The sequence below is a fragment of the Leptidea sinapis genome, chromosome 28 (assembly GCF_905404315.1).
Source record: "Leptidea sinapis chromosome 28, ilLepSina1.1, whole genome shotgun sequence".
In the NCBI taxonomy this organism is placed as follows: Eukaryota; Metazoa; Arthropoda; class Insecta; order Lepidoptera; family Pieridae; genus Leptidea; species Leptidea sinapis.
In genome coordinates, this window is record NC_066292.1 from 2,092,647 (window position 1) to 2,513,421 (window position 420,775).

The following is a 420,775-nucleotide window of genomic DNA, read 5'->3' on the forward strand; positions in this document are numbered from 1 at the left end:
TATCAAACAGACACAAAAGCACTTTGACAGCCGCCAGTCCAGTGGTATATAGTAGAGGTCAGTGAATCAAAAGCAATAGCAATAACCTTTTTAGTGAGATCGTGCAGTATCGCCTCTGCTTGGCTCGTGAAGTGCATCTCCTTGTTGTGTAGCCAATGAAGAATGAACCTGCCCTCGGACCCGCCAGACAAGGATGGCACTAACGGTATGTCCGTCTCAGCGTTTATTGACGCCGCCAAATGGAAATGGAGACCTGGTTCGAACGACCGACAAATTAATGTTGTGTATATTTATTATAATATGGCTACCTATATTATAATTACTAAAACAAATTAAATGTATTTATTACTTAAATGCTAATCCCCAGGCAAGACAATCAACTTTAAAATTTACATTTCTAAAGTGAAAAATTATTTAGGCGTTCTGAGCATTTTATTTTATGGGTACTAATTTTTGACCATTTGGGTAAAGTCGGCTCGGGTCGATTAAAGGGGCGCGATCAGTCACAGCAAATTTTACCAGAGTAATTTTTCACGAGTTTCATACGCAAAGTGCGTATCAACACACTTGCGAGGAAAAACACATATATTAAATAAATCGTTAAAACAAAATATGAAAATTAAAGGGAAATGACACAAATGTTAGGTGATGTTATTACATATAGTCATACAGCATACTTCAAAATTATGATTTTAGCGATGAAACGCATACGAGTATTATATTTTATAAAAAAATATTGTGAATTATAAATAATTTGGTAATAATAAAAGTTTTTTCGTCTTAATTACGGAAAAATTTACTTATTCTTAAAAATGTAAAAGGATTTTCATCGGCATAAAACCTATTTGTTGTTACAAAAAAATGGTATAACCCGGTTAAATTGAAAATGCTCTCTTTGCTCCCATTTAATTTGCATTTACGGACTAACTTAATTTTGTAGAGATAATTTTACTATGCAAGCGTGTGTTATAGTTCGGTTTATGGCCCTAAGACCGATGTAATAAGGCTCACTTTACGAGCAAGTTTTCGTATCATGATCCTCCACTTGAAGAGGTTTACACCTGATAACTTCCCTCAATTCTCGATAAATAGCCAGATCTCACATCACTCTTGTTTTATAATACCACCCTGGTGCGTCGGACAGGCGGAGCTATTTATAAGTATGCAAATAGTGGATGAGTGTTTTTTGAAGTGTCTCCTTTCTTGACCTCACTAAGATGGTGGGCTAGCCCTCTCTCAATTTGCGAGAACTATAATAAAAGCTCACCGCCAGTGTAGGAGGCAGCCTGGTACGCGTTGTGGAAGTCGTGAGCGCTGTAGGTGGAGGGAAGGGTCGGTATGGGCGCGCCCGGCTGCTTCGACGACTGCGCGGTGCGGCGGATGTGGAAACATGTTCTGGAAATATACGAATTGTTTTAACACCACAATAATATCACATCTTACATACACATTGTCACACTAGGTACTGTATTAATCTGTGTTAGCTCTCTGTTCGGTACTTGAAAATAAATTAAAGAACTCCAAATAAATAATATAATTCTGACAATAACTTAATACTATATGTACAAAAACTAGTATTGCGTGCGCGGAGGTTTTATCCGGAATGAAACTTTGAGAGCTGAAGAACTGCTTCCGTGACTTGTGGATCGTATCATTCGTTCGATTCGTTGAGTGAACTATGAATAAATCACAGACGGCAACACTCCCAACTCTTTCAATTTAGCGAGCGTTCTCATATTTATATGTTCCATAAATTAAGTTTTAGGAAACTATAGGTTAATAAGTAATATTATATTTTGTTTAACCGATTAATGTATAACTGTATGTTGTGCGAAGCAATATATTCATCAGAATCACTATGAGAATTCATTTTTTCAAAATTCAATCCTTAAAAATTTTGAAAATATGTAATTTCGCGAAGTTAATTTTTTTTTAGCCCGTGGCAGGGCAATTGCTCCTATGCATTCAACCAATTTAATGGCAATAATTTAATTAAATAAAAACACTTAAGTTAATAATTTACATTACAATTTTATATTTAAAAAAAATATGAAAATTTAACTTATGTAATAGTATTTACGTTATAAAATAATGATTTAAAAATAAATATTTTGTACCGACTCCTTTTCTTTAAAAACCTCCTTAATACATTTAGAGGTTATATGCAAGATTAAAACTAGTGTGAAAATCATAATCATCCGCACGCTAAACCCATATGGAAAAGTCTATTTTTTGAGCAAATGTAATACAAAAATAAATAAAAAAAAATTGTCTATAAAAATTCTAGTGGTAAGAAATAGGTACTACTCAACGTCAGAATATCTACATAGATATATAGATCGAACAGCCTAGGACTGGATTGTGATTGTTTTATAGCACTAGCAATGAAATATTAGGATTATGAAATAGCGCAAAAAATACTTCAAAATTTCTTGCACTGTGTCCTCTTTCTCAGAGCGGTACTTGTTTATATAAATTAAGCAGTAACGCTCATTATTGCGTGGCAAATTACTTTTTTTGCGATCTAAGCGGGACGAAAACTGTGTAGAGAGAGCAGCGAGGGGACGATTGTATTGATTTATTTTTAACTATACCACCGCGGCAGACTTTAACTAACGGCGTGTAATTAGCGAAAATTTCAAGAATCACTCTGTCGGTATCGTACTAACAAACACAATTGTAAATATATTGTGTATACAATTTGTTATGTATTTAAAGTGATAACCCTCACTTGTAGGATTGTTTTTTTCATTTCAAATGTTATTTGTGCATATCGTGTGTACTGACTTCATGTGCTTGAGTCGCTGCATGAAGCGGTGCTTGTGGCGGTGCGTGGCCCGCTGGCGCCGCGGCGGCGACCGCGCGTGCGGCGTGACGCAGCCGCCGCCGCACTCGTCGTCGGGCAGCAGGCTCTCGGCCCACACGCGGCAGATGTTGTCGAGGCACGACGTCACCAGCACGTTGCCGACGCTGCCCCTGGACATACCCGTATACTGAGTAACTAATATAACAAACAACTTTTACAATTAAGTACAAAAATTACATATTCATGATCAATACCTCCCTACATTCCCAGCCATGCTCACCACAGCTATTAAAACAGCAGCTATTTATTTTTACTATTTTACGTTTTTTATTACTGTCATTGTTTATTTTTAGTAACATTTTTTTTTGTAAATCTAATTTCGTATACTTAATATTTATTTTATTGCCACAATTAATTGTATTTTGCTCTTAAAATATGTCTGTTTAGCTCCAAACGTCACATAATGGGGTCACTGAAAATCAGTGCTGTGCTCATTATGCATGTTTGGACAACTGTAACTGAGTGGACTTCAGTTCTGGAAGACCTGTGCCACATTTAGTATTGCTTTTTTTCTTTTGTATTAAGTTTGTTAGGTATTAAGATTAAGCATATATTTTGTTTTCATTAACTATTTTGTGTGAATGTGTCAATTTTCTTCCAAAATAAATTCATTTTCATTAAAAAAAAAACATATCACAAAATGGACCACACAGCATAGTTAGAATTGATATTATGATAACACCAATTTCGACAATGATTTTCTGTAGGCCCTACCGAGTCCACCTATTGACAGCAGCCGTGGACAACACATTTCTTATAGAATATTCTGTTTCCTTTAGTATAGTAATAATTGTGATATGCAGCAGTAACTATACTCACTTGGGCATATATTTGCTGGTCTTCCTCCACGACAGATGTGTGACAGCTCGCGGATGCGCCACGTATATGAACGTGTAGTACAGCTCCGGCGGGGAGTGGTCGCCGTGGGCTTGCACCAACACTGACAAGTGAAATTTTTTGAAAATTTGACGACCTGTATAGCCGAGTGGTTAGCGATCCTACCTACAAAGCTAGAGGTCCCGGGTTGGAATCCCGGTAGGTGCAAGCATTTATATGATGAATATGGATGTTTGTTTCCGAGTCATGGATGTTTAAATATATTTATGTATGATTATATGTATGTTTATATGAATTTATGTATGTTTAAGTAAGTATATTGTATTAAATATATCATTGTCTTGCAACCCATAACACAGGCTATATATGCTTAACTTGGGGCAAGATAATTTGTGTAAAAAGTGTGTCAATATTATATTATTATTATAAATAGATTATAATATTCATTGTGAGAACGCTCTTCATGAAGCACTTCAAAACATGTCGTATGAAGATACAGAAAAATTACTAATACTGTTAAAATAAACATAATCTATATTTTATTTGTATTAATTAATAGTCATTACATTGAAGACATTGTTTACTTATATACTTAACCTGTAGATTATTTTATATCTATTTTCTTTTTTGTGATTATGTGACGCTTTACGCCTGAAGCACAGGATTACCTAGTTCAAGCACAGTGTTAACTGGCTTTTAAGTAAGACTTGTATTATTATTCTTATTTTGTAATTTAATAATCTTTTAATAAGCAAAAATGAAATTAAATTGTAAATTGAAGTACAATATTAATTTAACACGAATAGAGGGACAAACGAGCAATTGGATGACCTCATGCTAACTGATCACCGACACCTATTGAGTAATTACTCTTGGCAATACTCTGTGTTATTAATAAACGAGAAGAAAAAGTTATTCCAAATTTAAATCTTCTTGTCTTTATTTTACCTTTGTCACTAAAGAGTTACATCAGAGGGATATTTTGTTTTGTTTGTATTGTTTTTTTTTTGTGAAAAAACAGTATAAGTAATTTGATTGATCTCATTTTAATAGTAATATGTACGTAAATAAATGTGGTGTTGATAAATTCATTGTTTTAAAATGTTTAATTTTATTTTTTTTAATTTTCAATATGCGGGATCCCGCAAATACCGAGATCCCACGGGATTGAAAATTCGTAGTCCCGCATATGCCGAGATTGAATACAGGCCGCGGGATTGGAAGCCCTAGTGACAGTGTTGTGACCGATATAGTCAACATTTTGCATATTCCTGGTTTATTTTCAGTTATAACTTTATTATTTGTTAGGCCAAAATTGAAATAAAATGTATATAATACGCGTCCGAGTTTGGGTCAGATAGTATTGTATAAATTTCTCCTTTAATTTTACGCCCTATAATGATTGGGTAAAAATGATACCTTCTCCGTCTTTTATTCCGTAATCGATTGAGTCAGTAGTACGCACATATTAAAAAGGTTATAAATGGATTCATTTTTATAAAGTTCTGTGTCAGCCGAGCACTAAACGCAACATTGTCAGCGCGTACGGATACGCGTTACGTTCGACCGACGACAGCGCTGACCGTCGGTCGAGTACTAGATGCAGCCTATAACGGCCGTTTTCAATAACCTATCTATCGCTAGTTTAACTTACTAGAGGTAGACAAATCTATCATTTAACGCTTACTTACATTTCAATAACCTATCGATACAAAGCATTGGACTATAAATTATATTGGACATAACTATGGATAGATAAGATCTTATCATTAAACAGTCAGAGCAATGTATCCGTAACTTGAGATACGTTATTGAAAACGGCAGTTAATCTACAATCGCTTACTAACCTTTATTTTGGTACCATATTTTTACGAGTCTATCGTTGATTCCGGAGGTGGCAAAGAGGACGCCGTCAGGTGAGAAGGCGAGATGGTGAGCCGGGGTCGCCGTGTGACATTGCCACACGCACAACCAACCCTGTAATCAAAACAAATCAAATTAAAAATATATTATATCGTAGGTAAATCAAATTACACTTGAAATATGTCATTTTTTATACTACAGCTCATTCGAATAAATTTGATACATGTGATTATTTAAAATACTTATTCATAGCTGTTTAAAATATCTCGAAACGGCATTGGAGAGCAATGCCTGTACGTCTAAAAGCAAATTACTTCGATTTGTGATAATATTTACCAATAATAAAGAATTATAGTAAGCAAATATGAAACAAGAAAACATATGGAGATTTGCTTCATAATTAAGACATTCGATTTATTCTTATATCCTATGAATTACGTTCAAAGACCCCGCTAGTTACAGCTTACTTATTACAGTTGAAGCTTAGTTATAATAATAATTAAAAGAAGAAAATAAATGATATATAAGATATATCTCTTCATGCAAAATCTTCGTCAGAAATGCAATATTTGGAGATCAAACGGTGTTTTTAAGCATTTGAAATACTAAGAATCCAACCGAATATTATTGCTGTTAGGTACTCATTGTGAGATATCTAATGGTATTCGATAAAATTGATGCGTTATATATATATATATACTTATTTAAAAGCCCACATTGATTATAAACCTAAAGGGTAACGGCTGTAACACAAGTTTTTCAAAATGATATTCAATACTTAATTTAAATTAAATGCAGATAATGCCATCCGTCAATCCAAATCGCTAAACTACTCTCGTAGAAAACACTTATCTATCACATTCATACAAATACCAAACTTAAAATATGAAATTGTCTTTAATATATGGATTTAAATATTCATCTTGGATCGCCAATTTAGGACATGATCGAATATTATAGACGTAAATCTTTACACATTATAATCGATGTATGTTCATGTATGTGTTTGTTTTTATCGCTTTCACGCCAAAATAACTCAGTAGATTATCGTGCAATTTTACAAACAATGCCAGCCCTAGCAGACCAAGTCGAGCTGTCATATAAAAGTATTTTAGCAACACTAATCGTTCATTATGAACGAAATAACTTCCATCGATTTTGCAATTAGGTTCAAGGATATTTAACTGTACACACCATGGAAAAGTGTGCTAATAAAATATAACTTCTAATTTACATAATATTACTAGCTGACCCAGCAAACGTTGTATTGCCGATATTAAAATCGCGATACAAAAGTAACTGTTGATCGTAGATGGGTGAAAATTTGAAGTTGTATGCATTTTTAATGCTGACTCATGATCAAACAAATTTAAAAAAAAAATTAAAAAAAAATTGGCATGGAGCATCATTAACATTTAGGGGGATGAAAAATAGATGTTGTCCGATTCTCAGACCTACCCAATATGCACAGACAATTTTAATGAGAATCGGTCAAGCCGTTTTGAAGGAGTTTAACTACAAACACCGCGACAAGTGAATTTTATATATTAGATTACTTCAGGAAGCTTTATGAATGTGCCTCAAGTTTAAGACAAAACTTTTTTACGGGCCGTATAATGTTGGTAGGACTGACATACGCGACGTACTAATCTAAAAATTATAGTTTGCGATACTGACGCCGTTAATGTGCATATTTTGATTGTATACTATTATCTCACGAATCTTATATTAGACAATAGTAATTATGTATTAGTATACATAATTACTATTGTCTAATATAATATACGTCCTGCCCATTAAAATGCAGTGCCGCTCAGGATTCTCGAAAAACCCAAAAATTGTGAGCGGCACTACAATTGCGCTCGACACCTTGAGACATAAGTTGTTGTCTGTTTTGTCCTGTAATTTCAGACCGGAACATAACAATACTTACATATTACTGCTTTACGGCTGAAAAAGGCGCCGTTTGCGTTGTGGTATCCATAATCATCCTTTGCAAAGGATGGCCACTGGTACCTGGCCGATTCCTTGTAATTTATTAGTGGAAGAGGTGAACCACCAGAGCACAGAGTTAGTAATTATCTTGTTGGGCGATGCTTTTACAAAATAATCCCAGTACAAAACAAATACGTTATGAAATTAAAAAAAGAATTGTTAAAAAACGTTGGATTTGACAATGAAGCAAGATTGGGAACCCCCATTATACCAGCACGTGATCTGTATAAGAAAAAACAAGCAAGGCCCAGTCCGCGGATTCAAACAATGCTATCAGCGTATCTGGTTATCTTATCACGGCTAACAAATAATTTGAAACTCACCGGCTCCTCGTCGTCGGCTTGCTTTGGTTTCTCATCTTTGTCACCGCCGATTTGGAATGTGACACCGGAACTGGCTACAAAGGCATTCAATTTTAATTGTTGTATCAGGTTTAATCTACGTTTCGTTGGGCCATCTAGAGTTGGATTAAGAGTAGTCTAGTAGATATGCATCTCAAAACGTAGGTGCCTAATCTACTTATGATAAATATTTTTGTGACGGTCTTCATAAGGAGATATATGTATCAAGGAGAAAACTCTAGAGCAAGAGAGAATTAACATGACTGTGGCTAATGAATATATTATTATTTAATCATAAGGCACCTCTGAGAGACAATGACAATTTAAATGAGCTTATGACTATGAGTTTCAGATTAAGTTTTAATCAAATTTCGAATCATATATATATTCGTATACTTACGTTGACTGTCATCTTGGTACAATGATGCCTGATGCCAGAGCTGGAGTATTCTTCCACCGGTAAGCAGTCGTGTACCTTCAAGATTCCACGACAGCGCAGTTATAGGTCCATCTGCAACTAGTTTACCCGTTTGCACCCACCGGTACTCCAGCCCCTAAAAATAAAAATGGCTTATGAAATTGCTTATACGAAAATAAAACGAAAATCTCAATTTTTTGTATCTATTTTAATTTGTTAATTGAAAATCTCCTTATTAAAATAGATACAAAAAACACACACTACAATACACCGGAAGAAATCCGCGAATTTATTTTCTCAAAATTTATTCCTTTGGAATTCTTTTTGATGTCATTTCTGATAACTTCTAGATACTACTACCGCTACGGAAACAAATGGCGCTCTGAGAGAGAAGAAGCGGCGCAAGAAACTCTCCCAGCATTTTTTTTTTGCGCTCTTTTCAATAAAAATATACAATATTTTAATATATACAATAATTTAATATTTTTTTATATTCAGCTTTATACATTGGGCAGCAGTAAAGTCGAACTTAGACGTAACTCTTACCCAATCGACTAACACTAACTGCAATTTAGGTTATCTTCTTACAGATTTTATGTCCCTTCATAGCTTTAAACAATATAATAACATCGCTAATAAAGGCAACAAAATTTTAGATTTAGTTTTTTGCAGTGGGTCACTGCAAGCTAAAGTACTTCCTTCGGATATCTCGTTAAGTAAAATTGATCCGTATCACCCACCATTACTTTCCGTATTTAATTTCTACAAACAGGAATTACTAAGTCCAAACAAAATTATAAAATACAACTTTCATCGCGCTAATTATGAAATTGTTAACAAAGAGTTAAGGGAAAATAATTGGGATAATATTTTCGAAACAACGGACACTATTAACCAAATGATAGAAAAATTTTATAGCATTATTAAAGGACTTATGGAAAAACACGTCCCCAAAATGACAGCTAGTAGAGGTAGATACCCTATTTGGTTTACACACAACCTTATCAGGTTAATTAAGGAAAAGGAGGCCTTCCGTCTGAAATACAAAAAAACAAAATGTCCTCTCACAGAATACGATTTTCAAGAAGCTAGAAAAAGATGTCACACTCTAATAAATAGTTGTTACGATAATTATAAAAAAAGTATAGAAGATTTAATTTGTAAAAATAACATGAAAGTACTGTGGTCATTTTTAAAATCTAAAAGAAAAAGTCAGGGAACGGTTCCAAACGTAATGACATTTAAAGGCACACAAGTATCGTCTCCCTCATCAATCTGTAATGCTTTTGTTGAACACTTTTCCACAGTTTATACACAACCAGATCATACGGACATTAGAATCAAGCCTAATATATTTTCTACCACAGATAATAACGCAGTTGCAGATTCAGCAAACAAATCTCTTTTCAAAATTTTATTAGACCAAAATTCAATAGAAAAAGCCTTGAAAAAACTAGACGATAGAAAAGGAGCTGGTCCTGATAAGATACCGGCTAATTTAATTAAAAACTGCGCTTCATCTCTGTCCTATCCGCTATATCTTATATATAATCGATCTCTGGCTACTGGGATATTTCCTGAAAAATGGAAGTCCGCTAATGTTGTGCCAATTCCGAAAAGCGGACAAGCGGATGATATAATGAACTATAGGCCAATTTCTATATTGTCCATTTTTGGTAAGGTTTTCGAATCTTTGATATGTCCTTATCTTTCTTTTCATTTGAAATCTATTTTAGTCCCTCAACAGCATGGTTTCCGCAATAAAATGTCTACCGTAACAAATTTATCTGAATTTACAACTCAAGTAATCGATAATATAGACAAGGGACACCAAGTGGACGCTATATATATGGATGTTAGTAAAGCTTTCGATCGGGTCAACCACTCAATGTTAATAAGTAAACTACATAACGCTGGCATTCAAGGAACTTTACTGTCCTGGCTCTCGTCGTTTTTGTCGTACAGACAACTACAAGTTGTGGTTTGCGGGTATCAATCAGATCCATTCATGGCTCCATCTGGAGTCCCTCAGGGATCCCATCTAGGTCCTATATTATTTTTAGTATTTATTAACGACTTGTGTAACCATATAAAATCTTCAAATTTTTCGTTATTTGCTGACGACCTAAAGATTTTTAAATCTATCCAAAATCCGTTAGACTCGATTTCCCTTCAAAATGACTTAAACAGTATTTCCGAATGGTCTATTAAAAATAAATTGCCCCTTAATGTAAAAAAATGTCAGCATATAAAATTTACAAAGAAACGAATTCCGCTTAATACTTCATATTCTTTAAATAATCTTTTGTTAGATGAAGTGGATGAAATCAGAGACCTTGGAATTATTTTAGACAAGAAATTATCCTTCAATACACACATAGATGTAACAATCAATAAATGTTACAAATTATTAGGCTTTGTTTGGCGTAATTGCAAAACGTTTAAATCATGTTTAGCTCTTAAAATGGTTTATTTTGCTCTAATTCGTAGTTTATTAGAATACGGCTCCACCGTTTGGAATCCATTCTATAAGGATCCTATCAAAAGAATCGAAAGAATCCAGAAACGCTTCCTTTTTTTATTGTCAGTACATGAAAAAAAAGCAGTTCGAGTTAACCTCTTATAATGATAGATTGCATTTCTTTAATATAACGTCACTAGAAAATCGTCGCTGGGTGAATGATCAAATGTTTCTATACAAAATTTTAAATCACAAATTAGACTGTCCCAATATCCTAACCAAAATTAAATTTTCAGTGCCACGCGAAAGTGCACGTTTCACAAATTTCAAACCTTTTATTGGAAATTTATATAGAACTGAACTCGGTGCTAATAGTGTTTTAGAAAGGATCTGCCGGGAGCACAATAATCTTTTCAAAACTACTCGTGTTGACATCCACTCCTCCTCCCCTCCGCATTACAAAAAATTATTGCAGCAATTTATGAGTGCAGAAACCACATAACGTATGCTTTGTTTTGATTTATATCCAGAATTTAATTTTTAGTATTTTTTTTTCACTTGTTACTTCTACATTATAGTACTATAATAGTACAATACAATATTCTTTCATTGTAAACTTGCAACCCCGCACTTGTGCAACTCAAAAATGCATGCTGGTTTGCCTGTAATTGGATTTACACCATAATTTATACTAATTTTGTTATTTTTATAAGCTAGTAATAGTGTATAATCTGTTGGTGAACCTAAATAAATAAATAAAATAAATAAATAAATATTGTACAGTCATTTCTATCACTATATAATAATCACAATCTAGTCCCAGGCTGTCCGATCATTTAGATATTCAGCAGTGGAGTAATAGGATTTACGACAGAGCCATTTTTTTATAAAACATTTAAATTTATTTATAGATAATGCCTGAACAGTGGCTGGGACTTTATTATAGAAGTGTATACATTTACCCTTAAAGCTATTATGTATCTTATGAAGCCTACTAGAATTAGTTACAAGCAATCCCTTATTTCTAGTGTTATAATAATTGTGTTAATAATTAACCCGAAGTAAAGATATTTCGAATTTAAAACTTTTTGTCGTTATCTTATCTTTGTCACTACATAATAACATGACAGGGAGAAGTAATTTTAAACTTGGAATAACTTTACATCGTGTTTTTCAATAAGACAGCAAGAGTTTCCAATAAAATCTAAAATTTACCAACTACACAAAAAGCGGTGTGTAACCTCACAGTAGTGAAAACTTTATCAAGTCGAGGGTAATGATAATACGAATATGTTGAGCGAACGAGATTTCCTTAGTCGATTCGGGACGACTCTTCCCGAAGGAGCGTTACAAATCCTCGCCGATCAGTTCGTGAGGGGGCCGCAAAATTGAATACGCACTCTTAATATAATTGGTTGTTGGGAAGATAAGACTTCAAGGTGGATATCTGAAGGAGCAAGATGAGGTCTAAGGCTGCATAAGGATGCATCAATACCTCCCAGCCATTTTTTTAAATTTTGCTGAGTTCAAATGTGTGTGGTCCAACGTTATTGATTAAGACCTCATCCTTTCTATCGATCAATCCCTGCTGCTTTCTCGCAACTAGTATATAGTTTAGTAAGGATCAATCTGATGTATTCTCTTCGAAAACAGTTCGGTTTCATCATATTTCGTGGTCAATTCCCAATTTTCCAGCTAGGTCGTAATTACTTAGTTCCATAAATTTTCATTGTATTCCTATGCGTAATCATTTTTTTTAAATACAATTTTAAAATTACTAATGAAAAGTAGCTGGAAGACTTCATCTTACTAATTCGTTACTTTTTTTTAAATGTAACCTTATTAACGTCATCATAGCCAGCTTGGTAGTAATAAGTATAGCACAGCCAAAGACTGTTACCCCCGACCAATGTTGAGACTAGATGGAATGAATTATTACCGCGGTACGGACAGTTCTCGAATTCACGAGACCCAGACGAGACAATAACTTTTAACCGATAATACTAATTAAACATCCAACGAGACACAATAACTTTCTACTGATAATGTTATTCAAACACAATGGCCAAGTTATTAATATTTCGAAAACTCCTATGAATACCCTATACATATATAAACTACTAGTTCAGATAACTCCAAACCTCTTTCTACAAACAAAACCAACTTACTGAAGTAATACAATAAGTTATTTAGAGGTGCAATACACAAAATATGTGATGACACTTCAAGAGAATATTCATAATATTGCACAACAAAAGAATTAATACTAATAATAATTTGATGTGTTCATTAATACTAATCTCTGTCTATAGTCGTTTATAACTGATTATATTCTTAAAGTATATATTTAATTACACGACAAACGAATACTTTTAGTAATGCCTTGGCTGAGTTTCCATAATTTCTATTTTCTAATGGCAGAATGGCTAGAAGAAGCCTTGGCACTAGTCGTTCGGAGAAGATTTGTTTTTTTTTTTTTGAGTATCAACAAAAGATCTATACACCGTACTGGTTGTTTTTATTTCAAACCATCTATTAATATTGTCAGAATGGTATTTGCATTAATGTGACCGATGAGCGTTTTCTTTACTACTCAGGGCCACATCATCTCTGGACCTCGCTGGAACGTGAAGCCCCCTCCCTTTCCCCTTTCACCCCTTCGCACTCATCCTGTTGCGTCAGTCCGGTTTGCAGTTTAATTACTTTTCGGTACATGTCGTGATATTTTCGAGCTATAACTGCTTTGTTTTTGAAGTTTTTATTGTTATGTTTTAACTTACGTTGTTAATAGTTCTGTGTCGCTATAATAGTAGTGCCAGAAAAATATATATTTTTTTTTACTTAAACCAGATTCTTTAATTGATTTTTCATCATTATAATAATAATCAACATCACAACATAACACCTTTACATGAATTTATAATACTGAAAAAATAAATCTTTGTTTATAATTAACATTTTATTAATAATAATATTTTTTTTGTGAAAATAAGGCTGATGGTAATTCATACGTCCTGCCCATTACAATTCAGTGCCGCTCAGGATTCTTGAAATACCAGAAAATTGAGCGGCACTACAACTGCGCTAGTCACCTTGAGACATAATATGTTAAGTCTCATTTGCCCAGTATTTTACTAGCTACGGCGCCCTTCAGACCGAAATACAGTAGTGCTTACACATTACTGTTTCACGGCAGAAATAGGTACCATTGTGGTACCCATAATATCCAACAAAGTGACGATATGACGTCATCGATGACAGTTCCAGAGATAATAAAAACGGCTAGTACCTAAGTACTTATATGAATTTTAATATTTAGATTGAGATACTGAAATGTAGATTCAACGCACATCATACAATCAACAAGCTAAAAATACGAGTAAGTACCTACGTTATCCCATATAAGATGGGTTAAAAAAGAGATGACCAAAACTATTCATAGATACCCATACAGAAATGCTAAAATAGCATTTCAGCACATCATGCAATAGCAGAATTGAAACATCGAATTCGGATCCGCAATTAGATCGCATTGAATATGGAATAAATATTTGCTGTTAAAATATCATAGAGATAACTTGTTGATTTTGGTAGTCCTTCTGCTAACATAGTAATCAAATGTGTTCGTAGTTAGATATATTAACATATGATCTTTAAACTTTTTAAAGGACTATTCACTATAATATTATATACACAGCAGTGGGGCTCCTTTACACAGGATGCCGGCTAGATTATGGGTACCACAACGACGCCTCTTTCTGTCGTGAAGCAGTAATGTGTAAACATTACTGTTTCGGTCTGAAGGGCGCCATAGCCAGTGAAATTACTGGGCAAAAGAGACTTAAAATCTTACGACTCAAGGTGACGAGCGCAATTAAAAAATGGCTCTGTGGTAAATCCTACTTCTCCACAGCCGAATATCTAAGTGATCCGACAGCGTGGGACTAGATTATGATTATTTTATAGAAATTGCAAGGACAATACAATATTGTATATGTGATTAAAAAGAGCACAAAGAAATGCTTAGAGAGTTTCTAGCGCCGCTTCTTCTCTCTCAAAGCGCCATTTGTTTCCGAAGCGGTAGTAGTACCTAGTATATTAGAAATGATATCAAAAAGAATTCTAAAGGAATCAATTTTGAGAAAACAAATGCCTTTTTTATGCCTCCACAGTCGTTTTCAACATTCTTCCAGTGTTCGTCTTTTTTTGCACTAGAGCAAGGGGTGCGATGATCATTTGACAGCAGGTACCACGAAGGTACCTACGCTAGTTTGTACTACTATTCCATAAAAAGTATTCCACGTTTAGACAGAGGATCTAGAGTACCAAGTAAGAGAGTTGAAAGGTAAAAGAAGCCAGTGAAGTTTGGCACGACTGGGGTAAATCTGTAATCTCTGCCTACCCGTCTAATAGACAGACGACGACAGGCATTTCTGTGTGTTTATTTTTTATAAAAATAAGGGACGAAACGAGCAGGACGTTCAGCTGATATTGATACGCCCTCCCATTGCAATGCAGTGCCGCTCAGGATTCTTGAAAAACCCAAAAATTCTGAGCAGCACTACTGAGCGTCACCTTGAGACATAAGATGTTAAGTCTCATTTGCCCAGTAATTTCACTAACTACGGCGCCCTTCAGACCGAAACACAGTAATATTTAAACATTACTGCAGTGCAAAGGAGCCTCCCACTGCTATGTGCCTGATATGTTTCTAGCACGGTCGCAATAAATACCGTGTAATGCGCTGTCCCCTTTAATCCTTGTAGATAGCATTTGACCTAATTAAATCATATTACACTTTACGAAAACTGGTTTTAGTATGTAAATAAGTTGCAATTTCCGATTTAGCCGGAGTAATAGCCATTGCGTGACGCGCCTCGTCGAGCAAACGCTGTTACATTATGAAGAGCAATTTAATACAGCGTTACGAATCATGTGACCGTCGCGGACCGAATAAATTGACTCAAACAATTTGCATGCCCAACAATATCCTTTTTAGACGATCGCAACATCGGTGCGGTAAAAACTGAACTAACAATGCGATAATTTAAGTACATGTTATACAATGGAGCCGCGATTTTCCGGACTAACTCTTGCTATGACCGATTAGGATAAATAGAAATTCTGAAATTAATGAAGTGATTTTTTCCTTAATTATTAAAAATTAAAACTCAACCAGCAACAATGCTATTTAAGAAACATGCTTACATTTACGTCTGTACGTACCTATACACATATTTCCTTATACATGTAATTAAAATACTGCAACATCTATTCTATACATATAAATAAAATTGGAGTGTCTGTTTGTAATATTGAAATAACCGTTTTTTACTGCATGTATATGAATATATATACGGTACATACACCAAAATAACATTTTTCCTGTCTGTTTGTTCCGGCTAATCTCTGAAAAAAAGCTGGACCGAATTTGAAGGGACTTTAGTAGTAGCTGATGTAATAAGAAGTAACTTAAGCTACGTTAATTTTAGAAAATTTAAGAAAAAATAGTAATGTTGCATGTCCAAGAAACGGTCTAACTCTAAAAATAATTTATATGGCCAAACAACGTTTGCCGTGTCAGCTGTCCCTGTATTTATTAAACTTGGTTTAAAATATTTGGCAATAGCCACTTGATGACAACAAAACATCACGCATTCGTTTTAGATATAATAAACTAACATTATCCAACTCAGATCTTTTTTTAAAGCAGCAGAGCTTGAAATGCTTCCGCATGACAATTCCTTGTTTTGTGCGACAAATCGCTTTGTGCACTATTTAAACGAAATATTTACTTGATCTTTGACTATATTAATAATAATAATGACACACTTTTACACAAATTATCATGATCCCAAACTAGGCATAGCCAGTACAATGGGTACAAGATAACGATATATTTAATACAATATACTTACTTAAACATACATAAATACATATAAACATCCATATTCATCATAAGATACATAATAGCTTTAAGGGTAAATGTATACACTTCTACAATAAAGTCCCAGCCACTGTTCAGGCATTACCTATAAATAAATTTAAATGTTTTATAAAAAAATGGCTCTGTCGTAAATCCTATTACTCCACTGCTGAATATCTAAATGATCGGACAGCCTGGGACTAGATTGTGATTATTTTATAGCGACTGTACAATATTGTATATTTTATTGAAAAGAGCGCAAAAAAAAGAATGCTGGGAGAGTTTCTTGCGCCGCTTCTTCTGTCTCAGAGCGCCATTTGTTTCCGAAGCGGTAGTAGTATCTAGTAGTATAAGAAATGACATCAAAAATAATTCTAAAGGAATCAATTTTGAGAAAATAAATGCCTTTTATGCCTTTTATCATATAAATGATTGCACCTACCGGGATTCGAACCCGGGACCTCCAGCTTAGTAGTCAGGGTCACTAACAATTCGGCTATATGGGTCGTCGTCTTTAATAATTTTATATGATTATATGTTAACAATATTTAAATACTATTGAAATAGTTTGGAAATGAAAGGCTTGCATTAAAATCTTATCGACCCAGAATAAGTACTTTAGAATAAATAGCAACTCTAGTACTTATTTAATAAGATTCATTTTAAATCGTACGTGTCTGCGTTGGATTCATAATACATTGGTAAATCAGTTTATGCACACAACGATCAACTCGTACTTGCTTATTGGGTACCTACTCGGGGTTAAGGCTCGAGAATAAGACAGGAGGCGCTATTTTCACGCAACTTAGCTATTTCCTTAAGGCTGCAAGGTCGAGGATCAATCTACACGAGGCCTACTTACTTTGCCTAACTAGGCACCTAGGTGTCCTATGTTTAGGTTTAAAGATTTTTTTAATTAACAAAAAAATGATAAATACTGTTATAAATTGTTTCACCGTTCGTTACGTATCTGTGAGGTAGCAGTACTACCTATCTTCTTAAAATATTCTTCTTCACAAAACATATAATTAATTTATATGGATTAACACTGACAAACTGTTTCTAACATAATTAATTAATAATTGTATAAAAAAAAATATTCAAAGGAATCGCTCTTTTTAAGAGATCAAGGTAGACTGTAAGAAAAGTTGTTAACATTTAGATAAAAAAAAATTCTAGAAGAATTTTACTCAGACAAAATAAATTAAAGAAGAAAATTATGTAATGCCTGGAATAAAAGCGGACACGCGCGTTGCGGTGACCGATTGACAATCGACCGCTTATCTACCTCGAGGTTTCGCGCCCGTAGCTATGTTTTCATTCCTAAAACGCAGAGTGCAGAGATACCAGGCGCATGTAATAGTCTAAGATCCGACTGCAGGATTAGTGCGCTCATCGGTTATTTGCTAAAAACCAAATTTTTATGTAAGTATATTTATTATTAGGAGAATATATATCTACTAAGTTGTCTATCAAAATATAGCCGCTAATATTTTTAATTAAATTATTTTAAATTGGTTTTTGGGAAAAAATTTCGTTCACTTGTTTTTTAAATAAAATATCGTCTACATCACGGCAAATTACATAATGATTTGAAAAAATCACATGTTGCCATTGCGCACCTGGCCGCACCTCCTCGCAGCCAGGTAAAAATACTAGCGGCCAAATTTTGATAGGCAACTTGGTAGATATATATTCTCCTAATTATAAATATACATAAAAATTTAGTTTTTAGCAAATAACCGATGAGCGCACTAATCCCGCAGTCGGATCTTAGACTATTACATGCGCCTGGTATGACTTATCAACTGAAAGAAGAGACACCTTGCAGGAAACGTTGATTTTGGATCAAAAAATATATATGGATATAGGTTTGATTGCCCTAATTACTAATTACGTACCAACTACTACTTGATACCCACATAAATAACTCTATATCGCAATAACTAAGTAAGGATATCCTCAACCAGAGACACAAAAGGCCTTGAGTATGACTTTCAATCTATACGTTTAAATTAAATTATTTTATGTGTCTGTCTGTAATATAATAAGGTTTTTTAAATTCTTGCACAGTCAAGAATAAAAAGATATTCAAGCTGCTTTATAAAAACGGAATTACCTTTTTTTAATGGTGACCAACTGTCTTTTGTATCTCCTAAGCTAATAAAAGTTAAGTTTGCAACTATTTTGAACTTGGCGGACCTTAGCCTCAGGGTGTAAAACACAATACGATAGGAGTCGCATTTCGCTAATTTCTAGTAAGTGTCAAAAAATTCATTATAAGGATATAACTAATAATACAACGAGTGATTAAAAAAAATAACTACTTCAGTGTATATAACTAACATACACAAATTATAACTATTTACAGTCATCATACCATTACTCAAGAATGCCCTTCATAAAAAACTAATCTATACTAATATTATAAAGCTGCAGTGTTTGTTTGTTTGTTTGAACGCGCTAATCTCTGGTACTACTGGTCCGATTTGAATGATTCTTTCAGTGTTGGGTAGTCCATTTATCGAGGAAGGCTATAGGCTGTTTTTTTTCAAAATTAGGGATCCGTAATAAAATTGCTATTTTGTAACACAAGGTGTAAAATCGAAAACCTATTTTTGCAAAACCTGCAAAAACTATTGACAATAGAACAAAATGATGTACAGGCTATAATATAGGCAATATTTTATTACTTATAAAACTATCGCGTGAATTATACTTTATATGGCAAAACAACGTTTGCCGGGTCAGCTAGTTTTACTACTTTATAATAATGAATGATAACTTCCAAAGATATATTTAGCTACCTTAAACTCGAATAATTTTATTAATTATGTTATTAATATAGTTCATAATCTGTAAAGAAAATATTTTGTTCAAATTTACCATTAAAAAAAAAATATTTTTGCTACTTGTACTATTACATATTCCTTGTTTCTATTGTTACTTGCTATTAGATATCATCAATAAGATCAAGTACCTACGGTAAAATTAGGAAAAACATTTTTTTAGACTTTTCGACATTTTACATATTTTATAACTTGCCCGACTTCGAATGTTGCAAGGTTCTGATAGATAGTTCTAATAATTTATTAATGTTTTCTGTATCACCACCTTCCATTCTTCCCGTCCAATCCCATTACATATGGAATGGATTTGTGCATAAAAATCCATTATGTAAGTACATCACGTATTGATCAATGGATTAAAGTGGAAAAAAAATCCGTCAATGGCTCTTTTCAATGAATTTAAGTGGACAAAGGGCGTATTTCGGAAGATATCTCAATACGTAAGCCAGGATTGATCCTGGAACTATATTGATAATTGTTGCCTTTTTTATGCATAAAGACTGTGAGAACAATAATGGATCGTGGATTACGAATTGAGACTCCTTCTGGAATACGGATAAGCCTTAGGAGATGATGCTGCTTAGCGTCAGTTGAGCCGTCTGCCAGTTCTTTTTTTTTAATATTCCCATACATAAGCCCTGCCTCAAGTCTTTGAATGTTCACGTTGTATCTGTGACGGAAATCTATATTTACCATAACAACCTGGCGGACATGATTGTAATTTGCAGGTCTTGAGATCGATAGAGGGTGGTCTTGAGGTAGGCAAAACATTAGTTTTGCATTAGCCCAATACAACAAGAAAAACTCACACTAATGATTTTGCTATTAAAATATTAATTGACGCCCACAAAAACATATCAAGCAGTTTTGCAAATATACTAAAATCACCTAATACACATAGAAAAACTATATCATTGAAATTATAACGTTAAAAATATCCAAAAAGGTTCACCGCATTAGATTTTATAACGCAGCAGATTGTAAAGGTATCATATTACATTCATCTTGCGGCAATGCTGAGACTTAAAAGCAAAATCAATACCTAACCAGTAACCACCTACATAATATTATGTTCATTGATTTAATATACACGTGTAAACTAATAAGAATATAATATCTTATCAGCAATAATACACAAACACTAGTAGAATCTTCCTGCTTTGTATTGGAAAAATTTGAAAATAGTTTATTACGATACAAGTGAGCTAAGTTGCTCAATCTACACGACGTTGTGGGTTGCAGTCTGAGCCGTAGGCGAGGGCGTAAATCAGCCGAGTGTCTAGTGAGCAAGTTGCTGACGAGTTTCATGCGCACTTTTTCAACACACTTGCGAGGAAAAACGAACATGTATTGGAAATGGCGCACAGGTTTTTTTTGCACACGCCAAATGTAAGGTGATTGTTGTTGACATATAGCCATACATCCTACTTCAAAATTATAATTTTTGTGATTTATGCATATATTTTATAACAAATTATTGATAATTAGTAATTTGATAATAATTAATGTTTTTTAGTCTTCATTAGGGATACATTTATTAATTCCAAAATGTAAATGGATGCCGATGAAAATCGGCATAGCACCTCTTTGTTGTTACAAATAAAACTGTTACTTACCCGGTTAATTTGAAAATGCTCTAAACACTCTAAAACATTTGTTGTGATTTTAAAGTGATAACCCTCACTTCTAGGATTAATACACAAATAATAAATTTTATGAACGATGCGGGACTCGAGCCCACCTCTGGCGTCCCTTGATTTAATTTTTTCTTCAATTTGCTAATATGCAGATATTGGAGTTGAGCTGGTTATCAACTGTAAAATAGATCCTGTAGATGAAGCCACAACCTGAGAGTTGAACAAGGCATACAAGATTTTATGACGATACGTCACTCGAACGGTTAGCTCAGTTGGGAGAGCACTGGCACGGAACGCCAGAGGTCGTGGGTTCGAGTGAGGGACTCGATCATCGTTCATATAATTTTGTTTTCAAATTTTATTTGTAAAAATGCTCTGTTTACTCTCATATATGATTTGCAGTTAGGTACTAACTTGTCTATGTGGGGATAATTCTATTATGCACTAGTGTGCGATATTATTATTATTCACGTGTGTATTATAATTCGGTTTATGGTCGTAAGAAAGATGCAATAAGGCTCACTTTACGAGCAAGTGTATTAAAATATTCTTTCGGGTTCCGTACCCGAAGCATAACCTACAGAGCCGTATTATTAAGACCGTTGTCTGTCCGTCTGTCTAACAGCGGGTTATATCTCATGAACTGCAAAAATGCGGTAGTTGACAAAGGACCATATTTGTCACCTGGTGTTTAATCACCGCCGCCCACATTATCTTGCAGCACGAGAGGAATCACAGGAATGTTGCCAACCTTTCAGAAAAGTGATTTTTTTCAAGGTAGCCTATCAGTAGTCGTATCATCCAATAAAGAAATTTTGATAAATCCCAGCTAAATACGTTATTTAATAAATATATGTATTTAATGAATATATATATTTGATCTGAAAAATTTATAACAATACCCTCAATCACCGTGTCCAAATTTATCTGAGTATCCTAGATCAATCTCCGACAAAAATAAAAATTTAATTACATCATTCGTTTTAATTCTGATTATTTTTTTGTTTATAAACAATGCATTGACTAGATTTATTTGAACAAAAAAATAATGACCATGATTTTATTAATCATTTCAATATTAACCTTTATATTATATACTTTTTTTATAAGAAAGACCCTGTTATTGGTATTACGTTATCTAGGTTTATGATTGTAAAACCTTTGGTTTTCTCCAAATTCAAGTTAAAATAAATCAATTGTAACAGTCTTGTTCTGTCGGGTTTCCAATATAAATAAATAAAAACTATAGTCTAAAATGTACAGTTTATTTGCGCGTTTTCTATTTGGATTGATGCGCTTCATAGCGCGTCACGCTAAACAATGTCTTGAATTTACACACATATGATTTTGTTTCGAATTAATTGCAGTATTCGCGAATAGATAGGATATCTATTTTGACTAGATACAATAATAATTGTAATTTAAATACGATAATCATTATACAGTATTATTACGTAGCCGATTGTTCGAGTGGCCCAGGGATGTATTAGCCCCGCGCGTTGGTACTGGGGTTGAACCTTGTCATATTTAACTTGCTGACGTCACAAGATGGCACCATTTGCCAATCTCTACGATATCGTGACGTCCGTTAATCAGATGGTTGCATTTACGCATAAGTCAGTGAATCTCTCCAGTACTTTTAGTAACAATAATCGATCGGAACCCACTACCTGACTTTAAAAAATCAAGATTCCCAAATGTTCACGGCATAAACACTGAGCAAAAATACTTAAACGGGCACGCACGGCGTATTGATTGAAATAGAAGTTCGTCTGGACATTTTAATCATTAACCCAGTTCATTTACTTCCAGACACTCTGGCCGCGGAGCGCGTACAGCATATTGAAATTGAAACAGAAAATAAACATTTAAGAGCATTTATCGTCAAGGTGAATGACGATCGTACGCGTACTTGCTATTTGATTTCACTTCTGTTGGAACATCTTTATTAGAAATGATCCTTCAGCCATAAATTTTTGGTCTACAATGGCTGTTAAAGGCATTCCTCTCAAATTTGGTTAATATTTTCATAACTGTAGAATTGAATTAAGCATCACTTGCAATTAAAAAAAACCGACAAGTGTGAGTTCCACCGAGGGTTCCGTAGGTACCAATTTGTAGGTACATATTTCTTTTAAGACCTGAGTATATCATTTAAATTTCAACTCGATATCTCAATGTGTTCCAAAGATAAAAGGTATTGACACACATACAGATGAACGGGCGGACAACAAAATGATCCTATAAGGGTTCAGTTTTGAGGCACGGAACCCTAAAACATAACATACTAGTGTAATTGATACAAAGCCCTCCAAACATTAATTAAGGCTCACGCTTGGCATTTTTAATTAAAGACAGTATTAAATTAGGTCATTCATTCACTTAATAGTGGTATTAAAATGTGATAATGACATACTAAAAGTAAATAAGTATAGAACGTATACATATTGTCTTTGCATTAATTTTCTATTCTGCAGGTTTGTACTGAAAAATCTAATGAGGTTCTCCTATAAGTACTTACTCATGATGGTTATTGTTTCTATTCTATAATTATCTATTAATTACAAAGTTCATTCCTTGCAACTACTTTTTAATGTCAATTAAACCACCACAACATTTTTAACAAATAGCACTCTGAGAGAGAAGAAACGGTGCAGTAAATTTTCCAGAACATTCTGCTTTGATCTCTTTTAATATTATTTCCATTGCATTATATAAGTTATTGATAAAGACAATCATAATCTAATCCCAGCCTGCCTCATTGTTTAGATAGTGTGCAGTTGACTTATAAGATTAACCACAGAGAAATAAATCTTTTATTTTATCAAATGAAACATGTCCAAACATAGGCTGGGACTTTAACTGTATACATTTTCCCTTAAAACTATTATGTATGCTGGTCCTTACCTAATATACCTCAGACACAAAACCAACAACTTTATTTTGTATAGCTTGTATGGGAATACTTTGATAGATGATATGATTACTCTTACTTAGAACAGATACCCTGCTTCCATAGTAATCAACTAAGATAAAAATGTAAACAAAGAAATCATATGCATTCCACTTATCTAACACTATCTTATCAGTAATTCAGTACAAATTCACCTAAGTTTTTAAATCATCCATTATGCTACACAAAAATGGACATAATCTGTTAGAGTGGCCTGATTAGATTCAACAAAATATAATTTTTTGCCCTCAAATTTACTTATCAAATAAAAGGGTAAGGGCAAAGGTATCTTCAAGAACTGTGTTCTGCATTTTCACTATCCAGGTAGATGGGCAGTAATAATCAATTACCATTAGATGTAATTCATGCTAATATTCTCAATTTTGGCTTCTACCATTAAGGCTGATGATGCAAAAACCTTTTTAGTTAAATATGTAATGTTTCAAAAAGTACTAACAACAAAAAAGAAATATTGTGCAAACAATATGTATATTTAATATTTATTAGTCTTCAAATTTGATAGAAGTAAAATGAATTGCTACTGTTGATTCAACTCAATTATATATTTCAAATATGAGAGATGTCCTGAACATTTTTATTAAGGTAAAGTATTACTCACATGTGTGGTGGAAGCAGTGTGTATTAGTGGTGTTGGCTCAAATATACAAACTTCCGCACCATAGGCAGCAGCAATCTTTCCCGTGTCTGTGCTGCAGTCAAGTGAGCTAATACGAATGTAACCATGTATTGCTCCAGGAATTATTTGAACACGCTCAAAATTTGATGCCAATATTACTATATTACACCCTGCAGCATAAGCCTAAAATTTATAGAATTATAAATAAAAATTTACACAGATATAAGTAATGTTTTGTTTTGCTTTTGCATGTTAATTGAACACTAAAATCAATAAAGGCATCTTATCAAGATAACAACATGATGAAGATGTTATAGACTGTTGTAAAACACTCCAAGGTAAACATATCTCACACAACAAATAAGTATAGCAAAATAGCAATTTAAATATTTATGGAATGCAAATTTGTGTTCAAGGATATTCTTTTTACAGATTTCTGTATGGAATATATTCTGAATAGTCTTTTCAATGCATAATCCACATAGTTACTACTTTTATTCTCTCATTATATACTTTAACTTTATTACAGTTCATTTATTACTTAGAGGATTATTTAAGGAGAAGTTTATTTTAAGATAAATTATTTCATTTCAATTTAAATGAAAATCAATTTGTACAAGCTAAGTAGAAATATAAACATTTTTTGAAAATACTCACAGTAAATGGTATTCCTTCTACAGAACCAACAGCAAAACATTGATCTCCTGAATTACAGGCACCACTTAGTACTTGATGACAGTTCATTTTGAGCTTATTTTATCACAAACTTTTAAACTGTTTAACAATATAATAACTGATTTTTATAAGAAATGGATACATTTTCACAATTAATTAATTATCATAATTTCTAAATTTATTGAAAGCAAAAATCTATACAATCAGTAATTTCCCGAATAATTCTGATTTCTGTGACACCACACACTGAACGTAAAATAATGACGTATTACGTCACTTAAACTAGGTATATTGTATAACGTCAATTTGTCAGTACTCTCCTGACTCAGTACGGACTCTGTAAGATAAAAATGGTGCTTCATGACCTATAAGTATACAACGTGAACCAGAAAGGGTATAACATCATTTCTGACTTCACATAGTCATTAGAGATGACCTAAGGAATGTCTGGTTTAAAGCATAGTAAACCCATTTAGTTTCATCCGTGTATAATATTACATAAAATAAAAAGTAAATATTATATAGACACCTAATACAGTCTCCCGTACAAGCCTTTAGGTGCTTATGAATGAATATTCTCCCATTGTAAGTAGTTTGACAAACAATATTGAATGTTACTGAAGGATTTTTTCATTTGGACGTAGTTAGACACTAAGAGGGTATGAGAAGCCTTTCTTAGCGTGACAGAGGTAAAGAATGTATTTGGCCACCTTCTTCGTTCCGATTTTTTTATTGGCATAGTCACCTAGTCATAGTCTAGTCAGTAAGCCAATCCACACTGTACTTGATCTTAGGTGTTTCATCAAATATTTTTTGACAGATGACAGATGTGAGCTGACAATTATTACCAAATGGTTTCAGAATTCAGATGACAGTCTGTCATCATTACAGATGTCAGATTTATGCGAATTGCGAATCTAAACGTTGAAAATTCCTTAGAAATTGGCTAGCTAAACTTCGATAACACTATAATAACCGTTTGGCGTTTACTTTATTGATAACACTTACAACTAATAATCTTTTGTTTTCTTATTGACTGAAATTTATAAGTTGATTCAGTGACTGTGGACCAAATCTAAGTGTGTGTTTCTATAGACACTGCAATTCTTAAATTTCTGTATTTACAAACGGATACACCCAAGTTTCAAGTAGCTAAGAATAAAAACCGGTAAGATTTTAAATATTTTGCTTTGTGCCATATTTTGCCCCTTATTAACCTATTAGAGAACAGCCTGTACTATTCTTAGCTGGTGGTCATCACATACTACTCAACATTAGGTGATTAGAAACCTGTGCTATACTTCAAATCTTATTTAAAAAAACTATATAATGAATAGCACTGGTAGCTTTAAGTGTGAAAACAATATACTTGATGCCTAATTAGCTATTATTAGACTGTTCAGCTAATTCTGTACAAAGGAACACAGTGAAAGTAGAGGTTGTTTATATACAATTTTTTTTAAGTATTTGAAGTAGGTCCCTGGTTTTGTTATTCATTGTTTAAAATTATATCAATGTATGTTCATTGGGTATGAGAACAACTAAGATTTTGTTAGTAAGATATTAAGTAGGTAATTTTTTTATCAAGCAATATTCAACTTATTTTTTGATCTAAATAAGTAAATTCAGATTGTAATTTTTATGTTTTTCAGTAATAATTAATCATTGCACTACCTTGGTGTACTTAATTTTGATATTGTCAACTCTGTGTAGATCAGGGATTTAAAGAAGAACCTCAGACTCTTATCAAAACATAAATCCTATCTCTATCTTTTTTATCCCTTTACTATTAATGAGGGTAGATTTATAACCTTACTCATCCCTAGAATCAATTTTGATTATGTCAACCCCTGGGAAACTGATTTGGATTTCAAATGTTGAATTTTTGGAACAACAAAACACTTTGGGAATCCCTGGTGTAGATAAAAAAATGTTCTTACAATTAAGTTGCTTATCATTTTGATTATCATTGTAAAGTTATTGTTTTAAAACATGTTCATTGTAAAACAATGATAATATTAATATACACAATAACAACACAATCATATGATTCATTATCAAAGAACACACATTTTTGTCATCAAGTTCTGCTTTTTCATTAATTGTGATAATGGATACACAGATCTGTCTTCCTGTTTCCAAATCTAATTATTCTTGACAGACCTTAACTGTGTCTAATTGAGGCTGATAATAATACTGTGAATTCACCCATACCCAAAATCCATGTTAATGAATTTGAACTTTATTGTGCTTTGAATTGCTCACATTGGCTACCTATTTTAGCCTGTACATTCATTAAACATTTTTATCTTAATCTTCATAATGAGTAATACAAAGTGTTCTTGTATTATTTCTTCAATGTAGTATGCTGTTTACTAAATGTTTTTGAATGCTCATTCATTCAGTGGAAGTTATTTCTGTGCATGGCTGGGATTTTTGCTTTGAGGGGTTTGAGTGAGTGCCATTAGATTTAGCCCTGTGGGGCTTAATTCTAAAAACAGTTTTCTTCTTTGTATTTGTTATTGTACAGTCAACTGCAAAAGGTTGTGATAATTATAGTTCCTTGACACATTGAACACCTAGAGCCTCAGTTCTAATATATTTAAAAAACCATGTGTATATTATAGGTTAGGTAAGTGAGCTTCAATTTTTTTTTATGACATTGAGGGACGAGACCAGCAGGATGCTCAGTTGATAGTAATTGATACACCCTGATTCTTGAAAAACCCCAAAATTTAGTGACACCTTATGACATAAGATGTTAAGTATCATTTGCCCAGTAATTTTACTAACTTTGGTGGCCTTCCTTGGAAACACAATAATGCTTACACATTACTGGTTCACTGCAGGAAAAGGTGCCGTTGTGGTACCCATAATCTAGCCGGCATCCGTTGCAAAGGCCTACCACTGGTAAAGTACTAGTCTGGTATGCATCCTTTCAACCTTTAATTCTAATTGCAGACACTCTCTGCATAATAAAGATCATTTGGTGTTCTCTTATGCAGTGCCCAGTGTCTCTGGCTGTGTTTGTTGGTAGGTTGAAGTAAGACTTCCCTGTACTCCTGACAAATCCCTTTTTTTTCACAGTATTGCTCTCCAACTTATTAGAATGTTTAAAAATAGGTTATTTAAATAGGGTCATGACGTAACAATCAGTATTGATCTGTTGTAAGTTTTACATTTAGATTGGATATTACTATACTGCCTTTGAAAAATAAAATTTAATGCTAGCTAAAATAGGTGTTTAACATTTAAAACTGTTGGTCTTTCTATATGAAATAAATAAAAAAAACATATGATTTGAAAGATGAAGCTGCATTTTGATACAGAGGAACTTGAGTTTGAACTAATGCCTACTATTTGTGTCAATAACATTCATATAACATACAGATACTGGTTAATTGTCAGCTTGATAATTTTTCCTATCATCACTCTAAAGGTTAATTGCAAAATGCACTCTGCATGGAATGAAGAACCAAAACCGCTCTGTTAAAACTTTGTATTTGTTATTGAGTTAAGTAATTTACTGTAAAATATTACCTATATTAATAAAAGGTGCGGGCTTTATTAACTACTAGTAGTTTCCTGTAGTATTCGCAATATATAGTATAAGTATTTCTGTAAGTACTTATATTATTTATTTTGGTAAACTTTGCTCTGACTAATCACACTCCCTTGCCACCTTGGTCCAACTATACACGAATGAATATAACTAGTTTGACGGCTCAATCTGATTCAATACTAACAAAATAAATTGTTCAGTTCTCCTCAAGAAATCATCGAATTATAAAAAAGGTTGATTTCAGCTAGGGAAATGTGACACAACCATGACGATGAGAAGCCCTTAATGAGAGTGCCAGTTATTTGTTTTGTACTGTATAATCGAATACTGAGCCGATAGGAATAATACTTATGCTATAAGATGCAGTGTGTTTCAGAGAAGGTTTCAGTATATAATATGTTGGTGATTACTAATCTGAAACCTATATTTGTTTGCCAAAAGAAATACGTATAAATTCTTATATACAAATACACGAATCACATTTAATACATATGACAATTTGGATGCATGGTACATATTATATTATGGCAAAACAATGTTTGCCAGGCCAGCACTTGTACATATTATGTATGTAAAACTTTTAAGTATAATTAGAATTCTGCAAAATTAATGTGTTTGTTGTTATGCTAGGTATAGTAAAGGTTGTCATTTTATCAATATGTTATGTTTTTAAAGTGATAACCCTCACTTCTAAGATTAATAAGCTCATAAATGAGCACTGGCACGGAACACCGGAGGTCGTGGGTTCGAATCCCGCATTTCATAAAATTTTGTTTTTCAAATTTTTCTTTATTTGTGTATTAATCCTAGAAGTGAGGGTTATCACTTTAAAATCAAAACATATTGTTTAGATTTACAAGAGCGACATCTCAAGTCAATTTTCTAATATGCAAATATTGGGGTTGAGCAGGTTATCAACTGTAAAGTAGATCCTGTAGATGAAGCCACAACCTGAGAGTTGAACAAAGCAAACAGAATTTTATAACGAGGTGGTACTCGAACGGTTAGCTCAGTTAGTTATAGCACCGGCACGGAACGCCGGAATTCGTGGGTTCGAATCCCGCATCGTTCATAAAATTTTGTTTTTCAAATTTTATTTATTAGTGTTGTCATTTAATTTCATATAATGACACGTCGTTACGCATGCTCTCCAATAAAAATATTTATAATATACTAACTGACCAGACAGACGTTGTTCTGTACATAATAAACAAAATACTGTTTTTTATTAATTTGTCAATAATATTTCATAACATCAAGAATTATTTTGTAAACTCCCTGTTGTTATGATGAAATTCTTTCACAGCAGAACTATCAAACCATGCGTCTATAAATTCTATATTCTAAGTGCATACAAAACAAATATAGGTAAGAAAAATAATTATGGATTCCAAATCGAAATAATAATTATCCTATTTCTCAAGTTGGACTAAACTGCACTCCATGAAATAATCCCCATTGAAATACGTCCATTAGTTTTGGAGGTCACTGGAAACAAACATCGGGACACTGGATTTATATATATTACTAGCTGACCCGACAGACGTTGTTCTGTAGATAATAGATTAAATACAGTTTTTTATTAATTTCAATAATATTTCACAATATTAAGAATTATTTCGTAAAAAATGCTCCCTGTTGTTATAATGAAACTGTTTCATAGTGTATGTAATAATAAATTCTCTCATAGAATATATATCCATGCAAAGCAAATATTGAAAATAAAAATAATTATGTGTCCCAAATCTAAATAAAAACTATCCTATCTCTCAAGATGGACTAAGCTGCACTTCATGAAGTAGTCCCCATTAAAATCCGTTCATTGCTTTAGGAGTTCATTGGATACAAACATCAGGACACTGGATTTATATACATTAAGATTCACGCGTACCTATAAGCCGCAACAACATTGTATAAATAGCCTTATTTATAAACACCATCAATGAATTGTAAGCTTAGCGGCACGTCGCGTCCCGGGGGTCCGTCTATTCATACATTTAAACTATTTATAACGCCTGCCGAGTCAGCCTTTCACTTAACGCCCAACTTCATAATAATGTGTCCGCTCTTTTGAGATGCTTGTTAATAAACAAGAACTTTATTAAAAGGGACGGTGACCGTGGCTGTTTGTCTATGTTCTGTAGCGAAATGACAGCTTAATTATCTTGAGCTAAATTCACAGACGCCATTCAGCGAACTTAAATGCTATGTCGCTAAATAAAATACTCTGAGATTGAAATGAAGTAGCAAACGCGTGAGGATTTATTTTATTTTACCAGATTAACCAGAGTAAAAAAAGAGTATCACGAGACTCGTGCTAGCATTTGGCGAGTCAACATCTCCTGAGGATGCCTCGTGTAGAGGCGAATCACGTGTCGAATTGGTTGAAGACGAATCTTAGCGGAATTTACACTCAAGAAGGCTCACAACATTGGAATAATTATGCATTTCCGCAAAATAACGCCTAATTCAATAAATTATTTCAACTGGTTGAACGGACAGACTTTGATTTATCCAGTGGGAGGCTCCTTTGCACCGGATGCCGGCTAGATTATGGGTACCACAACGGCGCCTGTTTCTGCCGTGAAGCAGTAAAGTGTAAGCATTACTGTGCTTCGGTCTGAAGGGCGCCGTAGCTAGTGAAATGACACTTGATATATTCTTATGTCTCAAGGTGACGAGCGCAGTTGTAGTGACTCAGAATTTTTGAGTTTTTCAATAATATTGAGCGGAACTGCATTGTAATGGGCAGGGCGTATCAATTACCATCAGCCGAACGTCCTGCTCGTCTCGTCCCTTATTTTCATAAAAAAATCCAAATAAAAAAGAAATTAGGGATACTACTTCATGAAAATGGAAGCTAGCTCCTAGCTCAGGCAGATCTTTAAAAGTAGACTGCGCTACGGTACTACGGTATCATTAAAAAAGTTAAGAAACCACGAGGCATCAAATCAATCTTCATAAAGTTAATATGGCATGGGGTGTGCGTCAGTTTGTGATTGTCTCATATATTTGAAGGAAAAAATAATTGGATGGACACATAATTGTTTTTCTTTATTTATGCATAAGCATAATATAAAAAAACTATTTTTAAAAAAACCGACTTAAAAATCTGAAAAGCATCAAATAACTAAAAATTGTATTTAAAACACCTCTTATCACAGTTTTATTTTTTATTTTTAGTGTCAGTTAATAATAATAATGTATAATCAATCGGAATGAAAACTCCTAAAAAAGCCGTACACATATAAAACAATTATATCATCCACGTAGACAACAGTTATCATTAAAAATGTTCATAAAATGAAAACTACTGGGCCAAACTATGTAAATATATTTTTATGGGACCAAATGGCATCTAACTAAATCTAATCCGCATCTAACTAAAGAAGACTTACGTAAATCGGATCATAAATCTCAGAGTAATCGGTGTACAAACATAAAATCGAATCGAATTGAGAACCTCCTCCTTTTTGAAGTCGGTTAAAAATGTAGCTAAATATATGGTTAAAGGTATAATAAGGCTTTGAACGATAAGGAAATACTGGTCATATATTAAACACATACTTACATCGATATCGAACCTTAATCAACGTGTAGGTTTATAGTGTGGATTGTGGTCCGAACTAAACTTGGGTCGAAACAAGAACGGAACTAGTAAAGTTGCAACCACAAAATACTACTCGACTTCCGCGCGTGTGTTATTCTATAGGATCAAGTCTGAATAACGTTTGAAGGTTCGTATTCCTGAAGACGTCTTACGGCCCTTCCCAATAATCAGTCTATCTCCGGTTGAGGCCTACTTGAGATAAAAAATCGTAACTATCGTTGACTTTTCTGTCCCTATAAACTTAGCGACGGTAACTCATCTTATCCATACACGCTGTCTGTCAATGGGACGACGTATAGCTTACCAGTGATAGAAGTTTGTATGGAAATTGCAATTCACGCGTCCCAATATAAGGCGATAAGAACGACTTATCGGGTATATTGGGACAGCTTCAGATTATTGACAGCTACTTACTGACAGTAGAAGGTAGTAATTTATCTCTATCTGTAGATAGTATATTGGGAACGGCCGTTAATCCGTAATGTGTGATTAGGTTTATTTTCTCAGACAAAATACGCTTGATCAAGTATTACGTATCGAGAGGCCTTCTAGACTTTAGTTTGTCAGACTTGCAAAAATCACATTCAATGAAAAAACCTAAGTAGACGAATATAATGACGACCCATATAGCCCAGTGGTTAGTGACCCTGCCTAATGCGCTAGAGATCCCGGGTTCGAATCCCGTTAGGTGCAAACATTAATATGATAAATATGGATGTTTGTTTCCGAATCATGGATGTTTATATGTATATGTATATTGTATTAAATATATCGTTGTCTTGTACCCATAGTACAAGCTATACCTAGTTAAAGGCAAGATAATTTGTGTCAATATTATATTATAATCTTCAATAAACATTAATCTTAATATAAAATGATTCACATAGTGTGCATTTTTACAACAATATAAATGCTGAATTTTCGCAAACACATCGCCACTTAAAATGTAATGTCGAGTTCAAGAATGTCATCACAATTAGCGCATTGAATGCTATATTTTATGTACCTATATACCTCATAATAGCTGTTCATATTTTTTACGCGATATGACATACTATTACTCAACGACTTATCAGTCACATAATCAGATATTATCACTACTATAGGCATATGATACCGCTTAATATCTGCTCGTTTCACCAATTATAACCAATTTCCGGACGACCGAGCCTTGGTCGGATTTTGATGAATGTACTAAACTTGAACAAAAAAAACAAATAGGACATCTGGATTCGAACCGGAGTCTTCTGCTTTCAGGATCACCCAATGTCCCATCTGAACTGTAACAGTTTTGTTATTGTAGCAGTTTCTCATTAAAAGGCGGATAAAACTAATTTTTTTTAAAATTTAAACTAGCTAGATCGATTTCTCGTCCCCGAACCTACCTGTACACTAAATTACATTAAAATCGTTGGAGCCGTTTCCGAAATTCAGATTATATTTAAACAAGAATTGCTCGTTTAAAGATATACTCTTAGAATATACTAACATATAGTCGACCTGACAGCCCGATAATGCTAGTTCAATTTTGTTTTGTCTTTGTGTGCGTTATTAAGTGTTTTAATATTCTAAATACTGACCCCCTTATTCATAATGGTCCGCTAACTTTAAAAAGCCGCTAAGGAGTGTTTTTTCTCATTCTGACTTAGGTCAATAGAAGAAGACAGAGTGAGAATTAGCAATGCTTTAAGTTAGCAGACTATTATGAATAAGGGGGATAGGGTTATTAGGGGATAATGTCAAGCGTGGCTGACTGCTTACGACTTGTCAATCAAAATCAGTTACAGTAACGATTGATTCACTTTCCTTTAATATATTGTATCTTGTGTATCTCCGTTAGAAATGTTCTTCTCTCTCGCACGCTGTCTGTATATATTGTAAGTCTATCATTATTATCTACAATTCAAAAACGGTGTGTGGCCAATTGACAGTAGGTGGTGTAATCCTACCCGAACCAGCGTAACATTATCTACATAGCGGAGCGTGACGGCTCGATCTCGTTCAATAAGTACCCGCAAAATAAAGCGTACCTAAACAAGTACTTACTTAATATTCGCCAATTGTTTAGAAAAAGATTTTGCCTCTTTGTATTAGATACAATAAATATCCGTAAATCGGCGCCTGATCTAAATATTTATTCGAGTTTCTTGACACCGTTGGCTCGAGTTACCAGGGTCGCAGAACTTGTAAGAAGACATTAAATGTTACTGTCCTAAATGTGTGTCCTGGTTCACGGGCTCAGGGGTCGGCAGACAGGCGGGCGCCGACTTTGACGTAACGCCTACGATTTTATATCGAATGTTGTACGTGTTGGCTCAGACTGATCTGTGGCCAATTTTCATGCTTTGTAGACCAATTATTATAATAGGTCATCGTATCATTAATTTATAGATATAGGTTAGTAAAGCGAAATATTAGGAATCATCGCATTATATAGCGGACATGAATAAGTGTGGATTGTACAGATTTTATTTATTTATTTGATTTAGTACCATTTTGTACACAAAAATAAAAATCCTACAGTACATTGGCAAGTAATTACGCTTAAATAATATTGTATTATATGCTGTTTACCTCCTATAAATTAAAGTAACTTAAAAAAAAACGGTTTACATATACTAAATAAGGAAGTTAAAAGTTTGTATGGCTGAGAATATTCATTTATGTACATTTTGATTGTGTTTTGTGGTTACGTGGCAATCTAATAATCGAAGTAGTTTTTATACATCATTTTAACAAACGCTATTCTATTAAAGTAGTGTAGACGATCACATATATTTAAAAAAAAAACGCTTATTTTAATATAACGAATATTTAGGTATGAGGGGTCGCCCATGTAGATGTCGATCTGAATGAAACTATCAGTGAATGTTACGTGGAGCTTGCAACAATACATCAGTAAAAACCGAATTTCTATCGGGCTAGCCGTTTATGTCATTAACGTGCACAAAGAGACAAACTAAAAACAAGAAATTGTAAAAACAATTTTTTAGACCTAGTGTATTTCTATTTTTTTTATATTTTATGTACAGTCACGGCAGTCCAATACTTAGATGGATAATACAAATGCATTTTTTTAAATGAAAATAAGGGACGAGACGAGCAGGACGTTCAGCTGATGGTAATTGATGCGCCCTGCCCATTACAATGCAGTGCCGCTCAAGATTCTTGATAAACCCCAAAAATACTCAGCGGCACTAATACTGCGCTCGTCACCTTGAGACATAAGATGTTAAGTCTCATTTGCCCAGTAATTTCACTAGCTAGAAACACAGTAATGTTTACACATTACTGCTTCACCGCGAAAATAGGCGCCGTTGTGGTACCCATAATCTAGCCGGCATCCTGTGCAAAGGAGCCTCTCAGTTGGAATTTTAAGTTAAATTTATAAGTCATCGGTCATTAGCCCATTTAAGTTTCGATCTCCTCTCTAAATATATAAGAATCCTATAACATTAAAATGTCATAAGATCGCGTATCAAAAATAGATTTACTAGCCTTTATGACTCTGGATATTAGTTTACTATTCAGCCATTTTAACGATCGCTGCGCACAAAAGAGGATCTTATTGAAAAGGATTCCGCTCTAATGGGATATATGCCTGTTAGGTTTCTTCCGCAGAATGACTATGTTTTAGACAATAGAATGTCTCCACGGGCGCGACTAAATGAAATTAATAAAGCTTAATAGAACTCCAGGCCCCTGCAAACAATTGTAAATTCATGTACAATGTTTATAAGGTTGTTTATTGAAGACTCGTGTCGAATAGCGTGCAACCTGTTCCTTTTCTTTCCAGCGGGAATTTCGCAAAGTTAGATTACGAATGAAATTCAGGGATAGTGCTACTACATACTAGTGAAGTATTACCTCCTGTTTTAACTTTAAGGAACATAAAGGAAAGTAAAATTAATTGGCATTCCATAAACCACTGGAGTTTGCACTCCATGACGTACTTTCTACATTGCGATTTACAACAAAAAATAATTTTATGATATTAAAAAAAAATTACTAAATAAAAAAAATAAGTAACTGTACGTTCCGTGTAATCGGCTGGCTAGAGTTAAGGCTCCTTAATAGGTCTAGGTAAATTTTACAAAAAAATACCACAAAATACTAGGACTCACTGAGCACAAATTAATGAAATATATTAAAGCTTCTTTGAAAAATCGGATTATAGTACTGTAGATTATGTATAGGACGAATGATGTATGGTTCTTGTCTGCTTGATGCCATACCCATGCTTTAAATTCTCAATTAAAGATTCTGAAACAGTTTGCTTATTACCAACATTAAAACACCCAATGTCGTAATAACCATTACATCATCGAAACGAGTGTTGTAATGTTGTACTGAATTTCATAACAACACTCCTTGGTTTTTTTTTCGATCCCTTCATGCGCAAAGAGTTTCAACATACAGCCACATTCTTACTGCTCGATGCGTGAAATCTGTATGAATTTCAAAAAAAGAACATTTTCGTTTACGCGCGTTCCACACTACCAGAACGTGGCGCGCCGTAAAAAAAAGCCACATTCGTCTTTTAATACCCCTTATTACACAACAGTTGCATAAATAACTATTATTATTTTATTAAATAGGCAAAGTTGTTATATGATTTAAAAGATGGACTGGTATTTTCTTATCACTTCTTCTCCCCACCTCAACGCCTCTTTACGAAATGATGTAGCTGCATGATGTTTACCAGGTGTTGTTGCAGTATGTTATCTTATTATGACCCTCTATGGTAATGTTTATATCTAATATATAAAATTCTCGTGTCATGGTGTTAAACATTGAACTCCTCCGAAACGGCTTGACCGATTCTCATGAAATTTTGAGTGTCGGACAACATTTATTTTTCATCCCCCTAAATGTTAATGGTAGTCCACACGATTTTTTTTTTAAATTTTTTTGACTTTTTTTTATTATAATTAATTATCAAATTTTCACCCATCTACGATCAACAGTTACTTTTGTATCGCGATTTTAATATCGGCAATACAACGTTTGCTGGGTCAGCTAGTAATATATATATATATATATATATATTACGCGACACGCTGTTTGTCCGCGATGGACTCCTAAATTTATGTACGGATTTTAATGGGGATTACTTCATGGAGTGCAGTTTAGTCCAACTTGAGAGATAGGATAGTTTTTATGTCGATTTGGGACCCATAATTATCTTTATTTTCAATATTTGTTTTGTATGGACATAGTCTATATCAGAGAATTTAGTGACGCACGGTTTGACAGTTCCAATATGAAACAATTTCACTATAACAACAGGGAGCATTTTTTACGAAATAATTCTTGATGTTTTGAAATATTATTCGCAAATTTCTATAAAACAGTATTTTTTTATTATCTACAGGACAACGTCTGTCGGGTCAGCTAGTATCTCTATAATAATAGATGATTAATGCAACTTCATCCACGTTTATAATACTTGTAATTTCCCTCAATAGAAAAAACCCTAAGTATTCTGAAATTAGATATCTTTATTAAAATAACAAATCAGGATAAAAATGGAGTAACGAGAGGCGGACGTTTAGTTGTCGTTTATGGTGATGAATGGTTGTTATACGCTGTCTGTATTAAACGCTTTTAATTGGGAGCCGTGTCCCTAGTGCACTGATGATTTATTGCACTGTAACTTGTCACAGAGCATGTGATATATAATGAGGTGATCCCAGTCGTGAACCTTGTTACTGCCGTATAACTTGGATAAGAATATAAAGTATTTATGTGTTGTATAAAAAAGCTTTGGATTGATTACTTTACTTGTTATGTGAAACCTGGCTTTTTGCCAAACTTTATGATTCAATGTTGTGAACCCCGTAGGTTCTGCGATGAACTCCTAAACTACTTAAACTTGGGAGAAAGTTTTTTTTTTTATTTCAATAAGGGACGATGGGAACAGGACGTTCAGCTGATGGTAATTGATACGCCCATTACAATGCAGTGCCGGTCAGGATTCTTGAAAAACCCAAACATTCTGAGCGGCACTACAATTGCGCTCGTCTCCTTGAGTCATAAGATGTTGAGTCTCATTTGCCCAGTAACTTCACTAGCTACGGCGCCCTTCAGACCGAAACACAGTAATGTTTAGACATTATCTATTTTTTCACGGCACGAATAGACGCCGTTGTGGTACCCATAATCTAGCCGGCATCCTGTGCAAAGGAGCCTCCCACTGATAAATACTGGCAAGTAAAGAAGGTTAATTTTAATTTCAAATATTATTTCTGTATGAATTATTCTATGATATAAATTTTTGACGCACAGTTCGACAGATCGCCTGTGTCATTATTTTATTACAAGAACAAGGAATACCGAAACAATTATTGTTAAAGATTGAACTTTTACAAATTTCGATAAAAGGTTTAAAGATTTTAAAAAGCATGCATTGCATGTGCATTTCTTTTAAAGATATATATATCCCCCACTTTATTTAGTTTATTTTTATTTGATACTCGGGATGAATGGCTGGATTTCCTTCCGCTGACTTATAGTGTTTGAAAGAGGACTAGCAATAGCATGTTGACAGCACTGCCACTATGTACTAGGTAAGTTTGCCGGACTGATTGCTGGACTATCAAAGATATTGCAAACTTCATTCTCATTGGCGAATGCTACACGTTCGATATTCATCGATATATCTGGATCTCAATCCAGGATCACGATATTTATCGAGTGTGTATCGTCAATATCGTCAAAAAATATAGAGCGTCTAGTCTCTGGTCGATATTATCGTGTGACGTGTCAATACCAATCCTGTTGGCGATGGAGGAGGACGCGCTGAACCAGTCTGTGACCTCCGCCGGAACACTTACGAGCGAACAATTGTGTTTGTAACAATTATTTATAGTATATAACCATCTATTTCTTCGATCATTTTGTAAACGAACGTCAATTTATCTCTGTCTTGAAGCCAATATTTTGCTAATGCTAATATAATATGGATATCAATACAAGCCTTTTTATATTGAAACTCATTGCAATAATCACAATGCACGTCTTTGGTGAATTAAATTTATCACCAAACTGGTGCGATCTGTATCGAACGTAGTATAGACTCGATAAATTTCGAGTGACTAATATCAAGCGTGTAGCACTTAATCCCATTGATGTGACGATTAGGCTGAAAGTGTGTCATTTAGCAGGTCCGTATAAATATGCGGGCGGTAATAAATGTATGAAAATCCATTATTAAGTAAGTAATGTGGCTTAGGGCAGAAAAGTTAGTGAATGTTTTTCATTTCTTTTGTATTTTGATATTTAATATTTTGACGGATAAGGATATGGGCTAGTTATACTTTATATAGACCAGGGTCGATAATTTTTGAAACCAAAAAAAATTTTTATCGGTTTATCTCGATTTCCGGCAAAACTACAAGTCCTATGGCAAAAAGTTAATTGGCAAAGTTGTAGGTAATAAAGAGATCTACAACTTTTGTAATAACCCTTTTTTTATCTCTATACTTTTAACATCTTTTTCGAAGATATAAATAACAAATCAAAAACTTGGTTTTTTGAATTTTTCACCTAAATTTTGAGGTTATGTGAAAAAAGTGTTATTACAAAAGTTGTAGATCTCTTTATTACCTACAACTAACTTTTTGCCATAGGACTTGTAGTTTTGCCGGAAATCGAGATAAACCGTTTTTTACCCTAAAACACCCCCCTTTTTCCACTTCCCGACCTCAGATATCCCGTAATTTATTTTTCCTTTAATTTTTGTTATATTCTCCTCCTATTCCAATGGGTTTCATCCTACTATTATTTTGTTTCACTTTTTATAATTTTCAAAGGCTTCGACACTGGTCTAATATACAAACTGTGTGATTTGATTAACTACTTTCCTGATCAGTCCTCTGGTTATTCTTCTATTATAAGTCCTTGCAATTTTTTCAGTTGATTTTAAAGCCAACAGTGTTTTACAGACAGGCAGATAAGAACATCACCTGTGCATATGTTACTAATAATCCTAATAATTACAATTTTGTAACTACAGCTTTCATAATGTAAATCTACTTGACTTTGATTGTTACTTTAAATGTCCTTCATTATAATAATTTCCTCTTATACATTTTAAATAAGTCTTGGCACTTTTAAAAAATATGTATTTTAAAAATATTATTATATTTATTAACTAGGTTACACATACTAGCTAATAAGTCTTTAATTAGCCTTATTTGTAATAAAGAATATTTGAAATTGTAAATTGAAAAGATGGGAACAATTTAGAATCCAAGTAAGATGAAACACTTTTACTTATTCACTAAATATAATTATGACTATTATTATTTTGAGCTACGTTGAAATCCTCCTGAAATTTATTGCATTCGCCATTTTAAAAAAGCCTCAAGTTTTATGAGTGTGCAAATAGAATATTTTCAATGGGTATTTATATTTAGTCATACTAATGTAAATGCTGCATCGCGATCGTGAAGGGAGTGTAACAGTGCTCTTCGGATTGGCACCGTCTGTGTGCGACCGGCGCGCGCAATACCTTACTTCGATCCGTTATTCGGGCATTTAAATGAACCGCCAATGCCAGGTCACTTACCACTTACAGAACTAGGCTACTGACATTTATTTATTATATTTATTTTTTAAATTGTACGGCTAACAGGAAGAATGCCAAATAAAATTGGAAAACATACGAACGATGCGGGACTCGAACGAACGACCTCTCGCGTTCCGTACGAGTGCTCTTCCAACTGAGTTGAGTTCGAGTGACGTTTCTGCATAAAATCTTGTATGCTTTGTTAAACTCTCAGGTTGTGGCTTCATCTACAGGATCTACTTTGCAGTTGATAACCTGCTCAACCCCAGAATTTGCATATTAGGAAATTGACTTGAGCTTGTGTTGCTTTTGAAAATCTAAACAGAACAGATCGAAACTGAGGTCGAGGGTTCGAGTCCCGCATCGTTAGTAAAATTTTGTTTTCATATTTTATGTGTTTATTAATCATAGAAGTGAGGGTTATCACTTTAAAAACGTAACAAATTGTTTAGAACTAATGACTACTACTCTTCGTATCTATTGTATCCCAAGGATATACAGGTGTAATAGTTAAGTGTGACCACGACCAGGCATAATATCCGTAACTATGAAACATAACGAAAAACTTTAAACTGACATCGAAAGTCCGTTACCTAATCAGTAAAACGACATCCATAACTTTATAAAAATCAAACGAAAAGTATCTAAAATTTTGATATTAAACACTCCCATACATTTTGTATGAGATTAGTAGAAAAGTTATAGTTTCCTTATTTTAAAAGGTTATTCTAGCTTAATACTGATATTAAAGGAAACTATTTATTAACCTAACAAAGTAATAAAACTTCTCAAATCTTTTTATTGAATAATATTTATATTTAGTAATTAGTACACAATTTTCTATTCGAAGTTACGTCCTTATGCAAGACCTTTCTACTAATCTCATACTAAATGTATGGGAGTGTTTAACATCAAAATCTTAGATACTTCTAGTTTGATTTTTAAAAAGTAATTGATGTCATTTTACTCATTAGGTAACTGACGGTATATCAGTTTAAAGTTTTTTGATAATATCTATCTTAGTTACGGAATAATCGCTTGGTAACACTTAACTATAACACTCTGTATAGCAGTTCTTTTCAACGTTTTGATCAGCATTAATTAAATACAAAGGAGTTGTTCCAAAATGGGCCATCTCTTTGTACGTTTACTAGATATAGCATCAGATTACACAAAAAACTTATCATTACTATATTTCTTTTTTGTCCTATTGTCGTGTACAAATTCAATCATTGGATTGTTGTTGGCAATACAGCTGTAGTACTTACATCATTTTTTTACGCGAGTAGCTTTAGCATGGCAACAAAAAATGCTAACAGGGAACCATAGAGTACCTATTATTTACCTTTTAGAGTACTTTTTTTAATTACTTGTTTTACGGCCATGGGTTCAAGCCCTGTTGTGTTTATGACTAACTAGTTGACCCTTCGGGTTTTGAAACAAAAACGAATGATATACCCTTTAACTACCATTCATTGTTTGTAGTAGGTAAGACGGTGCGGGGGGAGGGTCGTATCGTATCGTATCAAGCGTTTTGTATAATTTTGTGAACTTAAATCGTAACAAACAAAGTCACATACGAATTCATTTTAATAGGATACAGCCACTCATTCCAGTGCACCTAATCAACACTTGTTACAAGGCACATGACACATTCCACATTAAGTCTTAGGATGACTGGCGCAGAGTGGAGTGATCGAGGTCATAAGCACTTATATAATATTGACACTGTAAACCCTTTTTGTCCATACACGGTTTTTCGCCGCGTTATGTTTGTCGTTGTTTTGATCATTTACTGTGGAAGCTAGTTCAAGGCATACACGACTGCGCCACAGTATATACATATAAGCTATAGTAATGCAGTAGAAGTAGTATCAATTTCAATGGAATCAAATAAATTCTCTTTAATGAATCAGTATATTATTATCAATGAATAACGTGATTTCTAATAATATTCTGTAGGTTATACCAGAAAATACACACTTTATTATTTGATTAATTTAGATCGGTATTTAGCACACCTTTAGCACTTTAGTATCGTTTACTAGCCAAAGCCACGATCATCCAAACTTCATAATAGTCCATCGTTTTTACCTGTGTTCGGAGCATGCTCTGACAAACTTTCAGCTTTCACAAAATAACAAAGGTTGGAGTTCACAGGCCAGTAACCAGAGATAATTCACAGAGATGGGACATGTCTGAAATTAAAGAAAAAGTATTGGATAGAACTAATACGACTTAGTTATATTGACAATTTTATTACTCTGATATCGATGATAATTTATCGACTCTTCTGACACATGTATTCGGATAATGCCGCTTAACATCAGGTCATTCACCTGCTCCTTACTTTATTTACTACATAGACCAAGTATAGTAACTAGACTAATAATAGCTTCCCTCTCACTCACACGAGAAAAAGAAAAACTTATGCGAGTCTTATGTAAAGAAATGAGATAGTGATTAGTTTTTTTTTGTTTCGCCATGCGTGCCGGTTTTTTCAAGGTCAGCACACCTGGTGTGCTAAACAAACTCGACAGCGCTGCACAGATATTTTGTTTACATTTATTTGCGTCTACAAAAATAAGCTATTATTGTTGTGAAACGTGTGAAATACCACTATTTATTCAACATCAGTGACAATTTAAAGTAGAATCGAAGGAAATATGGCGCGATGTTGTGTTTTACGATATAAAAGTGATAGTGAAAGAACACTTGTGTTACCTTTGACTTGTACATAAAATATGTAACCGATGTCTAGTTACTATACTTGGTCTTTGGTTTACTTCCATAAAATAGAAGTGTATTTTGAATCATAAAATTGTTAGATTTTAAAACAAATATGTTTCCCACGTTACCGCCTCGTCACATAAACATATGTAGCGAAGAGTATTTCATAAACTGTTTCATGGGGGATTAAATAGACCCTTGACACAGATTCTCATCTTACGGAGCGTGTACTTGGCCCGAGGATTAAAAGCCCTAGATGGGCGACGTCAAATAAAAGAATATTTTTCTTTGTAGAGACGTATTATTAAACGTAAGTACATAAATCCGAAAAAGGTTTATATAGCTTTTATTAAATATCTGCTAATAATAGGCTATTATTAAAACTCATATGCAATTTCTTTAAAACTGTAGTTCTGTCAGAACACCTTATATCGGAAATTGTCTAGAGAAACAAGTATCCGCGCGACTTCACACGCGGTGATTTGCTTTGGGTGGCAATCTAACCAATCAAGAGTTTAATTTTACGAAATGAACGGAATCCTTATTCATTTACTTAAATAAATAAAATAACCTGAGATACTCTTTATGTCATCTGCTTGTGAGAGTTCCGTTAAAATACCGTTTTCAGCCGCTTTGTATGTTAATCGAAACAATCAACCAAAAGCTTATTATTCCGATGCTACAGACACTTAAATTTTATTAATGTGCATAGATTTTCATGAGTGCAGCATCAAAGTCAAAGTCAAAAAATTTTTATTCACTGTTAAACTTTATAAGTTATTTAGTGCAAGTCAGGATGAAGTACAAAAGTTACAATAGCATTCAAATGAGTATAACAATATTCATTAACAAAATTTAGAACATTAATTCCAACTATCTTTATCATTCATACAATCTTTCACATTATAATAGGCCTTAGATGTTAATTTATTTTTTACGACACATTAAATTTTTTAATAGGTAATATTTTAATTTCATTTGAGAGTTTATTATAAAATATAACACAATCCACTGAAAAAGATTTAGCAATTCTACGGAGCCTAGTAGATGGAATTGCGAGTTTATGTTTCTTTCGAGTATGGACACTGTGTACATCACTATTCTTTTTAAATTGGCTAATATTTTTATGAGCGTATAGGAGGTTCTCGTATATGTACTGGCAGTGTACTGTCATAATATTTATTTCACTTAACTTTTCTCTCAATGAATCCCTTGAACGCATTTTATAGACATCGAAAAACAATGTTGATTATCTTTTAAGTTTTTAATTTATATGATCATCAGGAATTGACCAATTTATTATATCTATTGATAACTTTTCATAACATAAGATTTCTGTAAATATCTTCAACAATAATAATTGGGTATTCGTTCGTGAATTTATAATGTTTTCGGTTTATACGCTAGATTTTAATCTGGGTACAGTGTAAATATATCTGAGTATCGCTCTTTGATGGTTCGACGTCTGGAGGATATTATCTTACTAATACATCGCTTTCGTAAATAGCTTACCCCTTTTGAACTGCGATATTCTGAGAATGGAGATCGATATATGCTATTTAAAGACTCCTTAAAATAATTTTGCACATTGGTTATTGACATTCTACAATTTTTATCGAATAGTCTAACAAAAGAGCTGCCAGGTCATCTGATAGTAAGTAGGTACATACGTACGCAATATCAAATTATGACAGTAGTGCTTCAAGCTTTATCTATCTATAAAAATAAGTAAAATTATATAATACAATTAAATTTAAAATTTAATTTAATTTTATATTTAATTGTATTATATAATTTTACTTCATACATATATTATTGTAATTTTAACTGGGTGCATACCTTTTAATAAAGATATTATTATTATTATTATTCTTATCTATCTATATATATAAAAATTAATTGCTGTTCGTTAGTCTCGCTAAATCTCGAGAATGGCTGGACCGATGTGGCTAATTTAGGTCTTGAATTATTTGTGGAAGTCCAGAGAAGGTTTAAAAGGAAGGAAGGAAGGTTGAATAAATAGGAAAATGCTGCTAAATTAAATAAAAACAACAAATTTGTTTTTCCTTCGATGTGTCCATACATAATTTCTTTGAGAGAATTTATTGACGCACGGTTTGACAGTTCTGCTGTGAAACAATTTCATTACGACAGCAGGGTCCATATTTTACGAAGAAATTCTTGATGTGATGATATATTATTTACAAATTGATATAAAAACATTATTTTATTTATTATACACAGAACAACGTCTGTCGGGTCAGCTAGTACGAAATAAAAATTACAAAGAATGAAGTGATACCAAGTTCAAACAAATAACATATTCAACATCTTTAACTTAGTACTTTTTCAAATGACGATATGATATTTAGTTAACATACAAAGTTTATATATTTTACAATAAAATATCTTCTATAATCGGTTGAAATTGTACTTTCGCGTGAAGAGACACAGTTTTTGATGGCCGCTGTAACAAAATAATGCAGTGCATTAGCCAATTTAAGTGATAATGTTTCACTTCGAGATCTCTCTTCATACTGACAACGCCATATTGCTTACTGAGCCTATTAGGCTCAGTGAGTGGTCATAGATGGTAAAGGTGAAGTGGACTTTATTACGCCATGATCTTCCAAGACGACGGCGGATGAACTCGTTTTCATATAATAAAATGTATCAAATCACAAATAGATTTCATTCTCTCTAGGCTCAAAATAAATAATTCGCTTCGTTAGTTGAACTTCAACACCGTCGTAATTATAAACTGTATAATAGAAGTCATAAAATATTCTCGCTATAGTTTTAATTTGTTAGAAATTTTAGAAAACCTGCAAGCAGCTTTAATACGTGGTAAAGCAAACTCGTTCAGTGGTGCCGTACAAAGTTGCACTGCTAGTGCTTAGAAGCCCGCAGAGTTGAGATAGTTTATTAATTATTATCTACATTGTACACAACAATGTTAAATTACATTAGATTCGTCTATTTTTAAAATGCTGTATCAAAAAAAAATGGAGTTCGTCTCAGGACAGAAGTGATAACTTAAACTAATTGAACTATTTAATATTGAAATTGATTAACTTGAGAAAATCTTAGGTTATCATTTTAATTTTATGTGTATTAATGTGATAATGTAAGGAAAGGTTATTTATTAATAAAATATTTTATTGATTATAAATCGAATATGTATATTAGAATTTTGTGAATTAAGGTAAGGTACCCATGTCGTATTGTCCCGGAAACACCGCACAAGGAAGCTCATTCCATAGCTTTTTGTAGTACGAGGGAGAAAGCTCCTTGAAAACCGCACTGTGGAAGACCGCCACACATCCAGATGGTGGGGATAAAATCCTAACTTGTAACGTGTCGTGCGAAGGTGGAATTCGGCGGCAGGAATCAGGTTAAACAGCTCTTCGGAACACTCCCCGTGATAAATGCGGTAGAAGACACACAATGATACGACGTCTCTACGCAACGCCAAGAGATCCAGCCGTTCACAGAGCACTGAGTCCCCGACAATTCGAGCTGCTCTACGTTGCACGCGGTCAAATGGATCGAGCAGATACTGGGGTGCGCCAGACCAGAGATGACAGCAATACTCCATGTGTGGCCGGACCTGCGCTTTGTAGAGCGCTAGAATGTGGGCCGGCTTGAAGTATTGCCGTGCTCTATTGATGACGCCCAGCTTCTTCGAAGCCAATTTGGCTTTGCCCTCCAGATGGCCACGGCAATCGCTCGAGATTTCGAGACCCAGTATTCCGATACTAGGCAAGGCTTTAAGGGAAGTGTTCTCGAAGAGCGGTGATACGGCAAATGGGGTATTTTTAGTGGTAAACGCGCAAACTTGAGTCTTCTGGGGGTTAAATTGGACAAGGTTCAATTTACCCCATTCCGCGACAATCTCGAGAGAGGACTCGATAGAAGACACAAGTTTCTCCCGGCACTGGTCGACGATTTCCCGAGAGAGACCTGCATGGCCCGTGTATACGGCATCACCAGTGCTGTCGTCCGCATAGCAATGTATGTTGGAGGTGTCCAACATATCATTGATATGCAGAAGAAACAGCGTAGGAGATAGCACACACCTTTGGGGCACTCCAGCATTCACGGGCTTCGGGTTCGAGCAATATCCGTCGACAACGACCTGTATGCTACGCCCAGTGAGGAAGCTGGAGGTCCACTTGCACAAGCTCTCGGGAAGCCCAAATGATGGAAGTTTTGAGAGGAGCGCCTTGTGCCATACACGATCAAAGGCCTTCGCTATATCCAGGCTAACTGCCAGGCCTTCCCCCTTGCTTTCAATAGCCACCGCCCATCTATGTGTTAGGTATACCAGAAGATCACCTGCCGAACGTCCATGGCGAAAGCCGTACTGTCGGTCGTTGATCAACTGGTGACCCGCTAGGTATACTAAAAGCTGGCGGCTAATAATGCTCTCCATGATTTTAGAGAGCAGGGAGGTGATAGCAATAGGCCTGTAGTTCGCCGGATCCGAACTGTCTCCTTTTTTTTGGATCGGATGGACAAGGGCTGACTTCCATGAGTCAGGGACTACGCCTTTGGAATAAGTGCCGGAATAAACGCGTTAGCAGCGGCGTCAACTCAGGGGCACACGTTCTAAGCACGATTGGAGAAATGCCATCCGGCCCGCTCGACTTCCTGACATCCAACGAAAACAGAGCTCGCCTAACAGTTTTCTGTCTGAACTGTACTTCAGGCATAGAGCTCTGACACCGCGGGATGGTCGGCGGTGTTTTTCCGTTGTCGTCAAGTGTCGAGTTGGAGGCGAAAAGAGCGCACAGGAGCTCGGCTTTCTCTTTTGCCGTATGGGCCAGGGTGTCATTCCTCATGTGCAACGGCGGCATGGACGGCTGGTTGAAGTTACCAAGAGCAGCTTTCGACAACGACCAGAACTTGCGTGTTCCGGTCGGGTAACTGGAAAGCTGCTCGCCAATTTTGTCGACGTGCTTAGACTTAGCACGGGCGATTTGCCGCTAAAAAAATCTGGAGGCACGGTTATATTTCCTCTTAAGAACTTTGCAGTTCGGATCCTTTGTGCCCAGCGCCGCAACCCAAGTTCGATACGCCTGTTTTTTGCAGTCAGATGCTGCTTTAACTGACACATGAACCAAGGCTGTGATCTGCCACCGCTCGGTACTACAGAGCTTGGTATAAAAATATCCATGCCCTGCAGTATCACATCGGCTACTGCAACGGCGCAGGCACTAGGATCATCCGAAGGGAAACAAACCTTGCCCCAAGGGTAGGATGCAAAAAAGGAACGCATCCTATCCCAATCTGCTGACTTGTAGTGCCAAACGCGGCGGGTCGCTGGTGGTCTGCGACGTTGGCGTCGGATAGGCACTACACTCCTGACCAGGCAATGGTCGGACGTTCCGAGAGGGGCGTCGACAAAGACCTGGTAACCATCGGGATGTGTAGTCAGCAGAAGATCTAATAAGGACGGCATGTGGCCATCCACATCCGGGAGCCGCGTTGGCGACTCAACCAATTGGGACAGACCATACGCCAATGCAAAATTATCGATCGCCCTGCGTAGCTTTTGGTACGTGATCCAAGCCATTCGGCATTGTGCCCGTTGAAATCACCCAAGACTACGATTTCAGCGGAGGGGATCTGTGCAAGCACGTCGTCAATTGCCGCTTGAACGCAGCCCATGAGATGATCGGTTTCTGCGTTACCACTATGGGACCTGTAGACACACGCATAGATACGGACGCGGTCCTCTAAATCTACGCGGAGCCAGAGAGTAGACAGGTCCCTACCCTCAAAATTGCCGAGACGGCGACAGCAGATATCCTCCCTAACGTACACACATACCCCGGCATGAGGCAAAAAATTGTGCTCAATTTTGTACCCGGGGTACGTTAAATATGACGTATCGCTAGGTCGAGATATCTGCGTCTCCGTAAGGAAACACAAGGCCGGCTGCGCCGTCTCAAGGTGGTGGTGGACGGCGTTTAAATTGGAGTGAATTCCCCTGATTTTGCAAAAGTCCATGTTGAGCGTGGAGCGGGGTGCCGTGGTGTTTCTGCCTCGTTTGTCCTCGGTCATGCGCGGTTCAGAAGTGCCCACCCCAGAATACGAAGGGCAGCCCGAGCGAGAGTGCTCGGGGAGGGATTCTCCGGCTCTGGTAGAGTACCCTCCTGGGGTAATATCTCTTTATGGACCGCTCTCATATTTTGTTGGGGGGAGGGGGTGGGGGTAAGGGATGGCCTCCGGTCCTCGACACTAACCTATGCGAAACATAGCGGCACTAGGCCGCTACTTCACGCCGGTATTCTGTGCGAGTGTGGTAATTAACCCGGACGAGTCTGGCCCGATTGTGCTGACGTCATAAGACGGCAGCGTGACTCTCCCACTTCTAAAAAGCCCTTAGTCGCCTCTTACAACACCCATGGGCCTGGGACTCCCTTATTCTTTTTACGCCCCGGGGAAAGTACAGGGCAAGTAGTGTAGGTTTTTGTACGGCATCAACAAATTACGGTTGGGTTTATAAATAACAGTTTACTTTTAGTATAATACTAGCTGACCCAGCAAACGTTGTATTGCCGATATTAAAATCGCGATACAAAAGTAACTGTTGATCGTAGATGGGTGAAAATTTGAAGTTGTATGTATTTTTTAATGCTGACTCATAATCGAACAAAAATTAAAAAAAAAAATCGTGTGGACCACCCTTAACATTTAGGGGGATGAAAACTAGATGTTGTCCGATTCTCAGACCTACCTAATATGAACTCAAAATTTCATGAGAATCGGTCAAGCCGTTTCGGAGGAGTTCGAAGTTTAACACTATGACACGAGAATTTTATATATTAGATCAATCCATTCTACATATTTTTGAACAAGAATTTAATGCCTTAGAAGTCGTCAGGTCTCTCTCTCAAAATAAAAATATTGAAGGTCGAAATAGACCTTTAATTTTCATTTTTATTTTCTTGGAAAATATAATATAATTCTATCATAAATACTTGACGCACAAGAACAGGAAAAACGAAATAATTATTGTAATGATTGAATTTCAACAAATTTCGTAATTAACGAAAAATATTAATAATATATATTGCACTTGTATAGTTAAAGCAAAGCGCACCGGTCACCAGTTAGTTATAGTGCACACTGCACACGAATTTTAAACTTATTGCATGTTTCAATATCTTGTAATGTAAGTTTGTATTCTACAAGCACACGCTTTAGGCACTTGTCCCACCGCCTGCGATAAACTAGAAACATGGAACAAATTAACGAGCAGCTAGAAGCAAATGTTCCGATAGTTGTGATGCCTGGCTATAGCAAGTACATAAGCGCGAAGATTATTTACATTTTTGTGGAAAATGATCGCTGGGAGTTTCCGGCCGCGTTCGTCTTTTTTTTATGACAATAAGGGACGATACGAGCAGGACGTTAAGCTGATGGTAATTGATCCGCGCTGCCCATTACAATGCAGTGCCGCTCAGGATTCTTGAAAACCCCAAAAATTATGAGTGGCAGTACAATTACGCTCGTCACCTTGAGACATAACATGTTACGTTTCATTTCCCCAGTAATTTCACTAGCGGCAGAAAAAGGCGCTGTTGAGATACCCATAATCTAGCCGGCATGCAAAGAAGCCTCCCACTGGTAAATGCCCTAAGGTTGCCTCTTAAAACACCCCTGAGCCTGGGACTTCTCTATTCTTTTTATGCCCCGGGGAAGCATAAAAAAAACCGCCGTCTGAACGCCCAGCAAGAATCACTCGAGTCTTAACTTTGATAGATCCTGTCGCTGCGACAAACTAGTAGTGATAGTCCTCGCCAACAGTGAAAAGTCAGCGATCACCAGTGATCCCCAACAGATGAGACTTACGGACGTTCAAGATTAGAGCATACTCCCAACTTTAAGGCGGGCAACGCAATTTCCCCCTCTAATATAAAAAAGTGTGTGTGTACTTATGTATCCACCCAAGATGTTATACTTCTTTGGCCTAACGGAGCAAAAATCCTTAAAATTATTTATTCTTCGTGCTGTTCTTCGTTTGAAAAAAGAACAATTTTGTAAAAAACTTGCAATTACTTACAATTAATTATTAAATAACGAAAACGGCTGTACGGGCTTGGACCCTTTGCCTATTCTAATAATGGACGAGGAAACCAAAAAAAAAAATAATAACGAATGTCGCTAACGGCAGGAATTTTTCGGAACCAACTTCACTCTGTTACTTTTGTGTTACAGTGATGCGCGCGCATCCTACAATTTCACTCTCATAATTTTTTCATATCGCGCCTAAAGAAATATAACTTCAAAAAACTTAATATATTGTGTGTGTTTTTTATTCACACGGCACCTTTATCCTTTGTACGTTTCTTGATTGAGAAAATTGTTGAAAGTAAGTTTCTTTCTTGCTGGCGGTGTGACAAGTGCCTTACGTCGCACAAAATATGTGAATATTTCAAATTTACCCAGAAACTTTCCAGTCGTAAAGTGTTAAAGTTTCCAATGTTAGCCAACCGAAATAACTTTGCGAGCGAAGCAGTTGGCAAATATTAAATACAGAAACTACGTACTAGTAGGTATGATGGCTCTTTGCACAGGGTGCTGGCTTGCTGGACGCGCCTTTTTACTGCCGTTAAGCAGTAATGTGAAAGCAATTTTGTTTTGGTTTGAAGAGTGCCGAAATTACTTGGCTAGTGCGACTTCACATCTGTCTCAAAGTGAGGAGCGCAGTTACAATGCCACTCAGAATTGCGGTGTTCAATATGCTCGTCTCGTCACTTGCTCTCATAAAATGAAACGACATTTAGAATATATTTGTCAGTTTTCAATAGGCAAGCATACATTTGATATCGGTCATCCAATGCACTGTTTATAAACATCGGCGACCGCGTTTTTAATTTAATTTTGAGTGTTGCGGAGATTAACTCACTTAAGAGGGCCTTTCCCGGTCCTGTCTTTATAACGTAACTTAAACATTTGGAAATCTAAAGTTGTAAGATCAGTTATTTATGGCATAGCATTATCAATGATGATGAGCAGCTTTCCAGTTACCCGACCGAACACGCAAGTTCTGGTCGTTGTCGAAAGCTGCTCTTGGTAACTTCCACCAGCCGTCCCTGCCGCCGTTGCACATGAGGAATGACACCCTGGCCCATACGGCAAAAGAGAAAGCTGATCTCTTGTGCGTTCTTTTTGCCTCCAACTCGACTCTTGACGACAACGGAAAAACACCGCCCACCATCCCGCTGTCAGAGCTCTATGCCTGAAGTACAGTTCAGACACAAAACTGTTAGGCGAGCTCTGTTTTCGTTGGACGTCAGGAAGTCGAGCGGGCTGGATGGCATTTCTCCAATCGTGCTTAGAACGTGTGCCCCTGAGTTGACGCCGGTGCTAACGCCTTTATTCCGGCATTCTTATTCAAAAGGCGTAGTCCCTGACTCATGGAAGTCAGCCCTTGTCCATCCGATCCAAAAAAAGGAGACAGTTCGGATCCTTATTACCTCCCTGCTCTCCAAAATCATGGAGTGCATAATCAGCCGCCAGCTCTTGGTATATCTAGAGGGTCACCAGTTGATCAACGACCGACAGTACGGCTTTCGCCATGGTCGATCGGCAGGTGATCTTCTGATATACCTAACACATAGATGGGCGGCGGCTATTGAAAGCAAGGGGGAAGGCCTGGCAGTTAGCCTGGATATAGCGAAGGCCTTTGATCGTCATCGACGTCAGGTCGTTGTCGAAGGATATTGCTCGAACCCGAAGCCCGTGAATGCCGGAGTGCCCCAAGGCTGTGTGCTCCCACGCTATTTCTTCTGCATATCAATGATCGAGTCCTCTCTTGAGAAGGCCGCGGAATGGGGTAAATTGAACCTTGTCCAAGTTAACCCCCAGAAGACTCAAGCTTGCGCGTTTACCACTAAAAAAACCTCATTTGTCGTATCACCGCTCTTCGACAGCACTTCCCCTAAAGCCTCGCCTAGTATCGGAGTACTGGGTCTCGAAATCTCGAGCGTTTGCCAATTTCGTGGCCATCTGGATGGCAAAGCCAAATTGGCTTCCAAGAAACTGGGCGTCATTAATAGGGCACGGCAATACTTCAAGCCGGCCCACATTCTAGCGCTCTACAAAGCGCAGGTCCGGCCACACATGGAGTATTGCTGTCATCTTTGGTCTGGCGCACCCCAGTATCAGCTCGATCCATTTGACCGCGTGCAACGTAGAGCAGCTCGAATTGTCAGGGACCCAGTGCTCTGTGAACGGCTGGATCACTTGGCGTTGCGTAGAGACGTCGCTTCATTGTGTGTCTTCTACCGCATTTATTACGGGCAGTGTTCCGAAGAGCTGTTAAACCTGATTCTTAACACATGGTGTTAAGTGTTCACCCTCGCCCACATTCTCTTGCAACACCAGAGGAATCACAGGAATGTGTCGGCCTTTAAGGAAGGTGTACGTGAATGTTTAAATAATTTGATAAAATCTAATACTGTTAACGTTAAATGTGAGTTAAACCTTAACTATAACAGCTAATATGATGAAACCCAGCCGTAGTACAGTTATACTTATACGGGCAATATTACAACGGCACGGAGTTATAGTTTCCATTTCCACGATTTGTCACGGCAATGGTTCCGGCAACTTTAATACAGTGATCCTCACGGTCGGTTTCACATAAAATACAGTTCAATAGATATTTTACGAATGACCGATACTGTTCCTATCCTTTTGGCAGATACAAATTCGAGAATGATGTAAATGCACCATTTTATTGCTGGCTAAAATGCTGAAATAGAAAAAATAGCTTTTAACCAGCTAGTTTTCTAGTTTAGTTTACAAGTTTTCTCCATATTCAGTTATGGAGCGGAAACCTGGACACTGAAGTAGGCGCCTTTAAAAATGTGGTGCTGGAGAAAATGCTACAAATTCCATGGACCGCCTTTCGCACCAACGTGTCTATTCTGGGAGAGCTTAATATTAAAACTAGACTTTGCGCTATATGCTTTCGTAGAGTGCTGGAATTCTTCAGACATATTACTCGTAAAGAGGGTCACAACCTTGAACAGCTGATGGTGACAGGCAAGGTAGATGGCAAACGTCCCAGAAGACGCAGTCCCGCAAGATGGTCGGACGATACTATACGAAATATCTTCTCTGAACATCAACTTCCACAATGCCTTTGAACGGAAGAAACTGATGCAGCGGTCGAGTCACGACCCTCAGTAATGAGGAAAACGACGCGGGGAGGAGGAACCAGCAATATCATATTTCCACACAATTAGAAACAGATTCATGGCAGGTTAATTAGGGACGTTGACATTAATTGATGATTAAGTCGATATTATAGACAGGCAGGTAAATGAACAATGTAATACGGCCAAACAGAAGCAATTTATCACGTGCAGCTATTGTCCGCTAAATATGCTCTATATTTTAGTTAGTCCTTTTTGCGTTGTTTATAATTATGTAACTGTAATGTAACTTTATAGTAATGAATGTAGAGGAAGCGCGTGAGGTTTGTAAGGATAGAAGCAAGTGGCATTCTATTGCCTCTGCCTACCCCGACGGGAACAAGGCGTGAGTGTATGAATGAATGAATGAATTAATAACTTTATTCCAGACTCAGAGATCTATAATACAATAAAATATGATAAAATAAAGTACTTAACTAACAAGTAAACATAAAGTCAAATAATAAAAATACAAAAAAATGCTTTTTATGATGGGTCATTTATAAAGACTATGTGTATAAACGTTTTTAGGACTTCTAATGATTGACCAACTTATTCATAATGGTCCGCTAACCTAAAGAGCCGCTAAGGAGTGTTTTTTCTCATTCTGACTTAGGTCGATAGAAGAAGACAAAGTGTGAATTAGCAATGCTTTAAGTTAGCAGACTATTATGAATAAGGGGGTGAATCTTTACACCTGTCAACTCTGGTCATAAATGACGCTATTATTTTGCACTGTATTGCGTTTAAATTGTCAACCCTTGCGTTGGTGTACATTTCGGAGGCACTACAACACCACCTCAAGCCCATTAAGTGCCTAAAGATGTCATTGTAGGTCACCCACGATGGTGTCTTGCAATTCGTTAGTAAATCGCAATGCAATTTATGCCCAATTTAAATTATTATATCAACAAACAAAAAATTCACATCTTAAATTGTTAACTAACAGAAAAGAAAACAATAATAAGTGAGGATAACTATTAATTTATTATTCAATAAATAATTAATGAACGGTTCGAAGTGGGCGGAATCTATATTATTGCTAAAGTGAAGAATCCGGCATACTTCAAACTATTTGCTTTTATTTGAACTGCAATTAATTAATTTTGAACTCTGTGTTTCGTAACATCATATTTTTTTTACATGTTATTCTCAGTCCTGCTTTTTCCTAGAAGTAGTTACTTACCTTAAATAATTTCACCAATTTCATATTGTATTTTTTATTTATATTTTTAATGATTGAATGAATTTTAATTTGAATTACACCCGATTAAATTTGCAAATCACTCACTCCTGTAATTACAATAGAAAGTTCTCTATATTAACATACTAGCTTCTGCTAGCCGCGACTTCGTCTGCATATTTCGATAATTTTTTTTATAATAAAAGAATACTTATTATAACATATGCTATTGCGACACTTCTTGTAAATAATGATGTGTTCTGAAAAGTCGTAGTACATTATTTTATATCATCAATAGTTTTCGCAGCGCACGCGATGAGAAGAATATTTTAGGTATTTTTTACACCTTGGGTTACATTATTGCAGTTTTAGTAAGGATTACTATTTTTTTTGAAAATATAAAATAGCCTACGTTACCCTGGGATGGTGTGGCTTCCCAACAATGAAATGAATTTTTCCAATGGTTGAGTAGTTTCGGATCCAAACATGAAACAAAACAACAAAACGGAATGCAAACAAACAAACAATCAAATTAAAATCAATAAAAATTTTACTTTACCCGTATTTTTATTATATTAGTATAGATAAAACTTCATTTAATATTATTATATTAAAAACAGAACAGGATTGTTATATTATTATCGAACGCCAAACAATAATCTAATTAGTTCCTGCCATCAGTTCTACAATATGCTTAGATTTCTTTCAACGTAGCATTCTTTTAATTCTGCATTGTGTAGAATTCATCTGCAGTAACCTCAGATGATGTCCATTTGGCACAATTTAAAGCTGTATATAGGCAAATTATTTGAAATAGAATTGTGGATTGATATCGGATGGGCGGGGGTTTGGGGGTTGAGGTCGTCAAGCGGGGTGTTGCGCGCGCAGAGATGTCTTTACGTTCGGCTTAGTAAACCCCGTGCTACGAACCCCGCGTGACTGCTACGCAACCGTAGTCACGGCCGTAACCAATTATTGCTACATACACAATATATTGGGATTATTTTTATGTAACCAAGCTTCTCCATGTAAGTGATATTTCTTTATTATTAGACATAATAATATGTAATGATATATAAACGATTTAGTCTAATATGTACGTATAGCGTATTTAAATATGGATGAAACGTTTCCATCGTGTTAACAATTTTAAAATAATTATACAATGGATTCATATCTATCGACTGCTATTGGGTTTCACTTTGTTTAATATTATGTTGTGCAGGGTCAACTGGAGAATCCAATTTAGGGGATGATTTTACTTTCAGTGGGTAGAGTGCGCAGCTCTATAGACATTTTAGCGACTACGTGGGTAGATAGTAATGCACTCGAATATTTAATAAGTATTTGAGCAGTTTTTACTAGCATTCATTTGTTCTGGTGTCTGTAATCGAATGTAATCAATATATACTTTTTTACGAATATATTTCAAAATACGAAGTTAATTAGATTTATTGTTAAGTGAACATTGTGCTATATTAAATTTGTACTTGAGTGAAATTTTATGTTATTTTTATAATTTTAGTAAACCTTACCACGTATAAGACAAACATATGATTTTTCGATGTTATAATAGAAAATTACTGTACTAAGAACAGATAATATAAAATATTTAACACATCAACGATTAATAGAAAAGTTTATTAATGATATATAATATGATATTATTATATATTATGGATTACAGGATCGTTTCACTAATTTGGTGCAACATAAAACTGGCACAAGGTCATTGTCCACAGGTAAATTTGAAATACCCATGGTACAAATTACTATGGAGATAAATGATTATGAACGTTAAAAAAACGAGTTCCATTCTAACTCAATAGTTTATCCTAGGACATAAGACGTGAGCCTACACTTGCTAAATTTAAAAGTTTATTAAAAACACTTGTTAAATACGTTGTAACCATTTAAGTAAATTAATTGTATTAATATAACCTAATTTAATAATTTATAAGCTATGTTTATGTAAAGCGAGTTACCTGCAGTCAAACTGCGTAAGCAGTTTTGCGGGGCATGGTGTAAAATAAATTGTAACTTTTATGAATAAATATATTACATACATACACATAAAATACATTATATTGTAGGATATAATAAATAAGTTAAGAACTAGAATATTAGAAAAATGGATTTGGATAATTAATTAATGATTTGATAACTGAGCTGATTGACCTCTGTCTTACAGATAACTTATCAGAAGTAGGGTTTTTGTATGATTAATTATTTTCGATGGGGATGTAGTTGGACAACACAAGTGTGTCTCGAGATTTCGTGTGCTCAATATGACCACTGTTGTCACCATTGGACAGTACTCCCCAGTCCATAGCTCCTTTCATTTGCATGCATACAAATTACAATGAGAGACGAACATGACGTTCAGCTGATGGAAATTGATACGCCCTGCCCATTACAATGTAGTGCCACTCAGGATTATTGAAAAACCCAAAAATTCTGAGCGGCACGACAATTGCGCTCGTCACCTTGAGACATAAGATGTTAAGTCTCATTTGCCCAGTAATTTTTCTAGCTACGGCGCCATTCAGAGCGAAACACATTAATGTTTACACATTACTGCTTCACGGCAGAAATAGGCGCCGTGTGCAAAGGAGCCTCACACTGGTATTGGCTTGCATCATAAAAGATCAACTCCTCTCTGATAAGCATGATGTTCACTATTTGTATAATCTACTGCTCTTAGATATTTTTAGTTTGTGATAAGTTTTGCTTGTTTGTTGTAACAGCATATCAGTTCATTTAATCACTTCAAAGAGTTGTAACACACAGTTTATTTATACATTCCAAAGAAATTTAAACTTCTTATTTATTATAAAAAAGTGTTTGTGTACTAATACGTACGCACGCAAGAAATTGTACTTCTTTAGCGTAACAAAACAAAAATCCTTAAAAAATATTTTTCTTCCTGATATTTTCGTTTGTAGGTTCTTTCTAATTCGAATTCTTTAATATTATAATAAAGAAGGTATTAAATTAGGGAACGTCAGGGTGTTGAATTTCCGTGACGGTGTGCGCGCGCATCGTAATAATTCACCCTGATTTTTTTTCCCTAACGCGCCATAAGAAGTATAACTAGAACTTAAAAAACACAATTTTTCTTGTAAAGAACATAAATACGCTATTTATGTGAATATTTCATTTTATTGTTGCCTCGAGCGCTTGGAAAGAGATTATGAAACGACTGAAGATAGCACTATCAGCCCTTAACGGCTTCTATTTATTAATGGTTTGTTATCCTATTTATGTTATACACGTATGATCGCGACTTTTTTTATGAAAATACGGGACGAGACGAGTAGGACGTTCAGCTGATGGTAATTGATACGCCCTGCCTACCACAGGATTCTTGAAAAACCCAAAAATTCTGAGCGGTTCTACAGTTTCGCTCGTCACTTTGAGACATCAGATGTTAAGTCTCATTTTTCCAGTAATTTCACATGTTTACACATTACTGGTTCACGGCAGAAATAGGCGCCGTTGTGGCACCCATAATCTAGCCGGCATCCTGTGAAATATGTTGAGATAAATTGTCAGGCTACATGGAATGGACTATCGGGACTTTATCATTCTCGTCTATACATAGTATAATGAAGTCGCTTCGATTACATCTTTTATACTATTCAACGGATTTCATGGTGACAATCAGCAATAGGTAGAGTGATTCAAGAGGATGGCTTGTATGTATAAAACATTCATATTATAGTAAAGAAAAGCTGATAACTTCAAGGATTTGAAATCTTATGTCGTATAGCAATCATATTTTTGTGTGCTAAAATCGCAAATTCTTACTTAGCCTTACGAGATTGATTAAATTAATGTTAAAAGTCTTGTGTATCGTAACATCGATAAAAAATTCCATAAACCATTAATTCAGTCAGTAACCATTTTTATATTTTACATAATACTAGCTGACCCAGCAAACGTTGTATTGCCGATATTAAAATCGCGATACCAAAGTAACTGTTGATCGTAGATGGGTGAAAATTTGAAGTTGTATGTATTTTTTAATGCTGACTCATAATCAAACAAATTTAAAAAAAAATGTCAAAAAAATTAAAAAAAAAAACAAATCGTGTGGACCCTTAACATTTAGGGGTATGAAAAATAGATGTTGGCCCATTCTCAGACCTACTCAATATGCTCACAAAATTTCATGAGAATCGGTCAAGCCGTTTCGGAGGAGTACGGGAACGAACATTGTGACACGAGAATTTTATATATAAAATTATATCGAGCGATCCACAATTTTTTCAAAATAATACTTATATTTCACGCGGCTTGGTCGCGGGCCACAGCTTGTTTTTTTTATATAATATATGATTATTATTAACAATACTAAATCGTAGGGCTCACTTGATTGACTCACAGCTAATGATGAGTATTGGAACAGTTTCACCAACTTAACAAAATATTTATGAGAATAAGTGACGAAACGAGGAATTGGTTCTCACGATGTCAAACAGCTTCATTTTAACATAAAAGGCATTTATTTTCTCAAAATTGATTCCTTTAGAATTCTTTTTGATGTCATTTCTAATATACTAGATACTACTACCGCTTCGGAAACAAATGGCACTCTGAGAGAGAAGAAGCGGCGCACTAAAACTCTCCCAGCATTCAATAAAAATATACAATATTGTACAGTCATTTCTTTCGCTGTAAAATAATCACAATTTAGACTCAGGAACAATATGATTTAAGTCGCCAATTAAACAATCCAGGGACCCAAAAGTCACACACATGAATTCCAACAAAATCGATTAATCCTTTTAGTCTTGCCATAAATACTGAAAAAAAAAGAAAAAAAAATCAATTGCAAATAACATTTATTACTTTTACAGTTTGTTATTTTAATACATAAATATATAACAATTTAAAATATAAAAAGCTTATTCGAAGCGGTCTCCATTGGCTGCAATACAGTTCTTTAAACGTTGAGGCCAGTTAACAATAGAAGCATGCACTCTTTCCATGGGAAAACTCTTCACTGCCAATCGTACGGATTGTTTTAGGGACTTCAAATTATCATGGCGTTTAAACCAAGCCGTACTCTCTAAAACTGACCATAAATCATATCCAGCGGATTAAGATCGGGGCTAGACAACGGCCAGTCTTCAGCTCTGATGAATTCCGAAACGTTCGTTGCCAACCATGACTGCGTAGACCGAGCTTTATAAATCTGCGCCGAGTCCTGCTGGAAGGACCATTCTTGGCTATAGAACATCGTGTTAAAGGGCTTTACTACCTTCTCTTGTCTCCGATGTAATGATTCCTTTTTCACAAAAGTATGGCTCAGTCACTTTGTTTGTTAAAATGTTAAAATTTCTTATCCGTAAATATTTTTTTCTATGACCTCCCTTTGGTACCGCTTCAGTAGTTGTTTCGATTTTACCACCTTATTCTTTTTAATTATCAGTTAAGAAATGACCTGTACGTCTCTTATAGGCTGCAAGTCCTAAGTCATCTTTTTAAATACGCGACACGGTTCTAGGTATTATCTTCACCTCCCGAGATAAAATCTTTTGCTTTCGAACAGGATTTCTTCGAATTCTTACCCACTTCTTACTGCCTCACTGCTTTGACCACCTTTTTCGTACGAACACTAAGTGGACGGCTAGATCTTTTGTGTCAAAAACAGAGGAGAGGTCTCATTGTACCTGTTAATAGCCCGGTACACAAACATTTTACTGATACCAAGCGTATGGAGAGTTAAAAAATTTCATTTCGCTCCATACACATACCTTCTTTGTGTAATGCAATCACACCGATTCGATTCTCTTTATCACCCCATTCCATTTTAATATCGCAAAATATTGTACAATGTATTGGCGCCAAAATGAGAAAACAATCATATAAAAATGACAGATTCCAAATTCAAATGTAATATTTTGTTTATGTTTAATTGTAACAGTATTTATGTCCGGATTAAGTATATTAAAGGGGAAGTAGTAGTAGACAGACAGACAGAGATATTGTAGCAATAAATGTCCAGCGTTTGGCCTCAATAACAATATTGAATTTCAAATTAGAAATGGATCACCATTGAATGCAGATTAAACTATTGATCCATTATAATTCATATCCAATGCGGCAGTAAAATAACTATTTGTCCAGTTTCTCGAACTGCTGTATAATCCTTATCAAAAGCTGTTTTATAATAATGCTAGCCCAACATCAAATTCACACCAAATTTCGTATACTTTACAAGCTTAGTCTGCAGGTTTTAACATTGTTCAGGCACAGTGGCATACAAACAAACATATTTTTATACTTTAAACTATACAGTTTATAAGGAGTAATAAATCAAATAATTCAGGCTACAAGGCCCATAACATAAATACCTATAGTCTAACATACATATTTCTATAACTTAATGTCTACGTCACATTTTCGCGGCGATGTGAGGCGGGGGTTCGGTAGCTTCCGGTGGTCGGCGAGGTCCACGATACTTGCGGAACACGACCTCCTTCGGCCAAAGCATTACGTCCAGGAAAGTCGATTTATGTTCTGTAGGGACGCGAACAACAAAAGCGTTAAAGTCTACTGCGTGACGCGTCACCAACTTTTCGACCCCCAAGCGGAACCTTGTTTTCTCCACCAAGCACTGAACAATGTCGGAGGCCTTGGTGGTGTAGTGAAAGCGAGAGACGTAGATATACGTCGCTAGGATTAGGATTACGGAACGCAGGAGCTGGATTTGTCCTATCGCTGCTGTGCCACATTGATTACGAAAATCTTATGATTGATCAACACAATGATCTAATAATATTAGGTAACCTTTATTATTCTATATTTATTTTTTTATGTTCATGCCACAACTCACTAACGGCTGTTCCCAATATCCAGTCTATCTCCGGTTGTGGCCTACTTCAGACAAAAATCGTAACTATCGTTGACTTTTCTCTCCCAATAAACTTATCGACAATAACTCACCTTATCCGTACACGGTGTATGTCAATGGGAGGACGTATAGCTTACCAGCGATAGAAGTTTGTATGGAAATTGCAAATAACGCGTCCCAATATTAGCCGATAAGAATTACTTATCGGGTATATTATTGACAGCTAATTATTAGTGAGTAGAATGTAGTAATTATCTCTATCTACAGATAGTATATTGGGAACGGCCGTAAATATACATGAGACAGCGAACATCCATATTCAGTCACTGAACATAAATTATTAATTCAGAGACAATGGAAATAATCTATAATTCAAATTTACATACTCATGAAACAATATGAACTTGGTATTGATGTTAACGCTTCAGTGAGTACAGAAGTCAGTGTTTAAATATTATATAGTTTCACTATTAATATTATTTTGATGACGTGTATGTACGAAATGAGGTTAACTTACTCTGTTATTAATCCTCGAATTGAATCCTTCTGAGATAGAAAAGTAAATAAAGACTAGGTCTATTTTTGGACTTGTTGCTAATATATTTGATTTTTGGTGTAAATGTGGGGTTAGAAGGCATAGTACCTATTAATATCAAACACTCAATCTTAATTAATTTATACTTCTAGATAGACTGTGAAAACGTCAAAAAAAAAAGGTTAAATAAAAATAGAGGTTGACAGTTAACCTCTATTTTGAGCAACGCAGGCTAACACAGTGACACACAGATCGCGTGTGTAAGACGTAGCTTATCACGCGCAGTAAAGTAATAAATATGGCCTGTATTAATAATTATCTAAGCTCTCAATAATGTATATGAAGTACGGTCGCACTTATAGGCCGATGACATGTCATGTACATAGAATTAATCATTAAACACTCGTTCTTGCCTTACGAAGCTAGTTTAAATACTACGTTCTCCTAAAAAAATGTTTTACTGGGTTACTCCGCGATTTTTACATTTATTTGAAAAACTATGATTCATATTTAACACTGTCACGCAAAAGATTGCTTCGATAAACTCAGTCATGCGATTCCCTATTCATGCACGGCTTGCTCGTATTTTAAATAAAAATACAATTATACAGTAAGATGTTATTTAGTACCTATTATTAATTGCCACACAGGTTTTACTGCGTATAATTTCTCCAGCACTTAATTATTTTAATCATTTTATTTACAATTTATAAAATATGTAACGATAGGCATATTGAGGTCAGAATTCTGTGGTGCTTTGTCGGGGAGACAGGTGCATTTTTTTTTATGATAATAAGGGAGGAGACGAACATGACGTTCAGCTGATGGTAATAGATACGCCCTACACAATACAATGCAGTGCCGATTCTTGAAAAAAACCAAAAATTCTGAGCGGCACTACAATTGCGCTCGTAACCTTGAGGCATAAAAGGCATTTATTTTCTCAAAATTGATTCCTTTAGAATTCGTTTTGATGTCATTTCTTATATACTAGACACTACTACCGCTTTGGAAACAAATGGCGCTCTGAGAAAGATGAAGCAGCGCAAGAAATGGCGAAAGAATAACATAAGATGTTAAGTCTCTTTTGCCCAGTCATTTCACTAGCTACGGCGCCCTTCAGACCGAAACACAATAATGTTTAAACATTACTGCTCCACGGCAGATATAGGCGCCGTTGCGGTACCCATAATTTGGCCAGGTTCCTGTGCAAAGGAGCCTTCCTCTGGTAAAGTAGGTATGAAAGTAAATTGACTGCACAACTTTATAGTGTGAATGTGAATGGAAATTAAAGAGAAATCTTTCGTTATCCTCAGATTGAGGGTGTACAGAAAATTGAAGGGGTCAATAGTACCAAGAATAAAACAGCTTGCATTGAATAAATAGTTGATAAGACTATAAGAAATAGCTAATAATGGAGATCCGCTATATTCACTATAAGCCACCGCCTGCAGCTAAATAAGGCGCAAATTCGGCCTCACGTGGAGTACTGTTCTCACCTCTAGGCGGGCGCTCCCCAGTACCAGCTTGCGGTCAAATGGAACCGCATACAAGGAAGTGCGGCTCGAATCATCGACGATCAACTCATCTCCGATCGGCTTGATTCTTTGGCATTGCGTAGAGATGTGGGTTCTCTCTGCATCTTCTACCGCATTTATCACGTGGAGTGCTCAGACGAGCTGTTCGGGTTGATTTCAGCGGCCGAAATCCACCACCGGGCATTACGTGCAAAGTACCACCCGCATCACGTTGACGTCTGGTATTCCACAACCGCGCGTTTTGCAAGAAATCTCTTTCCTCGCACAGCCACTTTGTGGAATCAATTACGGGCTGTGGTTTTCCCGAACAGATACGACTTAGGGAACCTTCAAGAAAAAAGCTTACTTCCACCTTAAAGGCCGGCACACATTTCTTGACGCCTGTTGTTGCGGATGTCCATGGGCGGTTGCCTCATCTCTCCCCATCCCGTGAGCCTCTTGCCCGTTTGCCCCCTCTTATATAAAAAAAAATTAATGCCTACCCCCTTGAGTTGTAATTGGTACGACTGCTTAAAGATTGTGAAAATAACTTCTTTAGGCTCACTTTAATTGTGGGTATTGAATAAGACACAGGTGTCACTGTCAGCTTTGTCATGCTCTTTCGGGTAAAGTGGGCTCGGATTGAATAAGGGAGCGCGATCAGTCAGAGAAAAATTTACCAGAGTAATATGTGCCTCACTTCAAATGCGTGGGTTCAAACACACCGTTTCTATTTCATTTATATATCTGAGGTTCCGTATAGCCTTTAATATTTCTGTGACGATAGATGTCGCTATTGTCCTTTTACCGGTTAGCGGAAATTATATTTTCCGGGTACACTTGATGCTAAATTTAAGTAAGGCCAACGCTTAAGTGTTTTATAGATACTAATAAAGGCCTCGGCAAGGATCTTATTAAACTTAAGCACATAAAAATTATTGGCGTATCTACATGATATTGCTTAAATTATTATTTTCTGTTAAAAATGCGGTATCGATAAATATTTGACAGAGCATGAAATAATGTTTTTTTTTAATATTTTGTATTACTCATGAGTCATGCGGGAAAAGTAGTATCTTGGCACTCGCTGTTGCGGTTGAAAAAGAGCCGTTGTTTGAGTGCGAAAACTTTACTTGTCGCACGCAAATTATATTTAGATAATAGTGCTAAAATAAATAAAATAATAACAAAAAAAACACAATCGAAATATCAAAACTAAATTGAGGTTGACGCGTCTGGCAGTTTCATTAAATAAATAAAATTATTATTTAAGATACACAAGTTTAAAGTTTTTTAACTCAAGCGAATGAACGCACTTGCTTCGCTCTCGTGGGCAATCGACAACTTGTCGCACGATTTGCACAGTTTAAAATTATTAGATAGTGCAAACGGACAAAGTGGTACTTGATGGTACTAAGAGGATACCTTTGTTTATTGATATAATATGCATTACCAAGGCCGTTGAAGTGACTTCTTTAGTTATAAACGATAGCTGAAACATAAATTTACTTTACGGAAGCCCCATCTAGTGCGTAAACTACCATAGAAATAGCTCTACGACTAGTTCGGACCGTGTTGTCACGGATACGGATCGGAGTCTGATCGGACGTAGTGCGAAAGCGCTCTTAATGTTTCTGATCATAGAATTTACTTACTCTCGTTAGAAACAAAAATAAAACCTAGCCTAAACTAAGTTTCATTATCACTCTATTAAAAAATATCAATGAGGCAACAACGTGACATTTTTTATAAATATTTCGTATGATTTGTATATTTTTCTAAAAATAACATAATAGTTCTTCTGCATATTAATCAAGAGTTTAAATCGTCATATACAAAAGTAAATAGACATCATACAGATTCCGGTCGACAGAAGAGCCCGATATAGGTTAGTTACTGGTGGGTGAATCCCCTCGTTTTCAACGTCAATGATGCGTTATGCTGCAATATTATCTGTACCTGCTTCAAGTATTTGGGTTATTGTAGAAATTCTATCATGTACCCCGAACGATATCATTCGTTTAATAAATTGAATTGGTATCAATGCATCAGATATCGTCACAGGGTAAACGCATTGTGATCAATTTTACCCTAAAAGTAGACGTCATTAGCTGCGGTAATAAAACCTCCGAATCTTAGTACGTAGCTAGGTACATGTAAGGAGGTATATTTCTGGTGGAGACTATCGCTCTGCTCCAAAATTGTAAAAAATTTTGACAGAATATTATATATTATGCGGAATACATATTATTCTTGACCACAATTTTTGCAAATGTATCTATTCTTATTCCTTTGTTTGTTTTTGGGTTGACTGTCTGCGTGAATTTAGCTAAAGTGGCAATCTGACAGTTAAATGAGATTTTGTTAGCTCAGGTTTTCTTGTCGAAACATTATTTTAGTAAATTTTATAAAATTCGATTCGATTCGATTAGCCTTGTATATTGGCACTATAACATGAACTGTTTACAGAGTCCCACAAAATCAGAAATGTGGCTTCGTAGATTTTTTCAAATTGCTTTTCTGGTCTAAGGCTGAGATCTATAGAGCTTATTTAAGGTTTGCCCAGACTTTAATAATCTTAAAGTTCGTTTTTATAGTCAATTGACATCTGAAAATATGCTGAGCTATAAAGCTAAGGCAGCCCAATGCAAATGTCAAGTTCGCGTTTTATCTCACTCAGCTAAGTTTTACGTAAGTAAAGTCTGAGCAAAGTCTAAGCACACTCAGCCTTAGTTCTGTGTAAGAGCTTGCATTAGTAAAATGTTCTTTTTTGACACAATAAGAGCGCTTTCTCACTACGTCCGATCCGACTCCGAACCGTACCCGTGAAAACACGGTCCAAAGTAGTTGTAGAACTATTTCTATTGTAGTTTACGCACTAGATCCGGCTTCCGTCATCCGATTTCTTTCCATCAACCGCTAGAAATAGTTCTTATTAATTAATACTTGGTGGAAACCAAAAGGTAGGTAATGTCATGTTATTCGAAGCCTCCACGCGTCCACGGTGCAATGAGTGGGCGTGGGCGTGCGACCTACGTCGTAACACAGCGCGGGATAAAGGTCAGATGTCGCGAGCGGAGCTGATTGCCAATTTAGTTAACGTTAAAGCCATCTTTATCGCATCTCACATTGTCAATTAAACAGTAACTATATCTTTAGATTACCAGACATAAACGCTCGTGTTGGATTCACTGCTTTGTTGCTAGTCTGAGACATACACTTTCGAAATTCTATATTGAATTTCGATTTGAATTGTGTTTCTTTAAGTTAAGATGTGAGCATCGTAGAATTATTAAAGATAAACATGTTATTCCAAAAGGTATTTTTAGAGAATACCTTAGAAATGTGATATAAATTTTTAACATTAATAACTATTTAATAGAGAACAAGGTGGTAGAATCCCCCACGACGCAACAATGGTCATTTTGTTTCCGGAGCAGTTGTAGTATATTACTATTAATTAACGTCTATACATGAAAAAGAATTATAAATGAATAATTTGAAAGAAACATAATGACTTTTACACTTAACTGTCCGCGTCAGAATCCAAAAACTGAAGCTCTTAAGTAGGTAGGTACAAGCCGAATTTCGCCTGAAAAGGAATCCTTTAGATATTGTTGGTGTCTGTTAAATCTCTACCACTCATTAGGAAGTAAATGGCAGATAGAATTTTTTGGTAGTGATAACCGGTAGGTATTTAGGGAACTTAGTGCCTCTACCTACTAGACAGGCACGAAGCTTCCTAAAAACATACATTATGAAATATTGTTTCAACGCAGATAGTACTTCGTGACAAGACATTTTTAAGATCACAATAATGCTTCTCATGGGAAATTCTGTACATTGATTGATCGTCTTCTTCTCGTTGTATTCTCACGCGTAATCCTTATTCATTTTTTTAAGAAAAAAGCAGCATGTTACGCATCATATTTAACATGAGTTATCTGCCAGTGAAAACGGTCCAGCTGTTTCTTAAGTTAGCCGGTAGCAATACAGAGAAAATATCTGTTTCCGCAATTAAATACCTTTTATAGACCAAGTTAGTGACCCTGCCCACTCGGGCACTTAGCTAGAGGTCCCGGTTTCGAATTCGAAGTCAATATAACTGGGTCCACTTTACATGAGACAATAAGTGTACAGTTTTTACAATGGAAGAGGGGAGTAACAAGCATAGCTATCACCTGATGTTTGTGATCACCACCGCCCACATTCTAATGTAACACCCGAAGAGTAACAGGCACACATAATCACGAATTACGTATTGATGTACGTATCTCCTTGAGGACCACGGACCTCTTGGAGATATTAAGACTGAAGGTATCACTGCGCGTTCTTGATTACATAACTTGGTGTCACATATCGATCGGCACGCGTGGCAACATGCCAGTAACAAAATACTCTGCTCGAAAACTTAGTTTGAACCACATCTGTGCGGCCTTTACAGAACCAGCTAAGGCCGTTATCACAATACCGACAGGGTATCTATGTAACTTACTTTTAAAAAATTTCAGAAGGAACATATTGTTTTATAATATATTCTCCAACATTTTTTGATAACTATCTATGACTCAATGATACAGATTTTTTTTTTCTGTCCGCTAAATGTTGAGGACGGGCAATTGATTGCACAAATGATGACGTAATATTGGATCTTATGATATTAATTATCTTAATATATATATATATGAGATTTCCACGTATATAGTCACTCATCACGATATCTCTGGAACCATAAGCCGTAGAGACTTGAAATTTGGTAGGAATATTCCATTTGCCGAGTAGAGGTTTTTACGAAATTCCACCCGCAAGAGTTTTTTTTTATTATGAACAGAACAACTTCTGTCGGGTCAGCTAGTAAGTTATAATCCTTTCAAGGTTAGAGAGATAATGGCCGCCATTTAAGTGGCATCGTATTTACTGACACTTCAATAATGAGTACCGACGACCGCCTGTTGATGTGACGCAGTCCTTCATATGACAAGGTAAAATAGAGTTCCTCACTGCACACGCTATTCAGTATAAGTCATAATCGTATGAGAAACGTCTAGGATGGTCGTTATATCCGTCGGTTGCAGTATTATTCTAAACCCATGGTCGGATTTGGTACGGCCGGACACCATCGGAGGGTCCCGTAGGCGCCTCACACCAATTGGTCCGGCGTCGTACTCAGTACGGTCCCGGCGGGTATAATAACAATCAAATGAAAATGCGACATACTATCGAATATGGTCCGCCACCAGACCGCACCGATGGTTCGGCCGTATCAAATTCGATCTTGTGTAAAGGGTATAAGCGTTAATGTAGATCGGGCGCAGGACCGCAGACCTTACATAACCCCTGACACTCATACATCAGGTATATTTGACAAAGTATCTTCAATAACGCCATTAATAAAACGAGTTTTTATCTTATATGATACTAGCTGCCCCGACAGACGTTGTTCTGTAGATAGTAAAAAAACAACTGTTTTATATTTCAAAACATCAAAAATTATTTCGTAAATATGCTCCCTATTGTTAGAATGAAATTGTTTCACAGCGGAACTGTCAAACCGTGCGTCACTAAATTCTCTCATAGAAAATATGTCCATACAAAACAAATATTGAAAATAAAAATATTTATGGGTCCCAAATCGAAATATAAACTACCCTATCTCTCAAGTTGGACCAAACTGCACTCCATGAAGTAATCACCATTAAAATCCGTTCATTAGTTTAGGAGTCCATTGAGGACAAACATTGTGACACGAGATTTATATATATTAAGATGTGACAAAAATATACATTTGGAGACATTATTGTATATTAAACTATTTTCGAATATTATTATATACCTATACCATAGCGTTGAATTTCTACGAAAACCGGTTTTAATAAATTCTTAATTTTTTTTTCCAGATTTAAATTAAGAAATAACCTCACAACGCTAACGCTATCATGGCTTTCGCCGGGCTCAAGAAGCAGATCAACAAAGCTAATCAGGTGAGCTTAATAAATATTCTTGAACGTTATTTGTACCGCAGCCGGCACCGCCTTCGAGATTAAAAGCTTTAGAAGAAAACCCCTAAGTTTATTAAGCGGTCTCGCCGGAGCCGACTTGGGAAAAGTTTCAGATGCCCCACAAGTGATATAATCGCAATTCGTCAAAATTATTTCTCACAATTGTATTATTCACGAATTTTCGAATTTGTTTTATAACATTGTTTTCTAAGTTTAGTGACAATTTTATAATTGTGAATGAAGAGACACGAATAGAAGCTCTGAGTTAACCCGGGGCCAAGTTCTTCAACATAATATTATACCTATTCAAGAAAAAATATAATAGGTGATGAAAATGATGAGAACAACTTATGTCCATAAATATCAGTCGGAAATTAGTAACAATCTGTAACGTTTCTAATATGAAATTGGTGGAATTCTAGTACCTATATTTCTTATGGAAATGAAAAAAAAAACAATACGCAGGGTATGAAATAGAACCGAATGTATAAGAAATACTCACCCAACTACCTACTTTACCACACGTTCCGTTGTATGGTGCGTGATTTTAACTTTCGAATAATATACATAGTCTTGCCATAAATAATGAAACAAAGAAAAAAAATATTTCTATTTCAAATAACATTTATTACTTTTACAGTGTGTTAGCTTAATACATAAATATATAACAATTTAAAATATAAAAAGCTTATTCGAAGTGGTCTCCATTGGCTGCAATACAGTCCTTTAAACGTTGAGGCCAGTTATCAATAGAAGCACGCACTCTTTCCATGGGAAAATTCTTCACTGCCAATCGTTCGGATTGATTTAGGGATTCCAAATTATCATGGCGCTTAGAGCAAGCCGTACTCTCTAAAACTGATCATAAATCATAATCCAGCGGATTAAGATCGGGACTAGACGACGGCCAGTCTTCAGCTCTGATGAAGTCGGAAACGTTCGATTCCAACCAAGACTGCGTAGACCGAGCTTAAGACCCGGCGCCGAGTCTTGCTGGAAGGACTATTCTTGGTTATTGAACATGGTGTTTTTAAGAGGCTTCACTACCTTCTCAAGAATGGTATCTTGATACACTTGTGCCGATGTTTTGATACGTTTTTCACAAAAGTATGGCTCAGTCACTCCTTTATAGCTAATACCCTACCAAACCATCACTGAAGTCGGATAATTCCCACGTTGCACTCTGTCAACTAATTGGGAAGCTTCCTTAGAAGGCAAATGTTGCTCGATTGTAAAAAAATTCTCACCCGTAAACAATATTTTTCTGTGACCTCCCTTTGCGTACCGCTTCAGTAGTTGTTTCAATTTTACCACCCTATTCTTTTTTAAATTATCAGTTAAGAAATTACCAGTACGTCTCTTATAGGATGCAAGTCCTAAGTCATCTTTTAAAATACGCAACATGGTTCTAGGTGCTATTCGGTTCTCTTTATCACCCCACTCCACTTTAATATCGCAAAATATTGTACAATGTATTAGGGCCAAAAACTCAATGAACAATGACAGATTCCAAATTCAAATGTATATTTTGTTTATTTTTAATGTAACATTTTTGTAACAATATTTATGGCCAGACTAAGTAATATATTCGGCTTCGTATTTCATTTTTTGAGCAAGTGAAATAGTATATTATGATACCAGTGAGCTTTGTATCATAATATAAATTAGTAAGGAAATTGCTCATTATACACGAGGCTGTAGGTACGTAAATATAATCCAACGATACATTTCGGAAGACGATTTACATACATTGCTGTCACCGTTTAATGACAAGATCTTATCTATCCATAGTTATGTCCAGTATAGTTATAGTCCAATTCTTTATGTCGATAGGTTATTGAAATGTCAGTAAGCGTAAAAGGATAGATTTGTCTTACCTCTAGTAAGTTAAACTAAGGATAGATAAGTTATTGAAACGGCCGTTATACGAGCAAAATGCATGCAACACAAACATTATATTCTAGTTTACATTGAAAAGTTACAAACAGAAGTTTGTCGTCGAATAACTTGTCAACTAAATTAAATATACTCGTGAAATACACGGATGAACAGTTGTTTGTGGCCGCAACAGAACTTATGCCCAACATGTAAAATATTAACATTCTTATATTTTTTGTAGATTGTAGATTTGCAAGAGCGACATCTCAAGTCAATTTCCTAATATGCAAATATTGGGGTTGAGCAGGTTATCATCAGTAAAGTAGATCTTGTAGATGAATCCACAACCTGAGAGTTGAACAAAGCATACAAGATTTTATCAATGATACGTCAGTTGGAAAGAGCGCTCGCACGGAACGCGAGAGGTGGCGGGTTCGAGTCCTGCATCGTTCATAGAATTTTGTTGTCAGTTTTATTTGTGTAATGTAAAATATTGTATTATATGTAAAGTTCTAAGCGAATCCAAGCCGCAATACATTGGTCAGTAGGCCAATACAATTATGCTCGCCTCTTTATTATTGCTCGTATGAACTTAGAGCCTTACACTCGATAGCATTTATCGTTTGTGTTCTTGCAAAATTATCCGTTCCCATTCAGCCGAGTTGAGCAACATAAACAACTCTCAAATTTCAGGAAACCGTAACCTGATTGATGGTGTCGCGCCGCAAGCCGTAAAGCTATTATAGTCATTACCAAAATGTTTTGTGAGTGCACGTAAATATTGCGCGAAATCCGCGCACATTGACTGTGAGTTGTCACGTATTGGCTTCGTCGATTGATACGTGTGCTTTCGAGTCTCGATATAAAATGAATACTTTTACAACAAAGGCGAAGGTGGGGGTCAAGAATAGAGACTAGGAAAATGACAATTCCGCACGTGCGTTTGTAATACATTTACGAAATAATCCATAGTACTACAGTCTACATCGTAGTAGTAGTAGTATCCATCGTACATTCGACTCAATCACTATATATGAACACTTTTTTTTTCAAATTTCATAAACAAAAGGAAGCAAGGCATTAATGCATTCAGCCAATACAATGACAATAATTTATTTAAATTCCAAATAATTTTAGTTACTTTATTTATGTATTTTGCCTATACCTATGTATTTATTTAAAAAAAACTTATTTTAAATTTAATACATGCATTAATAGTATTATCGCTGTAAAATAGTTACTTCTTAAAAAAAAATTGCACACAAAACTTTTTTATTAAAAATCTTCTGCTTTTTGAGCAAATGTATTAAAAAGTATATTGTTATGTTTATTGCTGGTGTAAAATCTAGTCCACTGTATTTTTATACTTATCAAGTGCTAACTTGTAATGCTAGCTTGTGATTTAAACAAGACATACCAAAAAATCGGCCGATGGTTAGAGCGCTCGGTCGGAACCCGAGAGGTGCGGATTCGAGTCCCGCATCGTCAAAAAATCAAAAAAAAAAAAAAAAAAAAAAAAATTTACTTATTTAGCATTTTAGTAAATAGTATTTGAAGGACTTCCCGTTTAAGTTCGCAGAACCCGCTCTTTCCAACGGATAAGAATGCTTACACATTTAACAAAAATCGTGAATGAATGAATTTAAATGAAAATTTGTATATTTCAATTTTTTCGTACGGAGCCTATGTCTGCCTATTTATATTATATATACGACAGAGCGTCAGCGACTCAGTCCCATATTGACTTCGATTACGCGGAAATCTGACTGATTTTATAGTTTTTTGGTACGGAGCTTATAGAATAACGTGTATTGTTTCGATAGGAATTAAACAAAAACGAAAAGTCACTTCAAACCTCGATTTTTGAGATTTTTACTCAGGACATTAAGCCTGATTTGCAGCTGTCCTTATCGCACTATCTTCTGTGTCACCCGCGTTCGCTCGACACAATAATGATTTTAAACTTCTTAACTCTGAGAAAGCTGACCATGTTTTGGTAATCACAAGCCATCAGGTAACATAACTATGATACAAACATATAAATGTGTATAGTCTTACAGTAAATTCATATTTGAAATATTGTTATCTCCATAACACTAACTTGTACAGCTTCCTGAATTTGCTGTGTTGGTGAAAACTGCAATGGAGCGTTGGTACTCGCGTTTTGCAAATTAAGTTTATCTTCAGTGGGGCTGAAAGGGTGAGGTTGGACGGCCGTGACCCAGAAAGCGCTTTGTCATCGACGTGCCCTAATTATGACGGCCTTCCTGGCTACGTGCAGTCCTGTGACATTGAGAGGGAATTTACTGCTAGTGGCATTTAGTTCGACACCTCATATCTCATTAGTATACTATCTATTTACGTACATTCATGTTATAAGCTCTGTATATATTGGAATTTGAAAGCGTTATCTTAATTTTTTTTTCTTTAACCCTTTTCTTGCCAGCATCATTATAACGAGGATATTAATTTTTTCTGTTGTGTAAAACATAATAAATGTTATGGGTGTTAGTCTACCTACAGAATGATTTTTTTATGTGGGAGTGGATATAAATCCAATGTCCTGGTGTTTGGTTCCACTGAATTCCTAAACTAATGAACGGATAAATAATGACAAGTATGTCACTTATAGGCTCCGAGTCCTACGCTACCTTTTAAAATACGCAACGTGGTAGTAAGTTTCATTTTCAGTTAAAAATATTTTTCTTCCAGGCGGGATTTCTTCGAATTATTTCCATTACTGTATTGATTGTCTTTTTAGAAGGTAAAACTACGTAGATTATTTTCTGTCACAGCAATCCCGGTACACAAATATACAACTTAAATAAATAACATTTGCAACATGTATACATTGTGACTCTTTTTGATTGATTGGTGCAATATTGAGAAAACACAGTGAATATTCATGTAAGAAAGACATGTTTCAATGTCTTTGAAACTATTAGAAGCGCTGAACATATGATTTCGTGAGTTACGAATAAGACTCAGCTATGAAGCTCAGATCTGTAACACTCTCATTCGTGTAAAGTCAATCTAAGCAAAATTTACAATTAGAGAAATTTTTATTTACATTACAAATAATATATGTCTTTTTTTCGATGGCTTATTGCCATCTTGTAGGGTAGGTATATGATCCCTTTGCTGTAGTGATTTTGGGACTTCTGATCAAAACAATGCGACAAGTAGTTTTGGCAGGATGCAATGTTGACATTGTTGCAATAATTTTGAAGAGACAGGATCAGATGGAAATCTGAAAGTGCAAGCTAATCAGGGCTATGTGGTATAAACATCTCCCAGCTAAACTTTCTTAATTTTTGCTGAGTGGCTAAAATGTGTATGTTCCTGCTTTATCGAAATTAAAGATCACACCTTACTATTGATCAATTGAACGCGCTTTTTCTTAACTTCTTGCTCTAATCTGCTCCGTTGTTTGTAGTAGAGATCAGAATTGATGGTTCTCCTTAGCAGTAAAGGCTTGTTATAAAGTTGTGAATCTATAAAATAAAGTAAAACGGTTGTGAGCTCGTGTGGAACCCAATTTTTAAAAATTTTGGCTACCTTCAAATAGGTCATAAATAGGGGTTTATTCAAATAGGTCAAACTATTTTGTGTTCGATTACTAATTCTTCAGGCATGTCGTAACTACTGATATGCCTATTTTGCTTCACTTTTTTACAAATGTAGTCCATCTTATAACGGGGCAACCGGATTGAAAACGCTTAAACCAACTTTATGCTAAGCTTACTGACACTGCATTAGGTCCAACAACAAATTTCTATAGCGGCTTGCGTTGTTTATAAAAAGAAAAACAAATTTGTTTCTTTTTTTTTAAACATAACTTTCTTAATGTCACATAAACTAGCCAGAAATAAGGTACTTTAGCCAAAGCAAATTTATTTTGTTATTATTGCCTTGATTTTTTTTTTTCATTTTTATTAGTTTCACTTTTATCGTGTGGTGTCATGTCTTTTTAATCTAAGTCTTTATGGCCAGGCTTAATATAAATAAACAAGATTATTTATTAAATATTAACGATAAGAATAAAGACATAAGAAGACCTCTTAAAATTATAGTGAATTCTCTATTTTTATTTTATTTATATAAAAATATACAGATTTAATTGCCTGCCAATAAAAAAATTAATTGGCTGCAAGTCTTTGAAGTTTTTCGCTATGCCTCGTAGAAGTTACAAAATTCGCCCTTGCGTATTTTACACATTCACGCTGTATTTAAGTGTTCTCTCATGTTTATGAATACATAATTTCCATATACATAAATTGTATATAATTTTGAATTATAAGCTTCGCGTAGGGAGAGAGGAGGCATTATAGAGACTAACATTGAAGGCAATATCACGGTGAGGTAGCCGTATCAATCCCGTTTCTCATTAATATCTAATCTCTTGATGATTGTGTGAGTTCAAATAACATTGTCTTGTAATTTCAATCTTGTGCGGTGATTCATTGTAAACCAGTGGGAGGCTCCTTTGTAACGGATGCCTGGCTAGGTTATGGGTACCACAACGGTGCCGATTTCTGTCGTGACGCAGTAATGTGTAAACATTACTGTGTTTCGGTCTGAAGGGCGCCGTAGCTAGTGAAGTTACTGAGCAAATGAGACTTAAAATCTTATGTCTCAAGGTGACGAGCGCAATTGTAGTGCCGCTCAGAATTGTAATGGGCAGGGCGTATCAATTACCATCAGCGGAACGTCCCACTCGTCTCGTATTTTCATAAAAAAAAACAGGCACATGAGGCAATCTATCTTTAGTCTTAGGCTGAGATCTATAGAACGTACTTAGACTTTGCTCAGACTTTACTTACGTAATACTTAGGTGAGTGCGATAAATTGCGATAACCGCATTTTAATAACGCATCACAGATATATTTTTGTACAGGTTAAATTTGTTTTCATGTACCTTCATTAAAAAGAGGTGTTAGGCGGTACTAACAGCGCTGAAGGGTACCACCTACAACTCAGCGCTAATACACGAGTGTCACCAAACCCTGGAACAAGTTGCCTCTTATAACCGGGTAACTCTGCAATGGATCAAGGGACTCTCTGGATCTGGATTTAGAATCTGGATGGATGAATGACTCGAGCTGTAGACAGTCGAAAGAGGCGATACCTGCACTGTCGCCCAAACTGACACGTAGACTTATCAGCCTCAACAGACATGACATCCGTATAATGGTGGGCACCCCAACGGGTCACACATCTCTAAACAAACACCTTTTCACAATCGGCGTAACGGACAGTCCTAAGTGCAGAGGCTGTGTGGCCGAGGACGAAACGGTCGCTCACGTAATCCTGGAATGTGCGGAGGTGGCCAACCAACAGGCAAAAACCTTAACCAATTCGAGGTCGCTCCAGGAAGTCTGCGAACACCCCAGGAATGTTCTGAACTTCTGGAAGGAGCTGGGCTGGTTGGAGTAACTAGCCATTACTGCACACAAAATGGACCCATGCTAGTGGTTTAATTGCGGAAACAGGAGCCCCTATACAATACCATACAATACAATACCAAGAGGTGTTTTTAAGTAATTAAATGTGATGTTTGAGAGAGTTTTAAGAAAGAGAATATTACATCACACCGAATTAAGTCCATGATTCCCTATTAAATTTAAGTCACGTTTCATTTCTTAGCCTTTGAGTCGTTCAACTGTAGTGTTAGCTGAAATAAGCTTGCGATGTCTTCATTTCGTGAATTTACTTCAATTTCCCAATTTTATTTATTCAAAAGACTAAAATAGCTTTTATTTTTGAAGTGAATACTTCTTTATACCCACGCCGAGGCAGCGATAAGTGATTGTGGAACAAATGCGTTCTTTGGTTCCCTACCTGAATATTTATAATTTATATATAATATATTTATAAAATCACTCTATCAATGAATTATTAGTAGCTTTAGTTTTCTCAATAGACAAAAATTAGAGCGCTGTTATTTTAAAACAAGTCATCGATATTAACTATCACACACGACAATTGGTCACGTTCATCATTATTTTTAATTTATAATTGTGTTGATGCAAGAATAATCGTGACATAATGTCGTGTGTATTGTAAATTTACTAGTAAAATTGTCACAAAAATGCTGAAAATTTCGTTGAAAGAATCCACTAGAATTTGGATACATAGACACTCCTATATCTTGCTCAGAGTAGTTGTTTGGGTTGATACCAGCAGCTAAATTCCACCACCGGACATTACGTCAAAATGCGAAATACCACACATATTAACTTATGGCATTCTAAAACCACGCCTTTTGAGAGAAACTTTTGACCTCGCACAGCCACTTTATAGAATCAGTTACCGGGTGCAGTTTTCCCTAACCGATACGACTTAGGCATCTAAAGCATACTCCCAACTTAAAGGCCGACAACACATCTCTTGATTCCTTCTGTTGCGGATGACCATGGGCGGCTACCTCACCACTTCCCATCAGGTGAGCCTCTTTTGTCACCACTTATATCTTATATATATATATAATCAAGAATTAAGAACATATATATATGTGTGTACTAGCTGACCCAGCAAACGATATTAAAATCGCGATACAAAAGTAACTGTTGATCGTAGATGGTTAAAGTTGTATGTATTTTTAATGCTGACTCATAATAAAACAAATTTAAAAAAAAAAAGTAAAAAAAATTAAAAAAAAAAAATCGTATGGAAAACCCTTAACATTTAGGGGGATGAAAAATAAATGTTGTCCGATTCTCAGACCTACCCAATATGCACTCAAAATTTCATGAGAATCAGTCAAGCCGTTTCGGAGGAGTTCAAAGTTTAACACCATGACAGAATTTTATATATTAGATATAATCTGAATCTCGGAAACGGCTCCACAAATTTTCATAAAATTTTGTATATTTCAGGGGCGATAAATGATCTAGCTAGGTTTCAATTTTAAAAAATGTGGTTTTATGCGTGTTTTAATTACAAACAGCTACAATAACATTAAAATACAAAGGTAAATTTCGCCACTATATACAAGTCTATAACAGCTCAGATGGGACAATGGGTGATCCAGAAAGCAGAAGACCCCGGTTCGAATCCAGATATCCTATTAGTTTTTTTTTGTTAAAGATTTGTACATACTTAAAAATCCGCGCAAGGCTCGGTCGTCCGGATATTATATAATAAAGGACAAGCTATAATATAAAACCCATAAAATTTATATTTTCTGTGACATTGTTACTAATTTCGGTACTTAATTGTACCTATATATAATGCTAAAGTTTATGCCAAATCCATTGCTGGGTTTAACACTTCATTTTTGTGCTTGAATAATGCTGAGTTATGCATAAGAAAAAAAGAAGTATCAATAGGAAGTGTTGAACCTATTCACCAGATACTATTATGATGTAGTCAACGGAAGCTATCGGGAAACAGCAGCTGTGGTGCAATTTTAATCTGTTATAGGTGGAAGTTCGAACGGCTGAGCACAATTCGGTCAAGGCTAGAACCTCGACCCAAGCTTTTGTGCTCCAACGAACGTTCCGCTACTTCACTCCTTTTGTATCGTGAGCTCCTAATGTTATTATTGGTAAACTTTTGCCGCAGCAATCATTTTAAGGCCTGTGATGTATTGTTCACGGAGTTCTGTCGTTGGCAATCGATATGTTAACTTTTAATGTACTTTGCGGTCTTGTTTGATGACCCATATAGCCGAATGGTGACCCTGACTACTAAGCTAGAGGTTTGCATCTACCGGGATTCGAACCCGGTAGGTGCAATCATTTATATGGTGAATATGGATTTTGTTTCCGAGTTATGGATGTTTATATATATGTATGAATGAAAATTTATTGAAGTAGGTAGTTACTTTGCGGAAATGCATTATTATCCAAATGATTTGAGTTTTCTTTAGTGTCAATTCCGCCAATATTTGTCTTTAAACAATTCGACACGTGTTTCGCTTCTACACGAGGCATCCTCAGGACTGAAGTCTTCAGTCTCGTGCCAGATTTTGGCGAGTCAACACGTCCTTATTTGTTTAAAGACAAATATTGGCGAAATTAACACAAAAAAAACTCAAATCATTTGGATATTTTTATGTATGTTTAAGTTAGTATATTGTATTAAATATATGGTTGTCTTTGTACCCATAGTACAGGCTATGCCTAGTTTGGGGCAAGATAATTTGTGTAAAAGTGTGTCAATATTGTATTATGTTGATGCGAAGCGCGTTAATCATTAACTAGTGTACTACTACTACTCTGGCTGGGTTGATTTTGAAAGATGATTGATAAATGTGTACTATTAGTTGTCTTTAAGATATAGAAATATTAATTTTAGTAGACCTTTACTTATAACTTTTAGGGGGACCATTAATTCGTATGCGTATTACCGGGGGTGCGGGGTCGATAAAAAATAAGCTTAAATTTTGAAAATTTAACTCTTTATCTATATTATTAAGTACCTATGTATTTTATTCATTTGTCCTTTGTTTTATGATTTGGCGGCAATTTAAAAATATGTGCAATGACCTTCAATGTCATTTAAGTCAACAAAGAAAGTTATGATTGACTACGACTGGCCTCTAACGATGAAGCCCCATTTCGTGCCACTGCACTGTTTACAGCTGGTTTACGTTTGTATTCAAATATTTTTAAGTTCTTATCCTGCGGCCAACTAGGTAAAAATTTACGCTCGAAGCATATCGGCATAATATGTATATTTTTATAAAGTTTTCGAGTATTTTATAGGATAGAACAAACAAACATTTTATATGATGGACAAACGAATACGAAGTAAATAAGTGGTGTGTTGAAGGCCTTTTGAGTGGTCTTCTCACTATCTGAGAAAAAAAAGACGACACCTTAAGAAAAAAAAGTGTGTACACAAGAAGTTATACTTCTTTGGCCTAACGAAGCAAAAATCTTTAAAATTATTTATTCCTCGTGCTATTCCACGTTTGTAGAAAGAACAATATCGTAAAAATCTTGCAACGATGGCTTTGACAATTAATTATTAAATAACGAATACGGCTGACGGGCTTGAACGCTTTGCCTATCCTAATAATGGACGAAGACACCAAAAAAAATATTAACGAATGTCGCTAACTTCAGAAAATTTTAGGAACCAACATCACCCTGTTACTTTTGTGTTACAGTGATGCGCGCATCTTAAAAGTTCACTGTCATCATATTTTGATAACGCGCCTAAAGAAGTCTACTTCAAAAAAAAAATAGTTAAAGTATTTAGCAGAAGACACAGAAAACGTGAAATCGGGAATTGATATGATATAAATAACATATGTTCACATTTCTTAACATGTTTGGAATATTAGTGTATATTATTATTACAATATAAGCATTTTAAAGAGAACTGGAACGCAACGCTCATACCATTTCATTATTATCTAATGAAGTTCTGAGCCTTATTGTACCTACTAATGTTTATTACTACAATAATTTGAAACACTCATAGTCCCTTGGGTGAGGGCTCGCACTTACAGAAGTGATAAAGACGTACCATTGTTAATCTAATATATAAAATTCTCGTGTCATGGTGTTAAACATTGAACTCCTCCGAAACGGCTTGACCGATTCTCATGAAATTTTGAGTGCATATTGGGTAGGTCTGAGAATCGGACAACATCTATTTTTCATCCCCCTAAATGTTAAGGGGATGAAAAATAGATGTTGTCCGTCCACACGAAATGTTTTTGACACTTTTTTTTAATTTGTTTGATTATGAGTCAGCATTAAAAAATACATCTACGATCAACAGTTACTTTTGTATCACGATTTTAATATTCTTATTCGGCATATAACGCATGTGAACGGCAATACAACGTTTGCTGGGTCAGCTAGTATTATATGAAAAAAATATATTATTTAAAAAAAACTAAAAAACAAGCTTAAAGAACAAATTTCTCTTTGGTTTTCGGAAATTTCCTAATATTACATCAATCGGTTAAAAATAATAGCTGATATTTTTTAAATGAACATCAATTCCTGCCTTATCGACGATAGATGAAAATTATATAAATTAACAAACATCTTGTTTTGTTTTTTTTTTTTTTTTGCAAATTGAAAAATGGAATAATTTTACCGAATTAATGTATTGTCATCGGTACTCGATAAATTTTATTTTCAGAATATGCTTCGAAATATAATATTTTGATTAGTAAGTTATTTATGAAATATATTTTGTTTCAGTATGTCACAGAAAAAATGGGTGGTGCTGAAGGAACAAAATTGGATTTGGATTTCATGGAAATGGAAAGAGTGAGTTGTTGTGTCTTTCTGTCCTTATAAGTGTAATTAGGTATTATAATATCATAGCAGTATTAGTATAATATTTTACTATAGTATAATATGTAAAGACATTATGTCATTAAAATTAAATGAAATAATAACCATTCAATTTTATCTTGTATTTTATGGCGCCACAAGTCGAACACAATTTGAACAAACTTGCCAAGATTTATAGATAATGCGTCATTTGGACGGTTGGCTAAGTGGTGAAAGTGCTGGGGCGTATTCCTGAGGCTCCATTTCGAATCTCGTATCGTCTGTAAATTTTGTTATCTAAATTAAATTTATGTATTTAATCCCTAAATTGAGGGTAATCACTTAAATTAACAGATTGTTTATCTGTTTTTTTTGTAAAACATTAATATACTTACTGTAAGAATGAAAATGGGACATTTTACCTGAAAAGACAACCATATTGTAAATTTCTTTGAACGGGTCATCACTGCGAGCGGCGTTGAAATCAAGATCGAAATGTCTATTTAAAATTTATTTAACTCTCTAGTGCTACAATGAAGCGTTCTTGGTACCCTGTAGCTGGTACATCCTCGATCTTCTTGCGTAACTTACGCCTTTTCTACAACTTTTCCAAAACTTATTATCATCTATTCTGCCTACACTTTTGACTACAACATCTTAAATGCCTCAGAAATGATTATGGTAATATTTCCAGAAAACAGACGTGACGTGTGAGCTGGTTGAAGAGCTTCAGATAAAGACGAAAGAATTCCTACAACCGAATCCAACGGCGCGAGCGAAGATGGCAGCCGTGAAGGGGATCAGCAAGCTGAGTGGGCAGGCCAAGAGCAACACTTATCCCCAGCCCGAGGGTGTTCTCGGAGACTGTATGCTTTTGTACGGAAAGAAACTCGGCGAGGACACAGTCTTCTGTAAGCTTCTTGCCTTCACTTATACTAGGACTATCTGTACGAAGATGTAGGTTATACCAATAGGAACTATATACACCCTTTCCCATAAGTTAGCGTGAAGTACGATAGTATTAAGTGATGTTCTTTTGTTAATTTATTAGTTACTCTCGTCTCAGCCCAATATAAGTAAACTTTCTGCATTTAATGGATGATAAAACTAAATTAAAATTTAACACAAACTTAATAATTACTTTGTTGTGTCTCCTGTGGTGATTATTCTCACTCAAACCCACTTACACAACCAGAGGATTAATTTAATTTAGTTGAAGGCTTAATTATGACAACGGAGTGATTAAGATTGTGCATGGAAGAATTTTCATTGACAATCGCACTGCGGATGATAATTCTAACTGACCGTTTTGCATTTCCCATTTTTCTCAGAAGTACATTGCGTACCCAACGGGTATTTTTGTATGTCATAAAGCGCAAAAATTTGCTGAAATTTTGACAATATGTATTTCCATGCCGCTTCAACAAACATTTATAAAAGCAAATATGACGTTATTCAAAATGGCCACAATACAATTTATTTAATTTTTTTTGCAAAAGTCATTAAAAATACAAATATAGTAGTGTATCTTTTATCGAGGAAACGAAACACTTCTTTTGGCATACCAACTCACACTTGACAGGTTTTTAACACAGTATAAATCACAAAGTAGTTGTTGAGATCATATAATTTGGCAATCCAAAGGCTCAAGATTGGCTTCGAGGATATTGTCAGAATAGACGATTCCGGGTAAACTTGTTTAAAAAATTGTACTTGGTGTGTATTGCAGCGCAATGTCTGATTGAGATGGGTGAGGCCATGAAACAGATGGCCGACGTAAAGTATTCGCTCGACGATAACATCAAGCAGAGCTTCCTCGAGCCGCTACACCATCTGCAGACGAAAGATCTCAAAGAAGTTATGGTGAGTTACGTGTGCATCGATCACAATTGAATGAACAAGATGAATTATGTTGTTATGTTACAGTTGGAGTTTTAATCTTTTTAGTTATATAAGGTAACATCCCGTTCTGGTCAGTCGATGACCCTTGGAATGAATATTTAGACATGTGCTTCGCTCATATTATAACGTTTCATTTTAGTAATTATATTTTTACAGAAGTTTCACCGCATTATGCGTTTTAATTTTGTTATATTATTTTTGGTTAGCCGTGGTCTGTAATTCAACTGCGGTCAGGTTCATGTGCAAATGAAATATGTCGTTTTAAATACAAGCCACCTACTTAGGCTTCCTCGTTAAAAACTACAGGTTACGCCAGCAAAAGAATTGTTATTTCCCTTACTCACTACACTTCTTCCCTTCCACGCTGATACTTGCATGGTAAATTAACAACTTCGGCGTCGTCGTGTCGAGTAGAGTGTAGAGTCGTGCGCTCTAGTTTTATTCGTTAATATTCTATTATTTTCCACGTTACAACTTTTATTTTGATCTCAAATATACAAATATTTTATTGGTGTTTATTTTCACGGTTATATTAAACCTCCTACCCTAGTTTAATTTTGAGGAACACTACTGCGCTTCGGATGTTCAAAGTACTGCTCACTGGGCAAACTCCTAGTGGGAAGTGACACACACGCAAACATTACCTTTAAGGAGGTTAGTGCTATTAAAGTCAATCAAATATTGATCTAATTAATGTCCTTTTATTTAATCCTAGCATCACCGAAAGAAACTGCAGGGACGTAGGCTGGACTTTGACTGCAAGAGACGTCGCCAGGCCAAAGGTATAATTTATGTTTGTTTTATATACAAGAGATAACTGTTTTCAGAAGTTTATATATTGAAAATATAAATGTAAATAAGTATAAATTAAAACTATCTGACAAAACTTTTACAGATCAAAGATGTCACTATTGGTGGCACCGGCACTAAACTTGAGTGGTGAATGAGATCAGTAAAAATATACAGATATTATTATATTTTCGCTTGTCGAGTGCAGACTGTGCTTGTCGAATTGGCTTTGCCAGTGTCATCCAGTCTTTTACTATGCGTTTTTATTGGCACCACTCAAGGTCCGTGCCGGGACCTATACTATTGTTTATATGTGTAATGTAATGGTGATTCTATGTCCATAAAGGTGTCAGGATCGGACCGTATGCCAGTCCAAGCCACGGTAAAGGTTACAGTTTGTAATGGCTAGGCGTAGATTAACAGTGAAGTAAGCGCTATGTAGTAGAGTTTCTCATGGAAGTTTTATTTCAGCTGAATTGACTACAGCACACGCGCCTTTTGTCAACCAAATTAATTTTGTATATCAACAATCGACACGTCACAGTTAAAGTATCATTATTACTGAACACTTTGGTTAAATTAAACTTTAATGAGAAGTGGCTTAGCATATTTTTCAAACAATATAAGAAGTAAATTTCAAAAGTTGGACAGCTATTTTTGTGACTTTAAAATTTGATCTAAATATTCACAAGCCGCGCGGAATCCCGTGCATATGTTGGAATTTGGTCAATTATTATTTATAATTATTAAGGACATCAAAATGAGATTTTATTAAAAAGGCTCGTTGGCGTTATAAAACTACTAACATTACTATTGAACAGTGTGATTTTGTTTTATTTTTGTAGATTTTATATTCAGCTTGTTTTTGTTTCCATGTTTTCCCGTCCTGCCCTTGCGCCGCTTCTTCGCTCCTTCACAACATATCTGTTCGCCAAACGTTGGTTTTATGTTTTGGTCTGTATTCCTCTTTATGATTTTCGTCTCTTAACACACAAACGCTATTTTTGTTTATTTTATTTCACTGCTTTGGTTTTATTCCTGTTTTTTTTTTATTTCTCTTGATTTTGTTACTGATAATACGTATGCGCGTTGGTCTGCATACATCAGGTTCTCACATTTCAGACGACGAGATCCGACAGGCCGAGGAGAAGTTTGCGGAGTCGCTTCAGCTAGCACAGATTGGAATGTTCAATCTGCTAGACAATGACGTGAGTACTTAATATAATATATTCATAGTATTTTTTGACTTCGTCACAGAAAAATAATTTATTACGATATTCTACACTCTCCTAACGTTATTCATTACTAGTGTCTAGAGTAGCTTTTGCTTTGTTAATCAAAATAAAATATAGCCTATTTTATGTATCATTAAAAGTGTTTATTGTTCACGGCCAATTATCTGTATAGGCAAAATTTGATATTGGGTTATATAATCGCAATTTTCGTACGATGTCCATTTTTTTGAAAATATTATAGTTATTTTTTAACGAACATACCAATGGTTTATAGACAATGTGTCATTCGGATGTTTGGCTATGTTGTGAAAGTGGAGGGGAGTATCCAGAAAGATGCGAGATCAAATCCCGCGTCGTCCATAAACTGTAGTACTAACATTAATATTTTTTTTTGTATAGTTAATCTCTAAAGTGAGGCATATCATACAACAAGTATTGAATGACGAAAGCTATAAAAAACTTAAATAAGTACTGTTATGTTATATTAGGTGGAGCAAGTAGCACAACTCAGCTTCTTTGCCGAGGGTCTCCTGGAGTACCACCAGCAATGCACGGAGATTCTGCAAGGACTCGTGTCCACCCTCATGGAAAAGTAAGATCTCTTATGAAATACAATTTTTTATTAACTAGTTATTATTTTGAAGAGTTCAGTTGTTATAGATGGCTTGAAGTTGTGTAAATAATGTGAAATTACTGAAGCAGTTTTAGAATATCAATAATTTTTTTCGTAATGTTATCTGTGATGTCCGGGATCTCTCCATTTCACCTAAAAATGAGTAAACGTTGGGAATCATCGAATCTTTAAAAGAAAAAATTTTTATTATAAAATTGTAATAGTGGCATAATAATAATAACGATTTTTCTGACTAAAGTTCAATTGTGGTAAATAACTTTCCAGGAAGGAGGAAGCAATAAGCCGGCCGAAGTTAGAGTTCGTGCCGAAGACGCTAACGGACCTTCACATCGAGGGCATCCACGATCTCAACCACGGTAAACGATACGGCTCCACGCAGAGCCTGTCCAACCACCGCGTTAGACCTACCCAACCATCCCACACCTCCTCGCTCGCCGACCTCTCCTCCCCCGACCCACTCAAAGCCTGGGACCGCCCCGCTCCCGCCTTCAGGCCCCACCCCGCACCTAGGACCAATGGACGTGACCCGTGGACAGGTGATTTTTGTTTTATTTGCTGGGTTCTTGTTTTGGCTATGGATTACGGTCAGGGCGCTTCTTGGTGATGGGAAGAAACTGTTTGACTTTATGGTTATGCTATCTTCATGCTTAACAACTATACTTGGGTAAAATTTAGAGTAACTCGTAATATTGATACAGAAAATCCTCTAAATTATTAAAATTTTCGTGACACATTATAAACTTTATTTGTCTAAAACGGCTTTACTCACGGTTTGTCGTATTTGGTGCCGAGATCATTACCGCCGGCGCACCCCGCGCCTCCCGCCCTGTCCAGCCGCGCACTGCGAGCGCAATTCCGCAGTTTGAGACGGGACCTCACCGCGAAACTAGTCGTTACCAGCTCCGACAAACCGTGACGTAATGCCGTTTTAGACAAATGCAGAAAAACCTTGTTTAAATTTATATCATCAATACCTATGACTGTGTGAATGTTACATTGTTTAATAATAGTAGTCCATAGTCAAAACTTTATATTTGCTCACATTCAAAGCAGCACTGGTCAACTAACAGAACACTGGCAGTTCATGATTTGAACACGATTAATTACTAACTTGCATTTAAACATGAATAAACCCGCATTAAAATATCATAAATAACATTTCAGTCAATTATTTCACAAAGGTGCTAATTACAAATGCGTTTAATTAACACACACACTTTACATTCTATGGTCATTCTTTTTATTTTGGCTTTTTCTATTATTTTTTTAAAGAAGCAATGGACACGTGTCTATGTAAATAACTAGTATTTTTAATAGTCGACAGTGTAAATAAAATTTTCAGGTCTGGATCACAATTCCTCACAAAATCCCATCCTTATCCGAATACCTATAGGTTAAGATGAAAAAACTATATGCAAAGATCATTTTATAATAATACGTACTTGCTTCAAATATAACGTATAGTTTCCGGCACGTATGTTGGGAACATTTTGGCGTCTGTTTCGAAGAAAAATTTCATGATTAATGTCTTACCAGTGGGATCTTTACGTGTAGTAGTAATATTTGACTATATTGTTTTAGAGTTATACCTGTGTGTTTTCTGTATCGATCTATTTTCTATTCAAACCTCTATCAGTAGAACTTGTACTCAGGATTGTTACTCAATGTCGTGTATCTTTGTATAAGACGTGGTCAGATGCACATTACTGAATGTTTATAATTTTAAGAGAAAAGTAAATTTATTTAAAAATTAATTTGATTAATTTATTTTAACATTAAGATAATCTAGTCCTATATCAATGATTTTGGAGTGAGAAACGTTTAGTGAGGCCATAAAATTTATCACCTATATAAATGGGTATTATGAGGGTAGTCGTTAAAAAATGTCGTTTCAAGAGTAAGGGAGGATGTTTGCGGTAAGAAGGTGACCGTTAAGTAATGGAAATGTGACGAATGTACTGTGTTGGGGGCAGGCGGTTCTCGTGCGAGCTCGCCGGAACACAAGCCGCCCTCGAACCTTGAGCTGTTCCCATCCGCCAACGCGCAGCGCTCCAACAACGGTAACACACACACACACACACAATCGCCTCTATTATATCATACCACAAGACGATCCTTGAAACTGTTTTACTAGTCCCTAGACACGTTCTAAAGTTGCAAGCTGTTTAACTGACTAACCGAGGTAATAATACCTTATTACCTCGGTCTGAGCTCTGTTCGAAGCATAGGAATCTAAATTAGAAGGTACTCAAAATGACCGCGTTAAATATGTCGCCTTACATGTGACTTATAGACCACTATTTTTAATTAATGATTTCGTATTAATCAGAACGGCGGACGTGTAATTCATTTGAACTACACCCGTATAAATTAAAATATTACATTTCATCGGTAAGTCTTTTTTAACTACAATGTTTTTTTGAATATATGACGATCATTTTTCACTACACTATCTTATCCATTCGTATTGCCCTATTTTTAAGCAGGGCTTAGCTAGCCAGATTCAGAGAAAAAGAAAAACTTAACAATCGAATAATACCTACAGACCGCTCAATACAGCTCTTGGCTAATCAACTTTACAGTAAGAGACAATAATTATAAACGGGCTGTAAATAATTAATGTCTGTTCAAGCGACTTTTGCAAGCCCTATATGATTTTATGGAAAAGAGTAGGTACTAATTAACTAACGGTTTCATTAAAATGGTGGAAACTATTCAATTATTATTCAAAAGATTTATTATCTTTCAATATTATTATGTTTCTTATCGCCGTGTTTCGTTTCTCAACTAAAAGTCACAGTTTTCTAATCTAACTTTTAGTTTCTGTTATTGGGAAAATAATGATAAAAATAAATGCCACCGTCAATGATCACTCATATTTCGTCATCACATTGACTGGAGAAATATATACAGTATTTTAACATTCGTCTCTACACACAAATGGTATAAAGGTTGCCAGTAACACACATTCACAATAAATTTGGATGGATAATAATGTTACATTAACAGATATAATAGAGGTCGATCAAATAACATTCCGAGTAGTTGATAGTTTTGGATTCTTAGATTTTGTTTATGCACGTTATAGAGCACATATTTTCATCATGTGTCTAACAACAATCCATACACCAATTCACACAATATTATATTACAATGCGTTGAAGACATTCTTCATGTCCGCAGTATTGTAATAATCGCATTAGAAGTGAACAGAAAATTCTAATCATTATTTTCGATTGTATATTTTTAGACTGATTCTATTACCAAGATATGTGATGAAACAAATACTAGTATCTCAAACGAACCGATGATTTGTGGCACCGCGAGTGTTTGAGATTAGTTATACAAAAATAAAATGACAGTGGCCTAGTTCTGCAGTAAAAAGAAATTACTCAGTCCATTGTTTTTGTAAATCTGTAGATTAGTATACAAATTAAATTTGTTACTAAAAATTTATAAACGATGCGGGACACGAACCCGCGACCTCATTTCGTTGGTAAAGTTCGTAAATCTTGGTATGTCTGTATGTAGATGGAGCCACTACCTATGAGTTGAAGAAGAGTCCCGCACACCGTGACACGAGAATTTTATATATTAGATATAATTTAGTGTAACAGATCGTGTGAATGTACCTTTAATGATAGAAATAGCACACATACATAATTCATATAATCACATGTAACACTCATCATTGGCTTATCGCTATTCTATTTTGGTGCTCGCTGCAGTAGGTACCTACGGCAAGGTTTTACAGTCATCATTCATGATAACGTATCGACGTCATTGCTATGCTTGCTCTGTTGTGAATGTTGTTTATTTTGTGTTTACTTTTATAGTTTTTTAGCTTAGTACAGTTCAGAGTCTGGTTAAGATTCTTTTTATATAGCCGCCAGTGTCTGGAGCAGGGATTCCCAAAATTATCGATATCGGTTATATAATAGTCGCTAAGATAAAGGCAAACATGATTTTGGGGGTAGAAGAGGTCTTAAAATCGACTCCTAATCATGAACCTAAGTTCTTATTAAAATTTTCAAGATACTTAAATTCAAATATAGTTATTCAAAATAGGATAAAAAATCATTTATTGGAAGCCAAAAACTGCCTAACTACCACCCATTCCAAAAGGTATGCCTCAGACCTGAGAAGAACGTGCTTCTTTTTTTATATATAAAAATATGGTTACAATGTAAAATCGTACAATAAAATTTATTATTTAATATCCTGTGGGTGGTCGATCAATTCCCATTCTGTGGTATCATTAAGAAAGTCATTTATGTTATAGTAACCTTTACCACAATTTTTTAACAATTCTTTTGAATTTCGTAATACATTTGTTTTCAACATTATGTGAGAGCATGTTGTAAAAGCATATATAGCGCTCCACAAAAAACTTACTTACTCGACTTTGTTGTGTAGAAGGCATTATAAGTTTATGTTTGTTCCGGGTGTTCACATTATGGTTATGACAGTTTCAAGCAAAAGCTTAAGTTGTGTTACCGTGTGTACCATCTTGTTATAAATAAGCTGTTGCTGCTGTTGTATTTTTAAAAAACTTAACAAGTCGATAAGAGTGCACAAGAAAATCTTGGAAACTACAGAAAATAGGAGAAATCTATAGAAATTTAAAATAATTTGGCTATGATGATGTGAGGTATCAGTTGATTTTGTAATGGGATTTCTTGACCAAAGTACTTTGAGAATCCCTGTTCTAGATAGATCAGATCCATAGACTATTGTGGCTCGCAATTTTTACTCTTAAGCTTTTTAATTGTTCTAGCTTATTTTAAGTATAAAAAAATAAATGTATATAATGATGAATATAAAAGGGTCATTTAGTATAAAAAATAAACCGTTTAGAAAAGCCCTATGCAGGGCTGGTTGTTAGCAACATTAACCGCATCGCAATCGATACCATACCATACTGAATAATGAATGATCTCGCACCACTTATTAGTGCTTTGTACAAAAATTTAAAAAAGAATTTGAAAAATAAATTATTTAAAAAAAAGAGTTTGAAAAATAAATTATTTTAATAAGGAGTTTGAAAATAAATTATTTCGTGTGATTGTACAGTTGCAGATTTTTTTATAATAATGTCACGTTATAAACTTAAAAGAGTGAATATAAATGAAAAGCGCGTCGCGAAAATGATGCGAGCGAGACAAATAATACTGAGAACTAGTGAAATGTGCGAAATTAAACTCAACCATACAGTTTGTATAGAAATGTCAAAAAGCAGAAGTTGTTGTATGTGATGATGTCAGTTACAACAGTGGTGCGAGATAATGAATGTTATTGTAACCGCGTGTCAGCTAATATCAACGACCTACACACAGCGTCTCCGCTCCCGTCGCCCGTGAAGTCCCCCGCTCGAACGCCGGTGGCCCAGCCCAAGGGACCTTGCTGCACCGCTCTCTACGACTTCGAAGCGGAGAACGAGGGAGAACTGGGATTCAAGGTATGTAAGACTTGCAGCTGAACGTTAAATCTACCGCAAAATAGAGCGCATGTAGATTAGATCGTTTATACGTCTAGATAGACAATGACAGCTGTAAAAAGTCCAAATCATATCGCGAGTGTAAGACGTAGCTTGTCACGCACACTGAAGTAATAAACCTGGCCTGTTTTCATTGGTTGTCTAACAGCAAGAGACTATCTAGACGTATAAATTATCTAATGGGTCTATTCTATTCTATTGTTTCTACTGTGGCTTCTATGGCTTCTATGGAAGACACACCACAGATTTGCCAGTATCACGTTAAAGTAGACTACCAAGCTATGAGTATGTGTCTCCTAAGTTTAACGGTAATGATCGGTGTTAAAATTGCATAAAGTTTTATTTTCTTATGTATAATATCTGAAACAAATAATATACATGCCATTCGACTAATAAGGGGTAAAATAATAAACTGTTTTGGAACGAAGGTCTTTTACACTGTTCACAGTAGAGTGAACTGTCAGAAAAGTCACGTAAAGAATAAGCGTTATGGCCTCAGTCTTTCCTTAATTTTAATTTAAACTTGTTTGGCAGGAGAACGACGTGATCACGCTGATCAACAAAGTGGACGAGAACTGGTTCGAGGGCAGCGTGCACGGCAAGACGGGCTACTTCCCCATCAGCTACGTGCAGGTCACCGTGCCGCTGCCCAACATGTAATCTCCGCCGCCCACCATGCCCCACTCACCGCACTCGGCAACACATCCATTCTTAAACACACCATAAAAAATTAGGCAATTCGCTAAGACACCTGAGATTGAGAAACTAAGAGTTGAGTGTGAGTTATACCTCTTCGCCAGTGAGACACTTAACCTCTGTGCACTATAACTATTGCGCCCAAAAGTAGCCACACGGATGCGCCGTAATATGGCCGCCTCAGTTGTCACAATGGTCACACACACATCGCTTTTAAAATGGCCGCCATGTTGTCACAATGGCCACACACACACACACATATGCCCTTTATATGTATATCGTCGCAGAAATATAAGTTTCAAACCCGTTTCGGTTGGTTTTTTGTTTATTGTCAAATAATCTCTTATACAAGATGAAATTTATCTCAGTAATCTGTCAAGTAAATAATATTTTATACATTTATTTTTAAATCCTATGTATTTTGTAGTTTTAGTTTTTACTGTCATATAGTAGTTATAGAGCCAAAGATCAATGACTTTAGTCAAGTGTTTCAATTCGTTACCAATGGATGTGTTGCCGCGACACCTTTCATGTCGCAGTATTAATATGTAGAAAATTTAATATTTGAAGTTAATCGTGTCAAAAGCTCAATGTGTATATGTATTTGACTTATTCATACAGAGTATCCGACTGTTTCATCACTAACATAACCTTTTGTTTGAGCTGGTCTTCCGTACGCTAAGGCTCAGAACACACGAAGCGTTTTTCCTGCGATGATACGGTACATTTTTTACTGTGAGTTCTCCTGTGATTTCCGCAGCCACCACGATAGAACCACCAAGAAGCGAAAGTATTGTTTTTCAAACGGTTTTTTCTACATTACTTCTGCAATTTTGACGTCTTCTGTTGTTAGCAATGTATTAATCTAAATCGTGTTAATTAAATCCTTTAAGGCCGTTAATGCTCTTGTCATTCCTCATCACAAGACAGCGTGGTCGGCGGTGACCACCTAAGCGTCGGTATTATGAATCTATAACACCGGTGAACAAAATAATTGCAATGCGACTTTGCAGGCAATGATCCTCTTTGCCATCAATATAAAGAGGACAGTGTCATAAAGCCTTAAACAAAAATCTACATTAATCGTGGTAGTTTAACCTCCACCGCAGCAATGGCGATTTAAAACCTGCCTCGTGTGTTCTCAGCCTGTAGTGTGATCATATTATTTATAGAACACATTCGCATTTATTGCCAAATAAAACCCAACGAAGCCTATTTTACTGATGACGTAGATGAAATCTCTAGTTTAAGTTTAGTCGGAAATGAAGTCTAGTATTCTATTAATTTGTAAATTAATTTTTCTTTGTATGTAAGTGTTATGTAATAAAGTAATAAATAGCGTATTGTACATTATTTTGATGCTAATGTTTAATGTAGGATTGAGGAATACAATGCAGTTAATAACAGAATCAATTTATAGGAAGATTTTAATATTTCCAGTGCATTCCAAAGATGTGTTTTAATTGAATAATGAAATTATTTGTCTCCTATAATTGTAGTAGGTATGTTTTTAGGCTTATGAAATTCCGCTTTTCTTCTTTTAGTCTTTAACTATCAAATATACAGATTATATACATATTCCTAGTGCCGTGAATTGAAGATAGTTGATTATTCCGTCTTCTGAATGTTTCCATAGATTATAGATGTCTAAGCGTCGTATGCGTCTCCCATAACACGGTAACTGTCATGGAAGCTCTATAAACGCTTAAATCCTAAAGTGCTATCAAATACATAATATTTTGTAGACAAAGCATTTATGATATTCCATTTGACATTGTAATCGTTCAGTCTAATGAAATCTCCTGTAGGATTATTAAATATTAAAATTATTAGTTGTAGTCCTGGATTTGTGGTGTTTAAGCATAATATTGTATGTTATTGAATCTTGCCAGAATTTATTGGTAATGTTTTGTGTGTCGTTACTCATTATATGGAAAATACTTTTAAGTTTTTATTGTGACATACACTTAATATTGATATGTTATGTAACTAACCTTTAAATACTATGAATAAAACTGTATTTTCAAAGATAAAATTAAACACCTTTTTACTCTTACATTTGGGTATTGGGTAATATGCATTTTTTTTTCAAATTATATACATGCAATTTTTTTTTAAATTGACGTTAATTTATTAGAGTTATTATTATGCCACTAATAACTCAATATATTTTACTGACCCTCGATGACCTAACGACATAAAATTATTTTATGATTTTAAAATTAATTGCGAAATTGTAAAAATATTATTTTAATTATTTCATTTATATCTACTTAAAATTTATGAGATTATTTTTATAAACGAATGAGAGGGATGAGAGCAGCTGTAGCATTTTCTTATATATAAGAATCTGGATGTTGTGTAACTCATGCATAATATACATACATACATAGGATAAATCGAATTGTCGTGTTTTAATGTGTTGTCGGTGTCTGTTAGATCATCGTATAATCACTTCATACTATTGACCCCATTATATCATCATTCTGGCATATTAAAAGACAATACCTAGATCTAATTAGGTAAGTTCATTATGAATTATTAATAATCGTTCTGAATTCAAGTGTCTATTGTATAAGTATTTGAGCAAATAATAAATAATTATTATCGGTGTTGATGTAATGTTTCGATGTGATGTGGCCCCGGCTCGGGAGAGTTTAGCCTTTTTAAATGTTTCTCGTGAGAGTCCACCGCTCATGTCGTTGATCCTTCCTCGGAATGAGATTATCGTTGTTATGTATTTTATTGTAAATGTATACCTTACCCCAAATAGTTACTCAATAAGTATTATTAGTAGATACTCCGAAATATCTATCGCTTTCAGATAGGTGTCGTTTGGTTTGTGCGTCATTCATTACACGATTGTCTAACTATTTGGTGAATTAAATCTTGTTCATGTTACTGTAATCTTAAAATTTAAATACTGTAATTATTGATATAAATGACAATTTACGAGATATCAATTGTTTGTATTAAAATTCTATCCTGAACTTATTGCTCGTTTCGCCTCCTAATAAAATGTTAACTATAAACATGGACTTTTATTATAATGTTCGGTCCTTTTTTACATCATTAAATGATATTCATTTAGATATAGTATTTTAATTGAAACATTCATACTAGTTTTTGTCATCGACAGCCATCTGAAAGAACATTGGTGAAATAATTGTTGATGCAGCTAATGATTGCTTTTAAATTTCATATTTTTTTATGGAAGAGGAAGACAATTATTGATCGTTATAGGTCACCTGAAGTTAAGTGATCAACGCCGCCCACATTTTCCTGCAAAAGCAAAAAAATCACTGGAGCGTTGCCGGCCTTTTAGAAAAGTGTACGCGCTTTTTTTGTAGGTACCCAAATCGTATCGACCCGGAAACACCGTACAAGGAAGCTCATTCCACAGCTTGGTGGTCAGTCAAATAGCTCTTCGGAACTCTCCCAGTGATAAATGTGGTAGAAGATACACAATGAAGCGATGTCTCAACGCAACGCTAAGTAATCCAGCCGTTCACAGAGCACTGGGTCTACGACAATTCGAGCAGCTCTGCGTTGGACGCGGTCAAGTGGTTCTAGCTGATAATGGCGGTGCGCCAGACCAGAGATGATAGCAATATTCCATGTTGTGGCGGGACCTGCGCCATGTAGAGCGCTAGAATGTGGGCCGGCATGAAGTATTGCCCTATTGTATTTATGACACCCAGTTTCTTCGCAGCCAATTTGGCTCTTCCTTCCCGTGGAATTGGCAATCGCTCGAAATTTTGGACATTGTATTTCCAATACTAGGTGAGGCTTTTTCAAATTTTCTTATCTCGGGAGGTGCGTCAGAGACTTGAGGGACTGAAGAGGATATTACTTCACGGATGGCCAAAGCACGAGCAACCTTCGCATGGCTCCGATGCGTATGGCAATCACGGAAAAACGCGGAGAGTTAGGCTCAAAATATTCCGGGCCAACGTAATGATGTATGTCTCCCATCAACTTCAGGTTTCCGTTAACCGATGCCTTCGAAATTTCCTCGGTCATCTTTGGCAACGCTGTCATGAAGTCCCATCGACCAACAGATCAAACGCCGCAAATGCAGCTGGATAGGCCATACACTCCGGAGGGATCCCAACCATATACCGAGGCAAGACCTAGACTGGAACCCTCAAGGAAAACGCAAACGTCCAAAGCACACCTGGCGGCAGACTGTCATTGACTAAGCAAAAGACATTGGAAAGACCTGAAGTGAAATTATGAGAGATGCTCAAGATCGCGATGGAGATGCACTGTGGATGTCCTCTGCCCCAGCTAGGGGATGCAGGAATTTAATGAAATGAGGTGAGGCTTTAAGGGAGGGGTTGTCGAAAAGCGGTGATACGACAAATGTGGTTTTTAGTGGTAAACGCGAAAACTTGAGTCTTCTGAGGGTTAAGTTGGACAAGGTTCATTTGACACCATTCCGCCAAGAGAGGACTCGATAGAAGATACAAGTTTCTCCCGGTACTGGTCGACGTTTTCCCGAGAGAGACCTGCATGGCCCTGTATACGGCATCACCAATAATGTGGTCTGCAAAGCAATGTATGTTGGAGGTTTCGAACATATCATTGATATGCGGGAGAAACAGTGTCGGAGATAGCACACAGCCTTGGGGCACTCAGGCGTTCACGGGCTTCGGGTTCGAGCAATAACCGTCGACAACGACCTGTATGCTGGGCTACTTACATAAACTCTCTGTTCTACTCATCGTTGATCAACTAGCGACCCTCTATGAATACCAAGTCCTGGCGGTTAATTTTGCTCTCCATGATTTTGGAGGACAGAGAGGTAATAGCTGTAGTTTGCCGGATCCGAACTGTCTCCTTTTTTGGATCGGATGGACAAGGGCTGACTTCTACCTACGACAACCTACGCCTTATGAATTATGAATACGAGTGCCGGAATAAGTGCTTTAGCACCGGGGGTCAACCCAGTGGCACACTTTCTATGCACGATGGAAGAAATTACTCTACTTCTTACTTCAGGCATAGAGCTCTGACACCGCGGGATGGTCGGCGGTGTTTTTTGATTATATTAGATACATTATGATTATTTTATAGCAATAAAAATGACAGTAAAATATTGCATATTTTCTTAAAAAGAGCCCAATAAAGAATGCTGGGAGAGTTTCTTGTGCCGCTTCTTCTCTCTCAGAGCGCCATTTGTTTCCGAAGCGGTGGTAGTGTAAGAAATAACCACTGTACAGTGTGACGTCAATTTAGTATATTGTCAAACCTTCCTTTATAGCCAGTTAAACTGGTTACTATTTAAAACGGAACGCAATCCCGTATATTGTCAGCCGCATTTTTTGACGCAGCATTCAAATGAATGTATTAAAGTTTTATAGTTCATTAAAAATAACAGTTGTTGGAGTACTGTCAAATTAAAATTATTTGGGAGTAAACTGTAGGTATTGTTTATAAAACGTTAGGCACTCGAGATGTTTTGACTGATCACGTCATCAAAGTACTGCGAGTACCTTACCTCGAAAACGCCAGTGCTCACAGAAGAATATGGCGGCGATTTATGACGTCATATACGAGTATTTCCTAGGGTACTGCAGCAGTAAACTGGCAGTCCATAACTGAACGATTTTTTCTACAATGCTGCCATTTCTTTTGTTTTGCAGGAGAGAGCTATTTGCGCTATTTATAACCTAGGTCCTATAGAATCATTGAGAGCAATATTAAAAAAAAAAACATCTTGATTTTAGGACGATAGACGACAAAAGTACCTTAAAAAAAGCGCGTACACCTTCCTTAAAGGTCGGCAACACTCCAGAGGAATCTCTCTCTCTGGAGTTGCAAGAGAATATGGACGGCGGGGATCACTTAACACCAGGTTACCCGTACGCTTGTTTGTACTCCTTTTCCATTAAAAAATATATAACATGAATTCTATTTATTTATTAAATCAATAAAACAAAAAGAGGTACGCCGCTGAAGCGTATGGTTATCATGTGACATACTGGGTGGCCGAGAAGTTGACATCCAAAGCTAAAATTTGAACCATAGGCTCCATTTTGTTTTTTATACCTTGAACATTTTCATGAATTTAGCTGGAGCATTTTTCTTGAACTTACGACTCAATTCTAAACTAGTTCCGCATTGTCTAAACTATTCATAGTTTCTTATGTAGTTATTGCAACTGTAGTTAATAATTATCAACAATAAAATTAACGAAGTTCAAAAAAAATAGAAGAAAGTCCTAAACCACAATTATAAAAATTATTATCTCCTAAACTACGCAAAATCGTAGAACATACACTGGGGTGATTCGGATACTCATCACCATGAGGCTTTCAAATTTTAGCTTTGGACGTCAAATTCTCGGTTACCTGTATTTAGCATGTTTAGATGCCTTAAGATTATCTTTCTAGGATTAGCAACACTTATGCCCGACTACAATGTTACATCAAATACAAAATCTTCCTTTTTTGTCTTACTTGCCTTTCCCTATAACATTATATTACACCTGAATGGCTATAGCAGTAAATAAAAAAAGGACTAGAAGAAATCAAGCATTTTATTGAATGTTAAATTGGAATGATAACAAAAAAATTCAAAATCAAATTTAAGCAAATCAAATATTATGCAAAAATGGTATCACACACTTCACTTATCACCACCACGTAAACGGAGCACCAAGTGCAAAGTAGATTCTTTTTGAATGTTGTAGTCTGACAAAGTACGGCCATCTTCAAGCTGTTTACCAGCAAAAATGAGTCGCTGCTGGTCTGGAGGGATTCCTTCTTTGTCTTGGATCTTGGCTTTTACATTTTCAATTGTGTCTGCAGGCTCCACTTCTAATGTGATTGTCTTGCCAGTCAGGGTCTTCACGAAAATTTGCATACCACCTCTCAGACGGAGTACAAGGTGAAGGGTGGATTCTTTTTGGATATTGTAATCTGAAAGTGTGCGGCCATCTTCCAACTGCTTTCCGGCGAAAATCAATCTCTGTTGGTCTGGAGGGATTCCTTCTTTGTCTTGGATCTTGGCTTTAACATTTTCAATTGTGTCTGCAGGCTCCACTTCTAATGTGATGGTCTTGCCGGTCAGGGTCTTCACGAAAATTTGCATACCACCTCTCAGACGGAGTACAAGGTGGAGGGTGGATTCCTTTTGGATATTGTAATCAGACAGTGTGCGGCCATCTTCCAATTGCTTTCCAGCGAAAATCAATCTCTGTTGGTCTGGAGGGATTCCTTCTTTGTCTTGGATCTTGGCTTTAACATTTTCAATTGTGTCTGCGGGCTCCACTTCCAATGTGATGGTCTTGCCAGTCAGTGTTTTCACGAAAATTTGCATACCACCTCTCAGACGGAGTACCAGGTGAAGGGTGGATTCCTTTTGAATATTGTAATCAGACAGTGTGCGGCCATCTTCCAACTGCTTTCCGGCGAAAATCAATCTCTGTTGGTCTGGAGGGATTCCTTCCTTGTCTTGGATCTTGGCTTTAACATTTTCAATTGTGTCTGCAGGCTCAACTTCTAATGTGATGGTCTTGCCGGTCAGGGTCTTCACGAAAATTTGCATACCACCTCTCAGACGGAGTACCAGGTGAAGGGTGGATTCCTTTTGAATATTGTAATCAGACAGTGTGCGGCCATCTTCCAACTGCTTTCCGGCGAAAATCAATCTCTGTTGGTCTGGAGGGATTCCTTCCTTGTCTTGGATCTTGGCTTTAACATTTTCAATTGTGTCTGCAGGCTCAACTTCTAATGTGATGGTCTTGCCGGTCAGGGTCTTCACGAAAATTTGCATACCACCTCTCAGACGGAGTACCAGGTGAAGGGTGGATTCCTTTTGAATATTGTAATCTGAAAGTGTGCGGCCATCTTCCAATTGCTTTCCGGCGAAAATCAATCTCTGTTGGTCTGGAGGGATTCCTTCTTTGTCTTGGATCTTGGCTTTAACATTTTCAATTGTGTCTGCAGGCTCCACTTCTAATGTGATGGTCTTTCCAGTCAGGGTCTTAACGAAAATTTGCATACCACCTCTCAGACGGAGTACAAGGTGAAGGGTGGATTCCTTTTGGATATTGTAATCAGACAGTGTGCGGCCATCTTCCAATTGCTTTCCGGCGAAAATCAATCTCTGTTGGTCTGGAGGGATTCCTTCTTTGTCTTGGATTTTGGCTTTAACATTTTCAATTGTGTCTGCAGGCTCCACTTCTAATGTGATGGTCTTGCCAGTCAGGGTCTTCACGAAAATTTGCATACCACCTCTCAGACGGAGTACCAGGTGAAGGGTGGATTCCTTTTGGATATTGTAATCAGACAGTGTGCGGCCATCTTCCAATTGCTTTCCGGCGAAAATCAATCTCTGTTGGTCTGGAGGGATTCCTTCTTTGTCTTGGATCTTGGCTTTAACATTTTCAATTGTGTCTGCAGGCTCCACTTCTAATGTGATGGTCTTGCCAGTCAGGGTCTTCACGAAAATTTGCATACCACCTCTCAGACGGAGAACAAGGTGAAGGGTGGATTCCTTTTGGATATTGTAATCAGACAGTGTGCGGCCATCTTCCAATTGCTTTCCGGCAAAAATCAATCTCTGTTGGTCTGGAGGGATTCCTTCCTTGTCTTGGATCTTGGCTTTAACATTTTCAATTGTGTCTGCAGGCTCCACTTCTAATGTGATGGTCTTTCCAGTCAGGGTCTTAACGAAAATTTGCATACCACCTCTCAGACGGAGTACCAGGTGAAGAGTGGATTCTTTTTGGATATTGTAATCAGACAGTGTGCGGCCATCTTCCAATTGCTTTCCGGCAAAAATCAATCTCTGTTGGTCTGGAGGAATTCCTTCTTTGTCTTGGATTTTGGCTTTAACATTTTCAATTGTGTCTGCAGGCTCCACTTCTAATGTGATGGTCTTGCCAGTCAGGGTCTTCACGAAAATTTGCATACCACCTCTCAGACGGAGAACAAGGTGAAGGGTGGATTCCTTTTGGATATTGTAATCTGAAAGTGTGCGGCCATCTTCTAATTGCTTTCCGGCGAAAATCAATCTCTGTTGGTCTGGAGGGATTCCTTCTTTGTCTTGGATTTTGGCTTTAACATTTTCAATTGTGTCTGCAGGCTCCACTTCTAATGTGATGGTCTTTCCAGTAAGGGTCTTAACGAAAATTTGCATACCACCTCTCAGACGGAGTACCAGGTGAAGAGTGGATTCTTTTTGGATATTGTAATCAGACAGTGTGCGGCCATCTTCCAATTGCTTTCCGGCAAAAATCAATCTCTGTTGGTCTGGAGGAATTCCTTCTTTGTCTTGGATCTTGGCTTTAACATTTTCAATTGTGTCTGCAGGCTCCACTTCTAATGTGATGGTCTTGCCAGTCAGGGTCTTCACGAAAATTTGCATACCACCTCTCAGACGGAGTACAAGGTGAAGGGTGGATTCCTTTTGGATATTGTAATCTGAAAGTGTGCGGCCATCTTCCAATTGCTTTCCGGCGAATATCAATCTCTGTTGGTCTGGAGGGATTCCTTCCTTGTCTTGGATTTTGGCTTTAACATTTTCAATTGTGTCTGCAGGCTCCACTTCTAATGTGATGGTCTTGCCAGTCAGGGTCTTCACGAAAATTTGCATACCACCTCTCAGACGGAGTACAAGGTGAAGGGTGGATTCCTTTTGGATATTGTAATCAGACAGTGTGCGGCCATCTTCCAATTGCTTTCCAGCGAAAATCAATCTCTGTTGGTCTGGAGGGATTCCTTCTTTGTCTTGGATCTTGGCTTTAACATTTTCAATTGTGTCTGCAGGCTCAACTTCTAATGTGATGGTCTTGCCGGTCAGGGTCTTCACGAAAATTTGCATACCACCTCTCAGACGGAGTACCAGGTGAAGGGTGGATTCTTTTTGGATATTGTAATCAGACAGTGTGCGGCCATCTTCCAATTGCTTTCCGGCAAAAATCAATCTCTGTTGGTCTGGAGGAATTCCTTCTTTGTCTTGGATCTTGGCTTTAACATTTTCAATTGTGTCTGCAGGCTCAACTTCCAGAGTAATGGTCTTACCCGTCAAGGTTTTCACAAAAATCTGCATTTTGTCTGGAACAATAAACACCAAACTGTAACAATTGTGAGACAAAGAAAGGTGGAATTTGTTCTTTTTTCTTTTATATTAATTGAAAGACATAACTTGGATTAATTAGGAATGTAGGTGATGACGCATTAGAATTTAGAACAAAGAAATTTCTCGTACACAAAATGGCGTCGTTCTTTGTATCGATCGAGGTTTTACAATCTGACGCAATAATGACACGCCAATAATCTACTTACCAAATCGAGGACTAGAGTGTAACACTTAACTCGTAAATTTAACTTATATTATGAAAATAAGATACTTTTCTAAAATTACAACTATTGTGACAAATCAATACTCTAACAAATTACAATACAAAAAACGCACTCGAAAACTACTTAAGAATTCTCACTTCTCAGTTCCCACGGAAAATAATCCTAAAATTACTCAACAAAAAGCTTTTATAGCTGCGATCCGACCAAAGAGGATAGATGATAGTCGAACTACTAGAATCATAGTCGATACTCGATTTTCATTCGTCTATGCCTGTTGATGAACTACGATGAATAGTCGATAATTGCCCTTATTAAATTAATTGCTCTAACAGCTACTACTATGATAATAGATTTCATTTGTTTAAAGACACTCCCCGTGTATGTAATGAAAAGGTAGTACGAGTGGCGGCCACAACAGAGTGGTTTGCCTCTTTTCCAGTAGAGTCTCCCAAGCACAAACAGAGAATATTTTTAGTGTTTATGATTATTGTGAGATTATTATTAATGATTAAAGCAGGATTGATACCCAGGAATTAATATGTAGGTTACGAAAATTACTTTTTTTTCGTAAGTATTTAAATAAAACACTTTTTAAAATGTTAAAACGCGTGTAAATTTGCCTGTGTTTTTACATTTTTTTTTGCGTAAAAGTAACATTTATTGATATTTTAATTAACTCAACGTTTCAACAACTTTCCAGGTCATGTTTCAGGAGCAAGCAGAAAAAACACAGATACAATTACACGCGTTTTAATCCTTTTAAAACTATATTTCAAAAGTGACTGGTGCGGATACATAGAGTAAAGAAAGAGATGATGCCATGAGTGAAACCGATACAGAAGGCCACGCACACTGATGCTGAGCAATTAAATAATCAGATTAAATAATAACGCGATAGAAAGAGAGATAATTTTTAGGTGAACATACCTGCAGGTAATTAGCTCTTAGTGATCAGAATTCCACTTTATTATATTGTAACAAGAGTCCCTGTTCCTAGTTTAATTTTAAGGGTTGATTTTTCTCTACTTGTACTATCATGTGATAAGGACAAAACCTAGAAAGTGAAACATAGAAGGATACTCCACGCTCTAACTTTCAAAAGCAGTGTAGCAATCCCACATCAGCTAGGTACAATGTTACAGAATAAAGAGTAATAACAACATAACCTAATAACAACAGAGGTTTTACTAAGCAAGATCTTTTTATAAAAAAGCTAGTTTAATAACCAGCTAATAAGAATCATATAGTACACAGTTCATAGCTGTGAGGGCCTAATAATACGTTGTGAAAATAGTTTACGCAGACTATGATCTACTCGTGCTTATTATTGGGTATTTCCTGAGGACTGACGTGTGTAAAAAAGACAGCAGGCGCTACTGACTACTTAGCTATTTACTTATAGCTGTAAAGTTGAGAATCAATTCTGATAACGCCAAAACCACCTTATATTTCACACTTGCATTTGCAATTATTTTGAAGGTACCAATGTCATATTATCCTGGAGATATTGCACAAGTGAACTCATCCCACAGCTTGTTTGTACACGGTGGAATAAAGTTCTTTAAAAATCACACTGTGGGGAAACGCAACCTATTCAGATAACGATAATTTTAGCAGCTCTCGCTCGAGATTCACTATTCCGATCATAGGGAATTGTTGTCGAAGAGTGGTGATACGAAAAATAGAGTTTTTTTTGTGGTAAATGCGCAATCTTGAGTCCTCTGGGGGTTAAATTTGATCAACTTTCATTTTACCCCATTCCAACACCATCTCAAGAGAGGAGTCCATGGAAAACACAAGTTTCTTCCGCACTGGTCGACGATTTCCCGAGAGAGCCCGCATGGCGAGTGTAGTCGGCATCTCCAGCACTGTCGTCTGCATAGTAGAGTATGTAGGTGTAAGACATATCCTTGATATGCAGACATATGATGGATAATCTATTACCCTTAAAATTCCAGGAGATATTTTTAAGTTTTTTTTTTTTTTTTTGGAATAGGAAGACAAACGAGCGTACGGGTAACCTGGTGTTAAGTGATCACCGCCGCCCACACTCTCCTGCAACACCAGAGGAATCACAAGAGCGTTGCCGGCCTTTAAGGAAGGTGTACGCGCTTTTCTTGAAGGTACCCATGTCGTATCGTCTCGGAAACACCGCACAAGGAAGCTCATTCCACAGCTTCGTGGTACGAGGAAGAAAGCTCCTTGAAAACCGTACTGTGGAGGACCGCCACACATCCAGATGGTGGGGATGATATCGTAACTTGTGGCGTGTCGTGCGAAGGTGAAATTCGGCGGCAGGAATCAGGTTGAACAGCTCTTCGGAACACTCCCCGTGATAAATGCGGTAAAAGACACACAATGAAGCGACGTCTCTATGGTATGGTATTCCTATGCTAATTTTAATGAATTGAGAAATGCAAGAGGCGCCATGATTTTTTCAGAATCTGTGTTTTAGGCCTACTTCCAGTACTTAGCCATAACTAAACTACCCTCCACTATTTGTAAATTTTAATGCTAAAATCAACAGTCAGTTCTAATCAAAGAGAATTTAAACACTACGTTCAGTTCTAATAAAACAGTAAAACTGCACACATATTCGAAATTAATAGTGTCTCAAGAGGATGTCTGATGGACCTTAAAAATCTTAAGTATTATCAGTCAAAAATATGGAGGCACCCTTTGTTGGGTGCCTTATTACAGCCTTTCTTGCCGTAAAAGTAAGTAACTATGTATATTATGGTGGATTAGTAAAGTCTAACCATAGTGTTTTAAAATGCACATTTTATCGTAACTTTTCATTCGATAGATATGTCTTATTCACATTCGGTTTCATGTTTCTCGTGGTAATGAACTTTTAAAAATAACTGTTGATAATGTCGACACTCTCGATCACTTGGATGACTTACTCTTAGTAGAACTGACAAAACAAATACAAAATTGACTTATCCTTCTTAATCCAATAAACATATAAAACTATTGTACAGAAATACCTGGACCTGCGTCCTTCTGATATGAAGACCAGTTTTCAACCGTTATCAAAATGGCAAGTGCTATCAAATTCGTTATCAATTTCGCTACTTATTTGAAGTTACCAGATATCAAGCTGAATACTGGACATTGTTTTCATCGGACTTCTGCTACCTTTTTGTCAGATTCTGGAGCGGACTTAACTGTTCTCACGCGACATGGAGGATGTAAGTCGAGTGCAGAGTGCGAGAAGTATCTAAAAGAATCCATTGAGAACAAGGCGAAAATATGCGAATGCATCGTGGAAAACATTGAAAGTTGCAACTTCAGGCAATCCATCAATGCCACTGTCACCGCGTCACCTACTTACATCCAAAAAATGAGATTCACGGTCACACTCAAAATGGGCCAGATTTGGACAATATTTCAAACACGCAGAATATAAAATCTACAACATTCTCTGTAATTAAAAAAATATTTATTGCGTCGGGTACAGTATTTATACCTACCAGTGGGTGGCACCTTTGCACAGGATGCCGGCTAGATTATAGGTACCACAACAGCGCCTATTTCTGCCGTAAGCAATAATGTATAAGCATTACTGTTCGGTCTGAAGGGCGCCATAGCAAGTGAAATTACTGGGCAAATGAGACTTAACATCTTATGTCTCAAGGTGACAAGCGCAGTTGTAGTGCCACTCAGAAGTTTTGGGTTTTTCAAGAATCCTGGGCGGCACTGCATTCTAATGGGTAGGGCATAAAATTCAAACATTATAGATCTTTAATAAAATAAATTTAATGTGGTGTCTTCTATTCGGCTATTTTAAATTAGTAAGTACTTAAAATTTTAAAAATTCTTAACGGTATAAATTTTTTTGTCGATAACCCCTTTAAACAGAAATCCAGTAAATTGCTTCTGTGGTAAGTTTTTTTATTGCTAGAGGTAATGATTGAATAATTTTATATACATTCCGTCGCTACTGCTAGGTATAATGGTCCAACTTCACATATACAACTAATACATTTTCTGAGCAACAAATGCTGGATGCACTCCTGTGCCATTTCTCCATATGAGAACACCGTATCTGAGTACTGACGCGACATATCCATGGTACGCCATTATAGATAACTAATTAGAAGCCATTCTCCTCAGTCTTCCAAGAACATACACAAATCTATAAATTCTAGAGCAGACCTTATCAATGTGATCACAGAAATTAAGGTCCTTAACTAAGATAACACATAAAAGTACTGTCAAATTTTTCAATATTTATTCCATTATAGTTAATATTTAGATCAGCTTGTTTACGTAGTTTTACAAAAAATTGCATATACTTCGTTTTCATTAAATTCACAACTAATTCATTCTTATCAAGCCAATTAATAATATTTTTCAAAGTACAGTTAAGTCTGATTCATAGTCAATTAAAATTATCAGTTTTAGAAGATATGGGAATCGATATATCATCAGCAAACATAAAACAGTGGTGTTGAGTTATTTTTAAAAGACATTAATATAAATAATAAACAACAAAGGACTCAAAACAGTTTCCTGAGGAACTCCATTTTTACAGTTGGAATAGGATAATTGAAGAGTTATTATTTCTAGCTTTACTTTTAGCACGTTTATTTGCGTACATTGCCTGCGTCCAATTAAATACGATTTAAACCAAACTAAAGCATTGCCCCTCATGCTACACTTTTCCATTTTTCCAAATTAAATAACGTGATTGACGAAATCGAAAGTTTTGGACATGTCAAGATATAGAACAGTTGCCTGGTTTTTGCAATCAAGATTCTCAATTACTGACTTCAATAGTTTAATTATAGCAAGGTAAGTGGATTCAGCCTTTTGAAGTCCATATTGATTTGGTGCAATACAATTAAATTTTAAAACAGTAGTTAATTCATTAGTCTTAAGTAAATACATTTCTCGAAAACTTTAGCAAAGAAGAGAGTTATTGGACGGAAATTTGATATATCTGATTTATCTCCTTTGGTAAACCATACCCCTCGATATTGTAACTATTTCAACACATCCAGGTAAGAACCTGTTTCGAAAAAACAAACTGACCCGATAAGTCAAAACAGTTTGGATCACAATTCCGGACTTCTTTAAGATCTTTGTAGAAATTTCATCTCGCCCACAAGCATTGGTATTGGTTAGTGACTATTTCTGCAATTTCGAGCTCACTGAAAGGCATAACAAAGAGTTAGGCACTGAGTCTACAACCCTAGCAGCAACAGCTAGTGAACTATTGGATTTAGGTTTGATTGATAAATTACAAAAAATAGTTATTAAATTCGGCTACCATGATAGATGGATCAGAACTCTCAAGTTTTTCACATTTGAAGTTTTCAAGACTGAAACTTCAATCACGGAAGGTGCTTTCTTCTATTATAATAGACCAAGTTGTTCTAGCTACATTTTACTTGATTTGAGAAGATTCCCAGCACAATTACGTTGAGTCTTGCATATGTATTTCCTCAATAGTTTAGAGTAGGCTTAAAAATATTTTCTTATTTTTTGAGCTTCTATGTGGGTAATATTCAAAAATCAGCTGTTGCTTGATTTTGCTACTATTTCTATGCCCTCTTGTTATTCACTTAGGTCCGGACAATTTATAGGAAATTCTAATACGAATCTTACGGAAGCATTGGTTGAACAGAAGACAAAAAACTTCGTGAAAACTATTGAAAGCTTTGTTTGTATCTTTTTCTTTTCAAATATCAGAAAAACTTAAACTTTGCAAATATGACACAAACTTGTTTTGATTTTCTAAGGAAAAATCTTTTTTTTATGACATACCAATGCCTCAAACATTCTGGTTTATTTTACGCGAAAACGCATAGTTTGTGCAATATTATGGTCTGACAGGTGTAAATGTTCAACACTTTCTTGTGTCTTTTACTTACTTTACTTATTTTATGATCTATATCTATTTAATGTCAATTTAGTTTTTACTCTATCTTTTTTCAAAAAAATTCCTCATGGGTGATAAAAGAACAAAATATATTTTTGGCTCGGGCGACGGACTTTGAATACTAAGTGAGCTATTCTGGAGTAGAATCCTGAAAGTAGCGGATAAAGCACCCTTGCCGTAAAAATATCATTTTGCTCCCATAATATACAATCTACTATTATTGCCGATTTTGGAACGATTGCCTCAATAGCTAACGATTCTACAGTGACAATCATTATTTTGTTTTCAGTGAACTTGTCACTTAAGGCGTTTGACGTTGGCAGTCATCTTTCGAAATCTTTAATGACAAATTGTATTCACTTGACAATTCAACTTTTTGTGTTGGTGTTGTTTTGGAGTCGGATTAGGGATTTCTTTTCGAATTAAATTATTAATTCGTCCTGTACATATGATATCGCAGATTTTGTATATTTTTATCCGAATTAGGAAACTGTCCAGTGATATTAATTCTTGATACTTATCTAATAACTGTAAATGTGACAATCCATAAGTGGGTGCTGTAATTTTGGAGGATTGATTTCGCCGTCTGTGCAAACATTTCTTTTCTTATTCATAAATCCAATAAGTATCCTTGTTGCTCCCTTCTTATTTACCTTCAAAATGTCTTAAATGTAATATGAAAGGAGTATAAAATTCGTTAATTTCTGCCTTCTATTAAAATGGCTGATTTAATTCGTGCCATGGGAGCGCCGATCGGACCCCCTGTAAAGGATAAGTTAGGATCGCCTTCAACTGAATCAGAGGGCGGTGGTGACATCGCAGAGCTGGCTGCTGACTTGGAACTTGATGAAGCTGATGGCCCAAGCACAAATGGTTAGTTACTTACATTGATAATCTATGCTGTTTTTCATATTTTTGTTTGTTACTGTTAAAATTCTTCAGTTTTATGAAAACGTAAATGTAAAAATACTTAGTTTTATTATGAATTATAAAAATATTATATTTTAGAAATATTTGTTATGAATTGCTTAGTAAATATTGTGTGTAAACTACTTGGCACAACAATAATAAAAAAATAATAATAATATGTTTGCCATTCTTATACTGCACATTATGCAATAAACTTCTTACACCAGTCAGGGCAGTTTCTTTTTCACTTCCCTCACATGAACCTCTTACCCTAAACACAACTTCCCAGTGATATGTAATTAATAAAAAGGTAAATAGAATAGTTTTGTGAACTGGAAAGTCACCTAAATTCGTAGACTTCTGTTTATTTAGTTTTCTGCAGTTTTTTATATTATATTGTATTTAAGCCTAAGGTGATTTAACTACAAACATGTGGGTTAATCTTAACTAGTTATGAATATAAGCTTAGGATTAATTGAATTGAGAATGGACCTAGTAAGATATATATGTATAATTTGTACCTAACAAAAACATATGTATATCACAAAGAGAATAAGTTGATTAGCCAAATATACAAAACACTTGTATGTGAAATGAAATAGGGTTCTATTCAAATTCAAATATTTTTATCTAAAATTATTGAACATCAAAAACTACCATCTATTTGAAAATGTATGCTTCCCACCTGAGAAGAACAGGCCAAGAAAGTCAATGGGCTTCTTTTTTTTTTAACAAATATTTCATCACAATATAATATCATACAATTGAATTTAATATTATATAGCCTGAGGGTGGTTGCTGGGATACATTCATAATATCCACCAGCCACATACATGAAATCTTCAAGGGGTAGTTCACTAGTGACATCTCCTTTTGTATAAGATATATGAAAGCTGGCAATACCAGGAGTGTTGCCAGCTTTTTGGTGTTTCTTCATGGAATAGGAGGACATACGAGTGTACGGGTCAACTGGTGTTAAGTGATCACCGCCACCCACATTATCTTGCAACACCAGAGGAATCACAAGAGCGTTGCCGGCCTTTAAGGAAGCTGTACACACTTTTTTTGAAGGTACCCAAGGTGTTGCAAGAGTGTGTGTTGTGATGATCACTCAAAATCAGGTGACCCATGTTCTTGTTTGTTTTCCTCTTCCATATAAAAAGATACATACCTGTGCTATGATGGATATATCGAATATTAACATTTATATAGCATGGTAAGTCATACTACCAATAGTTCTCAAAGTTAAAGCTAATAATATCCTACTCTATTTTATTTTATTAATTTGAAGACATTAATGTGGACTCAATTAGAGATAGGTACTGTAACAAGGAGTTCTTATCCGCATATAAGAATAAGATATCATTGTTCTAGTGTTGGCTGTCAAGCTAAAGAATGGAATATGATTCAAATTTGAAATATTGACGCAGATAAAAATAATTGAATAGAAGAGATTAGAGAATCAAGTAAATTAAGAATGGTTGGGTTTCGGCCCAATATAAGATATATATAATATAAGATATAGATGTATTAAGTTACAAAATGAATATGTTGAATTAGAAAGTATTAGATTGTTTGATTCTAAAATGATCCGGGGTGTGAGGGAGGACTCACATGTTACAGTACTCTATTGATGTGGCACCATACAAATACTCTATTCTTGGTAGAGTACCTCAACAATCAATTGTGGTTGCCCTTCCACAATCCACAATTTTTTTATTTGAATTAAGTTTTTTATTCACATTGTAACAGATACTTTTTAATTTAATAGGAGAAAGGCAAGCTGTGCTGGCTCCGCCAGAGAGTGAGTGGTATCATGGAAGACTGGATCGATATACATCTGAAGAGAGATTATGGGCGGCTGGTAAACATGGAAGCTATTTAGGTAGGTTTTTATTTACCAGCAAAACTTTTATGGTACTTATTGGAAAATACTGACTTTAAACACACATTCATCTTGTAGTAAGCTACTAAGCAAAAAGTAAACTTTCTGTACAACATGTTGAATTTGGTGTTATGCTAAACAAAAAGCCATTGCTAGTTGCAGACAAGTTAATGTAAGCATAGTTTTGTTCAGTTCAACACTTTTTAATTACAATCTATTATAAATCTGTTGGAAATTCCTCAATTTAGCATTGCATATTTTCATGCCAAAATCTTATTTTAACTTCTGAACTGTGGGAGGCTCCTTTGCACAAGATGCCGCCTAGATTATGGTTACTACAATGGCCCCTATTTTTGCCGTGAAGCAATAATGTGTTAGCATTATTGTGTTAGGTCTGAAGGGTGCCATAGCTAGTGAAATTACTGTCCGAATGAGACCCTTATCTTATGTCTCAGGGTAATGAGCGCAATAATTGTAATGAAATAAATAAATACAAGCTGCCTGAAATCTGCTGCTGCAATAATTGTAGTTCCGCTCATAGTTTTTTTTGGGATTTTCAAGAATCCTGACCACTGCATTGTGATGGGCAGCGCATATTAATTACCATCGTTAAAATCGTCTTGTCCTTTATTGTCACAAAAAAAAAAAGATCTATGTCCACCACCTGTTGTTGGCTCACAGTGACAAATAGGTACTACTCGAGCAATCACTCAATTGATATTCTCTGCTCCATTACCTATTTGAATAGCAACTTGTCATTATTGACTGTTTTATCTAGGGCTAGGCTATAAAAAGATTCTCACGAATTGTGCTTGTTACATGAAGTGTGAATTGTAATGAGAGAATAGTTTAATAATTACCCTTATATCTATTGAGAGAAATGTGTTTCTATTAATAGGTAGTGGAGTATTCTCGAAACATTACATAAAACGAAACCCTACACTTAATAAGCTCTTGGTTAATCTTAACAATTGTAATTATATTAGTGATGCTGCTGACATGGGAAAAATTGTCTATTTTATTTAATTTAGGGATAAGTAATGAGTTATTCCTAAAAAATTTACAGTGGTTAATTATAATTAACTATGCCAAAATTGTATACACAAACCATTTAATTTACCGCAATATTTAAGTGCTTCTGGTTTCTATTGCTTCCTCATGGTGTATCCAATGGTGCTCAATAGATGTTCAGGACCATATTAGACTGCTCTAGTTGCAGCTCTTGTGAGCGCATCGTCCCTTTATCTATTGTCTATGATTCCAGCATGCTGTGGAATCCCATGTGAGAATCACTCTGTTCTGGGGGCCTAGTGTGTTTGTGACGCCGTCAAATTTGAGTCGGCAAAGAGCCAACAAAGCTGATTAATGGTCAGAGTAAACATATACTGTTTGGTTGTAAAGTTAAGTACCCATTTTGGATATTAGTTTTCGCGGAAGATAGAGGCTCAATATCCCAGTTTTGTGCTAGATTTAAGACTGGGGCATTATTCATAGTCCCTACAATCAAGTTCTATTTCCGTTTTGGACAGATCGGTGAAAAATAATGTGGTGCTCCCCAATGTTTCCCTACCAGACGACGGTTTATAAGCAAGGCTATTTTATCCTTTTTTGCTGCTTTGTCGATGTTACTTCGATCGATATGTGAATTGGATGTTACTCCCAGATACTTAATCTCAGTTGGGAATTCAAGCTTGGAGCCGTTAAAATTAAGGGCCATCAGTTTTTTATGTTGCTTTTTTCTTTAGCCCACTGTCAGATGGTGTTTAGCGGTTTTTGCAATTTTGAACTAAATAGGCTTTTCTCGGATTTTCCGATACTGTTCTTGTTAAAACAATCTTTTTCTTTTTCGAGTTACTTCATATTGTTATACAAACTAATTATTTTTTAAATTGAGGACAATAGCAAGACCTGCCCATTAAAATGTAGTGCCGCTCAGAATTTCGAGCGATTAGACTTGATTGATCCCAAAATTGCATGGGCAACGCAGTTCCGGTCGTCATTTTGAGTCTTAAGATGTTAAGTCTCATAGCCTAGTAATTTCACTAGCTACAGCGACCTCCAAATCGAAAACTGTTCCACGGCAGACTAAGGTGCTGTTCTGGTACCGATCTAGCCGGCATCCGCAAAGAAACTTGCGCTTGGTAACTTTATACGAAAACAAATTATATCAAATGAAATATATATTTAAAACTGATTTGTGATTCAATTGAGTGCATGCAGCCTACTGTGTTGCTATTGGGGTCAAAGTGAGTTGCTTAACATAGGAAATTAATAGAAACGAGATTATCAAACGTAAGGTTATGTGTTGGAGCTGCTTTTACGTCAGTGTTTGTGTCCAATGGTAGAGAGGAGATAGACAAATCTATCCTTTTACGCTTATGAACATTTCAATAAACTATCGACATAAAGAATTGGACTATAACTATATGTGACATAACTATGGATAGATAAGATCTTGTCATTAAACGGTGACAGCAACTTATCCGTAACTAGAGATACGTTATTAAAACGGCCGTAAGATAAATTATACGTCTAGATAGTCTCTTCCTGTTAGATAACCGATAAAATAAGGCCAGGTTTATTAATAGTGTGCGTGACAAGCTACGTCTTACACTCGTGATTATCTTACTTTGTTTTAGTGTACGTATTGCTTAAAATAGAGGTTAACTCTAAACTCACTCAATTTTTTCGTCGTTTTCACAGCCGTCATAGTCTATCTGGACGTATTAATGATCTAAGCAAACAATAATTGATGTGTGCTTTTTGTTTGCAGTACGAGAAAGCGATCGCAAGCCCGGCTCGTATGTGCTGAGTTATTTAGGACGAACAGGAATTAATCATTTCCGGTAAGATAATTCTTATCGTGTTGAATACGAAAATAGTGCGACTTATTAAATTGTATACTACCTACCCCTGGGCCCCAACTTCGCCTGGAATGTACTTTTTTGGCCATGTCCTTTTCCGATAGCGAAACACGAGGTATTGTTGAGAGACGAGCGCTCGAATCAAATGACGAGAGTTTGAGAATATACTCATTATTATTGTCACCGTTATACACAATTATCAATTATTCACGATATAATTTTACTTGAAACCAATCATAAGTTATGCGATTATAATAGTATAATAATATAAGTGGATTATAATGTAATAACTAGTTATATAATTTTTGAGTTAATAATCATGAAAAAAGGTGTTCGAGCGCTTAAATCTCTAAAATCACCCAACAGAGCCAGCGAGGCGAGGAACGTACGACATTTTACTTTTTATTTGGCCAAAAGTCGACCTACAACCTGCCTTTTACAATTTGTATGATCAAAAATTTTTCTCTCTTTTCAATTCCAATAAAAAATAGTTGAAAAAAACTAAAAACACGCTTTGGTTGAAAAGATAATGGTTGAAATGAATGATATGAATTCCTTATTGACGATAGATGAAAAATTACATAAATTAACAAAATTCTTATTTTGCAAATTAAAAAATGAAACAAATAAATTAATTATTAATGTATTGTCATTAGTCCTCGATAAATCTACGGAGTTTGAACGAAATCTGGCAGTTTAAAGTGGGTTAAAATCGCGCCCGAATGAGTCGGTTACAAAGAAACATATATACAGGTGAAGCTAATAAATGGCGTGTAAAAATGAATATACCCACTTATGGTTAGGTATATATCCTATGTAGGTATATATCCTTTTTTGAAATAGAAATGCATGCTGGTCTGACAGTTATCTGACCGTAAGTGATCACCGATGGCAATCCTCTCTACACTGCACCAGAAGAATCATAACATTATTCTGCACTTTTTTAATAATTCTATGTCGATTTGGTATTTCTATTCAGCAACAACATACTTATTATCTTTTCATCCAGAATTACTGCGGTGTGCGGGGATTATTACATCGGCGGTCGCCAGTTCGACTCCCTGGCAGAGCTGGTCGGTTTCTACAGCCATTGCTCAGATCTGCTGAAGAGGGAGCGGTTAATTGAACCAGTGCCTCCGCCCGAACCTGTCAATGATAAAAAGGTATTTTTATTAATTAATAATTAATATAATTAATTAATAAGTAGTGATAACATTCTGATACTGAAACGTGCTATGCCAGATTCCACGACGTTTTACCTTGTTAACGCGAATTCGTTGCCCCGTAGTTTATCCTTTCATCTATATTATCAACTCCGTATTTTCGCTCCTTTTAGTCCTGGGATTTGGTGGAGGGCGAATTCATTGCTGCGCGTACTTTTTTAATATTAAAGGGGCAATGGACTAGCGTGAAAGTCAATTAAACTTTATTCAAAACCGCTTTAACTGAGCACTTTCGAATCTTCATTTAAATTACTGAATCTACCATATGTTCGGAATATTAGGCTGGAATAGCTCGTAAGAAGAACATACAAGAAACTCTCCTCAAATCGCCACTCTTTTAAATCAATGAGTATTTTACAATAGCTGCAAAACAATAGCATCAAATGTATGAGTTGTGTTCAAAGTTAAAGAGATTTTTTTTATAAGAACATTTTCATAAAAAGTAATAAAATATAAACTGTCTTAAAAAGTTGATGCATCAACCTTTAGAGATTGAATTCATTGTTTGTGCCACGCGTCATAATTACTAATCGCATCAAACAAATACAATGATTAACTATAATGTCACTCTATATGGTAAGTAAGATGGAATATCGTGGGTAAATGTCTAATACATAAAACAATAGGAGTGATCTTCGAGATGCGTTGCTGGTGTGTAGAATGCCGTCACAGTGGGAGCAATATTTAAATATTTTAAACTGTTTGTTGTTTTAAATAAGGAAAACTGACGTAGTGTATAAACATTGTGGAAATGGGCAGACTTACATACAATAACATGACAATCGGCACTAAACATGGACTTGGAAATGAACAGAAGGAAAGAAATGAAGGCCTTTGTCAACATTGGGCAAACAGCAGGTTGTTTACGTCATTGACCTACCAACGTTATCAATCCTAATTTCTAATCCTAATTTTATTTTAAATCATTAGTCTGAATGAAGCCTTCAATAATTACTATCTTTCTCTATTAAATTAAAATTATATTTTTACATCGATACATCCTTAAAAAATTAAAAAAAAATTAACAAAATAACAACCGATTTCAAAAATAATAATGTGCACTAAAAAGTATAAAAATAATCGCGTACTAAATTACAATGGGACCACACGGGAAGCACCAGCTTTCAAATAAAAAAAGAATTATCAAAATCGGTTCACCCAGTCGAAAGTTTTGAGGTAACAAACATAAAAAAAAGAACATACCGACGAATTGAGAACCTCCTTGTTTGAAGTCGGTTAAAAATAGTTAAACATAAATATAAGTTCACCCGCGTTGGAGTAAAGAGCTTGTTACATTGCTCTGTTTCATGAAATCTAATTAGAAACAATCTTATAGTGAAATTTGAAGCTAGTGATCAGTGCAAGACTAAATTGGATAGAACTGATAAGAAATTTCCAGCCCATCCTTTAAATCATATAGCAACTTTACCTATTTAATTTTTAATATTATACACTTTTAGGTGGCCTGCGCAGAACCCGACAAGAACTATGCATCATTATCATCTATCTACTATACTATAGTAAACCTTCTTTGTCAAAGAAGTCTTCGTATATTAATTCTTGAATATCTGCTCAGTGAGTCCCAGAATTATTGTTGTCATTATTAAATATTTGTTGCAGCGCGTGGTTGCCATTCTGCCGTACACCAAGATGCCGGATACCGACGAGCTGACGTTCCAGAAGGGAGACATATTCTTCGTGCACAACGATATGGGAGACGGTTGGCTGTGGGTCACCGCGCACAGGTATTCTCATCAGATGGTTCTTGATCTATACATTAGGAAATGCGGGTAGTGCAAAAATGTGTGTGTAGGTACTTATGAACGTACGCAAGAAGTTATTTTTCTTTGGTGCAATAAAATAATAATCCTTAAAAAAATATTCCTTGTGCTATTTTATGTTTGTAGAATAAACAATATTGTAATGTTACGTAATTTTGTGATCTGATTAATTTCGCAGCGTGTCGATTTAGATCCGGCGTTAAAAACTTAAGTCCGTACTCCCTCTAGTGTTTATTGCGACGAAATTTTTCCTAATTTCTTAATTACTCAAACACATACTCGACGTTTGCTATGTTAGCTGTTGATAACAGTACAGGACACAGTTGTAAGTTTTTTTAATACATTTTGCGGTCTGTTTTCTTCATGCTTACAACTTTGAAGGTTTTTAAGGATTGAGGTTCTATTTATTTTTCATTGTTAAATACTTCGTTTACTCAATTACTAACTTTATACAATATTGTAAGTATACGTCCCATTTTCATACAAAATTTTTGTTTTTTTTATTTATTCTAAGCTGAGCCTTTGTTTTTTCTAATCTTCCGTTATTGAAACCACCCTGTAACTATTGAGACAGAAAATAATAGAAATATTCAAATCAAGATCATCATAAATCCACTGAATAACTATAATTTAAACTCTATTGGCCAGGCTAGCAAAACTCTAAGAAAAAACCAATTGTATGAAACGTGCAATCTTGACAACATATTGACAGATGAAGGCTATAATCTTGTAAAAAATAGAGATAGCCGAAATCCGCTCCCTTCTAAGCAACTATTCGCTTTCAAACTTCGTCACCATAATAATGTAATTACTATTTCAAAGTTATGTCAAATCTCTGCACGTTTCATACTAAATTAAATTTAAATTTTTACTTAAGCAGTCCTGCCTCTTATTACGTTGTATTTACATCCTTTTTGCTATTGGCTATCTGCTTGATGTTTAAAGTTTAGACAAAATTATCGCTTTGATAACAGGACAGGAGAACAAGGAATGATCTTCAGAGAGCTAGTGGAGGATCTGGATCCATCTATAGACCCCAACACCGTGTTCTCGTGGTTTCACCCCAACTGTACCAAAAGTGAGGCAGTTGACATGCTTGTCAAAGCGGGACCCGGGAGTTTTCTAGTCAGGTACTGCCATTGTATCTTATTTCATAAGGTTTATAATTTTATATAATAAACGCTTCCACAATGTAACTAATGGTAAAAGATTACTGCCATTGTAAGGTGGAATATCAGAGGAATTATGTACTAGTATACCTACTGATCTGGAGATCGGTGTATAAAGTTTGGTTGTATCAGAGGAGTCGATAGAAGATGCAAGTTTCTCCCGGCACTGGTCCACGATCTCCAGAGAGAGAATGCATGTTGAAGGCGTCCAACATGCATTGCATCATTGATATGCAGGAATGTGGATAATGCAAGAAAATATTTTTTCGTCAATACGTAAGAAATGATACGATCTAGTCAAGATTGCCGAAATACGTTCAATGATGGCAGCGCAGGACTGATCACCGTGGAGATCTTTGGGGGAGACCTTTGTCCAGCTGTGAACGTCTTCCGGCTGATGATGGCGTAAGAAACGGGTTCAATTGTAAATATCCCTTAAGCTAAGATCTTGTGCGATTGTATTTTAAGAAGTGTTTTTTTTTTAATGAAAATACGGGAGAGACGAGCAGGACGTTCCGATGATGGTAGTTGATACGCTCTGCCCATTACAATGCTGTGCCGCTCCGGAGCCCAAAAATTCTGAGTGGTACTACAATTGCGCTTGTGACCTAGAGACATAAGATGTTAGGTCTCATTTGCCCAGTCATTTCACTGACTACGGCGCTTTTCTAAAGGCAAGACCTAAACGCAATTATGCTTACACATTCTGCTTCATGGCAGAAATAGGCGCCGTTGTGGTATCCAAAGTCTAGCCGGCATCCTGTGCAAAGGAGCCTTCCACAGGTAAGTGTCGTTGAAGGTATGTTGCAGTAAATTCTGCGTGAATCACACTGTGGAGGAACATCACAAGTCTGGATGGATGGTTGCACCTGATCAAATAGTTTTACATCATTCCTAACTTGTCGCACTTAAGTGTTTATTAACTCTACTCTATCACACTATATTAATCGCGTTTGACTTTTGAGCGTTGAAGAATCAAACGATGCTGTGGGTCGCTTTTATTTTAGACTTATGAAAATACTGTTCTTGTAAGAACAGTACATTAACATTAAGAGATGTTATAAATGGTTGATCATATAACTAACAGACTAATATTTTTTCAGACCCTCCGATAATTCACCCGGTGATTACTCCTTGTTCTTCCATATCAACAATCAAATACAGAGGTTCAGGATTGAAAAGAAGGGGGTAAGGTACCTGATGGGTGGGAGGACATTCGAATGTCTGGATGCCGTCATCAACAGATACAGGAAGGAGCAGATTGTTGAAGGCCATACTTTAGGACAACCGGTAATTTTTTGCTGCTGTATGTAGTATAAAACGGGGTGAATTCATTCAATTTTCTTTGTATAAAATACGATTAACAAATAGATGTAGGAGATGTTTTGAACCTGTGCTTTATTTAAAGTTTTATAAATATTAGTGTATTCCATACATGTGGGTTTGAGCTACTAAGTCATGATGTCATTTAAAGATTGACAGTAGGGCTGCCATTTTTTTTCAGTCCGTTAATATGAATCACGTGACCAGTTTTGTGTTCATAACTCAATTTCGACATGATTGTGGTTTGGAACGTTTTTCTGGAATTACGTCCAAAAGTGTCTAGGATACGAGAGCTTGTATGAAATAGTTAATGCCAGTGGTGGTGTTAAGGTCTATCTGTGTTGGCCCCTGCGGGAGATAGGCATTATTAACTGTTCTGTATATTGAATGCAAAAATATCTTGCATTAATTAATTATGCATACTATGACTACAAAAAAAAAATATCACTAAGCCTGCCTTACTTGATAATATAGCTAGTACGCGAGTTTTCGTCTCAACAAAATCAAGTGAGTTGTTTTGAAGTAACGGTTATTTTCCTTTTCGTATTTTATACGCTACGGTATGCTCACGTGATGTCATATTTAGGAGAATTTTTATACCTATTTATTTTACCTCTGATTCGCCGCAGTCTACGGCCTACGGTCTTCAAAGTCATCGATCTCATGAGATCATTTGGGAAATCGTAGGTTATTATTTGGTCCTTACATATGAAATTGGCGTTTTGTATGGGAGGAACAAAAAGTCGAATATTTTTAAATATAATATATTTAATTAATCAAAGTATGAACCATTGTTTTCTATGCACTTTTGCCATCTCATAGGTAGTTCATTGATCCCTTTACTAAAAAAACCAGTCGGACGGGAATCAATAAAATCTGTGAAGGCGATTTGGACTGCCCCATCAGAGTTAAATTTTTTCCCTTGCAAGAAGTTGTCCAAATTTTGAAAATAATGGTCTTCTGTTGGAGTAAGGTCCGGGGAGTACGGAGGATGTCTTAGACATTCCAATTGAAGCTCTTCTAATTTGGTAGCCGTCTGTTGTGCAGTGTGTGGTCTAGCGTTGCCGTGAAGTAGCAGTGGCGTGGAGCGATTGACCAGCCTAGGTTGTTTAGCCGCTAGCTTTTCCATCATGGTTTGCAATTGCTGACAACAGACATCAGCCGTAATAGTCTGGCCAGATTTGAGAAAACTGCAATGAACAATACCGGTACTAGTCCACCAAACGCTTACAAGTAACTTTTTTGGGGTTAATTTTCGCTTGGGGCAGGATTTGGCTGGCTGGCCAGGATCCAACCATTGCGCTGAGCGCTTCCGATTATCGTAAAGAATCCATTTTTTATCACAGGTAATGATTCGGTTTAAAATACCTTCATTATTGTGCCGGTTCAGTAATGTAACGCAGCAATCGACGCGCGTTTGCCGGTTTGCTTCAGTCAATTCGTGAGGTACCCACCTTTCAAGCTTTTTAATCTTCCCAATTTGCTTCAAGTGAATTAAAACAGTTTTATCACTAACACCGCAGCCTGCAGCTAACTCGGACGTGGTTTGCGATGGATCCGCTTCCACAATAGCCTTCAATACTTCATTATCAATTTGGGTCTCAGGCCGTCCACGGGGCTTGTTCTGCAGGTCGAAATTTCCAGAACGAAAACGTTGGAACCAAAAACGAACTGTGTTTTCTTTTGCAACATGACCGCCATACACATCATTCACCCTTCGAGTCGTTTCCGCAGCACTAGTGCCACGGCGGAACTCGTACTCGTAAATAATGCGATACTTTAAGTTTTCCATTTTGTAAAATGAGTGACGCAAACAGAAAAAAACAGAATAAAAAACAAATGAATGACGGTCATCGAAGCACAAATACATGAGTAAATAGCTGTACAAATTTGAATTTGGAATTCCTTACCAAAGAGGAGAACATCGTGATTAAAGTGGCCAGTACAAAATACGCCAATTTCATATGTAAGGACCTAATATTTATTTGTGTGTTATCAATTGTTTAGTAAAATGTTATTTGACAGCTGATTGCGGAAGGGCATCATATAGAACCACAACAGAACACGAGTGGGGCGGCCGCTGAGAAAATATACGCGACCTTGCGGGAGTGCCGAGACCAAATCGGACTGAAGAAAATGAAGGGCATCAAACACCAGGGCTACTTGCACAAGAAGTCAGACAAGGCCGCGAAGAAATGGAAGGCGCTCTACTTCGTACTGCTTCAGGAGGGGACAGACACACATCTGTACTTCTATGACTCGCCCAAAAGGACAAAACCCAAAGGGCTCATTGATCTCTCCTGTGCTTATTTGTATCAGGTAATTATAAAATTCGAATGATTTTCATAATGTTAACAGTTAATTAATAATCCTCGCGCGTTCAGATTGAGGGACCATTGGGAGGTTCCTTTGCACCGGATGCCGGCTAGATTATGCGGCAACGCTCCGGAGATTCCTCTGGTGTTGCAAGAGAATGTGGGCGGCGGTGATCACTTAACACCAGGTGACCCGTACGCTCGTTTGTCGTCCTTTATCCATAAAAAAAAGTAATTAGACTGGTATCTTTTCAAACTGTCATAACAGTGGGAGACTCCTTTGCACAGGATACCGACTACATTATGGGTACCACAACGGGCGTCTATTTCTGTCGTGAAGCAGTAATGTGTAAACATTTCTGTGTTTCAGACTGAAGGGTAAGCTAGTGAAATTCCTAGGCAAATGGGGCTTAACATCTTATGTCTCAAGGTGACGAACGTATCTATTATTGGGCCATTCAGAATTTTTTGAGTTTTCATTAATCATGAGCGGCTCTGCAAAGTACTGGGCAGGGCGTATCAATTACCATCAGATGAAACTTCAAAAAAAGTTTATTTTCATAAAAAAAAGATGGGGACAGGCCGCTATATCTGTGTTATATACACGTTATTAATCTATACGCTTTCAACCATAAAGAGTCGTACGTGCTCATAATGTTTCTTATCATTTACTTTCTAATAGCATTTAAAACTCAAATATTTGTCGGCCTATAGCGGGTGGTCAGTCAATATATTTATTTAACTTCACAATTGAAATGATTATTGTCACTTAAATAAAATCTTAGTTATATCACAAAAAAATATAAAATTATTACTTATCATAACATTTGAAAATGCTACAAGAAAGCTTTATATTGGTTAACTAAACCAGCTTACTCGCACTTGAAATTAGGACAGCGCGTCTCTCGACCTCTGTTATTTCAGATTTTCACTTTCCATCATGTGAGCCACTTGTCCCCTTTAATACACAAACAATAAAGAAGATGTCCGTACGACAGTGATATTAAACCACGCCCGGCAAACGCCCTTTTTCAATATAATGTGCATTCATAACGTATTTGAAAATTGCATATTCCATAATAAAACCATTTCTACCTATCTAATGTACCACCGTTTTGTAAAAATATGACCTGCAATAAAATAAAATTTTATCTGATTTAGATTTGATTAAACATTTCGGCAACATTTTCTTGCCAAGTTGTGTTACGGTTTGAAGGGCACCCCTACCTAATAAGATTACTGGACCACTGAGATCTATGTATTAAGGTGGTGAGTGCAGAATCCCATGTTCAGAATTTTGGTTTTTCAAGAATTTCTATTGAAACCGCATTTATAATTTGGTGTTCACCTCGCTCGTCGCTTGACGTCTTATATAAAACTAGCTGACCCGACAGACGTTTTTCTATAGATAATAAAAAGAAGTACTGTTTTTTATGTATTTGTCAATAATTTTTCATAATATCAAAAATTATTTCGTAACATAATATGCTCCTTGTTGTTATAATGAAATTGTTTCACAGCAGAACTGTCAAACCGTGCGTCAATAAATTCTCTCACAGAAAATATTATGTCCTTATAAAACAACTATTGGGAATAAAAATAATAACGGGTCTCAAATCCAAATAAAAACTATCCCATCTCTCAAGTTGGACCAAACTGCACTTCATGAAGTAATCCTCATTAAAATCCGTTGATTAGTTTAGGAGTCCATCGCGGCCAAACAACGTGACACGTAATATATATATTACATGTCACGTTGTATATATACATGTCGGTATGTGCCAGGTGCACGAGTCGCTGTGGGAGCGCGAGTTCTGCTTCCAGCTGGTGGAGCGTGCTCTGCCGTGTCTGTCGACACACACGTTCCTGTCGGCGGCCACCAGCGGCGAGCTGCGCGCCTGGCTCGACGCACTGCGGCCGCTGTGTGTGCCGCAACAGGCTCGACACCAGTCCAAGGTAACTATCATACTATTTTTTATTTTTTTTTATTATGGAACAGGAGGACAAACGAGCGTACGGGTCACCTGGTGTTAAGTGATCACCGCCGCCCACATTCTCTTGCAACACCAGAGGAATCACAAGCGTGTTGCCGGCCTTTAAGGAAGGCGTACGCGCCTTTTTTTGAAGGTACCCATGTCGTATCGTCCCGGAAACACCGCACAAGGAAGCTCGTTCCACAGCTTCGTAGTACGAGGAAGAAAGCTCCTTGAAAACCGCACTGTGGAGGACCGCCATACATCCAGATGGTGGGGATGATATCCTAACTTGTGGCGTGTCGTGCGAAGGTGGAACTAACTAACGGCCGTTCCCAATATACACTCCACAGATAGAGATAAATAACTACCTTCTACAGTCAATAATCTGAAGCTGTTCAATTATACCTGATAAAGCATTCTATCACCTTAAATTGGGACGCGTGAATTGCAATTTCCATGCAAATTTCTATCGAGCTATACGTCCTCCCATTGACAGACAGCGTGTACGAATGAGGTGAGTTACCGTCGATAAGTTTATTGGGACAAAAAAGTCAACGATAGTTACGATTTTTATCTCAAGTAGGCCACAACCGGAGATAGACTGAATATTGGGAACGGCCGTTACACACCTCCATCATGTTGCTGTTGACAGTTGGTATGTGCAGTACTCTAGCGGGATTGAGAGCTATAGCTGTACAAATATTGAACTTCGCAGACGGCTAAACAAACAAAGTTACATAACACATGTTTATATCTTGTGTTAGTGTTACCTAAATATTTATAATTTAATTCATTTTGTTGATTTTATTTAATTAGCATCATTTATTTCATAATCAATCTTATTGTTAAATTTTAATAATCTATTAGAATGTAAAATATAGGCAGTCAACTGACAACACCAATATGACATTGTCATTTGACCACGAATACAGGCATATAAGTTGTAACACCGGTACGGTATGATTAAAATGTTTTATATTATATTATTACAGTAATTTGTAACAAAATATGATCTTTAGTAATTACAAGGTTTGATCTCAAAACAGTGAATACTGCTAATACTTGATTGTATGGAATGACTGAATGAATGCATTTAATTCTTAACGCTCAAGGGAACCGTCAGGCGGTGGCGATCGAAGTGCATATAAAGTACAGTGCTCCCAAATTAATAATGCGCATACAGATCTTCGCTAATGGGCGTATTCCCGGAAACACCATTCAATCGTAAGAGCCCTAAACAATGCACTTGCATTTTGTACCTTGTGCGAAAGAAATAGGAGTCAAATCATGTATTCGCAATACGAAAACAAATCGGGCGGTCGGCTGTGGTAGCCGGTCAGTCTTTAAGTATTGGTGCCGACTGCACGTGTTCAGTCTATATGGAAATTATATAGAGCTCCTATTACACACCCCTCATGTTATTATTATTGTAATATAATTATACTAAATTATGCAAAAGTAATGCATTTTACCACTCTATATAGATATCGTCTCTCGACGGTCGGGAAATACGACCGTTGCGGAAAAGTGGCGAAGATCTGTATGCGCATTATTAATTTGGGAGCACTGTACAGTTGTAAATTACTCCAAGCGTCACATAATGAGGTCACTGAAAACCAGTGTTGTGCTCATTAAAGTAACTATAACTGAATGGACTCCAGTTTTGGAAGACCCGTGTAACACAGATCATTAGTATTGTTTTTTTTTTGGTTTTGTAAATAAGATTGAGCTGATATTTGTTTTCATTGTCTTATTTTGTTTGAATGTGTGGTAAAATCTTTCTTCCGAAATAAATATTGTTTTATCTAATTTATCGACAACAATGTACGGTACACACCATCATATCCGTGCAGGTGGCCCGCGTGGTGTGGCTCCGCTCGCTGCGCGTGCGCTGCGTGACGGCGCACCGCCTGCCCGCACGCCTGGCGCCCCGCCCGCACCTGCGGCTCGCGCTGGGCGCCGCCCCCGTGGCACGCACGAGGCCGCGGCCCTCGCCCGACCCGCACTGGGACGACGAGTTCGTGTTCGAGTACGTACATACATTCTGGCAAACATTTGATGGCGATAGATACTTAAAAAACAATACTTTGTACAAGGCACATTTAAGCGATATATATATAACTTACAATAGGTATGTTATAACTAGAAACTGGATTATATGCTGCAAAAAATGCCCAAAATATGCATGTAAATATGCACGAAAATAAAGTCATATATTTTTAAATATTTTTATTTTATTTTATAAAGGCTTGTACTAACAATCGTATTTGTGAAAAAGCTATTACAAGATATACCTACTTAGGTAACAATGAAATCTAAGATTTACCTTTAAAAATATGTACTACTAAGTACTATTCTAAAAGTTCTGTACACAAATTGTGTCTACGAACGCTTAGTAAATTTTTGTAAGCTGAAAAGGAGCGTTCTACGTCTACTGAGGTTGCTGGGCAGAATTTAAATTTGGGTGCAATGTTTGGGCTTCCTGTGCCGGATCAAACATTTTCTAAAAACAAAACTTTTTTAGGTTAGTTTTTATACAACACTTGCTCATTGAATTTGCCTCTCCATATAAAAAAATATATTAGAAGAGTATCTAAACTTATCAAAGAAAATACTTATTTTGTATTTATCTCTGATGATGATTTTCATTACAGTGATGTTCCTCCGGACGTAACCTCATTCACAATCACAGTTCACAACACAGGAAAGAGAGGGAAAGAGTCTGAGGTAAGTACAATTAATGTACTATTGTTTATTAATTTTTCTATTTTATTTTCGGTAGTATAAAGAAGGTGCTCGGTGTCGTTGATAAACCATAAACTTACGATATAAATGTTAATTCAGTTCATCTATGACAGTGCAGTGTTGGTTTATCTATTTACAAATATGTTTTTATTGAGGAAGCGCATATAACTATATAAGCTAAATATAATATGTAATTCTTGAAGTCATAAAAAGAAGAATAGGTATTTATTACGAACCTGTACTGTCTGCAGTATATTTAGTGATCTTGAACACATCTGCGCAATCGGATGACAACTTAAAGTCATTTTCATACTTAGCCGCTAATTGAAGAACCATTTGCATGTGGGGTTTAGGGGCTTGCATTTTTAGATCCTTATAGCAGAAGGTGTCTCAATACGTAATCACGGTTACGTCTGTCTTCAGGCGTCTCACTTTCTGGAAATAGGGCTTTAGACTGAAAGATAAAACTATGGCGGTCACTTGATATTACAAGACCTTCGACCTCTTTTGCTTCTTTTCTTTTTTAAGTGATTCACCTTGCCCAGTGCTATGTAGTGATGATAAAAAAATTTTGAAACTAAAAATTATTTCTATTAAACTATTAACATTATAGGTTGCAGAATTGACAATAGAGTTAGCAAACTTAGCGAATGGCGAGGAGGTAGAAGAGTGGTATCCATTAGCGGGCATGACACCAATTGGAGAGTGGGGGTCACTGAGGCTGCGGATAAGGTAATTATATAGATATGTAGGTAATATAAGAAGAAGTTTTTACATATTGATATAAAATATTCATTTTTCACCCTACCCGTCGTTCTTGTAGTGTTACATTGTTAGTTTAAAAAAAATCACTCTGTATAAAAAGCAACAATGTATTATACTTTTATTGTTAATATTGAGGGTATTCGTAAATTTGTTAGTTTGTAATGTTGTTCATTTGTCTTAGCACCTAAATGTTTTAGTTTTGTTTTTTTTACATACCTAATAAATATTAGTTTGTAGTTTTAAGTTGTTTTCTTTTATAATATCACACTTTAAATTTATATAATATTGTGTATTTCGATGACCTATAATTGTACATGGTAAAACTCGAATGAGTTTATGTATGTACAAGAATAATGATGTTTATATGTAACTTGTTAATAATAAATAAATAAAATTTATAAATATGTATAAAACGCTTCGCCATGCTTTCGGTTCGCTGTCTGTTTGACAATAGCTTCAATGAAAATGTTTCTAATTTGCCAGGTACATGCAAGAGCTGGTGATGCCTCGCGAGGAGTACAACCCTCTGCGACAGCTGCTGCTCGAGCCCGGTCTGGCGGCGGTCAAGGCGCTCGCCGATCTGTGCCGGGCTGACAGACAACCTCTGGCCACTTGTGAGTTATATATATTTCTCATTATCAATAGGATCACAAAAAAAATTAGAGAGAAAACCTTATTGTAAGTTTTCACAACCACTCGTACCATCAACATCACAGAGGGATCACAAGAGTCGCTTTTAACTATATGGGTCATACACTTATGTCGCCCTGATCGCACCTCGCAAGGTATTTAAAATTGTAGAATTTCGTTTACAATTAAATTTATTAATGTTTTGATGATCATACATATTTGTAGTAGGTATATAATATGGATGGTTCTATAATCTAGAAAAATCTTAAGTCGGATTTAAAAATAGGGCAATTACGATCGACGATTAATTATTAATTTGGTGGACAAACCAAGTATTAACATTTTTTTGGGCTATTGATTAATTTGACTATGGTTTGGTATTTGATAGTTTCGGGTGGCTTATATTAAAGAGTCAAATTAAAATATGTTGTTTTGTCAACAGCGGTGCTGCACTCGTTCTCGGAGTGCGGCCGCGGGGCGGAGCTAGCACACGAGTTGGCGGCGGCGGAGGTCGTCCGCGAGAGCGACCACCGCGCGCTCTTCCGCGGCGCGTCTCTGGCCACGGCCGTACTCGACGAGTTCATGCACGCGCTGTGCAAGCCATTCCTACAGGTTACTATTTTTGAGGACTCTAAATGAATTATTCATTATTATACTATACTAGCGGCATGCTATGATGGCCATTTTGACATATTATAATAGTGAAGTGAAATGTCAATTTATTTATGCTCGAAAAAAACATAATCAAAGCTATTACTTTTTGTTGCAAGTAGTACCTGATTGAAAAGGTTTAATTAAACAAAAATGTAATTTAATTAATATATTTGAACGAACTGAATATTGGAATGAAAATGAATATACATACTTTAAAATATGTACATAGGAAACATGTGAATACAAAAAGAGACCAAAAAAAGGTGTAACAAAAGGCCAGATTTAATCAGATTCGTCCATACTGCTATTTTCACTGTCGTCACTGTTATCATCACCCACATTAAATATAAGTTCGTTTTCTAAAATATTATCTATTTTCACATCTCTTTCATAATCTTCCCTTATTAATTTAACAGTTCTATTCACAAACTTTTCCCAGTCTCCTTTAGTCACATGTCCACAAGCTTCTTCTAATATTTTTTGCATTTTTATTGTGGCGTCTTGCAGCATATCCCTTAATTTGAGCCCACGTCAACTCAAGTGCATTATATTCATAATGGTAAGGCGGTAACCGTATAACTCCATGCCCATGTTCTAACGCTGTTTTGTCAATGACGTATCGGATCTTGGTTGGTTTGTTTTGCTTGCTTGCTTTTACGTCATTTTTTTGAAGCCATGCGACGATGTCAGCTTTCTTTTGGGACTAGGCAGGTGGCTTCTCAATTTGCATCGAGTGGTATGGGGCGTTATCCATATTTATAATAGATGTTTCAGGGAGGCTACACAACATGAAACCATTGAGTAAACTTTTCTCCATTCATTTCTTCATGATAGTCTTTAGTGGTTTTTGACGCAAAAGCCATGAGCGAACCTTCGGCAAACCTGTTCATGGTTCCGGCGTAACAAATTATACGTTGCGATCCTTTTCCAACAGGAACTTTGGACGTAGACGCTGCAGTGTCATCGGTCCAACAAAGGTTTACAGTATGGTTAGCATTCAGCCATGTTTCATCCAAAAACACAACATTTTGCTAATTTTCAAATTCTTTCACTTGCCGTAAAAAACTATATCTTGCCAGCACGATATCAAATCTTTCCATCAATATTTTGCATTTGTTACATTGTTTGTATCGAAATCTAACGGTCTTCAAAATCTTCGTTAAAGAACTTTCCCCACCGAAGAATAATCCAGCTTCCTTCAGTGATTGCTCCTTCCGTAAAAAGTACACATGTCTTCGGATGGCATCGGCATCAAAGCTATCGGTGCCTACGACTGGTTTTGCTCGTTTTCTCTTTTTTGGTGTGTGAAGTTTATTTTCTTCTGTGCCAGTCTCGCCATATTTTTCTTTTGTTAATAGTTCGTTGTCCAATATTAAGCGCATCAGCTACGCGTTCAACCACAGACGTTATAGGAAAAATTTTCCCTCTATTTTGAGATTCACGATCGAAACAGTTACAAAGGTGTATAGCGAACTCACGTGTCTAAATTTTTAGAATAGTTCTCTGCGTACGTTCGGCCATATCGACGAAATCCACAACAAAAGGCGTAAACAGAGTCCAAATTAACGAGCAAGGGTCAACAGTAATGCAGTATCAATATCCGAAATCCAAAGCCAGGTCAAAACTATATCACAATCGCAGTGCACTCACAATTTGTACTTTTCGAAGCAACATCAAGTCGAAACTGCTTTGTTTTGCAGCGATCCTATGCAGCGATCCTACTAGATTTCATTTTTTAAAAATTTGAATTTCGAAAAACAAATGCCGTGTTTTGTGGTAAATAAGTCCGCCAATAATTGTTCGCTAATAATATATTAGGGTCCCCCTAATATAGCTTAGAAATCAAGGTAATAAATAAATTTTGTTCCCTAAAATTATACATTCGATAATTTTTTATGACTAACTGCACGTCACTATTGACAATAAAGAACAGTAATTTGCTGCTTCAATGTAATTATTAATTAATACGAAACTTCATGAGTGGACAAACGTCAAAACGGCCATCATAGCGTGCCGTACGTATAGTTGTTATTTACATGAGTTTTTTTGTTTACACTGAGTTTGTTGCGCCCGTCATTCTCAGGTCTGAGGCAAACCTTTTGGAATGGGTGGTAGTTTTAAATATTGGAATTTGAATATGCATTATAGTAATAGATTAGTTAGTTAGGAATAAATGCGCCAACGAACTTGCAAGAATTGCTGCCAAAAGCACTCAATTTGGTCCTGAACTCTTCTGTGGTGTCCCACCACGGAGTCTTGCCAAATCAACCCTTGACACATCAAGTTCACAAGAGTGTAGTAAACACTGTTGCAACACTCCGGGTGTAACCCATTCCAGAACCCTAGTTCAAGCCTTTAATAAAAAGGCTGCACATGATACTGTAGGTACGGAAAACTTACACATCCTAAAAGGGCACTGCAGATTAAATAATCAATGGAACCCCATTACTAAAACTTCACTGTCAGTTCCTCCGTCTGTTTGGAATGTTTTATCAATAACTTCTGAAGGATTATTGAACCACCATTCCCAATTGTTAAGACATTATAGTTAGCCAATCTCCTCAGTGTTTGTGGTGATAAATTACCATGCAGTTATCCTCATGCGTGTGCATCGAAGATATGAATTTTTACGAAATAATGCACGCAGATTCCACTCAGTTGTCAAATTATGGTGACGGCACATTCCGAGAAGGTGAAGATACACCTCTTATAAAACAATATTCTGTATGCAAACATGCCAGGATCGCTAAATTATTTTCTTATTACTTTTCAGGCAGCCATATCAGAAACAGTACAGAAATTAATAGATGCAAAGCAAACAGCGGAGTTAAATCCAACCAAAATGGATTCACCAGATGACGCATGCAACAATGCGGAATTCCTTCTTATGATTTTAGATCAAGTGAGTCTATTTAACTATTTTTCATCTTACAAAAGTAAGACAGTCTTCAATTTAGCAATGACACCTAATGGTATTATGGACTTTATAACCCATGAGACTCCTAATAATACATATTGGCAGTGCAAACAATTCATTCAACAAAATATTGTGATGGGGCAGTGGGTACTGACGGGGTTCATTTTGTTAGGTAATAATCTCAACTGTCCCTACTGTGGATTTATTTAAGATGTGTATCCGTATTGTGGTATCTAAAAGGTTGGTGGACGGAATATACTCGCGAGCTCAAAAGTGTAGGCGTCACATTACTGTCGTGGAGTGGAGTTGACTTACCCTTAGGAAGCCAGGAGGTGAACCATGTTACAATGGTCAAATGGTTTTAAATGCATTTAAAATACTGTGGCCGCCCCGTACTCTGCATAATAGGCGCGTGTATTGTTCTCACAACTATACGTCATAGAAATCCACAGTTGGTTATTACGCTTTCACGCCTAAACCAGTGAACTGATTTTGATGAAATTTAGGAGATAGTCTTGAGCTTGGGAAAGGACATAGGACTTTTATCGCGAATAAAAAAATTTGAGGGTTTGAAGTGTATATGGAAGACATCATTATCGAATATGACACCATGAATTAGGCACTTGATAAAAAATAAATAATTATTTATTTTGTTCTAGCGTTTTTGAAACTTAGATCTATGTGGGGTTCTATAGTTGATAGTTTATAAAAATGTATTAACCACAGCAGTTTCTATGTGTATTATTTGCAAAGTAAGTATGTTAAAATATAAAAAATGCTGCCCAAAGTAATAATACCCGGACGTAGTCGCGGGTAAAAGCTAGTCAATTATAAATACGCTAGTGAAGCGTGGTAGCCGCAGTCACTCCACGTGCAGTAGTGATGTGTTGGTGCACGTTGCAGATAACGTTGTCCATATTCACGTCGCCCGAGTCGTGCCCGCGCCCCGTGCGCTTCCTGTGCGGCTGCCTGCAGCGCGCCGCCGTCGCCAAGTGGCCCAACGAGAGATTCGTGAGGACCAGAGTGGTCTCCGGTACGTGCACACTTACTACTCTCTCAGGCTGGGATCGACTTTACTTACGTAAAACTTAGGCGTAATGATTGAATAATATTATTTTTTAGTTAATTCAAAATACATCTGTGAAGAAATTAGGACTGTGTGTGAACTTTACTAACTCGACGGGTGTGGACTAAAAATTACAGGCTCTATAGGACTTGAAACCCGATTTTTAATTAACTGTACGTGTACACAGAGTAGTGTATTAAATATACTTGCACTGTATTGTCTTTTCTTTGTTATATAATGATAATTTATTTCAGATAACTGTTATTTATAGAGGGTCTTATTCACACTTCACATATATCACTGAAAATCAGTGCTGAGACCAATTGTCACAGGTAACCTGAGTAGCATCCCTTTTGACACACACTGCCGCACGGCTGCTATGTTTTTTGCAAACTTTACTTATTTATTCTTTGTAAAATATGTTCTACGTAAGTTATAGTTATAATTGTTCAGTTTCTTTTTAATATTTTTGTACCTATGCAATGTTTTGTGTATGTGTCAAGTAAGATATATTAGTATTACTGTTATTACACGCAGGTTTTATATTCCTACGGCTCATCTGCCCGGCGCTCGTGGAGCCCCGCGCCTGGGGTCTGGTGAGCACCGCGCCACCTCCGCACGCGCAGCGCTCCCTGCTGATGGTCGCCAAGTGTCTGCAGAACCTCGCCAACCTCGTCGAGTTTGGAGCTAAGGTACATTCATAACGACAACATACAACACATACACCGAGTGATTACACACACACACACACACATCCATCATCCACAATAACGTCAATTACTTTCTTTATCTAAGTTTTCTTTATTTAATTAAGTTTTAATATTATAATATATTTATTTTTTCATCTTCTTTCCATCATTACAATCATGTGCTCTGGGGCCCCGGTGACTTGTAGGAGTACCTATTTCAAACACTGGTCTCTCACAATTAAAACCATATCTAAATAAATATAATAAATAAATTAATAAACTATAAACTATTTATACTTTGTGATGGTGAGAGAAAATAATATGAATTTGAATTTCTCTCATACGATTTATATTCATGTCTTGTGTGCTAACTTTATAACAGCGTACTAAACTGTGGTCTCATGCCGTTGCCATATGGCAACGTGAGCAGACAGGAAGCCTCTATTTTGAGCAATGCATGAACACTAATAAACCTGGCCTATTTTCATCGTTGTCTAGCAGCAAGACACTCTATCTAGATTCTAGATGTATAAATTATCCAAAGATGCGATATTTATATTACCTTAACAGTTAAGTAATGGTTTAAAACTGTGTATTCAGGAGCCGTATATGGAGGTGGTAAACCCATTCATTCTGAAGAACAAGGAACGGATGGTGGTGTTTCTGGATCAGCTCAGCTCGGTGCAGGATCCTGGAAGTGTGCAAGTCAACTCTAATAACAATTACGATATTGGTAAGGAGCTAATGAAAACAATTTTTTTACAAATTCTTATAGTTATTCATAAACCATATATATGTTACTGTGTACCTTAAACTGACTTTTAAAGCAAAATGAATTGCATATTGCTCGGGTTATTTTAATTGTTTTTTTTTTAAATGAGATAATGAAATTGTAGTCGGAGCTGGCCTGTTCCATCAGCCATTTGCCAAAACTAACAAGCAATTTTCTCCCATACCACGTCTATCAAGAACTTATAACTCCATCTGTGGTGAAGTAGATATTTTTAAAGATTCTTTACCTGCTTTTAAAAAATATATTACGAGATTGTATGTAAATATGACCAATATTCTTCTTCTTCTTTTTTTTCTTCTTTTCAAATTCGTATCTTGATTTTATAATTTTGGTTTAAAATATAATTGTTTTCTTGGTGTCACGGAAGCAAAGACTGTGCATGTTGTGACACCTTAATTTGTTGTACATTCAACTCATAATTTGTTAATATTTGATATATTTTAAGCGTATTAGAATGTAACAACTACTGGTTGTCCTATAAATAAATAAATAAATAGTTGCATAAAGTCTTTTAAAGTATATATATATATATATATATATATATATATATATAATAATAAAAAATTAATATCGATATACATATATTAAATTAGCTCTAGAATTGATATTATACTTGAACAATGGTGATTGTAATTTGTACAGCAAAAGAACTGGCGACGATTCATCACATCTGCGTGTCTCACCTGAGTGAACTACAGAACTTGGCAAAAACTCAGCCGGCCATCAGAAAACTGGTGACGGTCACCGAGATTATCACGAAACACAAGCACAAGTACCTCGAGATGATAAGATAGGATACGTCGTCATAGTACAGGTAACGCCTCTTGCAATAACCACCAGCGTCTTACTTTGTTAGACTGATATCTATTGAGCGTACTAAGACTTTGCTTAGACTTTACTTATATAAAATTGAGATGAGTGTAAGCATAGCTTAACACATTCACTGTCTACAAAATTAAGAAAATAAGGGACGAGACGAGCAGGTCGTTGAGATGATGATAATTGATACGCCGTGCCCATTACAATGCAGTACCGCTCAGGATTATTGAAAAAACCAAAAATTGTGAGCGGCATTACAATTGCGCTCGTCACCTTGAGACATAAGATGTTAAGTCTCATTTGCCCAGTAATTTCACTAGCTACGGCGCCCTTCAGACCGAAACAAAATAATATTTACATATGAATGTTTGGAAAAAAATTCTTTAGTTGACTATATTGCCAGTGTGGCCGCCATATAGAAGAGTAATAATATACTGACATAGATATCAGGTTTTAACGGTTGAAGTGTTACTCGGACCCTTGGCTCGGCCGATAAGAGCGCTCGGACGGAACCGGAGAGGCGCGAGTTTGATTCCTGTATCGTCTATAAATTTTGGTACAAATTAAATTTCTATATTTATCCCCAGAAATGAGGAATATCACTTAAAAATAACGTTTAGATTTGAACGAGTGCAATCTGAAGTCAATTTCCTAATTATAAGCAATTATTGGGGTTGACCAGGTTAACAACCGGAAAGTAGATCTTGTAGATCGAGCCACAACTTGAGAGTAGAACTAGACATACCAAGATTTACGAACCATATGTAACTCGAACGGTTGGCTCAGTTGGAAAGAGCGCTCGGAACCCAAGAGGTCGCGTGTTCGAGTCCGGCATCGTTCATAAATTTTGTTTCAAATTTAATTTGTATAATTAATCCCAGAAACTGAGGGATATTACTTTAAAACAGCAAATTGTTTAGTAGACAGTTATTCAGCGTAAAGAGGATGTTGCTTCAAAATTTTAGCATGGATTCTGATTTTAAATATCCTACTTTTTTTTCCGCAGGGTAAAAACGTAATTCGAGAGCAGCGTAGCAAATAGAGAAGTCTAAAATAGGAGACTTGTATTACATGTAGTCATTGTTAGCTTTAGCTTATGTTTCATAATATTATACACAAACAAAATGTTTGAATTTTATATTGTCTTTGGAAATATTTTTTTTTATGTTTGTACAATACAAATATACAAAAATCACAATGTTTTCCACATTTAGTGTAAAATGTTCACGAATTTTTTGGCCAGTTTATAAACCAATAATAATATTAAGCATTCACACGAGAAAACTAATTGATATAAAAAATGCTTAAATTAACCATATTTTTTTTAAGTACTTACTTTTTATACATTTTATTTCACTGCCTACATATTATATTATTAAGTATAAGCTCTCTAGTATCTAAGTCGTATTTATTGTTAGCGATTGCTTTAGGAAGTTTTGCTTAAATATGTTATTATTTTTATTGGGTGTTTCCGAATTAAATTATTTAATACATAGATACTTAGAAATTTAGTTGGATTCGGAATTGAAACATTTTCTTTATATTTGTATTTTTGCCATTGTGGTACCCAGGCAGTAAATTAATTATAGGTATATATACCCCTGACATGGCTATACCTCATGTCAATTATTATATAACTATTATTTAAATAAGTTCAGTTAATCAAATAAATTACGTGTGCGTTATAATTATTCATGTCGTTTCTTTAAATTGATATTAAATGGTAAAATATTACATTTTTATACGCAACAGAAGGTTAGGAAGCTTTTGCATTAAGGCTCGCACAAGTTCGTTCGTGACATTAAAGTCGGGGTATAAACAAAGACTTAGAACAATTTTGAAAAACCGGGAAAATTGAGGGGAAAAGACCAAGAGGCCGGAGCCCACGACGCTGGTCTGACCAAATATCCGAGCAGACTAAACAACCCATTAGCATCGCACTCCACCATGCTACAGACCGAAACAGATGGAGGAAAGCTGTAGACGAACTTAAGCGGAGTCACGATCCTCAGCAATGAGGGAACGACTGTGAAGAAGAAGAGAACCATTTTAATTTGTCAATGTCTGTTTGAGCTAGTTTAATATAAATAATACTTTCTAACGCCAACCGTGGCTAAGTGTTTACGTCTTGTCAAAAAACAGCAACAATAGTGACGCAACAAAAATACTCAAACGTCAAGTGCTTGAAAGTAATGCCTCAATTCAAATATTTTTATTCAAAATGGGATATAAAATCACTAAGTGAAAGTCAAAAACTACCACCCATTCGAAAAGGTATGTCTCAGAGCCTGTCCAGATGAAGCGTTTTACGCGCGAGTTCACTCGCGCGTTTTGATTTGTATTGCGTCCAGATGCGGCGTATCACGCGCGTTCTCGCGCGCATGTGTTGGAGACGGATTTGAGCAGTTATAAACATGGACTCGGATACAGCGGTTGTGTTGTGGCTTGCATACCGTCGATGGAGACGTCGTAAACAAAGAGAAAGTCGACGATTTAACGTACATCCCATTCTACGTGATAGAATGACGCATAGTATGTTTATAACTTTATACCCAAAACTCAGAGAACATAGTGAAAAGTTTTTCAACTACTTTCGGATGTCAATAGCATCGTTTGATAATTTACTAGAAATTATCAAAGAAGATTTGTCTCCATGTCAAAATTATATGGTACGGGATACTGTTTCTGCAGAAGAAAAACTCGTGATTACTTTGAGGTAATATTTTTTATTGCTTTAGTAATACCTTAAGTAATTAATTCAGATTCATTGGAATCTTGTGTAGATGCCGGTGAAGGGTGTTTGTAGCTAGACGTCGTTGGTGGTCGTGACGCAGTGCAATAACCTCGATTGTAAGTCGAAAAGGTTTCAGGTGGAAACGAAGATGTTGAAGGGTCTGTTGTGGTATATCCTGTTTCTCCAAAATAATCTCTCTGTCCACGTTGTGTCATTCCTGTTTGGTAATGATATTGTGTCGAAGGTTGGTAGTCGGAACGAGCTGCTGCAGGTCTAAGACACAGAGCTTGTTGAGCTTGAAGTACTTTCATTAATTCAATTTTTGTTTGAAGTCTGTTTTCCTCTGGTACTTTAAGAAGCTCTTTGTGTAAGGACAAACAAAATAGTTTGTCATCATCTGACTCTATTTGGTTTGTTGCCTGTGGCTGATTCCCAGATGCTAAATTTGTTTTTATGATTGAGAGGAATTCTTCGTCAGCCGCATTTAGTTTTTTCTTCTTTTTTGCCTGACTACGTGGAGGTCTCATCACATCTTCCCCATCGCCAGAAAACTCCTGTTCTTCAGTTGCAACACACGCGGTGTTGATGTTGCTCTCAGTTATTTTATTCCGTGTCGATCTTTCGAGAAACATCAAACGTTCAAAATAAATATATTTGGCTTTGCCGGAGGCTCCTGATCCAGACGGTGTGGTTTTCTTCTTCTTCATTTCTCTCACAAAGCCATCACGCAACCCTTTCCACTTCTTCTGCAATAAAGTACCTGTAAATAATAAAAAGATCGAAATAAAATAATAATAATTATTTTACTTTCTTTTCAGATATTTGGCCACAGGATGTTATTTTGCGGATCTGCATTATGCCTACAGATTAGGAAAGTCTACAGTTATCGAAATAGTACAGAAAACCTGTTACATCATGTGGAACAAACTGCTAAACATAGTAATGAGACAACCAACGAAAGCTAAATGGAAAGAAATTTCGAAACAATTTCAAAAATACACAAATTTTCCAAACTGCATCGGTGCCATTGACGGCAAGCATATCCGTATTATAAAACCTAACGATTCTGGGTCTCTTTACTATAACTATAAGAGTTATTTTTCAACTGTTTTGTTGGCCGTATGTGATGCAAATTATTGTTTTATTGCAGTGGACATAGGCGCATATGGAAAAAGTAATGACTCCACAATTTTTAAAGACTCTATTTTATATAAAAAACTTGTCGAGAAAACTTTAGATATTCCAGATCCAAAGCCAATATCGCAAACAGATGCAACCCCCTTACCTCATGTCATAGTAGGAGATGAGGCGTTTAGTCTGTCTGAAAATATAATGCGCCCTTACTGCGGTAGATCTCTAACAACCAAAAAAAAAATTTTCAACTATCGCTTATCCAGGGCCCGGCGTTACATTGAATGTTGCTTTGGCATCTTGGTAAATAAATGGAGAATATTTCATAGACCGTTGAATGTGGATATAGAATTTGCAATAAACATAATTAAGGCTTGTTGTGTTCTCCATAACTACGTAAGGTTAAGGGATGGCTATAGGTATGATCACACTCTCTACGAAACATCTCTGAATAATTTGAACAATGAGGCAGTGAGGCCTAATGCGAGATCATTGAATATAAGAGATAGATTTGCTGATTATTTTGTAAACGAAGACAAACTCCCTTGGCAAGATAAAATGATATAGTTTAACAATGTAAAATCTATGCAAATAATAATATTATTTAATAAAGTATTATTTACTTACCTAAAGTTTTTTTTTTCTCTTCGGAATCACCAACTTCACAAAAAATTTCCACTATTTCTTCCCAGTTCCTACGTTTAATGGTTCTATTAGAATAATCTGATGATTCCATGTCCCATAGAGCTACCCTTTTCTCAATTTCGTCGATAAAAAGTTCCGTGTCAAAGTTATCACGCTCCATTTTGAACCAAATACGTCCACTCGCCACGGACACGCGCGTAGTACTGGACGCAGCACAGGCCCCCGAGTACCTCGACTCGCGCGGCGCTCGCGCATGGGACGCGCGAGTCGAGAGTCCCGCTCATTGCACGCGTTTTACGCGCGAGTGAGGAAACGCGCGTAGGCATCTGGACGGGATGTACGTAGCTCTAGTACCTCGGTTACGCGCGAGTGTCAACGCGCGAGTGAACTCGCGCGTAAAACGCTTCATCTGGACAGGCTCTCAGATCTGAGAAGAACGGGCGTAACAAACTCAGCGGGCTTCTATTTTTTTTAACGACTTACACCAGTAAATGTTAATTAATACGTAAAAACTAGAGTTATTGAGTAGGTACAGTTGCATACCGGAAATAAGATATTCTTTCGCTTTCCTTTTCTATCTTGCTGGATCTTCGTTAGAGATGGTCTTCTCTCTCTCTCACGCTGTGTTAGTCTATACAGCTAGTATATTGTAAGTGTATGTACGTAGTTTGCTATGTATAAACCAAAGTAGGTATTGACGCCTTTTTTTGTTGTGTTACGAACGAGTTTGTGTGTCTCTAATGTATATTGATTATAATATCTTATTTAATAACAAATTAATTGTCATGAAAATTTGTAACGTTTATGTTTTTGAATTAGTGTCACTTAAATCTCATAATCACAATTATACTCTGTGATATCATTTAACTTGATAGAATCGTATTATTTCGTCATATTAGTAATTGTATTTATTTTCATTATTTATAATATTGTTTCGGGGATATTTAAAGCCCCCGATTGCAGTTATTTGATATTTGAACGCATGATTTAAGTATCGGTTATCTCTTTCACACACCATAAGGCAGACAGTGACAAACAACTTCTGGGAGACCTTAAAAATATAAAGCTATTAATTCAATAGGCAACCATAACGTGCAAAATTTTGGGCCGCGCCGAATATATGTCCATGCTAAAAAGACCAAAAGAGTATTTTTTCTTCAATTGGTACAATAGTAAATATTTTTTGGTTTGGGCTGATGAAATTTTCGCTCTAAATAAATAATAATGCCAAAATCTATCCTATTGTATTTAAATTTGTAAATCAAGCCGTATCTTATAGGCACTTGATGCAGTCCATATTTGTCCACAATAAGAAACACAGATGGCGTGATAGGTCGGTTTGTGAAGCGCTACTGCTTGATCATATTATATTAGTGTTGTGGGCAGTAATTTGGCTGAGCTATTAACACACTTCAACTCTTCATGTTTATGACAGAGGAGTAAGTGATCACCGCTGTCCACTTTCCTTTGCAACACCAGAGGAATCACATAAGTGTTTGTGGCCTTGAAGGTTTATACGCCCTTTTAAAGAAATGAAAAGCTCATTCAACAGATTGTTCGTGGCAGAAACTTCTTGAAAATCGCACTTTTGAGGAACCTTCTTGATTAGATCTATGCGTTTCGATTTATATTACCGGCCCGTGCCACAGAATCTGCCGTATGCATGTATGTTTTGCCTGCATAAAGGTCTGTCTGTCATACCTATGGTAAATATGTGATTGTTTAAACGACAGTGGACAGTTGCATATTACTTATATTTATAAATTTGCTTATTTGGCCTCGTGTAGACTAATCAGTTTGCAGCAAGCTCTTGGATGCTAATGGAGCTGCATTCCCTATTTACTTGCATGTTTACTTTGTCACCATTCTGTTAGAGGGGCTTCTTGCAATATTTACGAAGCGATGTTTTTGTTTGGCCAGGATATATGAGTAATAGAGGTCCATATCCGTATGCTCTCGACTTCCAACCATTAAGGCTACTGCATGTTTCGTTATTCACTGTTATGGGCGTTTCTTACCGCTCAACATAAGCTATATGGACTATCTGATTGGGTTGTCTTATTTGTAAATATTATTGTGCCATCACACGATGTTGCACGAGTTCGCCAACTGTTAAAAGATAATATTGAGTTTTATAAACCTATATCTGATAAAATATCTGGCCTAAGTTACATTATATATTTCACACACACAGCGTTAAATACGAACTTTTTTCGTTATAATATGTGACAGTCTATATATTTTAAATTATTGCTTTATCGAATTTATATTATTTTGATTCCTTATTAGGTGCGTAATAAAAAGAGTCACGAATATTCGTGAATTCTCTCTATGCTCAATAAAAAATATGTGAAGTGCCATATTCTGTATTACGCCTGTATTCATAATATACAATTTTATCTTTAATTAAATATTTGATTATATGCAAATTAAATATTTTGAATATGCAAACTATTGAAAAATCTAGAAATCTAGAATACTTAAAGACATTCCCCCTGTGAGCATTTAAAAATACTGATTACTTTGATAAATGTAAAATGATAGAATCTTCTATGTATTTTTTAATATAAAAAATATTGGCTTTAATACATTTTTTTTAAACAATTATTTGTGTCTTATTATGTTTATTGAAAGAAACAAATAGTACAACATATTACGAAATAGAATTTTTATTAATATTTACATGTAGGCAACACTGTATGTTGCCAGAGTACAATTCAATTATGTTTAATATTATTCTATAAAATATTTCTATATTTTTTCATTGACTAAAAAATTCATGGCGTAAATTTCTAAAAAAATGTTCATTATGATTTAAAGTGGTAATTTTAAATCACGCTTGGTTTCATACATATAAAATATTGTAAGGCTATGATTACACCTATACTTAAGGAAATTAATCGTTTGATAATGTCTGACTAACTTTATCTGTTTAATATTTCTATCTTTAAGATCTGGCTTATTAGACGGTAACCCATCTAAACCATCAATTTAGTAATTTATTGAAATACTAGCTGCCCCGGCAAAGGTTGTTTTGCCATATAAAGTATAATTCACTCGATAGTTTTATAAATAATAGCCTATGAGTTATTCTGGTGTGTAAGCTATATTATTGTAAAGTTTCATCAAAATCCATACAGTAGTTTTTGCATTAAATAAGTACAAACATACATCCAGACATACAAACTTTCACATTTATAATATTAATAGGATTGCAAGTATTTAATAGACAACAATAAAATTAAAAAAAATATAGGTTTTTTATATAGTAATTTTGTTCCTCTTTTATCATCGTGTAGTACTTTTGTATTCGTAACAAGAACCTGTAATTGAGTCGATTAGCGCTCATGATTAGTTTTCATTATAAAATGGAAATGGCTTTTCCATTTATAAAACAAGACACTGGTGTAATCATAGACAATTGTAGAGCAGCAATGCAGTCAACTAGTAATAAATTACATAATATATGACTTGAGATATAGTTTTTCATTGTTAATTGTTTAGCATTAGCTTATAGGTGTATGTGTCGCTGTACTGTGTTAGCTTATGATAGGACAATGTCTAGACTGATTTACGCTCCAATTATTAATAATAGAAACGTTAAATTATATGAAGCACTAGAGTTTAGACTATTGATGGAAATGTTATCCGATTTGATTAGAATTGTTTGCAATCATGAAACTGGCGATATTTGTCTGATATAATTACTGTTTTTTTTTTTTTTAGTTATTGTTAAAGACCAATTTCAAATGCAATATCATGTATTCCAGTCACGGAACATAATCTATTTTGTAGATTGATGTTTGGTTACTTCCAATAACAACATGCCTTTGAGTGAGCGTAATATGAAAGTATTAATGACAGGGGCAAATAATTGGTCAATGTTCTACATTTTTGGGAGGCATACTGCTTTTTTATTTACCTTATACGATAATGGCAGTGTTTCATTGTAGGCTACAGTTTGAGAGATGCTAAAATAAGCAATGGTTGCAATTCATTCAATGACAGCCCAATATGCTTGTGCCTATAGTCACAGATGCAGTAGGGACGCTGCGGGGTGCCGCGCATCGACTGCGCCGCTGTTTGTTATTTTACGACGAAGACAGGACAGACAGAGGAGTACACTTTGGTTACACACATTATTGGTCCCAATACAAGATAAATTTTGGACCACCAATAGTATTCTATGAGAAGTGCTGCCAGCCTTAAGAAAGGTGTTTACATTATTTTTAAGATACCCATCTAATCTAAATGTTATGAATGGCAATTTTCTTCCACAATGTAATAAAGCATACCTTGATATTATCAATATTGCCATACTCTCCGTATCAGTATATAAATGTCTAGACAAGTTTAAGTACCCACTCAATATGGTAGTAATAATTATGCCGGAATAGGTTGGTTGAGGGCAGCACAGGACTGATAGTCATGGCAACCTTTGGGGGAGGCCTTTGTCCAGCTGTGGACATGTTTCGGCTGAAATAAAATAATAAATAAATAAAAGGTATTTATTTCAGGTATAATAAAACCCATAGTTACAAAAATTTTACAAAAAAAATTTTTGAAATTGATTTTTGTCTGCAAAATAAATAATACAGGAGTATTGCACATACTACTTCAATTATCACAAAAGCATAACAATGTTAATGAAAAGTATTACCTTAACATCTGAAACACACTTTTATTAATTTTTATTCATATTTATGATACACTATGCAAATGTTAAAAATGTAGTGTGTAACCCGAGTGTGTGAGAACCTCTCACCAATTATTTGATGCAATAGTTGAGATCTTCCATTCTAATATTAATGTGAAAAACTAGAAATTAAGGATAATAAGCACTCATTGACATTCAATAAAAGGCTGACTTGTAAGTTACAACAAAATTGAAAATAATGGACATTATGAACCCTATATTTATTTGCATTTATAGGTTAAAATGTAATCATTATTAGACTATAGATTCGAACTGTTCTGTAACCTTTTGTATTCTTAGTATGTACTGTTTTCTATTAAATTTTTATCAGTGCTAGGTATCCCAATAAAAAAAAAAATCTAAAATATATATTGTTTTATTTCTTATTTTATATTACAGATATACCTTTACATGAATTTATGTTAAGAATAATAATGTAAAGGCCATTATCACACAAGAAATGGCGACATAAGGTGATTTTCTCTCACCAATTCTTGCACACTTCCAGAATGTTCCAAGTAACCTAGAAAAATGAGAAAACCACAATTAGAACATTAATTGATTAAAAATTTAGAATGAATATAAATACTAACTGCATTTCAATTTGCTAATGCTTGAAGGTTCACTTGTATTGCCATATTGGACCTCATAACATACTTTCCTGTTCCAAATATTAAATATAATATTTATTAGTAGAATTAATAGTTAAATACACCTATTTTAAATATATAATGTAAAGTGTGTATCCTGTAATAATTAATTTATAACAAAAAACAATCAAAATATTACATTGTAATTTTATCTAGTAGCTGTATTAAGATAACAAATCATTATGCAATTAAATTATTTTCAGCAATATATTCTTTAAATATGTCAAGACCTTACTCCAAGTTTGTTCCCCAACATTTTTAATAAATAAAACTGTACATGTTAACTGTTATCAACAACAAAATTCAAATTTATCAAAAACAAGTCAAATATACATACATAAATAAATATATAATATACAAAACATAAGATCAGTTTGTTATTGTTTATGATGCAGGATGCTAATGAAATAAATAATTGTGTTAAGTATTCTATGCATGATAATTGAACTCTGATATATAGGTGAACAAGATATCCCCCCTCAAGATGGACCGACAATCTGGCCAAGATCATCAGACCGAGACTGAGTGTGGTGAAAATCTTTGGGGGAGGCCTTTGTCCAGCAGTGGACATCTTTTTGTTGATGATGATGATATAGGTGAACCATCAGAGCCACAATAAAAGATAAATGATACTGGCATAAAAAGAGAATGTGTGTATGTGTGTGCCTACAATTTTTTTTTTACAGTTATGTTATTTAAAATTTGTAAAAGAATTATAGTTCTTTAATTTATAACAAATTTATTAAAACTGATGTTATTTTAACAGATTAATAATCAAAAAAATATATCTTATAAGTGTCCGTACACTTAGTGACCAACAGTCCACGCACCAGTCACCTTTAAGGCTAAAGGCAGGGAACACTCTTGCAGTTCCTCTGGTATTAGAAGACAATAAAATATGACAATATATCAACAGTTGAAATCTATACATGACTGAAAGTAGTACTAACATGGGAATTAAACTACATGTGAACTTTAGTCTAATAGAGCAATAGTTAGTTTTTCACTTACCCTGTTTTTTTTCTGTCCATAATGCTGGGAAAAAAAGATCTTAAGTATGCACATGTGCAAATTAGCAGCAAAATTACAGACAAAAGACTTTGAAAGTTGAATATTGCACTCTGAAATGAAGAAAAATTGTTAACCTTTCACAAATTCAAATTATATTTCCGGGAAAGCTTTGTCAGTCATTTGATGAAAAGCCATTCCGGCCTTCTTGTTTCTAATAATAATAAACTTACCATTTTAAACTTTTAATTACTTAGTTTAAAATTAACCAACCATATGCTCGATCCTAATACGAAGTTTTTATTTATAAATAATAATTTAGGTAAGCACATAAAGTATTTTAAAAAGTCTGGAATTGGATAAGTATTGTAAATAATATAATAATCGTTTTACATGTTTGTTATGATATGATTAGAATCAAAGAGAATTGAAACACTACGTTCATTGATTAGAATTAGATTAAATTTTTCATTGTGACTGAACTACTGTCAAGTGTCAACGCCCGATTAGAGAATTAGTAGGTTACATTAAACATACCTAGGGCAGTAAAGTAAGAAATGTCTGATCAATTAGTATATAATGTGTCCCGGCATATAGTAATAAAACTTTTGGAGTAGTAACTATTACTACTAACTATTTCATCGACGAAAATCATTTATTATTATTATGATTTGGGGATTTCAATGCACTTAAATCCTTGGATCTATTGTGCCCCCTTCTTGCGCTAGCGCGCCTGCTCTCAAACTTAAAAGTTAAGGTGGAGAATCGAGGCTACTAACTAGGATACGTGTTACTGTACCGAGATTTAAATTATATCCTCGAGACCTATTACTTTTAGAAGGCGTAGGATCCTCATAGGGTCCATGCAGGGCACGTCCTCTGCTTTGAGTGAAGGTGTTTTAAGACACCCCAGCCTGATTCTGGCAATGGCTTCGCATTCCAGAAGAATGTGTATGGGATCTTCAGTGGCTTCGCAGCAGAATCTGCACAGGTTTGATTCACTGAAACCCATTCTGGTTAGGTGCCCATTCAGCTTGCAATGGCCGGATAGGAACCCCGTGAGGGCTCTTAGTTGTGTCCTATCCAAACCTATGCATTTTTTGGCACGCATACGTTGATAGTTGCCTAGGAGCAGCTTAGCTTGCCGATGGCCTGGTAACGAGGATCAGTAGCTGGCTGCCTCCAGCAGTTCTTGCTTCCTCAGGACTATGCGGATAAGAGATTCACCGGCTCCACAAAAGGGTTCAGGGCCTATGAAGGGGGATGACGCACCATCCTTAGCTAGCTGGTCAGCTTTCTCATTACCTGCTATTCCTTTGTGCCCCGGTATCCAAGCCAGGGTAACTTTATTTCATTGGCAGAGGATATCCAGTTTTCTTCTGCATTCCCACACTAACCGTGAAGTAATTGTGTAGGATGTCCGTGCCTTGAGAGCTGCTTGGCTATCTGACATTATGGCAATGTACCTTGACTGGTAATTCCTGTCGAGGTTCATTTGTAAGCACCTGTCTAGTGCATATACTTCCGCCTGGAATATAGTTGCTGCTTTACCTAAGGCTTCATGATAATTGATTGCTGGGCCGAAAATACCGGTACCGGTTTGAGTCCTGGAGCCATCCGTGTACCACTTTATGGCATGACTATCTAGGCTTACCGTGGTGTTACAGTAGTCTTCGTTGTTGCTGATATTTATCCTGAAATTCCGCTCAAAGCAAAATATTGGGGGAATTTTGTCTTGTGGCACAAACAAGGTGTGCGAGGACTTTGCCAGTAGTTTTAGGTCATGTTGGCTTGCATCTATATCCGTTCTAATCCCGCTGTATTTTATTCTGATTATAGCCATTCTGGCAGCAGTTGTGACTGCTATATGCAGAGGTGGAAGATCTAATATCACCTCCATGGCTTCTGTTGAGCAGGATTTCATAGCGTCTGTGATACAGACGCATGCTAGCTTTTGCAGTTTTGTAAGGCGTAGATTCACCGCTACGTTAGATGTCTTATTTGCCCACACCACACAACCGTATGTGATAATGGGCCTAGCCACCATTAGATACAATTTACGAAGGATTTTGAGCGCAAGACCCCAGTTCCTGCTAAAGCAATGATGAGGGTTTGTTTCCTGCCCTCCAGTTCACAGTGGATTTGCAGGGCTGCAAGGTCCCTCGTCATAAGCTCTGAAACACATGTGAAATTAATGCTATTCCTTACAACTATGCAGGGACGAGGGTGGTCACACGCTCGGTCGCGATAGTGTAGCGTCATAGAGTCCCCACCACTACTAGCAGGGAAGGCTACTGGGAGAGTGAAGGCACACTTAGAGGCCCATTTCTTCTTTTTGTTTGTCCTCTCAACATCCTGACCGTTGGAAGTAGAAGGTTGTTTAGCACCACTCCCCTCCACAGCTTTGCTGCTTCAGGGCAGGGGCTTTGCTTGCTCCAGATTCCCGATAGACTGGACGTTGGTCGAGGGGTGTGAAGACCAAGGATGCCCGGTCTTCTTCTCAACTGTCGATGGAGTGGGGATGATCTACTACCTCCATACTCATGTAAAGATTTCATCAACTGCCGAGGCAGCAAGGGATGCAGGAGTATTCCTGCACATTTTGTTGATTTTTTTTATTTTTCTTTTGTCCATATAGAACCCACGATTAGCTAGGGAACTGAAGGTCCACCCCGGCAGAGCCCCGCATGCTGGGGCAAGGGGAAGAATACGATGGGGTTACCCCTGGTGCCCCAAAGAGATCGTTCGAGACACCGTTATCAGAACACCCCGGTGCCACTCAGCCGTCAGCACGATGCTTCACACCTTGGCTTGGGTTTGAGCTCCTCGTTGGTTGCTAAAGTCCCGGCTGGAAATAGCCTGAGGCGTTTAGCATAAGCCTTCCCACCACGACAAGGTCAGGACTATATGCTACACTAGGATCAAGCAACACAGCAAAGCAACACGAGCAAGCAGTAGCGGTATCGCAATAAGCAAGCAACTGCAAATGCGCGCGGCCTGAGCCCCATTGCACCATCTAGCCAGGAAGCTCATAGGGAAGGGACGAAAATCATAGTCAATTCCAAAACCCTACCAGTCTGCAGCTGCAAAAACAAAATAAACTTTCTCCCTTTAGCAATCTAAAAAAAAACAGTTATTTGTCAGCTTTTTTTAGAACCTAGGTAACACTGAAAATGTTTGAAATGTAATGAAAAACGGCTTAATGTAGAAAGTTGCCAATGCTTTTATTGATTTTTCAAAGTAATCTCCGTTTCTCTCTACACATCGTCGCATTCGATGAACCACTGAGAAAAGCAGTGGGCCCATTCTTCCTTAGGGGTCTCTTCTATGCCATTTTCGTGCGCTTTCACCGCATCTTCAGGGCTCGTAAAGCGAGTACCTCGAATTTTATCTTTAGTTCTTGGGAATAAAGAAAAGTCACAGGGGGCCAGGTCAGGACTGTATGGCATATGACTCATTATCTCGACATATAGGCAAATATTCAACAGTCCGTTTTGCGGAGTGCGCTGAAGCATTGTCGTGGTGAAGAAGGTTCCTGCCTCGAGGGCGCTGCTGTTGAATTTTTTCCAAGACAACAGGCAAACAGCGATTGACATACCACTCTGCAGTAACTGTCCTTGCATCTTCTAGCACAACAGTCGCGAAATGATCTTTCTGACCAAAGAATGAGGCAATCATCTTTTTCCTTGACTTCTTCCTTTCTTTACCTTAGTTGGCCGATCCTCGAAAGGAAACACCCACTGAGCTGATTGCCTTTTGGTTTCGGGTTCGTAGCAATATATCCAGCTTTCATCACCTGTGACGATGTCAAATACAGCATTTGAGTCACCGCCGATGAACTTATCAAACAATTGGCGACACCAGTCCATGCGAAGGTGTTTCTGGACGTCGGTTACAGTATGGGGAATCCATCTGGTACAAAGCTTCCTGATACCTAAATGTTCGTGTAATATTTTTTGAACTTGACTCATACCAATGCCTAGGCTTGCCCGTATCTGCTGATAGGTCACTCTCTTATCTTCCTCTACGTCACACAGCACTGACGTTATCTTCAGTAGTAGCTGTTAAAGGACGTCCCTCACGCGGATCATCATTGAGATTACTACGTCCACGTTTAAACTCGTTAAACCAATTGTAAATTGGCACGAGATGGGCTTAATTAAGAAATCCTAATCACAGCCTATCATAGCTTTATTATTGAGTGAGCCCACAACGAAAGTCATAATAAATCATTGACCGAAAATTTTCTCGCGTTTGGTTAATTTTCACGTGTAACAAGAGTTTTAAATTTACCGCCAATTCACAAAAACAAATGACAAATGAAAGCAATATACTACATTAGGTTACCAAATAGTTCTAAAATTGACATTTAAAAAATTTTTCATTAGCAATGTTTTTAACTGGCCACTTCTAAATATTTTCTGAGTTACCTACGTACTAGTTACTCTACAACTTTGACTTTAAAATAAGACCAACATTGCACCCCTACAGGATGAGACAATAAATCACCGTTGTTTTTCAAATTAAGGTGAATTTTGCTAAGGTAAAAGTGCCACATATTACGGACAGATTTCGTTGGGGCAATAAAGTTCACGAATAGCGACCACGTACCGGAAGACGCAGATTGCTGGAATAGGTTGGATGAAGGTAGTGCAGACCGATCATCGTGGAGATCTTTTGGGAGGCCTTTGTGCAGCAGTGGATGTCTTCCGGTTAATATAATGATGAATGATCACAACGATAGTATTAACTTCCTGGGGCCCACAAGACTTAACAGTTATTTTTTTTATGAAAATGTTGATTATCATAACACTGTTCAAATTTAATTTAACTGCAGCGTTATATTTGTAACATAGATAGTAGTGAAATGCTAGAGGGGGCCTATGTCCAAGGACAAGGTATAGTAAGCCAACTGGTTGCCGTTCCGCTATCAGACCGCGAATGATATGTCCATATTATGTTTAGAACGTCATTGTATCTTTGTAATTTAATAATATACGTCATGCATAATTAGTGATAATACGTTTATAAAATTAAAATATTCGTTTTCGTGCGAGAAAGTGAAATAGAATCAAAAACTTTTTTGCACACTGTACCTACATTGCACAAACGTCATTCGAGAATCGGGCCAGGTGTCATGTTGTGCTTACTTATCTCTCAGCTGTCATTACAATTACAAAATATAAATATCAAAGAAATCTACTATTTTACGATAAATATCAATAAATACAAAATAAATTTGTAATCCGTGTATAATTTTTGGGATAAATAATATGCACATGATTATTTTATCTTAGTGGAATAGGTAGTGAAAGCTGTGCTAGAAACATTTGAAAGCATCTACAATACTTGCAATTCATTTTGAAGAAAATTTCGGTACTAAGTTTTTAATAATATTATAATTATTCAATTAACCCTTCATTCCGTCAGTTTATGTACCTCTATCATACATCGTACTCGATACTTCTTAATAATTTGGTGGTAAATAAAATGGTGAAAGTATAAACGGGAAGGTATACTTTATATTAATATTTTAGTCAACTGATGTGCAATGCAAGTTACTTAAACTGAAAATGGATGGTGATAAAACTGCTTTAGTGGAAAAAATTATAAAAGATTTAAATGTTGCTCTTATGAAAACATCACAGCTGTAAGTATTAAGTACTATTTCTCCTGCAGAGCTGATGAAGTATAATATTTAACTCATATATATCAATACCATTCTAATTGAAATTATTATGTTTATTCCTTTCAGGTATGCCTTTGATATTGTCCCTGTTGATACAAATTTTAGAAACAAATCACCAGTTATTTGTTTAGAAAACTGCCTAGGTATAGAGTCTTGGTGTGTGAAACATGTTTATTTCTATAGTCATACCAAAGTTATGGATTATAATTGCTCTAAAGGTAAATGGAAACATCAGAAAGTGTTTACAATGGATGCAAAGAGATTGACAGAGTTACTTAATGTTGCTCTACTTATTAATCCAGAGCTAACTTCATTCTGGAATAAGAGGAGAATGCTATTGCAGCAATCATACTTAAACATAATGTCAGAGTTGATATTTTCAGGATTAGTCTTATCTCGCAAACCAAAATGTAATGATGCTTTTGCTTATAGAAGATGGCTGATAGGTATACTTTTTAAAGGTATTTTTTTGTTTTTAACTTTTTATCATTTGAAAATTTAATGGTGATCTTATTGCATGGATTTATATTATTTATGAGATATTAAACATTTCAGAAGGTGTAGCTGATAACTTTTTGGAAAATATCATAAATGAAGAGCTCAGAGTATGTGAACTTGCGGCAGATAAAAGTCCAAATAATTATCACTGCTGGAGTCACCGATCATGGCTCTTTGACCTTTTAAGAAGTGAAGACAAACAAAATAATCATAACACCTTATTTATTAAAGAGTATTGTTTTTCAGAAAAATGGACATCCAGGCATGTTTCTGATTTTAGTTGCTTCCACTATCGTCAATTTTGTATCAAGAATTTGGCTTATATAAATGACACTTTCTGGAAAGCCCTTGAGAGTTCCATAGATATTAATCTTCGTAAACTTCTCGTCAGACAGCTGGTGACTAACTTGCCAAATAATATGACAGTTGAAGTTTCAGAAGAGGATTTACTCTCTTATTCTGAAGAGAACCTTATGAATTTACTTCTATCTCATAGTGCTAAGAATTGTAACTGCAATGTAAATAGTGTATCCTCTTGTAGAAAGCTGGAAGTTTTAAGTTATGAATTATCTCTGAATAATGAGCTAATAGAGTTTTATAAGTGTCATGAGACACTGTGGTATCACAGGCGATTCATTTTACATGAAATGAGTGCTGTGATATATGATCACTTTGGAATGGTTAGACATAATGGAATGCTTATGAAGAATAGTTGTAAATATTGCAGTTTAAATGATAAAAGACAAAAACAAGCCAAGATATCACAATATGACAGCAACAGTATTTATGGAAGCATTCTTTTTAGTGTGATACTAAATCATGAAAAAAAATTTATTAAGAAACGGGTATTGGAGGGAGATAATTATGCAGGAAGACATGAAAAATATATGAAATTTGTTGAGGGTCTCAATAATGTTATGTAGAATGTACTGTTATTTTGTGTACACAATTTATATGTAATCAAATTAAATAATATATTAAGATGTGTATAAAACTCTGTATAATGTAGAAATATAATTTTTAATATATTATTAGTTTCATCATTTGGTTTGTCATCATAATATTGAACATTAAGATCATAAGTATGTAACCATATTATATGTAATTTATCATCTTTTTTTTATTAAAAATTCAGAAATGAAGACAAGCTCTTATGTAGGTATCTAAAGAAAATATTTTGCACGTATTATTTACATCAATATGCCAAGAATAAAGAGCAAAAGCTTACCCATCACTTTAATGGAGCTTAGGGTAATAACACTTAACAATATCTTCAGCGGGCTAAAACAGTAGCAGTGATCTATGTTATCATGTGACTTGTAGTCTTATTTGCAATTTCTTTTCCATAAACAAAATAAATGTATTACAAATTTAAACTTTATGGAAATACTGGATTCCTACCTGTGGTCCTAGAGAAAACACTACTTTTAACTGAAAACATCTGACAATGGATATTCCGTGAATCTTGGTATGTGGCTGCTCCAAACATATCCGCAGATAAGAACTCGTGTAAAATAATATCGGGTGGATAATAAATACTTACAAATATATATTATATATTTTTTCTTTTCTTGCAATCAGCCTCATCTTAAATCTCACTTGAAGTTAATATTTTGGGAGTGTGCATCCTATGATGTGTCAACTCTTAATTTTAAATAACAGTGTTATGTTTCAAAAGAGATTGATTAGGATTAATGTGCATTCATTTGTATTCATAAGATGGCTGATTTCTATATTAATTAAGACTTTTTAAAGACCACAGAAGGCATCTATTTCTTCCTTTACTGTTACTGGGATTTTCAGATGTTCATATACTTCAGTGTTCCATTGCAAACCTATGATGCATTGCTCAAAAGCTTTAATACTTTATTCTGGTAGGAAAACCTGTTCATGGCTTGTTCCTTTTTGGCCTGGATGTGATGACCGCCAAGGGAGTCTCTTAGCCAAATTTGACTGTCGTGTGTTTTGGCATTACAATTCCGTCAAGTATCAGAGAGTCTTCTTTTTAAACTGTGCTGGGCTGGTTCTAATTCTTCACTTCTTCAGCCTTAATCCAATTGTATCCCAGGGTTCTTGCAATATTGTAGGTGCTATGATTCGATATTTATTACAGATGAGTACTGAAGTGTCATATATATGGGATTCAGTCACGACTGCTTTTAAAGTGGGTACGTCAGCCGTCGTATAGATTGTATACAGGACGGACCCATCACCAAACCTTGGAGCACTCCAGGTTGTATTAACAGATGGATGACATAATCCTCGCATTTTACTGCAGGTTACAGGTAATACATAAAAAGAATGTACCTAGTATTCAGCAGGTGTGGCTTTAGTTTATTATTGTTATATAATTTAGTATTGTGCCTAGTATTGCTTCCATTTCCATGGTATGTACGAGAGCTGAACTGCTAGACTGGAATCATATTTTTAATCTTTTCCAAGACATTTTGGGGCCATATAATCGCATCGAGAATTTGGTTATCGGTAAGATCTCCACAGAATAATAGAGACTAAATTCGTTGGTGGCATATCGTGGACAGACGGGTTTTTATCTTGATCTGTGAGAACCCCCCCCAGGGTGGTTTTACCCCCCCCAGGGTTGAGATAGTACTAGTACTCTTTGGTATATATCTGAGTTGCTCATAAAATAGTTGTAGAGTATTGGATGATGAAATTTATGAATGTCATCCCCAATTCATGAGGGATACGTAGATACAATAAAATTATCTGCTACATTTTAGCACATGATTAATAAAAGTTATAGTAACTTTTGGGAACCAAGCTAATACGTTGGTGAATCTCTAGTTCAAACTCTCGCGTAGTTCAACGGACAGCGGATTCAGTTAACGCAGTTCAAATTATTGTTTGGCTGGCTTACTTTCAATGATAGCTATCACCCACAGACACTCAGATGGTAAAACAAATCCACATACTGATCGAAGAGGCACTGAAATCTGTCAGCGATATAAAATGCTCACAATGTCTTTAGAATAATTATATTATCGTTTAAATTAAGTGTACACACCTTCTGTGCCTTTATTACATTTATATTAATTGTTTACATATTACAACACGTGTTTTAATTTGGCTTCATCTTAATTGCTGATTTGTTTGACAAATGTAACTAAAATATTTAAATATGGTGCATTACCTCTGGGTTTTCTAATATTTAAATTTTTGGTAGTAGAAATTCAAAAGCTACCTTCCCTTAACTAATTATTTTGATCTTTGCTATAAGGAATAAATAATATTATTATTCTAAAAGTCTATAAGGAATAAATACTTTATAAATTAATATTATGTTAATTCGTAGATGGCAAATGGTATGGATATATGGTTGCTAACAGATTACCCCATGTTCATTCATAATTAAATCATTTCAGTGATAACAGGATTCTATAGGCAGGACAACATAAAGTTGCATGTAGGCATTACATAGTCTTCGGTCTACTGGCCTTTATATGGGTCAGGAGATTCGCATACGCGGTAACACCTCCAGTTACGACTCAAGCCGATCGAACATACTCAGCATTCAACTAAAATGTACTTTAAACTCTCGGTGCAAGCCTCAAATTGCATTGAAGAATGTCGCACATATTTCAGTAAGAGATGTAGCATTTGTGACGTCAGAGCCGTATGCCCCCCACCTCGATCGATACTATTCGGGTTCAAACTTCGAGTATTTCCGTCACAAATCGGAAAGCGCGAGATGACGCTGAAACCACGTGTAAATTATGTAATTTATTTATTTATTTATTTATTAGAAAAGGCTTACCAACTAGACACACAATTAATATTATGACTACTTATAATATAAAATTTCTTATATTTATATTTGTATATCTAACTTATAGGTATGCACAGCGTTGCCTTCATTTATTATTTTAAGTTAAGTAATACTACTACAATATGTGTTTACTATTACTAAAAACTATAATTTTATACATCCAAATTATAAGGGTTCAAAAGCGTATTTTTTAAAATTCCAAATGTATTAAAATTTATATCTATACTACTATTACTATGGAATTTACTGTTATATAATTTTGAGATAAGTTGGATAGGTGAATTTGAGCCATAATTGTTTCTGAAAAATCGTACATGTACTGGCAGATATGTACTAATACGACAAGGATAAGGTGGTACACATAATCCAATCTTAGATAGAAGTAATGGACAGTCTAATTGATTATTTAATAATTTATATAAGAAAAGAATTTGTGACGCATTTCTTCGCAATTCTAAGGTTTTCATATTGAAAAATTTTAATTTGTCTTTGTAACTTATAATAGTGTAATTATTAGTGACATAACTCAATTTGGATATAAATTTCTTTTGAACTGACTCAATCCTAGTGATGTACGTTTTGTAATAGGGGCACCAAACTACCGAATTGTATTCAACCTGAGATCTTACAAGGGAATAGTATAGTATTTTAAGCGTAGGAATTGATGTAAAAGCCTTGGTGTTACGTAAGAAAAACCCAAGCATTTTAAAACTTTTGTGAGCTATTTTGTCAATATGTTTATCAAATCTCAACTCCTCGTCTAAAATGACACCCAAATCATTGATATGGTTTATTTGATTTATTTGTATGCCATCAATATGATATTTACTCTCCAATTTCTTTCGTTTCCTAGAAAATTTTATAAAATGACATTTGGACGCATTGAGTTCCATCAAATTATTTTTACACCATAACATTACACGATGGATATCATTCTGTAGTTTCGTTTGATCCTCTGAACAAGTAACTGTACGATATATTTTTAAGTCATCTGCATATAACTCGTAATTTGATTCTTGAATACTTTTGGAAATGTCGTTTATAAACAGTGTAAACAATAATGGTCCCAAATTAGAGCCTTGAGGAACACCAGATGTTTGTTGAAATTCTCTAGATTGATACCCACTTATTTTAACTACTTGTGGTCGATGAGCTAAATATGATTCTAACCATACCAATATACTTTCTGAGAAGCAGTATGCATCTCTTAGCTTGTTTATTAGCAGGGTGTGGTCGACTTTGTCAAACGCCTTACTAAAATCTGTATACACAGCGTCAACCTCCTTATCATTGCTCATTTCAGTTATAGCAGAATCAGTAAAACACATCAAATTTGTAAGGGTTGATCGTTTTTTAACGAAACCATGTTGTTTTTCACTTATTAAATGTTTAGTTTCCCATGAGATTTGGGAACAGACAAAAGATTCAAATATTTTGGCAGGAGTACTTAGTACAGTAATTGGTCTATAATTTTTAATATCCGATTTATTACCCTTCTTGAATATAGGCACCACCTTCCCTTTTTTCCATTCACTTGGAAATATACCATCCCTCAGAGATTTATTATATATTATTGATAAAGGTATCGATAATTCCGCAGCACAATTTTTATAGAATACGGGAGGTATACCATCAGTTCCCGCACTTTTATTAATGACAAGAGACATTAACTTATTTTTAACTTCTGTTTCGCTTACCTGTAGGTGATTTGTACTATTTTTATTAAATTTTGATGTAGTGTATCTATCCTTTTGTGGTGATACAATTTTTGATGTGTTATTATATATAGATGAAAAGAACTCAGCAAAAAAGTTAGCAATCTCAGTGCCATCGTTCGATGAACTATCGTTTAATTTCATTAAAGATGGAATTACACTTGTATTACCTCTTTTAGATTTTATGTAAGACCAGAACATTTTTGGGTTTACTTTTATATTATCTTCTATTTTTTTTATATATTTTTCATAAGCACTATTTATAAGCACACGAGATCTTTCTTTTAATAAGTTATATTGTAGTTTATCCATTTCATTCATATATTTTTTGTAGCGTTTTCGTATCTTTTCTTTCTCATTCAACACTTGAATAAGGTTATGTGTGAACCAGGGAGGGTATTTATAATTTCGTTTGAATTGTTTAGGAACATGTAGTTTTATAAATTTATGTAAAATGGAATAAAACTTCGTTACCATAGCATCTATATCCATACAGCTACTTAATTCTGACAACCAGTTTATCGATGAAATTTCACTTTTTATTAATTCATATGCACCCTTGAAGAAATTGAGAGAATTTTCACGGACATTATTTTTTTCTTTTAAATAACTCATTTGAAGCAGGTCTAACGATACATTTAATGGTGGATGATGATAATCCGTACTTGAGATAGCATCTAATGTCTCCACTACCGTCACACTATGTAATCGAACTACAACAACTCATTGAGTACCATAGTTGGCAGAATCACTAATAGATTTTTCTAATTATAAATTTATTATTGGATGTAGGATATATTTCGCTTATTCAATGGCTTACGGATTTCTGTTAGGAGAAATTTATTGCCAAAATTATCGCTTGATCGAGGCGTACCTTTCGGTCCTACCAAAAATTCAATGTAAATTTTCATTTAAGTATATATATACGTATTTTTATCCTTTATAAAGATAACTGGTTTACGTGTATTCGTAATTTATAGGCATTTATATTGCAGGTAGTTTTATTTTTGATCAATTAATTATATAATAACTAACGGTAGATAAGTTTGCGATAAAATATAAAAGTAATTATACTTAATAAAAAACTGTAGGTATATAGGTACCAACTCGGCTACTCTGGAGATTGAGGCGCGGAAATAATCATTAGGATAGGTTATGGACGGGTTAATAAAGGCTTAAATTTTGTGAATTTCCCGTCTTTCTGAATTGAACTTATTGTTTGATGTATATCAGTAGCAAACTTTATTTCAATAAATAGAAGGTAAGCTCGTCCTTCAACGGCGTTCGTCGGAAATTACCGCCGACGCTTCCTTGACATTCCTGAAGAGTAATATGAAGCCTTTTACGCCTTACAAAAACTAGTTGATATTCATTATCTTTCTCATTCTCTCGAATATACTACTTAGTCTGGCCATAAATACAAATACCTACACCAAATATTACATCTGAATTTGGAATCGTCATAATTTTTATATCATTGTTCATTGAGTTTTCTCATTTTGGCGCCAATACAATCCACAATTTTTTTGCGATATTAAAATGGCGTAGGGTGGTAAAGAGAACCGAATCCCTGTGACTGCATTACACGAATTAGGTATGGAACCAAATGCAATTTTTAATACGCTTGGTATTTGTAAAATATTTGTGTACCGAGCTAAAAAAACTTGTCGTCCTCGTAGTGTTCGTACGAAAAAGGTGGTCAAAATAATAAGGGAAAGAATTCGAAGAATTCCTTTTTTTTTTCGGAGATTTTATCTCGGGAGATGAAGATAGTACCTAGAACCATGTGGCGTATTTTAAAAGATGACTCAAGACTTACAGCCTCTTAGAGATGTACTGGTCATTTCTTAACTTATAACTTATAAAAGAATAGGGTGGTAAAATCGGAACAATACTGAAGCGGTAAGCAAAGGGAGGTCACAGAAAAATTTTGTTTACAGACGAGATTTTTTTACAATTGAGCAACAATATAAGAAGCAAAATGACCGTATTTATACTCAAAGCTGTAAGGAAGCTTCCCAATTAGTCGACAGAGTGCAACGTGGGCAATATCCGACTTAAGTGATGGTTTGGTGAGGTATTAGCTATGAAGGAGTGGCTCAGCCAACCTTGTGTGAAAAAGGTATCAAAACATCGCCACAAGTGTATCAAGATACCATTCATGAGAAGGTAGTGAAGTCTCTTAACAACACCATTTTTAATAACAAGAATGGTCCTTCGAGCAAGACTCGGCGCCGGGACATAAAGCTCGGTCTACGTAGTCGTGGTTGCAAACAAACGTTTCGGACTTTATCAGAGCTGAAGACTGGCCGTCGTCTAGTCTCGATCTTAATCCACTGGATTATGATCAGTTTAAGAGAGTACGGCTTCCCTAAAACAATCCATACGATAGGCAGTGAAGAATTTTCCCATGGAAAGAGTGCGTGCTTCTATTGATAACTGGCCTCAACGTTTAAAGGACTGTATTGCAGCCAATTTAGACCACTTCGAATAAACTTTTAATGTTTTGAATTGTTTTATATTTATGTATTAAACTAACACACTGTAAACGTAATAATAAATGTTATTTGCAATATAATTTTTTTTCTTTGTTTCAGTATTTATGGCAAGACCAGGTTATACTAGCTTAATCTGGATACACTCGTTGTGTCTCAATCTTATATTTTAAGGAATAATGTAATTATACAAAAGTAAATAGAATCAGCATTTAATGGTCATATCTTTAAGATACATGATATACGTTTTTGCGTAATCGCGCAACAATAAGAGTCATTATAGTCTTGATTTCTTTATATTAGCTTCTCATGTATGTAAGCATGTTTGTAACGAGATCTTTGTATGTGTATTTCACCCACTTAAGGTGTCGATTTTACTTGAAAATTTGCACACGTGTAATACAGGCAATTGAGACCAGGATCACCAGGATATTTAAAAACATCGAGATACGTCATAATACGAGAGGAAATTTAACCTCTTAAAGAGTTTAATATTTGTAGTTTTTAAACTAATTTTTTTTTCATGGAATCATTTCGTAACAAGATGAGGTAATATATATCTACTACATACTAGAGAAGACGAACTTTGAAGTTGTAGCTCTAGCTGTAGGTAGCCATAAGTCAACAAAATTACTCGATGCTAAGCGCTTGTAATAATAACACGCAAATGAGTGCTGGGTCTTGTTTAAAATCGTATGCCTTCCTGTTTATTGATATACAGCGGTGTGTATACGTTTTATAAACTCTCAAAATACAAGTAAGTTCGAAGTTCATCATAGTGTCGCCATGCCATCGAACAATTGGGAACATAATATAAACGTTGAATGAATGTGAATATCATAGTGCCCGCTGTCATTAAGTTGCGCCTAATAATTTGTTCGGAATAGCTTTTCTTGTACGCGTAGTGCAGGAATTTAGAAGTATATAATACCCCATTCACTCCTCTAAAAATTACATTGCGTTATGCTAATGTCAGCGTAATATTCTAGCTAGCTACCCCGAAAAAATCTAGTAAACTTATAGTAAATAATGAAAGCATCTTTTTACATTGATAAGATAATTAATCTATTACATTGCGTTGATATTTCTTCCATTACATTGAAATATTTATGAGAGGTAAAGTCTTATACGAATTTTTTAAAGCCTTGAAATTCTATGCTTTACTTATTTGATGTTTTAGCTCAAATCTCGCAAGCTGTGAAAGAAATGCACCCTCTTATCCTAAAAAGTAGATCCTACATTCTTACAAGTTATTTACTGAAGGTATAAAATAAGATTTTTTTTATTATTTTGTGGAATAACTTATAATAGCCGGTTTAAAAAACACCATGACATAGGTTTTGCATATAGGTATGGTTGGCCTAGGAAACTCTTCAATGGCTTGTAGCAACCCCGTGATACAGGTAATCAGACAATAAGTCTGCTGAGATGTAGAAGTAAAAAAAATACAAATCATTTTAAAAAATAAACTTTATTTCAGTATTTTAAGGGTTGTAGTACATATAATAGAAGTACAGAAGAGATTTAAAACTATATAATTTTGTTGCTCAATATAAGTTTTTAAAATGATGAAAATAAATATTGTATAGAACATGTATTTAAAAAGTTTAATTTAACTTCTTTTCCTTCCTTTTCTACACCCTTTAAAAATTGATTCAAAGGAGTGATAATGAGTTTCTATTCACTTCTTCCCAATAAAGCTCAATCTATTAAAAATTGTGCTAAATGGAAAAAATTATAAATTTGACAAGCACAAGTGTTGTTTTTTGATCTTCATGAATAAATTAATTTTGATTTATATTTTTAGGCTCACCGTTTAAATATTTAACTCAACACACAAGATGCAACCTCTTGATAGGTCTTTTATCCCTTGACAACCTTTTACAGTGAGGAAATCAGACAGTGGTTACCGGGTTCTATAAAACCAGCAGTAAACCTCAAAACACGTTTATTAATTTTTTCAATAAAACTATGTTCTTTTCCATAATGAGTGGTTTTATTTTATTAATTCGTTTCTTATATAAAAGTTAATAAGTTTTAAGGTACAGAAAGTCACTTTTCGAGAAAATTATTAAAACATTTTTGTTAAAATACTAAAAATAGTAGGGTTCTAAATTACAACCCCTTCGTCTAAAGCACCACTTCCACAAGCGAGTGTGTTGCGACATGTCTGCGTTTTTTTTATAGGGTATCTCCATGAGACGACGCTATCTCTGTAGCGTCCGTACCTACGCGATTCGCTACGGATTCACTGCAACGACACGCTACGGTATATCCTTGCGGCGGCGCCGAGACGCTACGGAATCCCCGTGTGGCGGCGACGAGTCGCTACGCAATCTACGCGTTACACGACGAATCGCTGCGGAATATCCGCATGTCCCCGGCGATTTGATACGGCATCATCGCGTGACATTATAAAGATTCAGTTCTTTTCACGTCGGAATGTAAGAATTCTTGTGGTGTGGTAAAAATATGAGGATCGTGATGTGTCTATTGCACATTGCCCGGTATTATTAATAAAATAGACAGGGCCGATTACCTCCCATCAAGGTTCCATTTGTTGAACACAAAAAAATAGTCTGAAATTCTATCATAGACTTTTTAGAAGAATTATTATTATTAATATTGACACACTTTTTACACAAATTATCCAAATTAAGCATATATAGCCTGTGTTATGGGTTACAAGACCACGATATATTTAATACAATATACGTACTTAAACATACATAAATACATTTAAACATCCATGACTCGGAAACAAACATCCATATTCATCATATAAATGCTTGCACCTACCGGGATTTGAACCCACTACCTCTAGATTAGTAGGATCGCTAATCAGTATTCAAATTCAGTCATTCATTATTTTCTTAATTAGATCTGAGGAGCTTTATTAATTATTCTTTCTCTATCGACATTTAGTTGAGAATATTATCGAAACTCAGAATTGGAAACAATACTGAGAATTATTATTTAATACTAGGTGCCTTTAAGTTACGAACAAGACAAATTTCTATATCTTTATCTAAGTCAAAATCAAAATGTTCTCTAGAGTTTAGCTCTCTCTAGATAGAAGAAGCTATTCTTCTACAATTTTTTTGTAATTTATATATTTTTGACATTATATTTGCATGTTCTTTGTAATGAGTCATCTCGTGTCGAACCTCACGCGCCACGCACCAAAGTGTTTTCAGATTTAAATGTTTTTGGACCTTTGTTTCAACGCTTTATTAAGGTCGGCAACACTCTTGTGTTTCCTCTGGCGTTACAAGAGAGGTTGTGGTGATTACATACTATCAGGTCACTTGTTTGACCTCTTCCTCCATATAAAATGAACACATACCCAACTATTTGAAGATACATCAATGAAATAAATCCTTTTCCTTTATAAATTTCAAACTGATTTAAAAAAAGTGCGTCTTATTTATTTGCTTGTCTTCATTACTTCAAAACTTTGTTTAAGCACAGATGTTTTTTCATTATATTTTACTAAACCATGTATCTTAGTCATAGAGAATATTTATTAGAATATTTATTTTTAGTTACATTGTTTTAATATACCTATTTATTGAAATAATATGGCATAATATATCTCATACAAGTGAGTATAATATTATCAAATTATGTATATATAGAGGTATGTAAATTTACTTGTTTTATTTCATAGTTTAAACATAAGTAGGTATGTATGTGATATTATTGTAATTATTATTTAACTTAAATTATATAAAATAATATTTACAGACGGTATTTTCAAGAACCCTGTTTTAACAAACTTATTGTATCCTGCATCTTTTGGGTTGTCTGGAAGAGATCGCTTCAAGCGATAAGACCGCCCATTGCGTACCTATGATTGTAATCAGCATAAGATCTTTTTTATAAATTGTTTTTTAAGTCTGTATGATATGCAATAAAGTGTCTATCTATCTATCTATACAATCCATAACTAATTGCAGAAAAGATTGAGACTCTTAACAGCCAACCCAAATATGATCCCGATATGCATTTTGCATTATCATTGTATGATGATATTCATAAAATACCACAAGAGAAAAAGATATATGCTAAAATGGAGTTAATGAGCACAATTAGAAAATATAACAATCCTACGTGCCACTACAATAGTTATCAATATGGGTACTACACAAATAATGCGCACGCACAATTTGATACATCTTCTACCACCCAAGCATCTTCTAGCGACCACTATAAGGCTCCACCATCATCTCAGTCTGACTATTCGATTACAATGTCAGAATTTGATATTGATACACATATGTTTGATGATGAGGACAGTTCGTTGCCATAACAAAGTATCATACAATACCTATTTTTTCATAATAAAGTTGATTTCAGTTTCTTTGCATTCTTTTTATATTTTTATTTTTATGAAGAGGCTAGTGTGGATAGGTAGGCACCCCATCTACAGCGTGTTTCAGAAAGGTCCGGTCAATCTATATATATTATACACATTAATTGCTGTTCGTTTTTCTCGCTAAAACTCTAGAACGGCTGGGCCGATTTAGCTGATAGATTTTGAAATGTTTACCGTAGTCCAGGGAATGTTTAGAAACGGTGAGAAAATATGGAAAAATTGATTGTGAGGATACGAAGTACACCGGGTCATCTAGCACCTAATACTAATCTCCAATACCTATAGACACAAAATGTGATATTTTTATCGCGATTTCAGAGTGTGCCCCATTCTGCTCATATTTATGAGTATAACAACCCTCCCAAGTTTGACCGGACCGTTCTGAGACACGATGTATAAACTTACCTCAGTGTTATAACGAGTCTTTCTTCTGCGGAAATGCTGTTACGAAATCCAGTATCACGACGTTGAATATTACTTTCGAGAAGACTTAACAATTCGCGGAAATATTTTTTTGACATTCGAACGTAATTAAAGAATTTATTATTATGACCATTTAACAACACTTTACAGCTAAATTAGAAATGAATGCCAATATCATTTAAATTTCAGAAAGTCTATAAAATTACTCAAAAAATATAAAATCATTTATACTTTTGAACTACAAAAGTCTTCGTCATCTAAAATTTAAATTGAAAAGGAAAAAAACTTAGGACGAACTACTAAGATTCTAAAATATATCGAAGCCAAGTCTGTTGTTTATTCAAGTATCATATTACTAATATTATAAATATTATAAAAGGTATAAATAGTGATTTATGTAAAAAACTTCAAGTTTTCCGATGTTTTTCTACAATAACACAAATAAGTAACATGTTTCATTTTGAATAGACTCACTCAAATAATGTTAAGCTTGATTGATTTACTCCCTGTTCACTGTAAGCTATTGAAATCCTATCAAAGTCCGGGTTAAGCTCAACTGGATAGTGTAGATGGGTATGCTTATCTTACGGAGGCATCACTATATGTGCCTACAATCTGTAATTTAAGTGAAATATACTGCAATTCAAATTTACAGACTGACGAAGGAATTGTATGAGTATTGTAAGAATCACTTATGCCCATGCAACGGGATATCGTTTATGAACGAGAAAGCAGATTATGGTATCAGTTTTTCATGCATAGCGTATCGTATTTTATTTTTTAAATAGACTTTTTTATTTATGACAATAAGCGACAAGACGAGCAAGACGTTCAGCTGGTTGAAATTGATACGCCCTATCCATTACAATGCAGTACCGCTCAGGATTCTTGAAAAAACCCAATCATTCTGAGTGGTACTACAATTGCGCTCGTCTCCTTGAGACATAAGATGTTAAGTCTCATTTGCCCAGTAATTTCACTAGGCTCTGTTATGGTACCCATAATCTACAGGGCATTATGTGCAATAAGGGAGGCTCCCTTACGACTATCACAAATTTGAATAATATACATTTTAAAAGGATTTAAACGAGTGATTACGATTGTCTTTTACCTTTGATCAAGACAAATAAATAAATCACTCTATTTTCCTCACTAATTCTTATATTAATAATAATAAAATTATAAAAACAGTAAAGACGATTTTAGATATCTACTTATTATTATTTTGTGAGTTCTTCAGTGAATAAAAAAGTTTATAGAACTTGTATTTATATTGATTTTTTAAACCTAAAACTCGTTATTTCTATGCAAATAATTGAATCCGAATTACTGGTGACATTTCGCCAGCAGCCGACATAAATCCATATATTAGACGATTGATGAGAGCGCCTGCACTGTGCCAGGACTAGGCCAGTGCAATAATTGCATCCCGTTAAATTGAGCTCGATCGATGCGAGGGTATTTACCTCGTCGGGCGAAAATAGTCCGGGTGCTGTGATGTCAGAAGACACTCCAGCCACGCATGCGCACTCCGCCGACGTAAAATGTGTGGATGCGCTTTCGAAGCCTTATTACCGCCCGAGCTGACAGAGCGAGCTTTCGTCGCTTACGTACAAAGTCCGCGAGTGCGATCGATGTGGGTCTCGTAAGTGTTTGTGCGTGGGACGATGGCCGGAGTGTGTCGCGCCGGCCGGCACGGTTTGGTCGCCCGTTGATGGCCGGGCGTCAGTTGGTCGCCGGGCCGCGGACAGGCGGGCGCGAGTGTGAAGACTATGGCGCCCCGCGGCGGCCGGTGAGGCGCCCGGGGCCCCGCCGACCGCCCCGGGTCGACGGGCCAGTGGGGCCGCGAGGACACCTGTCCCACCATGTCCCTGCTCAGCGTCACAGGTACTCACACACAAACACTCGCCTAGCGTAACATTCACGCATGTATGAGCAAAACAGAAATGTTACGCGAGCCAAGTTATCAAAGGTCAATACTCATATTATGTAGCTATGATAATAATATGTAGAAAGTCCACCAATTATGTTGTAAAAAAATTCTCAAACATTTAAAAGTTATATTAAACTCTAACCCATAGCCTAAGCACTAAATATGCTTGTAGCTCCAAACATAATATACTAAGAAAGTGTTTCGCGCCTTTAGTTACCGTGAACCCCCACTGACAAATGCTTAAAGTTGAAAGCGCCATTTCTTAACATCGAGGCCGATTCTAATTATTAAATGTTAAAGTGAAATTTAAATATCTGTTTGACAATTTAACAAAATTTATTTTATCACAAACAGCGTGCTATAGATGTAGAGTCGATAGGAAACAGTGATAAAGCTTTGGTTATCTGTTGTTAAGAGCTTTTTATGTCACTGTTACATCATTTACAACGCTGACACAATTACACCGACATAATTATATCACCGAATGTATAGTTTAAGCGGCAAATACTAGAAACCTTATTGGCTCTATATTTATTTACTAAAATAAACCAAAATATTATAAACAAAAAACAATAATATAAGCGAAATGGAAGGTCAAGTGTGTAACAAAATAAAAGTAACTTTCTCAACTTTTATTGATTCTAATATGTGGTTTTAAGCATCTCAGTAAAGGGGTTTTCTGTATTTTCGGAAACAGAAATCGCCCATCGGATTTGAACTTACTAAATAAAAGCCAGCCTTAGAAGGGAGGAGGAAATTCGCCGGAACTTTTTTTGTTATATTATGTAGCGTTACGAGTGTAGACTTTTCGTAGCCTGTAGTCAGTACGTAGTAGATGAACATACATAATCATATTATATATGTACAGTAATGTCAATTACATCTGCATATTGTTAGTGGTTCTTGAACACGTGCTTGTGGTTCAAGCGGGGTAAGATTGGGGTTGGTTCCCTTTGATTATGATGCTAAAATCTGTTTTGTCAACGTTTTGTACTTAGAAATGTTTAAAAATATTAGCCGCATGGCCATGTCGCTTGTTATTAGTATCTTTTATTCTTATCTATTATAATTTTTGATAATGTATGTAATAGATAAGTGAACTGTCATTACCCATAATGATAACACCTGGAACATCAAATATGTAATGCCTACTAATCGGTTAAGTCGAGTTAGTAAGCTTTTAAAGCATGAACCCAGAAAAATTGCAAAACAACTGTTTTTCAAAAGAATTGTTAAAAGGCGTTTATGTGGTACTATAACTTAAATGACTTTTTTATCAAGGAATGGAGCGACCGCTGTCAGGTTATTTGAATTATAAATTTGATTGTATCGAAATTTTATTAAAAAAAAACAAAGAATAAGCGCGCTGAGTTCTTGTGCCCGTTCTTCTCAGGCCTCAGGCATTCATTTCCGAATGGACTACCCATTAGTACTAACAAAGTTTTTGGTTTTCAATAAGTGATTTCATATCCAATTGTGAATAAAAATATCTGAATTTGTATATTATCTACACTAATATTATAAAGAAGAAAGATTTTTATTTTTGTATGTAATGAATAAACTCAAAAAACTACCGGACAGAATTAATTGTTATAATAATATAATATTAATAATTACTCACTTTTACACAAATTATCTTACCCCAAACTAGGCATAGCCTGTGGGTACAAGACAACGATATATTTAATACAATATACTTACTTAAACATACATAAATACATATAAACATCCATGACTCAGAAACAAACATCTATTTTCATCATTTAAATGATTGCACCTACCGGGATTCGAACTAGTAGTCAGGGTCACTTACCATTCGGCTATATGGGTCGTCAAATTAAAAAACTATTTCAGTAGAATGTTACATTATCACTGAGTGACTTTTTATGAGTAAGAGGGATGCGGGAGATCTCTAATTAGTGAAGTCTAATTACCCCAGTAATTTAGAACTAAATAAGACTTATAATAAATACTTGGTGGCAGAAGGCGCTGTCGTGGTCTGGTCTCCCGGCAATATGTGAAAATAGCCTCCCACTAGTAATATTAGGTAAAATCAGCAATATTCATTGCTATGCAGACGACAGCACGGGGTATGCTTCCTACACCGGCCGTGCCAACATGTCCCGGGATAGCGTCGACGAGAACCGGATCAAACTTGTGTCTGAAATCGAGACTATGCTTTGCAAAGTCTCGGAATGGCGCCGACAAAATTTAGTCCAATTCAACCAGTTTGTGCGTGCACCACTAAAAAGTCTCCCTTTGTCGTATCCCCTCGATTCGAGATCACTCCTCTAACTGCCACAGCCTGTATTGGCATACTTGGCGTCGATATATCGACCGACGTTCAGTTCCGTGGTCACTTGGAAGAGAAGGCCAAACTGGCCTCTAAAAAGCTTGGTGTACTCAGTAAGGCGAGACAGTACTTCACTAAAAGCCACCGCCTGCAACTTTATAAGGCGCAAATTCGGCCACACATGGAATCCTGTTCTCACCTCTGGGCGGGTGCTCCCCAGTACCAGCTTCTTCCATTTGACCGCATACAACGAAGAGCGGTTCGAATCATCGACGATCAAGTCATCTCCGATCGGCTTGATTCTCTAGCATTGCGTAGAGATGTGGGTTCTCTCTGCATCTTCTACCGCATTTATCACGGGGAGTGCTCAGAGGAGCTGTTCGGGTTGATTACAGCGGCCGAATTCCACCATCGGACATTACGTGCAAAGTACCATCCGCATCACGTAGACGTCTGGCATTCCACAACCGCGCGTTTTCTTCGAAATTTCTTGCCTCGCACAACCACTTTGTAGAATCAACTACCGGCAGCGGTCTTCCCGAACAGATACGACTTAGGGACCTTCAAGAAAAAAACATATTCCCACCTTAAAGGCCGGCAATGCATTTCTTGACACACTGTTGTTGCGGATGTCCATGGGCGGTTGCCTCACCTCTCCCCATCCCGTGAGCCTCTTGCCCGTTTGCCCCCTCTCATATAAAAAAAAAACCATCGTAGTCAGTGTTGCTCTGCCAAACATTGGTTATAGACAATGACGTTTTATACACATATAAAGACATATCATTCGCAGTCTAATAGCGGAACGGCAAAGGTGTGCTTAAAGACAATGTAAGCACACTTTTCTCCTTAGTCGTGTGTCAACTGTCACTATCTGAATCGGGAATAATTATTTCACATTGCTGCTTATTGACCATCACCAAATGGCCCAACGGAAGACCAGCGCTGGTTTTCAAACCAGCAAATATGCTGAGTTCGGACCACTTTGTGAGTAGTATTTCAGTAGTATAGCAGTATTTCTCAATTTAGTTTTATGTTTTGTTGTACTATATATATAAACTTCTTTCTTTCTTTCTTCTAAACAAGTGGACAAATGCGGCAATGTATAGATAAAGCAGTCGAAGGTTATTATGGTGTAATTTGTGGCTTGTTCCGGCTTTGGTTTTTTACGACGTGATATGTCTGTATGTATAAAACGCCATCACTTCACTACATATTATAAAACAAAGTCCTCCGCCGCGTCTGTGTCTCTGTTCGCGATAAACTGCAAAACTACTGCACTGATTTTCATGCTGTTTTCACCCATGGATAGCGTGCTTCTCGAGGAAGGTCTATGATTTGTTAAGTTTTTGTATACATTAATGATATTTGTTGGAGGTGTCAGAAAAAAATAAGCCATCTGGGAGCTTTACACAAAAACGCTGTCTAAACCTTTTGAGATATAACAAAATAAAAGTTAGGATACCACCTGGATGTGTGGCGGTCCTCCACAGTGCGGTTTTCAAGGAGCTTTCTTCCACGTACTACAAAGCTGTGGAATGAACTTCCTTGTGCGGTGTTTCCGGGACGATACGACATGGGTACCTTCAAAAAAAGCGCGTACGCCTTTCTTAAAGGCCGCAACGCTCCTGTGATTCCTCTGTTGTTGCAAGAGATTGTGGCGGCGGTGATCACTTAACAACAGGTGACCCTCGTTTGTCCTCCTATTCCATAAAAAAAAATATATGGTGCAATTGTGTATCTTTTAAAGGTCTACAGAAAAGTCCGCAATGGCTTATATCTTTCTGTTAAGAATAACATACTATGTAAATCTCAATACTTTAAAAAATTTGAAATGATATAGCGGCAATGTGTAAGCTTTTTAGACAAATACGATATTAATCCTCAACATTGTAAATAAGTTAGATATTTTACTCTTTACATCATATAATTGCTTGATGTGATACGACCCTCCCCCCGCACCGTCTTGTCTACTAAAATTCAAAAATTCAAAAACACTTTATTCATGTAGGTCACGGAAATGACACTTATGAATGTCAAAAAAAAAAATGTTTCTTATTGAATTTACCGCTACTTCGTGAAGGGTTGAGCTAATGAGAAGAAGAAAGAAACTCATTGCCAGTCTTTTAAGTCAAGATTTACATTTTAATTGTTTTACAAATCATTTCAATTACAATATATGCAAAGTGACGCAACAAAAATACTCAAATGTCAAAAACTGAAAGGCTTACACGAGTAAGTCAAAAAAAGAAAAAAAAGTAAATTAATACTTATAAACACAAGAGTTATTGAGAATAGTAAATGCATCAATCCACACATACCGGAAATAAATAGAGGCTAATAATACTATATACAAGGAACGGTAGTTGAAGAGTATGATCATATCAGAAATACGTTTTTGTTTCATTTTTATCTAATTAAATATGATTACGCTTTTCCGACGCCTTTAGACTACATAATTCCCGAATTCTTACATTATTTTTCTTTTGACAGAACAGCGTTTGCCTGGTCAGCCAATTGGTTATAAATAATCAGTCATCTTTCTTTCGTCTTTGGCACAAGGACACTACCGGGTATCGGACATTAAAAATCGCTTATCCTGAAGATCGTGGCAAGTTTTACCATTTGCTAGTAGGTATAGATTATTGAATTCAGAATGTGCTAAATCCTGGCAAGAAACTAGTGATAGATAAATTTATAACGCCATCGAAAATTGTAAAATACTTTTAAAGATGCCCATATTCCAAGTCGTTAAGGCTCCGTTAAGGTAAGTACATTTCAAAAGACCACTGTCCTGACAAATTAAATATCCTCCTTGCCATCGATATATTGTTTTTCTTTGTTAAAGTTTACTCAAAATATCTCTGTCTGTAGCGGTTCATTTCAATAATAATTTGCATTTCTAAAATTGCGATTCGAATTATAAGGCGAAGGGACTTCAAATTTGGTTGGAATATTCCTTTCGCCGAGTAGAGGTCAATTAAAAACGGTTGGTACGACACTCCAACCGCAAGAGATTTTTTTTTAATTATGAACAGAACAACGTTTGTCGGGTCAGCTAGTTGATTATAATCCATTTCCAGAATTGTTTTGGTTATCTTTTTGTTCTTTCCACCTATGAGATGATACATTGGTATATTTAAATTAGTAATTGTATGAATGTAGTATTTTCTTTGATAAACGCGAGTGTCACACTATCTAAATGATAAAACACTTTTAAAGGATTAAAACGCGTTTTCAGGGGGACTGTAGATGAAAATTGCATTTTTGCATTTTATCCGCAGTCCCCCTGAAAACGAGATCTGGAAAGGTCTTGAAACGTCGGGTTAACTAAAATAAAAATGTAACTTTTACGCTACAATGTAATGTAAAAACAGTTACAATTACACACGTTTTAAGTATTTAAAAGTGTTTTAGTTAAATGTATGAATGTGACAGATAAGTGTTTTCTATACTAATGTTTAATTATTTCCCTGTGAAATATTAGAGTTGGGTAACAAGGCTGTGTTTTCTCTGATCAGAAGTTAGTTATGTTGACCGAGGAAAGTTATATTTTCTGATCGTCTCTGAAACGTAGCAAGTTCAAGCGCAAAGTTCTTCAACTTAATTAATTAAAGTTAGTTGGACGCTAACTAACTAAATTCAACTGTGCATCGCAGACCATTCTATGTGTTGTTATAAACTCGCCGTGCATACGACTTTTGTTATAAAAGTAGGTACTATATTGAATATGATCCCAGCTAGGGGATAATTTTTATATTCTAATATTATATGTAACGATAAAATATAAAAAAAAAATATTTAATTGAATTGTTTATAATATGTAGCTGTAACTAGCCGCCTGTGTAGCTGTCATATTATGTAACAAGACCATTAAACCGGCTATTTTTTTTATGACAATAAGGGGCGAGACAAGCAGGACGTTCAGCTGATTGCAATTGAGACGCCCTGCCCATTACAATGCAGTGCCGCTCAGGATTCTTGAAAACCCTGAGCGGCACTACAACTGCGCTCGTCACCTTGAGACATAAGATGTCAAGTCTCATTTGCCCAGCAATTTTACTACCAACGGCGTCCTTCAGACCGAAACACAGTAATGCTTATACATTACTGCTTCACGGCCGAAATTAGCTAGGTTGTGGCACTAATCTAGCCGGCATCCTGTGCAAAGATGCCTCCCACTGGTGAATTGTGGATGCTTTTGTGAGTGGTTATTTATTTGCTGGGAACCTAAATTTTTTACTTAAAGACAATTATTCCAAGTGCACTATTAACATTATAAAATAAACAATAGGTCAAAGTAATTCGTTAGTTAGTTTCATTTATTGCGATTCATCTGGCGTTTCAAAGAGCTCGCTTGATTGTCCTGTCAATATGTATGATATTAAATAAAGCATTTCAGTCGGACTTGAGGTTGACTGTAAAGTAAAAAAATTACATGCGGCTAATCCTTTAAAAAGTATGTTTGTTATAATCGTGATATAAATTTAATTATAAAGTAATTTTTCTCGGGGGTACCATCTTACCCCCGAGAAATAAGATAAAGGTAAACGGAAAAGAGATAGACCACAAAAAAGATGGAATGATGAATTGGGCAAGTGGCAGGATACGAAAGAAATTGTCCGTGAAGTCATATATCAGTGAATACTTCACAGATACATGTTAAAATTTTCCCTTTCGTACAGATTCAGGTTATTGACCCTTTAATACGAGTATTATTATGAAATCATCATATCATCTTTATTGCATTTGCAATCCTATAAACAAGCACGTTGAATTCATATTGGCTCGCAATGAGAATTTCTATATTAGACAATATTGAGGTATCAACAATTTGTGATTAATTGAGTGTGTTAATTTGTATTCGCAATCAAAACTCGTTAAATATCTGTTGATATGTCCATTACTCGGTAAAATGTTCTATTAAAATTTTCTAATATGCAATGTAGTTTATTATATAAATGAAATGATACGAGTTTGTGGGTTTATCATTGTTTTTATTAATATTATACAGAAATGTATCGTCATAGAATAATAGTACTCACTACTATGCATTTCATAAAGTTAACTTAAAACACAACTACATACTACCAGTGGGAGGCTCCTATGCACAGGATGCCGGCTAGATTATGGGTACCACAACGGCGTCTGTTTCTGCCGTGAAGCAGTTATGTTAAAGCATTACTGTGTTTCGGTCTGAAGGGCGCCGTAGCTAGTGAAATTACTGGGCAAATGAGACTCGACATCTTATGTCTCAAGGTGACGAGCGCAGTTGTAGTGCCGCTCAGAGTTTCCAAGAATACTAAGCGGCACTGCATTGTAATGGGCAGGGCGCATCAATTGCCATCAGCTGAACGTCCGGCAAGTATCAAAAAAAACATAGAAAACTGTTATATAATTATAGAATAGAACGCTTTGGAAATATCTTAGAGGGAGAATTATATTGTTGCTAGACATAGGTTGTAAAGGATGTAAGGGATTGATTTATTCACGACTAGGATTTTTGAAACAGGTGTACAAATATGTGTTACATGACTGTAATTCCATAAAAAAACTGCCCAATCCACAATCATGTCGAAATTGAGTTAAGACCGCAAAACTGGTCACGTGATTCATATTAACGGACTGACAAATAATGGCAGCCCTACTGTCAATCTTTAAATAACATCATGACTTAGTAGCCCAACCCAGATGTATGGAATACACTAATATTTATTAAACTTTAAACACGAATTCCTTAACATGTGATTTTTGTGGCTTGGAACGTTTTTCAGGAACTATGTCCAATTATTGTATTTTTACTGCCGGTGCTGAAACCAGAGAATTCACAGGAGCGTGTGAAATATACTGAAAGTTGTTGTTACTGTACCCATGTGGTTACGACCAGCAAATACCATGCAAGGAAATTCATTATACAGTTAGGTGGTACGTGGAAGAAAGCTCCTTGAAAACCACAATTTAGTAATCGCCACACATCCAGATAGTGAGGATTGTACTAACTTATTGTGGCGTGTGATACATCGGCGGTATTCGACGACAGAATTTAAGTTACAGCACTTCGGAAAGGTTTCATTTAAAGAATACACACCATACCTTACAATATATTAGCGTATAAACGAACAAATCCTGCGGGAGAGAAGAACAAGATAGAAAAGGAAACCGAAGACATTGTGACTGTAACCGATTTTGCTTGATAAGTGGTATTCAGTCAGCCGCGCTTGGCATTTTAACTTCGTAGTATTTTGAATATTAAATCACAATCTGACGCTAATGTTTACAAATGAAAATTGGGGCAAAAAATATTATGGGGTTGTCAGATCAGTTACGCTATATTATTATGAGTTTACTCTCTGGCTCTTCTTGTCCAGGATGCATGGCCTGCCAGTAGGAACAAAGAAATTTCAAATAAATTTTCCAAAATTTTTTAATAGAAGAAATACTCATTGGCAAAATATATTGCATGTTGTATTTTAGTGACTGTATTGTAGGTTGTAATGATTTCTGGAATTAATTTATCTTTTTATATTGTTTTATGTTGCAGGACTTCAATTTGCTTTTATATAATTGTGAACTAAATTGTTTGTATGTTTATGTGCATGATGTGTTCACCAGTAATTGCAGGAACACGGTTTTTGGACTTTGTGATACAATTTTATGAATTGACATGTGTATTCTGTGTTAGTGGACCTTGAATAAATAAAATAAAAATTGTAATTACTAGTTTTGAGTAACAAGATTCTGCAGAGGAAGCCAAAGCTAGACAGTTGACAAACATACTAAAATGAAGACCATGTAGGTTTAGTATGATTGGCGTAGCGCCAACATCCGATGGATTAAGAGCACTGGAGGCGCAAGCTTTTATAGAGGCGTATGTTCGAATCCTGTTTCGTCCGTAAGTTTTGAAAATATCGCATAAAAGATACTAAGAACTAATTTAATAATAGAACAAATTAGTAAAATAAACAGGTACTGTGCGATAAGTATTGTCTTCAAATGGAGCTAACATAATGTTCATTACAGAAATCACCATAGTTCTCCCTATATTTCTATACCAGAGCCATGACAAGACAATAATTACTGGCTTAATGAAGCAGTAAGTAAACGCTTTAACAAAGTTATATTGCCCGGCAAACACTGGAAAAAGAGGATCTTTTCATCTAAAATTGAACAGCAGATAATTCATAAGCTATTTAAACAAAAGGAAACAATCTAATTTCAGAATTGGACTAATATTCCATGCGCTTGCATTTTACTGATAAATCGTGCACGTAGCCGATAACATCATGAACAAAACGTCATGTTACGTATAATTTAAATGTTAATCGATATCCGACCCTATCTACAACAGATAACACGATAAACACAGCAATTGCGAATGTACAATGTACTATCACTATTCCAAGCTTTATTGCTGCATGAAAGTATGAGATATTATGTGCATTATCAGCGATTTAAATAATTATTATGTTGACCCCATCATATAGCGGGGTAAAATTCTGAAATATTTACAGATATTAGCGTAATTATTTGGTAGCTTCAAAATACTAAATATTCAATTTAACGATAGCTACGGTTTTCTTATGAAGGTTGTTGTGGTCGGTGCATTATGAGTATATTATGAGCTTTTGTTATATAATGTATGCATATGCCTTATTGGGAGACGATCTAGTGATCTCCACAGTACTAGTGACGTGACATACTCATAACAAAGGTCACATTGAATCTTTATCTTCGCGAGTAAACAAATTCGATAGGTACCAGCGTAAGAGAATCTCGACCTTATACGTCAAAAGCTAAGGTCGAGTATGACATAACTAACAATTACGGAAACTAGTTGTTTACTTATTATTTTCTACACTGTTCGACACCATTAGAAGATAATCCTCAGGGGTATATACATATAGAGGAGCACTTGATTCATTTATTAGTAACTTTGCCATCACAGTGATCGTTAAGTATGATTTAACAAGCAATACAACTCCTCGTGTGTTATTGGTTATTTCTGTGTTAGTGTGTAACGAGTTATTTATACATAGTAAGAAGTGTTTAACTGACAACTGCAACGTAATACAGTAGAAGTGAAACTAAACTGGTGTTGTCCAAACCCTGTGACACGTAACAGTATGTTAGGTCTGTCAATACCTAACCAATAAATGAAGACATTCTCTTATAAGATATATGTATACATATATTTATATACATGATATCCTATACACACTTGAAATAAATTCGCAAAAAAAAAATAATTTGCCCGTTTGTAATATATTATTGCTATTTGTATATAAGCTATATTAGTTTTGTAATTAATACACATTCATGATTGATAGTATTATACTTCCTGTTATATTATATTAAATAGCACAGTGGCTCGCATTATTCTTGTGATTTTTCTGGTGTTATGTGCGGCGGCTATCTCTAACTTCAAGTGGCCCGCACGCTTGTCTCTCCTTCAATTCCTTATAAAAATCATGTTATGTACAAATATTCGCAGCACTCCATGGGCTCGTAAAAACAAACGGCTACATTGCCAATGAAATTGATTAAATTTTTCGTGCCTTTATAATCAATAATAGTATTCGATCTCCCTTGTTATAAAGTCGATCATAATTATATTATTTTTCATTCCATAACTTTCAAAGTTGTATATTTAATTTATGAAAGTATTTATACAAATATGTCATTATATTCTCTACTCAGCGATGAATTTCGCATGTCATCAAAACAGCTTCTAAATTTATAATTACGTACATAAGCTGGAGTGGTAATCAAAAGATGAGGATAATATGATAATTATTATTTATTAATGCCTGACGTATGGGTGCCAGACGTGGAAGTTCTCCTCTAAAGCCAGAAATAAATCAGGACCTGTCAAAGGGGGCTAGAGAGGACTATGCTTAACATAAGGAAGATTGATAAAGTAAGATCTCTAAGATAACAAAAACCACCAATGCGACCGACGCTCTAACTTATGCATTAAAACCAAAATGGAAATGGGCTGGCCTTGTCACGAGATGTACAGACCAGATATTGACTGCGAGAGTAACATCTCTAAATATATGGCTTATGAATTTATTTTTATTTATTAATATAATTATATACTTCATAGCCTCAACGTACTTCTCAGAATAGTTAACTATAAAATGTGTACAGTTTCCGAGCCGGATATTGCTTTATTGTTGTTTATACAAAATGTTAATAACATTGCCTGAAAATTGACGCTGACAATATACCAAATTTAAGTGCAATTTTTTTTCACTAATCCTCATCATCATAATTATCCATCCCGCGGTGTCAGAACTCTATGCCTGAAGTACAGTTCAGACAGAAAACTGTTAGGCGAGCTCTGTTTTCGTTGGAAGTCAGGAATTCGAGCGGGCCGGATGGCATTTCTCCATCCCGTTCTAAGTACCAATCGTACTTAGAACGTGTGATCCTGAATTGACGCCGGAGCTAACGCGTTTATTCCGGTACTCATATTCAAAAGGCGTAGTCCCTGACTCATGGAAGTCAACCCTTGTATATCCGATCCAAAAAAAGGAGACAGTTCGGATCCGGCAAATTACAGGTCCTCGGACCTGTAATAGATCCAAAATCATGGAGAGCATAATTAACCGCCAGCTCTTGGTATACCTAGAGGATCACCATTTGATCAACGACCGACAGTACGGTTTTCGCCATGGTCGATCGGCAGGTGATCTTCTGGTATACCTAACACATAGATGGGCGGCGGCTACCGAAAGCAAGGGGGAAGGCCTGTCAGTTAGCCTGGATATAGCAAAGGCTTTTGATCGTGTATGGCACAAGGCGCTTCTCGCAAAACTTCCATCATTTGGGCTTCCCGAGAGTTATGCAAGTGGACCTCAAGCTTGGACTGGGCGCAGCATACATGTCGTTATCGACGGTTATTGCTCAAATCCCAAGTCCGTGAATGCTGGAGTGCCCAAAGACTGTGTACTATCTCCCACACTATTTATTCTGCATATCAATGATATGTTGGACACAACTCCAACATACATTGCTATACAGGTGACAGTACGGGTGATGCCGTATACACGCGCCATGCAGGTCTCTCTCGGTAAATGATGACCAGTGCCGGGAGTGACTTCTATCGAGTCCTCTTGAGAAGATCGCGGAATGGGGTAAATTGAACCAATTTAACCCCCAGAAGACTCAAGTTTTCGCGTTTACCCCTACAAAAAACTCCATTTGTCGTATCACCGCTCTTCGACAACACTTCCCTTACAGCCTGGCCTAGAATCGGAATTCTTTGGTCTCGATATCTCGAGCGATTGCCAATTCCACGGCCATCTGGAGAGCAAAGCCAAATTGGCTTCGAAGAAACTGGGCGTCATAAATAGAGCACGGCAGTACTTCGAGCTGGCCCACATTCTAGCGCTGTACAAAGCGCACATATGGAGTATTGCTGTCATGTCTGGTCTGGCGCACCCCAGTATCAGCCCGATCCATTAGACCGCGTGCAACGCAGAGTAGCTCGAATTGTCGGGGACCCAGTGCTCTGTGAACGGCTGGATCACTTGGCGTTGCGTAGAGACATGCTTAATTGTGTGTCCTCTACCGCATTTATCATGGGGAGTGTTCCGAAGAGCTGTTTCACCTGATTCCTGCCGCCAAATTCCACCTTCGCACGACACGCCACAAGTTAGGATATCATCCACACCATCTGGATGTGTGGCGGTCCTCCACAGTGCGGTTTTCAAGGAGCTTTCTTCCACGTTCTACAAAGCTGTGGAATTACCTTCCTTGTGCGGTGTTTCCGGGACGGTACGACATGGGTACCTACCTTCAAAAAACCCGTACGCACGTTTGTCCTCGTTTGCCATTAAAAAAAAAAATCAGTCAGAAGACGTCCACTGCTAGACAAAGGCCTCCCCCAAAGATCTCTACAAGCGGTCCTGCGCTGCCCTCATCCAACGTATTCCGGCGATCTTGACCAGATCGTAGGTCCATCTTGTGGTGGGCCGACCAACACTACGTCTTCCAGTACATGTTCGCCGTTCAATGACTTTACTGCGTCAAAAGCCACCTGACCGAGCTACTACAATGTATATATATACCACTTGTCTTACAGGTCCATCAGTAAATATATAATTTATATTTGGCTGATTCATATTTTGATCGATCTGAAGTTTTTCTTATTTTATTCCCTTTTATAGGCTTTCATATTGTGTGCGCCGATAAAAAATAAAAAATGGGCAGTTCCATCATCTTGTAATATTTCAATTTGTAGCATTAGTAATAATTGCTCTGGTGTGAATTAGTGTTAGATTATTTTAAGAGTAAGGTTTTAGGTAAGGTAAGTAAAAGTAAGGTAAATTTATTGTGAGAGAAATGTATAAAGATAAACAATATGTTATGTTTTTAAAGTGATAATTCTCACTTCTAGGATTAATACATAAATAAAATTTGAAAAACATAATTTTATGAACGATGTGGGATTCGAACCCACGACCTTCGGCGGTCCGTGCTGGTGCTCTAACCAACTGAGCTGAGTGTATGTATAAAGATAAAGATAAAATAATAACTCTATCATCGAGTTTTTTCTCGTAATACGCTCACACACACACCTTTAGCGTGTGGGGTCAGGTGAATATAATAGTTACTCAAATAATTTGGGTACAGTACCTTAGTCAGACACACCTACCTTACCGTACTACCGTATCTTAGACAAAACAGCAACACTTTTTCACTAATTATAATACGCCATTCATATAAGGAGTAAAACAGAACGGAGTAGAACATAAAATATAAACAACTTACACAAACACTGATAATATTATGTAATACATAGCTTGTGAAATTACTGGGCAATTGAGACAACATCTTGTCTTAAGGTGACGAGCGCAGTTCTAGTGCCGCTCGGTTTTTCGAGAATTCTAAGCGGCACTGCATTGTAATGGGGCAGCGCGTATCAATTACCATCAGCTGAACATCCTGCTCGTCTCATCCCTTATTATCATAAAAAAATCACATCATACAATACAATACTTAAGAAATTAATGAACAAGATAATGTAAAAGAAATTACAGTTATGAGATGCGCGAGCTTATATATTCAATGGAATAAATCGAATGACACTCAAGTATTCAGTGAAGATAGTAAGACCAAAATTATTTTTGCCTACCCGCAGAATTTCAGATTATTTAGTCGCAGTATGCATACTACGTGTATACCACGACTGTCATAAAATAATAAATATTATAATTATTTTGAATGAGTGTAATGAATTAATGTTCTGAATTTTCTGTGTTATATTTATTATTTGTGTGTCACTGTAATGCCTGATTGTGTTATGTTTTAATCTATACTAATAATATTATAAAGCTGCAGTGTTTGTTTGTTTGTTTGAACGCGCTAATCTCTGGTACTACTGGTCCGATTTGAATGATTCTTTCAGTGTTGGGTAGTCCATTTATTGAGGGAGGCTATAGGCTATGTTTTTATTAGGGATCCGTAATAAAATTGCTATTTTGTAACACAAGGTCTAAAATCGAAAACCTATTTTTGCGTGCGCTGCAAAAACTATTGACAATAGAACAAAATTATGTACAATATATATATAGGCAATATTTTATTACTTATAAAACTATCGCGTGAATTTTACTTTATATGGCAAAACAACGTTTGCCGGGTCAGCTAGTAGTTATATATATGAAATAAAATATTTACATACTTGTTTGTGTAGTATATAGATATGATAAAATACATTAAGGTACTAGAATAATGTATGTTTGCCACACACCTACATCTTATTAGTATACTTAATGATATGGATATGGATTAGCGAGATCTTCTGATACAGGTTTTGTCAACTTATAGAAGGTGTCAATCAATTACTTATATCATATTTGGGACCCATAAAGAAATTTGATTTGAACAAAAAAACTTCATAATTCTATATTTGCATCAAACAAATCAATAGATGTTACAAATTAGTTATATCTTACAAAACTTAGTGTCTTAGTGAAAATATTAGCAAACAGAAAATTTTTGACTTAAAATACAAATCTATATTTTATAAGTACTACTCATTATTTTTATACTGACCTTATAAACTTGACTTAAAACTCAAAATTTATTTGCAGACTGTATTATTTAAAATATAGGTAAGACCATAGAGCAAGAAAATACTAGAGTATAGACAAAAAAAGAGCGCGAGAGAGTAGAAAATCTCTAACAGAGATACAGCAAGAGAGAAAAGGAAAGTGAATCGGTTGTGACTGTAACCGATTTTGATTGACAAGTCGTAAAAGTCAGCCACGCTTGGAATTCGGTTATCAGTATTTTAAATAATAAACCACTAGCTAACACACACATTGACAAATAATAATAATAATATTGACACACTTTTACACAAATTATCTCGCTCCAAACTAGGCGTAGCCGGTACTATGAGTACAAGACAACGATATATCTAATACAATATACTTACTTAAAAATACATAAATTCATTATAACCATTCATGACTCGGAAACAAACATTCATTTTCACCATATACCATGTTTGCACCTACCGGGATTCGAACCCGGGACCTCCAGCTCAGTGGGCAGGGTCACTAACCACTGGGCTATATGGGTCGTTGGTCAAAATTGGTCAATCATTATCGGGCTGTCCGCATTTACTCTATATAGTATACTGTGTATATAAAGTTGCAGTATTAAGTATAATCAGTTGCATACAAATTTAATTTTTACCAAAATTTAATTTCGAAATTTTTAAATTTCGAATCCGCGCCTCTCGGAATCCGTCCGACCACTCTTAACAACTGAGTATCCCCTCGCTGGGGCAGAGGGCATTCACAGTGCATCTCCATCACACTCCAGGTCTTTCCGATGTCTTTCGCTTCGTCAATGACAGTCCGCCGCCAGGTTTGCTTTGGACGACCACGTTTGCGTTTTCCTTGAGGGTTCCGGTTTAGATATGGTTGGGATCCCTCCGGAGTGAGTGGCCTATCCAGCTCCTTTTGCGGCGTTTTATCTGTTGGTCGATTGGGACTTCACGACAGCGTTGCCAAAGATGGTCTTTGGAAATTTTGTCGGGCTAGTGAATACCGAGGATATTTCGAAGGCATCGCTTAACGAAAACCTGAAGTTGATGAGAGATGGTGGCTTGGTGACCTCCCACGTCTCCCACCCATACACCAATACGGTCTTTATGTTGGACCGAAATATTTTGAGCTTAACTCTCCGTGTCAGTTTCCGTGATTGCTCCAAATGCAGTCAGCAAAGAAAATGCTGATGTTGTATCCTGTGTATTGATGTGATACACAGGCTTAAGTCATCACGTGATGGCGAATCGTATGCTAGGTGTGGTATGAAACCGAATATCAAAATCTGTGCCACGATCCTCAGATTAATATAGCATCGATACTTTTACCCTACTGAACCCTACTCTAAGTTTTCAGTTCCAAATGCCCGTTTTCAATAGTAGGCTATCGAATTTTATTGGATTTTATTGAGAAGAAAACGCCAATAGTGTTGTGAGTGGGTGCTGTTGGAAACTATATTGGTAAAGTGTTGTGTGAGTATGTATATGTATGATGTGTATGGAAAATGTTTCGTAATCTTAGAAAATACCTTAGAAACACTTGGTACTGGGCCAAAACACTTCGAAGTAGCAAATTTTTTATAGAAAATGGACCGTATAGATCACCTGGTGTTAAGTGAATTAATTAAGTTAACCGCCACCCACATTCTCTCGCAACACCAGAGGAATCACAGGAGAGTTGCCGGCCTTTAAGGAAGGTGTACGCGCTTTTTTCGAAGGTGCCCATGTCGTATGGTCCCGGAAACACCGCATTAACATTTTACAGCTTAATAGTACATGGAAGAAAGCTCCTTGAAAACCTCACTGTGGAGGACAGCCACACATCCAGATGGTGGGGATGATATCCTAACTTGAAGCGTGTCGTGCGAAGGTGGAATTCGGCGGCAGCGGTGAAGCTAAATTGGTTAGCTGCAATGAAGTCCATATTGACTTACAAATCAATTTAATTGGAATACCATGACAAGCACTTCGTATACCTTAGCCCCTCTGTATATTCAAGACAAACATTGCTGTCAAAAACAGACCAGGCGGCGAACTATGATGTTAAAAGCGGGGCGTATTTGAACACGTAAGTTTCACATTGCAAGACATTGATTATGGAACTAATGTCATTATATTAACATCATATTCATAAGAAAGAAAGAAAAACATTTATTTCAACACACACACAAATAACATAATGAAGCAACTTAAAAAAGGAGCCACTCAGCATGTGTTACAACACAAGTGTGTCGCAACACTGATCTTCTGTGACACATGAACCTCAAGGGCGAGACCTCTCCTGTATTAAATTATAACTATATCGAATTATTATAAATGGTAGCTCAAGCGAACGCCTACATCAAATCGTTCAGAACCCCAAAAAATCTCTAATGTGATCCAAAAATAGATCAAAGCACCTGATCTTACGTAACTTTCTTTATGATAAATCTACACTTACTTTATGTTCCACTCTTGCACAGTCATGTTCCTGCCATTAATGTCTTAAGCCGGTATCACAGATGTTATTTGCTTTAATTATTTTTTACTATTCTTAACTTTAATTATTCTAAGCTTTTATCACTGCGAATTAACAATTCGAGTGTTATAAAAACGTAATATACCAAATGTAACAATGTTCACCGAGCGAGACATCCTTCGTCGACTCGAGCGTGAGGGCACAACTTCATTCAATACCCAAAAAATAAGGTGCTCAGCACGCACGTAATGAAGTTTAAGTCTTAAGCTATTAGTTTACATTTATTATAACTTTTTATGAAATATTTGATATTTGAAACGTTACTAACTTTGAACACCATTCATAATAATGACGCACCTCCTTACAAACTATTTTTTTATGTATATTACAGCCATTGTAAAATAGTTAATTTGACTTAAAATAGTTGCCGTTGAATTTCTTGTATGTTTCTTCTCACGAGATCTTTCCGAACATATGTTAGATTCAGTAATTCAAGAGTAATATTTAGTGACGATTCAAGAGCGCTTAATTTAAGGCTAATTGAATAAAGTTTATTTTACTATGAAAGTATTCAAATAAAATTCGAAAAACAAAATTTTATGAACGATGTGGGACTCGAACCCACGACCTCTGGCGTTCCGTGCCGGTGCTCTAACCAACTGAGCTAACCGTTCCAGTCCCGAATCGTTCATAAAATTTTGTTTTTCAAATTTTATTTGTGTATTAATCCTAGAAGTGAGGGTTATCGCTTTAAAAACAGAACAATTTGTTTTGAAAGTATTATAACACAATATAGAATAATATTGTAGAAGCGCCTCCATCTAACCATAGTACACTTGCCTAAGTGTTAGGATGATGCCTAGTTTCTTTCGAGACACTTACATTTTAGTATACATAAATTACCCTGACCCAATAATTTTCATAAAATAAAATAAATACATATTCATCATATATATATATATATATATAAATACAATAAATTTTACCAGTGGGTGGCTTCTTTCCACACGATGCCAGCTAGATTGTGGTACCACAACGGCGCTTATTTCTGCCGTGAAGCAGTAATGTGTAAGCATTATTGTGTTTCAGTCTGAAGGGCGCCATAGCTAGTGAAATTACTGGGCAAATGAGACTTAACATCGTATGTCTCAAGGTGACGAGCGCAATTGTAGTGCCGCTCAGAATTTGGCACTGCATTGTAATGGGCAGGGCGTATCAATTATCATCAGCTGAACGTCCTGCTCGCCTTGTCCCTTAATTTCATAAAATATATAAATGTCACCAAGTAACTACGTCTGATAACCACTGGGGTATATGGGTCGTCAATAATACAAAAACTAAATGCAACGATATTGCAATATTCTATTATTTTTAACCATTTCTAGATGAATATTCACATAACAATCCAATGGTGGTGAATGCGGAGTCCACAGCGGAAATGCTGACCTATTTGCCTTTGAAAGTTTGAAATGAAACGTTGCAACTGTAACTAAAGAATAACAATGAAATGATTCAGCATAGAATGCGGGGTAACTAAAAGTTGCGTTGCCGGAAATTAAGGTGTCGTTTTTGGATTTAAAAAACAAGGTTCGGTCAGTCAATATATTTTTCATTGAGTTAGCTAAAAATATTCTACGACTGTTGGCCCGGCTGATGTACTTTCCCAATAAAAATATTAAAATTATAATTTTTATGAAATCGTCAAATAGTATTTTCTTTGATAAGCGCGAATGTTACGTATTCTTTAAATAAAATACTAACTAATAAAAAAATGTAACTAAAGTGTAAACGCTATTTTACTTTAGAGTTTTGCCTAAAATTAAAACTATTATTTACTTAGCCCGATTTTCGTAACCGTTGTTTGTTGAAATACAACTAAAATTACACTCTTTTATTATATTTTATATAAATATATCGTCAAAGGCAACTTTAAGAAAAGTCCGGCAAATTTCGTTCTCCTAGAATTTCAACAATTTTTGTTTACAAAAAAAACATTAGTTATTACGTAATGATGAACCCGGGGCTTTCAACAATACTTGCATTTTCAAAATAAATTATAAATCATTAAATTGAATTAAATGAAGTATTTTACATCATAATATTAAAATACCATGAATTGATGCTAAACACGTGTTGAGGTTTATTTGAAGTTTGAATGTGAAACTTAGCGGAATTTAATGCAGCCCTTGTTGTTAAACCTATTGGTACATATTAAGTGATAATAGAAATTTCCATAGTACATATTTCTTAATACAGTCACTAAATTTCATTATGTGGGTATATTAAAAGTGAATCAAGTTAAATTCCAAGAAAAACGTGAATGCCTACAATTTAGGTAGACCTTTGAATGTAGCCTATATTGTAAAAGCCAACAATATCCACAGCTTAAGTGAGTTTTTCTAAGGCTGTTTTCTAAAGAAGTCGAAATGTAAGTGGAATAATGATTCGGCATTTTGTTGTAATACTGAAAACTCCTGCATCATTGTAAATCTTCTGGTTATGTTGATTATTAGAGGTATCATCCATTTTTTTTTTTGCGCCCAAACAAGGGAAAGGGCTACCCTCCGGGATAACGATGGGAGGGAGGTGGTGAATGCTCATGCATACCAACGCAGCCTAAGTCTGCGTTGGTTATGTGGGACTCACGTGAAAACCTAGGTACCACTAAACACCACCTGCAGTTGGCTTTGGGCAGATGCCCTCTAAGCCTACATAGAAGGCGACCTTCTCTTGGGGAGAGAGAGGCGCAAGCGGCACTCCCTTTGGAGTATCCGCTGAGATCGATGGTGGTATCATCCATCTATGTGTCAGTGAGATATATCTCACAAGTTCTGCCCCGACGAACATTGTTTTGCCGTATACATTCAGTACCCCGTGCCCGCTCATTATATGAATTGTCATATGCTATGAAATGTCATTGACTGAATTACCAGTGGGAGGCTCATTTGCATAGGATGCCGGCTAGATTTGGGATCGCGTTTCTGCCGTGAAGCATTGATGTGTAAGCATTACTGTGTTTTGGTCTGAAGGGCGCCGTAGCTAGTAAAATTACTGGGCAAATGAGACTTAACATCATGTCTCAAAGTGACGGGCGTAGTTGTAGTGCCACTCAGTGGGGTTTTCAAGAATCCTGAGGCACTGCATTGTAATGGACAGGGCGTATCAAACCACATCAGTTGAACGCCCTGCTTGTCTCGTCCCTTATTTTCATATAAAAAAATACCCCGCGCCCGCTCATCAGATGAATTGTCATATGTAATGAAGTGTTATTGACTGTAAATTACTTGTATAGTAGATAATATATAGGTATACAAATAGGTCACAAAAAATAGGTTTCAGATAAGTAAGATCACCAACATATCATATTCTTAAATCGTGTCTTTTATAAAAGTATTGAAAAAGTACTTACATACCTAGTTATTATATCTTGCTATATTTGTCATCTTCGACTTTTCTAGAAACTGTGCTTATCAAAATGTTGACACCAGGAACAAACATAAACTTGTTATGCCTACTACTGGGTTAAATCGAGTTAGTAAGTCTGTTGTGGGTAGATTTAGATGCTTTTACAATGCGATAAAAGGTTCAAACCAAATGTATTATGATATTTAAAAGACTAGTTGAAAGACTGCAATTATCAGATTTCCGCTGTGGATATACAGCTTTATTTTTCTTTTCCGCCCCACGAAGCCCAACAGGCAATAGATATTATAAATGCTGATCTTCATGCAATATTCATGTGGTCTGAAAAAAACTCATTGATTTTAAACCCCGATAAAACAAAATTTATGATCATTGGCAATTGTAACGGTTTAGAATTAATGAAATGAATACAATGTACGACTAGTCATTAATGATAAGCATATCGAAAGTGTACACGAAACTCGCAATCTTGGGTAGATAATGGATGAATCCCTAAGATTTGAGAAGCATATAAATAAAGTGATTTCCAACAGTTTTTATAGATTAAAAGTTTTGTACCAAATTAGACCATTTATAACCACAGAACTGCGCAGAGCGCAAAAAAAGAATGCTGGGAGAGTTTCTTGCACCGCTTCTTCTCTCTCAGAGCGCCATTTATTTCCTAAGCGGTAGTAGTATCTAGTATATTAGAAGTAAAATCAAAAGAAATCTAAAGCAATCAATTTTGAGAAAATATATGCCTTTTAATCTGACCAATATGGAAATAACAACTGATAATGAACACTTAAATACTGAAACACAAATCATTTTATAAAATAAAAGTTATTCCTTTAAACACGTGGCGGCAGCAAGAGAAATTTTTATTAAATCCGATCGATTTGCTTCGGTGATTAGCCCGAAAAAACCGATTGTTATGCAGACAAAAAAAAGTTAAAAGAATGATCTTTTATGCAGTCAGTTAAAAAAGTGTTTCATTGATCAAAAATCAAATAAAAAATTTATTTATTTGGCATTTTAGTAAATAGTATTTGAAGGACTTCCCTTTTAAGTTCGCAGAACCTGTGTTAGGGAAGACCGCTCTTTCCAACGGATAAGAATGCTTACACATTTAACAAAAACATACATTATATATAATATACATTATATAATATACATTATATAATAAGTATAATATACATTATACTTAAATAAACCAATCTTAGGCATAAAATAAACAAACTAAAAATTGTTTCAATATTGAAGGTAGTTGATAAACAACCATTTATTTATATCTTGTTTATAATGCAGTTTAAGACAGCATTCAATCGGAGAATTCAATGATATATAAAAGAAATCTGTTCTGATTGAAAATTGTTAATTGAAAAGTAGAATTTATTTTTTTAGTTAAAAAGTGAAGCAATATTTGGATGTATGTCCATTGACAAATGAAAATTGAAACATTAAAAAAGCATCAGCGGATTGAGAGATTCTAAAAGCACATGTACCTGTCGCAGACCTTGATATTGAAAATGAGCGGCCATGACCGAGAAATCAAGCGCCGTTTCCAAAGCTGTTTGATGCTTTTGTTCGCTATCCAAAGTACTTGAATCCAAACTAGATTCCATGGAAATAGAGCGTTCCATGTTTAAATACTAACTAATTGTATTGTGTTTTAAGCATATTATCACTTAGCCTGGAGTCTTATAAATCTTTACTTGGTTCTCTGTTTTTCCTTCGAAATTGTGGAATTGCAGATACAGTAGAGTCTCCAACAGGAAGCGATCATCTCCTATCCATTAACAGAATTATATATCAAATGTTGTTGCTAGGATCCGAAATATTTATTCGCTTCTCCACTAATCTACTAGCTGTGTAGCAATGTAGCACAGTGCTACGTGCTCCATTGCTACGATTCTACTTAACTACAAATTGCTACAATATTGCCCGAATGCCTGAATTAATAAATAATTTATAGTACAATCAGGTAAATGTGTATACGTATATATACTTTAATAAATAAATTATATTTTGATTTATATAAAATGTAATGTTATTCGCATTATATGGAATCGCTTAAGAAGCATGCTTTGTGAGCATTATTTTTATAATTTTGTGGTTATCATGTATATGCTATAACACGGTTCGTCATACTAACTAAAATGGTATTGCTTGCGGCAGCGTCGTGTGCCGAGTCATCTCCTTTCCTCAAATGCTGGTCCATGCATCAACTTGTGAACGGATGCTGCTGCCGGTGCCTGGTAGACCTGGTGGTGATAGTTAAAAAGCAGTGTATTTGTTGGATGCGATTACTAATTATGACAGTAATCACGACCATCATTCGCGAAGCATACTTACGCAAACAATGTTGATCCATCCAATATAGGATAATAATTTATATTAATAGAATTTATTTTTTATTCCTTTCTAATAAATTTTTGGTATTTAACACGCGTTTGACTAACAAATTAATATATTGCATGCAGCACTGTACATACTGATTTATTTCGTATATGACAGCCATTGTAAGATACTCTATTGATTGAAAAGAGTGGCCGTTGAGTTTCTTGTATGTTCTTCTCACGAGCTCTACTTTTTCCGAACATACGGTAGATTCAGTAATTTAAAAGTGATATAATAGTGAATAAGAATAGTGTAATAGTGTAATATTAATTTCTTTATGTAATATTTAAAGTTTATTTGACTTTAACTTTGAATTTATAATAATTTAATTGTATGTTTCCTCATACATAGTTAGTCTCGGTCGTAATAATACCTCGTTCGTTCGCTTAGCAATTATCGGGATGTGAGCAATATTAACTATATTCGAACCTAATACAATAGTAAAAATTAAAATACATAATCTATATTAAGTATTACTATAATAGTGATAATTTGATGAATTTCGAAAGAGCTTACCACAAACATCTCGATATTTTAAAAAAAGGTCATCAAAAGTTTGAATACATCGCAAGCTTGGACATCCTCGTTGTCCAGTTAGTAGTATGGGGACTCCTTAAAATAAAATCAAATTCCAAATTTATATATTTGATATTAAGATATATATACAAAATTACTTATAATCCACTTATTATAGCAATTTACAAATAAGCCTTATATATGTAGGTATCAGAAAACTTATTTCTACAACCCTATCTACGAGTTAAGGGATAAAACTTTATTATGCTTACAAAAACTAATACATATGGTTTGTGGGGAAAATCCAGGAAACTGGGAAAACCTGGCTAAGGGGAGTCCTTAAAGGAGCCGATCAACCAGATATAATTTGTCATAGCTGGTTGCATGCTTGACTGTATAAAGATGATCTCAAATAGAACTTAGATATTATCGGCGGAACTCATTCAATTGAATACTTATACTATTGACAGGAGCCGGAGCGTTTTAGAAACCATTTGCATTTTCTGCAGAATTTTGCTATAGCATTATTTCAATTAACTTTTTTGTTCATTGGAACAGAACAAACAAGAAATTTCAAGCGGAATATGCTACAATAAAAAAGTTTTAACCATATTATAATCAAAGTCAAGCCATTTCTGAGTTCAGCGAACACAAACGCACAGAAAAACAAACAAAATCTCTGCTTTGACCTTGGTCACATTTGTAAAACGTGTACGTTTCTTTTAAATATGTTATATACTAGTGTACTGACATGACAGGGTTACGATAGAATGTAAGTTAATGTTAAATGATTATTATTAACTATACATATTCATGGTGTATCATTAAGATTTTTGTCTGTCTAGTAATCTAGTGATTCTGATTATTGTTTATTTCGGCCTATCTCCTTAGAATCTCAGGTTACTCAATTATGGTTATACTTAATTAGGACTCTGCGATAAAAAATAAATAAAATGCGAACAATCTCCGATTAATACCTATATCTGGTTACTACGTAAATGAAATGTACGTGGACAAAGCTGCGGTCGATCGCTAGTGAAATACAAACATTGAGTTGATTTGTATAAAAATATTATATTTTGATTTTAATGAGTATAACTAGTAAAACTTGGGCTCAGTCACTTCAATAACCCGGTCGCGAGGCATTTTTCATCGCTACTAACAATCTGAATTGAGATTGAGATCAATTTTTAACCCAGTTTTTACTATCGGATCAAGTTGAACTGCTCTTGAACTGGCTCAATAGCGATATTGTGCTTTCGATACTTTTAGGCTATTTACTGATTTTCCCAATGTCAGTTAGTAGTAAAACAAAGTATAAAAGATTTTGAAACATGTTTGATGAGAAAGTATTTCTATTTTATTTTATAAAACACAAAACTTATTTTAAACTCTTAATTCAATCCAAAAAATAAAATTAATTACACCTTAACTTACTTTGAGGCTTACAAAAAATTTCTTTTTAAATTGGATTAATTTTTTGTGATAGTTAAAGATATTTTAATAGTTTATGAAACATTATAATAATATTATATAAGTGGACTTTTAGTCGTGACAAATCAAAGCAAACCAAAATCACTTTATTCATTTTATGATGAAATAACTTATGAATATCAAAAACATTTTTTTATTCTTACCATTACCCATCACTTTGGAATAGATTATTAAACTTAGTGAGAATAAGTGATAAGAAACTCATTGCCACTCTTTTAAATCAACATTTACAGCTTCATCGTTTTAGAAATCATTTTAAATATAATATATGTAAAGTGATGCATCAAATCTGCTCAAACGGCATCACCAGTGCTGTCGCCTGCATAGCAGTGTATGTTGGTGGGGTCCTACATATCATTGATATGCAGAAGATACAGTGTAGGAAATAGTACACAGCCTTGGGGCACTCCAGCGTTCACGGGCTTCGGGTTCGAGCGATATCCGTCGACAACGACCTGTATGATGCGCCCAGTGAGGAAGCTGGAGGTCCACTTCCATAAACCCTAGGGAAGCCCCACGCCTCGTTCCATACACGATCAATGCTCTTCGCTATATCCTGCCTAACTGCCAGGCCTCCCCCTTGGCACTACACTTGCGCTCGTCACTTCGAGACATAAGATTTTAATCTCATTTGCCCAGTAATTTCACTAGCTACGGCGCCCTTCAGACTGAAACTCAATATTGCTTACACATTACTACTTCACGGCAGAAAAAGGCGTCGTTGTGGTACCCATAATCTAGCCGGCATCCTATGCAAAGAAGCCTCCAACTGGTAAATGCCCTATTTTTTATGCCCCGGGGAAGAACAGGGCAAGGTGTGTTTTTAAGATTTATAATTTAATTTATGAAAACGGTGTGTGCAAAAAACCATACAACAGAAGTGAATACTTCATCTAGTCGACGTCAAAAATACGAAATACATTTTGCTCAACGAGCACATTTTCCCGACTTCACTCGTATGACCATTATTTATCATTTATTTTTTGTGTATCCTAGAAGTGAGGGCTACCACTTTAAAAAGATAAAAAATCGTATGAGCATTACATAGTTGAAAATGACATCAGCGACTTAAGAATTTCCTATAAGAACAGTGCTTAAATCCATATATAGATGGCAGAAGATTAAATGCCTGCGTTAAAGGCAAAAGGATTCACAATTATAATTTATTGCTGAAACCTAATAATAAATATATCGCTATGGTCATACATCATGTAATTAAAACATCTAAATAACTAGGTAACCAGACAGAGGCTGTTTTGTCAATAGAAGAAAAAAATTACATAAGAATTCGGGAATAATGTTGTCTAAAGTCATGGGAAATGTGAAATCAAAGTCTATGAGTTGAGAATGAAACAAAATCGTATTTATTAAGCGTGAATGGCCGGTGGTGAAATAAGTCCTCGATTAGCGACCACGTACCGGAAGACGAAGTGTTGGAACCCACAAAATGGACCGACGATCTGGTCAGGGACGCCGGAGTAGATGAGGGCAGCATAGGACCGTCCAGGAGATCTTTGTCCAGCAGTGGACGTCTTCTGGCTGATGATGTTGAATTGTAATGATTTTATAATATGTAATAAAAACAATAAAATGATAGGGATATTGTTGCTTGTGTAAACAGCTTTTACAGTACCACTTTTTTATTGCCAATTTTTTAAAGTATAAAAAGTAAAAAAAAAAAATCAATAAAAATTGATATAGAATGGAATCCCAGAGATTTAGACGTATGTCATCGCAGACTTTTATGTAGACCTATATAAGATACACAATATCTCAGAGCGAAGCCTAATTGGCTCCGAAGATGTTGGGCGTCATTAATAGAGCACGGCAATATTTCAAGCCGGCCCACATTCTAGCGCTCTACAAAGCGCAGGTCCGGCCACACATGGAGTATTGCTATCATCTCTGGTCTGGCGCACCTCAGTATCAGCTCGATCCATTTCACCGCGTGCAACTCGAATTGTCGGGGACCTAGTGCTCTGTGAACAGCTGAATCACTTGGCGTTGCGTAGAGACATAGCTTCATTGTGTATCCTCTACCGCATTTATCATAGGGAGTGGTCCGAAGAGCTGTTTCACCTGACTCCTGCCGCTGGATTCCACCTTCGCACGACACGCCACAAGTTAGGATATCATCCCCACCATATGGATATGTGGTGGTCCTCCATAGTGCTGTTTTCAAGGAGCTTTCTTCCACGTTCTAAAAGCTGTGGAATGAATTTCCTTGTGCGGTGTTTCCGGGACGATACGACATGGGTATTTAAACTTTCTTCGATAGTTACTATCCTAGCCATCCTTTGGTGAAAACAGCATGAAAATCGGTGCAGTAGGTTTTGAGTTTATCGCGCTAAGACAGACAGACAGACGCGGTGGAGGACTTTGTTTTACAATTTGAAGTGATAATATAATAAACGGACCAATTAATATTTCATTAAAACATCTGTGGTTGAATCATAATCTATATTTATTTGAAGTTGGTCGTTAACAAGTCGAGTTACGTATAATATAAAACATAATATTTAACATTATATTCATAAGATTAAATGTAACACTACGGTTTGTGTGTCAAGTGCGTAGCAAATACTTGTACAACGCAACTATGAAGCCTCAGTAATCAACAGATGTTCTAACGTCGAACACAAGTCAGAAATGCTCTAATGAATTATATTTCGTGTTATCTATAATTGTGGATATTTTATAATATATAATACTGTTCTTTAGTGTTTTATTGTTATACAAGAGTGTGTATATTGTGTTATAGAATTATTTTATAGAGTGCATTCGTGTGATATTTTATGTGAATAATTACGTAATTTAGATACATGTGCGCTCTTGTCAGTAAGACTTACTTCGTTGGAAGAAATGTAAGATAAGAATGTAATATAATATATAATAAAATATTTCTATGTAGTTAGTTCTTTGTAGATGGTGTAAACAATTTAATATTATTCATTTTGTGAATCTTAACAGTTTTATGTGTATCTGGTTCATTTACGGTATTATTATTTGATTGTCACATCCAGGTGTATACTTAATCGTAGGTCTACGATGATACAATATTTAAGAATATTCTTTACTTTACTTAAGGCGTCTATTTTTTAAATAAACACAGTTTAAAATAATAATAAAACATTCAAGCAAGAGTTAGCGTGGCAGATGACATATTTCAATATTAAACGAACAATTTTCAAGATGAATATAATAATTTTTTTATCGATGTTATATATTAAAATTTTGATGAATTAATTATGGTAGAAACCTATTATTGTAATTTCCATAATATAATTATATCTTTGACGTCTTTATTTTCATCGTTTCTAATTTCACGGCGTATTGAGAACGTGAGATCAATTTATTTCTATGAACACAATTTTCCCGCTCTGGCTATCGCCATTCTGTCGCTAATAAGTCTATTGAACTGCGTATTCTCGGAAGGCTGTGCGAGACTTGCCTACTTACTGCTCCAATTACTGCTTTTCGCTTTAAACATGTTTAAGAGACTCCTTTGAGTCTTTCTCTTAATGAAAATCTGAATTCTCGTAGTCCTTTAAACTCTGCTTTGAACAGATACATATTTAAATCTTTTGATGCCGTTTATATTTACTTTTCATGAGAAATGCCTAAGTCTGTATTCTATGATATTTTCTTCAACGTATTCGAAGCTAATTAAATAAGAAATAATCTGCTAAAAATATTCCTGAGGTAAAAATTTCGCTAAAAATATATCTCATAGAACTGTTCATACATAAATACAATTTGATATAAAAAAATATTAAGGGTTGCGAATCGAAATAAAAACTATTAACACTTATATCGAGGTTCCTTCAATACTTCTCCATCATACACAATTTTAGTTTTAAATGAATTATTCAATATAAAATTGAATCACTAAGATGACGGCCTATCCTCGCCTTAACGCGTGGAGATTAAATGAACTAACTAAAACCCGTTTTTTTTGTTTACGTTAGAATTGTTAGGTGAAAATTACTGTAAAACAAGAAAACATTATTTTTATATATTTATGTCGGTTCTTAATACCTAAGTTTAGTAGGATCTTCCGTACATAGGTAGGTAAAACCAACAACTAGTGTCCTCATACATGGGTTACATTTACGGGTTTCTCAGGGGTGTTTAAGAAATAGGCTCGATCAATACCTATCATTGTAGAACTTTAATTTATGAATCACGAACCATTACCCCAGCGCACGTGTATAAAACCACAAAATAGGTAAAAGAGGTTAGAAAGGAAATAGTTTCTGATTCGTACCCCCCACTCTTCAACTCAACCACAAGACAGGGACCAATAAGTTCGCGCATTACGCACACAAACTTCAATCGCGAGCTTCCTATTGAGTGTCACACTAACACAAACGCCAAACACTGCGCTTGATGTACACTCACACACGCGCAGATGCTAATATGTTACGGAGACCATTATCGATATCGATAAAATTATTGTAATTGAATTATCTTCTTTCTAAACTTTACACAACCTATACAAATGATTTAAGTTTTCTTTAGTGTTAATTCCGCCAATATTTGTTTTTTAAAAACAATTCGACACGTGTTTCGCCTCTACACGAGGCATCCTCAGAACGTGTTGTCTCGCCAAAGTCTAGCACGAGACTGAATCAAATGAGCCGGAAGCCGCTCTTTTATACCCTCGTCCCATGAAATGACGCGCTGTGATTGGTCGGCTGTTGTGACGTAATACCCCCGGAAGAGACACGTAACAAAGGTGATGGGACTAAATTTGTTTGTTCATTCAACAATGTAAACATGTTATTTTTTTATTTATTTTTTATTATTTCTAATTGCTCTAACACATTTAAGCGAAAGCCTTTTTCACATGTATGTAAAATATTAAAATTATTATTGTTTCCGAGTGAGTGACTCAATTAAATGTTTCGCGAAGTGTGATTTCGGGATGATTATTCCTAAATGCGGATGATTATTCCTAAATGCGGCAATATGTTCCTTAAATCTAATTTCGAAATTTCGACCTGTTTGACCTATATATACCCCGTTACAAGTGTCACAACTTAGTTTATAAACGCCAGATTTTTCGGAATTACATATTCGACTGACATTGTGATTCGTTCGGAAGGACACATTAATATTGTTTTTCCTAAATATTTTAGCTATTTTATCCGATATTGGACCAATATATGTCAAACTACCCACATATTTGGTATTTGATTGTGGTGGGACGGGATAAAGTTCTGAATTAATTAAATGTTTTTGTTTATTTTTAATTAATTTGTTCACTAACTGTTTTGTATAGCCGTTGGTATTAAGTTCTTTCGCGAAGCTGTCACGGGACAGTGGGACTGACATTAATCTGTGAACATAGCAGCGGAAGGCCGCTAGTTTATGTTGTACGGGGTGGCAAGATGACGCGGGAATAGCAATATCTGTATATGACGGCTTTCTATAGATTTGGAATTCTAATTTATTTACTCTTGTTAATGTTAAATCCAAAAATTTAGAGATTGGTTTGATTCGAATTCCAATTTAAACTTTATTTTTGGGTGCATCTTATTAATTTTATTAATGAATAGATCGATTTGCCTGTCCAGCAAATTATTATGTCGTCAACGTATCGGTAATAAAACAGGATATGTGGGTCTCTCACCACGTAATTACACTCAAAATTATCCATAAATATTTCAGCCACAATTGGACTTAATGGTGATCCCATTGCTAATCCTTCCTTTTGGCGATAGAATTGATTTTTGAATTTAAAATAATTTTGATTCATACATAACCTAGTAAGATTGATGATGTCATCCTTTTCACCGGGATGTATCCTCTGTTTTTCAAAGAGGTCATCAAGGATAGTTAAACTTTGTTCATATGGAACATTGGTAAATAAACTATCTACATCGAGATTTTTATATTTGATAATTCGGAACTGTAGAGGTTTGTCCTGCATACTCTATGTATTAGGTGTATTATGTTTGGAGCCATAATGGAGCAAGGGGGTCGGGGGATGAGTACCTACGTCACGACCGAAATACCGCCCAAGGTTAAGGTCGCAAGTTGTTGCGTCATTGCAGGCTGCTATTGTTTTTCCAACACTCACTATAAGTCTCATCTCACAAAAAAGAAAGAGAGAAAAAAGCTTTTAATTCAAAGTTTAAGATGTTAAAACAATTACATTATATTTAAAATAAGATGTGAGATTCATCGAATTAAGACAGATGTTAGTAAACTGTTATTAGAAGATAAATATAATGTATAAACGGTTTTTTTTAATTACTTAAAGCTTTAGTTTATCTATTACATTACCAAACACATATATGACAAACAAATTTTTGCGAAAATTGAAAATTATAAACACAATTCAATACTGTTAGTATTTTCGACAGATCACAATTTTATTCCGATAATAATCAAGGAATACCATAATAATATAATCCTACCATAAGGTAGGATTATGGTTAGTCCCCGCGGTACTTACTCACAGGTAGGATTTCCTACATTGGTCCACTTTCATTCATAAACGTGATAAATTCTAAGCGTTTCATAAAGAATATAATATTTTCAATTTTAGGTAGATTTAAAAAAAGTTTAAATTATAATATTCTACACAGTCCAATCTTTTGTCTTAAGTCTGTTGATGTATATGCTTTTACAACAAGATCCCAGAAAATGTGCAAAACAAATGTATTACGAAATTCAAAAGAATTGTTTAAAAAAGTTTGTCTAGTTAAGGTTGGTAAAGGTTACTATTACATAAATAACTTTCTAAGTGATACCACAGATTGGGAATGGAGAATGTATGTTTGTATGTTCCCTAATAACTCCTAAACTATACGATCGATCTCAATGTAATCTTTTGCAATAGATTCGTTGAAGCTCAAGAAAGGTTTACATATATAGTTTGTCGTGTCACGATCCCACCCACGCACTCATCGACGCATTTACCATATCTCTCGAACCGTTTATTGACAGAACAACGTCTGTCGGGTCAGCCAGTAAAATAATAAAATATATTGTGCGATACATGGTAACGACATTTTTATGAAAAAAAAAGCCCACTGAATTTCTGAGGCATACTTTTTCGAATGGATGGTAGTTTCTGACATTCAATAAGTGAGATCATATCCTATTTTTAATGAAAATATTTGAATTTGTCTGTCATCTCTTTCATAGCTGATATTGTGTCATTCGCACGTGAACCATTCGCGATGTTCTCGGAATCGAACATTTAGAAGCAGTTCGCGGTCTACGCAATTATTTATCTACGCCACAGCAATTTCCGAGTGGCACACACGAGGTTGCGATGCGTTTTTATGACGCTACGGACATTTAAAGATTACTTCATATGAAACATGCATACACTCTTTTCTCTAAATCCGTAATCATTAAATTTATTTGCGTTTCTTTATACTTACGTTTGGGGTCGAAACACCCAAATCCGTGGATCTATTGAGTGCATGTTCTTAATTCCCATACTTTAGACGATGTGCAAATCGACGCTGTTATGAGGGACTGCCCTTGCTCTACTAGAGATTCCCATACAATTCCTCTAGATATATTCCTTTTAAGAGAGATGCAAGATCCTAAGGGGTGTATATACATTTCTTTAAGTATAAGTACTTTAAGACGTCACTCTTATTCAAGCAATGGTCTTACGTACCAGTATGTGTAGTAGACTCGCAGCAGAATCGGCACAGGTTAAATTCAATGAGTGGAATCCTAGTGAGCTTGTACTAGCCAGAGAGGAAACTTGTGAGATAACGCAGTTGTCTCATATCCATGTTTATCTTTTTTATGTGCATAAAAAATCTATGGCTTAATGATATGTTCAATATGCTGCATGTCGGTTGGGGAAAAAATGGAAATTTTGTGTTTTGCATCCAATATATATAGGTATAACTAATAATAATAATTTTGACACACTTTTACATAAATTACTCGCCCAAACTAGGCATAGCCCGTGCTATGGGTTGCAAGACAACGACATATTTAATATAATATACTTTTACATAAATAAACGTAGATAAATACATATAAACATCCATGACTCGGAAACAAACATCCATATTAATAATATTATAAATGCTTGTGCCTACCGGGATTCGGACCCGGGACCTCTAGCTTAGTAGGTAGGGTCGCTAACCACTCGGCTAAATAGGTCGTCAAACTAAACTGTTTTGTATGTAGATAAAAATCTGTAGTATGAATACGAGATGCAAGAAAAATATATAGTGCCATTCATCTAACTATATCAAAATGTCAAAGTGTTTAACGGTCGTTCCCAATATACTATCTACAGATAGAGATAAATTACTACCTTCTCCTGTCAGTAATTGACATACTTTTACACAAATTATCTTGCCCCAAGTTAAGCATATATAGTAATTAGCTGTCAATAATCTGAAGCTGTCCCAATATACCCGATAAGTCATTCTTATCGCCTTATATGGAACGCGTGAATTGCAATTTCCATACACACTTCTATCGCTGGTAAGCTATACATCGTCCCATTGACAGACAGCGTGTACGGATAAGGTGAGTTACCGTCGATAAGTTTATTGGGACAGAAAAGTCAACGATAGTTACGATTTTTATCTCAAGTAAGAGATAGACTGAATATTGGGAACGGCCATTACTAGATCAGGGTCAATAATTTTTAAACCAAAAATAATAAAAGTAGGCTGAAGCCCATTGGAAAAGGACGAGAATATAACAAAAATGAAAGGAAAAATAAATTACCGGAGATCTGAGGTCGGGAAGTGGAAAAAAAAAAGTTTCAAAAAGTTTCATCCTACTATTATTTTTTTCACTTTTTATCATTTTCAAAGGCTTCTGCACTGGTCTATACATTTTAAAATGACCTACCAAAACACATTACAGAGATGGGCTTCAATAGATTTAAACGTCAGCTTGAGCGATTTTTACTCAAAAAAAAAACACATAATAAAGTGAATGAGCACTACACAAGCGATAGAACTCTTTGGTCAGGTTAATAATGGTATTAGTAATAATTCTTTTTTATGGTAAATTATTATATGTTATGTATAAAAATAAATAGAGAGCTGTTTATTTTTGTTCGGTTATACTGCGAAAACTACTGAACCAATCGGAATAATACTTATTAAGATGCAAGGTGTTTCGGAGAAGGCTTTAGCTTAAGATATATTGGTGATTACTTATCCAGAATCTGTATTTTTTGACTTAGACATATATATGACTATACATTCGCAATACAAATAATTTAGCAAATGACGTTTAATACAAGTCATATAATGAGCGGATGCGGTGTACTAATTTATATAGGAAAACAACGTTTTCCGGATAAGTTTTTAAACGTTGTGATCTTAAATTTATGGCAATGTTACTATTATTAATTATAAGATCAGTGCTATTTTTAATATATAAGCCAAGAATTTAAAATAGTTAATATCGAATTTCTTGCGAATACTTCTCAACAGAAGCAGGTTTACGACTCGGTGTTAATGTAAAAAATTTAACTGACGATACAAAATTATTTTACAAAAATCTTTAAATAAAATATTTGACTGAGTTTTTTGACCTTCAATAGCTACCGAGGAGCGGCTTAGTTTTTTTTTAATGAAAATAATGGATGAGATGAGCAGGACGTTCAGCTGATGGCAATGAATTAAATGCAGTGCCACTCAGGATTCTTGAAAAACCGATAAATTCTGAGCGGCATCACAATTGCGCTCGTCACCTTGAGAGATGAGATGTTAAGTATCATTTGCCCAGTAATTCCACTAGCACGGACCGAAAAACAGTAATGTTTACACATTACTGCTTCACGGCAGAAATGGGTACCCATAATCTAGCTGGCATCCTGTGCAAAAGAGCCCCCCACTGGTTTGCCATTGGCCTGATAAAACGAGGTCTGGTGCCTAGCTGTAAAGTTCCTTTAGTTTAATTAAATATCAAAAAAGTGACAACAATGTATGCTATGAAATTGCACAGCAAAAGTAACTTAGTTACAAGTACTCAAAAGTTTTATGACCTACGAAACATGCATCCTTCAGACCGACACTGTTGAGCCTTTGTGAATGTAAAGTGTTAGAGTATGTGCGGAAAACAGCTTCCTGTCTGATGACTGTGACAAGTATTCGCTGAAATGTCGCGTTTATTTTATAATATGTCATGTGACGCAAATCTTACAGCTTTATTTGGTGTAAAATTTTCTTGTATTGCAATATTCTTTAATGTACATGAACAAACAGTTTTATAAATTGGCTATTCGCTAACGGGTCTTCGCTGTCTTGCTATTGGTTATAACAATCCTACCATTTGAGTGTTTTAAATCTCCATGATTTCACTTGAAGGCAACATCTTATTAACTCGAGTAGATCATGGTCCTATCAAAGAGGATGTAAATACTACGAAGAGGATGTAAAATACCATGTAATAAGAGGCTGGACTGATTTGACGTAAGTTTGAAATATTCGTAATTATAGTATGGAGATTGACGACGAAGTATAATCCGGCTAAGTTTGGAAGCGAACAGATGCTATATCTCCATTTTTTACAAGATTATAGCCGTCATCTGTCAATCTATCAATGATTGCTCGTTTCATACAATCGAGTGAATCGCTTTTTTCTTAGAGAGTTTCGCTAGGCTGGGTCCTACCATCACTGCGTCTTACAGTACACGGTCGCCATTCGAGGATTTTACTGTTTACTGTTGTACTGTTCCAACGGTCATCAGTTATCCGGGCTATTTCATGAATAAATCTTATTACGAGTATCTGTCCTAAACTACGGTTTTCGAAGTTGTAATAGGGATTACGGTTTTCCACAAAAAGTTTCGTTCGTTAGAGAGACTCTAATTGAGAAACTTTTCGTTGATGTAACGATTCGTATAATAGAAAGCTAAATATATATACTTTAGCAAAAAGGAACCCCTTTTGTGTAAAGTTATTTGACACTTCAAACATTTTTAAATTATATTAATACTTATTTCTTATAACAAAAGTCTCGAAAGTATAAATTTTTTACGCGTGTTAACTGATACTCAATGTTGGAATTGAGGGACATATTATCCGTGTCTTAATCTTTATTTCAAGATTAAAAATCATCATACATAGTATGGTTACTCCGTTTGGGTTTGAATTTCTTAAAACGGTCAACGTCAGTTTAATTAGACAATTATTTTTCATATTATGAACATATACTTCAATTTACTTTAAAGGTAAAGTATATTTAGGTAAATGTACTTTACATTTTTCTTAAATATTTGACTAGTCATTTAAGAATACAAATATCAAATTATAATTTAACTGGCCTTTTAACTAAATTTAACTTTAGGAGATATTAACTTTTAAGCGATATTACTTACTTCCGATAAGAAAACACTTATCAAAAGTTATAGTTTATATTTTACGTTACCTACCTAAAATACATTTCTACAAAAATATTAAATAAATGATGAAATATTATTTGCAACACCAAAACAAATAAATACATTGTCAATTTAAGGTTTGTGAAAAATGTATTTTACAACGGCTTCAGTGAAACACTAGAGAATATTTTATATAGCAGCAATAGCCAGCTATAAAAACACGGCTGTTTCAGTATGCAACTTGAGTTCTCTTGACCTGAAAACTTTTAATGTACGTTCGCAATTGTAATGAATTCACACGACGTGCTACAATAACTTAACGCTCAGCGCTGAATTCCTTGCCAACTTTCTCTACACCTGCCAGACTAGTTAGTGCCGAGAAACAACTCTTTGAAATCTAAATTCAGCCTCTGAATTTATTATTTTGGTAATTTGTTGAGATACAAAATAGACGGTCTGTTACTTACTGTCTGTGTAGACTAACCGTAGCTTTTGCAATATATCTAAACATAAAAACCTACTTCAATTTTTTTTATGCAAATAAGGGACGAGACGAGCAGGACGTTCAGCTGATAGTAATTGATTCGCCCTGCCCATTGCAGTGCCGCTCAAGATTCTTGTAAATCCCCTATAATTCTGAGCGGCACTAAATCTGCACTCGTCACCTTGAGACATAAGATGCCAAGTTTCATTTGCCCAATAATTTCACTAGCTACGGTGCCCTTCAGACCGAAACACAGCAATGCTTATACATTACTGCTTCAAGGCAGAAGTAGGCGCCGTTGTGGTACCCATAATCTAGCCGGCATCCTGTGCAAAGGAGAGATTACATGCTAGAAATTGAAAAATTCTATGATGACCTTCAAAAAGCACATGATTTAGCAGACAGCAAGGTTGTAGTTATAGGAGACTTCAATGCAAAAATAGGTCAACCTAAAACAAGAGAAAGTATGGTCATGGGAAAATATAGTGTTGGACAAAGAAACGAAAGAGGAGAAAGATTAATAGAATATGCTCTTGAACACAAACTGTCAATAACTAATACGTCAAAAATGAAATCGATTTTGCCCTGACGAATTCACCAAAATCTGTCACAAACTTTGAGGTCTTAAGTAAACTAAATTTTCCGTCGGATCATAGACTGTTACGACTAACTTTTATATTAAGTTGTATCAAGAAGAGTAGGAGGTCATACAGAACATAGCTTCCTATCCCTAAAATAGAAGAAGAAACAAAGAATTACTTAGAACACTGTAAATATTACATGGAAAAGAAACAAGGGGAATGGGAAAAAGAAATTGATGTACACACTTATTACAGTTTTCTAGTAGAGGCTACATTACAAAGACCTACACCACAAAAAGTGCAGATAAAGAAAAACGGGAACAGAATATTTAGTGTAAAAACAGACAATCTAATTAAAAAAAGGACAGAATTGATAAATACAAAAAATAAGAATAAAGAACTTAAAAAAGAATTGAGTAAAATTTACAAAGAAACTAAAAAATCGACAAAAAAAGATTACAGTACTCATAGGAAAAATATTATCACAAAAAATTTAGAAAAGTACAGAAGCGTAAAAAGAGCTTTCAAATAATTGTGTACTCATAAAACATGGATCCCCAAAATTGAAAATAAAAGAACGAAAGAAAGAAGATCTCTGGGCTTTATTTTAAGAAGCACAAAGGGCTTCCAAAAACCAGCTACAGTATTTAAATTATATAACTGTTACGTGAGGAGCAAGCTTGAGTATTGTAGTACAGCTTGGTACCCGACTTATAAGGTGCAAATAGATAGACTGGAAAGGGTACAGAAAAAGTTAATTGGTTGTCTATCGTACCGATCAAGACTCCAAATACAGTCAGGACATATGCAGACAAAATGAAGCACTTTCAATTACAGCAGCAATCCTCGCGACGATCTCATCTCGACATGTTATTTCTCCATAGGTTAATAATCGGCGGCATTGATTGTCCAGGTCTGTAACTTAAATTTAAATTTAAATTTCCTGCCAGAATACCACGACATCTATGTGATTTGTTTGAGCCAAGTTTCTGTAAGACTAATCTAGGACGTGATTCACCTGTGGTTATCATTTCCCGTCGCTATAGTGACTATACAAAGAAAAGTCCAAATATCGACATTAATTTTGATAGTCTTAACAACTTTAAATTAAAGCTTATTAAGTGTGACCTATCTACAGCCTCAGAATGTAATACTTAGGTCTTATATAGTCTTATATAATAAATTGGTTGGAATATTGCATTCACAGATTTGTAATTAATATAAATAGCTCGTAATTTACTAATTTTAATTATTATTTTTTTTGATTTCTTCTTACTAATAATTTTTGTAACACAAAGCATGCTGTGATAACCTTTAATTGTAGGAAAAGTTAAATTTTATAAGTTAATGCAATGTAATTATTAAAAACTGTAACTACTATTTCTTATGTTGGTGATCCATTAAAGAAAATAAAAATAAAAATGTAATAGTAATAGTAAGTACCTACACTCGCCACGCGTGAATTTGAGCGGGATAGCTTCGTCTAGAACAAAACAACCCAAACGAACAGACACGCGTTGCCAGACAACCTTAATAATTACAGTAAGTAAGTTGTTTATAATTTTAAGTTTTATTTTGTTTAGGTCTTGGCACCGACTTAAAACGTATCAATAGGAAGCACATATAAATAATAGAATTTTATTAATATTAAAGGTAAAGGTGTATTAAATTAAAATTTAGTTATTTGATACTTTTCAGTTTTTGAAGTCGGTTTTTTTAAACGTAGTTTTTATTTTATTAAATACCGTAACTGCTTTTATAAATAAATGGCCAGTCCAGAATGTTTCTGTATGGCACGTACTATCACTAGACTAATGAAGTTGGCAACAAGAGCTCTTGTTAAGTGAGATACTTATCAAAGTAATAACATATTAAATTCTGCAACCCGTCCTGAAGTTGCCTAATACATGACTTTGTTGTGGAAACAAGTTTCAATCCCTTGTTTAACGCCGTGAATGTTACGAAAGTTAGAAAATATTCTGAAATTTTAAACTTTGTTAATTTTGATGAAATTTTTATAATTCATAATGTAAAGTTATAGTAGATTGATGACCTAGAATCAGTTCAAAATATATCACAATATGCGTTCAACCATTTTTCAAGTGAAAACTTCTTTTAACGGGGTATGCATATTTTTAGATGAGATAAAATGTCTGGACTGACAACACCGGTACGAGACGCAGCTATAGTGTGTGCATATAGCAGACAGCAAACGCGTCTCTTTAAATAAAAATTGGTACCAGGCAATCAAAGTTGAAGAAGAGATTGTCTTATTATGACGCGAGTATACTTTAATTTATTCTCACGTTATTACTACATAGACACCAGGAGAACATAAATATGGTAGCTCAACCCAAATAATTTTATTTTACAAAATTTACTGGAGAATTTACTTTTCGGACAAGACACAGCTGGTAAGAGCGCACGGACAGAAGCCGAGAGGTGGTACAAATTAAATTTGTATATTTAACCCCAGAAGTGAGGGTTTATATCGTTTTTCACTTTGAGATTCTGAATTTATTCATGTTACTGTAATTTTGCTTACCATTCCCGTAGCGCAATAAATTAGCACATATATATTTTTATTACCTTCTGATTTTAATGTGTGTGGTGGGGATCGAAAACGCGACACCTGCAGGAGAAGCAAAAGTCCTGACTTTGCGCCACTAACACTGTCTAAATCATGACTTATACGTGTAAAATACTAACGTTATTTTCATGAAAAGACTAAAATAAAGACGTACAAAATGCATTGGTCGGTGCCAAAATAAAGTTATATACCAGGATATAAGAGGTATGTAGAAACAAGAAATTTGGATTATTTCACCATATTTAATATGGCGTGTTAGTTGTGGCGTTATAGGTGCAGAGTGGCCTGGTCGTAATGTGTGGCAGCATGCCACGAACGAATTTTTAATTGTAAAACTCATATAAAGTCAAAGTCAAATAAACTTTATTCAAAAAGGCTTCCAGTGAGCGCTTGTGAATCGTCATTATAAATATTTCATATAATTACTGAATCAAACATATGTACGGAAAAGGTTCTTGAGACTATTTATTTACTCACTTTCGATACTCCTGTGTGACAAAAAACATGACATTTCAATAAAATTATTAAAACCATTACCATATTCATTCAGATACAAAAAGGTGACGGAATCAAGAAGTTCTTTGGCGTAATAAAACAAACATCATAAAAATTTATGGGTGCGCCAAAGTTCACATAAAATTTCAACTCCGATAATTGGAAATCCGAAAATGTTCTTCCTAACATTTTTCATCCTAACAATCACAATTCCTAATTAAATTGTCTCTAATGTTAATAATTCCGAAGCATTCAACTTCATAATGTCAGTAGCAATAATCATCTTTTATACTTTTCTTTGTTTTCCTATATTTTCTCAACATAACCATCGTTTATTCTATTATTCAAAGTCATATATTTTTTGTTTAGATTTCTTTTTATTCATAATGGACCCATTAGCGATTGGGTACGCGCGAGCAAGCTCTTGCCCTTGCTGAGAGCAAAGGAATGATTCCAAGGCAAAAAAACTGTATATATCATAAAAAACCAATGATGATTGTATATTCATCCAATCAGACTGTGGGTTCTTTTATATGCAGTAAAAATGCATGCAGAGTCAAATCTAATGTTAGCTGAGGAAATGGTACTTGGTTTGACGGTATTTGAATAACATTACCACAAGTATTTTATCAACTCTAATTCATTAAAATTGATTAGGTTAGGTTATGCCAGAACCAAATTGTAGGCGTTTCCCCCCATTAACTAATTAGGGAGGGGGGGGAGGTTAGACTTTTATTTTTGTTTGAGTATGAGTGAAAATATTATGGTGAGTATGTTTAGGGATAAAAGCGTTATGATAAAAAACAGTAGAAGATTAAATATATTTACATTAATGATGTTATTAATTACAATTTTCGGAAATATCAGTGTTATTAACATCGCCGGTAGCACTACAAATAGTATGAATGAAAACTTTAGGGTGAAATTTTTTAGCAAGAATGATCATTCGGATTAAAGATAGTTAGGGAGAACAATTTCGGGTAAAGAACTTTAGGTGAGCTAATATGGACCCAAAATTTATTCCTGGGGCTATTATTTTAGGTTTGTAAAAAGAACAATATTATAATAAAGAAGGTATTAAATACAACCAATGAAAATATTATTATTCCATATAATTTAATTAATTTAATCTGAAGTATGATGACAAATGGTCTAGTCGACTAACTATCGTCAGGGTGTCGCATTTGCGTGATGGTGTGCGCGCGCATCGTAAAATTCACTCTGATAATTTGTCCCTAAAGCGCCAAAAGAAGTATACCTTCAAAATATGGCTTGTGCTTAAAGCCACCAACAGAAGTAAACATGAATTAAGGTGAGTTTAATAATATGAAGTACAATTTTGCTCACCCAGCGTGACGCCCGTCGACGGAGCCGACTTTACTCGAATGTGTTCTAGTATAAGTAACATGTGAGCATACGTAAATATTAAAAAGCTGTTTTTAGATTTCCGTACCATGTACGTAAAAGAAAACGGAACCTTTAAAGGACCACTTTATTGTTCGGCTATCTGTCTGTCGTCTGTCTGTCTGTTAACACCCTTTGTCGGGAACGCGTGGACGTATCAATATGAATTTTAAACAATATGCTCAGGTCTTTTGAAGCTGTAAAAATCAATTTTCTAAGCTTACGTAAAAAAAGATAAGGCCGTCTGTTACACTCCCAAGGGAATCAAAATTAATAGGGTATTTTCCGTTTAACCTAGTTCTGTGAAATTATTGGCAAAAGTCTGAAATCTATACATTTGTAATTTAATGATAAAAATAGGGTCTTAATGGAAGGAAGGGCGGTAAATTTGGAATTGAGTTGGCCGTTTTATTTAGGGTATCGTATGAAAGAGCTTTATTGGTACATGCTTACTCAGACTTTATATATTTTTATGTACGAGTATAGTTAATTAACTATACATTAATTTTCGGCTTATTAAGAAAAAAGAAAAAAAGCTTTCCCTTTAAAAGATTACTATGGACAATATTTTTCCCACTTTGATCTACAAAGCGTGTATACATAATTTTTGTCAGCCACCCCATAGAAATCTTTTTATTTTCTACAATATCAAATGTAACATTTAATATTTACAATTCAAAATTTGTACGGAACCCCTCGGTGGGCGAGTCCGACTCGCACTTCTTCGGTTTTTACAACATACCCTACATTTCTATAAAAATATCAGACTCAAAAAAATACAGTAAAAAGCAAATCAAAAAAAGACGAACTATTTAAATTATTGCATTGTGATTGGTGGGCACGGTTATTTCAATCCGAAGTTAAATCACAATCAAAGATTTCGTTACATAGATCATTTTCTGTAGTGTCTCAATGTCTCTAGCATTATTATTATTAATGATTTCATCACTGAGCTCTAACAAGAAATAGAAATAGTACGAGAGCTGCCCAGTCGTGACGTAATAACAATTTACTGATACTAACAACATTGTTGATATCAGATAGTAATAGATAGCACTTAGTTTCCATTTAGAGTTACTTCACCAATTATTTGTTCTTCAAATTAAAGATATATGGTATGGTATGGTATAGGGGCTCCTGTTTCCGCAATTAGACCACTAGCATGGGTCCATTTTGCGTGCAGTAATGGCCAGTTACTCCAAGCAGCCCAGCTCCTTCTAGAAGTTCAGAACATTCCTGGGGTGTTCGCAGACTTCCTGGAGCGACCTCGTATTGGTTAAGGTTTTTGCCCGTTGATTGGCCACCCCCGCATATTCCAGGATTAAGTGAGCGACCGTTTCGTCTTCGGCCAGACAGCCTCTGCACTTAGGACTTTCCGTTATGCCGATTGTGAAAAAGGTGTTTGTTTTGTGATATGTGACCCGTGGGCACCCCCACCATTATACGGATGTCATGTCTGTTGAGGCTGATAAGTCTACATGTCAGTTTGGGCGACAGTGCAAGTATCGCCTCCTTCGACTGTCTACAGCTTGAGACATTCATCCATGGGATGTTGTGTAGGTCGTTGGTGAGAGAGCGTATCCATGAGCGCATTTGGCTGAAGGGCAGTGGCAGAAGTGGCAATGGACCAGTCACTAGATTTGCAGATGCCCGCCTTGCAAGCTCATCCACTGCATCATTTCCCAACGAACCGCTATGTCCCTTGATCCATTGCAGAGTTACTCGGTTATAAGAGGCAACGTGGGGAAAGTTACAATGTTTATTTGTTGTATTGTATGAGTGGAAAATAGTAAAGATATAAGATAAATGAAACATAAAGTAAAGTAAACATAACGTGATTTTGAGGTTTTTATACGTGTTCATTAGTAATATTGTGCACAGCATACAGTAAAAGTTTTGTGGTTTAATTATCATAGTTTCCGGAAGAAATTACAAGTAAAACCATTCGTAATGGGTGAGTAAATCACTTTTATTTAGTTTTGTTTTGATAGCTAAAGTAAATTTATATTTTTATAGAGTTCTATTTTTTTGTCTTAATAGTTGCGTGCTACCGAAGAGTACCAATGCACTCGTGGGGTTAACTTCAATAAGTCATTATCGGCACAATTATTCCCTATTATCGTGCGCAAAGTTCGATTTTGCGCATGCATTTGCATTCGCAAAGTACCACTATCCCACACGTTGAGAAGACTGTGCGGGAATGAAGCTGAGCGTGTGGGAATGTGGTGAGCGTGCGGAATCTTTGAAAATAATTATAGTGGTCGAACTTTGCGCAACTTAATAGGAAAAATAGTATACGATACTCGTGCGTACGTAGGTCGTCCTGCACTCGCATCGCTCGTGCGGGAACTACCTACTTTGCGCACTTGTATCGTAATGTACTATTCCCGTTCATTGGTAGATTGACTTCAGACGATGAAGAATAGGGATGCGACGCGGAAGTATAGAACCATCTCATCAGCGTCCTGAGCAAAAACATCTCAGACCACGGCAGGTCGCACGTAAAGAGCGGTAATAGGGCCGGAAGAAAGAATTGAGCCCTGAGGAAGTACCGTCGTGATGAGATTCCGTTGTTAAGAGCGCCTCGACGCAAAAACTATCCGTTAATTGTACATTTTCACCTCAAAATCTTTTTATTAACCAAAATATCTAAATTTATTAATTGAATTCGTTGGTTCACAAACAGTTAGGTCCTTAAAATTTTAGTCATAGATACTTGTATACAAAAAGTAATTAATGATTTCACAACAGCTTTCAAAATCCACGTTAATTGAAATCTATTGAGGTATTCAAGAGAACACAAATGAATGCAAACCAATTCCAAAAATCCTTTTATCCGAGCTCGTAGCATTAATAAGTATTTATTTTCATGATTCTCATAGCGCATTCCCGTTTGTAAAAGCTAATTTTCTTTCTTCGTTAGTTTTCCAACGTTTTGTAATATCCGGTTGTTTTCTATTTCATAGGATAATTAAGCACAGTTGCAGCTTTATATTTGCGTACAGAAAAACAGGGGGAAGTAATAATAATAATATTTGAGACTTTTTTAAATAATTTATAGAGAGTACTACAGTTTTTTATTATGAGTTATTACCGCGCGACTATTAGACTTATTTGATGTTAATTCGTTCCATACGACCATTACAATAGTTGTACGCCGCCCTACGCAATGTTTTTTTGAGTTCAATTCGAGTTTTGTTAACTGAAATTATATTATATAATTATTACGCAGAGGGAAATGAAAATTGATACAGCTGCGTGACTGCTTTTAGTTTTAAGGAATTCCATCGAAAACGCCGTAACTTCTATTTATTGTCAGATTTTCAAATGTTTTTTGAGTATATACAATTTAGTTTTAATTAGCCGATTTTATATATTATTTAGGTACTACATTCCTATTTGTTATTCTTTCTGTTCGCCAAACAGCCTCGTAAAAGCACTTGCTTTTAACAGGTAGTCTAAAGTTCTTATTTAGAATGCAAGTTAAAAGTAGCTTTGGGAAGTCCAAAGTAAATTAAAGCAGGGATCGTTGACCTAGTTCCGACGTAGTTCGAGAAAGTTCACAAAAATATCGCGTGTTCCGTTGCTATTAATATGGCGTTACATTTTATAGGTATATCAAATTAATAGTTTTGTGTACACTGGTCGGTTTTTAATCATTAATTTTATTAGTTTTGGAACAATCTATTACAAATTGATTAAAATGATTTGGGGGTACGGAATTATCTGAAAATCGAAGGTCGCCGACTATACCATGTGTTTGTAAAGGACCTGTATCTAGCATTTTTATTTTGTCTGGATGTGAGGAGCTATTATGTTGGGATAATTAATAAACAAACCAATATTTATATTGATGTGTAGTGTAGTTTACATAACATTTAATTAATATCAATATTTTGTAATGCTTATAAAGCTGGGAATAGGTATGCAGCTAAGTTTTCCCAAGAAACTACATGGAAAATAGCTTAATATTACTTAACAATCACCTCTATACCACGATATATAAATTTCAGTAGTATATGAGTCGTTAAGGTGCTTCAAAACCCGACTTGCTTAGCTGCTTACTGCTTTCTTCGGTCTGGGAGATATCCGAAGGCCCATTTCCCCAGAGACCATGACACCATAGTGGGGTATTCCAGTATTGAACAAGATAAATGGTATAAGCTCCCTCGGGAATATTTATTGTTTAGTTATAGGCTCGTGTTGCATTACGCTATGTTTTAGGTAGCATTGTGATACGTGATTTCCCATATCAGTAGATAGATCGTAGGTAGGGTCGTTTCGTCAGTTATATCCGTAAAATAACATATTGCACCATTTATGCTGCCTTTTACATGTGTTGACACAACCGCTACGTATATTAAACAACATATTATGCCAATTTTTGTTTGCTAAAATAATCCACAAAAAATTAAGTAGTTCTTTACATAGTCGATTGTATGACGGTATATTCGCTAAAGTTTTGCAATTGATTATAATATCTGTAGCTATTACCACTAATAAGATCATTTTGAAGAATTAAGTTTCCACGTAAGTTGAAGAAAAAGCATAAAGGGCATTTACTTAGTTGCAAAGGACGCCGGCTAGATTATGGGAATCACAACAGCGCCTTTTCGTACGGTGAAGCAGTAATGCGTAAGCATTATTGTGTTTCGGTCTGAAGGAAGCCACAGCTAGTGAAATTAATGGGCAAATGAGACTTAACATCGTACGTCTCAAGGTGACGAGCGCAATTGTAGTGCCACTTAGAATTTTTGGTTAGATTTTCAAAAATCCTGAGTGGCACTGCTGATGGGCATGGCGTATCAATTACCATCAGCTAAACGTGCTTCTCGTCTCGTCCCGTATTTTCATTTAAAAAAAATCAATTACCATCAGGTCCTGCTCGTCTCGTCTAAGGTTTGGTTCATGGTTCATATGTTTATGTTATGACTTATGGACAATTATGAAAGGCTAATATGTCTAGCCCATTGAAATTTGCTACTCTAATTGTTTTAGGCTAGTTAAGCTTTCAAACTCGCACTTTCAAGGTAGGAGCCAGTTGGTAGGAGCGCCCGGACGGAAACCGAGAGGTCCGGGTTCGACTCCCGCATCGTCCATGAAATTTGGTACAATTTAAATTAGTATAATATCTCTATCTATAACAGTTGGCTCACAGAAACCATTTCTTTCGTTAAAACTAAAAAACCAAATATTATTCCTACATTATTCAAATTAATATGTTAATTGTATTGGACATAAAACGTGTATGATTATAGTCTTCTACAGTATATCATTCTAATGTATGGTTAGAAGAAAAAATAAGAATAAATAATCCAGATTTTTTACGTTGCGGGATTAGACCTGGGTGTTGAATGCATTACCAATGGACAGTTATAAGCAGTCCTTCGCGCATAACATGCCAACAAAAGTCAGGCAAAAAAGTAGCTACAAACCAAAACCTTCAGAATTTCTATCCTTAGTTTAACTTACTGGAGGTAGGCAAATCTACCTTTAACGCTATCCTATCGACATAAGGCATTGGACTATAACTATATTAGACATAACTACAGATAGATAAGATCTTGTCATAGTGACAGCAATTTATCTGTAGCTAGAGATACGTTATTGAAAACGGCCGTTAATGGTTGACAGGCTTGCCCTGCATGTTTCAGTATGACTCTCTCTCTCTGTTATCTCTACTTTAACAATTGAATGAGATAAAACCTTTAGTTGCGAATGTAACGGGCAACTACTAGTTATAAATAAATGGTAAAATACGGAATGCAAAATGTGCTATTTCGGAAAATATTTGATTTGACATCACGGTGGAAGAAATTAATTTCGCCTCTTGTTACTAAAATACTTAAAATAACGATATTTGAACATATCTCGTGGAAAGTTTCCCCAAAGCAGACATTTAGCGTAAAAGCTTCGTTGTATTTTACGTTGGTTCTCGTAGAATAAATATTTTACAATTTATATTTATGATATGCAGATACTCGCTTTGTCACACGGTCATATTTACATACCACTTATATTGTCAGACCTTTGTTTTATTTAAAACTAGCTGCGGCCTTCGCTGTCGTCCGCGTGGACACTATAAGCAGCTTAACCGATTGTTTGTCATCAATAATGCTTTTAATAAAGAAATAATAACTACTCGTATATTGACTCACGGACTAGTAAAAAAATAAGGACTCCATGTCACCTTACATAACAGTGTAGCACCAAAACAAGCCGATTAACGTGTAAATACATAGCCCCACGCATACACCTACACTACTACAGGCCGATAGGCGGCCATTATAAGAATTGTCATCGTCTGTGACGATCTGTTTGCGTCTCAATAAAATATTTAAAAAATGCCGTCGTGCATTGTGAAAACGTGCAAAAACAATAATACCGAACATCAAAAGTAATTGTGGCCATATATGACTAATTAAGGGAGAAAAAATTGTGATACTGGTTTCCCTCGTAACCACACACACACTAGGTTACAAGTGCCTCACTTGCTAATATCGCGGTGCGGAGTCCTACTTTTTTACTAGTCCGTGTATTGACTATATCATTAGCCCAAGCACTTAACACATAGCAATAAAAATTTATAATCATATCACGAATCATATTAAAAATAAAGTATCAGTCAAGAAATCAAAAATATATTATAACTACAATATATTATAACAGAAATAAATAGAATTACTTGTTTTATTTGTGCAACTTACTTCTCAATATTATTTTGCATATACAAAATATTACTATGCTCTTGCAGGGCGTATTGTATAGGTAGGTAGTACCTTTATATTGTACCACCATTTTGTTTTATTGTGACTTGCAATAAAACTTAAAAAGATTTTGAAAATGAATATGAATTTGAATCTTCATAGCGCTCATTATGATAAGTTTCTAGTATAATTAGGGCATTCAATTAATAGTGAGAATGCGCATGTTACTTATAACTAGTATTAAATATAATATTAGTTTTCGTTGTGGCCGCTTTTGAGTTCTAAGCTCGAAATTCCTTTCTTCCTTCCTTCCTGTACTGCAGTGACTACGGCTTATTATAATATAATAATAATATTGACACACTTTTACACAAATTATCTTGCCCCAAACTAGGCATAGCCTGTACTATTGGTACAAGACAACGATACATTTAATACAATATACTTACTTAAACATACATAAATACATAGAAACATCCATGACTCGGAAACAAAATCCATATTCATCATATAAATGATTGCACCAACCGGGATTCGAACCCGGGACCTCTAGCTTAGGAGTCAGGGTCACTAACTAATCGGCTACATGGGTCGTCAAATAAATAAATAATCCTTCAACTTTGTAAATATAGAAATAACTTGGCGCTTGGTCGGGTGAATTCAGTCGGGTCGGTCGGTGCTCAATTATTACAACACCCACATCTCGAATTGCAGCCATGGCAACGGCGGACCTGTGAGTCAGATCATTAACTTCATAGAACAAAAAATGTTTGCATTTTTCATGAATTTTGATATTTTATTATTTATTCTGCATAAAAGAAGCCAATAATAGTAGTTACCAACCACCAAACCTTTGCTACTCCAGAATAAAAGATCCCATGAACTTTCCGGCCAAAAGCCTTAAATTTCTAAGAGATGGGTGATTCTCTTCCAGGTAATAAAGGTTTTAACTGTTTTTTTTTTTAAATTTAAAATAAAGTCTTCGTTCATTAAAATGTTATATTTACTATATTTAAGGTACCTACATGTGGCATAGTCGTGGGACGCCCTGTATACTTACTTACATTTACCTAACTTTAGGTTTTTTGTTGTTTATGTATATTATTAGATTTAATCAGATTAGGCATTGTATATTATATTCATATTTAGATATGTATTTAAAATTTTATGTATATCATTTGTTGTTATATTTTTTAAATATTACCTCTGTATCCCTAGTGTTCCAAATAATGATATTATTTTACAGACTCGGAAAAATAGGCAAATAGTTTTTTGTCACTACACGACTCAAGCACATCTCACCTATAACTATGAATGAGTTACAAACCTATCTTGGATGACATGGACTCCAAAAATTACAATAATCGTAACTAGAACTAGATTAATTAATTAGATTGTATAAAAATACGCAATTTTTTAGTGCATATTATATCTATTGTTTGGAAATAGTGTTTTTGAAGTCGGTTGTTTTTTGTTAAAATTGTAATCAGAACCTAACCAAACTCTTACCAAACTATTTTTGAAGTATATCCTTTCCAATAAAAAAAAAACATCGAATTCGGTTGGCGCGAAATTGAGTTTTTATCGTAAATTTATCATCCACTTTGCTATACGTATGTATAGCAAATTTAAGACTTTTATGGTTCTCTCATGGATGCCATTGTCAGATCTGGACTAAATTACAATGGGACCACACGGGAAGCACCAGCTTTGAAATAAAAAAAGAATTATCAAAATCGATTCACCCAGTCGAAAGTTTTGAGGTAACAAACATAAAAAAAACATACCGACGAATTGAGAACCTCCTCCTTTTTTGAAGTCGGTTGAAAATTGATTCAAATAAGATATGAAAGCAAAACCACTGAGTTTGAAACTAAAGTTTTCCTACTTCGCGCTGTTTCTGAAGCAATGTTTCGATTTTAAAAGTTTTAGCAAAGTTTGTACAACTTGAGAGTTCTGAAACCACTAAAAGCCGCGGCGGAAATAAATGAAAAATTGCGTCAACCATTAACATTAACCATTTAACCGTTATTGTTGTATTAATAGTTTAATTTTTGAAGCCATATTTATAAAAATATATGTGTGGGAGGGAGGCTTCTTGGCACAGATGTTGGCTAGAGGAATATTACAGCCTTTTTTGCCATTACGTAATTAATGTCTTGTGCCAGATTTTGGCGAGCCAACATGTCCTGAGAATGCCTCGTGTAGAGGCGAAACACGTGTCGTGTGTTTAAAAGACAAATATTGGCGGAATTAACACTAAAGAAAACTCAAAACATTTGGATAATTATGGATTTCCGCAAAGTAAAGTACTTCAATATTTTTTTTTTATTGGCTAATGTGCAAGAGTTATTATGTTTCAGTTTGACTAGCTTGTGAAATTACTGGAGTAATTAAATTTAACTTCTTACCTCTTAAAGTAACGAACGCCAAACTCAGTGCCAAACGGATTTTTTTCAAGAATTCTGAGTAAATATAATATTAGTAGATTATCCGTTCTCATTCCTTAATTAAGGATCCAACAAAAAAGTATGGTTTAGCTTTGACTATAAAATATGATTATTGTAGTATGAATAATATTAGTATAGATTACTTCTTCACTCTCGGTCGATTATTTCTAGTATATTTCGTGCAACACGCAGCTGTAATGTCCCCATTTAACTATTTATTAACAAACTTATTATCCGCGTAGATTTCATTGACGTCGCGAACATTAATTCGGATTTTGTTTTTAATTTTACGATTTGGATCCATTTGTTGACTTAAGTTATAATTCGCATTACGCTGTCTTATCATTGACATACTATAAACAACTACCACCTTAATCATAATGGTCCGCTAACTTAAAACAGTCGCTAAGGAGTGTTTTTTCTCATTCTGACTTAGGTCAATAGAAGAAGACAGAGTGTGAATTAGCAATTCCTTACGTTAGCAGACTATTATGAATAAGGGGGCTAGACTCCATATCACCTAATAAAAGGTGTTTAAAAAATGTCCGAGCGGCGCGCGTTGGCCTTAACTTATACAGATAACATTAAAACATTGATTGAAATCAATACCTTATTTCGTTACAGTAATATTCAAAGTCTAGTCAAAGTCAATGCAGTGCCGCTCAGGACTATTTAAAAACCCAAAAACTCTGAGTGGCACTACAATTGCGCTCGTCACTTTGAGACATAGAATGTCTCATTTGCCCAGTAATTTCACTAGCTGCGGCGCCCACAAATATTGATTGTAACGCAGTTGTGAGGGAGGACTTTAAACGCGCTATTTATGACTTAGGTTCCAGAGAATAATTAACAGTAGGAAATTAAGAAATAGTATGGTACTTTTTGCTTGTGGTAGTGTAGTGAGGCGGGTCGTTGCCTTCCGTAAAATATGTTCGTGCGAAGCAATGGCGGGTCCATGCGTCTCACTCGTCAACGGCTGGACGGTCATTACGCCATCGAGAACTCTGCTTTTGTAGTTAAATTTAAAGTTGTATTTTCTTTAAAAGTTTCATTGTTTAAAATTTATAAATATATATATATATATATATATATATATATATATATACAATCAGGTACAATAACAGTTAACAAGATAAAACTATCATCTAATAAAAAGTATAGCATTTTTTTGTGATCATGAGATCCAATTAAAATTGTTGATCCAGTTAAATTATGTTTGCATAATAATTTAATTTATTGTCAGTGTGTTTGAATTGATACTCCCACTGTACTCATTAGCTCTTGAGATTTTTTTTTAATTTATGTACATTTTTTCAACTACTTAAGTAAGTTGAACTATTCGAATAATTGTTGAATTACTTGAATAGATTGTATTTAAGATATTCGTAGAATTATGAAGCTGTACACATTTAATTAAAAGAGTGGCATTCAGTTTCTTGCCATTTCTTCTCATTCAAATTCAAATTTAAATATTTTTAGTCAAAATCATTTATTGAACCTCAAAAACTACCAACCATTCAAAATAGACTGCCTCAGGAAACCTGGGAAGAACGGGCGCAAGAAACTCAGCGGGCTTTTTTTTTATAAAATTTGGACTACAATGTAATATCGCACAATAAACATATTTTATAATTAAAGAGCCTGAGGGTGTTCGCTTCATTCCCAGTCTGTAGTATCATTAAGAAAATCGTTCTCACAAACGTTTTGAACTTCTTTTAAATTTCGTAACACATTGGTTTTGTACATTTTCTGGGATCATATTGTAGAAGCATATACATCACTCAATAAAAGACTTACTAATTCGACTTAATCGAGTAACAGCGCCAGGTTATAATTTGCTCAACGTTTCGAAAGTGGTGGTAAATGATCGAATGTATATAACTTTGACATGCACAATCATTTTTGATTTTTCATTACCCTTTTTTTTTACAAATATGTTAGGTATAACCGCGACTCAGAACCAGTTTTTATTGGTATTTTTAAAATATTTTTTGGAGTTTACTCCTTAAGAATCGATTTTCATATAAGGCGCCCGGTATGAGAAAAATGTTGAGAGTAAAACCTACTCATCAAATGGGATAGTAACGTTTTTGGTGCGCATCATTTCTCGCGCACCTTTCACTTTTCATTTGTGTGTGTGTGTGTGTCTATATATTCTTGTGTGTAGCCAGCATACACAGTATACTGCGTGATAGCTTACGCATATACCTATTAGGGTGTGTCAAAATGTAACTTCCTTGATGCACCTTTTTAAATTGGAATTTCGAGTTCCGCTTTTAACAGGAGTTGTGTTTGGGCATTTCCTGTTATATTTTGAGCGTTCAGGATTTATTTGATTTTTTAATTAATACGCTTTTATTAGCTTCTCCTGTATGTCTTTTTGTAACCGACTCCATTGGACTTGATTTTGTTTAGTACCTGTTCAAAGACAATCGTTCTTGGAGAGTAAACTCCAGTCGTGCATCGGAGCTGACACACACATATTTTTTTATAAGTATAGCGCTTGATTTCACGCTGGGAGTAGAGTAATTTGTTTGATGATGCAAGATGCAATAGTGCCGATGGTTACATTCTATTATGCCTATCCAGATCAACCAACAGGCCCGCAATAAAAATAAAGTGAAAAACACAAAATAAATGGGTCGGCTTTTCTATATTAGGATTTAGGTTACTTGGTGCCATTTATTCAAGTCTTACATTCAGAAAAATTAATTTCACGACTTCTGTCTATACAGTTCGTAAATTATTTGTATGTAAGTTTAGTGAATAAAATGTAGTCATAATAATTATGTTTCTTAGTTTTATAATATATATATAATAATCTTAAATAATAATAATTTCAAACCAAATCATTTAACCATTATTACTTGTTAGCGTATATTTTTTTTCCCCTTAAACAAATATTTACTTTGTGAAAATTATTAAAGCATGTGGTAGATACCTGTAATTGTTTGTTACATTAAGCACATTATATTTAGTCTATATTATAAATATGTAACGCATCAATGTAAACAAATGTTGGTATTTCTAAATAAATAAATAAAAATATTTTGTTTCAGTAAAAAAGGCGCGCTATGTTGGAATACCAGGTGAGCAATTCCTTATTAATAAAAGCAATTTTTTATTACTTTTACTATTTCAAGTCAAACATAAGTCTCTTTTAAGTCAGATTAATTATAATTTAAATTTAAACTAATAAATCTTAGAGTCGGATTAAATAAATTCTAAGTAACCTTTAAGAGATGATATATTTCGGTGGTGCATTTAAACCGATTAAACAAAAATAATTCACCTAATCGGTTCATAAGATTGTATTCTGAAGGAGATACAAGAGTTGAGCACTACTGAAAAAAAGAAGAGCGAGATACTAGGTTCTGCAAGTTTTGTTGTAGTTGAAATTAATTTTTTACCGCCTACAATGAAAACTGACGATGAAGTGTACATTTAGACCAGTGCCGAAGCCTTTGAAAATGATAAAATAGTAGGTGGTATACTTGGTTTTTTGAATTTTTCACCTAAATTTTTGAGGTTATGTGAAAAAAGTGTAATTACAAAAGTTGTAGATCTCTTTATTACCTACAACTTTGCCAATTAACTTTTTTGCCATAAGACTTGTAGTTTTGCCGGAAATTGAGATAAACCGTTTTTTACCCTAAAACACCCCCCCTTTTCCACTTCCCGACCTCAGATCGCCCGTAATTTATTTTCCCTTAATTTTTGTTATATTCTCGTCCTTTACCAATGGGTTTCAACCCGGGACCTCTCTAGCTTAGTAGTCAGGGTCACTAACCATTCGGCTATATGGGTCGTCAGTGTTTATATGATGTATGACATATTATAAGGGACGAGACGAGCAGGTCGTTCAGTTGATAGTAATTGATACGCCCTGCCCATTACAATGCAGTGCCGCTCAAAGTTCTTGAAATATCCAAAAATTCTGAGCCACACTATAATTGCGCTCGTCACCTTGAGACACAAGATGTTGATTCATTTGTCCAGTCATTTCACTAGCTACGGCGCCCTTCAGACCGAAACAAAATAATGCTCACAATTACTGCTTCCCTGCAGAAATAGGTACTATTGTTTATCAAATTGTACGGTTTAATTAATTTTTCTATTTAAATATTTCTTTAATAATGCTTTTTAAATATATTTTTATGGAATAAGATTGTTAACAAGCGTTTCTAACTTTGTGAGAGTAATCAGTGTTAGTTTTTTAGGGTTTATTGATTTTAAGTGTTCCAAATGATTGATTCGCCCCACGAACATTCACCACTTTTACCTGCTTGTCGACAGCCTGGTACACTCGTTCAATGGACCGCCCACAGCAGACTTAATTTGGTCGGTCCATCGCATGGGTGACCTTCCTCGCCCTCTGATGCCCTCCACTTTGTCCTGCTCGTCAAGGCGCTCGATAGACTCACTCTCGCGCCGGGAGACGTGTTCGAAGAGCTTAAATATGTGACTCTGTACTAACACCGAAAGGCGATGTTTTTTGCCAAGTTCTTGGAGAACTCCCAGTATTCTCCTGCAGCACCACATCTCCAGAGCATCAATTTTCTTTTTCTCGACTTGTCGCAAAGTCTTCGTCTGTGCAGCACACAAAAATATGGGAAAGACAAGTGTCTATGGTTATAACTTTTGACACGCACAACCACAAGAGTGACTACTGGGAAAAGCATGCTTTGTTTCAATCCAATGTAATTTTGGTTCTTGTCACAACCAATTTTATATTGAAGTGGCTATGTTCAGACATCTGTAAATAATTTTAAGAGGTTTATCCATAAACGGCTCTATAGCAGGTATGTGTTATTATTCGAGATCACTCCTCTAACTGCTACAGCCTGTATTGGCATACTTAGCACCGATATATCGAGTGACGTTCAGTTCCGTGGTCACTTGGAAGAGAAGGCCAGACTGGCCTCTAAAAAGCTTGTGGTACTCAGTAAGGCCAGACAGTACTTCACTAAAAGCCACCGCCTGCAACTTTATAAGGTGCAAATTCGGCCTCACATGGAGTACTGTTCTCACCATCGGGCGGGTGCTCCCCAGTACTAGCTTCTTCCAATTGACCGCATACAACGAAGAGCGGCTCGAATCATCGACGATCAAGTCATCTCCGATCGGCTTGATTCTCTAGCATTGCGTAGGGATGTGGGTTCTCTCTGCATCTTCTACCGCATTTATCATGGGGAGTGCTCAGAGGAGCTATTCGGGTTGATTCCAGCGGCCGAATTCCACCATCGGACATTACGTGCAAAGTACCATCCGCATCACGTAGACGTCTGGCATTCCACAACCGCGCGTTTTGTTCGAAATTTCTTGCCTCGCACAGCCACTTTGTGGAATCAACTACCAGCAGCGGTCTTCCGGAACAGATACGACTTAGGGACCTTCAAGAAAAAAGCATACTCCCACCTTAAAGGCCGGCAACGCATTTCTTGACACACCTGTTGTTGCGGATGTCCATGGGCGGTTGCCTCACCTCTCCCCATCCCGTGAGCCTCTTGCCCGTTTGCCCGCTCTCATATAAAAAAAAAATTACCCAAATGCAGCATAACGAAAATATGAGGCAGACTGGGACTGGCATTATCTTTAACAATTACTTATGTATTGATAATCTTGAGAAAAGAACGCAAAATGAATACTGGGAGAACAATTTCTTTTCTCTCATATTTCTTTCCAAACTTGTTGTATATTAAGAAATCTGGGAGTAGTAAGTCAGGTAGATAATCGGTATGTAGTAATATTCAATTCTGAACTTTTTACTGTTTGGTAATGTGACTTAATTTTGTTTGCAGCGACACAATTCAACACGTACGTGACACTCAAACTACAGAATGTCAAGTCGACGACGGTGACAGTGAAGGGCCCGACTCCATGCTGGGAGCAAGACTTCCTTTTGTACGTATCACATTAATTGCTTTCAATAAATATATTTAAAAAGAATGTCCGAATGCAAGTTACGCCCTCCGGGTCTCACTGGAACCGGACGCCGGGGGCGACGTCCATATCGAACCTAACGTAAAACGTCATGGTCTAAGATCAAAGTCCGAACTTTGTATAGCCTAATAAGGTATTCAGGGTAGGGTGGTTGATTTTCATGTATAGTTGAAGCTTTTATTAGGGATATTTACAGATTTATCTTTAATGCAACTAATTTCACATGATCTACTTATAATTACAAATTTATATACCCGTAAGTCTATAGCAAAGGCCTCCTTCAGTTTTTTTCAGTCTCCTCTTTCCTTAGCTTCTGTCGAACATAAGTTACCTGGACTTTTAAATACTGTCCACCTTTCTCCCGTAATATCCTCTGCAAATTAGTTTTTTAGGTTGAAGTACCAACTTTTGAAACTTTTGCAATAACGACTTTTATCATTTATACATTTAGCATGAGATTAAGGTTTCAGTTTCCTTATTTTAAAAGGTTGTCTTAGCTTAGAACTGATATTAAAGAAATCTGTTTATTAACCAAAAAAGAAGTAAAACTATATTTTAATTGAATAATATTTATCTCTTTGTAAGTACAAAATTTTCTATTCGAAGTGACTTCTTTGTTGTGCGATAAATGACCTGGATATGGGAGTGTTATTATCAAAACTTTGGATACTTCTCGTTTGATTTAAAAAAAGTTAATGATGTCATTTTTGGTAACCTACCTATCTATATCAGTTAAAAGTTGTTTGATATCTGTAATAGTTATGGAATAATCGCCTGGACACTCTTGACTATTACATCTTGTATATCACAATGGAAAAGGTAGAACTTGATACTAGAATTAGAAAATGAGTGGTGCCTCTGGAAATCCGAAGTAGACTGGCTGACTAAATCCTTAACTAGATCTAACATCATCAATATTACTATTAGAACCCAAATCGATATAGAAAAAATTCGTGTACCTACCTAAAAAACCGGTATCTCTCATGAGATGGAATTGCGTCAAATAACTCGTATGCAAAGACTTCGATTTATACTAATAGACAATCTTTGTTGCCTTACGGCCGTTCCCAATATTCAGTCTATCTCTTACTTGAGATAAAAATCGTAAGTATCGTTGACTTTTCTGTCCCAAATAAACTTATCGGCGATAACTCACCTTATCCGTACACGCTGTCTGTCAATGGGATGACGTATGGCTTCTATCGCTGGTAAGCACGATAGAAGTTTGTATGGAAATTCACGCGTCCCAATATAAGGCGATAAGAATGACTTATCGGGTATATTGGGACAGCTTCAGATTATTGATAGCTAACTACTGACAGAAGAAGGTAGTAATTTATCTCTATCTGAAGATAACTTATTGAGAACGGCCGTTAAATAATTGCTCACTGAGTTTCGGTTCTGCGCCGCAACTCGTTTAGTCCACTGCGAGCAAGCGAGAAGACAAGTGCGCTGTTTTGTAAGCCGTGAACGTTGTTTTCAACAAACCAACACCGATCTTGTTTAAAGTGACCAATAAATCATTGTCATTATTATTACATCTGCATTTGCAGGTCATATTCACTATTTTTTTTATAAAAATAAGGGACGAGACGAGCATGACTTATGGTAATTGATACTTACCCATTACAATGCAGTGCCACTCAGGATTCTTGAAAAACCCAAAAATTCTGAGCGACACTACAATAGCGCTCGTAACCTTGAGACATAAGATGTTAAGTCTCATTTGCCTAGTAATTTCACTAGCTACGGTGCCCTTCAGACCGAAACACAGTAACATTTTTGAAATAGTAATGTTTACACATTACTATTTCACGGCAGAAATAGGCGCCGTTGTGGTACCCATAATCTAGCCGGCTTCATGTGCAAACGAGCCTCCCAACATGCCTGCTCCCTTCTCTGCCCGCGCGATCCTAAATTACGACACAATTGTTATTCCAAACTTCATTCAAATTCATCTAGTAGTAAACATAGAAGTCTTTGCTCGTATGTGATTTTATTACAAAAAAAAACTAAGGCTGCGGGTATACAGGTGTCCCAAAGTTTTGGGACATGAAGGGAAAGTACCTTAAATATCGAAGATAGGCAATTTTAGTGAAAGAAGACTTTATGTTATTTTTAAAAGTTAGTACTTCTGCATGCAAAGATTTTCTAAAAATTACTTGCCTCGTCTGGGAATCGAGCCGACTGAAATGTAAAAAAAAAACACCTCTACTTTTATGATGCCAATCGAAAGAATGGCCAAAAACTAATAACTCTTAAAAAAGTAAAATAGCCTATCTTCGATATTTAAGGTACTTTCCCTTCATGTCCCTTAAATTTGGGACATCCTGTATATAGACGTCGAATCACGGTTGTAATTGACGACACAGGTGACACAGGTTTCCTCACATCAAGTGGAACCAATGTAAGAGACAAAAGTATGTAACATTAATATTAAAAGATGTTTGAATATAAAAGAAATAGAACGTATAGCAGACGGTAAATGATTATGTTTGCTTCCACATTTCAAATAAGGTTTCCGCAGGCTTTGTTCTCGTCTCCGGGGGATTACAGCAAGATGAATTATTATTGAGCGAAATTGTAAGGTAGCCTTTTTAAGCATTTTTGGTTTATTGACAATGTGAAGATGATTGGTATAATATATAATATACCAGTAGAAGGCTCCTTTGCACAGGATGCCGGCTAGATTATGGGTACCACAACGGCGCCTATTTCTGCCGTGAAGCAGTAATGTGTAAGCATTAGTATTTCGGTCTGAAGGGCGCCGTAGCTAGTGAAATTACTGCGCAAATGAGACTTAACATCTTATGTCTCAAGGTGACTAGCGTAATTGTAGTGCCGCTCAGAATTTTTGAGTTTTTCAAGAATTCTGAGCGGCACTGCATTGTAATGGGCAGGGCGTATCAATTAACATCAGCTGAACGTCCTGCTCGTCTCGTCCCTTATTATCATAAAAAAAATATATGAACAGTTCATTAAACAAAATCAACTGAGTCAGAAGTCAGTCTTTTCACCTTTTCTCGTCATCTATCTTTAAATTATACTAGCAATCCCACCAGTCACTGTTCTCTCAATAGAAAAAAAAACATTATGTAAGAATTCAGGAATAATGCAGTCTGAAGCCATCGGAAATGTGTTATCATTATTTGATTAGATAAAAATAAAGTGTGTGAATAAAACAATGGATAATCTTACCCTTTAGAGATACGCATATGGCATCACGGGCTTTTCTGTAGACCTATATAAGATACAAAGTTCCACCATACATTATTTAATTATATCTCAAATGGCTTAGACAGCGTGCACGTGCGTTTACGTTGAAAGCTCCCAGACGGCTTATTTTTTCCGACACCTCCAACAAATTTCATTAATGTATACAAATACGTTTACGAAAACTTAACAAATTATATACTTAAAACTTCCTCGTAAACTACGCTATCCATTGGTGAAAATGAAAATAGTATGAAAATCGGCGCAGTAGTTGTTTAATATATCGCGAAAAAACAGACAGACGCTGTGGAGGACTTTATAATTTGTCATTACAAAAAAATTTCGTGTCGCCTTATTTGTCCGCAATGAACTACTAAACTGCTGAACCAATCTTAATTAATGTATGCACAGCATAGTGTCGTCCAACTTCACAAATAGGAAGGTTTTTTTCAACTCGTGAACCCAAAAATTTTTTAATTTACAAATTTCCTTACTACTTATATGAATAATTCCACATGAATAAATTCTATGAGATAAATTTTTGACGCACAGTTTGACAGTTCTTCTCTGACATTATTTCATTACAAGAACAGGGGAAAACGAAATAATTATTGTAACGATTAAATTTCTAGAAATTTAAGAAATAACAAAAAATATTTTCAATTGTGATATGAAATTTTGTATAAATGCATTTGTTTAGTTGAAGCGAAGAGTTACTCTACACCAGCTAGTATATTATATATTTATCTATATATATATTATATTTACATGCAAAATTATATATTCATAGCTCATTAAATGCTTAGATAATTGTTGTTTTTTTAGTTTTATCACTCTCTTATTTTAGAAGTGACAGAGGAGTGGGACACATATTTTACCACTTTCCTTCTCGCGAAAACTATTCAGATTTTTTTATTCTTTCTCAATATTATTTTTGAAGACCTATCCATAGATACCACAAGTACGGATTGATGAAAAAAAAATTGAGTTTCAGTCCTAAGTAATTAACCCCCAAAATTTATTGTTTTTTTCTATTTTTGTGTAAAAATCTTAATGCGATTCACAGAATTCTTCTACGTTCCAAGTTTCAACAGTATAGTTCTTATAGTTTCGGAAAAAAGTGCTTGCGTCATACGGACGGACAGACAGACAGATATGACGAATCTATGAGGGTTCGGATTTTTGCCTTTTGGCTACGGAACCCTAATAAACCAGTGTAATATCTCTAGAATATCATAATATGCACAGTTGGTATTGTGAATAGGTTTGTTAACCATACAAGCATAAAACAGACAAGTGGATGTCACTGAACAACCTATTCATTGCAACCCCTGTCTTCAAAAAGAATAGCTTTCATATGCATAAGAACACTTGTGGCTGTTCCTGCTTGAGGTCAATTAAAGTGCTTTCATAATGCAGTTCTGAATACCTAGTTTACTGATTCTGAATGCGTGCATATGTATAACGGTGTATTTCTGTTTATATGTATTTTCAGACCTATCTGATTTGAAAACTTAGCATCATAAGACTACTGATTTTATTAAATCAAACTCGAATATATTTATAATAATCTTAATATATATAAATTACGTGACACGTTGTTTGTCCGCGATGGACTCCTAAAGTAATGAACGGACATAAATGGGGATTACTTCATGGAGTGCAGTTAGATCCAACTTGAGAGATACTTATTATTTCGATTTGGGCCCATAATTATTTTTATTTCCAATATTTGTTTTGTATGGACATATTTTCTGTGAGAGAATTTATTGACGCACGTTATCTTAACTTTGACAGTTCTGCCGTGAAACAATTTCATTATAGTTAACAACAGGGAGCCATGACGTTCTATAATATAGAACGTCATTGACAGGGAGCATATTTAACAAAATAATTCTTGGGGTTATGAAATACTATTGAATTTTTTTTTTAAATCAGTATTTTATTTATTGTGTACAGTACAACGTCTGTCAGGTCAGCTAGTATAATATAATATTTACACACTTTTTACACAAATTATCTTGCCCCAAATTAGGCATATATAGCCTGTGTTATGGGTTGCAAGACAACGATATATTTAATACAATATACTTACTTAAACATACATAAATACATATAAACATCCATGACTCGGAAACAAACATCCATATTCATCATATAAATGCATCATATAAACTTGCACCTACCGGGATTCGAACCCGGGACGTCTAGCTTAGTAGGTCGGATCGCTAACCACTAATACAGGTCGTCAAATTATTAATTATTGAATTTTGAAAATCACTTATTGAATGAACGGGCGCTAGAAAATCACTAGGACCTAGGCTTTATGACGAAAATAGGATCTTTATGCGTAATACAAAAAGATCAGATAACAATTTATGTGTTTACAGTTTGGCGTTGTAGATAAATATTTACTACCCACATCTTTGTATAATTATGGCAATCGATAGCTAAAGAGTTAAAAAAGTTGTTACGTTGAGTGAGGAATGTATTATAGCTCCCAGAGGAGGGATAATCACCATTTTAAGGTATTTTCATCGCATTACAAAACCTCTGTTTATCAAGCAAAGATCCTTGTTTATGTTTCAATCGTCAGCTCCTATAGAATTTATTTTTTTAGTTTTTATTAGTTATAGAGAGAATCTTTTATGTTACAGTAAAAACAATGTAAAAATAATAAGATGTCGGCTTATACTACTTGTAGTCCAATAGCCATAAAAATATAGACACAAATTATGTATATATTATATACACGCCACAAATTTCAATATCATTACCTACCATCTGGATATGTGGCGTTCCTCGTTCCTCCGACTACGGTTTTCAAGAAACAATCTTCCACGTACTGCGAAGCTTTGGAATGAGCTTCCTTGTGTGTTTCAAAAAAAGCGCGCATACCTTTCTCATTGGCCGGCAACGCTCCTGTGATTCCTCTGGTGTAGCAAGAGAATGTGGGCGGTGGTGGTCACTTAACACCAGGTAACCCGTACGCTGGTTTGACTTCCTCTTGCATAATAAAATAAAGGTTGTATACAGTTGGAAAGAGCTTATTCAAAGCGATCTACTGATGTCCATAAAATACCATATGATAGAGTGAAGTAGCCCGGAATGCCAAAGATTGAGGCGTCCAAGCATGAACGATGTCGCCAGTACATCTGTGGCTGGAGGAGATATGGTGTATTCCGCGCTCTTTGAAAACACTTCCCACTCCTAAGTAATACCACAATACAGTAACAGAACAGTACATTATCTTCATACTAGATCGTCCGAATGGACGCACGCACACATACACACGGTTTACACGGTCGCTAAGCAATCTTGGGGAGACAAAACTATTGAGTGGCACGCCGTACGCCGCCGAGACTTGTCGCTGTCCGAGTTAAATTAGCTGCGCCGCGCCGTCCGCGTCGTCAAAATTCTTGTATGTACCAACCCTAGCGCTCCGGCCAGACGTAGGTATAAATTTCAAGGAGACCGCTGAGTTACGCTACTGTAATATTACTTGTAATGTGGTGATAATAAACAGACGAGGCAGTGACTGAAATTTTGATGAATATATCAGTATTCCCGTAAAATATACAGCCGTGTCAACCACAGAACATATTAAAGAGATTAGAATGGCCTTGTGGGTGGTGCAGGCGCGTCGCAAATATGACCGACGGATCATATTTTACCAATATTAGCTTCTCCGGCTGACAGTCGCGCTCTTATTGTGATAACGGATGGAACTCCGCGAAAACGATAAATTTTGTCGCCGTGCACTATAGTAACGTGTCGAAACAGAAGCCTGCGGGCCTACCGGGCGATTCAATTGACAACCTAAAATGAACTGCTTTGCTATTTCGTACCACGACGTCATTAGAGCTATCTAATTAAGGTTAACGTCAAATCAACTGATTGAATCGCAATGATGTCAATTTAATGTCAAAATTGAATTGCAAACTGATTTAGTTCATTCATTCGTACCATGAGGTCAATGTCATTTCAACCTAAACTGTATAGATTATGTGTCAAAGTGATTCGAATATAGTTGCTGCTCCCTTAGAGGAAAGTGAATGAGTGTTAATAACTTTTAAAAAATAGTGAAAACATACAGAAAAGGAAAATTTTTTATTGATGAAAGGTGAGATGAGAATACTTTATTGGACGTTTTTTAAAACAAAATACTGAAAATTAAAATACTAAAGACCAGGCAGTAAGGGCCCGGGCTATAGCCTGTTCGTAAGAACGAATTAAAAAAATGTACTCTGTGCTCCTGTCAAATCAAACATCAATGGAGGTGCGTTCATAACTCGTTATTTTTACGTAAACAACTTAGCAAACATTTAATTTGTAATTCAAGAAAATATATTTATTTATATTACTATTATTTAATTAACAAAAAAGGGCTTAATGGTTTATAATTTGACGCCATAAAGTGCAATTTTAAAATGTAGTTTTAGTATTTTCTACGCAAAAAAACCGCTAAAATCATATCATTTTAGGTTTCGAAACGCAACGCATATGGTTCGAGTAAGAGAGACAAACTTATGTAACGACTGTAGAGCGTCATCTAAACACCATTCAGTAAAAGGCACTTCATGGTACGAAATTTAGCGATTCAGTTTAGGTACCTAAACTGAACTGCATTGGAATCGCATCGCTTATTAAAAGTTGATGGTAGGCCCTCTGGTCAGTAGTGTAGCCTTTGTATACAAATTACGCGTGATGTCCATTCTAATGTTGTTTACCTGTTCTGTGGTGTCAACACCTGAGCCGATTTTTGTTTTTAAATTTTATTATAATTTCACGAAATAACTTGCCGATCATCTTTTACAACGCGAATGGTTTTAACAACTTTTTTAAATCCTTAAAAAATTTATTTGTTATTTGTAACATCATAGTGCGGTTAGTAAATGATAATATGTCAAGGATTTTGAAGGATCAGTACATCTGGAATTATAGATATCCAAAGGTAGACTTTGTCCATCAAGTAGCAGATAAATAAAATAAGGAACCACGTTAAAAAGTTTTTAAAAACGGAATTGAAAAACCATGAAAGAAAGAAGGGTAATAAAGAAATTTTGATACATGTATTTGTTACGTATAGTATATAAATTATTCTAGTAAATTTAAATAATAAAGGAATCCACTCTCCTTAGTCGGCTCAAACCGATTTTATCCGAACGAACATTTCACATTAGAGAGTGACGGTCACATACCATATGGTGTTCCGAATGTGTGCTATTTTTTCTAGCTATTCCATAAAATATACACATATATCCACAGAAATAATAAATTAAATATTTCAACCATCCAGAGACTAAACATATGATTTAATCTCTTACCTTGTCAACCCTTACTATTGCAGTTTCTAAATGTAAACTACACAGATCCGGTAATCCATTTATATATCCAATACCAACGTGAGTGACAGCTCACCGCGCTTGACAATGTAGTGCAGTGTATCATTACTTATGAAGCCTTGATAGCGTACGAATTAGATGGCAGAGTTAATTGATGTGCAGGCTTAATGGAAATATTACGTAACGTTGTTTCATAGTAACATCTCCGTTTTCTAGTTTTGACTCATATTTTAACTGGTTTTCAATAAGTTTTTTTTAAACCGTGGGAGGCTTGTTTGCACAGGATGCCGGCTAGATTATGGGTAACACAACGGCGCCTATTTCTGCCGTGAAGCAGTAATGTGTAAGCATTACTGTGTTTCGGTCTGAAGGGCGCCGTAACTAGTGAAATTACAGTTCAAATGAGACTTAATATCTTATGTCTCAAGGTGACGAGCGCAGTTGTAGTCTTCCGTCCGCTCATAATTTTTGGGATTTTCAAGAATCCTGAGCGTCACTGCATTGCAATGGGCAGGGCGTTACAATTACCATTAGTTGAACGTCCAGCTCGTCTCGTCCCTTATTTTCATAAAAAAAAGTTTAAATTTACATTAATAAGATTTCGATTACTTGTAGTAAAACTAATATCGCTAATAGCTAATAGTTAGACTGATCTGTAGGTCAAAATAGCGCTTGAGCTACCAGTACCTCAAGACGCTGAGACAGTAGTACTTTGTATCTTTAACCTCAGCGGCTAAGTGTCTCAACAACAAACGATACTATGATCGATATATTTGTGACGTTTGCAGTTTTTTTTTATAAAACTATATTAAATCTAAAAGAAAACCTTTTAGATTTAATATATTTATTGATATTCCTAATTTTTGCGTATCATCATCATCAGCAATCCACTGCTGGACAAAGGCCTCCTCCAAAGATTTCCACTGCCCTCATCCGTATTCCGGCGATCTTGACCAGATCGTCGGTCCCTTATGTGGGGCGCCTATCAACACTACGTCTTCCGATACGTGGTCGCCATTATATATTTCTAAATTTTTGCATATATACTATCCAGATTGACGCTTCGGGTGCTTTAACCCAACGGTTGTTAAAGCTAAAGCTAGACTTCCGAACAAAGCGGATTCGGCGTTTCTGTCGCAGCGGCAGAACTTTTTGGCTACCTATTCTTTTAGAGATTTTGGCGCCAAATCATAAAATATATTTTACGTAGGTATAAATAAAACAGATTATATAATCTCTTAATATTTTATATAGCTGACCTGGCAAAAGTTGTTTTGTCAAAAATTCGACAAATTTGTCAAATTTCAAATTAGACGTACATTGACAGAGGCAGGCAGACACACAAGTGATCGTAAAATGTTTCCGGACTTTTCTTAATTCGATCTCAGCCACTCTAGATGCAAGGTTGCAAACGATATGATACTTTTGCTCGGTGGCTCTTGGTATCTTGGATTTAAAAAATGATCCTAAATTCGTAAAAGACTTGAATTAATTAAATTTGAATTCTGAGGCCTTTTTCTTCAATTGTCTTTCCTCGCAACACGTACTCCTCCAATTTTAATTCTATTTAATGTTTCTTTCGCTGACATTTGTGGACTCGACGTAAAATTTTTTGATAAGGCGTGAAAGCGAAATAAACAAACAAATATAAACAAATAAACTTATATTTGAAACAATTTATTATGTTTTTAAAGTAATAATCCTCACTTCTGGGATTAATGACACGAATAAAACTGAAAACAAAATTTTATGAATGATGCGGGACTCCAACCCAAACGCGACCTCGCGCGTTCCGTGCGATAGCTCTTTAAAACTGAGCCTACCGCTCGAGTGACGTACCTTGTCGTTGATCGTAGTTGTGGCTTCATCTACAGGATCTACTTTACAGATGATAACCTGCTCAACCCCAATATTTGCATATTAGGAAATTGACATGAGAGAGAGATGACATGGAGATTGACATGTCACTCTTGCAAATGTAAACAATTATAATAAATAATAGGAAATTGATTTGCAAGAGCGACATCTCAAGTCAATCATCGTTCATAATATTTTGTTTTTTGTTTTATTTGTGTAACTTATATTCGAAAGTATTATAAATTTAGGATGTAGTAAATATAGATGGAAGTTATCGCTTGCACATGACACCCTCATAAAATTTAAACATTTAATATGACTAATTGTGACGAATAATGATTTTCAGAATCCTAATTGTCTATTCTGACCATACTCCCTCTTTCGGTCCTAATGATATCAATCTCTTTAGACGATGGTAACCTTTATGCCGCAGCTAAGCTTGAGTAACAAAGCAAATATTCAGATGCGGACTATTAATGTTTTAATGACAAAGCGTTTTTGTTCCCACCTGAACGGATGCAATTACTGAGCGAATTGACGACGCTAATGCCTTTGCGTTTAAATAGGAAATACCATGAGCTGTTATTTCAGAAAATATCGCAGCTACTCAAAAGATGCCTATTATGTAAATTTTCAATTATTTTCAATCTATGGTAAAACTTTTCGTCGCCTGAATTGAAAATACCATTTATTCTACCTTGAGGAATGGCACTAAAATTATCATTCCTTAAAAAAGTCTTTCTTTTGTATCATAGAAAAAAATGAATTGAGCTAAGCCCCTTAAGCACCCCAGTGTGGTCGGAATAAAAAAAAACGAAAGAACTTGCAGATTTTGCTTGATGCCGATGAAACCTCTGCATCTACTCTGCAATTGTGGCCCAATGCATAAGCGTTGTTACTGTTATGATAAGGAAACTTAAATGGAAGTGGACGGGGCATACTATAAGAGGACGAGAGAAATGGTGTAAAACTATAATGAACTGGTATCCGAAAGACAGAAAAAGAAACCGAGGTAGACCATTTAGGAGATGGGTGGACGAGATTAAAGCAGTTGCCGGCAGTACATTTACTAGAACAGCTGAAAACAGGAGTCAGTGGAGGCAGTTGGAGGATGCCTATGTCTATAATAGACAAACAGACAAAACCCATAATTATTCAACTAATTAAAAATAAATGTATATATATATATATATATATAATTTATGACGGAAAATACAGTCAAATTTAAATAATAATAAAGCATGTAAAATTAGATTAAGTATTTTGTCTGTATAAAGGCTATTTTATTAATTTATTTATTTATTAATGCATAACCGTAACATCATCCTTGGTGCTACCAGATGCTGTTTGTAATATTCGCACCAAGAAGATGCTGAGGTTCGTAAATGAAAGGCGAACACAATAATTCAATGTTCTGGAAGCCGTGTTACTAGGACTCATTAGGACTAGCCAAATAGCCACCCTCTCCAAATAGAAATAAATAATAATAAGCCCCTTAAACTGGAATAGCAAAAATCTATTTGTAACTCCTTCGTATTTAAGTACGCTTGTACCGCTAAACGCTTCTGCTTAACAAGTATATTATTATAGTAAATATGTCAGGTAGCTTAACTGGAGGAGCTCTTAGCGCTTAATCAAGAGACCAGGCTAACTTCTCTATTGGAATCCAAATATTATTGTCAGTTACCGAGAGTGATTCCCCTTATTCTGTGAATGAAGTCTCTCTTTGATAACTCAAATGAAAACGCAGACCGCACTATCTTTTCCTGTTCTCAAGGCATAACGTTTTAATTTATTGGGCCGAGTAAGCATGCCAACCTATTGCATAAGAGTTATATTCAAATTTCCCGAAAATAAAATTTCTGTACCCCAGACAGAATAACTGAAAAATTTCTTGTATTTAGTACACGAAAGCATAAGAAAGTACAGATAAGCTTACCTTAGCTTCTACAATAAAAGTTAATATTAGAATAAGGATTCCAACCACACGAAAACATTTTTGAGTGAAATATTTAACACCCAGATTTGAAGAAAAGTACATCAATCTTTAGATGGCCTTCGTAACCCCATCACCAATAATCTCATATGAGGCGTCTAGTTAAAAGTGAAAAAGCATATATTGCCGCTAAATTTTATTAAATATAATTTTATTTACCGTACAGTCATTTTCTTTGTTGACACATTTTTACACAAATTATTTTGCCCAAAACTAGAAATAGCCTGTAACAACGATATATTTAATATAAAATACTTACTTAAACATACATAAATACATATAAACATCCATAACTCGGAAACAAACGTCCATATTCATCATATAAATGATACAGGGATTCGATCACGGGACCTTTAGCCTAGTAGTCAGGGTTATTAACCATTTGGCTATATGGGTCTTCGATTTTATCATTATACACTTGGCATATCATATTTTTTTACTTTAAAATTTTATTGTTAAAAATGATCCTTTAAACCTGGAAATAGATAACAATCTCAGGATTTCATCAATCAAGCTGAGCCAGGGATTTATGTAAATTTTCGTCCTGCCATTTTTCACGAATTCCGGCAGATTCTTATTTGTTTTGCATATAACACAACAGTAACAGTTACCCCATGGTCGAAATATTCGATCATGACCACCGATTTGCTATCCACGAAGCCACGTCTCACCCAAGGTTATAAATCGAGCTAAGAAATGTTCAGAAACTTGTTGTAGCAGTTCCAAAGAAGCTCGAGAAATGTTCATTATCAATAATTATTTTTGTGTATCGGTAAGCATTTTAGGAAGCCAACGAGCGTTTTTTCGTCGGTAAGCGTTCGTTATGCTATACACACTACTAGACATAATCTTTATTTCTTCAGCTATAAGAGACCCCGCAAACTGCAGACTTTCGATCGGCCGATAGTTTGGTTGAGTTTGGCTGTTAAGTGCGCACACTGGCCCGACTAAACAGTTGGGTCTGTGATGAGTGCGCACACTAGACAACGATAGGCCGACAGTTTTAGGGACGATTCGCTATTAGTTTTAAATCGGCTATTGATGAGTCTGGCCGACTAAACAATTGGTGGTGTGCGCGCCTAGAAGAGCGCTGTACTGATTTAACAGTCGGCCGATAGTTTGCTGACGGTTCAGTTTGAAGGCAATCGTAGCCCATCCAACTTTTTTGTCGGCCAATACCGAATCGTTATAATATACATCTTTATACTGATTAAGAAACCAACCAAACTATCGGCCGATCAAAAGTCTGCAGTTTGCGGGGTCTCTAAGACGTACTGTGACACGAAGATCTATTGACAATAATAATAATATTGACAATATTGACACACTTTTTACACAAATTATCTTGCCCCAAGTTAAGCATATATAGCCTGTGTAATGGGTTACAAGACAATGATATATTTAATACAATATACTTACTTAAACATACATATATTCATATAAACATACATAAATACATTTAAACATCCATGACTCGGAAACAAACATCTATATTCATTATATAAATGCTTGCATCTACCGGGATTCGAACCCGGGACCTCTAGCTTAGTAGGTAGGATCGCTAACCACTCGGCTATACAGGTTGTCATTAAAACAATTATTTTACTTTTGTAATAATTCGTTCGGCCACTATCATTGTTGGGCGCCCCGAGGGTTATCTTTGGTGTATGTTCTCGCTCCACCATATTGGCGCAACGGTAGAACACAGTAGAGGATGTTTCACCTAACGTTTCCTACAAATCTTGGCTAACTGGTTCCGTAGGTACTTAAATTTTTCAAGTACCAATACACAATAACCGCACGCAATTCAATTTTTTCAAATTTCGACAACACGCCCTGACAGACTAAAAACATGGGATATTTGAAATTATTTCTTTTTTTATCTAAAAAAATCTAGTTTTACCAGTCAGTCTATACTTTTTTTTGGTTCTAATGAGTGCAAACGGCACCTCATTTTCACTATTTATTCAATGACCCTTGTATACAGGTTGGTATTTTGAGAAGGGCGGTGATGGCCAAGTCGGAAACTACGAGACTTAGAGGAAAGTCATGAAAGGAGTCATGCCCTCGATTTATAAGAAACCAATAACTGCATATTTAGTTTTTTTAAATTTCTTGAACTTTTGATGGAATTGAATCAATGGACTCTGTTGCTTATATTTAATTAAATTTTTGCAAAGAAAATGAAACCAAATAGAAAAAAATAACAAATTGCTTTTTTTATCTAACTTTTACCTAACTAATAAGTTGCTCAAAATGGTTTCCGTTGACTCCAATGCATAAGTTTATAAGTGTCTCTAATGACCTTACTGCATTTGATACCATGACAGGATTTATCCTCGATAGAACATCAACAAAAAAAGTAAGATTCTAACAAAAAGTTTGACTAGGAGGTGAGTTTTCTTCCGTGTAAAAATAATAAAATAGAAAATTTGGTATTTCCTTTCATTTTTAGTACTACATTTCTTTGCAAAGATTTGCTGATAAGAATCAGCAACAGAGTCCATCGGTTCAATAATACAGGCCGTATTTTTTTTGAAAAATAATTGGTGTCGATTTCCTTCAAAAATTCAAGAATTTTTTAAAAAACTAAGTATGCAGTTATTGGTTTCTTATAAATCGAGGTCATGACGCTTTTCACGACTTTCCTCTAAGTCTGGTACTTTCCGACTTGGCCATCACCGCTCTATTCAAAAAACCATGATGTATATCATAACTAGCTGACCCGACAGACATTGTTCTGTTTAAAATAAAAAAGCTCTTGCCGGTGGAATTTCGTAAAATATACTAATAAAACAAAATATAGATTTTGACAAAATTTATCGTCAAAAAATAGTATTGCCTAATGTCAAATTAACATATAGTTCTGTTCATGTGTTAGAAAAGAAAATTTCAATTCCGTATTCGAGATTCGCAATCAGACCGTTTGTCAATCACATGTCTTATACCGTTCACGGAACTGGCTAAAGATTTAGTACCACACTTTAGTACGGTCGAGGTCGCGCTACAACTGAACCGTAATAAATCTGGTGACATCCGAGAGTTTAGCATGTACAGCTCATATTAATAAAAATTCCCATTAGGGATATACGTGTTGTCTAGCTGCCCATAAAACGGTAAGGAACGTGTTATAATACGTGTACATATCAGAATCTGTATAATCATTATGATATATCATTGACATTACCAGTAGCCAACTGGCAAAAAACGGAACCCTTATAGATTCGTCATGTCTGTCCGTGTATGCCATAGCCGATTTTTTCCAAAACTATAAGAACTATAATGTTGAAACTTCGTAAGTTTATGTATTCTGTGAACCGTTAAAACATTAAATTTTGGGGGTTCCCTTATACTTAGAACTGAAACTTAATTTTTTATTTCATCAAACCCATACGTGCATACCTATCTATTGGATAGGTCTTTAAAAATGAAAAAAATTATATGAAAGTACAACTTGTACGTTGAATTTCTTGCATCCATTCTTCACAGGTCTGTGTCCTCTTCGAATGGGTAGGAGATTTTGACACTCAATAAGTGATTTATATACTCTAATATCATAAACCCTCCATGATGCGTTCAAAAACCGCACATTACGGCCAACCCATGGACGAATATTAGCAAGTGAAGCACCGTTATGCTAGTGTGTGTGCGTTTACGGGGGATACCAGTTACACCATTTTTTTCTCCCTTATGTCCACTAAAGGCAATTGCTATAAACTCCGATTTCTTAAATTCTGATACATTGTTTTACACTTTTTCACAACGCACCTGGGCATTTTTAAAATTTTATTGCAACGCAAACTGATCTGTCACAGACGATGGCAAATGTCATAATGGCGGCCCATCGGCTTGTATTGGTGTAAGTGTGTGCGTGGAGCTATGTATTTACACGATAACCGGCTTGTTTTGGTGCTTCAATCTTTTGTAAGGTGACACGGAGTCCTTCTTTTTTTACTCGTCCGTGGACCACCCTAAAAATATAATGTTTTGCTTGAACTTTCTAATTAATGATAACAATAACATCGATTTCAATAATATTATTTCAATCAAATTTCGAACATCTCTAAAAAACAAAGAAATTTAATTTGACCTACATATATATTCTAATATCAGTCGAGATGACGTTTAGTTCGAAATTTGCAAACAAATTTGACAAATGTCGCGCGTAAGTAAACTATCGAACGATATTATAATGGTTCGGCCGACTCTAGTTTGTCTCTGAATTAAAAAAACTATGACAGCTGCCAGAAAACTTATAATTACCAACATTACCGGTTAAAATTTATGGTGGTCGTAATATGCGGCTTTTTTTATGAAAGAGACGAGACGAGCATGACGTTTAGCTGATGGTAATTACAATGCCCATTACAATGCAGTGCCGCTCAGGATTCTTGAAAAACCCAAAAGTTCTGAGCGGTACTACAATTATGCTCGTTGCTTTCATTACCGTTCACGGCAGAAGTAGGCGCCGTTGCGGTACCCATAATCTAGCCGGCATCCTGTGCAAAGGAGCCTAAAGGTAAGAATGGCTCCTGAATGCATGGTGGAGGCTTATGATATGTGAGTAGATAAAGTGAATGTACCAGTACATAATTACGCATTAATACACTCGAGTGATGTTATTATGAAACTCGCTTTGAGTTCGTTTCATAAACCCACACTTGTGTTTACTGCCCTTCATTATGTTCAGTCACATTAACTACTATTTTAATCATATATTATATTAAAAGTAGCCGTTCCCGCTCGCTTCGCTGGGCGAATTCTAAAAGGAAATAAATTAAATTTAATTCATCTTATTACAAATACAATAAAAAATAAGTATATATAAACCATCTAGGATGAATTTCGAATCGAATAGTGGTAGTTTCATGTCGATACGATCAGTGGTTTAGGCGTGAAAGAGCCTTTTTTTATGAAATAGGAGGTCAAACGAGCGTACGGATTACCTGGTGTTAAGTGATCACCGCTGCCCACATTCTCTTGCAACACCAGAGGAATCACAAGAGCGTTGCCGGCCTTTAAGGAAGGTGTACGCGCTTTTTTTTGTAGGTACCCATATCGTATCGTCCCGGAAACACCGCACAAGGAAGCTCATTCCACAGCTTTGTAGTACGTGTAAGAAAGCTCCTTGAAAACCGCACTGTGGAGGACCGCCACACATCCAGAGAGCCTCAAACAAATATCATTTTCATTATATATAAATAGAATATATTTAAATTTTGCATTTTGAGTGTAATCGTCAATGACGTATGTATAGAACGTAATTGGTAATCGTTCAATGATTTGAAGCATGCTAAATTAAAATGTTAAGCTAAACGGGTCGTAGCGTTTAGGGATGAGGCTTCCCCCACTGTCATTGTCAACCCGTGCCGTCTTGGACTTGGCATTTTGCCTAACAGTAACAGAAGGCTCGAAACCTATTACGTGAACCCAAACTTTCGTATGACTTGTGGGTGTAATACACCTCTGCCTACAGCTGTAGGTATAAATGCATGACTATATACGTGCACGTATGTTAGTTGGTTCAAAATTATGATTATTTTGTTAGATTAAGGATTGGTCTCCACTGCGTTCAAACGAGCCAGTCTCGAACAATGTGTGACATTGACGTGCCACATATTCTGTTAAGCTTTGCTAATAATTGAAACTAAAATGCCAGGTTGCGTAGTAAAACTCTGTAAAAATAATAATACCAGAAATAAGAAAGACCCTGGGATCACATATCATCAGTATTTTGTATTTTATTAATTTCAATTTAAAATAATATGAAGATGTCACGCCCACAGGCAATAGTTACCGTAATAAAGAACCTATTGTTCTTAGGTAGAGCAGTACCTAGTTGTAGCGTAGCGAAGACCAATCCTTTATCCATGTTGATATGTTTATAACTATATAACAAAATTTAATCTATCAAGCGTTACATGGCCGAGTGTGACACCTAAGTCTTATTTCGATAACCAGAAAATAAAATTCCTACCCAATGCACCTCGAGAAATGTTCTCTAAAACAGTAAATAATAAATAAAATTGATAAAACTAAATTAATGAGTTGAAAAAAATATAACATACCTACTAATAAATACTTCCTAATAACCCAAAAATAATGTTTACAAGTCAGTAGAGCTAAGAAGTTTCCACTTCTTATACCACCTACTTCTTAATCTACAATTGAGATTGTTCACGATCCATTTGGCCTAGTTATATGAACCTATCTTTTAGCTGATATTCGGAGAAAAAATTAACGGTTTTTTCATCAAATCTGGGTGTATAATACATATTTTATTCGAAGTTGTTTTGCTAATTGAAATCCTAATCCAAATAATAACTCTATATATGCTTATTTACGCTCTAAGGGGTATAGAAAAGAATAAACTATACTTACTAACACAACCGTCCTGCATAGCACCTCGGCTTACTTATATTATAAATTGCAACATGATGCCTAGAAAACAGGAAAAGGAAATGTGTTCTGGGGCTTCCTGGATCCAATATTATTCTTATCTGGTAAATATTTAAGCTTCTTAAGGGGAAATTATAATAATATGGCAGGGTGATGGGGGAATGTGGAGTAAATATATAATATTAATCCTTTATTTTTATTAATCATGGATTTTTGTAGGGCAAATTCCCATTGATAACAAGATGAACCGTGAATAAGATAGGGTTGTAGACGGACATGGATGTTCATGAGACGCTGCAGTAATTACATCAGTTGCAAATTATGCAAAGTGAAATAAATAATAGAGGAGATACAGAGTTTGTATAAGAAGCTATTTGAAGCTGTATAAATGAGATATTATTTCGTTCCATTATTTAAAGAATAAATCTCCTTTCAAACTTGAACACATAGAACAAGTATTTTACATATTTCGAATTTTGATTAGCATATAAAAATACTAGATTTACGTTGATAAAAAAATCACGATCAATGTGTTTCGGACTTTCGAGTTCATAATATTATTAATATGTATAATGGGTATTATCACACCAAATCTGATCTTATAAGGCGTAGAAACTTTAAATTTGGTAGAAATATTCCTTTCGCCGAGTAGTAGTCAGCTTAGAAAGGACTTTACGAAATACCACTCGTAAGAGTTTTCTAAATTATAAACAGAATCTGTCGGCTCAACTAACAATCTTATAAAACATTTAATATTAGTTTATTTTTACAATTATAACGACAAATCAAGCATTAATGATAAATTCTACAAGATTTAACTATCACTAAAGATTAATTTCTTTAAAAGCATTTTGGTGAAGCAATCTTATAATACTTCACACATTGAACACGGTTGTTTCCTCGCAATAGGTCGCTAGTTTATCTACAGATGTACGTTTACAATTGCATGTCGGTGACGCAACCTTGAATGCTTTTCCTCTCCCGAAAGTGCACGACTTTTCACTTTAAAAACATCAATACTCCTGAATTATTCAGCTTTGTATTGACTATTCAAAAACAAACGCATCACCTTTGTTCAGCCTTATTTCAAATGGATCCAGCCCGCGTACCACAGGCGTATAATAAAACGACAATTTCGTTTAAATTGTTAATTGAATTCGAAGTGTGTTTCTTGTTGTTTATCTCCTCGTTCAAACAGTTGGCAGGGTTCAATACAGTAAATGTTTTCCAATATCGTTGTTATGTTATGTGTACTGTGAATATTCTCGCGTGATCGAATGGGGTTTTCGCTACCCTAATATATTTGGCATTTTGTTGTTTTACCATTTTAGTGTAGTTAACTTGGTTTGTTGTGATTTTCAACCGACTACAAAGAATAAACATATTTTAACTCTTTTATTTGTTTTGCTACCGATTTCTCCATTTATTATTCATTTAATGATTCTTCGTGTATATACTTTTATAAATGTATAAGGTGGCAATAAGTTAAATTTGGTATAAGAATGGAAGTCTAAATTTAATAAATATATCGCCATTACTTTATCTATAATGGATTTTTATTAGTTTCCTTGTTTTGTTTTAATATATGAATTTGAATATATATGAGTAGGGAGTGAATTCCCAATTAGCTAGAAAAGAGAAATAGTTTTCAAATTCTCGATTGGTCACATGAAATAATAAAAGTATGACTTTCTGATTAGAAGTCTGACAGTGGTATTTTTGTTTTGTTCTCGTATTAATTTCAGTTTATTTTCAGTGAAATCAACGACATCAACTTGGGTCTTCTGGTGGAGGTGTGGAACAAAGGAGTGATCTGGGACCGAGCTCTTGGCTACCACTACCTTCCGTTAACTTCAGTAGCTTATGACGAGGTAAAATAAATAGGTTAGCTAATACTAATTCCAATAAAGAGAACAATGGGCGTAGCGTCTATAAACATGTAGGTCAGAAGAAGAAGTCGTAAGAATCAGGTCGCGAGTTCGAGTCCCGCATCGTTCATAGATCTTGCTTACAAATTTATTTTGTGTAGAAATTAATGTAGAGTTGGTATAATTGGTAATGACAGCCATCTATTGCCCTGATTGTTAAAATTCAAATTAATTTACATACAGAACAAAATTTGAAATTCTACTGAATAACTTTTCGGCTGTTAATATCTTTCATCAACAGTCTAAAGAAGACAATGATTGACTCGTAAAATCGAACTCCCACTCAAAAGTTTTATATTCATGATGCTATAATGTCGAAGTTCAAATTTCAAATTCATTCATTCAGCCCCATATCGGAAATCTTAAGCTACAATGAGAACAATTGGTAAGAACTGTGACTCTCATTTTTTAAATAAATATTTACAACTAAATCTTTTTATATATTTTTTTAATAAAAGTAAAGTGTCGTTGTATAGTGATGCTACAAATACTCGAACTCAAACTTACGTAAGTGAAACAGTAAAAAATGTATAAATCAAAAAGGAAGATAGAGATTGATCATATAATAATGTGGTACAAGGTGTTTACCTACTTATCATTTCGTTGGTATACTATTGGTACCAAACATCCGAACACTGATACAGGGTGAAGAAGTTTCGATGGAATTTTGAATTTCAATTTCTTGCCAGTTCCTCTTAACATAAGCAGCCTTTGGATCATTTATACGTCTAGATAGACTGTGACAGCTGTGAAAAAAATCGAGGCTGACAGTAAACCTCTATTTTGAGCAATTCACGGCCACTAACACAGATTGCCATACAAAATGTATGACGTAGCTTGTCATGCACACCTAAACCAATAAACCTGGCCTGTTTTAATCGGTTGTCTAGCAACAAGATGCTCTTTCTAGACGTATAAATTATGTAAGAAGCCGCCTTACAAATTAGTGGTAGTGTTAAAAATGTAATCGACGGTTGAAAAGTATTTTCAAGAACTTACATGAATTGATTTTATAGATCTTGGACATTATGTGATTGTTATGTGTGCAGCAAGAATGCGGAGGCAGATGGGTGGAGCTGGAGGCCCAGCTGATGATGCGCGGCGGCGCTGTGGTCGGCACCACAGGGCCCACCGGCCATGCTTTACTTCTGGACTGCAGATTTGAACCACCGTTTGGTAAGGCCTCAGATATTGATAATAAGCTATTTATTAAATTTTTTATGAATTATATTCGTTCGTGAAGCTCCGTTTAATCATCTCGTCCCAAATACCACAGTGTCTGAAAACAAAGGTTTTCAACCAGTGAGTCTTGCCAGTGACGGCAGACGTGGTCGGCCTTTTGAGGAGGCTAATTAGAGGGCAATGGAGAGAGCTATGCTCGTAGTTCCCCTACGATCGAATCAAAAATGAAGAGATCCGTAGTAGAACAAAAGTCACCCATATAGCCCAGATGGTTGTGAATCTTAAGTGCCACTTCAGTGGGCAGCCGTTGGGTCAGTAAAGTCCTCGAATGGCGTCCGCGTACTGGAAGACATAGTGTTGGTAGGCCCCCACAAGATGGACTGACTCCGGTCAAGATCGCCGGAATAGGTTGGATGAGGGCACCGCAGGACCGATCGTCATGGTCCAGCAGTGGACGTTTACCAGCTTGATTTTGTGTCTTTTACCAATAGGGCATCGCATCTGAATTCTACTGGGTCTGAAGAGTTTTTACACAAAGTGTTTTTTAAAATACGTTAACGAGATATTTGTCGAGGGATGTTGGTTGAAGTGTACTGACAAAAGATGGACTGACTCCGGTCAAGATCGCCTGAATAGGTTGGATGAGGGCAACGCAGAACTGATCTTCATGGTCCAGCAGTGGACGACTACCTGCTTGATTTTGTGTCTTTTACCAATAGGGCATCGTATCTGAATTCTACTAGGCCCGAAGGGTTTTTACACAAAGTGGTTTTTAAAATACTTAAACGACATATTTTTCACAAATACGAGGGATGTTGGTTGAAGTATTAGTATTCAATTATAGGTTTGATAATTCCAGGTGATAGTTATGTTTGATTTACTAATTCGCGTTGAGTAAAGAACTCTCGTTCATAACTGATATATGATCCTTGAAGTGATATCGAACATCTAACTTTCTTAAATGCTTTGATGTTCTGGAACTTTCTAATGCGGTAATTTCAGGTTGAAACGAAAATAGCTTTACTTAAATATTGGAAACATTATTTCAATATGTGGAGTTATCTCGAATGTTTGTTCTCACTTATTACTTGTATCTTGCCCGTACAAGATCTGAGCGTTAAATAAACTTCATTCCCATTAAGACATTATTATATACATAAGAAATTACAATTTCCAATTAAAATATATTCATACTACAAATTATGTATGGTGTAACAATGTAAATCAATATTGGTGACAATGTAAGTTTCAGTAACAAGTATAAAAAAACCCAATAAAATTACAAGAAAAAAAAACAATATGTTATTTAAACAAGACATACCAAGATTTACGATCCATGCGTCACTCGAAAGGTTGGCTCAGTTGATAAGAGCGCTCGGACGGAACCCGAGAGGCGGTGGTTTGAGTCACGCATCGTTCATATGTTTTGGTTACTAGAATAATATAATAATTTGTATTACTAGAATATCTCGTAATTCTAAAGTATTCCATTTTTTTTGCTAAATAATATATTACTATACTACATTCATCCAAGATTTCAGCTATTTAACTAGTGCGGTTAATGAGATATAGACCTTTTGACTGACAGACGGACGGTGGGACAGCAGAATTGGTAATATGGATGCCGTTGGTTCACTTCGAGTACGGTACGCTAAAGAAAAATGGACGAAGAACTTTTGTTTAAACTGCATAGAGGGTATTCCGAACACCTGTTTGATACTTAGTTGGCAAAAACTAAGGTAAATATGTCTTTAATTAGGTCAGCATCGCAAAGATACTGTCAAAGGTGAAAAATGAAAGTGCCGTAATCAAAGAAGTATCAGAGCCGGGAAAATTTATTTCCATGTTAATGCCTTTTTAACTTTACGAGTAGCCTCTTGAGCTCGCTTTGACTTGGACCTTTCTGACAGACGCTATAATTATCATTATATAAATCATAATAGTAATTTAAAATATTTAGACGAGTCCACGTCGCTTGAGTTTTTGGTTTGTACTATTTTGCGTTATTATTGACAAGTGCTGACCCGTCAATAGTTGTTTTGCCATAATAATACGAGTAAGTACCCCGCGCCCGTTTACTGTATTGTCATTGACTGAATTATTTGTATTCGAATAGGTATTTCTGTGTCAAAAAAATATTGGTTTCAGATAAGTAATCACCAACATATCATATACTAAAACCTATAAGTGTAAGTCCTCTGGTGTTGCAAAAGAATGTGGGCAGCGGTGATCACTTAACACCAGGTGTACGCTCGTTTGGCTTGCTATTCCATAAAAAAAAAACAAGTATTATGCCATATTTTTATGATGTATAATGGTATAAGTAATTTAAAGTAGATTTGTAAATATATAGTTATTTGTGAAATGGGTTATTTTATTCCTGAATTAAAGTTTCTTTCGAAAATAGTACACGTATACCTATAGCATAGAAGAAGAATCCAAAATCTGTCATCAAGCCTATTAAGGCCTTCCTTATCTTGAGCATATATAGCGAAAATGTATATGTAATTTTTTGGTATTCTATTCGGTTGAAAACGAAGCTGATAACGTTGGATTTATGGGGGAAGAAATCATTTGTGCCACAGTTGGCAACTATTGAAAATATTATGTAAGTGTGGCGCCACTTCGACAGTAAAGACTCGCCAAGTTTGCGGTGCGAACTTTGAAATTGTATTTCGTCCTCTCTGAAAATTGTATCACATGGTTCTTGAATAATATTATTCTAATTGACATAAATTATCTTTATTTATTTATCTTTAAGGCGACGCCACCAAATAGCCCATGAAAGACCAGCGCTGGTTTTCAAACCAGCAAATACGCTGAGTTGGGACCATATTGTGACTTATAGAAAATAATATTCCTTAATTTTGTTTTTTGATTTATTGTACTATACCATCACGAATAATTTTTTTCTTTCTTTTCTTTCTTGCTATTTAACGAGCAATTCTTGCAATTCTTCCACGTGTCTTTGAAATTTTATTAATCTTAATAAAAATAATATTAATAATAATTATGAGTTATTTATTGTAAACTAGCTGACCCGACAGACGTTGTTCTGTATACAATAAATAAAAAAAATGTTTTTATATGAATTTGTCAATAATATATATACATAACATAAAAAATTACTTCGTAAAATATGTACCCTGATGTCGTAATGAAATTGTTTCACAGCAGAACTGTCAAACCGTGCGTCAATAAATTCTCTCATAGAAATTATGTATGGACACATCAAAGGAAAAAAAAAATTATTGTTTTTATTTAATTTAGCAGCATTTTCCTATTTATTCAAAATTCCTTTTAAACCTTCTCTGGACTTCTACAAATAATTCAAGACCAAAATTAGCCAAATCGGTCCAGCCGTTCTCGAGTTTTAGCGAGACTAACGAACAGCAATTCATTTTTATATATAAAGATTTAAACAAAATGGTCAAATTGTAAGTAAAATCATTTAGTGAGTATTGCATAATATATGTAGATGAACATTATCTTTTGTTATTTGTAAGAGTTCTCGTGACAGGCATCGTCATGCTCGCTTAATACTACTGCTTGTGGCGGCAACGTAGGGCAGGTCGTTCCCTTTTCTAAAGTATGGTCGAAGGAGGCGATGGCATGGTCGTGAACGGTCGCTACTTGTAGATGGATGATCGTCTCACCGAGAAGACTGCTTCATGTTTTTTTTTTTAATTTTTTAAATGTTCTTTTTTTTTTTTAAAGTTATAAAATTTTATTTTTTACATAAAATAGCTAATAAAATGCTCGCATAATGCCTTTATTAAAAATACGCTTTGTGCGGATTGATGCATCTACTATATTGTACTCAAAAACTATAACTATGTTTTTACATATAAATTTACCTTTTATTATGACTTACTCGTGTAAGGCATTTATTAATTGACGTATGAGTATTTTTGTTGCATTACTTTGCATATATTGTAATTGAAATGATTTGTAAATTTAATTGAAAATAAGAACTTGTAACACCATTTTGTTTTGAAAAGTGCAACCTTAGAGATTCTTGCTCGTTCTTCTCTTAGATAAGATCTTCTTTATCTAAAATCTGCCTTCCGAATGAACTTTGAAAATATTACATATTTCAAGTGTAATGCAATTTACTTACGAAATATTTTATTTTATTTGAATTGCTTCTACAAATTTTCTCTTGCAACAGCAGAGGAATCACAAGAGCGTTGCCGGCCATTAAGGAAGGTGTACGCGCTTTTTTTGAAGGTACCCATGTCGTATCGTCCCGGAAACACCGCACAAGGAAACTCATTCCACAGCTTTGTAGAAAGCTCCTTGAAAACCGCACTGTGGAGGAGAAATAACTCGGACAAAATACTGTATTGTCCTAAATCAAAAACCTTCAATAAATTGGTAGGCAAATATTATGTGGTGAATTTAGATCAATTTGTTATTTTCCGTTCGCAACATCAAAACAGTGCTCAGCGAAGCTGGCGCCGTCGCGTCGGGCTTGCCAGACTTATAAGTAAAAATAACTCAAGGTCACAGCATCGATAACATGATCGTCCTCGAACTGGATAGCAGTTTTATGATACTAAACCAGACTACATTATAAATGGTAGGCTTTCAAATGTCTAAAGCTAACGTGAATAGACACAAAAGTAATATAATTCCGTGTTTTATAAAGATTAGCAGTACAACTAAATGCGTTTCCTTGTGCGGTGTTTCCGGGACGATACGACATGGGTACCTTTAAAAAAAGCGCGTACACCTTTTTAAAGGCCGGCAACGCTCCTGTGATTCCTCGGGTGTTGTAAGAGAATGTGGGTGGCGGTGATCACTTAACACCAGGTGACCCGTACGCTCGTTTGTCGTCCTTTATCCATAAAAAAAGTAATTAGACTGGCATCTTTTCAAACTTTCTTAACAGTGGGAGACTCCTTTGCACAGGATACCGACTACATTATGGGTACCACAACGGGCGTCTATTTCTGTCGTGAAGCAGTAATGTGTAAGCATTATTGTATTTCAGTCTGAAGGGCGCGTAGCTAGTGAAATTACTGGGAACATGAGACTTATGTCATATGTCTCAAGGTGGAGAGCGCCATTATGGTGCCCCGCAGAATTTTCGGGTTTTTTTAAGAATTCTGAGTGGCACTGCATTGTAATGGACAGGGCGTATCAATTTCCATCAGCTGAACGTCCGGCTCGTCTCGACCCTTATTATCATAAAACAAAGTGCAAGCTATTTGCTATTTTGCACGAAAAGCAATTATGGTGGCAGAAAAGCTTAGATTACTTCACGTAAAGTAAGTTATGCTACTACATTTTAATGATTACTTAACCATAGCAATCATTCTCCAGATTTTTCTGCCTTTATGTACCTAATGTGAAAGCATTACTGTGTTTCTGTTTGACGGCTGCCGTAGGTAGTGAAATAACTGGGCTAATGAACTTGACGTTCTATACATATACATAGAATAGAATCAGTGCAGAAAAAATTCGTGTCTAGACTTAGTTATTTCGAAAATCTTATCATATTTATAATTACCAAAAAAAGACTAATTAAATTTGAAATTGATTCCCTGGAAATGCGTACAAAGGTAGCCCAGTTGATTTTTTTTACAAGCTCGTGAACAACCTTATAGACTGTCCAGATGTACTTCAAAATATTGGCATTTGTGTACCAGCATTTAATTGTCGAAGAGGTACTTATTCCCCAATATTTATAAAGTTTTATAGAAATAACTACGGATCAAACTATTTATATACTAAACGATCCCATCCAGCTCAAAGCTATAATAAAATATATAAGTTAGATCATTTATTTATTTATTTATTTAAGATGTACCAACAATAACTCAACATTAACAATTGATTTGCACTTACATACTAATTCTAGGTTGGTTATTCTAATTAGGTACATTCAGCATTTTAATAATGAAAAAAATAAGTAACTTACTAATAAATCTTAATTCTAGAAACTATACAATGTAAATAATTATAAAGTGGTAAGTGTGGAATTACAAAAAATAAAAGTAAGAATAATAATCTAATCATTAACAATCTAATACAAACTATTATCTACCGTGGTCGTTATTTTTTCTAAAACTTTATTTCTAAATGACTTAAACGTGTCGTGAAAAATGTCAACGTTATGATCTTTGATATCATTGAATGTTGTAGATATTCTATTATAAGGACCGTATTGTTTCACATTCGTTCTAGAGTAATTATTTGAAAATATTTTATTAATCATTCTATTGATATTTTTTCAAATTTTAATTTTTATTAAAAACAGGTGTACTCGTCATTAAAAAGCTTAAATATAGATTAGTAGGTAAGTAATTAATAATAATATACAATAATAATAAATTTTGATTACCAGAATTAAGATACATACAAAGAAATTAAAATTGGTAGTAAATTCATTAATTTTATTTAATTTAATTTGTATTTAGCATTAGTTTAGTAATGTTGTGCATACCTTTAATTTAGATATGTAAATAGTAACTCTTATTAATGTTTATTTTATTCATATATGTTAAATTATGTATCTATTTGGTAAGCCTTAATAAATAAATAGACTAATAATCTTGTATAAAAACAAACTAGAAATATGGAACATGCCACAAATTACATACATACAAACATAAAATCACGCCTCTTTCCCGTAGGGGTAGGCAGAGACCACTTCTTTCCACGTGCTACGATCCTTACATACTTGTTTCGCTTCGTCCACTTTCATTACATCATAATATGTGTCGACTGGTATATTAATACATTGCCGCATTTACTCAAGTTGTTTAACATATTCTTGGTCAATAAGCAGCAATGTAAAACATTTATTCAGTTCACATTTGATTTGGACACTGACAGTTGACATACGACTAAGTAGAAAAGTGTACTTACATTGTTCTTACGCACAGTTATTAGCATCAATATTATGTCTTAGTAACAAGTGTAATTGCGATTTTGCTCAGAATTTTGGATGCAAGAATCCTGAGCGGCACTGGGAATAATGCGCAGGGCGTATCACTTATTGGTGAATTTCTCATATTAAAACATTAACAAGTTACAAAACTAAGAAAAGATGAGAAGCTAACCTACATCAAAGGAGTTTTATTGAAAACTCCACCTTAGAGACTGAGGCGTTTGTAATCTCGCTATTATATATTTATGAGTAACAAATAAGAATTATTTTAGCTTGGCTTAAACCTAAGACGTGCTCAAGTTATAAACGTTATTGGAAAGGATTATCGTTAATTGGATAAGCTTAGCTGTAATTTCATTATTTGTAGCAGATGTGCGTCTTTCCAATATCAGTTAAATATAATAAGAAAATAAAATGAATTAATGTATTGTTAACAGCTGTTAACGTACCTACAGAACTGATCTTGCCGAATTTCAAAATACGATAATTGTCGGGGACCCAGTGCTCTGTGAACGGCTGGATCACTTGGCGTTGCGTAGAGACGTCGCTTCATTGTGTGTCTTCTACCGCATTTATCACGGGGAGTGTTCCAAAGAGCTCATTCCTGCCGCCGAATTCCACCTTCGCCCGACACGCCACAAGTTAGGATATCATCCCCACCATATGTGTGGTGGTCCTCTACAGTTCGGTTTTCAAGGAGCTGTCTTCCTCGTACTACAAAGCTTTGGAATGAGCTTCCTTGCGTGGTGGTTCCGGGACGATACGACATAGGTACCTTCAAAAAAAGCGTGTACACCTTCCTTAAAGTCCGGCAATGCTCTTGTGATACCTCTGGTGTTGCAAGAGAATGTGGGCGGCGGTGATCACCTAACACCAGGTGACAAAAAAATCATCTATATCGATACTGCATTATAGTGTACTGAAAATGATGGAAGCGTTGCGGTGTCAAGGTATTGTCACACTTCGGAGCATTGCCCGGGCAAGACCGTGGTCGTGCCGCGACATATGAGTTCTCTCCTACCTCTTTTTCCCCATCCCTTACCCTTTGAACAAATTTAAGTTGACCATCAAACAAACTAAGCAACAAAGGTTACTACTGCCATTACTGCCTTTTTGAATGATAAACAGACGTGGAAGTAAACTGCTCAGCCCGACATAGACAACCAATAAAAATTGTAATTATAATGTAATAGTGTTGTGCTGGTTTTTCTTTTGCACTTCTTTTCCCAGTAGACATTAAGTTTTGCCATGAATAAAAGGTAAACTCATTAGATGTAAGATTCGTTTTTTGTTTGTTATTGACATACCTAAGTGGCACGTTGTGGCCTACGGGTAATATAAATATCTTAGAATATTTGAGGTATTGTGTACGGTCTCGCCATGATCTATGGGGAAAGAGCGTTATACAACCTTTGTGATCTGTAGGTTCACTAACTTTAATAAAATTTCATTTGTTTCGAACAAATGGCCGACTGTTTTCGATTTGAAGAAAGGCTTAGCTTGTGAAAATACGGGGTTAATTTTCCAAGTCAGTTTTGGTGTTTCAATCGTTTTTAAAGAATCCTAAACAACACTTCCTTATTGCGGGCAGGGCGTTTCATTTTTCATCAAGTAAAGTTCTTGGTCGTCTCAACACTATTTTTCATAAAAAGAAATAATTGAGTTGTAATGCATCATAAAGCACATACCTCAGAACAGTCATCAATCGCTTTTGTTCTAGCCATTAAAAAGAGGAGGGAAAAAGGAGGGTACTTAGGGTTACTTAACGACTTCCGTTTACGAAGATATTTGGATTTTTTCAATTTGGAATTATCTGGTGATGAAAAACAGGAGAAATTTATATTATATGAAGATATGTAACAATTTGGAACAACAAATAAAGAATTTGTATAATATTCGAGGACCGTAACTAAAGAAAGTACCAATAATTGCCATCCAAACTTTTGAATGGTTTAACGATTTGATATTGCGTTAAAGAACTTGAAATTAGTTGATATATTAAAATGAGACTAAAAGGTTCCATAGTCAGTAGGTTAATTATACGAAAAACATATTTATTTTAATTATATATGCATAAAAAAAACTATGTACCTATATACTTATTTACTCCGAATAATCACCGTCTCTTGGTTGACTCGAGCTTACTTAACCCAAATGATAACCGCAATCTAGAGTGGCAGGTCAGTCTCATTCAATACCCACATGACAAAATGATCACCTATTAAAGATGCTATACTATAAGCCGTATAAATCTTATACGTGTAAGCTTAAGCAATACATCACAAAGAAAGTTAATAGGCGAGTTACACAAAGCACAAAATATTGACGGAAATAAAGAAAGTAATAACCAAATCTAAAAATAACTTTTGTAAAAGAGGCGATTTCGACGTGTCATTTGTGTAGGAAAGGACTCAATTTCCTATTCGGCTTGCTTTTGCAATATATTTATATATATCACTGTGTCTTACTTTTTCTGAAGGCTTCTTCTGATATTCTAAGTAAGTAAGTAAGAAAGTATATCTTTATTTGGAACATACACTACAGAATTCCTTGCCTTTACAATGACTAATTCTATACTATTCTAATTCTAGTAGGCTTCATAAGATACATAATAGCTTTAAGGGTAAATATATACACTTCTACAATAAAGTCCCAGCCACTGTTCAGGCATTATCTATAAATAAATTTAAATGCTTTATAAAAAAATGGCTCTGTCGTTAATCCTATTACTCCACTGCTGAATATCTAAATGATCGGACAGCCTGGGACTAAATTGTGATTATTTTATAGCGATAGAAATGACTGTACAATATTGTATATTTTTATTGAAAAGAGCGCAAAAAAAAAGAATGCTGGAAGAGTTTCTTGCGCCGCTTCTTCTCTCTCAGAGCGCCATTTGTTTCCGAAGCGGTAGCAGTATCTAGTAGTATAAGAAATGACATCAAAAAGAACTCTAAAGGAATCAATTTTGAGAAAATAAATGCCTTTTATGCCTTTTTATGCCTTTGACTCATACACACAGATAATGAGAAATAGTTTATGGTTGGCATTAAGCAATTAATTTTTTCTAATTTATTTATGTTATGTATATTTATAAGCACATTAATGAATTTGCTAGAAACTATGATCATAATGTAAGCACATAAACATAAACTTTTTATGCCTCCTCGCGTCGTATTCCTCATTGCTTAGGGTCGTGATATCTCTGAGGATTAAGCCAACAAGGTCAGGCCATCTTATAGGGCTGCGACCTTAGTGGCGTCGTCCGTCTACCTTCTCGGTAACCATCAGTTGTTCGAGGTTGTGGCCATCTTTTATGGCGATATGTCCAAAGAACTCTGAGATTCTACGGAGGCAGATGGATGAGGTTCTGGTTTTTATACCTAGAGTGTGAAGGATAGATTGATTGGTGCGGAATGTCCAAGGGATTTGAAGAATCTCCAGAACCACATCTCAAAGACATCAATCTGACCTCTGTCGGCCTTCTTTAGTGTCCATGTAGCAGCCCCATAGCTAAAGATGGATAAAATTTGTGTTGACTAGCCTCATTTTAGTGTAATTGTTATGCCTACTACTCGGTTAAGTCGAGTTAGTAAAGCTTTAGTTGGAACATGTATAGTTTTTATAACATGATGCCTGAAAATTCGATAAAAAATGTGTTACAAAATGAAAAGAACTGTTAGAAAACGTTTGTGAGGTAAAGGTTAGAATAACATACATTTATAAGTAACTTTTAAATTAACCACAGACTGGGAATGGAGCGACCGCCCCCCTCAGGCTATTTAATAATACATTTTTCAATACACTTGCTCGTAAAGTGAGCCTTATGACATTGTTCTTAGGACCATACCGAACTAAAATACGCACGTGCATAATTTATTTATTTATTAAAAGGCAGGCAAAAGGCATAAAAGGCATTATATATTTTCTCAAAATTGATTCCTTTAGAATTCTTTTTGATGTCATTTCTTATACTACTAGATACTACTACCGCTTCGGAAACAAATGGCGCTCTGAGAGAGAAGAAGCGGCGCAAGAAACTCTCCCAGCATTCTTTTTTGCGCTCTTTTCAATAAAAATATACAATATTGTACAGTCATTTCTATCGCTATAAAATAATCACAATCTAGTCCCAGGCTGTCCGATCATTTAGATATTCAGCAGTGAAGTAATAGGATTTAAAACAGAGCCATTTTTTTATAAAACATTTAAATTTATTTATAGATTATGCCTGAACTGCCTGATTATGCCTGGCTGGGACTTTATTATAGAAGTGTATACATTTACCCTTAAATCTATTATGTATCTTATGAAGCCTACTAGAATTAGTTACAATTATAATAATGAAAATCACTATTAAGAGCAAAAAGGTGACGATTTTTGCTGATAACCAAGCTGATATATAGCACGAACAGCTCTCTTTTGCAGAGCAAACACTATATCAATGTCAGCAGCATGACCCCATAGTAATATACCGTACGTCATGATGCTGTGAAAATAACTGAAGTACACTAATCTAGCGGTCGCAACATTCGTGTACTCTCTAATCTTTCTAACTGCATATGCCGCAGAGCTGAGTCTATCTGCTAGATGGGCAATATGTGGACCCCACTGAAGCTTTTTATCTAACGTGATACCCAAGAAGACCGTAGTTATTTTTTATGTAAAACATCACAAAATTCACAGAACTTAAATAAGGTTATAATAATACTAATTTGTAGAACTTACTTCTAATAACGTAATTACAATATTTATAATAAGACATGATATTTGTGCGTGTGTGGTTTGGTGAGAGTGCGTGCGTGCGTGCGTGCGTGTGTGTGTGTGTGTGTGTGTGTGTGTGTGTGTATGTGTGTGTGTGTGTGTGTGTGTGTTTGTTTGTGAATTACTCTAAATTTAACCTTCCTTTAGATTTTTGTGAACACTCCTTTTAAAGCAGCCTTTACTGTTATTAAAAAGTTCAGTACTGTTGAATAATAGAATTATCCCTATAAAGTTACTTCCTATCTGCAAATTATAGAAGAGTAAACAGAACATCTTCAATTTAACCGAGTAATAGAGTTTTTTTGTACCAACAAAGAGGTTTTATGTAGCTGAAATGCATTTACCTTTTTTATAATAAATAACTGTCCGTAATTTATATGACAAAAAAATATTATTATCAAATTATTTATATTTCACAGTAATTTTTACTAAAATATGCATTTTATAAAAAAAAAATATAATTTTAAAGTAGACTGTATGGCTTTTACGTACCAGTGATTCATCACTGGTACGTAAAATCACCTTGCATTTGGCGAGTGTGTTGTAATAAAAAAGGCCAGCTGAGTTTCTCGCGCCCTTTCTTCTCAGGTCTGAGGGATGCTATTTCGAATACGTCTTTGAGGTTCAATAAATGGTTTATATCCTATTTGGAATAAATTAAATTTAAATGCATGAAAAGTATTTTAGTGTATTTCATCTACGTAAGTGAATTAGATAAGATAGACTTGTGTTCATACAGTAAGTGATATAAAGTTATTAATTTGTCGTCCATAATCAACCCCAATATCAGCTCGATCCATTTGAGCGCGTGCAACGCAGAGCAGCTCGAATTGTCGGGGACCCAGTGCTATGTGCACGGCTGGATCACTTGGCGTGCGCCTTGGGCTTTGCGTGGAGACGTCGCTTCATTGTGTGTCTTTACCGCATCTATCACGGGGAGTGTTCCGAAGAGTTATTTCACCTGATTCCTGCTGTCGAATTCTACCTTCGCACGACACCCCACAAATTTCCGGGACGATACGACATGGCTACCTTTGAAAAAAAGCGCGTACACCTTCCTTAAAGGCTGGCAACGCTAATGTGATTCCTCTGGTGTTGCAAGAGATTGTGTTTCTTCCACGAACTACAAAGCTGTGGAAAGATATTCCTTGTTCGGTGTTTTGCAGACGATACGACATGGGTAGCTTCAAAAAAAGCGTTACACCTTCATTAAAGGCCGGCAACGCTCCTGTGATTCCTCTGGTGTTGCAAGAGAATGTAGGCGGCGGTGACTTAACACCAGGTGAAGCGTACTCTCGAATGTCCTCTATTTCCATAAGAAAAAACCAAACCAAACAGTATTAAAGTAGTTATATATAAACGTCCTTTAGATTCACTAAAGCTCACTGAAGTGTTAAGTATTCTACGGTGCTTTAGTCCTTTGATCTTTATCTCTGCCTGTGTCAGATAATATCATATACTCGCTTTGTTTCAATTATCTATCTACACCCATGCTTTATATCCTCTATTAAAGATTCTGAAACAGTTAGCTTATTGCAACATTAAAACACCCAAAGTCCTAATAACCATTACATCATCCAAACGAGTGCTGTAATGTTGTACTGAATTTCATAACAAGACTCCTTTGTTTTATTTTTTTCGAGCGCTAAGAGTTTCAACAGATAGCCACATTCTTATTGCTCGATGCGTGGTATCTGTATGAATTTCAAAAAGAGAACATTTTCGTTTTCGTGCATTCCACACTACCAGAACGTCGCGTGCTGTAAAAAAGTAGGTTATTCGAATCCCCGCCATTTTTCTTCGATATTTTTATTGTTTTGTTTACAAAAAATGAGCGATTCAAGTTTTGACAGCACACCGCCAGATATTTTAAACGCTGCAATGTCAATTACTACTAAAATAAATAATTATTTCATTAATAGTTAGTTTATAAGTATATAATCAGTAATGTGTAATATTAGGTAACTACTAGGATTGGCTGTTTAAATGTTAGCACTAAGCTGTTTCAGTATCTTTTAGAGGATTCATATTATTGGTGTAGATAAAGTCTTGTATGCACTCGGCTTCGCCTCTTGTGAGTGTTTTAATAACTAATTATCAACAGTTGCACAAATAAAACTATTATATTATGTTATAAGCATGTAATTATTAAAGGCTCAGCTTCAGATGATTTTCAATAAAATCATATCACACTATTTTTAATAATATATTAATCACACAAAAACACTATTTCAACAATGCACAGTATACACACATTAAATTTTTCACAAAATCTATTCAATTTCACTTATTAGATAAACACAGCATTATTTTTAGCTACACTACAGATATATAAGTATTTTGGTGACGCGAACTCACTAGATTTCATTCATCCAAAAATTATCTATTAAATTATATTTATTTTTTAAATTAATTATTAGACGCGAATCCATAAGATTTTCCCCTACCAAAAAGTGCCCAACCGGCTAAGGAAGTTTTCACTTCAAAAAGAATTAATATCTATACGATTGTGATTTAGTGACCAGTGAGCATTCAAAATCTCACGGTTGCTCGCCTCAGTTGAACTGACTTGTTGAGTGTATTATTTAGTTTGCGAATATAAAGGTATTACTAGCTGACCCAGCAAACGTTGTATTGCCATATAAAGTAATAAATAAAAAAATCCATTGCCATCTTGCAACCCTATTGCGGATCTGTGGATGTAACAGAATAATATAAAAACCGCTATAGAAAAATAGGTGAAAATTTGAAGTTGTATGTATTTTTTAAAGTTGTATCATAAAAAAATAAAAACAAATAATTTATCTAAAAAATAAAAAATAAATTTAGGGGTGGACTAACCTTAACAATTAGGGGGATGAAAAATAGATGTTGTCCGATTCTCAGACCTACCCAATATGCACACAAATTTCATGATAATCGGTCAAGCCGTCTCCGAGGAGTTTAATTACAAACACCGTGACACGAGAATTTTATATATTAGATGAGTGTACGGTGCTCAAAGGTCGATGAGAAAATTAATAGAGTAATCTTCTATAACTCGATCAGTTTAACCCAAGGCAGAGCGAGATAAATAGGTTATGCCTTGTTATAAGCTATCATGCTTGTGCAGTGAGAAACGGAATCAGCTACGTCATCCACACTATATCTATCTTAATATATATAATTTACGTGTCACGTTGTTTGTCCGCGATGGACTCCTAAACTAATGAACGGATTTTAATGGGGATTACTCCATGGAGTGCAGTTTGGTCCAACTTGAGAGATAGGATTGTTTTTATTTTGATTTGGGACTCATATTTATTTTTATTTCCAACTAGCTGGCCCGATAGACGTTGTTCTGTATATAATAAATAAAATAATGTTTTTATATGAAATAATATATCATAACATCAAAATACACTTCATAAAATATGCACCCTGCTGTCGTAATGAAATTGTTTCACAGCAGAAGGGTCAAACCGTGCGTCAATAAATTCTCTCATAGAAATTATGTTATTATGACACATCAAAGGAAAAACAAATTTGTTGTTTTTATTTAATTTAGCAGCATTTTCCTATTTATTCACTTCCGCAAATAATTCAAGACCAAAATCAGCCAAATCGGTCCAGCCGTTCTCGAGTTTTGTCGAGCGAGACTAACGAACAGCAATTGATTTTTATGTATATAGATATTTGTTTTATATGAACATATTTTGTATGAGAGAATTTTTTGACGCACGGTTTGACAGTTCTGCTGTGATTTTTCATTTTAACAACAGCGAGCATATTTTAGGAATATTATTGACGAATTCATAAAAAACAGTTTAATTATTTATTAAGTACAGAACAACGTCTGTCGGATCAGCTAGTTTAATAAATAAAAGAAAATTGTGTTAGTTACACCATTTATAACAACAGAAAGGCTGAAAATCGACCAAGAAGTAAACTATAGTGCTCTAATCTCCAAGCAGAATAACTATTAAGAATCGAATAAAATGAGGAATTATTTTATTTTAAAATTATGAACAACAATATTTTGTTGTTCGTCTCATGCTTAAAGGCATTACTCCCGTATTGGAAAAATAAAAGAAACATAAAAATTTCAACATAAGGAGAAGTGATTTCTGATCATTCAGATTTTCAATTAATGTGACATTACCACTTCAGCAATTGCTTCTGCATCTCCAACTAAGAAGTGCGGATTATTTGCTATAATTCAGAAGACCATTCTTACAGATTCCATGGAAAGTACCCATCGAATAACTGTGAAACTTTAATAGATATGTTAAAAGAAATTTTATATGGTAAACGTGTCAGTTCAGAATCCCAGTGGTAAGATCAATGAGGAGATGCTTACAGGCTTTGCTTTCGTTCGAAGACATATGTAGTATGCAACTGGTGACTCAAGAAAGGAATGCTAATAGCAGATGGTGGACCAGTATAACGAATGTACAAATGGAAGATGCACCTTAATAAAGGTGATTTATGATAGAAATGGTGAGTTATTTTTCTTAGTTACGCTCGGTGAGATATATGGAATATATTCCTCATGTTTTCATTCTATTAAATTTTAGCACTTGTCTTGTCTTTTGTCTAAAATCTGGAATTTCTAAATCATTCACATAATTTGGATAAGCTACAGATAGATACATTGCAAAAAGGATGCCAAACAGCTCATTCAAACCTTCAAATGACTCAAAATCAAAATCAGTCATTCCAGAATCAACCGCTGCCGACTAAATCTTAATATATATAAATCTCGTGTCACAATGTTTGTCCTCAATGGACTCCTAAACTAATGAACGGATTTCAATGGGGATTACTTCATGGAGTGCAGTTTAGTCCAACTTAAGAGATAGGATAGTTTTTATTTCGATTTGGGACCCATAATTATTTTTATTTCCAATATTTGTTTTGTTTGGACATATTTTCTGTGAGAGTATTTTTGACGCGCGGTTTAACAGTTGTGAAACAATTTCATTATAACAACAAGGAGCATATTATTATGTTACAATGAAAAATTATTGACAAATTCATCAAAAACGGTATTTTATTTATTATGTACAGAACAACGTCTGTCTGGTCAGCTAGTAATCATATAATACTGAGTGTGGTTCTAAATAGAGATACGACAGCTAACGACATACAAACTAAAGAGATACATCCACCGAAGATTTCTCCAAACTATTCCGGCCATTAGGTAATAGCCCTGTTTTTCAAGCCAATCAACGTATTAATGGTACATCTACCGAATTTTCGTAATTAAAAGCAGATTTTGCAAATAGATTCCTGAACATGATTGAGTGAAATAGCAATTCTTGTGGCAAAGCACGCAGATCTTGATCACTTAAGCTTCGTACCTTAAAATCAAATCTTTGGTTCAATACTTTCCTTCTTTATTGATTGTCTTATAAATGAGACACAACAATAAAGCCAATTTAGCTTCGAAAAAGCTGGGCGTCATAAATAGAGCACGGCAATACTTCAAGTAGGTCCATATTTTAGCGCTCTACAAAGCACAGAACCGGCCACATATTGAGTATTGCTGTTATCTCTGGTCTGGCGCAGCCCAGTATCAGCTCGATCCATTTGAGCACGTGCAACGTAGAGCAGCTCGGATTGTCAGGGACCCAGTGCTCTGTGAACGGCTGGATCACTTGGTGTTGCGTAGAGACGTCGCTTCATTGTGCGTCTTCTACCGCAATTATCACGGGAGTGTTTCGAAGAGCTGTTTCACCTGATTCCTGCCACCGAATTGCACCTTCGCACGACACGCCACAAGTTAGGATATCATCCCCACCATCTGACGACGACCTGCATAGCCGAGTAGTTAGCGATCCTACCTACTAAGGTAGAGGTCCCGGGTTCGAATCTCGGTAGGTGCAAGCATTTATATGATGAATATGGATGTTTGTTTCCGAGTCATGGATGTCTAAATGTATTTATGTATGTTTATATAAATTTATGTATATTTATGTAAGTATATTGTATTTAATATATCATTGTTTTGATTCCATAACACAGGCTATATATACTTAACTTGGGGCAAGATAATTTGTGTAAAAAGTGTGTCAATATATTATATTATTATCTGGATGTGTGGCGGTCCACCACTGTGCGCTTTTCAAAGGGCTTGAGACCTAAATCATAAGGTTTTTTAGATTTCTATGTAGTTCTGCTCATACTGTTGAAAGCTTTAAAAAGATTTTATACATAAACTATAACAACTTTTGGTAATTAAAGCAGATAATTGATGTACCACTTAAATTAGAAATGTTGTGGTAGACAAACATAAGCACACATTACCTTTATTGTTTGTTTAAAGTTACCATGAGTAGACGAACGGTCGATAGCACAATAACAAGAGTTATTCAAATCCAAGGAATACATTATACTTGGAACTTTGAAATGTATTGAGGTTACGGTAATTTTCACAGTACAATTTGTTTGATTAGAAAATCTACCAAACAAACACTTTTTTTATATGCTCTACTGCTATTTTTTCAAAATGCGTTAGTGCTTTTATCATTTCATTCGCAGATGTGCTGGTTCGTTCCCTGCCATGCAACAATGTCTTTCTAATTCCCCGATTCGAATCTACGCTTAATCAACAGACTTTCTCGCACTGAGCCTATAATCTGCTAACACTGCTGAATATCTAAATGATCGGACAGCCTGGGACTAGATTGTGATTATTTTAAAGCGATAGAAATGACTGTACAATATTGTATATTTTTTATTGAAAAGAGCGCAAAAAAAAGAATGTTGGGAGAGTTTCTTGCGCCGCTTCTTCTCTCTCAGAGCGCCATTTGTTTCCGAAGCGGTAATAGTATTTAGTAGTTATTAGAAATGACATCAAAGCGAATTCTAAAGGAATCAATTTTGAGAAAATAAATGCCTTTTATGCCTTTAAAAGTGCATGGAATTCAGGGATTTTTCTACGCAAACCTGGCGCACGTCTATTTTGCTTATTATGTCTTGGTACAATTAAATGTAGTGATAGTTTTAACTTTAGTATACATATTAAGTATTGTCAATTAATAAGTACCTATTGTTTTGTAGCACGTATTTTTAGTTATTTAAACTGTAATTTTTATTAAAACTTTCGTGAGTATTATTAAACTATTTATTAATACGGCTTTACTAACGTTTTGTCGGTGTCGGCGACAGTGGGTTCAGGTAGAGGTGGGACGTTTTCGCGAACCCACTACCCCTGATGAAGGACCTCCGAATGGTCCGAAACTAGTCGGTACCGACACCGACAAAACGTGAGTAAAGCCGTATTAATAAATAATGTAATTTTTTATTAGTATAAATTAATGTAATAAAATCAAAATCAGATTATTCACGTAGGTCACGGACACTTATGTCAAAAAAAATATATTTTTCTTATTGAATCTACCGCTACTTCGTAAAGGGTTGAGCTAATGAAAGGAGTAGCAAGAATCTTATTGCCACTCTTTTATATCAAGATCGATTTACAAATAATTTCAATTACAATATAATATGTGAAATGTAAAATGATGCAACAAACACACTCAAACGTCAAATAGTCAATGTCTTACACGAGTAAGTCAAAAAAGTAAGTGTAAATTAATACAAAGGTTATTGAGTACAGTAGCTGATGATGCAGCTACTGTACTCAATAACCTTTGTATTAATTTACACTTACTTTTACACCATAAATAAATACTCCACGTAGCTACTTAAGCATAATTGTACGAATACATCCAAATGTAAACTTTATTACCGCGAATTAAATAACAAATTTAAGTGTTGCTATGCAGTCGCATATAATTGGATGGTTTTTACTATGAAATGGGGGCAAGTTGGAACGTCATGTTTCTCAACATTCTAATTATACATTTCTAAAGCTGGCGCAGTCCGTGTTTCAGCGAAGGTTTGTTAGTATGTTCTTTGCTTATTAATCGTACGTTTCAGAACGTCTAAAGTTTCTCACAAAATTCTTGTATAAATCTTGTGGAATTATGTGAATCACGGTATACCTTAACGAGTTTATCTCTATGCTAGACAGAAATTAATACTCTGTATTAATGTTGGTTTGATGTACCTAATGAATCTTTGAGTAGTTTTTTTTATCTATATTCCAAGTGTTTTTATGAAGTTTCTTTTTATGAAAGAGGTCAATAAACGAGCTTACATATGACTCAGTTGATGAGGATGATCACCATACTCAATTGTAACACAAAAAGGAATTACATAAATTCAGTGGTGAGAGTCTATGGCTCTATTGCGCCACCAACGCCACGACAATCTGTCAAAAATGTTATTAAATCAGAACTTAATAAATGCATCTTTGTTCAAAAACTAATAATTTTTTACTCTGGTCTATAAAACTATTCCTTAAGAGCAAATTACTTAACTTCATGCGGATCCAATTCCCCAAAACGGATGTGGTAAAAGTCACTTGAAAGTTGGCCAAGTGTGAATTGGGCTTCGGCTAGAGTTAATATTAAGACTATATAGAGAAACACATGTCATTGTTAAGATTTAGGTCAAATTTAACGTTAACAGTAACGCTTAACATAAACTGCGGAATGTGTTGCACCCTCGTATTCCTTGGCATAGTTAAAGTTAAAAAGTGGAATATCAAGTATATATGGAATATTTAGTTACAACTTTTGACAGGTCACATATTTAGCTATTTAACATTAACAATAGCTGTAACCGGCTAAGATTGGACAGTTACGGTTAACAGTAAAAGTTATTACGTCATCTAAATATTGTCAATTGTTGCAACTCATCTTTTGCTTAACCGTACTTTAACATCTTTGTTATTGCTAAAGTTGTTTGCAAGTAGATAGTAGTAGTAGTTGGTGCAACCCACCCATAAATTAGTCTCAAAACTTTGCTCAGTGCTATATATTTTCGGCTCATAAAAGTTGCTAAAGGTATAAAAAGGCATTATATATTTTCTCAAAATTGATTCCTTTAGAATTCTCTTTGATGTCATTTCTAATATACGAGATACTACTACCGCTTCGCAAACAAATGGCGCTCTGAGAGAGAAGAATCGGCGCAAGAAACTCTCCCAGCATTCTTTTTTTTGCGCTCTTCTTTATAAAATATACAATATTGTACTGTGATTTTTATTCCTATAAAATAATCACAACTTAGTCCCAGGCTGTCCGATCACTTAGCTTAACAATAGGATTTACGACAGTGATATTTTTAATAAAACATTTAAATTTATTTATAGATAATGCTTGAAGAGTAGGACTTTATTATAAAAGTGTATACATTTACCCTTAAAGCTATTATGAATCTTATGAAGCCTACTAGAATTAGATACAAGCAATCCCTTATTTCTAGTGTTATAATAATGAAAAATCACTATTAAGAGCAAAAAGGTGACGATTTTTGTTATACATATGTAAATATTATAAACTGCTGGCATTAGTTGTGGTTAAACTGTTACAGCTTAACAGCAAAACATATGAACTTATAAAAATATCAAGAAGCATACAATTTATAAAATATTACTTTTGAATTTCACATAACGCTACGAACAATTTTGAATCTCTTTCAGTTTTATAAGTTTTTTTTTATGAAAATAAGCGATGAGACGAGCATGACTTTGAGTTGATTTTAATTGATACGTCCTGCCCATTACAATGCAGTACCGCTCAGGAGTATTGAAAAACCAAAAATCTGACACTTTGAGACATAAGATGTTAAGTCTCATTTGCCCAGTAATTGCACTAGCTACGGTGCCCTTCAGACCGAAATACAATAATGTTTACACATTACTGCGTCACGGCAGATATAGGCGCCGTTATGGTACCCATAATCTAGCCCGTAGCCCGGCTTTTACAAGATCCCAGAAAATGTTCAAAACAAAAGTATTACGTTATTCAAAAGAATTGTTAAAAAACGTTTGTGTGGTAAAGGTTACTATAACATAAATGACTTTCTTAATGATACCACAGATTGGGAATGGAGCGACCGCCCTCAGGCTATTAAATAATAAGTTTAATTGTACAATGTTACTTTGTTAATGTTACTTTAATTGTAAAACATATTTTTGATGAAAAAAAAAGCCGGCTGAGTTTGTTGCGCCCATTCTTCTCAGGCCTGAGGCATTCATTTTGGAATGGGTGGTAGTTTTTTGATTTTCAATAAGTGATTTCACATCCTATTTTGAATAAAAATATGTGAATTTGAATATGAATATATTTGGATACTCCTTAATTTTCACGATGACTGAATTTACTAGTACAATTCATTGAATTGTAAATTAATAATATAAGTATTTTAAACAGATATAATAGATGATGATATTTAGTGCTGATTCCGCTAAGATTTCCAAAATTACGACATGTGACTCGCCAAACGGTGAAGAGAAACGTGAGAGAAATGTTACCCTTACCTTCTCAAGAATGGTATCTTGATACACTAGTGCCACAAGAATAACAAATCGTATTAAATAAGTTTCATTTATTAATTTATCACAAAATAAGTTACATTTGAACAGACAAAACCCATTTTAAAATTTCCACAAGAGAATCAGGCATGGATGTACTCGTGGAAAATATTTTATAACTCGACAAAGAACATCGTAAAGGTTTCTTAATGTCCCTCATTTCGTTGCGAATAAAATCGTTCCACTTTTATTAACGCGTAAAAATCATTTTATAACTTTTATATGAGTTTAACATGACATAGTCCCTTTGTATGGGTCATATATTATATGTCATGATGACATTGTTGTATTTCGAAATAATAGTGTAAAATGGGGAGTATACACAAGTATGCATTTCTATATAGGCTTATAGTGAAGTACTGTCTCGCCAATTTGAGTCTGAGTTTGATAATAGTATGGAAACCTTTATGTGCAAATCCAACTCGCTCTTGACCACTTTTTAGGGTTCCGTATCCAAATGGCAAAAAACGGAACACTTATAGACATATGTCACAGCCACTTTTTTCCAAAACTTTGAGAACTATACTGTTGAAACTTGGTAAGTAGATGTATACTGTGAACCGCATTAACATTTTCACACAAAAATAGAAAACAAAAACAATAAAGTTTAGGGGTTTATACTTAAAACTGAAACTCAAAATGTTTTTTTTTCATCAAACCGTGTGTAGTTTTTATGGATAGGTCTTCAAAAATGATATTGAAATTTGTAATATATTTTTTTCAAAACTAAATAGTTTGCGCTAGAGACACGTCCAGAGTGTAACTTCCCCTCTAAAATAAGAGAATGATAAAACTAAAAAATATATATGATGTATCATGCAAAATTCCACCGAAAATTGGTTTGAACCAAATCTATTAAGTAGTTTATTTTAAATACGTATGTATGATGAGGGCTCATTTGCACTATATGACTTCGAGCAAAGATTCTTTGTCTTTTTTATTAAAATTATTTAATATCATAACTTTTATATTGTGTTACTTGCTGTTACGGAACCCTTCTAGGGCGAGTCCGACTCGCACTTGGCCGCTTTTTTATTTTTTTAACTTTTTACATCATAATAAGAAAATAACATATCTTAGTTAGTTAGTTTCTTACTTTTTGTTCATTTTTTTATTTAAAAATAATTAACTAGATCGTAAAATAAGCACTGGCTATTAAATACACTTTAGGAACAAGAAATTTTGTGAAAAAATAAATAAATAAATAAACAAAATAAATAAACTCTACTTTTCCTAACATATGGTAGATTCTCAGTAATTTCAAAGATATATTTATAATGGCGATTCAAAAGCGCTTAGTGTAATTTAATAAACTTTATTTGACTTTGACTTTGAACAACAACGATAACCTATTTTTCTCTCAAACACTATTCGCACAGTGATCATGTACTAAGTTTTTGCAGTAATAAATATTGATGTAATTTCGTAAGCCAATATTTTAAAATGAGAACTGTTTTAAATTTTGTTTTTTTAATGACGAACTTCATGCGCGCCGTTATCCTTTGATAAGTGCACAAATGATGATAATCTCTAGTTACCAGTGGGAGGCTCCTCTGCACAAGATGCCGGCTAGAGTATGGGTACCACAACGGCGTCTATTTCTGCCGTGAAGCTGTAATGTCTAAGCATTACTGTGTTTCGGTCGGAAGGGCACCGTAGCTAGTGGAATTACTGGGTAAATGAGACGTAACGTCTTATGTCTCAAGGTGACGATCGTAGTTGTAGTGCCGTTCAGGATTTTTGGGGTTTTTCAAGAATCCTGAGCGGCACTGCATTGTAATGAGCAAGGCGTATCAATTACCATCAGCTGAACGACCTGCTCGACTCGTCTCTTATTTTCATTAAAAAAATCTGCATGCCATGCTTTTAGTCGCGCTCTTCACGTACGGCAAGTGCGTTGCGCTAAGGCACGGTCAATGTGAAGAGAGGCTATTAATTACTGCAGTTCAGAATGCCATAGTACATCTCAACGAGAATGGCCATAAGCCAAAAATCATTAAAAAATCATTCTTTTATTGTCTGCAAAAAATTGCTTAAATTCTTTTTTAATTATTTAATTACTACTTTTATTTTCGCTTTGCAATAAATCGTTTGTTAAATGGTAAATACTTATAAATATTTCATTGAGAGATCTAGAAATCTCATTAAGGAAGATGTCGAAGCTACCATGTGCCAATAAACTTTAAGCTCAAGAATAAAATAGTTTTATAGACTGCTTCGAAGAGAAACTAATTGCATATATATTAAATGTATTCTATGAATAATTGATTACTTGAGTGTTCTATAAAAACTCGTGTTACGCTCAGACCTCGCTTGGTTTGAATACGAAGGACAATTTACATTACTGTTGTTTCCATAGTATGATTTTGGTTTAGTATTGTTTAATTCCTTTTCAGTAGATCAGATCGGATATTAAAAGGAGCTAAGTAAAGAGTAGTTACAATTTTGCATTGGCGTATGGTCTGTCCCAATTGGTTGAGTCGCCTACGCGGCTTCCGGATGTGGATAGCCACATGCCGTCCTTATTAGATCTTCTGCTGACTACACATCCCGATAGTTACCAGGTCCAAACGTCCGACCATTGCCTGGTCAGGAGTGTAATGCGCATCCGACGCCAACGTCGCAGACCACCAACGACCCGCCGCATTTGGCACTACAAGTCAGCAGATTGCGATAGGATACGGTCCTTTTTTGCATCCTACCCTTGGGGCAAGGTTTGTTTCTTTCGGATGATCCTAATGCCTGCGCCGTTGCAGTAGCCGATGTGATACTGCAGGACATGGATATTTTTATACCAAGCTCTGTAGTACCGATCGGTGGCAGATCACAGCCCTGGTTCGATGCGTCAGTTAAAGCAGCATCTGACTGCAAAAAACAGGCGTATTGAACTTGGGTTGCGGGGCTTGGCACAAAGGATCCGAACTGCAAAGTTCTTAAGTCAAAGCACGTCGTCAAAATCGGTGAGCAGCTTTCCAGTTACCCGACCGGAATACGCAAGTTCTGATCGTTGTCGAAAGCTGCTCTTGGTAACTTCAACGAACCGTCCATGCCGCCGTTCCACATGAAGAATGACACCCTGGCCCATACAGAAAAAGAGAAAACCGATCTCCTGTGTGACAACGGAAAAACACCGCCGACTATCCCGCGGTGTCAGAGCTCTATGCCTGAAGTACAGTTCAGACACAAAACTGTTAGGCGAGCTCTGTTTTCGTTGGACGTCAGGCGGGCTGGATGGCATTTCTACAATCGTGCTTAGAACGCGTGCCACTGAGTTGACGCCGGTGCGAACGCGTTTATTCCGGCACTTTTATTCCAAAGGCGTAGTCCCTGACTCATGGAAGTCAGCCCTTGTCCATCCGATCAAAAAAAAGGAGACAGTTCGGATCCGGCACACTACAGGCCTATTGCTATTACCTCCCTGCTCTCCAAAATCATGGAGAGCATAATTACCCACCAGCTTTTAGTATACCTAGAAGGTTACGACCGCCAATACGGCTTTCGCCATGGTCGGTCGGCAGGTGATCTTCTGGTATATCTAACACATAGATGGGCGGCGGCTATTAAAAGCAAGTCGTTTGTCACTTGGCGTTGCGTACAGACGTCGCTTCATTGTGTGTTGTTCTACCGCATTTATCACGGGGAGTGTTCCGAAGAGCTGTTTAACCTGATTCCTGCCGCCGACTTCCACCTTCGCACGATACGCCACAAGTTAGGATATCATCCCCACCATTTGGATGTGTGGCGGTCCTCCACAGTGCGTTTTCAAGGAGCTTTCTTCCATGTACTACAAAGCTGTGGAATGAGCTTCCTTGTGCGGTATTTCATGACATGGTACGGTGTGACATGGGTACCTTAAAAAAAGCGCGTACTCCTTCCTTAAAGGCCGGCAACGCTCTTGCGATTCCTCTGGTGTTGCAAGAGAATGTGTTTCTTCCACGAAACATAAAAAGTGAAACAAGAAAAAAAAATCTTTTGCAATCAACATTTATTACTTTTACTGTATGTTAGTTTAATACATAAATATAAAACAATTTTAAATAAAAAAGCTTATTTGTAGTGGTCTCCATTGGATGCAATACTGTCCTTTAAACGTTGAGGCCAGTTATCAATAGAAGCATTTCAGCAAAAATTCTTCACTGTCAATCGTACGGATTGTTTTAGGGACTCCAAATTATCATTGCGTTTAGATTAAGCCGTACTTTCTAAATCATAATACAGCGGCTTAAGATTGGGTCTAGACGACGGCTAGTCTTCAGCTCTGATGAAGTCCGAAACGTTCGATTCCAACCAAGACTACATAGACAGAGCTTTACCCTAACCTTCTCAAGAATGGTATCTTGATACACTAGTGCCGATGTTTTGATACCTTTTTCACAAATGTATGGCTCAGCCACTCCTTCATAGCTAATACCCCACCAAACCATCACTGAAATCGGATAGTGCCCACGTTGCACTCTGTCGACTAATTGGGAAGTTTCTTTAGAGCTTTGAGCATAAATACGGTCATTTTATTTGTTAAAATGTTGCTCAATTGTAAAAAAAATCTCATCTGGAAACAAAAAATTTCTGTGACCTCCCTTTGCGTACCGCTTCAGGAGTTGTTTCGATTTTACCACCCTATTCTTTTTTGAAATTTTCAGTTGAGAAATGACCCGTATGTCTCTTATAGGCTGCAAGTCCTAAGTTATCTTTTAAAATAACCGAAATGGTTTTAGGTGCTATTTTCATCTCCCGAGATAAAGTCTTTTGCTTTCGGATATGATTTCTTCGAATTCTTTCCCTTACTGCTCCCACCTTTTTTCGTACGAACACTACGTGGACGGCCAGATCTTTTTCCGCTACAAACACAGAAGGTCTAATTGCACCTATTAATAGCCCGGTACATAATCATTTTACTAATACGATGTATGGAGAGTTTTAAAAATTGCATTTGGCTCCATACCTATTTTGTGTTATGTAATCAAAGCGATTCGGTTTTCTTTATCACCCCACTCCATTTTAATATCGCAAAATATTGTACAATGTATTGGCGCCAAAATGAGAAAATTCAATGAAGAATCATATTAAAATGACCGATTCCAAATTCAAATGTAATATTTAGTTTATTTTTAATTGTAAGAGTATTTATGGCCATACTAAGTATATAGTCTGTTAAATCACTTGAAACCCTATAAGCCTATAGCTAATATATGCTAATTTTAGTTTCAATAAAACCAAGCTAGTAGTTTCTCACGATAGTTTTCATATGGCGCGAATCTCGGCGCTCAGAGGCCGACTAATAAGATGAGCTCTAATCTACAATTAGTGAGTGTAGGGTAGTGACATCATTGCAGCGATGATATTTCAAAAACTCTACGTCGTCTGCAAAATATTTTCATACCAATTTATTCTGTTTTGAATAGTGCAAACTGTAGGGTAAAATATTCACTAAGGGTGATATTGGCTGATACTTAATTATCGCTGGATATAAATAGTAGCAACAAAAGGACTTGGTGCCTATTAAAATTCATAATATAAAATGATTGTGCGACTTGATAACAGTGTACATTATGTTATTTAATTTTCAGTAGACACGCTATTTGCGGTTTATTTTTATAATGAAATATTTCATGCATTTTGAATAACCACACTGTGTGATTTTTTTTCAGTTGCGATAAATTTAGAGAACTAATTGAAAATGTATTATATTGGTATATATATAAATATTGGTGAGGTTCTAGGGTCACATAAGCTTCTTATTGTATTCTATACTGATAGTAAGTTTTTGATAACGATACCTCACCATTACCACAGAGAAACTAGTTAATAAGTAAATGCAGTTTAACTGTTGTTGCTTCCAACATTTCTCCATAAGTCTAGGATGTTTTCGTGTCATACGCTAACAACTTGAATTGTTTTTGATTTTTGAATGAGAACTTTTTCCTGAATTATAACTATTTAGAACTGAAGTATCGATTTATATTTTTGTTTGTATTTGCTACTAAGACTTAATATGAGACGTCTCCAGCCGGGCTAGTATGCGCACCACGAGTAAATTATCTCTACGCATTTTCTCCTCTTATCTCGACATGTCTAATGAAGTTAACATGGTTGCATATTTATTTCGCCTCGTTACAACGACGGACGTAATAACGTGACGAGGTATTTCATGAATTCTGATATGGTATTGTAATGGGTATCATTTACTATTAGATAATCTTCTTGCTTGGCTTGTAACTTCTTATCACAGAAATATATCTAAGTCTGTATTGAATAAACATGGAAAAAAACTTAAAGAATACTTTTAACAATTCTTTCGCCAGTAGAATGGTATATTATCGCTTAGCCATAAAATATGTTTTGTTAAACAATAGGACATTGTTTGTTGGTAAATAGATAAACACCAAAACCAATCTTGGCTTACAATACTTTGCTGTTATAAAAATTACGGCGTTACAGTTATTATTATATAAACTATCAACTTTAGCATGTATTCAATTCTTGCAAATATTTTTCTTGCATGAACTTACCGCCCCTATTCAGGTAACCCCCAACGCGCATCTGCAAGACACTCAAACAATAACAACCTAAGTGTGGAAAAATATATAATATCCTTAGAGGGAATTGAACCCACTATCCATTGTTTGATATTGAGACACTTATGTACCACTTCATTTACGGGCTTGATTTCGAGAATTGAGGGGAATTCGATGGGAATGCGATGCTTGACACTTTCACGCCATAATTATTAAAGCGATTATCATCAAAATTTTCCACACGCGTTCTCAGGTATACAAGAAAGGATATAGGGTGCATTTAATCACGCAATTTTGAAGAGATCCCAAATAATATTAAGAATAAATCGAAATATTTTAGAAGTTTGTTTTTTAATGAGTTTTATAATTTTATTACTTAAAATTATTATAAATATATAATTGATGATATTATAAGGTGTCGTTGAACGAATTGTAATATTTCCAATTAAGACTACATATTTTCTTTAGCTATCGTGTTATGTTCAACCAGTATGTTTTTTAGCGTTTTGGAAGAATTATGTAAAATATTAGACGTAGAAAAAAAAATAGTTTAATCAGTATTTCGTCTGCCCTCTCAGGCTCTCAGCCTGCTTCCATTCAGTTCAGTTTCATGGGATAAAATGAGAGTCACAATTTTTTGGATGACATCCCACTCTTTCTATATCAGTTTTAAGCTGGTCAAGTATCGCCTGGGATTTCTCTCTTCGACTGAACTTCCTATGGGACTAAAATTCTGGGTTCTTGATGGCCCATACATAACCGTACCGACAACGCCTGCGTTATAATATGCATAGTACCAACAGGAGGCTCCAGACACTCGTCGTTGTAACGTAACGCATTTGTAATCACGGTTAACGAAGTTCAGATACATAAGAAACTCTGATTTTCTGATCGGCCCTTATGCCTCTCCAAACAGGCCATAAACCACCACCGTAACTGATTCTTTCTTCAATGCAGCACAGTGTAAGACACTCTCCTCCTCTTTGATGCACTCTCATCAGAAAAGACAACAAAGTCAAGCGCTCATCGATGGTCTATCGTTAGTTTTGGATTATTAGTTGCTCAGGCTACGCTCCGACAATCTTCTTCTAATGGCAGAATCGCTCACAGTTAATCCTCAAATCCCACGGAGCTGCTCAGCAAGTTCAGTGGAGTAAAAGTGACGATTTCTTAGAGAAACTGACGCTATATGACGGTACCAGACATGAAAGAAATTTAATGCTCACAACGGGTATTGAATCTGCAACCCATTGCTAAATAGAAAATCAAATTTGTCATAAAATGATTAAAACCTTGACCATATATGTATAAAATAATCAGTACAAATTGTGAAAACCAAATTTTGTTAGATACATTAACTTACAAAAGTCACAAACATTTATAAAGACATATTTCGAATGAATAATCAGCAAGTTCACTATTTTGCGGATCTCTATTACACAATGTTAGACTATATATGAACAACTATAAGCAACGGTTCAACCTCAATCTTTGGCCTACTCCCTCTGTGACCTAATTTACAGGATTTCATTTATTTTCCTCCCGATCTATTTAATAAACCATTAGTGGGACATATCGCTGGCAACGCTGTAATTACTACAATAATTAATTGACTTACTTCTAAAAATTGCTTCTTTCTAATATCGACACTATAATTTATCGAATAGAAAAATATTTGCGTTGTTTTTAACGGCCAATTTCTGTATTGATACTTTGGTGGACTCTTTTTTCGAACCATTTATGGATTAATGTATTCGTATTTTCAGTTAGGTATGAATGTGTCAGATTATCGTCTTGTGTACTATTTGAATTTGGAAATTTAGATTGACATGCAAATACAGATTCTGGATTCTAAATAATCCTGGCCTTAAGCCGTTTAAGGGCTAATTTAGGAACACTGTGTTTTTGTTTGAAGTTATCCTATCGGTAGGAAACATTACAATTTTTCTCTATCACTTCATTTATACATATATTGCTATTATTACTATGAGTAGGGTTAAATATCTTAATGTAATGTCAGTAGCAGATATTCCTCTAGCAAAGGCATCTCCTATTGCTTAGCCATATTTTCTTTCTGTGGATTTCCTTTGCCTGGGACAACCCAGCATTTTCTTGTAACGTCATCGTCCCCTCTCGTTCATTGAAGCCTTCTCCTTTTCTTCTTATTCCCTCTCGAGGTACCGCTTGATGCCATCTTTGTATTTGTTTTCTAACATGTGGCCTACAATTTTAGTTTTCTATTGTGTATGTGACATCTGCAAGTTTGTCTTGCTTATATCTTATCTGCCAATATCGACTAGCTTCTCGCTTATTACTTAATCCAAGTGATCATGTTTGAAATAACGATGAAATATCAAAATACTTATAAACTTCACATAAAGGCAAATATCCGGTTTTTATATATAAAAATCTCAAAAGTATCAAAACTTAGTTTCGGATATGCATTAATAGTCAGTCCGTTTATTTTGGCGGACTGACTAAGGTGGACTGATTTTGATAGAATTTTGGAAACCTGCAAAATAGTCGCAGTGACTGATTACTAATAAGTGTTGTAGGTTGAAGCTAGTAGTTCTTTATAATTTCATGTAAATGTACCTTTAGAACATTACGTTTTAAAGTAATGTTAGTTAAAGTTTCATACTTGCATAGGTATGTGCATTATCGCACGATATGCCTCCATCGAAACCTATTTCCATAAAAGGTCGCAATTTGCGTGGCCTACAATGAAGCAATTTATAAGAAGGTTGAAAACAACGCTGTTGTTTAAAAACTTTGAAGGCTCAATTTAAATGGGCTTGCCAATCGGATATATGAAATCTTTTAAGAGACTTTGTAAGAAAATCTTGATTGTATAATAACTTATGTCGAAATGAACCGGAATAAAATCTAGGATTTATAACTAAGTCTATATTATGACAATAGAAACAGGACAGCTTGTTGGGTACCACAGCGGTGCCTTTTTCTGCTGTCAAAAACCGTAATGTGCATGCAATTTGTGCATTATTGTGTCTCGGTTTGAATGGCGTTGTAGTAAGTAAAATTACTGGAATTCAAATCTAAATAATTTTATTCAAAAATGGGGTATGAAATCACTTATTGAAAGTGAAAACTGTCGCACATCTGAAAAATTATGCCTCAGACCTGAGAAGAACAGGCACAAGAAACTCTGCGGGTTTCTTTTATCCTAAAAATATTATTACAATGTTATATCATACAATTACATGTATTACTTAATAGCCTGAATAGCGGTCGCTCCATTTCCAATTACCACACAAATATTTCTTAATAATTCTTTTTGTTTTCGAATTACATTTATTTTTTTATTACTTTCTTTTAACATTTTCTGGGATCTTGTTGTAAAAGCATACCTATACATCGCCCCACAAACTACTTACTAAATCGACTTATCTGAATAGTAGGCAAAATAAATTTATTTTTGAATGAACTTATAAATCGGGTTTATCAAGGGTTTTGCCTTGTAAATGTGTAACTTAGTCAAATAACTATTACAGTAATGCAAAACTAGGAAGTTTCTTTGCACAGGATGCACAAGAATTCCGAGTGACACTGCATTGTTTTTGACAGGACGTATCAATTACCATCAGGTAAAATCTTACCTGTCTCGTCACTCTTCCTCATGAATAAAGGCTTCACCAGAGAGTAAACTACCTATATAACTATAGCTAGTTGCCACGCAATGACAGCCTTGAAAGTTTTTCTCTTCCGAAGTTAATAAACGCTGCAGATAGTTCATTGTTCACCAAGGGGGTAAGTTACCTATTTCAAACAAGGGTGCAATCGGTAGGCACGGGACGAAGCCAAGCCACATTCGAGGAAAATAAAAATGAATTAACATTATTTTAACAAATATATTGCAAATCTACTATTTTACTTTGAAATCTTGGCTTGTAAATTGTAATTGTACAGTATCGCTGTCTCTTAAAATATTGTATATGTCGCAAGTATTGTCGGATTGTCAAAAGACTTCATTTCTTACAATTTATCGGCCTTTTTTTAGTGACATTGTAATGTCATGGGTTGCACAATGACAATCTACCATGTTATAATATCACTAGTGATTGTTATATCACGCATTTGACAATATCGCTGCGATATTTATATATTTTTTTTTTTATGGAATAGGAGGACAAACGAGCGTACGGGTCACCTGGTGTTAAGTGATCACCGCCGCCCACATTCTCTTGCAACACCAGAGAAATCACAAGATAAATCAATCAAATATATACAAAAATGTATTTTTACTGCTTTTCTTCCCGCTAAACCACGTTGATAGTGATATCATACTACTTTGCAGCCCGCATTTTTGTAAATGAGACGCACTTTCGGCCTTGTTGTTACATCAATACAAATATACTTTTCCTGAAGGCTCAAAGAATATTTACTTCAAAAAACTCAGTCAGTATCAGAAATGTTAATATGCACAGTTACACGCAATCATTGCGGTAAAATCAGATCATTTATAGGTTTGTCTATCTATTTATCTAGATAGACTGTGATAGGTGTGAAAACGTCGAAAAGATTAAGTTTCACAGTCAATGACGTTCTTTGTTGACAGTTAACTGAAATGCTCATACACTAACACAAAGTAACGAATAAATCGCGAGTGTAAGACGTAGCTTGTCACGCTCACCAAAGTAATAAACCTGGCCTGTTTTTATTGGTTGTCTATGAGCAATAGGTTCTACCTAGATGTATAACTTATCTAATGCAGCAAGGGCCGCTTTATAGATGCTGTTAATAATTACGAATTTGATTTTTCCAGATGCGGAAGGCACGGGTGGTGCAGACCTGCAGCGGAAGTTGGATCTGCTGAACGGCGCCCTCGATGCTGAAAGGGCTGAACAGGCGCGGCGGCAACTGCAGTACGTCGCTCATTGTACGTTCACCTTTATATTCTACAGCTCATTCCATAATACCGATGAGTGTTATTTACGACTATATTAATTAGGTATACAGGATGGTTTTTTGTGAAGGGTGGTGATGGCTAAGTTGGAAACTACCAGAAAAATCGTAAAAGGAGTCATGCCCTCGATTTATAAGAAACCAATAAAAGCATATTAAGTTATTAAAAATTTCTTGAAACTTTGACGGAAATCGACCCGAATAATTTTTCAAAACAAAAAATATATCCTATATTATTGAAGTTTCATTTGTTCTAATACATATCTTTGCAAATATTGATCCTTATTAGCAACAGAGTCCATTAGTCCAATAATACAGAATGTAATTTTTTTGATAAATCATTCGGGTGGATTTCCGTCAAAAGTTCACGAATTTTCTCTGAGTCTCGTAGTTTCCAACTTGGCCATCACCGCCCTTCGCAAAAACCACCTTGTAGTATTAATTATGTGATATATTGTACAACTTATTATATTACACCAACTGCTGGCAGTTCACCATTATATCACACTTTATTTATTTAATATTACAAGGAAACCTAACAAGCACATCACAAGAACTGAACAATATAGGAAGAGATACAAAATGTAAATTTAGATGCGTCTTAACACATGTTTCACAGATACAATAAACATATTATTTTTTATTGTTCAATATGGATATTTCTTTTTATATTTAAAAAATATTTATTCAGTTACGGTGACTTGGATTTTTACGCATGTCTTAATAAATGACACTCTTTATATAAAAAATAATACCATTAAACTTAAATAATCTATTAAATATTGTGAGGGTCGCGGTGCCCATCAAGCTCACCATTATATATTGTACACTCTTTTTTTATATGAAAATAAGGGACAAGACGAGCAGGACGTTCAGCTGATGGTAATTGATACGCCCTGCCCATTACTATGCCGTGCCGTTTAGGATTCTTGAAAAACCCCAAAAAATCTGAATGGCACTACAACTGCGCTCGTCACCTTGAGACATAGTATGTTAAGTCTCATTTGCCCAGTAATTTCACTAGCTACAGCGCCCTACGCTACACAGTAATGCTAACACATTACTGCTTCAGGGCAGAACGAGGCGCCGTTGTGGTAACCATAATCTAGCCGGCATCCTGTGCAAAGGAGCCTCCCACTCGTATACTCTATTGTGTTGCACTATTGAATAAGTACACCGTATTACACCACACCGAACATTACACAGTGTTCGGTGTAATACATATATCTTTTTAAAGTGACACTTCTGGGATTTATTACACAAATATAACTGGCAACAAAATTTTATGAACGATGCGGGACTCGAACCCGTGACCTCTCGCGTTCCGTGCGAGCGCTCTTTCCAACTGAGCCAACCTAATATTTAAAATACCAAGCGTGGCTGTCAAATCAAATTCGGATACAGTAACTATAGGCTTGCTTTCCTTTTCTAGCTTGCTGTATCTCTGTTAGAGTTCTTCTACTCTCTAATCCTTTGTTTGTCTATAGGCTCACAGCACAGAAAGATTTTTCTGTACCGTGTATGGGCTAGTAAATTGTAAGCCTTATAAGTAAGAAATGACATTGTAAAACGTGACACTGTAGATTTAATTGTAAAGACAACCTAATTTAACCGTCCGAATTAATTTGTTTCAATATTATTTTTGTTTTTATTTAGTTTTGTTATTTCCTAATAAAATTTTATGATCATGTTTTCAGCGGGATATTCGGAGGACTCGGACTACACGTCGGACCTCAATTTCCCGGTCGGCCAGCATCCTAACTGCAGTGCCTCCCAGTTCAGAACCGCAGCCCATCAGATGCATACACCACAGGTATATGATATATAAAATGGTCACATTATCTTTGCATCTCAAAGAATGCAAGCCCATGCTTTCAACCGCATAATAAGAAGTCATATATTTTTCATATGACCTGCATTGAAAGTGCGAGTTTCAATGCTTGTTGTGCCATACAAAGTTACACAATTTCAGACCAAGATTATATGATACTTAATTTGGCCATAAATACTTTTTTTCTTTGTTTCAGTATTTTTGGCAAGACTAGATATATTTTTATAGAAAACCATCGTTTTCTGCACGACAACAGCCCAATGAAGTTTCCGCCCTATTTACAATCCTGTCAAAGAATTTCTTGTTTATTTCGAATCTTTATAATTAATATATTTTGAATCATCAACTAGACTGACAGATTTTTTCGCTATTACTCTACCTATAAAGAAGGTTCAACAAAATCCAGGCGTGATAATATATGCAATTTTCCCAGCTGGTATCAGACCCGGAATTCATCGCAGGGCAAGAACCCTCAGTGGCGCAAGAAGTAGAAGCGTCGCCTCTCACTACGGAGCCCTCGGTATAACGGTCACCCGCCACGTACCGATTTGTTTTCGGGTGGTTTTCCGTTTTACGTTTATTCAATGCTTTATAACGTTGGTAACGCTCTTGTGATTTCTTTTGTTACAAAAGACTATTGACTAATGTAATCACATACTATTAGGTGACTTTAGGTATAAAACTGAATGACCACATCAATGTAGATGTGGTGTTCAGGCAGATGCTCTTGGACGTCACCGGTTATCCTGCCTTAAATCGGCAGGCCGTATCAGTCGTCATGCCAGCATTAATGAAGTCATCCACAGGGCATTTGCCGCTCCTAATATACCAGCTGTTTTAGAGCCAAATGGTATTACCCGCCGCGATGGCAAGCGTCCTGATGGAATGACGCTGGTGGCTTGGGCACGGGGAAGGGCGCTGGTGTGGGAAGCTACTTGCGTCGACACTCTGGCTCCTTCTCATGTCCAAGTTACGTCAGTTGGTGCTGGGGCTGCTGCTTCGACTGCCGAAGACAGCAAGCGTCGCAAATAAGTTGGTCTCAGTGAATCATACATCTTTGTGCCCTTTGGTGTCAAGACACTTGGCTCGTGGGGCCCAGAAGCGCGGAGAATGTTCAAAATACTATCTTCGCGCCTCAATAAGGTTACTGGAAATCCAAGCGCTGGCAGCTATTTCGGTTAACGGATCAGCCTTGCTATCCAACGCGGTAATGCTGCCAGTATTTTTGGTACGCTTCCACGTAATGATAGTTTTAATTTTATGTAGTCGTAGTATTGTAAATATAGTTATAAGATTTGTTTTGATCAGGTGACTCTTTTATAAATAACTCAATCACCTATTCACCACTCAACCACCATTGGTTACTGGGAGCCCTTGTTCGTCATAATAGATATGTGTCATCGTAGGACTTCCTTGTTAGTTAATGCATGGTTGATACATATGTTATTTTCTGTATTATGTTTCCTTCTGATATTATTATTAAGTATTCAGCTGAAAACACGTATAACAGTGCAGAATATAAGGAACAAGAAGACACACAAACGTTAGTATCTGTCAAAATGCGTCCCAAATAGCTCTCGAGCCACGCGAAGCGTGCGCTAAGAATATTTTGTTTCCTCTTTTCTAATATTATTCGTTTTCTTTTCTATTGTGATGACACGATATTTATTTGTTTACCTACAGCATGGAGATTATTTGTTTAAAGCAAATCGTGTTCATTAAGAGGTGTAACGTCGTACACAAATCAGAACTTGAATCGTACTTTAGTGATAGTTAATTTACCTACTTTTTCTTTTATTCCAGAGATCTTTGGAGGCGTCCAGGGAAAATTCATACGAGAGGGAGGAATATCACTTGCACGGCGATACTGACCCTTTATTTTATAATAGTCAACCTAGAACTAATAGGTAACTTACAAATTCTTTTTTGTCCTTACTTATAGTTTATTTTACTACATCTGCATCTCTTACCTTACTCTCTTGTGTCTCAAGGTTATGATAGACTACACGTTTCATTTACCATAAGGCCTCGTCTTGTCACTTATTTTTTTATTATTACCAAAAAAAAATGATTACATCCTTAGGAGAATTCATTACTTTTATGACGTTGTAATTCTATGTTTACTACTTGAGGGTGGTGTTCTGCAAACATTCATTTCAGAATGTTTGGTTGTTCTTACAAAGATTCGAGAGAATTCTATTTTCTACTAGCTGATACCCACGACTTCGTCCGGGCCCACACATGACTAAGCAAATAGTGCTAAAAAAAATCGTTGTTTCTTAAAAATTTAATCGCACACTTAAAAAACACTATCATTTTATTTATATAGAAAAAATATCTATAAAAACATATTACATACCTGATGAGAAAAACAACTTGCTGAAGCGTGTTTATTTCGAATAACTTTTTTAATAATAAGGCGGTGTTTATCATTTCAGGATAGATGCGTGGTCACATTTGCATGCGCAAGCCAGCGTAGAGTCTGCGGTGTCATGGCAAACAGCCGCGGACTGGCAGTCGGCAGGTGAGATAAACGAAATCTAGAGCGCTGTATGACAATGATAATTAAAAAAAAAAAGACTTCAAATATAAATTTGAAACGGCTTAGAACACGTTCAATAGCTGAAGGTAGCGACTAGTACGACCTATTTGGCGTTCCTCCGTCACGGTGAGTGAGATGAGATTGCAGTCGCGCCCTGTCTTGCACATGATAATTTCGAGAGTATAATAATTTGACTTCAAAGCTATAGGCGCCCCTCGCTAGAATTCTTCGCGAGTACAATAAGTTAAACAATACCAATTAAGAGCTTGATAATATTTGGTAGTTGGCTGGTCAGGTTTAAAGAAAGCGTTGTAATGCACTACTCATTTTGCATTAGCCAAATAAGTCCTTTTTATTTTTTTTTAGATAGTAGGTTACATTTTTAATTTCAACTTTTATTTCTTCTTTTGTTTGTAGCCATAGTATTATTTTTATTTTTGAATAGCAAATTGGGTAGTTTTTTTCTATTTTTTATGTTCACCATTATTATCATATATTTTAGAACAACAAATTTTTTCCTAAGATGTAGAAATACTTAATACGTGTATTAAACACTGAAAATGTTTAGAACTGGCCAGTTAGAAACATTACTAATGAAAACTTTTTTTTGAATTTAAATTTTAGAATTCTCTGGTAATCTAATTTAGTATATTGCATTCATTTGTCATTTGTTTTTGTGAATTGGCGGCAAATATAAAACTCTTGTTACACGTGAAAATGAACCTAACGCGAGAAAATTTTCGGTCGATGATTTATTATCACTTTCGTTGTGAGCTTACTCAACAACAAAGCTATGATAGGCTGCGCTTAGCATTTCTTAATCAAGCCCCATCTCATGCCACTATTGACAATTGGTTTAATGGGCTTAAGCGTGGACATTGCAATCTCAATGGTGATCCGCGTATGGGACGTCCTTTAACAGCGACTACTGAAGATAACATCAGTGCTGTGCGACGCATGATAGAGGAAGATAAGAGAGTGTCCTATCAGCAGATACGGGCAAGCGACAGTTGTGCTAGAAGATGGAAGTTACTGAAGACTGATATGTCAATCGCTGTTTGCCTGTTGTCTTGGAAATAATTCGACAGCACCGCCCTCGAAGCACTTCACCACGACAACGATTCAGGGCACTCCGCAAGACGGACTGTTGAATATTTGGCTATGGCAGGTGACGAGATAATGAGTCATCTGCCAAATATGTATATAGTCCTGACCTGGCGCCCTGCGACTTTTATTTATTCCCAAGAACTAAAGATAAAATTCGAGGTTTTGCTTTATGAGCCCTGAAGATGCGGTGAAAGTGTACGAAAATGCCATAGAAGAGACCCCTAAGGAAGAATGGGCCCACTGCTTTTCTCAGTGGTAAAATAAACGTATTGGCAACATTCTACATTAAGCCGTTTTTCATTTTCTAAACATTTTCAGTGTTACCTAGGTATAATGTAGTGTACTTTAATAATATATAAAAAAAAAACCATATTAAAAAGTATTAAACGTGTACTAAAACACAACTACGATATTTTGAAGAAGACCAAAATAAGATAGTTACTGCATACAAATGCTTAGACGCTATATAATTTGAAGAAATCCCTCAACCTCTCATAGATTTCACTTTAATTATCAAATCTGATTATTTATAATGCAATCTTCAAACATTTGAAGTATTTATATAAAACGATATAGATTTAAACTAAACAACAAACGATTCTCGATGACAGGTTCATGCCACTTTAGTAGCTCCCGTTCAAAAATAAGACGAGAATGATGTATACATCATCAGCCATTGTTTTCCTCGACCATATCTTAGGCAAGGTAACAACTCGCCCCTCGACGCCTGTACAAGAAACCTGCATCGGGCACTTTTTACATACATTTAATGTTATAAGTATATTTCCTTTCATATACAGACATCTGAAACTCTAACGAACTGATTAAATTATTATTTTTTTTACAGAAGACACTCGAAGGCCAAGTCTTGAAAGACAGAACACGCTTTATGATGACAGTTGTATGGGTTATGGGTTTGAGCCATATTCTTCTAGTACGCACATAAGGTAACAATATTTTTTTAATTAAATATTTATAACACCGAGCTTATATCAGTGTATGTTGCTCTCCTGTTATATTTGATGATGAGATTAAACATTCAATGTATTATACCAGTGGGAGGCTCCTTTGCACAGGAAGCCGCCTAGATTATGGGTACCACAACGGCGCCTTTTTCTGCCGTGAAGCAGTAATGTGTAAGCATTACTGTGTTTTGGTCTGAAGGGCGCCGTAGCTTATGAAATTACTGGGCAAATGAGGCTTAACATCTTATGTCTCAAGGTGACGAGCGCAATTGTAGTTCCGCTCAGATATTTGGGTTTTTTGAGAATCCTGAGCGGCACTGCATTGTAATGGGCATGGCGTATCAATTACCATTAGCTGAACGTACTGCTCGTCGCGTTCCTTCTTATCATAATTATATAAATATAACAAATAAAAATAATAACCAGTATAGGTATAGACCCCCATATATCGTAGGCAAGGCCTTTGTCTTTAAGTGTTTGGGATCAAAAGCTATTTAGGTTTCAAACATTTCCCGGCTAATGTCCACTGTTGGATAAAGACCTCCTCCAAAGATCACCACGACGTTCAGTCCTGCGCTACCCTCGTCCAACCTATTCCAATGATCTGGAACAGATCATCGGTCCATCTTTTGAGGGGGGGGGGAGGCATACGTCTACCGGTTCATGGTCGCCATACGAGAACTTTACTGCTCCACTGGCCACATCTAATTCACATTAATCGTGAAACTGGACATAATTTTTGAACTAATTGGAATATTTATTCTAATTATTTTTTTTTGTATTCAACAATGTGTTCCCAAATTGATATTACATGAGTAACTTACTAAATGTTGAAATTCAGTTTTAATAACAGACGTTTTCATTCTTATAAAAGAATTTTTATAAGTAATACACCCATACAAATGATAGTTTCCTATCTCTGACTTATTGTATTAAATATTAACGGCAGTTTTCAACAACGTATCTCTAGTTACGGATATATTGCTATCACCGTTTAAAGACAAGATCTTATCTATCCATAGTTATGTCCAATATAGTTAAATTTATCGTTTTAGTTCAATGCTATTTAGTTCAATGTCGATAGGTTATTGAAATCTAAGTAAGCGTAAAATGATAGATATGTCTACCTCTAAGTTAAACTGAGGATAGATAGGTTATTGAAAACGGCCGTAAATCTTTCAAATAGCAATCGTTCTTTAAATTGTTAATTATAATCCGGCTTGTAGTAAATATATGTTTAAATATTTCGATTAATTGATTTAAACCTTTCCGGTATCATTGGATGTAACAGTTCACAAACACGTCATGTTTGATTTCAGATATGAAAAATTTAAGTGCTTTGAATTACGACGCTAATTCAATTTCTCTTTTTACTATGTGTTTTATGATTTTAAAAATTACAGGGACCATTCACGTTTAACACAACAGCCGAGCTACGAAGAATACTATGATGCAACAGGCTACCCGTATCCATACGAGCCTCACTGGGATGGCTTCGTATTCGAAGAATGCGGCCTTACCCCCAACGAGTATCAGAATATTATCAATAAAGTGCGGTCCTCTGTCGTTCAAATACCAAGAATGGCGCCAAAACAGGTATTGTTTATTCTTACAAAACAAATCTTATAACTATATTTACAAAACTATGATTACATATAATTAAAACTATCATAATGTACCAAGAATACTGGCAGCGTTGCCGCGAAGGATAGCTAAGCTGATCCGTTGACCAAAATAGCTGCCAGAACTTGGATATCCAGTTGAGGGAATAGATTGTACTTTGTACATTCTCCGCGCCTCTGGGTCCCACGGTCCCAGTGTGTTGACACCAAACGGTACAAAGATGTAAGAAGACTCACTGAGACCGACATATTTGCGACGCTTGCGATCTTCGGCAGTCGAAGCAGCAGCCCCAGTACCATCTGACGTAACTTGGACATGAGAAGGAGCCAGATTGTCGACGCAAGCGCCGTCCTATACCAGCGCCCTTCTCCGTGCCAAAGCCGCCAGGGTCATTCTACCAGAATGCTTTCTATCGCGTAATAATACCATTTGCTAATACTTACAGCTGGTATATTAAGAGCGCCAAATGCATACGGTATTGTTACTATGAACAAAGTATGTAAGGATGTACTAATTAATAAGGTGCAAAGTATGCTTGTGGCGGCGTCGGGTCGTCTCATTCTCACACATAAGTGCGAAGGTAACGATGGCTGGTCTATGCGTCAACTCGTGAGCGAGTGCTGCTTGTGGTGCATGGTCGACCTGTTGTAGTTAATATATCATTGTATTTGTTTGATTCGATTACTAATTATGACAGTAAACACGACCATGTGTTAGAATGCTTCGTGAATTTTCACGAACAATAAATTCAAGCTCCTAATGTCGATTCATCCCATATATTATAATTTATATTTAAAACTGTTTATTTATTATTACTTTTTATTTAATTTCATATTTAAAGTGCTATTTAACATTGAACATGATTCATAAAATATTGCATGCAGCACCTTACAAACTAATTTTTTATGTATATTACAGTAGATGTAAATTATGTATTTTCATTTAAAAGTGGAGCTATTGAGTTTCTTGTGTATTCTTCTTACCAGAAATACTTTTTTCTAAAATGGTCGATTATAGAAATTTAAATTAAATATTTGTAGTGACAATTCAAAAGCGCTTAGTTTATCCTTTTGAAATAAAGTTTATTTGACTTAGACTAGGACAGGACATTAGTAAACCTCTGCCTACAAAATAAATGTGTTACGAAATTCAAAAGAATTGTTTAATGGTAAAGATTACTATTACATATTAATTGACTTTCTTAATGATACCACAGACTGCGAATGTAGGGAACGCCCTCAGGCTATTTAATAATAATAATAAATTTTATTGTACGATATCACATAAAAGGGGAGGGCGTATCAATTACCATCAACTGAATGTCCTGCTCGTCTCGTCCCTTACTCTCATAAAAAAACACACATACACATTGTAACGAAATGAAAAAAAGCCCACTGAGTTTCTTGCGCCCGTTCTTCTCAGGTCTGAGGCATACTATTTCGAATGGGTGGTAGATTTTGACGGTCCATAAGTAATTTTAAAGGCCGGAACGCATTACAGCGGCGCTGCGCTGCGCGTCGCTTCACGTCGCTAGACGGTACCTATCGCACTAAAACTGCAGTATGCGGCAGGTCGCGTCATTTCTATAGCAGTTTGCGTGCGAGCAACATTACAAGATGAGCGATAGTGACGAGGTCATTATTTCTTTATTGTGTTCAGAAGAAGAACCTATTAACGGATTAGGAAAAAAATAACACTTCAAAGTCAAATAACCCTGTTTCAGTTAGCCTTAAACTAAGCGGTTTTGAATCGTCACTATAAATATTTCTTTTAAGCTACTGAATCTACCATAATGTTTCGGAAAAAGTAGAGCTCTTGAAAAGAACATACAAGAAACACAACGGCCACTCTTTTCAATCAATAGAGTATTTTGGAATAGCTGTAATATACAAAATAAATTAGTTTGTAAGGGTATGCATCCAAAGTAAATTAATATAATAAAATTATTAACTTATTAAATTAAACTAATAATTAAATTATTTTTATTTAGTTATTAAAATTAATTAAATTATAAAAAAAACAAAATTCTATAAATTTAAAAAACGCGCCGCTTGCTGTGTCGCACTGAGCGTCGCGGCACTGCGCGTGGCGGCGCTGTGCGTCAAAATATTCTCTCGGAGGCAACTCTGACGCTACGCGCAGCGACGCGCAGTGCAGCGCCGCTCTAGTGCGACATGTTCCATACAAAATGGTTGAAATAATATTATGACGCTTAGTGCCGTGCAGTGTAGCGCTGCGCAGCGCCGCGCTAATGCGTTCCGGCCTTAAATCATATTTAGAATAAAAATATTGGAATTTGAATTTGAAACTTTTTCATTAAAGACCCGTTAGATTAAAAGGCATAAAAGGCGTTTATTTTCTCAAAATTGATTCCTTTAGAATTCTTTTATTTTAGATACTACTAAAGCTTCGGAAAAAAATCGCACTCTTAGAGAGAAGAAGTGGCGCAAGAAACTCTCCCAGCATTCTTTTTTTGCGCTTTTTTCAATGAAATGTACAATATTGTACTGTCATTGCTATTGTTATAAAAAAAATAATCATAATCTAGGCTAGTCCCAGGCTGTCGGATCACTTAGATATTCAGCTGTGGAGTAGTACCTAGTAATTACGACAGAGCCATTTAAATAATAAAACATTTAAATTTATTTATATGCTGATGATAATGCCTGAACAGTGGCTGCGAATTTATTATAAAAGTGTATTCATTTACGCTTAAAGATATTATGTATCTTATGAAGCCTACTAGAATTAGTTACAAGCAATCCCTCATTTCTAGTGTTATAATAATGAAAATCACTATTAAGAACAAAAGGTGATTAGTTTTACTTTACCAATAGATTATTTCTAATACATTTAACAATCTAGCGCGGAAATGCTGCCAGTATTTTTGGTACGCTGCCACGTAATGATAGTTTTAAGTTTATGTGTCATAGTTTTGGTATGGTATATAAATTGGAAGTAATATTAATTGAAGTACAATTTGTGTGTTTTGTTTTAGATGCCGCCATCGTCTCGATACTCGGACCACAATGAGATGGCTCCATACAGGCCGCGGCCGCGTCGTACTACGGCCAGCTTACCTGGTAATCACAACACTATTTGTATATACTACGACCAGTGGGAGACTCCTTTGCACCGGATGCTGGCTAGATAATGGGTACCACAACGGTGGCTATTTCTGCCGTGAAGCAGCAATGTGTAAGCATTACTGTGTTTCGGTCTGAAGGGCGCCGTAGCTAGTGAAATAACTGGGCAAATGAGACTTGATATCTTATGTCTCAAGATGACGTGCGCGAATTATTGGTTTTTCAATAATCTTGAGCATCGCTGCGTTGTAATGGGCAGGGCATATCAATTACAAACAGCTGAACGTCCTGCTCGTCTCATCCCTTATTTTCATAAAAAAAAGTATTAATTGGACAACTCATTTTGGAACTACTTAATGACGATCTAAGAAAAGACAAGAAGCAAAAAACTTCTATTATTTACAAACCGGACGGTATTTGTGTAGCTTAAACTCGTGATCTGAGCGCACTCGACGTCCTTCGATCTGTGTGGATTCGGATGCAGTTCTATTCGGCTTCGGCTCTGGCAGGTTCTATTAATCCAAATCTTATGCCCGTTCTTCTCGGGTCTTTGGTAAATATATCTTTTCGCGTAGGTTCTGACAATGCTTTAGTTATTGTCTTATTATTTATATTTATGTCCTTTTACACCGTATGTGAGCTTGAATTAAACTTGATTTACAAATCGAACTTCTTCTGGGTCTGAACAGCGACGCCGTCTTCCACCCCGAAGCGTGGTAGGGCGTTGCCAGTTCCCCCAGGGAGCGACTTCAGTTGGGCGAGACGAGGTCGAAGACTACCGCGACCTCCCGCGCCCCATCAGCGACGAAAACCTATTCCACAGACGAACACAAACGTGCCTTACACACAACGTGAGTATCTGTAGTATCATCATTTCTCTGGTTTTTCTAAGCAAGAGAACGAAACAAGAGTCCATGTCACGTCAGTTGGTGCTGGGGCTGCTGCTACGACTGCCGAAGACCGCAAACGTCGTGAATGCGTCGGTCTCAGTGAATCTTACATCTTTGTACCATTTGGTGTCGAGACCCTTGGCCCATGGGGCGCAGAGGCGCGGAGAATAGGGCTACGAGAAAACCAAGCGTTAGCAGCTATTTAGGACAACGAATCAGCCTTGCTATACAAATTAAATCAAATCAAATATATTCTATATCGTATGTAAATTGCATTACATTTGAAATATGTCATTTTTTCATACAGCTCGTTCGGAAGGCAGATTTCCTTAGAACGAGCACGAAACTATAAGATTGCTCTTTTCAAAACATAATGGCATTACAAGTTCTTATCTTTTCTGTTCTTATCTAATCCAACGTGGAAATGTTGCCAGTATTCTTGGTACACTTCCCCGTAATGATAGTTTTAATTAAATGTAATCATAGTATTGTAAATATAGTTATAGGATTTGTTTTGTTGTTGTTTGAGTAAATATATTTCTCCTATCTTCATATTAATTACCGAATTGCAGTATCGAAGCAAGTTCACGTAAACAAGATGCACGTTTTAGCTACAGGTAGATATAATGTATAAGCCTGAAACATCACATAGTAGAACAATGGTTACTTAAGTAATGTACATAAAAATTCCACCATAGCTATAAGTAAAATAAAATACATAATTTTTGTTAAATGTTACAATATTATTCGTATATTATAGCAATATGCAAATAAATTGCTTTTATTGTTTCAAAAAAAAAACTCATCTTCAATTGTTATATCATGTTATATCGTATATGGTTAATATTTTATTTTATTTTATTTTATTTTATTAGGAAAACAAACAGTATACACGACATAAATAGGTTACAAAAAAGTATACATCTATTAACCATTTACAGTTTTCGCATATAAGAGACTATAAGCGTGTTACAAATAATTAACAAAAATACAAAAAAAAGATCAAAAAGTAATACAATAAAAGTATATAGATATATATATACACGAAGACAAATTGAATGAATATTATAGTATTCAGGTATTTAGCAATCAAGAGTACACACACTCATCCAACGCCTCGTCAATGTACCTCTCGACGCGTTTGGTGACGTATTGAATATATCGAAATCTGGCATATGTATTTTATAAAAGCACAGGGGTGAAAAAAAAATGATAAAAGCCTTAGAAACCAACATTATAAAAAAATCATACTAATATTATAAAAACTACAACCTCAGAATTAATATAAAAATGAGGTCTTTCAGGCTTAAATATTCTTTCTCAGCCATCTTTTAAAATTTTACAAGTAAGAAAGCGCTTAATCGAGACGCTATCAATGACTTTTCATTGAGAGTTTAAAAATACTGTAATAGAGACTCCTTAGTATAGCGACTCCTTAGTACTTACCTTAGTAGTAATAATAAGAGAGAGATAAGTTTCATGGTACGAGGGACACAGGTGTTGTCAAGCGAAAGGCAGCGGACTGCAAAGTCTCGGTAAACTAATTTGGGGAATGATATTTGTAATAGTAATAAAAAATAAAGTTATATAAATACTTTTACTTAATTTTATCAAGCCCTGGAGAACAGTTTCTAGAAAAGACAGCTTGTAGCGGGAAAATAAAAAAGGATTGTGTGGTTTTATGAAACCACTGTAAAAGTGAAACTTTTTTTCACATTATAGACATTTAACTAAAAATTTTTGGAATAATATTTCATTAAGGGTATAAAAATCGCTTTATAAATAAAAAATAAAAATAATCTTAATTTTATACTTGGAAAATTGGAATGATAATGGGAAATAATAAAAACAAACGAAATTGCGTTGAGCAGTGGCACAAATGAGTAATAGTAGAGGCGCCGCTCGACCGTCACGCGACATGCAACACACAGACGAAAAAGTTTGAGACGATGTTATAAAAGTTTCACTTTAATAAAAAAACAATATAAATATTTATCTTTGTTTTAGCTGAAAGAATGGTGCCCGATGTTGGTCACAGATTCGATGTTTATCAGAAATATCAAGACACTGCCACAGACCAATATCAAGATAATAATTATTATACTACAAGGTACGTTACGGAACTCTAACTAATATTTAATTAAACAGCTAAGAGTAATGAAGGACCTCCAATTGGTTGGTAATTGCTAACCGATACGGCATGGAATGGCAAGCGCGGGTGAAGCGCTTCGCGGCGTTAAAAACAAGGGGCGCGACGATCAAAACGTTAACTTGATGCCTTGCCCATTACAATGCGGCACAGCGGTGCACAGGATTCAATACCCAAAATTCTTAGTGGCATCGTAATTTCACTCGTCACTGTGAGACAAGATTGTCAGTCTTATTAGCCCACCAATTTTAATAGCTACGGCGCCCTACAAACTGAATTATCCTTCCATATTATTGCTTCTTGGCAGACAAAACTATCTTTTAAAAACATCCTAAGCAAGAAAATCCATTACATTACTAATTTTTTAAATGCCCTGACATAACATCGCAAAGATTTGCCTCAGAAATTATAGATGAAATACTTACTGAGTTAAGAAACTCAAAAAGCTTTTTCAAAAAGCTTCGAGCAAGTTATTTCTTGCATCTATTAATTCAAATTTTACTTACTCAGTGACGAAGATGGTATGCAGCCTTTTTTCAACGAGACTCCACATGCAACGCCTTCGGCAGCAACGGGTAAATTTTTATTATTCTACATATTATATTATACAAATAATTTAAGTAAATATGAGTGTTTCAAAGAGCTGTTTGACCGAACTCAACCTTCGCATTACACGAAACAAACTTGAAATTTATCCACACTACAACCAAACTATGGATGAGCTTCTTTGACTGTTGTTTCCAACGGGTACCTTCAAAAAGCGCATACACTTTTCTAACAGAGAGATAACGATTTGATTCTTCTGGTGTTGCAGGAGAATGTTGGACGCGGTGATCACTTAACAACAGCTGTTGTACTGTATGATCAATTATTGTCCATAACTTACATATAAATTAAAGACATATTTATATTTATTTTACAAAATCTAGAATAAGCATTTGTTTTTCTTCTAAATCAACTGAGGTGGTTTATTTGAAGAGAGCGAATTACCATTTCAAAACGTTACACCTTAGGTTGTACTGTACTGTACACAGTTTATGGTAATCTACGTTAACTGGTATGGTTGGTATGAACTATAGAAAATGCAAGTTATGTTATAGATCATCAGGTCATTCGAACTCCTTACAAATATTAATGATTGCACTTTTTAACAGTATGCTTCGCTCGCCTTTATATTCTTATAATAGAGTCAAATATCATTGAAATGAAAATAAAATACATAGAATCATGAAAGTAAAACTAAAGTTTAAAACTAAAAAAAAATGCTCATTAATTTTTTTTTATTTTGCGAGGCATTTTGAAAACGAAATTATAACTGAACAGACAGAAGAACTATTTATATTTATATTTTTTTTAAATTATCTATTTTTCGCGTGCGTCATGAGGATATCGGTGACACGAGCCCTTAAGATTTTTCTCTACCAAAAAGTGTTTAGGTAAACTACATAAGTATAAAGATACAAATTTTGTTACTTGTTTACGTTATGATATTAGTAGATTAGAGGTTTCTTACATAAAACATAAAAAACACAATTTTATAGTTGTTTAATTATCATTAATAGATTAATAAGTTTAAAAAATACAATCTAAGAATTCATAGGAACATCCAGTATTACTTCCTACGTCAGGATCAATTTAATACTAAAGTGATAGTGAAATGATTTAATTATTATCAATGGTAATGAACGCGAATCCAATGAATGATAAAAGTTTCCGTTGCGCCAACCTTGACCAATCAACACATACTGTTCAGTAATATTAGTTTATTATAAACTTTTTGTGAAGCATGACGTCCGAATTCGCGAGTTTGTTTAATAATTTAACGTATTTTATATCTAAGTGTTTTCTTAATTTTTCAGCTCAAAAGACGTCGTGGGGTGAAACTGAAAACAGTGCTCAGTTTTCTTATACTATTACTCAAGATGAAAATACATTAATATCTACAAGTGCGCCTTCAAAAACTCATTCATATCACATAGAACCAACAATAACAACCAAACAAGAGTCGTACCAAGAATATAATTTTCAAACGACTACTTCACAATTTAGTGAAAAGCAGTATAACCAGCCATATGAAACACAAAATGAGTTTTACAATGAAGAGCAAAAACCTTACTTAGAAGAAAAAACCGAATTTAATTATAAAGATAAATATGATCAGGAGTACAAAGTAGACGCAGTTGTTAGTCAATCGCTTCAAACTCAACAAACATATCAATATGAACAATTTCATAATCAACAAGATAATTTTATAGAACAAAAATATGAACAACATGATCACCTTCAGCAGTATGACAGTATGTATAGTCAACAAGATTCACAGCAAAGTCAACAATTACATTATCAGGATCAAAATGAACAGCAACTGCAGCTCGAAAAACAAAAACAGAGAGAATATGAAAGGCAACAACAACAGCAGTTCGAAATTCAACAACAGCAAAAATACGAGCAGCAGAAACAAAATCAGCGATTACTTCAGCAACAACAACAGCAAGAACAGCAGAAACAGCCAGCACAACAGATTCAGACAACTGTTCTAACTGGAGCTGCTACGCTGGGTTCTCTAATGGCAGGTGGGGCTAAAAAGTTAGGCAGTTTCTTTGGTGCTGCAGCTGCCGCTGTTGCTCCACCCAATGTAACTCAACCTCCGTCTTCCTCAGTAACGATGACATCGTTAGGTCAAATTCCATCTGTTACGCCCTTGACAATAGTTACAACAGCTGAATCTCTTACGACTTCCGTCCCAGAAGAAACAACTCTACCTTCTGTCACTAGTGCAGCATCCACAGCACCAACATTACCCCGCACACCTTCTTTGAGGAGACAAGAGTCTATACAACGACCTTCAGTGCGAAGAACACGGACATTACCTGAAGCTCCAGATGATTATATTGCATCAAGCTTCGATGAAAGTGCCTACGATGATGAGTATAATAAGACTGATTTAGATGAAATAGACCATGAGAGGACTTCCCTGGATAGGTATCATGAAAAAGATATTCTACATGATAATATCCTTGAAAGCGCTACCAAAAAAGACCGAAGCAATGACGAACTCACTTCTAATATACAAAAGACCACTTCACCTACAAGGACTGGTTCTGTTGTAAGAAAACCGTCGGTGGACAGTTACCACAGTCAAGCACCTTCAATACTTGATCGAAAAACATCACAAAGTTCTTTTGCATCACATCAAGAAGATAAAGCGTCTATTCATACGACACAAGAAGGTTGGTGATTATTTTTATCAAAACTAATATTATAATTTTAAAATTATTTATTTCTAAGAGGAATCAGTTTGTTTTTTTTATTCAGATAATGCTTCTATATATAATAACTCTAATTAGATTTTTAGTAAATAATCAGTTTAAGATATTGCTGATATCATTTCAATTCCTTGATGTACATTATATTCAATCTTCATCAAAATAATTCAAAATTAAACAGTAAATCAATAGTTCTCTTGAATTTTAATGTCACATTAAATTTCATGATTGAGGCTGAGATGTTAAGAATGTTATAAAGGCGCTCATTTGCAATGCTATTGCTATATAGCATAGTACAAACCTAATTATTAGTAACAAATTAACATTTCTATTATATTTTTTTTTTTGCAGAGTCATCTTCAGAAAAGACGAAAGTGACTTTTAAGGAGGACCGTACAAAATATCACGAAGTCCCAGATGAAAACACCTTCCAAGCTCAGGAATCATTTGACGAGAACGGTAGTGAGTTTCATGATGACCAACAGTTCACAGATGACGATTATAGGGACGAAAAGTTTGAAGAGCCTGAACAGTTCGACGAGTCTCAGGAACAATATCAAGATGAAGAACGTGTGGAAGATGTCATGGAGTTTGAGCCAAAACAGCCTAAGCTTACTCCAAAGCAGAGATGGCATCGGGCCTACAATAAGATCGTGATGCAGCTAAATGTAAGTAATTTTTATCTTATGGCTATCGAAACTGATTCGCATATGTTACAGTTTTGTTTTTAATTTTGATTATTATTTTTATTAAATATGAACTTATATAATATCTGTTTCAGTAGACAATTAAATATTATTTTATAGTTTTTGATACGGAGCATTATTACTATTGAAAATATTTTTGATTCATCTTTTTCGGAAGCACAAATCACGTTCGACTTAAATTATTTCATTGGAATGTGATTATTTTATATTATATTTTGTTTGGCCTATTCCAAACCAAAAAAAAATATTAAAATAATAGAAATGCTCTGGAAAAATGGAGAATTGACACTAGATATGAAATGGTCGAACAATTATAACGATACGAAGATTGCCAAGGTAAGATATTTTTTTATGTATTACGTCAGTCAAGTCATCTAAGCTGTTTTGATATTGAAACTTTCATTAAATTTTTTAGGGTTATAAACTACTCAGGAAAAAAAGAACTTTGATTTCATCGTAATGAAAATGTAAATCCTTTTTTTTGTGAACGAAGAGATAAATCTATAATAATATAATATATTGATATGACTTAGCGTATTTAGTTAACAAAGACTTTCGTATTCGGTCGAATAGTGCTAAATATTTTTATACTGTATACACTACTTAGCATAGATAAACGTTATATCTATACTATGTAACATATCACAATCGTGCGCCCAGCTGGGATAAAGCATTTTCAGTGAATATACCGCTGTGGCCCAATAAAAGTCTTCTATGTCTAGGAACCCCTACTGTTTGACCTTGTTGTAGCAATAATTATGAAGGGCGACATTATAATCGGTCATATGAATATAAACGCTACGTTTATTTGCTGTCTTTTGTCTTGTCGTATTACCATTATCACACGCAATTATTACACACTCATTACCAATTACTAAATTTTAATTTTAATCGTAAGTAATGGTTATAACAAACTTTACATTGTCAATTATGTTTATCTTTTGAGTTGTCCTTAATATCAAGTTATTTTTATAGCTTATAACATAAAATATATGAGTAAAACTCACAGGGATCAATTAATCAATCAACATCAATTGGAAGGCAATAAACATTTCATATGAATGTTTCGCGGCAATAATATTTTTTGTGGAACTTCTTTGTAAATTAAGTTCTATATCAAGTGAGAGAACTTTTTGTGAAACCCTTTTATTTTGACGGTATTCCCTGATTCAATTCACGACCGTCTATATCTGATTGACTTATTCACTTGATATTTAATAAATTCGAGTAGAGATTTGTAATGTTCACTCTTTTTGCGGTAATGGTGTACACATCCTCGCTTCTAACACCCGCGGGGTAAGTGGTGCCTCCCGCTGTTCGTTCGACGCCTTTGAACTCGATTACCACATTATTTCAACTGAGTTGCTTTACCCATAAGCGAATATATGCTCCTCAGTTATTATCAGAATTTTGTGTCGATCGCACGAATAAAAAAAAGGATTCAGGGTTTGTCCTTTTGTAAGCGATAGTGGCGGAAGTATACAAGGCCGTTCTGTTATCCTGCGGGTGGCCGTGGCCCTAATGTTAGCGTGCATTTATCAGTCGTTTGTATGCAAATGTGTCACTTCAGGTATTCAGTAGTTTTGTAACTACGAATTAAGTTGCTAGATCGTCAGATGTTTCGCTGCCGTCATGGGTCGTGGTCGTAAAGTTCAAGCGGCAAGTGAGGCTGATGTCCGTCGCGATCAGATATTTAATTCCCGCAGCAATGTCGCTGGCTCTCGGCTTAGGGTCCGTCGTGGTTCAAGTTTGACGGACTTGGACAAATTGCGATGTAGTGGAGGCTCAAGTGGTGGTGGCTCCATTGGAGACTTGATGAATATGTTCAGTGGCAGTGCAACCTCTGTGGGTAGTGACAGCTTGTTAGCGAGAACTGTCCCCCTTGAGACTGTTAAGAGGACTATACCACCAATGTCAACTCCGCCGCCTCTGCCGCCGCCCTCCCCGCTCATCCACACATCCAGGCCTGTGGGACCACTCACAATGGCCCAAAGGACTCTCCGGTTCAGCAGGCTGTTAAAGTACCAGCCGTGTTCTTCTGATGTTTTTATTGTTTTGGTGAGTAGTTTTTATAGATAATGAAAATTATTTAACAGGAAATTCTTAGTAAACAAGTTTAAAATGGAAAAAAAAAACAAAAAGAGTATTTCTACGGCAATGAATTTCTCCAAAGGAATTAAAATTTAGTTCAGCGTTAAAATTACTCCATTATAACATTTAATTATATAATTAAATTCAAAACTTCTTACAAAACAAAAACTGGTTTTTCAATATATAACGTAACATAATATAAATATATAATAGTGAAAATCAGTTCATAATAGAAAATCATATAATTATATCTCTATTTTTGCAACCCTAGCATTCATCAACAAAACTTATCAAAGAGACACACACGCCTAAGAAATAAATTTTTAAAATCGATTCGCAAATGGCAGACACATAAACATACACACAAAATACAAATGAATTAAGATTCTTCTTGTTTCTAAGATAAGCCTGTATAAAATGTTTTATAACTGCTAACATAGTAAATAAATCATTGTATTTGTTGGATGTGATTACTAATTATGACGGTAATCACAACCATCATGTTCACGAAGCATCCTTACACAAACAATGAATTCAAGCGTTAAAGGTTGATGCATCCAATATACGATAATTTATATTTATACATTCTTTATATCGTTATGTTAAATATTTGGCATTTAAAACTCATTTAACTAACACAATTCATATAATAGATGCAACACCTTCCAAACTTAATTGTTATATATAATATAGCCATTGTAAAATACTCTATTGATTGAAAAGAGTGGCCGTTGAGTTTCTTGTATGTTCTCACGAGCTCTACTTTTTCCGAACATATGGTACTTCTTGCTTAATTTAAGCCTAATTAAATACCGTTTTTTTGACTTTGACTTTAACATACATGTATATTACGTACGTGTGTATTATTTATAGATCTTAGGAGGTGAGAAAACTATTGTTAACCCTTTAATTCAACAAGTTGAAAGACGCTAAAACCTTTTCACTTCTATCAATCACCCGCAATTGTTGCAAGATGGATGCTTCAGGTCTTTCAACGGCTAACCTTTTTAAATAATAAGTTTCTTAATAAAAATGTTATGTGGGAAATATGTTAATGTTATAACTTTCGTTTAAAAGTATTATACGGGGCATTCGACGGCAATGCCACATGGACTGGATATTGTAGATATAACATTTTGCTGAGAGAAGGCTGTATTTTAATTTAAAAAAAAAACAGTTTAAACTGCGTTCATATATTTTAAATAAAAGTCTGATTGAACCTTGAATCGAACCCGCTACACGAGAAAGAATACTTGTAGCTTTATCATACCGCTCGAAAAGCTTAACGACGTTCGAAATGGAGTTTATCTTTTTCTATTTCAAAACAGTGCTTAGCTTGTGCTTAGCTAATACTTCGTTAAGCACAACATTTGTAATATTCTTACTTTTTGTAATAACACAATGTCTTTCTTGTTTACTACTACACACATTAAAGACATGGGATATCATTTTGACGTAGGTTGCCGGTGGGCCTGGCTTTTATTTATGAAATTAAGTGACGAGACGAGCAGGACGTTCAGTTAATGATATTTGATACGCCCTGCCGATCACAATGCAGTGCCGCTCAAGATTATTAAAAAACACAATATTCTGAGTGGCAATACAATAGCGCTCGTCACCTCGAGACACTAGATTTTAAGTCTCATTTGACCAGTAATTTCACTAGTTACGGCACCCTTCAGACCGAAACATAATAATGCTTACACATTACTTCTTCATGGCAGAAATACTGCATCGTTGTGGTACCCATATTCGAGCCGGCATTCTGTGCAAAGGAGCTGGCACCTACAGAGGACAAGTATTAACGACACAGTTGTTGTTTATAACAATCAATAGATTTGTGTAGCTTCGTATGCAAATGGACTGAATATGATAAAAAATAAGTAATCGATAAAATACTATAATAATATTTTCCGGGTTATAAAATGCGTATATAACTATTGTTTAATGAACCACTTGATAAGATATGCCAGTTTATCACAATACGGTACTTAGTTGTTTAGTAATAACTTTTGGTGTGAACCTATTTCATATATCAATGGTTTCTTGATGCCCCATATAGCGTAGTGGTTAGTAACTACTAGCCTACTGAAATAGAGGTCCCGGGTTCTAATCCCGGTACGTGCAAACATTTATAATATGATGAATATGGATATTTTTTCAAGTTATGAATGTTGTGTATTTATGTGTGTTTAAGTAAGTATATTGTATTAAATATACCGTTGTCTTGCACCCATAGTACAAGTTATGCCTAGTTTGGGGCAAGATAATTTGTGTTTAAGTGTATGCCAAGTTAAAGGTCGCATTATGCGCTGTTGTCAGCATTGACGTTCTATACACATTCATAAGGACATATCATTCGTAGTCTGATAGCGAAACGGCAAAAGCGTGCTTGAAGTTAAGACAATGTAAGCACATTTTTCTCTTCATTCAATATACGTAACATGAACTGAATAAATGTTTTACATTGCTGCTTATTGATCAGGAATACTGTAAGCAACTCGAGTGAATGCGGCATTGTATAGATACAGCAGTCGAAGCTCATTATTGTATAATTTGTGGCATGTTCCATATTTCAGCTTTGCTTTTATTCGACGTCATTGGCAGTGAGCTAAATTTACAACTAGCACCAGTATAGGCAGAAGTCTAACGAAGAAGATGTAGATAGCCGCATTTAACATGTCGCCTCAAAGGTGACATATAGAGCACCAGCAAATAAGTAGTGATTTAGTATTAATCAGTATGGTGGACGTGAAACAACACATAAATATAGTAAATTTCAGTATATCTAACGGCGGAAAATATTCCACAGCATGTAACTACACTAATCACAATATTTCATTTTATCGATAAGTCTTTTAAACTAAACTACTTAAAATGTATTTGGCACTCAATTGCTACACAAGTCACTCAATATCCGGAGCGTTGCAAGCGTACGTAGCATGTATGCATGTATACATGCATATTTACATAGTTTTCCCATAAGGAATAGGCACTTAAAACATTACTATTATGTAAATTTATATTTCTATTTACATATTAATAGGACTATATTTTTCTGGGTTATAATAGATGTGTCAAAGTGGGTTTGTGAATCAAATTAGAATGAACAGTTTTTAGTTTCATTTTCACGGACAGTTTTGATTCACAGCAGTAAATCAACGTCAGTTTTTCCAACGTATATTAAAATTGAAATCACTATATTTTACATTAAAACATGCTTTTACCTTTTACGTGACTCTCAAAGCATACAATAAATCAAGTAGAGGAAATGAATCTGGCGGAAAATATAAATACTCCTGCTGAGAAATAAATACAGAAACTTTGTTGTATTTAAGAACCGAAGCTATGAGAGTCGCTTTGTTCATTGGATTGAGAAAACTTTTTCTAGATCACCTCTTATGACTTTAAGCATGAACATCAATGACCCACTTAAGATAGGTTTATTCAAAACAAATAAAATTCTTAATTAATATTGATTTCATTATTATAACAATAGAAATAAGGGATTGCTTGTAACTAATTCTAGTAGGCTTCATAAGATACATAATAGCTTTAAGGGTAATTGTATACACTTTTATAATAGAGTCCCAGCCACTGCTTAGGTATTATCTTATTATTATTAAATTTAAATGTTTTATTAAAAATGGCTTTGTCGTAAATTCTACTACTCTGCTGGGATATAGGAGAGTCTCTTGCGTCGCTTCTTCTCTGTCAGTTTACATTTGTTTCCGAAGCGGAAGAAGTATTAAAATGACATGAAAAAGAATTCTAAAGCTATAAATTTTTAGAAAATAAATGCCTTTTACGCCTTTTATAAAGACTTAACACGGGTAAGTATAATAATTTTATATCGTATAACGTATTCAAGGGCAACGAGTCACCAATTATTACACGCCACTTATTTATACTACGTGCGGCTGAAACCGTAAATATTTTTCTACCCGCGGTAATTAAATAACAGTAACATCCAAAGAGTCGCATCCAGTGGGAGGCTCCATTGCACAGGATGCCGTCTAGATTATGGGTACCACAACGGCGCCTATTTCTTGCGCCGTGAAGCAACAGCATTACTGTGTTTCGGTCTAAAGGGCGCCGTAGCTAGTGAAATTACCGGGCAAATGAGACTTAACATCTTATGTCTCAGGGTGATGAGCGCAATTGTAATGCAACACTGAGAATTTGTGGGCTTTTCAATAATCCTGCACTGCATTGTAATGGTCAGGGCGTATCAATTACCATCAGCTGAATGTCCTGCTCGTCTCATCCCGTATTTTCATAAAAAAAAGTCGCTACACATATTCTTGACCAGCTGACCTGATAGACTGTGTTTTGTTTCAATTACAAAATATATTGATTTTACTAAATTTGTTAAAATAAAGAAAAATTTTAATATTTTGGTATCATTTCGTAACAGTGAAAGGTACTTAATTAAATAAGCAATACTACATCTGAGGCGTAGCATACTTTGGTATTTATAAAATCAAAATAGTTTTATTTACTTAGCTCAATAAATTACAGCTATGAATGATAGGCTTAGTTCTGCAGCATATGCGGTTAAGAAAATTAGACGGTTAACTGACATAGATACGGCGAGATTAGTATACTTTAGTTATTTTCATAGTATTATGTCCTATGGTATATTGTTATGGGGCAGTGCGGCCGATATTAATACTATATTTGTGCTGCAGAAGAGGGCTATTCGCGCGATTTATAACCTAGGTCCTAAAGAATCATTAAGAGAAAAATTTAAAGAAATAAACATTTTGACTGTTGCTTCTCAATACATTTTTGATAATGTTTTGTATATTCATAAGCACATTAAGGAATTTTCTAGAAACTGTGACATTCATAATGTTAACACGAGGAACAAACATAAACTTGTTGTGCCTACTACTCGGTTGGGTCGAGTTAGTAAGTCTTTTGTTGGGCGATGTATATGCTTCTACAATAGGATCCCAGAAAATGTACAAAACAAATGTGTTACTTAATTTAAAAGAATTGTTAAAAAACGTTTGTGTGGGAAAGGTTATTATAGCATAAACGATTTTCTTAATGACACCACGGACTGGGAATAAAGCGAACACCCTCAGGCTCTTTAATTATAAATGTTTATTGTACGATATTACATTTTAATCCATATTTTATATTAAAAAAAAAGCCCGCTGAGTTTCTTGCGCCCATTCTTCTCAGGTCTGAGGCAGTCTCTTTTGAATGGGTGGTAGATTTTGACGTTCAATAAGTGATTTTAAATCCTATTTTGAATAAAAATATTTGAATTTGAATTTGATACAGTTATACTTATTATCTTTACCCATCAACCACTTCAGGAAAGTTTAACTGTTATGAAATGACTTGGTTAATCCCAGAAGTAAGTGTCATCACTTTAAAACATAACAAATTGTTTAGATTTACAAGAGCGACATCTCAAGTCAATTTCTTAATATGCAAACATTGGGGTTGAGCAGGTTATTAACTGTAAAGTAGATCCTGTTGGTGAAGCCACAATCTGAGAGTTGAACAAAACAAACAAGATTTTATCAACGACACGTCACTCGAAGTTGGCTCAGTTGGTAAGAGCGCTCGCACGGAACACGAGACGTCGCAGGTTCGAGTCCCGCATCGTTCATTAAATTTTGGTATCAAAATTAATTTGTGTAATGAAGTGGTTATATACATTTGCCACTCTTTTATATCAATATTTTCAATAACTGTTTAATAGCACTATCATTTCACAAAATATATTAAATATATCTAGGTATACATATTTATACAACAAAATAACTGAGCTTTCGGACTCGCTTGAGCATTTTGAAAACTAGCAAATAAATCATAAAAAAAACCTCAAAAGAGTTAATGAGTAAATTAGAAGCCTCAGTCAACACTATGTATGGTATTATTTTTTTAATATTACTTTTGTTTATTTATTGTTCGTCTCATTTATAAATTTATTTTAAGTCTTTTGTATTTATGTGTGCGTTTCAGATAAACATGTTTTCATACTTTCGTTTCTTTCTTACTATACGAATATTTAACAAATATAATATGATGGTATTTCTTAAGATATTATATATGCTGGGAGAGTTTCTCTCGCCGCTTCTTCTCTCTCAGAGCGCCATTTGTTTTCGAAGCGGTAGCAATATCTAGTATATTAGAAATGGCATCAAAAATAATTTTAAAGGAATCAATTTTGAGAAAATAAATGCCTTTGACATTATATTAAACTTAACAATCAAAGCAGAATTCACGATGACATACTCACTCAACACCAGAAAGCATGCACTAGCCTTCGCTTTCCTCGCCATATTTAAAAGAAATACCCACCTCCGACCCATCACAAGAAATGTCATTGGCATGAAGAAGTCTGCTACAGCTCTAACCATATCGCACTGTTCCTTTCACCCAGAGATGTGATTGCAATATCATATTCTTAGATCATTTATACTTGATAGACTTTGACAGCTGTGGAAACGTCGATAAAAATTTAGATTGACAGTCAACCTCTATTTTGAGCAATGTACGCACACTAACACAAAGTGACATACAAATCGCGATGTAAGAAGAAGCTTGTCACGCACACTAAAGTAATAAACCTGGCCTGTTTTCATCGGTTGTCTAGCAGCAAGAAGCTCTATCGAAACGTATAAATTATCTGAGATAATTTTATATACCTTTGGAGATTACAGTTATTATTATTATATTATGTTAAATAAATAAAAAAAAGCATTTGTTATAAATTATTGTATTTAACTAACAATTATCTCACATTTACACATAATCTTATTAATCTGGTTAACATTATTATTAATTTAAGCATACTTTTTCATGAACTTTAGTAAATATTTCAGTTTCGGCATTTCAATATTATGTATACACCTATTGAAATCACCGATCACTTTGACGGAGTGTGTCATCATTCTTGATATAATGTCCTTCAAACAAACACTCAAATCGGACACTTCTTTGAAGCCGTGAATGGCTATTTCAGCCATTACGACGGGGAAGGGTGACGTTTCATACAGGAACTAAAACAAATTCATGACATTTTAATTTCATTCAAACTGTAGGCACTAATAAAATCATGATATCGTAAATACTACTTAAAGATAAATTGATTTCTAATAAAAATTCATTGTCCTTTGCAATTATAGGAAGATAAGTTAAATACTTAGAACCTAAGTTACTGCCTTTGATCATCATAATGGCAAAAAAAGGCACTCCATCAAGATGAAGAAGCCTCATTAAAATGTACAAAAAAGGCAAGTGGTTATAACTGGTAAAAGCCAGAATAGGGAGGCGATTTTTTAATTTCGAGTGCTAGAATTCAAGTGGTCGAGAATAATCATCACAAACGACAATTTATGACGAATATCTTTTTACTACGTAAAAATTTCGTGTCACGTTGTTTGCCACGATGAACTCCTAAGCTACTGAACCGTTTTAAATCACACACAAAAGTTACTCCTTATTACATCAGCTACCTGCCAATAAAAGTCCCGTCAAAATCGGTCCAGCCATTTCAGAGATTAGTCGGAACAAACAGACAGACAAAATTAAAAAAAAATGTTATTTTGGTGTATATATTTTCATATACATGTAAAAAAACGGTTATTTCAATATTTCGAACAGACACTCCAATTTTATTTATATGTATAAATTTTATTTTTGTGTGTAAATAATTCTTTGGGATATATTTTTGACGCGTAATTTGACAGTTTTGTTGTGATATTATTCCATTGCATATACAGGGAAAACCGACAAAAAATTTGCTGTGAAACATATAGAACAGTCTTTCCAGTGGTATTTATACAGGTCAGTGACTGAACCACAAAATGAAATTCATTATTATTTTTTTAAGTTTTCATATGCAATTTTATATTTGATATAAGTACATTTTTTTAGGTTAAGTGAAGCGCACCGGTCACCAGTTAGTTTAATATAACAATAATATTATTATTATCCCGTATCCAGCATCTATTATCAAATAAAAATTTTTATTGGGAATATGCCCCTAACTGAATAAAATCGTTTATGAATCATTTAACAAATTTCTCACCAGCTCTCATCAGTCCTTATAGGTAACCTTACAAGTTAATATTGATTTTTAAAACTACCCGCGAAAATAAGTTGAGGTCACTGGACCCAGTAATATGAAACTTCACGGTGAATATTTAAATTTATATTTAATAAAATTCAAACCTGATAAAAATATGGAGGAGGAAAAATAGATTATTATTAATTAGCACTACTATTAATAATTTGTATCATGGATAGAATACTGTATCCATACCAAATATTCATTTAAAAAAATAGATTTCAAAAATAGATGGCGATGATTCGTAAATTATCCCGGGGGGATGACGACATGAGAGATTGATATACCGTTTTTCGTGATGCCAAATAAGTAGATTTTAATGCCAAAATGTTTCACATCACAAACTCAATGGACTTTTTGTGTTATCCTTCAAGATTTAATGTCTGTATCTAAACTTACAATAAAAACACACCATATCGTAAATACGTAAAAGAAAAACTCACAACAGTCCGCTCGAGATCCTGGCTCTCGTGAGAGCAGTTGCCTCCGACTTGTTGTTGTTTCTGACACTCGAACAACTTAGACGCCGAATATTTTTTGAGATTCTCCAATGTTTCGAAGTGAACTTGTAATTTTTCTGAAAAGAGAATTATTATTAGGATTACCATAGTATTTTTTTATGATTTAATTAGGTACGAGACGAGCAGGACGCTTAGCTCTGCCCATTATAATACAGTGTCGCTCAGGATTCTTGAAAAACCCAAAAATTCTGAGCAGCACTACAATTGCGCTCGTCACCATGAGACATAATATGTTTAGTCTCATTTGCCCAGTAATTTCACTAGCTACGGCGCCCTTCAGACCGACTTATTTAAAATTGCCCCGCAAACCTGAAACACAATACTGCCTGGCGGAATAAAAAGGCGCCGTATCGAGTAACTATGAAAATTGTATAATATATAATGTAAATTGGCCTTATACCCGAAACAAAACCATCAAGTTAAAAAATATAAATTCTTCTGATTTTGTTATGAAATGAAAAACTTATAAATTATTTTTAGGTACTATGTAATAAAAAAAGTTCTCAAGTAGGCGTTATTTTTAAATCCATAAGCATCCAAATATTGTGAGTTTTCTTGATTATTTATTCCGCTAATATTTGTCTTCATAAATTCGACACGTGTTTCGCCTCTACACGAGGCATCCTCAGGAGATGTTGACGCGCCAAACTCTGGCACGAGACATAGTATGTAATATTCAATCTTCAGTGATATAAAGTGCAAAGGTCTCACTTTTATATTTTCAATTTTAAAACATTTAACGTGTTGACAATAAACATATGGATCGTGTACTTTAATTTTAAAAACATTAATTCATCTAATTCCTTAGATCATTTATGCGTCTAGATAGACTATGACAGCAGCTGTGAAATGGTAAAAAAAATGAGTTTATAACTAACCTCTATTTAGCAATACATGCACACTTTTACCAATGGGAGGCTCCATTGCACAGGATGCCGCCTAGATTATGGGTACGACAAAGGTGCCTATTTCTGCCCTGAAGCAGTAATGTGTAAGCATTACTGTGTTTCGGTCTGGAGGGCGCCGTAGCTAGTGAAATTACTGGGCAACTGAGACTTAACATCTTATGTCTCATGGTGACGAGCGTAGTTGTAGTGCGGCTCAGAATTTTTGGGGTTTTTCAAGAATCCTGAGCGGCACTGCATTATAATGGGCAGGGCGTATTAATTACCATCAGCTGAACGTCCTGCTCGTCTGATCCCTTATTTTCATAAAACAAAACACGCACACTAAAACAAAGTGTCATACAAATCGCGAGTGTAAGACGCATCTTGTAACGCATACTAAACTAATATTCCTGACCTGATCTTATCGGTCGTCCGTATGTTATGAATCGTAGTCTTATGCACTTCTCGATATAAATTTTAACTATGTCATATCTTATACTTACAATGCGCGAGTCGGGCTTAAAATAGGTCCTGAAGTTCTGCTATAGACAATAGATAATAATTCAAACTATCCCACAGCTATTTACTATCAAATCCTGTAATAGTTCCTCAAGCATAAGTTCCAGATAATTTCGACAGTTGCAACTAATTGCAAATCATATTTTACACATCTAATAACGCGTAATGCATTTATAGGTATATTCTATGTTATACTTTGAGTGTGTTTCTTTTTTAAAAGTCAAAGTCAAAATAAACTTTATAAGTAGCATAAACTGAGGTCTTTTGAATCTTCATTATAATTATTTCTATTAAATTACTGAATCTACCATACGTTCCGAAAAAGTGGAGCTCGTGAGAAGAACATACAAGAAATTCAACGGTCTCTCTTTAATCAATACAGTATTTTTCAATGACTACGTACACAACGAATTCATTCGTTTTTCATTATCGAGTTGTCAGGCCGTTCATACGCTAGTATATTCTGGGATATCGATCCATTACTGTCAGTGAGTAAAATGTATAAAATGACATCTTAATATCGGGGTACTTTAAGAATCCTTGAATACAGTTCTGCTGATAGTGATGATGATGGGTTTTAGAGTTACATAGAACTCCCGAGATCTGTAGGCAACCATACGCGACCATATTATTGTAACAACATGGCTTGTTATGACTACATCCTGCGTTGGTCGTAACGGACATGCATCTGGGTAAACAAGGAAGGCCATCCCAAAATACACCTAAGTTGGTTAACAATTGAAACTAGGTCGAGAATTTCCAACATACGATTTGTATTGTCGCTCTAAATGATTAATACGAACAATTTATATAATTCTTCAAAAATGTCGTTCTCTCAGTATTACTCCCTCTTGGGCACCGCAGGGTATTTACGAAAATTATTATTTCGTAAGGAATCTCGGCGAATTGTTCGTGAATTGTTATTAGTAAATAGCAATCCTCATGATTTTAATCCATTTCCTGCTCTTATCATTTCAATAATTATTTGGTGATCTCATATTTCATTCCATCTTTAACATGACGTATTGGTTATTTCAAGATCTTTATTTGTATGAAAGTGACAGATGATCACGTAGATATATTGAAACGTAAATAAAATCGGGATTCTAAATATGTTTTTCTCAAATATGCATGGAAATTTGAGCCTTATTTTAACAACCTTCTTCGAGATATTAAATCGAAATTGCTGTATTGGCTAAATACAGCAAGCAGCGGCCGGCAAAAGTTGTATGAAAATGTATCTGTCGTGGTTTAGCGGCCAAATAAATAACATTGTAAGGTCATATCTGTCGTGTAATTTAAAAATAGAACGAAGAAAAATAGAATTTTTTACTCCGAAACATTGCAACCAAGGAAGTAACTTATCAACGGTTTTATTTAAATTTTGCACTGGCTTGCAAATAGAAAGCTGTTTATTGAAGAAGAAAAAAAATGAACACTTTAACGCGGGAAAAATGATTGTTGTTCGTTGTTCGTCTTTGATTTTGAAATGTAAATTGTATTTGACAAAATGAGTTCAAGTGAAGACAATGAATGTGATGAACTAATTCTAACACCACCTGAAATGCCGCTTGCTAGCCGCTGCAATAACTATAAATTAGAGATAGAATATTGAATATCTATGAAAGTTAATACGAATTGCACGAATAATTATAGAGCCAATGTAGATAAAAGTGTTAGGGTAGTTGTTACAAGGTAATAAGTATGTATACTAATATTGTTTAGGAGTGGCCAGTAGTGATCTTCTAATGTTTTTCAAATTGTATATATATATATTTTTTTTTAATTCGGTATAAAAAATATAATGGTGTACCCAGGTATACTCCTTTTCAGATTCATAGTCATAGGGATGTACTGAAGACAGGCCAGACTAAGTTAAAAAAGCGTCACTGGCGCTGTAGCTGTTTAACAGTACACATCTCTACACGGCCGTCCATTTACTGGTATAGATTTTTATCCAATAAATTCGAATAACCAATGAACAGTGATAACTGACAGATTAAAAAAAAACATACAAAGCAATCTTTATCGAGCCCTTTACAATGTTTATTTCTTTAAAGAAAATAAGCGTATCTCACAGAATTGCCGTTTGAATTTCAGATTTTGAATACAGGTATAAGCATTAAGTTTAAGGGTTAGTTGGGAAATCGACGAGTCATTTATCTTTAGCAAGGTGTCAGTTAACGAGCGCGTCGATCGAGCTTCGTAATCACTGGTAATCACCCACACTAATGACATCCATTGCTATTTACTATTGGAGTATTTGTTACTGAACAAAATAAAATCAAATCGCTTAATTCCAATATCTATTAACGAATATTAGGATTATTCTGTGCATAAAAATATATAGATATAAACCTTATTGCGAAATTATTCCAATTCCTATATTTAATCGCAATTCTAAAACGTCAATCCGAAGTCAAGTCAAAGTCAAAGTTTTTATTTGCATACACATGTTAGATTGGTGTTACATAAATATTATAAAGTACATGTTTGCCACATTTATGACGTGCAAATTTTACAAAATACATTTCGAAATCATAACATCAATTTAACAAAAGATTAGAAGCAGTATTATTTATTATTATATTATATTATTTAAAAAAATTGTCAATTTTTTAATTGAAAATATTCGTCTAATGAATATAAGCAGTTTTTACGAAGGTATATTTTCAATTTAGATGAGAAATTCCTATTTGACGATACCTCTCTTATTGTCTTTGGGATGTGATTATTAAATAATATTTTAACCCATTTCATGCTTTCGACATTTTAATGAGTAATCTATAAAAACTTTTTGGTGATATCTTTCTCAACTCAATTATGGGAAAACGATCACAGTTAAGCGATTTTATGCACTATATAGAGTAGAAATAAGATTGATATTACAATACAGCTTCATGATCAATGGAAGGTTAACGTAACAGTTGGATTCTAAATTATTTTAAAATAGAGATAAGATGTTGAAACCAAAAATACATCTCATTCCAGATATATTGTGACTATATCATAGTTAAATAAAATTATTTTGATACGGTGAAAATGAGTGTAATTAACCTGCATTTGGATGAGTTTCCAATTAGCATATCGTGCTGAATACATAATGTTAATTAAATAAATAATAATTAAATGAGTCATACGATATAATGTTAGGCTTCAAATTGTAATGTGTAACAGCTCAGATGTGTTTGTTGTCTAAGTAACGCACTATAGCGTGTGTAGATGAGAATTAAATATTATATTTAAACATCAGTTTACATCAAACTCAAATATCTGCAATTTAAAAGAAATTGGTAGAATGAAAAGAAATCGTACTTTGTACATACTTTTAAACGATTATTAGTTATTTTAAATCAACATACAGCCAAATACTGCCACAAAATAACAGCTTAGTAGCGAGAAAATTTTCGGCACTGAGCAGGTATTTCATAAAAAAGTACGAGTAGATGGTAGTGTGCGTTGACTGATATAGCAATGTATTATTAGTCCACCGCAGCTCGCAACTGAGTTCAATTTAAAATGAGCCTTATTAGCCAGACCTAAATCAGCTATTCCTGTAAAAGATATGCTAACTGAAACTCCAGTTCTATTTCTCTTAATCGTGTGCCGATGGCTTTAGTTAGATCTGAGCCGTTAGACTGTTGTACAATACGAAGTCTTAGACTATGGTGTAGCACACCGCGATACGACTGATTTCACGTAGCAGTGCGCCCATAACTTAAGGACGGATAATCTAATATAAATTTAATTTTAATAGCATCCTTACTGTAAACTACTGTACTGTGTAACAGTACATGACACCATGCATATTTTTATTATAACGGAGGTACTGATAGCTTTTACAACATTTAATCGTATTAAGTACTCAAAATATAGTTACAAGCATTAAAAATATTTATTAGTGTTACTGTGTTAGTAAATCAGAGCTCAAGCGATGACTGGATGGCTTAATAAATTTAATCAACAATAATATATAATAATATGGACACACTCTTACACACATTATCTTGCCCATAACTAGGCATAGCCTGTTCTATGGGTTGCAAGACAACGATATTTTTAATACAATACGAAATACTTACTTAAACATACATGAATACATATAAACATCCATAACTCGGAAACAAACATCCGTATTCAAAATATAAATGTTTGCACCTACCGGGATTCGAACCCGGAACTCAAGCTTAATAGGTGGAGTCGCTAACCAATAAATAACAATAATTATACACTGACCTGGTAGTCTCTGCACCCTCTGGTATCCTAAAGCTAAACAGAGCGTGACGTTCTCATCAGCAAGTTGGAGGTTTTCCCCCAGTAGTTTTACGATGCTCTCCTTGCAATATGTACCGTTCCGTGGTTTACGGTCGTGAATTATGACCTAAAAGGATTTACGGGATAATTATTATTGTTAGAACTAACAACGGGATGTTTATAAAGATTCGCATTGGGTTAAGAGCGGTAATTTGATGACATATCACTTTAAAAGTTTTCGCCAAGTCTTCGAGATAGTACTTCAAAATTTGGCATAATATACTATTTGCTATAAAATACTTGTGGTGTTACTTATTGATGTTAACAAAATAATACTTTCTTTTTGTGTGTATTTTGTACGGACTTGGCCTATTTTTCTTGAAGAAATGCCTGATTGAAATCAATGCTATATCACGCTACGGACTATTTTTATACTAATTAGAATTTGTTTTTAAATTACATATATGCTGAGTTCGATTTCTGTATATATCAGCTATTTCTGTATAAGGTATGACTAACTGAAACTCCAGTACTATTTCTCTTGATTGTGTGCTGATTCTATAGTTAGATCTGATACGACTACTTTCACGAAGCGTTGCGCCCATGACTTAAGGATAATTTAATTTTCACAGAATCCTTACTTTAAGCTACTGTACTGGACAGTTTATAGCCATATGATTGTCAAGAAAAAGCCAATTCGATTTATTATTCGCTATTTTTGCAATACTAGCACAAGACAAATGAAGAGTTATTGTAACGCTATTATTACCAGTGGGAGGCTCCTTTGCACAGGATGCCGGCTAGATTATGGGTACAACAACGACTTCTATTTCTGCCGTGAAGAGTAATGTATAAGCATTACTGTTTCGGTCTGAAGGGCGCTGTAGCTAGTGTAATTACTGGGCAAATGCGACTTAACATCTTCTGTCTCAAGCTGACGAGCTCAGTTGTAGTGCCGCTCAGAATTTTCGGGTCTTTCAAGAATCCTGATCGTCACTGCATTGTAAAGGGCAGGATGAATCAATTACCATCAGCTGAACGTCCTGCTCGTCTCGTCCCTTATTTTCATTAAAAAAAACGCAAAATCTACCAACATTATCGTACCACAATAGTACAATCTATCTCAGTCTATATCAGATTCATAATGAGTCATCACTTATGTAATGCAAGCTCTCCAAAAACGGCATTTTTCAAATACCTCGAAAAAAATGGACCAATTCTTGGGCCGACTCTTCTCTCTCAAAATGCAAAATGCTCCCAAAGCCAAAGGTCATCTGGTATTAAGTAATCATCGTCGCCCACATTCTCTTGCAACACCAGAGGAATCACAAGAGCGTTGCCGGCCTTTAAGGAAGGTGTACGCTCTTTTTTCGCGCATAAAATAGAAAAGCCGTGGGAAATAATAAGACTATAAAATATAGCTTTTACATTTGTAAGTAAAATTCCTGACTTGTTACAAATCTTTTCATACTAATATGATGCGCTTTCCATTGAGGGAAAGCTTGACAAATAAAAGATTTGGGCACTGTGACAAATCAACGAGGTACAGTTGCTTTAATTGGCCTATTTAATTAATTGTGTTACCAAAGGGTTGGGTTACACGGTATATATTTGGAAATATGTAAAGTTTGTACAGTCCTTCAGTTAAGAGCTCCGGGGATTTTCCTAATGATCCACGACCTTAACCTTTTCTGTAGTAACTTAGATTGCTATTGAGTTAAACTTTAGCGGACATAAAATATATATAGTTGTATTTATATAAGTTAGCATCATTGTGTGTCTTCTACCGCATTTATAGCTTTTTTTTAGCTGTTTAAATTGTTTCCTGCCGCTGTATTCAACCTTAGTTCGACACGTCACAAACATGCCTAATATTTTTTACCATCAAGGTATGTGACGTTCCTCTAAAATGCTGTTTTCAATGAACTATCGGCCACTTACAGCCAACTATGGTATGGTGTTTCCTAGACGGTACAACGTTAGTCATGTTGACGAGTACGTCTACCTCGGACAAACAATCCAGTTAGGCAGGTCCAATTTCGCGAAAGAGGTCATGAAAAATGTTTTATATGCTTAAGTATATAAAAATATATAAATACCTGAAAGTAGAGTGATATCTGTTCAAGGTAAACAGTCATATAGTTGATAGCTTTGTCGGCTTCGTTCTTCATAAGCAGCTTTATTTGAGATACCAAGGTATCCATATCCTCACGAGACTTTTGGGTCCTGACTTGAATATCCGCTATTAGGGTTCGATAGCCATTTATTAAGTTGTCCTGGAAATCTGTTGTCTGAAAACGTTTGCTACACTCATAAAATGTTTGAAAATATCATTAATCAAATAGTTGTTTTTCTTCAGAATGATGAGGAAAATGGAATACATTTATTTATGACTGTTTTATGAGAGGAACAAAGTTTTATCTGAACTATTTATGCTAAAAGTTCCCACATTGCTTATGTTGATCGATATCTGGTGATAAAACCCAACTTTGATTGTGAAAGTTTTTCAACCACCCTTATTATTGAAGTGAAAATTTGTTTTGTGCGCCTGATCCCTTTATTTTGTAGTTATTTAGACACGCTCGGTTAAAGTCGTATACATTGTTAATGATACACTTTTATTAATATATTTTATATTATATTAATAAAATTATAGTAATATATAGGATATATATTTTGTATTTTTGTATTTTATTTATCTCGCCTATTGTGGCACATACCGTTTATTTTTATAAGGCACCGTAATTCGCCCATAACAGCGACAATATGATCTTAAATCGAATTACAAAATGAATTGTGGTGTACCGTACCGCGATATGACCATGATTACATCACACTGCGCCCGTTATCCTAATACTTAAAGATGGAAGGCCTCTTGTTCTTTAAGTGTCCAAAAAGTGCCCTTTATACTTTCTCTATTTGCCATAATGTAATCTTTAGATATGTATGTCTTATGTTATATCATATTCGACTATATTATTGAAAATTTAACAATAAAATTTTTATACCGTTTAAGAACTAGATTATAAACAACTTAAACAGATACTACATTTAAAGTTAAAATAAAAATTTGATAAAAAGTAATTTGTTTCAAGGGTAGCATTTTACTTAAAGTTTACAATATTATCACAAGTTGGAAAAGTGTTAAATGGCGCTTATTTTAATTGCTTTTGGACGGTTTTGCGCAGTTGCTATCTTACATTCCTGGTGTTGGGGTGAAAAAGATTAACACGAGTTCAAGTGACGTTTTGTATGACTTTATTTAGAATACCCTTATACCCTTAAATAATATCGTCACCTTTCAAAGGCAAGTGGTACACGCTTGATATTTACCATTCGATATATTATATTCTGGAGCGCAAGCCTATACAGGGTGTCCCAAAGTTATGGGACATGAAGGGAAAGTACCTTAAATATCGAAGATAGGCTATTATAAAATATTATGTTACTTAAGAAGAGTTATTAATTTTTGGCCATTCTTTTGATTGGCATCGTAAGAGTAGGGGTGTTTTTTTTACATTTAAGTCGGTTCGATTCCCAGACGAGACAAGTAATTTTTAGAAAATCTTTGAATGCAGAATTGATAACTTTTAAAAATAACATAAAGTCTTCTTTCAGTAAAATAGCCTATCTTCGACATTTAAGGTACTTTCCCTTCATGTCCCATAACTTTGGGACATCCTGTATACTTCACGTTCGATATGGATCACAGCATTTCGCGTTTTTTTGCGTGCATTGTGATTATTGCAATGAGTGAAAATATAACAGTAGTTTAAAACAACTAAAAAATATTTTTATAGAATTTTTAGTTTGGTTTACTTATAGAAACCGTGTTTTCTTAACTTGCACTTAATTTGCATTTTTGAAATAAAAATTCTCTTCAGTATTCGAAAATTTTCAAATATTAGATAAATCGGCTAAAGGTAATAGTTGAAATTTAAAATTAACATCAATTCCTGCCATATAGACGATAGTTGAAAATTATATAAGTTAAACAAAAATCTTTAAAAAATGAATAATTTTATCACATTAATGTATTGTCATCAGTCCTCGATAAATCTACGAAGCTTGAACGAAATCTGGCCGTTTTAAGTGGGTCGAAATCGTGCCTAAATAAGGAAACAAACATACATACAGTTGAAGCTATTAAAAAGCGTGTAAAAAGGCTTGTATTGCTATCATATTATATTAGCATTAGCATTAAAAAGGCGTGTGAAGAGAAAGAAATGATCAAAATATTGGCTTCAAGACAGAGATGAATTGACGCACGTAAACTTGGTGCAATAGAGTCGTTTATACGAAGAAATAAATGGTTATACACTATGACGTATGTATAGAACATCATTGGTTATATATTATAAATTGTTAAAAACACAATCGATCGCTCGTAAGTTCTACGACCAAAACGTTCCCTTGATGATAACAATGCCTGATGATTCATGAAAATCTGATATGCACTATAACTGCGCTTGTCACTTTGAAACAAAGATGTTAAGTCTCCTTAAGTCACTAACGGCCGTTCCCAATATCAATCTATCTCCTACTTGAGATAAAAATCGTAACTATCGTTGACTTTTTTGTCCCAATAAACTTATCGACGTTAACTCACCTTATCCGTACACGCTGTCTGTCAATGGGCTGACGTATGGCTTCTATCGCTGGTAAGCACCAGCGATAGAAGTTTGTATGGAAATTCACGACATTCAATTCCCAATATAAAGCGATAAGAATGACTTATCGGGTATATTGGGACAGCTTCTGATTATTGACAGCTAATTAATAACAGTAGACGGTAGTAATTTATCTCTATCTGTAGATACCTAGTATATTGGGAACGGCCGTAAGCCCATTAATTTCTACGGCGTTATTTTAAACGTAACATAATAATTCTTGCATATGACTGCTTCACGGCAGAAAAAGGCGCCTCTGTGATACCCACGTAGCCGCATCATGTGCTAAATGTGCAAAATGCTCAAAATACGAATTGATACATAGAAAACAAAATTAAACGGTAATATTGGTGAATTGACTAAAGAGTAAAACAAAGCAATCAATGAATGGTGTGCCATAAACTTTACGATTAGGTTATAAAAAAAGAAATAAGGTCGGGCTGTAGTTACGGTTTTATCACTAAGAACCAACGTATTTCAGTTCCAAAATAGAGTGTTACAATTCCAGCTGCAACTTTTCCATTCGTACCACTCAAAAGTTTTTCGTGCCTAATCTTTTCTACGACACTGGATAAAGCAAGTACTTATCTTGCACCTTGCTATTGTATACAGAAAAATACACAAACTTTGCTAACGCTGTAAAAGTAGCGGTTCTTATAATAGTGAAATGCAGTAGTAAATTTGCATTTTATCGCCGTTATTCTTATATTAACATAACATATAAAGAAAAAAGATTTATTTGTTTTAAAAGATACATACAGCAGAATTACAACAAATATATAACGTACAAGAAATTTATCAGCTGAATACAAGATAGGCTGCAACTCCTCAAGAGTAACTATAAAGTTATAATCATAATAGCGATCTTTAGGCAATATTGTAAAAGAAAAAGAAAATATATATTTGGATAAATAGACATGAATAGTTATAGTATAGGGCATAATAAGATTTTTTTAAATAATTTAACCTCATTAAGAAATAATAATAATGATTATAAACAGATGAACTGTGGATGCACGGTACTCCACGATTTTGGAGTAGCAGGGCATTCTATAGATTGGGTTATAGAAAGACACGTTATTATTACAGAATGGAATGGTAAAAGGCTGTTCATGTCTTGAAGACCGATTGGGAACTCTTAGATGAGTGAAAAAGTACAAATTCTGGCATTGAGTATTATGATTTGTTATTTACTGGAGATCCCAACGAGAACTTTAAATAAATAATAAATAATTGTGAACATTGCAGCTTATCTTGATTTGTTAAATTCATTTTGAGCAAAGTTTGTGAAATATCTAACTTGTTCTGTGGTGAATTTATATTAATCAAAGGCAAATGAGACATTCCATCTTAAGCTTTATACTAAAGGGTTCAGAGAGATGTAATCGGGGTCTTAGGGTCTCTGATCATTATGTCACGAAATTTCATAAAAGCATTGTTTATGGTAGGGAAAGGCAAACAAGCTCATAGGTCCGGTGAGTGATCATCCTACATTCTCTTGTAAGAAAAGCGTGTCTAGGAAAACTCCGTGTAAGGTAGTTTGTTCGTAAGTAGAATTTTCCTTAAATACCTCACTGTGGAGAAACGCCACACATCCAAAAGTTGCGGATGATATTATAGATATAAAGATTACGATATGTTCAAGAAACATTTTCTGATATTGAAAGATAATAAACATATTTTGATAAAGATTTTAGAAATGGATCAATGGGAGACAAATCTGGACTAACGCTGGATTGTCTTCCTGTTTGTATTTAATCTGATGGTTAAAAAAAGCGCTAGCAGAACCAGTATTTTTTCTTGCGCCGTGTCTTCTCTCTTTCTCAGCGCGCTATTTGTTTCGGAAGCGGTGATAGTAATTTATATAAAAGACACTGAAAAGGATTCAATTTGATAAATTAAATGCCTTATTATGTCTAAGTTTGTTTTTCTCAAAGCGGTGTTATATTGCCTACAATACTCTACTAAAGCAGGGCGTATCAATTAACGAATTAATTTATCTTTTATATGGGCGAATAAAATAAAATGATTAATTTTCTGAGTTTGCTTTTGGCACTTCTGTGCAACATCTGGCGATTGATTGATTAAATATAAATGTAATTTTATTTAACATTCAGAATGATCTTTAAATTTTAATGAAATATTCTAAATCTTATTCTATAAAGATGGGGCAGTATATTTAAATAAATGTAAGGTTAGGTTCCATAAAGTGGAAAAACACTATCAAGTAATAAATATCTTTTGACAGAAAGATGCCTAACATATACTTAATTTATATTCTAATCAATCCATCGCCTTTTCCATTAAATACTAATAACTGACCTGAATTGTGTAAACGACAAACAAAGCAACAAAAACAACAAGTATTTCACGATTCATTTTAGTTTGGAACGATTCACATTTCACAACACCACATCCAAATAATATGAGATCTCTGGACAAAACACTGAAGAGATCTAATTAGAATTAGCCACTCGCAGCCAATTAGTATGCGGCTAACTGGTCGTATGCCTGTTTCTTTGTTATCAATTGCTTTCATTTCACAACAAGAGTTAGCCGTGTATTGTTTTCATAAGCTTCTGTTCACACTAATACAAGAGTATTATTTATTAGAATTATCCTTGGTTAACGCGAGTGTTACACATTTAAATAAAACACTTTTAATGGATTAAGACTCGTGAAATTGTAACTGTTTTTACATTAGAATTACACTAAAAGTTACATTTATAGTCCTCCTGAAAACGAGATCTGGAAAGGTCTTGAAACGTCGGGTTAGCTAAAATAAAAATGTAACTTTTACGCAAAAATCTAATGTAAAAACAGTTACAATTATACGCGATTTAATCCGTTAAAAGTGTTTTATTTAGAAAGTATTATTCATTATTCTTCAACGACAATTTAGCGGATCTCAAACGAAAATTACTTGCAATTGCTTAATATTGTCATAAGATTTTCTTGTATATATTCATAAATTGTTAATTTCTATCATATTTTTGAAATAAGTTTAATTTAAATTGTAAATATCTATTATGAAATGCTGTGAATGCCTTTAAGTAATAGATATACTAGACTAATATTGTGTAAGCATATGTCATGTATACCTATTGTTGGTGTTCCAATAAATAAATAAATAAATGATTTTACATAAGAGAAGAATTAAATCTTGTTTTAAAATAATACCTTCTCGGAACGTATATTCGTATATGTATTCATATGTATATATCCGGGCTAAAACTGCGTTATTTATTTCATTAAAATATACGGGCATAAAAGTTGTATAAAAAATGCAATTCTATCGTTGTTCAGCGGGCAGAATACTTGACTGAAATTCCATTTATAACGTATTTTTCAATTGGCTTTATGTGGCTATTGAATTTGTTGCCTAAAAACGATACTGCCGCGTTGTAATTTATTTACAAACTGTTTGACAGCTTTTGAAATATTTTAAAGGGTTGTCAAAAATACTTCAATAAGTTATCTGCGTTTGTAAAATTGAAATTTATAACTTATTCGCTGCAATTGTAATTATATGTTTTTTATTTGTTCATTTGCACAGGATGCCAGCTAGATTATGGGTACCGCAACGGCGCCTATTTCTGCCGTGAAGCAGTAATGTTTAAACATTACTGTGTTTCAGTCTACAGGGTACCGGAGCTAGTGAAATTCCTGGACAAATGAGACTTAACATTTTATGTCTCAAGGGGAAAAGCGCAATGGTAGTGCCGCTCAGAATTTTTGGGTCTTTCAAGAATCCAGAGCGGCACTGCATTGTAATGGGCAGGGCGTATCAATTACTATCAGCTGAAGGTCCAGCTCCTCTCGTCCCTTATTTTCATAAAAAAAATATATTTGATTCTTGGATTCAGCGCACCTCATAGCAGACCGTTATGGCAATAGAATCTGTTGTTTTTCTCTGGTTACACAATAACGCAATCATTGTAATTTTATGTATTATTAAACTATGGTCTACACTTAGACACGAGTTTTCGTTTTTTCTTCTTCTATTCATTAATAATTGACATGTGATTCCTGTGATAGTGGATCATAAAAACAAAATGAATTCATGTCGTTTTATTTTGTAATGCACTCATTCATTTATTTCGTCGTTAAATCTGATGGGTTAGTTGCAAAATTCGTAAAAAAAATTTTTGTAACTGTACCTGACAGTCTGTTATTAATTTTGGGTACAATTATTGTGAGGACTTGATTATAATGTTAAGGTTTTTGAGTTAGAAATTAATATAACTATTATTAAATTAATTATACGTTCATAAAAATCGTCACCTTTATGCTCTTAATAGTGATTTTCATTATTATAACACTAGAAATAAGGGATTGCTCGTAACTAATTCTAGTAGGCCGCATAAGATTCATAATATCTTTATGGCTTAATGTATACATTTTTATAATAAAGTCCCAGCCACTGTTCAGGCATTATCTATAAATAAATTTAAATGTTTTATTAAAAAATCCCTCTGTTGTAAATCCTACTACTCCACAGCTGAATAACTAAGTGATCGGACAGCCTGGGATTTGATGATTATTTTATAGCAATAGCAATGACAGTACAATTTTGTATATTTTATTAAAAAGAACGCAAAAAAAGAAAGCCGAGAGAGTTTCTTGCGCCGCTTCTTCTCTCTCAGAGCGCTATTTCTTTCCGAAGCGGTAGTAGTATCTACCATATTGGAAATGACATTAAAAGTAATTCTAAAGCAATCAATTTTGAGAAAATAACTGAATTTATAAATTTAAGAGAGACTTTATGAGAGGGGGAGAAAAGATAAATGGATAATTTGATGATTTCATGGCTTTAAAGATACGTCCATGGTTTTGAAGAAAGACTATGCTCTTAATTTAAAGGTTAATTCCACAGAGTGACTGCGTGAGAAGTTCTTTGCAATCCGCACGATTATGGAGTGCTATGAATTAATTTAGCGTAACCAGTGAACGCATGTAGTGTAACCCTCCCGGCCTGTTAGATCAATACGATTGCCATTGTTTTATTTTTCTTTAACATCAGTGAAAAATACTGAGGCCCACTAGGCATGTATCGTGTATCGGAATCAACGCCATCTTTATTTCCATCACACCAAGAAATTCATTTGCCATATTTTATTTATAAAAATAAGGGACGAGACGAGCAGGACGTTCAGCTGATAATAATTGATACGTACTGCCCATTACTATGCAGTGCCGATCAGGATCTTTGAAAAACCTAAAAATTCTGAGTGGAACTACAATTGCGCTTGTCACCTTGAGACATAAGATCTTAAGTCTTATTTGCCCAGTAATTTCACTAGCTACGGTACCCTTCACCGAAAAATAGTAATATTCACACATAACTGTGCAAAAGTAGGTGCCGTTGTGGTACCCATAATCTGACCGAAATCCTGTGCAAAGGAGCCTCCAACTGATGGTTAAGGTAATTGCGTTGAATTTAACCACGGAATGAAACCACGGCGTGGAATCCTTCTTTTTTACTAGTGTAAAAAAGAAGGATTCCACGCCGTGATATTAGCAAGTGAAGCACCTTTATGCTAGTGTGTGTGCGGTTACGGGGTATACCAGTTACACAATTTTTTCTCCCTTAAATAATCATATATCCACAAATACTTTTATATTATTCTTTTTATACTTTATCACAACGCACGACGGCATTTTTGAAATATTTAATTGCGACGCATACTGATCTGTCACAGGCGATGGCAAATCTCATAATGGCGGCCGATCGGCTTGTATTAGTGTAAGTGTATGCGTGGGGCTATACTATATTTACACGTTTACCGGCTTGTTTTGGTGCCTCACTGTTATGTAAGGTGACACGGAGTCAATTTTTTTTTCTCGTCCGTGAATTTAACATTATTTAGGTATTTTTATCAAATAGTATTTTATACACTAATAGTATATTGTGAACTAATGGTTAAAACCTTCGGCGACGATCTCGAGCTTATGTTTTTTCTAATTTATCAATAATTTACTCGTGCAATTTGTTTTCTTAAGAACAAATCCTTACTTTTAATGATTTATAAATGCATGCATTGCAATACCATTCAATCATTATTGTTAAACTTTATATATCTTTTCGAAAACATAAAGGTAAATAATAACATTATTTTGCATTAGGTCATCAGCAATATAATAAAAATAATACGGTCCAGCGGGAGTTGAACATGCTCCCAAAGAGTTCCGTCCAATGATAAGAGATATAATAATTTTTAATATTTTTCGAACGCTTGCTTAGTCATAGCCTGTTTGAATAATAATTATTTGAATTTCCCTAACAAGGTAACTACGGAAATCGACAGTGCGCATGTCCCTCGACGCAATTGGCCAGTTTCAAGATTTCTGTACACGAAGGGTGTTGAAGTAATAACAGAGACTCCATTGTCATAAATAGAACCTCATTTTCATGGAATTTAATCTATTGATGAGACATTTTCTTAATATATTTTCTATACAGAAACTAGTTCATGGAATACGATGTATATGCTTTTACAAAATGATCCAAGAAAATGTACAATAAAAATGTGTAACGAAATTTCGAAAGTATTGTTAAAAACATAGGATTTTATAACATAAATGACTTTCTTATTGATACCATAGATTGGGAATGGAGCGACCGCCTTCAATTTATTAAATTATAAATTTTATTGTATGATATTGTATTAAAAAAGAAGCCCGTTGAGTTTCTTGCGCCCGTTTTTCTCCGGGTTGAAGCATACTTTTACGAATGGGTGGTAGTATTTGACGTTCGATAAGTGATTTTAAATCCTATTTTGAATTAAAATATTTCAACTGAATTCTTTTAGTCGTAAACTTTTGACAGAGTGATCGTGATTTGAAGCGCTGTGGCTCGCTCGATAATTCTTAACTACCACTCGTCGGGTACCTCTGATGTCCTAGTACACTTGTAGAATTGATCTATTAAAAGCTGTTCTATTATTATGTCAGTCTATCTCATGTGCGTGGTTTCATGATCGTGAACTATCACGCTCAGATCTATGGAGCGCACTTAGAATTTGCTCAGACTTTACTTACCATAAACTTTGCTGAGTGTAATGCAAAATGCAGGTTTGGGTTTAGTGACATTCAGCAAAGTTTTACTTGAGTAAATTCTGAGCCAAGTCTTAGTAAGCTCTATAAATCTCAGCCATAACCCTTCCCTACAGATCGCGGTGTTTGATGGACACCTCTCCCCGTCGTGACTAACGAACTCTCGAAGATTGTGTGAATGCCAGATAGATACTTATTTTTTTTTATATAAGAGTGGGCTAACGGGCAAGAGGCTCACGGGATGGGGAGAGGTGAGGCAACCGCCCATGGACATCCGCAACAACAGGTGTGTCACGAAATGCGTTACCGGCCATTAAGGTGAGAGTATGCTATTTTCTTCATATGACCTTCAGTCCCTAAGTCGTATCTGTTCGGGAAAACCGCAGCCGGTAATTGATTCCACAAAGTGGCTGATCGAGGCAAGAAATTTCTAACAAAACGCGCAGTTGTGTAATACCAGACGTCTACGTGATGCGGGTGGTACTTTGCACGTAATGTCCGGTGGTGGAATTCGGTCGCTGGAATCAACCCGAACAGCTCCTCTGAGCACTTCCCGTGATAAATGCAGTAGAAGATGCAGAGAGAACCCACATCTCTACGCAATGCCAAAGAATCAAGCCGATCAGAGATGACTTGATCGTCGATGATTCGAACCGCTCTTCGTTGTATGTATGAAATGGAAGAAGCTGGTACTGGGCAGCACCCACCCAGAGGTGAGAACAGTACTCCATGTGAGGCCGAATATGCGCCTTATAAAGTTGCAGGCGGTGGCTTTTAGTGAAGTACTGTCTCGCCTTACAGAGTACACCAAGCTTTTTAGAGGCCAGTTTGGCCTTCTCTTCCAAGTAACCACGGAACTGAACGTCGCTCGATATATCGACGCCAAGTATTCGGGCTGTGGCAGTTAGAGGAGTGATCTCGAATCGAGGGGATACGACAAAGGGAGACTTTTTTGTGGAGAACGCAAAAACTTGTGTCTTCTTGGGGTTGAATTGGACTCAATTTTGTCAGCCCCATTCCACAACTTTACAATGCATAGTCTCGATTTCAGACACAAGTTTGTTCCGGTTCTCGTCGACGCTATCCCGGGACATGTATAAAGATGAAGATCAGTCTGAGAAATTGAAAATCGTCTCTTACAGTAGCTGAATTGAATTCATCATAATTGAAAATTTTATTCCATTACAAGAAGCGGGAATAGCCTCTCATACAAATTTAATTCAATTCCCTTGATCAAAGATCTTACAACTTGGAGTCTTCATTAAAAAGATCAAAGTAAAACGTAAAAGCATCTCCAAGGTTGCTTGTGTTTATTTTATCCGTGACTTCTTCCTCTTTTTTTATATATTAGCCAACGGGTCGGGGCTGTATTCAATTTTGACGTACTTTTTAGTAGTAGTTTATAACTTCCGATTGTCTTAAGTTCAAGGTTTATTAAAGGCATAAAAGGCATTTATTTTCTCAAAATTGATTCCTTTAGAATTCTTTTTGATGTCATTTATATTATACTAGTACCGCTTCGGAAACAAATGGCGCTCTTAGAGAGAAGAAGCGGTGCAAGAAACTCTCCCAGCATGTTTTTGGCTCTTTTTAATCAAACAATATGCATTGTCATTGCTATTGCTATGTTATAATCATAATCTAGTCCCATTAGTCCAGCTGTGGAGTAATAGGATTTATGCCAGAGCCATTTTTTAATAAAACGCTTAAATTTATTTATAGATAATTCCTGAACAGTGACTGGGACTTTATTATAAAAGTGTATACATTTACCCTTAAAGCTATTATGTATCTTATAAAGCCTACTGGAATAAGTTACAAGAAATCCCTTATTTCTAGTGTTATAATAATGAAAATCACTATTAAGAGCAAAAAGGTGACAATTTTCATAAATGTTCTGACACCGAACAGTCATATTATTTATTATAACCGCTTTAAAAGAAAAAAGGCTTCATACTCTTATTAATGATGATGATCTTAATTTTTTCTTAGCGCAACCCAAACTCATTTCAGAAATAAAAGTAGGCAGAGTTTCTCTCTATATAAGCCTGGTGTATAGAGAAAATTGCATCTATCATTATATCTCACTTTTACCCCCATTTCTTTCTACACTGCCAAAAAATCAGTAAGTACTAAATTAACGAAAAAATCTTTGGATTATTTCAATAACGGTGATGCTGTATTTTTTGCTAACCTGCTCTAATTGCAAATAAACGCCGCCATTTTGTTATTATATGATTCGGCCTATAACATGAGCTATCAACCATTGAAATACAGGCGAAGGTTTTAAATTTATACATTCAGGCATACTATTTAAAAATAAAACGACATTTAAATTTTACATACGTAAAACGAAAACTTTATACCCCTTTTTAAAAAAAATTGCGCGAACTATTGAACGTGAAATTTAACACCGCTAAAGTTTATATTATGGACAAATACATTAAATTAATAGATCAAAATATTACACAGACTTTATATAAATAAACCCTTATAGGTCAAACTTAAAAATTATTAGAATTATAGCCGAATTTCGACCTCTGAGCGACCACTACTTAAATTGAAATGTCCGTTACATATCGAATGAAAGAGCTAACTTCATGTGAACAAGTGATAATATAAAAGCGTCCTTGCAAAAATTCTCGTTCCAAGATATTATGTAGCGTTGGCATTTCTGTACAATTGAGGATAACGACTTCCTTACGTAAATTCGATTCTCTCCAGCTACACTGTTTCCCAACTTTAGAATTGTTACAATGTTACCATCTCTCTACTTTAACAAATAGGTATTACTAGCTACTAACTAAAGTTAAATGAATTTTAATACACCGCTGAAGTGTTACGTAATATGAAAATCACGTATATCTTGAACTGCGTTTCATACGATATAAGATTAGTCCCTCGCCCCGACTTCGTTCAGTTTGAATGATTTTGTGATGATATGATTTTCTTAATGATACCACAGACTGGGAATGAAGCGAACACCCTCAGGCTCTTTAATTAAAAATGTTTATTGTACAATTTAACATTGAAATCCTATTTTTATATAAAAAAAAAACGCCCGCTGAGTTTCTTAGGTCAGAGAAAGGCGTTCAATAAGTGATTTCGAATCCTATTTGATTAAAAATATTTGAATTTGAATGTGTTAAATAAGTAGTAAAATGTAACACCTTTGCTCTTTTTAACAGGAATGTTTTGCACATCAACAATGGCTATGATCTTAAAGATCAACAAATGTTTTCTCTTTAATTATTATTAATTGGTTAATTATTACTATTAGTACTTGTCTATTATTATATTATGATAAGTATAGACAAGTACGATTAAGGAAATTAAACATTTCTCTGGTGGTGACGTCTTTTCGATGCGAATATTCGTATTCAACGTGTTTTTTTAACCGACTTCAAAAATGGAGGAGTTTCTCAATTCTTTGGTATGTTCTTTTTTATGTTTCATAACTTTCGACTTGGTGAACCGATTTGATAATTATTTTTTTATTTTAAAGCTTGTGCTTCCCATGTGGTCCTATAGCAATGGGTCCAGATCTGACAATGGCAACCATGAGAAAAACATAAAAGTCTTTAATTTGCTCTAAGTATGTGCGCGACAAATTTACGAATAACTCGATATCGCGCCAACCGGGGTGAGAGTTTGGTATTCCTCTGTATAAATGCTAGCTTTTATGTCGCTACGTTACAGGGTGCCAAAATTGCAGTATCATATGCTGAGTTACATACAATTCTCCACAATTTCATTAATGGCATCAACCTAGTGGCCGAAAAAGAATACAATAGTTATTACTGATATATATATTATATATCAGTACAGACAGACATAAGAATAACTGTATATCCATAATTATTGCCAGAACTGTAGGTAGATACCAAGGAACTCAGCTAGTTACTACGGTCCTGACCCAAACCTGGCATTCGAAGCCCCCAAAAATGAATGAATCAATTTTAATATAAAAATGACATCCTATTTGTTGGGAAGCGCATCAGTTATGAATGGCTTAAACTAAATGGCTTTATTTATAACTTAAATATCGAATCAGTTGTCAGAAAGTTGGAAATAGTTCATACGAAATTTAGCAGCATTTCTACTGTAAATGAATTGATTAAGCGACTTATAAATCGGGAGTTCATTTTTAAATAAACATTGAAACAGACTGAGATTAATAATTGATTTATCTAATAAAGTGTTGGTACGAATACATTTTGACCTTATCCTTTTACTGATTAATCTAAGATCATTTAAACGTGTAGATAGACTGTGACAGCTGTGAAAACGTCGAAAATAATTGAGGCTGACAGTTAACCTCTATTTTGAGCAATTCACGAACCCTCACATAAAGTGACATACAAATCGCGAGTGTAAGACGTAGCTTGTCACGCACACTAAAGTAATAAACCTGGCCTGTTTTAATCGGTTGTTTAACAGCAAAAGGCTCTATCTCGACGTATAAATTATCTATGACTTTGAAAGGCACCTATTTCCAGTACATGGAAGAAAATCTTCCTTAAAATCTGCACTGTGAAGAACATTCACACATCCAGATGGTGAGAAATTATCCTCAATGTTCTATTAATTTGGTATTCTCCGCCACAAATCCTTAAAATTAAAAGGAATTAATTACCTGGAGAAGTTCTCCATATTCTAGGCTCTATCTACACATATAAATTATCAAAGTAATTAATATTACTAAGGTTTATGTACGTCGTAAAAGAGATACAAAAATAGCGATGAAGTTAAAACAAATTAAAAATTGGTAGGTATTTCGATTTACGATTATCAAAGAGTATAATCATAAAAGTGACGTGCCTGTTCATAATTTTTTTCAAAAAATGATTTGCCTACTTGTAAAAAAATATTTTTGTCTATTTGTTTGAGACTTAAGGCACCTGAATCTCAGAAAGGGCTAAGCCGTTTGGAATGCAGTTTTCAAAAACACACTACCTTATCATATACATATCATGTTTGATGTTTGTCTTATTCGAATCGGTTATGTTGAAATCTCCGAATTCAAAACAGCGGTCGCGCGCAAACAATTAAGAAAAAAAAACCTCGTCTTGTCCATCGTACACAAATCGCACACAATATTCTACCAAGATATTTATTATGTTTTTTTTATGAAAATACGGGACGAGACGAGCAGGACGTTCAGCTGATGGTAATTGATACGCCCTGCCCATTACAATGCAATGTCGCCCAGGATTCTTGAAAAGCCCAAAAATTCTGAGTGGCGCTACAACTGCGCTCGTCATCTTGAGACATAAGATGTTAAGTCTCACTTGCCCAATAATTTCACTAGCTACGGCGCTCTTCAGACTGAAACACAGTAATGCTTACACATTACTGCTTCACGGCAGAAATAGGCGCCGATGAATAATCCTTAAGTAAAATAGTCAATGTTAAAATATTTCTAAGGCCATGAAGCTTAAGTGATTTGAACGCTCTCAGAGAAATTTAAATTTTAAATTAAAGCTAAACACGTAATATTTAACGTCAGCAAAATAGGAGCTTTTCTTTAAAATATCATTGAAATACCACAGAGTAGGGAGGGATGGATGGATGGAGAGATGGAGAGTTTCTTGCGCCGCTTCTTCTCTCTCAGAGCGCTATTTGTTTCTGTAGTGTCTAGTATATTAGAAATGACATCAAAAAGAATTCTAAAGGAATCAATTTTGAGAAAATAAACGACTCTTATGCCTTTTACTACAGCTATATATATGCTTACATCATTTATGTGTCTAGATAGACTGTGACAGCTGTGAAAACGTCGAAAAATATTGAGGTTGACAGTTAACCTCTATTTTAAGTAATGCATGCACACTTACACAAAGTGACTTACAAATCACGAGTGCAAGACGTAGCTTAGCCTAGTAGCTTCTCATAAAAAAGGGTGTTTGTAATAATGTACACACGTAAGAAGTAAAACTTACAATCAATAAGCACGTGCAGTAAATGTTTAAATTCATTGAATTTAATTATTATAACTGTGAACACAGTAGACAATATTTTTTACCTATTTTCAATTGAGTCTCGTGCCAGATTTTGGCGAGACAACACGTCCTCAGGATGCCTTGTGTAGAGGCGAAACACGTGTCGAATAGTTTAAAGACAAATATTGGCGGAATTAACACTGAAGAAAACTAAACTCATTTGTATACCTATTTTCAAGTTCTCTTCAAGTATTCTATTGTAGTATGTAGAAGTTTTACTTTAAAAATTCAATTAGAATATACCATGTACTATTAAAACTATAAATGACAGAGTTGTCAGTTGTCACAGTCAGTGTTGAACTTAAAACAAAAACAAAATGACGCGTAACCGAAAATCGTGACGATTTTCTATAAAATTTGCCTCATACGTCGATAGAGAAGTTTTACTTCAAAGAAGAAAGAAAACAGGCCAGCTGTTTTCATCGATTTTCTAGAAGCAAGAGGCTCTATCTAGAGGTTTCCTTCGAAAACAAAAGCGCGTATACTTTTATAAAAGGCCGGCAACGATTCTGTGATTCTTCTGGTGTTGCAAGATAATGTAGGCGGCGGTGATCACTTAACTCCGGGTGATCTGTAAGCTCGTTTGTCCTCCTTTTCCATAAAAAAAGTGCATAACTGACTATTTTTTCTCGTAATTTCATCCTTTGGCTAATGTATTGTGATCAATTATTCAAAGCTTAAGATTTTCTACATTAACGTTATATTGTCATCTTGGATGTTAAACATTTTCGGATATGAGCTAAAGATTATAACTATCATCACTATATCGAACAAATTTACTTTTAGAATAATGATCTCGTCCTAGCTTCAATTCGGTTGTAAAACAAATATTAAAGCTTTTAAATTTAATAGTTATTCAGCGAACATCCAATACAGTCAGTACTTTCTTTGTTATAGGCAAATGTTTATATGTTAAGTATTCCTTCGGGTTCATTTTTGCAATACTTTTGGGTGTCTCTAATATCTTTACTAAAGCTAACTATATGTATTACTAGCTGCCCCGACAGACGTTGTTCTGTAGATAATAAAAAAATATTGGTTTATTAAAAATAAATTGTTTTATAGGAATTGGCCAATCATATTTCAAAACATTAAGAATTATTTCGTAAAAAATGCTCCCTGTTGTTATAATGAAATTCTTTCACAGCGGAACTGTCAATCCGTGCGTCACTAAATTCTTTCATAGAAAATATGTCCATACAAAACAAATGTTGAACAGAAAAATAATTATGGGTCCCAAATCGAAATAAAAACTATCCCATCTCTCAAGTTGGACCAAACTGCACTCCATGAAGTGATCCCCATTAAAATCCGTTCATTCGTTAAGGAGTTCATCGCGGACAAAGAACGTGTCACGTAATTTATATATATTAAGATTATACATAACACGGCCCGGTTAGTGTTGAGATGGTTTGGCCATGTCGAGAGAATGAGTGAAGAACTATTGACGAAGAAAGTGTATTAGGCCAGTGTGAATGAAAGTGTTGGAAGGTGTAGACCTAGGCGGACGTTTCGAGATCAAATCATGGACGTCTTGAAAAAAGACTAGGTCAAGAGTACCCTAAACCGAAGAGCATGTATGAAAGGAATGATGAAAGTGGACGAAGCGAAACAAGTATGTAAGGATCGTAGCAAGTGGAAAGAAGTGGTCTCTGCCTACCCCTACGGGAAAGAGTGGTGATTGTATGTATGTATGTATGTATGTTAGTGTTAGCTTTATGGGTGAAAACATTATTATTTATCAGCAGTTTAATACAAATACAGATTTGCTCGTGTATTTTAAGAAGTCCTGCGAAAAAAACTTTTATATGACACAATCATAACATAATTAAGATAAGAAGGAAATAATTTTTGTATTGATCTGATGCAAATCTCCATAATTCGGTGATACACCGGATATTTACATATTGTGTGGGAGATAAGGCACGGATTTTATCAAACCCTGCATAAAATTTAGAACTATACCTACTTGCATAATCAGTTCATAATATTATACTTGTGTCAAATTATTTAGTGCCAACATCCAAATACTTACTACATAATTATAATAATAATATTGACACAGTTTCACACAAATTATCTTTGCCCAAACTAGGCAAAGCCTAGTACAATGGGTACAAGACCACTATACATTTAATACGATATACTTACTTAAACACACATAAATACATATAACAAACATCAATATTCATCATATAAAATGTTTGCACCTACCGGGATTTGAACCCGGGACCTCTAGCTACCTGGGCAGAGTCACTAGCCACTGGGCTGTTTAGGTCGTCAAATAGAAATTGATACATTTATTTATTGAATACACATAGGTTTACAAAGACACTAGTCTTACCTTAGCTTATTGATATCCTTTAATAAGTATCACATATTATTTAAATGAAAATAAAAGATGTTTTAAAAAAAGATATTTTTTTTAACTGACCGGATCTCAAACCTTTCTAGAATGAACAAACATATACAAAATTTATCAACGATGCGTCACTCGCACGGAACGCGAGAGGTCGAAGGTTCGAGTCCCGCATCGTTCATAAATTTTGTTTATAAATTTATTTGTGTAATTAATCCCAGAAGTGAGGGTATCACTTTAAAAAAAGAACAAATGGTATCTTAGCATAGTAAAGTTAAAAAAAACTTGAAAGTTGCTTTATTAAATGTCTTGGCTGATTTACATTTCGAAAAAGAAAAGAAACTATAAAAAACATATTGAAGTAGGCGTTACTTTGCGGAAATCCATAATTATCCAAATGATTTGAGTTTTCTTTAGTGTTAATTCCGCCAATAGAGTCTCGTGCCAAATTTTGGCGAGACAACACGTCCTGAGGATGTCTAGTGTAGAGGCGAAACACTTAGTTTAGAGTTTAAAGACAAATATTGGCAGAATTAACACTAAAGAAAACGCAAATCATTTGAATAGAAAATATAAAATAAATAATAACTGAATATATAGAAGTTGATACGTAACCTCAACAGTTAAAACATATTAATTAGAAAATAAATATGGCATAAAAGGCATAAAAGGCATTCATTTTCTCAAAATTGATACCTTTAGAATTCTTTTTGATGTCATTTCTTATACTACTAGATACTACTACCGCTTCGGAAACAAATGGCACTCTGAGAGAGAAGAAGCGGCGCAAGAAACTCTCCCAGCATTCTTTTTTTATGCGTTCTTTTCAATAAAAATATACAATATTGTACAGTCGCTATAAAATAATCATAATCTAGTCCTAGGCTGTCCGATCATTTAGATATTCAGCAGTGGAGTAATAGGATTTACGACATAGCCATTTTTTTTATAAAACATTTAAATTTATTTATAGATAATGCCTGAAGAGTGGCTGGGACTTTATTGTAGAAGTGTATATATTTATGTGTGTATGAAATGTGAAAATACAATAATTAATTGATTTGTGAAAATAAATAGAAGTGGATGTTTTAAGTCTTTTTTAAATTACATTCTGGAATGTAAATAGCTAGACGACATTTAGTTCGTGATTAAATTAACACTACTCACATAAAGATTTCTTAATAATTTATTTTACAAATATTTTAGGCTATTTGTTATCAAAAATTTTTCCCGCATAAAGACTATTTCACTAAAAGCCATCATCACATCAAAATCACATAGTTTTTGTATAACATCGGAAATTTGAACATAATAAATATTCAAGTAACTAAAATAATTCTCAAAAGATTAAAAACTTACATTTTTATTATTATTTTATTTAAACCGACGTTTCAATGAAAAGCCTATTTTTTTTATTAAAATAAGGGACGAGACGAGCCGGACGTTCAGCTGATTGATACGCAATGCAGTGCCGCTCATTCTTGAAAGACCCTTTAATTCTGAGCAACACTACAACTGCGTTCGTCACATTGAGAAAAAAGATATTAAGTCTCATTTGCCCAGTAATTTTACTAGCTACGGCACCGTTCAGATCGAAACACAGTAGTGCTTACACATTACAGCCTCACGGTAGAAATAGGCGACATTGTGGTACCCATAGTCTAGCCGGTATCCTTTGCATAGGAGCCTCCCATCTAATGTAAAAATACAATAACAATTACACGCGTTTTAATCCTTTAGAAAGTATTTTATTTAAATGTGTAATACTCCCGTTAATCAAAGTAGATACGAAATATTACTACTATACTAATATTTTATTAAATTCCTAAAATAAAAACGTTCCAGTGAACATAGAAAATACGACATATAACGGCCAATCTTATAATTGAAAGACTTATTGCAATTGTGCTTGACACTTACCAGTAGTGTTCTTGATAAAATTAACTTCTTTCAAAGAACAAGCCGTTTCTTTCATTGGCTAAGATTTCTTGTTTGTCGTTATTGACAATTCTGATGCCTGCGGAATTGTATTAGCCTTTATATTGTGAAGCTAGAGAGCGAGCTATTTTTGAAACAAGTATTATTGAACATTTGAATGCTCGACAAATAATTGTTTAAGTTGTTTTTTTCATTTGAAATCTCTGTATCTTTTCGGGGTGTTTTAAACTCGATGTGACAAGGAAACATGTGTTACAAAAAGGTGTCTTTTTAAGATCATACATACAACAGGAGTGAACTCTTAATGCGGGTTAATTATATGAAATACAACTTTTTTTGAACGAAGTAAAAAATAATATTTACAATATATAGAATTATAATTTGTGGTTAAAATACTCTGTTTAATTTTTCTATGACAGATCATGCTAGCTCAGGCGACTCAAGTCGACTGTTTCAGTACGAGCAATACATACCCGAGCATGACAGCTTGGTCTTATTTCATACCCATGAGTGTCTTAAATCTCCAATTTTCAATGAAGGTGATCTTTTCGTGCACCTGCTGATTCTAACTTTGAGCATATGGTTCGGGCACAGTAAACTCCAGCTTAGAAAACTTAAAAGCATAGTATTTTTTTTCGGAAAAGGAGGACAAAAGAGCCTGGTGCTAAGTAGTCACCGCCGCCAACATTTTCTAGCAACACCAGAGGAATTACAGGAGCGGTGCCGGGAAGAAAAACGAAGGTGTACGTGCAATTTTTAAAGGTACCCATGTCGTATCGTCCCAGAAATACCGCTCAAGGAAGCTCATTCCACAGTTTTGTAGTACGTGGAAGAAAGGTCCTTGAAAACCGCACTGTGGAGGACCGCCACACATCCAGATGGTGGGGAGATATTCTAATTTGTAGCATTTGAAGGTAGAATTTGGTGGCAGGTATCAGTTGAAACAGCTATTCAGAATACTCCCCGTGATTAATGCTGTAAGTCACACATTGAAGCGACATCTCGACGCAACGCCTGGTGATTGAGCCGTTCACAGACCACTGAACCATCCCGACATTAGTAGACATTAGTCTTGTCTTATACAACATATGTGTCGTGCAAGAGTTCAATTATTTAATTGGTGATGTGACGGTGATGCGAGTACAAGAAGTACGAGATCTCGGGGTGGTATTCGATTACAAACTCACGTTTCACTCACATGTGAAGACTATTGTTGAGGCTGCTTACCGACGGCTTGGATTTGTTCTACGTAATGCATCTCATTTGACGAACCAAGCACTTCGTATCCTTTACATGGGGCTAGTCCGTAGTATTCTTGAGTGCAACTCAGTTGTTCGAAACCCACATGAGACCAAATATACTTTAATGATCTAACAAGTCCAAAAACAATTCCTTAGACATTTGTATAAGAGGCAATATGGATACTATCCATTTATGTACCCAACACTCTTTTTGCAAGGACATCTGGGCTTTGATTCACTGCAGTTACGTAGGTACGTAGCTCTTACTAAGTTTGTTCTGAAAATAATTCGTGGCAGAGTGGACTGCACTCTACTTATTACAACGTTTGCTGGGTTTTTTTATACTGACATCGTACGTACGCTCTCGGCGACACACACTATTAGCGCAGCCACCTGCACGCACTCAAGCGCATAAGCACACGCCTGTAATACGAGCCATCTGTCTTCTAAACTCTGTACTTGAGGTAGCACCACAGTGTGATCTATTTACCAGCTCGATGGTTTGGTAAAATAATGTAAGAAGAGATTTGAGAGTATGATGCCTGTAAGCTCTATAAAATAAGATAACTATTTATAATTTTCATTTTTTTTTTCTTTAGTATAATATCTTTGTAACGCTTTAGATTTAATCTGTAATGTTGCATTGTATCTTTAATAAATAAATAAATAAATAAATGTGGAAACACCACAGATATAAAGATTCTACAAGAAAATTTTTTTGAACATAAATAACGTTTTCTCTAAAATATCTTAGGATTCAATCTTAAGCCACTCAATTGGCGCAACACGGCTCTACCGAGATCAAGCTGGCGCAACATGTTCTGAACACGCGTACACTTACACTAATACAAGCCGATCGGCCGCCATTGTGAGATTTGCGTCGCAATAAAATATTTTAAAAATGCCGTCGTGCGTTGTGAAAAAGTGTTTAAACAATACTATAAAAGTATTTGTGGCCATATATATGATTATTAAAGGGAGAATAATTGTGTAACTGGTATACCCCGTAACCGCACACACACTAGCACAAAGGTGTTTCACTTGCTAATATCACGGCGCGGAGTCCTTCTTTTTTTACTAGTCCATGTTAATAAGTAATAAAAGTATTTAAAATAAAACTTAAATGTATATTGCCAATAATTTATATTAAATCTAAATGTACTTACTGTTGCAAACTAATTACAACTTTGTAGATTTCTTAAGATTACCGCGGGGCGAGAGAAGTTCAACACTTTGAAAGCTTACCCTTACTAATTCTTGTAAGTGGGGAAATTAATCACGTAAATAGTATTCTTTATATATAAAACGGTCAATTCCTTGGATTCCGTACCATTAAAGATATAAGACTGTTTTTTTTATTTAACTTTTTTTAAGCTCATTGCATCGCTTTTAAAAAACCGACGTAGAAAATTTTATTATTTTTTAAGAAATAGAGATTTTTTCGTGTTTGTTTGATGTTTGTCTGTATGTATGTCCATATGTCTGGCAAAACGCAGAAACAACGTTGGCTTGACTGGATGAATTGTCTTTTCGCAGAATTGTTTTTTTTTTATTGAACTACCAACAAGATTTGCTTTATATTTTAGATTAATCTCATTTAATCCTTCAAAATCTAGTTTAAGATGCATCAGGCTACTGTATCTTAAAAATTAGAATCAGTTCAAATTACAATAACCAAAGTAATCAAAAAAAAATTTTAGTAAAAAAAAAACAACGGACCTCAAAACATATGCACAAAAAAATATGAAATAAATTGCGTATTTTTATACAATCTAATTAATCTAATTAATCTAATTCTAGTAACGATTATTATTATTTCTTTGCACTGGGGAATACCAAATACCACACATAAAAAGATAAGGTAACAAACATAAAAAAACATACCGACGAATTGATAACCTCCTCCTTTTTTAATGTAGGTTAAAAATAAAATATCAAGCATAAAATTCTTGTTATTAACATCTAACTATATAGGCGTGGGTGAAATAAAACAGCTGCGATTCGAAGGAGACAAATGGTTATGTCGGAACTGTTGCAACACATCGTGGAATTCTTCCGGACTTTGAAATATACGGACAAAATAGCAGTAGATTTATATTTGAATTCGAATGACACTCTAGCTACCAACATATATTTTTTGTCCTGTGGTATACAATAATGGTTAATTTGAAGCTATTTTTATGCAGCAGAAATGATGTTCGTGCGGTTTTCAGCAACATCAGTTTTGATGAGATAAATAAAATGTGAATTCTATATTAATAACTTTTATGTAGAGGAAAATAATGACTAGTACAAAACAAGTCGTTTTGAGTGAGAGCATGATTTTTAATAAGTATGTCTATATGTATATGTGGGGTGTGTCGTTTTTTCTTCTAAGATATATATCAAAACAAAACAACCAAGGGTGACTTACAGCTGATTTTCACCTTGCTATCACGAGCCTCTAACTATTGTTGATTAAGACTTAAAAACTTGTTCCAAAATTATTTAAAAATCGATGAATTTAGAATCAAAATGGCCTATTTATTGTCATGTTTGAGGCGATCTGGTTTTGCGCTGACAGTCTACTATATATTCTCGGGTCCGTATTCCAAAAGTTCTTCCAATAGGCAATTCTAATTCAAATATTTTTTTCAAAATACGATGTGACATCACTTATGGAAGAGAGAGAATGAGAAGAATGGGCGCATCAAACTCAGCGGACTTTTATTTTTCATCAAAAAATTTGTTTACAAAATAATATTGTACAATTAAACTTATTATTTAATAGCCTGAGGGCGGTCGCTCCATTCCCAATCTGTGGAATCATTAAGAAAATCTATCTTATAGTATAGAAAAAAATATGTTATAGTAACCTTTACCACACAAACGTTTTTTAACAATTCTTTTGAATATCGTAATACTTTTGTTTTGAAATCTATAATGAATTGTGTTTTGTCACTGTCATTTTTATTATACATTGTATAAAAGAAATCACGGATAAGATATTGATATGCCTTCTAACACAATGTTTGTTTTTACCAAAGTTATTTCGAAGTTATATTTTTTATTGATTAGTGCGAATCGGAATAGCAAAACCAGACAAAACTATAGAACACAGGAATATATACATTATATTCTAGAACATATTATTTCCGCATTGTTAGCACCCCATAATACAAATCATAGAAATTTTCACGTATAATGTAGCTATTTAACAATGAAAATTAATTTAGCAGAATGAATTGCGAGAACGCTGTCTTGAATGTTAATTATATTAGTTTGAACTGGTCTGAATAATTAAAAACAACTATGAATAATTTATTATACCGTTTAAGTTTACTTATAAAGCAACAGAACTTTGAAAGTGAACTTATCACCCTTTCTGGCTTTACACGCGGTAGATGTAAGTGAAAACCTCCGCGTTTCAACGTTGCGCGCATATTTAGGAAAACGCACGCAAGAAATTATTCTTATCTGGCGTAAAAATCAAAAATCTTTATTTTTTTATTCCTGGTGCTATTTTACGTTTGTAGAAAAAACAATTTTGTGATAAAGAAGATATTAAAATATACAATCAATGAAATATTATTACATTGCATAAATTGAAATTATATACTGCATTTTATATATGTAATTCTCGTTCATTGGTTGTTCAGTAGACATATGAGTTAAAAAAGGCTTGGTAGCTGAAGTATGATACAAATGGTCTAGTTGACCAGCTAACGTTAGGGTGTCGAATTTGTGTGACGATATGCTCGCGCGTTAAAGATTTACTCTGATAAATTGTTCCCTAACGCGCTAAAAGAAATATAACTTCAATAAATCAATGAAAAACGGAATAAATATCATTTTTGAGTTCATCGTCACTTCGTCCAGCCATTTAGGAGATCAGCTGGAAGATAACGAATAAAAAAAGTTAAAAAAAACTTATATTCTGTTGACTGATACTATCGACATCTATCTCAATATTCATAATATTTCTTTTGATATCACATATTGAAACTTCGATTTCTTTTATACATATGGATATTGCCGGTAAAATGTTTCTATATTCTGGTGTTTCTCTCAATTTTTAGACACCAGCGACGGCATATTGTGTGTGGAATGTTTATCCATATATTATTCCAATTTTACCGTCTGGCTCAGATATTAGATTCCACGCATGGAATCTTAACAATACGGCTATGAATACTGAATAGAATCGGTTGCTATATTTTTTCCTAAATTAAAATGTATTGTTAGCGAACCGTGACTTTGCTCGCGTGGATTTTGAATCCGATTTTGGATGGGTAACAATTCAATGCGCTTAATTTTTTTTTGAATGTGACCCTTATTTATATTACAATATTTATTTGATATTTGTTACTCTCTTAAACATAATCTGACAAAGAATCCGATCAAAATATCTAAAATAAAATACAGCCTAAGTTGTATAAATTCTTTACCTTGCTCAAGTAAGTTAAAACTTTGACTTTTTTTGCTGCATCAGAGGCAGTCTAAGTATATACTTTTTAGAATGCTGAAACTATAACGGCCTTACAAATAAACTTAGAATAAGGTTGAACCTGCGAATAAACCAAGAATATGCAAAAAGTTTAATATATCGCTGACAACACTATCAATAAAATGATAAATTTGAAGTTTTGCAACTGTCAGGCAGCCTTGCAATAAACGTGGGAAACGTTATGCGTCCGAATAAACCAATTATAAGTAAAATATCTATTGGTAATTATTTTAATGTTCTTAGTTTATACTAAGGTATAACTTTAGAACGAGTTTATTTGTAAGGCCGTAAATGTCGATTTAAGTGAGTGCCAATGAGTTTCTTGTCATTACTCTTGATTTAAGTTCAACTTATCTGATATCATGGTGTATGATAAAAAATCGACCTATTATTCGGCATTTTTCATCGAAAATAATTAGCCTCGGCACTGGTTTTGATTTTAGAAAAAAAAAACATCTCAACATCAGGCGAATCTTTGCATTTGTGAGTTTATTGAAAATGTTTTTTTTTTTTAAAAGAAGTATTAACATGTTTGTGTATTTTATAGCAGTGATATCAAATAAATGATATTTTTTTACATATTATACCTACTTCAATTATTGTTTTTTATTTTTATTTGAGACGTATTACCTGTTAACTCTATAAGAGTATTAAATAATACTTACAGTACCTAAACAATAAATTTGTAACATGTCAGTGAACAAATCGGTTTCGTTAGAAAAAGTGCAATATTTTGACTTAAGAGAAACCCTAATGATTTTTTATTATATTTTTAAAATGGAGATTGTAATTTTCTTCTAATAAAGCCTCATAAGCCTTGAGAATAATCGCGTATGGCTTTTAGATTTAACCGAATTTTTAATGAAAATAAGGGACGAGACTAGCAGGACGTTCAGCTGATGTTAATTGATACGCCCTGAGCATTACAATGCAGTGCCGTTCAGGATTCTTGTAAAAACCCTAAAATTTTGAGCGGCACTATAATTGCGCTCGTCACCTTGAGACGTAAGATGTTATGTCTTATTTGCCCAGTAATTTCACTGGCTACGGCGCCCTTCAGACCGAAACACAGTAATGTTTGCACATTACTGTTTCACGGCAAAAATAAGCGCCGTTGTAGTACCCATAATCTAGCCGGCAACCTGTGCAAAGGAGCCTCCCACTGGGAAATTATATACCTTTCGACGCCGAAGCTGATGATATACATACAGAGTCAATTTTAACAGACTTTTGAACGCACAAACATCAAGCTAACATGGGAAAGGTAACGAGCGTCACTATCTTTAAGAACCCACAAATGCAAGTAATAGTGCAATATTTCTGGGACATGCTACGTTGGCCATTAGTAATACGATATTTTAAATAGCCATTTTAACCAGGGTCGATCACGATAACAAAATTTACTATAAGCATAAGTATATTGAGTACTAAAATGTACATGCACTCAAAGTTCGTTTGAACTCGTAAAGTTTATAGAGTACTAAACTTAGTTCCGTTTGCGGGCGTTTCGGATAATTTGTTCAATGAATTAGTTTAGTGGTTGCCTTACAAATATTACTCAATTGTCGTTTAGCTTTTGATTTGACTTTAAAAGTTCCTTACCGAACTCAAAATACATAATAACGTAAATGAATAGAGGTGACATGTCTGTTACGCGAACTTTAATGTTTTTTTCATATTTACAAAGAGGAAACGCTGATATCAGGGGCGTAGTTACCGCCGTATCTGCCGCATCAATCATACGGGGCCCCCGGACTAGGGGCCCCCGACGTGCGTAAAAAAGAAAAAAAATGCCGACAAAAAGGAAAGGACAGTGTATATTTAAATTGAATTGTTTGTAAAAATTTTGGAAAAGCTACAGATAGGTAACTATGATGAATAAATATTTCTTTAAATTTTATGCAAACCTTTTTTTTTCTTTTGTGAGAAAATTTTAAACTTCAGAAGGGCCCCCAAGCAAATTTTAAGGGGGTCCCATACGGGGACCCCGTATAAAAATTTGTTGTAAAACCCCGGTTGATCCATCAAACTCTAAACTAGTCATCTCAAGTTTAAACTATATTTCAAGCGCGTTGTGTAAATTATCTCGTTATGCCCTATGCTTTCTACAAAATGATAGATTTTCCTATAATAAAGTTATGAACTCCGAGCGCGAACCCTTACTGGCCAAATTGAATTTGTTGCTTGACTACTGTAGAAGTTTGTCGATAAACACTATTTTAGTTACTTATGCTTCGACGCTTTATAATGTATATTTTATATAAAGTGATTATTTAATTATAATTATATAAACAAGATTGTATGAGGTACCTGATTTACATGCCCACATCTACCTTGAGTTTTACTTGAGTTCTGGCCACACGAAGAGTATTACTGTCATCTCGACTCTAGTACACCCCATTATCAGTTAGAACCATTTGTGTGCCGTGTGCAACACAGAGTTGCGAAAATTGTTGGGATTCAGCATTCTCTAAGCAACTCAGGGTCATTCGGAGGGCAATGGAGAGGGCTATGCTCGGAGTTTCACTGTGAGATCGAATAAGAAATGAGGAGATCGGTAACACTACCAAAGTCACTGACACAGCTCAGATGGTTGCAAGACTGAAATGGCCGTGGGCAGGACATATAGCACTGCCGACGGACTGATGCCCGTTGGGATAGTAAAGTCCTCGAATGGCGACCACGTACCGGAAGACGTAGTATTGGTAGGCACCTCACAAGATGGAGCGATGATCTAATCCAAATTACTGGACAAGATTGGATGAGCAGCGCAGGTATGATCGTCATGGAGATCTTTAGGAAAGGCCTTTGTCCAGCAGTGGACGTCTTCCAGCTGGATGATGATAAAAAAGCAACTTTATCGCCTCGCGTAGAGATAAATATCTCATAAAGCTAAAGCTTCATCTTGTGTCTTCTATAGTATTTGCAATGGTCAGAAATGCTGTTTGACCTGATTCCTGCCGCTTCATTTCGTCTTCGCACGACACACCACTTGGCTATGATCTTCACCATCTGGAAGTGTGGTATTCCTTCACAGTGTGGTTTAAGCCAGGATTAGGATGTATGATTTGAAACCTAGATATTATATGAACAAAACAGAGTGTAGCGTATTATATAAATATTTGATCTGAATTTTGTGGATCTAGTTGAATGAACTCATTTCTATGCAAATAGAGGACTTGTCAATATATGTTAGGCAAATGAACTGATAAACCTTATAAGTCATTCGAGAGACTTCTTAGCTGATTGTTATTTTAATGTATTATTAATATTGGGAAGGTATTCTGCTGTTTAACAAGTTCAGTGTACGCTTTGTTTAGATATGCAGTTGTCGCCTTCTCTTGGGAACTCATCAAAACTTGGGGCTAAAATGTAGCCGATGTATTATTCGGTACCAGCCCTCATGGACACTCGTAGATTACTAAAATTTTTTATGTTTGGTTGTGTATGGGATAACGATGCAGGATTTTCGGTATCTACCTAGAGAAAAAATTAGTGAATTTTTAAAATTTTACGAGTATTCTTAATCTAACCATAAGTTCATGAATTTTTCCAAAGAAAAATTGTTTTATGATTTTCTCAAATGCATTTATTTACTACACCAAATAAAATAAATACAAAATAGTATAGAAAAAAAAATATTGCCTAGAACTTTATCCCCTATCGCAAAGCAATTTAATTGAACGATGGAGGTGATTGCCTATAAAATAGATTTTTCAGTAGTTTTCATCACAATCAACTGGCAGAATCCCATGGGTATATTTCTTTATTTCTCATAATTAAGGTTGTAGCTATACGTTCTTGAAGTATTCACCCTGTATATTTAAAACACAAAGGTGTTATGTTTATTTGAATGAGGTTACAGCTATATTTGACGTGATTTATTCCCCTAAGCTAAATATTTTCGTAACAAAAATGTAAACATTTTTGGGAGAAAAACAAGCTTGGAAGCTTTCCGGTGTTTCACGACTTTGTATGGTTTTTGCTACAAAAACTGTCAATTGAATGGATCATTTGAGAATTAGTAAATCAGTTATATAGAGATTGTGGTTTCAATTCACAGCCTATTGTTAATGCTGTTGTATAGGATAAGTTTACTTGTATTTCTTCGACCATTAATAATTTTAAAATGTTATAGTACCTACTCAGACCTACCAAAATTTACATATAAAATTTCATGAAAATCTATCAAGCCGTATCGGAGGAATATGGCAACTAACATTGTGATACGACAATTTTATATAATACTAGCTGACCCGGCTAACGTTGTATTGCCATATAAAGTAATAAAAAAATTCGATACTCAATAAAAAAAAATGGGGTTTACAAAATAAATGACGACTGAACTGGCATAAAAGGCATAAAAGGCATTTATTTTCTCAAAATTGATTCCTTTAGAATTCTTTTTTATGTCATTTCTTATACTACTAGATACTACTACCGCTTTGGAAACAAATAGCGCTCTGAGAGAGAAGAAGCGGCGCAAGAAACTCTCCCAGCATTCTTTTTTTTGCGCTCTTTTCAATAAAAATATACAATATTGTACAGTCGCTATAAAATAATCACAATCTAGTCCCAGAATTGGAACAGAATAATATAAAAATCGCAATACAAAAATAGGTTCTGATCGTTGACAGATGAAAATTTGAAGTTTTTTTAAATGCTAAATCATAATAAAATAAAAAATAACAATTGGGGGTGGGTCACCCTAAATATTTAGGGGTATGAAAAATAGATAGATACCCGATATGCACACAAACTTTCATACATGATTCAGGTGTGAAAGTAACAATACCCGGTACTTGAATCTTGTTCTTATCTATACTTTAATAAAACTGTTAGTCGACATGTCTGTACGTAAGATATTTTTCCAAATTAATTTAATATGAAATTTCCGATCTTAGGTGATAGTGGGAGTGAACCTGAACACAAAAATACAAATAAAAAAAGGCCACCTGTGTGTCTGTTAGTTGGTACACATTAAATTCTGGTACTACAACAGTCCTTCATTAAACTTTCATGAATCTCTTCAACTTAGTCTGAAGCAACATTCTTGCTGTATCTGATCCAATGCACCCAAATATACGTTACTGTGTCGCGGGCACAGCTATGTTATGTAATAAAATTGGGTGTTGAACAACATTTTTGAACAAATTGCCCTATAAATAAATGAAGCGTGGATACATCCGTCCTGCATAACTTTTTCTAAGTTAAGCGCAAGCGTCAATAGGTCCGCCTTCCGTGTGTCCATGCGTTGCGTAATTAATAACTTATCGTTTAGTAAAGCGTAGTGCTACTTCGGAAAGAAGAAGAAACTTAATACTGATTTTTTAATGACAATAAGGGACGAGACGAGCAGTAAATTCAGCTGATGGTAATTGATACGCCCTGCCTATTACAATGCAGTGCCGCTCAGGATTCTTGAAAACCCCAAACAACTCTGAGCGGCCCTACAACTTCGCTCATCACATTTAGTTATAAAATGCTAAGTCTCATTTGCTCAGTAATTTCACTAGCTACGGCGCCCTTCAGATCGAAACAAAGTAATGTTTATATATTACCTACTGCTTCACGGCAGAAAAAGGCGCCCTTGTGGTACCCATAATCTAGCCGGCATTCTGTGCAAAGTTACCTCCCACTGGTAAAGTGATATTAAAAGAAACTGTTTATTAACCTAACAAAGCAATAAAATAATCTTTTAACTGAATATGATTTATTTCTTGTTGATGTCCTTGTTGTGCTATACAATGACCTTTCTACTAATCTCATACATAATGAATTTTTTTAATATCAAAATTTTGGATACTTCTCTTTTGATTTTTAAAAAGTTATGTGTCATTTTGGTAAATAAGTAACGTACAATAATACTCTGTATATCATCTATCAAATAGTAGTCGACAATTCGAAAAATAAAACACATGCTATGCAGCTCGGCTTGAAACAACCTATATTTAAACCAAGCGGTAAAATATACCAACAGCTAATAGTAATAACAAATGAATTCCAACAGGGTTAATAAATTGAAGAGACATTAAAATTAAATTAAGCTGTGAGTTTAGTTCATTTGTTGGTGAGCATTTCAAAACAATACATAGGGATAAACATGAGTTGGTCTGCGGTTTTCGCTTAGTGAGTCCGACGACAGAAATGCGGTCAGAATATCTACTCGCTCATATCCTAGCAGGAACTATTCAATGCTAACACAATAATCATTTCATGTAAGGGTAAAATTTATCGAGCACCGCAACGTCGCTCATTCAGATGTTGCGAATGATATTAAAGCTTCCGGGCGGAACGTGGTCAAAGTGGTCCTTCAAACATTCCTTGTGGTAATCAATTGAGATTCCAAGACCTAGTAATATAATAAAGATAATATAGATAATTAAAAGAGTGGCAATGAGTTTCTTGCTACTTCTTCTCATTAGCTCTACCCTTTACGAAGTAGCGGTAAATTCAATAAGAAACAATTTTTATTTTTTTTTGACATTCATAAGTGTCATTTCCGTGACCTATATGAATAAAGTGTTTTTGAATTTGAATTTGAATTTAATATTACATACATTACTTAACTAGCAGAATAAGATGCCTAACGGTTGTAAAAAAATCATTTGATTCATTCATTCAAATTCATTGTTCTCTTATTATTATGAAAATCATCTGAAAAAGGCGTTTTCCTGGCGTTGCAAAATTGTTTAATAGAACCGTCTCAGTAGCAGTTTCTAGGCATTAGCCTCGTTATGAATGATAAAAAATACAAAATAATTAATAAGTAAAATCTACAGTTTGTTTATTAGATTAGCGATATTACAATAACTAGTATCACAAACACAAACATGATATAATGCATACAATGAAACTGATTTAGTAAATGGTATCATTGAGAGCCCCGGACTTTGCACGCACCCTTCAGTTACATTCTCTAAAAACACTGTACTGTGGAAAAGTGGAGAAACTACGCTTTTTCCAAGTTAGGGTGGTATAGTTCAACAACCCCTTTCTCATCAGTGGGTGGGACCTTTGCACAGGATGTCGGCTAGACTATGAGTACCACAACGGAGCCTATTTCTGCCGTGAAGCAGTAATGTGTAAGCAATAACGTGTTTCGGTCTGAAGGGCGCCGTAGCATGTGAAATTACTGGGCTAATGAGACTTAACATCTACATAAGACGGAGACAGGAGCAATTGTAGTGCCGCTCAGATTTTTGGGTTTTTCAAGATTCCTGAGCGGCACTGCATTGTAATGGGCAGGGCGTATCAATTTCCATCAGCTTTACATCCTGCTCGTCTCGTCCTTTATTTTCATAAAAATAACCCCTTTCTATATACTGGTCTCCGATATCAAGAAATCGCTTAAAACATCTAGTTTTTCGCTGTCCCTACATGGCTTCATAATTTTAAATCGCGTTTTGAATTTCGCTGTGGGAAACTATGGATTAAAAATATTATTTGCATCATAAGTTTTCATAAAAACTATAACTACTGGTAAACTTACTAAATCTATCTATATTCATAACTAGAAAATCGTATCATACGGACATTAGTAGCCATTGGCTTTTTGGTGGTTGTTTTGCTTATTCCAGTTCTACGTCTGATGGTCAGCTAAACCAGGCTTATTCGGCTTTCCTCATTTTAAACTATAGACAAACTGCAGTGAAATACTATAATTCCTCATCAGATCGGAACTCATCTGCAAAATTTTGCAAACGACTACCTATTTTGGAAAGATGTGAGGACTAATAAGGTTACAATTTATTTGTCTTCGACATTAACGGCACGTCCGTAGAATCCCAACATTACTCAGCTAAATTCCCCGCGCCTTCTCAGTAACTCAAAGGCGCCAGCAGATTAAGTTTACTAATAAGGTGATTATTAGAAATCTTTCAAATAAAAGTTATTTTCATAGTCAGTTTTACTAGTCGATAAAACATTTTATTATAATGTTGTATCGAATTCAGTGCCCGCAACTTATTCCGTCACGTTAGCTTGGTTGGATAAGTTAAAAATCAACCATATAGTATTTTATGAAACTGTACACAATTTCAACGAGATAAAATCCTCAAATATTATGGACTCAGTACTCCGCACCTACCATCCATAGATTCAAATTCAAATGGTGTTACATACGTAAGTATCCCATCCCTACTCTGTGGTGTTACTGTATTAGTATTGCCAGAAAAAATATTAAATAAAGTTTATTATTCTCTATGCGCTTTGTGACATTTTGAGAAAGACACATTATTCTTTACAACAAAAATGTAACTGATATAATGTCAATATCAAATAAATGAAGTTTATATAACTTAACATTAAACGTAGTGTTTAAATTCTCTTTGCATAACATAGTGTGAAATAAAGGTGAAATCTGTTATTATAAATATTATGGCAGAATTTAAGTAAAATATGTTAAATCACGTATTGTTTATATTAATCTTTTTGGTTACCGTTCAAAAAACCTCGACTGCCTTGCAACAAAAAACACAATATAAATATTTATCACAAGAGGAAATAAAGCATTCTACTAGTAATAATGACCTGTATAATTTTCTCAATGAACTTACTCGGGACTATGAATATAACAATTTGGCAAAGATAAATGTTGACACAGGTTTAAAATTGTCTACCTTGCTTGAAAACGGTGATATACATAGAAGATATTATAATAATATGGTGACCAATACTAAAGATGCACAAAGGCAAAGATATCACTGTCGTTTTTTCAATTGTAATCAGTCATCTAGACAGAAGCGTACTACCCCCACAACCAACACTACAATACCAACCGCCACCAAAGTACCGCTCAATGCTAAAGTCCGCAGGATGCGATTTTCTTGTTATGTATGTGGATTAGAGGCAGGATTTCAAAAGGCGTCCAGTTGTTATCATTATTTTGAAACCAGAGATCCAAACATTCTTTTGCCAGCAAAGTTTCCTGTAGCAAATTTCAAAAGGCGTTCCGAAATTAAGATGCCATGTAGACCAAGCGAGGTAGAAGGATGCTTTAAACGGTTTCTTGATGTTGGAGACCAGTATATCGAAAGGGGCTGTCGCACTATACCACCCTCACATGGAAACAGCGATGCTTCTCCAATCTTCCGCAGTATAGAAATGCTGTTAGAGAATGTCACTGATGGATGCGTACAAAGTCCAGCGGCCTCACTGACTCCATTTAGTAATACAGTTTCATTGTATGCTTTCTATCAAGTTTGTGTGTGTGGGGATAGTTTTTGTAATACTGCGAATTCTATTCAAATCAGTAGCAATATTTATATAACTTTACATATTTTTATGGTTAATGTACTGTTTTGTTAATTTTATTTATTATTCTCTCTTAACCTTAATATTATATTTTGCTTTACAAATTATTAACATTTTAAAGATTTTGTTACATTTAATTTATTTAAAGAACGGCTGCTGGCGACTTTGTCTGCGTAGTTTTTGTTTGGTATTAACTATTATGTCTTCTGAATAATCTCAAATGGCTTGTAAATGCATTGAGTATGTTTTATACCAATTGGTTGAGTCACCCACGCGGCTCCTAGACATGGATGCTATATGTCGTCATTATTCTAACTCCTATTGCTGAGATACCCCGGCTTCAGCCATCCACAATATGATGCATTTAACCATTGCCTGGTCAGCAGTATTAGCACATCAGTCACCAATGTCTCTAAAACTATCGCACTGCGCGATTCATTCGTTCATTTTCATTAGCTATGCGTAATGGCCTACAGATCCTTGTGTCCGCCTTCTTTCTTCCTACTTCCACACTTCATGATTAGTATGTAATCCGTGTGTCCGTACGTTGTTTATTTAATTACTCATGTTTTAGTTTTATAAGTGAAATCTACTTAGGCCGCGTTGGGCAACTCATGTGTCACTCAATCGTAATTTTTTGAGTTTGAGTCTTGACTCAGACCAGGTTTTTATATTGATATTACTTTAATAATAAAATCACATCGCCTGTGAGTCACCCCTTAACACTTTCAATATTCGACAAAGAAAAATGATCAGTGAAGTAGAAAGTTGGACTTATGAACTTAGACGAAGTTTTAATTAAATATCGGGACATGTTAAGCTAAAGTGGGACTACACGATATACTCTTCCTTGGTTACTGACTAGTGGCTTACTAAACGCTTCTTACAACTTAAAGTGGCTTTTCAAGCAGTGACTGTACGTTAACTTTTGTTTGGTTTAATATCGTTTATTGATGCAAAACAAAACATGTTTTTGTATAATGATTTAAATTTACTAATTGGTTTATTCTAGTCTATTCTTAAAGTCAATAACATGTGTATACTCCGTCTCTGTCGTGTGTATACTCGTATGGATGTCTAACCTAACAGACCATCTCTCAGAAAATGCCAAAATTCCATAGCAAGGACGTAATTGAAGTTAGGAAACGAGATAAAGTCACAGAACATTAAGAGACCGACAAAATTCAAAAAAGCACGCAAAATGTGTCAAAAGCTAAAGTGGAAATGGACTGGACACATTCCCTCAGAATGTGAATGAAAGAGAAATGGACAAAGACCTTTACCGAATGGTACCTATCCAAAAGAAGGGAACAAGTAGATATAGGGAGGAATATTTTAATAGGATAGCAGGACTAAACTGGATGAGAGTAGCTAGAGGACGAAAAAAGTGGAAGTATTTAGAGGAGGCCTTTATCGAAAGACCAATTACTAGTTAACGTGAATTTAAGTTAAGTTTTTTATGTTGTCCCAACATAATTTCAAAACAAGAATCACTTGCAGAATAATATTGGTCTATTAATTCAATTAAATACACGTCATCTTGGTTACTAAACGACACCATTTTATCTATTACTTGGTATTACGCAGTGTGATGCGTGTTTCAGTACTCTTCTCGAAGAGTTTCGATGCTTCAAATTAATTCCAAAGTAACTCATAGATTTCAAAAATCTGCCCACATCCGAATACCACCTTAAATACCATTTCATTTAACAGTTTTTTTTTTTAATGTATAACGTTCATTTATTTCTCTTAAGTAAAATAACGCTATAAAACTGCAATTTTATACATAGTAAAGTTTTATTGACTCATAAAAAGCGAAGTATCTGAGACAGATAAAGTATTATGAGCTTTCTACATAACCTCGCACTCTTATGCAGTTTTCTCTTTATAACATTTCAAAGTTAATATCTTACAGTATTCCTTTTCAATGTTGTACTTATTATATTTGATTTGACGTAGATTGCCATCACGGACGAGTAAAAAAATAAGGACTCCGTGTCACCTTAAATAACAGTGAGGCACCAAAACAAGCCGTTAAACGTGTAACATAGCCCCACGAATACACTTACACTAATACAAGCCGATCGGCCGCCATTATGAGATTTGCCATCGTCTGTTACAGATCAGTTTGCATCTCAATAAAATATTTTAAAAATGCCGTCGTGCGTTGTGAAAAAGTGTAAAAATAATAATATAAAAGTATTTGTTGATATGTGATTATTTAACGTAGAAAAAATTGTGTAACTGGATTACCCCGTAACTGCACACACACTAGCATAAAGATGCTTCACTTGCTAATTATCACGGCGCGGAGTCCTTTTTTTACTAGTCCATGATTGTCATGTACAAAGTTGATATAAATGGGGATGCAATAAAAGAGTTTCCTTGCAATGTGTTTGTTTAGCAATTATTTTATTATTGTGACTGGAAAGCAATACGGAATAGTGATGATAACGAAATATGGGGATACAGTTTGGTATTGTATCAACTACCGTAGGTATCTATGATCTATATCCAAATTTAAAGACCAAAAGATAGCGAAATATTTATAGAAATTGTAAATTAATAATACTATATCTTCCGATAGTCGTCAAATAGCCTAATATAATATAGCCACAGTTGAAAAGAGCTTCTCAAAAGAAATCTGGCGTTACCAATTAAAACACCATATGATAGAGTGAAGAACGATGGCGTCTCCGTGCGTTATTCATACATGACGTATTAACGTAAAGCACATGACGTCACAGCCTCATGAGCAAAATTTTTCCAATTTATATTTTCACTAGCTGACTTAACGGACGTTGTTCTTTCTATTCATAATAAAAAAAACACTTGCGGGTTTAATTTCGTAAAATCCGTTCTTAGCTATCTAAGCTAAAGGAAAATTCCTACCAAATTTCAAGTCTCTACGCCTTATAGTTTCAGAAATATCGTGATGAGTCAGTATATAGTTGGAAATCTCTATAAATATTTTTTGTAGATGAAGTAGTTTTAATTATAGCTTATTGTGATTTTGGTATTAACAGCCAACACGTCTGAGTTTTAATTTTTTAATAGCTGAAAATTAAATGAAATAAATGTTGGGTCGCAGCAGTTCGTTCGGCTGTACGGACCATTCTAATGGTTGCTTAAACTTATAAGTTACTGCTATTACGCCAAAATGCTTTTGAGTGTTCTGAATGAGAAATATTATGCCTTAACTGAAGTTAAGCGTTTCTATCAAATAGCATATTTCTAAATAATCTTTTTCATTTAATTCGAATATGTTGTTTATTATTTATATAAAGAAAGTTGATTCGCCTGAGGGATATAAGCTTTGTTTTTCCTTCTAAATGTATGGAAAATTTGTATTATTTTTTACCTTTTCTGTTTGATATTTATATAACGAAACATCACAATATTTTATGAAAGGCGTGTCGCCTCAGGCATACTTGTTGTTGAATAATGATATCCTGATTATAAATTAAAATGTTCTACCTTAATGAGTTTCATGTTTTTATATTAATTGTATTGAAAGTTGTCGATATTTTCGAGTTATCGAAAGTTTTTATTGTGCTGTCATAGATCTAGTCTAAATACTTTCGGTGTTATTACAAAAACTTGTTTTTTGTTGGACAGTGAGTCTAAAATGGAGTTTATCTTTAAGAGGCTTAAGGTCCTATTTATAATCGTTAATAAGCCATAACCAGTGAGGAAGCTGGTGATTCACAATGACTTTTGTGTAGTGCACAGAAAGGTAGAGACTCCTGGCCACCACCCATCCTTGTCACCACAAAATCTCCAGTCAAAGCTTAGCCTTGCTAATTTTATTGGCTTAACCAGTGTCGTTTATACGCCAAAAGCTGTTCATACGTGCTAACAGAGAGAATGAGCTAAAAATGAAAAGTATTGCAGTGAAGTTGCACCCAGCCGAATCGGAAATAAATTGGATGACATTTATAACACTCCTGGTGTTTCACGCTTTTCAGGCACAGGCATTCGAATCATCGAATCAGATACAAAATCAGTTCCAAGGCTGTGATGCAAAGTAGAAAGTGCTGCTGCAAAGGCATAAGTGATCTTCCCGTGAGATAGCAGAAATGTATTGATAACGACTGAACACTTCGATTAAATAAAATGTTTTACTAAACAAAAACAAAATTTCAGTACAAACAGCGATTTCATACTTGAAAATGATAATTTCATACTTAAGCCCCTAATCCCTACTAATTTTATAAATATGAATGTACTCGTAAATTTTTTGTTAGGTTTTTACGCTGCTCAACAACTGATTTTGATGAAATTTGGTACAGAGATAGACTAGAGCTTGCGAAAGGACATAGGCTACATTTTATTTCGCAGAAAACCACGGTTCCCGCGGGATTTGCAAAAAATCTAAATTCACGTTCATGAGCTATAACTATAGCAATGATAGGTTTAGTTTGCCACAGCAATCTTGCTTGAAATAAGATTCATATAATATGTTTGGAACGGGAGCGAAAACGGGAATCGGAAATGGCATAGGACATGAGATGATCTTCAATTCCAAGCTTGCCCATTATTTTTAAAAATCCTAGTACGCGGACGAAGTCGTGGGCATGAGCAAGTACACTAATAAATAATAAGGATACTCTCTACTTTGCCAAAACCTCTCTATCTACATAATATTTTAACCTCCCAGGCAATAAACGCCGCTAAACGATATAAAATACGCTATGTTCTTTATATTCCTATTAACTACAATCACATTGAAACTTCCAATTGTATGAAAAATGTTAATTACCAAATAAAAAAATTTAAAGTTCATTTATAACTATCAAATATATTCGTTTTAATGTGATTCGCGCTAACCAAAGCAAATATTAAAATTTTACAACATTTTCCTGCAAATTACCATCGTTTTAAATATTTCTGAATAAATTTCCGAAAACGTCAAGCAACAGTTGTGAGGAGGGTGAATTCGGAGGCAAAATCAATAGAGTAGCTCCTCCCTGCCCTCGAGGGCTAAACATACTCTCGATAATGCGGACCTTTGGGTTTTTATTACATAATTTTGGCTCATCAATTGTTTCTGATGGATGTGAATAATAGGATGGGCTTAACCTTGAATAATATTAGACTTACTGTGTACTCAAATACATATTTTGTATATAGTATTTTCTTTGATTAACGTGAGTGAACTTTACACATTTGAATAAAACACTTTAAAAAGGATTTTTGTATTGTAAAAGAAGAAGGCCGTGTACTTTCGCTCGTTAGCTAGGTGATGTCGTTGTTTAGATCGACGAGCACTGTCGAGGTGTGTTTAGATTGACGAGCACTGTCGAGGTGCGTTTAGATCGACGGGTACTGCCGAGGTGTGTTTAGATCGACGAGCACTGCCAAGGTGTGTTTGAATTGACGAGCACTGTCGAGGTGTGTTTAGATTGACGAGCACTGTCGAGGTGCGTCTAGATCGAAGCGTATTGCTGAGGTGTGTTTAGATCGACGAGCAATGCCAAGGTGTGTTTGGATTGACGAGCACTGCCAAGGTGTGTTTAGATTGACGAGCACTGTCGAGGTGCGTTTAGATCGACGGGTACTGCTGAGGTGTGTTTAGATCGACGAGCACTGCCAAGGTGTGTTTGGATTGACGAGCACTGTCGAGGTGTGTTTAGATCGACGAGCACTGTCGAGGTGTATTTAGATCGACGAGCACTGTCGAGGTGTGTTAACATCGATGAGCACTGTTGAGGTCGTCGATCTAAGCAACGACTTCACCATGGCGAATGCAACACCAATACATATACTCTCACACACTCGTCACAGCTAGAACGAGGCTCCAATCTTACATGAGACGCCCTTTTACTGTACTCTTTGAGTGCCACCCCATAACATACGCTATTTTGAGATGCCAGTGATATAGAAAATTTGTCAAAAACATGGTGCCTTCCAGATGAGAGGCAACGGGCCTTTCCTTTGCGCTACCAGCGCACGGAAATATAAAAGCAATGCACTGCTTTATTTTAAAAGAAATCGCTTCGGTTTCAAGTAAGGCTTTATACAATATTGGCTTAATGTAATGATATATATTTACATTATTTGCTATATTTTACCAACAAAATAGAAATGACATTAAATAGAGAGTAATACAAATATGGAAGGAATAAAACATGAACGGCAATGTTCACTAAAATTGTTTGTTTAGGATTTGAGTTTAGTTCTGTTTAAGGAAAACATGATTGCACGAGCTTTTTGTTTAACCAAACATTGCTTAATGTTTTAGTGCTTACAGTGTATCTTTATTTATTTAAATAAATGCATATGAAAATTAAATTTGCGAGAAGAGAACGCGAGAGGTCATGGGTTCGAGTCCCGCATCGTTCATAAATTTTATTTTTAAATTTAATTTGTGAAATTAATCCCATAAGTCATGTTTAAGAAGTAAAAAATTGTTTAAATGTATATGTTGTGGTTATCTACATTCAGTTTTAGCCAAAACTTGAAATTTAATAATTATAGTTAACTAGCTGACCCGGCAAACGTTGTTTTGCCATATAAAGTATAATTCACGCGATAGTTTATAAAAAATAATAAATAGCCTATGTGTTATTCTGGTGTGTAAGCTATATTATTATAAAGTTTCATCAAAATCCAATCAGTAGTTTTTGCGTTAAAGAAGTTCAAACATACATCCAGACATACAAACTTTCACATTTATAATATTAATAGGATTATAAATAATTAATCTTGGTCATTACGCTTTCTATAACTCTATCATTTTTTTTCGGATAAAGAGCTCCTTAGTAAGAAAAATAAAATCTGGCCATGCATTATCGGGCTGTCAGGTCATCTATACGCCAGTTCTATTATAAACCATAATATAAAATATAAAAAAACAAATTTATTTATTTTATATTATTTTTGACTCTGTTTTTATGAAAGTGAGATCACTAGCACCGTTTTCGTGACGAATGGCGGTTTGATAATAAAGATACGGTTAAAATAATATTTAAGTAGACTTGAAATTTGAAAGATTTGAAATATAGTATTTCTATTTATACTGAACGAAAAAGGGGCAGAAAAAATAATTGTAAAAATTCTGCCCTTTTAGTATAAGTCCACTTGAATAGATAGTGCTTCGTAGCAGATATAATAGAAACTTAAGATTATAGTTTACAATAGTGATTTAACATAGATAAGGCGTATATGATTTGGTTAAGATCCTTAAAAATAGTGTTAATATGGTGTCGAACAAAATAACAGTGACATAATGTCATCTTGACAATTGCTTCTCAATATATTCTTGATAATGTAATGAATGTTCATAGGCACATAAGTGAATTTGCCAGAAACTGTCATAACCATAGTGTTAACACTAGGAACAGACATAGGCTTATAATGCCTACTACTCGACTAAGTCGAGTTAGCAAGTCTTTTGTGGGGCGATGTATATGCTTTTACAACACGATCCCAGATAATGTTCAAAGCAAAAGTATTACGTTATTCAAAAGAATTGTTAAAAAACGTTTGTGTCGTAAAGGTTACTATAACATAAATGACTTTCTTAATGAAACCACAGGTTGGGAATCGAGCGACCGCCCTCAGGTTATTAAATAATAAGTTTTATTGTACAATGTTACTTTGTAAATGTTAATTTAATTGTACAACACATTTTTGATGAAAAAAAAAGCCTGCTGAGTTTGTTGCGCCCATTCTTCTCAGGCCTGAGGCATTCAATTTGGAAAGGGTGGTAGTTTTTTTGACTTTCTATAAGTGATTTCACATCCTATTGATATCCTATATGAATAAAAATATTTGAATTTGAATTGAAATGGTCATCTGTCGGTTTATTTTTAAAAAATATCAGAAAATAGTTCAAAGTTCATTCAAACTTTTAAGATAAAATTGTCTTATATTAGTTTTACGTAACAAGGCTTAAAGTGCAGCGGTTTGAAGCATTCTCGAGACAACGAGTAGCTGGCATAAAGCTGGCAGCGTAAAAATATACCCCGTCTCAGTTTCAAACTCGCAATTAATATCTTGCCATGGTTTGTTTTAAACTTTAACGGCAACAACTTGCTTAGAAGATATTAAGCTTTGCCGAATTATTAAAAAAAGTGAGTTATTCTTTTAGCAGCATAAACAAATAATGATTATACTGAAGTGATGTTTCTGGGTCATTAAGTTTGTATAAACTTATATGTTCATACATTCTTTGTATTCAAAATAGTTTTATCTTTTTATGCTGCAGCCTTAATAATTTATACGTCTAGATGGAGTGTCCTGCTGCACAAGACTAGACAACCGATAAAAACAAGCCAGGTTTAATACTTTATTGTGCGTTACAATCTACGTCTTACACTCGCGATACGTATATGAGACTTTGTGTTAGAGTGCGTTAATTTCTCAAAATACAGGTTAAGTCTAAATTAATTTTTTTTTGACGTTTTTCGAAGTTGTTAGTTCTTAGTTGACGATATTGAATTTGGCATACCAAAATAAAAATAGCCTACGCTAGATACACAACAATGCAAATCTTGTCATTATCGCAACAATTTGGCCGCAGCATAAGACGCTAAAACTATTTTGACTACAAAACTCTGTTGTGCTCTTAACATTTTGGTTATCGCAAGTACCTATCCATCCCTACTCTGTGCTATATCTGTTGGTATGTATTGTATTTAAAATGTTAATTTTTGTATGGAATAGGAGGACAAACGAGCCTACGGGTCACCTGTTGTTAAGTGTTCACCGCCGCTCACAATCTCTTGCAACACCAATGGCATCACAGGAGCGTTGCCTGCCTTTAAGGAAGGTGTACGCGCTTTTTTTGAAGGTACCCATGTCGTATCGTCCCGGAAACACCGCACAAGGAAGTTCATTCCACAGCTTTGTAGTACGTGGAAGAAAGCTCCTTGAAAACCGCACTGTGGAGGACCGCCATACATCCAGATGGTGGGGATGATATCCTAACTTGTGGCGTGTCGTTCGAAGGTGGAATTCGGCGGCAGGAATAAGGTTAAACAGCTCTTCGGAATACTCCCCGTGATAAATGCGGTAGAAGACACACAATGAAGCGACGTCTCTACGCAACAACAAGTGATCCAGCCGTTCACACTGGGTTCCCGACAATTCGAGCTGTTCTGCGTTGCACGTGGTGAAATGGATCGAACTTGCTAAGAATGTGTGTAAGATTTATTAACTATCTTCATAACGTCGCCGTGCATCGTCAATAATTCATTCCCATGTGTAACAAATGGACCATAAGAAGTATAACTTCATAAACTTAGCATGAAAACTGGACGTATGCTTTCTGTATTATATTTTATCTAGCGACACAAAAAAGCTTAGACTGTGCAGATCTTTAATTAAAATTTGTACTGCAAGCATGTTCATCTTTCTTTATGTGTGTATTCTCTTTAAATTTAATTTGTACTCTTCCATTTCTTTTCAAAATCTAAATTTGACGTGTTTTATACCACCCTCTACTGTTTTTTTTACAAAAGTATTAAAGATCTTTCAGTGGTCTCCGGGAGTAGAGTGTTATCCTATACGATTCGAACGTCAATGCTTTTTAGTTTTGAAGTACAATAAGAGATGTCACTATTTACAGCTATTTATATTGTAGAAAAACTATATTGCCTTTTGTGATTCAGAAATCAGTATATTTATTTATTCAAGACCTTATAAAGATTATTTTAAACATCTTTAAGTTGATAGCACTTTTTTTATTCAGTTTTTCCCATACTCCAAAATCTTCGAATATAAAAACTATCTAGTGTAATCCGCGAATAAGGTTCTAATAGTTCAACATTTTGGCAAATATCAAGTTTGACGATAAGACTACCTGGTTGTTAAAGTGTTATCGAGGGTTAAAACTTGGGATCTTTGAAAAGAGGGTTACTGAGGGCCTTAAACTTAGAACGCAATAGTTGCTAACCCTATTAAACTGATACTACAAGCGATTTCAAACAGTTTCAAAAGTTTATTGGTTCTGGATGCCTTGTAGGTATTCACTGCTTACATAAAATAGATTTTGGTATTATTTAAACTGACGCTTTGGGAAATATTTGATATTTTTTTTTATATGAGAGGGGGCAAACGGGCAAGAGGCTCACGGGATGGGGAGAGGTGAGGCAACCGCCCATGGACATCCGCAACAACAGGTGTGTCAAGAAATGCCGGCCTTTAAGGTGGGAGTATGCTTTTTTCTTGAAGGTCCCTAAGTCGTATCTGTTCGGGAAGACCGCTGCTGGTAGTTGATTCCACTGTGGCTGTGCGAGGCAAGAAATTTCGAACAAAACGCGCAGTTGTGTAATGCCAGACGTCTACGTGATGCGGATGGTACTTTGCACGTAATGTCCGGGTTAAAGTATAAAATCGCCATTTTATTGTAATAGGTACTCAAAGTACTGACGTGAAACTTTTTTCACATGGTACCTATGTAGTTCTTCTTTTAAAATGTGCAACTGTTGTGAAATTTCGAAAGATTTTTGAATCGTATTCCGTCGCGGAACTAACACGGCAAAAACAGCTCGCAATATCAATGTTGCGTTTGGAGAGGGGACTGCTTAGGAATGCGTCGTGCGATTTTGGTTAAAACGCTTTCGAGATGGAAACTTTGATTTGAAGAACGAACCACTTGCAAGACTGCCATGACGTTCAGCTGATGGTAATTGATACGCCCTGGCTATCACAATGCAGTGCCGCTCAAGATTATTGAAAAATCCAAAAATTCTGAGGGGCACTATAACTGCAGTCGGCGCCTTGAGACATGTTAAGGCTCATTTACCCTCTTATTTCACTAGCTAGGAAATTCAGACCGAAACACAAAAATGCCTACACATTACTGCTTCACGGCAAAAAAAGACGTCATTGTGGTACACATAATCTAGCCGGCATTCGGAGCCTCCCCACTGGTAAACGTTGTCAATAACCATCTACGAACGAACACTGAGGTATTTTGATTTTCCGTATTACTATCAGATTATATCAGAGAGGTATCGGCCTGGATACCGCAATACCAAGGTCACAAGATACGTTGCCGACTTTTGAAGTGGGATTAAACTCTATGCATGGATCCCTTAAGTCATATCGCTTCGGAAATACCGCAGCCAGCACACGATTTAACGGAGTAGCGGGTGTCAGAAAAAGATTTCGAGCAAAACGCACTGTTCGGAATTACAAACCTCAAGTTCTCATTTTGACGTGATGTCCGGTGCTTGTACTGACCTAAACATTCTTTAGAACACATCCCGTGATACATGCAGTTGTATATTTTCTTACATTTATTAATGAAACCCTATAATAGCAAGGTTTCTAAATCCTTGAAATCCTTAATTGACTGGCAAGTAACATGCTTGTATTTAACTTATTCTGTGTCCAAGTTACTTAGTAAATGATAAAACCATTGATTTTTTTTTATTAAGTGTTCATTTGTAATAGTTTGAATTCATTGACTCACAGTAAGTGAGCATTGGAATTCAATAAATACAGTGTATCTTAGTAATTGCACTTAATTTGTTGTATTTGCGCCAAGCTCGTTGGCAGTAAGCTGTAACTTAGGTCGGCAAGACTGTTATAATTAGATTCGACTTTCTGTTGGGAGCGGAAATGTTCCAAAGGTCATAATTATTATTTATACAGAACTAACTTTTCCTGGAGTTTTATAACATGAATTATTCTGGAGGGCTGCGGCTTTTATACCAATTGAATTTTCCGACAATTCTTTAAGTTGAAAATGACACGAGTCTTGGAGTGACTGTGAGAGCGACATCTCAAGTCAATTTCCTAATATGCAAATATTGGGGTTGAGCAGGTTATCAACTGTAAAGATCCTGTAGATGAAGCCACAACCTGAGAGTTGAACAAAGCAAACGAATTTTATAACGAGGCGGCACTCGAACGGTCAGCTCAGCGGTTTAGAGCACCGGCACGGAACGCCGGAGGTCGTGGGATTGAATCCCGCATCGTTCATAAAATTTTGTAGTTCAAATTTTATTTGTGTATTACAACAGAAATTCAAATAAAATATTTGTGAACATTTTTTGATGTTTTTCTAGCTAATTCCAAAGGGCTAGACCGATATTGATGTGATTTTTCACTTTGGACAGCTCATTTTATAAAGAGTAAATATTAACCAGAATTAATTGGAAATTGAAATAAAATATGCTTATAAAATTGTAAGCAAAATCTTATTCTATGTCAGTACATATACGTTGGAATCAGTATTCCAACGTATACGATCCACACGAGAATAAACACAGGCGGTGGCTTGTTTTAAAATAATAGTCTTCAAGCTTCGGGGAAATATTCAACGAAAGGATGTTGTAAGAAAATTCTAAAGTGTTAGCGAGAAATGCATTGTCTCCACCAACTGAAGCTGTTAATTCCGGTTTCCACTTGTTTGGCGAATAAAAGTCTTTTATTTTCGCAGAAGGTGAGGCTATTTTTAAAGACTACTTTCTTATTTAAAGGTCGATCTATCGATTTATAATGGAGTATCTATATAAAAAATGTCTTTTTAGATATTATGCAATTTTTTTATGCGTGATTTACCCCCGAAATGGCTAATCTTAATTTTACAGGATTTTGCAGTACTAAATATGTATTTATGAGATAGCTGATGCTATAAGGTATAACTTAGGTTACTTTTATATACTTGATAATGTATTTATTCTGTCCAATTTTTTATACCAGGATCTTCAGGATTAGCGATTTTTTATATCCAATACCCAGTAGCATCTTTGTGCTGAAAGCCAAAATACATACCAAAAATTCGATTATTCGTTGGTATGAAATTATTATCGTTTTAAGTCTCAAAGCAAAAATTAATAAAAGTTACTAAAAAGCCTTAAAAACACATTTTAATAGAACACCAAATAAAATATTTTCAATAAGTTTCAATCGGGAATAGCGTGATTTACAAAAAAAATGTTTTTTAGTGTAGAAAAGCGTACGTAGTTTGAGGGTTTCTAAAATGACTGTAGTTTGTAATTACTGTCATATTGAATTTTCACTAAATTATTTTTAAATGTATTTATACATACATTTACTAAATACATACTTACATTTATAATTCGACACTAGAACAAATTTTACGGTATTATTGTAGATTTTATATTATATTTCGAGTAGATTTGTTCACTGCTATTATTGCACGCCTCGAACGCGAAGCGGCGAGTTTGTGCTTTATAACCGACCTGTCAAGGTCACACGATTTCCACTCTTTAAACTGCATTTTTTTTTCTATTACTTTTACACATTATAAAAAGCACATCAATATAAAGCTGAGACACTAATAAATAATCCTAATACTATTTTTAAGTTGTCGAATACGTATTAATAAAAAAAAAGTTCATTAAAAAAAATTTCGTCGACGTCTGTGGTTCAAATAAAACGGCGTGGTACGGATATCTCTAGAATGACTTAATTTTCACAATTTTCAGAATTAAGCAGAGAAGGTTCCTTTCGTTTCAAAAAATCACTACTGTAGACCTTCTCGTTTTATTAAAAAAAAACGCAGGGATCGATTTTATTCCAAATTTAACTTTAAAAAAAATATAGCATGAGCGTTCGAGGCGTGCACTTTTGTATTTTCCAATTTTAGCCTTTATTCATGTTACAATATACAAGGTAAAGTAAATACGCTTTACATGTTGATGCAATTTACATCTTGTATGTGCATTATATCTGTGGGTAAATACTGCATGAGATCTGCAATGCACCTGCCTCCAGCACAAATAATCTCCGGATCGAGAAATATCCATTTTTATTCTTATACAGTTATGATTGTATTTTGTTTTATCCGTGCGTTGTTAAACCGTGGATAAGTTGGTGTTATCGATTCATTTTTCTATTTTTTTTGGTCTCAAAATATATTTTCCTTCAGATTTCCTGCTAGAAGTGGCTTAGTGATCTTGTCTTTGAGAACCCTGCTTTTGTAGTTAAAATTAAAACTATTTATTTTAAATGTTTAATATATTTGCATTATAACTTTATATGTTAACAGTATGCGTGTTTGATGTTCATTTACTATACTCAATCACTATTTTTAAAATTTACTTACTGTTTTTTACTTAATTAAGGAAGTTTAAACGTTTGAGTATTTGTTAGATCATTTTGCGTAGATTGTATTCAAAATATTTGTCAAATGATCAAGCAGAAAAAATTTAAAAGAATGACAACGAGTTTCTTGCCACTTCTTCAGGGTAATGTTACTTTGACATTCATGAGTGTACTATTTTAGGTACCTACATAACGAGATATGGTTATTTGATTTGATTTATGTGACTACTAACTTAATTAATTGGTTTAAACAAATTTATATGTGTGTGTGTGTGTGTGTGGTGTAAATATGCACTCTTGTACGGATGTGTGAGTTAACTTAAACCCACGCGCTTGCATCACTAATTAAATATTAAATATAATTTAAGCAACTTAAAAGAAATATAAGCTATGGCAATTGAAAAACAAGCGGCCAAAAATTTTTATAACACTAATTGCTTTCATTATTGAAACCCAATAACCATTTGTTGGAAACTTTCGAAAGAACGGTGAAACTTTTCATCTAAACTGTGTTCTGAAATGACACTCAAAACGATCAATTAGGGAAAGACGCTGACACTCAAAACTTATCTTTGAAATGAAATGAAATGAAATGAAATGAAATGAAATGAAATGAAATGAAATGAAATGAAATGAAATGATTTATTTGTATGAATCGTGGTAACATAGTTGTTAACAATTAATTGGTGTACAGCACAATTCGCCAATATATCGGCATACAAATATTTGATTGTCAATATTGGAATATCATATTTAATTTATACTTATACGTTCTTAATACACATTACATAGCTTTAATTCAATGAGATAATATAAAATAAACATTAGTTTGTAGGTACCTCTCAAAAATTACATTTGAATACTATTATTTTTGGCTAAAGAATTCTTTTAAACTATAAAAGCATTTATCTATTAGCCATAATTTTAATTTTTTATGCATTAATGTTTTAGGCATCTCTCTAATATTCTTTGGAAGGTGGTTAAATACCCTAATACACATAACATTTGCGTTATTTTGATGAAGCGCTGTTCTACAGTATGGCATCAGAAGGCGAGTTGGATCTCTTAATCCTAATATGGAATAGTCCTTTGCTGGTTTAAAAAGTTCACCATGTTTTTTAATGAACATACAAATTTCTAATATATATAGACCAGTAAGCGTTAACAGACGGTGCTTTTTGAATAATGGTCTACACGATTCTAGAGGACTGACATTGCATAAAGCTCTTATACATTTTTTTTGTGCCAGAAAAACATTTGAAATATTAGTGGAGTTTCCCCATAGTATTAACCCGTACCGTAGAACTGACGCAATATAACCGTGGTATGCAGTAAGTGCAGCATTAAAGGATACAGTTTGTGTGAGACGACTTTTTAACTAGATAAATTTGATTTGATCGAATAAAATATTTGGGATCGCGGTGTTGGCAAATTAATGGTTTGTGTATTACTCATTCGATCCATACGGATATTGCCTATTCAGTTCGATTCATTTACACATAATATTATCTATCTATACCAATAATTTAAACCTACTATTATTATAAAACTGAAGAGACTCGTACAGAAAACTTTTTTTAAATGCATAAGGGATAATGTATAGTACAGTTAAAATGTGTATTGCTTTAAGGTGATATCTCGGTTGCTGTTGCAGAGTTTTAAGTTATGACAGCTATTATTAACAACATTATATTGACAACTATTATTATTTATTTTATTTATTTATTTTTAAAAGAATATAGGACGAGACGAGCAGGGCGTTCAGCTGATAGTAATTGATACGCCCTGCCCATTACAATGCAGTGCTCAGGATTTTTGAAAAGCCCAAAAATTCTGAGCGCCAATTGCGCTCGTCATCTTGAAACATATGATGTTAAGTCTCATTTGCCCAGTAATATCACTTCATCATGATCATCATCATCAACCGGAAGACGTCCACTGCTGGGAAAAGGCCAAAAAATTTCACTTGATTTAATTAATTTTTATTTCACATCAAGCACTCATTTCATAAATTACAAACGGGAATTAAAAATATTGGCGTGTAAGCAGCCTATACGGTGTGACTCATAAAAAACATGTTATAAATCTGCTTTTTAACCTCAATGAACATCGTTAATATTTCACGGGTCATATTTATGGAACAATTGTGACGTTAAATAAATACAAAATGTTCATTTATAAATTTGTACACACAAGATAATTAAGGAGACCTAATAGAGTGGAAGTCTTTAGAGGAGGCCCTTGTCGAAAGACAAGTCAACGATTTTTTTTTTAAATTAATATAAAAATATATTTCAAGCTGGGAATAGAATCTATACATTTTGAAAAAAAAAAAACCAACCGAGTGTCCCGTATACTTAAAATCATATGTCACGTTAGTACTATCGACAATATTGAATCATCACCCACCTTAATGTCATTCCTACCTGTCAAAATAAGCAAGTAGGTCGAAATTCGCTTGAACATACATTTCCTAACTAACTTCATTTCAGTTCATCAATTGTCATACAATCTTTATCGTGCAAACATAAACCTTACTGTTTTTATGATTTTAAAAGAATTGTTGGCAACAGCAAAGTGGATCATAAATCAATTTTGTCTATACTACAAATATGCATTCGAAAATACATATCTACATCATAGAATTCTGATTAGGAAGCTAATAAAATTTTATAATATATATAATTGACATCAGGTAACCCGTACGCAATGTAAAGATCTTGTCAAGATCGCCGGAATACGTTTGATGACGGCAGCGCAGAACCGATCGTTATGGAGATCTTTGCGGAAGGCCTTTGTCCAGCAGTGGACGTCTTTCTGGCTGATGATGATGAACCCATACGGTCGTTTGTCTTCCTCTTCCATAAAAAAAAAATAATTCCTTGCTGGACACATAGTCGCATATATACATATACAACCATAGTGTTACTCCGGATATTGAGCGACTAGTGCATCATTTGTGCAAAATGACGGCAATACGAATAATTTAAGAATCCCATTGTGTTTCTGCAATTAGATATCCTAAAGTATACAATATTAATGCGGTGTTTCATATCCGTCGTTCCGATTATCTGATTTTCTGGTGATATATAAGTCACCTGCTAGACGATATGTTCAACGTGGCTATATTAATAATTGCTATCAGTACATTATTTGTAAAGATTGTATAATAAACATAGATGTATTTTAAATATCGGAATTATTAAATGTTGTTCTGTTTATTGGTAATATTACAAAAATGTATTTTATTTTTACAATTTAAGGAAAACTTAAAGCTAGCAAATATTTCAAATCACTTCACTAAGTTTTGAAGGACAATTACAAGTTTTCACGTGTACAGCAGTTCAAAACAAACATAAGAATTAAACGATAAATAAAAACATAAATTAGATATAGCGAATACACATATCAAAAAATATTATGTTAATAAAAACAAAATAACAAAATGGTGAAATATATATAAAGTTGAATGGTTGAACTTAAGTCAATATTATTTAGGTATTTGTTATAGTAAAGAAAGTGTGGTGATATATTTATACCCAAAATATTAACATTTTTATAATACGTTTTCTAGTACATGTATCTAGAATAAAAGTTAATATGGCCGTTATTAACTTGGCAAAAAAAAAACTGAATAATGAAAGATCGCTGCAAACAGTAAATTAAATTCCCTAGCGGAGAAATATTGGAAATATTTCGATACGTATCGCGCTAAGAAATGTTACGTCAATCTAGAGCAGACAATATTCAACGCCTTCTGAATGTACGATGCCAATGTCACCCTAGTGCCTGTGAGGTTTTATTTTATCTGAACATTTAACACACCACCCCAAACTAATCCAATACCTTTGTGCATTAATATCATATGGCATTATTGAAGGACTGTCACAGAATGACGTTCTTCTATTTATTTATTTTTTTTTATTTATTTACAATAATACATTTATAATTATTATGCTAATTTACAAGGGTCTTATTACTAAATGCATTACCTTTTAAGGTGAATACCGCATGCTAAATTATGTGTGAAATAGTTACATAAAATAAGTATAAGTTATAAAACAACCATTCTATAATGTAATGAAATTAACAAATTAACAAAATCTACTAAACAAGTCAAGATAAATGTATTAAACAAATCAAGAATACTTATAATAGTGATAACTTCTGATAGTGGAACGGCAAAAGTATGATTAAAGACAATCTAAGCGCACTTTTTTCCGTAGTCGCGTTTCAACTGTCACCGTCCAAATTATTTACATTGCTGTTTAATGACAAAGCATATTTTAAACAACTGGAGTAAAAGCAGCAATGTATAGATATAGCATTCGAGTCTTATTAAACTTAAAATAAATTTTCTTTCGATTTTAATTGTGACGCAATATACCACATGATATTGGACTGGTATATCGATATGAAATAGTTTACTGAAACTTATACTTTTCATGAACTTGGGAGTTAAATAAAAGTTAGAAAAACTGAAAGCGTAATTTTGTTAACTCCAGTTATCTTTACTATTGGTTATCTTATGAAAGGCACGACGTCCTCCACAATACACCATCATATACATAGTTTTAATTTGTTTTGCTGATTCTCAAACGATTTAAATATTTTTACTGTCCATTACAGGGCAAAGAAAAACATTTTTATTGCCGCGTTGGCGGAAAATTAAATGAGATACAAAAAATTACCGAAAACTCATTCAACTCTGTTATTTTACGATCGTGAAACCCTTAAGTGTTTTCAGATTATCCTGAGGTATGCTTAAAGCGTTTTTATTTGTATTTTGTATTAAATAGGCCATTGTTTATACTTTCCTGGCTTAACTCAGTAAGCGATTAATGTCTTAAGTATGTTTATGTTAATGTTATAGTCAAAACTTCCAAGCTTCGTCGCTTCTAAATTTGACTAGTCAAACCTCAGGTCTTGGCTAGTCAAGCCAATAGCTTGTTTGAATCTTTGAAAAACGAATTTATGTCAAATCCTAGGAAATACCAATTTTGGCAATCAAACGCAGAAATACAATACGTTGAGTCAAAGTCTAAGCCAACAGCTATCTTTCTGTGTTCTGTGGTCAAAAGCATGTTTCGGTCTTTGAATATGAATATGAATGATTTATGTGTAATCCTAAGAGAAACCGATTAGAATTTGCTTCATATTACGCTTTTATTCTAAGTTTAGCTAGTAAAACCTTAAGTTTGACAAGAAGTCTTAGCAAAGTCCAAGCCAATAGCATGTTCCGGTTTTTGACTAACGCATTTATGTCTAATCCTAGGGCAGACGAACTTGGATAGTCAAACCAAAACATTTTTCTCTTTCGACAAATAGGCCAATCCATTAACCACAATATTAAACGAACTACACCAATTTCCGGTAAACGCAATCAGACCCTTAGGTATAAGGTAAGCAAGTAAATGCTCATAAACTTTATTTTTATTAGTTTTGTTACATTATTTTCATTTACACTACATTCATACATACCTAAATATACTGCAATTAAAAATCCCTAATTTCACGCTGAAAGTGATAAAATATGAACAATGGATGAAATCTAGGGCTTTCTCAGTTTTGATTAATTTCATACAAAATTGAAATATTTCATACAAAATGTTTCGACCATTGTTTCATTTTATAACTCACAAAGCTTAACTCCATTCCGGGCTGTTTTTAATTTAAAACTAAACAGACATAACGCGTGTTGTATTCATGGCACAATGGTTTTGTGAGTTTTTTTTTGTGTCAAATAGAATAAATATGTGAGTCATATTATGATAACAAGTATTTGCCGCCAAATTTTTTGGTGCAAACATTAGATAAATGCTCTCAGCTCTGTCACTGAAGAGGCCTATTAGAAGGATACTTTATACTACTAACAGGGATATAATATTTTCATGTGATTTTAAAATCTATTTAATCGTTATATTTAACTGTTATAGTGAACCGTTATTTTGAATAAAATTATTTGAATTTGAATGAATTTGGCGGCTGTCAAACAGATATTGTTAATACATTTTTTTTATTGATAGTTTGATATGGGACACATAGAAAAAAAGTGATTATTATTGTATCCATTTAGCTGGCAGTTAGGGACGCTTAAGTGTTACCCATTGTCCTAGGTAACCGACAATCACGGCGATTTATAGTAGTCATAGTGCGATTCAACGCGACACGAAAATATCAGAGTCGTTGCATATATGGCTTTGCTCGAGTTGATCAGAGTTATACAGTTAAATTTGCAGTTCCGGAGCTGAGAATCATACTTTAAAATATTTCAGTGTCAGGAGATATGTCGGTGTCATATCAGGATTGGTTCCAGTCTATCAAAACATTCGATGGTTCAAACCTTATTAATAAAGTGTATTCAAAGAATATTACTCACTACGAAAAGTATCAAATATCTTAACACATAAATATTATACATTAACAAATTTTACCAGTTTTTACAACTTCATCAGACAGACAGACGTACGTGTCAACCATACTGTACGGTTTTGCTAACCACTACGTCATACGAAACTAATTATTGGCATAATGAAACTAGCAATGCTTTGAGCTATTTGCAAACTTGAATACTTGTATGGTATTTGATTTCATATCACCTGCTAAATAGACGACGTAACTGGCGATAGCTAAAATGATTAATCGTGGGTTTGGATAGAATCACAATGTGTCAAATTTTAAATTAATCGACGTAAATAATTCAATTTGAATGAATAATCCAGTTTCGTTTCACGGCTTTAGTGATAAAAGTTTTATTATAATAAAAAAACCCAATAGGTTTGTGGGACTTTAATGTCGCTTAGTTCATCTTTCAAATATTTTAATTTGTCGCGTCGCTTTCTGAAAGTTCCAGATTATTTGGACCTTAATAAATAGATTCTTCTTTGGCTGCATATTGAGCAACAAATCTTAACATTTTCATGTCAGTGACGCAAAGTCATAAGAATTTCTTCAAATAAAATATATTGCTCATTTCACCTAAGGAAGTATGAACTTCAAAACTGTTTTGGAAGGAGTTAAAAACACAGAAATAAATATAGCATTGAACTGAGATTATTTGGTCCTGCCGTACCGGAGATATTCCTTAATATTATAATATACATTCTTGTAAACTTTAATGACTGTAGCCGTGTTAACATTTATTTAATTATATAATACTAATGCTAGTGGACCCGATAGACGTTGTCCTGTACACACGTCTTAAATTTTGAAAATCGGTCCAGCCGTTAGGAGGTGTTCACTATCATACACATGAGCAGGAGAATAATATTATATAGACGGAATTGAGAATCTAAACCAATCTCAAATTCACTGGAACACACAAAAAAATCATCAAATTGTAAATCTGAACCATTCTCGAATCCACCTGAAAAACACACAGAAAGTTTCATTAAAATCGTTCGAGCCGTTTAGGAGGAGTTCAGCTACAACAGACGCACAAAAGAAATATATATATATTAAGATTACTTCGACTCGACTCAATTGTATTTCATGATAAATTTGATATGTTTAGCAATTATTCGCATTTAGATTTGCGTTACAGAATATATTACAGAATATTGAGTAATATAGTTGAATTATGGTTGTAACTCAACACAATCTCGACATAATCATAACTGGGTGGAATATAAATTGTCTTTTTAACAGTTTTATTACCAACACGTATACGCCAAAGTGACATCCATCTTTCCGACTTCCAATGCTGACGTTTCATTTTGTTAGAAATGATTTCTGATCTGAGATTATTCTTTTGTCCTCTTGAACAGTGGCATATGTAATTTAGAGTGTATTATTATACAATGCTTTCTCCCATATCGAAGGTGAAAAGCATGTTGACCGAGTAGTCCATTCACGTGATATAAATAGCATAGGGCTGCAGGTTCGATCCTCGCTTTATGAATAAAATTTATTATCAATCAATAAATATATAATGAATGTGTATTATTCTATGTATTGGACTTTGACTTTGACGTTGATCGTGGATATTTTTTTTATAAAATTAAGGGACGAGACGAGCAGGACGTTCAGTTGATGGTATTTGATACGAATTTCCCATTACAATGCAGTGCCGCTCAGGATTCTTGAAAAATACATATAGAGCGGCAATAAAGTAGCGGTCGTCACCTTGAGACATAAGATGTTAAGTCTCATTTGCACAAACACAATACTGCTTACATATTACTGCTTCACGGCAGAAATAGGCGCCGTTGTGGTACCCATAATCTAGCCAGCATCCGGTGCAAAGGAACCTCCCACTGGTATGATGATAGGAATATTGTTGTTTAGTTACATAGTTTATTACACACTAATTTTTACAAAAACTTTTACTGTCTAATATATTTATTAGTTTCCGGTATTTTTATGTCATGTGAATACAAGACGCTCACATGATGCCGGCCGAGAGTGAATTGAAATTATTTACTTATTGTGCTCTGTTTTCTAGTACTACTCGTATATGAGTTTGTGACTTGTTTTAATATCAAGATATGACTTAATTAATTATAATATCAGTGACCTAACCTATCTACACTTTTATGTACTTTCTACATACTTACAATGCGATTTTATTTAACAATTTCACTTCTCTAACCTTCACCTTATTTTAACAGGGCAACAAGCTTTTATTGGGAATTTTCCCAAAACTCAAAGTAACTAAATCTCATGTTGCTGTAAAATCGCCATTCCCTTGTCCGATCCCTATGTTTAGATATAATGTTTGTTCATAGATAAATATTTTGTGTGTATTTCTTTAATGCATCAATTTAATGATCAAATACTGTTAACAAAGACGGTTGTTCTAAACTATTCTGAATTTGCGATATTTAGTTAGAACGAGTCATCAAATTCCATATATGACGATAGCGCAGAGTTCAAAGTCTAGTGAAGCGCAAGCCGTAAATTGTTTCCGAAGCAGCTCTCGTCAATATCACGAAGCCTTTCTCTGAATAATTGCCTTGAAAATCGCTTGCCAGGAACTACGATATTCTGTTTCACTGAGCAAACATTTCTCTATGTTAATACCAAATTTATTGCGATATATCTAATATTTCCCATCTGTATGTTGAGTGTTGTTATTCATCTATCAATTTGTCTGACTTTTAACTTTTTTAAAAATAATATATCAATAAATTATTTAGTAAGATTTACTCCAAGATTACTTATTCTTTTTATGCACATGAAATCTGTGCTGAGTACAATTATAATTCCTTTTAAATCCCTGTAAAACAGTTCTGAGGTTAGCTAGGGCTTTCATTTGAAATATCTTATATTGATTCCGCCGAAAAATTCAACAATTAAAGTTTAATTAATAAAATGTATTAATGTGATATTTTTAATTCAACTCAGGTGAAGTCAGAGCTTGTTAGTGGTATATATTTAAAATATGAAGTGTCTTGTAAGTAAATGAAAAAAAAAACAAAGTCTTAAAATATTATGCTACAGATATCGATACCTCAGTTCCGAAGAGTAACAATTTTAAAAAGCTTCTCTCAAACAAAATTCAAAAAACAACTCGACTTGTTACTGTATGAAATGAAAATATCCTAGACTTATGAAGATATATTGGAAGTAACAACTAAACTGCATTTAATTCAATTAATAAAACATATTATTCTTGCTAGAATAAAAATAGAGATACATATAGGTTCATATAATATTTGTCATCTATCCCCACACTGAACACACAGACAAACTGAAAAGAGAATGACACTCTCTTGGTAGCATTCATAATCATGCACAAATACTTACACACACACAAACATATTATTTTATATTGAGTCTCAATAATATAGACAATAAAATACAATGAAATACTTAGTTAAGAGTGGGGGGGCCAGGAGACTCATAGCACAGGTTCTACCTAGTTTGAGCTCCTGTCTCCCAACTGTAGATTAACATTTTAAGAATAAGTATTGCTACTATTGTAACTATACTACGTATTGAGAGAAATATACGTATTTGATTTGATTTGATTACTTATCGACTTGTTTCTCTTTGGTAATGGTGAGTTATCGTTTACGGAACCTTTCTCATATTTGTCTTAAACTAACTATTTTTCGGACTTGTTACACTATGGAACTGGAATATTAACATTGTGTCACTTTTGCGTGACCTCAAAAACCCAAGGATCTTCTATGGCCGTAAAATATCGGTCTGCGCCGATACGAGCTTCCATCGATTTTCTGGTCCTTCTCTGCAATTTTATATTTATGTCACATGATCTTCTGAGATTCTTGTGAAAATATCAACAATTTTGAACCATCTCTCTGGATTGTCCCATTACTTTAGGCACATTATAAATCATGTCTTTCCTAATGTTTAAATGGTGCGTTTTAATATTAGATGTTTGTTTCCGCAGAATTTATCGCTAATGGGAACCCAAAGTTTAATATTTTAGCAGGATTCTTGCATAATTTCTGAAGCAAATATCACATAACTTTAAAAGTTATGTTCTCTCTAGAGCTTCACAGATTCTTTAGAATAATCATAATATTAACATTATTTCAAGCTTAGATAGAAATTTATACAAGTACAAGAACTGATTGATTTCAACTTAAACTAGAGTGACATTGATAATAGAAATTAAAAATAAATAAATTATTTATTGCCATTCACAATAAACTATAGGAAAGGCTCGAAGAAAGCTCAGCTTCGCCTGATATGGGATCCTGGATTCATGTTTCTATACAGTGCTGTTTTTCAACATCCCCAAGGTGTTAAATGTGAGGGGATGTTTTATGGCTCCCCGATTACCTACTAAAGCTATCTTATTTGATAATTAAAATACCTTTTTTTTGAGATTAATTTGTGGATTTATTGTTAAGAAATTAATGAAACTAAAGGTATTTTTGTAGTGCTAAATATAGTTAATTAAGCTCATTAACTATCTATTTATGAAAGTTTATTTCCTCAAATGAAAATAAAGTCTTTTGATTAGGAAAAGGGAATTTCTTTCTTCTATCAGTGACTTCATCTCAATGTTTTTAGTTAAAAATGATACGACGTGTCTTTTCAGATCTTTTTCCAAATTTATAAATAGTAATAAGCAATTGAAATAGCATAATTTGCATATAAATATTTGTAAAATGCTGCCGTTTACGTTTCAAGCTACAATTAGCATTGTTATGCAAATTTCACTTTAGCATCAACAATTATGTAAAGTACAGGGACGAAAAAATGCAACTTCAGAATATTCACGACGAAGCAACATTAGCTTGTAAATTTTAATTTAAATTAAAAACACGCGAATCTGTGCAAATGCTTATATGCGGGTTTTCCGCAGTGCGGTAATTGGGACTATTCAATAGAATTATACTCCAAACACAATCTTTTTTTTTTGAAGATTTTTTGTGATTTATATAAATAAGAAATTCAAGCATATTTTGAATTATCAGTTTCTTGTATGTATCCTTAAAAACGTCAGCTGTTCCGAAAAATACACAGTGATCTGGCCTGGTATTGTTAGTTTATATGAAATCCACTGTAATTGCATTATATATTATCATTGTCATATGACAATGATAAAGTATAAAATAATTACAGTTATTGTTTAGTTTATTTTATTTCAAATTGTGAATTCGATGGAGGGATTGTCCCTGACAAGATACTATAATGATTTCATTATTCAATTATAGCTTAAAAAAATAACTTACTGCTAATAATAAAGTTTTTTTTTATAAAAGGCTCTTGATGCTAATTTAAATTTACCTTAGAATCAACATCAAGAAAATGTATAAAGAATTTCAAATTATTTGTACACCTTTGTTGCAAACAGCAGTTTAGTATAAAGTTAATTAAAACTTGATGTTTTTTAGCAAAAGCTTTGTTTTAGTTAGAAAAGCTTCAATCTCGAGAGAACCATTAAAAAGAATCGTTTTACCTTTATTATCGTGCAAGGTTCTATAGTCGTAAATGCACATTACTTTTTCCGCGTGAAAATCTCCATGCAATACGGATCTGTAGGGGATGATATTGAATAAGGACACAATGTAGTTCAATCACGGTAGTCGACGAAACCCTTTTGCATCTGATATTCTCGTGTCGTGCGGATCTTGTGATTGTATGGCGGATATCTTTTTGGAATTCAAATAATCTATTTTAGTAGACATTAAGTTAATTTAACTTTTCAATTATTTATTTAACGTGTGTACTGCATAACATTGTAAAAAAATTCAAAGTGTTACTTTTTTTATGGAAAAGGGAAGACAAACGAGCGTACGGGTGTTAAGTGATCACCGCCGCCCACATCCTCTTGCAACACCAGAGGAATCACAGGAGCGTTGCCAGGCTTTAAGGAAGGTGTACGTGCTTGTTTTTGAAGGTATGTTGTATCGTCCCGGAAACAAGGAAGCTCATTCCACAGCGTTGTAATACGTGGAAGAAAGCTCCTTGAAAAGTGCATAGTGGAGGACCGCCACACATCCAGATGGTGGGGATGATATCCTAATTTATGGCATGTCGTGCGAAGGTGGAATTCGGCGGCAGGAATTAGGTGAAACAGGTCTTTCGAACACTGCCTGTGATAAATGCGGTAGATGACTAATATATGTAAACTTATTGCATAATGGCAGACCACAGAACTAACTTCCATCACCAGTCACCATTCAACCAAGATGCTTCCTAATCATATAAAAACATGGTTAAGGAGTTGACGTATGGACCAGGTATCTTTTCCATATCACATATTTTATGGAATAATATGATTGATGAGTAGCTAAAAGATCTAACACATTATAGTCACAACAATAGGTGGCTTAAAAAATGAAAATTGATGTATTTTCTTTGATTGACGCGAGTGTGTGAAAGTGTGTACCTAACTAGATATCAGGGGGACTGACGAGATCTGGAAAGGTCTTGAAACGTCGGGTTGACTAAAATAAAAATAAAAATGTTACTTTTACTCAAAAATCTAATGTAAAAATATAGTTACAATTAGACGCGTTTTAAACCTTTTAAAGTGTTTTATTTAAATTTATGTGAATAAATTTTTTATTATGCAGGTCCGTACTAGGGATAATTTTGTGATATTTATAATATAGAAAAGACAAAATATTTCCTCAAACAATGAAGTTCTTAAGTACCAAACATAAAATATAAATGTGAAATGATAACCAAATATTATGTTACTGAATACAGTTAAAATTATACCAGTCAAAACCCATTTTGTAAATGGCAAATGGGTTCGGGTAAACCTGTAGGAATGGATGTTCTAATATTATGTTATGCTATGTCCCTATAAATGACCAGAGATTGGATCTTGTGGACACTACTGCCTTCTTGGCTATCTAGATAAAAAGCTTCAATGGGGTCCACATATTGCCCAACTAGCAGATAGACTCAGTTCTGCGGCATACGCCATTGTTCAGGCAGTATCTATAAATAAATTTAAATATTTTGTTTAAAAATGGCTCTGTCGTAAATCCTACTACTCCATAGCTGAATATCTAAGTGATCCAACAGCCTGAGACAAGGTTATGATTATTTTATAGCAATAGCAATGACACTACAATATATAATGTATAATTCATTAAAAAGAGCGCAAGAAAAGAATGTTCGGATAGTTTCTTAGGCCGCTTCTTCTCTCTTAGAGCGCCATTTGTTTCCGAAGCGGTAGTAGTATCTAGTATATTAGAAATGACATCAAAACGAATTCTAAAGGATTAAAAAAATATTTTTATGCCTTTTCTTTGGAAGGTTGCCCTATAATCTAATTAGCAAATCCAAATCTAAGTCCATTTGAATTCCAAAATTAAAACATTAAGTCCCAAAGCAACAACAGAAATACGATTGTAACACAAACTCCATATTTCACCGGCTCTGTTAAAGATTTAACTGCACTGCTGTAAAGTACTGACATAAACATACAACATTAAATTAACTCTATTTGTGCTTGAGACATTTTGTAATACTGAATTGTTATAGTACATATATAACAATAATAAACTTCTTGGGGTACAAACAGTTTAAAACGGTTAATGGTGACTAAGAATGCATTCTATTCTGTAAAACTATTATATTTTATACGTTTCTCACTGAAACGCTACGATATTTAGCAACAAAAATATTAATTGAAGTCTTCCTTTTTGAGTTGAACGTGTTTATGATGTGATGAGCTAAAGGATATTATATTTTTGTAAGTAAGTGGTCAAATTTGTATCATAAATGTAACCCAAAAGATCATGGTTTTAAGTATATCAAAAACTAGATTCTTCTTAAATTATAAATAAAAATATTTTGTTTGTTCCCTATGCATTCCGAAGCTATTGATCACATTGTGATGAAACTTTTATATGCCCATAAATCTATATGGAAATGAATTTTTTAAGTTATAATTATTTATGTGCATTATGAAATGAATATAGAATGAAATTAAAAGATGCGCGTGCATAACTGTAACACAAAAGTATCAAGGTGAAGTTGGTTCCTAAAAATTTTGACGTTTGCGGCATTCGTTATTTTTTTTTAGATTCTTCGTCCATTATTGGGATAGGCAAAGGGTTCAAGCCCATACAGCCGTATTCGTTATTTAATAATTAATTGTCAAAGCCATCTTTGCAAGTAAATAATTTTAAGGATTTTTCTTTGTCACGCCAAAGAAGTATACCTTCTTGGGTGCACACATAAATACACACACACTTTTTTTTCATCTCTTTCGAAACCTGAATAGGTTTATTTCTTTTTTCGTAACATAGCATTGCAACGCGTACGGGGTGAAGTTTTAAATAAAATCCTCAGATCGCACACGTATGTATGATAGAACTTTTAACTTCATGTTTGTGACAATAAATACAACCAAACAATCTTATCAAGGTTTCTCTTTGCATTTTTCAACGTGCCGTATAAGTTATTTAGGATTTGTGTCTCAAATATTTCGACAATATTTTAAATATGTTATTTTAGTAACCTACACGCAGGATCCAACTTAATTTACAGCGTCTCGGTTTTCTCTTAATGCTGTTTGCTTTTGTTTTAACTCCAGCTGTTTCCACTTGGGGATAATTTATTGAAACGAAACTCTTTTAATAGTTTTATACTTGATATCTATTTACCTTGTGGTGCAACAAATGCAGAATTGAACATACAGTGGTCTAATAATATAAAATAATTGGAAAAACTTCACACGCATTTGTAGCTTTTGTTTAGTAATTTATTGAATCAGCTACTGAATTTTTGCTCAATTTCGCTGAAATCCATAATTAATCAAATGTTGTGAGCCTTCTTGAGTGTAAATTCACGAGTCTCGTGTCAGAATTTGGCGAGTCAACATTTCCTGAGGATGCCTCGTGTAGAGGTGAAACACGTGTTGAAATGATTTATGACGAATCATAGCGGAATTTACACTCAAGAAGGCTCACAGCTTTTGTATGCAAGTACCTTAAAAATGACAGCTCCATATCCTCTGTGCAGGGCAGCTATTTACTGCAGCTCTGTTTTTTTTTTGGCACCCTATACTATTATGGAGAGATAATATTTGCCAAAAAAAAAAATTTATTGAATTAGGCGTTACTTTGCGGAAATCCATAATTATACAAATGATCTAGGTTTTCTTAAGTGTTAATTCCGCCAATATTTGTTTTTAAAACAATTCGACACAGTCTCGTGCCAGATTTTGGCGAGACAACACGTCCTGAGGATGCCTCGTGTAGAGGCGAAACACGTGTCGAATTGTTTTAAAAACAAATATTGGCGGAATTAACACTAAAGAAAACCTAGATCATTTGTATAATATTTGCCTCAAAAAAAATATACAAAATGCTGGGAAATGATTGCTTGGAACGCATTAAACGAAATAAGAAATTTTAAGTTCAGTTTAATATTAATGGCAAAACGAGATAATAATTGTGTCTATAATTCTAAAGAATAAGAAGTGCATAAATAAAACAAAAAGTTTAAGATTTGCGAAACCTTAGCATTTCTAACCCAAAAGTAAATTCATGTAATGTGCCGATAAGCCGGCGCAGTTGCGAAATAGATCGCTTATACTGCTGTGTAGGTACTAACATGAGATTGCACTCGCGTGCTCAAACAATTACAAAGTATTTCATTGGTTTTCAAATACTTTAATTCGTTTTATGCAATCCCGTTTATTTTAACGTTTCGTAATTCTTTTTTCTGAAGGTCTTTCGGTATCTGTTTTTGTAGGTTTTACCAAGGTTGAAGCTTTTTGCAGTTTTAACTAACAAAGTCCAGGATAAGACGTACATGTTATAAATATTCTCGGGCATTGTATGATCTAGTGTTTTTATATATTATGATGAAATAAGCTTTAAGCTTCCTCGTGCGGTGTTTGCGGATCGATACGATATGGGTACCTTAAAAAAAGCGCGTACACCTTCTTCGTTTCTTAAAGACCGGCAAGAGAATGTGGGTGATAGTGATCACTTATAGCAAGATGAACCGTACGTTCGTAAATTATCATTTCCCTGAAAAAAAGAACAGGAGCTAGAATATACCATTCTGGCATGTTATCTGCATTTTCCTAAACAAAAAACCAGATAAAAATTATAAAAAAAATCAATATGAAGCTGTCTCATCGCGATTTTGTATGTTCGTATACACACACACACACACACACACTCACGCCTGTTTTCCGTGGGGGCAGGCAGAGAGAACAGAATGCCCAGAATGCCACTTGTTCGTACACTTAGTACGAACATATCAATAGTTTTTATGTGTGACCGATTATGAATCAATAATAACTCTATATAACAAAAAAAAACTTGGGCGCTACATTTTATAAAATACGGCATATTTCATAAAAGCGTTAATTTTTTCTTAAGTCTTAATATTGCTATCAAAACAAGGTAACTTTTACATGTTTTCTCTTAAAACCATTTATACTTAGATTGTTTAATATAGCCATCGGCCCCATTATTGTAATCAGATTCAGTAAATTAAAACATAAATGCAGTGACAATTCCAAACGCCTGAATAAACTAATATTAGTAAAGATAATTTTATTTGTGTGGTTATTTAAAAAAAAATAACGTTGCACGCGTAACAAAATTAAAACCTTTGAAGTTGTAAATAATTTCAAATTACCGTGAAAACTACACTGGCAAAGTTTAGAAGCTGCCACTTGTGTAATATAATATATTCTACAGTTTCAGGGCTTTCAGCCAGCGATTGTTCCATATATAAACAACACACAGTCTCGATTCAGAAAGTTATGTTTCTCGCCTCGCGCAGCCACTTTGTGGCCTCCGCTTCCGGCTACGGTATTCCCCAATCGATACGACTTAGACCCGTATTCCAGAACAATCCTCTATCAACTGTTCAGGAGGTATAGATTTTTGACAGTTTTGTAAAAAACTTCGTAATCTAAGAACATGGTTACGTATGTGCAATGACGTTCTATACACATATAAGGACATATCATTCGCAATAACTGTCTGATAGCGGAACGGCATAGGTGTGCTTAAAGACAATGTAAGCACACTTTTCTCCTTAATCGTGTGTCAACTGTCACTGTCTAAATAAAATCCGAACTGAATAAATGTTTTATATTGCTGCTTATTGACCAAGAATATTTTAAGCAACTGAAGTAAATGCGGCAATGTACAATAAAAGTCAAAACTTATTTTGGTGTAATTGTGGCATGTTCCATATTTCGGCTTAGTTTTTATACGACGTGATTTGTCTATATACTCGTATATGTATAGAACGTCATTACTTATCTGTCACTAGCTGACCCCAGAGACGTTGATTTATAAATAATTACTATAAATAATGTTTTTTTTTTTTTATGAATTTGTCAATAATATTTCATAACATCAAGAACTATTTCTTAAAATATGCTCCATGTAATATAATGAAATTGTTTCACAGCAGAACTGTCAAACCGTACTTAGGTAGCTAAAATTAAGTTTATTTTTTACTTTAGAAAGTTAGAAAGCTATAAAAATTCTAATAAGTTATTCATTTTAAACTATTCTTTCAATTTGATTTCTGAACGACGCGGACACATCAAAGGAAAAACAAAATTGTTGTATTTATTCAATTCTAAGTATTTTCATACTTATTTACACCTTTTAAACCTTCTCTGGACTTCCACAAATAATTTAAGACCAAAATTAGCCAAATCGGTCCAGCCGTTCCCGAGTTTTAGCGAGACTAATGAACATTAATTTTTATATATATAGATTATTTGACAGAATCCTCTTTCCAGGCTATTGAGACTTGTATTGAGACCTCATAATTTTACAACATACAAAGGTTTTCAATAAGTGATTTTGAATCCTATTTGATTAAAAATTAATTTGAATTTGAATACCTACGTAAACACAGCGTAAGCATGTTATGAGCACTTAAAGTATATTTTTTGACATTCCCATTGGTCGTTTTCAAAACACAGAATGGGAATGCATTCTCATTGGTCGATTTGATTCATATTGCGTCGTAAATAATAGGTGCGTTATCGTTATAATTAGTAAATATATAAAATAAGACAGTAACTATATCAGTTTGATAACTTGTCTTAATGACATTGTCATAATTTTATTCCAATTTACGATGAATTCTGGTCTAGCGCACCCCGGCATCAGCTCGATCCGTTTGACCGCGTGCAACGTAGGGCAGCTCGAATTGTGGGGGACCCAGTGCTCTGTGAACGGCTGGATCACTTGGCGTTGCGTAGAGAAGTCGCTTCATTGTGTGTCTTCTACCGCATTTATCAAGGGGAGTGTTCCGAGAAGCTGTTTAACCTGATTCCTGCCGCCGAATTCCACCTTCGCACGACACGCCACAAGTTAGGATATCATCCTCACCAACTGGATGTGTGGCGGTCCTTCACAGTGCGGTTTTCAAGGAGCTTTCTTCCACGTACTACAAAGCTGTGGAATGAGTTTCCTTGTGCGGTGTTTCCGGGACGATTCGACATGGGTACCATCAAAAAAGCTCGTACCTTCCTTAAAGGCCGGCAACGCTCCTGTGATTCCTCTGGTGTTGCAAGAGATTGTGGCCGACGGTGATCACTTAACAACAGGTGACCTGTATGCTCGTTTGCCCTCCTATTCCATAAAAAAAAGAATTATTTAAATGGACATAACCTTACTAGTTACACAACAATTATCAATAAAAAACTTTGCAATACAAATATTATATCGTTTGATTTTAATATGAAAGCGTCGATATTAATTTGCAAAATATATAGTGTAATGCGATTACGTCAAGTGGAATTATAGTTTATCGTTGTAGTGCAGCAGTAATTGAAAACGGGCTGATTACTGATTGTGTTAGTGATAAGTGTGAAGCGTGTACGAGTCGGAAACAAACGCTCACCTTTAATCAATCACTCAATCATACTCTAAGCCACTTAACAGATTTTCTAGAGATTCGTAATCTGAGACACTTTCTAGAACGCGGGCCTTAGAGACCTTCAAGTTAAGAGCACACTCTCACCGCAAATGCTTTTAAGGCATTTTTTAACTGGTATTGCAGATTCTATTTTACGTCTATCAAGTGACTTAAATAGAGTAGAGAACGAAGTTATAAAGTACAAAATATGGCATAAAAAGCAATTTGAAATTATTATTAATACTCAATCATATTTTTTTGCGGATTATCTTAAATAAAAAAAAAAACATATCTTGCGTTTATATTTAAGAAATTAATTACTGGTTCGAAAAATAACAGGAAAACAGTGAATTGTAAGAATTAGATAATGAAACGTGTCTGGACGACTCGAGGCCTAATCAAGACGGATTGCTTTTTGCTGGCGATGCGATTTTGGATTACAATGATCCAAATTATTTCTTCGTAAAGCAAATTATGATGATCATATTAATGTATTTACTAGGGACTTTTATACAAGAACATTTAATAATGATTATAAAACACTATGATAACACAAATAAAATGTGAAAAACAAAATTTTATGAACGATGCGGGACTCGAACCCACGACCTCCGGCGTTCCGTGCCGGTGCTCTAATCAACTGTGCGAACCGTTCGAGTAACTTATCTTTATAAAATCTTGTTTGCTTTGTTCAACTCTCAGGTTGTGTTCATCGTTGGTAAAATTTTGTTTTTCAAATTTTATTTGTGTATTAATCCTAGAAGTGAGGGTTATCACTAAGATAACTTCTTATAATATTTTTTAATGTTATGGAAATTTAATACGCTGATTTGATTTTAATAGTATCACACTATTCTAAATACAATTTAATTTAATTTTCCTTAATGCATTATTTGCATATTCATAATTATACGTTACAGCTACGCCTCGGCTATTTCTTGCGGCGTTTCTTCTCAGGTCTGAGGCAGTCTCTTTTTGACGTTCAATAAGTGATTTTGAATCCTATTTTGAATAAAAATATTTAAATTTGAATATGCCACTTGCGCGGAAGTACCTTAAATATTATATATATTATATTAACTTTTATATATATTTGTTTTAACCGGCTAATCTCCATAACAGGCTGGAACCATTTATTTACAAGAGATTTAAGTTAGCATGTGATGTATTTGATACGAAGTAATTTAGAGTATTATGGACCAACAGGGTAACAACGTGGAAGGGTCCAATCGGTAAACGTCGCAAAGGTAGACCCCACACGAGATGGGCAGACGAGTTAATAAAAATAGCTTGGTACCTGCTGGTCGCACGTAGATCAAGATAGAGTCACATGGTATTCTTTAGAGGAGGCCTTCACTCTCACTTGAAGAGGGGTTCATGCAAACAAACTTATATATTACTAGCTGACCCGACAGGCGTTGTTCTGTATATAATAAATAAAATAATGTTTTTATATGAATTTGTCAATAATATATCGTAACATCAAAAATAACTTCGTAAAATACGCACCCTGCTGTCGTAATGAAATTGTTTCACAGCAGAACTGTCAAACTGTGCGTCAATAAATTCTCTCATAGAAATTATGTATGGACACATCAAAGGAAAAACAAATTTGTTGATTTTATTTAATTTAGCAGCATTTTCCTATTTATTCGCCTTTTAAACCTTCTCTGGACTTCCACAAATAATTCAAGACCAAAATTAGCCAAATCGATCCAGCCGTTCTCGAGTTTTAGCGAGACTAACGAACAGCAATTCATTTTTATATATATAGATTATCCAGACCTAAACAATTACGTGTAAATAACATCATAAACTCTCTTTAATTTAATTTTTCTTCTCTAAACTATGTATATATCTTACTTTTTGCATGAAATAAAGGCTTATTATTATTATAATTTAGAGTGTATAGATGAAAAATTAAAGATAGACATAATAATTTATAACTACCTCTGAAATAGTGCACAAATTCGGATTCAAAAGATGTATTCGCAAGATAACGAAATTTTCGCAGCCGTGGTTGCGAGTTAGTGAGTCTTAACGTTGCTATTATCAGTCTGTTTTAATTAAATAATCAATATACTAGCGTAGTATTACTTCATAAAGGCAAGTACATTAATGTTAGGCAATTAAGTTGTAAGCTCCTTCTTTGGTCATTATAATTATTTAAGGGCCTCATATAAGGCTGTCTTGTATAGTAAATATCGCCATTACGCCGTAGCAGTTCTAATAACTTATATTGTTCTTCCTCAAAGTTGTTTTACGTGACACGGTCTTATATTGCAAACAATTTATATTATGTAAGTTTTTTTTTAATGAAAGTAAGGGACGAGACGAGCCAGACGTTCAGCTGATGGTAATTGATACGCCCTGCCCATTACAATGCAACGCAGCTCAGGATTTTTGAAAAACCCAAAAATTCTGAGCGGCACCACAATTGCACTCGTCACCTCGTTGAGACATAAATTGTTAAGTCTCATTTGCCCAGTAATTTCACTAGCTACAGCGCCCTTCAGACCGACACACGGCATGCTTACACATTTCTGCTTCACGGCAGAAATAGGCGCCATTATGGTACCTATAATCTAGCCGGTATCCTGTGCAAAGGAGCCTCCCACTGGTAAAGTACTTTGCTTCACATTTTTTTTTATCAGAAAAATTGATGAGATGAATAATACCTGATGTTTAGTTAGCGCTACGCCCTGCCTTTTATAATGCAGTACCGCCGAGGATTCTTGTTGGAACCCAAACTTTTGCTTCACTTCAATTTGTCCTGTGTTTGTTTCTTTCGAAATAATACTAGAGAACTGGTTATTCAGTATTTGATAACTTTAGTTAATTAAGTATTCACACAGGACACATAGGTCTTCGGGACACTGGCTGTGACGAATGTGGTAGGAGACATTGAAGCGATATGTCTACAGAACAGTAAGTAATTGGGCCGTTCCCAAAATTTCTCGCTCTAAAGAAATTGAAATACCCTAAAGGTTTCATTTAACTGAGCAAGCTGGTATTTTGTGAGGAGCTGGTGTCTGAAGTAGGTTGACCCTGTATTACAGATCACCAGGACCTCACACACATATATATGTATATAGATTGAATCAGAAATTAGGAGATCCGTGTAGAATCACGGAAGTCACTGACATAGTGCTACGGACACATAGCCGTTGGAGCAGTAAAGTACTCGAATGGAGACCGCGTACCGGAAAACGTATGGTTGGTAGGCCCCCACAAGATTGACCGATGATCTGGTTAAGATCACAGGAACAGGTTGGATGAGGGCAGCGCAGGGCCAATCGTCGTGGAGATCCTTAGTCCTATGTCAACCAGAGGCCGTCTTAAAGCTCATATGATGGTGATATAATATAATGACTAAAGCCTCCAACTAAACAAGTGTTGACAACCTTACTTCTTAGTGCTCCGATATGATTCCTATTTTATTGCACAGAACATTAATTATACAACCAGATTTCAACATGAATCATAAATTTAACCGATTAACAACAGTAATAATATAACATTAACATTAAATACAGTTTCACACTTCAACGATTGCTTCCGATTTGATGTGAATATTTAATCTGTTCAATAATTTCGCACTTATTGTTTAATTTGATGATTTCTGAATGCATAATTTGATAGCCGCAAACAATAAACTCATCTGCAACATTATTGCTGTCAATGTTTATATTTATTTTATACAGTTCCTCTATGTTCAAATATCAGAGATTTAATTTCAATGATTTTTTATAGTTAACGGATATAGCAGTAATATAATCGTGTGTGCATGCCTGAATAAGCATATGTAATGGTAGTTAAAACTTATAAACAATATTTTGGTTCGTTAAAAAATAAAAAGCATTGTGTGGTTTTATGAAACCACCATAAAAGTGAAACTTTTTTTCACATTATAAACATTTAAGTAAAAATTTTTGGAATAATATTCCATTAAGGGTATAAAAATCGCTTTATCAATCTTAATTTTATACTTAGACTATTACTCATTCCAAATGAGTAATAGTCTATACACTTCACGTTCAGCTGCTGCGAACTATAGACGCCGCCCGACCGTCACGCGACATGCAACACACAGACGAAAAAGTTTGAGACGATGTAATAAAAGTTTCACTTTAAAAGGATGTCCAATTTCATGATTTCCTGTAGCCGATATTTAGAGTCATAGCGGATAACGTTAAGGTAACTTTTCCATAGTGGGTCACTCCTATCTAAGGAAATACATGGAAAAACATCATAATTAGTAAGTTTTTGATCCCAACCACATAGAAACCCAAACTTAACGATTTTCTCATCAAGACCTTTCCAACGATATATTATGGGGGTCTGTATCTGTTGTTGATGCTAAGGAATAAAATGGCCAACGTCGTCGTTATCTTTATAAGTAAAAATTCGTGTCACGTTGTTTGTCCGCGATGAACTCCTAAACTACTGAACTGATTTTAATCAAATTTTGCACAATGTGTGCAGCTTGATTCAACTTGACAGATAGGATAGTATTTATTTCAATTCGTGACCTTACGTATTATTAATAATAATTATTATTAATTAATTTAAAATTTTATTTCTATATGATTAATTCGATGAGATAACTTTGTGACGTACCTTTTGACAGTTCTGCTCTGAAATTATTTCATTACAAGAACAGGGAGAAACGAAATAATTATTGCACTGATTGAACTTCTACAAATTTCGTAATTAACAAAATCGATTTTTAGCTTTGTATATGCATTTGTTTTGGTGAAGCGAAACGCACCAGTGACCAGTTAATAGATAACTTTAAATCAATGAGAACATATTACACGACGATGGTAGAATACTTTATATCCATTACATCAAACGGTGTCACTCTTACTATGATCCCGTCTTCTGTGCCAGTTGCATATGTAATATGTCCTACTTAATCCATAATTAAATGATAAAGATTAATGCACCGTCCCAAGTCAATACTGAATCGTGACTTGAAGGTATTGACTTGTAAAAGGCATTTATTTTCACTAAATTGATTCCTTTAGAATTCTATTTGATGTAATTTGGATTGCTTCGGCTAACTTGAGCGTTACAATGAGTTTCTTGCTACTTCTAATAAGATTGATATGAGCTAATGAGATTAGCTCAAAATATATATATTTTTTTGACATTCATAAGTGCCATTTCCGTGACCTACATGATTAAACTGATTTTGATTGATTGATTAATACCACTCATCCGGGCGGCATTGGCACGATCTCACAAGTTTTTTGATTTTTGAATTCATATAAATAAATAATATTGACACACTTTTTTAAACAAATTATCTTACCCCGAACTAGGCATAGCCTAAATATTTTACTAGTTGAATGTTTTACGAATAAATTAAAAAAAAATAATGTTCCGAAAATTCAATGTGTTATAACATTGCATTTGTTACATTTAATATTTGTATTAGATAAGGTTTAAGATTCGTGATTCGGTATTTGATATTAGAAAAGACATCGATTAAAAATTGTTCAATAACAATGAAGCGTTCAAAATACCGTTATTCACCTACAGTGAAATTCTTTAAAAAGTTAATAAGATTGTATATTCTAAAGATTGGCCATAAAATTTTATTTAGTACACCGGAGTTAAATTTTAATTATCTACTTATTTACGAGGTTCATCAAATTGAAAGATTTATTAATGTAATAATTGGATCATTAATTAATGCAAAAAATGTTAATATTCTGTAATAAATAACTAAACATTGCATTTACTTTTCTGCTCATGTATTAACTCGTCGGAAAAGTGGCAGATAGTGCAGTAAGCTTAGCGAATAAAGTTTTTCCTCTAGGAAATGATTAAAGTAGAAAGCTAAATGTACCGCTGTTTCAGCTTAAGAGTTAAACAAGTCAGTATTATACACCACTCGTGTTGCAGCTCTCATTGCAAACATTTAACAGTCCACTGTCGAAGCTTGAATGACGTCACGAATTTTCAATGAAACTCTATTTGTTCATCTAGGAAATGCTTAGTTAAGTCTGTAAAACATTTTAGTTGGACACGTAGAAAAGGACTGAAATTTTAAGATATTTTAGTAAGTTAATGGTGTGATTATTAGCAACATGTATGATGTTTTTTTATGGAGGAGTAAGAAATCAATGCTGTCCATGCTCTTTTCAAATTTAAATTTAATTTTTTTTTCAAAATAGGATAAGCTATTACTTATTTCTTATGTCTTAAGGCGACGAGCGCTATTGTAGTGCCGCTCAGAATTTTTGGGCTTTTCAAGAATCCTGAGCGACACTGCATTGTAATGAGCAGGGCGTATCAATAACCATCAGCTGAATGTCCTGCTCGTCTCGTCCGTATTATCATTAAAAAAACTTATTGAAGGTTAAAAACTGCCACCCATTCGACAAAGTATGCCTAAGAAGAACGGGCGCAAGAAACTCAGCGGGTTTTTTTTTCATAAAAATAAAGTTACAATGTAATATCGTCCAATAAAACTTATTATTGAGGGCGGTCACTCCATTCCCAACTTTTGCATTGGACTGGATTAAGATTGGACAAGCATTACCCGTATTTTAGATAAATGGACGTATTTTGACGATACCACGTCGTATCGACCCTGTAACACTGCGTAAGGTAGTTCATTCCGTATTGATTAATTTTCTTCAAAACTTCATTATGGCACCGACGCCATACATTCAGATGAAGAACGAAGAAGATCCAAATTATTCCGCGTGTCGTGTGGAAGTACGATGCAAAAAAGTATTCGCAAATTATTGTTACTATTTAGTGTCGCCATTAAAATTAAATTTGACCATATAAAATAAGCTTTTACCAACATAGTTTCATAGAGCACAGTTTTATCTACTTTTATTAACACTTAAAAGCAATTATGTGTATATGAGTATTTTTAAATTTTTAATGGAAAAGGAGGACAAACGAGCGTACGGGTCATCTGGTGATTGTATTGAGTGATCACCACCGACCACATTATCTTGCAACACCAGAGGAAGCGTTGCCGCCTTTAAGGAAGGTGTACGCACTTTTTTTGAAGGTACATAATATGTTGTGAAGTCCCGGGAACACCGCAAATAGAAGTTCATTCCACAGCTTTGTAGTACGTGGAAGAAAGCTCCTTGAAAGCCTCACTGTTGAGGACCACACACCCAGATGGTGATCCACAATCTCTTGCAACACCGGAGCAACCACAGGAGCGTTGCCGGCTTTTAAGCAAGGTCCATGTGTTCAGTTAGTTTTTCTTTTGTTTTTTAATAGTTGTTGTATATTAGAACACTCTAAATAGCCATATTTTAGATTTTTTAAATTATTTACTTCTCATTGAAATCAGTCACCATTTTATACCTAAGCATTTTACTTAGATGTGGATAGCGTATCTGACTTTGAAGCATTGGCACGCATTTTTGAACTGTCAGATATTATATAAACTACTAATATGTATATCGTTCCACTAGTACAGTACATAGTAAAGAATTTTTTAATTAAAATATTTCATAGAGATAACTAAAGCACGAGTGCTTGGGTGCGCCGAATTAAGATTAAAAAGTTTTAATTACAGACATTAGAGAAAAAGGAGCGAGGAAAAGGAACTATTTGAGTGATGAGATAAATAACTCTGAAGTTAAGAGTGTTGAAATGATTCCATGGCCTTTAACATTTTAAATAGGATAGCAACACCCTTGTAAATACAGTTCTGAATTTTTATATCATGGTTTAAGTTTAATATTTCGTCGCCTTTATCTGGCGTTTTGGAAGATGATTTTGTTTTTTATTCTATAGAATAAAGGAAAAATAAAGAAATCTAGTCAATCAGTTCAAATTTTTTAGCTGTTTGTATCTGCAGGAGGGATATTGGTATATTAGACGGCGTGGATCGCAGGCGAATATTTAAACTATACCATGTCAGTCACAACTCTAAGATTGATAACTATCCTCTTTACACTTATACGTTCATTGTAAAATGATATATAATTTGTCTTGAACGCTGTCATTGAAGGCTGTCAAGAAATACATTCAGGGCTCCATAAGGGTTCAATATTGCGATCAATGTTATAACAATATACTTACAAGCTTTTGGATTATGCATGCTTATGGATATAATACCGCATATTATAATGTTTATATTAAACTTATTGTTTTTTAAATTATATAAACATAGTCCTTTACTTTATACACGCTTTTGAATACTTTTGAACAGTTGTATAAAGCAGTTGTGTCACTATTCTTGAACGAACGCATTCATCACCTTTTCAAGCTTTGTAAATCATATACTTCTGAGCTTATATTTAATTTTCTCAAAAAAAAAAATATATTCCTTGAGGTCTTCATTAACACATTTTTTCCCTAAGCGTGCAATGCATATTATTTTAACGTGTAGCAATAGATTGCTTATAATTAGGATCATTTGAGTTAATCTATCTGAAAGTTATTAAAAAAAATCTATAAGACCATGCAAAATAAACTTCTTATAAACAAAAGAAGGGTCTGAACTTAGTGAGAAAAAAGGGTGCCGTATGGCACTCTCGGTTTTGGTGTATCTGAAAATTCTAGTGCCATGGGGCACAGCCGATTGGGGAAGGCTAAGCGGAATTGAAGGACGAGCTGTCGTTGTTAAGGAAGACATTCCTGCGAGATCGTCTTTCTTAAAATTTGGAAATATATTTATATATAATTATTTTATTGTAAGATTATAAGAGGATTACAAGTTAATAATATTTTAATTCATTTAAATTTAATAACTATTCACTCTAAGTAATTGTTAGATGTTTTGTCTATCAGCAAATGCCCTGTGTATTTCAACATAGTATTTCTGCTTTCTTTTCTCATTTACCGCTTCTTTAAATATAACATCTTTAAAGTTTCTCAATTTATTATCCGTCAACGACGCAACTCTATAAAGTTTTCGACTTTTTTTTATGGAAAATTGGAACAAACGAGCGTCACTGGTGTTAAGTGATTACCGCATTCTCTTGCAACACCAGAGGTATCACAGGAGCGTTGCCGGCCTTTAAGGAACTCTACCCATGTCGTATCGTCCCGGAAACACCGCACAAGGAAGCTCATTCCACAGCTTATTAAACATATTACTAAACGACACAATACATAATTAAAAAGAAAATTTATAAAAGCTTCTTTTTATACGATAAAGAATTTGTACGAAAATAAAATGAAAATTCATTTAAATATTTCTACATTCGTCTGCGACAATTTACAAGTGCTTTATGGAGGCATCCAACCATCAGTATAAATCAAGTCTGACGCAACGACAGCTTCTCTCGTTCGCTCGAAGGATGTACAAGTACTTTGACCTACTTTACCAACAAGGACCACTTAATGAACCCATGTAATATTATATCTTTAACCTTACGATACAGCCTTCGTATAAGAGGATCCCGATTTTACTATCGTTTTCACTGGAAATAAAAAAAGAATTTGTAATTATATTCCAATGTTTTTATAAACACTTTGCGAATTTCTTATTTTATTAATTTTGGTTTATATAAGAAAGGAAAGTTTTTCATGTAGTTTAGTAAAACTACATGAAATTAGAATGATAAATAGTATATACCAATAATAATGAACGTCAAATTTATACTTTTTTACATTTACCACTACCTCGGAAAAGTTGAGCTATAATAAGATGAAGTGGCTAGAAACTCATTACCACTCGTTTATTACTATTTCAAATACAATCTACGCAAACTCATCTACAAAAATATACATAATGTATTTAATTTTAGAAGTAATAACACCTTGAAATAACATAATAAACGTAAATGGCAGCATTTCTAATTAACTTGTTATACGCCTACAACATCGAGCATATATTAATAGCACGTTTGATTATAGAATAACGGAACGTACAATTTCGAAATGATAACACGATTAAATGATATTGTACGGGGAGGTTATCAAACAGAAACACCGGTTGCATTTGATTACCAGCCAGTGTACGGCTAGAGCAATACATATTCAATACACCTGTATTATATGACTTGTTGTATTTTAATGATTGTATCCTTGAGTAAAAGTGTATAAAGCCTCACCTAGTATCGGAATACTGGGTCTCGAAATTTCGAGCGCTTGCTAATTCCGTGGCCATCTGGAGGTCAAAGCCAAATTGGCTTCGAAGAAACTGGGCGTCATAAATAGAGCACGGCAATACTTCAAGCCGGCCCACATTCTAGCGCTCTACAAAGCACAGGTCCGGCCGGTGGTCTGGCGCGCTCCAGTATCAGCTCGATCCATTAACCGCGTGCAACGCAGAGCAGCTCGAATTATCGGGGACCTAGCGCTCTGTGAACGGCTGGATCACTTGGCGGTGCATAGAGACGTCGCTTCATTGTGTGTCTTTTACCGCATTTATCACGGGGAGTGTTCCGAAGAGCTGTTTAACCTGATTCCTGCCGCAGAATTCCACCTTCGCACGACACGCCACAAGTTAGGATATCATCCCCAGCATCTGGATGTGTCGCGGTCCTCCACAGTGCGGTTTTCAAGGAGCTTTCTTCCTCGTACTACGAAGCTGTGGATTGAGCTTCCTTGTGCGGTGTTTCCGGGACGATACGACATGGGTACCTTCAAAAAAAGCTTGTATACCTTCCTAAAAGGCCGGCAGCGCTCCTGTGATTTCTCTGTGATAATGTGATAGATAATGTGGGCGGTGGTGATCACTTAACACCAGGTGACCTGTACGCTCGTTTGTCATCCTTACCCATAAAAATAATAAAATACTTTCCCTCGAAAATATATTTAGTCTTAAAGTGTTTCACATTTACGTGGGTTTGAAATTATGCCGCAATGACGTAGACCAGAGCTGTAGATTAAAAGGAGCAAAGTATGCGCCACAACTATGTAGGATACTTTAACACAATGAAACCAAGATGGCCATTGTTTAAACTTAACTAAACTTCCAAAACATATACTATTTTGTTGATAGTAACATAAAGTTGGAACAATCCGACCTCTGCAAATATAACACACAGTATTGTGATCCTACCGAGTTTACAGAATAATAAATTAAGGCTTTTATATTCATTTTCAATGTTTATGTTGATATGGAAAAAAATATAATATGACAATATCGGAAGAGAAGTTCCTGCTCTTAAAGTGTTTCGGGATTCAGCTATTAATTAACCGATAAATCTTTTATTTTGTAATTTAAATTAAAAAAAAATAAAGGTTAGCTGATGTCAATATAAGCGTGTTGTTGTCAATATACCTTCTCATAATAGTTAGTTTATGTTTTAAATATTTGAAACTGCGTTTACAGACTAAAGAGTGTTATTTATTTTCGAAAATAAATCCTAGTTACTTTGAAGTAACGCTTAAACTTTAACTTCAAAAATGAAAATCCCCACGAATTAGGAACGATATGGGGTGAAATTTAAAAACTTGTATTCATATAAATATCATTATTGGGTATATACAGAGGCAATGGAATAAACGTATATGCCTTGTTTCATTGATTTTTGTAATATTTAGATACTGGGGGTATTTTTAATCAAGATTGTAGGCAAAATATTTATATTTAGAAGCTTATTTAATTTAAATGGACATTAATAGACTAAGGAGAACTTGTAAAAGAGATAATAATAATAATATTGAGACACTTTAACACAAATTATCTTGCCCCAAACTAGGCCTAGCCTGTTGATGAATACAAACCAACGATATATTTAATACAATATACCTACATAGTTAAACATATATGAAAATATCAATGACGGGGAAAAAAACAAACATATTCATCACAGAATGTTTGCACCTACCGGGATTCGATTCGGATTCACTAATCACTGGGCTATATGGTTCGGTAAGTGGCCCAAAGATTGTACACAATCGAATTCGACCAACTTTACCTAAACGATTGCTATAAAGCCATGCGTGACAACCCTGTCTCATTCAATACCAATAAAATAATACTAAAGATTTAAATAAAATACATTTTAAAGGATTAAAACGCGTGTAATTTTAACTGTATTTTTTACATACGTTAAATATTTGTTAATTTTTTATTCAAAGTATTCAAGAGGTAGTATTTGCCGTAGACTGATGGTTTTTGGCAATATTTGCTGACAGTGACCACTTCTTTTTTGATATGTGTACTTTTGGAGTTTCATTTGGAGATTATAGGGATCTCAGATGATTTTTAGCCCGTCTTCTCTATTCAATGTGAAACACTCGCGTTAATAAAAGAACAAAGGTACTAAGAATAAAAAATAAGCTTCAGCTCGCCTAAAGAATTTTCGCTCTAAAATATTTTAAAAGAAGTTATTGTTTAAAATTCCTGCAATTATCGTGTTATGATAGGACATGACTATTGCTTGCTTATACGTGAACTCAAAGTCAAAGTCAAAATATATTTATTAATTGAAATCATATTTATACTCACCCGTTAGATAAACAGACAAGTGACACAATACAAGTAATATAACATTAGCGTAACTTAGCGGTCTCTTTGCAATTTATACGAATGTCTGAGTGGAACGGTAGGGTTGGTACATACAAAAAGATTGACGACGTGGACGGCGCGGCGAAGCTAAAGCTTTCACCAGTGGGAGGCTCCTTTGCACATGATGCCGGCTAGATTATGGGTACCACAACGGCGCCTATTTCTGCCGTGAAGCAGTAATGTGTAAACATTACTATGTTTCAGTCTGAAGGGCGCCGTAGCTAGTGAAACTACTGGGCAAAATATTCGGGCTTTTCAAGAATTCCTAGCGGCACTGCATTGTAAAGGGTAGGGCGTAACAATTACCATTGGCTGAACGTCCTGCTCGTCTCGTCTCTTATATTCATAAAAAAGGCTCGGTGACGTACGGCGTGGCACTCAATAGTTTTGTCTTCCCAAGATTTCTTAGCGGCCGTGTGAGACGTGTGTATGTGTGCGTGCGTCGATTCGATCTCTCTAGTGTGAAGGTTAAGTACTGTTTTATAACTGTATTGTACAAGTGGTGACATAACATTTTGAAATACAATGGGTACTCACGATATATTACTTACTTATACCGATATCGACCAAGTTCATGAATCATGCCAAACATAGAATAACATAACAGTACCTGTAAAGCTTAAATCGTGTGTGATTTGTGTCGCCTATAATAATTTATCTTGCTTAGAATAATTTAATCAGTTACGTAGACAATATATTTGGCCCCAACAAACTTAATACAATTGAAGCAAGCTATGGTTTATATAATCTATGACAGGCGCTTGGGATAGTGTATTTAGGAAAGTGTATTGCGTTGATTGCGTTGAACACTATTTCCTATCAGATGTTAATTAGAATTAGATACAGAATTGTTGGAGGTTTTCAAGTGGACAGTGTGTTATTTGAATAGTTATTACTTGAACAACAGAGCCCGCAGGCATACATAGTTATGTATTTTTTCTGCAGTCAGGCAGTAAAACGAAAGCATTATTGTGTTTTACTGGGATGATTGCCTGGTATGGTATAAACGGGGTAATTTTCGCAACTCGGAGAGTTTTTTTATGAAAATAAGGGACGAGACAAGCAGGACGTTCAGCTGATGGTAATTGATACGCCCTCCCATTATAATAGAGTTAATAATAACCCAAAAATTCTGAGTGGCACTACAATTGCGTTCGTCACCTAGAGACATAAGATGTTAAGTCTCATTTGTAGTACCCATAATGTCGGCTACATTATGGTTCCTGTTCCATGCTTCCTGTGCAAAGGAGCCTTCCACTGGTTATGCATAATAATTAAGGGTAACATAATAATAATAATAAAAATTGTTAATGTAAGGTTTATAACCGCTTACTATACACGTATAAACCATGTGTAATGGTAGTTCATTTTATGATGTAATGACCAATAAATATTAAAGAAAAGAGAAAACAGACAGTTTATCATTATATTCTCCTCACAGGCTCTGCGTCTGATTTATTCAGAAAAGAAAAGGAATTATTCTATGAAAACAATAGCTATATAATATTTTTTTATATCACTCATCACCGGTATCAAAGCGGGCAAAACTATTTGAATATTATAAATTCCGCGCGGGTGAAGTTGGTTTCGACCACTAGTTATAAAGTCTATCTTCCGCTTTGATGTCCGCTAGCTCTGATTAAATCCTGAGCTACCGTCGGTCGGTAAAGTGCATAGACTAGTATAGCCGAGATGAATCTGTAAGCTGTATAAGTCGATAAACGTGTCCCTATGTATTAGTTTTAATTTAAGAAATTATAATACTTAAAATTATTGACATAAAGCTTATTATTACATGACATATTTTATTATTAGTGGGAGGTTTCTTTGCATAGAATGCCCACTAGTAGTTAGTTACCATATCTGGCTTGTCTTGAAATCTTTTCTTTACACATAATAGTATTTTATACAACAGTTGTATGAGTAAGTATCCATACAGCCAACGCGGGAAACGTGAAAATCACAGAGTATACCTAACAGCATCTTGGCTAATTATAATATTAAAAGTCTTTTTCGTTGACATTAAAATGTTTAGTCGAAATATTTCTTAACATATATATAATATTACGTGTATGTTATAAAGTATGTACTACGTTTTACCTAATATTTCTATGAACCTACCATACCTAACCTAGATTTAGTTGTATGTGGCGCCAAAAAAGTTTGAAAAAAAATACTTTTTTAGACTATGGTCTACTCTATGGAGTATAGACTTTTTCATAGACATAATAAAAATTGTAATTAAATAAGAGATCATGGCTGGATAATTTACAGATAAAAGTAGAACAATTTTTAATGTTTGACTAAAAAACGCCGTTAAATCATTTTTTTTCAGACTATCTCTACTATGTCTAGAAAGTTTGAAAAAAAAAATCTTTAATTTAGGTAACTGATTTTCCCATTTTAACAGTCAATGGTTGACCCCAAGTTATGTTTACATCAACTCATCAAGCTTTAATCAACATCAAAATAAATATGCCAAAAGATAATTTGTTCAGATTGACAACAATCTTTAGTGGTCTTATCACGTACTTTGGAAACGAAAAATATTAGTTTTATTATTAATATTCAGATGGCGTTTATAACCGTTTATATCTTATTAGATATTCGGTTTAAGTTTGTTTTTTTAGTACAAAATGCCGATTACCTATTAACAGGTTGTCACCGTATACCAAGAAAAACCAGATAAATAAACTAGTCCAGCCACTTAAGACAGCATTCTAGCCTTTTTGTTGATAACATAAAAAATCTTTTTGAAGTGAAAACTTCTTTAGCGGCGGTGAGCACTTTTCTTGGGATGGGTATAAAATGCTAAACTCGCGTCAGATCACGTGGCCTTATCGAAAATTCGTAAGATAGTCGTTGAATCATTGGTATTGCGAAGCCGAAACACCGCGATGTCGAGGGATCGAATCTCACCCGTGAATTATTTTTACAGTTTATTATGGATGAAATTTGATTTTTTTGAGAAATAATTTTTTTAATGTAAAATAATTGTATTAGTTTTGAATTTTTTAACTTTTTATGTAATATAAATTGTTATTTTTGTGTACGATGGCATAATTAATGAATATTGTAATTATCCACATAAATGCTAGTACATTTGTACTGATAAATAAAGCAATTCGTGCGAAATTTTTCTCTACCCATTCCAACATTTTCAAAAATGCACAACAAGTGTTCAAGTTTTCACTTCTGCCGGCACTCCCGGAGTGCAACCCGTATTTTTTTTATTTGTTTGATTTGACACCGCGTAACAATGTTAATTCTAAACCGCAATATAAATTGATAAGCGACATTCGTTGATAATTGAACCAAACAGTCTTCTACGATACTATACACTGTGTCTTAATATATAATATTTGAGACAATATATATATATAATTCAATTTACTTATTAATACGCTTTTATTACATTTTTTGAAATATAAGTACACATTGTAACAAACATGTTTTTAAACATAATGCAGGAACGAACAATAGTAATTGGTTCGTTTCAGCATTGGAATGTAAAAGGCTCACTTATTTAAGGTAAGGAACAGTATATTCACTGTGTTATTCAGGTATTTTTCAAGACCTTTGTCAGAAATGCGTGGGGGTTGAACCTAATTTAAAATACTAACGACTCCGGTCCCCTGGAGCTGAAAATAGATGCTTTGTAAGGTTGGTGGGGATAATCTCTGGATCTACTAAAACGCTTTAAAAAATTCCGTTGTAAATAGAAAGCAACATTATCTTTTTTTTTTATGAAAATAAGGGACGAGACGAGCAGGACGTTCAGCTGATGGTAATTGATACGGCCTGCCCAATGCAGTGCCACTTAGGATTCTTGAAAAACCCCAAAAATTCTGAGCGGCACTACACCTGCGCTCGTCACTTTGAGACGAGAAGATATTAAGTCTCATTTGCCCAGTAATTTCACCAGCTGCGGCGCCCTACAGACCGAAACAGTAATGCTTACACATTACTTCTTCATGGCATAAATAAATCACGGTGCCGTTGTGGTACCCATAATCTAGCCGGAATCCTGTGCAATGGAGCCTCCCACTGGTGTAAGTGTCGTAGGCTATATATTTAGCAGAAAAATGAAAAGACTTTTGCGTGGCAGTCGGATTTCTTTATTTATTTATTTTATTTTATTAAATTGCGTTACATGCGACTTAGTTACTAAACAAAATTGTAGTACTAAATAATTATCACATGCACCTCGTAATAAGGCATAGCAATGAACGACAGAGGGGCAGACATTCAAATATATTTTTCCTCTAGGTATTCATTAATAGACTAGTTTCCAAAAATTTTCAAAATAAGTCGAAAAAGAAATAGTCGAAAAAATATCGTTCCAATTACTAACGCTGCCTTGGCGATGATATATTATGATTGTTTTTTTGTATATTATGCATCTTGTAGTTACACTGACGAATACGGACAAAACCCGGGGTAGCAGCTAGTTGTAAATAAAAACAAAGTACATAGAGCCTCAAGAGGCCAATAAAAGAAGTGGATCGTTAGTCAAGATCCTCGCACTGGCCTGGAATTCCAAACGAATTTTAATTACTTGTTTACAATTCCTCACCAATCGCTTCGGTTTCATTATTGCAAACAGAGCTAATATATTGTAAAAAACTTTCTATGAAATTAGAAAGATTATGAAACGTTTTAGCCAAGCTATTTTCAGCATTTTATGTTATATCCCACAGGGCGTCGCCTGATGGATTATCTGGAAGCACGACCTTAACATACTTTTCTAATATACACACATTTATTTGTAAATATTATAAGAGTTTTGAAATGTTTACGTTAAAAATTTGTTTATATAGTATAGTTAGCATTTTCATTTTGATTTGTATTCCTAGAATTTTGTTTTTGTTGTATGATATATGATATAGAATAATTCTGAAAAATTCTAATTTAGATATTTTAAGAGATAGAAAAATATATAAATTTGAAATTGACCGAGTACATCAAGCCTTTGGCATGAAGAGAAGGCCAAACTGGCCTCTTTTCCAAGTGACCACAGAACTGAACGTCGCTCGATATAACGACGCCAAGTATGCCAATACATGCTGTGGCAGTTAGAGGAGTGATCTCGAATCGAGGGGATAAGACGAAGGGAGGATTTTTAGCGGTGAACGCACAAACTTGTGTCTTCTTGGGGTTGAATTGGACAAAATTTTTTCGGCCCCATTCAGAGACTTTGCAAAGCATAGTCTCAATTTCAGTCATAAGTATGTTCCGGTTCTCGTCGACGCTTTCCCGGGACATGTTATATATGACAAGCATACCCTGTGCATTCGTCTGCATAGAAATGAATACTACTGATTTGCATGATATCATTGATATGCAGAAGAAACAGTGTAGGGGATAGCAAGCCACCTAGGGGGATACCACCGTTTATGGCTTTTAAGATAATATTATAATATGTTAATATGACGTTTTCTTCGCTTTCCAACATGATATGATATATAGCGCTTATCAAAAAATCTCTAGAAGCAGGGCGAATCGATAATCCGCTGTCAAAACTAAATTAAAACTTTGAAGAGGCTTCAGGTCTTACATGGGTAAGCAATAACGAGATTGGTTCAAGCGGAAACTTTATCGAACCTTACCTGCGTTTCGTTATCGGGCAAAGAAACTAGCGCCTGTCAGTTTAATACCTCGTAAAACGCGAGCATAAAAAGTGGAGACTCGGAACAAACAAGGACTTGTTGCTTTGACTGCGATGCCAGAATGATAACTAGTGGCTGCCAAGCCCGTGCTAGTGTTGAAGTTATTCTACGTTTAATATGCACTTAACATGCAATATTAAGCACCTGGGTTGAAATTGATACATTAAAATGTATTTTATGCTTAGCCTTAGCGCCAAATACCTTACAAACAATGTCATTCATACATACTAATATAATAAAACGTTAAAATTTTTGAGGTTGTATGGGGTAATCTCTTTCAGATTTTGAAAATTCTGATAACAACAGAAAGCCACTTTATCTGTCAATGTCGTATGCTATATTTTAACCCGATAAATGAAAGCACTATTTCGTGGCAGATAGATTTGCAAAGTCGGGAAAAAAAGATCGAAGGAAAACGATAAATGATTATTTTTTATTTAGGCATGTGGCAGCAGTAGCAACACTAACATGGATGGCCAACCATTGGTCAATGTGGACTAAGTCGGGTAACAGCTAGTTTTGTATAAATATGCGGGCAAAATTGTATGGATACCCAATTCCTACCATGTTCGTCAGTTTCAATAGGAGATGAGGACAAATGAGCATACGTAGGGGTCACCTGATGGTATTTGATCACCGGCGCGCATACTCCCTTGTAACACCAGATATATAACGTTAAGTTTCTCCTTATAAATAATTTGGTTATTTGAAGGGATGTTAGTCAAATAAATGAGTATCACAGCGGCGCCTCATCTACCTTCAAGCAGAAATATGCAATCAACTATTGTGTATTGATTTGACTGGTGGCTAGTAGTAGCTACTACTTACTACTTTGTGGCTTTACCAGTGGGAGGCTCCTTTGTACTGGATGCCGGCTAGATTATGGGTACCACAACGGCGCCTATTTCTGTCGTGAAGCAGTAAGGTTTAAGCATTACTTTGTTTCAGTCTGAAGGGCGCCGTAGCTAGTGGAATTACTGAGCAAATGAGACTTGATATCTTATCTCTCAAGGTGACGAGCGCAGTTGTAGTCGTTCAATAATCTTGAGCAGCACTGCATTTTAAAGGGCAGGGCGTATCAATTACCATCAGCTGAACGTCCTGCTCGTCTCGTCCCTTATTTTCATAAAAAATAGCTAATGAAATTACTATTTTTAGGTGTAAGCTTAGCAATCTTTGATTTAGAATATTTTTTTTTTTTAATCTTTAACACAGTTTTTATAGTCATTAAACAGGTTAAATTATTCTCATACTGAGCGCTAACACTAAGAATAGGTTATAGAAATACAAAACCTATTCTGTCTAAAATAGTTATGTAGATAATATTTGAGACAATAATTAATTATGTTTGTTTATCGTACGTATTCAATATCTTCGAATTGTCACGCATTGATAAATAACATCTCCGTTCAGACAGATGTTTGAACTCGGCATGTCTTGACAGAGTCAACAACCGCTTGTCTTCCTGTCCGTTTCCGGGGCTTTTCTCATAAATCACAAGCGTTTACGTTCAGTAAGGATAATACTAAAGCATTATTGTTTTACGTAACGTTTTGGCCCATTTTGTGAAGTATTGGATTCATCATTTTATAATATGTAAGGGGGTGGTCTCAAGGAGATGAGCGCAATTGAGGTGCCGATTTTTTTGGGATTTTCAAGAATTCTGAGCGGTACTACATTGTAATGGGCAGGGTGTATCAATTAACATCAGATGAACTTCCAGCTCGTCTCATCCCTTACTGTCATAAAAAAAGGCTATGCCTAGTTTGGAGCAAGATAATTTGTGTAAAAGTCTGTCAATATTAATATTGTTATTAAACTGGATAAAAGATTGGAATTTTCCTGTTCCTATTTATAATCTCATGCGGAGCATCATCCCTATACCTTATTACTTAACGAATTTTTCCTATAAGTTCCCAAAATATCGCTCGTATATATACGACGTATAACATTTTCTTAAAATTCTATTTCTTTCCTTAATATTCGAAATGCAGAGCAAAGGAAAAGCTCTGCTGAAAACTGACACCACACACGTTGCATCGTGAAGATTTTAATTTAATTTATACTCATGAGTATGATGAAACGAGACCTGGCTGCTAATAAAAAGTCTTAATAGAATTTAAAAGCCAATTGAAGATAAACTCTCTTTGCTTTTATCTGTCATTTATACAGCCAAGATCAGTAATATAAGTACATACTTTATCTCACTTAAGCTCAAAGACTGTGCCTTTGCTGCATCAAACCTTCAAAAGTCCTTTTTCTTTATGCAGAAAGAAAACATTGTTCGTCTTCTTTTGAGTTTGACTTTCGTAGTACTAAGCTAGCGCAATGCACTTCGTCAATGTCTAATGGTTTCGACAAGGCATCAAGGAGGTTTTTTACCGGTCAATGGTAAAGGTAAATAGAAATAACTCGATTTATTCTTGTATCTTGTCATTTTTGCTGTTTTTGGACGAGTGCAAATTTTTTGTTCTTATGCCTTTGAAGAGCTCACTAGGCTCACGATTCTAATTTAGAATCACTGGCTTCGTTCTTGATTTAATTATAGAATCCTTCACTCGCTCGGATTTGATTCGCAACAAAAGCGGGGAACTCACATCAAAAACGAACTTAGCTCTCTTCTTGTTGAAAAAATAACTATTAAATATTTATAATTATCGATAGACGAGTAGTGATTATATCATTTATAATAAAACCAAAAAACGCCGCTAAAACTAGTAATGTTCACAAGTGATTGAATTCTAAGTGGTCTCAATACGTAATCCATAATAAAGTGTATTTTGTCACTGTCCTTAAATTGAGCTGAAAATATACAAAGTACTGTTAGCCATGGTTTATGTATTGAGAGATCTTCGTGAATACGGAACTAAGACCGCAACCCTTACAATTAAGAACGGTGGTTGGTTGCTCTGTCGAAATGTATTATTGTGGACCGGATAGATAAGCAATTTCTCGAACAGCAGGCACGTGAAAACTTAAGGCCACGCTGAGGCAGCGATACGTAATTGTTAACTAACGGCCGTTCCCAATACTACAGGTAGAGATAAATTACTACCTTCTACAGTCAGTAAATAGCTGTCAATAATATGAAGCTGGCCCAATATACCCGATAAGTCATTCTTATCGCCAGTTCACTGTTGCAATTTCCATGCAAACTTCTATCCCTGCTAAGCTATACGTTGTCCCATTGACAGACAGCGTGTATATTGAGACAGAAAGGTCAACGATAGTTACCATTTTTTATCTCAAGTAGGCCACAACCGGAGATAGACTGAATATTTAAATGCGTTGGTTGGTTACCTTCCTTTATAGCAGTTATCAAAGATTTAGTTATTTAATTTATATACAAAATATTTAAGGATTCATCAAACATGATTAAATCCTCAATAGAAAAAATATCCAAAGTTATATTTAAAAATACAATAAATGGCGTAAATACCTCACGAAGTGCCATCACATTTTATAACCCAACTATTTCTTTTCGATAGCGTATTTTACACCTTATATTTTCGAAATATGTTTTTCTTTTCAACAATATGAAGGAAATACGCTTAATACGCGCGCGTTACGACCTTCCTTACCAGAGCCCTCACGTTTCTCCCTCATCCCCATGATTTTCACCTGCTTTTGCTAGAAGCTCTGTATATCCTTAATATAATGCTCAAGACAGCATAATAACTCACTCTCTTTGTTTTTTTATAAGCTAATATATAAATCTGTAGGCTCTGTCTATAAATTTATTGATTATGGAAATTTGTTGTAAATATTACTTTAATGATCGACTATGCCAAAATTCTATTATTTTTCAAATTGGTGTCTGTCTATCTATATTTTCCTCTATAGCTTAAGAAATTGTTGTTATTGATATAATTTAATAATGCATTATGAAAACATGTAGTACCCCAAATCATAGGAAATATGTGATATCGGTAAGTCTTCTGATGTAAATATAGAACATCGAATGGATACTATGCTCATATTATATTAAAAGTTAAGATTATAATATAATAATAATATTGACACACTTTTTACACAAATTATCTTGCCCCAATTTAAGCATATATAGCCTGTGTTATGGGTTACAAGACAACGATATATTTAATACAATATACTTACTTAAACGAGCCGACCGCTCGACTCGCTGAGCGCATTTGTAGTGCCGTTCAGAATTTTTGGGCTTTTCAATAATCCGGAGCGGCAATGCATTGTAATAGGCAGGGCGTAACAATTACCATCAGTTAAACGTCCTGCTAGTCTCGACCCGTATTTTCATAAAAAAAAGGTTATATCACCGAGAAACCAGTTATAAAATCCATGCAGACAAAGTAGCGGGCACTAAATCGTATGTAATATCAAACAAATCCAATGAATTTCGGTTCAAATGGAAATATTCGAAGATTTCAGGAATACGTGTACGACTATGGGTTGTAAATTCTCGTTACGTTCAATATATTAAGTGGAAGCGTATTTTGTTCAAATATGCTAAACAAATTGCCGCCTGTATTTGCAATGTTACAAATTCCAATACTCTTGCATAATGGCCCTAGTTCCCAACTACAAGACGATAATTGCTATGGGTAGAGGTAAACTCATTTGTAAGCTGTGTATAATTATAAATCTATGCACTCAGATAATTAAACTTCTATATTATTAGATCGTGAGTTCATAAAGCCAAACATTTGCTTTTGTTAAAAATTTATTACATTTATATTGTATATATTAAAAATAATTGTATATTAATAACTCTGGTAAATATTGTTCTGACTGATCATGGTTACTTTGTGTATTTGAGCTGACTAATAACTACTACTAAGAGTTTATCATATCAAAAATATATATATTTACTCTTATTTTTTCAACTGAAATAATAAAAAAATTCAAAGCAGGTTGGTAATTCAAATTGAAATATATTTATTCAAAAGAGGATAGAGAAAGTAATTTATGCTATAGTAACCTTTAACACGCAAACGTTTTTTACAATTCTTTTGAATTTCGTAACGCATTTGTTTTGTAAATTTTCTGGGATGATGTATATATATATATATATATATATTGAAATAAACTTACTAATCGAAAATAAACGTAAAAGTGTCGTATTATATTGCAGAATGTTTCACAATACCACAGAATAAATTGTAATTGTACAGACGTTGTACAAGTACTTCTCGTAAAGAAATACTTTATTTACCCGCTAATAATAATCTTATTAGATCGTCCTCAGATCTTTACTGCGGTGAACAATACATTGATAAATTAGTTAATCTTCTATTATGACGCTATTTAGTTATGTAGTTGGCAGTAAGATTAAGGAAAAATACAACAAGGCTAAAATTACTGTGCAGCGCTATATAATATATGTATAGGTTCTATGGATAATATTATAAGGTAAAATTTGCGATCGAGATATAAAATGTTACATGTAAGGTTAGGTTAACTTATTAGTAACAAAATTCAATGTCTACGATAAAGTTGGGAGTTAGTTGAGTGTATCGATTGAGACTCCTCTTCTATATTTTAAGTTACTTAACTTAATAAGAGTTGTAGTTATTCCTTTTGGATAATGTTCTCGCCATGAACTGATACAGAATACTGCTTTTTATTTCCAAGCAAGCATGGTTTTCTTATTTTATTAGGATTTTCACTTGATTTAAAATATGATATACTATTTAAGGGTATCTCTCTGTCTAGTTGTTCCCTCATGACTGAGGATCGCGGTCATAAACAAGTGGTCCAGAGTTAGAGTGAACTATTTGTTTCCATCGGATTCTGTCCATCGCTGACCTGATGACGGAGCTAAACCTCGGGGAGCTGGAGTCTTTTATTTGGTCGATCCATCTGGTAAGAGATCGGCCTCGGGCTCGCTTTTGTTACCAACTACGATCAATTTCTCCAGGCTCTCATTAACCCTTCGCATTATGTGGCCAAAATACGAAAGAATTCGTGGTGGTAGCATATCGTGAACAGCCGTGTTTTTATCTTGAGCTGTGAGAGGATCGACACTTTTTTTTTTGCCGTCCAAGGTATTCTCAACATACGCCCCAGCAACACATCTCCAAGGCATCACTCTTCTGCCTCTCTCGAGCTTGTATCGTCCACGACTCCACGCCATACAGAAAACTCTATATGGCGTTTAAGGGCATACATTCAAGATAGCATAAAAGTAGTTTACGTAAGACTACGATGATGTAGTACAAAAGTCTACTTTGCTGATATTTTCTATTGAATATTTTTTTTTTCTGTGTTTCGACTTTTATAATATTTCATGAATAATAAAATCTGTAGGCAGACCATGTAATGAGAAAAGATACAGTGAAAATTAATCAGAAAATTTTTGAAGGGCTTTAAACCACGCCTCACATTATAAATGCCTCATGGTTTAAAATGCAACAAAAAATCGGAACGCTACGAAACTTGATATTATAAAATTACATAAAATCATTCCAACCATTTTGGAGTCCATCGTAACCATACACACATCACTTTATATGTACGTAAAAACTACCTGTAGAGTTGTAAACGTAAACTAAATAACATTACTTGTAGTATCTCGCACGGTTCTTCAAATGTGCCAATACTGTGCATCCCTTCCATGTTTTTTGCATTGCTCCTCTAGTCTCGTGGCCGAGTTTGGCGAGTCAACATCTCCTGAGGATGCCTCGTGTAGAGGTCAAACACGTGTCAAATTTTTTGAAGACAAATATTGGCGGAATGAACACTAAAGAAATCTTAAAATATTTGGACATTAAAAGGTCGTCAAAAAATGTCCGAGCGCCGTTGTAAATACTTATACATTAACTTATATAGATAACATTCATTCAAATTAACACCGTATTTCGTGGTAGTAATATCCAAAGTCTTTAAAAGTTTAGCAAAACTCTGCCTAATAGTCGCGTAGGCAGAGTTTTGCTTCAGACAAGTTTTGAGCGCGGTGTTGAGTCTAGTTGCTTATTGTACATTAATATGGCGAGGTTTATAGGTAATTTGAAATCTTAATCAATCAAACTGACTTTATTCGAAAAGAGTTTATATATATGTTACATACGCCAAGTGTGAGGACTCTGCCTCATTCAGTAACCAAACAAAGAAGTTTTCATTCCAAAAATACAGAAAAAACATTAAGTAATAAAACATATCTGCAACACGTAGTAGCTGCAAAAAGTTTGTAGATTATTTGGCTCTAGCCTTTCAATATAACACTTTAAATGTACCCACTCGTGCCAACATTTGAACACTTGGCAAGGTACTTCCTTTCCAGATGTTCACTTACAATTTCAAAGTACATATAAGATTTATAGTAGGCAACATTTTATAGAACATTCGTTTCTTAATTCAAGTAGCTTTAGTGAAAAGAAAAGATGGACATCTTTTAGGCTACGCGAAGATCTGTCATGACTCAGTCGGTCCGTCGGTCTTTTGCAATATCAGTTGAATCACAATGTTAAAAATTAACATTATTTTTTTTATCGAAGAGGAGGGCACGAGCATACGGGTCACCTGATGTTAAGTGATCACCGTCGCCCACATTCTCTTGCAACACCAGAGGAATCACAGTATCGATGCCGGCGTTTAAGGAAGGTTTAGGCACTTTTTTTGAAGATATGTCGTATCGCCCCAGAAACACCGTATAAGGAAGCTTCCATAGCTTTGTTGTACGTAGAAGAAAGTTCATTGAAAACTGCATTGTCGAAGAACGCCACACCGACAATTATTGACACACGACTAAGTAAAAAAGCGTGCTTACAGTGTCTTTAAGCACAGTTCTGCCGTTCCGCTATCAGACTGCGGATGATATGTTCTTATATGTGTGTTGAACGTAATTGAGTGTTGATAATAAATATATTTTAGTTTAGTTTTAAATCTCTGTTAAGTAGTGTGCAAGTATTTTTGTTTTGATGTGAAAGTCGTCGTAGCTAGTAAAATTAATGGGTCAATGAGAGTTAACCTTATGTCTCAAAGTAACGAATCGTGAATGGCGTTGCGTAGTAATGGACAGGGCGTATAACCCAACATTAGGTGAATATCTTCCACGTCTCACAAAAAAGAGATTTTACTTGCTAGTGTAATAAGAGAATTTTCAAAATACACTCTTCGGTGAGTGCTAAAAAGGTTGAAATTTGAAACGGAAATTAATATCACAAATTAGCGTTATCATAGCTGTATAGATATGTGTACATTTTTAAAAACGTATAATATACGTACAATAAAGTATATAATCTATTGTAGATTGCTCAAAGCGAAGCTTCCGTGCTCATGTTCGGCTAATTGGCTTTGCGGCTTAGTAGCAGATTAACGTTAATTTTTAAACGTAGTGTGTGTAAAGGATCCGTAGATGCCAGATTGCATGCTTCGCCATTGCCCAAGGGAACTATATATTGTAACAATCTGCTAACGTATCACGTACGATACTAACAGTTGCGTCTTGAATATAATGATTTAATTTTGTTATTTCTCCGCTCGGGTTTTGAAGCTACCACACAAATATTTACAAACGGGTTCCTTATTATTAAAACCACACGATTCGTCATTTGGTACGTAAGTCCATCTTTCTGTTATTCCGTCGCAATAGGTAAACAGGTGACATCACTGACCTCTAGTATATACCACTGGACTGGCGGCTGTCAAAGTGCTTTTGTGCCTGTTTGATTTTCGCCATTTTGGCGCTGTTGGCCATGTCGCGAGAGTCTGTGGTACTAAAAATAGTGATGATAACCTCAGCAAACATCGATAGACAGTTTGGAAACTATTTACAAAAAAAAAAACTGTGTACTTTATTACATTGATTCTTGAAGTATAAATAACATGGAAAACGAACGAAATTATTTCAAAAAGCAAAAATACTTCTGAGTTTTGTATGTCACTTTGCATTATACGTCAAAATTAGTTCTCTGGACGCTCGCGAGTTGCGCTTCAAATAGGCACAAAAATTTGCTGTCAAACATATAGAACAGCCTGTCCAGTGGTATTTATACAGGTCAGTTGTTTATATTAATTATTCATAGACATAATATACTAGCGTATAGACGTTCTGACAGCCGATAATACGTAACTAATTAAATTTGCTATTATTTTATTTTTTTTATTCATATATTTTATCGTGTATATAGATAGATATTTTATTCTGATTCTGGTTAACTCTGTGTAATTATCTTATTAAATGATCTCAGTTAAACTATTTGAGGAAACATATTTTAACTAGATTTTAAACTAGCCTTAATGAATTTATTTAATTCTATTAAAATTTCATTTCTTTTCCATGTTATTATATAAGTGAGTCTTCTGTCTTAATAAATAAACAATGATTTGATATTATATTATTATATTAGTAAGTTAGCAACTGGTTTAATATTTAAAATTCTAAGCAGTTAATTGCAAGCGTGGCTTTACGACTTTTCAATCAAATTCGGTTACAGGAACAATAGATTTGCTTAGATTTTCTATCTTACTGTTTCTCCGTTAGAAATGTTCTTCTCTCTCGCACGTTATGTTTGTTTATACGCCAGTATATAGTTAGTCTATGGTATAAGAATTGCCGCAGTAACTACAACACTATGCTTTCCGGTACGTGGTCGCCAGTGGAGGTCTTTGTCCAGCAGTGGACGTTTTCCGGCTGAATTTATAATGATGATGATTATGAAGCTACATTCTCCAAAGTCTATCTTCCTGTGTCTCAAAAAATGAATACAGAATGGTGCCTTTTATTTATTTTATCTTGAACAATACATTAGCATTGAAACATTGGATTATTTTCCGCATCAAGATTACAATATTCTATTTGCAAATAAAATTACTCCCGTTATTTTATAAGGTTATCAGACGAAAGTGATACTCCAAAGTATCGTAAAACTCAGCGAAAATTGTCAAAAACAATTTAAAACTCGGTTCCGTGAATGTCTGTTCTCCCAAGGCAATAGAATGAATATCTCGAAATTTGAACAAAAACATTGTTGCGAATGCGAAACGTTAAAACTTTCCTAAAGATTTGTGAAAGCTTCATACATAAACATAATATTAAATTTTAGTAGTTTTGTTATGAAAATACTGGGTTGATGGTTTCTTTGTTTTAGTAAAAGCGTATTTATTTTAATAACTACGTTTTGACAACTTATATATTATATGACCACAATTACTAACGGCTTAAAGTTGTATTTCGTATTTTCCTTCTTCGTTTTCGTAAGTATTTGTTTTAATATTGTTTTATTGATGTAATTACTAGCTTCATCTGCGACTACATTAATGTGTTATGTGATTGTAACAAATTTAAAATTTATTGTATTTTTTATATGCCTCGGTTGATCATTTAGTGTGTGCTTAAAATCACATGATACAAGTAAAAAAATCATTAATACGAGGTTAATGGTAAGAGTTCCTACATTTTTTTTGTCTATCTTTATATTAACAATTAACGATTTCGACTTGAGACACTTTACCCAAAACGAATGTTGTACAGCCGAGCGTGTAAACCTTCGTTTTCGTTCGCTTAGTCTCATTCAGTATCCACACATTATTTAAGAAAAAATAATGTTTTCAGTTCCAAAAATTAAAAAGGATCCGACTCCTAAGAACCATTCTAAATTTTATTTATATTACCATTCTAAATACTATTATTTATAATACAAATAAATCAAAATAATTTTTAATAGTGCGCCATAGTAGTTACTATCGAACAGTATAATGTACTATAGATTTCAACGCCTTTCCCTCTCTCTTCGTCTTGATGTACCTACTTCGTGAATGTCCAGGGCAGTAGACTATCTGCATGGTATGCAAAGTCCATGTAGGCTCATGTACGACGGTAGAGGTATGCTACGTCAATACCATAAAGAAGAGATACAGGATAGTCTAACTGAATTTAAATGCGTTTTATCTTATTATCTTTATTTACAGTCTTATAACCATACATACATACATAAAATCCACTTCACACTAATCCAAAAGAACATACACTTCAGTAAATATGAAAACACTTCTCTTTTTTCATCCTACAAAATTACAAGCACCTACCTTACTGTAGGACTACATTGTTTCTACTGTTTTTGTATGTGTAAAAACACATCCAGAAGATAATAAGGCGACACTGCATCATATTAGCTGTTATAGTTAAGGTTTAAAGCGTTATAATTAGCATTAAAGACGAATTTGACGAAACATTAATATTCAATTTAACTTTAACATAGACTACGGAATTTGTTGTTAAAGATAAAAAGTGAAATATCAAGTCAATATCGAATATTTATTTGAAACTTTTGACATGTCGCTATTTAGCTATTTAATATTAACAATAGGTTAACACGGCCGTTTTCAATAACGTATCTCTAGTTACGGATAGATTGCTTCTACCGTTTACTGACAAGATCTTATCTGTCCATAGTTTGCGTTTCGCTCTTGAAATGTTTAGTTCGTCGCTCCACAATTAATGTTTAATGCGAAAACAAATATTATTATCTTTTTAATTTCAAAAAAATACTTTCTATATATATATATATATATATATATATATATATATATATATATATGTTTTCATATATTTTAAGCTGAATCAATAATAAATTATTTTTATTGCTCCCTTGTTGACAAAACCTTTTGACAGTATTCACATATTGTTTTAATAGTGACAAATTACAGACAACTTGTACATTGATTGATAATGTTCCTTTTCTATTTCTGAACTCATCTCCGTCCGATATTTGAATCTGTATAAAAAATAAATGTCCTAGTGTAAATAGTTAGAAGTACGAATAAGTAATAGAGACCCAGATTTTGAGTTTACTTTGTGACAGTATTAATATATGAGAGCCATCTATGGCACCGTATACTCTAGGAAATACATCAATATTATAAAAGTCTGGTTGAGTGTGATTCTGTAGCTCAACAAAATTTGAGTAACTCTAGACACATCAGAGACAATACGATTAGCGAATGCTATAGAGTTATAGATACTCCGATAAAATCTGCAACTGACTCCAGCACAGTACACCATACGAGCCAAAAGTTTTTCTGAAAAAATAAGAACTTCATTAAATATTGTTATTATTATCACAGTAGGTACATGCCTGTATTTATATTATATTACCTAGATAAAAACTATACCTTACCTTCTGGATGTTACACTTAAATATGGTTGTAGCAAATAAATTATAAAACGTAAAAAATATTCAAATTCGTAGTCAGTAAGTTTATTCATATAATCTACACGTGGTGTATATTACTTCTTTATCGGGATGATATTCTCAATTATGGCGTGTCGTGCGAAGGTGCCGCCCACATCCTCCTGAATACACCAGAGGAATCACAGGGGCATTGCCGACTTTTTTGAAGGTACCCATTTCGTATCGTCCTTGAAACACCGTGCAAAGAAACTCATACCATAGTTCGTTTGATGACCAATAAAAAATAATTTGACAAGAAATTCCAATACATATAATATGCACTAAAAAGTATAAAAATAATTGCGTACATATATTTTTTTTTATATTTTGATTTTTAGTGAATTTGATGTATACTAACCAACAATTTGTCTAAATATGTGAAAAAAGATACCTTAAGCCTTTTTCAATGCAGCAATGAAAAATCTAAAAATAAATGTAAAATTCTCATCCACATACGCAAAGCAAATTTAAGTCTTTTATGGTTTTCTCATAGATGCCCTTGTCAGATCTGGCCCAAATTACATGGGACCACACGAGAAGCACCGGCTTTCAAATAAAAAAGCTTTCAAAAAATAATCAAAATCTGTTGACCGAGTCGAAAGTTTTGAGGTAACAAACATAAAAAAAAATACCGACGAATTGAGAACCTCCTCCTTTTTTGAAGTCGGCTAAGAAGGTGCCGCTGTGATACCCACATAGCCTTTTAATAGTAAAGTGTGTTCCAGTTTTCTATGATATAAAAGTGCACAATGTCTAATTGCCACTGTTTAATTATATGTTTGTTGACCTACATCGGTAAGTATTAGTTCGATGCGCGCTGGAAACAGAACTGTTATTATCGTCAAGTATCTGATGTTACGATTTTCATTTGCTTTGTTCCCGAGTTAACTTTATATTGTTAGATCAATTGCAGTCATTGTTTTAATATTTCAATCGTTATCTATTTATCAGAAAGATATTTTTTTTTAAATTTTGGTATGTAAATTATACCTACTAGATTTCGTTGAATAGAGATATACTTTTTCAAATCGGTGGTAGCTTTGCTTTTGACCTTGAAAAAGTGATATCATATCCTATTAAGAATAAACATATTTGAATTTCACAAGTGGGAGGCTCCTTTGCACAGGAAACCGGCTAGATTATGGGTACCACAACGGAGCCTATTTCTGCCGTAAAGCAGTAATATGTAAACATTACTGTGTTTCGATCTGAAGGGCACCAAATGAGACTTAACATCTTATGTCTCAATTGTAGTACCGCTCAGAATTTTTGGATTTTTCAAGAATCCTGAGCGGCAGTCTCGTCTCCTACTTTCATAAAAAAAAAATGAATACTAAGTTGTTTAAGAGATTATGTTTTGAAAACGAAAGCTGATAGGCTGTGCTTGGAAATAAGTATTGTTAAAGATAAGGCGTGCATTATTACTAGAGACGGACTAAATATAAAGAATGAGAGAGAAATAGATGTGGAGAATATTCTCTGACTTCTTTGGGAGACAAATGTGCTTCTTTATATGCACATATAAATGTTCCTAAGAGCTGTTTGACCTTATTCCTGTCGTTGAAATGTACGATACTCTACAAACATAAACGATATCGTCCATTATAGCACCGTTGTTAGACAAGTTTTTTCACGCACAATTAAACTTTTCCCATGCGGTGTTTCCCGATGGGTACCTACAAATCGTATCTACCTATCTACCTAGATATGAGTGTATTCGCGACAGTGATTATTTATCCTTCTACTCCTTTTTCCTTTTTCCTTTTTCCATTAAACCCATATCATATTGCCTATAAAGTACTTCCGAAATCGTTCCTTACCTATTGCGTAACTTCTCTAAATTCTACCAAGAGATTAAGACCAATTGGATCTTTGTTATGATCCAAATGTTTATCCAAATGTTTTGAGTTTTCTTTTGTATTAATTCCGCCAATATTTGTCTTTTAAATAATTCAACACGTGTTTCGCTTCTACACGAGGCATCCTCAGGACATATTGACTCGCCGAAATCAGGCACAAGACTCAATGATTTGTAATGACGTTGAATTCTACAACGCTTTCTAATAACACTTCTTCTTCTACGCAAAGCTATTATTTCTTTCGCATTTTTCTTCTTCATTCTTTGTTTTCTTAATTCTTCTTTAGTAGACTGTAGGATATAAACCATATGCCATTATTAGTACTCAACACACCTCTATTAATTGCCAGATGTACCTACTAAAATAGATATGGGCTGCACAAAATTGCAGATAAGACTCTGTTGTCCTGATTTGGTTGATATAAAGTTATAAATTAAAAGTGTAACCAGCATAATTCAAATTCAAATATTTTTATTCGAAAAAGGATATAATAAAACTTATTCAAAGACATAAACGACCACCCATTCTAAAAGGTATGCCTCAGACCTGAGAAGGATGGAAATTACAAGTGAAATGCATATCTCTGAGTTCCTGAGCATTAAAAAAATTGCTTGTACCATTTCCACGACATGAAAGAAACTAATTCAAACTTTCGCACTTCATTTAAGTCGACAGAAAATAATGTCTGCAATTAAAGTTTTCTTAGCGATTGAAAAGGAACATCTTTTGCAAATAAAGTAAAATTAACTGAAAAAGAATTTTTAACGATGGAATTTAATAAGTAAGATCAACAGAAAAGAGTTAGTATAAACAGTTAGTTATTTTAACACATTATAGAATTAATATGTTTCGTCACTACACTCACTTTATAACATCGTAATTTTGGCGGGGTATATCTATTAAAAATTTAATTAATATAGTAAAATGAAATTCCTTTTTGCTATTGGAATTTCACGTTTATTTACCTCGACTATCATTGATTGGTTTTTCCGCAGTTCATAAATTTTGTACTGCGTAAAATGTATAAGATTTTTTATTGAAGAGGAGGACAAACAAGCCTACGAGTCACCTGATGTTAAGTGATCACCGTCGCCCACATTTTCATCCAACAGAGGATCACAGGAGTATTGCCGGTCTTTTAAAAACGTGTACGCTTTTTCTAAAGCTACTCATGTCATCTCATCCCGGAAACACCACACAAGGAAGCTCATTCTGCAGCTTGGTTGTATGTACGACGTACGTGTAAGAAAGGTCCTTGAAAACCGCACTATGGATAACGTCACACATCTTGATGGTGCGGATGATATCGTAATATTTGCCGTGTCATGCGAAGTTGGAACTCGGTGGCAGGATCAGGTCAAACAGCGCTTCGGAAGACTCTCCGTGATAAATGCGGTAGAAGACACACAATGAAACGATGTTTCAATGCAACACAAAGTGCCACCAAGCCATGGTTTAAGTTAAAAGAATATATTAAATTGTTTGTGGTAATATATTTATTAAATTTAAACATAAACACACATAAATATAATCGTATTTATTTATATTATATTAACTGATACCCGCGACTTCATCCGCGTACAAAAATGACTGAGCACGTAGGTAGTGTTATAAATATCGTCTTTTCATAAAACTTTCATTACTGGGCAAATGAGACTTAACATGTCTCAAGGTGACGAGCGCAGTTGTAGTGACGCTGAGAATTTTTTGGGCATTTCAAGAATCCTGTGCGGCACTGCATTGTCATTACAATGCATTACTGCCCATTGGCAGGGCGTATCAATTACCATCAGCTGAACGTCCTGCTCATCTCGTCCCTTATTTTCATAAAAAAAAAACTTTTATTACTTTATATTAAAAGAAGATATCGCAATTAATTTTCAAGTGTCTAAGAAATAAATCTTAGAAGAATTAATAGAAATCTATTCAGTTGTTTTTTCGTGATGCAAATGATTTCATGCAAATGAATCATTTTATAAATTCAGTTTATTATAGATTCAGTTTAATTATTGCATAGTAACACATATTCATTTGATTTAGTTAAATCGTCTTATATTTGTCATCTAAATCACTTTTATCTGTATGCCATTTA

General features: G+C 34.9%; 8 protein-coding genes, 1 long non-coding RNA gene and 1 pseudogene across 16 annotated transcripts; 6 read left to right on the forward strand and 4 right to left on the reverse strand.

Annotated features, from left to right (window-relative positions):
* Positions 1–26,367: 26,367 nt before the first annotated feature.
* Positions 26,368–97,151, forward strand: LOC126973083 (endophilin-A). 6 transcript variants are annotated; one of them, XM_050820215.1, is made up of 13 exons: positions 26,370–26,626; positions 71,143–71,226; positions 83,292–83,360; positions 84,061–84,277; positions 85,096–85,229; positions 85,984–86,050; positions 86,404–86,439; positions 87,180–87,265; positions 87,781–87,884; positions 88,191–88,282; positions 89,900–89,986; positions 93,263–93,384; positions 93,958–97,151. In XM_050820215.1, exons 2-13 carry the CDS (start codon positions 71,182–71,184, stop codon positions 94,081–94,083), a joined length of 1,185 nt encoding a protein of 394 aa, XP_050676172.1. In that variant the 5' UTR covers positions 26,370–26,626; positions 71,143–71,181; the 3' UTR covers positions 94,084–97,151. The 6 variants fall into 6 exon arrangements, with proteins under 6 accessions (XP_050676168.1, XP_050676172.1, XP_050676170.1 ...); XM_050820211.1 differs by lacking the exon at positions 89,900–89,986 and having other exon boundaries at positions 26,368–26,626; positions 88,191–88,462; XM_050820216.1 differs by lacking the exon at positions 89,900–89,986 and having other exon boundaries at positions 26,371–26,626.
* A 3,494-nt stretch (positions 97,152–100,645) lies between these two features.
* LOC126973138 (polyubiquitin-like) lies at positions 100,646–103,893 on the reverse strand (annotated as a pseudogene).
* LOC126973139 (uncharacterized) lies at positions 101,092–103,897 on the forward strand. 2 transcript variants are annotated; one of them, XR_007731268.1, is made up of 5 exons: positions 101,092–101,241; positions 101,470–101,697; positions 102,154–102,381; positions 103,066–103,293; positions 103,750–103,897. It is a non-coding gene; the product is annotated as an uncharacterized LOC126973139 (long non-coding RNA). The 2 variants fall into 2 exon arrangements; XR_007731269.1 differs by lacking the exon at positions 101,470–101,697 and adding an exon at positions 101,698–101,925.
* Positions 103,898–110,717: 6,820 nt separating this feature from the next.
* LOC126973167 (ras GTPase-activating protein 1) lies at positions 110,718–139,128 on the forward strand. The gene is made up of 20 exons (XM_050820376.1): positions 110,718–111,198; positions 113,006–113,119; positions 115,893–115,965; positions 116,993–117,146; positions 118,827–118,951; positions 119,962–120,117; positions 121,260–121,446; positions 123,505–123,798; positions 125,580–125,750; positions 127,624–127,799; positions 128,425–128,497; positions 129,129–129,247; positions 129,764–129,894; positions 130,353–130,522; positions 133,338–133,466; positions 134,385–134,514; positions 135,085–135,239; positions 135,837–135,969; positions 136,672–136,843; positions 137,855–139,128. Exons 1-19 carry the CDS (start codon positions 111,045–111,047, stop codon positions 136,821–136,823), a joined length of 2,796 nt encoding a protein of 931 aa, XP_050676333.1. The 5' UTR covers positions 110,718–111,044; the 3' UTR covers positions 136,824–136,843; positions 137,855–139,128.
* Positions 139,125–141,339, forward strand: LOC126973161 (uncharacterized). Its single transcript, XM_050820371.1, has 2 exons — positions 139,125–139,564; positions 140,401–141,339. The coding sequence occupies exons 1-2, from the start codon at positions 139,263–139,265 to the stop codon at positions 141,278–141,280; spliced, it is 1,182 nt and encodes a 393-aa protein (XP_050676328.1). The 5' UTR covers positions 139,125–139,262; the 3' UTR covers positions 141,281–141,339.
* LOC126973163 (uncharacterized) lies at positions 139,579–140,402 on the reverse strand. The gene has a single exon (XM_050820373.1). It carries the CDS (start codon positions 140,287–140,289, stop codon positions 139,594–139,596), a length of 696 nt encoding a protein of 231 aa, XP_050676330.1. The 5' UTR covers positions 140,290–140,402; the 3' UTR covers positions 139,579–139,593.
* Positions 141,340–146,414: 5,075 nt separating the features above from the next.
* On the reverse strand, positions 146,415–148,157 carry LOC126973165 (protein kish-A). Its single transcript, XM_050820375.1, has 3 exons — positions 147,946–148,157; positions 147,716–147,825; positions 146,415–146,577 (listed from the first exon to the last, which is right to left on the reverse strand). Exons 1-3 carry the CDS (start codon positions 147,946–147,948, stop codon positions 146,472–146,474), a joined length of 219 nt encoding a protein of 72 aa, XP_050676332.1. The 5' UTR covers positions 147,949–148,157; the 3' UTR covers positions 146,415–146,471.
* A 4,703-nt stretch (positions 148,158–152,860) lies between these two features.
* LOC126973160 (protein prenyltransferase alpha subunit repeat-containing protein 1) lies at positions 152,861–154,928 on the forward strand. Of its 2 annotated transcripts, XM_050820370.1 has the most exons (4): positions 152,861–153,088; positions 153,250–153,362; positions 153,468–153,862; positions 153,957–154,928. In XM_050820370.1, the coding sequence occupies exons 2-4, from the start codon at positions 153,286–153,288 to the stop codon at positions 154,820–154,822; spliced, it is 1,338 nt and encodes a 445-aa protein (XP_050676327.1). In that variant the 5' UTR covers positions 152,861–153,088; positions 153,250–153,285; the 3' UTR covers positions 154,823–154,928. The 2 variants fall into 2 exon arrangements, with proteins under 2 accessions (XP_050676327.1, XP_050676326.1); XM_050820369.1 differs by having other exon boundaries at positions 152,861–153,362.
* A 13,589-nt stretch (positions 154,929–168,517) lies between these two features.
* LOC126973054 (phorbol ester/diacylglycerol-binding protein unc-13-like) lies at positions 168,518–284,048 on the forward strand. Its single transcript, XM_050820168.1, has 8 exons — positions 168,518–168,584; positions 223,362–223,391; positions 226,104–226,206; positions 246,812–246,926; positions 248,033–248,159; positions 281,552–281,665; positions 283,389–283,504; positions 283,956–284,048. Exons 1-8 carry the CDS (start codon positions 168,563–168,565, stop codon positions 284,046–284,048), a joined length of 720 nt encoding a protein of 239 aa, XP_050676125.1. The 5' UTR covers positions 168,518–168,562.
* A 24,635-nt stretch (positions 284,049–308,683) lies between these two features.
* On the reverse strand, positions 308,684–323,397 carry LOC126973162 (uncharacterized). The gene is made up of 5 exons (XM_050820372.1): positions 323,217–323,397; positions 318,324–318,515; positions 316,207–316,351; positions 310,487–310,620; positions 308,684–308,973 (listed from the first exon to the last, which is right to left on the reverse strand). Exons 1-5 carry the CDS (start codon positions 323,271–323,273, stop codon positions 308,758–308,760), a joined length of 744 nt encoding a protein of 247 aa, XP_050676329.1. The 5' UTR covers positions 323,274–323,397; the 3' UTR covers positions 308,684–308,757.
* Positions 323,398–420,775: the final 97,378 nt, after the last annotated feature.

What these genes read in the sequence shown, in the direction of transcription:
- LOC126973054 (XM_050820168.1), top strand. Translation starts at nt 168,563, where the DNA reads ATGTCCCTGCTCAGCGTCACAG. An exon ending in CAGATTTGAACCACCGTTTG is followed by an intron (nt 248,160 to 281,551) that starts GTAAGGCCTCAG and finishes TGATTTTTCCAG; the next exon opens with ATGCGGAAGGCACGGGTGGT. An exon ending in ATCAGATGCATACACCACAG is followed by an intron (nt 283,505 to 283,955) that starts GTATATGATATA and finishes CAATTTTCCCAG; the next exon opens with CTGGTATCAGACCCGGAATT.
- LOC126973161 (XM_050820371.1), top strand. Translation starts at nt 139,263, where the DNA reads ATGGACTCGGATACAGCGGTTGTGTTGTGGCTTGCATACCGTCGATGG. An exon ending in AAACTCGTGATTACTTTGAG is followed by an intron (nt 139,565 to 140,400) that starts GTAATATTTTTT and finishes CTTTCTTTTCAG; the next exon opens with ATATTTGGCCACAGGATGTT.
- LOC126973160 (XM_050820369.1), top strand. Translation starts at nt 153,286, where the DNA reads ATGGATGGTGATAAAACTGCTTTAGTGGAAAAAATTATAAAAGATTTA. An exon ending in CTTATGAAAACATCACAGCT is followed by an intron (nt 153,363 to 153,467) that starts GTAAGTATTAAG and finishes TATTCCTTTCAG; the next exon opens with GTATGCCTTTGATATTGTCC. An exon ending in GATAGGTATACTTTTTAAAG is followed by an intron (nt 153,863 to 153,956) that starts GTATTTTTTTGT and finishes TAAACATTTCAG; the next exon opens with AAGGTGTAGCTGATAACTTT.
- LOC126973162 (XM_050820372.1), bottom strand. Translation starts at nt 323,273, where the DNA reads ATGAATCGTGAAATACTTGTTGTTTTTGTTGCTTTGTTTGTCGTTTAC. An exon ending in AGATATCACTCTACTTTCAG is followed by an intron (nt 316,352 to 318,323) that starts GTATTTATATAT and finishes AAATCCTTTTAG; the next exon opens with GTCATAATTCACGACCGTAA. An exon ending in AGGATCTCGAGCGGACTGTT is followed by an intron (nt 308,974 to 310,486) that starts GTGAGTTTTTCT and finishes AATTTGTTTTAG; the next exon opens with TTCCTGTATGAAACGTCACC.
- LOC126973165 (XM_050820375.1), bottom strand. An exon ending in ATGGACAGAAAAAAAACAGG is followed by an intron (nt 146,578 to 147,715) that starts GTAAGTGAAAAA and finishes TCATTTTTCTAG; the next exon opens with GTTACTTGGAACATTCTGGA.
- LOC126973163 (XM_050820373.1), bottom strand. Translation starts at nt 140,289, where the DNA reads ATGAAGAAGAAGAAAACCACACCGTCTGGATCAGGAGCCTCCGGCAAA.
- LOC126973083 (XM_050820211.1), top strand. Translation starts at nt 71,182, where the DNA reads ATGGCTTTCGCCGGGCTCAAGAAGCAGATCAACAAAGCTAATCAG. An exon ending in AAGATCTCAAAGAAGTTATG is followed by an intron (nt 85,230 to 85,983) that starts GTGAGTTACGTG and finishes ATTTAATCCTAG; the next exon opens with CATCACCGAAAGAAACTGCA. An exon ending in GAGACGTCGCCAGGCCAAAG is followed by an intron (nt 86,051 to 86,403) that starts GTATAATTTATG and finishes ATGTCCATAAAG; the next exon opens with GTGTCAGGATCGGACCGTAT.
- LOC126973167 (XM_050820376.1), top strand. Translation starts at nt 111,045, where the DNA reads ATGGCTGATTTAATTCGTGCCATGGGAGCGCCGATCGGACCCCCTGTA. An exon ending in TAAACATGGAAGCTATTTAG is followed by an intron (nt 113,120 to 115,892) that starts GTAGGTTTTTAT and finishes TTTTGTTTGCAG; the next exon opens with TACGAGAAAGCGATCGCAAG. An exon ending in CTGTGGGTCACCGCGCACAG is followed by an intron (nt 118,952 to 119,961) that starts GTATTCTCATCA and finishes CTTTGATAACAG; the next exon opens with GACAGGAGAACAAGGAATGA.